This window comes from Chrysemys picta, chromosome 4, assembly GCF_011386835.1.
Source record: "Chrysemys picta bellii isolate R12L10 chromosome 4, ASM1138683v2, whole genome shotgun sequence".
NCBI lineage: Eukaryota > Metazoa > Chordata > Testudines > Emydidae > Chrysemys > Chrysemys picta.
Genome location: NC_088794.1, coordinates 51,661,476 through 52,229,005, shown reverse-complemented (window position 1 = coordinate 52,229,005; position 567,530 = coordinate 51,661,476). Strand labels below are relative to the sequence as shown.

Here is a 567,530-nt window from a genome sequence, read left to right as displayed (position 1 = left end):
TTGCCTCTTGTCTCCACAACAAGCCCTGGGAATCCCAGGAAAATTATTTCCAAATGATTATTTGTTCTTAATTAGGTTTTTTTCCTTGCACTTCCTAAGAAATGCGCGTATGTTGGCAGAGTGATTTCTAAATAGAATGCTTTATAAAGTTTTCCTAAGAGGCAATATGGGAGTTTATACAATTACTTTCCAGCTTGTATGGCTTAATGCAGGTCATTCTTGGTGAAGAATCCAACATACAGAACACCCTTTGGTCATGTCTACTCTGAAAAAGTGTATCACTTTCTAATATGATGCATTTTTCCCAGTGTGGACACACACAATATCAGCTAAGCTGAAATCTCACTATCTATACAGCACTCTTCTTGTAGAGCTGTTTAAACAAGAAACTGGCTAAAAAGAGAGTGCAGGCAAAGTCTATGTTCCAGAGTGATCTTGGAAAGTGGATCTTAAATACATCACTGAGATGCTGCAGTGATGAACACAATAGAAATGTCCAGGGCCGGCTCTAGGTTTTTTGCCACCCCAAGCAAAAAAAATTTTGGCTGCCCCCCATCCCAGCCCTGGGTTCCTCGCCACACCTCCCCTGCCGCCCCAGCCCTGGGCTCATGTAGATAAATCTCTGATAATTTTCATATCACTTTACATTGTGCCTCTTCATATAACCTTGTGGTGGGTCTACCTACGTGTGACCTCTGTTTTCATGGGACTTTGTATCAAAGCCTCATTTAGAAACTTTGCATTGCCCTTGGTAGAATATTATAGCCCCTAAGGATAGAATAAGATAGAAGAAAAATTTCTTTTTGCTAGCAGTAGAACAAGAGCTCTCCCCCCCCACTCTTAATCAATTGCCCTGTTGAATGAATGAGGTGTGAATGAGCAAGGCATGGAAGGCAGCACCTCCAGACAGCCTCAACTGTTGGAGAGGGGCTGGAAGCCAGACCCAAGGACAATAAAACGTGTCAAGTGGGCTCATTAAAGACAAGCAGACATACCGATGGCCTCGGGGGTTAGAAGCGAGCACCTTCTTTTGGAAACACCCTCTTTGCAGCATTGGGACAACACTCAAAAGAAAGCAGCACAAAGGACCAATGGACACAGACACAGAGTTTGAATCTGGTATAGATTTGCATAAGAGGAAAGCTGCTATAAAAGTGAGGTGTCTTGCAGAGGACCCCGGGTCTCGTCTTGTCAACATGGGAGCATCGATCCGGATCGGCAGAAGCCTGGCTCCACCCCCTCCCCCATCTAACTCACCTGGCCAGTGAAGTTAAGGGGAGCAACTAATTGGTAACAACAAGACGGAGTGTGTTTGTGTGTGTGTGTAAGTGTAATATATTATATGCATATAATACAGTGTTAATGAATACATGTATTACTAATAAATGTGGCGTTCTGCCTTATTCCCCCTGAAAAGATCATGTGCAGTACTTTAAGTACAACACTCACCCCTCCTCCCCACCTGCACCCTCTTTTCGTCGCAGCCCTGGGTCACTGGTAACTCGCTCCCAGGGCAGGTCATTCAGCAGGAATTTTAGATGTGCACAGAACACAGACAGGATTGGTTCCCATATGGTTACAGAACTGCAGTAAAGTGGAATAATTTTTCAGCTTGTGTGATTGGAGGATATCTGGATGCATATTATAAGACTGTCCTACATAGATGAGGAAAAGTTGATTTATTATTTATTATTCTTTTGTTCCACTCTTTCTTTCTATGGGGAATTTGTCAATGCGATATCACTGTCTTCCTTTTAAACAAACAAACAAAAGGCAATGGCTGTTGAAAATAGCAATTCCAGTCCTAATAACCACTGGGAAGCATTTCTTGCTCAATTTTATCCTACTTTTTCTACAGCAAGTTACAGTAGATCAGTATATTTGATTTGGGAGAAATGAAGTAACAGCTGCCCAAACTGAGCTTGAGTATTCCTGAATTTTGAGGTGTTCAAATCTGGAAGCAGGTGCTGAGGGGGGTGGGGGGCCTGTGGATCCGCAGAGGAGCACGGCAGCATGTATGCAGCAGCATGTCTGGCGCTGCGCGAAGCCGGACACGCTGGTCTGAGTGGCACGGTAAGGGGGCTGTGGGGTTGGAGAAGGGGTAGGGGGTTCCGGGGGGGGCAGTCAAGGGACAGGGAGCAGGGGGGGTTGGATGGAACGGAGGTTTGGGGGGGCAGTCAGGGGCAGGGAAAAGGGGGGGTTAGATGGGTCAGGGGTTTCGGGGGGGCAGTCAGGGGACAGGCAGCAGTTGGATAGGCATGGGAGTCCCAGGGGTTTGTCAGGGGACAGGTAGGGGGTGGGGTCCTAGGGGGGAGTTAGGGGGGATCTCAGGAGGGAGCAGTTGGGGATAAGGACCAGTGGGACTTAGATGGGGGTAGGGTCCTGGGGGGCATCTGGGGCAGGGGTACCGGGAGGGGGTGATCAGGGGACAGGGAGCAGGGGGGTTGGATGGGTTGGGGTTTCTGTGGGGGGCAGTCGGAGGGAGTGGATGGGGGCAGGGTGGGGCTACCCTCCCTCCCCGTGGAGTGTCCTATATTTTGAATGTTAAAATATGGAATCCCTACTCACAGTGCAGCTCTCTAGCATGAGGTCTTAGCTTCCTCACTCCCTCCCCCTCTTTCCTGTTGATAGTGGCCAAGGGAATGCTGGGAAATGTAGTTCTTTCCCTGCTCCAGGGCTGGCTCTATAGGCAGGGAGCTAACCAAGGAACTACAGCTCCCAGAGCCCCCTGTTGGTTCTCAGCTTCCATGCTGGATCCCTGCCGCCCCTGCAAATGGGCTGCCCCAAGCACGTGCTTGCTTTGCTGGTGCCTAGAGCTGCCCCTGGAAATGTCTATGAGTACATAATACAAACTCTCTGAACATCGGTGTACACTGTCACTTAAAGAACAGGAGTACTTGTGGCACCTTAGAGACTAACAAATTTATTAGAGCATAAGCTTTCGTGGACTACAGCCCACTTCTTCGGATGCATCCGAAGAAGTGGGCTGTAGTCCACGAAAGCTTATGCTCTAATAAATTTGTTAGTCTCTAAGGTGCCACAAGTACTCCCGCTCTTTTTGCGGATACAGACTAACACGGCTGCTACTCTGAAAACTGTCACTTAAAAATCTCTGGAAGAAAAGCTACCTGAAGTCATGGATATTGAGAAAAGGTATTGAAAGGCCTTCATTTTTCCTTATTTTTTTCAGCAACTTTTCCAAAATATTTGATAACAAAAATGACTACTGTCTTCTTAATAAGCAACTGAAGCAGGGGTATAATTTCTGAATTCTTATTTTTTTTCACAAGCCACCTGGAAGTAGCAAAGTGTTTTCAATGCTAGTACTCACTAGGATTTACAGCCTTCTGGTGAGGATTAAGGCACGGAGTAGACAAGGCCTGTGATATTGAATACATGTGTGTATTCTATATAATACACATTTTAGGATGTTTGATGGATCATTATTTATTACTCTATGTATTGTGGTAGCACCTAGAAGTCACCTATCAAGAATAATGGTGTCATGGTACTAGGCGCTGTACATACATGTGACAAAAAAACAGTCCCTGCCTAAAGACCCAACAGTCTAAGTATCTGCCTCTCCATAAGTCTTCTGCCCCCATTGACTTCAGTGGCTGTTGCATACATACATCGCAGAGGAGAAGTTCACTCTGAGATTATTAACTCAAATTCCTGTCACCTTCAGGGAGCCAAATACCTTTAGGCAAAGTTTCACGTTCCATCTCATGCAGAATGGTATCCCGAACTCTTCAGTCAGAAGTTTTCTAATCCACCTTTACATTAAGATTATTAACTATTAAAATTAGATTGATTACATCATCGACCTAAGCGGAAAAAAAGAAAGGCCAGCCCATTCATTCCCCTCCGCCCAACTAGCTGACAGTCCTTATTGTATCCCACCAGATTGCAGTGGCCCTTGACTGGTGTTTGTCTATAGTTGCTGGGAGAGTCCATCCTGTGTGCAGGCAACAGGAATCCTTACATTCCAGGTATTATAATAATGCTCCATATCTGCATGTTCAAGCAGGTACTCACAATGCTGTCAGTAAGGTGGTGGTGGTATTAGTATTATCCCCATTTTACAGGTTAGGAAATAGAGAGGTGAAGGGCTATGTGGGAAGTCAATATCACAGCTTGGATTTCAACAAGATTTCCAAATGACCAGGCCTGAAATTTTAACCACATCATCTCTCATGTCTTTTGGAGCAAAGTGGAGAGCAGTCCTACCTTGTGGTTGCAAACAGCTCCTCAGCCTCCTCTTCAGGGCCCCAATGATCCATTGCAAATGTAATGAAATTGACAAATGCATTGTCACCTTCCCAGCATCTGAGCACCATGGTAAGTTTCAAGATCATGTGATATTCATTCCAATGAATGGCATTATAACATGTCCTGCTACTGCACTTTATTTTTGTGTAAGAACACTGAAGAACTAACACTTAGAACTGTAGTAAAATAATGTAACATTGCCAACAAATCTAACATTATGGCTTTTGATCATGTCAGCAGAACAATCTGATTTTCCTCTCAGGCTAATAAGAAAGTGCCATATAAGAACACACTGAATTCCTAGCTAAAATAAATGTTTCTTGCTTTATAACATTTGATCTGAATTAATTAGCCAGAATGTATCAAAACAAATGCAAAGACTCATGTTACTCTGGAAATGTCTGCAGAGAATATTACATGATTTATATCTCAAAACAGTGTAACCCCAAGCTGAAATATGCTTGTCAAAGAGTTTGTAATGTATTTTCTTTCTTTCATTTTCATGTTATCACTAAGGGAATAAACTCCACAGCCAGGGCCAGGTTACTTTTACAATAAAGATACCAAATCACCTGGTGTTACTAGATTCAAATGTAAATCTGAACCTTGAAATTTCTATTGGCATGTGCTGGTTTCCTAAGACACAGTTGAATGTGAGGAGCATATTATATTTCATCTATTTGGTTATCCTGTAGAGCTATAATGTAGTCAATAAATTAAAATTAGTAAGCTCATGCAAGCATTCCTTTAACAGAATTTGCGCTCTAATGCAGTGTGACAGATACTTCTACTGGATTGATAAATAAAACAATAGGCTTTCACAATAGCTACAACTATAATGAATGAATGTGTATGTACTGCTAGTCAGTCACCCACTAAATGAGAACCAAGCATTTACATTATTATATCAGGCAGGTAAGTTTAACAGATGCTGTAGTGGTGGGAGGTTAAGCTTCCATGGGGAGTCAAATTTTAATTTACATTTTTAATAAAGGGCTGCACTGCGGAACCTGGTGGATATTATTTTCCCAATGTGATTTGCTTTGCTACTGAAACACGTACAGTGAAGATTTGTGATGTGAAAGTAAAGGAAAAAAGACTCCTTTTTTCCCCTTATAGTTTTAGGCCTTGATCCTACAAAGACATAGGCATATGCTTGACTCTTATGCACAATGAATAGTCCCTTTAACTTTAGTGTCAAGACAAGACAGTGGGTAAAGTTAAGCACAAGCCTTCAATGTGCAGGTGGCATTGTTAGTAATATAAAAACTGATACTGTTACTTGATACACTACTCATTACATCAGTTACAGGTTTGATCAGTTTTAAGATTAACTAAGTCAATTATTACACAATCAAGTAAATTAGAATCCAGTGAGAAATTGTTAGAGTTGACAATAGCCTCACCATTAGGTACCACAGAAACATTTTAAAATACCCCTACATAGTTGTTATGACACATAAAATCGAAAGTCCATTGCACCTTATCAGCCTTTATCCTTTATGTGATTTGTGGCTCTCAAAAAGTTCTGGCAGATACAGATTTTTCAGTTAAGTGATAGAGATGGCAACAGTATTCTGTAGATTACTTTCAAGGTACAAATTTAGAGCCAGTTGATATAGAAATGACGTTATTGATTCAGGAAATAAATACATAATGTTTAATGAAACAGTGCTTCGGTCAGGCAATGTACTTCAGCAAAGTGGTGTTTCCTGTTGGTCCATGGATTTAACAAACAGGTGTTGGATAGTCTTCTGCTACTTAGCAGCATGTTCCTTAACATTTGAAAACTGGACCCGGCTAACTTTTCTGTACAAGATGTTTCTCCCAAAGCTTTTCCTGGTATGCTTAGTAGGAGTACAGCTGAGCAACAAGTTTTTCTTTCCTTTTTACCACTGCCTTGAAAACCCTCTATTCTTATATTCTCTTCTTGTTGCGCTGATGTCATGAGTAAGGCCTTGCAGTAGCAGCAAAGAAGCCTTTCTGTAGCAGAAAGGGTAAAGTGCACAGAGTTTTGATTAAAAGCCACTTCTGTCAGAATCCTCAAAGAACAACGGGAGAGTTGAATATTAAAAAGAGTGTTGCCATGGATCCTTCCCCAGATTCTTAGTCCCCAGAAATCACAATGTTGAAAACAAGTATCAGGGGGTAGCCATGTTAATCTGTATCTACAAAAACTACAAGGAGTCTGGTGGCACCTTAAAGACTAACAGATTTATTTGGGCATAAGCTTTCATGGGTAAAAACCTCACTTGCATCTGAAGAAGTGAGGATTTTACCCATGAAAACTTATGCCCAAATAAATCTGTTAGTCTTTAAGGTGCCACCAGACTCCTTCTTGTTAATGTTGAAAACAGTTCACTAAATATTGGGAGGTTGGTCACAACTTACAGCTCATTAAGGTCTTGATCCTGAAAAATGCTGAGCAGTGCCTGGAGGTGCCAAATGCCTTCTTTTCTCACTGATTTCAGTGGGGTTTGTTGATGTTCAGGACCTCCTACAGATCTTCAGCATCTTGTAGGATAAAGCCCAAAATTAGCACAATTAAAGTGCATAGGAGTTAGAAACACCAACTCTTTCAAGGCTTGTCTACATGGTGCTTTAGTCCACACCAGAAGGGTGTAAATTTTAGTCCACATCAGCATATCACACATTAACGACCCATATGCACCCTGCTGGCATGGATTTAAAGTTCTCTACGGCACATTAATGTAGCCCTGGTTTAAACAGGACTACATTAATGCACACTACGGAACTTGTAGTGTATGCCAGGGGGGTCCACATGGGACAGTTAGTGTGCAATACACTAGTGTGAACTAGAATTTATACCCCTCAAGTGCACTCTAAAGCACCATGTAGACAAGGCCTTAGAATCAAAGAAGAAAAATAGAAGTTTTACCTGCTAAGTCTATTGAATCTTCTCCATGCGCAGACACCATGTTGCCAAATCCCTGACCAGCTCAAAGACAATTCACTTCTGCTGAAGAGGAGAGTAACTGGCAAGCAGGGAATCATTGCAGCTGTAGCCCTCTGAGTTCCTTAGATTACCTTCCCCCTGGGCCTGATCCATTGCCCCTTGAAGTCAATGGAAATCTTTTAACTGACTTCAGTTGGCTTTGGGTGAGGCCCCTTATCAGCTTTAAGAAGCCCACGTCAGCATAGCTACCAGGGCCGGCTCCAGCTTTTTTGCCGCTCCAAGCAGCGAAGAGAAAAGAGAAGAAGAAGAAAAAAAGCCGCGATCGGCTTCATTTATCGGCGGCAATTCGGCGTCCGGTCCTTCCCTCCGAGAGGGACTAAGGGACCCGCTGCCGAATTGCCGCCGAAGACCCAAACGTGACGCCCCCTTCCATGGGCCGCCCCAAGCACCAGCTTGCTGCGCTGGTGCCTGGAGCCGGCCCTGATAGCTACAAGGAACCTTCTCCTGTGCACTGAAGAGCTATAAGAGCCTCACAAAGTATACCAGTAAGAAGCAGAGACCCTCAAACTTGCCCGACATTGCTCACAGACAGTCTGCTCTCTTGCCTGTCCCAGCTCTACAAACTTCCTAAAATCCGCTTTACCAATTATTTTGTGTGTGCTGCAGATGTCCAGGAGATGCAAATGATCACAATTGAGAATGTCTCTAGACAACAGTGTCTGGAATGGCTGCTGTTATTACACAGGTAACAAAACAATGAGCCTGAAAAAAGTGTTTATACAGGGGCGGGGAGGATTGCTAAAGTAACATAATGAATGAAGGGCCATTTCTGGATTTCAAAGTGGTATTTCAGAGTGGTAGCCATGTTAGTCTATATCAGCAAAAACAACAAGGAGTCCTTGTGGCACTTTAGAGACTAAAATTTATTTGGCCAAACTGGACATTCTCTACGCCAAAGAATAAATGGACACAAATCTGACATCAGGAATTATAACATTCAAAAACCAGTAGGAGAACACTTCAATCTCCCTGGTCATTCAATAACAGACTTAAAAGTGGCAGTTCTTGAACAAAAAAACTTCAAAAACAGACTCCAACAAGAAACTGCAGAACTGGAATTAATTTGCAAACTGGACAACATCAAATTAGGCCTGAATAGAGACTGGGAGTGGATGGGTCACTACAGAAACTAAATCAATTTGTTAGTCTCTAAGGTGCAACAAGTATTCCTCATTGTTTTTACAAAAACTAATTTCCCCTTGGTAAATACTCACACCTTCTTGCCAACTGTTTCAAATGGGCCACCTTGTTTACATTGGCCTCATTAACACTACAAAAGTGATTTCCACTCCTTCTTGTCAACTGTTGAGAATTGCCTACTTCCAACTTAAATTGAATTGGCTCGTTAGCACTGACCCCCCACCTGATAAGGCAACTCCCATATGCTGTGTATTTATACCTCCCTATTTGTATGTTCCACTCCATGCATCTGATGAAGTGGGTTTTAGCCCATGAAAGCCCAAATAAATTTGTTAGTCTCTAAAGTGCCACAAGGACTCCTTGTTTTTTATTTATTTTATTGTCCATTATTAGATTTCCAAAATGCATTTAGTTATGCACATCAGCGTTCATGCATTTTGTATAATAAAATCCACATGAACAATAAAAAGGGCATCTTCCAATGTAAATTCAAGCACCCTACCCTCATTACACTCTCAAGCAGAAACCTGGGAAAATATCTAGATTCTGCACTGTGATCTAAAAATTATCAAATTTATGTTCTGTCAGCCCAGTTCGCAAGGTCTGTTCAGCTACCAGCCTTTTGGGTATAGAGACTGTTAACACAAGAATTTCAGCTGACTTAATCTATAATGGTGGCTCATGGGGGGGGGGGTGAGGAAGGAGATTCCCAGGTAGCCAGAGCCAATGCAGTAAAATATATTTTATAGATTACAGTCAATGCCTTGAATTGCACACAGATGCCAATAGAACACCAGTGCGGTTTACAGACAAGTCTAATCTGTTCCCTACAGTTAAAACTCCTATGCAGACATGCAGCTGTATTCTGTACCTCCTGTAGCTTCGCTGGACTCGTGTCTGAAACAAAAGATTCAAGGGTGCTGTCCAAAGCTGTGATCATTTAGGAGAAAAATATATTACTGGAGATTGATGAGAGTCTACTTTATTCAGACATTTGAGCCCAGATTGTGAGCAGTCTCTTCTTGGCTACACAGGGGAAACAAAATGTTTCCTCATCATGAGAAGCCTTGGGCTACTTGATCTTGCTGCTCCCTGGAAAGCAGGACTCTGAGTAGAGAGGGGGAAGGAGGATGGCCCCTGTTATCTTCCACCCTTGCTTTTGTGTGAATGAAGCAGATGGAGCTCCTGCATGAGCATTGAGAAGCACCAAAGAGATCTACTGCTGAGGACAATCGTGTGTGTGTGTGTGTGTGTATTGATAGATAGATATGATAAAGGGAGATTGTGTGTAGTGAAGGGGGTCTCAGTAAGTGGGTGAGAAATGATGGTCCCAATTTTGCATGGTGCGTAGTGCATTCAACTTTCATTGACTTCCATGGGACTTGAGGTTGCTCAGAACCATACAGAATGAAGTACTATTTTGGTGTGGTTAGAGGAGGAGTGGGATCCTTTCCCCATGAGTGTAGGAGTGCACTTAGTTTCCTTCATTACCAGCCAATTGTTATTCCCACATGTGAAGAGATTTGCTTTCTTTGTTCCCGCTGAGCCCAGTGCAATATGCATGATTCATGCTTGTGTGTTTATATAAATGTTGTGTTGTAAGCAAAGCTGCTGCCCTTCCATTCCAATGATAATGCAGTTAATGGGAATTGCGATGAAGAGGGTGGGGGGAGTAGCCTAGCGTTAATGGATATATGCAGTAAATCCAGCTGTTAAGAAAGTTCCTCAATAAACAGGACAGAGACAGTACACAAAAACAAAGACATATTGTAGTGTGGTTTAATTGAATTGGATGAAATATGCAGAAGTAAGTGGTTTAAAATTATTCACCACTAAGGCTGGAAGAAACGTAATTTAGAACTTAAATGCTGAAACGTTTAGTCCAGTTTTAAAAGCTTTGAAGTGAATGTGTATTTGAATGAAATTAAAGCTTCTACTCAAGGGGAATAATAAAAAATAAACAAAGAGCTGCTGATAGACTGAGTAATGGTACATTTTTTATAGTTATGCTTATCCCTGGACTATTTACAAGTGAAGATGTTTTGAAAACATTGTTCATGCTTTAGGCCTTATTCTCCAGAGAGTTGGTGCAGCTTTGCATCAATTCAACAACTTAAAACTGCACTAAAGCTACCTTAGCTAGCCACTGGGGAGGGAAATACCCAGTAGTGTAAAGTTCCCTGCCATCCTGACACCTAGGTGCCAGTATCTGAGACACGGCCAGTGTGCCTTTATGCCCTGCTGCTGGAGTAGTGTTCTGACAGCCCCATCTGTACATCCCCATTCAGAGCTGAACTGAAAGCTCCTCAGCCACAATCCAGGGCCTGGGCCTTTGTGTACTTCTGCATGTGGAGTGCCTGATCCAAAACCCATTGAAGTCAGTGGAAAGACTCCCATTTAGAATTAAGCATAAATTATTCAGTCTTTGTAACCTTGATTTAGAGTTGATGTCCCAATCAGAGAGCATAGCTTAAAAGCCCCCCCACATGGTTACAAATGACTTGTTTACAGAATTACTTCCAGGAGTTCTTGTTTTACAATGCTTCACTTGGTTCACTAGACCATGCCTGTTCACAGTACTTAAAAAGGTGTTAGGCTTAGAAATTTGATTCAGAGCATAGGCTCAAGATATGCAGGTCATTGAGCCAATGCATTCAGACTCTGTGGGAGTTTACTAATGTAAAACTCCATGACGCCAATTGTAGTCACTGGCCGTAAACTGAAATTACACAAGTTATGAAAATTCTCCAGTACGTAGAAAGATATTTTTTAAAAGGACACCACTAACATTAAAATCACATTTCGATCTGAAAAATGTTGTACTTACTATTGTTAGTAAGATTAGTAAGAACAAACTTAGAGGGAACATAGTCTCCTATGTTTTCAGTTTGTTGCTTTGGTGTAATTATAAGCATTTTGTGTAGAGTCCTTTTCAGGGTTCTGTAGGTCAGTTGCATTACTCTAGTGCAGTTCTCTGGGAGGAGCTCACATGCACACTCTTCACCTGGCTCTGACGCTGAAGTGGCGGCACACAGTCTCTGCGTGCAGAGAGAAAGCTTGGTGGGGATTTTGGGCGACAAATGCTTGGTGGTGATATTTTGGCATTATCCCAAAAACCTTATAACTCCTTAAAAGTGGAGGAGCAGAGAAACCCTTATACATGTTTTCCATACTACTTAAAGGGTTCTCTATCAGAAAATTGATCTTTTTTTTAAATGATCCAATTAAAATCAGGTTGACAGTGTCCCTTTAAAAAGTTGAATACTAGAGATCAATCCGATCCAAAGCTTAGATCTAAACAAGACTAAACTTCGTCAGGAGAGGGAAGGTGTTTGAAATCCAGGTGTTTGAAATTGTCCTTTATAAAGATATGGACTAACCAAAATGCAGAATCTGATCAGTTTTGGAGTGTTGGTAATCCAAACTGATATTTTGTGGCTTGGTGCAGCTCTTTATTAAATCTCTATTTACAAAACAGATTTTTGCGGGGGCTGGATGGGGAGTCAAATACTGTTGTAGGATGTAGAAGCAGTACCAAACCTATGTCATAAGGGGAAAAACCCAACTTCCAGCTCATTCTATTGTGTAAAATATTGATTTTTATGCTCTTTAGTGTTTTACCTTGTTTCTGTTTTTTTTTTTCTTTTTGTTGGCTGCACAGCTGCACTACCATGACTGGGTTTTGTTTTTAGGCTTTCTGAACAAACTCAAATGTGTAGTCTGTAACCTATCATTTAAATCGGCTTCTGTACCAAATGACTGGAGGATAGCTAATGTGATGCTAATTTTTAAAAAGGACTCCAGAGGTGATCCCGGCAATTACAAGCCGGTAAGCCTGACTTCAGAACTGGGCAAACTGGTTGAAACTATAGTAAAGAACAAAATTGTCAGACACCTACATGAACATCATTTGTTCGGGAAGAATCAACATGTTTTTTGTAAAGGGATATCATGCCACACCAATCTACTAGAATTCTTTGAAGGGGTCAACCAGCATGTGGACAAGGGGGATCTAGTGGATATAGATTTCAGAAAGCCTTTAACAAGGCCCCTCACCAAAGGCTTTTAAGCAAAGTAAGCTGTCATTGGATAAGAGGGAAGGTTCTCTCATGGATCTGTAACTGGTTAAAAGATGAGAAACAAACGGTACAAATAAATGGTCAGTTTTCAGACTGGAGAGAGGTAAATAGTGGTGTCCCCAGGGGTCTGTACTGGATGCAGTCCTATTCAACATATTCATAAATGATCTGGAAAAAGGGATAAACAGTGAGCGGGCCAAATTTTCAGATGATACAAAACTACTCAAGATAGTTAAGTACCAGGCAGACTGTGAAGAGCTACAAAAGGATCTCTCAAAACTGGGTGACTGGGCAACAAAATGGCAGATGACATTCAATGTTGATAAATGCAAAGTAATGCACATTTGAAAACATAATCCCAACTATACATATAAAATTATGGGTTCTAAATTAAGAAAGGGATAGATAATAAGACAGAAAATATAATCTTGCCTCTACACAAATCCATAGTACTCCCCCATCTTGAATACTGCATGCAGATGTGGTCACCCTATCTCAAAAAAATATATTGGAATTGGAAAAAAAATCAGAAAAGGGCAACAAAAATTATTAGAGGTATGGAGCGGCTTCTGTATGAGGAGAGATTAATAAGACTGGGACTTTTCATCCTGGAAAAGAGATGGCTAAGTTGGGGGGTATGATCGAGGTCTATAAAATCATGACAGGTGTGGAGAAAGTAAATAAGGAAGTGTTATTTACTCCTTCTCATAACACAAGAACTAGAGGTCACAGAATGAAATTAGTGGGCAGCAGATTTAAAACAAAAGGAAATATTTTTTCACACAATGCAGTTAGTCAGTGGAACTCTTTGCCAGAAGATGTGAAGGCCAGGACTATAACAGGGTTCAAAATAGAACTAGATAAGTTCATGAAGGATAGGTCCATCAATGGCTTTTAGCCAGGATGGGCAGGGATGGTGTCCCAACCTCTGTTTGCCAGAAGCTGGGAATGGGCAACTGGGGATGGATCACTTGATGATGAGCTGTTTTGTTCATTCCCTCTGGGGCCCCTGGCATTGGCCACTGTCGGAAGACGGGATACTGGGCTAGATAGACCTTTGGTCGGACGCAGTATGGCCTTTCTTATGAGATATTGCATTCTCTAAAGATAAAGGTCATTGCTGAAGTTTGGCTCATAACTTACAGGTTTGGCTTCAATAGAATGTAAAGTATGGCATTTTGAGTTCATCACTGTATGAAATTAGAAAATCACTGCCATCAGCCGGGGTGTTGAGATCAAAATCACAGTACTCTTTGCAGGCAGTTGCTGTGCTTTGACTTCATTGATTTGGGATGTTAGCAGTCCAGAGGTAAAGAGGACTTAGTATTTGTTTATGTGGTGTTGGCTTTTTAATTACAAATTCACTTCACATAAGTCTCTCAGAAGTGTTCTTTTTTTAAAAAGGAGATACTTGAATGAAGAGAGACTGGTGGTTTGTAAATTGGAAGGAGAGAGTATGTCACACATAGGAAGCAGCGTTGTAGAATATATGCAGGCCGAGGTGGGAGGAGACAGCTTACATGGACCCTTTCATCACAGACAAACATTATGAAAACCTAGGCACTGCACACACTGTTGAGAAGAGAGGAACCATCGGACAAGCTCACCAGTGCAAACCCCTGTTTTTTGTGAGATGTGCCATGACGGCTCCACACTGTGCAGATAGGATCATGGGTTTTTGAGTACAAATTCCTCAGGGAAGGGACCCAATCTCCTCTATTTTTTTGTCTGAGCCCAGTATGTTACCAATTACATAAATAATATGTAAGTAATACATTTTGGTTATCGTCTGAATTAATCCCTCTCAGAGCTGTAATTTAATTATTATCCAGAACAGATTCCTTTATTGTTTAATTAGATTTTATTCTTTAATATCACAGATACATTTAAAAGTGATCTGCATTTCAGACAGTTGTCGTCAGTGCAGTTTGTGACTAGCAAACAATTCTCATTCTAATCACTGGCCACTTTTTACTTTCAAACAACTTCATTTTCAAAATCCGCTCCTCTTCTCCCCACAAATTATTCTTTGAATGTTTAGTACATTGCTTGCAACAAAGACAATGATCAGTGACCTATAACTGAAATGCTCTTAAAACGTATTTGGAAAATCCTACAAATGCAGAGAAGGAGAGTGAAGATGCTCTTTCTTAAGGGCAGATTACTGAAAAGACACATTTTCAATAATTTTGCTGCAACAATGGAAGTGATGTATAACTTTTAAATGTCATGTACAAATTGCAAAATGAAATGTGAAGCATGCAAAACAAATGAGTTTCATAAAAACAATATCTGCACTTCTGTAGTGCCTTTTCATCTGAAGATCTCAAACTGCTTTACAAATATTAATCACAACAGCACCACTGCGGGGTACGTAAAGAAAACACAAGGATCACTTCACACAGCCCTTTTATAACACACAGCAGAAGTACACAACACTGGAAGTTGGTTGAGTGCTGGTTGTCAAGATGATTATTGTATCCATTTGAAATGGCAGTAAGTAATGCAGAATAATAGAATCATAGAAATGTAGGGCTGGAAGGGATTTTGAGAGGTCTTCAGCTCCAGCCCCCTGCATTGACACAGGTCCAAATAAACTCAGATCATCCTTGACAAGTATTTGTCCAACCTGTTCTTAAAAACCTCCAATGATGGGGATTCCACAACGTCCCTTGGAAGCCCATTCAAATACTTAATTACCCTATTAGAAAGCTTTTCCTAATATTTAACCTTAATCTGCCTTGCTGCAGATTAAGCCCATTAGTACTTGTCCTACCTTCAGTGGACATAGAATCATAGGCAGGGCCGTCTCTGGCTTTTTTGCCACCCCAAGCAAAAAAAAAAACAAAACCGCGCGGGCGGCCGGAGCCAGGGTGCAGGGGGACTCCCTGCGCTGCAGACATGCCCCGGGCAGCGGAGTGTGCACCCTGGCTAGCAGGGGGAGGGGGAGGGAGCGGGGCAGGAGAGAGAAGGGGGGCGGCCAGGGCTTCCTTCAGCGGGGCGCTCGCCACGCGGCGCCTCCCGCCGCGCTACCTGCCGGGAGGGCTCCACACTGCTCCGGTCGGCGGGGAGGGAAGGACACGGGCTGCCCTGCCGGGCTTGCTGCAGACCTGGCACTGGCTGAGGCAGACGGAGTGCGCAGCCCACTCCCAGCAGGGCGCTCCCCTCCTCCGTGCCGCCGCCCCCGCTGGAGTGGCGAACCAAAAAGAAAAAAAACCTCTGGGGTGGCCGCAGCGGCGAAGCAAAAAAATAAACCTGCGGGGCAGCCGGAGTGGCGAGGCAAAAAAAAAAGAAAGGATTGGAGGGAAGCTGCCCTTTAGAATCTGCGGCCCCAAGCACGAGCTTGCTCGGCTGGTGCCTGGAGCCGGCCCTGATCATAGGACTGAAAGGGATCTTGAGAGGTCATTTAGTCCAGTCCCTTGCACTCCTGGCAGGACTAAGTATAATCTATACTATCTCTTATAGGATGTTTGGAGATTTTTAAGAGCAAGTTATACACTGATTCAAGAAACTGGCATAGAGAACAATTGATCATCCTCCTCCTCTTCATAATAGACCTTAATGTATTTGAAGACTGTTATCAGGTAATTCTCTACATTTGAACTTGTGATGAAGGGATGTTTTTCCTCTCACTAAGGGCAGAATTGGAGTCAGGAAGGCACAGTTGAGTATATTTTGTTTCTGCCCAGAGTCAATGTTTTGCAAGGTTTCAAGCTAAATGGTGAGGGCTTGAAGATTAAGAGGATTCCTGTAGCAGAAAAGTGTTGAAACACAACAGGATTTTTTTCTAAGAGAGGATTGGGCTAAGGAATTTTCTTCAATTATTAAAAAGTGACTGAGAGTTTGCTTTTAATTAACCTGGGTGAATCTGAAGAATGGGGAAGTAAAATTCTTGTAAAGCAATATGGTAAAAGATTTAGCCATTAGTAACAGCTCTGACAGAATGAAATGGAAAATGTTTTTGTTCTCCACTTGGTGTAGTGGTTTTATTATTGTGTAGACTGGTGAGGGAATAAATTAAATAGATTTGAGTCAAGAATATGACACTCTGAGGGTGTTCCAAGGACCTAAGATAGCTAAGAGTTCAGAGATCTAGCTGAGAATGTGGAACAATAGAAATAGCTCCTATCAAACTCAGCAGCAGACTGGTAATGCCAAACTTTAGCAACATGCACTGCTCCTCATAGTCCAAGACTAAGATTTAATCCATACTTTTTAAGCATACCAGAAAACTCTGTTCAAGAGGATAACTAAATATGAACTCTACTTTTTCTGTTGTGTTGTTAGTAAAGTCAATGTAATCTATAAGTATTAGATGTATTATTCCATATGTTCTATGAATCTACAAACTGACATTAGATCAGAAACTAAATAGAGTTAAACAGTATGTTAGAGAATTCATGATCCCAGGGATTCCCATGACAGCTTGGGTGGATTTTCAAAAGTGATGAGTTTTTCTCTAACTCTGCTCCACTGACATCAATGGGACTTTAACTTCAATGGGGAGCAGTTAGACCACTGCTAACACTTTCGAAAGTCCCATCCTTTGGACCAGTTCTGTAGCCGTTTGACACTGTTGATGTCTGGAGTTCCATAAATGGAATGGTGAAATTACTGGGCCTTTCTTAATCTTCTAATAGACAGTTGGACTGAGCCTTTTAAAGCAATGCATTGATTCAAATTAATGGAAGATTAATAGCTACATTCCCTGCACTGCTTTGAAAATCTCAACCTTTAAGTATTAAGCCTGCAATATTTAAGCAGCCCTTACTCAAGCAAAAATCTCATTTGGAATTTTGCTTGAATAAGAACTGCAGGGTATGGTCCTCTGGCAACAAGACTGTACAAGAAAATTGGTTTGTACAAACAGAGCACAATTTATGCAAATAAGCTCTTTGGACACATAAGACTAAGCATCTCTGTACTTCCTGAATTAGTAAATAGCGTTTTTTCTATAAGCAAGAATCTACAAAGTAATAATAATTTAAAATATGAATAATCTGAAACAGCTATTCTCACTTTAAAATAATTCCTCCTTATTTCTTGAGTCATTTTGTCTTCTTTAATACCACATAAAAGCTTCTTGTTTCTTGCCTTCAAGAAGCTTTCATTCAGTAACACAGGCAAACTAACATAGTAGTATAACTTAGTGGTTGCTTCTTTTAGAATAGAAACATGGCTATAGAACAAAGCAGTAAATTACTACTTATTTCTTAAGACTGGAGACATATTTTCACAAAGATGGGATTGGGTAAATATTATATATGATAATAAGCAGTCCAAACACTGTCATTGAGGGAGTCTACATCTGAACTTAGATTTCCAAAGAAACTGTATGCTCATGTATTATTCATATAGGTACATCTCATAAAGCAAATTGGGACATAAACTAAAATATAGCAATACTGTTAAGAAGATTCAAGTGTAGAGGGCTGAAAACAAGCATTATTTTGGATTTTTAGACAGTTCAAATGATATCTCCCATCTGTTTTGAAATGAGATATAGCTGACATCTAGATTTTCACAAGGGAAAGAGTCTCATTTGAAAAACATAGAAAGGATATAGGGGCATTGATTAAAGACATCCTAAACAAAAACAGCTGATGCTTTTCAAAACATTCTGCTGTATTTACAAACAGATCTTAAAGTGCCATCACTTTAAAATTAGAGTGGACTTGTCGATCCTGTGAGTTCTGGCATCTTGGGGCTCATGAGTTTCCAAATAGATTTCTTGTGGCAAATTTTTGGAGTCATTCTACTGAGGAGCAAGACCCTTAGGGGAATGTTTTGAACATCCAAAAGTTTCATTTTAATTCTAAAATTATTCTAAAGCAGAGAGATTTCCAGGAAATAAATCTTTGAAAGCTTCCACAGCAGCTGTAGAAACTTGCTCCAAGCTGCAGTTTTGGATTCCCTGTGACTTCAATTGGGAAAATGAGTAGCAGGAATAGAAAGAACATTTTCATGAAATACTGCTTAGAAGTAAGAACACGGGAACAGAGATACAGAAAATACCTGTTAAACAGAGCTAATAGTAACCTCCTTACCACGGTTTTCAGACCTCATACCAGTAAAATCTCTCTTCTTGTGGGAGTTCTTTTATACAAATCATATATATTATGCTATGAGGACATAATAGCCAGGAAATTGCAGAAGAGAGGGCCAAATTCTATGATTATTTGTGGTCCTTGGGCTAGGTTTCAAACCTGGACTAGACACTTTCTTCACAATGTGTAGTGAGTTAACACTTCTTGGTTATTGTTTCAGTCTCTCTGCTGATTCAAGCAGATGTCATTGCTTCTATTACTCTTCATTCATGTTTGGAAGATTCTCTGCAACCGTGAGAACTAGAAATTTATTTTGGGGGGGGGGGGGAAGGAAGCTTACATTCTGCAAAATATGAATGTGTCATGAGGGTAATTTATATATACATCTCGTGGGCTGGGGCTGGCCCACGGGCCATATGGTAGTCTTACATTTATGCTCCTGAAGGAGTGGCATGAGGTGGGCACAGTGGGATGTAGAACACCTTGGTTTCTACTCCCACCACTGCCACTGACTTTGAGCAAGTCATGTGACCTCTCTGTGCCTCAAATAACTCATAGGTAAAATAATTCCCTCATAGGGATATTATGATGTTTTAGTAGTTAATGACAGTAGAATTTGAGATTCTCATGTGGGAAGTACCATTTAATATAAAGCCAAAATATTATAAATAAATTCTCTGATGACTTTTAGTGAATATCTGTCTCTGGGCTCATGGGCTTGGTCATATCTCAGGAATTAGCAGGGCTTTCTCAGCTGTCAAAGCGTTATGTTTAAGATTTTTAGCCAGGTCAGGAAGGGATTTCCCCTCCCCCCCCCAGTGTATTCTGGGATATTTTTTTCTCCTTCTTTGAAGCACCAGGGATGGCCAGGCTGGATATGGGACGTAGGACAGGAAGAATCAGGGCTTTGAGGTGGCACCAAGGATTCTCGAGTGCTTGGCTAGCTGGTTCTTGCTCATATATTCAGGTCAAACTGATTGCCAAATGTGGGGTCAGGAAGGAAATTTCCACCAGGTCAGATTGGCAGTGACCATGGGGGTTTTCGCCTTCCTCTGCAATGTGTGGGTGCAGGTTATTTGCAAGAATTATCTGGATACATCTCACTTAATCATTTCCCTGCCCTTGCTGGGGCCTGGAGCATTGGTGTACCTCGGTCCCTCTTGTTCTCTGCCTATGGCACACAATAGTCTAGTCTCCTAGTGGGCTGTAATACTTCCCTGTAAATTTTCATTGTTGGGTTTAGTGTGCAGTTGTTGGGTGGTGTTGGTGGCTTGTGATATACAGGAGGTCAGACTAGATGATCTGGTGGTCCCTTCTGGCCTTAAATTCTGTGCCACAGATTCCTGTACTCTTGTAGCCTCTTGTTTTCTTCATTCTTTATATTCTTTGACGTCTGGATTTTCAAGTTTTATCTGCAAATTTCTGTTGTATGTTTTTCTCAAAATCTCAATCAAATTTCTGTACTGGTGTGGGGAAGGTCCAACCCAGGGAGACTCTAAGGATACTTGAAAACTTGTTCAGCTAATTATACCAAAGTGTCTTTTATTTGCTACACTGTAGTGCCATCCATCCCTAAGGCAATACTAATTCACAACTCCTTTTTTACTAGACCAACAAAGGGATTTTGTACTATTACTATGTTTATTGCCTGGTGCTTTGAAACACTGGGTCAGATAAATCAGCACTGCATTAATGGGAAATGGAATCGCTGCAGCATTCTCTTTTGCTGATTTGAGAGTCGTTTGATGAAGTAAAAAGCAAAACTGAGCAATTGCTCTTAATTTTTGTCCCTGTTGAATGATCCATCTGATTGATGTATTCCTGCCATTGCAAAAATTCAGCCATCTTTCTGTGATTGGCTTGGTTGCATTTTAAAGACTGACCATGGTTTGTTTAACTTTGTCTTTTTTTAAAAACCCAAATTGTAGGTAATACATTTTCCATCATCGGTGAAAAATGTATTAATTATAAAAATAAGTTACATAGAAACAAAATAACTTGACCAGCTGATATGGCAAATATAGTGAAATGCATATTTTGTTTGTTTTTTAAAATGCTAGCTACAGGTAGAGCTGTGCCTTTATATGCATGGCCGGGGCAAAGATGGAGTTCTAGCAGAGCCCCAAATTGCTCAGTCAGTCCTCCATTTCTTCCATCAACCTATCTGTTCTCCTATCAGTGTAATTTGTTGTTACAAAAGGATGTACCAGTTTCAGCTTATTTGTGTGGAGCAGGCCACTGTTGGTTTTTTCACACAGTGATGCTTCTCAGGGGTTCCCAGGGTTGTGGGGCACCTCACCACCACCTGCCCTTAGTGTGAGGAAGTCTTGTCTGTGCCTGCTGTTGATCAGCTCCCTGAAACCACTAGTCTCTGGCAATACAAGCACTGCCTTCCGGGCCCCCTCAGGCCTCGGTGTCTCTGTACAGGTTAGCGATAGGCACCAACCCCCGAGTCCTCTGACCATCTCTCTAGAGTACTCAGCCTCTGTTCCACTGAACTCTCACAGAACTCTTAAATCCACTGAAAGAATAGTACACCCAGCTTGCAAGAGTCCCCTCAGGAGGACCGTTTTGCTTACCACACAGCACTGAGGTATACATATAGTGAAAACAAGAATAAGTTTATCATCAAAGAACAGAGATTCAAGTGAAAGTAAGTAAGAATACTGGAAACACGTGATTACATATAAAACAAAGTCAGAAAACAGTTTCTAGAGACAGGCATTCCCCTGTCTCCTACAAGATAGCTTACTCCAAATTCGCATTTTCAACCAATTTGATTGAGATGCCTTTTGATAAAATCAAGCCTACTGGTAGTTTGTCCTTATAAATTGAAGGAATAACTTGAGGCCCATCGGCACCCCATAGAAAGAGTCCCCCAGACCATTGTTTTAGTTTGCAAACAGGATAACTCCCCTACCCCGAATACACAGATTGATTTTTCCTGTGTGTGCTTCTTTCGTGTCAATTTCACATCCTGCCATTAGCATTTGACTCCATATGTAAATAGGCTTCAATTATAAATGTTACACTTCTTCACTAACATGTAGCCAGAGAGATAAACTTTTTTACCTGGTTTCTGATGGAACCATTCTAGGGCATGTCACCTTACATGCTTTAAGAATTTTTATACAGATACATCATAAGCAGGGCTGGCTCCAGGCACCAGCTTATCAAGCAGGTGCTTGGGGCGGCCACTCCGGAGAGGGGCGGCACGTCCAGCTATTCGGCGGCAATTCAGCGGATGGTCCCTCACTCCGGCTTGGAGCAAAGGACCTCCCGCCGAATTGCCGCTGCAGATCGCGATTGCGGCTTTTTTTTTTTTTTTTTTGGCTGGTTGGGGTGGCCAAAACCCTGGAGCCGGCCCTGATCATAAGTCCTTAAATATCGCTCGTACATACATCTCTCAATGATTATGAGGATCAGTGTAACACAGGCTTTCATTGGAGATATGTGACACTCTTTAGTGAACTAGAATGTAAATACCAGACCCTATAACCCTTAAGAACCCCTTATAACTGATGCAAATTGGCATCAAGAGGTCCCTGGGTCACAATATCTGAGAATTCCTTACCCCAGTGCTGCCAAGCTGAGATGCAAAGGTTTCTGGGGGAATCAGGGAGCCAGAATCACTTGTTGCACACACAGCATCAGAAATGTGGTCTCTGTTTTTAATTAAAAACTGTCTGGGCAGTTAACTCAGTGGCTGGAGAAGACATATTGGGGACTGGTTTATCAGTTGGTGAAAACAGTAGGTCTAGTAATATTTTAATAGTGTTCCATTAAAGAAATGGCATACTAATAACCAGTTACTTAGCCTAAGGTCTCTTATCAGAGCAGGATTTTTTTGCTGCTGCTGCGTTAAGCATGCAGTGAACAACATGCTCTTTCCAACTGCCAGTCCTATTACGGGTCCAGTACAAGTCAGTAGGTGGCATGACAGCGGAATCCATTTCCGCCCCCCTGACAGCCAACTGATTTACAGACCATTTTAAACATTCAAAAAGCTTTTCAGGAATCAGTGGAGATCTTATAATAAATATCAATAAAATATATTAATTTTAACAAAAATATATACATTTTAATGAATATTAATATAATTGTATTAATCAGAGTTGTAAACTCAGTTGATGTTCTATGATTTTGCAAGAGGTCATACAATTGTTCATATCTTGTTTCCTCTTCCATTTGATGTTTGAATTGAAACAGTTCTCCCTCCTGTCGGACTTTACTTCAGTTAGCTTTAGATCAGGTTCCCGGTTACATGCTATGTAAGGCCAGAATCCTGAAATTTACAGTGTGTGTGGATGGGTTGCTATGCCCCCTGAGGAGCCCAGTGGAGGGCATAGCAGTCTGCTTGTGCACTGTATATTGCAGGATCAGGGCCTCAGTGTCTGGACCTGCAACATTTACTAGTGCAAGAAGTCCTGAAATCACTCATGTCATTTCATTGATTAAGAGCAGCTCGTGTGAATAAGGGTTGCGATACTGGGCCCTAATTTATGTATCAAAATTAAAATGATTAAGTACATCCAGTGAAAATTACATCCTTTAAATCCATCGCACTCTAGCAGACTTCAGTAAAAGATGCCCTCCAAAGTGAATTCTTAATATAAAGTTGGTGAACATTAAGACTTTTACCAAGTAGAAAGGACATCCACTGCTTTTAATATCCAGTTTGGTTTTATGTGTACTAATGAACAATTCATTAACACTCAGTGTCATAGTCATTCTTTGTGAAGAAAGTAATGTAATTAATGAAATTGTGCTAGAGAGGAAAAAGTAATATGGAACTTAGGCTACCAGTGACATATGAATTGATCAAGATGTCAGGTGTTCTTAGAAACTGAGAATGTAGGATCTTTAAGAACATACTCTCTCAATATGCTATAATAAGCACCACTAAAACTGCTACATAGTTAAGGGTCTGTCAGTATTTTTATTAGGAACCCTATTATAAAAGGGTTTATAGCTTACCTGTAAAAAATTGCTGTAGGCTAAAACTAGTTAAACAAGAATTCAATCTGGGAACAATTTTTTGGTGCCAAATTTATTTTAGACTGCTTTGGGCATTTTAAAATATTTTTATTGGAAGGCCATATATTAGCTGTCATAGAAATGTGTGGAAATGGATAAATGAGGACAAATAAGCACTTAGGGCCCAATCCTACAGTTCTGTTGAGATGGTAGATCTGTAACTGTTTAGAATGAGGAAGTACGTGTTCCATGTGCGTTGTGGCTACAGAGGCATCTCTCATTCTGAAGGCTGAATTCTAAAGTCCTTATTGAAGCAGAACTCCCATTTTGCCGGAGTAGGGTCTTCAGGATTGAATCTGTTCTAAGGGCTGCCTGGGGAAAAAGGAAAAATACTAGCTCTGATAGAAATAGACAGCATTATTTAAAATGGGAACTACTGATGTAAACCAGTGCTGAAAAGTCACATTACTTTTTTGTGTATTGCACAGTGAATAGCTGAGCACAGTAATGATGTCGCTGAGCTCTCTAGGCCCTCTATTCACTAAGCAGACATTTCTCATTTTATATATCAACATTCATAGCTAGCTGCAACCATTCCACCAGGTTACGATGCATCCTTTTTAGGGAGTTGGTGACTTAAGCCATGCCTACACTACAGGCTGTGTCGGCATAACTTATGTTGCTCAGAAGGGTGAATAAACCACCCCCATGAGTGTCATATGTTTTGGCATAATCGCTCATGTGCACAGTGCTCTCTCCCATCGGCATAGAGCGTATTCATCACACATGCTGCATCGGTACAGCTGCAGCGCTGTATGTGTAGACATGCCCTAAGAGAAGCATGTTACTTTATTGTCGTCTTGAAACATAAAGACGTTGGGCATGGAATGTATTTTTTCCATTGCCCCTTAACTTCACAAGCATCTTTGACAGTAAGAGTCACACAGGCCTGTAACGAGGGTGACCAGATGTCCCAATTTTATAGGAACAGTCCTGATATTTGGGGCTTTGTCTAATATAGGCACCTATTACCGCCCCACCCTGTCCCAATTTTTCACACTTGCTATCTGGTCACCCTACCTGTATCAAAAGTATTTAAGCAAGAAAAGCAAAGAGAAAAATACAGTTGATGATGGTGGGGAGCTCTATGAAAGTTCTCTGCAGGCCCATTGAGCTCTTGTTTTATATCAATACAATAGTACAAAGTTGTAAGGGGCAAAATAATTGCCTCTTGCAATACATCATTCAAGGGGAAACTATGCTTAACCATGGTCCTGTGTGGTTGCTGTTATGCTTGGAGAGACAAAGCTTTTCTGAACTAGTTTGCATCACTACCTGAATAAATGGAGCAGGGGCACATGACCACCCCATGCATAACCTCTGGGTTGGGGGGGAGACGTAGGGAAAAGATTAAACTTGTCTGCTGACTTTGACTGGACTTTTTCTGGCAGCCAGAACAGAGCCATTCACAGGTGAGAAGCCCCATCCTGTGGGCTGACTGGGGGAGGTGGGCGAGGCTGTGCTGGGTGATATTTTACCTGAGGGTGTGAGCCTGGGAGCCAGACCTGGGGAGTGAGAGGAAGAGCTCAGCGTGGATTGCAGTCCCATTAGACCTGCTGCTTTGTGCCCTGGTGGAGAACGCAGAGCGGGGAAGGTGCCGAGTTGTTAGGAGTCAAGTGGGACTGAGCCCACACAGTCCCCTGCCGTCTCTAGGTGCAGTGGGAAATGGAAGGCAGAAATCTGGGGGTGGCACATGACCCCGCGTACTGTCTCAAGCTTTGCCTCTGCTTACGTGTCTCAATGGAATCAATGTATATTTCTCCCATTTTTCCCTCCTTCTGCTCCACTGTTTCAACTCTGTTTACTGAGCAATTGATATTGATGCATGCCAGTTTTTAATGCAAATGAGATGAATGTGTCACATTGCAAATATTTTCATGTAATTTACATGGGTATCAACCATTTGCAGGACATGGATCTTCCACACATTCAAACCAATGCAGTTTCCTGTTGAGATCATCCACCTTACTCTGATATTAGAGAATGAAAAGGCACCTAAGGGGAGTGCTAATTATTTGTTGTGAGCCACTCATATTGCATCAACTAATAATAATTACATCAGTTAACGCACATCTTGAATGAGGCCACCCAATAGTTTGCTAAATAGTGGGCACTGAAATTGACTTCACCACTCCAGGGAAGAAGTCAGTGGGGAGAGTCCATTCTAAGCCTGCACAGAGCTGCAGGATAGTACTCCAAACAGGGTTTTTCAGTAGACCAGTGGAGAAAGTGGAGTAGATGTTTCACAATGGGTTGTAGATGACTAGAATGAAGAGTTGGTTATTTCTTTTTCTCAGAGAAAGGGCTAGAAAGAGCTGGCATCCTAATCCTTGAGATTGGGGTTCTCTCTAATGTAAAGATAGGAAATATTTTGAAATAGATCCCTGCTGTCAATTTATTTAGAAAACATCCAAAGCAACTGGTAAATAGTTTATGCTTCAACTGTAAAATAGTAAGCACATTGTACAGATGGTATGATTTCACTCTAGAGATTTCTCTGTAAATTGAATTGCATACTACTGTTCATCTGATTGACCAGGCAGATGGAAGTTTTACACGATACTGATATGTGTACACAGGGCTTGTTTCCTGTATAATGCGATACACTTTTCACTACAGAACTTTGGTGTAGACTTACATTTAGAGAAGACACTTCTTGGGACTTTGCTTGATATACGATGTTGTAGAAACAAATAAAGTTAGTTTCTTTTTCTTGTGCATGCTAATGGTTTCACTTAAAAGCATGACAAAACAAATGTGAACAGGTATGGATAACTGCAGAAAGAGATTGGCTGAAACCACAAAATTCAGACACATATTTGAGTTTGGGGGTATTTGGATCTCTAGTTGAAATTCATCCCCTTGTAATACTGGGGGCTGTCTGCAAAGTTCAGATATGGATCCAGGTTAGATTTTCAACAGTCCTCAGAGTTCAAAGATTTTTTTTCTGGGTTTGGGCTCATTTCTCTTTGTAGTATTTAGAAGTGAAAAATGGCCATGAAGGTATAATAATACTAAGAGTAATTACATGTTGAAAGCTAGAGTCTATATGGAAGTGCTTTGATGAATGTTGAAGCACTCACACATAATTTAAGAAAAGCATTCTGTGTTGTCAGAGTTAACTTTTGTAAAACTCCTCCATAATTAGTGACTGACATGTCCCCCAGTAAATTGCTTTCATTAATTATACTGTGAACCCAAAGACTAATCTTTCATGACTTAGATTCCTGCATTACTGCAGAAAAGGGGACTGGAAATCAGAAAAAGAGCAAAGATCTTTTAAAAAAGATAAGTCTATGTCTTATTAAAATGCATTGGATAGGAATAAAGGGACAATACTAGAGAGAGACAGAGACAGACTCACGCTGTAGATGTGAAATAATAAACCGTGCCTTTGTTTAAAATAAACACATAGGCCATAGGCTGAATCATTTATTTAACACTGTACCAGATCTTAGTTGTGGTTGAGTCACCTTTTTATTACCAAGCACAACTAAACTCTAAGATAGTGTCAAAATTCCTTGGGGGGACAGGTGGGTGGGGGACCGAAACTATGTTCTAAACAGTGTATATACCCCAATAATAGGCAAGAGGAAGGGGACACGTTTTCATAGGAGATCTGAAAAGAGATCAATGTTCATAGCTACAGGAGCTGCAGAAGACAGTTTTTACACCAGTTGGGGTTAGACTGACAATGAGCAGGGAGGAATACAGTGCTAAATAAGGAGAACACCTAGAGTACAGTAATTTAGATTGCAAAGTTTCTTCTAATATCTGCAGTATCTAGGCACAAAAGGATATAATAGAAACAGATTCAGCTGTACTTTTGAATTTCTAGGATAGATTTATGTTTAACCTTCAACATGATCTTTAATTTTGTTTTACATTTACACCACTTTATGGTACCTTTACCATGTCAGAATGGTGTAAAAGGGCCTTACTGGAAATGTGTACATTAGAAACACACTTTAAAACTTGTCTTTGTTCTTTTCTCTTAATGTATCTTGCTTTTCTGCATGGTGTACCCCCACAAAAGTTAGCGATTTCAGTGGATTTCTATGACAGTTGGACACTGCAGTAACCTATTGTTTTTCCACTGTGCATGGACTCCAGGAAATTATAATGGACATCTGTGAGATAAGTGGAACTACCCGGATTCTTCTATTGAGTTTAAGGATTGGAATCAATGTTGGCCCTGTCAACTTTTTAAAGTAAAGAAGCCTTGAACCTTTCACCATAAATTAGTAAATGGCACATTCTCTCCATTTCCCCTTTCCTTTGTTCAATCTGTGCAATATCTCAATAGGAGCTGGAGTTCAATACTAGATTCACATTCTTTACGTTATGTGGATGGGATTATACCATCCTATTCTCCTTCTCTCTCCTCTTCTTTACTCATTCTCCCAATCTCCTTGCCACCACTCAAAGAAACATCCTGTTGTGAGTGACAGTTTTTCTAAACAGATTCTCCAGTATTGACCTTGGAGCAGAATCAATGAACGAATAAAAGTAATAACCCCCCCCCCAAGTTAAAAAAATACGAATACTCAGTAAAAACCTGCTAATATGTTGGATTTATAACACCTTACAGCCTTTCTTTAAAGGTAGTAGTAATTGACTATAACATTCCTTCTGATAGATGACAAATAGCTTCATAACTTGCAAGAGAAAATATCATCATAGCTGGAAACATTTGGTGATTTATTTCTTGTATTAAGGATAAATCCAATTATCATTCTTCTGAATTCCGAAAAGCACTTTGCAAAAATAAAAATATGAAAAATAGAGATTTAAAAACTAATTTCAATGATATGTTTTAAATATAGAGAAATATGAAGATGCTTATGTCATTATTGTATCTGTTCTCCTTAGGTTTGTTTTTATGTCCCCATTCTGTCACCTTCTCCAGTTTTAAACAAAGAGCTGATGTCACTGATATTTTTGGTTAAAAGACCGTATCTACAGCCCATCAGAAATGGTATTAATTAATATCTGCAGCAGACATTGCTACACATCATATTTCAGCATTTTTGCCATACAAGTTCAAAGTAAATAATGTATTAACCCTTAGAACATCTTTGCTATAAAATAAAATGATTAAAATGCATTGTTTAAAAATACTTTGGGATATAACCCACTAAATTTTGGTCTGTTTTTAAAATGCAAAATAATACTAATAAAAAAATCAAACCTTAAACAGATACACTTGAAAATGTTGAAATACGATCTGGGATATGTGAGGCATGCAGAGGTAAAATGTGCTAGCTGATAAGTCTGTGCTAATATCAGATAGAAGACTCCCTTGTTTATTTTTTCACTTGTATAAAGAAAGAGAATAACTTCAGCTGGATTTCAACATCCACCTGGTATGGTACCACAGTTCTTCCCTAGTTTATCATTGCTGTTGCTGTGCCATTTAATGGTCCTGGTTTTAATTATAATCTATTTATGTCCCTGTGATAGGGCATACTCCCCACACTGGCCCTGAGAGGGCTGAAATAGGCCAAGTGGGTGCAATTAGCCAATTAGGCTGCAAACCCCAGACTTAAACTGGAGGAAGCTAATTAGATGAAGGCTTACCAGTGAGGGAACAGGCAGGGCTTCTACAAAGCCAGGTGGATGGTAACAGTAGGGAAGACAGCACGGGGAAATATGTGGTTCTCCCTCCCAGAGGTAAGGGAGAAGGAGCCCAGTAGGAGGGAGTCCAGGGATGAGAAGGTTAAGATGGTGGAGCTGCACACCTTAACTCTTCACTACAGGACCCTGGACTGGAACCTAGATTAGAGGGCAGGGCTCGATTCCCCCAGTAACCACGGTAGAGTGGTATTGTTTTGGGATAGTGAACAGGAAAACAACTTGAGTCACTGTGGGAGTGACAGGGTCAGGACAGTGGGCATGAGGACTGCCTGATGCCATGTGGATAGAAGAGACTTTGAAAGACTACCCTAGAAGAGGAACCCACTTAGTGACCTGGCAGGAGTACTGAGTCATGAAGAGGCTACAGCAGCTCCTGGAGTGAGAGAGGGGCTGAAGACAAAGAGACAGAGGGGAAGGGATGACATGCAACTGCAGGAAGGGGCATTGGCCTCCCAAGCTATTTCCCCAGGGCAGCCAGATGAAGTGCCATCCCAGCGGTGAGTAGATTGATACCCCCTGGCCTGGTCACAGTCCCCCTTCCCCTGCACCCAGACAGTTGTCTCAGTGCAGGATTCAGGCCTTAGATTTCTGCTTTTTGTTCCAAATATTTCCCCCCTGTAGTCCCTAGTTCTACACTGACCAAAGTAAAATTCTGAGAGGGCTAAAATCCCATCTCCTAGTAAAGGGATGCTTCTTTTCTTCTTCTTCTCTGAAGCCCCAATTCAGCAAAGCATGTGCTTAAGTCCATCCGTGTTCCTCAAAGCACTTAAGGACATACATAACTTTAGGTATGGATTAATGTCCTGTTGATGGCAACACGTCCAATTGATTTCAGTAGGACTTCAGCATGTGCATTTACACTGTTGCCAATTCTTGAGATTTTATTGCGAGTTTTATGGCAAGCACTGTTCTTCTTAAGGGGTTGGCTCTTGGACTCGTGATTAGATGAAAAAAATCTCACTTTTAGTTTAAAATCGGTGAATTTCTAGCCTCCTTGTTTTCAGAGAAAAGCTGGAAAATGTACCCAAGTGCATGCTAAAGATTACAAAGCCAAAGAAAAAGAACACATCATACATTATTTTTCATATGTCATTTTTAAGCCACTCATTTTGGGGGGGCCTGACTAGTGATTTTTGAATGCTTGGTGGTTCACAATACTGCTTTAATTAAGCACGTTCTTAAGTGCTGTGATGAACAGTGAATCAGGACCTGAAACAGCCTCCTTCTGGTTTTATGGTTATTGACTTTGATTATTAGGAAAACTTTCTGACATCCTGCCTTTATAGCCATAAATTTTAAGGCTGCTGACTAAAAAAGGATCTGGCTATGTCAAATGAAAACCTACTCAGAGAGAGACATCATTGACTGTCTTAGACTTACAGCCTGGAAGAAACATCACATAAATACCAGTAGCTCTCTTTTTTTACAATTACGTAGGCAATGCACAGTATATTAATTATGGAATATGGGTGTTTCATCTTCTCATCAATAATTCTTTGGCATTGCAGTCATTAAAAAATGACATAAGATGGTGTCTGTGGAAATCTGGGATAGTAGCTAATATGTTATATAGGCAGATGTGTTTTTTTTTTTTTTTTTTTTAATGAGGCTCTTGTCTGTTTTGCTGAAACATTTAGTGCTTTTTTATTTTTAGCCTAAGCATTTTCTTTGGATGAGAGAAAGCTTGACTATGCTGGGGTTCTAGCCACTAGTGGAGTTCTGCTTGTACAAATATCCATTGTAGACATGATTTGTACCAATGCAAATCAGGCAATGCCAGCACAGACTGTATTTAGTGGCTAGAACCCCAATTTAGAAAAGGTTTTAGACATTTGCCTTTGCTTTTCCTGCATTTGGGATGTAGTCAAGCTGACAACCTGGAAAGGATACAGCAGGTTGGAAATAATTTTCAGTCTTTACAGGATTCTGAATGCTGAGAAAGTTGAGGTTAACTTTAACCCTAGCCTACATTAGATCAGTCACACTTTTACCACAGTGTAAACATTAAGCAAGATTAGACAATTCAGTCATAAACATACCAGTGCCTGTCTCCCTTAGGGTTCTCAAAAGATATGGCTGTATATTTTGGAGTATATGTAGACAGTTAATATAAAAAGTTACATCTACTAGCACATAAGGAGATGTGACATTGTTGATACATTTGTAGGACCAGTGAAGAGACAAGGTGGCTGAGGGTGTAGCTTGAAAGCTGGTCTCTTTCACCAACAGAAGTTGGTCCAGTAAAGGATATTACATCACCCCGGTTGTTTCTTTAATATCCTGGGACCAACACATCTACACCAACACTGCATAGAACCAGCCAAGATGTTACTCTACACTGCGAGTGTGGATTACACAGCTATTAAGCGCAACCAGTTGTGGAACTGCATTGGTAGTATTGCAATGGTCGAAGATTTCCAGAAAAATACTAGTGTATACAAGAGACAGACTGATCTACTTAATTTGGAAGAGTCTGTAGATTTGTGAACATAGAAGTATCTGTTCAATTGATAGGATATTTATTTTACAATGCACATGTTATATATTGCAACTGGTCAGATTGCCATTGCATAGATACTACTTTTGGAAATTTCATTACTTTCTAGCATTACTGGCAGCAGTTTCAGTTTATCTTTTACTCTAGGACAGGCTGCATTGCCTTTGTGTTGCTGAGGAGAAAAAGAATCAAAGTTCAAAAATGTTCAAAATTTTGTTCTGAAAATTATGGTGGTTTTAAAAACTATTCTAGAAAGCTTTTCAGTTGACCTGAATGGAAGTGCTGCAAAGCTATGGAAGGAAACACAAATATACAAATCAAATTTAAAAATTCAGTTTTGTGTGTGGTGGAATTTTAAGTCTGAGACATGTCATTTTCCTTGACTACCTCCTCTAGGACATAGCTTTTATGAAAAAGAATAGCTTCCAGGAACATCTGTAAATAGATCAGTGGCTAATAGAAGAAATGGAGATGTTGTGGAGATTGAGGCTCAACTGTTGAGCTGAAAGCTAGAGATATTTGACAATCAGATTGCTTGAGAAACATTGGTAGACCTGCAGTGTCAGCTCATATGGCATGAGGCTTACAGCTCCAGTCAGTGGTGCTAAAACAGTTTTTATAGTGGGGATGCTGAAAGCCACTGAACAAACCTGTAAACCCTGTTTATGATGGAAACCTCTTCAAGCCAGGGGGTGCTGTCACATCCCCAGTGCCCATATTCCCAGCACTCCTGACTGCAGTTAGCCTGTCCTTGCTGGTGGCTCTAGAACTGTGGCATCCGCTGTTACTGCTTGAGAGTGTAGCAGGAATGGTTGCACATCTGTCCTTCGGTGCTCCATGCTGAAACACTTGGATGAATTTGCTGGCCACAGCAGCATGATTAGCTCAATATTGGGGAATATTTCAAGGCACTTCACATCAATTGCTGTATTGTGGCACTGGCTGTATTGATTGTCTAGTGATCTGTCTGATTTGGGAACATTACAATTTATTTTTTAGACATTTACTCAACATCTGAATTGTTTGTGAAAGCTGTTAGGAATCTGTCTCTAGAATTGTTTATATTTAGAACTATTTGATTCTGTTTACTGGTGTCCAGGTTTTCACATGGCTGCCTATTGAGTTCACATGGCATGCATTCCTAATAATGACAATGGATGTTTATGCAGAACTGTTCAAAGGATAATGGTCTGTTCTGCCTTATTAGAGTATATTTAGTAATAACAGAATTCCATTTAAATTTTTTATAGTTTTGGCATAATGTTTTTTTAAGCATTCTTTTTATTTAAATTTTCACAGTTGTGGGAAATTGAGGAGGGACAGACAATAATTGGTATGGTAGATGTTGAAATTCCAAAAATGTAAAGCTTTATAAGTGTTAAAACACAAATTGTCAACATCATTCAGTAGAACCTCAGAGTTATGAACACCTCGGGAATGGTGGTTGTTTGTAACTCTGAACAAAACGTTCTAGTTCTTTCAAAAGTTTACAGCTGAACATTGACTTAATACAGCTTTGAAACTTTACTATATAGAAGAAAAAATGCTGTTTTTCCTTAATTTTTTTAGTAGTTTATGTTTAACACAGTACTGTACAGTATTTGCTTTTTTATTTTTGTATCTGTTGCTGCCTGATTCTGTACTTCCCTTTCCAAATGATGTGTATAGTTGACTGGTCAGTTTGTAACTCTGGTGTTTGTAACTCTGAGGTTCTACTGTATGTCAAAAGATACAATGTAAATATCCTTAAATCAAAGTCCAAGAAGTTCGTAAGTAGCATTTTTCTTACTTTGCCTAGCTGTACATTTTGATTATCATTGGAAATATTTTTCATCGGTTTGTGTGTGTGCAGTTAAATTAACATTTGCTGATAAAAATCTAATCCTTCCAAGTATATTATATGTTCTATATTATGCCTGATAAGATTTGTCACTCAACACCCAGCTCTGTGGCTTTGACAGAAGAAAGAGGTGAGGTAGTGTTCAGAAGTCTGACAGTTAGCTTTGTCAATGTAAATGACACAATCATTGCAGTGCCTGTTATCTCATCTATCCCTGTCAATCTGCTCTCTTGATTGAATGTCATCAATTATCATCTTTTTAAAATTAGTATTCCATTAGTGAAAATGGGGCTTAGTGTCTTCTAAATCTGTTTCTAAATTATCTCAAGGAGAGGAAATTTTAATAAAACAAGTTCAAATACTGTTTCTCTGATATTGCCTACTTATCCAATAATTAAGATTCACTTCTAAAGGCTTCTATTTGTTTTTAAACTGCATTTCCTTTTTGGAAACACCTCTGTATAGGAAATGAAGACCCCTTGAGTTCATGCACTGAATTTGCATGTATACCATCCGCTTGTGCTAGGGTGACCAGATGTCCTGATTTTATAGGGACAGTCCTGATTTTTGGGTCTTTTTCTTATATAAGCTCCTATTACCCCTCACCCCATCCCGATTTTTCACATTTGCTGGTCATCCTATCTTGTGCCAGCTTAATTTTCAGGAATTATTCTGTTTTTAACAGATATCATAACCTTTGCTGCAGCTAAGGGGGAAAAAACATTGGGCTTTGTTTTGGGAAAACTCATAGCTTTAAATTACAGTAAGAAAAAGGGGAAGGTGAGCTCAAACTACAGTAGTTTTTTACAAACTCCAAAAATAGAGAGGTTCTCAAACTTCAAATTTGCCCAACCCAAACAGTAACTATATGTAAAATTAAACACTCCCTAGTCTTTTCTCCACATTTACAACTCAAAGTGAATTGATTTCCCCCAGATCAAAGTGCTAGGTACTTAGCCCCTGGAAGATAAACTAGATTTTACATGTCTTTTATTTACCTAATACTAATTGTGAAACAATATATAAGAGGATAAAATAAATGTACCATGAAGTTGATGCTATGTCCTTTAAGAACTCATAAAGCAACTCCAGTATTGATTAGCTGAGACATCAATTTACTAATGAGAATGTCCTCTGCTTTGTCAATTACCTTTCATGTCCCTCTTTGTGCAATGGAAACAGGAGAAGAATTGCAAGATTTGAATAGAGTGCAACTTTATTACTCACTGTTGTAACTGAACGAATGATACTTTCCAAGATATTTAGTGGAAACTATTTTCCCTCCCCTATTTAATTCATTCTGTCTCATTTCTTAAATATATTGATCATGATCTGTAGGCTTAATGGATTGTCATTATGTCACTTTATGGGTGTGTTTTTCTTTTTTAATTCTCATGTGGATATTTTTGATTTTTTGGTTCCTTTCTCTGAGCAAATCTATTTCTTTGTATAATGTAACGAGCAATGCATAACACATTATGGGATGGATACAATACACACTGAAGCCATTGTGAGTATCTCCATTGATTTCAGTGGGTGTTGGATCCTATCCAATCTATATAGACTGTGAACCAGATTTTTATCACTTGGGCAACGGTGTTGTCATGTATGGTGTCTCATGCCTCAAGTATTCTGTTTAGTATCCAAAAGCCCACAAAACCTCCAATTGCAATTGTTCCATCAAAATACCATTTATAGTCACATGGTTCAGAATTGGCATGTTCGGTTGAAAAAAATTGGACCAAGTTGTACCATTGATTTTTTTTGTTTTTATTTATTAAAGCAGAGTTTCATGATGAAATCAATAGCAAATTGTGATGGTGCAATATGACCCTTTATTTGTAAAAGCAATCCACAATTCGTATATGGTGAAAATTTGTTAATTTCTTGTTTATTATTATTTGTGTTACAGAAACCTTCAAAGGTCCAAGGAGTTCATGGGAAAACTCACACTGACTTCACTGGGACCAGGAATTCATTCTATCTCATTCACTCTGTCTCATTAAGTTCACATGTTAAGTTCTGATTTAGGAATGATTTGTCCTGTTCATGGTAGTCCACCTTACCACATCAAAACATTTTAAAACTTTGTTGTCAGCATATTTTCCATAATGTTCTTACCAGCATTGAATAACTGTGTTAGACTTCCTTTGCAGCAGAATAATTTTATTATTTTTTACTGCTAAGACCAGCATATTCTGAGATCATTTCCCCCCACAGTCAAGTAAACAGTGGCTGTAGCCTCTCCCCCTTTTCTTTCATCCTCTTTTTTTTCCTAAGCAGAACGTTTTCTCCCTCCGAAATGAGGTAAAGAAATCCTACTTAACTATAGACAGAGAAATAATAATATAATAATAATTAATGGAGATATCCTATCTCCTAGAACTGGAAGGGACCTTGAAAGGTCATCGAGTCCAGCCCCCTGCCTTCACTAGCAGGACCAAGTTTTTGCCCCAGATCCCTAAGTGGCCCCCTCAAGGATTGACCTCACAACCCTGGGTTTAGCAGGCTGATATTCAAACCACTGAGCTATCCCTCCCCGAAAAAGTTTTACAGAGCAAGTTTTCTATTTGTACAGCACTATTCAATTATGTCTCCAGTTTAACCAACAGCAATAATGCATCATACCAAGATCAACATGTAACAGCAGCAACGTAAAACAAAGAGTCAGAGTTGTAAACATACATACATATAAATATTTTAATCTGCCCAAATGTTTTCACTTCCTGTCTATTTTAGTTTTAGCTTTCCCCAGATTGTTCTTTTTGTAATGTCCTGTATATGTGGTGAAATATCGAATGGGACATCTTGAATGCACTAATGCTCAACATTTTTGTTAGTAGGAAGGAGTAATTTGAGAGGTAATGGCACCAATCTTCTTGTGATTAATCCAAGATGTCAATCAAGCCATAAAACACTACCCACATATCTACTTTCAAGTTGGATTCTCTCAGGTAAATGAACTCCCTGGCAATGAATCTTAGACAGCTGGGTATTCTCCTTTTTCTCAGGGGCCGCTTTTATGTTTATGGCTTTTTCAGATTCAACTCTATTACAAAATTATACAATAAAGTAGACTGAAACATAATTGAATAATACCTCTATTTTACTTTATACCTGGACTTGTCAAATCTTTTAAAATTGTGGGCTTAATGTATATGATGGATGAGACCAATGCAGCTGAAACACATTACATTTATTTTCAGATCAATCATTATTCCTTTCTATTTCACTGTGATCTTTTGGCTTGATGGAAATGAAAGACAAGTTCAGACAACTCTATTTAAGTGCATATAATTCCATATGACACACATAAGCTTGAGCTTCCCCTGCATGTGTGTCATATCTCGTTAAATGCATGTCAGTTAATGGTATAATTTGGCTATTTGCATGCCATTTGGAATTGTGACTGTTTATTTTGTTAATATAATACCTTTTGAATGATTCATGGAAGGTGCAACAAACTTCTGTAAACGAACTATTTTTCATGAACTGTTTCGTATCTTTAGGCGAACTTTTTTTCAGTATTGGTGTGATAACGTGTTTTAGTACAGGAAATAAAATCTTTGAAACATTTAAATTAGGCATTTCATTTTAATTTGCAATGCAAAACAGTGCTAACTTCTTGTCTCAACAGTTGAGCGCATATTTAGCTTATATAAATAACACACAAACACATGGTAAAAGACATTGTTTGCAAAATTAAACACTCAAGTTAGAAAATTGCCTGTGCAATGTTAATTCTGCCCACTTGGCATATGCATTATGATATGGTCTTTCATTACATGATTACATACTATTTTTTTCACACGACTCCTGCCTTGCTAAGTGCACAGGATGGGCAGTACTCAGTTAACAATAGCTATTCGATGTTTTGTTTTCTCCTTGTTGTTCAGTGTGTGTCTGTAGACCTTATTTTCTGCACACTATTTAATTCTTGCTCTAAATCCATAATTATTAATTTCCTCATGGGCTATGATGCTCATCACTATATCGGAGTACTTCACAAATATTAATGAATTTTCCAAACACCCTGGTGAGATAAGTGGGTATTATTATCCCCTTCTACAGATGGAGAGCTGAGGCACAGAGATTAAGGTCAAAAGTATCCATTAATTTTGGAAACCCAATCTGAGACTCCTAAAACCTGCTTTTTCAGAGCATTTAGCATTATATAGAACTATGTTCAAAGCACAGCTACCATTTTCTTCAGTTGCAGCTGTGAGTGCTCAGCACTTCTGCAAATCAGAGCCAAGCATATCAAGTTGAGCACTGAGAAAATGAGGAACACAATTTTTGTGACCATCTGTGAAAAGTTTGGTTTCAGTGATTTGCCCTGTCACGTAGGAAATCTGTGGTAGATGCAGGGATAGAATCCAGTTTTCCAGAGCATCATTCAACTGCCTTGATCATGAGATCATTCTTTCTCTTCCTGCAGTCCCCTTCCTCATTCACTGCACACCTTCCAACTTTTGCAACAAAAACAGGGGTCCTACAGAACAATCTCTTTCACTTCACAACCTTGATTTATCCCCAGAGTAGATCCATCCTGTGCACTAAAGAAGGCAAGGGTCCTAGGGAAAAAAATAGTTTGTGATCGTGTAATTAAAGACCACACCATAATGCATCTGCATAAGGGAGCCAAATTAAGGTTGTACAGAGAACCTTAATACTAACATTTTCCAACTTATGAGTGCTTTGACTAATGCTCTTCTGACAGTTTTTGTGCATGCAGTTTCCTAGGGGCTGGTAGGGGAACCCCGGTGCACCCTCTCCAGCAGGTTCCAATGCAGAACCCTATGGTAGGCAACAAAATCTACACCTCAAAGGTGCTGTTCTGCTGCTTCCCTGGATTGCGTCTTCCCAGTTCCCTTCTACCAAAGGGCAAAGTGAACACATTACACAAAATAAATCAGGGATGTCTGAGACCTTTCTAGTGTCTAGAGGCCTCTTCTCCACAGTGGTCTGGTAGAGTCCCAATAGCCAGAGGCCTCAGGCACCTGGACCTACCACAGTGCTAATAACACAGGTGTATTCATCTCCATTGGCTGCCTGCAACTGAGCTGTTCTGTTCTCCTTTTAAGTTCCTCCTCCGCCCATATATGCTTTGCTTGTATGGAAGGATAGGGCTGCCTGGGCCCAAAGTAGCTGTTCAACCTCTTCCTTTCTGGTGCAGGATTTGTACACCCTGTCACATGGAGATACAATATTTGTTAAAAACAGGTACGTGATACATTGCATTGCATTGCAGGCTTTTGGCTCCTAATCACTGGGCTGCCAAATGAGAGACGGCAGCAGCAGTTTTTTCTAACAGGGTATTAGCCATTCCAGAAACATAGTGGTATTCGTATCTGCAGCTTTTTGAAGCAGCATTAGCGCAGCAGTTACGTAATATTACTGAGACAACAGTTTTGAAAAATCAATCTAAAAGGAAGGGTTATCACAAAGATAAGGCTTAATGCTCCCCTTCTGCTTTCACCTACGAATACATGGTATCACAGTGGAACTGGAGACAATTCTACCTACCACTCCATCGTCATGTATGAAAGTGGCAGTATTGTTGTTTAAAATTTCACAGTAGAATTCAGGTGCTATAGGTAGGTTAAGGTCTTAATACTAAGTCTCAGAAGCTAGAATTGCCCATTTGCAAATCCCATTTAAGAGCTACTGCCAGAGAAGGCATTAAACAACTTGTATAGAGATTTCTGTTTGGCTTCATTGGTCTTTAAGTAAGGGTAAGTTCCTGGATGTATGTGGGAAGGTCTGAATGCTCTGAGATGTTACCACCATTCAAATGGTTAAAGGTGATGTAGACAGAAGGTGTTGGCCCATATAATAGTCAACCAAAGGCTGTGGGTCAGAAATACTCAACTGACTTTTGGGTAAATAAAATTATACTTTGTTTGACCTTACTCAAAAGCCAAAATATCTCCTGAATTTTTAAAACCCCATTTGAGTTGCAATCATCATTCTCTCATTGACTTATCTGTGTTTTGTTTCAGTTTCACATGTAAACCAATTCCCTTGTTTCTCAAACATTCATTTTCACCTGTAGTTCATCGTCCTCTGAAACAATTCTTTGTGGCTTTCTTTTATGACCATTTGGTTACGTTAAGAGTCCCTGTCCCATAGCTCACATGATCTCCTTTGATATTTTTTTTATGCATCTGCAGGTGGCTATTTCTCAGATAATTCCCTTAAGCTTTCTTGTTTGCAAAAACCAGTTATGAGAAATCCTATAACTGAATATATGAGTTACACGAGTGAAACAGATAAAATCTCTTTTATTTCAAGTTATAAAAGGTGCTGATACTCGAAAGATATTTTCACTGGGGGTGCATTTTCCTCCATAAATCACTGAAAAAGGCTAAAAAATTAAGTGGACTCACTCATGTAGAATAAATCCCATATTATGTGGCTGTTGCTGAGATCAAACTTAGGACTTGTCTACACTACAAGGAAATTCGATTTAAGCTACGCAATTTGAGTTACGTGAATAGCATAACTCAAATCGATGTAGCTTAGATCTATTTACTGCGGGGTCCACACTATGCAATGTCGACGGCAGATGCTCTCCCGTCGACTCCCCCTACTCTTCTCGACCCAGTGGAGTACAGGAGTCAACAGGAAAGCGATATGCAGTCGATTTAGCGGGTCTTCACTAGACCCGCTAAATTGACTGCCGATGCATCGATTGGTGCTCCTTGATCCCCTAGTAAGTGTAGACGAACCCTGTGAGTAGTCTGCAGCTGCTTTCAAACAAGATATATGACATCTTTGTTCTCCTTCTTAAAACTTTGTTGTTAATGAGAGATGGCTTCATTTTGGTGGGTGGGGAATTATGCACTCAAAGTTGTCTAACAATGGAGGAAAAAAGATTTGTGCTAATTTTTGCTGCTTTGTGATTCTTTAGGAAGGCCTGAAAAGGTTGGCGGGTTTTCAGGATTTTTATTTTTATTTCTAGTTGTTCTTTCACATTAGAGACTCAGTTCTTGCTTACTCTGAAAGACTTTGTGATATGGCAAGCTAATGGAATGGTGATTTAATTAGTCAAGATGGTGAGATTTGAGCATCAGAGAAAGAAGGGAATTTTTACAGTCTGTTTAAAAAAAATTGTGTTTTGTTAACTTCCAGTTAGCTTCAATGCCAAATATAAGTTTTGGAGAAAGAACCAATATCCTTTTTGCTTTCATTTAGAGTGTGTATGAGATATAACAAGCATTTGTGAAAGTCTCTTCTCCATCAGGTGCCTTCCAGAAAAAACAAGGGACCAGACTAGATATTCCTCATATTTCTAAGGTTAAAAAAAGATAGAGAGAAAACTCCTATTCCTTTGAAGATCACCTTTAAATTACTTACACACTGAGATAAATGTGTCAGCCTGTGCCTCTGCTGCGTAGTGTGGAAGACATAGTCGTTTAACCCCTTTATTGCTGCTGCACCCTCCTCTGGAGAGTGTTTTAAATGGACAGACAATTGATATCAATAGAACTTTGGGAGCTACTAAGTACATTGAGTGCACAGAAGGTATTATTATGTAGTGCAATATATGTACATGTCTGCTGTTATCTTATGTCTCTGTGATCTCCAGCTGTAGTGAAGTGATCCGCTTGCTAATTTCCTACCAGTAGGCCTTGCTTTTTTCTTTATAAAAAGAATGACATACAGATATGGAGTTCACGTTTCACTGCTTCAGGCCCTGTGCAATCTCTGATTTCCTTCAAATGTGAGTTGAATGTTAGTGCTAAGAAGAGTGAGGATTGAGTAATTGATATGACTAGGCAGATGTGCTCTCTTCCCCATGCAGCCTTGACACAATGTGCTCTTAGATCTAACCAAATGGGAATCACCCCAGAGATAGCAATTCTAACCCCAGAAATAGTGAATTGTGTAATGGTTTCAAGTGGTAGCCTTAATTAGATCATAACCACTTGTGACATTTATTTATGTAGATTTGCACAGCAGTAGAAAGGGGCACCCAATCCAAGGCTCTGGGTGAGAGTATCCCTGCTAAAATTACGAATTCAAATTAAGTGGTCAGCAGAACATAAACATCCCCTACTTCCCAGAGTTCTAACCCACCTTCCACACAAACTGGTGCTCCTTGCAGTGTGTTCTGAAGGTAAAGAGACCCAACTGGGGAGCTTGTTCCAGAGCTGAGGGCTGCTCTTGGATAGTGCTTTACTCCTAGTCTTCTCTCGTTAAACCATGGGAGATCCAACTCTGTTTGCAATTGCAACAGTATGTCACAAGAAGCGAGGCATTCTCTTCCCAACAAGAAGATTACAGCCATCCTAGGGATTTATAGGGTAAAAAACAAATGCTGTAAATGCAGGCTGGAAAACAACAGGGAGTGAATACAAAACATGGAACACAGGTGCAATATGCTGCCCCCAGGAACCACTGCTTAATTTGACCTGCTGACCTAAACCAGATTTGAAACCAGTAAAGCACTGCTCTGTAATTCCTAAATAATTTCATTAAGGGTGTTTTAAATCTGTGGCTTGTTTGTTCCGTACTGAAAGTGTGTGTATATCAAGACAGTTAAATACTGGGGTCCTGATTCATAGGTACAAAGGCCTGAGGGACTATTGTAATTATCTAGTCTCATCTCCTGCATAATTCTAATCTACTGTTAACATTATAAAGCAAGAGTCATTCCATTGAACTCTAGAAGAAGAGCACTTACATAAAACCAGAGCATCTGAGATCAGTTTCAGGCCCTTTTGGGGCAGGCAAGAAGCAAAAATAGAGCATATTAATTATTATTGCTATTACAACACAAACATTGCAGTTTTGCTGCACAAAAGCTTTCCAGCAAACACAGAATTCAGCAACAAATCAGCATGTGATCTGGAGTGTGCAAAATTATGAAATGCATTCATCCGGGGGAAGGAAGAGATGGAATGGATACTGTAGAAGTGTGTGAGAGAGAGAGCAAGTAGTTTTGGAATGTGAAAGATTAGAGAACACATTTAAAGAAGTAGGATGCAGGAGAGAAGAGAGAGTCACTAACACCAGGAGCATCAGTAGCGTATGTATTTGGAGAAGCTGTGTTACAAGCACATGGGGTTTAATCACCTCATTCTCTTGCTCTGCTGTGCATGATAAAGACACAAACTTCTGTTTATGACACTGAGAAACCTGATGATATCAAAATGTTTGTAAGATTAATTGAATATACTCAATTATAATTTTTACAGGCAGGCTGTCAGGAACATCCTAACATGATTAAAAAAAAATTTTCCCTCTCCTCTCCCCCCAATTTAAAACTCTGTAGTGGGTGATGCATGGAAAAACAACAGAAGAAAATAATTAAGTTAACCCCTGAGAATATAAGGTAGATTCTTTCTCATGTATTATTATACATTTCTTTTGTGGTCATCCCCACAACTATTGGTTTAGTAATGAACATGTCAGATCTATTCAAAAGTGCAGACAGTCTTGGAGTCTTAATATTTTACTTGCTCTGCAGAGTGTATTCCATGGAATAGTTTTGTTTGTATCACTGTAGCACCTAGGAGCCCCTGTCATAGGCCAAATCTCATTGTGCTAGGTGCTGTACGAACACAGAACAAAAAGACCATCCCTGCCCCAAAGAGGATTTTGTTCTTTTTAAAATGCCATTCTCTACCTGCAGCATGTGGGGGGTGGGAGGATGGGACCTGGGAATGGGATGGGATTTTAATGGTCTAATACATGCACATACATAAAGTGAGTATTCTAATTTTAAAATCATATTATGCTTCCATAATGATGATTTCAATTTTCCAAGTAGACTGTTTCTGATACTGTCTCATGCAGTACTGGGGAGTTGGAAGGATGATCCAGTGGTTGGAACACTGGCCTAGGACATGGGACACTCAGGTTCAATTCTCTGCTCCTCCACAGACTTCCTGTGTGACCACTTAGTTTTTCTGTGCCTTAGTTTTCCGTCTGTAAAATGCGGGTTCCAGAGACCAGACAGGCACCACTGGGATAAAACTGCCCATTGAAATGTCATGAAAATGCTGCTCTTATGCCTGAGTCAGTCACAGAATACACTCACATGTGGTACTGGTCCCACCTCAACAGAACCTTTATTTATGATAAGCTCTATAGTCTTTAAGTATTTAAGATGTCCCCTGATGATATGGGAAGCCAAGCTGCTCGCTCTCCTGCCTAGACACACAGTAGGGATTGCTATTCTGGATCAGAGCATTGGTCCTTCAAGTCTGCTAACCTGTGTCTGACAGTTGCCAGGACCTGTTGCTTCAGAGGAAGGCACGTCGCCCAGCAAGGGGAAGTTATGGGAGACCCTGCTCCAAAAAGCAGTTTCTTCTTACCCCTCAATAGTTGGAGGTTGCATTGTGTCCTGTAGCATGAGAGTTTATATCCCTTCCCGAATTTCTGGTTTTTAAAATATATTTACTGTCACAACACTGAATATTCTTATCCATATAAATGTTGAATCTTTTTTGAATCCTGCTAAGTTCTTGGCCTCTGTGATATTATGTGGCAATGAGTTCCACAGCTTACTTGTGTGGGGGAAAGTATTTCCTTTTATCAGTTTTAAATTTGGTCCCTTTCAATTAAATTTAATAATCTTGTTCTTGTTTTATAGGAAAGGGTGAATAGCAGTAATCAGCCTACCTTTGCCTTCCTTTTACTTATCCCTTAACAGTCTGTCTTTTCAGTCTTCCACTTTGAGCATTTTTATCATCTCTTTCTGAAGCCCTTGTATTTCTCCTATATCCTTTTTAGATGGGATGACCAGAACTGAATACAGTATTCCAGGTGAATGCATACAATGGCATCATAATATTTTCTGTATTATTCTCCACTCCATTCCTTGTGCCTTCTAACAAGCAGAACACAATATCCACCAGTGATGGGCAGAATCATTATTTTTCCTTGATATAATAACCTCTAGGAAAATGATCAACCAGTCTCTCTAGTCACAATTGTCCATATTTATGAAAATTGCTCATGTTTACAGTAACTTCTGTTGTAGTGAGTGGGGTGGGCTTAACAAAAGCTAAGATTAGAGACTGTGAAGCATGGGAATAGCTGAGCTCATCTGGAAAGATCTTTTTCCTTGGTGGCTTCACAAATTGCAACTGTCTAATAAGGGTACGTCTATACCCAGCCGCTAGTTCGGCGGCTGGCAATCGAACTTCTGGGTTCGACTTATCGCGTCTTGTCTGGACGCGATAAGTCGAATCCGGAAGTGCTCGCCGTCAACTGCGGTACTCCAGCTCGGCGAGAGGAGTACCGCAGAGTCGACGGGGGAGCCTGCCTGCCGCGTGTGGACCGAGGTAAGTTCGAACTAAGGTACTTCGAACTTCAGCTACGTTATTCACGTAGCTGAAGTTGCGTACCTTAGTTCGATTTGGGGGTTTAGTGTAGACCAAGCCTAACAGACCCGGGGATTTGAGTGTGTGTTGAGAGAACATCCAAAATAGATCTCTCACCCACAGAACCAGAATCCACAATTTTCAGGGGTTGTGCAATCAGAAGGCGGCTGATCTATTTAGCTGGATTGAATCTGTTAGGATATATTTCAGAGTAGCAGCCGTGTTAGTCTGTATCCGCAAAAAGAACAGGAGTACTTGTGGCACCTTAGAGACTAACAAATTTATTAGAGCATAAGCTTTCGTGGACTACAGCCCACTTCTTCGGATGCATATATGTTAGGATATAGATATTTAGGCCTGTTTGCAAAGGCCTATACTTTAAGAATTTAGGTGTATTTTTATTACTAAGCTAGTTATAGAGGTATAAAAGAAAGAATTAAAATTACTGTCTGTCTGTGTAAGGGCCTTTTTTTACTGTGATAGTCTGAGGCCCTGTTCTTAGGCTAAGGCCTTCAGCTACATAGCAGAGACAGCCATAAGCTGGGAAGTGTATGGTTACATCTTTACATTTTAAACTAGTTGCATTGAAATAAGGTGCTATTGGGCTGTTAGAAATACAATCCTGTCCTGATATTTCTATCACCTCCAGAGAAAGGGAAGAGCCTAGAAGATGTAAAAGGAAGCTTAGGTTGACAGCATTCTGTTTGGCAAGAATTTACTTATCAATAGCTGGGATGAGAAATTTTTATTTTTGTATTGTTCTATTACTGTAGTTTTCACTTCCCTATTGATTGTTTGTATAATCTTTGTCTGGTTTTGTGATTGTTTTTGTTTGCTGTATAATTAATTTTGTTGGGTGTAAACCAATTAAGATGGTAGGATATAATTGGTTAAAGAATTATGTTACAATATGTTAGGATTGGTTAGTTAAATTTCAGTAAAATAATTGGTTAAGGTATAGCTAAGCAGAACTTAAGCTTTACTATATAGTCTGCAGTTAATCAGGAAGTAAGGGGGAATTGGAATTATGTTTTGCTAAGGGGGGGGAATGGGAACAGGGACACAGGCAAGGCTTTGTGGTGTCAGAGTTGGGAAGGGGGACACTGAAGAAGGAAACTGGAATTATGCTTGCTGGAAGTTTACCCCAATAAACATCCAATTGTTTGCACCTTCTGACTTTGGGTATTGTTGTTCTTTGTTCATGTGAGAAGGACCAGGAAAGTAAGAGGGTGAAGGAATAAGCCCCCTAACATCTTGGTGCCATGACATGGATGCATTGCATCAGATAGGTGAGTGGCAGCCTGTAAGTCCCCCTCCCCAACAGTCAATGCAGCTGCTTGAAGGGGGTATAGCGAATTCTCGTGTTGGTAGTTGTGGGTTCTGGCAAGCCAGGGAAAATAATTTTTTGGATAAATGGATAAGGAAGAACCAGGGCCCATACCAGGTGCAGGGGTCAGCCTAGGATAAGATTAAAAAGGAAAGGGAGGAAGTGTTAGCCACTCCCCATCCCTCTGGGTCCCCTAAGGAGCCCACTCTCCTTTGGTATATGGGTAGTGAAAGAAGGTCCCTACCCATTGGGACTGAATGCCTTCCAGGAAAAGGAGGCACTTCAGTCCACTTGTAAGAGGTTTTAAGTAAGGGCAGCATTATGGGAAGCTGCCAGTAATCTTTCAAGTTTGGTGCTGTTTCAGCAAGGGCTGCTGAAGGGTTGTAAATTAGTTAGGGGTGGTTAAAGATGATTTGGCACAACAGGGTTTAAAGTCAAAAGCAGAGTTAACAGATCACCTTTAGAGACAGGAGCTGGGACTTGGTCCTGGGGGAGTGGAGGAAAAAAAAAGTTTCAAAATAAAAAAATTGCCCAGGTTTGCAAAATCAGGTAACAACCCCCACTCTTCTCCTTAAACCAGGATGAAAACCTGGGGGTAAGGATTCCCAACTGTTTCAACCCAAGAAGCCTACTCTTGGTTCAAAGCTAACTTATATCCTTTTCTTCTTTTCCTTCTTCTTTTTCTCAGTTTACTTAATTTGCTGCTGGTAGCCTGTACTTTAAACTGACCTGACAGGCTTAATTGGTTTCTTTCCACCTCTTCCCCCTCCGCTTCCCCCGCCTTTCCACACTTTTATTTTTCTGAAGTTTTAATGAAGGTTACTTTGAATACTTATGTGACATGTTTTTGGTGGGGTTTTTTTTTTTAGTTTTGCATATGAAGATAACCTATAAGTAATGTAGTAAGCCCTCCCCACCCCGCAGTGTACTAAACAACCCAAACCCAACCTTCTCGGGCCCACTATAATGGGAAGTCTGGAACACTAATTGGAACAGGTGTGGTATGCCTGTACAAGAGAAGGTGCAGGGCACTATACTGCACAAGGAGCAGTGGGGCAAATGAAATATCAACACCTTCCACCTTGATGCTTGGCCCTATCAGGAAGTGTCGCCATATGTCCTATGCTTTTCCAGGGAAACCTGGGCAGGAGGATCCCAAAAGAAAAAGAGGGGGGAAAAGGGGGTGTTAGGATATAGATATTCAGGCCTGTCTGCAAAGGCCTATACTTTAAGAATTTAGGTGTATTCTTATCACTAACCTAGTTATAGAGGTATCAAAGAAAGAATCAAAATCACTGTCTGTCTATGTAAGGGCCTTCTCTTACTGTGACAGTCTGAGGCCCTGTTCTTAGACTAAGGCCTTCGGCTAAGTACCAGAGGTAGCCATAAGCTGGGAAGTGTATGGTCACAGCCTTACATTTCAAACTAGTCACATTGAAATAAGGTGCTATTGGGCTGTTAGAAATACAAATAGAAATACAGTTCTGTCCTATCACCTCCAGAGAAAGGGAAGAGCCTAGAAGATGTAAAAGGAAACTTAGTTTGATAGCATCCTGTCTGGCAAGAACTCACTTATCAATAGCTGGGATGTGAAATCCTCATTTCTGTGTTGTTCTATCACTGTAGTCCCCACTTCCCTATTGTTTGTCTGTATAATCTCTGTCTGGTTCTGTGATTGTTTCTGTCTGCTGTATAATTAATTGTGTTGGATGTAAACCAATTAAGGTGGTGGGATATAATTGGTTAAATAATCATGTTACAATATGTTAGGATTGGTTAGTTAAATTTCAGTAAAATAATTGGTTAAGGTATAGCTAAGCAGAACTCCAGTTTTACTATATAGTCTGCAGTCAATCAGGAAGTAAGGAGGGGAATGGAAACAGGGAATGGGGGTGGGAGAATTGAAATCATGTTTCGCTAAGGGGGTGGGAAATGGGGACAGGGACACAGGCAAGGCTCTATGGTGTCAGAGCTGGGAAGGGGGACACTGAGGAAGGAAACTGGAATCATGCTTGCTGGAAGTTCACCCCAATAAACATCCAATTGTTTGCACCTTCGGACTTCGGGTATTGTTGCTCTCTGTTCATGCGAGAAGGACCAGGAAAGTAAGAGTGTGAAGGAATAAGCCCCCTAACAGAACCCAAGTTATGTAATATAGAGTAGATCATCTTAATATATTTCTTAACTAGAATCCTTAAAAGGTGTATGTTTTAGACATTGTTTTCTGGTATTTTCTTGACGTTTCTCTCCACTCCAAAGCACATTTGAATTATTAGCCAAAATGGAAGTCACCTCAGTTTTCTATCAGCAGTCATTTCTTTAGTCTGTTAGCCTGATGATTCAGATGCATTGCAGTTATACTCAATTAGAACATTTATTTATGAAGAGTCTTGTTAAAAGACTTCAGCCATAGCTTAGTTATTTCAGGGAAAGTGTGGCACACAAATAGCCTGCAAAACCTTGAAGAACAAAGTTACCTGAACATTTGATATTCTAAATTATACCATATTGGCTATTTATACTGTGTTAAAACAACTCATTCATTATACAAGGTTTTCTGTATGCTTTACAATTTTGGGTAAAGTCACTCAGGGTACATCTACACAGGGATTAAAAAGCCCACAGCTGGCACAGATCAGTTGACTCGGGCTCCTGGGGCTCGGGCTCCCAGGTTGAAAAATTATCTTGCAGAGGTTTGGGTTGTGTGGCCAGCTCGGGGTCTTTTGTCCCTGTGTAGTGGTAGCCTCAGATACATGCCACTGAGGGTGACATTTTATAAAATTAAATTGTTTGAAATGTTGAGTGTTGGTTAGTTGAAAGGACAACTAAGGGACTTAAGCAAAAGCAAAAGATACTGCTGTAGCATGCAGATGTGGAAGATTTACATATGCAAATTTCTTATTCTCTGCAATATATATAGAATTGGCCAAAAATTTGCAGACTAAAACTTTGTTTTGTTTTTATTGGAAATGTGACTTTTATCTAAATCGACATTTTCCATGGAGAAAATGTTGATTTCATGGAAATTTTTTATACTTCTGGACTGGCATTTGATAATTAAATGAAGAGGTTTTTTTAGTTTGAAATGAAATGTTTTGTTTCAAAACATTTCAGTTCAAATGATGTTTTAAGTTGTTGCAATATCATTTTGAAATGAAATGTTTTGGTTTGAATTGACATTTCATTTTGATCATTAGTTTGGAAACGTCAACATGTTTCATCTAAAATGTTGAAACTCTTGTTCCAACATTTCCAAAATGAACATTTTTGGAACATTTCCTTTTCCTCACAAGTTTTGATATTTTGACTTTTTTTGTACAGATTTGTTATCCAAATAAATATTGGAAATACACATGTGATGGAAATTTCATTTTGCAATCAGCTCTCAGTTCTTTAAAAATAAATTTATACCAGGCTTTCTCCATTGCAAAAAGGTACTAGAGACAGAAATTACTGTAGCAGCAACATAGCTGAGTGTATCTTCAGGAATTTCAGCCCATTTCAGAATTGCCCTATTTTTAAAATTCAAGCTTCCTTCAGGGTTTAAGTCCTATTTCAGGGAAGTGCTTAAGCAGGTGATTAATCTTATTGACTAGATCAGGCCCTGGCCTGTGTCTATTCCCCTTCCTTCTCCCTCTGACAGCTGTCTCCTCCCTAACTTCAATTTCTTTTCATGCAAGAACCTTCTGCTCTGCAACCCCTATCGTTTCCAGTATCTCTAAGCTTTGTCCACTTTCAATCTCTTTTCAGATTTCTTCTTCAAATGCACAACTTTCTTTTCTCTTTTGACTGTCTCTCTCGGTTTTTTTTTTTTTTTGGTCTTACTCTGGTCATTTGTTTTATAACCAAATGCTTTATTTGTTTTTACCTTTCCTTTTAAATAACTGCAGTGTTATTGTAGCCAAGTTAGTCCCAGGATATTAGAGAGACAAGGTGGATGAGGTAATATCTTTTATTGCACAATACTGGTGAGAGAGAAAAGCTTTCGAACAGAAATTGGTCCAGTAAAAGATATTACCTCACCCACTTGTTTGTCTCTGGTTATTTATACAGTTTCCTGGCCACTATCTGTATCACTTTAAAGATTTTGATATATAAAAATGCTGTGCAGAATTAATATGAAAGATGTTATAAAAATAAAGCTGTAATCACCCATATGGGTACCTATGGAGGACGTCGCAGCTGCTTAATTTCAGCAGAGCACTGATAATAAATCTGCTTCAGGAATGACCACTTGACCAAATTTAGTACACTATCTTATTTGAACACATCCCTATTCAAAATAGTAAGCAAACTAATTAACCCTACTGAAATGCATCAAGTGGTGAAGTTGCATGGTTTAACTTAATCTATGTCCAGAGCAGACACCTGAAACTCATAGTCTGACATGAGGCCTTTACCAGCTCCCATTTGAAGTTAATTGGGGGCATATAAAGGTATTTTGGGCATAAGAACTGCATGTTGTTCCCTATAATAATTATTCCCATATAGCTAGCATAAAAATCCATCACTTTTTAGCAATTCCCACTGTATTGCTATAGTCCCTATTCTGCTTTATTTATGAGCCTAGCAGACCCAAATGCACACTCACTCTTACCTATGACAAATAAACTGGCAAGTAGGATACAAAAATGAAAAGATTTTTTTTTCTTTAGCTAGTGGCTAAGGAATTATTGATCCTCCTTAAACTAACATTAATTTTAGATAGGCAACTGGAGGGCTGTTGGTCTCTTCTCTGCGAGTTGAAGACAGTAAATTGGAAAACAAAATCTGACACTTTTGTGTGTATTCCTTATTGGAACGAGAATTTGATAACATCGTGTTTGCTGATTGGTTATAAATGTAACGTCATTCAAGTTTTCACACTTGGAGCATAAATATGTAACTAGCTCAGGAAATAGTGTATATACAATATAACTAACTAGAAGCCTTATACCTCTTTGCTGATGATTTCAATAATAGAAACATTCAGGTGATGGACTTGTAGAAAAGCTTCCTAAATATTGTAATGCAGTGTCCCTTGTGAGAAAAAGCTGAAGTGCAGACAGGCTGGATCTTAATTCCTGATATGCCGGGGAAATTAGGGGAAAGCCATAGTATACAGAGATAGGTGATGATTACTTCATCTCCTTGAAACCAAATAGTTAGGGTTGGAAGTGCAGTATAAAGATATTCTTCTGGTGTATGATGAGAAGGTGATATGGCTACTGAAACCATTTTTGATGTCATTTCCTCTGGTTTTCTCCTTGTAGTGTTTTTACCTGTCCTCAGTTCTCTATGAAACTCCTATATAGCCAGATAGGGCTACTTCATCTGGAGTAGTAATGGACCTGGATCCAGAACTTGGGGCATGTGGATTTGGCTCTGAGTTAGGACTCTTTGTACCTTGGGTCTATCTCTAATGAAGAAACTCATAAAAGTTTACTATTCTTAAAATTTATTGAAGGAGTTTGCATGTAATTGGCCCTATATTATGTAACACTATGAAGCAGACATGGAGGTCATATTTAGCACAGAAAAGGGATTTGGCAGCAACAAAAGCTATGATTTTTGCATGCTGTCAGCACTAGAATAAAATACTGAAGATGTATATGTCATATTGGCATATACACTCTACTACTGTATATTGGAACGTATTTCTCCCTTCTCCCTCAAGGCAAACATGTTAAATGAGTGGGAAAGCACTTCCTTGTTGCCTTGCTTGAAAACAATCTGAAGGTTAAGTTTTTTCCCCCCCTCAGTGGTGTAGACTCAAAATGAAATACTTTTATCTTTTGCTATCTATCTACTTACTGTCTTCTAATCCCTTGGGGGCCCACATCAACTCACATGTAACTGGATAGACAACATACAGCCACACTGTTTTATCATTCTGCAAAAAGTTTAAATCAGCATTTTGAGACATGCTACCATGATTTTTATAGAAGGGAACAGTGTTCCTGGGTGAACTTTAGCAATGCCACTGCTTGAAAGGAGGGTGAGTAGTAAAATATTTTGGGCAAAGTTCATCGTTGATCATATTCCTGGAGTTCTGCAGATAAGACTTTGGTCCTTTGCATTTAGATATAGCTGAACTTCTGCAGATTGGTTTGGCTTGACACTTTTATTTGACACTGCTTTGAGTCCTTGCAATATTTCCAAGTGTGACCAGATGGCAAATTGCTAGATACTCTGATAAAACCTGAGATTTGGAGGCCAGCTTTGCAGACAAAAGAGACTCAGATAGTTCAGCTAAAACCTTCAGATAAATGTCTAACTTTTGGGCACTTGTCCAGACCTAAACTCAAAGATCACCTTTCATTAATGTGGGGACATTTGACACACCACTGTATGTTCATCAAAAAGACTATGAATGAGCAGAAAGAGATAGTGGGTGTGAGACTGTGGGCAAAGAGGCGGGGGGGGGGGATAACAAGGAACCAACTGATGAACACAGTCCAATAGAATTAAAATAACTGGTTGCATTATCATTTCTGTCACATACTGATTGTGTAGCATAATTGAATAAGCTTTTTGTCGCAAGTCTGACCTTCAGTAACCCTTCTTCTATTTCCTGTCTTCCTTCCTCTTCCTTCATTAGTGCTGAACACTTCAAGTCAGTACACTTGCATTCATGCCCACAAATTCAAGAGGCTATTGATCCTTCACATCTTGGCACTTATTCTTTATAGAATATCACTCTTTCCTCTCTAGCTTAGAGAGCTCTCACTACCTGAGGGGAGCTGTGAGTTACCGTCACAATGCTTCCAGTTTCTTCTCCTGCTGTCCATCTGCCACTCACTCATGGCACTCACCAAATGCCTCTTCTACGTCAGAGCATCCATCTTCCTCTTCTCTCCTTTCCTCCACTGACTCAATTTCCCCCTCCCTGCTACCTTCACCCATCTACAGTTCTCACCAGCTGTACCTGCTCCTCTCCTCCAATCAACTCACTGCTTCCACCAGCACAAATCTGGATCTTAACATGCACGCCCTCCAGTGCTGCTGCCTCCTCTACTCTGACATTTTCCCCCAACTCTGGCCCTTTCTTCATCCATATCCTCCAATCTCAAGGTTGTTGCACAGTTTTTTCAGTGATGTACATGCAAAATGAAATAATTTTCCTATCTATCTATTTGTTAAATTTTCAAACAGCACCTATGTACTGTCTCTCATGCTGCCTGTAGCGGGGTGAACGCCTGCTCCAGCCCTGAAGGGGTTGGAAAAGCCCTGCAGAGGGCAGGAGCTGGGTAAAAAGGAGCAAAACCCCGGCTGATTGGGGAAGTGGCTGCAGCTGGGGCCACGCCCTAAACTGAGCCACTCAGCCTGATAAGAAGGCCAGGGCAGCCAGAAGCTGAGGAGTCTCCCTCTGACAGGAGAGAGACAGGTCTGGCTGCAGGGAACTCACCTGGGTACCTAGCGTGAGGCAGGGCTGGGGCAAGGCCTTGGGGGCTGGGAAGCCCTAGGCCAGCAACTCCCCACGCTGCAGGGCCTGGTCCTAGGCCATATAGGTATTGGGGTTGCAGAGGGGCAGCCTGAGGGTGGGTAAAGGCAGCCAGTCAAAACCCCTTGTTGCTGGTGATGATTGGCTGATAGACTGCAGTCTGCACTAGGGCGCGGGGGCTAGATGGTGACTGGCAGTAGCCACAACTGAGGCAACATTGGGATAGGGGGAGGGGGTTCCCCTGGGTGGGGAGACCCAGAGAGAGAGTGGGGTACTGCCAGGGGGGGCAGCACCTAAGCCAAGGGCACCGGGGTCTGGGAGGGACACAGGGGCCAATGACAGGTGGGACACCTGGCCTGCAGAGTTTGCTCCAGAGGCTGGTGAGCTAATTCCCGAGATGACCAGCAGGAGGTGCCGCAGGGGTGAGTCCATGCCTGACTACACTGCCCCTCCTGCAAACATCCTCAGTATATCTCATGATCCATCTTAAAATCCCTCCAAAAAAACTCTTCTTTGCCTTGATATCTACAAAAAACTTGACAGTGGTTAGGCTGCTGGTATGCAGAGACAACTGCCTATCATGCTGGTTCCTGTATTCCCTCCTCTGTCTGTATCTAGCTGTTGTTTCTTGTCTTATGCTTAGATTGTAAGCTGCTTTGGGCAGGGGCTATGTTTTTGTTCTGCTTGTAGTGTGCCTATCACAATGGGACATACAATGAGTAAAGTTATCCAGCTGAAAGCAAGTTGGAATTGCCTTATATTCAGAATCTGTAACTTAAGTCATAATATAAGATAATTGCATGATACTGATCACTGACCATAGTATGGGAATAACTATTTTTTGTTGCCAACCATATTCTGATCTATTTACAGCAAAATGGGTTCAGAATGATTCTGATCTATTTACAGCAAAATGGGTTCAGAATGTCACAGAAAGCTGTCAACTTATATATATTTTATGTAATTTAACAGCCTGACAACATTTATGCCACAGAAATAGAAAAATCCATCGAAAGTGGGAGCACGATGACCCCTCAGCTTCTCTGAGGTCATGAAGCCAAAGAGCAATCTTTCTGCAGAACAATGTTTAAGCAGCAGCATAATAAAGTATCTTAACTCCAGCCATCAAATTGGATGAAAAATTGATGGTGAAAAATACAAATGGCAGGTTCAGCCTGCATACGAGTCCCACTCTCTGTATTCTACAGGGATATAAGTAATAGAGTTAGAACCAGTTCCTCTTCTGTGGCTGAGATCTCTACCATTTATGTGACCCACCCTCACATCTTGTGATCCCAGATAAAAGGGGACCAAGACCTAAATGGCTCCCGAGTTTGCTTCTGAAAAGCGAGAGATGGACCAACCAGATTTCAGAAAACCAAACATCCCAATGTGGACCAGCTATGTTATTTAAACAGAGAGGTCACAACTAGAACTGCATATTTGAAATAGAGAAGGCATTTAGCTGCAAGGTTGACAGATGATGAGAATTATCCCTTCTTTTCAGGACCTTATACAGTTAGAAAGAATCTTTGTAAAAACAGTACAGTTTTTACCACATTTGAATGTTTCATGTTCACCACTTTCTTGGTCCATTGATGTGTCCTCAAATATCAAATTCTATCCTGTAGAGAGTCTAAAGAATTATTTTAAATAACTGAGACTATTTATATGATCGTATTGAACATTCTTTCTTTAACCTGTAATAACTTATATGGCTGATGTAGAAAGGAATGTTTTTTATGAGTAAAGGTAAGTCATCTATTTAATGATGTACAGAGGCTCCAGTAACTGAAACAATGATTTAAGCTGTTCAGAGACATGAAACACAATAGTGTTTGAACCTGAATAGGCATTTTAGTTTCATATGGGATATTATTATTCTGACTTGCTGAAATTGGGAGTCTCTCTCTCTCATTTTTATATCTATATCTATATATCCTAAACATCAAAAACCTTCAGGAGTACAATGTCTCCAACTTGAACTGTGCCTGAAGGGAAAATATAAAATGTAGGCATTGGTAGAGTAGCCTGGAAAGATTCTTGATATAGAAACCTCACGGCTAAGGATATGTGTGTGTGTGTGTGTGTGTGTGTGTGTGTGTGTGTGTGTGGTTTTTACAACTAGCACACTTAGATACAGTTTTGCAAAATTATTCTCTCCTGCATCTTTTCATTTCTTTTAGATACATTTTATATAATAATTTATATCTACATAACTATACACCACTTTCATTCAAATACACGTGTGAAAGACACTGAGATTGAACCAGAAGGGAAAGTAAAGAGGTCACATGAAAGTTATGTTCTTGTTTAAGACCATGGATTACATCTAAAGAAGTGTAGAAATTGGGGTCAATATTATTATTGGATGCATGTTCTGGGACTTTACCACCAATGTTCACACCACAGTATGGTCCAGAGGAGAGAATACCAATGCAGAAAGCCATGTTGGGATTCTGCAGCGATGAAAAGTGACTAGGTGAGATGCTACCATGTCACCTCCGATCTGCCACCTGGCCCTCTGAAAAATAGCCATGTGGTTCATGGGTTGTGCACAAGATCTGGGCAGGGTTGAAATAGGGGTGAAGAGCTTGACTGTCACACCTGCCTCAAGCCTATGACTGATCTGCAGGAGAAGTGGGGAGGCAGTGCTGCCTGAAGCAGCATTAACCTCTTATGCACATTCATGACTTCCTACCCCCAACCGTCCAGTTGTGCTGCAGGGTTGGTGACTGGGATTTTTGTAGATCCTCTGCTTCCTTTCTCAGCCTAGTTCACTTCCCACTCTATTCATCCACAGTACCTGGCAGAGAATTTGCAGACTTCATGGCTCTAATGGAACCATAATGTTGTTCCATTAATTTGCTCCTCTCATGTGCTTTTGTGCGGGTTGGGGGAGCATATGGGCCTTTATCCTCAGTTTGTACCTTTTTGTAGCTCTTCATTAAAGAAATCAGCAAGTGAATACTGGCTTACTTATTAGTGCAACTGCTGTGTCAAGAAAGGCAACCCCAATTTGGACAATATACTTCTAAAAACACCGGAGTAAACATGATGACAACAACAACATTTCAGGTTCTCCCCTTGTAAGTATTCTCACACTTCTTATCAAACTGTCTGTACTGGGCTAGCTTGATTATCACTTCAAAAGTTTTTTTTTCTCTTAATTAATTGGCCTCTCAGAGTTGGTAAGACGACTCCCACCTGTTTATGCTCTCTGTATGTGTGTGTATATATCTCCTCAATATATGTTCCATTCTATATGCATCTGAAGAAGTGGGCTGTAGTCCACGAAAGCTTATGCTCTAATAAATTTGTTAGTCTCTAAGGTGCCACAAGTACTCCTGTTCTTCTTTTAACAACATTTCAATCAGACAAAAGGAAATTGTCTTGGTTGTTAGTTTCTCTTCTCTCTTTGCTATTATTTCTAATAGTTTGTTGGAGCAAGAGTGAGTAGTATTCTCTCTCTCTCCTATGCCTTTCTACCCCATCCTCTTCCTCTGGTTGATCTAGCAGTGAAGTCATTATTCTGTGCTAAGCACAATCTGTTGTCATGGCAAAGCCTGTGATGGGGAAAGTCAGCAATTTTATGGCTTTTATATACGTCTCAAAATGGAGAAGTTGGTTTGTGATTTAGAAAGCACTTGACTGGCTAGAAATAGTGTGGGCAATTAGCAGAGCTAAATCTAGATCCTGAATTCTTTACTCAGTTCTGACTTAACTGACATGGACGTTTTGACCTAATTGGACAGAGTAAAAACTGATTAGATTCAGAAAGCCCATCTGTGATTTAAAGCCCATTTCAACCGTCTAACAAGGGCTCTGTATTGACCATTGATCTTGTTGTGACTACTCATGAAGTTAGTTTTACTGGCCATATAATCAATTTTTTAAAAGATTTTGATCATTTTTATGTTAAAAAAATCAATAAAATTGAAGGAAATATTGAAACAAAGTCATTTTGAATCAAAAGGTTTCATTCTGAAAATGTAAAATATTTTGACATTTTCTAAATTGTATTTTTTATTTTATTTCCCCAAGATGAATAATTTGGGGGGGGGAAAACACTGTTTTCGGCATCACTGACTACATTTTTTGCTGAAAAGTTGCAGCTGAAAAATTTCCCCCAACTCTCTGATACTGCCTAATGTGGTAAGGGTGATTAAACTGGGACCCAAGTAAGGACTTACATATTTTTTCCCTTGCTATTAGCCCAATTGTTAAGAAGCCTATCAAAATGGATTCGCGTGTGTCTAATATATTTGAACATTTTCCCACTTTTTGTCTTAGTCTTAGTTTAATATGCCATACAAACAAGGTCAAAACAGTGCATCATTGAAATACTGCAGTCACACAAAGACGATTAATCAAATTTTCCTTGAGATGAAGGACTTTTCTTGACTTTCCCTTGAAAGGCATGGGGAAGTCAAGTTAATTTACTGAATAATACTTAGTGAGATATGAGAAAGCAGACCCAATCATTACAATAAGTTGTATCAGGGCATTTATGTTGCATATCTCTGAGATGTTGGGATAAGGCAGTACTTTATTTTTTTTTATTTTACAGGGCCATAGAATGTGTGTGCACATATGAGCAATAAAAATGACAAGTCTCTGCCATGAAGTGCTTAGAGGCTAAAGGCCCTTGTGACCATATCAAGCTGAGCTCTGGGAACTATTTTGTCTCAGGGAAGCAAAATGGCACCCAGAATTCCCTGCCTTCAGGGAGAGCATGCTCATTCCTACAGCTCCTTATAGGGGATGCATCATACTTTCCTGGTGTCATGTCAGTGCAAGAGGGCAGTTGGTCATTCTCTTTCCATCCAACTTTCGGACAAAGTATGTCCTTTGGAGGTGCTTGGCAGAAGTAGTCCCTGAGCTCTGACCATAAGGTTCACAAGGGAAGAAGGTGCTTTATGTGGTTCTAGTTCTTCCCCCCCCCCCCCCCCACATCTGCAAAAACAATTGTCAGAAGCTGGCCCTAAATTTGAGTTAGCACAGTTAGAAAAGACAAAAACAATGTGTGTGTGTGTGTGTGGGGGGGAATATAAGGAGGAGCTAAGAGGGTAATGGGATAGAGTAACAACAGCGAGAAATCCTGAGATGCGCTATACACATGCATCTTATTAGTTTCTCTTGGGGGTTTTAAAAATTAGTTGAATATATTAAAATGTGGACAGAAAGGACAGAGTGAAAGCCATGGGAAGATAAAGATGGAACTGAGAAATCAGTAGCCCTGGTTAGTGCTAGACCTTGTCTAGGCAAAAGCTGTATAAAATATTTCACACAACTCTGCATTGGACTTCAGCCTCTGCCCCATGTTGCCCATACTATTCCAGCCCTAAATCTCTTCTCAGATGACAACCGTTGGTTGGTTTCAGATTTTTGTAACTTAGACCATAAAATCAGCCACACAACAAGTCAGAGGTTTAGCAGTGAGAGGAACTGGAATTCCCCAGTTTCCTTTTTTTGTTGTTGTTGTTGTTGTTTGTGTTTTTGTTAAACATGAGATTACATGACCCATTCCCTAAATGTAATACATTGTACCAAAATATGGTTAGTTACAAATCATACATACCCCATAGTCAGGGCCTGAAACTCTGTCATCCACCCAAATTGGTGATTTAGGCCAAACCAAAACCAGCTTACTAAACACTGTTCAAGCTAATGAATCTACCTGATATTATGTTGTGTATAAACAGTGGACTGCGTATCATGATCCAGTGTGAAATCTTTGTAGAGATCAACTGAAAGAAAGAGTTAAATTGTGGCACTAACACTGATCCACTGTGGGGGTATGTATTATGCCAAGTTAAATGGATGTAATGGAACTAGTGTCATGGTCCAGTGGCTGTGAAGCTCTTAAATTAAGAAATTTCTTGTGCTGTGTCTTTGATTTAAAAAAAAAAAACGATGATCTGTATAATACATGGAGACACTGAAATATGAAGAGTTAGAAGGAAAGCATTCTTAAGCTCCAGAATATCCAAGCACAATAGGAAAGGAGAGAGAGAACATGGGGATGGGGAAGAGGGTTTATCATCAGATACTCCTTTAATTCCAAAAGATAGTGTCTTAAACTAAGATGGGAAATGCAAATCAGATGTAAATGACCATTTTTTTATCTAACAGGACAAATAGGGTATAGAGGGTTCCAATTTTCTATGCAGAATGATCTTTTGTGGTAAAACAAAATAAGAGGGTTGACATCTGTAACATCCTCTACAATATGGAGTTGACAGAACATCCTGATAGTGCTGCCTGAAAGAGGATGTGTCATCCAGGTTGAGATGCTAATTAAAATCTAAGCTCAAGGTAAACCAGAGATATCGAAGTAAGTGGTGAAAGAATTAACATCTCCACCATACAATAGCCTGACCAAAAATTGTAGAACAGATTAGCCTTATCTACACTGCAAAAATTGTTGTCAGAGTGGGTTTTAATCATAATTTCTGAAACAATGCTGACAATTTTTTCTTCTTTGGCTACGCTTGCGATTACATCATGTTCTGGTGCATCCTTATCTAATAATTGTCAAAATGTAGACAAGATCATTGTGGAATCCTTTGCTAAAGACATTATTATACCAAGAGTCATTATTGTTAATATTACAAAAGCACCTGGATTCCTTAACCAAGATTAGGTCCTGTTGCATTAGATGCTGTACGTACATATTGTGAGAAACAGTCTCTGCCCTGAAGAGCTTACATTCTAAAGGACAAGACTGATAAATGGGGAGGGAGAAGAGAAGCACAGAGAGGTAAAGCAACTTCCTCAAGGTCACACACCAGTCTAAGTAGGAGTAGAACCGACGTCTCCGACTTCCAGTCCAGTACCTTACCCACTAGAGCACGTTTATAATTGTATGGAAACCACTCCAATTGTGTGTCTAAACGATGAATTAGAGAGACAACTTGTGATGGAATCTTGAATTGGACTATTCACATGAATTTGACTAGATGATGAAGCTTCATGTTCTGTTATATTTTTTTTGTCACCTTCCACTTTTGAAAACCCATGTATCACTTTAAGAAGTTAATCTTACTTCATCTCAGCAAAGAAGATGTTACATTGTTATGTCTAATGTTGGGTAGAGCAAACCTAAAATTGTTTTCTTAGGTATGCTTTTGTGTGAGCTGCATTTTGTGAGGAGTGGGGGGAACCGGGCAAGCTTTCATATCACATTTCATGTCAATTCTCTTACTTTAAAAAAAAAAAAAAAAAAAAACTTTATCTTTATATACTCTGAAAAACCTATTCCTTTAATAAAACATTTATTGTTTATGTTGGTAACTTCTCTTTATTAGACTTAATTCTAGACTTTAAATAATGCTACTTTCAATGGGAAAAGTGCCCTCTAATTGATATATGGGCTGTGCAACTTTTAAAGATCAGAATAGATGGATCACCCCTGACATCCAGCTGTGCATCTCAGATGTTTCTGAAACAAATTTATAATGATGAGAGGAGCGCTTGAGCTGACATGTTTGTTAGGACTTGTTACTTGCATATCAATGAGACCCAGCTGAGACTCAAAAGAGCATTAAAGTGACCGTGGGTGAGTCTGGAACACAGAATAGAGCTGGCTGCCTTGCGGTGTGGTAACTCTGGCTTGTCATAGACGAGTTGCTGATGAAGCTTGTGGTTTATTGACGATCTTTAAATGGCCCTGGCCATTAAAGCTCAGCCAGTAGTCCCAGTGTTTTTCCTATCAAGTGCATTCAGTTTTTTCATGGAAAGTATTTTAAAAAGCAGATTCTGAGATAGTTACTGATGTCACGTTGTTATAGGTGGTAACTTTCCATGTTAGTCACAAATTGATAGGGAGCTACATCAGTTTGTGACCTTCACAAAAAAAATAGATTTTTCTACCAAGACTCTGAAAAGAACAAAGCCTTTTGAAAGTCCCTGAAAGCCACAGTTTTATCTAATGTTATCCCTTAAAATAAAAGGAGAAGTTGCTATTAATTGTCTTTTGTATTACCATGTGGGAGTTTTAATTGTTGGAAATATTTAACAAATTCTTGCAAATTCTAACAATGAACTACCCAGATTTGTCTTTGCAGCAGTCAGTCAGACTTTTTTTCTCCAGAACAGAAAAAAATGAAGATTTTCCAAACAAAATAATTTTAAGAGAAATGTATTGTTGTTTATAATATTTGCATTGTGTTAATACCTAAGAACCCTGTTGTACTTAGCGCTGTACAAACACTTTACATTGTACAAACACAGGAGCTTACAAATCTATGTGTATGACAAGAGACAACCAATGGATACAGAAAGACAGATGGGGAACCACAGGGAAACAATTGGCCAGTTTTGGTCAGTGTAATAGGCAGGGGTCACATCACTCCATCTTTCTAAATCATTGCCAAGTTTTTTGTAGCTATTGCAGAGAAGAAAAGATTTAATATTATGTGACAGATGATGATGAGGTAGCTATATGGATGTTTGCTGGGAGCTTCTTGTGCGGGTAAGAGGCTGCATGGGAGAAAGCACAATGGTGCTTGTTTAAAAATGTAAAAAGTGGGTGGTGAAGATTGGCATCCTTGTTTAGTAGAGGTGAGAGCCAGCATCTTGTTAGTGAATGAATGATGATAGGCAGGGTGAGGATGGGCTGTGAAGGGCCGTGAAAGAGAAGGCAAGTAGTTTGTCTGACAGGATGGAGAAAGAGGAGCCAGAGGAGGGATACAAAGAGGGGGCTGATGTAGTCAAAGCAATAACCTTGGAAAGTGACCTTTGCAGCAGTATTTTGAATGAATATGTGCAGGGCAAGACATATTTGTCAAGGCCAGAGAGGGGATTTTGCAGCAATCAAGACACAAGATGATTACAGACTGAAAGGGTGATGGTGTTGTGCACAGGAAGGGCAGGGAGAGAGAGAGATTGGGAGCTCTGTTTTAGCTATAATGATCTTAAGCTGATAGCTAGGTATCCTTGAGAAGATGTCAGAGTGACAGACCAAGATTATAGTTTGCACAGGAGATGGCTAGAATAGAGAGGTAAGACAACTAGGAGAGAAGGGAATCACAGATGACAAAGAATGACGTGGTCTGAATGTCGTCAGCACAGAAATGATAGTGGAATTAGTTTGCAGATGAGATTTCCTAGAGACAGGATATAGAGGGAGAAGAGAGAAAACAAAGGGCAGAGCCTGTGGAACCTCCACAGAAAGCTGGAGAGCGAGTGAGAAGGATTCTTTAAACAACAAGCTGGAGGAACAATTAGAGAGGGAGGAGGACAACCAGGAGATAATGGAATCACAGAAGTCAAAGAATGACAAGATATCAAGAACAAGAGCCTGGTTGAGGTTGTCAAGTTGGTAGAGGAAGATAGAATACTGGTTCTCAACTATGGCCAGGAAGAAGTCAAGAGAGACATGTTTCATTGGACTACAAGGGGGTAGAAGTTGGATTGGAGAGGCTCTAGGGTGGAACTGGAGGACAGGAACTCCAGACATCAACTGCTAACAGTGAAATCAGTGCTCTTAGAGATGAACTGGAGGAGGGAGATGACCCCACTTGCCTCTCCCACTATGTCTGAAAAGTAGCAGAGAAAGTCTAAAGTATGCTTGTATTGAGAGGGGAAAGAGCCAGAAGGGAGCAAAAGGTGGAGAAGAGTAAGGGAGGGGATGAGTGGGTGAGAGGGAGACCAGGGATGGGATGGGATAGGATTACTGGGGCAAGTGGAGAAGTTGAAGGAGGGGAGCAAATGAAAAAACTTCAGAGTCCAAGACACAGGAGAAGGAGGAGATTGTTATAGGAGGGGAAGGGAAAAGACTAATTTGACAGTTTTTTCTTTTAAGGAAAGGTCAGGATCCTGTGAAGAGAGAAAGAAGTAGAGGCAGGATGGTGAGGGAAGGTATTAGGAGGAGTCAAAGATGGTGAAAAGGTGACTGGGATTGTGGACATGGGATTCATATAGGATGGAGAAATAGGTGTTTAGCTAGGAAGATGTCAGAACTGAAGGAGGAGAGAAGAAATTTGTGGTGGACCAGTCAGCCTGGTCACAAGAGTTTCACTAAAGATGCTCCATAGTGTGATAGCAGTAGTGGATGTGAAGGATGAACCAGAACAGTGGTTGTCCTTTGTGCCAGGAGTGGGGACAAAAAAGTCAAATGGGGAGGAGAAGGAAGCCTGGTTAGAATCAACAACTATGTCTATGGAAGAAAGGGAGGAGAGGACTGAGAGAAGAAGAGAAGCTATCAGAAGTCATGGACTGTAAGTCACAGATAGGTTGAATGATAGGGCAAGAGGGAGGTGGCAGATGAGTAATGTTGTAAGAGACCAGATGACAAGCAGAGAGGGGGAACTCAGCAATGGAAAATCAGCAAGAGAGCAGTGCTTGGTGAAGACCATGTCAAGTGAATGGCCCATTTGGTATGTGGGAGAGTTGAAGCAGGGTTGCAGGTTGAATGAAGAGGTGAGAGCCAGGAGGCATATGGCTCTGGGGATGGATGGCTCATCAACACAGAAGCTGAAGTCACTGAGGATAAGTCTGTGAGATTGTGAGGCGAGGCAGAGAGCGGGCCAGGAGTCAGTTAGAGAAGAAGACCGATGGGGAGGAGTTGGGTAGATGGCAGCAGCATGGAAGTGGGGAGGAGTGTAGGGCTGGACATAGTGCTGTTGAAAAGAGGAAGAAGAATGGAAAAAGGGAGGAGAAAGGGGCTGAAAATGGTAGGAATGGGAGAGGAGAAGCATGGCCTGATCCAGGGTGGGGAGTGTTCAAGAAGGTGGAGACCCCTAATAACAGATGATGTGAGATGAAGAGACCCAGGTGAGATGTGAGCTGAAGAGACCCAGGTCTTTTTGAGAGCCAGGACCTGGAGGGATCAAGATATGAAGAGGCTGTGAAACTTTTGATAGAATGGACATTCCAGAGACAGCAGGGGAAGGGAAGGGATGGCATGATCTTAGAAATGGTGGCACCACAGGGACGGAGATGTTAGCGAAAATCAGTGAGGAAGGTGGACAGGGTGGAGGGAGGGCCAGGTGGGGCATATGCCACCAGAGGTGAAGAAGATGTGGATATAGGACCTGGATGAGAAGAGGGTGAGGATTGTGATGAAGAGGAGTAGGTTGAGGTGATGGGAACTGTGGATGGGTGACAAAGAAAGGGAAATGGAGCCAATGGTGGGGGGAGAGAGGGCAGAAACTACAGTGCAGAAAAGGGTGTGGGGAGAACCGTGTGAGAGGGGCAGATGGACATGATTACAAACAAATTTATCACTGGATCAATAAATGGGACTCAGTAAAATCAATAGCAATGAGTCAATAAGCAATCATTCAAATGAGATATTATGTGAGTCAATTACTGAACTCCATAATGAGATTATTTTAGAACTGATTTAAAAAATAGATCTATTCTGAAATGGACAGCAATGAATAAATTAAATTATTTAGAAACATTATCATTATCTCAGATGCACAGGTGTGTATATGTTTTTTAGTTAGGAAACTGATTGAAAAAGCTTTCAAAAACTTGGCCTCATCAGCAAAGTAATTCAAGTTCTCTGTAATCATGTTAAATACAAGACTAATTATTTTCCTGCAGTTAAATATTATATTAAATATAATTCAATTCTGATCGCTTACCATGCTGCTGCTGCGTGAATATTTAAAAGTTAGTAACTTTCTCAACAGTCTGTAAATGTTATAGTAGCTGTTGTTTATCACTGTGCCTTCCACTGGGTGAGAGGAGGCTGCATTGTTGTTTAAAGGTTAATTTTCACCTTACACATTAAATGACTTTATTTTTTACATTTAAAATGTTATTTTCTTACCCCCTTTGCATGAACTACACTGGTAATAATTAATTTAATTCTACAGCAAAATTAATTAGCACTTGTGAAGTTTGGTGAGTAAGTCTGATAAGCATCACATGAAGAAGAGTGCTTGAAAGCATCAGATTAAGTAAATAGAATATTCAAAATATTTCCAAGTGCGGAAGCAGGAGCCAGGTGCTGAAAGACAATATTTGTGTGTGTGTGTGTGTGTGTGAATATATAATTGTGTGCATGCACTAGCAGGCATGTATATCTCTCATTTATGTAATATGAATGAGAGAGGTTTAGTATATATTTGTGAGGGAAAATCCCAGTTTGGGAATGATTAAAATATCTGAAAGAGAAACAGAGATGAGAGTGGGGAAGCAAGGTTAATTGAGGCCACAGCTCAGTCAATCACTTAAGCATATGATTAACTTTAAGCACCTGCATTAAGTCAATAGGACTTAAGTATGTGAGAGAGCCTGACCTTGCATTTGTTTGTGTACCCAAAGCTTGCATTGACTTTCATTTATTATTTTATTACAAGAGTTTCTAAAGGCCACAACCAACATTGGGGCTCCATTGTATGTACAAAGAGTAAAACAGTCTCTGCCTTGAATAATTTACAATCTAAATAGACAAGATAAATAAAAGAAGCATTACTGCCTCCACTTTGCAGATGTGGAAATAAGGCACAGAGAGATAATGACGTGTCCAATTCACGCAGGAAGTCTGTGGGCTTCAGAGTGATTAATTGAACCCAGACTTAATAGCTAGTGCCTTAACCACAAAACCATGCTTCCCCTCTAGAAGGATACCACTGAGTGAAACCACTGAATTTTTGTGGTTTGGGTTTTTTCCACTCATCCAGTTTAAGCTGTTTGGTCTATATATATGGCCACCATCATTATAGTAACTGAGTGCCATTCAACAAGGACCTGATCCAATGACCAGTGAAGTCAATGAAATGACATTCTGGACACCAGCTCTCATAATGATCCCCCACTGACGATGGCACACTTTCCTTATCTGATTTTACATTTTAACTTATTCTGTTTTATGTTTTGAGATCTTTGTCACAGTCTTAAGTGGACTGGAAAAAATTGTCTGACTCTCAGACATAAAATGCTTAAGATACAAGTGAAAAGGTGAGAAATGGAAATGACAATCTAATTTTATTATTCATTTAAATTAAATATGTCCACAAATGATGTGCCCAAAGAAACATTTCAATTACTGGATCTGTCTGTCTGTCTCTGTCTCTCTCTCTTTGTCTCCTCCACAACCCCCACCGGCTCCCCTATACTATTTGGGGTAAGCATATTACATTTTCTTTAACAGTCACCTTGTGATGTACAGAAAAAAGTACCCATTTTTTCTATGGACCAAGAAACTAAATATATTGTGTTTTTAAATCTTGTTAATTATTGTTTTTGTGTGAGTGGTTGGTTTTAAAGCAATAGAAAGATAATCAGTGGTAATTGTTACTATGCTTAAAATAAAACCATTTTCCAGGTTTATTACAACTTGTTCTTGGCTGCTTTTCAGGGAGGTGACTAAGAGAATGGGTGCTAACAGTGGGAGATGGGGGCATTCAGCACTCTTGCCTGGATAGAGTCTCATTCCTTCCCTCTCCTGAAAACCCTCTCTGGCATCCAAATACACACATCACAAGCAATCCCAAGCTAACAATAAAACAATTTTATTTTCCTAAGACTTTGATTTAGCTTCTTAGTCTTAAATTTATAGTTTATCGAAGAAGAAAAAGAAAAAACGGGAATGGGAGAATTAATCTTGATTTCTAGGAAGATTGGTCTCAGATAGACTTAGTCTAGTTATAATATATAGATATTATGTTCCAAATTAGTGTTTAATATTATTCTATGTAGACAAAGAACTGGAAAATAGATTCCTTTTCTCTTTCTGGAAGAGCAACCTTTGTTGTATAATTAGAATTTTTTTTCTAATCTGAATGGGACCAGAGATATATGTACAGTATTTCTAAACAATTTCATCATGTATATGAGTCTGTGCTATGAAGCTAAGGATAATATAACAATGAAATCAATTTTAAAATAACTATACATGCTCTTTTTAAAAAATCATTTCACTTAGACTGGCAGTCTGGTTCATATGGCATGTGGGTTGTGAATCTCTGAGACTACAGGTTCTATTTCCAGCATTGTTCAAAAATGCAAGAATGAAATCTCTTTCAAATCTCTTCACTGTTGAGAATTGTGATTGGAGTATAACCTCTTTGCACTGGGGTCTGAGAAAAATAAATATTGAGGTTTGATTGGGTATATTTTTAACTGACATATATTTCCCCTGGAGTGATTGCATCTCAGAAGACATTTGACCAATTTGAAGTAGTGTGCCTTCCTGCATTATAAAATGCTGCATGCTAACTTGATGAGGGACACTAGGGGATGGCCTGATCTGTGAATATATTCATGATTGCTTTATGTGCTTATGGTGATGTCTTCTCTAGGTATCATTTGAATATAGGGTCGTCATTACTATCCTTGCCACTTTGCTCGCCATCCACATGAATGGAACGTGGGGGGGGGGGGGAGAATACTGGACACAAAGTCCCTGCTTACACTTCTGAACCAGGAGCAGAGATTGAGGGAGGCCCCTTTATATAGTGCATGACCATGATACAGCCTTTATTTAGGAGTCTTATAGAGAGCTTGATTAGCAGCCATCATCAATTAGACTTGAGAGTGGCTACCATGCTCCATAAATATGCAATATGAGCTTCTTTTGGGACCAGAGATTTTAGAGTTGATCAGATTTTATTTTCAAAATGAGTTAAATTCATGAAAATGACACTTCTATTCTGCAGAAGCTGTTGGAATATAGATTAAACATATCAATGCATTTTATTTCCGGTGGAGGACATTACATAAAGCAAACAAAATATATCTGCACTGGATGCCATGGGTTCTAGAGGCGCAATAAAGTGTGGCATGGTGTCTGAATAACTGGAAGCTTCATAGCTTTGAAATCATAGTGAAAACTCCTTTTCTTGCATATTTAAAAAAAATCTTAAATGGATTTGGCACGTGAGCCTTGCAGCACCTAAAGAACGATCACAACAAATATTAATAAAACATTGGAATGCATTCCTAAAAGGCTGTCATGGAAGTACAGAAAGTATAATATTATATTTTCATTTGGCCAGCCTGTCTCATATGTTGGTTATTTGATTTACCTGGTTAGAGTGATAGCTGGATCCCAAGTAGGAAAGCCATTGAGGTTCAACAAATAACTGTCATTTCACTGACTTTCAAAACAACATTATGTAAATACACAGTAATGAGTTCTCACCAGGAGAGAGAATTCAATAAGGGCTTTTTCCTGATCATATGCATTGTCTAAATTTGAATTCTAATTTTGTTGTTAGCTTGACATTTTTGGTAAACAAGTATTGGGACATAATGAGCAAGACAATCTTGAGTGGTACAGTATGAAGTGTATAATATCAGAGGGAATGACATAGGAATATCAATGATTCCAATGGATGGTGAAATTTTTAGAATGCAACTCTGGTATCTTATGCAAAGAGTCTTTCTAGGTGGAATGATAAGGCTAGTTGTTGGTTTAACAGTGTATAGTGATCAGGGGTATTTAAGGTGTCATTTGTGAAATGTGTCAGGCTTTCTGTTCATACTCTGTCACCTCTAGGACTTATGCATACTACTTTATTCTGCTTAATCAAGTGAATTTCACTTTTGATAATACTTTAAAGTCTGGTTCCACTCTGTAAATTGACTCATTAGAAATGTTGTCATTGGATCCCAGATTTATTGTTTCTCAGTTACTACATATCAAATGTGCTCAGTGTTTAACAAGTATTTTTTTCTATGAGAGTTAAGTTGAGTTCTTTCCTATTGGGCATTGTCATCAGTACAAAAGGTTCTACAGGCTAAATTATCTCCAGTGGGGTTATACAGCTGTATCTGATTGGAACTTAATAAACAATTCTGTTGATGTTGCCCAAGAATGAATATAATTCTGTTCCCTCTCCCTTAGTTGTGTTGGCTCTGCAGAGGTAACATGAGTAACAAGCAATACAAACTTATTTTTCATTATAAAAGTCAGAAGATAGGACTCTGAATACATATAGGGAGGAAATCTATTGAATAAGAAGTTGTCATGTGAGGCCACTCACCAGGCTGCTGTCCTAGACACAAATGTTTGATACCATGTGCTTGGCTAGGTGGGTCTGGACAGTGTCTCTAGCTCTGTACTTCTAGGCACAGTCTTGAAGTTCAGATCCTCTAACTAGCATCCCTTCATGAGATATGGGACTCTGCAGTCCAACTGATTAGGCCCTGAAACTAGTGCTGGCCCTCCCAAAGCTCCCCATTAGCAACTGCATGCTCCCCAGAGTTCCACCAAATCTTTGGACCCTCGGGATTCTTGTTTCACCCTTCTGAGACTATGTGACAGTTAATTCAAGGGACACCCAGACTTTGCAAAGGACTTTCTAAACCAATCACATTTTACACAGACAAAACAAAAGGGTTATATAGAGCTGTGGAAAAACAACAAACACCAGCATGCAAAACCATCCATCCAGAGTGCTCCCTACTCTGAGAGCTTTGGGTTTTAGTCAATCTTTTCAGTCTCAGGTCCCACTTTTTTTCCTAGTCTTGTCTTCTGGTTCTCATCTCTCTTCTAAAAAGGCTGGTAAGAGAACCTCCCATTTACAAAGTTCCAGCCCCCTCTGTCAGCTGACCTCAAATGCCCTGTTAGGTAATTCATTGCTTGGTTACAACCTACCTAGAGTGCAGAGTAGGAAAACTGATTCCCCTGGGCTGCAGCCACCTCATTGTCCTAAGGTGCTTTCATTTGAATGGTAGACCATCCAGGTTAATGACTCTTGTTTGCTCTCCATTGTTAGCACACTACTAGTGGACTCAGAGTCTTTGGATATCACAGTACAATATGAATGTTAAAAGGCAAAAGTGAAGTCGCAGTCCAAATTACAATCAAAATGGCATTCAGAAAACAAAATGGAGCTGCAGACTGATATAGACTTATTCCAATTTACACTAATCTGTCAGAGTTGCTTTTCAAAATAGTACCACACTAGAAGGAAATAGATGCAAACATACTACATTTGGTCATAATTAGAAAATGAATAGCATATTTAATATGTGGCTATAAACAGTCCAGGATTACCAACAGAACTGAAATGAGTTGTTCACCAGTTTAATTCTGGGTTGTAAATCCTTTCAAGAGGCCTAACTTGTTGACTCTCCACTCTGTCAGGTTTATTGGGTCTAATCCTGAGGTCCTTTCTCAAGGATACTCCTATTGACTTCAGAGGGAATTTGCCAATGTAAAGACTGTGTAGATACTAGAGTTGAGCCAAAATTGAGATTAAAAACTCAGACTGCCAGACCAAATTTGGCAATTTCAGATTTGGACAAGCATTCATCAAGGAAGAAAAGCATTAATTTACCGGTGTAGCTAATATTAGTGTATCCCAGAAAAAATAGAGTTTTATAATATCTGAAGTTTGAGTAGATGGAAAAACACAGGCAACATGACAAACTTAGATTGTCCTAAATGAAATTATCCCCTCTTGATCTCCTCTAGCAAAAACTAAGGACATTAGCATGTGGCCAGTGGAGAATGAGTGACCAAATCATGCCACCAAGCAGTTAAATATTTCATATTATTGATGTCCAGATTCTGTTACCCTTACTGACATTAATATTCACACTGACTGCAGTGGGAGTAATCACAGAGTAAGGTACTGTTCAGTGGATCTGATCCAATCCCACTGATTTAATAGGATTTAAATTGGTCTCAACTGATGGGTTACCAGAATATGACGCTTTAACAAAGCACAGTTGAATCCAGCTGCTCAAGTCAAAAGGTATATTTTGAACAACGTTGTATGGACACTATAATTCTCGACTTCAGTACAACAGGAGATGTACATGGTGTTGTGGGAAAACAGAATTGTACTATTAGAAAAAAAGAACAGAGGGCAAGCAATATATGAGTATTTTTCAAGTACACCAACTATGCTTGAGTTTGAGAAGAAGAGGTAGGTGGAAAGGCATTATACCCATGAAACCACTACTATGTCTTGGCTATTCCAGAGATACTGTTATGTATAATTAACTTCAATGTGAACTTGAACCAGGCTTGCTTGACAATTTTTTTCATGCTCTAAACTTTGTTCCTGTTGCCATTTCCCCCTACCAAACATTTCTGAAAAACACAATTTGTTGTCTGATATATCCAGGTCATAAAACAGACCATTAGCTGTAGAGTAGTTACAGTTTGGTGACCTTGCTAGGGCACCAAGAATTTATCTGCTTTGTGTTCAGAGAGTCAACAATATTTGAGTGTTTAACAGACAGGATTTCCACTTACATGCAGGAAGAAAGATATTTTCCCCTTGTAGAGTAGCAATGTAACTTTTATTTTGAAATTTGTAATCAGTTTCTTTTCATTAGTTTATTTCCTTAACTCTCATAACAGTAAAACCTCCTTCTTTAATTTTAAATTCTGTGCATATTTGTGAACATTTATAGAAAATGGCAATAACAGTGTCTACTATACCTGATGATAAATGCACCTGAGGAGAAAAATTTGGTGTCTTGAGTGCTGCCAATACAACTGGTCTTTGTTAAATACATATTAGAGACTTAAGTGTTTGCGAAAAGTTGCTAAAAATGGCAGCCCTGAAAACTATCACTTATCATCTAAAAGGACTGAGACTCTAGGTCAGATCCATTCAGACATTCAATTCTTAGCTTTTCCTTCTGAGTTTGCTAACAAAAATGTCAATGAGGGAAAGTGATTTTTAATGTCTGATGTTGGTATTTGTCCTCTCTCATTGTACACAAGCCTCTGAGGGCTTTTGGACACCAGCATCATTGTCTAGAACTATTAAATTACAGGTGTCGGTGAAAAATTCTTATTGATGTAAATGATGCTAGCTAAAATTTGAATAGCATACAACAGTTTTTAACCTATTGCACAGAACATGACTGCCAGCCCTGGCAGTCTGGACTACTGGTACATCCAGTATTTGGTAAAGATGTCAATGCAAGATGAGGTCCCTGGTCTCATATACGGGGAGGGAGCACACTCAAGAACAGGGGTGGCTCTGTGTTTTTTGCCGCCCCAAGCACGGCAGTCAGGCGGCGTTCGGCGGCATGCCTGCGGGCAGTCCGTGGTCACGCGGATTCAGCGGTGTTTCTGTGGGTGATCTGCCGGTACCGCGGCTTCGGCATACCCGCGGCCAAATTGCCACCGAAACCGCGGGACCGGCGGACCTCCCGCAGGCACGCCACCGAAGGCCGCCTGACTGCCGCCCTCACAGTGACTGGCAGGCTGCCCCCTGCAGCTTCCCGCCCCAGGCACGTGCTTGCTGTGCTGGTGCCTGGAGCCGCCCCTGCTCAAGAACATCTCTAGTTTGATATTTAGGCTGACCATTGACTTAAAGGGGATGTTGTGCCCATTCCTGCTGCAACATTATTAGTATTTCTACTCTCAGCATGACTATGCAATGGACAAACAACCTGCCCCTCCATGAGAAAAGGTCATGAAAATTCACTCTGCCATTGGAAGAAGGTGAGAAGAGAAAACGTCTGTATATTGTTTGCCTGCTTACTAAGGTTAATATGACCTTGTAAGGTGCTTAGGTAAGATGATGATGGTGGAATGGCTTTATAAACCTAGATGGAGAGGAAACCAAAGGTGTTGAAGTGTCATGCCTCCCTTGACAGTGCCATCTAAAGATGGACTGTGTGTGTAGTGTGTGGATGAATGTCACACTTTGTATAACTATAAATCATTAAATAACTGATATGTATAAAATGCAAATATTTTAACGGGTTTTTTCCCCCCAGTGTTTGTCTGCAGATAATTAAAGATTAAAGTTCCTGGTAGTGACCTTTATGAAACAATAAATGGCTTGTATGGATAATTAAGACCATAGTGAAGTTGAAGCCTTACCTAACGGCACACAAACCATGTATATGTGTGTAAATGATTGCCAAAGACATGATTCCTTTTTTACAAAATCATTCATGAAAAAGAAAATGACCGACAACATGCAATAATTCCTTAACAAGCAAAATAAATACTTTTCTCCCCCAGGAGGACTGCTTTCTCTTGCTTTCTAATTTCATAACATCATAAGCAGTGCTAGGATTAATAACTGAGCAGGAAGGAAATGAATGAGTGAGATGGTTTGAGTGTGTGGTTTCAGAGGCAGGTTTGAAAACTTGGCACATAGCATCAATGAATGTCAGTGTCAGTTATTTGATATTTCTGGACCAATGTTGTCTGAATTTCTCCTATCATATAGTTTGATGGACATGCATGCATTTTTCTTCCATCATATCTAATGCTCTTTTTGCATTAGGGATACACATGAATTGGTTTAATACAAGATAACATGGGTGTCTGAAAAATATCCTGACACTCAGGAACCATTTACTTTGACTCCAAGTGAATTCCAGTGGTTTAATCACACTACTGAAAGGTCGTGTTTCACTGTACTTCAAAGCAAGTACTCTACTAACTACACAGAGGTCCTGCCACATAATGGTGGGATGCGAATCTTTTTCCTTGAGCACTTCCTTAGTATGCAGGCTGCATACAGCAAGGCTTCACAAGTTTCCAGGATGAAGGAATTCTCCATTCTCAGCTTGCATAACTGTAATGGAGCTTTTCTGAGGCTGGTACTTATGTAAACCCTATGGCTGCTTATTCTTTGAAGGGAGGAAATTGTCCATGACCCACTCACCTGCACGCTATTCTGGGCCTTCTGTGCAGAGGGGAAGGGTGGGGGTGTCCGATCTGAGAGAATATAACCCTTCATGGTTTGCATTTGTCTATCCCTGTCAATGTTTTTTAATGCAATAGTTCTTTCATCTCTGGATGTGCACTCTCTCTTTTAGAGGATACTGTATTGCTAATTTAGGAAGACACTTTTGCCATTTTCAGAGATCAATTACATTGTCATAAAAATTTGCACACACTTATACTTAACAATACTAAGCTGTCATACAAATCAATATGATATGCCTGGAAATGGCAAATTAACTCATTGAGGACTGTGATATTACATAGTGTCCCAATGAATCCATCAGACCTTTTTTTTAACAATATTACTCCAACATCATCCACCATGGGCATATTATCAGTATCATATCACTTCAGTATAATGCCAGATTTGCATGCTGAAGGTGTATTTTCCCCTCCTCCTGCATAGAGATCAGCATGCAACAATCTCCCATTATTACTGACTGAATTTATGCACAAGAATTCCCATTCACTGAAAGGACAATGGAAGTCTAAAAGTGCAAATAGACTACAGAGATAGCTTTAGTGTCTGAACATGGCTTAGATAGCTTACCCAAACTGACTAGGAAGGGAAATAGAGCTTTCCAGATGGCCACTGCTGTTAAGTATAACAAAAGACTGCTGGAAGCTGTAGATTTGTGCACAAAATCTGACCCAGCATGTACTACCTATTCATAACTTATTTTTAGGACTTGATCCTACTCTTTGGTATGAGAGCATGCTTCCCCACATTCTGTACCTTGGGAAATCAGCTATTGCATTCCCTCATATTTGCATAGTGAGCATTACTATAAGGAATATGGCCATGTGCCCAGATGCAGTGTCTTGAAGCAGATCTTATTGTTAACACAGTCACCATTTTATAAATGTTTTCTACAATCCATTACAAAAATAATATTTGGGAAGATATTTTTAATTATGTGCACTATCAAACCATAAAAACAGGCACTGTGAATTGCTTATTTGTTTCTCTGCTACATCTCATCCAGCTCTAGATGGGTACTGCATTTCCCAATATAAATTTCTGATCTAATTAAACAGCCATAAGGGCACAAGGCATTTTTTCTGGGAAGTGAGGGAAGTGAAAACAATCTGGGAGGACCTGATGGCCACAGGCTATACCTCAGGCCATTAATCTTAGCCAGTCATCAATCCCTAGAATATGTTCTGTTTGGAGGTGGCTGCTGCTGCTATTGCAAGATGAAGATAACAAACAAAAAAACCATACCATTAGCATATTGGTATATGGATTTTTTTTTTATTGGGAGCTGTAGTTTCAATAGGTATGTACAGGTCGTTTCTAGAGAATTAATTCCCTATATCTCAGCCTGTTACACTGATTAAATTAATTTCAGAGCATTCCATTCATCTTAAAATAGGAACTAATGACAGGAGTATGGTCAGTATGCATCTTGGATATCTTGCAGACCTAGCCTCTTGGGTGGATGAACAGTAACCAAAGCTGAATGTACAATACACTGTATCTGATGATGATAATGCTCTTAGTCCATTTTGTTGTTTAACTTCTACACTCCCAGAGATTATAGTAGAGTGCTTCTATATTTGTCTTCAAAAATAACTACCTTAAAAAACAGAGCCAATTAGGATGGTTATAGGATGCTTTTTCTTCATCCCAGCTTAATGAGATAGCTAATATAAAATATCTCACCGGACAAGGTAGTGTTGGCTGGGGAAAAAATGGATGTATTAAGACTCCTCAAAACTGCCAGTACTTTAAATTTTAAAGTTATTTAGGATGTGGAGACCAATGGCTTGGTAAAGAAACATCTGGAGGTTCCTATCTCCACAGACTTTGTCTCCTGAACTCCAGCTAGAGATGATTCTCAAAGAAGAGGAAAAAGTATAAGAATGGGGAATAGAGGCCCCAAGTTATTCCTCCTTTCTCTCTCTCTCCCCATGGCATCCACAACACCTGAAGAATAAAGGAAACAGGTTTGGACTGAGGAGGGATCCTGACTGAAAGATTCTGCTAATAAAGCTTCTAGAACATGTGGTGAGAGAGATCTTTGCTCTGAATTCACTTAGCTTGTTAAGTTAGTTATTAGTCACGTTTTACTTTCATTTTCTTGTAACCAACTCTGACTTTTAAGCCTCATGACTTGCAATCACTTAAAATCTATCTTCCTGTAGTTTTATTATTTTCTCTCAACCAGTGTGCTTGGGTTGAAGTGTTTGGGGAACCTCTATTTGGGATAACAGGATTTGTGCATATCATTTTCTATTAATAAAATCACACTTTATATGATCTTGTATAGTCCAGGACGAGCTGGGCAGTACAAGATGCACATTTCTGGGGGTACGTCTGAGACTGGGAATTAGCCTATGCTGCGATGTAATTCAAAGGTGGCTGGCTGTACCAGTCTTGCAGTATAATGGGGAATAATTTACATGCAAGGGGATAAGCTAAACGAGGAAACATAACTGTTGAGATGAGATTTGTAGTTAGATGGAGATGTAGAGGGAGGCTGTTCCAGATGGCAAGAACTCCAGAAGAGAATGTTGTCTGGGTCAGATTCTGATCAGATTACTCTGAAGGCCCAAATCTCAAAAAATTGTATTGAAGTCAGTGGAGTTACTTTTTGGTATAACTGAACTAAGAGTCTGGTTCTATGTGCTGAGAACCCTCATGGAACACTCCTGCAGAAGGAAATCTAGATGTTCTATGGGGTTCCATAGCAGGAATCTAACTCTCCTTACATCTTATAGTTTGGAGTAAGAATTCTTCAGAAATGTCATGTGCTCTTAAATTCTATAGGCATTTAGAAATACTTTCTATACACCCTTACTGGTTTCAACTCTATTATAGTCTGTAGGTTACCACCATAGTGATAAAAATCACACCAATGGGCTGAAAGCCCACAAAGTCCTCTACATCAGTTAAGCCTGAGGAACTGACCTTTGGGCTACATCAACACTAGGAGCTAGGGGTGTGATTCTCCTGCTTGTGCTAGCTCTCATCAAGATAGCATGAGTACAAGTGTACCCATGGTAGCAGCAGTAGAGGCATGGCTGAGCCGTGCTGACTACAAACTTGCGTGAAACCAGTGTACAAATGCCCAGCATGGTTCAGGAGTGCCTCTGATGCACTACCCATGCTACTGTAGCTACACTATTATTTGTGTTAATGCTAGTTCAATGAGAGCTAGCATGAGTATGAGTACAGGAGCAGGGGAATCACACCCCCAGCTTGTAGTGTAGCCTTACAGGTTTAGCTTCCAAGACAGGAAGTCTGCGGGAGGGGAAGCTACAGAAATCCATGTTCTGCTATGCAGCGACAACTGGGGAACTGCATCACCAAATGAGGATCTACTCCAAGCATCTTGGGCCCTGACTGAATATTGAATACAACAAGGTGCCAGGAGTAAATAGAAAATAACCTGAGTGGAAGAATGGAGCAGCTAAAAGCTCTACCAGACTTGAAAATATGGAAGACAACTCAAAGAGATTTAAATTGTTAATGATATAAGGAGCACTAAGGTTTACACAGAATGTTTTGAACTGGGGAAGAAGAATAGAAGAGCATGACCAGAGACTCCAAGCAGCTTTAGAAAGCACCAGAGCTGTTGGGCTAATTAGCTAAACAAAAATATAAATTCTATGTAAAGAAATAACACTCCTGGGGGGGAAGTTAACACAGCAAAGTATACAGGTAGATCATGGCAAGGTTGAAGCCATCAACAACATGCCTGCTGCAACAGACAAGGAAGGGGTACAAAGATCCAGTCCTGAGATACTATGACAGCAAGTGCAAAACTAAGTTGTGCATGGATGCTTCAAAGGAGGATAGTGTCACAGTCCTCTTACAATCGTATGGTCCAACCTGGAGACCAATGGCTTGTGTGTCATGGGCACTAATAAAAACAGAGTATCGGTATGTTCAAATAGAGAAGGAGGCTTTGGCCTTAGTCCAGGGGTAAAAAACATTTAATCTCTTCATTTATGGGAGGCCTGTGATAGCTGAAACTGATCAGAAACTACTTATTGCCATTGCCAAAAGGGGCCTGGCAATAGCCCCCCAAGAATACAAAGATGATTTTTTCACTTACAAATGTATAATTTGTAAATTTAATACAAATGTGGGAGGGACTTGGTGGTTGCAGATGCTCTAGAATGAGTATTTGACAAAAGTGCATTGGAGCACAGTCCAGAGCTAGACATACACGTCAGTTTGATAGAACAAAACCTTTCAGATCTCAGATGAATGTAGACCGTGACTGGCAGAGCAACAGCTCAGGATGAAACTCAGCAGCATTTTCCCAACCCCTATCACCAATTCAGGGGGGAAGCTCTCAGTTCCAAATGGAATTTTGTTTAAAGATTCCAGGGTAGTGATCCCTAAAATGCTACAGGAAAAAAAATATTAAAAGGATACATTAAGGTCATTTAGGAACTGAAATATCAAAGGAAAAGGACTGGAGAGGTTTTATACTGGCTTCAAATGAGCAGCAGCACTGAGGAAGTTGTTAAGGCTTGTCACATTCACCAAAAATACAGGCCAAGTCAAGCAAAAGAGCCTATGCTGGTGGAACAGGAAAAATTGGCTTCCTGGAGCAAAATAGGAAGAGATTTGTTTATGTTGCGTGGAAAAAACTATATATTCATTGAAGACTATTATTCTTGCTTTTCTTAGAGAACCTTACTAGAAGCTACCTCAGCTAAACAAGTGATTGTGCATGTCAAATCTGCTTTTTGCCTGACATGGTATACCTGACACAGTAATCTGACAATTGGCTATAGTTTAGTGGGAATGGGTTTAAGAAGTTTGCAATGAAGCCCAGGTTTAGATATATAACCATTAATCCCCATTATCTACAAATCAATGGGTTGGTGGAAAATGGTGTTAAAATATAAGGGGACTACTGAAAAAGGCTGTGAAGTCAGACTTGATCCATACTTAGCATTGTTAAATTACAGGACGGCATCAATGAAATGTCACCTGCAGACATTTTATTTAACTGAAAACAGAGGACAAGAATGTCTGAAATGAGAGAAGCTGATGTAAGTGTCACTGGGAATTTGCAAATGTATAAAGAGACAGATTAAAGCTAAACAAAAAAAGCAATATGATTTGGGTTCCCAGGAGCTGCCACCATTTAGTGAACATGACACAGAGCATATCTGTAATGGGAATCAGTGATCACAAACGGCAGTGGTGTCATATGGGGTTGTCCTGTGTGCAGTCTTATGAGGTTGTTACTCCAGACAGGCTTACACTGAGGAGGAAGGGAGATAAGGGGCATTGAGTTTGCTGTTTTGCAAGAGAAGGTCTCAGGCAACAACCACAAGGGGACAAGACAACCAAGCCGCAAGATATAAGTCTTGGAACAAATGGACTTGCCACCTCTTGATAATGATAGTACTGATATTTCAAGGGAAACCCAGAAGTCCAAGTGATCGTACAAGACACCTCTGAGATTAATTGAACACTGCTATTAAATTTAATTAGTAGGTTGATTATTAGCATTTGAATTGTCTGTTATATCAATGTTTATTAAGTGATGGTGGTGGTAAGTTTTGGCTGGGACAGGAAGAGTTGTATTGGGAACTGTATCTTTAAATGGTTTAGCTTCCCAGACAGGAAGTTTGTGGGAACGGTGCTGCAGAAGCCCATGTTTGGTTATGCAGGGGCAGATGGGGAATTGCGTCACTGAATAAAGAGGATCTCTTTCAAGCCACTTTAGCCCATAGTGATTCTTGAACACTACAGTGGCCATATAGGGTTCTGCTGGCCCAAAGGCCAACAGGAGTGCTTCCACACCCCCTGAGTGCTGTGGAAAAGGTCTCTAAATCAGCTCTACGTCCGATAAGAAAATGATTATGGATGATTCCAAGTACCCTCTGAATATTGTCCGACACTTGTCTATCCTTAATGAATCCAGTTTAATCCGGATTTATATAAACTGAAAGCATGAACTGCTCTTGGCGAATGAGTATTTTTGCTAAAATCTTTGTCGTGATTCAATAGTTATATGGTCCTAGAAGAAACACATGGAGAGACATGTTAGAAGTAGGCCAGGAAGAAGACCCTGGATTGAAATGTATACAAATCCAATGGTCTCAGGAAACCTGTGAGATCAGTGAATAGTGGCTATGGAGCAATGGCCTTTATTCTAGCCCAAAGGCAGCAGCTCTGCACACTGGCCCTTGATCTCCTCTCCTTTGCTGCATATGCCACCTGAACAGCACCTGAATATTGGGACTGTATGGGGATGGAGTGAATTTCACCCAAAAGGAACTTCTCTGCAAGAGCTAAGGCTATTTCCACTTGCTAAGCATTTCAAATACACTTTCCAGACAAGAACTTATATAATGTTTTGAAATGCAATGCAACATGTTTTCTAAGGCAAACATTTCTAAGCAGTGGTGAAAAGTCTGTATTGTACTGCGTCAAGCAAGTACAGATTGTCACTTCCAGTTGCCAAAGGTGAACGCAACATGGTGTGCAATGTTGCAGAGGTCAGGAAGATGATGAGTGTCACCACTGTACTTTTCTAAAGGGCTGTAGGTTTTCTTAAAAACAAACAAGCCCTCCCCCGCATAAACATCATCAGTACACACTATTATGTGTGCAGAGCAAAACTAGATTGAATCGTTCTATCAGAAGAAATCCTGCAGCATTAAATTCTATTTTATTCAGATCACAAAAGCTTTGTGGTTGAACTGTGAGATGGGGGAAGCATGAAAGCTGAAGGAATATACATCTCCAGCACTTAAATTTTGCATAGTTCAACATATTAAAAATATATTTGCCCACCCGCTCAATGAAATACTTATAAAGAATAAATCTCCCTTAGCTATAGACAATCTGATTTTCTGAGACCTATAGTAAAGATTATTTTCTACTATAAAATTACCCCTGCAATCAGGCTGGAGGGAACTATCGAGTTTATGGCTTTGTTTACAGGGTAGAAATAAGTATGCAATTACTCTGTTTGTATACTAATTATGTGGAAATACATGCTATTTATCTCTTATAGGCTATGTAGTAATTTTGCATTACCATAAAATTAAGAAATTGTAATGAGTATTAACATGACTATTTATGTCCTCTTTAAAGTATTATTTAATTTATGGGTATTTACTTTACTATTCCACTGGCAATTTTTTCATCTTTGCCGATTAATTTTTTGCACACAGATTAGCCAACTGGGAAACTCAAGTTCAAGAGAGAGATGAGGATTCTGAGCATTTGCCAAACAGTTATTTGTGTTGGATACAAACAGTGTCTGGGAATTAAGGTGACACAAGCCCAATGTGCATACCGAACTCTGTGTTGGCTAGTCTACAGAGCAGTTTTAGTTGATGATTGTCCTGACCTTCTGAGCTGAGTGATTCAGCTGCAGATCTGGAGCATGTTAGTACTGCCTCGATTGGAAGACAGTGGATTACTTTGTGTCTTGGTTAAGTTTCAAGAACATTTCTATAGAGAGGGTTCAATAGTGCAAAATAATAGTGTGCATATTTATTTTGAAATTTTGTTCGTTTGTTTCAGCCATGTCCAGATCGCTTTTGGTGAACATTTGAATTACTAAGTTCAACTGGCTTGTATATTTGCAGAAAATTTATTTCAAAACTGTTTCTATTCACAAAAATTGAATGTTCTATTTGCACATATGAGTATTTTCCCCATAGCCTCCTTAATTCCTCTCTTAACTCCATGACTCTTACACTTCCCACTTCTGATGTATTTAAAGAATGATTGCTCTTCAAATTCCCTTTTAGCCCTCTTAATTTCCATTTTACGTTTTGCCTGCCATAATTTATGTTCCTTACTATTGGCTTGCTGGGGCTGGATTACAGTGTTCTTACTTTGGTTTAGGCATGAGCTTTGAGGCTCAGACAATTTGGGTTCAACTTCAGCTATGCACAGATTTCCTTTGTGACCTTCAGTAAGTCACTTAATCTCTCCATGCCTCAGTTGCCCATCCTGTAAAATGGAGGTCATACCATAGTCTTTGTCCCACCCTTTGTTTTGTATTATCTCTTACCATGTGTAGATACAGCATCAAACACACTGCATTCTCAATCTCTGCTGGGGCTCCTAGTTATTATTATACTGTAAACATTAACAATACTTGTTTGACTCAAATAACCATTATAATCTTGCTCTGCAATATTGCCTTACTGTTTCTTCTTACATTTCTGTGTCTGTATTTGTTTAAGGGGATACATACCTTCCGAAGTTCAATTATGGCACAGTATGCTTAAATAGCTTCTATGATGAGTCAACACATTTTAATTTCCTCACTTTCTATTTTTGGGTCTGTTTGACTAACTTCCTCATTATTTTATAAATCCCTTTTCTAAAGCTGCATGTTGTAGTGTTAGTTTTTTGTATTATCCCTTCCTCGAAGATAGTGAATTGAATTATACTGTGGTCATTGTTGTGGCTCAACTATAGTTTCTTCTTGAACCTGTGTACTCCTTAAGACTATGTCAAGAATAGCCTCTGTTTCTGCGTGCTCTGAAACTAATTGGTCTAGGAAGCAATTGGTTAATGTGCAAAGAAATTGTTTCTTGAATCATTGCCCCAGTATTACATTTCCCCAGTTTATGTGCTGGCAGTTGAAGTCACATCTTATTACTGTTGCCTATTTGAGCTCCCTCACCATTGTGCAGTCAATAGCTCTTTCCTGATCAGGAAATGCAGTAGTAGAATGAGACTATAAGTATATTTGTATTATGACTTTGGGATTTGTATGGTCCTGAGTGGCCCTTGTTTGATAATGGGAACCATGGTACTTGACCTATATTTAAGGATTGCAACTGCTTGTCTCTCCTTTAGATTCTTTAATTATTTGCATTGTTGAACTACATAATGAAAATCAGAATAATAATGCATTTTCTCTCTGTGAACATCGCTTTTCATTAAGCTTTATTGAAGTTTAATCCAATTTATGGTCTTTCACATCCAGGTCCTAATGCTGACATTTTTCACTTTTGCTTTTCATACTGTGCTCGAAACATCCAGAAAATACAAGAAGCTGGAGTTAGATGAGCGGAGGAGGAAGTAGAACAATCAAAGTTCTCCTACCACAGTGACTTCTTCTACAAGTTTATTTGTGTTTCCTACTGCTTTGGTGTGTTGAGTAACATTAGAACAACTATAACATTCCTTTATCTAGAGCAGGGATCGGTAACCTTTGTCATGCAGCCCGCCAGGGTAAGCCCCCTGGTGGGCCGGGCCAGTTTGTTTACCTGCCGCATTCACAGGTTCGGCTGATCGCGGCTCCCACTGGCTGCGGTTTGCCACTCTAGGTCAATGGGGCTGTTAGAAGCTGCGGCCAGCACATCCCTCAGCCCGCGCCACTTCCAGCAGCCCCCATTGGCCTGGAACGGCGAACTGTGGCCAGTGGGAGCTGCGATTGGCCGAACCTGCGGACGCAGCAGGTAAACAAACCGTTCTGGCCCGCCAGGAGGCTCTACCCTGGCGGCTGTGTGACGAAGGTTGACAATCCCTGATCTAGAGTCACTTTTGACAATGTGTAATCTGTAAATTATAAAGGAACCACAACAGAATAATAAAATTAGAAGTGAAAACTAGCCCATCCTCCTGTCCATGGTGAATTTCTCCCATCAGTATAGAAATTGGGGTAGTAAAACATACCCATCTACTAGTAGCAGCAGCAGTAGTAGTAAACCACTTTGAGATCTACAAATGAAAAACACTCTATGTGCCTATCATTGCTGTTATAACATCACCATTCCGTTCTTTGTCTAGTCTCAATTTAAAGCTCTCTAATGATGTAGGCACCACTACTTTCCTTAGCAAAGAATATTCCGTGGTCAAATAAATTTCACTACTAGGAATTTTTTCCTGATATTCAGCCTAAGTGTATCTTTGGATAATGTCATTCCCTTACTCCTAATTAGTACCTCCTTGTAATGCCTTGAAGCTATTCTTCAGGCTCTTCATGTGTGCCTCCTGAGAAGTGTTTAATGCCCCTGACAACCACCTTGCAGTTCCCTCATAGTCTTCATCTATATATTCATCTTTTTAAAGCTTTTCCCCATAAACCAGTTCTTCCAGCTCCCTTGATCATTTTGGTTTTGTTCTCTGATATTTTCCTGGCAATTTGCCAACATTTTTCTGGTGTTCAGGTGCCCAGAACTGAATGACATTTCTAGACACAACCTCATAAGAGTTGCAGAGAGAGTGTGACTATGTTCTCCTTGCTCAGTAACATGAAGCCTCTATGAATTAGCCTCAGATTGCATTGACTCGTTTGACACCAGACAGCATTGCAAGCTCTTCTCCTGAAGCATCACTACTGCAAAAAGGCCGATGAAAAGGCCTTGAATGACCATGAAACATTTTAACAGGGAGTCAGCAGATCTTGTGATTTCCATTACTAGCCTCAGCCTTTTAGCCATCTCCCAACCTGTTATGGCCTTTTCCCAGCTATTATTAAGCCACTCCTTAAAGAGAGGAAAGCCTTTTAAAAAATCAGTGTAAAAGATATGCGGCTTTCTCCATGAGTATAATCCCACTGAGGCACTGGCTCTGGCAGCAACACTGAACTTCTGGTATGCATTTGTTTAACGTTCAGTATAGCAGTTCCTAAAAATGTCATTGCATACCTGTGGTTCACTGCAGTGTTCTTTGGGCACTGCTGGAAATGGCATTTGACGTGTTAACAGGCAGGTAGTTAAAGCAGGTACCCACAAAAAGGCACAGGGAGAGGGTATAATTTAAACTTCTTTAAACTCGATTGGCTGACATGACGTCAGATTCTTTTAACCTGTGCCATAAAACAGAACAATCATGTAATTGGTGGGATTATGGTTTGAGTGTTTGAAATGTAAACAGGTTTTGGTTTGTTTTTAAATACAGAATGATATTCCTCTCATGTATATTTTGGTTAAAATATCAACCTTTTTGCTCCTGGGTATTTAGCCTGTGTCGTTGCTGGCATTTTCTATATGTCCGTGCCAATATTTGAACAGAACAATGAACTATTAGTAGAGCTACTGTGTACATAATGATGAAAGGTGGGGGATTGATTGCATGTTGCTATGGCAGTAAAGCAATCACTTTGAGAATTGTGCTGTCTCTCTTTCATATTATGGTAACAATGATGCACGTTAGCTTTTTGTGGAACAGCTTCAAATAGAAGCTTAACAGGAAAGAATTTGGAAAAATGTTATCAAAAGTGGAGAATTATTTTCTTTTTTTCCCCTCTCAAGAATTATCTTTTCAATCCATCCACATCATCATTCTGAAATATAGTAGCTCAGAACCCTTCTTTCTTTTCCAGTTCAGTAAGTACTTGCACCTTTAATTTTTCCCTTTACAAAAAGGGATTATTTTTTCAACTTTCACAAAATACATTTTCTCATCTTTGGTTATCTTCCTTGAAAGATAACCTTTCATGTGCTTTGTTCACTACAAATGCTAGGAAATGCCAACATTCTTAGTCACAAGGTGAGATGTTTTATTTTTTTTTCTTCGAGCTGTGTCCACTATATCCTAAAAAACACATTATTCAAAATCCCTATTTTAATCCCAGGGGATAAATCTGCTTTCTTATTCATGTTTGTTGCTAGGGGGCTATTTAAAGGGTACATTACCATTATGGAATCTGTTGGTTTACATGATCTAAGTCCTATTGTAATCTTTTTGGCCATCAGCATGACCTCTTAACCCTTTGTGTTTTATATACCAGATTTTGATGTTGAAAATGCCATAAGTATTGCTTAATTTACTGCTGAGATCCAATCTTACCTCCTTACAGCATGGATGAAGTGGAACAAATACAGTGGTATTACTTTATGTATCTTAGCACAACCTTAAAAATTTTTACTTTTGCTTGCTTGCTCTATGTTATGAATAGTTCCTTGAGATTTTTAATGATCCCAGCTGGGCAGGTCTCTGGTTTTACCTCTCATGTGAAAGACAGCACCTCCAGTAGCACAGTGTCCTCTAACACTGTGACATTGTGCAGGTGCACTGACTCTGCATTAATTCCAAAGAAGAATGCCCCCTACTCTGACTCATTAACACCACTTCCTGCAGCAACTAAGTGTTTCTTGGAGATCTCCATGCTTTAGATTACAAGAGCTGATGAAATAATAGTGCTAGATTTTGTGATGCATAACTCTCAGTTAAATGAAGGATCCACTTGCCTGTCATCTTGACTGGGGGTAAATTACTGCACTGCAATATTACTAATAATAAAAGGGAAATTATTGGATCTTCCCAGGCTTTTTATTCCTCTTTCTTCCATTGTAACCTGGACAAGAATACCCTGTTGTGGATAAAAGGACAGAGAAGCTAGCCTGAAAACAGAAAATGTGTGAGAGTGGAAGTGAGAGAGAATTTTCCAAACAGGGTGCTTATGTCAGTTGTGTCTCTGACTACAGTGTGCAAAACCAGTGGTAGTTGAATATTGCCTTCTGGCTTAGAAGCAACATAGAATCCTGTTTAATGTGCCTTATGTTCTCTGACAGAGGATTGTACCCTGCACATGCAGAGGGAAGGCCTCAATGACCTGGAACAGGGGTTCTCAACCTTTTTCCTCCTGAGGCCCCCGCCAACATGCTATAAAAATTCCATGGCCCACAACTACCATTTTTCCGCATATAAGAGCTAGGGTCAGCATTCGGGGGAATCCGGCAGTGCAGTTGCCCAGGGCCCCATGCCACAGGGGACTCTGCGAAGCTAAGTTTCTCAGGCTTCAGCCCCAGGTGGTGGGCCTTGGGTCACCGGACTTCAGCCCCATGTGGTGGGGCTTTGGCTTTCTGCCTTCGGCCCCAACAAGTCTAATGCCAGCCCTGGTTGGTGGACCCCCTGAAACATACTTGCTGCCCCCCAGGGGGCCCCAGACCCCTGGTTCAGAACCACTGTCCTAGAACATTTTTTACTTGTTTTAGCTTCTGTGAAGTAGACTTTGAAATTAGCACCTAAGTTAACAGGTAAATGGAGAAGAGTTGCTGCTTGTTTGGCTGGAGACACTTTTCCTGCAAAGCTGAATAAGTGCAAAAGCACAGTTTATGAACTGAATGATATATACAGAGGGCTGTTACATCAATGGAGAGGGCTAGAAAGTAGCAGCTCCATCTACTGACTAAATCACGTTATTACCAGACTAACCCCAAACATAACTAGAGTCGCATTGTAATCCTTCATGTTCTAACCATGTGAATGTAATTACAAGACCTCCCTGGTTTATTAGCCAACTAATTAAAGATTTAGTTATGGTTTCTTATTGTTTTTTAAAAAAAAAAAAAGCTGCTGCATCGCCTTTCGATTCAATGCAGATTTATATCCTGACCTTGCCAATTCCCTATCAGCTCGTTTGACTATGAGGACTTTTAAACAACTGATCATGAATGTTAATCCTAGCCTCAGGGTCGGCACTTTTGCTCTGAATCTTTATTTGGGGTATGGAATGATGGAGAAACATAGTTGTTTTCTTATAAAAAGTAGGGGCTTGTGTAGCAGTGACGTGAAAACATAATTTGGTATAGAGAGTGATTCTGCATGCACATTTAAAAGTTTGAGGTCCAAAGTGCACAGTATTTAATTAGGTAAAACTGTCATTTATTTTAATGGAAGTCTTGCCTCAGATAGGGTCTGAAGAATTTGGCCCTAAATTTTTGGTGGAACTGTATTCTTTCTAAACCTGGGCTGGTCAGTCTATCAAGCTCAATTTTTGAGATGATTGTTGGTTCCTAGTTTGGGGTAAGTTAGAACCACTCAGAAGAATCTCTATTTCAAAAATTTAGTGCACAACCTTCAGTTCTCAGACCAAAGCAGGAATGACAGAGGAACAGAAAAGTTGAGGGGGAGGAGAGGTATGTGATAAAGATATGCTGAATTCTTTAAAACCTCAATGTTCTCTTTCTTTGTGATTCCATGCAGGTTAGGGGGAGAACTAAAATATGTCTATCCAAGAAAATGTAAGAACATTAGTGTCTTGAGTAACTTATTCTTGGAAGCTACTTTGGCTGATTTTCAAATATCATAGCTCAGATTATTAGGTGAACTTCAACTCAGCTTCCAACATTGTAGGGGCAAAATTGTGGGAGCATTTATTTGTTTGCAGCTTTACCCATTTAGATGCTTAATTACCTGATTTGTGGGTACAGTCAAGTAGGGAGCCATCTAAATGGATACAATTCCATGTAAAAATAATTGAAATAATTGGTAATGATTTCCAGTTACAGGCCATTTTTGAAAACATAGGCCTATTTATATCTACATTGGGCCCCAAGGGGTCATGTTATGTGACTTGCTTATTTAAATAGAGAGGCGGAGCCTGCCAAGATTAGGAGTTCTATTATGTGATTCTTCAGCCTGAAGTGAGCTGCCTCTTCTGGAGCATTGACTGTTAGAACCTGTTGTCTCAATGGGCCATGCCTTTCTATACATATACGAGGACAGCAGAAATAGGCTTCCTTTTATGCATGTTATATGAAGTCTCCTGACTTCTAAAAGTTGCCTCAGATGGGGAATATTTCAGAATCTTTTATATACACTGGGGCAGATTCTCAGCTGGTGTAAATTGATACAACTCCATTGAGCTGTGGATTTGTGTCAGCTGAGGATCAAGCCCATTGGGTATTAATTTGAAAAAGGAAAAATAAATATGTTTAGAAACCAGGTCTAACCTATATCTGTTTGATCAGATTGGTGAAAATCTGATGACCTGACAGAGAGGAAATATGACAACAGATACACATCAGGAACATACTCAGCTATCTTAGCTGCGTTCTGTGCTAGAAAACAAAAATATGCCAATCTTCTCGCCAAAATTGTCTCTTTATTTAACCTGCCGTAGTCAAATGCATTTCAATGATGGTGCCAGTTGCTTAAAAGCTGCTGTTTTCATGCCTCATTAATATTTCCTAACCCAGTTCCTGAATTCCCACTGACAATCCTGTTAAAGCAGTCTTACTGACTGCTTAGTAAATTCATCCTGGGCCTGAATGGCCAATGTAGAATTTCTGATTTTCATTACTGGCTGGGGAGCAACCTTAATTATCCCTGAAGAAACCTTAATGACTAGGATTACCTTGAGGGGAAAAAAAAGAGAAATTGTTTTCTGTCCAGAAACCACTTAGAAGCTACAGGCACTAGCACGCATTGCTCATAACGTTCCCACTGTGACAGCTGCCAACAAATACAGCTATGCCAGATCAAGAATACCTGCTATGCCCTTCTACAAAGAGATGAAACACAGATTACATGTATTTGGTCTGTACGTTTATTAAGGGCCAGATTCTGATACCTTCACGCAAACTGAGTAATATCTTACTCTACAGAAAGTCCCTTTTATTTTTTTTTTCTTTTCAGTGACTCTACTAGTCGAGTAAGGTTCCACTCAGCTTGAGTAAAGGTATCAGACTGTTGCTCTAATGCTGGATGAAACTCGGGGAATTTGAAGCCCTTCATGTTGTGTATTTTGTGTGTGGTTGCAGCACCTGAGTTTTGCTTTTCATTTCAGAAAAGAGATGGGCCCGAAACAAAACCCTGCCTCAGAACACCATTGGATTTTGTAGACTTTTGTGATCTAGAGCTGAACTTTGTCTCTATTGGCAAACCCCAGAAACATAAGTGGAACTCAGTTGAAACCATCACATTTGTTTAGTTTCAGGGTTCCATATGCTTTGCACTCAAATCTCTAAACTGACTCAAACTTCTTCTAGGTTTTACCCAGTCACTGCAGAAAATTTTGAGAGCCTTGACAAACTTTTCACCCGACTTTCATCCAGTTTCAGGTATGAAGCTAAATTGTTGCTTGGTTTTGTCTTTGGTTGTTTTTGATACGATTATGCAAAGCTGCCATTATTACTTCCTGAGTGGAATACTTTTGCTAGCCTGGTTGTTGAGAGAGACAATCTGCTAAACTAATAGAAAAATTATGTTAAAGAATGAACTAAAAGCAGATTAGGAGGTTTGGCCTGGTAGGCTGCCCGCATCACTAAATAAAGAAGAAAACAGATACATAGAATAAATGTAGTTTAATATTTGCCTCTTTGTTACTCATCCAATAAGTAAATTTATATATATATATTTACCATTAAAAGTGTTTTTCTACATACTTATTTTGACCTACAGTGGATAAGTTAGGGTGAGGTCAGGGTGAGCCCTTTTGTAAGACTCATCAGGTGCTCAGATAGTATTGTGATGAAGGCCATATAAGTACTTGGATAGATAGTGTGAGGAAATCAACTTTCCCTCAGGAACAATTGTTGCAGAATGGCTAGCACAGCAATATTTCTGCTGAGAATAACTCTGCTCCAGAAAGTGATGTAAGCAACACAGTGGGAGATGTTGGTCCTTTCAGGTGGCTATATTGCAACTATTAATTTGTGTACATGGTACTTGTAAGCTACAGTGATGGGATCATGAGAAATACACACAGAGAAAGAGAGGGAACTAGAATTAGTTAGAAAGAGCTAATCCATACATTCTGTTCCTCTCTGGCTTGCATGACACCTGAATTAGCAGATGCTTGAGCAAATATTCCCAACAGCTGGAAGCCATTCTTTCCATAGGAAAGCTGCTAGCCCCAAGAAATAACATTGCCCATGTTATTGCATGAATGGTTAGACATAATGTCAATATAACAATAAAGATATTTTGTGGCATCACGGAAGTTTGTCCCTCACACTAATTGTGAGTGAACATGTTGTAGAGATATATATGGAGCCTTTGACAGCAGAGGCAGCTTATCATTTTACAATGCACCAACTTCCCTGCAGTCAGAAACTAATTAGATCAGCACATAGCAGATTCCAAAACTCTTTAAGTTTATCAAATGTGCCATGCTCTGGCAAATAAACAAGTAAATATTTCACTAAAATCCCATGATATCATTGTGCATTTTTCTGTATTCCTGTCCTAACAATGGGCCAAATTCTGGAGTCCTTAGCCTGGTAGGAGATTTACCTGCAAAAAGACTAAAGAATTTGGCCCCAAGATACTTGTCTCCTTTAAAACTAATTTCTTTTTGCCTGATTAATTCAGTGGTGTTGCAATCCAGTGTCTGACCATGCTTGACTTACCTCAGCGTGTGCCAGGATGCCATAACAATGTTTTGCTCCATGGTGCTGATGCAGGAAGTACAACTCAGAACTAATTCTAGGAATTATTTCCTACCCCCAACCAAGTCTCCTCTCTTTAACAATATCAGCTGTTTTATTTTTCCAGCTCAAGCCCTGTGGCTCCATGGGCCTGAGCCTACTTCTCTTGAAATCAGTGGGAGAATAGGCCCCCTTATATCATAACATTTGGACAGTGGAATCACTTTAAAAGGAAGCAGCATGTGTCTGTTCCCAAACAACTTGAGATAATTTGCATTAATGGGGAAACAAATAAAGCCAAAAACAAATGAAGATGACAGGGGATTTGACAAAACATGACATACTGGCACAAATCCTCATTCCTGGTAAGGTAGCTTGTCATTATTTTTCATAAACAAAATACATTGGCACTCTACAGCACAGGTCAGTAATTATCATGCTGCTACACTTGTTTGAAATATATAGGAATACTACAGCTACTCTTATTGCCTTTTTCTCTTTTTCTGTGATATTTGGCTAATATTTAAAATCTTCAGAACCAAGAGCCTAGTTTCTATTCAATGCACCTATGTATAAAGCACTTGTCACTTACAATAGTGTACTGTGAACAAAAATTGGAAATCGATACATTGCAGCATTATACAACATTACAGCTTATATTATTCTATTGGTCTGAGTCTTATTTTCACTCAAATAGTCTATTTTCCATCCAGGCTTTTTATTTTTTAAACAGTTCCCCGTATTTATTTTGCAAGAGCATTTTCTTGTAACAATCAATTCTGGGTTCTTAAAATTATCATCAATACATTTCTAAGAAATAATGTCAGATGTTTGTAGTTGACAAAGAGCAAACATTTACATGATTCTCCATGTAAAGCAAAGCATTTCGAAGGTGTAACATTTGTCAGCTGAAAGCCACAACAGTACTGCAGCCTTTCTTGAGGCTGATACCATCCAGATTCTTTTCACATACAGTGATGCTTGAGGGAGAACGACGATGATGCTAAAGAACAAATTGACTCCCATAGGAGTCATTGGGAAAACTCGTTGATTCCAACAGGAGCAGAACTGGACTGTGGAATCTTAATCTAAAACTTGAGCTACACCCAGAAGTTTGGATAACCTGTTCTCAATTATTTCTTTCTGAATCTTCTAGTTCTGGTTGAGATCCGAAATGCTAAGATGCTGTGCTGTGAAAGAAGCTGATCTTGTAAGTGTTCTGGCCCTGAAATTGTCCACCTGATTCTTCAGATAACCAGTTCAGAGGAGCATCCAAACTTCTGGGTGCTTTTGTCCTTGTTGTATGTCATTCTGTCTCTTAGTTCTCTCTCCATCCTGTTATCTGACTGCGTTATGGCTTGATTCTTCAGTACTTGCTTATATGAATAATTCCAGGGAGCCAAATGTCACTCTTTACTGCCACCTCCCTGAGAGCACAGAAACATTACACATAGTAGAACCACTACCATTCCATTGCACAGGTTTCCGGGCAGTGAGAAGCAGGAGCGGCACCCGGGTTTTTGGCGCTCTAGGCAGGGGGTCCTTCCACGCTTTTGGTCGTCGTCGGCAATTCTGTGGCAGGGGGGTCCTTCCGCGCTCCCGGTCTTCGGGGCACTTCGGCGGCGGGTCCTGGAGCGAGTGAAGGACCCACCGCAGAATTGCCGCCGAAGACCCGGAGCACGGAAGGACCCCGGCCACCGCCAAATTGCTGCCCCCCAAATCCTGGTGCCCTAGGCAAGCAACCGCCTAGGTCACCTAAATGGAAGCGCCGGCCCTGGTGAGAAGCCATTGCAAGGGGACTCTCCAGTGGCTCATTGTTTGACAGCCAAAGTCAGATTAAGGCAAAGACACCATGGGTGAAATCCTGGGGTTCCGTTTAAGTTAATGGGAATGTTGCCATTGACTTTAGTGGAGTCTGGATTTCATCCTATAAGCCTATGACTAGGACCTCAGGTGCTGCAGTCTCTTGATGAGAGCAAAATCTCAGTATTTATTTTAAAGAAAGGATGCAAAGCAAAGCTTGGAAACATTACCTAAGTATATGCAGCGATGTGTATGGGACTCTGCAGGACAGCCTGAGAAAATGACTGCACCACACCTTTAAGCAGGGGAGTGGGGCCATTGCCTGGCGGAGCAGCAGCCTCCTTCCCTCTCCTTGAGATGGTAAAATACCAGGATTTGGTGAGGACCTGCTGTGGGTGTTGTGCTAGCCGCTCCTTTCTAGCAGGGCTGGGAAAGAATTTTTCCCTCACCACCAAATTGGCCAAGGTGGAGTGGGGTTTTTTGCCTTCCCCACAGTGGGTTCAGGGCTTTGTTATGGTGAGTAGGGAAGGGAGTTAGGCTATGATGTCACAACTCATTATATAAGTGTGGGGGCGGATGTCCAGCACAGGTACTCCATAGGAAAGGGATCCAGTGACCAGATAAATGGCTTGGTGAAGGTCTTAAAAAGGATATGTTGGTTAAAGGAGTGGAACGTGGCAGGGAGGGTTCGGGGCTCCTATGACTAGTATGGCTGGGGGCCAACTTCCCCTTTCTTATAGCTCCCCCCCAACCCTTTGGGGGGCATGTTAATGTCCCAGCTGGGGATCAGGATGGAAAAAGGGGGGCTAGTGGAAGCCCCCCAAGTAGTTAATGAATGATCATGGAGTTACCTGCACTGTCCATTCTTATCTGCCAGGTAGTCCCATACATCTAATAATAAAGTTGAGGCCTGATTAAAACCATATCAGGTGTCTCCTGTCCTCCTTTCAGTATAGCCAGACAATCTATTAACTGCCCCAGTCAGCCAAAGGAGGGATTGGGCCATGGCATGGGGTCAGAGCCATGTGGGTGCTTAGGGTGCTGGAGTACCATAATTTAGCTTAGCTAGCAGTATGAGGGATTAGTGGAGAGTGGAAGCATTGTCTGTGCATGCACCCATTATATATTTGCAAGCCTAAATCACAGGTGCAGCTCTTGGGCTATAATGATGACAGAGGAATGTCTGTATAGCCACTTTGTGCCAAGCTGTTGGGTTGGGGAAGGGGGATGGGGAGGATTCCTTCCCTTCCTAATTCTTTTGGAATGTCCAAATATTGTCTATTTACTCAGACATTGTATGGGTAAAGATCAAAATAGAAAAAGGTAGGGGTGCTCCACTGGCCACGGGGGGAGGGAGGGAGAGCGAGCAAGCCAGCCCCACCGGCGCCAATCCAAAATGGGAAGAGGCAGCTCCTCCATCCAAAGGACAGGGAGTGGGGAGAGACCACTCCTTTGGCCGCAGGGGGCAAAGAAAGTGCCCTCCAAAAGCCACCAAATTTTTATTCTGGTGCACGCCCCCGTTTGAATTCCCATTTCTTCTCTTTAAGGTGTGTATGTGTGATTAACAAAACTGCTTTCTTCCTCGTAAATTGGCTGCCACAGAAAACAAATGAATTACTATATTGTGAAGGCAGCAGCATCGTTATTCTGTAGAAACAAAGGGAAGTTGAGAAAATGGGTCATGAGGGAGAGAACATTGATCTAAAGCACAGATACCTCTTAGCCAATGGCAGTCCTGATACTGGGCTACCTGGGGCAGTATTCAACTCAGAGGAATACAAGTAAAAATATGTTTTCCTTCATCCCAATTCTGTGTGTCATTCACAGATGTTAACATAATGTAACACCTCTTCCAGATGAAGGGTCCAATGCATGAGTAGCTGCTCCCATGCCCTAGTCTGTGTTAAAACATATATACACATTCGAGAAGGGGACTGCAAAACAGAAGTAGCAAGTGTGCTTTGAGAAGCCCCAAACCCCAGCATAAGACAGAGCTTTATGGGCCCAATCCATGTTTGTGTAAATAATGTGTATGTACGCACACGTGTGCTGTATTTTTAAAAATGACTAGTGATTTTGGTTGCCTCTGTTCTTGAATGCTCAATCTGAAACACAATGAGGGTTCTGATTTTCAAAAGTGCTGAGAATCCACCCTCTGAATATCAGGGTTCTTTAAGGTATCTTGGGGTAGGCACCCAAAGTTTCTTTTTAAAAAAGATATCTATGGATTTGTATACCTATACACGTGTGCACACACCATTTTGCGTAGTCATATTTCTGTGTGTAATTGATCAAGAATTTTCAATTCAAAAAGTGTCCGCTAAGGTATACATTTCTATTTCTGTAGCAGCTTTTTTTATGTGTACAGAATAATTAATTTTATACACTAATATTTGCTTGTCAAAAACCTGACTAGTTAATATATCCATTTGCTATTGATTTTAGTCGTTTTTCCTGCCCCATTTTCATATGATAGTTTGTCGATTTTTCAATGGCATATTATAATAATCCATTTTTGTAAAGTGTGTTGAGGTGCTCAGATGAAGTGCAAAATGCGATATTATGAGGATTACCTAAGAAATCATGAATATAAATAGAACAAACTCAGTGAAGTGAAATATAAGACAAAATATAAACCTGCAAGAAGATATTAATTTAACAGATGGGGGAAGATGCATCCTTTTACATCAGTGACAAAAATACAATTGACTTCAATGGTGCAGAATTGAGCCCTTAGTTAATGGTAAATAGTTACAATGTCTAGATTTATTTTAAAATGTGCTGGCCAGACATTTCCATAATGTTTCATGAAAGTGGTTCATTTCAACTCATAATATATAATCAAATGTAGTAATAATAATAGTTTGCACTTATATAGCAGCTTAAATTTTCAAATATAAACTAATTATTACTTACAATAGCCCTTTATGGTGGATAATGTATTACACTGCATCAGAGGGGTAGCCGTGTTAGTCTTAATCCGTAAAAAGCAACAGAGGGTCCTGTGGCACCTTTAAGACTAACAGAAGTATTGGAGCATAAGCTTTTGTGGGTGAATGCCCACTTCATCGGACGCAAGGAAGCTTTCGTGGGTGAATGCCCACTTCATCAGATGCAGGCTTGCGTCTGATGAAGTGGGCATTCATCCACGAAAGCTTATGCTCCAATACTTCTGTTAGTCTTAAAGGTGCCACAGGACCCTCTGTTGCATATTACACTGCTTTACTTTTAAAGTAATCAAGGCACAGAGAGGCTTAAATGAGTTCAGACTGAGTTATTGACAGTCTAACATTGCACCCATGGATACAATTTTCAAAAGCACCTAAGTGACTGAGGCATTTAGGCTTCTAAGTTCCTAAGACTCAGTGAAAGTCAGTGGGATTTAAGAGTGAGATTTCATGGATGTTTTCAAGAAATTTCATTTTCTGTTTCTGATAACACTATTGTGGCTGGGTTTTTGACACTCCAGGGGAACGTTTGCAAAAAATGAAAGGAAACAACACAATAAGCAATAGAAGATGTTCATTGAATTGTCTTTTTAAGTGAGGTAAACATTTCTCTTCATTTTCTGTTTGGGAGAAAAAAATCCTCTACACTTCAATAGTTTGTTTTAAACAAAATCTAAATTGTGTCAAACTTCTTGATGATGTCCTTTTAACTACACACATGGACTCTTTTATGAAACCTGTATATAATAAAAAAAATGTACAGGAATAGAAAAAAAATCTTTAGTATGAATATGAGGCCTGTATGTGAGTCTTATAATATATAATTTTTTAGATGCTGTAACAAAGCACCACATGCTCCCATAACTAGGATGGAGGGCAGAAAACTTGGAGTTTCTGCTTATTGCTTTCTTAACTTCTGTGCTTATTAGTACAAATAAACTATTTTAATTAAAAAAATCTTTAATAAAGAACAGAAGTATGAACTTGCAAACACACAATAGCACGGAGTACCTACTATAAGCCCCATCTATTGCTTTGGGTTTTATGTGCAGCTGTAATTGATTTTCAATATCCTGGTCTAACCATTCAGTGCCTTTAGCACCAACGATCTTTCTAAGCCAGAAGTGTCATGGTGTCTCAGAATCCTTATTGATTATTTGTTATTGTACTTTCACAGCAACAGTGAATGTAGGAAGTGAGCAAATCTTCACTGTGGTGCCTAAGCTATCTGGTATGGGGTGCAACCTTCTCTCCTGAGGTTGTATGTGTTTGCTTTTGTTTTTATTGATTATAGCATGACATCAGCTCCTGTCAGCGCAAGGATGTTGAGATACTGTATAGAACTGGCCAAAAAAAACCCCAGTATTTTACTGACATTTTGAAATTATTTTCAAGTGCTTGAAATTGACCCATTTTATGTTTTTAGAAATTTCTGAATTTTTTTTAAAAATTGTATTGAAAACATTCTCTTAAGCATTATGGAAATGGATCTCCAACATCATAGACTTACCAAAAACATGTTATTTAAGGAAACAAAAAAACCTCGATAACAATTTTGATAATATTTTGAGAATTGTGTTCTGTCTACAGAAAGCTGTTGCTCAGCACAGCTGAGAGCAGCAATTTCCATTATATTTTAATATCCCTTTTATATTTTTGTCAGACTGCTCATTAAAGTTTGTTAGATGTTTGGAAGCTGCTTTTTTTAATCTGTCTCCACCTGCACTCACTGTACTAAAAGGCAATGCAGGTGGTTTTGGTAATTATTGTTCTGTCTTCTAAAGAGGAAGAGGTAGGCAAGATAATGCGACATATATTATTTTTTCCTTCCTCTACCTCTACTGTCCTCCCTCATGAAGAATTTCCTAGTTCTCTAAGTTACTATACATAATCTGACTATACCCATCCCCTATTGGGACATTATTTATTGTATGATCCCTTTTGTCACATTTGTTTGTTATAGCAAAATAAAACACGAATACCATAACCTGCTTACATACTCAACATTCTAAAGTCTATATCATTTAACAACTTAAAAAAAAATTCTTAACTTGCTTCACAATTAAGTTATTTTCCTCTAGGTTTGGGAGGGTTTTTCTTTCATGCTTTCAGATCGTGGAATGCTTGACTTTGTAACTTTTAATGTTCTTTTAACTTAGGCTTTTTGGTTTTTGTTTAATGTAATATGCAGGAAGACTGCACTGGAACAGGTTTGTTCTGTAGATAGCCACTGCACTGTTAACACTTCAATACTGATTAATTTAGGCCTTCAGTAAGAGAGACCCAGATCAAGGCTAAGCAACCTCAGAATCCACAATACAAGCTGATCATGACTGTGGTCAGTAAATAATTCCCTTCATGGGCATTACTGCAAATAATATGCTTCTGTAATGTATTTAGTAGCTACAAAATACTACACCCTGAGGCAATTTACTGGCTGCTTGTATTTGTGTTTTACTGATGTATTTGATTATATTGCAGTTTGGCACAAAGGCAAGATAAAGGACCTACTACTTATACAAGCTGAGGGATGCCTAATTCCTTTAGCTCGGGTGGTAGAAAGTTGTCTTATTTTGGAGCTTCTAATTTTGGCTCTGGACATATGTGAGATATACCTAGTACTGTTGGGTGTAGCACATCAGTTCGTTACATTGGGGCGCTGGTGTGTCGAAGAACCCAGCTAATAACTATTTGATGTATTGAAACATTAGGATCGCTTACCTTTTAATGTTTTGGCCTAGTGAGTGTATTTGCAGGTGCTATTTTTATTAATACGTGTCTAATCCTTTTTAAATCTTACTAAATTCTTTGTCAATAACATCTTGTATACGGTACACCTGAAGTCCCCCCTCATGCACAACTTTCAACCTTATAATTTACAATTGTGGAACACTTTCTCTCCATTACACCCAGAAATAGGGTTTTCTCTTGGATGTATGGTTGAGGGAACACAAGACAAAGGCTAGAACTAACACAACAAGCAACAAATTGTAATTTATTTATAAAAAGCACCGGGGGCATCAGTTAAGTTAGTTAAAAATCATAATCCAAGTAGAACCTTTCCTTTGCTGTGTTTCAGAGACCAAGGTCACATTTTCTTTAGGATGAAGTGTTCTTGAATAATTTCGCAAATAGGTAAAAAGAACAGGAGTGCTTGTGGCACCTTAGAGACTAACACATTTATTTGAGTATAAGCTTTCGTGGGCAACAGCCCACTTCTTCGAATGTCAAATAGGTAAGACACTAATTGGGATTGCTTTCACATCAAGCCTAACCAGTGTCTCTCCCCCCCCCCCAATTTTATTATGTAAAGGTGTTTATTATGATAAATTATAGGAAATTCTTCTTTTCTGCTTATGTTTGAATTCTCAATTTTGTTTCTTTCAGCCAGGACACTGATAAAGTATTGGCAATTGTTCTAAATCACATGGGTTTTTGGAGATTGTCTTTTTGCAGCATCAGCCCCATAGAAACGTAGCTACTATCTACACCTTTACTTCTTAGTTTTACAAAAAGGGATGGTTTTCCACATCTATGGAAACAATCCATAGTGTCCTTTTTCTCCAGAGCTCAAGAATATGCAGCTGAAGAGGATATGAAGGCAGAAGTAGTTCCAAGAAGCATTAGTCTATTTTTAGGTATTTCTTATAGCAAAAGATGAAATGCCTGATCTTCAGTTACTATAGGCTGATACACAGCTTTAATTAAAGGGCTGTTAGGTGTGCAGTTACATTAGGGGATCAGAAAAGGTGATTTTCTTTGGCCATTTTTGAATCCACTCAAGCCTAAATCAGCCAGATACTATTAGGCAGTGTAAAAGATTTTACTCTCTCACTGATTCTAGTAAATAGACTCACAGTAATGAAATATTGATAAATAGGACCCCTAAGGTCTGTTAGAAACAAACAACAAAAATACATTGCTGAATTCTCTTAATTGGAGAGCCGAGAGATCTTTGCAGGCCTCACGTGTCCTGTGTACTTCATGAGTTTGAGAAGCAATGCTGAACTGGTTTTAACCGTAGCACATGCTCTTTCAGTGTATTGAAAACAAATTATGTCCTTTTGTGATGTTTTAGAAGTGCTGCAAAATATTATACCATCTCTACAGATAAGGAAAAGGCGTAACTGAGTGACTGAAACATGCCATTAGGGCTGTTTCATTTTTTAACCAATGATATCTCTTGACATTAATAATTGCAGTCATAAAAGCAGTTTTAGCTTATCTTTTGCTTCCACTTCCATCTGCCAGCACCCTGCTGTTAAGTTTCATGTGGAAAAGCAATTTGTACTCACAGCACATCTATTGCTTCATCAGTAAGAGTACACGTTAAAGACTAGACTCCTCTCAGAGTTTAGACAATTATACCTGGTGGTGCAAATAGTACAATAAAATCGATGCATAGCCTATCCATGCTGTCTTCATTTTGGCCTCAAGACACTAACAATGAAATCCTTCTGTGAGACACTTGTGAAATGGAAGAGAACTGTGATTAATGATTGGAATGACCCTAAAACAAATTGCATGAGAGGAAAACATATTCATATTATGTTTTAAATGGTCCATCTCTTTACCAAGTTAATTGAAGCATTTTCACAACTACTGCGAGGTGGAATGTGATCGCACACATCACAAAGGAACTAAATGAACAACAACAGGGCTAGGAGCAAGTTGTCTGGCAGACAGGACCATTGACATTTGGGAGTATTAGTTCAATTTAATCCATGATGGCAATATCACTTTATCCCAGAATAACACTGAAATCATAGAATCATAGAATATCAGGGTTGGAAGGGACCTCAGGAGGTCATCTAGTCCAACCCCCTGTTCAAAGCAGGACCAATTCCCAACTAAATCATCCCTGCGAGGGCTTTGTCAAGCCTGACTTTAAAAACCTCTAAGGAAGGAGATTCCCCCACCTCCCTAGGTAACCCATTCCAGTGCTTCACCACCCTCCTAGTGAAAAAGTTTTTCCTAATATCCAACCTAAACCTCCCCCCACTGCAACTTGAGACCATTACTCCTTGTTCTGTTATCCCCCCTACCTATATGCTGTACATTGGAAAAATCTATCTAGTATTAAACTTGCATCAGTATTTCACTGTTGAGGATTCATTTTCATTACATGAGATATATTTATCGGACTACTTCATAAATATCACTGGCTACATATTTATCAGCATGTGAGCCAGAGCTACAGTGGGAACTACTGATATCATGGTAACTCAAGTATGCTAGGGTTGAGAACAAATTTAATTATACATTACATTACAAAATTAAGGTTGCAAAGTCAGGCCCTCAAAAGTTAGGGCATGCCAGAATTAAGGAAGCATGTGCAATCCTAATTCAGCCCCCTTGCATGTGACGCAGTCTGTAATTACATGATTGCATACTACTTTGTTCCACAGGACCCTGGCTCATTAGTGTGCAGGATGGACCTGCTCTGAGGACGAATCAGAGTTCTGTTGTGAATGAAGCTCTTGCTTGCAGGGCTGTGGATTTTCTTCACAGACTGAACAGTGTTTGCATGCCAAGAAAAAGAATTTGTAAGGTTATGTGCGGTCCTGTGCAAATAGCTGATTTTTTTTTTTTTTTTTTTTGGTTTGGTGGCCAAACTAAAAAATTTGGGTGGGGGAAGTTCAGGACCCAAAATATATATAAAAATAAAAGAGAAGCAAAATTTCAAATGAAAAGTCATTTTTAATCGAAAAATGTAAATGTTTCCTTTTGAAAATGTTGAAACCAAACATTTCAGCTTTTCAGAAATTTTTTCTTCTTTGCAAATTCACACAGTGTTTTGGTGGACCAGAACATTGTATTTTTCATCAAAACAAAGTCCTTTTAAAATTTCACTCATTTCACAATGTGTGGTAGTGCCATGTGGTGACTCCAGACATAACAGTATCTACACAGATCCTCAGATGGTGTAAAAGGGCATAGCGCCATTGATTTAAATACAGCTCTGCCCATTATACTGGCTGAGGATATATGGCCTTTATAACTTTCTTTAATAAAATAAAATAAGTTAGCTTGTAGGTGACACAAGTATGTCTGCTTTGTTGAATGTTCTAGAAAATGCATAACATTTGTCCATTCCTTCAAGTGATCACTGCCATTGCTCCTTTCACATCCTTTCCGGCTGCATACAGTGGGCACTTTGAAAAATATCAGCATTAATTATATTGTAGACTATGGACCTGAGTCTTCTCTCTCTTGTGTCAGTAAAAATCAGGAGTAACTCAGATGAAGTCAGTAGTGTTAGAGCAGTGTATAAAATGGGTGTAAATTAGAGGCGAATGCCCTTAGCACTGTATTTTTTACACTCAGAAAAGGAAATACTGCAAGTTCTGTTGTTAGTGTGGAAAGTAAATGTTAATTTACTTGTTTTTAGTGATAGCCATTATACTTTGCCTTACAAGTTCATATGGGGTCAAATCCAGAGGTCCTTATTCAATTTTACTTTAGTCAATTCCTGATGCAATCAACTGGACGGCAGGATTTGGCCCATAGCTAGTTTCCTTCAAGGTATAACTGTTTCCCTCAGAAATATTGCATAATTATTTTGAGTCTGTTAATAAAAGGCCAATGTTCATGTATTTGGCAGTGCCTACAAATATTGCCCCCTCTCCTCTTTCCAAAAGATGTAAAAGGTTTTTCAGCCAAAAGTTTACAACTACTAACCTTTGAATGTTTGGTATAATATTTAGCTGTAATTTCACTGTTACAATATCCTTGCATTTCTCTAAAGTAATCACGAAGTATAAAGACTCTGCTTTAGGTACCTGAATATATAGTTGTTTGCCATCTTCAGAATTTGTCTGTAAGCTTTGACAGTGTTCATCAAAGTCTCTCTCTCATACTGGTTAATACCTAACTGGTCCATTGCCACTGTCTGCCTCCCCCACCCCCTCCTGCCGTGTTCTTTGACATGTGTAGTGATGAAAATTACCTTGGCAGTCAGCTAGATGGTGAACTGAGTTCAGCATCATCTATGTAAGTAAATATTTCATGTACTTATAGTGATATGCTGCAGGCTTCCCAAATTACTTAAATGATCTTAGCCTAAACCAGTGGTTTTTAACCTGTGGTCCACAGGCCCCAAGGGGTGCGCAGAGTGTGTCTAAGATTTCCAAAGTGGTCCGCACCTCCATTTGAAAATGTTTAAGGGGCCACAAATGAAAAAAAGGTGGAAAACCACTGTCTTAAACATTCACTCATTTCAAAAGCCCCGATTCAATGACTCAAATAAATATTTCTGTTTGCATGCTTTGTGGATTGTTTTTAAGCTCATGTTTTTGTGGTGCCAAGTGAGGTAAGTGTAGAAGTGAGTATGTCTATGTTTGGTACAGATCATTATATGTATTATTAAACAGGTATAATTTTTCATACTGGTAAGTGCAGTTGTTGATACTCGACTGAACAGGGCAGTCTTACACATGGTTAAATGACTGGTGTTGTAATGATCAATGAATGCAATGTTCATTACTTGTGGATAGGTCAATTATTTCTTCATTGCATTGTTAAATTCATGGACAGCTTGGCATTTCTTTTCTGGCTCCAGGAGTATCTTGAAAATAATAGTGGGAGTAGATACAGGCTCTCAAGAACTTTTAACCGTTTTGCTAATTCTCTGATGGGTGAATTAAACGTATTTATTTACTGAAATTAGAAGAACTCCTTATATACTGGGGACCTGATTCTCCACAGCCTTGCAGTTTGTACAGTTATTTATCCCTCTGCAAAGAGAGTATAAAATGCTGCACTACCATACACCCACATGGCAGAGATGTAAATGACTACACAGGGGCAAAGCAGTGGAGAATTAAGACCTATGGACCCCAGATTTTAAAATGTATTTAGGCACCTAAGGAGGCAGATAGGCATCTAGAGGGATTTACAAAAGGTGCCTTACTCCCATGGGAGATCCCACTAGGTGCATGACTGCACCTTTAACAATCTGGCCCTACATGCCTAGCATAATCCTGCTGTCTAGGATAATTTGCATAAGGCTTGCATCTCTTTGGCTTCCTTGGCTCATCCTTCTTACTCCGTAATATTTGTGGTAAATTTTGAATGGATTTAACCTTTTAAAATGGGAATTTCTAACACATTTTTCGCATTCTAATTTCCTAAGGGTTATGAACTTAGGGTACATAGATATTAGCAGTTCACACATTTTTGATCAGTTATTCCTCTAGAAACTTCTGAGCTATTTTCTGATTATTGTGTTGGAAAAGTCTTATTTGTATTTCTGCTTTCCTCAGCAAATTTGAGTAATTCTTATTCAGTGGCCTATTTTCTAATGGTTTCTTATGGACACTGATACCTTGCATAAAAATTAGTTAAATTGCAAGGAGACTCTATGTAGGATCATAAATTCTTGCAATCAGTTCAGCAAAAGAATGTTAAGGAGTTTGCACTCTAGGCTGCAATTTCAAAACTAATTTTTGTACAGAGCTGTGTACACTAAGTGACCCCTTCTGTGTACCCTGTGATGCAATATATATAGCTTGGTAAAGTGCCTCATGTGTCATATAGTTGCAAGAAGATTTTTAAATAATTCACAATCACCATCCAAAAGCAATTGTGGCATTCCATATTCTGCAACCTGATGCAGCGCACAACAGATTTCCATGTTTAAATAAGGATTTTTTTAAAGAGTCTTGGTTCTATCTATCTTCCCAAAATTTACAACATTCCTCCACTCTTCAAAGGAAGCACAAGTGTCCTTACATTCTCAATAGGGGGAAATAGAAGCATACACATTGGACTTGCAACAGGGTTGCAGGTAGTGACCTGAGAATGTCTGATTTCTTGGTTTGCTGGCTGTACTAAAAAATTGAAAATAGTCTTTATCTACAAAAACAACAAGGAGTCTGGTGGCACCTTAAAGACAGATTTATTTGGGCATAAGCTTTTGTGAGTAAAAACCTCACTTCTTCAGATGCATAGAGTGAAAGTTACAGATGCAGGCATTATATACTGACACATGGAGAGCAGGGAGTTACTTCGCAAGTGGAGAACCAGTGTTGACAGGGCCAATTCAATCAGGGTGGATGTAATCGACTCCCAATAATAGATGAGGAGGTGTCAATTCCAGGAAAGGAAAAGCTGCTTCTGTAATGAGCCAGCCACTCCCAGTCCCTATTCAAGCCCAGATTAATGGTGTTAAATTTGCAAATGAATTTTAGTTCTGCTGTTTCTCTTTGAAGTCTGTTTCTGAAGTTTTTTTGTTCAATGATAGTGACTTTTAAATCTGTAATAGAATGACCAGGGAGATTGAAGTGTTCACTTACCGGCTTAGGTATGTTACCATTCCTGATGTCCAATTTGTGTCCATTTATTCTTTTGCAGAGGGACTGTCCCTCACTCACACAGACCTTGGGAGGCAGGCCAGTCCTTGCTTACAGACAACCCCCCAACCTGAAGCAAATACTCACCAGCAACTCCACACCACACCACAGAAACACCAACCCAGGAACCAATCCCTGTAGCAAACCTTATTGCCTACTCTGTCCCCATATCTACTCTGGCGACACCCATCAGAGGACCCAACCACATCAGCCACACCATCAAGGGTTCATTCACCTGCACATCCACTAATGTTATATATGCCATCATGTGCCAGCAATGCCCCTCTGCCATGTACATTGGCCAAACCGGACAGTCCCTCCGCAAAAGAATAAATGGAGGAGAGATAGATTCAATGTTTGTAATGTTTGTAATGGCTCAGCCATTCCCAGTCCTTATTCAATCCTAAGGCTCTTACAACAGAAAAACTTCAAAAACAGACTCCAAGGAGAGACTGCTGAGCTGGAATTGATATGGAAACTAGATACAATCAATTTAGGATTGAATAAAGACTGGGAATGGCTGAGCCATTCCAAACATTGAATCTATCTCCCCTTGTAAGTATTCTCACACTTCTTATCAAACTGTCTGTACTGGGCTAGCTTGATTATCACTTCAAAAGTTTTTTTTCACTTACTTAATTGACCTCTCAGAGTTGGTAAGACAACTACCACCTGTTCATGCTCTCTCTATGTGTGTATATATATCTCCTCAATATATGTTCCATTCTATGCATCCGAAGAAGTGGGCTGTAGCCCACGAAAGCTTATGCTCTAATAAATTTGTTAGTCTCTAAGGTGCCACAAGTACTCCTGTTCCATTTAGAAAGTAGCAGAAAGCAATAAAATAGCATTGAGATGACCCAAATTTACCAGTACAGAATTAGCTGCAAATTAGACATAATTCTGTACATACCATCGTGTAGAGTAAGATTAAAGCCCCAGGACCTATATATGCACTCTTTGTTACAGAGTTTTATAAGATAGTTCCAGTGATTCAATAGAGATAAAGGACAAGTTTTTCTGTATCTGAATTGAGACACATATCTCATAAATGGGATCCTAAATGGAATTAAGGGGGTAGTAATATGGTGAATTTGAATAAACCTAAGAATGTAAAGAATCCCTTGTTACAAAATAATACAATTTTCAGTGTACAACTTGTAGATGAAAGTCTCTAGTCATTAACGGTGAATGTAAGAAGTAGAAGATAACAATGATTTTCTGTGCCAGATTGAACAAATCTCAGTGGAAATGGAAATATGAACAGAAATGTATTTAAATTCTTACTGAACGATATAGAAACAAGCACTCTCTCCAGGACATTGTGAAAACTAGATTATCCCCCACCCCCAATCCACATTCAGTGGTGTTTTACTAATACAGTTGTTTGTCCATATATGACTATGCTCTCTCTTTCAGTTATAGTTGCAAGTAAAAATTGGCCCAAGTTATAAAAGTCTGATCAAGATTTCAAGCCATACTCTTGTGTAATTTGACAGTGTTCTCTTTAAAAAGTCTGGTTTAGGACAGAGACTTGTCTGGATCTGAACTTCACAAGTCAACTCTGGAGTTTTATCAGAAGTTCAGCTTGCATGAACCATTTCAGGCCCATATCCATTAAGTCTGACTGCACCACACCTTATGGGACATTGTCTGGCTTGCCGGAGGTGGGGGTGGGGAGGAGGGGTATTTTGCTTTGAGGGGCAAGGGGGAGTGGCTCAGATGCTTCTGTAAATGCAGAGTGGGTCAGCATGGCAATGCTGACTCACCCCCTAAAGATTGGAATAGCAGGGACTTGGTAAAGGGTAAGCCTGGTGGGAGAAGGCCCTTTTCCTCCGACTAGGCAGAGCAGCACAAACTCCCACCCCGTGGAAGTGCCAAAATACCAGATTTGGTCAGGACCTGCTGTGAACGTCATGCTAGCTGCTCCTTTCTAGTGGGAAGGAATTTTTTCCTCATTTCCAGATCCAAGCTGGAGAGGGTATTTTTCACCTTCCCCAAAGAGGGTTCAGGGAGGGCTTTGTTATGGTGAGTAGGGAAGGGTGTTAGGCTATGATGTCACAACTCATTATGTAAGTATGGGGCAGATGCCATGGGCAGGTACTCCATAGGGAAGGGATACATGACTGGAAAATTGCTTGGTAAAGGACTTAAAAAGAAGGTGTTGGTTAAAGGAGTGTAATGGTGGCAGGGGGAGGGAGGGTTCAGAGCAGGGAGCCAATCCCCCTTCTTTTTTAACCTCCCCCCCCCTTAACCCTTATTTGAGGGGGGTGGCTGGTAAGGTCCCATCAATGGGTTGGCTGGAGGACCAGGATGGAAAAAAGTGGGTCTGGCAGAGGCCCCCAGGTTACGGTGACCAGATGTCCCCATTTTATAGGGACAGTCCTGATATTTGGGGCTTTGTCTTGTATGGGCACCTATTACACTTCCTCCACCCATCCCGATTTTTCATGCTTACTATCTGGTCACCCTACCCCAGGTAGACATTGAAATAATCATGGAGTTACCTGCACTGTCAACTTTTTATCTGCCAGGTAGTCCCAGACATCTAATAATAAAGTTGTAGCCTGATTAAACCATATCCAGTGTCTCCTGTCCTCCTCCTGGTATAGACAAACAATGAATTCTGAACAGAATCCAAAAATGGTATTATAAGCTAAAATGTCTGCCGATAGTGCAGTTATGTTGAAGACAATGGAGCTATGCTGATGTACACCAGCTGAAGATCTGATCCATTATATTTTAAAAGCATTACTGTACTATGCCCTATAGTGAAATGTTTTCTCTTTGGAATGAGAATGTTACAATGGATTAATAATTTAATGTCATTTTTGTTGAAGTAATAGTTTACAGATATGTAAATTACTATTAATATCTAAATTATAGAATTAATTAACTATAAACTCTGACAGAGATAGTAAACATTCTTCAGTGAACACATTATTCAGTGAATTGTGCCAGTATTTGTCAACCAAATTCATAAAGAATAATTCTGTGAAGTCTTTGACTAGCTCTCTTCAAAGAATAATTTATTCAGTGAATAATTTCCTGCAGTATTCAAGCTGATGTACTTGCTGTCTTGAGGAAAGTAAAGGCGTTAACACTGAATGGAAGAGAAATGGAAAATGAGGCTATGAAGACTCTAATGAAGGAAATGTTTTTGAAACTCACATGCATGTAGTCACTGTATTTTCAAGACTAGTTTGCAGGAAAGATATATGCGTAAGAGAATTAGGTAAACGATATATACACGTGTACTCTACCATCTTGTATTGTAACAATGAGAGCTGAACCACTACTTTGCATCAACATTTTTAACAGAAAACACAATTTGCACAAAATAGACATTTTCCATGGAGAAATTTAGATTTTTGCAAAAAAATTTAAATATTTTATTTTGGATCAGGTCAACCAAAATCAAAACATTTAAATTTACTTGAATTGAAATGTTTTGTTTCTGATCAGCTCACTGCCGTACCACTTCATGGGAGTTGTAGTGTGAGTACCTCATGTCCCCATCTTCTTTGGGATGGGCTCTTTGGCTTGACTACATGTCCTATGCTGCTCTGTGGTTATGCTCTATTTTAAACTGCTGTGGGGCATCATGGCCACAATGGATCATAGGAGATGTAGTCCAGCCAGAGAGCCTGGCCCATAGGGGCGAATAGGGGTATGAAACACCCAAACTACAACTCCAATGAGACACCATGGCGATTCGAGGGGTGGCATAATGAATTAATGTTGAATCAAACTGAAATAAAACATTTTGATTCCATTCAACAATCCAAAATTAAATATTTTGACATTTCTGAATCGAAAATGTTCTGAACTTTACATTTCATGAAATATTCTGATATTTCAAGTTTTTGTCCCAATTTGGGTTTAAAACATATTTCAAATTATTAGAATTTCCTACCAGATGGAAATTCCAATTTTCAACCAGTTCCTGTAAGAATGGTCCCTGAATGCCTAAACCCTATGCCTGTTGTTTCAGACAAAGGTGAACAGAAAGTCCCATGATTCACATATAGTTGAGAAATGCCACATGTTTTTGATAGGAAAATCCCCTTGCCCCTGCAGAGATTAACTGATTTCTTGATGCATTAGTCTTGATTACCTCATTTTAATGTGTACAACAGCAAATATTTATTGGTCATAAAATTATCCATCCTTTAAAAAAGATTAGCCATAGTATAAACATGTGAATATGCCTGTATACTGTGTTCACTATGATTACAAGGAAATTACAAGCTTTTTGTATTAAAGCAGGTATTTGATCATCAAACAAAAATAATATATTAAAAAGTAGAGAGCATAATCAACTGTTTATTTTCACTTGATGAATGGCATGGTGGATTTTGTTAAGGTTCTTTTTGATTCACTGACACTGCCCATATTCTAAAATGTCTCTACCACAAATTACTCATTACATGGCTATGGGCAATGCAAGTTAATTTATCAGTATCAATTGCTAACGTAAAGCATGCACGTCTAACAAGACATACTGTATAAACAATTCTATTTGTATTTCCATTACTTCAGCTTCTTAAGAAAAAGGTATCACTAACCCCTGGATGTCAGTAGTGAATTTGTATGATAGCTACTGTAGAGAATTTTATTTATATATTAGAATGTGTATATATATATATATATATATATATATATATATATATATATATATATATATATATATATTCTATTCACCTGGACTGAAACAAGTATTTCCATAGACATGAATAGGAGTGCCCCGTGAGATTAAAGGGCAGAATTGAGCCTAAAAGTTATGGAATTACAGGCAATATATTATGGGAAAATTACTGTATTCTTCTGGTGTTGTAAAAGGTGCCAAGCCAAAGATTGTGTATCAGCAGTTCCCAAAAAATTCAGTAATGCCATATTTACAGTTTTTGTTATCACTGAAATGACCTCACTGGGTGGTTTATTAGAAAATTTCATTTGTGTGCAGGGTTCTAGCCTTTTGAGAAGGAAGATGACTTTATAGACCATCCTAATATCTACAGTGATCTAAACATAGCATTAACTTTATGATTTGCATTTGTTCTTTTCCTGTGTACTACTGATGGAGCACGGAAGACTCTCTCATCACATTTGATCCGGAAATATGATCGACTGTGGTTGTTTCAAGAGCTTTAATCAAATACATATTTTCCTACATAGTTATTGATACAAATATTCAAATTTAAATGTACTTTCATAGGCTATTAAACTAGGGAATATTGATTAATCTCATGTAATAATGATTTTATGTTAATTCCCCAAAATGAGTCTTTGGTTGTTTGTTTTTTTTTTAATGACTCTATATTATATTAGCAGTCAGGTCATTTTTACTACCAATTTCAAGTTTGAAATTAAAAACTATTAATTTTGTAATGACTGCTGTATACTTGTTGCTCCCATATTAGCAAATGTAACGACTGAAATGGAAAAGCAAAGGAACTGATTACATTGATGTGTTTGGGTCAGTAATAGTTAAAAAATAAAAAAATAAACATCAGTGCAATTAATTGCTTTAGACAATTGCTCAGTTTTATACAGCAATATTTTAAATGGATGTCTGTCAATATATAAAGTAGTAATTGGGGAAAAATCAAACTACAGAACATTTGGCAGAAAGGTAAAATGAATGTAAATGGTACTAAAATATTGTAGTGGTGTGGGAAGCATAGCTAACCATTCTGTTTTTTAGTTATTAAAAACTCTGGGCTAGGATGCAACAGATGTAAATCAGCATAGCTCCATTGACACTATGTCAATTAACACAAGTTGTGAATTTGTCCTCATTATTTTCAAAGTGAACAAAAAGGTGATTTAAAGTGCATGTAACTCCCTTGTTTTCTGTGAATGAAAAGTATGCTGGCATTGTGTAATATGTGCCATTTTCCTACTTAATGGTTATGTGGCTGCATAGGAACACTTAACGTGGGGTTGATGGAACTCATTAGACTACAAGAAACTCCCTTGTGCTGCCTACAAGTCAATTAAGCCTTGAGGGCAAATTACCTTAGGTGTGGTTAGCTGAGTCTTTTTCTCAGGTTACAGCAGAATATTCCCAGTATATTTTGGGGATGGAGGAGAGCATTTCTGTAGCAAAAGCTAAACCTCATGATAATCATTTCTCTAGGTCCCAAGCCAAAAGGAGCAAGAAAAACCTTGGCTCAAAATAATTGCTTCAGCTTCTGCTTCTTCTGCTGAATTTAGCTTATATTAACAAAAATGATCCATTAGCTCTTGCTAACGATCAGGACCATGCAGTCCAGACCAGTAAATTGAACAGTACTCTATATTTAACATCTTTGACAGCATGTAATGTGGGCTCAGTTAAAATGTTCATTCTAGCAATATTCGCTATGCATATAATGGAAGATACCACCAGGGCCGCCCAGAGGATTCAGGGGGCCTGGGGCAAAGCAATTTCAGGGGCCCCTTCCATAAAAAAAGTTGCAATACTATAGTAACATGTATCTGGAAATGTAAAAAATAACCAGTGAAATACATTCAAAAATTAATTTTTAATATTTGAAAATACACAAAATACATTATTGAAAAACATTAAATGCTTTAATAGTATGTATACATTTGCAATTACATAATGGGCTGTCGCTGGGTGATGGTGATGGTTGGTGCCAATGGGCTGTCGCTGCCCGGGGGTGGTGCTGCTGTTGCCCAGGGCTGGGTAGGGAGCTGGGCTCTGGATCGAGGGGTGCCCGGCTCACGGGCTGGGCTCAGAGCTGGGGGTCAGGGCTCTGGGGGGATAGGGTCAGGGAGTGCCTGGCTCGGAGGGCTGGGCTCAGAGCTGGGGGTCAGGGCTGTGGGGTGATGGGGATGGGGTTGGGGGGTGTCTGGCTCAGAGGGGCTGGGTTCGGAGCTGGGGGTCAGGGCTGGGGGGGGGGTGTCCAGCTCAGAGGGGCTGGGCTTGGAGCTGGGGGTCAGGGCTGAGGGGGGTCGGGGGGGGGGTCCGGCTCGGAGCTGGGGGTCAGGGCTGGGGGTTGGGGGGGAAGTCGGGGGGGGTCTGGCTCAGAGGGGCTTACCATGCTGCTTACTCCTGCCTCCCCCTCTCCCGGAGCCTCAGCGCGCCACATCCAAGAGTGGCCCAGAACAGCGCTGCAGTGGTGTGGCTCCACGGGACCTGAGCTCCCGCCACTCGGCCTGGAGCTCAGAGCCCCACTCCCTTACCACACGGCTCTGAGCGGGAGGAGCTCAGGCCATGCGGCTGCAGCGCTGTCCGGGGCCGCTCCAGGACGCGGTGCGCTGAGGCGCCGGTGGATGGGGAAAGGTAGGGGCGGGGGGGAGCCTCCGACATTCTCATGGGGGCCCCTGCGGGGCCTGGGGCAAATTGCCCCATTTGCCCCCCCACCCCCCACCCCCACGGGCGGCCCTGGATACCACTAGAACCAGCAATACCTCTAGAACCAGAATAACATTTGTTGTGTGTGCTTCCTGTACCAACATGATCAACATCAGGTCATGCCTTTAAGGAAAATCCCATTACATTAATTTTTTTCAGTAAGAGACTTATAAAGAACCATACAAATGCTGCTTCCCTGTGTATACTTCACAGAATACTGTATATGATAAAAAATTTCAGACATAGGTGCCCAAATTTAGGCACTTAATTTTCAACTATACTTATACAGAACACTTCAGTATTGTGTAAATAAGCAGAATATACACAGATGTGGTTATTTCCAGTATATACTACAGTAAAATGGCTTCCTAGCCACTACAACATGCAACATTGCTGAATATGCATGATATTAAGTGATTTAATGATTCCATATAATGGTCATGATTCTGATCTCACCTATGCTACTGAAGACAGTGGAGTTACACTAGTGTGAAACCCGCATGATATCAGAATCAGGCCCAGCATGTTTATTGAGCACAGCACAATAGTACAAAAAGATCAGGTGTTATTTCATTATTTTGAACAGTGTTTTTGCAAAAGGTCACCTAAGCCTTGGAGTTCAGATATCAGGTTGCTCTTTTGCTGGACACTTTGTTCTTGTTACTTCATTCACAGTCATGATTCTTGGTAACAAATGGTTCTATTCTAGCTATAGCTGTTGCAGTCCTTGTGTTATGCATGTCTTTGTAGTGAAAGTGTGCCACAGGCCTGCTTTTCATATATAGGACATCACCAGGCTGGGCCATGCTCCTACCACCTGATGACATGCCAAAGCTTGAAAGTGGGTATGCAACATGCTCCATGTTTTAGTGCTGTACATGCCCCATTTTTCAACATACCGCAAAATGCCTCTCACATTGTGCATTAGCAATTTGTTTTTGTTCTTCCACATGAGATGAGTCTTAAACTGTATGAAGAAAACTACACCTATTTTTGCTCATCTCTAAAAAATTATAGCAAACCATTTTTCACATATTGGATCTTATTCATGCTGAGTGGTGTTGCTTATCCTTTTGAGATTTTATAGTGGTCATATGTTCTTATAAGTTCTAAACTGGACATGGTTTTGTATTTGGTCCTTTCCTCAGGAATACATGAAATGAAATCCTTTACACATAACTTGATTATGGGAATTTCTGAACTATCTACCTCCTGGACAAGCAGAAACAGGTAACTAAGAGCAGAACAGGATTGATGGATGGAAGGAGTGGGAAGCAAACTGACACATTTTTAGTGGTAAATGTAAACTCTTGTTAACTGTCCTATGAAATGTGCCCTGCAAGGTTGCAATTTTGCCCTGATGTGCAAATGACAAATACAATGAGAAAAGATTTGCATAGAATATGTGCTACATGGGGTTTGGAGAGCTTTCAGTGTAATGACAAGTATTATGGTCCATTCTAGACCATTCACTCTATCTGCTCAGCTCTAATTATGAACTGAATTACCCTTTGGAATATTTTGGGTACATGTATCTTCTGGCATCGCCTGCATGTGTTTTCCTACCCACTTTTTGTCTAATTACCATTTCAAATACAATAGTTTAGCTTGCTTTCTGAATAAGAGACACAAACCTCCCATTGATATGAGAGAGAAATAGACCTGTAAATCTCTGATAGACTTCTAAACCATCAATATTGCCTGTCACCTTTACAGAGTACTTTTGACTTTTACTTATTCCACCTCAAAGATCTTTTAAAACTTGGACCAGAAGTGTGCTGAGTTCTAGGGGGAATATACCTTGGAGAAGTGCTGCCATGTCTCCTGGCCAAAACAAGCACCATCTCCAACTGCACAACCCCCCAACATAGTTGGTACAGAGGGATTTTTATAGGCAGTGGCGTCCACTTTTCTTCCCTCCTTCCAGTGTCCTAGCTTCATGGCCTGTATGCACATCTACAGTAGAACCTCAGAGTTACAAATATCTTGGGACTGGAGTTGTTAACTCTGAAATGTTCGTAACTCTGAACAAAACATTATGGTTGTTCTTTCAGAAGTTCACAACTAAACATTGCCTTAATATAACTTTGAAACGTTACTATGCAGAAGAAAAATGCTGCTTTTAACCATCTTAATTTAAATGAAACAAGCACAGAAAAAGTTTCCTTAACTGGTCAAATCTTTTTTTTAACTTTCCCTTTGTTATTTTTAGTAGTTTACATTTAACACTATACTCTACTTGCTGCTGCTTTTTTTTTTTGGTCTCTGCTGTCTGTGTATTTTCAATTCCAAATGAGGTGTGTAGTTGACTGGTCAGTACATCACTTTGGTGTTCTACTGTAACACCATTTGGAATGAATGTGAGTTGCACATGGAAAGAAAAATAAACTTTCATATTTAGTTAGTGAGCCCCCCCCCCCCCCCAAAAGCCTTTGAAACCATTTTCCAATGCTTTAATATTAATAAATAAATAATATCTAGCTCTTAAATAGAGCTTTTCAGCAGTAGATCGCAAATTGTTTTACAAAGGTGTAAATATCATTATCCCAATTTTACAGATGAGGAGACTGAGGCTCAGGGAGGTGAAGTGACTTGACTAAGGTCACCCAGCAGGCCACTGGCAACACCAGGAATTCAACCCATTTCTCCCAGTGCAGTGCACTATCCACTAGGCTACACTCTTGCCTCTGCTATATTTTATCATGTCATGTGAACAACAAAACACAAATATTATCTTACTTCACAGTGTGTATGCCCAGTTTCAGCTCAATGCAAATTAAAATGGCTGACTTTTATAAACCCTTGAAAAATTGAGTTTATATTGGAAATGCCAGTGGCCGCTAACCTATAACAATGCTGCTGCTGAGTGCCAGGACTGGCTCTATGCACCAGCAAACCAAGCATGTGCTTGGGGTGGCACATTTTCAGGGGCGGCATACCGGCCATCCTTTTTTTTTTTTTTTTTTTTTTGCTTGGGGTGGCAAAAGCCTAGAGCCGGCCCTGGCAGCAGCAGCACGTCATGCACGGGGGGAGCCCTGGGGCCACTGCGTTTCATTTTGGGGAGCAGCACCCTTACCTTGTGGCCTGGCCGGGCAGGCTCTGAGCGCGGGACACTCGGGCTGGGGGCCGCTCCGCGGGGCACACTGAGCCGCCTGCAGGTGCCACAGGGCAGCAGCCCCCCAGCGCCACATCCAGGGCTGGGCGAAGTGGCTCAAGCTGCCCAGGGGCTGTGGCAGGGTGGCCAGGAGTAGCAGCAGCAGGGCTATAGAGGGGACCGGTGCCCGGGGTGCTGCCGTGCGGGGCCCGCGTTCTATTCTCCGGGGCTCCGCTCCCTCTGCGGCTGCCCTGCCCTGGCTCCTCAGCCCCCTGCCGGAGCAGTCCCCCCGGCTCTGCCCTCCCGGGTCCTGGCCGGTCCTGGAGGCAGGAGCCCTGGCGGGAGCCTGGAGGGACCCCGGGCTGAGGCGCAGCCCGGGAGCCCTGCTGCTTACCCTTACCCTGCCAGTGCCGGACTGGCTGGAGGTGAGGGGGGAGCGGACGGAGTCAGCACTGGTGTGGGGGAGCCCAGGTCTGGGGCAGGTGGGGGTATAGGTGGTGAGGAGGGCACTGGTGGGGGGGTGAGAGCCCAGGGCTGGGGCGGCAGGGGGTGCAGGTGGTGAGGAGGGCACTGGTGGGGGAGGTGAGAGCCCAGGGCTGGGGCGGCAGGGGGTGCAGTTGGTGAGGAGGGCACTGGTGGGGGGGTGTGAGAGCCCAGGGCTGGGGCAACAGAGGGGTGTGGTGGGGGGCAACAAAAAACCTAGAGCCGGCCCTGCTGAGTGCTGTTATAATGTATCACTGGCATTCTGAGGCTCAAAGAGCCATTCCTCTAATGATATATGAAACTCACTCCGACAAGGTACAGTAAGCAGGGGCCCATTTTGCAAAGCAAAAAGTCCACTTTTCTTTAAAAGGAGTGGGGGAAAGCTGCTGAATATAACTATATAATGTATGCAAACTTCTGAGTAAACTACTGAGGTATGTTAGGAGCTTGTTGTAAAAAGGCTGGTTCAGGGGACATTTCTGGTCTGCAGATGTATCAATAAGTCTGTCAATGGTGTCATTTATTTTTCTGTTTTATTTCATTAGTCTTTCCCTAAAAATCCTTTCCCTCGTCCCTCTCATTTTTGACTATTTAGTATGTGGTGTTATTTGAATGAGGTTATAGAGCCACCGAATTTAAGGCCAGAAGGGACCACTAGATCATCTAGTCTGACCTTCTGAATAGCAGGAGGCGTAATTGTTTTGGGCATTTGTAGGGGTTTTGATTACATAAGGAATATAGGATTTGGACATTTGGGTTTAACGGTGCAGTTGTCTTCTGAGCAGGTATTTATGTAATATTACTCTGATTTATGTAATGGTTATCTGAAGCCTTGATCACTAATTTTTATATTAAAATCAAAAACATATTCAGAAAAGAGAGTTAGGAAATGTTATAGACTTATTTAGAGCTGGGTGAATACTGCAAGGAATGTATTTATGATCAGTTCAGTCAGATAAAACCCAGGAAATTTCATTGACTATCTCTGACCTGATTTCTGCAAAAAATTGAATAGTGAAATTGTCTTCACACACAGTTTTTTCAGAAAGAGAATGTGTCACAAATTCCCATGCAAAATGTATTTACATGATTGTTTGCACTGGAATTACTGAAGGCTCTTTCAAGTTTTGGGAGTCCAACTAATATGGGAATGCAAATTGTGTTACGTGACTCAGGTGACCTATAACACAAAGTGAATAGTTCAAAGGAATATTCCATTGCAAACAGAGATTGTGAGCAATCCCTAGCTGAAATATGTCCATGTAGAACCATTCAATGGATAATTTTGAATGGTGATCAAATTTGAAAAAAATGAAGTTTAATTGTTCACTGCATATTAATTGTTCAACCAGCTGTGAGCAACTTAAAGGCAGTGAGGTTAGGAATGAAGTGAAAACACAAGTAAATAGTAAAGATTAGTAAGAGATAATTGAATATAGAATAGACTCTTAGTGGTTTAGTTTTGCTATTTATTCACTCTTACGGGGGGGGGAGGGGGAAGGAGACTTAACCAGCTCTTCTGGACTTGTTCAGCACCAATGAGGTGCATCTGCAAGGCTTGTTCTGCCAGGATGGGGGTGAGCTTAAAAGGGAAAATGTGCTACAGGAGGGGGTTATGAACAGCTGCTCTGCCTCCAAGATTGCTGTCAATAAAGACAGGCCAGCCAAGAGGGAGTCAGTGGCAGGCTGCACTACTCCTGAAGTTGCACAGCCCAGCTACAAAGCAGTCTGCCCAAAGAGGAGGGGCTGGAGATAGACCCCATTAAAAGATAATAAACCCAGTGACAGACTAAGCCCAAAGGGCTGATAGCCAGGCCACCTTTGCCTTTCTTTGTTGTCATACAGATTCCCCTCTCCAATAAAGGAAAGAGAGGGGAGAGGATCTTACTTTTGGCTGTTTGTTTTACTTGGAGAACCCCACATGTGCTATGAACTGGGGGTGAAGGTCATTATAAATGACTGGACTCGAGGGAGCCCCTGGCCTCCCACACGAAGATTCAACAACAACTGTAATCTTTGCAGTTCTATTAAAGTGTGGTTTATTTTGAATATTAACTATATAAAAAAGGCACCTCCTTCCTCAATAAATCTGTTCTTTATATATCCAGATAAATATCTTTGTATTTCAACAACAAAAAATGAATATTTACTCCTCTTAGCCCTAGAGAACAACAGAGATAAGAATGTGAGCACTGCTGATTCTATTCCATCTTGCATATCAGCAACAGAATTGTTGACTGAATTTCTATCAGTTGCATCTGTGAAAACCCGTTCAAAACAGTGGGGTTGCACAGGTGTTACTAAGGGCAAAATTGGAAGACAGTAGTATTGCACAGGTATAGTGGAGGGCTCAATTTAGCTTGTAGAAATTTCATTTCTGGTGGCAACGTGCAAGAGAAAAAAAACTATTGGAATCTTTAAGCCTATGGGAAGATTGCAGGAGTGGTAATTAGGGGGAAAAAACAACTTTATATTTGTAAAATGAGGACATTTAATCCAGAAACTGCTAAGACAAAATAAACCTAGAACTTCATAGTCTTATTTTTACAGAGTTACTTTGCAGAGTAGAACCTCACTTTAATTCCCTCCACAAATGTAATGTTGTTCTTTAGGAGTACGTCAGCATGAATTTGACTGTATTTTCGTGTACTATTGAAATTCTTTAGGGATCCTAAAGATAGCTTGCAACATTTAGTGGGGGAGTGAGGTGTGGAACATTTAAGAAACTCTTTTACTTCAGAGCATTGGAAGAGATGTTTAGATTAAATATTCCAAGAAACTCAGACTTCTTTAGACTGAAAAGCTCTCCAAAACAAAATGAGCCTAGAAGGCAAGTTTCTGCCACAGCTTAATCTCTAAAGAACCATTCAAAACCAGCCTTAGTTTAAATCCTTTCGTGCCTATGTGGCACCTAGGGCAGTGAACAGATTTCCCAGCCCTTTTTCCTCTGTTCAGTTTCAGACATCTAGTTAGCACCACAGTTTGCCAACTTTCAGTCTGTTTTCCCCTAAACTACACCTGGAGGGATCTTAACAATCTTTCTCTCTCCCTCTCTTTGACCTTTAGGTCCTGCTTTGCAGAGTGCCTCTAATAATATGCAGGCTGCAATTCTCAATGTGTCAGGAACCAAATATTTTTATAATGTACATTATAAACTAAAACTTCACTATCAGCATCAAACAAGCTGTTCACATGCACTATTAAACAGGCAACTATAATTAAACTATTGGGAGTTTCATATTAGGGATGCACTGCACTGACTGACAGTGATATGAACTCTGCTGAACAAATCTCTGCAAACTCTTACTCTCATTGCCCTTTGCCCGCGAGGCTCCTAATAGAAAGCAAATTGAAAACAGTGCTACTGAGCCATCAGAAAATGTCCCAAGTATTAGAGGCACCCAAGCTGTATCCATTGCACTCTAAGTCAGCAAACATTTAAAATACATCAGTCTCCAGATTTCATTCTGAACAGCATTTTTGGAGAGCTTGTGATCTTGGAGTCCACATTCGGCAGAATGAGGACCCAAACCAGTTCTTGTTGTAGATAATTGGGCTTTTGCTAATGACTTTAGTGGGAGTAGGACTAGGCACCCTGGGTTTGGTGCAAACCCCATTGGGGATATGATTGCTCTCTTTAAATATATCAGAGGGATAAATACCAGGGAGGGAGAGGAATTATTCCAGCTTAGTACTAATGTGGACACGAGAACGAATGGATATAAACTGGCAGTGGGGAAGTTTAGGCTTGAAATTAGACGAAGGTTTCTGACCGTCAGAGGGGTGAAATATTGGAACGGCCTTCCGAGGGAAACGGTGGGGGCGAGGGACCTGTCTGGTTTTAAGATTAAATTAGATAAGTTTATGGAGGGAATGGTTTAATGGAAAAACATAATTGGTGGGGAACACCAAGCAATAGCAGGTAAATAGTATAATGACTAACAAGGGTCAGGCTGGAGACTCTTGCCTACATGCTCGGGGTCTTACTGATCGCCATATTTGGGGTCGGGAAGGAATTTTCCTCCAGGATAGATTGGCTGAGGCCCTGGAGGTTTTTCGCCTTCCTCCGCAGCATGGGGCAGGGATCGCTAGCAGGAGGGTTCTCTGCAAATTGAAGTCACCGAGACACAGGATTTGGGACTTCATCAGCAGAGTCAAGGGAAGGGTAGGGACGGTTATGTGGCCTGCAGCATGCAGGGGGTCAGACCAGATGATCATAATGGTCCCTTCTGACCTTAAAGTCTATGAGTCTATGAGTCTATGAGAAGTCATTGGGAAAACTCCCACTGGCTTCCATAAATTTTGCCCTAAGAGAGGAAAGGCAGAAAGAAACGGAGGTGTGGGATTAACTAAAGCCAATTCACAAAGAGATTTAAGCATTGCAGCACTTAACTTTTTGGCCCCTTGAAAAATCATTGGTACACCATTGGTACACAAAGCCTGAGTTAGGTGCAAATGAATTGGGGAGGGGAGAGGCACCTAAGAATGGGATCCATGAAACCCAGCACATTAGGTTGGGAGCCGCCAAAGCTAGCCAATGATAGATTCCAACAACTCTCTCATGGAGTTAGTTGCATGGGCTGTGGGGAGGTACCTGTCTCTGCTTGCAGTCTGGAGCCAGGAACCCCTCTCCTGGAGTTCAGTGGCTTTAGTGTGAGAATGAGTTAGGTGCCTGCCTCATTCTCACACAAAACAGTGGGAGGAGGGGGTTGTGCTGCTCAATTTGTAGCTTTTATCCTAGTGGTTAAAGCACTCACCTGGGATGTAAGGCACCTAAGTTCAATGCCCCCTTCTGCTAGAGGGGGAGAAAGAATTGGACAGGGGTCACCGACCCATTAGGAGAGTGCTCTAACCTCTGAGATATGGGATGTTCTCATGTGGCACTCCCTCAGGCTGTCCTGTAGAAGCTGTTGCACTTTGGGTAACTGCCTGAAGAGTCATTGGGCCAGAGAGAGAGAGAGAGAGAGTGTAACAGGGTATGAGAATGATTCTGTCATCCAGTGATCAGGGCACCCACCTGGGAGGTAGAAGACCCTGACTCCAAACCCCCTGTTGCAATGACTATTCAGTTATTTATACATAGTTGAACAGCTTGTAAAGGAGATACAGAGGGAGCGCCACATTGGAATATCCTTTAGCCCTGTGATTAGAACACTCTCCTGATGGGTGGGAGACCCCTGTTAAAACTCCTGCTCAGGAAGAGAGCGGAATTCAACCTGGCTCTCTCTCATCCCATGTGAGTGCTCTAACCACTGGGCTGAAAATTAAAAAGTGGGGGGCACCACCACCTCCTTTTCTGGCCTGATTTTGAAAACGACCTGATCTGGCTGTCAATCTCTGAGTAAGTCTACTGGATTGGGCCCCAGGAGTGAGAGAGGTTTTTCCTCTACCTATCTTCCCTTGGTTTGTGGATTGCTCTGGGGCTTAGGCACCCAGATGCTTATCTCACACTTAAAGGGAGGCAGCAGTGTCCCTGCTCAGAGACAGAAACATAGGCACCTAGGGAACTTTTACCCAGAAAACTTAGCTGCCGAGTGAGATTGAGTGGGTTCAGAGGCAGGTGAATGGGAGTTTTGTGGATTGCAGTGGCATCTAAAACTGGGACTTTGGAGCCTAAGTACTTCTGTGGATCAGGGACTCAGTCTCCAAACATATCTTTGAAAGCATAGAAGATAGAGGTGGAAAAGACTTAGTGGACCATCTAGCCGTTTTCCCAACCAGTGCAGGGTTGCTTCTGCAATATATTCTCCAGTGGTTTATGCAGTCTGGATTTAAAGATTTTGGAGCTCTTTTCCCCATGAGAAACAGAGTATGGCAGACTGCAAATCTTGTGAAGTTTTTCTTTGTTTTGTTAAGATAACCCACCTGGCAAGCAGGTTTTCTCCAGCAATTGCAGCTCCATTGAATATGTGATATTGCCCCATAAATTGTCATGTCTAAGTCATGGACAGCAACATTATTCGTCCCAGGAAGTGCACAAAGAAAAGCAGCACAGCAATCATGAAGATACCGAGCTTTCTCTGTTAAATTTGCCAGGGATGATTGGATTTATTAGTCTGCATGTGTCTTTCACTGATACATCATGCTGAATGCTGTAGGCAAACATATACTAATTGGAAGAACAAATAGAAAACCCTAAGGATGCTCATGCTTAATGACACTGCCCATATTCTAAAATGTCTCTACCACAAATTACTCATTACATAGCTATCGGCAATGCAAGTTAATTTATCAGTATCAATTGCTAAGTTAAAGTATGAACTTCTAACAAGACACACTGTACAGTACCTAGCTAGGAAAGTTTCCAACAGCTCAGATTTTAAACAAGAGAGTGAGAGAGAAACAGGCCAGGCCAGTTCAGGGAGAAGAAAGTAACAATATATAATGTATTGTAAGGTTAATGATCTAATGGATGGTGATGAATTAATTAACTTTTAATTAGTTCTACTTTGGTACTGTATTAGAACCAAATTATTGCTGAAGAGGACTAAATGTTCAAGCTCAAATCCTCACAGGAGCATCAAGTTAGAAGCAAAAACCTGGCTTCAGAACAAAGACGAATTGAATAGAAACGTATCTGGTTGTTGCTTGTAATGATTTCAAGCCAGATAATTGCTTTTGAAGCCAAGCTTGAACAAAAGAAAGGGAAAATCAAATATGAGAAGGCAGCAAATTCCCAAACCTTTTTTGGCAGTGGGGACTTTGTTATCTTGTCACATTGTCAGTTGTGTATTAGCTTGTTTTCATCAACTGATAAATCTGACAGACAGACCTGGATGAAGTACCTGTGAGTTGTGCTGGTCTAAAGAGGAAATGTGGATGTTTTAGTTAACCCTATTACTGTACTGGGACACTCAAAAATTACTGACCTGAACACAACAGTCAAATGAATACAACACTCTCTGGTAAAGTTAAGTGTAGATCACGTTAACTATCTAAACCAGGGGTGGGCAAACTTTTTGGCCTGAGGGCCAATCGGAGTATGGAAATTGTATGATGGGCCATGAATACTCACCAGATTGGTGGTAGAGGTGAGGGAGGGGGTGAAGGCTCCGGCTGGGGGTGCGGGCTCTGGGATGGGGCCAGGGATGAGGGGTTTGGGGTGCAGGAGGGTGCTCTGGGCTGGAACCACTGGGTTCAGAGGGTGGGAGGGAGATCAGGGATGGGGCAGGCTGTTGAGGCACGGGGGGGGGCAGACTCTGGAGTGGGGCTGGGGATGAGGGGCTTGGGGTACAGGAGTGGACTCTGGGCTGGGATCGAAGGGTTCGGAGGGTGGGAGGGGGAATCAAGGCTGTGGCAGGAGGTTGGAGTGCGGGGGAGGCTCAGGGTTCAGGCTCCAGGTGGCACTTACTGCAAGCAGTCCCGGAAGCATGTCCCCCTTCTGGCTCCGAAGTGCAGCCGGGCGGCTCTGTTAGATACCCCATCTGCAGGCGCCGCCCCCGCAGCTCCCATTGGCCATGGTTCCCAGCCAATGGGAGCTGCGGGGGTGGTCCCTGCAAACTGGGCAGCATGCAGAGCCACCTGGCCACACCTCCATGTACTATGTAGGAGCCAGAGGGGGGTCATGCCAGCTGCTTCCTGGGAGCCGTGCAGAGCGGGGTAAGCCCCCGACCCTGCTCCCCACCTGGATCACCAGAGTGGGGCAACTCCCCGACCCTGGCAGGAGCTGAGGGCCGGATGTGGCCCGTGGGCCGTAATTTGCCCACCCCTGATCTAAACAAACATGAGAGACCAAGTGGGTGTGGTCATATCTTTTATTGGAACAACTTCTATTGGTGAAAGAAACAAGCTTTCGCGCTTACATAGAGCTTTTCTTCTGACGTGGCTACAACACTGCATAAACAAACACGAACATTGGGGGTAGGAAACTTCCCCTCAACTGAACTAGCTTGCAGTAAGTGGTTCAATGCAATTCCAAAAGCTTTGGCTGCCCGTGCCCCAGAATTTATTAATGGAGACTACCCAGCACCTGCTACTTCTAATCCAACCCAACCCAACTCAAACTGCCAGAATCCACCTAGCCACCTGTTGTTAGAGCTAAATCAAATTTTTCAGATAAAACTTTTTACACTAAAAAATGCAGATATGGGTTGTCCAAAACATTGTGCGAATTCGTGCAAATTCACCAAATTTTCTTGGTTGGAGAGGAAAGAAAATCCAACATTCCAGAAATATTGAAACATTTTGTTTGGACATTTTCTAGACAAAACATTTTTATTCAGGTGAAATGACACATTTCGTTCTACCGCAAACAGTTTGTTTTTCAATTTTTTGGTTCAGCCAGCAAACCAAAAATCCATTATTCTCACAGGTCTATTTATTATTTATATTTGTTGTATCACAGCGGGTCCCTAGTCCTGCACCATGGTCCCACTGTGCTAGTCATTGTAAACAATATCATAAAACACGCTGCACAAATGAGCTTAGAAGCTAACAAATCTTTCTGGATGCAAAGGATCAGGGTCCATATGTGAACCCCGATGAGCCTATACTCTCAGCTGGCCCTCAACAGCAAGTCCCAGCCAAAGGACTCCTAACTTTGAACTTGGGTTGGGGATCCAGAAACTGGCATCTGCTACTAAACAGGTCCACAAAGGACACTTACCACAGGGGTGGGGGGGGGGACACCTGTGATTAATCTCTCTCACTCTCACACACACCACTTCCTTCTGCCAGTTATTAAAAAACTGACCCAATAGCCTGTTAAATTTGGAAAACATAAATTTGCTACCTCATAAGGTGCACTCCATCATCCCTGAATAAATTAAGGGAGGAATGGTTAATATTATAGTGGTTGATCACTGAACTCTCTAAGTCCTGGAAGTGCTTAGGCTGTGAATATGTAGGTGCCTTTCTGGCCCAATTGGTCCTGGTAGGACTTCCCACCAGATTTGCTTCTGGCATATCTTGGACCAAACTAGTATAAAGCTATGGGCTAGGTCCCTTTTTATTCGGATCACCTAACTAACAGCTGTTCTGGACAGAGATCACTTTTCATGGAAGTGAGCTATTAAAACCTGAGGTGGATAAAAATGAGCTAAGAATGAATGTCAGAGAGGCATTCACTGTTTTCACAGCATGTGTTCTTGTCCAAACCAGAGCACCCATGTGGCTTCCTCTCCAGAGTTGCCAGGTGAACCACCTCAGCTGCTGGCTGCCTGCTTGTGTAGCTAATGAGTGCTTCTGGGGCCTCAGGTACATTTGTGAGGCTTAGACACTTGGTCCTGTAAGGAGGACATTTAAAAAAACAGGAAAAATTTAACTCTAATTACTAAATTTCTATTAATTCATTTAAATCAAGAGCGGTAGAGTGTGTATTTACAACTTACAACTATCCAATTGCCAATGGCCTATGCACTGAGGCTGGGGTTTCACAGATATTAAGGCCACAAGGGACCATTATGATCATCTAGTCTGACCCCCTGCATAACACAGGCCAAAGAACCTCACCCAGTAAGCTCTGCATCAAGACAATAACTTCTGTTTGAGCTATAGCATATCTTTTAGAAAGACATCAGGCTTTTATTTATTTAAAGTCTGCAAGAGATGGAGACTACCACATTCCTGTGTAAGTTGTAATCATACTCACTTTAAAAAATATTTACTACTTATTTCTAGTCTGTATTTGTCTATTAGGGAGCTTGCAACTGCTAGATCCTCTTATACCTTTTTCTATTAGATCCCCATGTAGAGCAGGATCAAGTCAACTCTTAACTTTCTTGAATAAATCAAATAGTCTCTCACTAGAAGGCAGCATGTCCAGATTTTGAATTATTCTTTATTAGCTCTTTATGAACCCTTTCCCCAATTTCTGGAATCCAGTGGGATTTGGACACCTAATCATAGGCATGTAGCACTGGATAAGTCACCTAGTCCTATCCCCTCTACTGAGGCAGGACTAAGTATTATCTAGAGGCCATCCCTGACAGGTGTTCATCTAATTTGTTCTTAAACACCTCCAATGACAGAGATTCCACAACCTCCTTAGGTAATTTGTTCCAGTGCTTAACATACCTTATGGTTAGAAAGTATTTCCTAATACCAAACCTAAATCTCTCTTGCTGCAATTAAAGCCCATTACTTCTCGTCCTGTCCTATCAATGGACAATTTAAGGAGAACAGTTTATCACCCTCCTCATTATAACATACTTGACAACTGTTATCATGTCCCCTCCCAGTCTTCTCTTTTCCAGACTAATCCCACTTATTTCAATCTTTCCTTGAAGGTCATGATTTCTAGACTTTTAATCATTTTTGTTGCTCTCCTCTGGACTTTCTCCAATTTGTCTACATCTTTTGCCAAGTGTGGTGCCCAGAACTGCACACACTACTTTCCAGCTGAGGCTTTACTTTTCCAGGGTCCCTACTTCCAGCCTGAATCTGCTAGGCTAACGTCCCAATGGAGTTACAGATGTAGTTGTCCCCTATTCTATGCAGACTAGTTATCTGGGATCAACCCCCAAAATGGAATCCCCTTTTTAACACTATTGTGAACTGAAATTGGATGAAGAGTTTCCCAACATTTTGAGGTAAACAAAGGATCCTGCAAGGAGAGTATGTGTCTGCAAGGAGGAGAGAAGAAGGAAGAGATGGCAATCAAAAAATGCTCTTTACAGGACACCCCTTTGTTGTTTCATTCACTGGGAATTATCTGAGATCTAGTGCCAACCACATCGACCTTGATATATTGGAAAGTCAATATTATGGATTCTTGGCCCCATTGGAAGTTGTCTTTAGACAAGACCATGCCTAACATATCATTTGCTGAGCCTGCTATAACCTTGCTCACCCAGTGCATGCCAAAGAAATTGGCCCAGGTGAGAGAGGGATGGCAGAGCCTTGTTTGTTCCTTACGCAACATATGGTGGCATGAGAAGGATTCAGACACATGACATGACTCTGGTGGGGGTTTTTTTGCCTTTTCCTGAGGAGGGATAGTCATGTAGTTGAGGCACTGGCCCATGACTCAGGAGAAGGAGTTCACTTCCCATCTCTGTCCCAGACTTGTAGTGTGACCTTGGGTAAGTCACCATGTGTAAAATGTGCCTTTGTACACTGTACCTCTGTGTACTTCAGTTCTGCATGTGCAAAACCTTTATTCCTTCTGTATGCTATTCCTAGGCATAGACTGTGTCCCTTCCTGTAGGTATGTGCAGTACTTGGCACAATGGGGCCAGATCTTGGCAGGACCCTCTTTGCCCTACCACACCACTATTATAAAGCTAATTCCAGCCTGCTGTAAATCCTGAAACATCTGTGTGTGGGGGGGGGGGGCGCTCTTGTGTGGATAGTCCATCTATTTAAGAGCCCTTCTATTCACCAAATGGAAATTGAAGTCAGAATTTGCGAGTGAGTGCATGTGTATAAAATATACAGTTGTGGAATGAGGATTTGGTGTAGAAATGAATCAACTGCTTCTGGCCTATCCCTCTCCCCATATCGCTCACATACATGATCCTGATAAAGTTTGCACTTAAGAAACTGCAACCCAGCCCCCCTTTGGTTTTCAAGTCTTCAGGGAGTGTGTGGCTATTGGGGCCATCTGCGCTGAACTCGATAAATGTTTGCAGTGTCTGGTGGTTTGAAGAAAGGTGGTGTTGGGGAGAATCAGGAAATTCTTTGAGCCTTTTTATCCCTTCAGTAACTATAGACTTTGGCAGGAATGTGGGTGATTAATTTCGAGTCTGTTAGCTCAGTCCATCCAGTTGAAGCTCCCCCCATCCCCCCTTTGGATGTCTTGGAGACAGCAGCGTCCCCCGTGCTCTGCTATTTCACCAAACCCTGTGAATGCAGCTCTGCTAAGTAAACATTGCCGAGCTGCTAATCACAAGCTCTGAAACAAAACAGCACTTCACTTCGGGATCTGGGCAAGATCAGAGCTCGCTGCTCGCTCCCTCTCTCTCCCTCCCTCTCTCTCTCGGATCTCGCAGCTTTCAGCCTCTCTCTCTTTCTCCCCATGCTGGGGAGAACTCGCAGGGTAAAACTGACAGAGGCTGCGGTTTTGTCAGAGTCTTGCTGGCTTGCTTGTTTTCTCCAGAGACAAGGGGGGTATTTCCTAGCCATCCTTTCCAACCTGTTCATGTTGTGAGCCGCAGCAGCAGCACCACAAAAAGTTGTTGGGAGCACCGAGGATGGGACTTCATTTACAACCCTTCGCTTTGCACTTTCTGGCTTTGACTTTTCCCTTAGTGGCGCTGGGTTTCTCTGATGAAACCTTAGAGAAAGCCACGAAATCAGAAGGATATTGCAGCCGGATTCTGCGAGCCCAAGGCACCAGAAGAGAGGGATATAATGAATTTAGCCTGAGAGTAGAAGGCGATCCTGAATTTTACAAGCCTGGAAACAATTACAGGGGTAAGTCTTTGCAGTTCTGTAATTACACAATATAATAATAACAATAATTAATGATGGTGAGTAGAACAAGTGTCACTGAAACTAAAAGACGTGTGTGTGTGTGTGTGTGTGTGTGTGTGTGTGTGTGTGTAATCGAGACACTGTGGGGTACTTCCGCACATCGCTTGCAGTGGGGATGCTTTCACAGCAAGTGAGTGTGAGTTGTATTTCAGAGTAACACTTCACCCCAAATATTTCATTCGGCACTAAGGGGGATTTCCTGCTTCTTTCGTGTGTTCTAGCAGCTTTATGAGTGGCAGCAAGAGTCTAGAGACCGCTTGTTCTATGGTGCAACACGGACTCCCCCTCTGTTACTCCGATTTCCCCCACCCCCAGCAATGGAGCACAGCAAAATGTACAAGATTTAGCACGCAGTGGAAAGGCTAAAAAACTCGGTGCTAATTGTTCTCGCCCTCAAATTTGAGTATTAATTTAATAAGTTAGCATAAGGGCAAACTGATGCAGGAGGCTGCTAACTTCCCAATTTCCCACTTGCGTTTATCTCCCTTCACCCCCACGCGTTTTTGCTGGGGATATGAACAGATGGTTCAAGCAGGAAAGAGAGAGTGAGAGAGATATGGTGCTAATGACCACTGTAGATAAGAGTGCTAGGGATGCATTCTGTGCTGAACACTGCACATATAATGCTGGAAATGAACTTCCTAAACTCATCTCAGCATTTCTGCATAATTAACAGGTGAAAGCAGTTTCAAGTCACTTTTTCTGCCTGATAAATATTTATTTGGAAATAAACATCCTTAATAAACACTGTTGATGTCGTATTGAAAATACCACTTTGAAAAGAAACTGAACATGCAGTTAGACATCTGATCTCTTATTACAGACTAATAAGTAGTGTATCAGTGAAACCATCTTTTGGGGAGAGCAAATATTTTTTTCAGAGCTGCTTCCAAGTGGTGGTTCTCTGTCCTTCCCGAGTTAGATTCAGTATTAAGAGCAATGCTCTCCCACTGGATGAACACAGCAATCTGAGTTCAAGTTGAAGAAAAATCATGTGCACAGTCTCTTAGAATATAATCATTAGACTTAAATTCTTAGAGGGGAACATCCACAACAGTGATTAACCTGTTGTGAGCATCACAACAGCATCACTTGTGATGAGCATATTACTTTGTGTGATCTTTCTTCAAATAGAGAAATTAAAGCATTGTAAGCAATTGGTAACATGGTTTGAAGAAACACACATTTCCCACTAACAGGTTAACAGACATGTGACATCTTAGCTTGAGTTTGCAAGACTTTATATTGCATGTCAGCTTAGTATCTGTTCTAGTGGCACTACAGAGAAACCTCAGGTTCTTGGGCAGTGACTTACACATAAATATTCTTATAAAGTTTTGTAAATTGTTTCCAGTGAAAATGTCATTAGGTGTTTGACTAATCTGCTGAGAAGATTTTATTTTATTTTGAGATGGGGAAATAGATTTCTGAAACACATTTGGTGGATATATTAGGTCTTTTATTACACAGAGCTCAATTAACAATATAATCAGTTTAATGTTTTTACATTCCTTTTTCATTATTAACTCTCAGGTTCTTGTCCCTAACAAATTGTACTGTGGCACTAAAGGTTCAGCTGAGCACACATGCTTATGACATTTAAGATTAAATTATTCAGATGACCCCTAAACCTTAGCAAACGGTCTTTCAAGAATGCTTTACTAGAGTGTGGGTGGAAGATATTTAAATGTTCCTGTAAGTATACTTATCAGCTCCAGCAAGAGTTAATGGAACTTGTTTCATGTACAATGTGGTGACATCATGCAAAGTTTTAACACAGGGCTACTGAGTTCATTTTCAAAGGAGACTCCACTGGGAAATTAGAAATATCCTTCTATGTTATACAAAGTGAAGAAACTGTGTGTGATGAGAAAAGCTGGGACATTAAGGACAAGCTGGTTTTGTAAATTACCAGAGAACAAGAAACAATGTTGTAGAAAACTCTGGGAACCTGAGCTGAGGCAGAGCCAAAATTAATCAAAGTCTGGGCCCAGGGCTGATTTAAGGTGACCTGGGGCATTAGACATGCTCCCTAGGGGATTCAGTAACCCTGATCCTTTCAGATCTGTGCCTCTGTTTTGGTTGGTGATGGAGGGGGCCACTCGCATGAGTCTGAAGCTGTAGTAATGGGAACCACTGCTGCTGTTCCAGTGCAGCAGGGAGCAGAGGACCCCAGATCACAGCTGTCATTCACTTTTCAGAAGCCCTAGGGCCTTCCTGTTCTCTAGCCTACTGCTGCTGCTTGTCTTTGGGTGGGATAGGATCCATTTGTCCAGAAGGAGGCACTAAGAGGGCTCTCTAGGTGGGGAAGTCTTGCTTGCTAGCCCTGTAGAGTGTTCTGAGTGGCAGTGATAGGGGACAATGGACCCTCTACCAGACAGCTGGGGTCCCCCTCACAGGGCTCTACTGCTCAGGGAGATGTTGGAATGGTGGTAGCTCACAGGTCTGGAACCAGAGGGGAGCACCTCATCATAGGGCCCTATGATCCAAGGGTGGCCTCAGGAATCATGCTAATTGTGATAGGAGCAGCTGAGGGCTGTGGTCATGGGGTTACTCCCTCCTCCAAGGGCCACATAAAAAACCTGAGATCAGCATCTGGATGGCTCTGCCTTCCAAAGAAGAGGCATCAGCAGCAGTAAATGTGTCCCTTCTCCACCAGCTGCCCAGAGGAGAGGCAGCAATGGTGGCTGGGGACTCTCTTTTCTCCTCCTCTCTTCCTTTCCCTAGCTGCTAAGAAAGCAGCCTTGTCCAAGGACTCATTGGCTTTCCTCCAGCTGAAGTTGTTTGACTGAAGGGGTCAATATACTTATTTGGAGGCTCTATTGCTCTAGCAATCAGATGGCAGGGCATTCCCTTTCCCTCTCCCAGTGGCACATGATCTTCTCCTCTGGCTCCCAGGATCACATGACAACATTGTTCACATTACGGCATGGCCCTGGAGTTTAGACTGAAGGAGTCAATAGGCAGACTGCAGGCCAAATCCAGACCAACAGACACTTTTGAACAGACCGCAAAATCTTTTTATTTACTTATTATTATAATCATTGTCATTGTGGTGTGAAAAATGTTTCTCTGGAGTCTGCCCCTTGACTATATACCTTGACCAAGAAATGTGGACCTCGACAAAGAATAATTGATACCCTTGGTTTAGGCCCATATGCACAGAACTATTGTGCCTGTTAGAAAATCCAGGCCATAATAGGCCTGCTGTTGCAACCACTGAAGTCAAGGGCACAATTTCCATTGCTGTCAAAGACAGCATGATTGGGCCTCCTTGTAAGCAATCAAACAGGGACTCAAACTTTAAAAATTATTCTCTGTAATAAAGTCTCAGAAGCAGTAACTGACAGTAATCAGTCCCAGCCCGGATGCTTTATTAATCCTGGAGAGGCTTTAGCTCAGTTAGAAAACTGCATAATGTTATTTTACATGACAAGACAGAGTAGGTTCTATTCCCATAAATATATACTTAAAAAAAAAAAGGCCTAAAAAAAGTCTGCAAGATGGATGTTTTACATGAACATACGAAATGCATATTGTTCCCTCCTGAAATTGTTATGCTATTGAAGAAAACAAGGAGGAGACTATTATAATCCATTTAAATGTTCCTTCCATTTGGATGCTGTTTCTGTTGCTAATGGAATCTTCATTTGCAGGTCTGCTCACCTTCTCTGAAGAATAAACAGTGTTCAAGGACCAGCTCAGATAAACATTGTGTGCTCCATTTGCATTGATTTTCCAAGTGCTTCCCTCTTGAGTAGTGTTGAATCTCATTTTTTCTCTCTCTCTCTCCAACACACACACAAAGATGCCCTTTTTTGGAATTTATTAACAACTTGTTCTGCACCAGTCTGGGTGCTTCTGACTTATCTACCTCAGGAGTTTAATAGGCATCATAATTAGGGTAGAAAGCACCTCTTAAAACTAAAGTTTCTTATTCTGTCTTCACTTGTGCAACATACAACAGAGATTTTTGCTTAATTTAAATGAGAAAGTTACACAATGTGGCTTCTTTGCCTAAAGCCGAGTGCTTTTAGAATCCTACCATGCAATTCTGACTGCATCACATTTAGTAGGGGGTGGAGGAGTGTAGAGAGTGAGTGTATATCCTTATAAAAGGGTTAGGATTTGGCCAAGAGGTATGGAAACGATCCTATGGCATTTAATCTCCCCCAGGAAAGTAAAATATACAAAATCCTTTTGCTTAGGTTGAATATCACCCTCAGAATTACATAGTCTTTACTTTGGTCTGTTATTTTCAATAAACAATTTCATCTACATGTAAATCAACAATCATCCCAAATGACCTACAAAATAATATACATAGAACCTGTGTTATAATTTAGCCCAAGAAAGGGCCTTTATCTCTTGAGTCTATCAAGTAATGACACCCCCCCACCTCTTGTATGAAATGAGACTGAGCTCTGACATAGAATTGCAGTTATATAAAGAAACAAATATTGTAGGACCAATAATGACACAATGTGCATGCAAGTTACCCTAACAAGCCTTTTTATTTAACAATTCTTCAAATCAAATCTTCTAAAGCAGTGTTACCTTACCAGACTGGACAGGTCACAGAACTGATAATAGGATAGAAATACTTTCACTCCTACATCTCTGTGTTCAATGTAGCCCAACTCCGTAGTGTCCAAAAAGCTACCAAGCAGTATTACCCACTTCAGGCATTCAAAAATCATGACTTAGGCCTCAATAGATCACGAGTAACTTAAAAATCATGAAGTTTTTAAACAGTAATAAATTTTGGACTCATTGTATTTACTTTCTCAAATAATCAGGTGCCTCCAGGAGCTGGGGCTTTAAAAAAAGCACCAAGTATTGTGATTTTTGGCAACACAGTGTCCTATCTGAAATTAATTTAGAGATCTTAGTTCATTTTTTCAGTGCCTTGGTGTCCTCATCTGCGAGCCACCACAAATGGCACACATTGCCACTCTTAACAGACGAACCAAGGACAGAGAGGTCCATAAAGGCTGAACTACTTTCTCGCTTCGATCTGGACCCCTGGGTTAGAATCTGGTGACATTGACAAGTAGGTGGAAGTTTGCACTGTATCTACAATACAGACACATAAATTCAGTCATCAGAGCCTGTTCAGCATCTTTCAGGAACACTAAGGGTGACATCCTGGCCTCATTCATGTCAATGGCAAAACACATCTTTAGGGACAGATACTGATGCAAAGCCTTTATACTGACTTTAGTAGACTTTGGATCTAACCCTGTGACAGGTTGTATAAACCAGCAGATTTCAACTGGGGGTTTGCGCCCCACCCCCCCTTGAAGGGGCCCGCGGAAGTCAGGAGCGGTACAGGTTTGAAACCTTGAGTTCCGCTTCCCCTCCCCCCACTGAAGCCGGGGGCGGGGGCTGAAACCCCGACATAGGCAGAAACCTTGAGCCCATGGGCAGTGTTGAGGGGGCACAAGGGTGTTGCCCCCCCAAACTGCAGTGCCTTAACCAAAGTGGGGCAGTCCTGGGGGCAGCTCCCCCACCTCCTCTTCCCCAACCCCTCTTAGACCCTGCCCTCTGGCCAGGTCCTAGGCAGGAAGCTGGAGCCAGGCAGTGTGGGGCAGTTGCTCTTCTGGACGGTGGTGCCAAGGAGTGGGCAGTCATGGCATTCCCCCATCTGCTGCTGGTGCCTGAGGTTGTGGCTGCTCCTTAGCTCCCAGCCCTCTTTGACTGCTCACGTAGACAGTCAGACCTGCCCAGGCAGCTCTAGGCCCAGCTTAGCCCTTAGGGAGTAGTCACTGGCGCACAGCCCCAGACAGGCGGGTGGCCTGCTGAGGTGAGTCAGGGGGTGGAGGTGGTGCTGCCACCCTGGACCCTGCTGTACAGAGGTGGCCAAAGCCCCACCGGTCCTTGCCTCTCCCCCCCCCCCCAATAGAAGTCAAACTATGCCTATGCCCAAGGGGTCCCATCCCTGGCCCGGAGCCCCGAGTCCTCCCCTCCCCACACTGGACCCTGGAGTTTTTCTAGCATGTTGAGGAGTCCTCAGAAAGAAAAAGCTTGAGAACTCCTGGTATAAACCCAACACCAATGATGAAGGGGTTACACAGCTGCCATTGGCAATGCTGGCCCCATCCCTTGGGCCCTGTCAATCATATCCAGGGTAGAATAAGGACTTAAAAGCAGGAATTTTCCAGCAGTTGCTGAGCAGTTCTGGGAGAGAGCAGATGGTGGTTCTACAGCTCCCAATGGAAATTCCTGGGACGCCTTCAGGAGAACTGCCCTCACAAAGGCTATTTACAAGCACCCTCCCCACACCCATGCTTACAAGGAGACAATAACACTGGTATACCAGCCAGGTAAGTCCCAAGGCAAGCTGATTAGGTGGTTGATACCATTATCCTCTGCCCCTTTTTGGGTTATGGAATCTGAGGATATACAAAAAGGGCCAAGAGCCCCATCCCATCCAAGCACAAGTGGACTATGTAACTCCGTTTGTATCACAGGATCTATTGTGTAAGCAAATGGGGGCACCTGAAGGATTGTTCAGTGTCCATACAGTAGGAGGCTCCCATCAGCAGCCCAAAAACTGTGACAAGTCCTAATTTCACAGAGGGGGAAAAAATAAAAAAGAATGCTAATTGATTCTTCTTATTTATATAGAATCTAAAATGTAATAGATGCTTTATTGTTGCTTTGGATATTAACTATACTATGCTTGTTTATGTAATAAATGCTACTGTAAAATGTATAGGTACTGATTCAGGAAAGCATCCCTATTCAGGACAACACTTCAGTACGTATTTAAGTGTTGTCTTGAATGGGGATAGATTTGACACCTTGTTTGAATCGGGGCCATAGTCATTATGTGCATACTAGTATATTTCTCTTATTCCTTGGGAGGCAAAACCGTTTCCACAACAACTGTCACTGTTCCTTCCTTTTTGGTGCCTGAAAAATCTGAGACAGAAATAGCAAATGGGCTTTATTAGGAGGATTAATGTAACTAAAAAGTGTCACCAATCAGAAACAAAGAATCACCAATCAGCTTGGTCTTGATTCCATCTTCTCTGTTTTGTGAGAAATCTCTTTCTCTCTAATGTAACAAGTTATGAGCTTATGTTATGAATGGTCTTTATGTGGAATAGGTTGGTTGGCATAAGTGTTACAGTGTAAATCCAGCATCTGTAGCGAATCCCATTGAAAAGATAGAGGCAATCATTCCACAAGTAGTAATTTACACTCACAGTTTGTCATAACCCTTGTCATTCAAAACTTGCCCCATACTCAAATTCTCATTTTCAATATCCAAAGAGAAATAAAAGTTGTGTGTGAGATCCACAGGATAATAGACCACAGCTATATGTAAGTCAAAAATTGCAGAATAGGACTTAAAATGTGGAAAACGTTCTTTTTCAAGGATATAAATGGATTTTGTATATATTACCTATGTCCAAGGTCAGCCCACAATTGGATTTTTCTACTCAAATTCATGGTCACTTAGATGTTGCTGAAATAACTATGTATTTAAGATATAGTCATATTTTTCTCTTGAATTGTGACTAATCCATGGGAAAGTGTGCTACATATCAATAATTTTTGTGGGAATTAGACTCTTATCAGTTCCTCAGCAAGAGTGAATGGGTGCATTTCATTGACTTCAGTGGTGCTGCATCTGTTTACTCCAGCTGAGAATCTGGTCCTAGAGTTTCATTTACATTTATCATTTAGAGCTGCAAAAGTTTGTCAGCTCCCCACCCCCCATGCCCATTGGCCTTCTGCACTGACAAGAGTATAAGAATTATGATTATTATTGCCATAGTGCCTGAAGGCTCAGTCAGAGATTGAGACCATATTGTGCTAGGCACTTTACATGCATGTAATGAAAATACAGTCCCTGCCCCAAAGAGTTTGCAGTCTGATAATTAAGTTCCATTGAATGAATACAAAATTATGCTAAAAGTCATGACATTTTCAGGAATAGCTAATTTGTTGATCAATATTCTGCTCTTCTCTGGAAAAAAAACAAACTCCTAGATCATAGTGAACCAAATGCTGCACATATATTCACAAAGGTATTTTCAAATTAATTCCTCTGTTTCAGTGATTTTCAATCTTTCCAGACTACTGTATCCCTTTCAGGTGTCTGATTTGTCTTGCGTACTTCAAGATTCACCACACTTAAAAACTACTAGCTTACAAAATCAGACATAAAAATACAAAATTGTCACAACACACGTACTGAAAAACTGCTTAATTTCTCATTTTTACCATATAACTATAAAATAAATTGTGACACCCCCTCCAGGTTGAGAAACACTGATACAGTATACAGAGCACTATAAACAAATCATTGTCTGTATGAAATTTAGTTTGTACTGACTTTGCTAGTGCTTTCCATGTAGCCTGTTGTAAAACTAGGCAAATATCTGAATGAGTTGATGTACCCCCTACCTCCAGGTTGAGAACCACTGCTCTAATTGACTAGCTCTTTCCAGAAATCAGACTAGCTCATTTAACTTATTTTTTGGGTTTTTTTTGTTCCTCTCTCTGATCCGTCTTTCTTCATGCCTGACCAGAAGGAGGTAGGTAGAAATCCTCCCAAAAACCTACTCTTTTCTTTTTTCTGACCTAACTATACTAGATAGTGCTGGAAATCATCTGATAAATTCTGTCCTTGTGATATTTCTAGACCAGTGGTTCTCAGCCAGGGCCGGCTCCAGGCACCAGCCTGGCAAGCAGGTGCTTGGGGCAGCCACTCCGGAGAGGGGTGGCCGGTGCAGCTATTCGGCCGCAATTCAGCGGACGGTCCCTCACTCCCACTCGGAGTGAAGGACCTCCCGCAGAATTGCTGCCGCAGATTGCGATCGCGGCTTTTTTTTTTTTTTTTTTGGCTGCTTGGGGCGGCCAAAACCTTGGAGCCGGCTCTGTTCTCAGCCCATCGTCGCTTATGGCCCAGTCAACACACTGCTGCAGCCCATGTGACATCCTCAGGGCCACATAGGTAGTATATATTATGTAGATGTAGCCCATAAAATATATAGAGAGTTGCATATGTAGCCCACAATGTTAAATAGGCTGAAAACCACTGTTCTAGACTAATTTCCAGATCAAGGAGAGCTACCTATATTCCAGATAAGCAGCTCCACTTTTGGACATTGAACAAATTCTAATATACAAACCCTTTAAATTTTACCTATCACTCTCAGACGTTCATTTCAACCACTGATGGCCTATCTGCATCAAAGGGATTCTACCATGGGTTTTCTACTGTGTAGTGGCATGGATGGTGGGAATTGTTCACAAGGAATCAGGGGTTTGCCTCAGTATGGTGCCAACCAGAGTTTAAGGGTGTGAAGGTAGATTATGAAATGACAGGATCTGCTTCATAGTTGAAGTTGAAGCTACTCTCACAGGGCAAGCCCAGTTTTCAAACACCTATTTTTTCCCCCAAAAGAAATCAATTTCCCTGAAATTTCACATGGCCATGTCTCATCCCAGGGTAGAATTTTTCTGGAAAGTTTGGAGAAAGTTAGAAAGGAATTTTAGAGTTATCGAGCCACAAATCTGTTCCTTTTGCACTGGTCTGGAAGCATAAAAGACATGGAGAGACAGATGTTGGTCACTTTGCATAAGGCACTGCTGGAAGGTTGTCAGATACAAGGGTGAAGAGGACAGCATAAGAACTTAGGTAGGATGGGAGAGAATAAAATAGAAAGATGGACTAACAGGCGACTTGGGGAATCTCCCAATGTAGGAGAAGTCTCCAGGGATTGTGAAATCAGAGAAGCCAGCTCTGAAGCGCACAATCACCTCCACAGACACTTGAAGTGTGGGGCATTCCTGGGCAGGCTAGAGCATTGGTAAGGGTGCTTTTGAGGGTTTTTTTTTTTTTTTTACTAATGTCCATTGTGCTCTGTTAATCCATAGCTAGCAGAACTGTCTCCTGGGGTAAATTCTAGTGGTAAATTATGCTTGTGGTGTGTTTTGCCCCAGGATGAGGGCAATGGAAAGTAGTTAACCTTGACTGGTTAACTCTCGGAGGGAAGGACCGGTTGCCGCCGATCGCGGCTTTATCTTTTTTTTTCTTCGCCGCTTGGGGCATCAAAAAAGCTGGAACCGGCCCTGCTCAGTTGGACTCAGAGATTTGGCTAATTTTTTTCTTATTTTGCATTTAAAATTAAGGAAACATGGTATACGTCAGGGGCCACATCCCTGCTCAGCAAAGAGCCTGAGTTAGTGGGGACAGGCCTCAGTAGTTACATCTCTGCAGCAAAATTCCCTCAAGAGTTTAGCATATTGACAGTCTATTTTTAAGAAAATCCATGGGTTGTAAATAACAGCAATGTTTCATATTAAGACTGAGACACATTGGCAGAATTGCATATGGAAACTTGGACTGAACCTTCCTGCACTTTGCCTGGCTGTACTATATTAATCTTTAGCTTTCATTAGCACCAAATTAACACAAATATTTAGACCAAGCTGTAGAATAAACTGATACATAGGTTCTTGATTTCACAATTAACTATTTTTTTTCTTTTTTGCTTAAGTAACCCTTTCTGCTGCCACTCCAGCCTACTTCCGTGGATTCACACTGATTGCTCTGAAGGAGGGCAAAGAGGGAGACAAAGAAGAAGATCATGCAGGAACCTTTCAGGTGAGTGACACTTCCTTCCTGACCTATGGCTTCAGTGCTCCACCCCACTGTGTGGTTGGTTCAAAGAGGAGCCATTATTAACATTAAAGAATGCAAGATGTATACGCATGAACATTTCTGCGGTCCTTGGCATGATGCAAGGGCAGCAAAATTTACTTTGCATTCTGCCCATGCTCTTCAGGAGATCTGCAAGGCACTTAAACCTTGACTTCAATAGAACTTCATCACATGCTTAAAGTTAAGCTTGTGCTTAAGTGCTTTGCTGAATCAGGGCATAATAGATCAGAGTTTGGGCTGGACATCCTGCTATTCAAATACGGTGGTGGTTTAATCCATACATTTCACCTTTTATATTTCTTTTCTTACATGTTTTTGTCCTACAATATATCTCTTTCAAATACAGCTAATGTTTCCTGGTAGTTTCTTTGGTTGTAACCATCTTACTATCTACATGTTCGAGTGTGATAAAGATATGTTGAATAGTAACTTGCTCTGTGAATAGTCCCAATTAAGTCAATGGGGGAAAGTGCTATTTAACATGATTAAAAATATCACAATCTGGCCCTTTGAGGTATATCAGAGAATAGTTAGGGTTCTTTTGAAACTTGGCATCCTTTCAGTTATTTCAAAACCACATTACATTAAGATAATTCTGCACAAAAGTAAGAATAAGTATTACATTTTTAAATTAGACAGAAATCATGCAAGTCTTGTCCAAGATTCCTTGTTGAGCTGTTGGTACTGAATTTTCAGCATAGAAATATTATTATGGATGATATTGTGCACAATTAATAGAATGGATGACAAGGATAGCTAGGTATAATAATAATAAATTAATAAAACATTTATCCTGGCAACTAGCATTCAAGAATAAACACATATTTTAAAGAGAGAAATGCAAAAGACTTTATTTTTGGTAAGTAACAAGGAAAGAGATGTCAGCGTCAGACCACTGTTCCCTCTTACAATTTATTTTGGTGCTGTCATACAGTAAATGTCACCAGCATATTCAATATATTTAATATTTGTCCTATTTCCTCATATCTGGAATATTTGGCAGTGGATTTCAGACTTCTGTTTGTGCAGTTCACAAGAAAAACCTAGAAATACATTATGTTGATTTGATCCTAAAATTTGGCCCCCAGAGTTAAGCCTCTTCCTAGGCACGCTGCTGACTTGGAAGAGATTTCAATTATGAAGACATGTAATGGAAAGGAATATTTGGCTCAGTTTGGACAGAAGAAGGGGATTCAAATAAAGCATAATCCACTAGTTAGGAAGTACAAATTACTGTGGTTCATTTAATAATTACCATTTTTTAAAAAAAGGTTCCTTTCCTCTTTCTACAATTAGTTGTATTCCCACTTTTAATATCACATTGAAGCTATAATCTAATTAATTTCTCCATCACTGGCCAGTGTGGGAAGTTATGCCTGAGCATAGACTTCAATGCAAAGTGCATTTCTGCAGCATAATAGAATCAGAAACTCACTCAGTTTTGCAGAAATGGAGAACAATTTTGAAGCCAGTAAAGAGAGGGTAGCAAATAGAAATTTGTAAATAGCTGAAAAACATCTAATGGATCTCAGTGGAGGGATGATTATTAAGATGTTTAATTAGTTTTATTATACTGCTGGCAAGCTGAAATCAGCGTTTTAATTGGCAGATGAATATTTCAAAAGTGGTGCATACTAAATTCATATTTCTGTGGCACTAACAGTACTCATTGTCTTCTTTCCCCTGCGTAGATACTATTAACTGCTGTTCCTCAGGTTAGCAACTAACTATGATATCTGCATTCATAAAAGATTTAAGTATAGATTTGACTGACATATATTCCTGTGTCATGGCTAGTTACGACCAATCAGAGAGAGAGACTTTTTAAATGCTGTATCAAGTTTGCACCATGTCTTGCCCTATGGTGTAAAGTCACCAGAGGTGAGCAAAAGTTTTGCAAAGGAAATAAAAACTATGTGCAAGACAGTTTGTGTGAAGAATAGATACAACAAATGTTTTCTGTTTTAAAATGAGAGAAAATGGGATATTTCTCAAAAAAAAAAAAAAGTGGGAACAAAATCAGACAAAAGGATTTGATCCTGCTTCGGGACCGTGAGTGTGGCCCCCAGCATCCATGAAGAGTCCCACTTACTTCGTGGTGCCCATGCTAGTAGATTCCAATACAGGATCATAACCAAATTTATGAAACATGATGCATTTGTATACATTGTGCAAAATGTAATGAAGTCGTGAAACAAGATATTCATTCACGTAAATGTGAGTCTGTAGTATATCCATAATGGGACGAATCTTATACTTTTTTCCCCTCACAAATATGTACACCTCATTGTTAATATTGTGAAATCCATTGGCATACTGTACCTGAAGGACTGCATTGAAATGTATAATGTACATGAGGGGAAATTGTATCTACATTGTATAATCCGGTGAAGATTCCACTGCAGCCATGGATTATTGTATGAAAATACATATCCGAGGAGAGTTAAGAATTAAATGAGGCCTGCTTCACCACTGCAATGTTGCATGGTTTCAGTGGAGTTATGCTGGCATGAAACTGGAGTAACAAGATGGTGAATAATCTCAATAAATGATGCAAAACTAGGGGAGAACTAGACAGGGAATATTTTATTGCACTCATAAAATAAACAAGGAATGAAAGAAAAAACAACAACAATGCTAGCTAAAATAAATGAATCTTTTAAAAATAAAAGATAATATATTAATCCTCGAAAAATTGAGTTGCCATAATTTTTATTTTTAAGACCCTTTTGAAAAAACATTACAATGGCAGCAAAAGCTTATCCGTTGTAAGCTGCTTAAAATAAACAAATCTGCATAAGGATTCTGTGTTATTTATCTGCAATGCCCATTGCCAGCAGGGCGGTGGAGAGCAGATCCTGAAAAATGTCACAGAGCACACAAGTTAAACTAGGATGTCAATAATATTCCATTTGGGATACAAACTACAGTGCTGTGTAACTTTATAAAAAGTCAGGCATTCCAATTAATTTTCTTTTCAGTGAGTGAATAAGTCAGAATTATGATGATTATTAATAAATCTTTCACTAGAGAATAAAGGCACCACCACTGTTTTCAGTGGTTGCAATCATGCTCCAATCTGGTTGATGTTCCAGCACTTTGAAAATCACAAGCATTTCCTCTGCTGCAGTAAATGGCTACCTTGGGTCAAGTCTGCAGGGGTCCCCTTTTGAAATCCTCTTCTGGCTCATTTACTTTTGTAGGCTAAGTAACTCAGCAGATATGGTCAAACTTCATTAATCATTAATCAACAGGGTCTTGATCTCATAAATGGCACAGCTGTTACTTGGACAATGCAAGAGGTGGATGGGTATTTTCTTCACTTTTTTTGGTTATCTTTACGTTAATCAGGGGTGGCCCTAGACCAAATGGGGCCCCATGCAAGAAGCATCTTTATTTCTTAAACTTTTTAATAGCTTATTTTTATTGCATTTGTAGCCCATTTCACAATATTGATGCACAGTTTGCATGCATGATTTATCCCTGTCATACAAAATGATAGATTTGTGTGCTAGGATCTGTAAATCTGTTTTTATTCATGCCATATATAAGCAAATAAAAATATTGTTTCCTCTAAGCTTATAGAAACTTTTAAGAATAACTGAAATGTACTAACATGAAGAAATTGAACTGTGCACCAACATTGAATGGACCGGTATTAAATAGTGGTATAGTAGGTGACAGCTTTAGAATGCTAACCCTAATCCTTTAGTGCAAAAGCTCTTTATTTCTCGCCTTTGCCCAAGCAAAGTGAAGGACAGTGCTAGAGAGGTCTGGCCAATGGCATTTTCAAGCGATAAAATAGCAAGCGATGGCAGTCTCTCATTGGCCATCATCAATTGAAGATATGTTTTAATGAGCCTGAGTTTCGAAAAGCTGCGTTCACCACTTGTGACTTGGCAAACGAAGTAACAGTATTTCTTTTATATTGTTGCATAGATAGGGGTTCGATAGATACCCCTTTCGTCTCATTAAATATGTCCTTTATTAGTCGTTGCTTGAACTTTTCAAGTCTTAAAACACTAGTACACTTTCACAATTACACAATAAAACAAGGTTCACAATATCGCAGCTGGGCTTTCACTTCACTTCACTTCACTTCACTCTTATATCTCACTGATTGACTGGCAGTGCCCTGCCCCTTATATACCTGCGAGGGCATGGCTGACAACATTCTAGGAGGTTCAAGGAAAATGTAGTTCTCAGAAAGTCTGGAAGGTTCTGTGAAATTCTACAAAGGTCCAGAACATTCTAGGAGGTTAGTGAAAAATTAATCCACATATGGAATACCTGAAACACTTTATTTCAAACATTCTATTTTCCCTTTTGTCGCTAACAACAGAAACAGCACCCTGAGCCTGGCAAGCACCAACTCCAGCATCCTAGGCAGTCGCCTGACCCTAATCCTACTCTGATGTTAATCACATGAATAAAGATCAATTGCTGAAAGTGATCCAAGTTTATAGTTTAGGCCACACTACTCTAAATCTACTTTATAATAAGTGAGCAAAATGAGGCACTTTAAACAAGAATCTCAGGGCTGGCCTTACCATGAGGTGAACTGAGGCGGCCGCCTCAGGTGCCAGACTGAGGGGGGGGCGCTACTAGGACACAGAGTATAGAAAATTGTGTCTGCTGCTGGTGCATATGTATTCGCTCTGCTCTAGAAGCACAGAGATGGTGGAGTGCTGTGCTGGAGGAAGGAGGGCACAAGAGACATAACAGGCAGCCAGGAGAAAAGGTGAGAGGGAATAATAGAAAGCAGCAGGAGCTGCAGGGAGAGGGAGGAGGAGGAGCCGCTTATGTACCTCTCTAGCACCCCCAGGAGCCTGGACTGATTAACACCAGCTTCTGAGGGAGCTTCCTGTTTCCCACTGCTTCCCTGAACCCACTTGAGGAGAACAGGCAGTCAACTGAAGTAGTAGGAGCCAGTTAGGCCCTTAAGACGCTGATATCTTCCCTCACTCACGCACTGCTACCAGCCTGCTTATTTGTCCCCTTCAACTGAGTGTTGAGAGCCACTATAGCTGGCACAGAACAGCAGTCATGAGTTAAAGAAGAAAACGCCCCTCTGGGGCAGCATTCAGAAAAAGAAAGAAAGCAAAGGAAGCTTTTCTATCTAAGCAGGAAGGAGCTATCCTGAGATACATAGACACAAATGTTCACGGCGAGCCTTCCGGCCCCAGTGAGAATGTGAGTGGTGAGGAGATGCCTGATCTTCCAGTTAGTCAGAGTGCAGGTGACTTGGCAGCTACTGCAGCATCCATATCTCCATCGCAAATGGATGTAACCATGCACATTCCTGAAGAAAAGCATAGATCAGAGAAGAGTGTGGTGGAGGCGCAAGAAATAGCTGCTGCTGAGTTTAGTTCCTTAAGTCTAGATGATCCAGGACTGTGGACCCACTTGAGCAGTAGTCTGAGGGACTTCCTTGTACTGCATGGGCCACAGCAAGTGAAAAACTTCATGTTCCCCAAAGACAATGAAAATAGAAGTTTGAATCCAACACCTTACTGGCGTGAAATCCCCAATGGTGACAAAGTGGAGAGGCCATGGCTTATGTACTCAAAAACCCAGAATGCTGCATACTGTTTTTGTTGCAAACTCTTCCAGTCTAATGTTCCAGCCACATTGGGTTCTACAGGAACAAAGGACTGGAAAAATCTGGCTAGAAATTTGGCATGCCATGAGAAGGCAGCAAATCACCAGAGATCATTCCATAGGTGGAAAGAGCTTGAGATGAGACTGAGGTTAAAGGTCACCATAGATGATCAGCATCAGGAGAAGATTGTATCAGAGTCTCTTTACTGACAAAATGTTCTGAAAAGGCTCATTGCCATTGTGAGAATGCTTGCTACCCAAAACCTAGCACTGTGTGGCACTTCAGATCAGCTGTATGTGCCAAACAATAGAAATTTCCTTAAAATTGTGGATGGCTGCATTTGATGCTGTACTCCAGGAGCATCTAAGAAGAGTCACCACCCAAGAAATGTACACACACCACTACATTGGAAAAATAATTCAAAATGAGATTATACAGTTACTGGCCACAAAAGTCAAACAGAAGATTGTGGCAGAGATATTACCCTGTTATTCTGGACTGCACACCTGACATCAGCCATATGGAACAAATGACTTTAATGGTGCGTTTTGTAACAACAACAGAACCTAGTGAAAATGTCCCTGCAATGGTGACTGTCAGAGAGCATTTTCTAGAATTTATTGACATTGATGATACTACAGGAGCTGATATGACAAATGTGCTTCTCAAAAAGCTGGAAGATATGGGAATTGCGATAAATGACATGACAGGTCAGGGCTACGATAATGGTGCCAACATGAGAGGAAAGAACAGAGGAGTGCAGAAACAGATCCGAGAGTTAAACCCTCGAGCTTTTTTTCTCCCATGTAGTTCTCATTCATTGAACTTGGTGGTCAGTGATGCAGCATTAGCTTCTAGTGATGCTGCTGAATTTTTTAATGTAATTCAAGGCATCTATGTATTTTTCTCTGCATCAACTCATTGATGGCAGATTTTGAAGCAACATCTGGGAACATCCTTTCTGACACTGACACTGAAACCACTGAGTGCCACACAATGGGAAAGTCGAATGGAGACGATAACTCCTATCAAACACCAAATTGGGAAGATAGATGATGCCATAGTTGCCATTATGGAGGATAATGCTATGACAGGAACTGTTCGTGGGAGAACAGTGGCAGAGGGAAATGGAATCACCAGAGACATACATAACTTAAAATTTCTGTGTGGCTTAGTGTTGTGGCATGACATACTGTTTGCAATAAATGTTGTAAGTAAGAGACTCCAAGGTGTTGACCTTGATATATCTGGAGCAAAGTCATACCTACAGTCTTACTGGTCAGATAAGGGATTTCAAAAACGTTCTGAAGAGTTCACAGAAGCTGGCAGAGGAACTTCACCCTGAAGCTATTTTCCCATCCATTCAAGAATACAAGAGTCACCAAAGAAGAAGACATTTTGATTACGAGACACGGGATAATCCCATAAGAGACCCCAAACAACAATGCAAAGTTGAATTCTTTAACTAGGTGCTAGATTGTGAATACAGTGAGTTCAAGAACGTTTCATGCAGCTCAAGGAACACAGCAGTATATTTGGGATGTTGTATGATATTCCAAAACTCCTCACTATACCTGAAGAAGACCTACACCAGCAATGCAGGGACAGTGTTGACACACGATGACATGCGCGATATTGATGCAAGCGATTTAGGTGATGAACTGAAAGCACTTTCAAGATACATTTCAGCAGGATCAACTCCAAAGGCTGTTCTGGAATATATGTACACAAATAAGATGACCACCCTCTTTCCAAATGCTTTTGTTGCTCTGCACATACTTGTAACACTTCCTGTAACAGTTGCTAGTGGAGAACGCAGCTTCTCCAAGCTGAAGTTAATAAAAACACATCTACACTCCACAATGACACAGGAGAGGCTGGTCAGTCTTGCAACCATCTCAATAGAGCACGAGCTAGCCCAGACTGTGGACCTTCAGGAAGCAGTTCAAATCTTTGCAACCAAGAAAGCACGGAAAGCACCACTTTGATTATTCAAACAGATAAAAATGTCAGTGTTTACTTTGCAGACAAGAAAAGTTACATTTGCTGTTCAGGCATTTGAAAGTTAAGTGTTACTTAAAATTTTTGAACAAGGCATTTTAAGTTGTTAGTTCTTCTTTATTGGGGTAGGTACAGGGCTGGCTCCCGGGTTTTTGCCGCCCCAAGTGGCGAGGAAAAAAAAAAGCCATGATCGCAAACGTGATCGACGGCAGCTCCACCGCACCGCTTTCTTCTTCAGCGGCAGGTCCTTCCCTCCGAGAGGGACAGGGACCCTTCGCTGAATTGCTGCCGAAGAGCCCGACGTGCCCCCCCTTCCCCTTGGCTACCCTAAGCACCTGCTTGCTCAGCTAGTGCCTGGAGCTGGCCCTGGGTAGGTAGCAGAGCAGTACCATGAGAGGAGTAGAAGAGGAAGAAGGCAGAATTGAGACCCTTCAAAGTTTTGGCCCAAGCGAGGGGACATGGGGGCGTCATTTGAGCTCCCCGCCTCAGGTGCCAAAATGTTGTGGGCCGGCCCTGTGTATCCAACCCCTTTTGGTAAACTGCTTCTAAATGCAACCACCACAGTACTATTCCAGGAGTGGTCCTCCCTCTACAACTGTATGGGTTTGATTGTCTTCTCCTTTGCACTAGTGTAAATTGGGAGGAACGCAGTGGAAATCAAAGGAGTGTAAAGCCAGTGTGAGAACAGAATCAGGCTCTACATTTCAGTGAATTAAATGTGTCCTTAAAAGTGCTCCATGTATAAAAGTTAAATTTATAACATATGAGATGATTTTGAAAATGTGCAGTTATCTTTTGCTGTGAGCCTCTCATATCTCACAAGCTAAGTAGGATTGGACTCCGTCAGTATTCGTATAGATAACCAACGAGGTAAACACTGGGTATTGTAGGATGGGGCATTGGTGATTTAGTAGGTAGACTTTTCCCTCTGAGTTTGTATTGAACCAATGCTCCAGAATGGTGCTGAGGGCTTAAGTGCTGCTGATGCTCCTGTCATTTGACGGAGCATGAAAATGAGGTGCTGACTATTTGTGGTCATTAAAGTTCCCACGGCACTGTTCCAAACTGGAAAACTACATCACATTATACAGGACCTTACAGAAATGGTTATTTTTCACTAGCGGAGCTACAGTGCTGTGTTGGGTTGTTTGTGTGGTCAAATAGTCGACACATTTAATTTCAGAGGTAGTGAGTCTCATAATGTGTCTGTATATGGCTCCTGATTTATGGAGTCTTTGAGTTAGGAATTCCTCTGTGTGTGTCTTTTTAAAGAACCAAAATGTAGCACACAAGAGTGGTGGGCAGTTGATTGTGTGAATGAGGTGAATTCCTGTTATAAAGAAAGTACTATAATGAAGCTGTGTCATGTCATCACATAGTTACATTGAGATATTGTTATTCTGTATCCCAATATGAGGACACAAGGAAAAAATATCTTGCCCAGAGGTATGTGAAATTATGGGATTCACTTCACAGGGGTTTGTATTCCATACATTTCTCTTTCTAGAACCTCAGACTGAAACTCAGTCAGTCATCTGGTTTCACGTAAGCATATGAAACAGTGCATTATCACTTGGTTTTGACGCAAAATGTTAAATCTTGCCAGATTCTCGCAAAAGATTTGCAAACTGTAGTGAATCTTTCAATAAGCATGGACTTAATTTCCAGTTTATTATAAAGCCAGATAAGTTTCATGAGGTTGTGGGTTTTTTAATGACAGCCTCACCCCACACTAGTGAATTAAACTAAGATACATGTGCAGCTTGACCCAATCAAAGGTAAATTCAGAAGCAGTAGAGAAATCAGTCTGAAGTGACTATTCAGTCATTAAATCCATGATCCAACACACTAATTAAGGAAGTTTGTTAAAGATAAAAGGGATGGAAAATGTCAGGTATATATTTTGAGGGGTTTGGAAGGTGGGGAAACCTCTGAGTAAGCCCATAAGTTATAAGACTGCATTTTTAATCTTCAAAGACTTTCTCAGTGTCCAATGGTATGCCACATCTGGATGTTTTTGCTGAATTGCTGTCCCTCCTTACACTGCATTTTATACTATTAGAAGTGTTATTCTAGGAAGAAGAAAGCAGCTTGATGACAATACCATGGTTCTGTGTTAATCTTTGATTAGCGGTGGAATTGGCTGCCCTTTATGAAGACTGGGTTATGTTTAGTGTTGAGGATGTATACTTTGCAGAATGTGCCAAACCTAGTCCAACCTAGCTGAAAAAAAGCCCCTGACTTCTGTTTTACACTATTCAGTGGTTAAAAATTAAAACCTATTCCCTGATAGAGCAGGTTGGAATATGATGAACAGTTTTCCTGAACATTTTTCATAAGTTTTACATAATGTTTGGAAAAATGTTGACCTGCTCTTCTCACCAGCAAGCATTGGTTGACATAGGCTCAATAGGAAATTGACTCTTGCTAGGGACAGATAGTGGGGAACCAGAGGAGGTAAGATAGTAATAACTGAATGAAAAGGAAGGAGATGAGGGACTGATGGGAAAGGGAGGTGTTGCTGAATGGAAGTCCATTTGGGGCATTTAGGTGAGGTGTGGGGTTGGAGCATTACAAACTCCAGTGATCCTCAGCAGTGAAGCAGTTCCCTGGGAGCTTTTATCTGTCAATTAAAATTAACCAACCTTGAAGCTTCTATAACATGTGCTGGGAGCAATTTGGCTTGGCTTGGCTTGTGGGTGGAGTATAAAGGTGGCATAAAATCACCTATGTCTTCCATTCCCTGCATGAGCTGAGTGATATTCTGGTATGCCAAGGAACTAGCTCAATATCTATTATATGTTCTTTTTTCTTATATTCATTAATGAAATAGGAAGATTGCACAGCTAAAATAAGAAAATGTTAGAAAACATGAGTCTGAAGGACACTATGTCAATATTTAACTTGACTATAGTTCATATTTGAATTATTAAAAGGGAGAAATTTACCAAGAGAAATAGGAATATAAAATACTACATATATGCAACATGGCCCAGTTAACGTTACGGAGTGAATCTTGTTCTTGAATTTCCTGACTTTTGCTTATTTGAACTCTGCAAATTGCATCAAGAACAATTGTTTGCATTCAATTTCCCTACTTTTTTTTAGCCCTATAAAGAAAAGGGTGAAAAGTGGCTTTAGTAATTTAACTTGGCCCAGACACTTACATGTAAGCCTCGAAAAGTAAGCTTTTAAAATGGTATAAGCACTTTGCTAATAAAATACACTGATAAGTGCAGCATTATGAGAGGTTGCATACACTCACAGTGCCTCTCTAGTGTGGGGTATACCAAAGTTTTCTACTGCATATGTGTAGTAGTCAAATTTGCAATCAGTTCATAACTCCCAATCAGTTGTTTTTCTTTCACGTGTTCCTTGCCATAATACTCACTAAGACCTATTTTCATACAATATTTCATGTTTTTAAGTATAGCAATTTTTTTAAATTTCCAGTGTGGAAAAGGTGCATGGCAATTTTTAAAAACAGAAATAGTCTATATTTTCCTCCATGCAGTGAAGATTACAGTACAAAGAGGATTTTATTCAAACTTTTAAAAAATTGCCTTTGTCTAGAGATTGAGAATCAGATCCTGGGCCTTGCTTTGGTGGCAAAAAGGACCATAAAAGGACTCCCATGCTGGCATAGAGTCACAAAAGCAGTGCCTCTGTCATTCCTGCATGGGTGAAGGGAATATGGCAATCTTGGGGTGTCTCTATGCCAGGACATTCCCCAGGTGTCAGAATACCAGTCAGTGCTGTGGGCAATAGATGTAAATTAGAATAGCCTTGAGGCTGCTCTAATTTATATCAGGGAGAGAACTGGCCCCCAGCCACCTCAGTATCTGGGAAGCATGAAGGAAAATTAAAGCCACCTTCTTTCCTACCCTCTGCTCTTGTGTTCAGCACAGCTCATCTGGATCCAAGGACTTCACAGGATGCACTTAAAAGAAATTGATGAATATATAAAAATAGGGTTACTATTGAGACTGTTGTGCAAATGTAATATATAATGGTATATAATCCTTAGGGAATGGGCAATATTTACTCATGATTTCCAATGACTTGTAAGGCACATATCAGATTTTGTTCTTATAACCTATTTGATCTTTTCTGATATTGCAAGAGTAGGAGTAATCCTATTCTGCTTGTACTGGAAGATTTAATTACACTTGATTGTACTTGGTTTAGACTGTTTATCTCAAACCTATTTTATTTAAAGTTAATTTTTTGCTTTTCAGAGAGGAGAAGGCTAGGGGAAAGGGGACAGAGGAGGTAGATAAAAGAGCAAACAAAGCCTGGAAATAGAGAAAAGTTATATACCATGACCCATCTTAAGCAACAGTCCAAGGTTCCTACAAAAATTAGTTACCTATTGTATGTTGTCATTATCTAAAGATTGAAGAACATTTTACTGTGAACTTCATGGAGATATTTTAGAGTGGTTGCTAGGGTAGTGGATTCAGTATTGTGGGAACCCCAGGTGTATGTATATAGCAGGAAATTGCAGTCAGTAAATTACCCCAAATGTCAATCCTGCATGTGAAGAAAACCTGACCACAGGTTTTGATAAGTCCCAGTATTATCATTAAGGTGATCATTAACTCTCTGTAACTGAGCAGTGAGCCATTTGGCTATGTGAAGTTTCTTGGCTTTCGTGTGTGTGTGTGGGGGGGGGGGGTGTTAAATAACCTAGTTGTATTATCCTTAAAGGTTATCCATACTTACTTACAATGATTTGACTATCTGACTTAGTACTAGGATATGTAATGTGAAGACAGTGGAATTATAAAGTGCCCTTTTTTCCAAATATCTAGTATCCCAAAGGGTGATCTCTGTGGATTGTTTTCTGAACCTGACTGATAATACGAAAGATCTGTAAACTGTCTGCACAAAGTTGGCTGGATATTAAGCTGGTTTTGAAACATTATGTTCCAGATTAGCTATAAAGATTTCAGTGACTATTGCAAAATAAACCAAATTGGCCTAAGAGTTTATTATAGAATATGAAAGAGATGTGGGTTTTCCTTTCTGGGATAACAGACCTGGCTATAAGACACATACAACCATTTTCTACGCTAGTATGTGTGTTTTTTCCACTCTGTACACTCCGTGTCCAAAGGAGTTTGATTATAGACCTTATGCAAGTGGGCCAGAAATAACATTCCCTTAGGTGGGAATATGCAAGGGAGAAATTAAGGTGGCAAACTGGGAATTTCAGGATAAAACACTGAAATTCCATGGCAACAGCCAATGAACCTGGCTAGCATAGAAAAAAGCATCAGCGATTAGAATACTATTGTGTTGCCCTTCTATCACAGGTCAGAAAAGGAGCCACAACAAGAATAATTTATTTTTCAGATTTGTTTGTAGAAAACCAGTGTAATATTAGTGGAGGACTCTGGGGAGGAACTCTAAGGGCCAGATTGTGATTTTCTTTCTGACATCAAATACTGTCTCGCTCCATCTGTAGTTCCACTGAAGTCAATGGGATCAAACGTGTAATAAGGTTCTATTAATCATGAGTCAAGTTCTTTGAATCTGTCCCTAAACTTATTTTCATCAAATGTAACAGACTGGTGGCTTCCCTTTATGGGTAATAAAATAGCTTTTGAGTTGCTCAAATAGGCATTTCTTGTACTTACGTAGAACCTTCCATCAGAGGATTTCAACGGGCTTGCCTGAATTAAGTGTCATAATACATCTCTATGGAGATGAGCATTATAAACCCATTTTACAGAAAAGTAAGTTGTGAAGCAATTTATTCAAAGTCACAGATAACATTTCGAGTGTAGCTGTGAACAGAACTCAGGAGCTCTGTCTCCTAGGGTTCTGCTGTCAACACAGTATCTCCTAAATCAAGCATGTTTGAACAGGAATCTTTCTTTGCATGTACAGTGCGGCTATGCCTTAAACACCCAACATTTGTAAAATGTATAAAATTCATTTCAAGAGAACAAAATCTAACACCAATTCTAAAATGCAGGCACATCATATAACAGTATTGCCCATTTCTTGAGGACTACAGACAAAACATTAATTCCAACATCATTAACAATTGCGGCAGTCTATATCAGAAAGCCAGGCATGCCCTCCATTAAAAGATTAAAATAGCATAAAACCACCAAATACTGCTTACTAATCACACTAAATCCTGGCCCACCCAAAATAAAACATGGATTTGGATCAATTCTATGTATTTCATTCTATCTATCTCTTTCTCGTTGTGTATCAGTAAACATCAGGATTTAGGTGTACTCCTGATTAACAAAAAAGATGGCACATTGCCTACTGAGCCATGCATAAAATGTGGGATTATGGATTTTTTTAAAACCTGCCAAAAATACTCCCTTAATCCATTTAGCATGATTCTGCTCCTTTAACTTTGAACACACTTCCCTAATTAAACTGTTCATATTCCAGATTTAAATTGCTGTCCACATCTGCTGCAAAATGATTTGTCCCCTGCTGATAGTTGGAACTGATGACAAAAAAAATCAAAGATGTTTTTAATTTATTTGTTGAACTAACAAACTACTTTCAGCCCTTTTTTGTTTTGTAAAACTTGTTTTATATCTGTGTACATTGTAGAGTTAATTTTTAACAAAAATTGTATTTTTGTTGATTCTGCAAGATTGTTCTACCTATGATGGCAAAATCTTAAAAAAAAGTGTTGATCTCATGAGACTTCTACAATTTTGAGCTGAAATCTGAGTACAACTCACAGGATTTTTGGTACCATCAACTCCAAAGACTAGTGTAAATACTACAGTGACTGCTGCTCTATAAATACCTAAGATAGATGTAGAAGATAGCTGTGTTCAGCCTCAAAACTGACCTAGCCATCAAACTTAACCTGATCTGAGCACCACCTGCTGGACCCATGACTAGTTTCTGCCAGTGGTGGTTTATGCCCTTATTAGTGCTAAGATACCATAGTGTTTTGTTCTCTATAAATGACTAGAACACTTGTGATATATATGTTGAAATTAATTGATTCTAGGTACATTTTGTTCTCAGATGTAACTTTCACAGTTATGTGCCTTGGATTCTCACATGGGAATCTAGATTACAATAAGGAAACAGCTGGTTTTATTGCTGCACACCAACGCTTCATTAGTATAGCAACAGACAATATTTCCTGTGCTCACAATATTTTTATTGCACTATTTTTTCCCTTATTTATATATGTTCTCATGCAGTTTATTTTAATTCCAGATGAAAAGAACAAAATCAAAGTCTTTGTTTAGTGACATCTGAACAAAACAGGTTTCACTTAAGGTTTGGAATATCTTTAGCAGATAGGAATATATAAACAAGAACAAATTAATTTTTCTGATCTAGTAAATGCTAAAAAATGAGTTGAAGCCAACCCATTCACTGGCTAGTTGAATTATACATTTGTCACATATTTATATGTTCCAGATGATGGGACTCTTGGATTTAAATCCTTGTGTCATTGAAAAATAGGTCATGAGTCATATAAAGATATAAGAATTTTGTATGCCTTATTATGCATTTATAAAAATGTCAGGAACTTCCAAAGTCCTCTCCACATATTCTCTTTTCAACTGCTTGTTAGGCTTTGGTGGTAAAAAGAAAACAATATGAGCCTTTACGACAGTCTCCGGAGATGAGTAGAAGTGACCTGAGTTCAGTGTCTCCATCTAATTAAAGCCATTTGCATTGATAATTATTACTGAAGCACAATTTAACACAGTTGTTAATAAATACAGTAGTTACAAGCCCATATGCTAATTCCCAACCTTAGTTATGACCAGAATTGCCATGTGAATGGAGCCCTTTAGTATGATCACAGATTGTTTACATTATGCAGCAGGGTATAACAAGTACCAGATGTTCACCCAAGCACTGTGATTTGTAATATTTTTCTACTTATCCATTTCTAATTTCTGTTTGCTGTCATTAAAACTTCATCTGCAGAATTTATTCAGCTTATTTCCACTTTTCCATGAAATTATCTGAGTCATTATCTCTTTGAAGAGACTGAGTGACAGCACTTATGGGTGAAGTCAACATACAATTTACACACCCAGGCCCTCAGTACTGTACCTCTATGGTACTTAGTGATGTAATCTTCTATTTCATTCCAGATTTAATCGATCATTTGGCAAAAAAGGTGAACACTTGCTAATACTGTTTGTGACCTGATCCTCAGAACAGTTTCAATCTTATGAAGCATCCTAAAGGCTATTATCTTTTCATATTGTACTGTACTGTGTTGTTCTGTGGGCAGACTCTGTGAGACAGCACTACAAGTTCACATTTAGAAAATTTTCTATGCAACCATAAAGGTTGATATTTCTGAATAAAATTTTAAATGCTAAAATGAAATATATAAAGACTGCAAACACAGGCCTGGTCTACACTGTGTGTGTGGGGGGGATCGATCTAAGTTACGCAACTTCAGCTACGTGAATAACGTAGCTGAAGTCGACGTACTTAGATCGACTTATCGCGGTGTCTTCACCGCAGTGAGTCAACTGCTGCCACTCCCCCATCAACTCTGCCTGCGCCTCTCGCCAAGCTGAAGTACAGGAGTCCATTGGAGAGTGCTCGGGGATCGATTTATTGCGTCTAGATTAGACGCGATAAATCGATCCCCACTGGATCGATCGCTGCCTGCCAATCCGGACGGTAGTGAAGACATACTCACAGTCTAAAATATGTGCTAGCTCAATCTAAGTCCTGTCTGGTGCATTAGCTCTCATCTGACTAAATATAGTTGATCTTCAACTTTTATTGTTAAGTATCATTTAAGGATTTCAGTTGTTTGTACCCATTTTTGTTGGAAATCTATTTCAAATGAATAGCTGCATTGTAAGAACAAATTCACTGTAGTCATCTGCTCTCTCTTTGCCTTTAAAAGTCCAAATCAGAAATTGTGCTCAAGCTTACACAAAGTATTTGACACTGGTCATGACCCATGTATATAGTATAAAAGTACAAAACCGAATAAGCAGAACACTTGATTAACCTTTTACTTGAAGCAAAATTGAATCAGTTTAGCCATAGCATAGGTATTGTACAGATGGGGAACGTAAGAACCTGAAATTTTAAAAAAGACTATTTTTAGTCCAGTTATTGACACCTCATGCAGCAAAATGACAGTCTATTATAGTTTTCTAACTAAAAATAAAACAAAATACGATTGAAATCTGCAAGGAAAGACATAGTTTGTATTATCTACTCTATCTACCTATTCATAATATCTACAGCCTGCTACCTTGGGAACAACTTCTTTGTTAATGTTCATGGTTGTCATGCTGAAAGGCAGTGCAAGAATCTTGCCACATTTAGGCTACTGAAGTTGACATCAAATGGCCAAATTCTAATAGCTATATTCTTGTGCAGTAGGACTAATCATGTGAGGAAAATGAGCTGTGTTTCTATTCAGACATCATTACCTGAGACTGTTACTATTCTAGTTAAATCTGCCAAAGATTGTTACTTTCAATAGCATTAGTCAAAGGTTTTGGTTCAAACTTGTTGCCACTGAATCAATAAGAAGCAGAAGTGAGTTGGAGTCATTAAGTTAATAATGGATAAAAAGATATTTTAAAGTTGATTTTTAATGAATAAATAGTATTCATGTTAATTATTTATGAATTTTAATGACTACAGAGATAATTATCAAATTTCTGTATTTAGGGTAAACCACCACTTTCAACATATCAGATTCTGCTATAACTATTTTAAAGTTAAACATAGAAATTCTGTAATTATATTTGGAAATAGATAATAAAAATTAGGGCCAGATTTTTAAAGGTTTTTAGGTACCTAACACCAATTGATTTCATTAGGAGTTCATTGCATAAATACCTTTTAAAAACGGCCTCTTAGTCTACACTGCAGTAAAAGACCAGTGCCGCTGAGTCTCAGAGCCTGGGTCAAATGACTTGGACTTGCAAGACTCAGGCTGCGGGGCTAAAAATAGTGGTGTAGATTTTTCAACCTTGGGCTGGAGCCCAGGCTCTGCAATCCTGCGAAGGAGGAGGGTCTGAGGGTATGTCTACACTGCAATTAAAAAACCACAACTGACTCTTGGGGTTTGGGCTAAGGGACTGTTTAATTGTGGTGTAGACATTCGGGCTTGGGCTGGATTTCGGGCTCTAGGACCCTGCAAGGTGGGAGGGTCCCAGAACTCAGGCTTCAGCCCAAACCTGAATGTCTACACCACAATTAAACAGCTCCCTTAGCCTGAGCCCCGTAAGCCTGAGTCAGCTGGAATGGGCCAACCACAGCTTCTAATTGCAGTGTAGATATAACTTCAGAACCCAGGCTCCAAACATCTATGCTGCTACTTTTAGCACTGCAGCCTGAGCTCCACAAGCCCGAGTCAGTTGACCCAGCTCTGGCACTCTGTGCCACAAGCTGTTCTTTGCAGTGTAGACGTACCCTTAGTGCTCATGAAATCTGATGGACCTGCAGCCCTGGGGACTGAAGCCATCTATTAATATAAAAATAGTGACGCCATGAGTATTAACAGTGCAAGTCCCTCACCAACATACCCATATCCAGACCTGGAAGACCTCCTGTAAGGTCTCCTATTCAGTCCTTGGTCAATTAATGGTGGGCTTTGTGATGTGAATACCAGGTATATGTCTACACTCTGATTAAAAACCCCACAGCCCCGAGTCTGAGAGCCTGGGTCAGCTGACTCTGGTTCCTGGGGCGGGGGCTAAGGGGGCTATCCAATTGAAGTGTAGACATTTGGGTTCAGGCTGGAGTCTGGGCTCTGAGACCCTGTGAGGGCAGAGTCAGCTGACTCAGGCCAGCCCTGAGTCTTTCATTGCAGTATATACGTACCCCTAGGGACTGGACTGAGATCATTTATATTTTTTTATTTGCCTTAAGACTCTGATCTGGATTAGGACCCCACAGGGCTAGGTGCTATACAAAAACAGTTTGAAGATAATCTTTGTCCTGAAAAGTTTATATCTTATGCCCCACTCCTGCAAATGCTCCAAGGCCCATCTTCAAAACTGCTGCGAGGAAGCTATCATGGGCCAGTGTGGGCACAAGGAAAGCCATAAAATCTCATGACTGCATGTGTTATACTTCATTTTCCTCCGTGGAATTCATGTTGGTAAATACAAGAGACTTTATATATTTTACATAAATATTTGTTATTTACAAAATTTCACAGCAAATCTCATACTAATGAGAATATATTGTTCATGAATACAACCCAGCCCATTCAATGTTAGAAAATGTTGCTAGGAATATTTGATTGTGTTTTTGGCACTGCAGCAAATTGCTAACAAATACATTTAGAAGCTAATAAATTAGGTGGTTAAAACCAGCACTAGATTTACATTATCATTAGTTAAATCTGAAGGTTATTATAACATAATGGCATGAAAATACTATTCATTCACTCACTTATCTCCTATAAATGTTGGAGATATATCCTTCCTTATGATATTCTGATTTTATTAACAAAATTCAACCTCTTCCAGTGAATTCCTGGAAAAAAGCCACCTGATTAGAAAAGTCACAGTATTCATGAAATGTAATTTTCCCCAGCCTTATGTGTAACTAAAAGCATAGGGGAATCCCTCTCCCAAACGATCCCTGCAGTGCTTAATAAAAAAAAGACCCTGTTAAATTTGAATCATTTATATGTATTTTATGATATCATTATGGATTAGGTTCTCTGAATTTTACAATAAGAGGACGCAACAGATGGTCAAAGTTTAGTTTAAAGTCATATGTGCGTTAAAATAACTTATGCCGCCAACAAGTGACTGCACTATAAGAGGGTGTTCATTCACTACCATTTAGCATAGTTTTGTGCTCCATTGAATTGGAAACATATGTTACTTTTGAAAGCATCCACTTTACTAGAGGATTCACTGTGGTGCATGCCAGTTGGTGGCCACAGACACTAGAGAAGATAGAAACAATTTTAACTGTCTCCTATGCAGCAGTTGAACTTGTTTTGTGCATTAGTAGAATCAGAATGGAAGCTGTGATCTTTCATAGACAGCAGCAGCACTATCAAATGAGCCTTCTAGCTGACCCAGTAAGAGCTATGTCCAACCTGTCTCAGGTGAAAGCCATTCTTTGCCTGCCTTACGTTTGCCATAACTCAAAGTATATAGAACAAGTTCAAATGCAAACAATAATTTTTTTTCAAATTATTACTAGAAGTCATTCAGTGTAAGTGGACAGGATGAAATAAATATGACTGCAGTGTCTAAAAAGCTTTGGGGAATTACGTGTGTTTATTTGATAACTTTATGAATGATGAAATTATACACACACACATATCTATAGATATAGATATATAGTTTTCCCCATATAATCTGGAAGACTTTAGCTTTCCAATACTTGGAAACCAATGTTTAAAATACTGTTGTCTTAATTTATTACAAGTAACCATAGGAGCAAGAATCTTCTTTTATGTGGCAGTTTAGGGAGTTACTTGAAGAAAGAAAGGTGATTTCTAATTTGCTACAATTGAGTTTGCTGTACAGAATGTTTTCTGTTATAATGTAACAGGCTTGGTTCAAAAGAAATCAAAGATTTTACCGTAATGCCTTCCTAAATCTCCATTTATTATGGTTTTTTTCCAGACACACTCTCCTTTTCCAGTTTCTTTAAAAGAATGGTGTATACCTCAAACCAAGCCCCTAAATTGTGCTGAAATATCAGCACTCTTAGATGGAGCTGAAAGGATATCTTTTCTGCAAATATCAACCTGGTGTTTAAATGAATTTGCTTTGGCAATGCTCATGCCTCTGTTGTGTTCCCTTTGTGCAGATCTCTGGCAAAAGAGAGTTTCAAAAACAGTGTGTCAAACCCACATGTTCAAGTATTGATGGATCCCTCAATCTCAGTTTTAAATTTTGACATGGGGGTTTCCATCCTGTCACAGCGCTTGTCTAGGTAGGTCATGCAATCACAATTTAACCAACACAGCTTAAATAGGAGTGACTATCAAATACTCTGAGAGAACTCTTAAGGGTGGCTGCATGATCTCCCTCTTTGACAAAGCATTTCCATTGTCTCCATTAGCAGGTTTATTACTACACATATATATATTTCCCAAGCAAAGCCCTCCTTATCCAGGAGGGGTATAAGAGCAGAGATCTCTTGAAGTCCAGTAGGGACCTCAGTGTTCAGATTTAATTTATGTGAGACACATGTAGATCCTATGGTGTTAGGCACTATAGAAAACCCTGAGTCAGGCAGGTAGGGAACTTATACATGATCAGTGTTCAGAGTTGCAACATTTCTGAATACTTTCAAAATTAGGAATGAATTTGAGGAAATCATGATCTGATGCCTGATTATTGCATGAGCATAAATAAATAATAAAGGGAGAGCTAAATTCAGTGGAGAAACTATTCATTGCAAATTATTTGCTCAACTTTAATCTGAACGTCATCAGGCCTAGGATTCCATCGAGCTGAGGACAAATGTAAAGATTGGGTTCACATTACCATTACTTACAAATCTTATCATGCTCTGCTGCCACAAACCCTTGTAATTATTTATCTGCCATGGCTCTGCTTCACAAACTGCATTGCAGATTTGGCAGCTGATGCTGATGCAAGCTGTTATGCAAAAGAGTGGTGAAGCCCTTTAAGGAGATTAAAGCTTTAAATTCAACTAAATGAAGTCTGTAATTCAAGATCAACAGTATTTCTGTTTTTAAGTGTGATTTTTGCCAGTAGATTAATTCTTTCTGAAATAGATTATATTTCTGTAATCAGTCATCTGAAAATGAGGGGAATTGGTTTGGGGTCTGTTTGTGCCAGTTGGTGTACTTTTTGGCATTGAGGCTTTGATGAAGAACACAAGTGGCACATGTGCCAATGCTGCTACTGCTTCAAAGCTTTGCCACCAAGCAGGATGCTAATGTCATTAAAAATGTGTACTTGCTATAATCCCCAAATCCCTTTCTCTTTAATTTAGAGGAATTCCAAGTCTGACATGTTCACTTGGCACAGTTCTTTTTCTACTAACTTTGTTTCTAAAAGGAAGGGGGGGGGGAATCTGAAGCAAGATAAGCAATTGAGAAATGCTGATCAGCTAAAAACTCCCCTTCTGCTTTCTATTTCAAGTGACTTTCATGGCCTCTCTCTGACGTACATGACTGCAAAAGTGGCTACTTATGTATACTTAGTTTATAGGAAAATTTGGTATGATTTTATATTATATTGTAGGAAAAGTCATCTATATAATTATCATTATTATTTGTAAGATGGTAGGGCCTAGAATCCCCAAAGATTGAGCCCATACTGTACAAACTCATAGTAAGTGACAGTCCCTCCCTCTAAGAGCTTACAATCTAAAATAGACAAGGCAGAAAAAATTTGAGAGAAAAAGATTATTATCATTTAGCAGATGGGAAACTGAGGCATAAAGAGATCTCCTGAGTCCTTGTAAAAAGTCTCAATCACAAGACTGTTCTCTTTAATCAATAAGTAAATGTTATCATGTATATATGGCAGAGGCAAAGTGAGAGGCCCCTTACTCATCACCAAATGTGCATAGTCTACTGAGGACTGTTGTGCCAGGCAGAGTGACCACAGTTGATGGCATCATACCAGACATCGTAGAGTGAAGTTCACAGATCTGACTGAACCATGCAAATCTAGGACTCTCTGGGTATTGCCAGGTAGAGTAAAGATGTGCACTCCTTCACATGTTGATGGAGAATTTGTGAGCACAGTATGCTGGGATGTTTTTGTCCATCCTAATGACATGGGCAAAGAGCTTGCAATGCCGCTTTTGAACGTAGTGAGCAATTGAAGAAAGGCCAGATCTCTGTGAGATTAGGGCATTTTGCAAAAAGTTGAACCACTTTATGCTCAGGATTTGGCATTGACAGCACGTATAGAATGCCTCTAGCCACTCCAAGTTTGTCTGTAAGAAGGTCCACGTTTCTGCCCTGCATAGCAGTACACAGGCTTGATAGATTCTGAACTTTATCTCAGTGCAGAGACACAAAGAGCTGGAGCAGAATTGAATAGCCAGTTTTCTTGCTGGGCTGGGAGAGGAGCTGCAGTGCTGCAAGAACCATCTGCTTCCTGCACAGAGGAGCAGCTGCCCCTAAAGACAGCCCAGGGTCAGATCAGGGACTAGAGGAGTGGCGGGATCCCTGTTGCTATAGCAGTTAATGAAAGGGCTGAGAAAGTGACAGTGTTGTTATCTTTCATAATTGTGTCTCCTGTGTTATTTGGTATCTTTCTTAAAGCCCTAGCTGCTAGAATCAGGTTCTTTAATCTCAGCTTTCATTTTAAAAGAAAGAGTTTCTAGCTCTCATGACTATGAACCATGAAAATGTCAACCCTAAACTATCTAACCCCAAAAAGCAAATATAATAAATCTACATTTATTGATTTGTAAATCTCATAATTTCTAAGCCACTATCATAGAATCGTAGGACTGGAAGGGATCTCAAGGGGTTTTCTAGTCCAGTTCTCTGCACTCAAGGCAGATCATTCCTGACAGGTGTTTGTCTAACCTGCTCTTAAAAATCTCCAATGACAGAGATTCTGCAACCTCTCTAGGCAATTTATTCCAGTGCTTAACTACCATGACAGTTAGGAATTTTTTCCTAATGTGCAACCTAAACTGCCTTTGCTGCAATTTAAGCCCATTGCTTCTTGTCCTATACGCAGAGGTTAATGAGAACGATTTTTCTCTCTCCTCCTTCTAACAACCTTTTAGGTACTTGAAAACAGTTATCATGTCCCCCTCAGTCTTCTCTTCTCCAGAGTAAACAAACCCAACTTTTTCAATCTGTCCTTGAAGGTCATGATTTCTAGACTTTTAATCATTTTTGTTGCTCTCCTCTGGACTTTCTCCAATTTGTCCACATCTTTCCTGAACCAAGAACTGGACACAATACTCCAGTTGGGGCCCAATCAGCGTGGAGTAGAGCAGAAGAATTACTTCAGTCTTGCTTATAACTCTCCTGCTAATACATCCCAAAATGAAGTTTTCCTTTTTTGCAACAGTGATACACTGTTGAGTCCTATTCAGCTTGTGATCCGCTGTGACCCCCAGATCCCTTTCTGCCGTGCTCCTTCCTAGGCAGTCATTTTCCAATTTCTGTATGTGCAACTGATTGCTCTTTGATCATGAATTTGGGGTCCTGATTCATAATATTTGAACCTTTTAGGCTGCCAGTGCTGGAGTGAGGTCAGCTGAGAGAGATTGCTGGGGTCTGCTGAGACTCTAAGCGTACTTCTTAAGAGCACTGGGAGGTCCAGCCGGTGATTCACTTACACGATGCAGCCTGGAGTGTATTCGGCAAGGCTGCAGAAGAGCAGCTTTGATCAAACCTACTCAGAGGCTAGAAGCCGATGGGTAATTCTGAGTTTGTGGAAGAGTCAGAAAGTTTATTCCCTAACCCCCAGCAAACTCAAGCGTACACTTTAGATGTTGGAGAATCAGGCAGGGGCTCTGTATTTGGGAAGTGATTAGCCACCCTAGTGATATTCAGAGGGAACAAACCAGTAGTGCAGGGGTCGGGTGCCGAGTCTTCATTTATTCACTCTAATTTAAGGTTTTGCATGCCAGTAATACATTTTAACGTTTTTAGAAGGTCTCTTTCTATAAGTCTATAATATAGAACTAAACTATTGTTGTATGTAAAGTAACTAAGGTTTTTTAAATGTTTAAGAAGCTTCATTTAAAATTACATTAAAATGCAGAGCCCCCCCGGACCGGTGGCCAGGACCTGGGCAGTGTGAGTGCCACTGAAAATCAGCTCGCGTGCCGCCTTTGGCACGCGTGCCATAGGTTGCCTACCCCTGCACTACTGATTTGGGGAACCTACGACTGAAATCTTTTAGTGTCCCTTTAAAGTCTTAAAGTATCAGAGGTATAAAGCTCAGATAGATGCCTTTTCTCTGCAGAGAAAGTGAGAATGGATTGTATACAGTCGTGGGCACAATCTTCTTTGGAGGTTTGTCCATCTCAGTTGGTTCCTGGTATCTCATGAGATGAATGGGAGTATCACAAGAGTGTATTTATATGGCAAGAGTACTACACAGGGTAAATCTGATTTTTTGATATGGCTTCTGAAAATTATTTTGATTAAACTTGTTGTTTTCAGATTGTGTCCATTTCTCAGGGTGACTTCGGGGAAAGAGACATTGCTTTGTGTAGGGTGTGATTAGGCCACTAGGATAGAATTTCCCCCTTACCTGAAGTCACCTGTGTCACCTTAAATTTGGCATTTAATGACCTGTGGTTGTTTAGATCTGCAACTGTATTGTGCTCTTAGCGCTTCCTCTTGCCGAGTGCAGATCAACTCCTGGAGGAACTGAGCTTCTTTAACTACTACTGACTTCAACAGGGGTTGAAAATGCAATTGCTCAGAGTCATGCAGGATTGAGCCTTTAATGTAGTTTTTTATGATTCAATATAAAAATTCCTTGCATTAAAATAGTGTTTCACTTTTGAGGCAATCCAAGTATTTTATAAGCCCTACTTAAACTCCACAACACAACAGACATTTTACAAACTGGGAAAATGGACAGATGTGAAAAGTGGACCCATGGTCCAGTAGCAAGTCAGTGACCACTTCAGAAATAGTGCCCAGAAATTCTGACTCTTCCTGCTAACCCCCCCCCCATGTTGTCAAAGTAAGTAAACTTGACAGCACTTCTTTGAGATTTTTACTTGTTGGGACTAGAAATTAATAAGAAAATTAATCAAAATAATATATTGAGAGCTGTGAGATCTCGACCATTTTATGTGCACACTGTGGAAGTAATCAGATAAACTCCATCTAAGTGAATAAGGCAAACCATATGGGAAGCCTACTGTGTGAATGAGGGATTAAGCCCCAGTCTTTTGTGTGAGACTATGGGGGCTAATTCACCAGAGTTCACATCCCTGTGGACAGCTTACTACTGCTCTAAGGATAGTGATTATGTACAAATGTGGCCACAGAGCATAAAGAATGATTACCCTTAGCAAAAGATTAATCCTACAAACCATTTTAGAGATGAGGATTAAACTCTCAACTGTAGCATTTAATTTCACCATCACCAGAATTGGTGAATACTGCTATTAGGATGTAGCAACTGTCACCCGTGGCGTGTTCGTCATACACTTCATGCAACAGTTAGATTTTTCTTGGCCAAAGCCTTTTGTTAGTTGAATGTGCCAGAGTCAAAGAAATGAAATGAAGAATTTAGAAATGGAATTGATATTTCCTCACTAGAATATAGTTTCATTACTTTACAGTTAAACCAGATGAGTGAATTTAAGTTTCTCAGTTATTTACTTTTCTCTCTTTTTCTCTCTCTCTCTCTCTCTTTTTGGGGGGGGGGTAACTGAATTGTTTTATTGCTTATGAAAGTTCTGGACCACTGAATCCTACATTTAGTATTAACTGGACTCAAATGAAATGCCTATCACCTGTGGCTAAGGACCATATTCTGCAACATCTGTAAAAGCTGTTTCAGCTCCAGTAGATCAGCAAAATAATTATGTTCACTGACAGAAACAGAAACTTGCTGAACTAGATGAGGACTTTATGAGCATTGTTCTAATGATATTTTTATTCATTCCGAAAATCATAGCTACAAAATGGCTTGTTGTGAAAATGGTAAACTTGAAAGAGTGAATAAGACAGTTTTTACCAAGTTGGCAGGGCCGGCTCCCGGCACCAGCTTGCCAAGCAGGTGCTTGGGGAGGCCACTCCGGAGAGGGGCGGCATGTCAGCTATTCGGCGGCAATTTGGCGGATGGTCCCTCACTCCTGCTCTGAGTGAAGGACCTCCCGCCTAATTACCGCCGCAGATCACGATTTTTTTTTTTCGCGGCAAAAACCCTAGAGCCGGCCCTACAAGTTGGAACACCCTTATCTCTGTAAAAAGGTTTGTGAATGTCATAAATGTTATGGGTTGAACCTCCCCCCCCATCCAGGGTCCTTATGTGCTGGGGTTCCACTGAGCTCACCCGTTCCACCAGCCTGGGCTCCCTCACCCTGTCCTGCTGCACACACACACACACAGAAGTAAGGATGCACCCAGCCGTGGAATCACACAGTCTGCAATCAGCTCTGTGTGGGAAGACTCAACTCAGGGATTTGCCCAGCACTCTGGTGCACGCATCCTCTGGAGTGTAAACCCACAATTATATTGTCTTGCGCTGTATAGAGATCTGTACAGCATAAGCTCATGAAATTTGCCCCCTCCCCCACCTCCCGAGTCATGAATTGCACAAACTGGGTTTTGGAATAAACAAAAACAAGTTTATTAACTACAAAAGGTATTTTAAGTGATTATAAGGGATAGCAAACAGAACAAAGCAGATTACTGAGCAATTAAAACAAAACATGCAAACTAAACTTAATACACTCAGGAATACTGGCTACAAATAATAATTTCTCACCCTAAATATTTTTTCAAGAAGTTTGCAGAGTTTCTTGAAGGTAAATTGCACTGCTTGCAGTCTAAATCTCCAGGGATTCCTTTTACAGGCTGACCTTTCTTGCCTGGGCTCAGCCCCTGGCTCCCCCAATTTAGTTCCTTTGTTTCTTCAGGTGTTTTCAGCAGTCTTCCGTCTCGGGCAGGGAGGCAGTGGAAAAAAAGCCCAGATTAATCACCCCCCAACCTTAAATAGGATTTGCATATGGGAGGAATCCTTTGTTTCCCATCCCGTGGAAAAATACCAGCATTTTAAGATGGTATCCTGTACCAGGTGACATGATCACATGACCCTGCAGTGTCAAAGCAGCATCCCAGGAAACTTCTCAGGTAGGAGGGAGATTAGTAACTTCAAAGTCCTATTGTCCTTCCTAATGGCCCATCCAGGCTGATTGCATACTGTCTGGTGGGTGTTCCCCAAGTACACACACAGTTGTAATAGTTACATAGTCAATATTCCTAACTTCAGATACAGCAATGATACATGCATAAAAATTGGATAATCACATTCAGTAAATCATAATCTTTCCAATGATACCTCACATGACCAATCGTGCATAAAACATATTTTAGTTATGCCATATTCATATCACGACCATATTTCTATGAAGAATATGGGGCATAATGTCACAATGAGCTTTCATGATTTTTTTTAAAGAGTTTCTCTCTTCTGATTGTGAAGAAAGAATTTAAAATCCTCAAACTTATACTTTTCCCATAGTGACTTTTCCTAAAAATCTTTGGATATTCATGATGATGATTTTTCCATTACACATTATTCAGTAAATAAATGTATCTTAAAATTTACACATCAAAATGTCTAGAGACACTATAATGACTCTGTCCCTACAGTAAATTCTGCATGCATGCCAAAGTACTTACCAACTTGAGAGTCAAGCCATTATTGTCAATCAGATAAATATTCCTTATACCAAAATAGGTTTTTTACTCCTAATACTTAAACAGGTTAAAAACTTTAATTCTGAAAATACTAAATGACCAAATCTACATACATTTGTGTGAAACTTGTAGTTTGTAGTTAAGTACTTTTCTGAGATGGCCATACTAATTTATAACATTGCCATGCAGGATTCCTTTCATGATTTTCCTACCTCCTGTGTGAGGGAGGAAGTGGGAGGGGAGAAATTAAAAATTCATAGGCTAAAAAATTATATTGAAATGCCTTTAGGTTTAAGACAGAAAGAGCCAAGGCTCCTATAAGAGCCAAGGAAGTCTAAGTGATAACTAATTCTCCAGCTTTGACTTTTGATTTTGGATTAGATTCTCCGCTTCCCCTAGTTTTGGTTTGCCTAGGTGAGATTACAGCAGCCACGGGACTACTCTAATCTATGCTGACTATGGTCCTGAGGGGCCATGGACATCTGACAGCCAGGGATTATCAGAGTGCAGAGTGCCCCAGCCCTGTCTCCTTGCCATCCTCAACACTCCTACTTTGATGTAGAAAGATGATGGGGGATGATGTACCAATTGACTATGCTGGCTCTATACCTGCTAGGGATTCCAGTATGCGGAGACTCTCCTCAGACTGGGGAGAGCTCGTCAGTTTTCCGCTACTTTGCCCTGCTGGAGTGATTGCTATTGTCCTGAGAAACGAATTAGAGACAAGAAAGGAAGAGAATTTCAGTTTGGATACAATTTCTTAAAATGTAAAATTTTTCCCCTCTGCTTGTTTCATACTTATTCCAATTTGACTTGCTCAAATGAAAATTATATCTGAATATAAATATCTCACTAGCACAACTGGGCCCTCATCTCAGTTGGGAACTTTAGGGCACTACTAGAATACAAGGAATGAATAATAATAATATTGAATGCATTTGGACTATATGGACCAGATTGTGATCTTGCTTCAATGGATTTACTCCAGACTAACAGTAGCAAAAATAATCCGTTATACAGCTAGATGAGCAAATATTTTGGGGAATTTATGAATGTTTATCCCAATCTGTAATTGCCAATTTTACACAGGATTCTAATTTGTTGTTTGAAATGCAACTCTGCTCTAACAAGAGCCTGAACATGGAGCCTGAACTGGATGTGGAGCATTCAGGATAGAGTCTTTCCACATATCGTGCAGAGCACAAAGGGCCTGGTTGGTTTTGCAGAATCCAGCAGGAAAACTTCTCTTGCAATTTATTCATGCTGATGTGCCTTATGCTACTACTAATTTTTATGCTCTGTTGCTGATGCCAGGGCATTCTCTTGGGCCACAGTCAGCAGGCACACTCTGATTCTTCACATGCCAAGACAAGAAAATCAAGTTCAGTCCTCAAAAGAATTTACCATGTATTCTGAGAATCAGCAGATAGCATTTCAACAGGACATTGTTCAGAATGATTTTGCCCTTCTCCACCATCACTTTATTGTGTAATAAGGGCTTTTAGGAACTCAAACATGAAACAAGAAGAGGAGGATTTTCTTTACAGTTGGTCACAACGGGTAGACAATTAGTGACCTGCGGATGGCCTGTGCCGGCTGACTCGGGGCTCACAGGTCTTGGGCTAAGGGGCTGTTTACTTGTTGTGTGGATCATAGAATTATAGAATATCAGGGTTGGAAGGGACCTCAGAAGGTCATCTAGTCCAACCCCCTGCTCAGAGCAGGACCAATCCCCAACTAAATCATCCCAGCAAGGGCTTTGTTAAGCCTGACCTTAAAAACCTCTAAGGGAGGAGATTCCACCACCTCCTTAGGAAACCCATTCCAGTGTTTCACCACCCTCCTAGTGAAAAAGCTTTTCCTAATATCCAACCTAAACCTCTCCCACTGCAACTTGAGACCATTGCTCCTTGTTCTGTCATCTGCTACCACTGAGAACAGTCTAGATCCATCCTCTTTGGAATCCCCCTTCATTCTACTCTTCTGCAGACTAAACAATCCCAGTTCCCTCAGCCTCTCCTCAGAAGTCATGTGCTCCAGCCCCCTAATCATTTTTGTTGCCCTCCGCTGGACTCTTTCCAATTTCCCCACATCCTTCTTGTAGTGTGGGGCCCAAAACTGGACACAGTACTCCAATGTCGAATAGAGGGGAATGATCACGTCCCTCGATCTGCTGGCAATGCCCCTACTTATACAGCCGAAAATACCTTCTTGGCAATAAAGGCACACTGTCGACTCATATCCAGCTTCTCGTCCACTGTAACCCCTAGGTCCTTTTCTGCAGAACTGCTGCCTAGCCATTCGGTCCCTAGTCTGTAGCAGTGAATGGGATTCTTCCATCCTAAGTGCAGGACTCTGCACTTGTCCTTGTTGAACCTCATCAGATTTCTTTTGGCCCAGTCCTCTAATTTGTCTAGGTCCCTCTGTATCCTATCCCTACCCTCCAGTGTATCTACCACTCCTCCCAGTTTAGTGCCATTTGCAAACTTGCTGAGGGCGCAGTCCACGCCACCCTCCAGATCATTAATGAAGATATTGAACAAGACCGACCCCAGGACCGACCCTTGGGATACTCTGCTTGATACCGGCTGCCAACTAGACATGGAGACATTGTTCACTACCCGTTGAGCCCAATGATCTAGCCAGCTTTCTATCCACCTTATAGTCCATTCATCCAGCCCATATTTCTTTAAGTTGCCAGCAAGAATACTGTGGGATACCATATCAAAAGCTTTGCTAAAGTCAAGGAATAACACGTCCACTGCTTTCCCCTCATCCACAGGGCCAGTTATCCTGTCATAGAAGGCAATTAGGTAAGTCAGGCATGACTTTCCCTTGGTGAATCCATGCTGACTGTTCCTGATGACTTTCCTCTCCTCTAAGTGCTTCAGAATTGATTCCTTGAGGACCTGCTCCATGATTTTTCCAGGGACTGAGGTGAGGCTGACTGGGCTGTAGTCCCCTGGATCCTCCTTCTTCCCTTTTTTAAAGATGGGCACTACATTAGCCTTTTTCCAGTCCTCCGGGACCTCCCCCAATCACCATGAGTTTTCAAAGATAACGGCCAATGGCTCTGCAATCACATCTGCCAACTCCTTTAGCACCCTTGGATGCAGTGCATCTGGCCCCATGGACTTGTGCTCGTCCAGCTTTTCCGAACCACTTCCTTCTCCACAGACTGTTGGTCAGCTCCTCCAAATGTTGTGCTGCCCAGCGTAGCAGTCTGGGAGCTGACCTTGTTCATGAAGACAGAGGCAAAAAAAAGCATTGAGTACATTATCTTTTTCTATATCCTCTGTCACTAGGTTGCCTCCCTCATTCAGTAAGGGGCCCACACTTTCCTTGACCTTCTTGTTGCTAACTTGCTTGGGCTGCAGCCAGAGTTCTGTGACCCTTCCTCCTCACAGGGTCCCAGAGCCCGGCTGCCATGATGATAGAGAAGGGCAAAATCATTCTGAACAATGTCCTGTTCGAATGCTAAGGGGATGTTTAATTGTGGTGTAGACATTCGGGCTCAGGCTAGAGCCCTGGCTCTAGGACCCTGCAAGGTGACAGGGTTCCAGAGCTCGGGCTGCAGCCCAAGCCTATACCACAATTAAACAACCCATTAGCCAGAGCCCTGCAAGCCCATGTCAGCTGGCACGGGCCAGGTGTGGGTGTCCAATTGTGGTGTAGACATACCTAATAGGTGTTTCTTAAAGAAAAAATAAATTTAGGTCTGATGCTTAATGACAGCCTTTTGTGCCTAATATATTTATGAAACAATATAAGAATGAGTAGTGCTTTAAAGATTTCCTTATAATGTGTTATGATCTGTGAATTTTTGGATTATCGATCCCACAATATGGGACATATGAGAAAGTAAAGTAGCTTTAATCAGATTATCCAGTTGTTCCCATATTATTCTCAATTGTATAGTTATTGAGAGTTTCATAGAAAACAGGCTCCTTTCTTAAGCTTAATTCTCTTTTGGAAGTGTGTGTGTGTGTGTGTGTGTGTGTGTGTGTGTGAGAGAGAGAGAGAGAGAGAGAGAGAAATTTATGTTGGTTGACACCTGCTTTAGAGTCATGTCATTTGAGTTTTCTGCATAGCGTTCACAAGGATTGGCCACAAACAGTTCACTTGGTGCTAATTCCTTCAGCATCAACCTTATAATGATTAATTCAGCATATTACAAATATTGATTAAATTTACTGAGACTGGCTCATAAAGCAGAAATATTATACACTGTGATAATGGCTATTTTACATCAACTAAGTGTTTTCAAGTTATTTTTGTCTATCCATATCAATATACTTGCACTATCTTCTTAATATAGTGACTTAAGTAATGAGTCATATGCTATTTTATAGGGCTTTTCCTGAATCATTTCTCAGAGAGAGAAAAGGTGCTCAGAATGAAAAGCTGGCAGCTAAGTGCCTTATCTTTGTTATAGTTAATATTTTGGGCACATTAAACATATTTCTTCCTCTCTTGTTGCTGGAAATGCACATTGAAAAGGGCCATTGTAGGCATACTGTGGCTCTGTTGCTCATTTAATCTGATGAACTGAAGAACAACATACGCTACAGTATAGCATATATAAGGTTCATAATAGCTGGGTAAATTAGGGACACTTGAATGCATTTGATTCTCAGACTACAGTTGTTTCTCTCTTTTTGATCATGTAGCACAGCCTTTTCTGCCAGGCACACAACTGAAAGTGCTTATTTTAGAGAAGAAAAGGACAGTTGGACTGAATTCAAACCCTTCTTTAGAGAGTCTCTCACGGGCAGATTCTTAATTCATTTCTTGTGTCCTGGAGTAGAGAGCATGTACTTTGTTTTCCTGTCCTTGTGCTAATGCATATCATACCCATTGGTCTTCCTTGGATCATAGTTCTATAAAATGTTTGAAGAGGAGTTCTTAACTTTCCAAGCCTTTCTCTCATCTTCTGCCCATCTTTTGGACTGACATAGAAGACTTGTCTTTAGGGTGCAGTGGGAGATTAAAATACAATTTCTATCTTTTTATGTTAGGGATTTTATAGCATCCATCACCATAGTATCTAAGTGCATCACAAGTAAATTAGATCTGCATGGCAAGGTCCCAAATGGACTTCGTGCATATTCTGTCCCTCTGCTTTCCCGGGTATACCAACCTTTCTTGTTATGGTGGGAAAGCTTCCTCAAAGAGAAGGGTCTTGCAAAGAGTTGCTGGGGCTCAAGCAATTTTTTTACTTACATAACTGACGCAGCAAGCCCAGAGGTACCAGGGCTATGAACTGCCAAGCCTAGAGGTGGGGCTCAGCCCTGGCATGCCTTGGCACAAATTAAGCACTGGTCTTGCAACATATCCTTGCTCAGACTCAATTAGACTGACCTCCTGTGGGACCTAGTTTCAAAGCCAAAGACTCAGCAAAAATGCTGATCTCTTGCTCTCATGTACTTTGTTTGGGTTTTATGAACTACTAAATTGTTCCAAAGGAGCGCAGCTGTTTTGGTGTTTTGGAGATGTGATCACTGACCGATTGATGGCTCTGAAGATCAGGATCAGACCCATGACCTTGTAATGGAAGTAGATGCTGTAACAGTGGAGGGATTGGAACATTATTCTTTACAGAGCTTTTTCTTCCTTCATCCTCAGTACAGATTTTTTTTTTATACTAACCCCTCTTTCAACTTGGTGCTTTTAAACTGTTTTGTCAGCATCATGGCATTTTCCTGTACAGCTTCAGATACTATATCAAACCACTGTAAAACAAATTTCACTGTATGGAAAACTAATTGCTAGTTTAACTTCTTGAACTAACCATCTGCATAGAATTGCATGCAGATACAATAGTCCATTACTCAAAGCTTTGCTCTGTTTTGCCTTGGTTGTGGGACAAGATATTTAATCATTCACATTACAGCTAAGGAGTGTCCTTGAACACCCTACACTCCCCCTGAAGCCAGTGGGGTATAAAAAGAATGCAAGATCAAGCCTGAAGCCAGTAATCACTGCCTTTTAATATTTTCCTTATACACATGTTGAGCCAAATTCTACTCTCCATTACAGTTTAAATTCACATTGTGGTTTAAATCCACAGTAATTTCAAGGATGTTGTTCTAGATTTACAGCAGTCTCCCTAAGGGCACAATTGTATCCAATGATATTAAAATCTTAATAGGAAAAAAAAGGTAAGACACAAATAGAATGCTAAGACTAATTATTTCTTTGGCTTTAATGTGTTAGACAGCATTTACCACTTGTAGATTCTCCGTTAGAGACCCCTGATTCTTGGTCAAGGGTTTTACTTTCTCTTAGGATCTTATCCAGCAAATAGCTAACTGCTGGCCCATTCCAGAAAATGTAAGGTGTTCCCCATTAGAGATAACCTGGAGTTTAGCAAACTATAATTTATTTTGCAAATTCTACATTTTATTTCATGTGTCTTATTCCTGCCAACTCGTTCCCTTGCATGCGTCATCTGGGTCAATTCCAGAAAAAAATAGGGATTTTATTATCCTCAGAGATTTTCTCTTTTTCCTGAATTTGACCAGGAATCTATCACTTTCTCCTGTGTAAGAAAGGGGATCACTAGTACAAATGCCCCATTGCTGTAGTGATACATCCTGTCTGATAGGGGTCCTAGAGCTATTTTCTACATCGATTGATGTTTAACCTCTAGGGAACCGTCTTTTCAACAAATGTATTTGAGTCACGTTTATATTTACTTGAAGGAACTCCTAGAATCTGGGTATTTCTTCTGCTCATTTGATTCTCTAGCACCTCAGCTTGTTGGTTAAGGTTCTGAGTTTTATAATGGCATTGTAAAATAAGCAGGATTTTCAATACTTTCAGATCCATTGGCATTTTCTGCTGGTTCTGTGCAGTGTTTGCAGCTAGTCAAGGTGTTTCTCACTGAGATCCATATACATTAGTAATCCTTGTTGACAAAGTTTCTATTTTACTTTCCCTCAAAGCCATTATTTTATGGAGGCCCTCAGGCTTTGCAGGGTTTTTTCTCAGATGAACATTTGTGTAATACTCCCTCTTACTTTGATGGAGATTGGTGCAGGAAATTGGGTTCAAGGCTCAAAATCCAGCTACTTTTTGTTGCCCCAGTGTCTACATTCCAGAATATAACTGCTTCTATATTTAATTATGGAATTTTCTATTCTTCACAGCTCACTAATTGGCAGTTTTTTGTAGGTTATATAGGATTAGTACATATATACACTTGTGTGTGTGAATGTTCATTGGTAGCTAATGGAAAGAGGCATGAACATACTCTAACCAAACAAGCATTTGGAAAGTGAAGAAATGTTTGTGAGCACTGTTTTTGCATTATCCACCAAGTCTAATTATAATCACCAGGTTAGTCACACTGGTTCATGGTTATAACCTTATCTCCTTCCTTTAGCATTAGCTGTCCTTACTTTTTTTAAAAATTATTCTGAAATTCCTTGCTGGTGAAAAGTGCTGGATTGACTGCACTGATGACTAAAATTTGTGTGCAACATAGGGACAGCACAGACTCCCCTACCAGCATGCCTGCCCTTTGATCTGGAAAAACAATTTCTAAGGATATGAAAGTAGCTAAGTGCCTATCTTACTCAGTCTTTCCTGCAAGTGGCATCTGTAGTAGTGTTGGTTTCTGTGCATTCCATTTGTCCAGTCAGAAGTGGATTGAACACCTGTTCATTTCATATGGGCCACCAAAAAGACTAACTGGTAAAAATGAATTTTAAACATAAACTAAACTGGATTTGGACCCAGGAATATATAGAGGAAAGGTCCATCCTTTACTGGCTGCTATCTGGCTTGCTTTAATGTGTTTTCGCTTACTTATAGTTATTTCATCTTGCTCAGTCTGAGTTGAGCATGGTCTTTAAAGATTTTTCCAAACATGCATAATCCTCATGCTACAATAACTATTCTGAGAGGATGATTACCTGCATCATGCCCATAGAATATGGGGCTAATGTTGCTGTAACTAATGCAGTAATTTAGACAGTATTTACAGTTTTCCCAGGAAACCATCCCTTTTAAGAATGACCCAACCAGCTGTTTTGCATTTTAATACAGGTCTTGAATAGCGCTGTATTTTTGGAGAACAGATCGAACAACTGTTTAATTAATTTAACTAGGTTCAAAGCTGTAGCTTCCATTAGAGGTATACTTTCCAGCATTGATTGCTGTTCCATCGTGAAATATAATGCAGCTTCTACTTCCAGATTCTTAAGTGGAGGAGAATGATCTCAGCAGAAAGCATGGCAGCTGAATGATGAACCTTGCTCATTTTGATACCTGAAAAGTTTAGAAACTTGCTTTCTTCTTTTGCTTTCTTGATTCTCCCACAAGCCAAAAGTCAGTTTTGTCAGCACATGTTGTGAGGGGTGTGAAAGCAAAGTAGGGGCAGATCAGTGGGACATAAGGTGGCAGAGATAAAGGGCATATTCTGATTTCTGTGACACGTTTGTAAGTGATGGGGAAATTGAAGAAGTTTCTAAGGCCTCCGTTGGCTAAGTGTTCACAAATCCATATTGGAATTATCCAGACCTTAGAAGAGTTCTCAGGAAAGGATGGGGGATACTTCCTCCCAATTTTCAGCCTGCAGGGAGCTTTATTTCCCTCCTTCCCCCAGTCTGTCTTCATTCGCCTCTCTCCCAAACCTGCTTCTTTCTTCCCCATCCTGAAGTACCCTAGTCACACCTACCTCTCACCAACCCCCCCGCCCAAACTCATCTCAAACCTTTTACCCATGCAGTGAAGATAAACCATAATGTGCTTGAATGGCACCTGTCTGAGCACCTAGGTGCAAGCATCTCCACTGCAAAGTCCTACCTGTGTTACTGTCCTCACTGTGTCTGCACCTGCCCATGTGGGTCTGTGGGTTCTTTGCACTCTAGGGTTTTTCCTTGTCAATTGTGAGATAAAGTGTCTGTCTTTCCAGGGGAATTGTGGGAAGGCATTGAAGGAATATCAGCACTCAGGTGATTTTGCCTGCATCCTCACTGCAAAGTGGGCAGGTTCCACCCAGAATTAAACCAAAGCCCGGGATCCAACCTATACCTCCACCTTGGTAAGCTAGTTGGGGCTAAAACACCTCCAAACCCAGTCACAGATTTCTCTGAATGGATGGTAGGGAGATTTGTGTTGAAACCCAGGTAAGAGCTCAGGTTGACTGTGCAGTGAAGCCATACCCTTACACACACCTCTTTCCTGTGGCTTGTTTACCCAGTTTGTTTACGTGCCACGTCCGCAGGTTCGGCTGATCGCAGCTCCCACTGGCTGCGGTTCGCCGCTCCAGGCCAATGGGGACTGCGGGAAGCGGTGCGGGCTGAGGGATGTGCTGGCCACCGCTTCCTGCAGCCCCCATTGGCCTGGATCGGCAAACCGCAGCCAGTTGGAGCTGTAATCGGCCGAACCTACAACGCTGCAGGTAAACAAACTGACCCGGCCTGCTGGGGGCTTACCTTGGCAGGCCACGTGCCAAAGGTTGCTGATCCCTGAACTAGCCTATATTAGCATGGGATTGTTCTAGACTAGATTATATAAGGTTTTTTTTCCATCTCTTAACTTCCATGGGCCCAGTCTTGCCAAGTGTTGAGTGCTGTCAACTCCATTGACTTGAGTAAGATCTGAGAGATCAGATCTGGTCATTCTATGATATATAGCAGTGGTTCTCAGCCTGTGGTCTGCAGACTCCTGGGGATCCACTGACTATGTCTAAGGGGTCCGTGAAAGGTTATCGTTACCATAGAACTGTGGTTTTCAACCTGTGGTGACTATGTCTAGGACTTCCAAAGGGGTCCTCAAATGAAAAAAAAGGTTGAGAACCACTGATATATAGAAAACATAATTTTTGGAAGGGAGTTATCCAAACTTTCTTGAATTCGCAGAAAAGTCTTGTGTAAATCCAAGTTTTGGATTAAGGTTTAAATTAGTTTCTAGCTTATTCCTTTTTAGAAACAATGTGAAGAGATTGAACCGAACAGGAAAGAACTGTTAATATCTTTATGAATTAGATATTCTTTTTTTTTTCCTGTAGAAGTTGCTCCCACACTGAAGCATGGCTATTTGAATTACCTATACATTTTGTGGGCTAGTCAGGTATATGTCACCAATTTGAATTAACATGGATTCTGCAAAGTATTTAAAATTAACTCATTCAAATTATTCCCCACAAGGTTTATGCAGTGTTGTAGCCATGTTGGTCCCAGGATAGTAGAGAAAAAGTGGGTGTGTTACGAGAAAACTGGACTTGACATAACCCACAGCCATCTTGTGCACTTAGTGACCAAAAACTGGAAGTGAGAACACCACTTAGCAAGAAGAAATTTGGCCTTGCTTACACAGACAAAAACAGGAGCTGACAAGGTTAGCTGCCCTGGCTCTAAGGCCTAGTCTTCACTTACCGGCTGGTCCGGCGGCACGCCATCGATGTTCTGGGATCGATCCCGGAAGTGCTCACAGTCGGCGCCGGTACTCCAGCTCGCCGAGAGGAGTACGCGGCGTCGACGGGGGGAGACTTCCGGCCGCGTCTGGACCGCGGTAAGTTCGGACTAAGGTACTTCGAATTCAGCTACGAAGTCCGGACTAAGTGGGGACCAGGCCTAAGTGCCTGTGTCCTTAAGTTTCTTCCTAGAGCTGCTTTGCTGATAAGTAACAATTATGAGTTCTTTGCTGTTGCTGGGAAAATGATCATCCTATTAAAGATTACTTTAAGTTATGCTTTGTTTTAAGTTACTTATAAAAAATTAGTTAGAAAGTGTACTTTGAGAAAAGTTTGAATTTTCTAAGAGCAAAAAGACAATAATATTAATCTCCCCAGCAGCTAGGAGAAAGGCTTGCTAGAACCCTGCTGCTGCCACTCGCTATCACTTCAGATTTTGGATAACTATTTGGGGGTGCTTCTAGGTTATTGATAGTTTTAATATGTGCTTTGTACTCAATAAGAATATGGATTTTTGAGTAAAAGCACACTTGTGGGTATCAATCATTTATCAGATGGAGGTGCTGTGTTCCCTCACTGATTTATTTCCTGACACTGCCTGAAAAACAGAGATTGGTTACCATAGCTTTGGGTTCAGATAACCCTGGGTAATAGGCGAAGTAATATCTTTTTTTGGACCAACTTATGTTGGTGAGTGAGAAAAGCTTTTGAGATTACAAAGAGCTCTGCTTCAGCTGAAGAGCTCTGTGTAAGCTTGAAAGCTTGTGTCTCTCACCAACATAAATTGGTCCAATAAAAGATGTTACTTCCCTCACCATGTCTCCCACATAGGTTTATGGGATTTTCAATCATTCATCTATAACAACTTTATCATAACATTTTTGCTGTGTAAATGTTATTTCAACTGAGTAGATATGTTATTTAAATCATGCAATAGTATTTACTTACTAGTTATTAGTTAACATTCATAATTCAACATAAAATGAAATTAATGGCGATATCCCATCTCCTAGAATGGACCTTGAAAGGTCATCGAGTCCAGCCCCCTGCCTTCACTAGCAGGACCAAGTACTGATTTTTCCCCAGATCCCTAAATGGCCTCCTCAAGGATTGAACTCACAACCCTGGGTTTAGCAGGCCAATGCTCAAATCACTGAGCTATCCCTCCCCCCTCAGTCTGGGTTTGTGCTATAATGCTGGAAATGATAGTTAATTTTTCATAATTTTATCAGAATATAAAATGAAAAGCAGACACCAGCATAATCCAAAACAAAAATAGAATATATTTCACAGTATGACTGCAAGGAAGTAAATTTAAACAAGTGTTGTTGCTTCAAGTATCTGTGATTGATATTCTTTCCCTCTGAAACATAATAATGTTGCTAGGTATATAAATCACCATGGGGTGTAGAATGACATGTTCTAGATGATCAGACCTATTTAGCCAAGCAGGCACTGTATTACTTCATCTTCTCAGAGCCATAACTTGAGACATAACCCTTAGGCAAAACTAATCCAATTCCTCTTCTTTCCCTGTTTTTATTCTCCCACACTCTCTGGGTTTTAAAACACAATGTAATGGGAGACAAGCTAAAATGTAAAATATAATGAAATAAGTTGAAAATGAAGTCCATTTGCTAAGAAATGCCACCGTGGGCTAACATTAGAGAAAATAATGACATTAATAGCTTACAGTGGTGTGCAGAAAATGCATGTACTATGAAAAGCTTAATAATTCTGGTCCTGTTCTATCCCCAGTTATGCAGCCTGGGCAAAATTTCACACTCTTCACTCAATCAAAATTCCCATTGAAATAAATGGAACTGTTTACAGAGTAAACAGAGTAAAGTACCATCAAAGAGTGACTTACCTGTTTAATGGAAAATGCAGTGAGCATTACCTATGCCATAATTAGCTGCTTCCCAGCATGATGAGTCAGGTGACAGTCTGGTGAACATCTGAGCCTCATAAAAAGAGCTAAGAGAACTCAGAGAGTGGGAAGCTCTGAGGTAGGATCTGCAGGAAGCAGGGGACTCCAGTGAGTGGTAGACTGTAAGACGGACTCCAGGGAAAGCAGCTTAGGAGTCAGCCCTTTACCTCAGAGGAGAGAGAGACTTAAAGGTAGCCCTGAAGGAGGGCTGAAGATTAGCCCAAGAGGAAGAATCTTTTGTTTGTTGGGATTTGGGTGTCTTTGGACTTTTGTTACTCTGGAAGGTGTTAAATTTGCTTAGTTAGTTGGCCAAAGGGCCAAGCCACATTACCAATACTGACCCATGTGGGGAAGGCTGAGGGGACTCATCTTGAAGGAGGAGAGTGAGGCAGAAGAGGATTATGAGTGGCCATGCCTGTACTATGCAACATAATCAAGGGAATCCCAATCAGTCGCTGAGCAGTTAACCCTCAGAATATCTGAGAGGAAGGCTGATAAATATTATTTTCCCCATTTTGCAGATGGGGAATTTGAAGCAGATAGGATAAATACAACTCAGTGTCAAAGCCAAGATTCCAGTTTAGGACTTTGAGTGAGTGCCATTTGGTGCTTAGACCATTAGATCATGACAAATAGAAGTGGGGGGAAAAATCAGTATAGCGCCTGACCTATGTTTGTTCACAGCAGTCCATATTCTCAACATTTCATGCTAACAATTTACAAAATTCAAATCTAGTGGGATAGTTTGGCAGTGACGTGTGTCTCATAAGGTATGTGATACAAATCAATGAATGTGATGGACAAAATATATAGGTATTAGATATATTAAAAAACAATTGTATCCACATACATTCCTTGAATTTATATATTCATTGTTTTTTATTTTTGGTTATTTTCTTAGATTTCATAAAAAAGGCAAGTAATGGCCCTAGAATCCGAAGTCATCTGTTTATCTATAGACTAAGTAGAACAGAGGGTTGTCCACACTGGATTGTGCCAATGCACCTCTACCCTGACCTAAAAGGAAAGGAGTTCTAGCTCTATGCCCAATGTTTGGCCTCTCTTTTGAGATTGCCAACCAGGGTGCCAATTGTTTTAGTGTAGACCCCACCTACCCTCTAAATGAAAATCTGTTCAAACTACAGATATTCCCTTTTCTACACTACATGAAATTCTCTCTGTTGTACCAGAACATCTGTTAAAGCAACATTAATTGCAGAATGTATTCAATGGTGAATAGAGTTGGGCAAAAAGTTAGCAATTAAAACCTGCTGCCACAGAAAATGTGCCCAGTTACAATCTTAGGGTTACCATATTTCAGCAAGCAAAAAAGAGGACGGGAGGAGCCCCGCCCTAGCCCCGCCCCTGCCCCTCCCACTTCCCGCCCCCCCAGAACCTCCAACCCTCCCCCCGTTCCTTGTCCCCTGACTGCCCCCTCCTGGGACCCCTGCCCCTAACTGCCCCCCAGGACTCCACTCCCTATCTAAGCCTCCCTGCCTCTTGTCCCCTGACTGCCCCAACCCTTATCCACACCCCCACCCCCAGACAGACCCCTGGGACTCCCACGCCCCATCCAACCACTCCCCACCCCCTGACAGCCCCCCCCCCGAACTCCCAACCCATCTAAACCCCTCTGCTCCCTGTCCCCTGACTGCTCCGATCCCTCTCCCCACTCCTGCCCCCTGACAGCCCCCCCTGAACTCCCGACCCCCCCCCCGCTCCTTGTCCCCTGACTGCCTCCTCCTGGGACCCCTGTTCCTAACTGCCCTCCAGAACCCCACCCCCTACCTAAGCCTCCCTGTTCCTTATCCCCTAACTGCCCCCGCCTAAGACCCCCCCAACTGCCCCCCAGGACCCTACCCCCTACCTGTACCCTGACTGCCCAAAACTTTCTCCACTCCCCCCCAAAAGCCCCCCCCCGTTTCTTGACTGCCCCCTCCAGAACCTCCCTGCCCCTTCTCCTGCCCCCTGGCCCCCTTACCCTGCTGCTCAGAACAGGGTGTTGGGCTCTGTGCCAGCCGGACACGTGGCTGCGCTCCCCAGCACAACAAAACCCGGTCCCTGGCCCTGCACAGTGCTGCCGGACCGGGCTGCAGGGGAGAGCTGCCCTTGTATCAGCACAAAGTGCTCTCGCTCCCGTTTTGCTACGCTGCATGGCAGAAACCGCTCCCAGTTGCAAAAGGGGAGGGCTGCACTTTGTGCTGATACACTTGCTCAGAATGCAGGGAGGATCCGGCTCCTCTACAGCTGCTCCGGAGTCCAGCCCGGGACTTTCCTGCAGCCCTCCCAGCCGCTCGCTCTGCTCTGCCGGGGGAGGGGGGAAATCCCGGACATTTTGAGTGCTTTACAAATTCCCCCCCGGACGCTATTTTTAGCACAAAAAGGAGGACATGTCCGGGTAAATCCGGACGAATGGTAACCCTATACAATCTTGAAATTCAGAAAAGATTTGTTGAATGGTTTGGCTAAGATTTGTAACTCTCTGGTGTAAACTGGACCCAGTTTGAAGTCATCCATGGCCAGGCCAAGTCAATGCAAGCCATTTTCTGATTTTGAAGTGCAGCCTCTCAAAATCACAGCATTGTGTGGTTCCAAACAAAACTTGGCAGTTTTAACTGAATTATCTTTGAGAGTTTGCACTTGTTCAAACACCAGACTCCAAGTGAAACCTATGGAATACAAATACTGGAGGACCTTGTAGAAAATATTTGCACATGTATCAAAACCAGAGTCTTGCATATTCTAATTCAAACTCTGTTTCACAGCCCCTGTTCCTGCAGAGCATCAGCTTACTATCACAATTGGCTCAAGGGTATATGGTCATATTATATTATTTCTTCACTTCACTTCTCTTATATTTACCAGTAACCAACCCTATAAAGCAATAATTTATGCATATTGCCTCAGATACTGGGATCTGGAATGAAGCTATGTTACAGATGAAAGTATGATTCACACCTTACTGGTTGTGTTGGGCATAAGACCTTGAGTATAGTAGGATTTACACAGATGTTTGATGAGAAACTGCCCACTGTAACATGTTTTCTCTACTAACTCCAGTTGTTACAATACAAATAGTGGAAATGATGTAAATTTTGTTATCATTCTGTCTGTAAACATTTATGTGAAGTTGCAATTATCAAGGTCAACTTAAACTTACATCAGCAGTTCCCAAACTGTGGGTCAGAACCCCAAATGGGATTGTGCCACCAGCAGATCGGTGCAGCGATCCCTAGTGTGCAGAGGAGGCCATTTTGCTCCACAGAGCATGACTTTGCATGGACAGTGTGTGTGTGAGGCATAAGCCATAAAGGACGCCATTTTGTAGAGCAAAACAGTGTCCTCCATGCAGCATGAACTCACATGTATGGTGTGTGTGAGGTCATGCTGTGTGGAGGATGCCATTTTACTCTTCAAAATGTCATCTTCCTTGCTGTCTGGCATCCTGGGAGGAAATAATTCATTAAAATAGGGTCGAGTTGGCAAAAAGTTTGGGAACTCCATCCCTATATGGTTGATTTGCAGCCATATTTAGAAAGGAGCAACTTCCCATAACTTGAGAACATTTCTTTGTTAGTGCTGGTTTCATTTTGTTTGTTTTAATAGATTAATTGACTTTTACAACTCTATCTGCGAAAGACTGGTGATCTAGAAAAATATAGTTACGGGTAATTCCATCTAAAGGAGATACAAACTGACATAAAACACTTTCTAAGCACATTTATTATAGAAAGCATCTTTATATTTCTTTAGATTATAGATGAAGAAGAAACACAATTCATGAGTAATTGTCCTGTTGCTGTTACTGAGAGTACGCCAAGAAGACGGACACGGATTCATGTTTTCTGGACAGCGCCCCCTGTTGGTACAGGCTGTGTAATTCTGAAGTAAGTACTTTTACATGGATCCAAGTTACAAGTAAAACCAGGTTCAGTTTATAATAAGTCTAATATGATTTACAGTACATTGATGCCTGTTTTTATACACATGAGTCAGCAGTAGTTTAACCTGCACAACATTCCCTTGCAGCTATTTGGCCTACATTTTTAAAAAACAGACTCAATATTCCGGGCACAGCTTTGTGTCCCCAGTTGCACCGATTTAGAAGCATAGCTTTTAGAAGACTTCACCCACAAATCAGGCAGTTAGTCTTCTAAACATTTTTTGGAGGCAATTATGCGCATAATATCGGAGGCATGATTGAAATGCTGGTAAATCCTTAAATTTTAGCCAAGCATGTCAATCGGGCTGCACTATGGTACCTGCATTTTCTCAAATTAATCAATATCACCCAGAAAAGCACTGTGTTAGATCAGCAACCGGATGTTTTGACAGAAATTTGTTTTGTTTCCTGATTTAAAGTTACAACAAAATGTTGCAGCACGCTGTCCACTGTGTTGCAAGCTAATTTAAGAACTGTGTATAATGTAATGGTGTTATAAGAGCCCCATCAGCAATCCAAGAAGATTCATTCAGAGTCAATGCACCGTTTAATAGAGAGATGATTCACTTGCCCACGAGCATCACCTTCATCTTACTTTGATTGTATTTGAGCCCTTTTTATTCCTCAAGGTGTGTATTTCTTCCAGACATTGGGGTAACTAGTTGATGGTGGTGTTTCGTTCTGATGAGAATGAGTTATATTGCTCTGTATTATCAGCATTTGTAGGCATTTGACCCTGAAGCATCACCCATTGTCTCTTGGTGGTTGAAACAGGAAGTGAAAAATGTTTAATGCAGTAAAAGCTACAGGAAACATTTAGCTAGGCCAAATTTAATTCTTAAAACCCATAAAAGTCATGATTCCTACAAAACTTTTCACAAGGGTTGGGCAGCTAGAGTACTGTGATTGCTTCTTATTATACTAATCATAACGGTCTCTGTGCTACCTGCATCTTTGTGGCATCCGCCTGAGGTTTGTCTGTCTTATTCTTTGGTTGTAAGCAAGGATCATTCCATTATATGTGTGCATAGTGCCTACCACAATAGGGCAATTAGGTACTACCATATAACAAATAATAATTATTAATATTAATTGAGTTGGAATTTATCCAGAACCTCATAATTTAAGACCCTGCTCTTACAAGAATTATGGTGGGATCTTTCACGTCCACAGGTTGTAAGGAGGAACTTGGTTTTACATAGCTTCTAAAAGTCAGCCCAACAACAAACAAAGTGTCTCTGATTAGAATTCTGAGATATTAATTAAAAAATGACTAGGGAGAAAGTGTGGGTGATTTAGTAGGTAGGTTTCTAATTTCTACAGTATATAGACTACTCATCCAAATACTTAACCATTTCCAAACTGTTAAGCTTGCAGTATCTGACAAGATCAAAACCAGGGTGGAATAACTGAAGGTCAGGTAGAAGGGCCATTGTTAAATACACATGTTTTGGTGAATGTGAATAAAACACTATTTGATTATTAGCTGTCTTTCAATAAAACTTCTGCAGAAAATACAATTTTCCCTGAACTAGTTGCTTAGAGATGCAAAAGATAAATTGACTGTTGTAATTCTGAGTTCAGTTCAAAAGAAGAATGAAACACCTCAGAAAAAAACAACTACCTTTTATTGTGATTTGTTAGAGCCGGTGATTAACATTATAATGTGGCTTTCATTTGCACTGAAATCCAGTGCTCAGTAGTACGATACATAGCAATTACTGTTGTGCTTTTTGGCATAAACTTAACACCATTTACATTTTTTCATTTGGAACTCATCTAAATTATAGGGTTTACATTAAGCCTTCTTTATAATCACCTCCCCACGCTTCCATACAAATCCATACAAATGCTGGGCACCATTTTCTCAACTATTTTGGCAATCATGAGAGCTTCAATGAGACCATACAAATTACATTGTTTAAAAATAGCTATTATAATTAGGGATGGCCAAAACCATCCAGGGGAAATTCTGCTACCTTGAACTCTGAAGGAGGCAAATCATCCCTCCTCCTCCCCACTTCGTTCTGTATATGCAGGAGTGCAGCTGTATATGCAGCACAGCTGGAGCTAGGACTCTATCCTGATAATTTGCTGGTAAGATTTGCATCAACTGGTGCTGGTGGTTTTGAGCCAGTTTTGGACAGAGAGGGCCTGATTCTTATCTTACACCATATACTGATCCATTGGCTTCAACTTACACTGCTACAAGTGTAAAGAGAATCATGCCTTAAGGAGAAAAGGTAGTTACCAGTTTGTTAGATGAAGCTAATCTACAAATACGTTTTTACCTTACTATGGGCCAAGTTCTGCTCTCATTATGCCAGCCTAAATCCAGAGTAACTCTACAGACTTAATGAAGTTACTTTGGAATTGCCCCCGTGTAACTGGGAATAGAATTTGGTCTGATGTTGTTCTTAACACTGAGTTTTATTTTCCTGGTTAGTAAAATCTGTTACCTGAGGCCCATAATTGACCAGCAGTCCCCTTAAACTTTTTCAGGCGCTGAACCTATTACCTGTTCGGCTAAAAAGCCAAAAGTGGTACGGGGAAATGGGAAAGTGAAGGTTCCAAGTGCAGCCTGGGAAGTAGAAATGCTTTGGCATGAGTACTAGTTAGTTTTGATGCATAACTTCAAGGGCAGCTTGTCGGTAGCATTAGCTTACATTTTGCCTCCCCACCCACCCCATACTACCTTGCTTTGTCACACAACTATTAATCCATTTTTTGCATAAAAGGTTAACATTACCAGGTTATTTTACATCTGATATTTCATAACCATAATTGGTACAGAACACTGCAGTCAGATTCCTCACTCCCACTGGGTTGTTGCAGCACAGAAGCCTGAAGGTTTGGTCTCTATTTTGCCCCAGTTTACAATAAATCTCTTGAATTCTCCCAGACTCTGCATTGAAATACGTAACCACGAGTCTATTGAGCATGTCTACACTGCCTGGATACATATACAATACTAACTAATGCAGCAAAGTACTTAAGCACATGCTTAGGTCCCATTGAAATCAGACTTAAGTGCATGCTTAAAGTTTAAACATCTACTTATGTGCTTTGCTGGTTCCTGGCCTATACTCTCACAGACATGTTTGTGCACACGGGGGACTCATTGAAACCTTTTCTGGAATGGGGGTGAGCAAGAGCGTGTGAGCGGCAATGATCTGTCCCTACAGCAAGTGGAACATCTTAAAAATGGATGATAGGAGAGTCTTGGGGAAATATGTATCATTACACAGAAGCGGAGAAGCTTTCAGACTTGGACTTGGTTATTTAAACGTTGCTAATCACCTCTCTTGCCATAAAATAAGAAAAAAAATTCTCCACTATCAATGTAGCTCTCATTCTGGTGTCCCAGTGCAAGAGGGCTCGGGTGAATTCAGCACACAGATCCAAAAATATGGCCTCTCACATCTAAAAGTTCTGCAGCCACTGTTCATCCTCCCAAACCTGCCGTATGATGTAATCCCACTAATCGGTGCTTGTTTCCTGGGCCCAGAAGCACTGATCCACCATGTAGAATTGCTCCGTGAATGCCAACAGTCATCTGACATTTTTATTCACTGTGTCCATCAGCCTCTATTCATTGTTGTCAAACATTTTTTCTTCCTCATTGAACCACCAGCTGCAGTGGTAGTCACTGAAGTTCTGCAGATACAGACAAATTGTGCATCCTATAGTAGCATTGGTCATTAGAATTGTGCTGAACTCTGGGTTCTGCCAGAGAGATGGTGGAAACCAAAAAGTGACACATGGGATTGTGAGCCTTTTAAAATTCTGGGATGGAATGATCATTATGGGATGGAGAAAGTGGCATTATGGGAACTTGGCCCCTAGTTCTCAGAAATCCCTGGGAAAATTGCTGGTATCCCACAAAGCACTGAGAAAATGTCCCACAAGGCGTTGTGCTGGTTGGCTGCGCAGGGCGCACTGGGATGCCTACCTGTGATGCACCGCATTTTCCATTGATGCAAGCATTTGTGGTGTGTATGCACAGCATTGACACAAGCAGCCAAGTGTACACATGCCTGAGCGGTGTAAACCAATATAATTTACATCATGTAGAAACTTTGTAGTGTAGACACAGCCTTAGATTATAGGTGCATTTCTTAGCTATGCTGGAGGACAGACTGTCTTAAACCAATTTTAGCCCTAGGTTTCTGAAGCTGAATGATAAAGTATATTGCTGGGGATAAAGTGTCTCATTTAAGTGTGATTTGAAATGTGGGAAGATTCAGATTAAAATCTGAAAAAAAAGGAAAATATTAAGGGAAAGTGTATACAATAGAAGGATATAATATAACATGATGGAGTAAAGCCTGCGTATTTTAGCTCGGTATGCATTAAAATTTAATAGTGGGGAAACTGTTGTATAAATATGTGTTTGCAAATAGTGCAGGAATTATGCAAAATCTTGCTAATATCTAAGTCACTCAAGTTTGTCAAGTCATGTAAATCTCATGAAGAGGCAAATGCAAGAGATGCTTTGGAATGTTGCAAGATGCTAATTATATTTTCCTCTTTTTGCATTTGAGTTTGACTGAGTCTGAATGCAACAGATTATTTAATAAATATTGTCCAGGTGCAGATATATTGTATATTTAATTTACCATTTAGAAAGGAAATCTTAAACCAGTGTTTCTCAAACTGTGGTCGCTGCTTGTGTAGGGAAAGCCCCTGGCGGGCCGGACCAGTTTGTCTACCTGCCCCATCCGCAGGTCCAGCCAATAGCGGCTCCCATTGGCCGTGGTTCACCACTGCAGGCCAATGGGGGCTGCTGGAAGCGGCGGCCAGTAAGTCCCTCGGCCCGGGCCGCCGGGGCAGGTAAACAAACTGGCCCGGACCGCCAGGGGCTTTCCCTACACAAGTGGCGACCCCAGTTTGAGAAACACTGGTTTAAGATTTCCTTTCTAAATGGTAAATTAAATATACAATATATCTGCACCTGGACAATATTTATTAAATAATCTGTTGCATTCAGACTCAGTCAAACTCACTTTCTTAAGCAGTGCTCTGATGGGATCACATAGCTGGGATTTCAGGCAATTATGATATGTGCTTTGTATGATAAACTAAACATTTACAAGATTTTATTTACTAGCTGCTCACCTTCTGCCATCCAAACGATAGTTAACCAACCAACAAATGAAAATCCAAGATAACTATTCCTTCTCTTATTTCCTGTAACATATCAAATATCTTCATCAAGGCCTCTTCATGGGATTGTTCATGGGGAAAAAATTTGAACCATGTCTAGGGGAATGTTTTAATCTTTTTCAGACGAAGTGTGGAATTTGTTGTTTTTCTGCATAAATAATCTTCCTCATGATTTATTAACTTCCCCTTTTCTGGATGTAAGTGGCCACCAGAGGCTGAGCAACTTGAAAGGACTCTCCCAAATAAGAACTCTTGCAGATTTAGCACTTCACTGTATGCATTTTAAAAAAATTTCTTCATTGGGAAATGGTGTATCTGGTGTGCTTGCTGAGCTGGTAGCAAAACATACTGCAGATTTCAGGAACAACTTCAGGATTCAAAACATGTATCTGCACTTGAGATACAATATTCATGTCTCCATGGAACATGTGGCTTCCTTTCCTGTGTGCCATCCCTCTTTCTCCCAGCCCCCATATCTCTGGAAGTAAATGATATTAAACTAGAAGTGCGTGAATCCCAGGGGGGTTGATTGCCATGAGGTTCATACACAATTTTATTTTGTTTGGGTTTGCATCCCATTCTGCTATTCCAATGCGGTTGGAAAATCTAAGTTAGAGTTCAAAGGAACCCGAAAATCTCAATGAAACTATCCGTTTCCGACTGGTTGGGGTCATATGCATGGGCACACAATGAAATTCTCTTGATATCTGTCCAATCAAATCTTTTCCCAGCATCCAGAACTCATGATGTAGTTGTGATGAGGTATGGAGGAGAAATTAAAAGGGAGCAGAATAGCTCCCTTGGTGGCAGTCCAGGGAAGAGAGCACACCAGAAGTTCACAGCTCCTGAGGGAAGGCAGGATCTCTTCCAACAATAACTACCTGAAGCTCCCTCCCTGAGGGAAGGGAGAACCTGCTTCAGATACACCCTGAGGGGGAGGCATTCTCCCCTCTCTCTCTCCTACGAACCTTGTGGTGTTATGGAGTACTCCAGCAGGGGAGAGATTTGGAACTAATCTGGCCAAAGAGCCAAGTCACAGGAGGAGGCTGCCACTGCCCTGAGAGAGAGAGAGAGAGAGAGAGAGAGAGAGAGAGCGCTGCCACACCAATCACAGCCATGAAAAGGCACCTAGCCATGAGCTTGACCAACTTTCGCACCTCCTTGCCACAGACTGCGAACTTTGGACAATAATGAGGTGGTAGGAAGTGGCCAGGGAGGGCAGCCTTAAGGCACTTCTGGATGTCAGACCTTTGATAGCCCTCTCAGGCCGTGGGCTGGAGCCTGGGGGAGTGGGAGGGCCCAGCCTCCACTACCAACCCACCCTCCACCCTGCAGTTGAAAGGACCTAAACCCTGACCACTGGGCAATGATCCCCATGAGCACAAATCATCACCTTTCTTTCCCTTAAATAGGGCTTTTAAAGAGTCATTGTGGTCCACTGGCTAGGGATCTGGACTGGAAGTCAGGAGACTTTGGGCCTATTCCCATATCTGCAATTGACATGCTGTGTAACCTTGGGCAAGTCATTTCACCTCTGAGTGCCTCGGTTTCCCCAGTGGTGAAATAGGGACTGTGACACTTATCTTTCTTTGTAAAGTGCTGTGAGTCTACAGATGAAAGGGGCTATATTAACTCATATTATTTGATTAGCCTAATGATTAAAATACTTTAACATGTTCTTTTTCATACTTTTTATTTCTTATTATATGACAACAAGGGGATCATCAAATACAGAATTTGTTTTGTGATTGCAACTTATGACCCTATTTCTTATTCCTGATGCAAAACTGCCAAAAAGGATTTTACCTGAATAAGCAATGAGGGATTGAGACCATATATTTTTACTTATATAGCTGCTGTATTAATAACACGTTTAACATTAAATTATATAAAATTTTTATTTCCATTGAAATATGTACAGTCTCTTTCCCCATGCCTTGTAGACCACTTACATTTAAAACAAAATCTGAAAAGTTCCACTTTCTTACTAGACTTAGGGCTTATCTACATGATGCTTTAGTTCACACCAGAAGGGTATAAATTTGAGTCTGCATTAGCATGTTGTGCACTAACTGGCCCATCTGGACCCTGCTGGCATGCACTAAAAGTTCCCTACTGTGCATTAATGTAGTCCTGTGTCAACCAGTATAACATTAATACTCACTAGAGAACCTTAATGTAGTCCCATTTCAAATAGTGCTATGTTATTGCACACTAAGGAACCTTTAGTGTGCTCCATCAGGTCCGCACGGGGTCAGTTCATGTGGACTAAAATTTACACCCCTCTGGTGTGGACTAAAGCACGGTGTAGACAAGCCCTTAATATAATTTCTTAAATGTAGTGGAGCCCAGGACAGTTGGAGTACATGTCTAATAAATATACTTTCTTATGGTGACGCGCTAATCTGATGTCTCAGTCAGGATGAATATATTAATCATCAAATATTAATATATGCTCTGGTTGCTTTGTGCTGCTCTAGTGAAACTAAACAGCTGCAAATCTGGCTTAACTGACTAGCTACTGTAAACTAGGTTCATACTTGCAGAGTTGCAGAGCAGCTGTAGCATACTAGTGAATCTGAACTTAGGTGTTTAATCAAAAAACCAAAACAAACCAAATCCAGCTATGTTCATTCACACTGGACCTCTAAACTTGCACTCCTGGAAAGAGAGTAGGAATGACTAAAGCTAGTCGGGAACTGGAATTTCTCTTTCAAGGGAAATTCCACAATTTCAAAATTTGTTTCTGTTCCGAATTAGAAAAAAATCTTGGATTTTAAAATATCCTGGAAAATTAAATTGAAGAAAATAATTTTGAGTCAATTGAAATGTTTCATATAGATAAAATGCAAATGTTTAATTTCAACTTTGACTTTTTAAATTTTACTTTATGTATTTTTATTTTATATGACTTGAATCTGTATATTTGTTTATAACATTAGATATGAATTTCAAAACAAAAAGTAACTTAAAAATGAAACATTGAAACATTCCATTCTGATGAGGTTGAAATGGAACATTTTGACCTTACTGAAATGCTTTGTTTCAATTTATATTAGGGCTGTCAAGTGATTTTAAAAAAATCACGATTAATCGCACTGTTAAATAATAGAATACCATTTATTTAAATAGTTGAAGATATTTTCTACATTTTCAAATATATTGATTTTGATTACATTTGCAGGAGATAATGCTGCCCGCTTCTTGTTTACAGTGACACCTGAAAGTGAGAACAGGCATTTGCATGGCACTGTTGTAGCTGGCATTGCAAGATATTTACGTGCCAGATGCACTAAAGATTCATATGTCCCTTCATGCTTCAACCACTGTTCCAGAGGACATAGTGATAACAGGTTCTGCTCGATAACCTCCAAAGCAGTGCAGACCGACACATGTTCATTTTCATCATCTGTGTCAGATACCACCAGCAGAAGGTTGATTTTCTTTTTTTAGTATTTTGGGTTCTGTATTTGCCACATCGGAGTATTGCTCTTTTAAGACTTCTGAAGCATGCTCCACACCTCATCCCTCTCAGATTTTGGAAGGAACTTCACATTCTTAAACCTTGGGTTGAGTGCTGTAGCTATCTTTAGAAATCTCACATTGGTACCTTCTTTGTGTTTTGTCAGATCTGCAGTGAAAGTATTCTTAAAATGAACAACATGTGCTGAGTCATCATCCAAGACTGCTATAACAAGACATATATGGCAGAATGCGGGAAAAACAGCAGGGGATATAAAATTCTCCCCCAAGGAGTTCAGTTACACATTTAATTAACGTATTATTTTTTTAACGAGTGTCATCAGCATGGACGCATGTCCTCTGGAATGGTGGCTGAAGCATGAAGGGGCATATTAATGTTTAGTATAACTGGCATGTAAATACCTTGCAATGCTGGCTACAAAAGTGCCATGTGAACACCTGTTCTCACTTTCAGGTGACATTGTAAATAAGAAGCAGTCAGCAGTATCTCCTGTAAATGTAAACAAACTTGTTTGTCTTAGCAATTGGGTGAACAGGAAGTAGGACTGAGTGGATTTGTAGGCTCTAAAGTTTTACATTGTTTTGTTTTTGAGTGCAGCTATGTAACAAAAAAATCTACATTTGTAAGTTGCACTTACACAATAAAGAGATTGCACTACAGTACTTGTATGAGGTGAATTGAAAAATACCATTTTTTTTGTTTGCCATTTTTACAGTACAAATATTTGTAAGACAAATAATAATATAAAATGAGCTCTGTCAACTTTGTATAGTGTGTCATAATTTAAATCAATATATTTAAAAATATAGAAAAACATCCAAAATGTTTAATAAATTGCAATTGCTATTCTATTGTTTAACAGTGCGATTAAAATTGCTATTAATCGCAATTCATTTTTTAAATCAAGATTAATTTTTTTGAGTGAATCGCGTGACTTAACAGCAATAATCGACAGTCCTAATTTATATTAAACATATTTTTTCACAATTGACTTTCTCAGGGAACATTTTGATTTTGATTCATCTGCATTTTCTTATGGAAAAATGTTGTTCCACTGGAGAATTTTCAAGCAAATTAGGGGAATGTACTAGTGTACTGCATGACTGTTAAACTGTCATGTTGTACACTAGTGAACAAGTTGTGTTCCACTCCAGTGTTACTGGAATTGATAGTGACAGCATATATAATATATAGGCTTAAATTTTCAGCTGGCCTCAAATTGACCTCTCATTTTACACCTGGAAATATGAATGTAGAGGTATTTCACTGCAAAACTTAGTACTATAGGTAGTTGGGATTCCTACTACCTGACACATACATGCATGCATGCGTGCATACATACATACAAATACTTATTTGCATAGATTCTTGTGCTGATTAGTTAACACAAATATTTGCATCGTTGCAAAATAAGGAGCCATGCCTTAAAATTTGATCAACTGTTTGTAAAGTGCATAGGGACTGAAGGCATTAGGCAAATATAAGATGCTAATTATCATTTATTTTTATTGTCTTCATGAGAAGACATGTTGCTATCATTTCTTCTTTTGAATGTCTTTGCTTTTTCTAGTGTCTTGCAAAAACAAGATTAAAGGTGTGCCTAACATTTGATCAGAAACCCAAATGCAATTGAAATCAATCATGAATCTATTAGACCTGTGTTTGCTGACGAGCTGAGTGAAATTTGTTCTTGGGTCATTAACTTTTTGTCTAATATTGATACAAACTTTTTTGCTGCCTGTGGATATCCAGTAACATTTTGAGGCTACTCTTTGATGCTGCATTCAAGTTCAAAATATGTTCACTGGGAAAAGTTACATGAAGTAGTAAGACACATGGTTTTTTTCCATTATGGTCAGTAGTTCCACTTCCAGAAAACCTATGTGAACATTCGTGAGGTCACTGAACTTAAAAACTCATCTATGGATTTCACAGTGAATTCCAATCATATGAAAACCAGGTTTGTTCCAGGTTAATTATTTTATTTTATATTTTAATTTTAGTACTTGAAAATTCCTGTAGAATAGTTCTGAAGTAAACAATTTGTTGGCTTGTTTTGAATCCAACTTTGAAGAATTGGCAGTTGTGACTAGGATACACCATTGTTCAAGGTGTTTACATTTCTTAAAAGACTAAATAGTGTAAGAAAGTTAAGGACCTATTTCTTTTATTCCATGTTTGGTATTTTTATGACTTGACTTATTTTTAATTAACAAATGAGCAATACCTCAAGAAAAACATATTGAGGGTACTTTTAAATATCCATGAGGAAAACAATGGAAAAAGACAATGTCGTGTATAAGAAGAGTGAAAAATTCCCCAAATTATCAGGCGCTAAAATTTGGTTCAGGCTGTATTCTGCTCCCATCAAAGGTAGTTCTACATGAACAGGCTCAAATTGTTAGTCCCTTCCTCCCTTACGCCTCCCGCCTGCCCCTTTCTGAAAGTGTCTTTTATGAATTCTTCATTTTTCTGTATTGTAACCAGTAACAAGACAAAGAGGGAGAGATGCTATCATTTCCTAGTTATTTTCTGTTTGTAAATGAAAATCATTGTTAATTTAGGACCCTGACAGCTGTAAAGCATTTGCCATTCCACAGCAGCTGTCAGCAGCACTCTGGTTTGTTTTATAAACAGATGTTTAATTTGACTTCAATGCCATTGTCAGCTTTTGAGAGGAAACAAAGAGAGGAAACAGAAATAATCATGATATTCATCATTTTGTTTCTTTTTGAAACATAAATCAGGGTGATAAATGAAGACATAAGAAGTGTTTTGATATATCTTTAGCTCTAGAATGGATTAACTCAATATTTATTTTTGTTAACCACATGGATTGAAATAAACCTCTCTCATTGCACAAAAATGCATATTTAGAACATGTTGTGTCTTTTATTATGCCAGTGCTTGAAGGCAATATTTTGCTTTGGAAAACATAACATTGATTTAAAAAATTAATTCACTCTTTGATGGATAAAATGTTCTTACTCTCCAAATTACAGAAAAGTATTCTCTGTTTATATATTACAGCCAGTCAGCCTAATTCTGATCTCACTGATTATTGACTTCAGTGGAATAAAATGCTCAATATACACCAGGGGAAATGAGAGGAGAATAGTTTCAATTACTAGAAAAATGATATTGCAAAAACTCTTGTACAGCAGTGGTAATAATACTATCTACTATACAAGTTCGTATCTTGCTTTTCACTAAGGGTTTTATCCTGTATTGCTTATGCAAGATGTCCAGTGACTTAATAGGATTTAATGAAGTATTAAATCAAATATCTGGGCCAGATCCTCAGCTGGTTTAAATAAGCATAGCTTCATAGACTACAGTGCTTCCAGTTCAAAGATACAGCTTATGGGCTCAGTCCTACAGTCCTTATAGTTGCAGAAATTTCACCGAACTTAATGGGCAAGGCTGCAGATCCTATCTGTAACTTGTTAGTTTTCTTGATATATTCTGTTCTATTCATTTATTTATGTATTTATTTATTTTGTCTGTGTGCAAGATATATAGATAGAGAGAGAGAGAGATTGATTTAGCTATATAATGTATATAATCAACCCATACCATAAATTATCCTGCAGCTAGTGATATGTACTAAACAGACTAATAAATTAAAAGGGAAAAAACATCATAATTGGTCACAATTTGTATTAAAGTCACATTTATAAAGGACTAATAAATGATTTATACTATTGTAAATATGTTATAAAAATGAGTAGCATGGTTATAAATATATCAGTAAGACATTTTGTAGATTATAATTCACTGTTATATGTTTATTGCCCTATTGGCAAATTGATCTCTATAACAATTGATTCACCATTTATTAAAATATCTATTACTCATTTATGAATCTTTTATAAACTGAACCTTAATATAAAGCATGGCTTTATATTTTATATTTCAACATCTGCAGATGGGTGAAAAAATTATCTGGAAAAAGTTAATTTTCTAATTTAGGGTCAGATTTTGTCATCTTAATGTTGAATAGCACTTATAGATTCAACATTAGTAAGGTGATAGAATATGGTCCCTCATGAGTAGTAATAGAGTGATGACAGCAACTCTAAAATAATATTGGCCACTATGCTCACTTCCTGCAGTAGAAGTCTCTGGAGGAGAAAAGTAATCTGGAAATCTGGCTTTTACCCCAGGAAGAACCTACCTGAAACACTTTCCCTTCCATGAGGAGGGACACATAGGGGATAAACCTATGGTGAAACCAAGCTTCATTTCCTCAGATTTCAGGTCAGCCATCAGAAAGCTTGCCTACTACTTCCCAGTGTTGCTTGGGATTCCCTTTCCCACCCCAAGGCAGCATTTTAATTGGTGTTAGAAGCTACAGAATTAACTATCTCCATAAAAATCCTCCAGTGTTTAGGGAAGCAGGTTTCATAGCTTCTCCCCTGTTCTGCCCTGCACTGTCTCTGGATTGCATATTTCCAGACCTGCTGCTTTCATGTGAAGGGGGTTCTTCAGGCCCCTGGTATTAGGGAGAAGATCTGTCACTGACCCCATTCCCTCTTCTGCAGAGTCAGGGGAATGTTCCTCACCGTCTTTCCCAAAGAATGGAGGGGCATGTAGAAGATATTGTGTGTTTGTGTTGGTGAATATCACTTTTCAACAGCAGAGTTCAAATAAACAAGCAAACCAACAAACAAAACCCCACCATTGTAACCAAGGAGCCTAAACAAGCTCAGTCCAAATAGAAATTGACTGGAATAAAGGCTCAGCATTTGGATGAGACTTGGACCATCCAATGGAGCACTAATCCACTTCCTCTGAAAGTGCTTAACCAGATTGGGGGATACTCCAATAGCATTTCAGTTAAAAATATAAATGAATCCATCTCAATAGATTAGTTGTTATGGGGAGGAATAACTGTTTGTGAGGGAGGTTAATTCACAGTTTTACACTTCTGCAGTTAATTCACACATGGAATTAGCACAGTGGCAATGTATTGTTTTAGTGCAGAGGTGGGCAAACTACGGCCCACGGGCCACATTGGGCCCGTGGGACCATCCTGCCCGGCCTTTGAGCTCCTGGCTGGGGAGGCTAACCCCCAGCCCCTCCCCTGCTGCCACCCCTCCCCCACAGCCTCAGCTTGCCGCGCTGCCAGCGCTCTGGGCGGCGGGGCTGCGAGCTCCTGCCAGGCAGTGCAGCGGCGAGAGCCGCCGGCCTGCCCCGGTGCTCTGGACTGCGCAGCGGCATGGCTGGCTCCAGCCAGGTGGCGCGGCTGCCAGTTCTGGTGCTCTGAGTGGCATGGTAAGGGGGCAGAGGGGCTCGATAAGGGGTAGGAGGCCCCAGGGGGCAGTCAGGGGACAGGGAGCAGGGGGCGGCTGGATGGGGCAGAGGCAGTCAGGGGACAGGGAATGGGGGGGTTGGATAGGTGTGGGAGTCCCGGGGGGCCTGTCAGGAGGCGGGGTGTGGATAAGGGTTGGGGCAGTCAGGGCACAGGGAGCAGGGGAGGTTGGATAGGGGGTCCCAGAGAGTGGTTGGGCGGTCCCGTGAGGGGGCAGTCAGGGGACAGTCAGTGGTTGGGGGGTCCCAGGAGTGAGCAGTCAGGGTTGGATAGGGGATGAGGTCCCAGAGAGTGCTTAGGGGCGGGGGGGCAGTCAGGGGACAGGGAGCAGGGGGGGGTTGGATAGGGGGTGGGGTCCCAGAGAGTGGTTGGGAGGTCCCAGGAGGGGGCAGCCAGGGGACAAGAAGCGGGGGGGGGGGGGGTTTGGTGGTTCTGAGGGGGACAGTCAGGGTGGGAAGTGGAAGGGGGAGGATAGGGGACGGGGGCCAGGCTGTTTGGGGAGGCACAGTCTTCCCTACCTGGCCCTCCATATAGTTTCAGAACCCCGATGTGGCCCTTAGGCCAAAAAGTTTGCCCACCCCTGTTTTAGTGTCATATCTACAATTATGAATGAATTATGATCTTAATGTTTGTAGTGGTCAATGTCATGAGAAGATACTGTATAGAGAAATTAGCATTGCATTTTCTGATTGCTGCCATTGCAAGTGTAGGTGGGTGAAACATTTTATGCAAAATGTAAATACACCCACTATTTTCTATTTTTGAATTTCTGGAACTTTTAAAGGTGTGCACAATTTCAGATGAAATTAGCATCGCCAAAATTTTCAGCTTTGCTGTGCCCATGGCAGTTTGGCTGGCCATGAATATTCTGAGCAGATTTTCATAGTGCATTTCATAGTTAGAGTTTCAAACAGGGATTGATTTCATGATGGAAATCAAATCGCTGACATTACATAGTGCCAGATTCTGCCATCCTTACTTGTCTTGAATAGTGCCTTACTCCTTAAGTGGAGTTTAAATGTAATCACTGGGACTATTCAAAGAGTAAGGTATTACTGAACATAAGTAAGGATATCAGAATCTGACCCATGGTATTTATTCCTAATTCTGTGTGCTTAGGAGGCGCAACAAAATCCATTTTGACTAGTATTCTTAAAGGGAGTAGCTGCGTTTTTTGGGTGTGATTAAAAAGTGGGGGCAAATTATCCTTGGTGTAACTCTATTGAGTTTGGCTTTTAGTTGTTTTTCTTGGTATGATCCATATACAGCTGTGATTTTCAAACGAGTTGTTACCCCTTTTTGACCCTATTGTTAGCCTGTTTTCAAGAGCTAACAGATTGTTTCTTTTCCTTGGTTCAAACGTGTTTGTTTGCATAAAATGTAGAAAGTCTTGTTTCCCTGAATGCAATAGGAATCAAGCATCAGGAGACCGGTTTTAACAGTTCCCAACCTATGGCAGCCAGAACTTTCCCAAAAACTCTCTCTTAGCTTTTTTTTCTAAGGGTCACGCCATCTGTGCTTCTCTGGCTGAGTCTGGAGCATCTTTACTCCTTCTCTGAGTCTCTCTCTATGGTGCTGCTGCTTCTCTCTCAGGCCTTGTCTACACTTACTGGGGGTTCAACGCACGGCGACTGACCATGTGGTTTATCTTCTACTCAAGCCTTGCCATGCATCTGTATTTTGCTTTGTGGCTCCTATTCTTTAGCTATCTCATTCCATACAGGGTTATTTGCAGATTATTTCTTACATTTATCGTGAATGAAGGGTGGCAGTTAATCCCATCATCTTCAATCAGGTTTCCACCAACCCCCCTCACTCCCCCCCAACATAAGAGTCTCAGAGTTTAAACACTCAAAATTACAGTTAAATTCAATCAGCGCTAGGTGCTTCACTCCTGTGTGATCCTTTAAAAATCCCAGCCTACACAAGATTCTCTTGTCTAGATCACAGGAGCCTGAAACATAAAAGGAGAAACTTTTAAATGAAACCTATCATTTTTTGAAAAGATCACTTTTGCACAGTTCCAATAACAGAGATAAATTCAATTGGGCTTGGGTGGGCAACTGCCTTTCTGAGATGTACAGGTACCCATCTCTTCAGGTAGCACATTTTCTGCTTCGTCAGAGATATATTCTAGCTCAACAGTGTCATTCTGAATGCTTTCTGCCCTGCTATCTTGGAGAAATGGATTTGCTTGCTCAGTCAAATCACTGCTGCAGCTGAACGTAGTTTAAAGTCTTGCAGTGCATCAGAAAGTGCACTTGCTTCTATGAATAGTTTCTCACACACAATTACATTAAAATAAACTTCAAGCTTTCCTATGCCACAAAAAACAATGGGTTTGCAGACACTGGGATGGGTAGATGCGAGAGGAATCAGCTGTGTTTAGAGTGAGGATAATGGGATCTTCACTGACATGCTGTACAGACAGGGAGGTAGTAAGCCTGTTAGTATGCACAACATGTATCAACAATTCTTTTTAAAGTCCTACAGCTTGCTTATCAGGATGTCTCTCTTCATGCAGTTCTCTAAAGTCTGTATGAACTCAGTGAAGTCGAATTGAAGGCACGCACTGGAAGGAGAACCTCTTCTCGTGTTGCTGCAGGCTTACAGGTGTTGTCTGAAAAGTAAATTCATATGATGAGAGAGAAGTAGGATATGTATTACAAATAACAAAAGGCTCAGCACTCCAGAGTAACTGCCACTCATAACAGATGTGCCATTGTGCCATGGCTCCCACGGTGCTTTAAAGTAATCCTCTAGTACACCAGAGTCACCTTAGCAGAAGCTGTTAACAAGTGGGCATTGAACTGGTCTGTCTGAACAAAGCATAGGAAGACTCACAGTTGTCTTTAATGTAATGAAGGAACAGACAATTGTTCATTCCTGCTATTCTCCTCATACCAGTCAGCCTCTGAAGCATTCAGTTCTGTCACCTGCAGTTCACTACACACAGTACAATGTAGGACAAATCTAATAAATGAAATAAAGAAGTCCATCTGGTACTTTAGCAGGCAAAGTTGAATGCATTTGAAGCAGGGCCGCCCAGAGGATTCAGGGGGCCTGGGGTCTTCGGCGGCAGAGGGCCCGCGCCGCCGAATTGCCACCGAAGACCCGGCACTTTGGTGGCAGGTCCCGGGGCGGAAGGACCCCCCGCCACGGGTCTTCAGGGCACTTCGGTGGCGGGTCCCGGAGTGGAAGGACCCCCCTGCCACCAAACTGCCGCCGAAGACCCGGAGCGGAAGAAGCTCCAGGGGCCCTGGCCCTGTGAGAGTTTTCTGGGGCCCCCGGAGCAAGTGAAGGATCCCACTCCAGGGGCCCCGAAAAACTTTCATGGGGGCCCCTGCGGGGCCCGGGGCCTGGGCCAAATTGCCCCCCTTGCTCCCCCCTCTGGGTAGCCCTGATTTGAAGATGTGTTTTATGGAATGTTTGTAAACAGAATAGGTTGGCTCAGCAGCATCTTGTAGTTTTTAATGAGACCTTTCTACTTTCCTGATTTAAATGTCAAAATATATGAAGGCCTCTGCTCCTTTTCCCTGTTCAGTTAACTTCAGCTCGGTCATTGATTTCAATAGAAATAGGGTCAGGCCTCAAGAGGCTTGCCCATTGTCATATAATAATACAAAATTTCTAGATACCATTAATGACTGCTTCTTGGAGCAGCTAGTCCTGGAACCCACACAAGAAGAGGCAATTCTTGATTTAGTCCTAAGTGGCGTACAGGATCTGGTCCATGAGGTGAATATAGCTGAACTGTTCCGTAATAGTGTACACCATAGTGTAATTAAATTTAACAGCCTTGTGGCTGGGGAAATACTAAAGGTACCCACCAGAGTAGCATTTAACTTTGGAAAGGGGAACTTCACAAAAATGAGGAAGCTAATTAAATGGAAATTAAAATGAACATTTACAAGAGTGAAATGCGGCAAGCTGCATGGAAATTATTTTAAAACACCCTAGTAGATGCTCAAACTAAATGTGTACCCCCAAATTTTAAAAAAAGTGAGAGAACCAAAAAATACCGCTAGGGCAAAACAGAGTAAAAGAGTTGGTTAGAGACAAAAAGACATCCTTTAAAACTTGGAAATTAAATCCTACAGAAGAAAATAGAAAGAAACATAAACTCTGGCAAATCAAGTGTAAAATTATAATTAGGCAGGCCAAAAAAGAATTTGAAGAGCAACTAGCAAAAGACTGAAAAACTAACATCAATTTTTTTAAGTACATCGGAAGCATAAAGCCTGCCAAACAATCAGTGGGGCCAGTGGACGAGAGAAGTGCTAAAGGAGCACTCAAGGAAGACAAGACCATTGAGGAGAAGCTAAATGAATTATTTGCAGGGGATGTGAGGGATTCTCACACCTGAGCCATCCTTTATTGGTGATGAATCTGAGGAACAGTTTGAGATGGTCAACAGAAGAGGTTTTGGAACAAAATGATCAATTAAACAGTAATAAATCACCAGGACCAGATGGTATTCACCCAAGAGTTCTCAAGGAATGCAAATATGAAATTGCAGAACTACTAACTGTAGTATGTAACCTATCACTTAAATCAGCTTCTTTACTAGATGATTGGAGGATACCTAATGTAACACTGAATTTTTTTTAAAGGCTCTAGAGGTGATCATTACAATTATAGGTTGGTAAGCCTAACTTCAGTACCAGGCACATTGATTAAAACTCTATTAAAGAAGAGAATTATCAGACACATAGATGAATAAGATATGTTGGGGAAAAGTGTAAAGGGAAATCATGCCTCACCAGTTTTTTAGAATTCTTTGAGGGTATCAAAAAACATATGGAAAAGGGTGATCCAGGGGATATAATGTATTTGAACTTTTAGAAAGCCTTTGACAAGGTCCCACACCAAAGGCTCTGAAGCAAAGTAAGCAGTCATGGGATAAGATGGAAGGTCCTGTCACAGATCAGCAACTGGTTAAAAGATAGGAAATAAAGGGTAGGAATAAATGGTCAGTTTTCACAGTGGAGAGAGATAAATAGTGGGGTCCCCCAAGGATTGGCACTAGGACCAGTGCTATTCATAAATGAGCTATCAAAATCTACTATCTGTTAATAGTGAGGTAGCAAAGTTTGCAGACGATACAAAATTATTCAAGATAGTTACGCCCAGAGCTGATTGAGAAGAGTCACAAAACTGGGTGACTGGGCACAAAATGGCAGATGAAATTCAATGTTGATAAATGCAAAATAATACACATTGGAAAACATAATCCCAATTGTGCATATACTATGATGGAGTCTAAATCAGCTGTTACCACTCAAGAAAGAGATCTTGGAGTCATTGTGGATAGTTCTCTGAAAACACCCACTCAATGTGCAGCAGCAGTCAAAACAGAATGATAAAAACCTTTAGGAAAGGGATAGATAAGACAGAAAATATTATAATGCCACTATATAAATCCATGGTATGCCCACACCTGGAATACTGCATGCAGTTCTGTTCGCCCCATCTCAAAACATATATTAGAACTGGAAAAAGTGTAAAGGAGGGCAACAAAAATGGTTAGGGATATGGAACAGCTTCTATACAAGGAGAGTTTTAAAAGATTCAGATTGTTCAGCTTAGAAAAGAGACAACTAAGGGGGCATATGACAGAGGTCTATAAAATAATGAATGGTGCAGAGAAATTGAGTAAGGAAGTGTTATTTACCTCTTCATAAAACACAAGAACCTGGGGTCATCCAATGAAATTAATAGGCAGCAGGCTTTAATGAAACGTAAGGAAGTACTTCACAAAATGCAAAGTCAGTATGTAGAACTCACTAACAGGATGTTACACCTTAGAGACTAACAAATTTATTAGAGCATAAGCTTTCGTGGACTACAGCCCACTTCTTCGGATGCATATAGAATGGAACATATATTGAGGAGATATATATACACACATACAGAGAGCATAAACAGGTGGGAGTTGTCATCTTCCTTTCCAAATGCAAGCAGATGGACATCATACCAAAAGGACTAAAGGTAAAAAATCCATTACAATCTACATATCACACAGACTATGCTGAGAGACTGTGTCACACACTCTCAAAGAAACTGCGAAACCACCTGATCAGCATCCTATACAGCAAACAGGGAAAGATTAAGAATGAGCTCTCAGAACTGGATACTCTCATAAGAAACCAACCTTCCACACAAACTTCCTCATGGATAGACTTTACAAAAACTAGACAAGCCATTTACAAGACAAACTTTGCCTCTCTACAAAGGAAAAAGGACACTAAACTATCTAAACTGCTACATGCCACAAGCAGCCACAACAGTAGTTCCCTTAACCCACCCAGCAATATTGTTAACCTTTCCAGCTATACTCTTAGCCCAGCAGAAGAGTCTGTCCTATCTCGGGGCCTCTCCTTTTGTCCCTCCAGACCCATGAATATGATACAGTTCTGCGGTGACCTAGAATCCTACTTTCGACGTCTCCGACTCAAAGAATATTTCCAACATACCTCTGAACAGCATACTAACCCACAGAATCCTCCCTACCAGCACTACAAAAAAAAGGATTCTGCATGGACTCCTCCGGACGGTCGAAACAACAGACTGGATTTCTACATAGATTGCTTCCGTCGACGTGCAAAGGCTGAAATTGTGGAAAAGCAACATCACTTGCCACATAACCTCAGCCATGCAGAACACAACGCCATCTACAGCCTCAGAAACAACCCTGACATCATAATCAAAAAGGCTGACAAAGGAGGTGCTGTCGTCATCATGAATAAATTGGAATATGACCAGGAGGCTGCTAGACAGCTCTCTAACACCACATTCTACAGGCCATTATCCTCTGATCCCACTGAGGATTACCTAAAGAAACTACACCATCTGCTAAAAAAACTCCCTGACAAAGCACAGGAACAAATCCGTACAGACACATGCCTAGAACCCCGACCAGGGGTATTCTATTTGCTACCCAAGATCCATAAACCTGGGTATCCTGGACGCCCCATCATCTCAGGCATTGGTACCCTAACATCAGGCTTGTCTGGTTATGTAGACTCTCTCCTCAGACCCTACGCTACCAGCACTCCCAGCTATCTTCGAGACACCACTGACTTCCTGAGGAAACTACAATCCATCGGTGATCTTCCAGAAAACACCATCCTGGCCACTATGGACGTAGAAGCCCTCTACACCAATATTCCACACAAAGATGGACTACAAGCTATCAGGAACAGTATCCCTGATAATGTCACAGCTAACCTGGTGGCTGAACTTTGTGATTTTGTCCTCACCCACAACTATTTCACATTTGGGGACAATATATACCTTCAAGTCAGCGGCACTGCTATGGGTACCCGCATGGCCCCACAATATGCCAACATTTTTATGGCTGACTTAGAACAACGCTTCCTTAGCTCTCGTCCCCTAACGCCCCTACTCTACTTGCGCTACATTGATGACATCTTCATCATCTGGACCCATGGAAAAGAAGCCCTTGAGGAATTGCACCATGATTTCAATAATTTCCATCCCACCATCAACCTCAGCCTAGATCAATCCACACAAGCGGTCCATTTCCTGGACACTACTGTGCTAATAAGCGATGGTCACATAAATACCACCCTATACCGGAAACCTACTGACCGCTACACTTACCTACATGCCTCCAGCTTCCATCCAGGACACACCACACGATCCATTGTCTACAGCCAAGCTCTAAGATATAACCGCATTTGCTCCAATCCCTCGGATAGAGACAAGCACCTACAAGATCTCTATCAAGCATTCTTAAAACTACAATTCCCACCTGCTGAAGTGAAAAAACAGATTGACAGAGCCAGACGAGTACCCAGACGTCACCTCCTACAAGACAGGCCCAACAAAGAAAATAACAGAACACCACTAGCTGTCACCTTCAGCCCCCAACTAAAACCTCTCCAGCGCATCATCAGAGATCTACAACCTATCCTGAAAGATGATCCTTTACTCTCACAGATCTTGGGAGACAGACCTGTCCTCGCTTACAGACAACCCCTCAACCTAAAGCAAATACTCACCAGCAACCACACATCACTGAACAAAACCACGAACCCAGGAACCTATCCTTGTAACAAACCCCGATGCCAACTCTGTCCACATATCTATTCAAGTGACATCATCATAGGACATAATCACATCAGCCATACCATCAGGGGCTCGTTCACCTGCACATCTACCAATGTGATATATGCCATCATGTGCCAGCAATGCCCCTCTGCCATGTACATTGGCCAAACCGGACAGTCTCTACGCAAAAGAATTAATGGACACAAATCTGACATCAGGAATCAAAATACTCAAAAACCAGTGGGAGAACACTTTAACCTGTCTGGTCATTCAGTGACAGACCTGCGGGTGGCTATATTACAACAGAAAAACTTCAAAAACAGACTCCAACGAGAGACTGCTGAGCTAGAATTGATATGCAAACTAGACACAATCAACTCCGGTTTGAATAAGGACTGGGAATGGCTGAGCCATTACAAACATTGAATCTATCTCCCCTTGTAAGTATGCTCACACTTCTTATCAAACTGTCTGTACTGGGCTAGCTTGATTATCACTTCAAAAGTTTTTTTTCTCTTAATTAATTGGCCTCTCAGAGTTGGTAAGACAACTCCCACCTGTTTATGCTCTCTGTATGTGTGTATATATATCTCCTCAATATATGTTCCATTCTATATGCATCCGAAGAAGTGGGCTGTAGTCCACGAAAGCTTATGCTCTAATAAATTTGTTAGTCTCTAAGGTGCCACAAGTACTCCTGTTCTTCTTTTTGCGGATACAGACTAACACGGCTGCTACTCTGTAACAGGATGTTGTGAAGGCCATAAATATAACTGGGTTCAAAAAAAGAATAAGATAAGTTCATGGAGAATAGGTCCATCAGTGGCTATTAGCTGAGATGGTGAGGGACTCCAGAAGTTGGGACTGGACAACAGGGGTGGATTGCTCGCAAATTGTCTGTTCACTCCCTCTGAAGCATATAGGGTGACCAGACAGCAAATGTGAAAAATCGGGACGGTGGTGGGGGGTAATAGGAACCTATATAAGAAAAAGACCCCAAAATCGGGACTGTCCCTATAAAATCGGGACATCTGGTCACCCTAGAAGCATATTTCACCTGCCACTGTCAGAAGACAGGGTACTGGTCTAGATGGACCATTGGTCTGACCTAGTATGCCCATTCTTATGTTCTTAGTCAGTATGAAAAGCCAGATAGACCTAAATTTTCATACCATTCTCATCACCATGATAACTGAGAGCCTGGCATGTTTGTGTCTCAACTTTCATTTTTAAAAGTATGTTTTTTCCTCTCTCCCTTTCTTCCATATAGTCGTTTTGGGAGGGGAGAATGCTAACTGTCGAAATGATGAGTTCTGCAGTTTGTTCTGAAAACAGTGAGATTCATAGTCATTGTGATGTGCTCTAGGAATGTGTTTCACAATGTGAGCCAGCTACCGAGAAAGTGTTGTGCCCCTATTGTGTCTGGCCCTTATGGCTGATAGTTATATTGTTCCAATGGAGTATAACTGTCGTGGGTGATAGTGTAGTGGAAAATGGTCTCAGTTCTCAGGCCTTTATTCCCAGCGCTCATTCACATAAAATCCATAAAAATACTGAGTTTGAGAAATATGGTTCTATTCTTTCCTACTTTTCTATTTTCTGTAAAATCACCAGCCTTAGGTCCCCTAAAATCCAGTTCCTGGCCATATAAAAGAGGATGGTTCAGTCACAGTTTTAAAGTAATATAAATGTATTGTATAGCCTTTGTTACATGCACTATGATAACATTTCATTAATATATGATGTAGCAGAATCATGTAGGGAAAGCCCACTTTTCTACCCTCTTGTTCTTTTCTGTTTTTTTTAAAACTGCATAGCTGTATAAATACTGATTTAAAAGGTAAGAAAACCTTTATGGAAAATATTCATGTGCATCTTTGCCAACTGAACTCTCAACTCCAGCCAAAATACCATGTGAACTAAAAATGCCTTCCACTATTCTGTCCTCTGCTATAAACCTTTTATAAGAAATATATAGTAAACTGTAAGAGGAGGGGCTTGTGAAAATATACCAGCTATTTATTTATTTTATACTTGGCAATAAAGTTTTTTCTAAGGACCTGCTATATGATATAGTACTAATGGCTCAGTAGAAAAGGAACTCTCTCTAATGAAGTGGAATCTTGTTATGTGGATTAATTTAGGCAACAATGTTTGATCATTATACTTGACCCATAGTCATAGTGATCTGTTGATCAGCCCCCAAGCACAGTTTGAATAAACCTCCTTCCCACATCCAGAAAAAAGACAATTTTGAGGAGGAGAGAAAGATTATTACAGATCTTGATCCCTTTCCCCTTTGCCAACACCAGTTCTTAGCTCTCTCCTTACATTGTCCCTCAGTACCAGTTCTCTCTTCTCCCAGGCTGGAAGCAGCTCTTCAAATGTGCAGCAGCCTGTAGTCTCCACTGCTGGTGGCAGCTCTTGAAATAGCCAATATGCAGGAGGTTCATCTCCCTATGGTGGTAGCTCTTCAAAGCTGCTGCGGCATTGCTCAGCTACACTTTTTGGAAAAAGCATTCCTCTTTGTGGCGGTGGCTCCACATTCCATTGCAGTGGATTCAGGGCTCTCCCTCACCTCAAGCATAACAAGGGATTTATCTAGCTAACTACATCAATATCCATAACGGAAGTATAGTCAAGCCGTTCCTTAAAAGCAAAATCTCCGTCAAGCAGGAACAGTAAGTACCATGAAGCATTTTAATGCCAGCTCAAATCAGTGGGCCCTAATTTGGCTTTATCACACAGTGTAATATGGTTTACCTGAAGGCAAGTGATACTATAAAGGTTTGAAAATCTTTCTGACCTTTGAAAACATCAGATAAATTGCTTCCGATCAAACCTTTGCAACTACATTCTCACTAATCAGTATCAGCAAGGAGCATGAACATCAATAACACATGGCTCTTGTGTAATTTTTTTTTTATCTATGGAGCCAGCAATCCCTACTGTGAAACAAAGTTCCACTGTATTTCTACAGAACACTCTCCTCCACAAAAGATAGCTGGAAAATAACACAGCCATTCTAGTATTTTTATAATTATTTCTGCTCATTCCACTCTTTCCAAAGTCCAGTAAATACACTAAAGATTAGAATGTTTGCTTAGATTTTTGTTTACGTGCTCCATTAACTGGACACTGGCTCTGATGAGCTCAATTTTACACCCTTTTCCTTGTTGGTACAACATAACTGCCATAGCAAATGAAATGAATTTCCTTTTCATAGCCTGGAATGGGAGGTGAGGGAATGTATGAAGAGTCCTATTTCCATTAGTCTACAAGAATCTTATGAAGGGAGAAAATGGTGCCACTGCTGAGCCCTGGGAATGCAGTAAAGAGAACTGAGTTCATTGCTGGAGAGATGGGTAATTAGCAATGCTGCAGGGTGGTGGGCTAACCAGCAGGGGCCCAACTGTGGCAATTAATAATTGACCTGAATAAGGGCAGTGAGGAGCAGCAGGTATGAGGCACTGGAAGAGGTTGGGCTCTTTAAGGTATTTCTTCTCCCTGAGCAGCCTGGTGTTCCCATGCTCATCTGAGGATGAGGATGGGGCCCTGGCCCTGACTCTGCATCATCACCATCCCCTAGAACCACATTGAGTGAAGCAACCCTTGTGGCCCCATACACAGGGATTGCAACTGTGCCAGGTTATTGCACGAATCATGTAATTGGCATTAAAATTCCTAGGCCCAGACCCACAAAGGGACTTAGGCATCTAAATCCCAGCTTTAGGCCCTGCTGTGCTCCACAAAACCCCCACTCAACTACCGCCTAACCCTGTAGGTGCCTAAACTCACTTGGCACCTACATTTTGCTGTAAAAGTCCCCTAGATGTCTAAATTTCTGACTCTGGACATGTGCACTGCTGCCCGGGTAGGCGCCCTGAGACTTATCTCTCGCACAAATGCCAGCACAATCCTTAATTTGGTATATTCCCACCTGATTTGCCTGTTGGGCCCAATCTGGTACACAGATGCCTAAGCTGTTCTGGCAAGAAACAGCTTAGGTGCCTAAGTCACCTGATTCCAGGAGAGGGGTTCCCAGCTGTGGACCACAAGTAGAAATAGGCACCAATCTCACTGAGAGGGGTGGGGTTTAGGGTGCACCCCCTCATTGGTCTCTCCCCTTGGCTAGCTTACATGGCTTGCCACCATGTGGATCTCATTGTGAGGCATCTCTCTCTCCCGATGGATTGTATGGGGAACCTAGGCATGTAACCAAGGCTTTGTGGATTCCAGTTATTTTCAAGGTGCCTAAAAGGTAGGCATTGTGGTGCTAGCAGTCGTACCGTCTAAATCACTTTGTGGATCCAGGCGCTAGTGTTCTCCTCTCTGTGAACCTGGTTAAGGGCTTGTCACAGTTTAGTCCCAGGGTAGTATCATGAGAAAAACCTCTGCAGTTCTGGCATCATTAATATGGCAAAGTCCTTACTGCTCAGTTGCCTGTAAGTCAGGCTGTTCCTGTCTCATGTAGGGAGACCGTATTTTAAGCAATGACACTACAGTGTCCTCCAGCCAACACTATCCAATATTTTATGCCTCTTCTCCAGAGTATGGGTTACAGCCTACTGCCTACTGTGTGGAATACTGGACAGGGAAAATAATTCAGCTGGATGCAGTGCTCAAAAGAGTCAGGTGTGAAGGGGCTTGATGCTTACTCAAGAGGTCTAGCCAATCTTTCTTACTTTTATCTTTTTTTTCTTGAGAAGAAAAGCATGGAGTGTCAGAAAAAATCTCTTCATCATGGGTTTTTATCCTGGAGGTTTTAGATTTAATATTTATATCTGTGACAATTCAGGCAAAGAACAGAGAGATTTTCTGAGCACAGGACAAATATAACATTGCAGCATATCTAATAACATTTTTCCTGAGATATTTCTTGTTGTATTATATATGATAGGCCAGATCCTATCTTGAAGTCAGTGGGAATCATGCTCGTGCATATGATGACACGGCTAAGCACAAAATCAGGGACAACAATAGACTGGTGAAAGTCCAGCAAAATCCATGAAAGCTACTTACAATTCTTTGATCTTGATGCAGAATTTTGCTTGGTTGTATTTCCTGACATTGATCTGGAGTGCTTAACACTTCTATCAGAATGAAACAAAAGAAAAAAAACTTTATTAATTTTGTTGTTGTTGCTGAGACTTTTGTTATTTTGTGTCTGACAGTAGGCTACTAAAGAGAAGACAGTGTCTTGTCTGCACTAGCCTAAAAACTGAGCTAGGGAAACAGTGAAACTCGACTTAAACAAGATTCTATGTAAAGTAAGTAAAAGTATGCTTGGTTGGCCCAACCTGTGTCAGCACCATGTTTTAAATCTATGTCTTAGTCTAGGCTAGACATCAGAAGAAAAATGGTTTTAAGCATGTTTCTAATAGCAGTGAGTCTCTGTCAATGCTGGCTGATCAAACTCTTGTAGATTCTGATGAAGATGGAATTGTGTCTATAGTGAGTCTGAACACAATTCCACAGGTGCCAGCATCTGAAACAGGTGGCTTTGTGTGCATTCTAGTGAATTTTAGCTTATTTGAGATAAAAATCTCTAATTCGGGGCCACAAGATATAAATAGATTTTTGGTAAACCTCCAGGATATTATGTCATTTCCTAACTTCTAAGTGCTTGGCTTTGCTATCGTAACCTTCTTTTAACATCATTTCAATGTAATATTTATATATAGCACAGCATAGCCAGCACTGTAGTTACCCTAAATTACATACTACGTTGAAAAAAAAACCTACCATCACTACTAACAAAAATCAGGACTTTCCCAGCAAAAATAGAACAGTTGGCAAATATATGGTTCTCCAATTCCGTTTCTAAACTGCTATAAATGAGACTTTTGCACTAAAAATTGAACATTCAGAAACTATATATAAAAGGGGAGGGGCAGGGAGCTACTACCTTCTCATCAACAGCCCAGTTAAATATATTTTCTGTGGGTACGTTGAAAGCTGGCAAAGGAATTCTAAAAATGCGATAAAATAAAATAAAATAAAATTAAAAAAAACATGAGAAGGAAACAGTTGAAGGAACAAATTGTGATGTAGCAAAAAAAAGTTTAACTCATAAATAATAAAAAGCAAAAAAAGCCTCTCATCCAAAATCCAGTAATGTATCATGATTTCTTGATACCTGGTTGGGGTTTGGTCTCTCTTATTTAACCACTTTTAAATTTTCATTTAAGCTATCTAAGTTCTTTCAAATCTCACAAGCTTTCAAATGCTGATTTTGCTTACTAGGCAGGTTTCCCAAGCTCTTACAATACTACTGAGTGGCACTAACAGTTCTGCTGCCACATACTTGAATCAAAAAGGTTATCCCAAACTGGAAATTGTTTCAATTATAGCTCTTAGGCCTGGTCTACACTAGGCATTTATGTCGAAGTTAGCGCCGTTACATCGAATTAACCCTGCACCCGTCCACACCGCGAAGCTATTTAGTTCGACATAGAGGTCTCTTTAATTCGACTTCTGTACTCCTCCCCGACGAGGGGAGTAGCGCTAAATTCGACATGGCCATGTCGAATTAGGCTAGGTGTGGATGGAAATCAACGCTAATAGCTCCGGGAGCTATCCCACAGTGCACCACTCTGTTGACGCTCTGGACAGCAGTCTGAGCTCGGATGCTCTGACCAGCCACACAGGAAAAGCCCCGGGAAAATTTGAATTTGAAGTCCTTTTCCTGTCTGGGCAGTTTGAATCTCATTTCCTGTCTGGACATCGTGGCGAGCTCAGCAGCACTGGTAACGATGCAGAGCTCTCCAGCAGTGATGGCCGTGCAATCTCAGAATAGAAAGAGGGCCCCAGCATGGACTGATCGGGAAGTCTTGGATCTGATCGCTGTGTGGCGCAATGAGTCTGTGCTTTCCGAGCAGCGCTCCAAGAAACGGAATGCAAAGATCTATGAGAAGATCTCTAAAGACATGTCAGAGAGAGGATACAGCCGGGATGCAACGCAGTGCCACGTGAAAATCAAGGAGCTGAGACAAGGCTACCAGAAGACCAAAGAGGCAAACGGACGCTCCGGATCCCATCCCCAGACATCCCGTTTCTACGAGGCACTGCATTCCATCCTAGGTGCGGCCGACACCACTACCCCACCACTGACCATGGACTCTGAGGATGGGATATTGTCCACGGCCGGTTCCTCGGACATGTTAGCGGACGGGGAAGATGAGGAAGGAGATGAGGAGGACGAGGCAGTCGACAGCGCTTACAACGCTGATTTCCCTGACAGCCAGGATCTCTTCATCACCCTTACAGAGATCCCCTACCAACCGTCCCCAGCCGTTAACCCGGACACAGAATCTGGGGAAGGATCAGCCAGTAAGTGTTTTAAACATCTAAACATTTATTTTTAACAGAACAGGAATATTAACAATAACAACAATGGGTTTCTCATGATTAGTTTGCCCTAGGCGCTTAACGTTTCAGTCCTGGGCAGTGCAACTATTGAAAAAAAATCTAACAATGTCCAGTTTAGCATGATTGTTCTGCCCAAGCCGCTCTACTGTTTAGTCACTGCCAGTGCAGCTAGAGTAAAATGCGGTCTATATGTCCGGGGATAGAGCAGAAATCCTCCTGGGACATCTCGAGGAAGCTCTCCTGGAGGTAATTGGAAAGCCGTTGCATCAGGTTCCTGGGGAGAGCGGCCTTATTGGGTCCTCCGTAGTATGACACGTTGCCACGCCACGAGACAATCAAGTACTCAGGGATCATTGCTCTGCACAGCAGGGCGGCATACGGCCCTGGTCTTTGGAGGCTTTCCCGAAGCATTCTTTCTTTCTCGCTGTCTGAGATCCTCATGAGGGTGATGTCGCTCATGGTGACCTGCTTTGAATTAGGTAGGGGAATGTTACTGTTGGGACTGCTTGCCCGTTCCTTTACAGAACTGTAACCGCTGGTTTGCGGCCACGCGGTGGAGGCGGGAGAGGGGCAGCCTACAGGGATCGTTCCCGGGGACAGCCGCGAGGGGGTGGGACAGGGGCAGAGTTCCTGCTTGCCGGATTGCTGGCAGCAGGGACTGACATTGCTTTCAATGTGAAATGAGGCCAGTGCTAATATTAAAGTTTTAAGCTGCCACAAGTCTACGGCTTACCATGTCTGCCTGCTACAGAAGTTCCAGTGTCCTGCCCCGCTTCTCAAATCTGCTGTGCAAGACCCCAGGCACTGAATGCGAAGGCCGAGAATTCGACCTTGTGCTGAGTGCGCATGTGATAGGTGCTGTGCATGGTCTTGTTCACAGAGAAAGACTATGTTCTTTGTTCACAACTACATTTATCTTTCTGAGGAATTCACTCCCTTTTTCCCATTCCCACAGCCACATCTGCGACTGTCTCACAACCTAGCCTGGCATCACACTCCCAGAGGCTAGCGCAGATTAGGCGTAGGAAGAAGAGGACACGGGAGGACATGTTCTCGGAGCTTATGGCCTGCTCCCGAGTCCAGGCAGCACAGCAGACCCAGTGGCGGGAGAACTTGTCCCAAATGCACCAAGCAAACATGGATCGGGAGGAGAGGTGGCGGCAGGAAGACCAGCAGGCGACTCAAACGCTGCTTGGACTACTGAGGGAGCAAACGGACACGCTCCGGCACCTTGTGGATGTTCTGCAGGAACGGAGGCAGGAGGACAGAGCCCCGCTGCAGTCTATCTGTAACCGCCCTCCCCCGAAACCAAGTGCCATACCCCTCTCACCGAAAGTGCAAAGAAGGAGGGGCGGCAGAGTCCGTGCTAACTCTCACTCCACCCCTGCAGAGAGCTCTAGTAGTAGAAGGCTCTCATTCCCCAAAATTTGACAAGTTCTTTCCTTCCCGCCTCACACAAGCCCCCGTCCAAGTTTCACCTCCCAGTTCCATGTGTAGTTGCTAATAAAAAATACGTTTGTTAATTACTGTTTCCATCATGTTCTTTTGGAGGAGGGGGGGAAGGGGGTTGGTAATTGGACAGGACAGTCACCTTTGGCAGGGTACATAGGCGGGGGCAGGTCCAGCAGCAGGGCAGATACACAGTGCAGTGACTAGTTACCCTGGTCAGTCTGGGAGGTGGTTTTCATGTTCTGTGGTGGGGGGTGGGTTGCTCTGTGACTTTCTGGCGGGGGAGGGCAGTTACAGATCTTAAGCGGCGGTCCTTATCCTGGATCACAGAGCCACGCAGCAGGGGATCTGTAACCGTCCTCTCCCTGCCACAAAGTCACATCGCCTCCCCATACACACAGTCCCGATCAGGAGGGGTGACAGGCTCCGTTGAAACAACCAGTCCACCACAGCGGAGCCTGTCAATCCTGGAGTTTAGAAGCTTCATTTGCGTCAGTACACTACACCCGCTCCCCACCACAGTCTGCGTCCCAGTTTTAAAACATTCCCGCGAAAACAGTAATAAAGACAACGGTGTTCATTAACAAAGTAGAAGTGATTTTATTTCTAAACGTGTGTTGGAAGGGGGTGAAGGGGGTATGTAACTGGAGAGGATAGTCAACATTAACTGGGTAAAGAAACGGGGGCAGGTTCAGCTTCTCTGTACACTAACTTAAAAGTCACAGGTTACCCTGCTCAGTCAGGAACCTAGCTTTCAAAGCCTCCCGGATGCACAGCGCGTCCCGCTGGTCTCTTCTAATCGCCCGGCTGTCTGGCTGGGCGTAATCAGAAGCCAGGCTATTTGCCTCAACCTCCCACCCCGCCATAAAGGTCTCCCCCTTGCTCTCACAGAGATTGTGGAGCACACAGCAAGCTGCTATAACAATGGGGATATTGGTTTCGCTGAGATCACAGCGAGTCAGTAAGCTTCTCCATCTCCCCTTGAGACGGCCAAAAGCACACTCCACCACCATTCTGCACTTGCTCAGCCGGTAGTTGAAGAGTTCTTTTTCACTGTCCAGGGCGCCAGTATAGGGCTTCGTGAGCCAGGGCATTAGCGGGTAGGCTGGGTCCCCGAGGATGACTATAGGCATCTCCACATCCCCAACAGTTATTTTGTGGTCCGGAAAGTAAATACCTTGCTGCAGCTGTCTAAATAGACCAGAGTTCCTGAAAACACGAGCGTCATGAACCTTGCCCGGCCATCCGACGTAGATGTTCGTAAAACGTCCCCTGTGGTCCACCAGTGCTTGCAGCACCATGGAAAAGTAGCCCTTTCTGTTAATGTACTGGCTGGCCTGGTGGTCTGGTGCCAGGATAGGGATGTGAGTTCCATCTATGGCCCCACCGCAGTTTGGGAATCCCATCGCTGCGAAGCCATCTATGATCGCCTCCACGTTTCCCAGGGTCACTACCTTTGACAGCAGTACATCAACGATTGCCTTGGCTACTTGCATCACAACAACCCCCACGGTAGATTTGCCCACGCCAAAGTGGTTCGCGACTGACCGGTAGCTGTCTGGCATTGCAAGCTTCCAGAGGGCTATGGCCACTCGCTTCTGGACAGTCAGGGCTGCTCGCATCCGGGTGTCATTGCGCTTCAGGGCAGGGGACAGCAACTCACAAAGTTCAAGGAAAGTTCCCTTCCGCATGCGAAAGTTTCGCAGCCACTGGAATTCATCCCAGACCTGCAGCACTATGCGGTCCCACCACTCAGTGCTTGTTTCCTGGGCCCAGAATCGCCATTCCACAACATCCACATGACCCATTGCCACCGTGATGTCCCCGGCGCTGGGTCCCGTGCTTTCTGAGAGGTCTGTGCTACTCTCAGACTTCAGGCCCTCACTGCGGTGCCGTAGCCTCCTCGCCTGACTTATCTGCATCTTCCTCAGGGAAAGGTGGATGATAAGCTGCGAGGCGTTGAGAACGGCCACAACTGCAGCGATGGTCGCAGCGGGCTCCATGCTCACAGTGCTGTGGCGTCCGCGCTGTCACTGACTAGAAAAGTGCGCGAACTGATTTCCCGCCGGCGCTTTCAGGGAGGGAGGGCGGGAGTGATGGACGGATGACGATAGTTACCCAAAAGCACCCTCGACACATTTTTTTTACCCAGAAGGCATTGGCGGCTCCACCCAGAATTCCAATGGGCAGCGGGGACTGCGGGAACTGTGGGATAGCTGCCCACAGTGCACCGCTTCCAATGTCGACGCTTTCCCCATTACTGTGGACTCACAAAGTCGAATTACTGTCCTTAGTGTGGACATACACGTTCGACTTTGCAATATCGATTCCAAAAATTCGATTTAAGTAAAATCGAACTACTCTCGTAGTGTAGACATACCCTTAGACTGCCAAGCCAAGCCATTTCACATAAAGAAAAAGTATGGAAGTTTACTTTCCACATATTCCATTCGAATGTGAAATGTTTATTGTCCTCATTTCCACCTACCAGGAATCAGGAGGCAAATTGATATGTTACTCAGAGAAGGAAATGTATAGCTCTTGAGTATGGTTCAGGTAATGAATAGGGAATTATGCAAAATAGTTTTATTTTGGTTAAATGTCATTTTTGTCCATGACACTGAGTAATGCTTCGAAAATGTATTCCGTATGTTTTATTAAAATGTCAAGCTGTTTATTGAATTGAGGGCTTTGGCCTAAGTTTCCAGAAGCGACTAGTGATTTAGGAACAAAAGCATAAATCAGTTGGGGTGTGGTGTGACAAAAAGAACAAGATGATCTTTTAGAGTTTTCTCTTAAAACATCTCTAGTGGAAACAGTTGTACCTGCCATATTAACACTCCTTTTGCAATTTAGAGCATCTTCAGGGTTGCTCTGAGTTGTATAAGCTTGTAATAGCATGTGAGGGCTTTTTACATTAGCTGATAATAACAAAAGCATTCAAGCCACACGCTGTCTGTCGTCCCCAGCATGCCTCTGCACTGGGTGCTGTGAGGAAGGACAGCATACAGCCATTGCAGCAACTCTGTGCTGGTTAGGAAATTTCTTATGCCAGGGGTATTCTTTTGGTGCAGGTTCCAGCCCCTACATGCTGCAAGTGTGGCATACAGCTGGACAGAATACTGAGTATGACATAGTTGTTTTTAAGTAAATATGCATCCCTGGGCAATATTTCCTAACCCAGAAACTTCAGCACTATCTACCTGATCTTTACTAGTTTTCATTGGTGGGTTAGACCAGTGGTTCTCAACCAGGGATATGTGTACCCCCGGGGGATATGCAGAGGTCTTCCAGGGGGTACATCAAGTCATCTAGATGTTTGCCTAGTTTTATAACAGGCTACATAAAAAGCACTAGGGAAGTCATACAAACCAAAATTTCATACAGACAATGACTTGTTTATACTGCTCTGTATACTATACACTGAAATGTCAGTACAATATTTATATTGCAATTGATTTATTTTATAATTACATGGTAAAAATGAGAAAATAAGCAATTTTTCAGTAGTAGCGTGCTGTGACACTTTTCTGTTTTTATGTTCAATTTCGTAAGCAAGTCGTTCCCAAGTGAGGTGAAACTTGGGGGTAAACAAGACAAATCAGACTCCTGAAAGGGATACAATAGTCTGGAAAGGTTGAGAGCCACTGGGCTAGATTATGCATTTAAAATTAGTGCAAAAGCTTTTACATCAATCCGGGGTAGTCCTGGAAGTGAATGCAACTCGGACAACTTTCTGAAGCAAATTCCATTGCTGCTTCCTCCTCAGTTCAGGGGCAGAGTAATCTGTTTCTGTTCCAAATTACAATAACCCCCATAGCTGGGTCAGCTTTGCTAGCTGGCACATTGGAGGGGCAGAGTGAAGGCTCTGCTCAGTATTCAGCTCTCCCCACCCACCTATTCTGGGGCAGAAAAGGGGTGAATAAGGTGTACCATGCCCTCTTATTCTTATGTGCTTGGGCTCAGAGTGCAGATATCCCACATAGGTGCTTAAGTGCCTGTGTATCTCACTCTTACTTCTCTGAGAAACCTAGCCTTTGAATTTTGGGCTTACAGCTCCCCTGATACAGCAGCATCAAAACCCCGAGCAAAAACCTTTCTTTAGTCAGAGGCAGAGGTCTTAGAGATGAGTCAGCATAATTTCAAACACTTTGAAGCAGACAAACACAAGGACCAGCTCCTATTTGATTAGCAAATCAGTTTGTAACCTAGAATGCTGATTATTAAGCCAGACAGCAAATAAAACCATTATTAAATTCACTGAATAAAATAGCCTCTCTTGTTTTTGTGGATTCATATCAATGTATGTATATCTACGGTATGCATGCACCACTCTGTCTAATCTGCAGATCCTGTTCCAGTTGATGACAATGGCAAAACTCCCATTGACTTCAATGAGAAGATGATCAGCTCCGTATATAATTTTAAACACAGCTGAAGACATAATGACTCACAAAGCTGTGAGGAAAAGGAAGTGAACTGTTTCTCTGGTATTTCATGCTCATCAGAGCCAACTCAGAGGCAAAACAAAAAAATTAAACTTTAAGAGTGTTCAAAAAGAAAAGAAAAAACAATCTGATAGCTTTTCCAAAATGTAATATTCTTAAGTATTTGCCTCTGCTGCAGGCGCGCACGCACACACACACACAACTTTGAAAAGTTAACATGTTCTTTGCCACTCTACCGTGTACAAGGAATAAAAATATCTTGTAAACACATGAGGCCCTAATTATGCCCATGCATTGCAGCTTAGAGGATGGTTATTCTGAATTTTACTAATCATCCTAAGTGGCTATTAGCTAGTTTTATTCTATTGATGGATGGTTCTTTAAAGACATTTAATGTTTCACTGAGTCTCTCTCGGAGAGAAGAGCGCCTCTTCTGCATTGTAGCATCTTGCTCCAAACAGTCCTTTTGGTAATTTAGGAGAAATTCAAGCAAGGGTGATAATCTACCCTTTTCTTAAGCATGCCATTGTCTGCTGGGCATTTGCTATTACTAGAAAGATGTTTTTTCCTTTGTTTTTTTCTTGATCGGTGGAACTACTGTCACCATAGTGTGATGTTGCAGCAAATTTTTGTTCTCTGCCATGGACATATTTGGTCAGTGCCTGCTAACTCCATCTGATTCAGCCCAAGACAGTCCTGCCATTGATATGTTCTAGGTTTATCTAACCTGAAACCATTTCTTATTATTTACTCTCTACTTATATCTACCCCTCTTGTGGATAGTCTCCCTTCCTATAGGTGATGTCCACAAACTGCTCTCCTAAATGCTGGACATGCATCCTCTGATTCTATGCCGGGGGGATCTTGTGCCGGTCCTTGCTTCACACTGCTTTTTTTTTACCTTTCTTGGTTGGTTTTCCTGGATTGTCTCTTCCCACTGGTGCTTGTACATGTTGCCAACCCTGTTAACATTTAAGGCAAGCTCTAGCTTTCTGAAGCCTCTCCTGGTCTATGAACATCAGCCATTCTCTTGGGCATTTTTAGTGTGAAATGAAGTGTTTCCTTTATATATTGCCACTCTCCACCAGTTTCACCTCTTGCATTCTGGCAAGGGAAGCACAATCAATTACATTTTAGTCTAGTGATGTGTCTGGAACAGGATGTTAGTCAGCACAAGTTCACATCTCTTACATTAACAGGAGCTTTAACCATATGCAGCCAGATTCACCTCTCATTTGGTAAATCAAGAATAAATCCGTGGAAGTCAGTGGAGTAAATGTAAAATTGAGGTGAGAGTAGACTCAGGCCCATGCAGTTTTAACTAATATGGCCTTCATTTGACATGAAAATTAATTCTTGTTAACCATTTTTCTTTGCATTTTACTTTGGTAAGAGCGGAAGTGTTAAATAAATTATACCAACATGCTGGTAATAATAAATCTGGAAGTGGGTGATGTTCTCTTATGGGTAAACAAAGGAAATACAAAGTAATCCCAAACTGAGGAATGGTTTCTCACATTTCCTTTAATTTGACTACAGCCTGTAAGTTTTTACTTTGGAAAGGACACAGGGCTTGTGTGAATTTAAATTCACATAATTATGTGGGCTAAAAAGAAAAGAAATCCAATTATAACTTGTACAGAGCACTTTAGCAACATGTCACAGTCAGATGGCAACTGTTTAGCATTCTGTTTTTGAAGAGCGAGAGTAGCCCATATTTCAATATACTTGTTCAGAGCTGCTCAACAATAGGATTTAGAATGATCAGGAAATAAAAATTATTACTAATAATGCTTAAAATATTTGCACCTTCTGCCGGATTTATTGTATATTTATTTGAAGATTTATGTAACAGAGGAGGAAGTCAAGATAAAACAGCATGAATAGAAAGAAAATAAATGAGAGAAAACCCTCTAAACGTGTATGCTGTCATCTAAAAACATACATAGCTCCCCAGTGGCCGGAGCTGTGAGGGTCTGGGCAAGCTTTGCCCTCTGACCACGTGAGCCCTGCTAATGCAGCAAACTCACAAAAGACAAAGAGCTGGTGCTGACTCCTTGGAGTCCTTAGAAGTAGAATGTTTAGGGTTTTTTAAAACCAAAAGTTGTACATACGAATGAACATTTTAAAAGATCAAATTAAAAATGAGGTGTTTCAGATCAGACCCCAAGGGAGGGACCTATGGTACAACTATATAGTAGCAGCACAATAAAAGATAGAATTATGGTCTTTCTTCGAGTAGTTTCTCTCTATCTCATTCAGACTCAAAATCCCAAGACAAATTGGGGCTTGCAAACCCACATTTTGTTTTGACTATGAGAATTAATGAAATATTTCGTGTTTTATGAGTTTTAAAATTGTTTTTTTTTTTAAGGTTGAGTTGCCCTTTGGAGGAATTTAGCATTATGTTAGTTCTGTGTGATAATAGCACATTATATCTGCATTAAATTGCTGCAGTGTATCAGAAAACATTTATCTCCTCAGAACACCAAGTGATTTCTTATAAACAGCTGCTTGTTTTTAGAGGTGTTATTTTTCTGAATTTGTGACAGTTGAATATCATACACTTCAAAAGAGCAGACTTCATACAATATGACTGATCACCTTTCTTAAGGCATCAAAATTATTTCAAGTTTCTGTTGTATGTAATTATAATCAAATGCAACTTGAAATAAAAATATACATCTCTCCATCTGTATCTCTGTCTATAGCACTGTAGGTGTGTATATATGTGGGGGCAGGACTAGTTTAGATAGCAAATATTACTCACCACAGAGGAAACAATTTTAATATAATACAGTTCTTAAAATGCGGTTTTCATGGGGAAAAAAAAGAGTTGGCTACCTGACTGTATGCAGACTTTGAGGTATACCTGACTGTAGACAGACTTTTAGAGAGGGATACCTTGTAATATAGTAGTTTTTACAAAACATTCTAAGAATGTCCTATACTGCCCATTCACTGCTTCAACGTTCTTTCTCTTCTTCCTTTTAAGGAACAAATATGTTTCATTGTAGCTGTATTTCTCTCTTCAACAGGGCCAGTATTGTGCAGAAGCGAATTATTTATTTTCAAGATGAGGGCTCTCTTACCAAGAAACTATGTGAACAAGGTAAGATGGTAAGAACAAGGTAAGAACAGGTCCTGCCTTGGCTCTCTTTGATATATTCCATCGGCTGCTTCTTGCCCACTGTGTCAAGTTTAAATTGCTATGCCTCAACTTTGATGTTCTGCACAACTCTGTCCTGGTATAGATTTGGTATCTGCTGTCTGATGAGGTTTTCTCACCATCTCCCACCCTTGCACTTCTTCAATATGGACCTATAGGTAGGGCACACCCTTCCAATCACCAGGCAATGACTTCCACACCTCACATTAAATTACACTCATTTATGCAAGTCTCTGTGTTTATAAATAAGGGCCAAGCCCTCCTTATCATTCCCTGAACTCTGCATAGTGCAGGTGTTTCCAAGATGATAGAGAGGTGGAGATAGAGGTGGAATTGTCTTACAATGATTATCTCTATGTTTCTACATGAAGTGATTGTTCCTCTTTAGGGTGGTCTGATTTATAAAGAGACAATGTCTTAGATAACTCCATTCCTTTAGTTATCTTATTGTCTTGTTTTATGTTTGTCTTGATGTTAACTCCTCAAGGCAAGGACTGTCTTCATGATTGTGCAGACTCTCTTGGGGGAAGATTTTCAAAAGCAGCAAAGAAACTTGAAAGTCAAGGGGATTTGTGTGCCTAAATCCATCAGGTGCTTTTGAAAATCCCAGGATCAGTGCTTAATAAGTACGTAGAACTAGGGGAAAGAAATCAGGCAAGTAGCTCCTAAATTCAGTTTGCTTGGCAAGTAGCAGGATGTAGGATTCAATTTTAAATGTTATGAGAGACGTTCTGTCAAGCTGCTTTTAAACAGAAGTTTAATTTGAGGCGATTCAAACTCGAAGAGGGGGCTCATTACTCAGACCTCCTGGAAAGGAATGATAATTTCTTTGTGCAGAAATGCAGAGATGATTGTTGTAAGATGATACCACCTCTATCCCCTTCTCCCCACCAGTTTGGAAACCACTTTGGCTGTGTCTAGTTTAGGAGAAACTAAGGAGATGACCATTTGATTTGGGGGCTTGAAGTTAGGGCCCTGGATTAGTTTAATCTGGCCCTGACTATAATGTCCTTCATTTTTAAGAAACTGAATGTGTGCTAAGATGCTTAACTGAATTTAATAAATGTGGCATCCTTGATGCTAGCCAAGATTCCCACATGCCATTATGTTGTTCTGTTTCATACATTCAAGAATGCACATTACACTCATTAAAAATAACCCTTAACATTAAGAGTGGTGAGTATGTTGAATAAGATCACTGCAAGTAAGCAAAATAAATGAAACTGAGACAGCTGTTCGTATTCCTGAGAAGAGAGAGGACAGTAGAAAAGCAAGGATATGAAATTGGGAATAGGAAGTAAATTTGCATCATGTGTATACTGGGAAAATAGGTTGTGTTTAAAATGTATTAGCTAAACATTTTAACTAACATGTTTTTAAACACTAGTGTAGACAAGACAAGTCATATTTAAAACATGTTAGCTGGTCATGGTCAACCATTTGGATAGGAATCTAGGGTTGATCATGACCAGCTAACATATTTTTAAAAGTGTTAAAACTTATCTACACAGGTGTTCAAAATGTGTTAGTTAAAACATTTCAGCTAACACACTTTTAAACACAACCTATCTTCCTAATCTAGTTATAGCCTTAGATAGGAAAAGGCATATTGGGTATGTGGTCACTGGCCATACTTTCAGAGAGATTGAAAGGTCTGCTTTTATACTCCGCTTCCTGTACAAGGCATCCTGTACTCTCCCTTCCCGTGTTCACTCATGCAAGGGACAAATACAGTCTGAGCCTCCTTAATCTCTTTTAAAGGCTGACAGATAGGACCATTTGTTACTGTTGGCTTCATATTAATTCACTAAAGAAAAGAGAGTTGTATTTTAACTAGAGTTAAGCTGATGACATGGTGTTTGGCTTCAGATCTGGATTATATTTAGATTTGGGCCTGAGGTTCAGTATTAAGGCTAAATCAGAGAGCAGCTATTCTTATAAAATTTTGATCCAAATCGAAATAAAAAGCAGAAAACAGAAAACCTGTCCAGTTTTGGACCTGAAGTGGAACCAAAACCATAGTGGCAGATTCAGATCCAGGGATATGAAGCCAAATCATTAACCCCACTTTGAAATATCAAGGTTTCAGTTTTGGCCCATAGCTAATTGTAAGTCAAAATAATAAAATACTGTGAGTTATGCTGAGATACTCATATTTATAATTGGAGTTTTGCTGTCATCTGTTGAATTGCAACTGAACATTTTCAATAACTGCTTCCACTGCTGCTTTTTTAGACTCAACCTTTGAGGGGGTGACTGATAAACCAATCTTAGACTGTTGTGCCTGTGGAACTGCTAAATACAGGCTAACTTTTTATGGAAACTGGTCAGAGAAGACGCATCCAAAAGATTATCCACGTGAGTATTATTATTTTATTATTACAGTAGAACCTCAAGGTTAAAATAAGGAGCATGGGGATTCTTGGTGAGAGGTGATAAAACAAACCTACAGAAGGACAGTCTATATTATGATGAATATATGTAGTACTGCCAATACTGTGTTCGAAAATCTTGAGTCAGGCCCCCAAAAATCAAGAGGTTGGTTTGAAAATCATGAGATTTTAAAAATAAAAATGGGGTTGATTTACATTCTGGTATTTGATATTTGAAATGTGGTGTTGTAGGGTCACATTTTCAAGCTTCTCTTTGCAACCATGAGGGTTAGAAACTTATTCTCTCTTTTTTTAAAGAATCTCATATAATTACATAAATCTTAATGCTGAGGTTTTTTTAGAAACACAGGAAATATCACAAGATTCAATATAAAATCTTGAGTTTGCAGCAGCGCATATGCCCGATCCCATGACCATATGGAAAGACTCCCATTGACTTCAGTGGGCACCGAATCAGGCTGTTAGTGAGGTTGGCTGCATGTGTAAAGCATCATTTATGCATTCCTCTTTCGTTCACCATGCTAGCTGGATAAATGTACAAATCTTAAAATGCAAACTTTTTTTCCTAACTTAAATCAAGTATTGCAAAGTTTCTAATCTACAGAATCAGTGGTTTTATGTTAATAAAACGCAAATAGCTGTAGAAGATTAAATCTACAAAAATATACATAGAAAATGGGGATTTTTGTTTGTTTTTATTGTTCTTCTTGAGTTCCCTTCTTTGTCTTTTCTATCTTATATTTGTTCTTTAAATATGGTCTTCATTGTCATAGACAATAAAGGCAGGTAAGAGGCTTAGGGATGAAAGTCATATATTTATTTGGTCTTTAAGCTTTGATAATATGTTATCTACTGCATGATCTTTATTAAAGCTTTTGTGTGTAGCTTTTCTTTTTCATATCACTGTCACCCAATGTGGTGAATTTTCATTTTGCAGTCAAAGATTTGTCTGCGTATGAATTGTTCCTTGATACTGATTACACTGATTCTGTCTCAAGTTTTGCTTTATTAAGTTGAACATAGAATAGTTCAGATACAGCATCATGCGGGTTAGTACAAGTCTGCAATGATGTACTAAAACTTGTTTGACTTGCTGGTTGGGCAACAAAACAAACACATGGAAGATAAAACAAGCCATAGTCCCAGTATTCACAGTGATACTCTTTTGAGATATTAAATGATTTGTGTACCTGCTAAATGGTACCCATTCAAATTCATTGTGTGCATAGATTTGGCTGGTATGACAGAAACATTTTGAATAGATGAGTCAAGTTATTTCTTTTCATTTCGGTGGAACGTATCTTATAATTGATTATGTTTTCCTGCTTATTAGAACATTAGACTGGCCATAGAGAGTCAGATCAATGGTCCATCTAGCCCGGTATCCTGTTTTCCGGCAGTGGCCGATGCCAGATGCTTCAGAGGGAAAAAACCGAGAAGGGCAATTAGTGAGTGATCCATCCCCCATTGTCCAGTCCCAGCTTCTGGCAGTCGGAAGTTTAGAGACACCCAACGCATGGGGTTGCATCCCTGACCATCTTGACTAATAGCACTGCTCTACAGCCAAAATGCTTCTGAAATAAATGTAGTCAAACTTTACTAATTCTGGGTCACTGAGAACGAAAATGATGCTTAAAATTGTTGATTGGCTCTAGTTTTCAAGATATGCTATTGGGTCAGTATATACGACCCTTGACTTGGGAATGGCGGAGGATAAGTGAGTTATAAAGGGAAGGGATCTCAATTTAAACCAGAAATGACTAAAATACATCTTTGACTGGATCTATGAATAAATCTATGACTGGGTTTGGACAGTACTTGCTTTTTAGGCACAACAATGAATGATGCAATCTGAAGCTGGTATTCCCTCATACATGATATGAATTGCATCATGTTATTCCTAGAAGTCATGGATGACTCAATCATAACGAAGCTTACATCACTCTGCTGAACAAATTGCCCTATATCAGCTCTAGAAATCATACAGTGTCGTGCTCTCTTATTTGTCAGTGTTTGATTTTGCAAAGGGACACATTTCTGTTTAGCCAAAGTGAGCAGAGATGCCTCGTACTTGTGTGAACAGTGCAGATAACTTCTGCTATGTTTGTGGTGAAGTGACTTTTGCATCACAAAAGCGCAGTATAACCACTATGGTTAAGAAAGCCTATCACCTTTATTTTGGCTGCAAAATTGGAGATCAGGACAAGAGGTGGGCCCCACACATATGCTGCAACACTTGTGCAAGAAATCTTCACCAGTGGTTGAACAGGAAAAGGAAATCTATGCCTTTTGCAGTGCCAATGATTTGGAGAGAGCCAACAGATCATACCAGCAATTGTTACTTCTGCATGGTGCCTCCCATTGGGAAAGGTGTGTCAAAGAAGAAAAAGTGGACTGTGCATTATCCAAACATTCCATCAGCTATACGCCCAGTACCCCACGGAGAAGGACTGCCGGTTCCTGATGCACCAGAATAATTCTCACTTGAGTCAGACGAGGAAGAGGAAGAGGATGAAACTTCTGGTCCTGAACCATCAATGTCACAGGATCCACATTTTCTCCCATCCTCCTCCTCTGAACCACACCTCATAACACAAGGTGAACTGAATGACCTTGCCAGGGATTTGGAACTACCCAAGAGTAAGGCAGAGCTGTTGGGCTCCAGACTACAGCAGTGGAATCTCCTGGCAGGTGATGTTAGGGTTCCCATGTTCCGTGACCGTCAAAAGGATCTTGTCCCATTCTTCTTCATGGAAGGTGAGCTTGTAGCCTGCAACAACATCGATGGTGTGATGGCAGCCCTCAACATCGTTCACGATCCAGATGAGTGGAGACTGTTCATTGATTCATCGAAGACGAGTCTTAAAGCTGTTTTACTGCATAATGGCAATGTTTTGCCATCAATTCCAGTTGGTCATGCAGTCCATATGAAGGAAACCTATGACAACGTGAAACAACTTTTGAGGTGCATAAACTATGACCAACATCAGTGGCAGCTTTGTGGTGATTTGAAGGTCGTTGCTCTCTTGCTTGGTCTGCAGACTGGATACACAAAGGACTGCTGTTTTCTCTGCGAATGAGATAGTCGTGCAAGAGATTCCCACTACATCAAGAAAGATTGGCCACTCCGACAGTCATTGGAGCCTGGGAGGAAAAGTGTTCAGCATCCACCACTTGTTGAATCAAGGAAGATTTTGTTACCACCCTTACACATCAAGCTGGGTCTGATGAAGAACTTTTTCAAGGCCATTGACAAAACACAAGCAGCTTTCAAGTACCTCAGTGGAAAATTTCCAAGGTTAAGTGAAGCTAAGATAAAGGAATATGTCTTTGTTGGTCCTCAGATTCGTGAACTTCTTCGAGATGATGCATTTGACCATGCACTGCATGGCAAGGAAAAGACGGCATGGAAAGCCTTCCAGTTAGTGGCAATAAATTTTCTCGGAAACAACAAGGCAGACAACTACAGGTTGTTGGTGGAAAACCTCCTCAAGGCATACAAAAGCCTTGGTTGCAACATGACACTCAAGATACATTTTTTGCACTCTCATCTAGATTTTTTTCCACCGAACTGCGGAGCAGTGAGCGACGAGCACGGCGAGCGATTTCACCAGGACATTGCAGCAATGGAGAAACGCTATCACGGCAAATGGAGCCCATCAATGCTTGCAGACTATTGCTGGACAGTGACAAGAGATGCTCCATTTAATGAATACAAGAGACAAGCCAAGAAGCGCCGAGTAGACACTGAATAGGACTAAACTATGTACATAATAGTTTGTTGCCTTTTGTTTCATGATAAATTTTATTTATATAACCCTTTTGCTGATTTTTAAAGTGTTACATAAACAGGACAGGTGAAATATTATCATATAAAGCAACCATAAACACATGAAAAGACCTAGGTTTACAACTTATGATTAAAACTCTACTATCTACACAATATACATAGACATAAAATGTAAAAACTTAAATATCTTAGAAACAGTAGCCAATCAGTTGTTTTAATTGTCATATTTGAATTCAGCACATCAAAATACATAATAAATAGCACATTTTATCTCTGAAGCAGATGACTTCTCAAAAATTGTAGACCAGTGTAGCCATTGATGGACCTATCCTCCATGAACTTATCTAATTCTTTTTTGAACCCCATTATAGTTTTGGTCTTCACAACCCTGGCAATGAGTTCCACATGTTGACTGTGATTGTGTGAAGAAATACTTCCTTATGTTTATTTTAAGACTGCTGCCTATTAATTTAATTGGGTGACCCCTGTTCCTTGTGTTACTTGAAGGGGGTAAATAATACTCCCTTATTCACTTTCTCCATCCCAGTCATTAGTTTATAGACCTCTATTGTATCTCTTTCCATCCCCCTCTCCCTCTCCCCGTTGTCTCTTTTCCAAGCTGAACAGTCTGTCTTTTTAAACTCTCCTTGTATGAAAGCTATTCCTTACCTCTAATCATTTTTGTTGTCCTTTTCTTTACTTTTTCCAATTCTAATATATGTTTTTGAGATGAGGTGACCAGAACTGCAGACAGTGTTCAAGTGTGGGTGTACCAGAGATTTATATAGTGGCATTGAGATGTTTTCTGTCCTGTTATCTATCCCTTTCCTAACGGTTCTGAGCATTCTGTTTTTTGACTGCTGCTGCACATTGAGTTCATGTTTTCAGAGAATTATCCACAATGATTCCAAAATCTCTTTGTTGAGTGGTAACAGCTAATTTAGATTAGATCATTTTGTATGTATAGTTGGGATTATGTTTTCCAATGTGCATTACTTTGCAATCATCAACATTAAATTTCATCTGCCATTTTGTTGCCCAGTCACCCAGTTTTTTGAGATCCCTTTGCAACTCTTTGTGGTCTGCTTTGGACTTAACTATCTTTAGTAATTTTGTATTGTCTGCAAACTTTGCCACCTCACTGTTTACCTCTTTTTCCAGATAATTTATGACTATGTTGAACAGCACTGCTCCTAGTACAGATCCTTGAGGAACCCCACTATTTAACTCTCTTCACGTTTAAAATTGACTATTTATCCCTACCCTGTTTCCTATCTTTTAGCCAGTTACTTATCCATAAGAGGATCTTCCTTCTGATCCCATGACTGCTTCCTTTGCTTCTGAGCCTTTGATGTGGGACCAGGCATATTATATTCACTGGATCATTAATTCTCAACCATATCAGTAATTCTCAAACTATATGTTTAGTTTGAGCCTCTATTATGTTGTTTTTAAAATGTTTCTGTGTTGTTTGCAGGCATTTCACTCTTGTGACTTCCTTTTAATTTCTGCGAAACTGGTCTACTCATTTTTGTGTTTTCCCCCTTTTTGAAGATGAATCGTACTGTGGTGGGTTTCTTTGGTATCCACCCCCACCAAAAGGATGTTAAATTTAATTAGATTATAGTTGCTGTTACCCCGAAAGGTTCAGCTCTATTCACTTCTTGGACCAGATCCTGTGCAGCACTTAAGTCTAAATCAAGAATTGCCTCTTCCCTTGTGGGTTCCATAACTAGCTTCTCCAAGAAGCAGTCATTAATGGTGTCTACAGATTTTATCTCTGAGTCCCATCCTGAGGTGACATGTTCCCAGTCAATATGGGGATAATTGAAATCCCCCATTATTATTGGATTTTCTGTTTTTGAAGCTCTCTAATCTCCTTGAGCATTTCACAATCACCATCAACATCCTGATAAGGTGTTTGGTGGTATATTCCTACTGCTGTACTCTTATTATTCAACATGGAATTTCTAGCTGTAGGGATTCTATGGTACTGTTTGATCCATTTAAGATGTTTACTATATTTGACTCTATACTTTCTTCACATATAGAGCCACTCCCACACCTGTGTGACCTACTCTGTCATTTCTATATATTTTGTACCCTGGTATTACCATGTCCCACTGATTATCATCATTCCATGACATCTCTGTGATACCTATTATATCAATATCCTAATTCCATTTTTTACTTGCTTCTCTGCATCTTTGCTTATTTCTTCTCTTCTTCCTTTCTATAGAGAGATTGTAGTGTATTATTCTTCCTCCTTGATTCTCAGACAGAAAAACTTCCATTAACCACTTAAAAATGTTCTGACTATGCTTCAGTCTATCCTTCATGAATCAATAAGCATATGTTATGGGTAGACCTAGATGAATGCTAATAAATAAATAAATCAAATCTATAAACATATGTTAGAATTGTAAAATTAATTAATTTTGTCTATATTCGTGCATCATTTTACTCATATATTTGTGCAATCTAATGTTTTGGCACATATGTCCATGGAAAGCAAATTTCAATGATGCATAGATGAAAATTAACTGACACCCAATTTTGAGCTGAAATGCAATCTCCTTCAATCATGTGACTTATTACAGTACAACCCACTACAAGTAACTGGGTAGCTCAGCAGCTGAATACTCACATAGAAAATAATATTTGTTTAATTGTTTCAATAACAAATAAATATGAGCTATCTGCTCAGCGATATTCTATGAGAAGAAAAGGAGGGTTATTTTTTATTACAATGGATGTGGCACAGTGGTTTTCAACACAGCAGGGCAGGACTTCAAGTTAAAATGAAAGAACTTTCTGAAAGTCTCCAGCTAGGGCAGGGGTTCTCATGGGGGGTCGCAAGCTGTCAACCTCCACCCCAAACCCCGTTTTTCCTCCAACATTTATAATGGTGTTAAATATATTTAAAAGTTTTTTTAATTTATAAGGGGGGGTCGCACTCATAGATTCATAGATTCATAGATTCTAGGACTGGAAGGGACCTCGAGAGGTCATCGAGTCCAGTCCCCTGCCCGCATGGCAGGACCAAATACTGTCTAGACCATCCCTGATAGACATTTATCTAACCTACTCTTAAATATCTCCAGAGATGGAGATTCCACAACCTCCCTACGCAGTTTATTCCAGTGTTTAACCACCCTGACAGTTAGGAACTTTTTCCTAATGTCCAACCTAGACCTCCCTTGCTGCAGTTTAAACCCATTGCTTCTGGTTCTATCCTTAGAGGCTAAGGTGAACAAGTTTTCTCCCTCCTCCTTGTGACACCCTTTTAAATACCTGAAAACTGCTATCATGTCCCCTCTCAGTCTTCTCTTTTCCAAACTAAACAAACCCAATTCTTTCAGCCTTCCTTCATAGGTCATGTTCTCAAGACCTTTAATCATTCTTGTTGCTCTTCTCTGGACCCTCTCCAATTTCTCCACATCTTTTTTAAAATGCGGTGCCCAGAACTGGACACAATACTCCAGCTGAGGCCTAACCAGAGCAGAGTAGAGCGGAAGAATGACTTCTCGTGTCTTGCTCACAACACACCTGTTAATACATCCCAGAATCATGTTTGCTTTTTTTGCAACAGCATCACACTGTTGACTCATATTTAGCTTGTGGTCCACTATGAGCCATAGATCCCTTTCTGCCGTACTCCTTCCTAGACAGTCTCTTCCCATTCTGTATGTGTGAAACTGATTTTTCCTTCCTAGGTGGAGCACTTTGCATTTGTCTTTGTTAAACTTCATCCTGTTTACCTCAGCCCATTTCTCCAATTTGTCCAGATCATTTTGAATTATGACCCTGTCCTCCAAAGCAGTTGCAATCCCTCCCAGTTTGGTATCATCCGCAAACTTAATAAGTGTACTTTCTATGCCAATATCTAAGTCGTTGATGAAGATATTGAACAGCGCCGGTCCCAAAACAGACCCTTGTGGTACCCCACTCATTATGCCTTTCCAGCAGGATTGGGAACCATTAATAACAACTCTCTGAGTACGGTTATCCAGCCAGTTATGCACCCACCTTATAGTAGCCCCATCTAAATTGTATTTGCCTAGTTTATCGATAAGAATGTCATGCGAGACTGTATCAAATGCCTTACTACTCAAAGGCTTGCTATGTGAAAGGGGTCACCAGTAAAAAAGTTTGAGAGCTACTCCAGCCCACACAGCAATATAAAAAAAATCAGGGTTTATAATGATTTAGTAAAAGAGGGTCGCTTTCATATAATTACTCCCATTGTCCCTTTATTCTTCTTTTAATTCTAACAGTGGATCCATGTAGACACATGGTTATTTACTATTTTAGAAGTTCAGGATTTGATCCCATGTCAGTCAGGAGTGTACGCAACCACGCGAGGATCAAACTAATTATTGGGAAGGAATCACATAATAAGAGGATTAAATGTTGTTATATTTAATGATTATAAAACAAAATAAATAAAGCTACAGTTATTATTTGTTTCTACATCTATAGACTCTCCCATCGTTAACATATCATTAGAAAAGTCTCATTATGAAAGCACAACAAATCTATTCTCTTTGCACCAAGTCATTGGAATCAGTGGGACTTTTGACATTGGACCTCAGTGGCAGCAGTTTTGGACCCAGGCAGAAGAGTCACTAACAAATTTAAAGCTAAAATTTCTGGAAGATCAGAGAAATTTTTCATGTGTCCACACGTAGAGGTATTAAAAATGAAAAGTAATTGTCAACATTGCTGTTTAAAATGTTGACTCCATGCAACTATTAAATTAAAATAAAATCCTGTTCACTATTGACTGTATTGAATCACTGACTATTTGTCATACCACTACAGAAATGTTCATAAATATATTTCCAAGCCAGTGGTTTCTATAAATATATTATGGCTGTCCATCATGTTACATATCACCTACCATTTTAATTGGAGAAGATTTCTCATATTGATCTCCCAAGGGGAATATTATTTTAAAATTAATACTAACTCCCATTTATTCATTTACAGTAGGAGCTAAAGAAGGAGAATATTCTGTTTCTCATGCTGTATGATTCCAGTGTTGGTAGGAAAAAAATCTCACTCATCAAGAGCAAATTTAGAAAATTGAGTGTTTGGGGGTTTCTTTTTGGTTTTCTATGACAATTAAAAACTGAAAAAAGCTAAAATTCCCCTTTGCCCTGACAACAGCAATATAGCTAATATATAAACAAGATACAAACACTTCTATTTCTCATTCATGTTTCCCTCTAATTTATTTGCCAACTCTTATCTTAACAGGTTCCAAGTCTTTAACATTGACCTTTCTTTACAATTATATTCTTTACGACTAGCAAACAAGAACTGCAGAGAAACATTATACAATTGTGACTTTAAAAAAATAAAATAAAACCTAGCCAAGTCCCAGACACTATTATAACGTGTAGTATATTCTTTCCTGGATACACAGGAATTTCCATACAAAGCTCCATTTTATGTGCTTTAATTTAACCCAAGAACTGTTTATGCCAAAGAAGCATTGTTTTTATGATAAAAAAAAAAGCTTCAGCAAGCTATTTGACAAAGCCTTGAACTCAAGCAAACACCATTTTCCAAGTCCTCAAGTACTTCATTATGTTAGGTACACAATAAGGGATGATTTAGCTGAAGTTACACCATGAAGCTGAAGAACTTGTGTTCCATTAAATTTAAAATTGTATTGTTATGTGTAGGAACCAACAGAGCTGATGAATCCACACAACAATGCTCGGGATGAAATCACTGCATTATACTCTTGTTCTGAGTGTGTTGTTCTGATGGCACCAGCTGACTCCAAAGCAGAAGAAGAGCAGAGCTAAAGAATGATAAAATTATCTCTATCTGGTTTCAATATTGGTCAGGGGGAAATCTCCCCTTTTATGAGCAAATTTAGAAAAAGGGGTTTGGGGTTTTTTTTAGAAGAATGATCACTTTTTAAGTGCTTTTGCTTTCTTGAGTATCAGAGAGACTAAGAGATTTTAATTAAGGTCTTGTTAGACTTGTGAACTTGGATAGATATAAGACAAGAGAAATAGCAAGTACACTTACCAGACACATTTTCACGAGCTATCACAGCTCTTGATAAAAATACTTCTGGAACCCAAATGCTGTATCTATACATTTGGCTCATTGAAATGGAACTATTAGATTTCTTCTTACATTTTGCTGGCTAAAATGATTAGTGCGTAGAGCTGTCCAGTGTCTTATAGACATTTAGCACCATTTGTGGTTTGTTGGTTAGTGCCCAGATATCATGGAAAATGGAGAACATTCAAGAATAATAATTTCACCTGCTCCACCTAGCAAGTACATGGTAAGCACCAAATTGTCAGTGCATTTCTAAGACACATTGGTCTGGGCAAAAATCTGCATTTCAGCTTGTAAATGGGGGAACTGAACACACAAATGAAAAGTGAGGTATATCAATAGGTGATTGCCTATATTCCACTGGCCTTCTTGAGAATTTTGAGGCCACTCTAGTGAGAAATGGGGAATTTGTCTATTCACCTCTGGCCTCTGTGAATGTGGGGTTCCTTCCAGAGAAGATGAGTTTCCTTGTTTTTTTTTAGAGAATCACTAACAGGATAAGAGCAGTTTGGGGGAGTGAAATAAGGTATCCATTCACATGGGTGTGAGAGATCCATGAGGGTGAATTGGAGAATACGGAAAATTTTGTGGGTTTTCAAGAAGCTTAGGGCAGGTAATGTTTTTCAGTCTGCTCTGAAGGTCTTAATTTGGGTATGTAGCTGGGGCAGCTGCTTCCCTTCAATAGAAACTTTTCAGTAGGTAAGAAGCTTGAGTGATATTATGACTCAGTAGACTTAGGGTGGGCTTGAGTTGTGGGGGCTTAATGTCTTTTGGACCTGGTCATGGCATTTAGGGAAGAGACTCCTTGGAAGACATGGGCCACTGTGATAAATGAAGGGAGCAGTAGCTCCATTTTATGGACACCTAGCCAGCCAGTAGCTATAAAATCCCTCTTAGTAGCTGTTCTCTAATTGCTCTACCTGTAAAGGGTTAAAAAGTAAGAAGCTTTGGGCCAGGTATGAAAAATCCTTGGTATCAGACCAGGAAGAGCTGAGAAAGAAAACAAAAGGAAATCAGCTGTTGCCTCCAGCTAATTAAACAACATGTGCACAAAGCTCTTAAGACACAGAAATTCAATTCTGTTCTTAAAAAAGGTAAATTTTATTAATAAAAAAAGAGAAAGAAAATATATCTGGGTACTCAGGCTATTGCTAGATTTTAAAAGAGCAAGTACAAGGATTAAGCACCAAGCATAGCTTTCTTGAGGTCCAGTTTACAGGTTACAAGCAAAACAAAAGCACCTGGGGTTAGCATAGAGGAGTCCACAAGCCATAAAGAAATAAAAAGAGATAAACCTAATTGCGTCTTCCTAGACATTTCCTGATCTACTTACATATCTGGGGTTTCAAATTAGTAGTTTCTAGGTATGATATCAAGGATTTTTCATACCTGGCCCAAAGCTTCTTACAGCATAACTGTTGCCCTGTCTGCCTCTCCCTGGGAGAACAACAACAGACAGATAAAAGGGGAGTCTTTGTTCAAGTTTAAAAAGTTCTAGCCTTCCCATTGGCTCTTTTGGCCAGGTGCCCATTCACTTCCTTTTACCTGTGCATAGCAGTGAGACTTTTTAACCCTTTATAGGTAGAGCAATTAGAGAACAGCTATTAAGAGGGATTTTATAACTACTGGCTGGCTGGTTGTCCATAAAAGGGAGCTAACCCCCCTTCATTTATCACAGCCACTAATGAGAAATGTATTATATCAACCTTACTGGCCATGTCAGATAATTTTCTCAGGAATGCAGGGTGTCAATGACCTTGCTCATATTGAAAGTGTTGAATACAAAGTCAATGACTATAATGTCATCACCATTCATGTGTGATTAAGGATGAGGGCTCTGAGTTCTCATGCATGACAGAAACACAGTTGGATAACACTATAGGTTCAGTAATGGCCCAGTTGGGCATTCAGTTCAACATAAACCAAATAAATGTCACAGAGATTATGTGGCTGTTTTGTATGAATCTGATTTTAAATGCAGGAAGTCTCCCACCCTAAATCTGGATATGACAGAGTATGTTACCCTCGCATACGAATCAAAGGGTGGGGATTAATTGCTGTCCAGATTGCACGGTCTGCTCAATAGAGGTCTTGCTTGAGTTGAAAGATTCTTCTTTATGGTAGCAAATTTGTGCCTAATGGGAACAGATGTGGAATCTTCTCTACTTGAGTTTCAGTATGTGCCACTCACTAAGGTACTGGAGATGCAGGGAGAACTGCAGGCTGTGACCTGTGAATTAGATCTGTGTCTCTAGTAAAGGAAAATGAGGGATTCTGAGACCATTATTGGAGCGGATTGACCATGTGTCCCTTTGGAGTTGCAAAGTGCCAGTCTGTTAAAGAAGTGATTATTAGATCCTGGGTCAAGAAACTATCTCTAGACCTTGAAGGCTCTCCAGCTATCACCCTGTCATGAATTTTCCAGTGTGGGATAGATTATTGAGAAAGTTGTGGTGGAAACAGCTTTAGAAGCCTCTGAAGTCCTTAGACCTCCCTGATTCCAGTAAGTTTGCTTTTAGCCTTGGACAAAGTATGGAGACTATGCTGGTAGTATTGTTAAATCATCTCCTGGCAATGGCTGAAGATCATGTGGCCATTCTGAGTCTCAGATGTGTCAATTGCCTTCAGTAATGTTGCCTGTGTTTACTCATTTACAGTTTCTAGCAAAGGTCACTGAAGTCCATCTTGAGAGGCTCCATAGCTTTCTTTCTGAGATTTCAGGGGATCCTTGTTGTAATTGCTTCCTCTGTTCATTGTATTTTCCTCTATATTTTTTCTAACACCTTATTTTGAACTGCTGTTTATTTTTCTATTATTTCTAATCTCTTTTCTATTCTGTTCTGATTATTTTCCCTTGTGTTTGTTTATTTCTACTCCTTTTCCTCCCCCACTTTCTTTTTTGATTTCAGTGTTTCACCTTTAACTCTTTTAATTTGCATTTCTTTTGTTTACTTCATTACATACTTTAGAATCATAGAATCATAGAATATCAGAGTTGGAAGGGACCTCAAGAGGTCATCTAGTCCAACCCCCTGCTCAAAGCAGGACCAATTCCCAGCTAAATCATCCCAGCCAGGGCTTTGTCAAGCCGGGCCTTAAAAACCTCCAAGGAAGGAGACTCCACCACCTCCCTAGGTAACGCATTCCAGTGTTTCACCACCCTCCTAGTGAAATAGTTTTTCCTGATATCCAACCTGGACCTCCCCCACCGCAACTTGAGACCATTGCTCCTTGTTCTGTCCTCTGCCACCACTGAGAACAGCCGAGCTCCATCCTCTTTGGAACTCCCCTTCAGGTAGTTGAAGGCTGCTATCAAATCCCCCCTCATTCTTCTCTTCTGGAGACTAAACAATCCCAGTTCTCTCAGCCTCTCCTCATAAGTCATGTGCTCCAGACCCCTAATCATTTTTGTTGCCCTCCGCTGGACTCTTTCCAATTTTTCCACATCCTTCTTGTAGTGTGGGGCCCAAAACTGGACACAGTATTCCAGATGAGGCCTCACCAATGTCGAATAAAGGGGAACGATCACGTTCCTCGATCTGCTGGCAATGCCCCTACTTATACAGCCCAAAATGCCGTTAGCCTTCTTGGCAACAAGAGCACACTGTTGACTCATATCCAGCTTCTCGTCCACTGTGACCCCTAGGTCCTTTTCAGCAGAACTGCTACCTAGCCATTCGGTCCCTAGTCTGTAGCAGTGCATGGGATTCTTCCGTCCTAAGTGCAGGACTCTGCACTTGTCCTTGTTGAACCTCATCAGGTTTTTTTCTGCCCAATCCTCTAATTTGTCTAGGTCCCTCTGTATTCGATCCCTACCCTCTAGTGTATCTACCACGCCTCCTAGTTTAGTGTCATCTGCAAACTTGCTGAGAGTGCAGTCCACACCATCCTCCAGATCATTAATAAAGATATTAAACAAAACCGGCCCCAGGACCGACCCTTGGGGCACTCCGCTTGAAACCGGCTGCCAACTAGACATGGAGCCATTGATCACTACCCGTTGAGCCCGACGATCTAGCCAGCTTTCTATCCACCTTACAGTCCATTCATCCAGCCCATACTTTTTTAACTTGGTGGCAAGAATACTGTGGGAGACAGTATCAAAAGCTTTGCTAAAGTCAAGAAATAACACATCCACTGCTTTCCCCTCATCCACAGAGCCAGTTATCTCATCATAGAAGGCAATTAGGTTAGTCAGGCACGACTTCCCCTTCGTGAATCCATGCTGACTGTTCCTGATCACTTTCCTTTCCTCTAAATGTTTCATAATTGATTCCTTGAGGACCTGCTCCATAATTTTTCCAGGGACTGAGGTGAGGCTGACTGGCCTGTAGTTCCCCGGATCCTCCTTCTTCCCTTTTTTAAAGATGGGCACTACATTAGCCTTTTTCCAGTCATCTGGGACCTCCCCCGATCGCCATGAGTTTTCAAAAATAATGGCTAATGGCTCTGCAATCTCACCCGCCAACTCCTTTAGCACCCTCGGATGCAGCGCATCCGGCCCCATGGACTTGTGCACGTCCAGTTTTTCTAAATAGTCCCGAACCACTTCTTTCTCCACAGAGGGCTGGTCACCTTCTCCCCATGCTGTACTGCCCAGTGCAGCAATCTGGGAGCTGACCTTGTGCGTGAAGACAGAGGCAAAAAAATCATTGAGTACATTAGCTTTTTCCACATCCTCGGTCACTAGGTTGCCTCCCTCATTCAGTAAGGGGCCCACACTTTCCTTGATTTTCTTCTTGTTGCTAACATACCTGAAGAAACCCTTCTTGTTACTCTTAACATCTCTTGCTAACTGCAACTCCAAGTGTGATTTGGCCTTCCTGATTTCACTCCTGCACGCCTGAGCAATATTTTTATACTCCTCCCTGGTCATTTGTCCAATCTTCCACTTCTTATAAGCCTCTTTTTTGCGTTTAAGATCAGCAAGGATTTCACTGTTTAGCCAAGCTGGTCGCCTGCCATATTTACTATTCTTTCTACACATCGGGATGGTTTGTTCCTGCAATCTCAATAAGGATTCTTTAAAATACAGCCAGCTCTCCTGGACCCCTTTGCCCTTCATGTTATTCTCCCAGGGGATCCTTTGATTTGTTTACTCTAACTTTCTACTCTTCCCTCTGCTTTCACTCTATGTTTGTAACTCCCTTCCTTTCTGCAGACCAAAATAAATATGCTGGGAGATTCTATTTCTTATTCCCTCGATCTCTTTCCCACACACCCTTCCAGTATACACTATAATCTTTCTTTCCATTAATCTCTCTGCCTCCTCACCATATTCTCTGTCCATCTTCCTGAGTACTCCATTTGTTACCCATTTCCCCTACAGCATCCCATCTCTCACTTACCATTGTTTCTGTCTCCCACACACACTCAAATGCTCTCTTGCTCTTCTTCTTCTTCTTTTTGTATATTATGGCATAACAGACTCACATTCTGAGTCTGTAACTTCCAGGATCTGGATTTCATGACATATAATTAGTCTCTCTTTTCCCCCATAATTTAAAAAAAATGATTGCATACTTAATGGTGCCCCATTTTCTGGATGCTCTAACTAGGTATTTTAGTGTAAACTTTGCCACTTTTAGGTGCCTGAGTTTGTCATACAAACCCCCCCTATTAACATTACACTCTTTACACTGCCAGAGGATATGATTAACCATTTCTTTGACCTTGCATGTCTCACACAGCCCATCTTTGAGTTTATTAATTAAGGCCAAATTACTGTTTAAACCACAGTGTCAGGAAAGTATTTGAAGTAGAGCTACCTCACTCTTTTTCTCAGGTTCTTGCAGTACATCACCATTTTTGATTCTAGGGCAGACTTCATTAAACCTTTTCCTCCTGGTTTATTTTATGCATACTTCCTGTTACTCCTTTCTCAGTTCATTTTAATAAGATTTTTAAATCCCTGTTTACTTAGGAGGATCTCTGTCAATTTTTTTCACTTTTACAGTGTTTTTCTCTACTTTGTCTGCCACCTCATTTCCAGCTATCCCAGCATGTGCTGGGATCCATGCTACTTCAATGTTTACTCCCATCTGCACCAATTTTGTTGTTAGTAACAATATTTCATTAATTATATCATTTCTGCTATCAGAATTCCCATTTTTGATTGCCAGTAGGGAATATGACAAGATGACAGTGAAGGTAGGTTGCACATCCAGTATAATGCCAATGTTATCACTGCTAGCTCGGCCATCAAACGGCTACAAAATTTGATAATCTAATGGATTTCTATATTCCATGTGTTGGGACATAGAATGCTGTCCCCACTCTCCTGGTTTTCTTATCTTTAGGCCCATCCATAAATATTTGGTAATGTTTCCCCACTGTATCACATAGATATTGATTTGCTGTATTTAACACATTTCACTCTCCTTTCGCCCTTTTAATTTCATTATATAGTTCCACATTTATATCATGGTGGGGGGCATGATTTTCCACCTATTGTGTGTGTTCCCATGGCTATAAATGCTCATTTCTTATAGGTATTTCTTTTGTCTTCATTCCTTTCTCCATACTTTAATCCTATTAACATCGGTATTTGGGGTTTTTTCCCTCATGTTTTCCACTGAATTCCCAGTATTCTTCATATATTTGTTTAATGTTTCTATCTTCCCTGTTGACTTTTGCCCAAAAGGATAAGGCTAATAATTTTGTTCTTAACGCTAAAGGCATGTCACCAGCAGCTCTCCGCATTATTCAGAAAGAGGTTGTAAGGGAGGCACCATATGCAATGCGTGGGCTTGGTTGTGTCTAGCATCCTTAGGTTTGTTTTTGAGGCTCAAGTAAACATTTGGCATCAGTGCTCAGTGACTAGTGTTATTAATGTTCTATAAAGCATTACCACTGCTTTCATATTAGTGCCCTAGGTGACTCTGGAAATCCTTTTAAGTATATTGAATTTACCTTCACATTTATTTATAATATTTTCCATGTGATTCTTCCATGTTAGCTTGCTATCTAATGAGGAGGAATGTGTAGCTTTTAACTATACCTATTTGCTGTCCATATATAGTTTACAATATTTTTTAAATTTCCTTTTAGTGAATATCATTCCTTTAGTTTTTAGAATTGAAAATTTAAAGCCCCACGTTTTCCCAGTTCATGCTTTTCCTAAATGCTTCATTGATTTGCTTCTCAGCTATTCCCTGGTTTCTGCTTTGAGACCATATGCCACAATCATCTACGAACTTGGATATGCCTATTCCTGCACTCATCCTTTTTAGGAGCTCATTTATCACTATGTTTAATAAGATAGGACTGTTGACACTCTCCTGTCGAGTGCCATTTGCAATTGTATATATGCTAGGGTAGGCTTTCCCTATTCTGGACCTGCATAGTTCTTTTACTTAAGAAATCCTTTATCCACCTCCATATTCTTCCTTTCATGCCCATGGATGCTATTTTATGCAATAAGCCCTCTCTCTACAACATATCTTATGATTTTTCGATATCTAGGAAATCTATATATTCTTTATTTCTCCTAAATTTTTGTGCTTCCATCTTCACTCTTATTATATGATCAACGATACTCCTCCCCGTCCTGAGCCAACTTTGCACATTGTCATAAGGCCATTTCTCTCTAGATATGTTGTTAATCTTTCACTCATTTTTTGCATGGCTTTACTCATACATGACGTAAGGGCAATTGGCCTGTATGCATCAGGTCTTGCTCGCGGCTAACCTGGTTTCTACACTGGGACTACAACCGCATGTTTCCACTACATTGGTAGCTCAGTTTTTCCCCATATACTATTGTACAGCATTAGCAGTGTTTTCAGATTCCCTTCATGCAGGTGTTTTAGCATTTTGTTACATATGCCATTCTTACCTGATGCAGATTTTTTGCTCTTAGCTATATCTTTTTGAAGTTCCCTCATATAGAAGTGTTCATTTAATAACTAATATCATATCCTTATCTTCATCCTACCTCTTTCAGTTCTCATGATTCTTCTAATTTTTTTTCCTCATGTGGATTTCTATTCTCTGATTTTCACCATTATTAACCTTGTGGAATATTTCTACTAGGGGTTCTTTGTTTTTCTTCATAAGAGCTTTCTATCCCTCATCCTGTTACAGTAAGCCCTGGTGTAGAATTGCTCTTACCAATGAATTGCTCTTACCATTCATTGTCCTAATCTGCTTATATACCTGTGATGTTTTAGCATCTTCATTTATTTTCGCATAGTACTTTCTCCAGCTTTCTTTTTTTGCCTTTTTAATAGCCCTTTGTGCAATTGCCTTGTTTATCTTATATGTCATTAAGTCCTCACTATTCATTGTATTGTTTACGTTCTTATATGTTTTGGTCCTTTCCTTAATTGCTTTTGTTACACTCCTCATTCCACCACGGTACTTGTTTTCTACCTTTAGGATGACCAGATAGCTATACCTAAGATAACTTTTCTGCCATCATGATTCCCTTAGTTATATTACTACTAAGTTACACAATGTCATCCCTTATACATTGTTCATTAATATTTTATTTACCTTTACTTCTAAATAGTTCCCAGTTTGCTTTTTTAATATTTCAAGTAGGGGCCTTCCTCCATCCTCAACATTGCCTTTACCTTGATATTCTATAAAGATAGATAAAGTGATTATCTTCTTTATCGATTTTGCAGCGGTATTTGCTTGCTATACTACTGGACACTATTCCCAGGTCTTGACAGGAGAGATTTCCATTGGCTGCATTAAACCAAGTGGTGTATCGTCATTCAGTATTACTAAATTATTTTCATCAATAAATTGTCTAGACCTTTACCATTCTTACCATTTTTTTCCACTTTCCCACATTCTGTTACGGTTGTTCGTCTCCACATATAATAAATATATAGGCCTGCTGCATCTTCAATTATCTGTCAAATCCTTAATCTCCAGTTTTCCACAGGGATTGTATATATTATATGTTCTCAAAGATGAAAATTAATTTGCGTTGGAATCTCAATAGTGTTTTACTTTATGTTTAGTTTCTTCACCTCAATTTTAAGATACATTTAAGTTTTTCTTAATTATAAGGAAAGGTTTTCCTCACTCCCAGTTCATACTTCTCCATTTTGCCTATAGATGCCATATCCTGGGATTCCAAAATCTACTTTTTCTATTGATCTGTTTCTTGTATGCAAATTTTATCAGGTTTAGTAGCCTTATCAAGGATATTTTTATTTAGTTCCTGTCCATGTGCAATTAGGCTATGTGCATTACAAGAATAAATAGTACCATTTTTATTTATCCTTTACTATTTCCTTCTCTTAAAAAAGCATGGAGTCACTCTTCTGATAGATTGCTAACACGTAGGTACTTTTCTGCTGCTTTAACTATAATTTTCATTTTCTCTTTTTCCCTGTCTGTGATGTGCAGTTTATTACCTCAGTCATAAAAGCTATAAACCTCTTTGTCTACACATAATATGTCTTCTCCTATTTTCCCCTGTACCACTCATATCCTTTGATTTATTCTATTGTGCGTTTATCTCTTTCTCCTTACTGAGTTTCCTTTCCTATTCCCCTTTTGGTCTGAGATGCATCTTATTAGCTTGCACACATACTATGCTATTTGTAATTTTTGTTTTTTGTATCTCTCTTGATTTCTTTGCTGCTATAGAACCGCCATATGCCACACTATGCTTTCTTGAACCACAGTTGCTATGCTTTATTCTGTCCCTTCCACAAAATTGTCATAGGAGTGCTCCCCTCCAGATTTACTGCATCTAATTTTCCCTTTACATATATTTGCCACATGTCCAAACATTTGACATCTGTAGCACCTCACCAAGGGTGGAATATATGGTTTGGTTTAAAAAATGTGGTATCCTATTGTTACCCTAAAAGTTTCTCTTTTAAATGCAACAAGCACAGCTGTTCATGGCTTTCTTTCCCCTCCTCTCTCTTGCTAATGAGCGGCTTATCATCCTCTATGCTTTACTTCATCTTCTGTCATTTCGAATGGTACCCCATTTATAAACTCCTCTTGTCTCCATCGGATACTTAAGCAGTTGGCAGCTTACTTTCAGTTTTCCTAGCATTTTAACCTCTAATAGTTTCCCCACTTGATCCTTGCATTTGCATTCAATTAATAGATCTCCTCCTTGTAGCTTTCTACCTTTCTATGTCTCCAGCACTTTTTAAAATTTACTCCGCCAATTCAGAGGGCTTATATCCCCTATCTTCACATCCTTGACTAGTCATTTCATGATTATAACAATTTTAGATTTTTCTTTTTACTCTTTCTGTCTGCTGTTTCTTCTTCTAGCTCAAGCAAGTCCACGCTTTACTTTTTTCTAACTTCTGGCCAGTCGTTCCCTCTGCTACCATTGTATTTTCCATCTCCCCGCTCTATAGTGTAGCTCAGCCAGTCAGCCTACCTTAGCCCCAGGAGCCTCGTCTGCTCCAGCCAGCCTTCCTGACTGACATCCCAGCCTCCAGCCCATTCTCTTCCCCCTCCCCCCATTTCTAGTGTCTTGGAACTCTGTGACCCATTAATCTAGTAGTCCCTTTGCTCCTTCTTCACTATCGTTTTTGTTCCAAGTCTTATATTTTCCCTCTCTCTCCCCTCACAAAGATAACAAATTGGGACAGAACCCCTGAAATCACCTTGTCCCTTCATTCCTGACTCTGGAGGACTTCCATGGTCCTCTAGAGCTATAAGAAATTAAAACAAACAAGCTGGATAAATGCAGGTGCATTGAAATTTGCTTCTTTGTTCCATTCTTATGGCTCTGTAAACATAGAGAACCCTTTTATGAAACTGGTTTGAAACACCGGTGCTATCTGAACAATGCAACTGTGCAGAAGCACAGAGAGAACAAGTGTTAAGAGTGCCATAAAAGTGCTCCTCTTTATCATGATTTCACATGAAAAAATTTTCAGCCCACTGATAAGATGGCCCTAGTGAGCAAGTTGTTATCTAGTGTAATTACTTCCTATGAAACTTTCAAAGGATTGTTCCTTTTTCTCTCTGCTTCCCTCAACTGGATATCTTTAACAAGATATTCTTCTTTAGCTTCAGTTTTCAGGGGCAAATTCTATCTATTTACCCTACACCTGAGTGTCTAACTCCCACTCTAATTTTGCCATTCTCTTACATATTTATCTACATTTTCACTGAGATTTCAGAAGAAACATGACCAAGAGTCTACACTTGGATGGTGCAGTCTCTAGATTTAATTGTATTATACTTGTATCTCTCTGTAACAAAGTGGCTTGCCCTGAGGCTGGAGAGCCTGGGACTCAGACAAGGCTGATTATAGAATGAGCCCCACCTGAGGGGAATCGCAATTCCCTACAAAGAACAGATGGTGGCTGCAACAAATGGAGGATGCATAGGGAGTTATAGTAATTAGGGGAGGGAGATATTGCAGGGATGAAAGAAAACTAAAAAAGCCCTTGCAGGACTATGGCACTGGGAAGCTTGGAGGGTAAAGCCCCGTGAGCTCTGTGAAGAAGAAACCCTGACTGTGTTTTGGATTGGATGTGTGTCCCAAATAAGTGATAGAAGAAGAGCTTTGGGGTGAGAGAAAATGCCAGAGATAAGTATGGACTTTTTCTTTGTGTTGTTGTTTAATGGACTCCAGTTTGGGAGTCTGGGCTGTTGTAAACTAGTTCTGGTATTAAACTAGCCCTAGGCAGGGATACTGTTAACCAGAGAAAGTCTCTGTGGACTCTCAAAGGGCCCTGAAGAGAGGAAAAATTGGTGGGGAGCCAGCAGAGGCACCACTTTGCCAGGGGGGCTCAGTAAGCAGCAGTCTTGTTATACACACAGATGCTTCATAACCATATGAGTGTGTGTATGTATACAGATAGTGCACATGCAAGTGTAACCCACACACCTTCTGCATGTGGTGTTCTGGCCCATCTAGTGGCACTGAAACACACACAGAGAGAGAGAGATAAAATTAGTCTGCTCTACAGCCTTAGCTAAGAGCCAGTTGGCTTTTAGCTCATGCGGTAGAGGCTCATGCACTGAGGCCCCAGGTTCAATCCCACCTGCTGATGACCAAGGTCTGTCTGTGTTTCACAAATGATATGTGTGTGGGAAGTAATGTGTTGAATTGAGGCCTGTGAAGCTCAACAGAAATAGCTTTTAGGCAGAGTTTTCAAACAGTTTGGAAGCTGAGCCCATGGGCAAAAATGCACGTGGCACTTTCTTAATCTGAATATGCAATTACTTTAATTATGTGAACCAAAAGCCAATTAGATAATGAAATGGCAATGTGCACTTGCTAATATAGCATTTGTGCTTGCAGGTTCTAGTAACTACATGTGAAAATTAGGTGTGCAGATGCAATGCAAACACAGGGAGTGGTAGCAGGGCCTGTCTTCACCTTCTGCAGTATTGGGGCTGTTGACAGTCTGAAAGCCAGTGTGCCTATTCCCTTTTAACCAATTCTCTTTCCTTTATTATTTAAAGGACGAGCTAATCATTGGTCAGCAATCATTGGTGGTTCTCACTCCAAGAACTATGTCCTTTGGGAATATGGAGGATATGCTAGTGAAGGTGTTAAACAAGTTGCAGAGTTGGGGTCCCCAGTAAAAATGGAAGAAGAAATTCGACAACAGGTGAGTGTAATGAAAATAATTATGAATATCTTTAAGAGTAGTTTAGCTTTCACTTTGAATTGCTTGGCATTTGACATGTACAGCAACGTCATTGCACTGGCTAATTTTGAACTGAGCAAATTAGGAAGGCCTTCTACTGGTACTTTAAAAAAAAAAACACACACAACCCTCAGTTCTTACACAGGCAAATATTAATGAAGCGAACCAGAAGGTCTGCCTGAGTAAGGACAAGTTACATTGTTTATGAAGTTATTGACATAGGCAAGGCTCCTATAAAGTGGAAATGTGATGTATAAAAGTAAAATTAATTTTTCACTGGGTTAGTCAAGACACTTGTAATCTCTTAAAAGGAACATGTTTAAGATGGCTTTTCTAGTTAGACAATCAGTATGCCATGTGCCTGTTTTCCCTTCAGATTTTCAATTTGTATTTCATGACCATTTGTAACTTATTCTGGTGGGCAAAGCATATGCAATATTTGTAACTTCTCAAAGCTGTTCAAGTTAAAAATGCTGTTTCAGCAAACCAGAAGAGCACTTGTAAATAGTAGCATTTTTGCAAGTTTGCACCAATAAAACTTGATAGATAAGGCAGTCCACTAGCATCATTAAAGGTAGAAGAGTTTTAACTGTATATCAATATTAGTTTTCTTCATCTGTAATGAAGTCTACTTCTTGAAATGGCTTTTAAAACTGTTTATATTTTGTGTTATGGGCTAGAATAAGCAACCAAGTTAAAACATTCCCTTGGATTATTTATTGTGTTTGTTAGGGAATTGTGTAAGGACATACCTTTCTCAGGGCCGCATCACGCTAGAAACTGTGTGAACACAGAGTAGCAGACGGTCCCTGCCTTGATGAGTTTGCAGTCTAGCTAGACAAGACCGATATAGTGGGGGGGGGGGGGAAGGGGGAGGGATAGAACGCACAATCAGAGAGAACAATATGATGGCAGCAAATGTCATTATTTTTATTTATTTTTGGGAATGGGTATAGTTATGAGAGCATCAGCTAAATGGCAAGAAAAGACCAGGGAGTGAGGAGGAAAGGGCAGAGTGGCCCTGAGGTGAAGAATGAGGGAGGGGGAGTGTGTTGGAGCAAACAGCCAATCAGCACTTGGAAGGGAAAGTCCTGTCAAAACTGTAGAAAGTCCTCCATGTCCAAAGGTACCTGCTTTGGCAGCTGCTCCTACTGGCTGTAGTTTCTAGCTGGTTCCTCTTAGCCTGGGGGAAAGACTGCATTGTGGTAGGGAGAGAGAAACAAACCACCAGTCCACATGTAGAAGTCTCATCTAGGACAGTGAGGCATGTATGGAGACTGAGGGCAATATCTGGCCCTAAGGGCTGAATTCTATCATTTGATATATACATATGGTTCTCATTATCTTTACTGAGAGTTGTTTGTGGTTTCAGCAGCAGAGTTTTGTCCCCAGGAGTAGCCCCTATGGTTGGATTTATATTTTGTATAAAATGTGTCCTGAGTGAATCCCTTCTGATATGGATTTAAATGTAGCTACATCTTCTGGTATCAAATGGGTGACTAGTGAGTAATTGAACTCCCATGGTCTCATGCAGCACTTTAGTTAACCTAGAAATAGCTATGTACACAGTCACAATTTCATCATTCGGATGAGATACAGTATTTCTAATGTGTTTCCTGAAGACTTTCAGATGCCTTTATTGATGAGATTTAAAAGCCAAGTAACTAAGGTCTGGTCTATACTACCCGCCTGAATCGGCGGGTAGAAATCGACCTCTCGGGGATCGATTTATCGCGTCCCATCGGGACGCGACAATCGATCCCCGAATCGGCGCTCTAACTCCACCAGTGGAGGTGGTAGTAAGCGCCGCCGACAAAAAGCGGCAGAAGTCGATTTTGCCGCCGTCCTCACAACGGGGTAAGTCAGCTGCAATACGTCGAATTCAGCTACGCTATTCACGTAGCTGAATTTGCGTATCTTAAATCGACTCCCCGCTGTAGTGTAGATGTACCCTTAGTAATAACTATTTATCATTGTAGTGACTAGAGGCCCCAGCCCCCCTGTGCAAGGCACTATCCAAACATATAGCACAGAGATGGCCCCTGCCCTGAAAAGTTTACAATCTAAGGTATCCTACAAACATGCATCTTCAGCAGAAGCTGATTGGTACAGTACAGTCAGCTAGTCTAATCTGTACAGATGAAAACTGGGGTGGGAAATTATTGGTCTGAATTTTTTTTAGAAACTGCCGCATTCAGATGCTCAGAATGCAAACAAAATAGACTTTCTCTAATGTTGATTAGCTCAGAACTAGTGTGAGAATAGTGCCACTTACAACCATAGAGGTAGATTCACTCCAGCTAGTGTAGTGTAAAATCCATACAGGTTACACTCTGGCCACAAACACTCTCTGGACAGTGCTACACACTTTTTAGTATGCATTGGCCCTCTGTGATTATGTTGGTGTAGAGAGGGCTGCACCCATCTGGTACCATCTGAAAGTGACAGGATTTGACTTTGAAAGTCCCCCATACTCTGTGTGTGTCTGTGACATGAATGCTTAAATATGTGACAGTATTTTTGAAGAAGGGTAATGACAATACATAATGACTTTTTTTAATATCAGGTTTAAATATGAGTTGGATGAGCAGTTAAAGGCCATTATTGGGGGGAGTTTTCAAGGCTCAAGAGAAAGGGAGTAGATGGGATTTACTTAGAGTTTAATTGGTAACAACTTAAACTCCAAAATATAGTACATAAAAAGATTAGGGTTAGGGCTGGCTAAAAATTCTCCAGTGAAACACTTTTTTTTTTTCCGATGGAAAACTAGGATTTCAATTAAAGAAAATCTTTTGAGAAGTGCCTGCTTTTTAGCAGAAAACTTCAGCTTGTTGAAAAACCAAACTCCCATAAACCAAAAACTGGGCTGAAAAATCTTTGGGCTGAAAACCAAAGATTTCAATTTGGAAATGCCACTGCTGTTCTTTATAGGAGTCTTAGTTTGGATGCCTTATGCCTCTATAGGCCAAGCTGTCTACATACTGCATGGGGTCGATCTAAGATACACCACTTCAGCTACGTGAATAGCGTAGCTGAAATCTACGTACTTAGATCTACTTAACAGTGTCTTCACTGCAGTAAATTGACAGCTGATGCTCTCCCGTCGACTCCACTTGCGCTCCTCGTTCTGGTGGAGTACCAGAGTCGATGGGAGAGTGCTCAGCAGTCAATTTATCGCATCTATGAGACACGATAAATCAACTACCGGCGGGTAGTGTAGACCAGCCCTATGTCTCTCATGATGTACCATGGCAGTTCAGCAGGAGGGGAGACAATGGTCTGTTTTCTGTGTGTGGGTAGATGGCACAGAGGAATGATGGACATTTTCAGACCAGCTCTAATTAGGCCTTTTTTAATACTTATCTGAGTGTATTGTTAGAGTTGGGAAATTAACCCTTTTTCATGCTGTTAGGCTTGAAAAATATTGCCTACGCACAGATCTGGTGCATAGTGTATTTGCATGGGACCTTGCAAAATGTATAGCAATGTTTTCAGTACTTGAAAACAACAAATTGCTGCTGTGGTTTATAGTACCAAGTCCATGTGTGGTGCACATGTCAAATACAGTAATTAGAAAATTCTCTACTGCTATATCAAGGTATCTACATTCTGTAGAACTGCACTGAAAAGTCACTTTTGTGTACTCAGAATTAAAACTATGAATATAGTTACCTCATTGTCTGTAAATGAGAAGTTGTATTTGCTATAACTTTACCTTTCTGGGATGATTAAAATCACATGCTGTTGGTTAAAGGTTAATGCCCTTTAAAATTAATTGACTCTTGACTACTTCATTATATGCAGACTTTGATTACAATGGCTGATTGCAAGGGACTGCCAGCTTTGCTCGATCTTATTCAAATGAATGCAATGATTTAGATTACTGCTATGGACCAGTTCAAATTCTCTGCTGGTTAATTAATGCGAATAAATTGTGTACCCAAAACCTTGTTAATCAACAATAAAGTAACTGATGCAGTATAATTTTTACCTTAAATCTGGAATGACAAATAATGGTGTAATTATGTTTAATAAATCTTACCTATATTCCTAAAAGTTAGTTGATCTAATGGTGAGAACATAGGGCCCAATTCTGCTTCAGAGGAAATCAATGATTATCATTCCATTGATTACAGTTAATTGGATCACACAGTTGTTCTGTGTCAAGCTCCTAATAGAGTCCAGTTGCCTGAGAGAGGATGGCAGAATTAGACCTTATTAGTCATCTGGCACTAAACCCTAAATTGTGCACTATTCACAAGCATCACTAGAATGTCTACTTCTCATTATACTTCAGTGATATTTAGAAATGGCAGCCTTTTCTGAATATCCTCCCTTGCAGGGCAGAAGGAACTGTTTAGGTGTCCAAATTGATCCAGCTATCTAGATGTGCCAAAACTCTTCGATCAGTACTTCATACAAACAAGAACAGAGGATTGAAATAGAAACAGAGCTTGCTTAAGGTTTTTTCTATTATTATTATTTATTATGAACATCAGGTAGTACATAAATCCAACAAAAAACCCCCACCTGTGATATGTCTAACTGTATTCTGTATCATCTAGGTCTCTCCTGTAGGCTTTGCTAAAAAGTTGGGGGTGGGGGAATCAAACCCTAAGTTCTCACTGAGCAAGTGAAACTTTTTTTTTTAAAGTGGCTTAAATCATAGTTTCACGTGTTTCATAGGTGGTTGTTGTATTTGTTTGATTTGAAAAAGAACTGCATGATTTTAATGGGAAACTTGAAAGACTTGCAAAATTTGTTTTTAACAAGGGAACAATCCCCAGCGTCTTCTATCAGTCTAGATTAGATCATAAATCTGTGTTTTTACTATGATGTACATTGCAAGCTTTTTTAATTGGCTGAGCCTATTAAAAATCAGACCTTTAAAATAGCAAGAGGCTTGTAGAATATGTTAGTTTTTCAACTATTCAATGTTCACTTTTGTCAAAGACCATGCTTTATCAAAACTGAAGATGTAAAAGTATTCTGTGAATGGAAAGCTAAGTACTAAACAAAAGGAATTTGTACTTGGTTAAGTAGATGAATTATACTTTTTTGGCTAGATAAATTTTGCTATGATTGAACATTTAAAATTGTATATGGAATAAATATTCATTTTCTTTTTAGATGTGAAAAATGTGTTGCCTTTAGTGAAATCATACTTTCTTGTTCTTGTAGTGTGGGAAAGTGTAAATATTGGTGTCAGTTTTGCTTTCTCCTATTCAGTCATTATCTATCACAATGATGATTTTTCTTTCCAAAGAAAATTGTCCTAGTCCTCAATTTTAGCACATTAGGAGAACAGCAACAAAGGGATTCCTATCTTTTTTCTACTTGTTAAGATGAGGTGAACAAAACTGAATACAAAATTTAAGGTGAAAATGTACCACTGATTACTATAATGGCATAATCACACTTTCCATATATTCCCATGTTCAAACAGCCTAAAATTGTACTAATTTTAGTCTCCACTGCACATTGAACAGATCTGTTACAGCTCTTCAAAATGATACCCAGATCATTTTCTAGAGTTTAGAACTAATTCAGACCACAATCTGCAAGCAAAACTTAAATTGCTCCAAATAGTGCCGGTTAAATTTCATCTGCCATTTTTTATCTAGATATTTAAGTCCCAAGAACTACTAGTGAATTTTGCATGTTTCCTAAAAACAAAGGATAAGGAAATAATAAATAGAAGCTGGAATACAGCTCATTAAAGTTACATAGCTGCAGCAGAGAAAAGTGGGGATGAGACAGACTGAATACATTGGGGGGGAGGGGAGAAGGGACACAACAAATCTAATAAAGACATTTAAAAGGAAAAGAATTGGATGTAGCCGTTCCTTTAGTGAGTATGTTATCACTCTATTTTTCCTAACTTGGGCTCTGTGGGAATTAGAGTGGAAAGAAGCCCTGGATCTTACATGGATCTTGCTTTTTCACCATTGTTGTACATAGCTTGATTCTTCCCAAGAACACTGTATAAATCCAGTGAAATAGGAATATACTGGAAAATAATATGTATAATGTGTATATTGAGAGATTAAATGTATTGATGCAGTATTTTGAGACAGATCGGTTTGGGGCATAAACGGGAGTAGTGTATCAGCTTCCCTCCAACAAGCAGTTATTCGCTCCTTGCTTTACAAACCATGTGGTGTTGAATCTCACTGACTTTCACGTGTAGATAAAGGAAGGCATGCATGTGAAGTCCAGAGTTGGTAGAAGACAAAAAGGAAGGAGCAGTAAGGGCAGAGGAATGGGGGGAGAGTAGGTGGAAATGGGAACAATGAGGTAGGAATTCCCTGCTGGCTATTTTTTTTTTTTTTAACTTTCAGAAGGTTCAGTTCTCTAGTCACTGCGTGTCAGCCCCATAACCTGGTGCCTATTCTAGCTAGCATATAGATATACGGGTACTTCCCATTAATGGTTGTTATAGTTTGAAGGAATATCTACAGTAGACAAACCTACAATAATAGGGGCTGATATGAAATCCATTGAAGTCAATGAAAACACTCGTATTGGATCAGGGCTATAATGCATGCATCAGTCCCTTGCAATCAATGGGGGCTGTGCATATCTAATGAATGCATGCACTATAACAGCAATGAATATCTGAAGTTGCCCAGAACTCAACCAGCCATTAAGATGCATGATTTTGTAATTACTGTAGGTAGGTATACAGTATGATTAATGATACAGTATAGCAGAGCTTGCCAGCCTAGTCTAATTAGAAAAAAGAAAGTTTAAAAAAAATTAAAGCGCATCTGTATTGGACTTGTATTCTCAAAATACTGAAGTCAGTCCTCTGTAGTAATGGTAGAAGTGCAATATGCTTTAAAACAAGTAGAGTTAACTTCTCCAATTCCTGGGCATTTCATTTAGTGTCTTATTCCTGTAGCTTTGTAGGAGACCAGTGTCAAATTCTTTAGACTAAAGAGCCCAACTTGTCAACACAGTGCAAGGTAATGCACATTGCAGCACTTCAGACTACCCAGGCACCATGATAATTAGTATTATTTTAAAGCACTTACGCTCTTGTGGTCGTGACACACATTTCTAAGGGAACAGAAGCAGCAGCCACAGGGAACTTAGAAGTTTCATAAATTACCCTTGTGGTTACTGACTGCAGCATTTTTGCAAAATTACTCTCAGCATTGTGTCAAGGAACTTATGGGAGCCTAAACTCTAGCATGACTCAACTTTGAAAAACTATTTTCAAATGAAAAAAGTGTGTGTGAGAGAGACGGGGGAGGGGGGGAAGAGAGAGAGATGCTGCTCCATACCCTGCACTGAATAAAGTTATCTTCATGGAGGTTTCCGTGCTGCTCTCACCATAGTACAAGTGTTTCACAAACACTAAAGAATTTCTTTAGTCCGGGGAGACTAATGATTATATCCCTATTTACAGCTGAGATCATGAGGCACAGAGGAAAACCAAAATTGTCACATTTCTGCTCATTTTTGGTGCCCAATTTGAGACACCTAAAACTTGACTTTTCACAGCCCTTATCTAAAGTGCTACAAAAATGTTCAAAACACCATTCCTATTGACTTCAGTGGCAGTTTTGATACTGAGAAATTCTGCAGCTCTGGCCCCCTGTATCTTGCAATGGATTTTCAGACAGTGAGGAACACCCTATGAAGTTAGTTTATATGACTTACCCAGCATTATAGAGAAATGCTGTGACTGAGGCAAGTATAGAATTCAGTTCTCTAACATGACCTTCAACTTCCAGACCACTGAGACCATCCTTTCACTTCTGCACTTCCCTGCCTCACTCTCTGCACATGTTCCAACTTCTGCAACAAATGATGCAGAGGTCCTATGATCAACAGCCTAATTTACTTACTACACAGCCCTGATTCATCCTGGAGCACCTTCCATTACATTCACTGATTGAGTGTCATGAAACTAATGAACAAGTGAGCCAAATGAAGGCTGTACAGGCACGATGAACTCTGGCATTTCCAAACTTTTGTGTGCTTCACCTTGCTACTTTAACATTCTTTTAACTGTTATTATTTTGAAGTAACTTCCTATTTTTTTAACTGAAAAAAAAACAGAATTTCTGTCATGTGGAATCAAAGTAGCCAACAACTTGGGTCATCAGCAAGGTTTGTACCTTTCCATCCTCAGCACAATCCTCTCCCGCTTGAGCTACTGGAATAACTGGTAGCAGTAGAGGGCTGGACCAGCCACTAGAGGGAAATGAATGACCCTTTGCCTGCAGGTTTCACAATTATTTGTTGATAGCAGAAGAGGGTAGAGGCTCAGGATTCCTGGATTCTAATCCCAATTCTGGAGGGGATTGTGGCTACTGGCTATAGTCCCTTCTTACCCTGTACCCTAGCTCCTCTGCTCTTATCTGTCCCACCCTGAATCCTTCCCTTCTAGTCCTGTACACCACTCCCCCACCCCTTTGCTCCTCCTAATCCTGTTATTCTTGCATCATCTCCGCCCATTTCTCACCCTCCGCATGCCAGTCAGGTGGCTTCGTTCCCCCCCACCCCCTCCTGGCATGGCTTTAGCAGTAGGAACATTGAGAAAGTGGGAGACAGTTTCCTGTTCTCAGACCTGGTATCCTGCAATGAAAGTCCTGCTAGAGCAGGCCCAGTACAGATGGAATTTTGGGAGAAGTTGGCTAATAACCTCTAACAAGCATGTGGGAACCCAGATTTTTTTTTTTTTTTAAATCTGGAGGGCTGGCTAAATTTGGTCAGTTTTTCCACAGGGATGACAAAAGGCACTTTCCTCATGCCAGAGTGACCCCGTCAGCTAAATTTCAAGCCCCCTTTCTACAAAGCAAGAGAATGCTAGAGCTACATTGTTGCAAGATATTTTTTTTAACATAGAGGAAAGTGTTTCTCCTCGCCTGCCCTCCCCCCCCCCCCCACCTTGTTTTCAATAACAGTTAAAGCATTTTAGCTTTAACTTGCTGGGGAGAAAAATTCAGCCTGAGGCAAACGCCTGACATAAGAAATTTCAGCCCTAGTGGTTTGTTTTTCAAAGTTATGAGCAACTGAAAATGTGTTTTTTATAATGGAACGTGTTAGACCATATTAAGTAGAAGCGGCACTAGTAGGGTTGCCACTTCTCAGGTACCAAAAACAGGACCTCTGCCCACTCCATACAGTGTGCTGGTACCTGGGGACATGAGCACTGTGTCCCCACCTCACCTCTGCTAGGGCTACCGGAGGCACTGACCTTGGCAAGCAGGATGCAGCCCTGGCCAGATCCACCCTGCTCCTGCCCAGCAGTGACCCTTGCTGCTAGTACCTGTGTGGTGATCATTGGGTGCTGTCCCTGTCCTGCTCATTCTCGAGCTGCCCTAGCCCCTCAGCTTCCAGACACTTTGTAGCTAGAGTTCCCTCTGCACAGGTGCTGTCACCCCTCGGGTGTGACTGACAAAATCAAAGACTTCTAATATCCTGGGAAGACTGAGGTTTCCTGGGACAGCTTCCAAAAAAAAAGAATAATCCTGGGAAAACCGGGATGTGTGGCAAATGTAGGCAGTACAAGCCCTGCCTATAGCATGTGTGCACAAGCATGTACAATATTTGTGAGGTTCCCAATAATCCTCACCAAGCTTCTTCTCCCAATATGCTCCCCCACTGCTATCCCATTTTCTGACACCCCAACCCCACCCCGCACACACTGTGGCTTTTGTCCCCTTTGCATTTGAATCAGGCAGCTTCCTCCTCCAGGCTCCAGGGGATGTTATTGAGAGCACAGGAGAGACAGTCTCCCTGTTGTTAATTCTGGTGCCTGGACCCTGACCTAGATTGTCCAGGGTACCAGAGAGCTATAATTGCAGGGAAAGTCCTGTTCAGACCTAGGCTGGAGCATGTCCAGTGCAGACAGAGTCTTTGGAGAACTTAGCTGCTAAAATCTATTAGGCAGAACTGAGCATATAAACAGCAATTTTCAAAGGCCTATAACTCGGCCAAATTTGGGCAGATTTTCAAGATGCATCCCTGATAGAGGGCACCCCTTGCCAAATTTCAAATCCCTGCTTCAAAGCATGGCAGTTCTAAAGCTGCTCAATGAAAAGGTCTCAAGAATATTTTTACGTGGGCTAAACAGTGTATCTTTCCCTAGTCATCATCTCAGAAATAGTTGAATGGTTTGGGCTGAAAATTCCAACCCCTCCCAGCTGTCCACCTCTCCCCCCTGGAGCCATTCCCCTCCAGGCAGAAACACAGCATGGAAAGTTTTAGCTGAAAAGTAAGTTTGGCCAAATTATAAGCAATTGAAAACAGGGTCTCCTAAAAGGAAGTTTTTATAACATGTCTTTTTATATTTACAATAGACATTTAAAAAATAAATGCTGTAAAACATCCAAGGGGGCACAGTTACTTCTGAGTATTTGGACATGTCCCTTGAATCTGTCCATCAATTTATAAATCAGCTCATCACTATCTAAAATCTGAATGTTTCTTGAAGGATGAAAGGGGATTTTCTCTTCTCTTTTTCCCCTCTGTACCTTGTGGTTTAAGGCCTGAGATTGAATGTAGGTGTTCTAGTATCGGCAGCAGATTGTGTTATTTCTTACACACACAGATATATATTTCTTATATAAATGGGAAGTTTGCTTTTATGCACACATCAAGACAGTCAACTTACTTTATTTTTATTGAAAGTTTTAAAAAGTTTTTAAAAGTGCCAAAGAGCTCTGGTTTGCTCTATAAATGAAATATGTTATAGCAAAAGTGCTATAATAGATATACAGTATTAGCTGGATGCTTGTGAACCATGGACTTTTATTTGTTCATCATTTGAAAAACCAGAGGGCAAAATGCTGAATTGTCAACTTTTCTTATTGACTGATCATGCCTTATACTTTGATACGTATTTTTATTGTGAAAACTGTGTGATGTTTTTGCGCAGATGATGGCCCTGTGTAAGATAAACTTGCTTTGTACTATAATCTGGGAGAGCGAGGGGGACTGAGCCACTCTTTATTAAACTTTTTCTGGCAATCTGGAAGGGAAGCCACAGCACATACAAGTTTTAGTAAAACAACCTGTCAGATGTTTCATATGTACAGTATGATAATTCATGTGTTAAATCTCTGGGATTATAAATGAACAAAGAAGGGATGGAAAAGGAATGCTTTAAGTGAAAACATTAGCTGATATCTCATCTCTAAAATATCTTCATTCCACTCACCTTAGGAAACCTTACTGTATTTCATTTTCAGAAAGAGTCTGATTTATCTAAAGTTAATTAGAAGTAGAGCTGTCAAGTGATTAAAAAAACTAATCATGTGATTAAAAAAAATTAAGAATACCATTTATTTAAATATTTTGGATGTTTTCTACATATATTGCTTTCAATTACAACACAGAATACAAAGTGTACTGTGCTTGCTTTATATTTATTTTTGATTGCAAGTATTTGCACTGTAAAAAAACAAAAGAAATAGTATTTTTCAATTGCACTACAATACTTGTATTAAGTGAATCTCTTAATCATGAAAGTTAAACGTACAAACATAAAATTATGTACAAAAATACTGCATTTAAAAATAAAATAATGTAAAATTGTAGAGACTGCAAGTCCACTCAGTCCTACTTCTTGTTCAGCCAATCGCTCAGACAAACAAGTTTGTTTACATTTGCCGGAGATAATGCTGCTCAATAACAATCCAAAGCAGTGAGGACCTACAAATATTCATTTTCATTATTTGAGTCAGATGCCACCAGCAGAAGGTTGATTTTCTTTTTAGGTGGTTTGGGTTCTGTATTTCCGCATCAGAGTGTTGCTCTTTTAAGACTTCTGAAAGCATGCTCCACAGCTTGTCCCTCTCAGATTTTGGAAGGCACTTCAGATTCTTAAACCTTGGGTCGAGTGCTGCAGCTATCTTTAGAAATCTCACATTGGTACCTTCTTTGTGTTTTGTCAAATCTGCAGTGAAAGTGTTCTTAAAATGAACAACATGTGCTGGGTCATCATCCGAGACTGCTATAACATGAAATATGCGGCCGAATGGGGGTAAAACAGAGCAGGGGACATACAATTCTCCCTCAGGGAGTTCAGTCACATATTTAATTAACACATTTTTTAACGAGCGTCATCAGCATAGAAGCATGTCCTCCAGAATGGTGGCCGAAGCACGAAGGGGCATATGAATGTGTAGCATAACTGGCACGTAAATACTTTGCAATGCCAGCTATAGAAGTACCATGCAAATACCTGTTCTCACTTTCTGGTGACATTGTAAATAAGAAGAGGCAGCATTATCTCCTGTAATTGTAAACAAACTTGTTTGTCTTAGCGATTGGCTGAACAAGAAGTAGAACTGATGGACTTGTAGGCTCTGAAGTTTTACATTGTATTGTTTTTTGAGTCTACGTTTGTAAATTGCACTTCCATAACAAAGAGATTGCACTACAGTACTTGTATGAGGTGAATTGAAACATACTATTTCTTTACAAATATTTGCACTGTAAAAATGATCAAAAATAATATACACTTTGATTTCAAGTACAACACAGAATACTATATATATGAAAATGTAGAAAAACATCCAAAATATTTAAATTTCAATTGGTATTCTATTGTTTAACAGTACAATAAAACTGCGATTAATAGACCTGACAGAAAACAACTGTGGAATTTGAGATGGAATTTTGTGTGTAATTTGTGATCACTTTAATAAAAGGAAGATTGGAAGAAAAATGGGGATTTTTTTTTTTTAATTGCTAACTTTCATAGCATGGTCAGTTAAAACAGGTTCTGACGACAAGAACATATCTATCTTCCCAGTTGGTTTACACTTCTTAGATCTTTAGTGACCTGGTTTATGCTGCCTAATTAATTTAGGATAGATGATAATTAGATACTAATTTAACAGCAACATTTTTTCTGTAACTCTTCCCCACTATTGCCAGCAAATGCAACTTGCCTTCTCTCCTTTTGCTTTATATAAGTTTAAATGGTTATTCATTATGGACGTGGTCCAATGCTCTTTGAAATGTCATTGTGTATGAGCACTCTTTCCACTGACTTCAGTGGGTCCTAGGTCAGGTACTGTCTTTCAGAGATACCTGTATTCTGTATCCTAAATTCAGATGCCTATTTGTGGGCATGTATGTATTAACTTGAGACATGTAGAGACTGGAAATTCCATGTTACAGAGAATGTTGAGATCTCAAAATTTGTTTTTGATTAGGAATGAAACACCCACATTTTGAAATCCTTGGAAAGAAAATTGATCAAAACATTCTTCTTTTGACATTTTGAACATTTTACTGTGTGTGTGTGTGTGTGTGTGTGTGTGTGTGTGTGTGTGTGTAAAATTAATATTAAAAAAAAAAATTCTAAACAGTCATTTATTGGAACTCCCCCCCCCCCCCCCTTTTTTCTCTGAAATAAAATTTTGGCAAAATTGACACAATTTCATGAAGCATTTCAATTTTCAACAGAACTGCTTTCTCCAAGGGAAAAAGGTTCCATCAAAATATTTCTGACCAAACTGTAGCAGTAATGCATATGGTTACTAAGGTGTTTGTTGCCGTTCACTTATATTAATCTGGCAAATTATTATGAGATGCTGACAAACGTGGCTCAAAATTCAGTTTTCAATTATTTTGTTCATTCGTCATCATCAGCGATCCCTCGAGGTTGAGGATGATCTTTCACAGGTTTTATTTTTTTTATGTATCGTTTGGTGAATGAGAAGTCCAATCCTTGAGCCGCAAATGTTGCAGGTGGTGTTGGAAGTCAGGATTGCGCCAGGATGGCTGCGTGACAGACATCTGTTCCTGATTGTGTACCTATATGAATTTAAATGCATAAGCTATGGCCTAACCCGTGTTGTGCTTGGGTGAATGGTAGGAGAGGTGGTGAATCTCTTCCTGTTATTCAAGAAAGCCTTAGGAAAGGGGTAAGGCCCAAAGTTCTGACAACTAGGGCAGGCATGTCCAGTCCCTCAGTGATTTGTGTGCAAGCTGCAGTCAGCACAAGCAGTCTGGGAACAGACACTGCTCCTTAAGGCTTGACCCAAAGCCCATAATACTTCCAGGGGTTTGGGATTTGACTTTTTAGCAGTGTTTTCCAGGGCTATCCCTGGCCGGCATGGAAGTCCAGGAGTGTCAGATGGTTAGCATCTAATTGTATATCAATCAACCTGCTGGTTTTTTATTTCACATAGGTTTTGGTTTGTGATGTCATAAAAATTGGAGGTTGACAAGATGTATTAAAATATAAATGAATGCTCACACCAGTATACATTTATACTCTATTTTGGACTGTAGTTCTTAGTTGGACGCACTTTAAAAAGTCTCAAGCAATAGGTTTTCCTTTCCTGTCCCTTGGGAGACTATTCCACAATCTAATAGATTTTAGGATGATTTTCATAATTAATAGTTATTCAGTTGTCCAGTACAGGATTGCTGGCTTCACTTTATTGTGAAGTTATTTGTCTTTTCTAGCTGTAAATTATCCATGTAATGGGCTCTTCACCATATACTTGAGGATGACTATTTCACTGCTTAATGAACTTCTCCAGTAGGAAGTTGTAATTGGAATTCCTGCCAGTCATACCTCTTCGGTCCAGTTGAAACAATTCCTCTCTGTCCTGGTGTATGCACCTTTTAAATATGTGATATCAATATAAAGGTTTTGTTTCTCTTATTTACAAGGATACACAGCTGGTTTGAGCACCGTGCATTTTTTATCTTCCTGGGATATGAGTAATTGCTGAGGGGCATCATGCCAAGGTAGATCAAACTACAGCATTTATTTGGAAAGGAGACATCTCTCCAAAAAGCAACATGTTTCTGAGAGAGATTTTAAATAAAGCATTGTAAACATAATTTCTTGCAGCAACGGCAGAGTTTTCCTAATGTCCTGTTGCACATAACTTATCCAGATGTTTGGAAGGCACATTCTCTTTAAGGGGGGGCAGAAGAGAATGTGCACTCTTTTATCTGACAGTCATATGTCAGTAATTGGAAGAACCAACTGGTGTTTTTACAAATCCCTACTCCTCTAAAGGAAAGAGTGGAAAAAGAAGTTCAACCTTTCTATCTTGGTTTTATTGCTGCAGGCTTATATAAACAACACTGCTGCTGTATGTTCCAATCAATAAACTAGCAATTGGTTCAGTAGTTAGTTTAGTTTCTAATTAGAGGCATATGAATAAATTCTCACTGTGCAACTGGCTACAGGTCATGTTTTGGCTGGAAAAATAGCTAAGCATTTGGCATATTCACTTTAAACTTTTCACAATGAGTTCAGTCTGAATTGCAAATTTCTCCAAGTTCTCCGAAATCTGTGCATTGCTAACCATCGTCATCCATCACTTCCGCTGCAACTCTGCTCTCCTGCAGACGCCATTCCACGGCAAGCATGGAGCCTGCTCAGCTCACCGTCGCTGCTGTTGTGAGCATTGTAAACACCTCGCACATTATCCTTGAGTATATGCAGAACCAGGCTAGAAGATAGAAGCATGAGGAGGATTTTGATGAGGACATGGACACAGATGTTCCTGAAAGCATGGGTTGTGGCAATTGGGATGACATGGCGGCACTGGGGCTGGTTGATACAGTGGAATGCTGATTCTGGGCCAGGCAAACAAGCACAGACTGGTGGGACCGCATAGTGTTGCAGGGCTGGGATGATTCACAGTGGCTGCAAAACTTTTGCATGCATAAGGCCACTTTCCTGGAACTCTGAGTTGCTTTCCCCTGTCCTGACGCGCAGGAATACCAAGATGAGAGCTGCCCTGACAGTTGAGAAGCGAGTGGCGATAGCCCTGTGGAAGCTTGCAACGCCTGACTGCTACCGGTCAGTCGGGAATCAATTTAGAGTGGGCAAGCCTACTGTGGGGACTGCTGTGATCCAAGTAGCCAATGCAATCATTGATGTTCTGTTATCAAGGGTAGTGACTCCGGAAAATATGCGGGTCATAGTGGTTGGCTTTGCTGTAATGGGGTTCCCTAACTGTGGTGGGGCGATAGACGGAACGTTTATCCACATCTTGGCACCGGACCACCTTGCCAACCAATACATAAACCGCAAGGGGTAATTCTCAATGGTGCTGCAAGCACTGGTGGATCACAAGGGACGTTTCACCGACATCAATGTGGGATGGCCGGGAAAGGTGCATGACACTCGCATCTTTAGGAACTCTGGGCTGTTCGAATAGGGACTTTCCTATTCCCCCCAAGAAGGGACTTACTTCCCAGACCAGAAAATTACAGTTGGGGATGTTGAAATGCCAATAGTTATCCTTGGGGACCCAGCCTACCCCTTGCTCCCATGGCTCATGAAGCATTACATAGACAGCCTGGACAGTAGTAAGGAGCAGTTCAACTATAGGCTGAGCAAGTGCAGAATGGTGGTAGAATGTGCCTTTGGACATTTAAAAGCTCACTGGCACTGTTTGCTGACTAGCTCAGACCTCAGTGTAACCAACATTCCCATTGTTATTGCTGCTTGCTGTGTGCTCCATAATATCTGCGAGAGTAAGGGGGAGACATTTGTGGCGGGGTGGGAGGTTGAGGCAAATCACCTGGCGTCCGATTATGAGCGGCCAGACACCAGGGTGATTAGAAGAGCACAGCTAGGCGCACTGCGCATCACAGAGGCTTTGAAAACCAGTTTCATGATTGGCCAGGTTTCGGTGTGACAGTTGTGTGTGTTTCTCCTTGATACAAACCTGCCCCCTTTGTTGATTTTTAATTCCCTGTAAGCCAACCATCCCCCCCCCCTTCAAAATAAAGTAGCTATTATTTTGAAACCATGCATTCTTTCTTTAATAATTTAAAAAAAATAGATAATGGACAAGGTAGCCCGGGTGGGGGAGGAGGGAAGGACAAGGCCACATTGTTTATTGTAGCCACACTACAAATCAAACTGCTTGAATGACAGCCTTTTGTTGCTTGGGCCATCCTCTGGAGTGGAGTGGCTGGGTGCCCGGAGCCTCCCCCGCCGCGTTCTTGGGCGTCTGGGTGAGGAGACTATGGAACATGGGGAGGAGGATTGGTGATTATACAGTGGGGGGTCGGTGCTCTTGTCTAGGAATGGTTGGGTCATTACACTAATTGAATCTATTTCCCCATGTTAAGTATCCTCACACCTTCTATGGGCCATCCTGATTATCACTTCAAAAGTTTTTTTTCTCCTGCTGATGATAGCTCATCTCAATTGATTGGCCTCTTATAGTTGGTATGGCTACTTCCACCTTTTCATGTTCTCTGTATGTTCCATACTATGCATCCGATAAAGTGGGCTGTAGCCCACGAAAGCTTATGCTCAAATAAATTTGTTAGTCCCTAAGGTGCCACAAGTACTCCTGTTCTTTTTGCAGATACAAACTAACACGGCTCCTACTCTGAAACCTGTGCTCTTGTTGGCTTTCCTGCTGCTCCAACAGACGCTTTATCATGTCCGTTTGCTACCCCATTAGCCTCAGCATCGTGTCCTGTCTCTGCTCTTCGCGCTCACTCAATTCTTTCCTGGCCTCTGCCACTGAATGCCTCCATGCATTGAGCTGTGCCCTATCAATGTAAGAGGACTGCATCAGCTCGGAAAACTTGTCAGCGCAAGCACGGGGTGTTTTTTTTTTTTTTTTTTTTTTGCCTTCTAATCTGTGATAACCGCAGAGACAGAGATGATAGGAGGAGCGTAGAAACATTTGCACCTAGGGGAAGATAAAAAGGGAGAGTAAAATTGGGTTGGCTTCTTATGCCTTCATAACATGTGGGAAAGTTTTCAAACTGCAATGCCCCCCTTTCCCAGAGCAAGTGATGGGTTGGGTTTCACATTTAAAAGGAGGGGCTGCAGTATTTGGGTAGATGTGCAGCACACACCTACCCCCACCCCACCGTGTGGCTATTCTCCAGGATGATCCATTTTAGCCAGGCGCAAACAGCCCAGCATGAACAGGGTCCTTTTACTGTTCCCTTACAAAAATTCCCCTATTTCAACCAGGTGACCATGAACACTATTGCTTTTAAACCCTGTAAAGTAGTTACAAATGTGCTCTCCCCAGAGGTGCCTTCTCCAGCTTCAGGGTCGGGGATCCCGCCTTGGGAGGGTATTGGCTCCAGGGTGATGAAAAGTTCCTGGCTGCCGGGGAGGACTGATTCTCTGCTTGCCTGCTGCGCATTCTCCTCCTCCTCTCCCTCATCCACAAAATCCTCCTCCGTGTTCCATGAGACTCCCCCCTTTCAGGTGTCCATGGACAGTGGTGGGATCGTGGTAGGGTCCCCACCTAGAATGCCATGCAGCTGTGTTCATAGAAGCAGCATGTGTGGGGTTCTGACGCGGAGTGACCATTTGTCTCCTTTGTCTTTTGGTAGTCTTGCCTGAGCTCCTTCACTTTCTCGCAGCACTGCTGTGTGTCCCTGGTGTAGCCTCTGTCCAACATGCCCTGTGAGATTTTGGCAAATATATTTACATTTCTTCTTTTTGGATCGGAGTTCTGCCTGCACAGATTCTTCTCCCCATACAGCAATCAGATCCAGTGTTTCCCTTTCGGTCCATGCTGCAGTTCGTTTGCGATTCTGGGACTGCATGATCACCTGTACTGCTAAGCTCGCCAAGTTGACCAAACAGGAAATGAAATTCAAAAGTTCCCGAGGCTTTTCCTGTGTAGCTGGCTAGTGCATCGCAGTTCAAAGTGCTGTCCAGAGCGGTCACAATGGTGCACTCTGGGATAGCTTCCGGAGGCCAATACCGTCGATTTGTGTCCGCACTATCTCAAATTCAACCCAGCAGGGTCGATTTTAGTGCTACTCCCCTCGCCGGCGAGGAGTACAGAAGTCTATTTAGGTCAACGGAACGGGGTTGGTTGTGTGGACGCGGTCATTTTTAAATCGACCTAACGCGGCTAAGTTAGACCTAGCCCCATAGTGTAGACCAAGGCTAAGTAGTCTCGGTGCCACTAGATGGGACAGAACACCACACCCAGGAGGTGTGTGGGTTACATACTCATTTGAGCAGCAGGCTATAAAATTAGTACTTTAAGCCAGCGGTTCTCAACAGGGGGTTTATGGCTAAAATCCAGAGCCTGAGCCCCAGCACCTCCCATGGGGCTGAAGCCAAGAGCTGTGGGGCTGAAGCCCTGATCCCTGGTGCCCCCCATGAGGCTGAAGCCCGGAGCAGCAGGGCTGAATTCCGGAGCCTTGAGTCCCGGTGCTCCCCATGGGGCAGAAGCCCTGAACCCATGGGCAGAGTTGGGGGGACACAGGGTGTTGCCCACCCAACCTACAGTGCAAGAGCAAGGCAGTCCTGGAGCAGCTCCACTCCCCCCTCTACCTCCTTGCCTCCCTGCCCTGGAGGCAGGAAACTGGAGCCCAGCAATGGGGGACATGGAGCAGGCAGCCCCAGCGTTCCCTTGTCTCCTGCTGATGCAGGGGGTTGAAGCTGCTCCCAGCCCCCTTCGCTCATGCAGCGGCAGCTGGTAAGAGCCGCCTGGGTGGGGGGAGTCAGCTCCGTGGCTGCAGAGCCCTGGGGGAACAGGGACCGCAGGGGAGCCCTCCCTGCACCCTGAGCTACCTCCCTGTCTGCACACAGCCTGTAGCTCCTCCCCCACCCCCTGAGCTGTTTTCAAACTTTTTGAGATGAGCCCCTCCCTCCCTTTGAGTCAGAATTTTTGGTAGTGTGCCCCCCACAGCCCAGACAGATCAGTGGCCTGCTGAGATGAGTTGGGGGTGGCGCTGGCGCTGCTTCCCTGGACCCCGCCGTATTGAGCTGGCTTGAGCCCCGCTGGCCCCTGCCCACCCAAAATAGAAGTCTAACTACACCTATGCCCGAGCCTCCCCCTCCCCACCAGCCCAGAGCCTGACTCCTTCCCTCTCCTGCTGGGCTCTGGACTCTTTATAGCATGTTGTGGGAGGCCTCAGAAAGGAAAAGATTGAGAACCCCTACTCTAGGCCATAGAAATAAAAGTACCCAAGAAAAGTCTTTTGATCAAGACAATATAATTGGAGTGCTAGACATTATTTGCTAATTTGAAAGTCTTTTAAAATATCTTGCTTCATCTTTTCCTGCTGTTAGAATCTATCACGGAATTCTGTTATCATAATTATTACTATTCTGTAGCAGAATCATACAGTGGGAAAGATGTGAGCTTATGACTTTTCAGTTGCTTGATTTTAATCTACCATGGTAGTACTTACAAAATTTGAACTTTCTTGAGGCTCTTCAATGCTGCTAATATTGAGGCACAAGTTCTGTGGTGTCATAGCAGCCATTTGTCAATACTAATGTGAAGCTCTGGTCACAGAAACAATGTTGCTATTCCCCTGAATCCTCTATTTTTGGAATGCGGGTTCTGTAGTTCAACTACATGTATTTTACAAATTCCCTCCAGACAGTTTGAACTGGCCTAAAACTATAGAAGCACTACATTAGGCAACACGCGCGCGCGTGCACACACTGTAGGATAATTAACCCGGTGAGATGAGTTGGGGTATGACTTCTGGTTGATATTGTGAAGTTGTATTGTGAAAAACTGCTGTCGTGAATGCCTGTACATTCAGTCACAGATCTTAGTGAGCATCCCTGGCCTGCCACCCACCAGGATAGCTGTGAGGGGAACCCAAGCATCTGCTGCTCTGGATCCCTGGGTATTTCAAGCTTCTGCAGCCTCAGCAGACTCGAGCACTGGCTCATCCATTAGCCTCTCTGGCATGATTCTTGGACGCAGACTCTCTCATCCTTTCATGGAAATGGAGCTCCTCAGCCAACCTGCCCTCGGGCTCCAGGACAAGCACTGACCCCCAGGGTACCCCAGTTACTTAACCCACTTTCGCCCAGAATTCCACCCCAAAGGTGTGAAGCTTCCAGTTTATAGTTTAACTCTTAGGGGCATGCAACACACACACACACACATATATACACACGTGGCACAGGTTTGTAGAAATTTTGGTGGTGCCCAGAACCTGCCCCCCACCTGTCTAAGGCTCTGGGAGGGAGTTTGGGTGGGGGAGGGGGTCTGGAGTGCAGGCTCTGGGATGGAGTGTGGGTGTAGGCTCTGGGCTTGGGCAAGGGGTGGGGATGTAGGAGGGGGTGAGGAGTGCAGGCTCTGGAAGGGAGTTTGGGGGCAGGAAGGGATGTGTGGGAAGGGGGTGGGGGTCCAGGCTCTGGGATGGAGTTTGAGTGCTATGTGCAGGCTCCGGGCTGGGACGGGCTAGGGGTGCAGGAGGGGATGAGGGGTGCAGGCTGTGGGAGGGAGTTTGGGGATGGGAGGGGGGTGGATGGAGGGGGTGAAGGCTCTGGGAAGGACTTTGGGGGCCAGAGGAGGGGTGTGGGAAAGGGGTTGGGGTGCAGGCACTGGGAGAGGGTAGTGGGGTGCAGCACTTATCTGGGGCTCCTGGGCAGGTCGGGAGTCTCCACGTGCTGCTACCCCCAGGCATTGCCCCTGCAGCTTCCTATTGGCTGCAGGGGCACTTGGGGTGGGATGCAGACCCACCCCACCCAAGGGCTGCAGGGAGGGGCCGGCAGCCATGTGGAGCATGCAGGCAGGAAGCCACTCAGCTCCGCTGCGCTGCTTTGGCTGTTTTAAATCATCCGTGGGAAGTGTGGGGGGCCGGGGCAGAAGGCAGGGCCAAGGGAGAGATCCGGTCCCAAACATTGCTGGAGCTGGGCCCCGGGCCAGGAATATTCCTGGTGCCCAGGCACCACGGGCCCATAGGACTCGCTGCCCGTGCATGCGTGCGCACACACACACTTCAGAGTCTAACGCATTAATGATCTTTTATACTTCATTCAAAGCACAGGAAAGTACAGATCGTACAAACATTTTAAACAATGATGTCCCCCAAGAGCTCACCCTTTTCTTGTGAGTCCTTGGCCCACTGTTGTGCAGGCAGGCAGGGTATCCCCCTGTCTCATGCACACTGCTACATTCTTGGTAACCTCTCCCTCATGGAGCCCCTAGCCCAGCTTCTGCTGTCTTGCTCTCTTCTATCTCACGTTTCCTCTAGTCCTGTGAGGCTTGCTATTTAATCCCCAGCCTTCCTCCAGCTTCTTTGGTCTGTCTCTTGGGTAACTTTCCACTGCTTCTGCCTTCCCCCCACCCACTTTCAAGAAGTTAGGTCCTTTGCTCTTTTTTAAAGAATTCTTCAGGTGTTTGCACCTGAATAGGGTTGCTGAATCCTAAGCATCACCACCCCATTGTATCTCTCTCTGGCATGTACCTACCAGAGACCTGTCAGCAATGGTGGAGCTATGTACATACACAGAAAAACTCATGCTACCGCAGTTTTTCACAATACAACTTCACAGTATAAACTAGAATTAATACGCTGTACAGACACACCGCCCCAATTCACCACACCCTGAGCGTGTCAAATTGTTTTATAGGCATGTGCAGTATATTCCTAGCCAGTGGATAAGCTCTTCCTTATGAATGTCAGTGGCAAAACTTCTATTGACATCACTGGGAGCAAGATCTCCGGCCCTTTGTTTTTAACAGTAAGAGCCTGAGCTCCTTAACTTTCTCGCAAAAGTGGTGTTGTGGATTTGGGGGAGGACAGAAAACTCTGCCCTCAAGTCTTCTGGCAGAAGCTCGGTGAATAGAGACATAGCCCCATAGGAACTAAAGCTATATCTACTAAGGACTGGCTGGTGGTTTGAAATCCGACCTCCTGGAATAGGACCCCTGGCTTTGATGGAATGCCCTGGGGGTCCAAAATGGCCATTGGGCTGCAGCCTGCCATTGTGCAGGCCACGGCATCGGGGGAAATTGCTGTCTCCCCTGTCCGACCTTGAGCATCTGCACTCCAATTTGTGCTGGCTCCGCCTGGATATGAAGGACTCTGCCTCAGACTCTGAGTGGGAGGATTCACTGTGGGAAGACCATGGGGGAGCAGTGCCCACCAGCGCTGGGCAGTGGTGCTGGGAGATTCGGTAAGAAGGAATTGAAGTGGCAGCAGGTTGGCAGGGCCCTTTATGTGGCGTCATGGAGGCATGACTCCAGGAGATGCCTGAGTCAGCCCGACGGGCACTGCTAGGGGAAAAAACTTCCAGCTACTGTGCTCATGGTGCACACACACACCTAATTGGAATCAACAACTGGGGGGAAGGGTAGCTCAGTGGTTTGAGCATTGGCCTGCTCAACCCAGGGTTGTGAGTTCAATCCTTGAGGTGGCCACTTACGGATCTGGGGCAAAAATCAGTACTTGGTCCTGCTAGTGAAGGCAGGGGGCTGGACTCGATGACCTTTCAGGGTTCCTTCGAGCTCTATGAGATGGGTATATCTCCATATATTTAACATGAGCAAGCACTCAAGGAAGAATTAGACTGTGCCTGACCCTGGTATGTATTATCCTCATCCAACCACTGCTCAGGGTGGTGTGGCTCAGTACCACACTCATGAGTTACAGCACAATAAAGGAGCCCCGGGTGCACTAGCTCACTCTCTGTGCACACTGGCAAAGGCATGTAGAACGCTCTGACTCCGCGGCTACAGCGCTGTTGGTACTCCACCTCAGCGAGAGGAATAACATTTGCTGCGCCTTGGCTACAACGCACGGGCATCAGTGAGAACGAAGTGTTGCGTTACTGCGCTCTGATCGGCCTCCGGAAATGTCCCATAATCCCCTTAAGTCAAGTGGCCGCTCTTGTCATTGTTTTGAACTCCTGTAGGAATGCGGAAATGCCCTTTCAAAGCTTCGTTTCTGACAGCCGGCATGCAAGCCATTAATGTGGAATGCTGTGTGTGAGCGAGAGAGGAGGCGGTGGTGGCTGCGGGGGGGAGAGGAGAGGTCTGCTGCTGTCTGAACTTATAAGACAGCATGCTGACCTGCTCTCAGCCCCCAAAAAACCCACTCTCTCTCCCCCCCACATACACACAACACACTCCCTGTCGCACTCCACCCCACCCTTCCATTTTAAAAGCATGTTGCAGTCATTTGCATGCTGGGATAGCTGCCCATAATGCACCACTCCCAATGCCACTGCAAGTGCCACAAATGTGGCCATGCCAGTGTGCTTGAAGCTGTCAGTGTGGACAGATTGCAGCGCTTTCTCTACTGCACTCTACATCTGCAAGTGTAGCTATGCCCTTACTTAGGACTGCGCCTCAAGGGCATAGGCAAACCCAAAACAGATACAACAGCAAAGAAAGCTCCCCTCTCTTCTTCCCAATGAAGCTTTAGCCTGCCAATAAATGTCTCAGTTGTGGAAGAAACTGTTATAAATGTGGACACCTGTCCACAGGATACAGGACTGAAATCAGCAACTAAATTAAGGCTGACTTTTATCTGGAGAAATGTTTATCGACTATTGAACTGGAATTCAGAATAAAAAGACAGAGGCATCAGTTTGTTGTGTCGGGAGTATTTGATTTTTTTTTTAGAGAAATCAAAAAATTTCAGAAGAGTACGACTCAGGCCCTGTTGTTTGAGAAGTCATATGAATATGTCTCACCTTTACTGTATTCAATGACACAGGTTTGTTCATGTGATGGACAAAAACAGACTGCTAGCCTTTCTCCCCCTGCTGTCCCCACCCTCCTTTCATACAGAATGATTTTAAACTCTTAAAAGCTCAGGAATGATTAACAAACGTATTTGAGAAAAAGAAGTGTAGTTATGGTTTATCTATGTCTATGAGTGCTTGGAACGTGAAACTGATAAGGTGGTCTTCATGATATCACTCTCCCTCCTCCTTCTCCACAGCACTACAGGGTTAGCCTAAATGTAAGGACTGATATCAAGTTTGGGTCCAACACACCTGTGCTGGAGAAACAGTTGTTAGAGAAGTAAAAAAATAAAGCCAGAAGCGTATGTCATCAGGTTATTTATAGCTTGTTTTGTAACAGAAGTAAATCCCATTTCATACCATGCAATTTAAAAGGTCATAAGTCACAAATGCAGTCAGACTTGGTTAATCCGTGCTTGGCTTGTCTGTGTCTGCTTATCAAAGATTTAAGAAATATTCAGTGCCAACACCCACATGAAAAATGAATAATTTATATGGTTTGAGTTTTACAAACTGTTTAGAATAACCAGGTCTGACTGTACTTTCAGTCTGTAATGAGGGAGCTGTTTGTGAATTTCTTGCTGTGTTCCTATGTTTTAAAAGGAATTTAAAGTAGAATGTTTTTAAAAATTCAGAAGAGTCCATTTTAGATGTTGATATTCAAGCTTAAATTACTCAACTTCTACCAAAAAGGAGGAAAATCAATGTATTCTGAACATCTAGCTTTGTATTATCTTATATGGAATATAGTACAAATCATTTATAAATCAAATCCAGATCAAATCCTTTAACCAGCCCTTCAATCTATCCTTTCCAGAGATTGTACTCTTATTCTCTTACAAGCCTGGCACATACAGTATATAGTATAAATGTTACAAGCTGGTGATGTGCCCATTACATACCCTGATTTTTCAAAGCTAAATGTCAGCATTAAGGGACCTGATAATGCAAATTACATCGTGCTTCCTATGCTGTGCTGAGCTTATTGAAAGTAACTGGTGTTTAGGGCATAGAGCACATCACAGAAAGTGTTCAGCAACTTGGGCAATCGGGCTTTTTATTCTAGCAAGATACTAAATTGCTACCCAATTGTGCTAAATTTTAAAATTGTAATTCAAAACCAGTTTTCATTGGAGAGGGAGTTTTCAGTGTTTCAGGGAGTTTTCTAGATCTGTGCAAAATATTATTTGAACCCCATGGTAGGTGTTTGCTGCTACAGTCTAGTCAATACTGATACCTAGCTGGAGTGTGGTAATGCAGGATCTATTGACACCCAGTTCAGGTCCCTGAACTATTGTACTACCATACTCTGGCTGCAGCATCTAGGGAAGGATTCTACCCCCAATTCCTGAATAGTTTTTTTTTTCTACCCACACAATGTTGTTTCACTCCTACTTTGCATGGAAGAACAGGATTTGGTTCACAGAATAAACATCTTTACTTTACTAAGAGACCAGTGGCTGAATCAAGACTTTCCTACATGACAACAACTGGTTTAAAAGGAGAAAGTCAACTAGTGATGCTTCCAATAATGCAATTTAAAAGGAATCCAATGAGTTTATATTCAGAAGTTAATGACAGTGCCTCATCCATTTTTACCAGTGTGTGTATTTACTCCTATATCTGTTTTTAATCCTCCAGGCAAATTACTATTCCTAAATTCATTCACACCTCATTTTACTTCAGTGATTGACTGGAGAATTTCAAAGTGGCATAAAACCTGCAAGCACAATACTCCCTTCAGAAATAATGATTTTTTGCTCCTGTTGAACAACTATTTCAAATGAAATAATCCTGATTGTGTTTCTGACTGATGTCACCAATACCACATTAAAGCTCTTCCTATTAATGACTGGAAAGGCAGCCTTAGAAAAGTAAATTTAAAAGTTAAATTAAAGGGTGACGAATACCTTCCCCAGTACCTTGGTATTTTATGCTAGTGGATTCACCACACATCATATACAATAAGCAAAGTTTGGATTCAACATCCATAATAAGTAATAACTAAAAGAAGTGATCTTAAGAAACAGGAAAGCCTAGATAGGAAATAACAGAGACAAGGTTGGTGAGGTAATATCTTCCTTTGGATCAATTTCTGTTGGTGAGGGCGCTTTCCGGTGGTCCTGCAAAATATAAACCTGCTGACAGATGCATGCAGGTGATTGCATTCACCTTTATTTACTGTTAGATGTACGATATTTTGCATAGAGTATTTTTCTGGATTTGTTTGTTTTATGAAATTCAGGTGAAAATAATCATGGGAGGTAACTACAAACAGCAATTTTCAGTTTTTTTCCAATTAAAATTTTGCAATTTTTTCCCTTCAAATTTTTTTTTAAACCGTAAAGGTGATTATTTCTCCAAGCAACTAAAACAGCTTACCATTTGCAAATCAAATGAGTTGTCAGGACTCTTCAGTTGCATTTTCAAAGCATGTTCCCTCCTGCTTTTAACAATATTTACAATGCAACAGCAGGGAGGGAGGGGTTTCTCACAATCACTGACAGAAAGAGTTCAGCTGTTATAGCACTTCCTCAATAGCTAGCTGGAGGCCATTGGACAGGTCTTCACTGCATGCTCACCACAGGTGAAGCAAAAGTCTTGCCTCTTGGTTGAGGAGGGCAAGCTTGTGGCAAGGGCGTCGCTCCAGGCAGCCCTGGATGTTGCTGATTTGGCTGCTCACACCATGGCTTCGGCAGTGGCCATGGGGAAGAGCTCCTGGCTTCAGGAATCAGGGCTCTTGTATGAGGTCCAACAGACCATCCAGGACCTCCCGTTTGAGGGCTCAATCCTTTTCTCTGAGAAAATGGACTCTCAGCTTCATAGCCTTAAGGACTCAAGAGCCACTCTAAAGTCCCTAGGTCTCCATACTCCGTCTACTGTAGTGGAGGCATTTTAAGCCCCAGCCTCTGCCTCGATTCTACCAGCCACAGAACAGGCAAGACTACTCTAGGAGGCATAAGAGAAACAACAGGAAGCGGCCTCCTCCCTCAGTGTCTCAGGGCTCTGGGCAGGCAAAACAGTCCTCCAGTCAAAAGCAGGCCTTTTGAAGGTCCGCCCATGGGCAACACACCAGTTCAAACACTGGATCCAACCATCCCTTCTTTTTCATGCCAACTATCCCATTTCTACCCTGCGTGGGCCTGAATTACATCAGACCGCTGGGTGCTCTGCATGGTAGAACTGGGCTATTCTCTCCAGTTCAGCTCCCTCTCTTCTTTCCACCCAACTTCCCTGTCCCTCTTCAGAGACCCCTCTCACAAGTAGCTTCTAATGCAGGAGGTATGCACACTTCTAAGTGTGGGGACTGTGGAAGAGGTTCCTCGGGAGCTAAAGGGCAAGGGCTTCTATTCCCGTTATTTCCGAATCCCAAAAGCCAAAGGTGGCCTCGAGCCCATCTTAGACCTGTGAGACCTCAACAAGTTCATGAAGAAGCTGAAGTTCAGAATGGTCTCCTTGGCCTCCATTATCCCTTCCCTGGATCTGGGGCGGGGGACTGGTATGTCGCTCTCAACTTAAAGGATGCTTATTTTCAAATTTTAATAACACCATCTCGCAGAAGGCACCTCAAGTTCATGGTGAACCATAATCGCTATCATTTCACGGTCCTCCCCTTCGGTCCATCGGCGACACCTCAAGCGTTCACCATGTTCTTAGTCATGGCCACTTTTTTGTGGAAGTGTCAGGGGCAGGTGTTTCCATACCTCAACGACTAGCTGATCAAGGGCTGCTCCAAAGCACAAGTGGACGCGCATGTGAGCCTGATAAGAGCAACTTTCCATGACTTTGGCCTTCTACTGAATGTGCAAGTATTGGACTCAAACAGGCAAGAGCATTTCTATCAGAGTCATGTTTTCAGACTCTTTGTGACATCATACAGGGTCTCAGACAATTCCCTACCACCACAAGGAATTGCCTAAAACTCCTTGGCCACATGGCTGCCTGTACTTATGTAGTGCAGCATACCAGACTAAGGCTCTGACCCCTTCAGGCGTAGCTAGCCTCGGTGTATCAACCAAACTGGGACAGTCTAGACAAGGTAGTCACTCTTTCCTGGACGGTTCTCGAGTCTCTCCTATGGTGGCTCAACCCACAAGCAGAGTGTGTGAGGATTCCCTTCTCCAAATGTCAACCATCCCTTTCACTGGTCACGAATGCATCAACAATGGGTTGGGGAGTACATCTAGGGGAGTTCAGGACACAGGGCCTCTGGTCCCAATCGGAGCTCTCATTTTGCATCAACATCAGGGAGCTGAGGGCAGTTCGTCTGGCATGCCAGACCTTCCAAGCTCACTTGGAGGGGACATGTGTATCAGTCATGACAGACAATAAAACAGATTTGTTTTATAATAACAGATGAGGGAGCACGCTCCTCTTCCCTGTGCCAGGAAGCCCTCAAACTGGGGGACTTCCGCATAACTCACTCAATACAGCTGGAGGCATCTTATCTCCCCAGAGTTCAGAATGAGTTGGCAGTCAGCAGGTGCTTTCACAATCACGAGTGATCCATCGACCTGGACATCATGAACACCATCTTCCGGCAGTGGGGAATTCCCCAGATAGACTTGTTTGCAACAAGACAAGTGTCCGCAGTTCTGCTCCTGGTGGCAATAACCTCTGTCAGGAGGGTAGCCAAGCTTAAGTCCCTAACCTCTGAGCCTCCTTACACAGCATTATATAAGGACGAGGGTTAGCTTTGGCTGCACCCAGCCTTCTTCCCAAAGGTCGTTAATCAGGATATTTTTCTCCCAGTTTTCTACCCCAGACCACACGCAAGCAGCTGGGAACAAAAATTCCACTCTTTGGATGTTTGCTGGGCATTAGCCTTCTTTATCGAATGGGCAAAGTCGTTTAGAAAATCTACTCAACAATTCATCACAGTAGCAGACAGAATGAAAGGGCTCCCAGTCTCTTTTCAGAGAATTTCATCATGGATTACATCATGCATTCGGACATGCTCTGATCTGGCGAAAGTTCCTGCCCCTGCACTGACAGTGCACTGCATGAGGGTGCAGGCTTCTTCAGCGGCGTTCCCGGCCCAGCTTCCAATCCAGGAAATTTGCAGGGCTGTGACATGGTCCTCAATCCACACCTTTACCTCACATTATGCCATTACTCAGCAGGCAAGAGATGATGCAGCCTTTGGCAGAGCAGTGCTTCGTTTAGCGAACCCATGAGCTCCGATCCCGCCTCTGAGCTCCTGCTTGGGAGTCACCTAATTGGAATCGACATGAGCAAGCACTTGAAGAAAAAATGGTTACCTTCCTTTTGTAACTGTTGTTCTTCGAGATGTGTTGCTCATGTCTATTCCAAGATCCACCCACCTACCCCTCTGTCCAGGGCCGGCTCCAGGCACCGGCCTGGCAAGCAGGTGCTTGGGGCGGCCGCTCCGGAGAGTGGCGGCACGTCCAGGTATTCGGCAGACGGTCCCTCGCTCCTGCTCGGAGTGAAGGACCTCCCGCCGAATTGCCGCCACAGATCGGGATCACAATCGCGGCTTTTTTTTTGGCTGCTTGGGGCGGCCAAAACCCTGGAGCTGGCCCTGCCTCTGTCGGAGTAAAGCCAGCAAGAACGAACTGAAGTGGCAGTAGATCGGCAGGGCCCTATATACGGCACCATTGAGGCTCAATTCCGGGGGGCACCTGAGCCAACCCGATGGGTACTGCTATGGGAAAAATCTTCCAGCTTCCGTGCACGCGGTGTGCACACACCTAATTGGAATGGACATGAGCAACACATCTCAAAGAACAACCGTTATGAAAGGTAAGTAACCATTTTATATGTCTAACTACCCACTCAGCAGGCATCTTGCACATGCACGAAGGGCCTAATCCAGTACTCTTTGCGATCAGTTGACTTCCATGAATTTTAGATTGTTCCTTAGAGTCATATACCAACCATCAGAATTCAGTATTTTCTTTTAATGTATTTCTACAAGGTTCAAATAGTACACTTTTTTCAGATTCATATATTCTGCTTTATTTGTGACTGTTGTTCCACTCTACCCATTCATTCACAACAATTTTATGTTCAGAATATATGAAAAGACTAAAACCCAAAATATCTGCATGAACTTTACCTTTAGAACAAAACAGCATTAAAAAAAATAAGATATTGTAACTTAGTAATCATCTAGATTTGTGAGAAAGCTGCTAATTGTAAATGTTGTTTTTCCCTGTAAACTGTACAACTCTACTCCTAGATCTGTAATTCATCAAACAGATGTGATAATAGACATGCCCCCTGGCTAACACCTTCTTGAGTGACACTATGCTTCGCTCCTGAGATATTCTATCAGGCTAACAGTCAAAATCAGTACTTACCATTGCACTGCAATCAAGAGTAGTAATTTTTGTAAATAAGATGCATGCTATGAAACAAGAACGTCGCCCCACACCTTTGTACTAAAGAAGACATTCAAATAGCTCTTAAAATAATTTCTCACAACAGAGGTCGTAGGCTTCTGTTTCCTGCTACATCAGTGAAAAAACACTGTACTGTAGACAAATGAAAACTATTAATTATTCCAGCCATACAGAGATAATAAAAGACTTGGTGCTTTATTGTCCTCCATCAAACTGTTTTTGTTGGAGGTTAAATTGAAATCCATGAATTCATTTTAGTAGACAGGTGTTTGAATCCCATACGTAGCCTTCCTTATGGGAGTAGAACAAGAGATGCTTTTTAAAAAAAATTCTGTGGATGAGAACACAATTTTTTCCATATCTCACATAGATTTCCTTTAATATATGGTCTCTGAAAATTCTATTTTTTTAGTTTAGTTCATTATTATCCTGATAAAAATGTTTTACTAGAGTTGTATAAGCAGCAAAACACATATGCTGTTGGCAAATTATCTGCCAACTGCTAGTCTGGGTATATCTTGATCATTTCATTTATGTTGTACAAAAAGAGTGGTGAAATGCTATATCAGAGATTATTCTCTGAGTTGCCTTTCAGGAAAGAATAAACTTATATAATTTTTATCAAGGAATCATTAGATTGTGTGAATAGTTCCTTCAATGTCTGATGAGTAGCCTTTAATACAAAATTGTTATGCAGTTAGACAGTACACTACAGCAGAATATTTGCATTTTTCCATCGTATTGTAATATAATATCTTACTCATGTTTATTACATGGTACTAGACATGTCAGTCATAATAAGTGAAATACTAATACAGTTGCCACCAACATCAACAGTATTGTACCAACACAGTATATCAGATTCAAAATGATTATGATGGAAAATAAGCAGCACAATAAAATCACTGAAGGCATGTAAAGTGCTATAGTAAAATCCAATACCTGCAGTTTTTACAGAGCTATTTTTATGCTGTCAGATATAGGTGGGTTGAAAGCAAGCTTAGTCAATGCACTAAATCCCTTTTCATCAGCTGATACATTGCAAACAACACCTGTATAGTTTCACTGTTTTTATAGCCTTGTCGGCCCCACGATATGAAACATACAAGGTAGGTGAAGTAATATCTTGTATTGGACCGTACATGGGTTACTGATCATTCAAAATTTTGGTGAAATTCAGGCTTCTTTAATTCAATCAGTCGCCAGCTTATGTGAGAGCAAGTTTTTTGTTTGTTTTTTGTATACATCAGTCATAGGAACATTATCGATGTGAAGATGTAAATAGAAAGGATCCAATCCTCAGAGGTGCTGTGTGCCCCCAACTTCCATATGTTAATGGATCAAGAACTAATTCCGCTCAAGCGAGAGGTTCCCACTGACTTTAATAAGAATTGGATCCAACCCCAAATGTAAAGAGGTGCTGAGCACTTGCAAGTCGTACTGATTTCTCTGGGAATGGCAAGTAGAGCTACTGAATAGTTTATTCAACAGAAAACACAGTTTTGGGTCAACTGAAGCTTTTTTCCCAAATTTGAGTTGAAGTCGGCAAATAGTTTTGGCAGGAAGAAAAATTCTGGAACCCTAGATGTTTCAGGTCGACATTTTTGAAACAAAATGTTTTGATTTGTTACAAAATGACATTTCATTTTAAGCTTTAGTTGTATTTAACCAAAAGGAAGCAAACAACCACTCCAAAATGAAACAAGATGTTTTGTTTTGACGTGAAATGAAAATTTGGGGTTTTTTTGTTTTGATGAGAGAACCTGAAGAAAAAAAAAAAGATTTAGGTTAATCTAAAATGATTTTTTTTAATTCTATTTTTCCATTTACCATCAAACCAAAAAATCAATTTTTCATGTAGCTTTAGTGGCAAGTGATTGCAGATGTTCAGATCCTCCCAGGATTTAGCCATCTGGGAGTTTGGGGGCAATTAGGACCCTTCAAAAACCATTTAGCATCTTGCTGGATTAAGCTCCAAATCAAAACAGATGGAATTATTTTAAAAGCTAATCTCCTGGAAGTGTTTGAAAATTTTACCAATCTGAAGTTCAAATCTCCTTGCTTTCCTTCATGTGCTTCAGAACTGAATTCCACTTGAAACTAAAGAGCAACAGTGTCTATATCTATGAGACAAATTACATTTGATTGCTATGGTTAAGCAGAGACAGAATTTATGTATACGTATTGTTTTCTTCACTTGTCTTGTTCTTTTGCCTTTGATAAAAATTAGTGATATTCTGTTTGCAGAGTCCTATTTACATTTGCAACACCTTTAGAGCAGATAGCACTCTACCTCAGCATTCTTGTAAATAAAAAATAGGTAGGATGGAAAAACTCCGTATCCCAGAGCAAAATAACAAGAAAACCCTATTATGTTTCATTGACATGCAGCTGTTTCAAATGCTTGCCTTTGAGAAGTTAATTATGTGATTGCTACATTCCTTTAAAGCTGAAGAGAAAATGTCTATAATGAGCTGAATCTGAACAGAGTTTTTTTCATATATATGCATCTCTTCAACTTTCCCTCTGGGGAAGGATGCTTATTGAGCTTTTCATTTACACTATATTACAGATATTTTTAAATACTTTTCTCACTCTCAGTAATTGATGTATTACCATTTCCCCATAGCATATTTTCTTGTTAAACACATTCATCTTTTCTCCATTAAAATTAAACAGAATGGTCATTATATCATAAAGAAATAAAATATTCACTTCTCTACTTATTGCAAAAATGCAGCTATTAGCTGTCAAATGTACAGATTAACTTTGCCTTCAGGTAGATTTTAATGGCCCTTTAAATATAGCACTGAACCACTGTAACATACAGTAACAGATGAAGAACTTTCTTCATTAGGGGAAAGTATATTTTAATTAGATGTCAGCCCCAAGATTTTTTCTTCAAATCGTGCTCTTAGCCATGAAAGATTTTTCTCTTTGCTTATGTGCATTCATGGCAACAGTTATACTGGAAGTTAAAATTAGGGGACGCAATCTGTACTTTATTACTTACTATAGACTTTTTAATAGGTTTTAATTAAAATGTTAAAGATCATATTCCTTATATAGTCCCAGTTCAAATAACAGTGAATAGCTTGAGTTTGTATAGATCCTAAACAATGTGAGAATAGGCAGTTTGTGAGTGTAAATTGTATTTGCACATGCAAATGGGGAGTTGAAGGCTTTACACCGAGGTATGCAGTTTCCATTCACAGATATGAATTTTTGTTCATGAAGTATTCAGCCATAATAAAACTGCATGTTCTGAAATTTTGGAAAGTAAAACTGTGACGTCGCACTCTATCTGTTTTTATGAAAATATGTTAATGAGTCTGAATATAATGTAACTGGAATATGCTTCATGCAAAAGGTCTCTTGTAAGGTATCATTACAAAGTTTATAATCTGAGTGTGGGCATCGTATCTGTAAAAATGTATCACTCTTGTATCTGAAACCAGAAATATAAAATATAGCTCTGGGGTCCTATTGTAGTTATGCAAAGTGTGGGCCATTAATGGTGGTTTGGAATCTTGATGGCTCCCATCAACCAGGACAATTGACTGTGAATGGCTCTGTTTGCTTGCAGGCCTTCCTGTGAGTCAGGCTGGGAGGACTGATGAAGTGGGTTTTAGCCCACGAAAGCTTATCCCAAATAAATTTGTTAGTGTCCAAAGTGCCACAAGTACTCCTCGTTCTTTTTGCTGGGAGGAATGAGGGCTTGAAGTCTTACAGTGACATGTGATCATGTCACATGAACTGGAATCCATCTTTAACCTGAAGCTTTTCCATTTAGAAGGAGGGGTAGGAACGCAGAGAGGGAGAAAGGATTCCCTCCTTGTGCAAAGGATATATAACGGGGTGGAATAGAACAAAGGGAACTGCAATCATGAGAAATCCCCTAGCTACCACCTAAGCTGAAACAAGGGCTGTACCAGGGGAAAAAAATGTGCCCAGACTAGGAAGGCATCCAGTCTGTGATAGAAGCTTATTGAAACATCTGAGGGTGAGGTTTTATCTGTATTCAGTTTTTACTGTACTAGACTTAGACTAGGGTGTTTTATGTTATTTTGCTTGGTAATTCACTTTGTTCTGTCTGTTATTACTTGGAACCACTTAAATTCTACATTTTGTATTTAATAAAACCACTTATTAATTAGCCCAAAGTATGTATTAATACCTGGGGGGAGGCAAACTGCTGTGCATACCTCTCTATCAGTGTTATAGAGGGCGAACAATTTATGAGTTTACTATGTATAAGCTTTATACAGGGTAAAACGGATTTATTTGGGGTTTGGACTCCATTGGGAGCTGGGTACCTGAGTGTTGGAGACAGGGACACTTCTTAAGCTGTTTTCAGTTAAGCCTGCAGCTTTTGGGGGATGTTCTTCAGAATTGGGTCTGGGTTTGTAGCAGGCTAGCGTGTCTTGTGTGCAGCTATTGCTACAAGTGTACAAGATTTGGGACCTGTTTTTTGTACATTTGCTTTCCTTACTTCAGAATTATAACACCACCACTTAGGATTTAACTATTTCTTGCCTGGCTTTGGACCTCCTTCCCCGTTTTATTTTCCTAAGTCTAGTACTGGTAACTGTAACATTTCAGGTCTTCAAATGGGAAATATTCCCATTCCAAGAAACCTGGTGTAATGAATGTACAGATAAAGTTTCTCCTCAGTGTTCAGCAACATGGACATTTTATTATTTATAAGAGATGTAATCTTTAGTTAGACATCTAGAAGTCTGGGGCGGGATTAAATTAATTCCAGGGGCTGAAATTACAGGGAGAAGATCAACTTTTTCCTCCCTTCATCCTGGAAAATTCCAGTAGACTCCCCATCATCCAAGCTTGAAACCTTACCTCCCTTTTCTCACTTCCTTCCACTTCAGTCAGACTGGTACCAGTTCCTAGCAGTCATTTCCTACCTCCTATAAAATCTCCCCTCTCCATCCTTTCTGCTAAAACCTAGTTCAGGCCTTGGCCATCTTTTTCCTTCATTGCTGTTGCCACCTCCTCTCTGGCTTCCATTGCTTCTCACACCTACCTACTCCAGCACGTTCAAAATGCTGCTGCTAAAATCCTCTTCCTCTTTGAACACATCACACCTCTCTTCCAACCTATGCACTGGCTTTCCTTTGTCTCTTGCATCATATTCATTTTTCTCATTATCACATTTTCAGCTGTGTACAGTGCTATCCTGATCTGCATCTAACGCCTCATTTCTTCCCACTCCTTATCCAGCTGGCACTCCTCCCAAGTCATTTTTCTAATTACAGCTTTTGTGTCCTTCTCCAGCTCTTATCTTTTTCCATGCCCTCTCCTCCACTTACGCTCCATTCTTTCTTATCTTTCCTCCCTCTTTCCATTCTCCTGCAAAGCCTAATAGTGTTGTTCCACCAAAAACCAAATGCATGGCTATCGTGTTGTCTGGAGTGGCTCACTACTGTGAATGTAGAGAATAGGCCACTTCCACCTCAATTGAATTGGCCTCATTAACACTGACCCCTTATCCCCCCCCCCCCACACACACACACACTTGGTAAGGCAGCTCCCATCTTTTCATGTGCTGTTATATATACTGCTTACTGTATTTTTCACTCCATGCATCTGATGAAGTGGGTTTTAGCCCACAAAAGCTTATGCCCAAATAAATGTGTTAGTCTCTAAGGTGCCGCAAGGACTTCTCATTGTTTTTACCTCAGGGCAGACACCACAAACTAGTGGTATGTTCTATAATTAGATTTCACCAACTCAGTACAAAATGTGAACTCCCGAAGTACTACAATAGTCTTCTAATAGAATCACAGAAAGACTGGAGTGTCTCAGGACTAGTGATAAATGGTCACTTACATCAAGAACCACAAATATTCTAGGTTACTCCTAGTCTCAAGAGACCAGTCACTCACCCAGGTAAAGTTTCTCACACCAAAGACAATGCTGATAGCTAATAACCCTTTAATTAGTTTATTATGAAAAAGAAATTAGTTATTGAGAGATTAAAGCAAGTACAATATATGTACAAATAAATCACAGTCAGTAGTTCCAAATGATAGTAGAGATGTTAGTAATCTGCCAGTTTCCTAAAAGTCTCTCAGGGCTACCCAGAATACCCCTGGGGATCTCCATCTTCTCATCCAGTTATTCTGCCCTATTAGAATCCAAACAGGGCAGAGATGAAGAATTTTCCCCTTGTGTCCATACTTATAGCCTCTTTTCACAGAAAACAAGCTGACAGGGACTTCTTTGGTTGGCTATGCTTTTGTAAGTGTCGAGGGAGGCCTGGGGCTTTGGCACCTGGTCTGCCACTGTCACAATGGCATTGTATTTTTAAAAGTTATTGTATAATTTAGAGGCAAATCTAATTAGCCTTAATCAAATGACAAATTCCATTGACATCAGTGAACTATTGGTGAGAGTAGGACAATGGAACAAACTGCCTCAGGAGGTTGTGGAAACTTCTTCACTGGAGGCTTTCAAAAAGAGCCATCTGTCTTGGAGGGTTTAGACACAACAAATCCTGCATCTTGGTAGGGGGCGTTAGACTAGATGACCTTTGCAGTGCCTTCTAACCCTATGGTTCTATGAAGAATAGTAGTATTTGGTTTTTCAAGTGTAAGATTTTTGGGGTGGGGAGAGGTTCTTCCTCTCTCTTGCACCATGAGTTGTATGCATGTGAAAGGTACTCATTTAAAAAATAATAATTCTGCAATGTTTTCATCGTTGCCTGAAAAAGTGATGGTATTAGATAACTTTACCTGTTGAATTTAAAACCTCTGGCCCGTAAGCCCTCCAAACCCTGGGGCAGTTAGGATCCAGAGCTGAGTGTTGTACTTCGTGCTTATTTCTACATTTACCTACTATCAATTCCTCTTTAATAAAAATATACATAATTTATACAAGAAATTAAACATTGTAGTCAAGACTCTGGCTTTCAGCCATCGGTCTCCATTTAGGCCACTAGCAGGAGGCTTCAGCTGTGTTGGAGCTGAATGAACCGAAATTCTTTCACCACAGAGGTTCTCGGGGAGTACAGATGTCAGCACCCAATATGTTCCCTGTGACAATTAAACTCTACTGGAGTAGATGAGGTCAGAGCAGTAGCTCTACCCTCACACTCCTCTATGCCCCCTTCCTATAGCCAATTTCACATATGGTGCCGGAGTAGCTCAGCAACTGTGCCATTTCCCACATATACTGTGGTTGTCCCCAGCACAGGGCCATAATGATGGGGGAAAGTCCTCTACCTCTAGACATTCTATCTCTTGCCCATACTTTGCATCTTAATTTTCCTTCTAATCTTCACTGAATTATGCTGAAAAACTTGTTAATCAAATATTAGCATTTTATCGAAAAAAATTTCCAAGCTTCTGTTAAGTAGCATTTATTTTTCAGGTTATTCACTACTCTGCGTGGCACCTATTTGGTCAACTCCCTTTCTAGTTAGTTTTGGGAGACTCAGGAGTTTATAGGTTTTATAGTCCTTTTCTAGAAATCACTTGGAACATTCAGAGGGAGAACTCAACTGGAGACCCTCCATTCATCCATAAATCTATTTAGAAAAAAAGCACATATTGGAGCCAGTAGGGACTCTGATCTTTTCATAGGAACTTTAATTAAATGGACTGAAAATCTTAAGTATTTTTATTTCCACCTTCATTTTGTGAATATTTGATTTATGAGCAGAGTATCCTTTTGTCTCAATTCCAGTAACTTTTGGCCAGGATTCCAAAGTTTGTTGAAAGAAGGAAATAGTACTGTAGAGCATTGTTAAATATATAAGTATATTTATGTAAATGCCTCTTAATTCATCCTGGCTGTGAAGACTTTGACTAAATGACATATCATCTCTCCTGCCCCAAGCACCTGATGTTTTTAAATGATGAATGTAAATACCAATCAATTAAATGAAGTGGTTTTCTTATTTATGTGCCCTAAGGTCCTTGCCTGTTGCTTCAATAATAGAAAAAAAGGTAGGGAGGAAGAAAAAGCCATGCTTTTTGTAAAATAAAATTAGAGCTTTGCGATGCTGTAAAACTTTATTTTAAAATAGAAGAGAGTAGGTCTTGTAGGCTTAATGGAGTGCTGCTTTTATGTTTGAGGCAAGCTAGCCTTTCATCTAGAAGAAAAAGCTGTCGGCAAGGAGGGTGGCTCAGAATAGCAACAATCTCCTTGTTTGATTATTTATGGCCCAAGTTTTTTTTTTTTTTTTTTAATCCTTTTGTTGGTAAGAAAAGAGCAAAATTCCACCTGATAAATGTTAGACTGTAGACTTCACTGACACCCAGTGTCCCTCCTCTCAAACATGCCCTCTCATTATCCTTTAAATTCAGGCTGGCCAGAAGTAACTTTTAAAGGTCGAGAAGGACAATCTGCCACATAAACAAAAACAAATGGGAAGTAAAGGGAGGACGAATGCTTGTCTATTAGTCAGGGTACTATCCCAGGACTTGAGAGGGCAAGTCAGTGCTCCACTTATGACCTTTGACAAGTCACGTAGCCTCTTTCTGCCTCAGTTCCCTAGTTGTAAAATGGGGAGAATAATGCTGCCCTACATCACCGGTGTTATGAGGATAAATATATTAAAAATTGGAGGGAGGGTAAGTACTTAAAATAGATAGAAATAAGAACAAAAAAACACCTTTTCCCCCCCACTCCACTTAGCTGTGGCACCATTTCTTCACACACTCTGTTGCCCCCACGAGGTACTTCGCATTCATAGAGTCCCATTCAGCTGAGGCTAGCAATCTGCTTTTCAAACATTGATGAAATAAACCTCACAACACCCTGTCTGCTGGTGGTACTGTCTTCATTGGTGCAGAAGGATGCAGAAGACTTGCCTAATGTCACAGAATGAGTCAGTGACAAAGCCAGGAACTTGGGAATTCTGGATCCTGGTATTGTACCCTTTTAAAGACTAATATCTTACCTTAGGCAAGATGATAAAAAAATTATCATAGTAAGGTTATAGAAATTCTTCAAAATCTCCCCCAATAAGTATGTGTAAGAAGTGCTCCTTTCCTCATCTCTCTGCTGAACTGTGAAAGTTGTGTTCTGGGTGTTATAGAAAGCCTGACATCAAAGGGTCTTTTGTTGGCTACAGGATTTTAATGGAACTTTACTACAGCAGACACGACTCTCAAAATGTCTCCCAAGCTAGACTATCTTTTGCTCCATGCAGAAGCTGAGAGAGAGATACAAACATTCTCATATCAAAAAGGGGGCAAGAGCCCTGTCTTGATTTGTAGAGAAACTCAGTGCATAAGAAGTAGAAAGATTAGGTGAGCGTCAGGTGGGATGGAGTGATGGTAGAAAATCTTTGTTTTCTTTTTCTATTAGTTCTTGGAAAGGTGGCTTATCTAGTGGTTAAGGCACAAGATTAGGAGTCAAGATTCCTAGGTTCTAATCTTACCTCTGCCCTCTTCTCCCCCCCCCCCAATTGACTGTGTGATCTTAGGCAAGTCACTTTACCTCTTGATGCTTTGATCTCCCCATCTGTAAAATAGATATAATTGTCACCCAGCACATGTATATTGAAGGTGAGGGTTAATGTTTGTAAAGTACTTTGAGTTCCCAAGTAAAAATTGCTATATATGTGTGGTTTATTGTTACCTTTAATTACTCTGTTGTTATGCCTGCATTCCACCTGTAGAGCAAACGGAGGAAGAGGCAGGAGGACTAAGAATCATCTGGAGGGTTTTGTTCAGAGGGTGGGGCGAAAAGAGAGTGAGGCCTGCTATCAGTATTCTTTGGGCAACTCAGAGTTAATAAGAATTCTTTTCAGTCATTTGTCCTTCTCAGACTCTGGCTGGAGGAACTTTGGTCTGCTCTTTGTAAAATGTTCGAGACCCGACGATACTGCCTTTTATTTCTCAGAGTTTGTGAGGCGTGAGAAAATAAGATGGGTTCCAAGCAATGAGATAATTCTATTTTCCATGCAGTATACGAGAAGATAAAGGCTGCCATGTGTTGATGAGAACAGCACTTTAATAGCAGTCATTTATCTCTGAGTGCACTCTGGAGGTAAACGAAATGATCACTTTTAAAGTTAAAAGCATAATTGAGCCTGGGTATTTTCTTAATTCTGTTGTCTCATTGAGGGGCGCTTGGTTCTATTGACATTTAAAGGGATGAACAGAATAACTGATAATGTTTTCTAGGGAGTATGTAACACTTGTCTGACTTTTTCTGCTTTCACCATTGAATTGTGTCTCTGTCAATATTTTAAAAATATCTGAGAGATCTGGATGCTAATCTGCATCATAAATATTCCTCCCCATGTTGTGTTTGGGATATGCAAAATTGTCCATAAAAAAAAGAGAAGAAGAAATGTCATATTGCAAATTATAATAGGGTTAACAATATGGTCACATCAGGAATGGTACAAATAATTGCTGCCAGCTTTGCTGCTGGATGTAGAGCTCCTTCTTTAGCCCAGTGAATGCAATTGGGCTAAGGAATTATTTTAGTACAGTGAGCCTTTTTAAATTAAATTTTAGGATCACACCTAGTACAAATCCCAGCAGAATCAGATTCTGACTGGCTCTAAAGCAAATTACAGATGAAATGCCTGTAGAACTGCAATATTGCCGATCCTAAGTTTGAAAATCTTAGACGACTCCCAACCCCAGCACCTCCTATATGATTCATATAGCAATTATAAGTTTTATTGCAGTTCTTCTTTTGGCCCTTGTTGTTGAGCATGTTCTCCCTTCCCGCTACTAGAAGGAAGAGACTCCTTCCTATGTGCAATTCAGGTGCTTTTCAGGATGAATATGCAAACAATATTCCTTCCTTTGCCTCTCCTTGAAATGGGCTGTACACTTTCTCACCAGTACTAAAAGGAGCACCAATTCTTTTTCTCTCCTTCCTGTGCCTACTGGGAGTGGGAGCTCATATTTCCTTTCTTGCCCTGCCCTCCTGCTGAGGAAGGTGGCTCCAGTCATCTCTCTCAGGAGAGGAGGAGACATGGCAGCTCTCATACCATTAGTTCTACTTTGTTCAGTGCTTCCTGCTCCTGTGGACTTCTTAATTGCAGTGCCTAATATAGTGAGGAGACCACTGACCGAATGAGGGCTCCCCACTGCCTGGAGGAGAGATGGTGGGTACGCTGATCAGTGCTCTTCTCCTTCTGCTTGGTTACAGACAGAAATTAACCAGTGTTATTTTACAGAGCCCTGTTTTTATGTGAAAGCAAAGCTACAGGCTGTGTGCAGCAGGCACCTTGCCAAAATCTCCCTATTCTGCTACTGCCCTTTATCTCTACAATATCAGTTGTAGAATATTAATAAAACAAGGGACCAGATCTTGAAATCATAACTTCAAATTTTAGCCCAGTGAGCATCCTGCCTAGGTAAGGACTGAGTAACAACTGAGGACCTCAGGGCTTAGCTCATGCAGAATTGCAATTGAGGATCGCAGTAACACTGTGTGACTTACAAAAGACAGATGAAATCAGACTTCTTAGTTTGCTTATGCATGTATGTGCTTTCTGAGTACTATGTGGTCTGTGGAAAAGAAAATCCGCACACAAGTGTTAATGGATCTGATGCTGCTCCCGGTAAAGTTAAAGAGGATGGGTCCTGTACCCAAATTCTCCAGCTTCAGATGTTGTCTTGAGATGAAGCTGAAATAAGGGAAATTTATTCATAAAGAAAATACTTACACAATCTTTTGGAACTATAAGTATAAAATTGCTCTTCCAAAAGACAGAGATGGAATTTCTAGCCTATAAAAACATAACATGCTCATCGTCACCTTAGCATTTCAGAACAGAATGCCTGCATTCTCAATGGGCACAGCAATGATTAGGGTGATACTTCAGGGACACACCCCAGAGGATTTTAGACTATTCCCACCTGTCAAGACTGTGCTGAGCCTAGTTTGGAGTATTTCATTTGAGATGCATTCAGCTTCAATGTGATGGCATGATGAACACTTATAAAAATGTATCATTTCTGCTGAAGTAATAATCACAAGATTTATACTACATTAGTCAATTTCTATCGGTGCTGCCCTACTGCAAAGCAGTCTCTCTGTGTTGGAGACCAAATGCAGGGTGGGTGCGGATGGGTCCAGCATTCACAAAAATGAAAATTCTGCTGCAAATGAAATTTACCATTTCCTGAAACAAGTCATGTGTGTGCACATTTACAAAGAAAATTTAGAATATTAATTATTCAATTAATATCACCCATTTTTAAAGTTTGTGCACTGGGTGCATACTCAATATCTATTATGAAAAAGTCAACTGTGGGTGCATTCTGTCTCCATAAAATGTCCAATTAGAGTCAAAATCTTTTGTTTAAAGCCCAAACAAAAATCAAAACCTAAACAAACTGCAACCCTTGAACATAACTGCCTCATTTACTATAGGCACTTCCTTTAAGTTTTGACATTTATTTGAGTTACTGAGTTTAATAATGGTCAAGAAGCAAGTACAGAGGTGACAAAAATGTAAGAGCCAACTTTGAGGAGAGATGGATTGATTTAATTAAATTTCTGTCATATGCTCTAGAAAGAAATTGGCAAATTAAAGCCAGTTATATTGGTTAGATACTTCAGGACTGACACAAATGAAGTCTTTGTTAATTCTTTGATGCCTGACTGCTTTGCCTGCATCATAGCATAATACACTCTTTATGATATGGGCCTGATCCTGCAGCCTTTGAAGTCCATTGGAGGTTGGATCTAGGAGAGAAGAAATCAAACCTGCCTGCCCTAATTGTTCAATTGCTTTTAATATAATTAAAATACTATTTCTGGTGCTTAGAATGGTAATAGGGCCATATATAGGGTGGCCGAAAAGGGGACCTGACAGTGTATGGTCAGATCTACTGACAAGGTACGAAAAGTCCAGTTACGGCAAGTGGGGAGGTGCCAGGTCATCACCCGCACCAGCCCCTACTCAGCTGGGGCTGCCTCCTATCTGTCAGGTGGCTACAGGTCCTGGCTCTGCAGGCGAGTCCCTTCTGACTGGGGTTGGGAGGAGAAGAGGAGCAAACGGGGGTGGAGTCTTGGGGGCCAGAGGCTGGGACTCCAGGGGGGAAGAGCAGGGTGGGGGAGGTTCTGGTACTCCTGTTAGAGTGTCCAGTTTTTATATTACAAAGTTGGCAACCCTATGGCAAAGCAAGGTAGTGAACCCATTGCAGGCTAGCACCCTAACCACTGAACCAGCCTTCCTCCCTAGCTAGATTTACTGTGAGAGTCTCACGGAATACAGCAGTCTTCTTGGCTGGAACCCACCTTTTGTAATAATACATAGGCCTCCATGACCCCTGACACCCACCCTAGTACAATTGCTACATCTCACCTGGCTTGCTTGTCCATTCTGTTTTTCCTTCTCTCCTATCTTTATTGTTGTTGAATTATGTGTTCTTTCCTGTGTGTTAACCTTCTGGGTTTCCATTTTTCAGTCTCATTTCTATTCCTATTCCTCCCCTGCCATTCTGCCCTTCAGTATCTTTATTTGTCTTCTCACCTTCCCCTTCTCTCCCTTAGTTCTCTCCTCATATTATTTTTTTCTCTTTTCACAGCTCTCTCACTCTCCCCTTTCTGTTTTCCTTTTCTGTCTGTCACTCGCTGTCTTCCATGTCCCCCTTGCTTTCTCTGCTGCCCCTTCCCTCTCTTTCTCCACCAATCCTGTCATTCTGAATCAGAGCAAAATATGAAAAGTTTAATATTCTCCAAAGGAAAATTGTGGGGGGGAAATTGGGTTGATCAAAACCTTTAGTTTTGACAAAATTGAAATGTTTTATTTTGATTTAAACTTTTTAAAAAATTTTGTATTATAACAGAAGTGTTTCAATTTGAATGGAACTGCATATGCCAGTGGAATATGGTTTTGTTTCTTTGATCAGTTCTACTTGTGTGTTTTCTGAAGCTCAGAGCTTTTGTTTGCAGGCGTAAAAGAGCCTATAAGTCTGAAGGGAGTAAGGAGACAGAGTTGTGTGCACAATTATCACCAAGAGATGCATGAACTCCCTATAGGCAGGGACTATTCTGAGGTAAGCAGAACAACCAGTAAAGAGCTAAAGGAGCAGCAGAGTAATATTCAAAAGTGACTCAAGAATGGTGGCCAGAGAAAATGAGGTTGTTTTCATGAAAAGACAAAGTGACATTTTGGTTGTTTAAATACATAGGGGAAAGGCCGTGTGTGTGTGTGGCTGTGTGTGTACTCCGTTTCAGTTTCAGATCTCTCAATTTTTTTGCCAGTACTGAATCTACTGGCACTAGAGCTAAAAGTCATTCTGCCATCACTGTTGCAAACCGAAATGCAATTGGTCCTGGGCCTATATATTGACCTATAATGAAACAAATGTGATGTCAGAAGAACCAGAATAAACTGATGCTGACCAAACAGACATACTTCCTATGGGGATGGGACTGGATAAATATACTGCCGATATGGGAGCAACCAGCAACAGATAAACATTAAAGGAAAATGTAACACCAGTTAGTTTCTGCAAAGTAGAAGGGCTAAATATGCTACCAGTGTTGAGATTCCAAACAACTGACTGTAAAGATTGAAATTGATAAACAAAGCACTGACATGCATTACAAAAGCTATTTCTATATAGGTTGCCCCCACTAATGCTTGAGGAAGGAGATTTAAAGAAGTCTGCTCTTGCTGAAGAAACACCCTATCTGAATCCTGATCCTTTCAAGAAAAGCAATTGGATTGGCCAGCAGTGTATTTTTCCTCTTTACAGTGAGAACTCATTATGGGACTTGATATTCAGCATTCCCCCAAGCTAGGCTCATGAATTACAGAAGATCATACTCTGTCAGGGCTTTGACTCTCCCCAATCAAAGCTTAGGGAAGATCATTCTTCTTTCTCCATGGCAGCACTCCTTTTTCCATGCCACGTGTTCATTCCAAATCACGATCTCCAACCCAGTAGAAAACAGAGTGAAACAAATCTCATAAACACCACAGAAGCAGGGTTACCCAAATGCTTCTCTTCTATTTCAGATAAAGCCAGATAACTTTCCCAGTGCCATTCCTGATTTTAAATTAAAGCCCCTGAAAACATCAATATCTCCTTCTGCTTGAGTCTCCAGTGATGGAGTTTTGCAGCCCAATTGCCCACACCAATTTTGAGCCAATAAAATAATAATTCCTTTTTCTAAGGTTTATAAAATTCAAAAGATTTTTAATTTCCCATGCTGATATAGCATTACTGTACCTACCTACGTTGGCACACAAGATCTTCTGTACATCTTTTCGTCAATGCTCCTGTTTCCCTGTTTCCATATTCGTCTCATAGTCATGCCATTTTTGTAGCCCTTTATTGACAATTGGATAGAGGTTTATGATAAAGAGACTAGCTGGGGTAAAACCACCTTACTCTTAGTGTCAAAAGGTAAACTTCTATAGGTCACATGGATGTACCTAGGACTTACTGCGTGCCGGGACTGTGTGTGGACTCAGTTAAGTAAGTACTTAAGCGTGTGCCTCTGCATGTAAGCTGTCACCCATGCTTGTTGATCTGTGTAATTTGATGTTACAATTAAAAGGGTGTTTCAGCTTTCAGGCTGATGTAAATTGATAGTTATACCTGCTTCTACCAGGGCTTGAAATTGGCCCTGAATATCTTTGCTTTTGTGTGAAATGAGACCTTTGATGGTATTTTAATGTCATTTATGTGTTTAATTCTGTTGGATTTAGTACTATTAAATGGAGTTGCCTTCAAATCCAATATCTTGTCAATAGAGGGGAAACATTTAATAGGCTTAATAGCTCCTTTGGAGTTAAATTGGTTTGTTGCAACCTTCTGAATCATTAAGGTGTTTGCTGTGAATGCATACTAACAACATTATGAATTTAGTGGTATTGGGCCAGGAAATATTTATTTTTAAAGGCTTCAACAAATTAACATACCATTTTTCATTTCCACTCTACCGGACTATAAGTACTGCTGTATAGTATGTATATATAAAGCTATTTTCTGCCATCACCAAGATGTTTCCTAACTATATTAATTGCTATGCATAAACCCAAATGTCAATGAGTACTTTTCAGGTATTTTTCATGAGTTAACTGGGAATTCAAAATTAAATATAAGAGGATTTGGTGCTTAAACCAACTCCTATGTCTCTAGTCCTTCTTCCCTAAGCTTTTTTCCCTCCTACTTTTTGACAGAAATCATCTTTTTGAATGAAAAAATATTGAGTGAAATTTGGCCACCCATAGCTTGAGAGTTGTTTACCACATTGCATCACAGCATGTTACATCATGATAACCATGAAGCTTGCTCGGAAATTACTGTATTGTACAGTTAACATCTAACACCATTTTCATTGGTATGTGGCATGGCTAAAACAGCTGAAGGGCTAAATGTGGCATGTAAAAGACAATGCATGGCTTAATGTGCAAAATGCACATCTGTATGAGAGAACACTCAATGTTGGTGAAATTCACCCATATGCAGAGGTTGGTATGAAATAGGCCCTCTTCATGGGGCGTGAATTTCACCCTTTGTGCTGATTTTATGCATGGACTTATCTATGCCCAAAGGAGTGCTTTCCATTCTTTGCCAGCCACAAACAGCTGTAAAAATTAGCCAGATTGAATAGGTACTAGGAATGGCATTCTTATCCTACCAAAAAATCCTATTCTATTTAGTGTATATCCAGGTAATGTTTGCTTTAGCTAATTTAACTTTAAACTGTACAAATAGTTTTATATGATAAAGCTGTTTTGAACATTCATGGAATGAAATGTTAAAATAAAATGTGTCTGTTACAAGCTAAAATGCAGCCACAATGGGATGAATCTTGTGGAAAACAGAAAAGGCTCTTCTGTAGTTTACCAGAATCAATTGAAATCCATTCACAAGGGGCAGAAAGAAATATGGCACTTAGATAACAACTTTTCTCCCACGAGCTAGTTGTTAATGCTATATGAGATGCTTGTACCATAGCTTGAGCGAAGCCATTATCAGAACACAGTTCTAGGAAAAGCCCATTGCCTAATTTTTAGCACAGCGACTGCATTAGAAACTGCACTCTGTATTTCAGAAACATTTCTCCAACTGTTCACATCATTATCACAGTCCTTCCTGGTGCAGCTAGAATGAAGGTTATGTCAGTTTTTCCATTATTAACCCCACTTTTCAAGAGCTTATAAACATGGCCATTAACATTTACTGTGGGTTGAAACCTGGCGTATAAAGTCTCAACCCTGGAGCATATCATTTTACAATAAAATACCACTTAGTCTGTTTTTATATTATAAATGTATAAAGCGTATGTTTACTGCTATAAGGTTTCCTAATTTCCACTTGTTTAACTCATAAACAAGTTCAGTGGTAAAAATGGAAAATTGCAAATTAGTGGCCCCTATGCAATCACAGTATCTTCCACAATTATTTATTTATTATGCACAGGAATATGTTTTAAAAGCAGTCTTTACATGTATTTGTCTGCTGAGCCATACGGAATGCAAAAGAGCCAACTGGAGTCTTTTCAAACTATAATCCACCCTTTTAAAAAGTCCCTGGGTTCACATTCACATAATCCACATTTTAATAAGTCATAAAATACATATTTACACAACACTTCTGCAGAGTCGTTACTATCTATTGTTTCCCCTTCTCAAATGCTTTTTATGAAGCACTTACAAAAAAAAAAGTTATAGAAAGAAATGAAGTCAACAAGGAAATTTTATTTATGTAGCATTAAAGTGGTGATACAACCCATAATAAGAAAACTGGCATCATTTTTAAGCCATCCCGTTGTTTGTGTATTAGATTACTGTATTCTAGAATCAGTCTCTTGTACAGAATATCAAATATGTTTCACCATGTTACTATTTTGGAGTAATTTAAGGTTTGAGTTTCAGCTTTAAAATACTTTTTGTTGCTTTGAGTCATAACATTTATTCGATTAACTGCTACAGAACATCATCAGTCACATTCTTTCTCTTCTGCTGTGTATACAGTACCTGTACACATTTTCCCCAGCTGGCTTGAAAATGAAGTATGGAGTTCTATGGACAGAGCATTTCTATGCAGCAGCGAAGTTAGCATGCATACAAATCCGCTTTTCAACACATACTTAAAAAAGACTTATTTTTATTAGCATTGCACTGCTGTTATCCTAGAAGGAACATACAATGCAACATATTCCCATCCATAAAAAAAAGAAAACGATCCAGTATACATCATCATTTTATAGAAACAGAAAGTGTGAATCAGGCATTAAATTTAATATGCAAGCAGACAATTCACATTTCACCAATAATATATTTAAAATATCTTTAACTGTCAAAGGTTTCTTGTATATGGCAGGGGAAGGATTTCAGCCAATTGTAGCCTAGAGGGACCACACATTTTCCCCTTGCAAATGTCATTGATGTTTTATTGCTGCTTGAGGCCTGATTTTCTAATGGGCCTATAAAACTGCACCCCCAGACATTGAGCCTACAGGTCCTACATTTCTACATGCAAATGGAAATGTTGGAGTACAAATAAGGTAGCTAAACATGCATGATGGATGTACAGTTATCCAGTCTGCACATACAAATGCCTGTTTCTGTTGCTATTTGCAGCCTATTTGAAAAATTTATCCATCTTTATATGTATTTGTAATCACACCACTTGTTTGCCATAAAACAGTGCTCTCTTTTTTACATTTTAAACTTTGCTTCAGACACTTCTTCAAAGCAATTATGCATCCAAAGTGGCACAATGGAAAGTCCTGAGAAACCAGATGCATAGAATTTATACACATGCACGCCCAGACACACACACTTTATATTTTCATTTTTCCTTTATATTTCCTTCATGGTTCGTTGTTTCCCTTTTTTATCTGGTCATAACAGGAATAATGTTCCTGGTTGAGAATATAAGTGCTTCTTCGTTACAGTTGTCAAATGCTTAAACTCTGCTTCAGCATTTAACCAACTTCAAAAGCTGTTTATTGCTTTGTATACACCAAAACAATGAACATTATCTCTTAAGTATGCAGGTCTAATATGGCTATATTTTTTTTTTGAGTAAGTTGAAAATAATGTGCATGTTTTTCACCTCCGACAAAGTTGAAGTAATAATGATGAACTTAGTGACTGAATAATATGACCATTTTTCTCTTTATGCCATTCAAGAACAAATAAACTTTTTAGAATCTCCCAGACGTATTGGCGATCTCATTCAATCAATGTGGCTTGTGTCAAGTTGGTGAATCAGTTTGATTGGTCAAGTCAGATATTATGGAGGGGCTGAAAACCAGTGCATTTGATGGCAAAAATGTTACCTATGGCTTCTTGTTCTTAGTATTACAAAGCGCTGCTGTGTTTGTGTCATCTGACTCTTTTTGATCTGTGACTTCTCAGTTTGAACAAGGATCTAGCTCTCTAACAGCTATTTGGCATTGGTTGGTTCTTTTCCAGGTAGTATCAGATATGCTGAGGGCTAGATTCACTGCTAAGCTTTGTACGGGTCCAGAGACTGAAAGCAGCCACAACCCAGATTAATTAGCCAGTTAAAGCAGATTTACAGCTGGTTTGAATCTCCGTAGAGAGACGCAAAGCAGCTGGAGTGCATTGGTGAAGCTGGTTCTGGACCTCTTGGTTGTTTTCTCCGGAATGTCTCCTTTTTTAAAGCTATAATCATACTGTATAGGTGGAAACTGCTCTCATAGTTTTTACACACATGACCTTGCTGAACCTTTTATAAGCCCACATTTTCTTCAGCATGGGTATTTGGAAGTTTACACTGTGAGAAGCACTTTCCGTTGAGACGTGATATTGAAGGCTTTCATTATGTCTAAATGTTTCACATTTGAGTCTACTGCTAATGGCCATTATCTTGCTGAAAAGTGACATGGGATCCCAGTGCCACAGACTGTAAATCATTTTGCATCCTGCTTGAATAGTGTTTTATCAAGACATCATCTTTATCTTGGTGACTGTCCCATTAGGTCAGGTCTGGCCTTAATCCCAAATTTAGGGGTGTAGAATTAAGACCAAAGGGCTGATTTTCAACACCATACAACTTCCCGCCAAGTATGCCCACTATTACCAACCCCAAATGTTCATAATTTATGAGTTAGGCCCCCCATATACATATGATTGGCTTAAAATAATGAGATTTAAAAAAAATCAAGTTTGACTTATTTTCCTTCTGGCTTCTGAGCTTTTTAAGGGTACACTTGGGTCATGTTCAAGTTTTTCTCTGCAACCATGAGAACAGGAAACATCCTTTTGGGAAAAAAAAGAAAGCTGAGGTTCTCATGTAATCACACGACTCAGAGGTGGGGCTTTACGAAAACTTCAGATATTGTGAGGCTTGCAATTAAAATTACAAAAGTTGTCAACACTACATACTGCTCAGTCTCTCCCTGCAGTCATATCTATACCCAATTAGTGGAGAGTCATGCTCTACCCTGCTTAACATATTGAAGTGCAAACATTTTCTTGGAACTATCTACTACCAAGTTATTGACTGTTTATTTCTATTCACAAACACCTTACCACTGCTCCTTCTTAGTTGCTTAAACGAACCACTTGATTTGGGTTTCCATAATTCAAATTAAATTAAATTAAAATAACTTTATTTGCTCCCATCCATTGCATCTCTTTTCCCAATCCCTTCTGTATTCTACCACTGATTCCTATTTATCTTTCATAATTCAAAACAAATGATATTAAGAACACTTCGCCAAAATCTTTAGCAATCTATTCCATCTGCCACCTTTCTGAGCTGTTCAATCCCAGGCTAATCCTTGTATTCATTGCTATGTATCCAACAAAAATATGTCTCTGAGTAGCTCCTCTTTAATTCTATTTCTCTTCTGCTCATTCCAATACCACCCTTTTGAATACTTTAAATTATAGAAAGTAGAGGTTGGAAACACCTGTGAGGGGCTCAAGCCCCAGTGCAGCAAAGCCCTTAAGCATACGCTTACACTTAAGCATATATACTTAAGCTTGCCCAACATCGAGCACTAAATATAACAATAGAACTGAATTACTCTCACTAATATTATATTCATTTTTCAATACACCAGTCTAGGAACTGCACCACATGCTGGTCTGTGGGAACTCTGGGTTCAAAACTAAGGTTCGATATCTCACTTCTAGGCTCTGAAGGCCTTGGGTGGATTTTGGAGGCATAATACTCTTTCAGGTTTGATCCAAAGCCCCCTGAAGTCAATGAGAGTCTCTCCACTGAGTTTAGCTGATACAGAGATCCAACCCTGAGTGCTTTATCATTGACTTCAATAGATGCAGAATGAAATTCTAGGTCTGTAGGCAGTGGGGAAGGAAGCATTTTGTATTATTATCTGATGACAGTTGTTTTTCTTTCCCTTGTACTGGAACCTTTTCCTGATTGCCTCTTTCCAGTCTCAGAGTGCAGTGAACTAACACTAGACTACCTCCCCCATCATCATCTAGAGATTGAAAAAGGAGTGGGGACTCTTGCAGCACCTGCCAAAGAGGAGGGGGCCTGCGAGGGACTGCCCTTCCCTGAGAGAGAGACAGAAAGTGGAGCTGTAAACTCTAAACTCTTACTACCCATATGCATAGTGTGACAGACCCAGACCAGTGGGGTACAGGAGTCTGGTAGAGGGCAAATATACTGGTCACTGGATAAGTAGTTTTCTGTTCCCTGAGTGACCAGAGCAGGGGCTGCACTAGAGTAATCAGGAACCTGCTAGAACCAGTTAAGGCAGGCAGGCTAATTAGGACACCTGGAGTCAATTAAGAAGAAGCTGCTAGAATCAATTAAGGCAGGCTAATCAGGGCACCTGGGCTTTAAAAAGGAGCTCACTTCAGTTGGTGATGCGAGTGTGAGGAGCTGGGAGCAAGAGGCGCAAGGAGCTGAGAGTGAGAGGGTGTGCTGCTGGAGGACTGAGGAGCACAAGCGTTATCAGACACCAGGAGGAAAGTCCTGTGGTGAGAATAAGGAAGGTGTTTGGAGGAGGCCATGGGGAAGTAGCCCAGGGAGTTGTAGCTGTCATGCAGCTGTTACAGAAGGCACTATAGACAGCTGCAGTCCACAGGGCCCTGGGCTGGAACCTGGAGTAGAGGGCGGGCCCGGGTTACCCCCAAACCTCCCAATTGACCTGGACTGTGGGTTCTTCCAGAGGGTGAATCTCTGAGGCAAGAAAATCCACCAATAAGCGCAGGATCCACCAAGATAGAGGAGGAACTTTGTCACACTGGTGTAATAAGTGGGATCTTGGGGTGCACAGAGCGGAGGAAGAAGGAGGGTGTTTTTTTAAAAAAACAAAAACAAAAAAACAAACAAAAAAAAAGGAGAGGGTTTATTTTTTTTTTCACCACAATGGATGACGTAGTGTGGGCACTGACACAAGCTACGGCGGTCCAGCAGGAGGCTACCCATGTCCAGGCAGCCGCCCAACAGGAGGCAGGGCAGCTGCAGCAAGAGACTAATCGCTTGCTGATGAACCAGGCTGCTCAAGACCGAGCTATGTTGCGGGAACTTGTAAACCAGGTAAAGTCCCTTACAGAGCTGAATCGCAGCCATGATGGGACGCGGCTCATATGGGCCAGCCATTGGCTGCAAAAAATGACACGGGAGGATGATGTAGAGGCATACCTTCTGGCCTTTGAGAGGACAGCCCTATGGGAGGCCTGGCCTCGAGATCAGTGGTCTGGCATCCTTGCCCCATTCCTGTGTGGGGAGGCCCAGAAGGCCTACCATGATCTGCCTGAAGAGGCTGCGGCAGACTACCCCCAGCTGAAAGCAGAGATCCTGGCCAGATCTGGGGTAACGACAGCAGTGCGGGCCCAGCAGTATCACGGTTGGAGGTACCAGGAAGACAAAACCCCGCGGTCCCAATTGTATGACCTCATCCATCTCGCACGAAAGTGGTTGCAAACAGAGTCCTGGAGTCCGGAAGAGATACTAGCGGTTCTGGTCATCAACCGATACATGAGGGGACTACCACCAGACCTTCGTGCCTGGGTAAGCCAGAACGAACCTTCCACCTATGACAAGGTTGTCGCCCTGGTAGAGAGGCGAAGGACAGCGAGGAAGCTGACCCGACCAGTTAAGGAAGAGGCACCCCGGGTTAAACTAGCAGCACCAAGCTCTAAAGTTTGGGTGACTGGGCCACCAGGAGGGCCCAGGTGGAAAAAGAGAGAGTTTGTGGCCTCTGATGGGCCTTCAGCGAGTTGGAGCACTGAGGGCGAAGAATATCGTGATGTTAGACTGCCCAAACCAAGTCTGGGGAACGCCTAGGGCTCCATACAGATGTTATGCCTGTGGGGAGTAGGGACACATAGCTGCACAGTGTTCCAATGCTGAGGAGCCTATGCAGTGTAACCTGGGGAACTGGGCCGATCCATGCTCCCTAATCCACCTTGTGGGGGTCTCACTAACCCCACATATGTATACCAGACCAGTGAAACTAAATGGGGTAGGGACCACGGCACTGGTTGATTCGGGGAGTGCTATCATGCTTATCTCAGGGAAGCTCGTGAAGCGTAATCAGCTGCTGCAGGCTAAACGTACGGAGATAACGTATCCATGGGACAGTTAGTTACTACCCCACCATCCCAGTGAAAATCGAGCTCCAAGGGAACACTACTGAGGTAGCAGCAGGTGTAGTCCCTAAACTCCCATGCCCGGTGCTCATAGGGACGGACTTCCCAGGGTTTGGAAACTTACTCCCAGTAGGGGGATTGGAGAAAGATGGGGACCCTAAAATTGGTGAGGCATCCACAGCAGACTGTCAACCCCCAATCTTCTCTGAAATATCCCCAGATTTGTTCTCCACTCCCAGACAGGGTAGAAAGACAAAAAGGGAAAGAAGGGCAGCTAAGGCCTTGGGAACCCGAATACTGACTCAAAGCCAGAGGGTCGCTCTTGTAAGTAGGCGGACCCGCGCAGCTGAAAAGGAGGCCACGCAGGAGGGAGAAACACCTGAGTCTGACCTCCACCCTAATGTTTCTGAACCAGTAGAGGCAACAGAGACTGGACCCCTAGATTTTAGGCAGATTAGCCCCGGGAGAGGAAATTTTGGACGGGACCAGGCAGAAGACCCAAGGTATGACAACATTAGGAAGGAGGTGACTGAAATAGATGGGGTCCCCGTGGAAGGGAAAACCCAGGGACCAAGACCCTACTTCATAATGAAGAAGGATCTTTTATACCGGGTTGCACCAGTACAGGGGCAGAAGCTACAGCACCTAGTACCTCAAAAACACCAGAACGCTGTATTAAGTCTTGCTCATAGTCATCTTTTTGGGGGGCATTTGGGGGTAGAGAAGACCCTGGCATGAGTCCTATGATGGTTCTTCTGGCCCGGAGTACATGAAGAAGTGCGGAGGTACTGTACCTCTTGCCCAGAGTGTCAGCTGCACAGTCCCCATCCCCACTTGAGGGCACCTTTAGTACCCCTTCCCATCATAGAGGTCCCCTTTGAGCGAATAGCCATGGACCTAGTGGGACCCCTGGAGAAGACGGCTCGGGGCCACCAATATATACTTGTTGTTTTGGACTATGCTACTCGCTACCCAGAAGCCGTCCCCCTGCAGGACACGGCCTCTAAAACTATAGCCAAAGAGCTGGTGGGGATCTTTGCCTGAATAGGGCTACCGAAGGAGATGTTAACCAACCAAGGAACCCCATTTATGTTGAAGCTAATGAAGGACCTCTGTACGCTGCTCCATATACATACCCTGAGAACTTTGGTCTACCATCCGCAGACTGATGGGTTGGTAGAAAGGTTTAACCGAACCCTCAAGGCTGTGATAAGGAAGGTGGTAAGTCAGGATGGGAAGGATTGGGACACCCTACTACCATACCTTATGTTCGCTATCTGGGAGGTACCACAGGCCTCAACTGGGTTTTCCCCCTTCGAGTTATTATATGGGTGTCACCCCCGTGGCATACTAGATATCGCCAAAGAGATCTGGGAAGAGGAAACCAATGAGGGGAGAAATATAGTAGAGCATGTAATGCAGATGCGAGACTGGATAGCCCGGGTTACCCCTATTATACGGGAACATTTGGAGAAGGCACAGGAGGCCCAGCGAACCCATTACAATCGCCAGGCAAAAGTGCGACAGTTCTAACCAGGGGATCGGGTTATGGTGTTGGTACCCACGGCAGAAAACAAGCTTCTGGCCCAATGGCAGGGGCCCTATGAGGTGGTTGAACCCGTGGGGGAAGTAACCTACAAGGTGTGGCAGCCAGGACGCAGAAAACAAGAACAGATTTATCACGTTAACCTTCTGAAACCTTGGCATGCACAAGAGGCATGCACAACCGTCCAAAAAGACCTAACCCAGGAAAACAAGCCTACCAAACAGGTGAGAGTGTCTCCCGATTTAACACCAGCTCAGAAGAATGAGGTGTTTGAGATGATCTTCCGGAACCAAGATGTGTTCTGGACAAAACCGGGTCGAACAACCGAGACATATCACCACATTGTCACGAACCCTGGGGCCAGAGTAACAATGAGGCCCTATCGGGTGCCAGCAGCAAAACAGGAGGAAATAAAAGCAGAAGTAAAAAAAAATGCTGGAGTTGGGGATCATCGAAGAATCCCACAGTCAGTGGTCCAGCCCAATCGTGCTGGTGCCCAAATCTGATGGCACCACAAGATTTTGCAACGACTTCCGGCAACTAAACGAAGTATCCCAGTTCGATGCGTACCCCATACCTCGCATAGATGAGCTAGAGGACCGTCTGGGTAATGCCCAGTACTTGACTACCCTAGACTTGACGAAGGGGTACTGGCAGATTCCCCTTGCAGAAGACGCAAAGGAAAAGACTGTGTTCTCTACACCAGAGGGTCTTTTTCAATATACTGTCCTCCCTTTTGGACTACATGGGGCCCCAGCTACTTTCCAGCGCCTCAAGCTATTATGCCCGCATAACAGTTATGCTGCTGCCTACTTGGACGATGTGGTCATTCATACCCCAGACTGGGAAACCCACCTGGAGAAGGTGGAGGCAGTCCTCTATACCTTCAGGTGAGCTGGCCTTACAGCAAACCCTGCCAAGTGCGCTGTAGGGTTTACAGAGGCCCAATATCTTGACTACATTGTGGGAAAAGGTCTGGTAAAACCCCAAGTGAACAAGTTAGAGGCCATCCAAAATTGGCCCCGACCAACTCGCAAGAAACAAGTCCGGGCGTTCCTAGATGTGGTGGGGTATTACCGTCGATTTATCCCCCACTTTGCCACAAGGGCAAGCGCCCTGACAGACCTAGTGAAAGCCGTGGACCTGATCTGGTGAGATGGTTTGACGCAGCAGAGGAAGCATTCACAGACCTACGGACTGCCCTCTGCAGTAACCCCATACTGATAGCCCCTGATTTCACCAAGGAGTTTATCCTGCAGACGGATGCATCGGAAGTAGGGTTGGGGTCCGTTCTATCACAGATGGTCGGGGAGGAGGAACACCCAATTCTATGTCTCAGTCGGAAACTCCTTCCAAGGGAACAAAAATATGCAGTGGTGGAGAGAGAATGCCTCGCTGTAAAATGGACCATGGAAACATTGCGCTACTATCTGCTCGGGCACAGATTTGTCCTCGTGACCGACCATGCCCCTCTTCAATGGATGCAGTGGAACAAGAAGAACACAAGGGTGACCAGATGGTTCTTATCCCTCCAACCTTTCCAGTTCCGTGTGCAACACAGAGCAGGGAGCTGTCATGGCAACGCCGATGGCTTGTCACGTGAGCACTGTCTGGCGTCCCAAGCTGCCCAACCCCTTGGCATTGAGCAGGGGGGAGGGATATGTGACAGACCCAGACCAGTGGGGTACAGGAGTCTGGTAGAGGGCAAATATACTGGTCACTGGATAAGTAGTTTTCTGTTCCCTGAGTGACCGGAGCAGGGGCTGCACTAGAGTAATCAGGAACCTGCTAGAACCAGTTAAGGCAGGCAGGTTAATTAGGACACCTGGAGCCAATTAAGAAGAACCTGCTAGAACCAGTTAAGGCAGGCCAATCAGGGCACCTGGGTTTTAAAAAGGAGCTCACTTCAGTTTATGGTGTGAGTGTGAGGAGCTGGGAGCAAGAGGTGTAAGGAGCTGAGAGGGTGAGGGTGTGCTGCTGGAGGACTGAGGAGCACAAGGGTTATCAGACACCAGGAGGAAGGTCCTGTGGTGAGAATAAGGAAGGTGTTTGGAGGAGGCCATGGGGAAGTAGCCCGGGGAGTTGTAGCTGTCATGCAGCTGTTACAGAAGGCACTATAGACAGCTGCAGTCCACAGGGCCCTGGGCTGGAACCCGGAGTAGAGGGTGGGCCCGGGTTACCCCCAAACCTCCCAATTGACCTGGACTGTGGGTTCTTCCAGAGGGGAAGGTCTCTCGGCTGTTCCCCAACCCACATGGTGAATCTCTGAGGCAAGATAATCCGCCAATAAGCGCAGGACCCACCAAGTTCGAGGAGGAACTTTGTCACAGTAGACACTTTGTAACTTCTTGCATCAATCTTTTGAATTAGAACAGTGTTGAAAGCTTTCCTGAAATCCAGATAAATTATTCCACCTTCATATTTCTAAATAGAGCATGAATAATCTGGACACTTTTCAATGTCTTGTACAAATGAAGTCAGGTTGACATCTTTTTCTTGGATCTTCCTTTGATGCTTAAATATGGGAACTACATTACTCCAGTCCTCCTTGGCAAGCTATAGACCAAACCTCTGTGTAAGGCTGTGATGAGTTGATATGTGTCTGTGTAACCCTCACACTCTGGGTGTGGTGTTCTGTCCCATCTAGTGGCACCAAAATCACTTAAAGAGGGAGATAAAATGAGTCTGCTCTACAGCCTTTGCTAACAGCCAGTTGGATTTTAGCTCATGCGGTAGAGGCTCATGCACTAAGCTCCTGAGGTTTGATCCCAGAAACCAATGATCAGCGTCTGTCAGTGCTACAAGTGGGGGCTTGTCCGGGATTACAACTGGGAAGTCTTTGAAGTTCGGGACGTGCTTCCTCAGCTAGGGGAAGTATGTAACCCACACACCTTCTGGGTGTGATGTTTTGTCCCATCTAGTGGCACTGAGACCACTTAAAAAGAGATAAAATGAGTCTGCTCTACAGCCTTAGCTTACGGTCAGTTGACTTTTAGCTCATGCATTAGAGCAGGGGTTGGCAACCTTTCAGAAGTGGTGTGCCAAGTCTTCATTTATTCACTCTGATTTAAGGTTTCGCGTGCCAGTAATACATTTTAACGTTTTTAGAAGGTCTCTTTCTATAAGTCTATAATATAGAACTAAACTATTGTTGTATATAAAGTAAATAAGGTTTTTAAAACATTTAAGAAGCTTCATTTAAAATTAAATTAAAATGCAGAGCCCCCCCAGACCGGTGGCCAGGACCCAGGCAGTGTGAGTGCCACTGAAAATCAGCTCGCGTGCCGCCTTTGGCACACGTGCCATAGGTTGCCTACCCCTGTTGTAGAGGCTCATGCACTAAGCTCCAGAGGCCCCAGGTTCGATCCCACCTGCCAACGACCGGGGTCTGTCAGTGTTACATCTGCACAAACCTGTACCAAATTGTGTCCTTCACTTGACATTGTAACCACCATTTTGAAGATTGTGACCTCCATTTTGAGCATAACCATGAGTCTGACCTTCCTTCTATACTGTTACTGCCATGTTGAATTGCAATACCATTCTTGTGTTAGGGTGCTTTGTGACTAGGTGTGTGTCTCATTCAATCAATGGATTTGTTAAAGAGAATGACCAGGCTACAGGAAACTGGTTCTCCCGGTTCGACTCCAGGGGCTGGGACTTTAATTACTTGACTGAGGCTTTGAAGCTGCTTCGTGAGTCACTTGAAAGAGGGGACAGATATTTTATATAAGGGCAGGGTCTGCTCCAAACTCTTGCCCTCTGTTACTGGCTGAACATCACCAGGAAGCAGGACTGCAGGAGGAAGGGTGGCCTACTTACCTGATACATGGGGTTGATTCTTTTGCATTTAAAACCAGAACTTCAGCTAATATAAATTAATGTAAGTTCATTGGATCTATGTGGAATTACACCAGTCAAGGATCTTCCCTCAGATTTCTTCCTGGTTATTTTTATTATTTGGTTTTATTTAATGTAGGGCTACAGCAGTGTCTTACTAATGTGTATACATTCATCTTTTTCTCTTTACCTATATTCATTATCGTCCTCTTTTTTCCTTCATATTGTTTTAATTTTCCTTCATAACTCTGTTAAACTTGAGGATCCTGTGATTCTTGTTTCTCATGTTCTCTCCTTTATTTTTTGTTTTGTATTCTGTGTACTAGTACTGTAATATGTGTAATGTTGTTTCTTTCTTCTTTGGTTTATAAACAAACACAATAAAAATGAAGAAAAAAAACCCAATCTTGCATCAGATCCTCATCTCTCTAGCTTTATTTCCTTCACTTTAATGGAATACCGTCTGTGACTGGGTAATGCAATACTCCATACTAGCATTGTCACCATTTTACAGGCTTTTAACATTTTGGGTAGTCATTTCATAGGTTAGTAATTTTCCAGAAAGCCCATAACATACTCAATCACCAGATTGCTCAGTGAAACATCTTAGACCTCCATCTAAAATGACTTATCTTTCCTATTTCTTTTCGGATTCCTTCTTCTGAAAAATATTCGTTTCCCCTCATGTTCCTTCCTAACAGTCAATATCCCAATGTTAGTGATCCCATTCCAGTTTAATTATCCGCATTTGGATAATGTCTAACTGCACAGACGTAGGTGCCTCTGACTCTTAGTCTTGACAAAGTAACTTGCAAATCCACATACAGTAGCGCTGCTTCATAACTCTGCTTTTGACATATTTCCTACCATAGTCCTACAAAGAACCCCAGGCTTAATTTGATACAGTAGTGTAATCACATACATTTTCTTAGCAGCCAGAGTGATGTTATGCTTACTTTCACATTCATGATCCAAGCCTATGGTAAATTTACATTAACTCCTGAAAAACTCAGCAGTAGGAGTCATATTACCTCATTACACCTGAGGGGAGATCATGTTTCTTCAAATAACACAATTCATTTCAAATGCCAGTACAAACTTTTTCTTTGTCTTGCTGCTTATGTGACTTCTCATATCTTTCCAGCCTGTTCTTCTGGGCTTCATGCTCTTTATGTTCATGACCCCACTCTAACATTGTCAGATTTATCTTACCAGGATTTTAAAATAATTCTGGAAGAACATTTCTTGCCTATTTCTTTAGTTACTGCCCATCATCCTTGTAGGATGCAAGGCCCATTTTCAGCACGTCAAACATACTGTCCATCACACACAATTTTATTCAGGTTGCCTGCAAAAATAGCTTCTGGAATATGTATCTGTAGCTAGATTGAATGTTATCATCTTTCTTTTTTTAAGCAGATGTCAACAGTAGATCTTATGCTTAACATAGTTCAATAGAGAAAGTTATTAGGGCACATTCTATATGTGCAAGGAAAGGGAGGAAGGCTTGCCCAGTAGCTGGGGTGCTAGCCAAGGATTTGGAAGACCTGGGTTCAATTTCCTACTCTACTACAAACACCCTGTGTGACCTTGGGCAAGTAAATTAGTGTCTCTCTGTGCTTTAGTTCCCCTCTAAAATTGAGATACTAGTTCCTCTCTATCTCACAGGGGTGCTCTAAGAAGTAATGCATTAAGGATTCTGAGGTGCTTGGCTACTGCAGCAGTAGGGCAGATAACTCTCCCACCACTCAAGAAAGAGTTAAGAACTCCTGCGGTCACAGTAGCACTATCCCGTTACATTTATATTGCTTGTCAGGCAGGGGCAGGACTTAAAAGTGAGGAATTCAGTACACTTGAGGCAGTGCACTGAGACAAGCAGAGCTAGAGTTACCCAGAGCAGGGCTCTTGGTTACTTGCTACAGAACAGCTTCAGCGCACTGCCAGTCTGAGTCCTCTGAGGAAAGAAAATTGGGACAGTTTGTTTCTTTTGTTGAAATCCCATGATTAGGACTTAGCCTTCAGCCATGCAGCAGGGGCAGGAGCTGAGACTTCTGTGGAGTCTGATAGATTGCTTCCCCTCCTTTGTGTGGGGGAAGGGGCCTATGGCCCTTGGAACAATTTTCCTTTTTTTTTCATTTGGGCTGTTTTATACACCAAACCCAGAAGGGGGAAGACTCATTAACAGGTACTGCTGGGAAGCTATATCCCCTGCCCTAAGACCAGACCCCAGGACTGTGTCACCCAGAGAATGACACATGAAGTAAGTGAGGTGCCTCCCTTCTTCCCAAGGGTCAACCTTTAGAGGTAATCTAGGGTTACCATATTTTGTGCCTCCAAATGGAGGACACTCCCCGGGGCCCTGGTCCCGCCCCCAGCCCCGCCCATGCCCACGCCCCAACTCCGCCCCCTCCCAAAGTCTCCGCCCCCTCCCCTGCTTCCCACGAACATTTGAGTCGCGGGAAGCCTGTAGCAGGTAAGGGGGAGTGTGGGGGGAGGAAGCGCAGCCCAGGCTGGCCCCCCGGCGGCTCCAGCCTGGGTCGGCTCGGGCCCTGGGGTGCCGGCCCCGGCCGACCACCCCCGGCGGCCCGGCGCACCCCCCGGCTCAGCGACCCCGGACCGGCTCCCCGACCCCGCGTGCCCGGACCGGCTCCCAGCCCCACGGGACCGGCTCCCAGCCCCACGGGACCGGCTCCCAGCCCCACGGGACCGGCTCCCAGCCCCACGGGACCGGCTCTCCGACCCCGGACCGGCTCTCCGACCCCGGACTGGCTCCCGGCCCCGCCGGCGCGGCTCCCCGACCCCGGCCCGGCTCCCCGACCCCGCGGGCCCGGACCGGCCGGCTCCCCGACCCCGGCCCGGCTCCCCGACCCCGCGGGCCCAGCCCGGCCCCCCAGACCCCAGCCCGGCACCGCGCCCCCGGCTCCCCGCCCGGCCCTGCACCCGGCCCCGCACCCAGCCCGGCACTGCGACCCTGGCCCCCGGCCCGGCACCGCGCGCCCGGCCCGGCTCCCGGCCCGGCACCATGCCCCCAGCCCCGCACCGGCGACCCCAGACAAAGAGGCCCCGGCCGAGCCCTCCCGATTTTCCCGGACATGCCCGGCTTTTGGGGATTTCCCCCCGGACGGGGATTTGAGCCCCCAAAAGCCGGACATGTCCGGGAAAATCCAGACGTATGGTAACCCTAGGTAATCTATGCCAGGGCCATGTAAGTACCTAAGTAGAAAGCAAGAAATAGTTCAAAGTACTGAGTCACAGACGTGTAGAATTTCTTCTTTGCCACACAAGGTAGCCTTAGAATTCTCATTTCTACTCTGCATTCCTATCAAACCTAACTTTAGCCATTCTTAATGTGTCTTCTGGTATTTATCACTCTGGTTAATCAATAATTTTCTAAAGAAAATCAAAAGTCTATTAATGCTGAAGCAAATTACATTTCAGAAAGCATCACCAACTAAATACCATTTTAAAACTTTAATTGCAAGGAGGTCCCTAATGTGGGTTTGTTTGACATGTTCACCTAGGAACTGTCAAGTATCAGAGGGGTAGCCATGTTAGTCTGGATCTGTAAAAAGCAACAGAGTCTCCTGTGGCACCTTTAAGACTAACAGATGTATTGGAGCATAAGCTTTCGTGGGTGAATGCCCACTTCGTCGGATGCATGTCTTAAAGGTGCCACAGGACTCTGTTACCTAGGAACTGGTGATTGTATCAAACAATTAAACATTTAAATATACTTAACAGAATGAAAATTCTGAAAAAACAATATAATATTATTGTTGGTCACTATTTGCATGCCAGGCAGGGCTGCCCAGAGGGGGGGTAAATGGGGCAATTTGCCCCAAGCCCTGGGCACCGCAGGGGCCCCCACGAGAATGTCGGAGGCTCCCCCCTGCCTCCGCCTCCACTTCTGCCTTCCCCTGGCACCTCAGCGCGCCGCGTCCAGGAGCGGCCCTGGACAGCGCTGCAGCCGTGTGGCCTGAGCTCCTCCCACTCGGAACCGCGTGGTAAGGGGGTTGGGCTCTGAGCTGGAGCCACGCCGCTGCAGCGCTGTCCAGGGCCACTCCTACACGTGGCGGCTGAGGCTCCGGGAGAGGGGGGAGGTGGGAGTAAGCAGCATGGTAAGCCCCTCTGAGCCGGACACCCCCCTGACCCACCCCACCCCCACAGCCCTGACCTCCAGCTCCGAGCCCAGCCCCTCTGAGCCGGACACCCCCCTGACCCCACCCCCCCACAGCCCTGACCCCCAGCTCCGAGCCCAGCCCCTCTGAGCCGGACTCCCCCCGACCCCACCCCCCCACAGCCCTGACCCCCAGCTCTGAGCCCAGCCCCTGGGAGCTGGGCACCCCCCGACCCAGAACCCAGCTCCCCACCCGGCCCTGGGCAACAGTAGTGCCACCCCCAGGCAGCGACAGCCCATTGGCACCAACCATTGCCATCACCCAGCGACAGCCCATTATGTAATTGCAAACGTATACATACCATTTTTAAATAATGTATTTTGTGTATTTTCAAATTATTAAAAAATAATTTTTGAATGTGTTTCACTGGTTATTTTTTACATTTCCAGATACATGTTACTATAGTATTGCAACTTTTTTTTATGGAAGGGGCCCCTGAAATTGCTTTGCCCCAGGCCCCCTGAATCCTCTGGGCGGCTCTGATGCCAGGATTTATAATTGAAGAGGTTGTTATATGTTGATGGATAAATTCCAACATGTCCGTGGTTTATATAAACCTAGTAGCACCACAAGAATTTAAAAATGATTTGATACATTAAAAAAAATTAATTACGTTCTTTACTATGCAGTGACTTAACTCTGATGTTATTATCAAGTAATAAAGAAGGAATCAATGAAAGTTTATAGGATATATCATAAGATATGTTAGGAAACTTAAAAATTGATTTTTGTGTATATAATAAACAAAATATTGATAAAACTTTACTCATGTTAAATGAACCTTGTGTTTAATATAATGAACAGATAAATCCCAATAGGAAAGCTGCTTAGATCTGTACCTATAATATGTTATAAAGTTGGTGTTTTATTATGTTAAAGTAATTTAATGTCACTGATATTATGTCGGGACTACAGCAGAAATTACTGAAGAATCTATTTAATTTCTCTTCATATTGAATGTAATAGTGTTAAGTATAATGAGCATAATGAAAAGGGATAATGAAATGAAAGTTTGATGTATGGATAATGGAGAGTAGATGTTTGCAGTGGGAGGTCTGGTGTTCTGATCCACTTCATCTTGCTGGGGCTAATAATAGTTGGAATATGACATGAGACAAAAAAAAGTTGATAGTGAACTTGCACACCTTTTGTATGTATTGAAAGGATATGCTCAGCAAAAAGATAACAAGCTAGATATCTCCTGTTCCTTGAATTTTAATGAATTGTTGACATTTCTAGTTCTTGAAATTCAAAGCCAGTTAAGAAATGAATAGTTCTGTTGATAATTATTGAATATGTACATTTTATAGGTGATGAAAAGGACAGTTTGGACCTGCTTAAGAGTGTATGACTGTTGATCTCTAACAGCCAACTTGTCTTAATACTTTAACAAACAAAGGAGATTCTTCTTTAGCCCAAGTATTAGGAGCCTTTGTTTAAGAGCAGAAGGCCTCAAATTCTGTCTCATTTGATGACCAGGGCTAAATCTACCTTGATTTTTTCCTTAAAATATCATACTGTTGTGTTAGCATGAGTGCAGTTCCTCTCCATTTTAGCAATGTTGGTAGCAATAGTAGAACAGCACGTACCTGCCAACATCTTATGAGAAAAGAGGAGGGTTAAAATTTGCATTAAAATGGCAACATTTGCATAAAGTCCTGATGATTATGGGGGGGCTTCTACCTCCTCTGAAAACCCACAAATGCCAAGTAGTTCTGTGACCACCTGCCTGATATACATCTGCCCATTTCTACAGTCTGTGAGTTCTGTGCCCTCAATCAATTCTGCACCCCAAAGATCCTAGACCATATCAATTAATTCTGCATTCCATTCAAGCCACATATCTGCTCCTTGTTCCCCAGCACACCTGCAACACAGAGGTTGATTCCCCTTGCTCCCCTTCCAACTCAGGGTTGGTTCTTCACCTTCAGGTCTTGCGGGATAGGGCAGATCCAGCAGGGATCTCTTCTTTTCTCCCCCTTTTCCCTCACCCCCAACCTGTAGACCAGGGCTGGGACGTGGTAGCTGCATCTTGACCCTCCTCCCCCTTCCAGGCCTGGGCCTGCAGGGGAGAGGAGAAATGAGCAGAAGGGAGGAAAAGGAGAAAAGAGAAGTCAACATGATATTCACAAAAGGAGGGTGGGAGGGAGTGGAGTCACCCTGAGTTGCTGATCTCTCTACTGTCTTCTTTCTCCATCTGCTCTCATGAGAGTGGTATTGGGTACTCTCTCCCTCTCCTTACCCACCGTATATTATGTTTGTTCCAGCAGCAGTTCTGATTGGTTGCTCTTCTGCATGAGGCAGAGGAATGGAGAAAGGCAATCAATTGGAGGGAAGCGGGAGGAGTTCACCCAGACCTAAATTACAGCTTTTCTATATCTGGGGGGGGGGGAAGTATAGGGTTGGCACACATGTCTGTCACCAACCTTTTAATCTCAGTGTCATGTAACCCTGCTCAGAGCAGGTCTAGATGATATTGCTGATTGCACTTGCTCCACCTGTACCCCTGGCATGCCAAGAGTGGAGATATGCAAAACTGACCCTGTTGGGGGAAAGGAGTCCTGTCTTATCTTCTCAGGCAGAAAACATGCAATGGTTTCAGCTGATAGCCACTTTGAGTTGTGGGTTGCAAACTGGCACAAACCTAAATGAAACAAAGACAATCAAAAACCTCCTTGTGAGACACCCCCTGTGATTTGCAGATGTGATTTGCACATCTCCCCTCTGTACATAGGACCAGATCATGGAAACCCCTATATGAGTGTGACAGGGGCAGTGAGTCTCTACATTTTCACAGGGGCAACCACAATTCTGCTTCTTCCAGTCTGTGGGTGTAAAGTGGAGTGTGAAGTCTAGCACTCAAGCCATATCCCTTTACAACATACAACAGTGCCGGGGCTGGTACATGGAGAATACATGCCACACCCCATTGAAGGTCAGTACCCTGTGTACATTTCCTGCTCCCCCTAATGCAGGTGGTCACTTTAAAGCAGCAATAGAGATGATAATATGGCAGACATGCTGCTGACTATGAAGTGATGTTTCCAGTTCCAGTTAAGTGAGTTTTGAAAAGCATCCATTTGCTTGCTCTGTTTAAACAGCACAAGGCTAAGCTGAACAGCCTGCCTATAACTTTCTTTAAAAGTAAGCAGCAGAGGTACAAAATGTTAAAACACAGTAGTATGGCTCCAGCAGGAGAACTCCCCACTTTGGGAACAAAATCTGACAAAGACATCTTGATTCATTAGATATATAAGTACTAAGAACGAATCCCTGCTTCCCCAGATTTATTACCCTTTGAAAGCAGCATGTGCTACTGTAGTTCTATCTGGATTCATTTCAATGCACCACCCTGTGGGTTTTACTTGTAAGTATACCAGCAGGGTGTTTTACTATCAGAGAGATTAATGAAGCTTTTCGTGCCAACCTCTCATGATTTGTCCTATTTCCTTGTGCCAGTCTCAAGAAGGTAGCACATCTTCATTATAAATTAATGAAACCTGAGCACACAGTGACAGCCAGCTGTATAATAGTGCAAGTGCCAGTTGACTGGGGAAGAGCTGGTGCTTATAGGGTGATACCTCCTGGGGTGGGGGGAGAGCGCATTCATGAAAATCTTTGTATCTGTCAGAGGAGCCTCTTCTTGATTCACTTTTCAATCTCAATAACTTATTGGAATGTAAAGGCATCAGAATGTTACGAAAGGTAGTACTGGACATCAAGGACCTTTCCAGCAGCTTGCTCCTTGGATAAATAGCAGGACAATACAATATACTTGAGTCTGTCCTACTCAGTCTCTTCTAGGAGAAAATGCCTCATGCAGAGGGCTGGTCAAGACCATGTTGGCAAAGCTGATACTACAGGGAGTCCCCCAGGTCAGAGGGCCTCACCCTACAGAGCAGTTTATATGCTAATAAATTGCCTACTGGTCCTGTTCCAAAATTTCCTAACCCAAAAAGTGTTGCATCCAACCTGGGGTAAATCTATAGTAGACTTAATCTGGATGGATAAAGAGGAACTGATCACAGAACTAAAAATGAATAGTAGGCTAGGTACAAGTGATTATGACTTGATCACATTGATAACATGGACACAGAATAAAGTCCAACCAGTAATATAAATACGTGGTGCTTTAAAAGGGCCAGTTTCACAAAGCTGAAAACATTTATGAGATAAATGAGCTGGGAGGTAGAATTTAAACAGAAAAATGTGAATGGGAATTGGTTAAGAATACTTTATTAGACATTCTAAAAGCCACAATTGAGAAAGAAGGCTGTTTAGAGGGGAAATGATGGTAACAGAGGACAAGGACCTTGGAGTATTGGTTGATCACAGGATGACTATAAGCCACCAATGTGATATGGCCGTTAAAAAAGCTAATGTGGTCTTGGGATGCATCAGGCGAGGTATTTCCAGTAAAGATAAGGAGATGTTAGTACCATTATACAGGAAGTTTAGACTTGAAATTAGACGAAGGTTTCTAATCATTAGAGGAGTGAAGTTCTGGAACAGCCTTCCAAGGGGAGTAGTGGGGGCAAAAGATATATCTGGCTTCAAGACTAAGCTTGTTAGGTTTATGGAGGGGATGGTATGATGGGATACCCTAATTTTGGCAATTAATTGATCTTTGGTTATTAGCAGGTAAATATGCCCAATGGTCTGAGATGGGATGTTAGATGGGGTGGGATCTGAGTTACTACAGAGAATTCTTTCCTGGGTGGTGGCTGGTGAGTCTTGCCCACATTGCTCAGGGTTTAACTGATCACTATATTTGGGGTCAGGATGGAATTTTCCTCTAGAGCAGATTGGCAGAGGCCCTGGAGGTTTTTCGCCTTCCTCTGCAACGTGGGGCATGGGTCACTTGCTGGAGGATTCTCTGCACCTTGAGGTCTTTAAACCACGATTTGAGAACTTCAATAACTCAGACATAGGTTAGGGATTTGTTACAGGAGTGGGTGGGTGAGATTCTGTGGCCTGCGTTGTGCAGGAGGTCAGACTAGATGATCATAATGCTCCCTTCTGACCTTAAAGTCTATGAGTCTATGAACTACAAAAATAACATATAACACATGGAAGTAAGGAAAAGTTGATAGTAATAAATATAAATCAGAAGCTAGGAATTTTAGAAAATTAACAAGGGAAACAAAGGGTCACAGGGACAACACCAAGGACAACGGAGTTAAGGACAATAAGGAGATTTTAAGGGATATTAGTAACAAAATGATTCCTAACAATTGTATTGGTCCATTACTAAATGCAAATGATAAATTATCAATAATGCAGAAAAGGCAGAAATGTTCAATACATATTTATGTTCTGTATTTGGGAAATGATAGATGATGTCATATCAATTAAGACACTTTTTTTCTATTATCTCAGGAGAATCTTAAACAGTAGCTACTAAAGTTAGACATTTTAAAATCATCAGATCTGGATAACTTGCATCTAAGAGTTTTAAAAGACCTATCTGAAGAGTACACTGGACCATTAATGTTGATTTGTAGTAAAAGTCTTGGAACACTGGGGAAGTTCCAGAAGACTGGAATAAAGCTAATGTTGTGCCAATATTTAACAAGGAAAAACAGGATATCCCAGGTAATCATAGGCCTGTCAATCTGACATAAATCCGGGGCAAGGTAATGGTGTGGCTGATACAGGACTTAATCAAAAGAGGGTAATATAATTCTTTATTTTTGCCTATCAATATGGGCTTATGGAAAGTAGATCCTGTCAAACTAACCTGACATTTTTTTTTGATGAAAGTGCAAGTGTGGTTGATAAAGGTAATAATGCTGATCTAAGACACACAGACTTCTGGAAGGCATTTGACTTGGTACCGCATGACATTTGGATTAAAAAATTAGAAAATGTATCATTAAGATGGCATACATTAAATGGATTAACAGCTGGCTAGCTGATAGGTTTGAAAATGTAATTGCAAATGGAGAATCATCATCAAATGGGTGTTTTTCTAGAAGGGCCCCCAGGGATCAATTCTTGAATTTACACTATTTAATATTTTTATGAATAACCTGGAAGAAAATGCAAAATCATCACTGATAAGGTTTGCAGAAGACACAGTTGGGGGCAAATAATGAAGAAGACAAATCACTGATACAGAATGATCTGGATTGCTTAGTAAACTGTGTGTGAGCAAACAATGAGTTTTAATATGGCTAAATGTAAATCTAGGAACAAAGACTGTAGGCCATACTTACATGATGGGGGACTCTATCCTGGGAAACAGTGACAGCTGAACATGAACTCCCAGTGTGACACTGGCCAAAAGGGTTAGTGCAATCTTCAATGCATAAACAGGGAAATCCTGAGTAAGATTACAGAGGTTATTTTACCTCTGTATTTGGCACAGATGCTACTGCTGCTGGAATACTATGTCCAGTTCTGAGCATGAACATTTTTTTTCAAGCTGTGTGCAGGGCCATCCCTAGCTCTATGCAGCCCCCCAGGTCTACCCACCCTCCCCCACAGTCTGGGAGGCAGGAGCTGTGGGGGGCCACTTTTGGGGGCCCCACAGGCAAAGAGTGGCCCCAGGGATTAGCAGGGGGCCGAGAGCAGCCTGCTTCGCTTCCCTGGCCCCGGCCATGTCGCTCGGGGGACGGGGCTTGGGGGAAGGGATCCCCCACTCACCGGCAGTGGCGGGAAGCGGAGAAGCCGGGCCCCAACCAGCTCTACTCCACCAGCTCCCAGCCACAGTGCTCCGCTTCCCGCCACCAGTGAGAGTCGGGGGCGGTCCTTTCCCCAATCCAAGCGACATGGCTGGGGCTGTGTCTCTCCACTTCCCACCGCCGGTGAGTGCAGGGGGCGATCCTTTCCCTGCACTCACCTACAGCGGGAAGCGGAGCGCTGCGGCTGGGAGCTGGTGGAGTAGAGCAGGCTGGGGCCGGGTTGCTCCGCTTCCCACCGCTGCCGGTGAGTTTGGGGTCACTGGGGGAAGAGGTGGAATGGGGGCGGGCCAGGGGCGGAGCAGGGGGGAAGAGTAAGAGGCAGGGTGGAGGGAGTTGTCCAGGGCCCCACACCTCCATAGGGACGGCCCTGCCCCTTGTGGGGGGGATGGCCTAGGGATAGGACTGGTTGCCGGGGCTGGTGCTGCTGCCACGTATGCAGCACGCAGCTGCCAAGGACACCATGAAATTTGGGGAAATTTGGTGCCCCAAATTTCATGGTGCCCTACGCAGCTGCCTATGCTGCGTATGCCTAAGGACGGCCCTGGCTGTGTGTTTTGTTTTGTTTTAAAGTCTATTGCCCAGTATTCAGGCAGTTTCTGAAAATGGATTTGCTGCTGGCTGCTAGTTAACATTAGAACAGTTCGACACTAACTTGACTGGAAAGCTGTTTCAGTAAATAAGACCCCAGGGGAGTTGGGGGTGGGGGAAGAGACTTGTTAGAGTATGAATGTCTCAGCCAGAGACAAGCAGTTAAATTGACAGTTAAAATGTTTCACAGTTAGTTCAGCAGAGACTCTAAAACGTTATAAAGTTTTTGGGAAATGGCCATGTGAGCGTGTTTTCCCTCTGCTTTTCTGCACCCAGAACCTGTTGTTAGATCTGGCTCACTGCTATTCACAGCTGACTGCTATTCTTCACCCGTTTTGTCTGATATACTAACTTGGATTTGGTACATTGACAAGGCTTGCTCTGGTAGTTATAAGTTTTCTCAAAGCTGCACCATCACCAGCCTAGTTTTTGAAATAATATTTGCAAAGGCATTAACAAAGCAAAGGCTTGGAAGAATCAAAGGCCATGATTCTTCCTGACATATTGTTTCATCTAAACATAGTCAATGCTAATTGGAGGTTTATTTGGGAGTGAAGAAGATTGGCACCTTTCAACACTCTTTGCTTCAATGGTTACAATATTTCCAGAACTTTTGAAGCCCCAAGACCCAGCAGGCACCACCTGCAGGGCTAAAGCCCCACCCCACCAGGTACTCCCCAGATCTCGAATTTCTGAAGATTGTTGAATGCAGCTCAGAGGGTCAGTAAATTTGGCCAATCCTGATATGTAGTCAGAGCTGTCCCTTGGGTACGGCGAATTGGGGTGACTGCCTTGGGCCCCGCGCTTTGGGTGGCCCCGTGCTTCTATAAAATCGTGAGCAATCGGGCAGGGAGGTGAGGCAGGAGGCGGGTAGGGGAACGGGGAGGTGAGCGGCAGGCAGGCGGGGGGCTGAGGAGAAGCCCCTCTACCAGAACCTCCCTCTCCCCCCGCAGCACCTCCTACCCGCCGGTAGCACCTCCCTCTCCCTCTCAGCGCCTACTGCCTGCTGTGGATCAGCTGTTTCGTGGCATCAGAAGGCACTGGGGGGAGGGGAGAGGAGGGAGGGCACAGCGTGCTCATGGGAGGGCAGGGGGCGGAACTGGGTGGGGAAAGGGCGGGGAGGGAGCGGAGCAGGGGTGGGAAGAAGCAGGGTGAGGTTGGGGCCTTCGGGGGGTGAAGACGTGGAGTTGGGGGTGGGGCCAGGGGGGGAGCACCTTCTGGCAGATTAGAAACTCAGCACCTATGTCCCGGGCCCCGCATCCCCTTAGGGATGGCCCTGTATGTAGTGCTGTATTTTGCCAAGAATACAGTATGAAGAATGATAAGACAGACAGGAATACAGTGTGAAATTCTTTGTTCTCTCAGGACTCGTTTGATAAGCTGTTTTACATATATTGCCATAGCATTATAGGCAGGGTTCTCCAGAAGATGCAGATTGAGAAATACTGCTTTCCAAGAGTGGTATCTTTTAGTAGAGTAGCTAAATGCATTATAATATACATTTTATTACATATATCATAGAGAGTGGCTGCATACATTAAGCTAATTTTATGGCATAACCGATGCTTCTGCCATTAAAAATATCACTTAGGCTACACAAATTAATTATATAGACCAACAAATAATATCAAATATAGATGTATGATACAAGGACCGGATCCGAAGTCAGGACCTAAGGGAGCAAGGATCTGATCCAAAATCCACTGAAGTCATTCGAAAGACTCCCACCGTTTGGATAAAGTCCCATGTTATGTTTTGTGAACCATCATTTGCTAGCTGCTCATTATAACATTTGTAGTGATGCAAGCTAACACTATAGATAAACCAACCTTGTACTTCAAGACATAATTCTACAAGAGCTACCTACTGGAAGAGATCTATTATCAACGATTGTGCTTCAGAGTGGCTTCTGGCTGCTCTTGGGATAGAAGGAACACAAATATGGCTTTCAAACTCCTTTTCTCCTCTGATTCTGCACTGAGGAAAGGCTAGGTGACAGAGAATGGGTGGCCAGATATCTGGCCCCTGTCTTTTTCTCTGTATAGCACCATGTAAACCTATGTCATTACATAGAAATATTAATTAATAATAATAAATAATGTTTCCAACCACTGACGGATCAAAGTGGATTTTCCATGCTGTTGAAACTTTTCTCCTTTTTCTGAATACAGAAGCACTCTGAAGCACAATAGTTGATAATACAATTTCCTGTTTATTTAAGTGAAATAAAAATTCTCCGCTAACTGCACTCTTCCAGAAAGAAAATCAGTACACCAACCATACAAGAAAATAGCCTATAAGTTAACAATCCATTCCCTAAGAAAAATTACCCTCCCTCCCCCACATTCCTTCCCAAATCACTTCTGTCCAACAAAAATTACCCTCCCTCCCCCACATTCCTTCCCAAATCACTTCTGTCCAACAAACTCCTCACTTTCTGGTGGAAGAGAAGCAACTGGCAGTTACATACTGATATTTTATCCTCACTCTCAGGTCACATGACCCATGATTTTCCCAAGGGTTTTAAATTCTTTCAGCTTCCAAATCTCATGCCCGAGGCTATAGCCTATGAGTGTAGATCTGTCATAGTTCTATTACTTTTGGAGGACTTGCATTTATTACTTTATTTGAGTTCATTAAGGAAACATACTCGAATGGATTTTTAAAATCCTCTCTAGGTTTTAGTTAAGACAGTCTTGGTCTTTGATGGATCACTTTCACACTGAAGTGAATAATTACATAAACTGTATTGTTTTTATTGTCGTGCCATGTATTTAGAATCCTAGTTCTGTGAAGTTTTTAACTAATTCATAAAAGGGTGAAAAACTGTGGGCCTATTTCAGTTTCACTCTGAAGTCAATGGGAAGTCCATGATGTCAGGTGGATTGTCAGTGTCTCTGTTAGCTACTTTGTGCTACCTAAACTGGACAGGTCTTCACAAGGGTGTGGGCCATAAAACCCAATCCTTTGGGAGAGGTGAGATATGGTGGGCTGAATATTGGAGTAGAAATCAGAAACACTTGGCTATGACACTGATTCCCTCTATGGCTTTGAGAAAGTCTCTTTAATTTCTCTGCCTCTGTTTCCCCATCTGCAACAATGGAGAAGATACCTACTGTTCAATACAGGAAGGGTTAATTAATGTTTGTATAGTGCTTTCAATATGAAAATTATTGTGTAAGTGCTAACTACAGCTACATGACATTTTTTAATAGAACCCCAAACTCACCCCAAATCAAGTTGAGTTTGGTGTTCTTTTGCAGCCAAGGCTGGAAGACTTGGATTGATGCAATTCACACTGTTTGGGCTAACTCACTGAGTAAGTCTCTTCTCTGAGCTTTTCCCAGGCATCATTTACATCTTCCTCTCCTGAAGCCATCCCTCTTCCCAAGCCTGCCAAAACCCAAAGGAATGTGACTCTTGTCCTGGGATGAGAGGCCTCTTTCATCTCTTCCCTGAGGCCATCAGTTAGACCACAGCCTTTCCTAGTCCTGATCAGACTTTGCAGGGTTCAGCAATTGGCCTGATTCCTTAATGGAGCAGCATGAGATGGTGGATGAGAAATTAATATAGGAATCTAATGGGCCAGGGTCACACTGGGGCATAACACTTAATCCTTTGCATAGTAGTTAGCCACTGCTTTAAGTGCATCCACTCACTCCTATGGCATTCATGCCTCATGCATCATCTTGATCTTGTGTTGAGATCTTTGACTTCATTGCCTTGATTCAATACTTATTGCATGGTTGTAGATATGCTTGCTGCAGCCACTTCTATTCCTCACCCTGAGGATCGCAGCATTAGCCAAAGTTTCTCCATTGCTGCCTGACAGCACTTGCCTTGAAAATGGCAATGGCTCACAAAACAAGAATGAAACAAGAGGCATTATTGTGAATTATTCAGTTGTACCCCAAGTCCCACAATTGCATTGTGTTCTAGTAGGCATTCCACATGCACAGCATGAAAAACCCCAGAGAGCATACAGAACAGTGGCTGAGCAATGCACCATGGGATGGGTGTCTGACCAGATTGCAGAATGTTGCAAAACTACACTGTGATGTGTGGCCCTAAGGTTACAAGTTAAAATTAATTGATGGTGGGATAACTATGCGTGGTGTTCAAATTCATCATGTGACAGTTGTGGATCACGTAACACAGATAAACAAAACATGCCCTATATTAAAAGTATAGGCATGCCTTAAAACACTAAAGCACCTCCATCCTGAATCTTACTATTCTGTAATGAGTTGAATTTAAGGTCATGTCTGATGCAAAAGATGAAGTGGTAGATAAGATGTCAGAGATATTTCATTTTGGAGGTGGAATAACTTCTGTCCAACAGCTGCCACAAAGGCAGGTGGCCAAAGCCTCAGCTGGTGCAAATTGGTATAGCTCCGTTGACATCAGTGGACCTCTGCCAATTTTCACCAATTGAGGATCTGGCCCAGAGTCACAAGGGAAATGGATGGACATTGTGTCTGCTAATGTAATGTGACATATTGGCGCACACACATTCAATAGTGTAATGATCATAAAGTAAACATTAGCATCAGAAATATCAAGTGAATATTCCCTAAGGATACATCTCTCTACAGCCTCACAAAATCAGCTTGGCAACTTTGTGACAGGTACAATCTAACTGCCATATGTCTCTTGCAGAGGAAAAGCTGTCCATGGTACTCAAATCTATGCACAGAAATGGCAAAAGATTTGAGCACCACTCAGCATGAAAGCACCCAGAAACACAGAAGTAAAGTACATGCTAACTAGAAAAAGTGGTCCATCAACCAGTATTGAACACCATGTGTGAGGTAGCCACCTATAACACATTCGTTTTCCAAATCTGCCATTAACACTAACTGTTTGGCTTCAAACCGTTCTAGTGGTTTGTTGTGTTGCAGTTCTGTACTTCAAGAACCCATAGGATATTGGAATCATAAGCCAACAATATGTGTTAATGAAGCACTTGTGAACTGCCTTTTAAAATCAGGCATTCGTTGAATTTTCTGATTTTGGATAACTCTTTCACATTGAATCAGTTTGGGATAGGGGCGTGTTATCAACCACTTTACCATATGTATTGTGATCTTCTGGAAGATGTGGAGAAGAATTGTCTTCTTCAGTGAAATGATAGTTGAGTTGTCCACTGATGTACTACTGGGCTTAACAATCATCATTCAATGTTTTGCCCTTGGACTTGATGTGAGGGAGATAGAATGCAAGATCACAATTGGCTTTGTTGTATTGACATAATTTGGTTGAATTGTAGCGGTGGAAAAGCCAGTAGGCAATATTTCCTTCGTAGCTATGTTGTATATAAGTAATGTTGCACTTTCACCTAATTTACCATTCATGCACATAAAATATCAAGTTCCTTTTATCAACATGTCTATTCATGAAAAGAGTGTAGCAAGTACATAGTAATAAAATAAAAATCTGGTGTGTGTTAGCCACTGATGATAGCCTTTGAACCAAGAACAATCACATAATTACTCCAAAAACGGAGTTAGCTATTGACCATCTGCCAATAAAGATGAGTCCACAAACCACACTCACAGCCAGATATACAAAATCCAAATCCAAAGCACAGCAAAATTGTTCTACTGGTCCGATGATGCACAGAAATAATTAGAGATGTATTCAACTCAAAAAGATTGGTTCTGGATCAAGATCTGACCTTTCTCAGATCTGGGGGTTTATTCAGCCTATTACAGTTACATGAGGCACCAGCTGTGAAGGTTGGATCCATATGCAAACTCCTAACGTTTGATGGTGTTCTGTTCTGGGCTATTGCTAGGGCCCATGTCTAATACTAATAATTAGAGCTAGGCAAAAAAATTGCATGAATAATTTTTTCACTGAATTTGATGCAAATTTGCCAAATAGTTTTTGCTATTATTTTTCACTTAGGGACTGAGATGACATTCACAAAACAGCAGGAGGAGGTTGTAGCCTCCTTATAACTTTTAGTCCAATGTCTAGGCACTCACCCAGGATGTGTGAGATGTAGGTCCAGTTTCCTCCTCCCCCCGTCTGATGTGAAGAAGGGATATTTGAACTTGGGTCTTCCACACTGTGGGACATCACACTAGCCCCTGGTGTGGGTCCCTCTGTCTCCTGTTGAAGCTGTTCCACTTTTTATGAATAATTATTCAAACAAAGACTTGAACTTGGCTCTCCCATAGCTCAAGAGAGAGCCCTAAGAACCAAGCAACAGCCATTCTCACTCACTCTCTCTCTCTCTCTCTCTGGCCCAATGACTAGTCATTATCATTCTGAATGGTTGTGAATCGCCACTATGAATGACAATGGAATGCTACAAACCACTGTTTTACTTTCAGAGTAGCAGCCGTGTTAGTCTATATCTGCAAAAAGAACAGGAGTACTTGTGGCACCTTAGAGACTAACAGATTTATTAGAGCATAAGCTTTCGTGGACTACAGCTACAATGTTATGCATCCGAAGAAGTGGGCTGTAGTCCACGAAAGCTTATGCTCTAATAAATCTGTTAGTCTCTAAGGTGCCACAAGTACTCCTGTTCTTTTCACTGTTTTACTGTATTTCCCACCTTTTCTTACCTACCCTTGCCAGCAGCATCAAAGTGGCCTTGCATCTTTCCCACAGCTTCCATTCTGTCTATATAGAATTGTCTGCCTATTTGCCATTAAAGAAGTCTTTGTCAGACTAAGAGAATGAGGAATAAAATATCAAAACAAAGGGCTCATAAAAGTCTGAGGAAAAATATGTATAATGTGATACATATTTCCCCTTGTCAACAATACAAAAAATTTATAAAAGTTTCCAAGAGACATTGGCTTGTATGTATGTTCGTGTACTTCTTTAAAATGTAGTTCTTTTTGTCTCAGAGGTGGCATATGTGGTAATTTGATGCAAGAATTGCCATGGTAAATATGTTTTCACTGAACAGCAGAATAAATAGCTACATAAAATCCATGAAGATTGGTGACTGGTGGTGAGAGGTACCCAAGGGCTGCCGTAATTCATACAATCTTTCTTTGAAAAATTCCCATTTGTTTCTTTTTATTCTATTAATTGAATATGTGTGAGAACTAGGAACATATTCTTGGCTCCAGTCCTTTGAATGTATACACATTCAAGCAAGCAATTGTCTTTGTGTGTGCAAGCATAACTGGGAAAAGTTTAAACATTATTTCAGAGTAAACTGGGGTGACGACAACATTCATTTTTATAATAAACATTTTGAGCCTGATGCTCATTTTTCTTATACTAGTGCAAACCAGAAGTAATCTCATTGAACTCAGTGTAAAATTGGTATAAGCTAGATCAACCTGAGGCCCAGAGTTCCTGCATAGAAACAGTACCTTTTTATACCTTTTAAGGAAAAGCTGATGTGCTACTAATAGGACATGAAAATAGATCTAACCTAGACAGCTAATTGTGTAGTAGGCTAATTTACTGGCCTTTCACCACTTAAGGCCTGAATTCAAATTTGCCTCGGGTCATAAGTAAAGATAAACTTGATGGTCTGAACTTTGTGCACTTCTTAAAAGGGCTGCCTTTTTGGTCCAGTTCATGGACTCTGCTCAAGGGAGACTCAGATGCTGCAAGCCATAGCTGAAGTGCATCAGCAGAGGTTGTGGATACATTGCATAGAAGCTGCCTGTATCAGGTCTGTTTTATTATTAGCCCCAGGTTTCAGGAACACTACATTCACTCAAAAGTATTTCAGAGAGAGATGGGGAGAAAAAACCTGAACAGCAGAGCTATTACACATTACTTTAAACATTATTTTGAAATGTGTTTACTGCAGCTTGATAATGTATCTTTGTAATTATTTTTCATGCATTTCTTTAGAGGGGCACTTGACTGAGGGTTTCAAAATTATGAAGGATGTAGTGAAAACTGAACAGTCTTTTTGCCCTGTTGAATAGTATGAATACAAAGGCCAAACTTTTCAAAATAGGGTGTCCAATTTTAGGTACACACTTGATAAAATTTGTCCAAAGACCTGTGGTGGTGGTGATGGTGATGATGATGATGATTTTTACTAATAAGGGGAATTACTTTTTATCTTTCTGTGGTGTTGGGGGAGAGAGAGAGAGCGGGAAGGGAAGGATTATTTTTTCTATATATAAAGAACTACACAGTAGACTAGGAGAATTATAGGGGATTTTGCCCTCTTCTGAAGAACAAAGTGGTGGACAGTGGTGGATTCAGGATGCCAAACTAGGTGGTCTCAACTGGTAAGAAAAATTTTATGCCATTAACTCCTTTGCTAGGTATTTTCATGTGATTTTGTGACTCTTTTTGGATATTTTTTGGAACATGATCTTCCTTATGAACAAAGCATGTTTATACAAGTTCTAGCTCTGCTATTTCAAATAAGTGTATTACTTAATGTCATGGATGCCAGAAAACCACGCATTTAGCTTTTGCTTGAAGTAAACCAATTTTGTATTCCCCTATTTTGAAACACGGCGCAGCAAGTTTTATGTATGTCCAGACATTTTTTAAAAAATCTTGAAAAGTACAAGAAAAATCTGACCTCTGCTGCTGTAACACAAATATTTTTGAATAAATTTGACTTCCTAGTGATTACTAAGTTATCTATCAGCTGATAAATAGCTAGTTTCCATACAATAAGCAGAGTTGTATTCTGTGTATTCCTTCCATTTGTCATCTGTTGATAATTTAAACTAGCAGTCCATAATGTTTTATATGCAGAACTTGCTCCAATTCATTTTGGTAGTCATGAAAAACAAACCATAATCATCTTCTCAGCTGTAAAGCCAGTGCAGTGCAATATATCATAGCTGTGTCCTAATGAGGAATAGGGAATGAATGGGAGAGCAATGAGAAGCCTCATAAATGTGAGAATGGATATATAAGGCATAGCAAAAGATAGGCTATATTGTAATATCTGCACATCCCTCAGGTAAGTTGTAAGCTAAAATGACAAATAGTCTCATCCTTCCCTTCTGCTGAAATATTGTGGGATTATTTTTGTTTTGGTTTTTGTGATATGTGCATGCAGGAACATGTGCAATCGCAAAAATTTTGCTTGGTTTGATAAGAGAACATTTCCCTCGAGGAGTGGTCCACTTTCACTGAAACCTTGTAGCACATTCCCATAAATATCAAGGAAATGGGACAAATTGTGGATTTTCAACAATATGAAAACACTCAAATCTTGAGTCTCGTGGGACAAATCCAGCCTCCACCTCTGAGGCTGTGGAGGTCCGCCTGACAGTAATGCAGTGTGGTTACATTCAGCAAAGAGGGGGCTGGACTTTGAAGGCATGCATTCTCTGCAAGGCACAGAGCCCAGATAGGTCTTGGATTTGGGGTTTGGTAGTGGGATGAAGTATCTTCTCTGCTGAATTGAAACAGACTCTGCAGAGCTGTTCCATAACCTATGGTGGAAAATTCACTGGCCCTTTACAAAGATATCCAATGCTATAGTTCCATGGACTGGGGCCATATTAAATTGTTTTACACATCTCTAATTATGGGGTTGATCACCAGAGCTGAATGATGTTAGCATGATCACAGGAGTCACTCTTTTTTATATACATTTTAATGCCTGCATACTCTGGTATATAAAATGATATTCTTATTTTTAATTAAAAAATTTGGATTAACAGCTACATTTTAATTTAATTTCTAACCTATTCACATATGAGTGCCCATATAAAACATGCCTTTATGTATGTATGACCAGATTCTCCCCACTTTACTTGTGTTGAATAGTACGTACTCAATATAGTCCCATCAAAATCAGTGGAGTAAGTATTACTCAGTATGAATAATGATAGCAAAATCTGGCCCTTAATATTTAGGAATTTTTGTCTGCACTATTTTCCCCCCTTTATTACATTTTAACTGAAGAGACCTGCACAATTGGCTAAAAATCGTGTATGAGATAAAATCCTGTAGTAACTTTTAAGTAACTTTCCATTTCAACCTGATCTTTTTATCATCCTCAGGCAGCATTTCATTGATGTGTTCATAGATGGGGAACAGGAAGGGTGTCAATTGATGATAGCTTTTCAAAAAGAAAAAAGAATTGGAGAACGTGGTGTTTTTCTGGAATAATGGTCTTCCTCAAAAACCCTGACTCTCCTTGAGCTGCAGGAGCTTCCTATCGTTTACTTAATGCGTCAACACAGCTAGAGTTGAAGCGGTTATAGGCTTTAGGTTCCATTTATCTCCAGCTTGACAAGGTAGCCCAGTAACAGTTATATTAAGCAACAGAAAGAAAAGTGATTAAATGAATTGTAACATTTCCGTATTCTTTTTGTTCCAGTTTTCTGAGGAACATGTAGGTATTATACAACGCTGGATGATGATGTTAATTATTCCCAGTTTATATGCTCCTAAAATGGTGGTCACTGTACAAACCTTCTTTTTTGCAAGTCACTGACTTTACCACTATTTTTGCCATATTCCATGTAGTTAGTGTAGAGCAGCGGTTCTCAAACTTTTTTTTTTTTTTTTTGCGGATCACTTGAAAATTGTTGAGGGTCTCGGTGGACCACTTCATGATCTTTCCAAATGTTGTTTGTACCATTAGCTAACTATTGTAAAGTGCTTTGGATAAAAGTGCTATATAAAAAAAAAACCTTAATACTAAACTTTTTTTGTTCTACAAATAAAAGCACACAACTCATATTTTGATATCAGTAGTCTTACCTTTCTAATGTGATGGATGTGCCCTCTCTCCCCAGTTGCGGCAGCCCCCACGCTGGGGCTGGGAAGGAGGCGGGTCTCTTCCTCTCCCCCCCCGCCGTGGAAGCCCCCGAGCTGGGGCTGGGAAGGAGGGGGGATCTCTCCCCTGCCACAGCAGCCACAGAGCTGAGGCTGGGAAGGAGGGCCATCTTTCCCTGGAGCTGCAGCCCTGGAGCTGAGGAAAGGCGCCTCTTTGGCCACCGCAGCCCTGCACGTCCCAAATTCCCCCCACCCCCTTTTCTCACCCTACTGCCCCTCCCATCTACCCCGTACTCCCTATTACATGTGTGTCTTCTCCAGGGTCCAGACACCTAATTAGTGGAGCCATGCCTGTGCGGCTCCACTAATTAGGCAGGTGGCCCTTCATTCTCTTGTGTGCAGCCACCAGGGGCGCACCTTAGAGGGAAATATCCGTGGGCCACCTGAATGGAGCTTGCGGACCACTGGTGGTTCACGGACCACAGTTTGAGAACCTCTGGTGTAGAGAATTGCACAAATACTGACACAGTGTTAATTACTTGCAATCAACAACTGCAAAGGTTTTTATGATGGCCACTGTTTACTTACTGCATTCACACAGTCTGGGAACATCATTGATCAACAATATTGCTTCCCTTATGCCTGCCCATGTTCCCCTCATTCCCTTCCCCTCTATAAAAGTCCTTTACTTTTATTTACTGTGAATGTTCTTTTGCCCATGAGCATATTCAAGCTTGCAGGTTCTGAATGAACTCACCCAAATCAAATCCAATCTGTTTTTTTTAAAAAAAGAGAGACAGACTGCTTGGGTTTTATCATATGTCAGAAAAGATCATTCCTGGCACTTTTGTGAACAACATATCTTTATAAACAATGTTGTCAGTCACTGGTATTTCTGTATCCAGATGGGTGTAGTTACCATTTCCTTATGTCCAGAACAGTTTGTGTGTTGGGGGGGGAGCACTTTTTAAACTGATGTGCTCTTCTAATGAGTGTACGACTGATCCACATACATTTAGCTGTTGCAGGCTGAAGACGGATTATGATCACAGTTGCCAATTTTCATGTGGTAAATAAGCACCCCGACTTTCACAATAAGCCAAAAAATCAAGCTAATGCCATTTCAAAACAAGGCAATCCCTAAGAATCCCAACACTCTATGTGACTAGATCCCCCCAGCGTGCAGTCTGGGACTGTGGTGGGCCCGCTGTGCACCCCTGACTCTCTCACCCCCCTTGCCCCTGGTTGCCCCTTGCCCCTGCTTTCCCAGAAGCCGATCAAAAAAAAAAAAGAAGCAACAAGCTACAAACCAAAAACTAACCAACAAGCAACTCACAAGCCAATTAAATCGAAAACAAGCCCAATTTCTGCATGTTGGGTTTTTTTTTTTTGCGGGTTTGGCACAGCTGATTATGATATGGATGTGGAACTGAATTTTATGACAGCATGTTTTTTTAATCAAGTACTTGTGTAACCATGTGTGAGTGTGCATAAGCATTACACTTAGGGAATCATGGTGTAAACAATGTCTGCTTTATCTGAATGCTTCCAAATGAAGCTTCAAAGAGCTTGCTTCTGCTATGTTTGAATTTGTTCAATTGTGCTACTCTCTGCTGCTTCAGTGGGAATATTTTTTTTAATTTGTTTTTGGCTTTGGTTAGCCTTTTTTGTAAATCCCACAGTTTAAACTTTGCAATTTTACTGTAAAAGACAAACTTCCACCAGCACCATGATTAGAGAGTGTTTGGTTACGTATGTACTTGAATAACTAGCATCTGATGGATAAACAGAATTATCATCTGCCCAGAGGACAATGCTATATTACTCATTGTCTTACTGCAAAGAGCCATCTATAAAGCTTTGGTGGATCTATTGATATCTTTTTCTGGATACATCTGATTTCTAGAACAGAAGTGTCCCATTAAAGGCCAGATCCTGCAGTCCTTACTCAGGCCAACCTGATCAGTGGCAGCTTTGAGGGGCTAAGTCTGCAGTTTTATTCACTCACTCAGGAGCTGACCAACAGAGAAGAAAAAATCCCCATGCATAACCCTTTTAATAAATTCAGAGAGTTTAAGGCCAGAAGGGACCTTTAGATTATCTAATCTGACCTCCTGCATATCACAGGCCATTAAATTTCACCTAGTTACCCCTGTGTGTTAGGCTAAAGCATATGTTTCTTTCCTAAAGGTACTCTGTCTTAATTTGAAGGCATTCAGTGGCAGAGAATTTACCCCCTTACCTAGGTAGTTTGTTCCAGTGGTTAATCACCCTCAATGTTAAAATTATTGTGCCTATATGCTGGTTTTCTGAAAGAACAGAGCCTGGGCAGAATGTGGCAATCAGTGATACTGGCATAGTTCTAGAAATGGACTAGTTTAGTTAACTCATGTTGATGCTGTAGGCTAGATAGAGATCTCTGCAGCAACAGAGCAAAATACCGCAGGGGCCACATATAAATGGTAATTTAATTTCTCAATGGTAGATTTTATTGAAGACTATTTAGAATCCAGAGCACATTCCTCACCAAATTTGTAACAATGTTAAGGTAGATTAGGTCTGGGGCCTAAGCTGTTTCATAGCTTCTATAGAAAACATAGGTTTGAAAGATATTTCTCTTTTCATACTATACATTGAAAGGTTTTCTTCAGAAGTCATCTAGAAAAAATATGTATTATATTGGAATTTGTGTGAAAGTCAACTAACTTCTGTCAGCAGTAGGTATCTTTTCCCCTAAGGGAGTAGAAAGGCAAGAAGGCATAGTATGGCTAAATAGTAAGGTGCTGTTGTACAAGAGTTTATTCAAACCAAAACCACATCCTTCAAAAAATGGAAATCCAGCCCAAAGGAACATAAACAGAGGCAAGTTAAACGTACAATTGAAATTAGAAGGGCTAAAAGGGAATTTTAAGTGCAAGTAGCTAAATGTATAAACCAAAAAAATCTTCAAGTATATCAACATCAAAAACCCTATGAAAGTAAGTGGAGCAATTAATTGGTTTATTTACGTCCATTTTCACCAAAGAAGACAATGGGGAAACACCAACCTGACAACTCTTTATTATTTTGCTTAGTGTGACGGATTAATCTGACGGGTCATGTGATGTAACATAAAGTGAATTGTAAGAATGAATTATAGGAATTATATAAATCCTGTGTCTTTAAAACAGATTGAGCTAGCTTCCTGGTAAAACCTCTAGCCAAGAAAATTAACATGCAAAATCACAGTCATTATGACCAGATCAAAGGGCATAGAATATATGTGCAATATAATATTTAAAAAAACTCCCAAAGTTTCAGTTTGAGGAGAGATGGAAGAGTATTTGAGTGCCTTACCTGTGTATTTCCATACCTTAATATGTTTGGATTTCTTTTAAATCCTTAACTCTAACTGTCCTTGTGCTTTTGGGGGGGATAATTTTATGATATTCCTGTAATGTTTTTTGCCCTTAAGTTACTGATAGGTACTCTCAACCTTAACTCCATCTGAACATAGTTTTTTGTCAGTGAATATGAAATAATGAATGGCATATAATAGATCATTCAGGATCTTTTCTTGTAGTAGAAGAACAAGGGATTAAATTACAAGGCAGCTAATTTAAATTGGATAAAAATAAATAACTACGTACACAGTTCAAATTAGCCTGTGAATTCACTGTCACAAGCTATTATTGTGGCAAATAATTTATGATTGTTTTTAAAAATAGGATTAGACATCAGGGCCGGTGCTTCCACTACGCGACTGTAGGTGGTCGCCTACGGTGGCAGGATTTGGGGGGCAGCATTTTGCCGCCCTCGGCAGAAATTTGGCAGCAGGGGTCCTTCCACTCCAGGTCTTCGGTGGAAATTCGGCGGTGGGTTCTTCACTCTGGGACCCGCCGCTGAAGTGCCCCGAAGACGCGGAGCAGAAGGACCCCCACCGCCGAATGCTCAGAGGAGGAGCGCTGCCGCCTAGGGCAGCAAAAACCCTGGTGCCGTTCCTGTTAGACATTCATATTAAGACTATTCAGTTACACAAGATTGAATAAGAATGGTCATATACCCTCATGCTTTTACCTAGTATTAGAAAGACATAAGCCAGCCATGCACTGTCTGGGGCTAGGAAGAAACTTCACCTATATACGTGTTACTGCATAATTGTCCTTACTGGGTGTCTTGCATCTTGCTCTGAGGGATATGATATTGACTACTGTTAGGATACGATCTGAGAGTAGACGGACCATTAGTCTGAATTGATATGGCAGTTCCTATATTCCAAAGTTCCTGATAGAGGTTCCATAGAGACATTGGAAGAACTGAGACCTTTGCAAATAGAGGGACCATTCTGACCTTAGTGTCAATGGGAGTTTGGGCCACCGTTAATCTTAAATTATTTTAATTTGCAACTATTTTACAGTATCATGGTAAAGCTGAAGCACTGTCTAGGACTGAGACACATACTCATACCTCTTTCTTCTCACTTGCTGCTACAGTAGTTAATGCACAGGGCCCACTTCTCTGTGCACATTTATTATTGTTTCCTTTTGCTCCATTTCAGTTTTCTGGCTTATGTCCTTCTTTTCTTTCCTTCTTCATGAGGCTCTGACAATTTCCAACTTCATTTTGAATATCTATATTCAAATGCAGATTTTGTCTTTGTAGCTGGGACCAAATAGAAGGTGTCTTTGAAGAAATGCTAATAGAAAAGCTGTGTGATAAGGCACTGTTCCTTAGACTTACCTTCGTTTTTGGAAACATTTCTTTGAAATCTAGACTAAAAACAATATTTCTCTCTTATCAATATTGCTTTAATGTTCTCAGAAAGTGCATCTTTATAACACCGAAAACTTGATGGATGATAAGTGTTCATTTACTCTGCTGGTTCTGAGTGGTTTGATTTCTTCCGTTCACGTAAGGAGGAGACTGAAAGGAACAGAATTTACTTGTTCATTTCTTTCATCTTTGTGATTAGCAGTTTACCATGTAGTATTTACTGAAATGACATACCAGCTTTAGGCACATGACAAACACTGTCAAAGCCTGTTTTAGAGTCTAACAATGTATAAATACAGAATATTGCAGCAGTCTTTTATGCTTAAGTAAAAGAAGCAGCTTTGACAGGAAATGCTACCATGGTAGTTTGGAATCCAATGTGAAGAATTCTGTAACAATTAAAAAAAAAAAAAGATACAAAACCTACGTACAACAGTATTGTGTGAGGTTTTGGGGACTCTCTGAAAGGTTATAATTATTCCTATAAGATCCACAGAAGAGCTGATGGTTTCACTGAAGAAAAAAATGTCAGAGACAAATCTAGTCCTACGATATTATACGATACAGTGCATTTATCAAATTATAGAATCACATTCTCAACAATTGTAAAACAGCTTTAAGTTTAAAGAAAATTCCTAATAACTTTATTATTCTCACTTAGAAGCAATTAAAGTTAAACTCCTTTTAACTGCATTTGGTATCATTTTTCTTATGGACCCATTAGAGTAAAATTAAGGTATTTGTGGAGATAGCTCAGTCATTCCAAATTACTTTCCTGTCTGATGTTCAAGCTTTTGATAGCATACTTTGCGTTTGAATTCAATTTTGGAGAGACACTAGGCATGTTAATTAGATTCTCTTTGTGCTCTTTGTAGTCTAAAAGGAAGGAAAAGCAGAACGAATATTTTTTAACATTTCAGCTCTGCTGTGTTTGCAGTGCACATATCTCTTCTATACAATGCTAAGTATATTTATAGCAGTAAAACGATCATCGTCCAGTCTGAATTTGCTCAAGGTGAGTGTGACCTTTGGCTAATATACAGCCAGTGTAGAAATATTTTTAAAAATCTAGATTATTTTAATTATTCTGAGATTCTAATTTAAATGTTAATATATTCTGCCACAACAACATTTTCTTTTGTAACTCTGGAACTGAACAGGCCCTTGAGCGGAACAAAAGCTTAGTGTGCTTATTTTCTGCTATTTATAGGAAAGATTTATGCTAGTAAGTCATCGTTTGTAGAGTCGCATCATTTTGGTATTTGCAGACACTCACGGCAATTGTTCTTGGTCAACATGTACTGATGTCCACCTGGAGAAGCTTATGATTTCTGAAGCAGCACTTTTTGGTAGGTGCACCTTAGTGGTCCATGGACTAGTCCAGTGGTGAGAGAGGATACAAGAGAAGAACAGTGAGGTGAAGGGGAAGCTCGTGACCCAAGCCGCTCAGCCTGAAAACATGCTTCTGTGGCTATGAGAAAAAAGAAGGTAAAGCCTCCTGCTTTCCCTCCTTGTCCTTGTTGTGGTGTCTAATTCTGCAGGCCAGAAGGAGTTTGCATTTTCATTGTTGCAAGCTCAGGCAGCAGGCACCTGTCCAAACTCCTGTTCCCTCACGAGTCTCAGCTCATCCATAAGATGCATGCAGCCCGGCCTCACAGAGCCACAAATGAATGGCCAATCTCAGCAGCAAGTAGCCTTCTAGGCTCCAGTGTTCCCCATCCCCACCAAGAGTACAAGTAACTCTCATTTACTCCAGTGGGAGTTACTTGTCTCCTTAGGAGAGGGAAGGGGAAAATCTGAGCCCTAGGCAATAGGGATGATAGTAACGAGCTACCAGGGGAAAGAAAAAGAAAGAAAACACACACATACACATGCATGAGAAGGAGAACATAGGCAACAAAAGAGGGAGAGACAGGACAGAGAAAAGGATTAATGGTTTTACTGTGCTTGGACGTGGCACAAGGGGGAAGAGATGAGATGTAACCAAGCAAATTTAGGAACCACTGACCTAAAGGGAATAAATGTATATTGTATATTATGCATACATCTGCAATATGTTGGTGTATTGGTGGCTGAGATTCCTGTTTGGAATAATAGGATGACAAGTTTCCTTTTAATATGGGTAGGAATATATTTTAGGGGATTTGTGAGAGGTGAAACAAGTGCTGGGGTGGGGAGAAGAGAGGGCAAGTGACTGTACATTATTGGTTCTGGGATTGGTATAAGTCACATGTCCATAAAACAGTGGTGTTCAGAGTATTATAAGGTTAAGATTTGAGCAAGAGAGGCTGTACAACTCAGCAATGAGTTCCAAGAGGCTTTTGATTTCTACATTCTTGGAGGGCAAAGCATGGAGAGAGGCAGTCCAAGCATTTAATGCAAAGAGGGGAGATCATGAAGCTGTTAGAGAGAGAGAGGATCTGACAGCTGAGAGAAGACCTGGCAGTCGGGAGAGAGAGAAAAATGAAGCCATAGACTAGAGAGAGAATTGAGGTCAAAGCGGAACAGATGGGCAGTAAAATTAGAGGGGATGGGAGAAACACAGATACAAAGCAGGGAGAGCTAAAGGGGGAGGGAAGAGACCCTTATTAAAAGAGAGATGAAAAGGACCTGATGAAGCAAAGGAAGAGTGATGAGAAGGAAAGTCTATAGCACAATTAGGAATCCTCTTCTCTGTCTCTCTCTTTTACTGCAGTCTTTGTAGTTAATTGTAACACCACCTAGAATCCTTTGTGGTGCTGTTGATATTATTAGGGAGAGAGAAAAATCTGGTTTAAAGGCCACCTCAGGGTGGTAATTATTGAATAGCTATGGAGAAGTTGGAGCTCATAGTGGTAAGGGGACTGGTAGAGTTAAAGCCTTGTCTACATTTAGTTTTAATTAGAGAAATGATCGCAGTTAAATTGCCATACAATAATTAGATACATTAGTCAAATAAATAGCAGGAAAGTGAGGGCTGGGCTACACTACTGCTTAAGTCTATGCAACTTATGTCGTTCAGGGGAGTGAAAACAGCAACCCCCTGAGCGACGTAAGTTACATCAACTTAAAGCGGAGTCCACACCATGTTATGTCGGTGGGCAATGCTCTCCTGTCAGCATAGTGCATCTTCACCAGACGTGCTATGGTGGGCACAGCTGCGCTGATGTAGCATGGTAATGTAGATTTGCCCTGAGTGTATGTAATTCATGGGGCTGACCCTATTCTGCTAGTACCAGGGCTTTTTCCACATTATTATACCAGATTGTTGGTTGCTCTTAATTAACACAGTTACGACTACAGCCATGAGACCAAATCCTAGCATTGCTGCCTGTGGGGCATGGAGCACCACACAACAGTGCCTGCATCGCTGTGAAATGGCCAAAGTCATGGAGTACTCATTACCCTTCCTGAGGTGTTTTTGAGCTGTCATGGGTATGGGCTGTTACCTCACTGACTCCATAGAGAGTCGGAGGTGGGAGCCCACAGCTGATTGACAATAGCTGCAGAGAAGCTTTTAACAGCAGCCTCGTTGACACATGAAAGTAACAGACAGAAAAAGGGCTGAGATGATCACTGTGAAGAACTCTTGCCAAGGACAGTTATGAAGGAGAAAGGAGTCAAAACCATCCCTCACCCAGCCCCAAACTTCCTCAGCCATCCTTCCCACAACAGGATACAGGAGCATCAGTTCAGCAAACTGATTCTTGCCATTCTCTCCAACTTCTGTAACCATAGATGTTACCCCAGAGCTGGAGTAATCCCCTTGGTCTGTGTCTGGAAGAGAGTGGAGCAGGACATGAGCAGGGGTAGGAGTGGGGAGCTCATTTGCTGGCAAACTTGCTGGAATTCTATGATTTATTTTTTGTATCATAGAACATTAAGAAATACCCTCGATGGAGTAATTGTTTATTTTTCTAAGCAATCAGTATTACTCAGTAACTGTAAACATCCAAAAATATTCTGAAGACAATTGGAACATCTCACAAAGTTCTGAATATTTTGCAACCCTTCCTAAATATCTCCTGCTTTCCCTTCCCCTCTCTAAATTGATACTAAAATGCTTGCTTTTGAGTTACAAAGCTAAAGGCAGTTGTATAGGACATGGGGTAATGAAGAGTGTCGTAACTGTGTTCTTTTGCAAGAATAGCCACAACTCTAAGGGGCCCTGATCCCCTGGTGCATTTAGCATGATACTAATAGAAGATTCTGGTCATATAGCCAGAATATCTGCCCAGGGAGCATCATTGCATTGCTGTTGGAAGAAAGTGTGTGTGGCAAAGAGGCCTCTAGTCTGTGCCAACCCTTGGCTGCTAGTTCTGTACGCAGCAGCCCTAGAATTGAAGGAATAATAAGCTGAGTTTTACAGCACAGTCCCCCACTTCCACCAACTTTTGCTGCATGCTTTTTGATTATAACTGAGAATGTAGCTTAAAATTTTCAGCATAACATTCTTTGATGTCTTTAGTAATTTGTATATATCCATAGACAATCCTCCTGCAATAGCCAAAAAAAAAAAGACCAAGAGCTAAAAACCCTTCTCTTCCTTTGGGAGAAAAGCTCATAGGATCCATTTATCCAAATCTGGTGGGTGCTATTAGTAGTCTTGTACAGTATGTTAATTTTCAAAGCGCCAAGTATTGGCCTATGAAAAAATTTATGTAAAACAGCATCATATGCTCATTTGTCAATGTATTCTCATGATTATACAGTAATAGACTAACTAATTCATTTTTGTGGTGGATTTTTGCTCATTCTGAAGTGATTGTTCTGCTTTTAAATAATTTTTAAATGCTTTCCAGTAAGGTGCATGTTGTAAAGAAGATTATTTGTAACACACTGTTTCAGAGATAGGGCCAGAGTTCAGTAGGCCTGCATTGCGAGTGGCCTTATAGTAAAAAACCTTACAAGATACCCTTGTGCTAAAGGTTCTTTGGTCTGAAGTCACATGCCAAACGTGAAATTGCCTTGCCACAAAATAATCCCAGTGATAAACCATTGACCCAGGTGACTGGATTTAACAAGGGGAGATAACATCCTTTTTAATCTCCTTGGCAGGGTAACAACCACAGTACTCTCAACAGGTGTTATAACCTTGTGCATAATGTGGACCCCATCTTAGTAGAAGGATAGTTTTGTGAACTGACTCCCCCCTTGTTTGTGAATGCATGGACCACTTCCTCTCCCCTTCATGACTGTGTAACTTCCTGTGGCAACTACTACAATTGTTTATATGGAAAAATAAGATTAGAAGGGTATATGCATGCATGGATGTAATTATGTGGGGGCAGTCCTAGGGACATTTCCCTCTTAACTTTCAGTGGAATGGGGATAGAAGAACATTGTCTTCCTCTCCTTCCAACTTCGAGCTTGTTAGGAGCTGAGGTAGGGAAGATATGGGAGGCTATTCCCTGCCCCAGAAGTAGTGCTGTGAGAGGCAACCTAATAGATTCTGCTTGTTGTGTCCTTATACTGCTTTTTGCCACATCCAGGCACATGTTATTGCCTGATCATTGCACTCCACCAGATCACTGGAAGAGCATTCGCCCTCAAGCAGCTGGCATTGCAGGAGATGCTTCATTTTTGAGGCTCTCTGCTGCAGATACAGGTATTTGGGCTAGTGATGTAGTCCCACTTGATTATCACATCTCTAGACTGGCCAACTTTAGTGCAGAGTTGATTAAGCAACATAGTCCAGGGCTGATCTGCACCAGATGGTACGTACTTGACTAGTGGGAGCTATAGCACGCAAGCTACAGAGTCAGAGATGCAACCCCATGCTCTGGGTATCCCTAGCCTCTGACTGCCAGAAGCTGGGAGTGGATGATAGAGGATGGATCACTCAGTGATTGCCCGTTTTGTTCGTTCTCTCTGAAGCACTGGCGTTGGCCACTGTCAGAACACAGGATACTGCACTTGATGGACCATTGGTCTGACCTAGCATGGCCATTCTTATTTTATCTACTCTTGTGTGCTATAACTGAACCCTTGTCTGTTTGAGTGACAATGTTAGATGTTTAATAGTGGCAAGAAAAATGTGTCATGACTTCAGTTGACTCAGCACTGGTGTTATATTATGTAGCAGATATCTTGGATCTATGCATTGCCTTGTGTGTGCGATTCTACTAGCATCTTCCCGGTGTATGTCAGAAGGAGCAATACCTGAAAAGATGTAGAAGTTGTTGACATGGTAGACTTAAGACATCTTGTAACATAGCAGTAGGTGGTATTAAGAGCTGGGACTAGCATCTTTGCATGAAGGGATCATGCCCACACTGCACTGATGTATTCAGCGAAGGAGTAACAACCACCAGTGCTGTTGATTGCAGTGTGGTCAGGATTGCACCCCACTTTGATGCAATCAGCTTGCTGAGGATGTTGTTTTGTTTGCTACCCTTGGGTTTAGTTTTCTAAATGTGGGCTCTAAACAAGTGTGATCAAGAGTAATGCCAAGGTATACCGGATTTATGGAATGAGCAAGCTTTGTCCCAAGGCAGCTGATGTTGAGTTTGTGTTTGGGCTCTCAGTTTTTGAGACGGAATGCATTAACTTGCATCTTTGGTAGGTTTGCATGCAGTTGGTTGGCTAGGACAAGTGTATTCAGCAAAATACTCTCTAATATGCCAAATTCCTTGTGCTGTGTGGTGAGGCACAGATCATCTGTGTCAATAAAACACCTTGCACCAGGGTAGCATGGCTGGTCATTTGTGTAGATCTTGAATAATATAGGGGCTAAGACTCCTGTGGGCGGCCATTCTTCTGTCGTCAGCTTCGGCTCTGTTTCCCACAAAAGGTCACAAAGAATCTTCTGATTCATGACCCAAAGCAACCTAGTTCTTTTAACAGTGGTCCTAATCTTTTCTTAGCAAGGCAAGAAGGTTCTACTGGGAGTGGGACAGACACTGCTGTTAGGGAGACTGTCCCCAGAGGGAGAGAGAGAGAATGTGAGGAGGTTGGGGGGACACACAGAGGATATTGAAAATTGGGAGGGGGCAGGGTGTGTGAAAACATTGGGAGAACAGAGGAACAAGAAAAATATAGGTACTGGGAGGTAGAAGGGGGTGACTACAGAGCATGGCATCATCCACCATGAAATGTAGATACTGAACCTTGATTAAATACTTGTGGAGATCCAGATAAAACAAAAAACAACTGTTCATTTGCAAATGTCCTCCTAGGGCCTCCTAATAATATTTTGCCATACAAACTTCTGGGGCTTTTTAATTTGAGACATGTGCATACCTGCTGTCATTTTATCTGTTGACAGCCCATATGTGAGAATCACGAGAGCCAAGTGTATTGTTCCTTGTCACTACAAATAGAGTCATTGTTGATTGGATGCTGTAAGTGCTTAGTGCAATTGATCTGTAAACAAGCTCTTGTTCTGACAGATTATATCCTCTCAATTCCCATTTAATGTGAATTAAATCTCTGTTCGGCCACAGACTTCATGTGTGACCTTGAAATTAGTCTATCTCTGCCTCAGTTCCCCATCTGTAAAGTGGGGATAGTAATAAGTGCTTCACGTAGGTGTTGTGAGGATAAAGTCATTAAAAGGAATATGTGGAACTCAGATACTACAGTAATGGGTGTGATAGGAGTATCTTAGACAGGTAGCGTCTCTTGTAAATTGGACAAGTTACGACTCAAAGGCCAAAAAGGGTCTGTTCAACTCCATTTCTGAAAATTAGCATAGTTGTGGGGAAAAGCTGGTTCTTATACCTCTGTAATGTCTGGGCCAGTTCCTGAGATCCTTACTCAAGCAAGCTTCTATCACCTTCAATGGGCATTTTGTTTGATTAAGGCTAAGTGAAAACTGAATAAAGACCTCAGGATCTGGCCTTCCAGGCTGTGTGTGTGTGGATTAAGGCAAGAAACTTCAGAATCCTGGTCCTGATTTTGGGAACGTAAGGCTGCAAGATTTTGCCACCTATGGTGAGAGTAGAAGTAGCAGGTACCAGTGGTCGGTCTGTTTGTCTTCCTCAGTGCTGAATGACCATTGCTCAGATCACACTTTCTCAAAGATAGGAAGGAAGCACTCTGTCTAGAAGGAATAGTCTGTTGAATTGGCCCAAAGTCTTTTTTGTTTGTTTGTTTGTTTTGGGGGTAATGGGGAGAATTTTTGCCCAATCAGAGCCCCATTTAGTCCTAAACTGTGTGATTTCAATACGGCCCAGTGTTTGTGGAGGTGCAGAGCCAACGCTGCCTTGGGGAAATTAGGGAGGGATTATGCCTGACATGTTTTTTCAGACCGTTATAGTATATGCAGTATTTTCCCTACATTTGATAAATATATCCTCTCCTTTAATGAACTCTAATCTATCACTTAGAGAGGCTGGTTCAGCCATCGTTGGAGGCTGACTGAAGAGTTTTGTTTTCTTTTGCACCAAGAAAGTCTTCTCTTAATCATATATCTTGCTCTATATTTATCCTTGGTACTAAATTCTCTCTGCATTCTTTCTAAAAGAACTCTTCATAAAATCCCAGCAATGATCGCAGTTGTGCTGGTAGAGTATGTTATGTGAGAGTTTCAATAGATCTATGAATGGTTTATGAAAGATGGGGTGTGAGAATTTGGTGAAGCGCACAATACTCGCAGGCTAAGGATTCCATGAGAGTCCTGAAAATGGGGGGGGGGAGGGATCTATACAGAAAAGTTCCTCTAAAAAGATAGCTGGTTCATAAAAGTTTAATAAACACAGCTCACTTAATAGCTCAGAGTTGGCATAAGGCTATTACCATGTTCACATAACTGTATGTATTTTGCAATTTAATAGCTCTGGCAGGCCGATGGTAGTGTCAACTTCCAATATTAAAAGAGACTACATCATAGCTTCACAATGATAGATGTTATGAAAGACTTTTCCATTCCAGGACAGTGTAGTTCTGCTCAAAGATATGGTATGATAGACATCCATGTTCATTCTCCCTCAATGATTTCTGTATAGAATGTGCTTAGTTTACAAGTAAAAGGATGAGGTTTTGTGTTTCTTTCTAGCTGTCATGGCTGCAAACTCAATCTGAGCTCTGAGTCAAGCTGGGTTCTTTCTATCTCATGCATCATCAACAATAGTAAAGATTCCTCTGGGAAATCAGGACCTCAGTGTCACCTGTGCAACCCATTGTCTTCAAACTATTCCCTCAATTTCATTTGTGCCAACCTATTGCCTTAGATGGGCCTGCACAACTGTAACTGATGGGAACTTAGTAAATAATTTGGTTGATGAGACACAGGATGGGATAGAATCCACAGTTCGGTTTTGGCTCTGGAGAGCCAAGATGAGTAAACAACATAAAAAACTTATTTTTGATGCTATAGTCAATGGATAAGACTCTGCATATTCACAGGGAGCAGTTCTGTTGGATGAGACAGTGCCATTTTTACATAATCACTTGTCAGACAATTTTAAGTGTCTTTTGAGCAGAAGGGTAGCATCATCTCAATACTAATATATGGAACAGCAGTCACATAATGGATCATATGTCCGGAGCATGCTAGTTAATTCTTTTTAACTATTCACTTCTTCACTACATAAAAGATGCACTAATAGAAAAATTATGCAGCATTCTGTGTGTATATGTTTGTTTGTGTGTGTCTGTCTGTGAAAGAAATACAATTTGCAATTTGGAATCAATGTATTCTGAGTGAATACAGATCATTTGCTGTCCATCTATGGTGGGTTGGTAATGGTCTTTTTTTGCAGGGACAGTTCAAACTTAGCACTAATCTTTGTTCACCTTATAGGAGATGTTTCAAAAATCTATTTGTGTAGCTGCTAGGCACAGTTAAAATCACCTTACTTACAGACTTACATAACCGTCCCTTCTGGCCTTAAAATCTAAGAACATATAAAAACTTTTTAAAAGGTCTTCAGGCCCAGTTTGAATCCAGCCAAGATGGCAGTGATGTAAAATTGCATACCATCTGATGGTACCATCTGATGGGTAGTCATTGGTGATAAGTTTTGTTGTCTCAGACAAATTTCCACAGCTGGTGCTAATTTGATATTTGTAATGGCAATCTCAGCAGAGGGGCCAATGGTTAAATGGACATTGTTAGTGAACTGCTTTCTCAGTTCTAAAGGTGATCTCTGCAGTTCAAGGTTCAGGCACGGAGAAGCTGGGTTGTGTGGGAGAAACTTGCAATTCCTGTCTGTGCTGTACTTGTTCTGAGGAGGGATGTCAAGTCAGTATCTTTTATGTGCACTGAACTCACATACACCTCTACCCCAATATAATGCGACCTGATATAACACGAATTCGGATATAACGCGGTAAAGCAGCTCTCTGCGGGGGGGGAGGGGCAGGGGGCAGGGCTGCGCGCTCCAGCGGATCAAAGCAAGTTCGATATAACGTGGTTTCACCTATAACGTGGTAAGATTTTTTGGCTCCCGAGGACAGCGTTCTATCGGGGTAGAGGTGTACTTAAATATATACTGTGGAACATTTGGTATGTTCTCAAAGTAGTTCTACAGATTCTAGTTTGTTGGACCCATATAGGTAGTAATTTTCAGGCATCAAAATTCTGTTCTTCATTCAATGCTTTGTGGAGCTAAAAAGCTTCAAGCTTTTTGGCACAGAGATGGCAACAGAAGGTTGGATGCTAGTGAGTTCTGAATACATGGATTAAATATAATTTTATTATCTAACAGCCACTAAGAGTTCAGTGCAGCTCCTGTCCACTGTGCTAAATTGCTTAACTAACACCTCATTACATTTGCCCAGTTCATGTTGGTGAGGACAGTGCCTAATTGTTGAAGACATAGAGATAATTCACCATTCTAATATGAGGCAATGGTCTACAGGTGCATGACTTCCATTAATGAGAGTCACCCAGTTAAATCCACAAATGTAGAATTGTGCGAGGCACTGTACAGACACATAGTAAGACAATCCCTGTCCCATATTGCTTGCAACCTAAATAGACAAGACAGAAAAAGGATGGGAGGGGAAAACAGACTCGGGGATGAAGTGACTTGCTCAATGTCACACAGCAGGACAGTGGGTGAAGCAAGGCTTCACAGGGCTGGCTCACAGCCAGTTATCCTATCCACCAGTTCATGCTGCCTCAGCTTGTATTCTAAAATTAGGAAAACATCTTTGGAGATATTTTCACTTTCTTCAAAAAATAAATGGTTACGAGAAACATTTCTCTCTTTGTTTCAGAAGAAAGGGGCCAAATCCTGTAAAAGTCACTCAGAGAAAGCAGAAATGCTAATTGGAAAATATATTTTTCTACTTAATATTGCTGAGCAGGCATAATAGGCTAAATCTTGTTCTATTTAAAATGTTCAGTGTATGTAAGTTGTTTGCATCAGGCTGAGAATTAAAACTAAATGCAGACCCTACAGTCCTTTTTAATTACATTTCTTCAATTCAAAGTGAGTGTTGTGTGCGGGCTATTTGGTAAATACTGGTAACATTTAAACTGTCACAAATGGGCTTCAAGTATAATACCAAGTTAAGATAGATGTTGGGGAGGAAATTCTATTCCATGCTCTTTCATTCTTCATGGCTATTGAATCAATAAGACAGCACCGTGTCTTGATTTAGCCAGTGAAGAATCTAAATGAAAGTGTAGGATTTAGAAAATACGCTCCACTATGTATGTTCAGAGACCATAAAACCATGTATTTAAATTATATTTTCAGCTTATTTAGATGTGGTGTTATGAATCTTGCAGGTATATTAGGCACAAACATCTCTATGCACTTTGACCACTTTATCTATACTAGAAAAATCCTTACTAAATTGCAATAAAAGTGACTTGCCATAATATCAATTGTGTCAGAAATTCTAACTCATTAGTACTTAGCTATTTTATGCTCAAGGGGCTCACGGACAGCAGAAAGGTTTGCATAAATACATGATAGTCTGCATAGATATTGTACTAATATCTACTCAGTGGAAACAGGTGTCCAGTTTGGCTCCTCGTCCCTGCCTGCTTCAGATAATCACGGTGAAAGTGAGTGGTAGTAACACATCATTAAGTTTGATACTGCACCACACTGGGGATCTTTATCTCCTGTTTTAAAAAAAGCTATAAACCCAATGTAAAAACAGAGGCCTGTAACTATGACAAGAGGCCTTTCACACATTTCCCTATCTCCCAATGAGTATTTCATAAAGAAAAATGTCAATGCTGCAAGACAAATTTAATTAACAGAATATGGTGATACATTGTCTTTCCATAATGTTTAACCACTAACTCACCAGAGGTTCCCTGAGATCTTTTGCCACTTTCACCTTGTATACAGGGCCAGCTCCAGGCACCAGCTTGGCAAGCAGGTGCTTGGGGCGGCTCCTCCAGAGAGGGGCGGCAGGTCCAGCTATTCGGCGGCAATTCGGCGGACGGTCCCTCACTTCCGTTCGGAGGAAAGGACCTTCCGCCGAATTGCCACCGCAGATCACGATCACGGCTTTTTTTTTTTTTTTTTTTTTTTTTTTTGGCTGCCTGGAGCCAGCCCTGCTCGTATGGGCACGTCCAGGTTTCCAAGGTGTGAATCTGATTATTTCTGTAAAGGCATATCAGAGTCATTTAGGTTGAGAAAACCAGCAAATGAGTCATCCTTTTTTGAATAAGCCTGAAAAGAAGACATTTGTGATGTTATAAAGAGAGATTTCCTTTTTGCAGGGAACATAAATGCATGCATAAGTGAGGGTTTTGAAAGTCGATGTGCATTTGTATTCTCTTCCTCATTTCTTTCCTTCTGTAGGGAAATAGGCCTAGGAATAAATAACCTCTTGCCTCTTTTGAAGGTACAACCTTTTTCCTTTTTTGTTGTTGTTGTTAAGGAAAGGACTTGTAATGGGGTGGCCTACCCTTTAAGATCCAAAGTCCTAGAGCTGGCCTGCCCTGCCTGCCACACCTGGGATGAAATGTAGGGTTTAATTAGAACTGGTTTATGGAGAACTGAGTCCCCTATAAAAGGCAGAAGCAAGTCACCGAGGGAGGGTGAAGATCAGGAGACCATAGAGAGTGAGAGGGACTTCTGCAGGGAAGACCCTGAGATCAGGTGAGGTGCTTCAGCTAGCAAGGACTACGAGTGACCTGCTAAAGCAGGAAAGACCCTGAGATACCAGGGAAATTTTGAGGAAGTACCTCCCGGGGGGAGCAGCTGTGCCCAAGTTAAGGCTAGGGGAAGACTTTTTTGTGTTGATTTTGAACTTTTTGGCAATAAAACCATTCCTTAAGGAGGGATATTATTAAACAGAGAAACCCTTTTGTGAGATATTGAGTCCCAGATCTGAGGCAGGATGCTACAGAGCCACCCCAGATCACGAGGAAGCACTAAGAAGTGGCTAATCCTATTACAAGTTTGAACTGTCAAAATGTCTTCAGAGGGTTGGGAGCATCTGGAGAAAAGGGAACAGATTTCAGAAGCAAACTTAGCAGGAGGTTATTCTTCAGCTCTGGATGGATGGAAAAAGGGGGGGAAATTATGTTATAAAACATTTTCGATTAGCAGGGCTGAGCACCTCCATATGGAATTTTAACAAGGGAGTCTTCTTGTTTGACAAGACTTCTGGGGTTTGGGATGTATTCATTGTAGGGCACAGGGAGATATGAATTTTGGTTTGTATAGTATCAGTCTGTTTAGCAGCATCACCTCCAAATAAATAAATAGATAGAAGAAATGGCCCTCTTCTTCTAGAGATGACTCATTACTTCAATAATTTTGTTTTATAATAAAAATAGATCTGGTGTAAGTTTTCTGAATAATTTTTCTACAAAATGCAACCAAAAAGTATTTGTGGAGGCTTTAGGGATGCTTTTACTTAATCAATTAGGAAATGAGCTGGAAGATGCCTTGAGAAAAACATTTTAATGTGTTCAATCCCTAGAATGAATATTGTTAATTACGTTGCCCCATTTGTCCTCATTTCAGAGCAGTGCAAGAGGTAGCATGTCTTTGACCAGGGCAGACGCCGAAGCAGGTAACCTTACTTCATTGTTTGCGTATCAGCAAATGAGGGTGAGGTGCTGAGCAAAATAAAGTGGAGACAAGGAGCCCACGAGTTAGGGCTTTGCATTCTAAAGGCCTCATTTTGCATTTCTTGCACACTCAAAGCCATACAAAGTTTTGAAAATGTGCAAGAAATGCAAGACTGGGACATAAGTAGAACAATAGTTGCAGATGGTGAAATCCTGGTTCTATTGAAGTCAGTGGCACCAAGGAATGTATGAAGGGTTCAGGTGATGTTGAGTGGACTCTAGGTAGTTTCTTGTTTTACATATGTAAAGTGTTGTAAGGAGGCAAGGATGAAAGCATGATGTCTAAGATCAGGAGAGTGTGTTCTAGTTGTAGGGGGGCAGGTATGCAAAATGTAAAATAAGGAAAGTGGTAGATCATGTTCTCTCAAAAGGCTAGAGTAAAAACGACAGTGGAATTAAAAGGAAAAACTCCCACTTAAATTGTTTCTGGAAAAGAATGTTTGTTGATCTCAATTTAAAACTGAATGGTGTTAACAGAAATAGTAGGCAGCTCCAAAATGGTGTTTTGAGTATATTCTGTGATGTGTATCTCTTTTCCCAATCTTATGTTGTACTTATTGTTAATCCTCCTTCATCTGTTTCTTGTATGAATTCTATAAATATAAATAAATACACAGATGTAGCATACCTGCTGCATAGGATGCAGGAGGTTAGCATATCCATCCCCAGGTGCCCTTCATAAAACAAAAATTACATTCCTATTTTTGAAAAAAAAAAAAAATTCATAAAAGAAAAGAGAGTTCTCCATGCCCCGGGCTAAGAATTTATGACTGTCAGAACACATCTCTTCTGCTTTTAACAGATATGGGTAAAAGCCAAGGTCTGAATAACCATTTTATGAGCTTTTATCAAGATTTTGTTATCAGCTTTTATCCATTTTATAAGCTTTTAGTTGAAGTACCCTTTGAATACTGACTCCAGTGATTTTTGTTTCATAAGCATTAAACTATATTTGCTGTTTTCCCCCATAAATCACACCGATATTAAGTACTGAAACTTAATACAAATAAAACTGAGTCTCCACTTTGAAAACAATAAAACAAATACAACGAACAACACTGGGGGAGCCAAGGAGAAATGGTAGCAATCAAAATTTGGCTTCTTAACAGTTAGCCCTGTGTTGTATAAAAATGGGCCCTGGTGAAAGAGTAAAGGACTTGCTTGGCTGGGAAATTACAGACCTGATGCAGAAATGTATTTTTCCCATTCCTTTTTTGATTCATTTTCATGTGATTAGATTTCAAGTTTATTCTTTCAGATTATGAACATTTTATTTTTAAATTCTGAAATCGATGAGCTATTTATTTCAGTCACTGTCCCTAATTGGCAGTATAATTATGCATAGGATTATTAGCTTTGATTTTTTTTCCTTGCGTGATTAGCTTGTGACACTGTAATTCATTTTTAAGAATGATTTATTTTATATTTAAAATGTTTTAATTAAACTAAGATTTGGAAGAGCAAATAGGAGCATTTACATTTGACACATACAGTCGTGTAAAACATATATTTGAAGGCAGTTGTCTGTATATTAACTTAGGATAATTAATTGGGGTATTTACATACTAATATTACCTAATTAACACTCAGCAAGGTAATTAATTTACAGTTAGCAGTTGGCCAAGAAACATGGAGCATAGAAACATAGCCAGCTGCTTTCACTTAATTGCATCTTTCCTGGTCACACTTTTTTTTGAATAGGCATTGTATTGTAGAGTATTCTGAGATCAAAGAAGACACCTGTTTTGTTGGAAAGGATAGTCTTCATGTTTCACTCACTGAAAGAGCAAGGTACAGTACAGACACCACAAAGATGATTAGCATTCAACTAGATGTTGGTGTTCAGAGAATGTATTGTACAAGACACAAAATCTGGTAAATTATCCATCAAAAATGTCTGTACATAGTTCATGGCAGATGTTCAACTCAGAACACATTTCTTTTAAAGCATGTCTTACAACAGAATTACCCAGTGACATGTTTGCATGTAAGAATCAGATTGGAATGCTGGGCAGCAACAGGATTGCTGAACTAAACAAAATGGGTCCAGGCTCTGATCTCAGTGCATGCATGCAAACATAATAGGCAATAACCATCATTTAACATACTATCATGTCCCACTGACTTGGAGGGAATCATATTCTGTAACTGACAGCAGAGCTTACTCCAGTTTTTCCAAGGGATAATGCACTTTTTCAGTATGAAACATAGCAAAGTGGGTGTAAGATTTCCAATAAAAAAAGCCAACAGTTATGTGTAGCCTGCCTACCTCTCTGTGTGCCATTCTGCCCAATCCTGCACAGTACACAGGTGTTTGGGACCAAATCTTGCCCTTTCTTATACCTCTGCACTTCACTACCTTTAACATGATGGCATGCATGTAACTGAAGCCCAAGACTGGCCTTTTAAACGTAGGTTAAATTTATGCCTAGGAGGATGTGTGGATGTGGGAAAGGAGAGAGATGGAGGACAGAGAGGCACTGTACACCATTGTGCTAACCTCACATACCTGCTGTGAATTCCTTAGTTGACTGAAATGCTGCTCCTGCCTCAATAATTTCACCTGCAGATCATCAGGGAAAATGAACAGAGTAGTACGGGCAAGGTAGGTTTTTCAAAAGTACTTGGCAGTAGCCTAACATCACTTCTGAAATCTCAAGGCATCGGGGGGGGGGGAGGGGGAGGGGAGGGGGAAAGCATCATGAGGAAGGACAGAGGGAGTCCTGCTTGTCCCTGACCTGTAAGTCCTTTCTGTGGCCCTCCTGCCAATAGTGCCAAGCATAAATCTTTTTCTCAGAACCCATCTTATAAAATATTTTACAGGGATTTGTAAAGAAGGCACTGTATCTTCATTATAAGCCTCTCTGTTACAAAGATCCTTGTGATTTAGGGTTTTCATAATGCTGCCATCAAAAATCACAAGCTTAGTTGAGATTTACACTTTTTTTTTAAAGTGCACATTAGAACGAGGTGGGGTTTCTCATTAGAAAAGAGACGGCAGGTGCTGTGATGTGATCAGAGCTGTGCTTGCAATGCAGCCCAATTTTCTGTTTAAAATGTATGAGTCTCATCACTTAATTCTAAGTGAAAATTCTGAAATTAGTAAGGGCAATGAAGGACAATTCATAGAGACTCAGCATTCATAAGTCTCATTAGTTTACAAACTAGGCAGGGGGAATTGAGCGATATGATTGGCTAATAAGAATTCTGAATGCAGTGACAATAACACCCGCACAATCCTTTGGGCTCAGATGTCATAACAGTCAGATAGCCTGTCTCTTTTCTCAGACCTGTGTAAATTAGGAGTAACTCTACTGAAGTCAGCAGAGTTAGAGAGGCAGGGACTCTCATCTGGTGTCAGTGAGAGGAGAATTTCTAAAGTGTTAACTGTTGTTTTACATATTTAATGTGGAGCCATACTCAGAAAAAGCGAGTCTGTGAAAAGTACATTGTCTCTCCCTGACCCCAAAGGAAATTTGCTGAGTTTACAAGTCCTGAGAAACTTTTTTTCTACTGGCTCTACAAACTCAATCTGTTGTTTGAAACTAAAGCCAGGTTCTGGATTTCTGCTTCCTACAACATCATTAAGCCATTTCTTAACAGTACTGAACACACTTTGTCCCTGGCTGTGCTTGTAGTCAGATTTAGTTCTGCAATGATCAGCAATTGGTTTTTTTTTTAGTGGATACAAGCTTTAGAAAGTAAATCTACTGAAATGCATCAAAGTGGTTTAGGATCTCCATTCTACTTCACATCCTCCACCTAATGCCTACTATTGCAAGTAAACAATGTGCCGATATATTTGTCCTCCATAATTTAAACTGATTCCAAATATATGTTCTAATGCTTTATATTTGCAGTTACAATACTCCAGTGTAGATTTGTGCTGTTAACTCATACCCTATTGTGTTTTACAGCTTAATTAAAATATTGATTACCTACATTTGTCAATATTTCTGGTATATCATGAAATTATCCTCTTAATTTATGTCAATTACTCAACCAAGAAGACCCTTTAGTTTAGGTTCTGAAATCTATTCATAATTTTAAAGAGAGTGCAAATGAGAAAGTTGTTGTTATAATTTATTCTATGAAAGATGGAGGTGGAGAGAGTTGTTTGATGGTACACAGGATAATACTGAGGTTAAAACTATTACTATATTAATTGCATAGCAACTTCTGCAACATAAAAAACCCAAGTATATCAAACATAGGGTAAACCATTTAAGAAATATCTGAACAAGCTGAGACCTCAGGAGATCAACAAAAATGATAAAATTTGTAGAGAACCTGACCTATAAGTTTCTAAAGAACTGGTTAGAGAAACACCTGTCAGGGATGGTCTAACTTGACTTGGTCCTGCTTTCGCTAAGGGAGATGGACTAGATGACCTCTTGAGGTCCCTTCCAGCCTATATTTCTATGATTGTATGTACTAAATAATTATCTTAAAAAGTACATGTTATTTTTTGCTGCCTTAATTATAGTTGCACAGTGGGTTTTGGATATTGTAGAGGTATCTAACTCAGGGAATCATTTTGCATTACATACTGCTTCAGCACACCCTTCCAGGGCAATAACTATGGGTTTGATCTTGCACCACTCATGTCTGAACCTATCCAATTTTCCAGCATCCTTTTTTGAAATGTGGATACCGCAACAGGGCATGGTATTGCAGTAATTGACTCACTAATACTGTGCATATATGTATTAGGTATGTAACTGCCTTTTTGGGTGTTCCCCTGCATAAACATTAGACTCTTAGCCACAGCATCACAGTGGGAGTCGTGTTTGGGTATCTATACACAATGACCCCTTTCCTAAGTCCTTTTCAGAGTCAGTGCTATCCAGGATACAGTCCCTTTTATTGTGTGTACTTGTCACGGGGACCTTCACTCACTGGAGTGCTTCCTTCTGGTTGTGTCTGGGGATTAGCTCTGCCAGCCTGACTCCCTTTTCTCGCGGTTCCTCAGCCTGTCATCTCGCTCTCTCACTCTGCAGCCCCTCTCTTGCTCCTCAGGAGCTGCCACACCTTGTCTTCGTGGCTTAGCCCTCCAGTTAAGTCACAATAGTCCTCCACTTCTGGGATACTATCAACGTCTCCTATGCCATCCCAAGAAGTCCTTAAGTGGCTGAGCCACTCCCTCAATGACTAGAACAAATGGTCCCAGTCTTCAGGTTCACTGCCCAGATTGTGACACTCATTCAGTGGCTGATAGGGGAACCCAGGCCTGTCCCCTACTCTGGGTTCCAATGCAGGGGCCCTATCTCCAGCAGCTAAGCTCAAACCTTCCTAGACTACTTCCTAGCTTGCCTATCCCAGGTTCATATTCTCCACCCTTCTAGCTAAAACCCTATCTCCTGGGTCTGCTAGATAAATCCTTCCTCTTGGGTCCAAATCCATTTCTCTCCCTTGTCCCAGGGAGTTTGACTGCAGGCCCCTTTCTGCTACCAGCTTCCTGGCTTGATAGAAGCCCTGCCTGCTCCTGCACAGGTAAGCTTCCTTTGATTAGGACTTTCTGGTCAGCATGAATGTCCCCTGGTTTTCAGCCTAATAGGTTAATTGGCCCATCTGGCTTACGTTAACCCCTTGAGGGTGAGTATGAGGAGCACACCCCATCACAGTACTACATTCTTTGTTCTGAGATACCGTGTCTTCAATTTGGCTATATTAAAAAAGCATGTTGCTCAAAAGTCAGCTTACCAAGCAATCCAGATTGTTCTGTAAAGCTAACCTGTGCTTATTCTTATATACCACTCCATCAGTTTTTGTGTCCGCTGCAAACTTTTTCAGCAATAGTTGTATATTTTCTACCAGCTCTTTGCTAAGATATTCAGTAGCATTGGGCCAAGGACAGATCTCGGTCGGACCCCGTTAGAAATAGCCCAGTCCATGATGATTCCCCATTTACAATTACCTTTTGAAATCTCTCAGTTCTTGTATTTGGGGTAAGATGGGGAGGCAGGTGAGCAGGCTGCACCATCTTCTGGCACATTGTGCTGCTTAGTTTGAGAATGAGTGAGTAAATTGTGTTTGGTTGGAGCAATAGGAAATTGGAGGCACTGTCTATTGTTTATAGGATTTTCTACAATACTCTTTGCTGCAGGATTTGAGCACCTCACATACCTAATGAATTAATCCTTGTGCCCTCTTAAAGTAGGGAAGTATTAATATCCCCATTTTATAGATGGGGAGACAGAGGCACAGAGACATTGTCTTCCGGGCACTCAAGGAGGAGCTTGCCAGGTCGGTTCCTCAGTCAGTAATAGCTACAGGCATTGTCTCATGGATGATGTGTCAATGATTTTACTGTCAAAAACTCTTGGTTTTCCTTCACATGTTCCAAAAGTTTCCCATCAGTTCTGACATACAGTGTTTGGGAAGAATAGGGTGGATCTAGAAACAAGTTACCCTATATCAGAAGGGCCAGAACGTAAGGGCAATGTGAAGAATGCTTCATGTATTCTCTTACAAAATGATGCAGATATTCCTTTGCAGCCTCTAAATGATCTCACTGTTCTTTATTATTTCCTTTTTTTATTATTATTACAAGGGGAGTTTTATTCCATCAATGTCACTTTCACACCAGAGTGCCTGAGTGGTTTCCCTTTTAGCCATGAATGACATCCACATGACAAAAATACAAATAGTTCAGCATGATTTTAAAAAAAATGTTGGAGGGAGAGTTTTGATAGCCAGTATTTAAAAACTGACACAGCAATCCTAGGGATTTGCTTTAAATGTTTCCACTGGTGCTAGTGCATGCACAGAGTGAATAACTATGCCTGACAGTTTCAGTTTTACAGCAGTTATTGCTTTGACAGGTCTTGACTTTCTGCCAACTTGGTTGGCATGAGACATATATTCCTTTTGCCCTATTAGCTTCCTGGATACTCTCTCTCTTTTTCCCTCCTCCTAAGTACTGTTTCTCTCCCTCCCCTCCTCTTCTGATTTCTCTAGAGTTCTTCACTCCATCACTCCTTGTCCTCATCTGCCCTCTAGGTCCCTAAGTCATCGCTTCTGTTGAATCACCGAGACACAAACACCTTCTCAGAAAGCAAGAGAGAGGCATTCATGATGCATCCCTGCTTTCTCGCCTTGTTAATTTTTTAAAGAAAATCCCCCTTCTTGACTTCAGTGAGAGTGGCAGCTGTTCAGTACAGTACCTCTCGGGATCAAGCCAAAAGGCCCCATTAATTACCTCTTCCCCTACCAAGAGGAAGTCACCTGTCCTACAAATGTAGAATAGTTGAAACCTATTAGTTAGCAGTCTAAGTTGTAAGCCTCTGAACCTTACCCTTTTATGCCTGATGCATGAAACGGCATCAGTGTAGAACAGGCAGAACTGCATATATTTGTTCAAAGAAATAAACTTTCAGAAGGAGAAGAGAATAGGGAATGACTAGAGATCAGATGGAGGTTTCCACTAGTTCACTCCTCAACTGTCCAGACTGTTCCCTAACTACTCTGAGTCCGACTCTTGCTGTAAATATTCATGATGATTAGTTACCGTATTGGGGTACAGGCTTATGTGAATTGGTAATGGGCTCTGGAGCCTTTCATCTCCAAGTCACCAGTTCAAATGGACTATCACTGAAAATTATTACTGTTCAGAGACGTGAAATGAGTTGTTAGTGTCTGTCCAGTTCCTAATGGGCAGGTGTGCACAGTACAAAAATACCACTTTTTTCTGGTCTGTCTTCTGAGGCTGCCTGAAAGGCTGAGCTGGCATGGGAAATGAATTACACTCTCACCCTGGGTAATATTGCCAGTTCAAGGTTGGTGAGGTATGGGGAAGATTGCACTGTTACTGCTTGTGCTATTTGGTGAATGACTAAACCTCAGCCTCCACCACTGTCAGTATGTCATGAGCACTGAATTCACTGTAAAAACAAACTGTTACTGTGTGACTTGGTTTAATGTTGAAATGAGTACAAGTGTGGTATCTCTTTACTTTTGCCCTGTAATTACCATTCATATCATTATTTCTGAAAAGTATCCTTTGTATGCAGGTAAATGAACATTACAACTTCTTTTGTTTTTTTACATGTGCATTAATAGTCCATTTTTAAGGAATATATATAAATTTAAAGTAGAATAATAATAAAAGCAAGGGAGCCTGAGAAAAATACATAGGTTGAGCTAAATTCACAGCTGACATAACTCCATTTATGTCAGTTTAGTGGCACTTATATCAGAGGTGAATTTATAGATTTAAGTATGCATCATTTTAAACTGTATGGACTGTGTACACAATAGCTAATCAGAATTTTAGTGAGCCCCATTAACTTGACAATTATCTTAGATAATTAAAAAAATATATGTACTATTCACCAGGAATTCTGTAAGAGAAGTGTGGAGAATATTGAAGATGATGTGGGAACTTTAACTATCTAGGCAACAAAGTTTTTAAAGAAGACAACTGAATATTGAATTGAGAAAAAATCAGTTTGAGAATTGTTATTAATAAATGGAGCTCTGCAATAATTATGCTGTGCAATAATCTAAAATCTCCCATATGGCATTAAGAATAATTAATATAAATGATATAGCTATGCTTACAAAATTATTAATGTCACTGTTGTGGAATGGCTGAAAGTAGCTTTTCATTTTCCGTATCTTTAAATTATCCATATTCTAACAGCAATGAGAAATAACATTAACATGGACTAATAAGAAGACTTATAAGATTTATTTTTTCTCAGAGGAGATCTGTCATATCCGGTGGGTATATTACATGCACTTTCTGGGTCAACTGTTCAAATGCAGTCAGCTGATGCACTGACAGAAACTTACCTCTGTCTATTTTTTTCTTAGCCATTATCAATGTCATACACCTGCATTTTTGTCTAGGTACTTATGAGACCTGAGTGCTTCACAATCACTAAATGATTTTATCCTCACAACACAACTCTGAGGTAGGGAAGTATTATCCCCATTTTAAACATGAGGGGCTCAGGTGAAAGATAGATTAAGGTAATCACCCTAAATCACACTGACTTCCTATGGCTCACCAAGGAGTTGAACCCCGGTCTCCTGAGTTCTTATCCACTACCCTGTCCACTCGTACTGGACTCACAACTCCATGTAGATGACCCGTAGCTTAGGGTTACCATTCGTCCGGATTTACCCGGACATGTCCTCCTTTTTGTGCTAAAAATAGCATCCGGGGGGAATTTGTAAAGCACTCACAATGTCCGGGATTTCCCCCTCCCCCGGCACAGCAGAGCGAGCGGCTGGGAGGGCTGCAGGAAAGTCCCGGGCTGGACTCCGGAGCAGCTGGAGAGGAGCTCCGCCCTGCATTCTGAGCAAGTGTCTCAGCACAAAGTGCAGCCCTCCCCTTTTGCAACTGGGAGCGGTTTCTGCCATGCAGCGTAGCAAAACGGGAGCGAGAGCACTTTGTGCTGATACAAGGGCAGCTCTCCCCTGCAACCCGGTCCGGACCAGGGACCGGGTTTTGTTGTGCAGGGCCAGGGACCGGGTTTTGTTGTGCTGGGGAGCTTAGCCACGTGTCCGGCTCGCACAGAGCCCAACACCCTGTTCTGAGCAGCAGGGTAAGGGGGGGCAGGAGAAGGGGCAGGGAGGTTCTGGAGGGGGCAGTCAAGAAACGGGGGGGGGGGCTTTTTGGGGGGAGTGGAGAAAGTTTTGGGCAGTCAGGGTACAGGTAGGGGGTAGGGTCCTGGTGGGCAGTTGGGGGGGGTGGTCTTAGGAGGGGGCAGTTAGGGGACAAGGAACAGGGAGTCTTAGGTAGGGGGTGGGGTTCTGGAGGGCAGTTAGGAGCAGGGGTCCCAGGAGGGGGCAGTCAGGGGACAAGGAGCGGGGGGGTAGGGGGCTGGGAGTTCTGGGGGGGAGCTGTCAGGGGGCAGGGGTGGGGAGAGGGATCGGAGCAGTCAGGGGACAGGGAGCAGAGGGGTTTAGATGGGTTGGGAGTTCTGGGGGGGGCTGTCAGGGGGTGGGGAGTGGTTGGATGGGGCGTGGGAGTCCCAGGGATCTGTCTGGGGGTGGGGGTGTGGATAAAGGTTGGGGCAGTCAGGGGACAAGAGGCAGGGAGGCTTAGATAGTCCTGGGGGGCAGTTAGGGGCAGGGGTCCCAAGAGGGGGTAGTCAGGGGACAAGGAACGGGGGGAGGGTTGGGAGGTCAGGGGGGGCGGGAAGTGGGAGGGGCAGGGGCGGGGCTAGGGCGGGGCTCCTCCCGTCCTCTTTTTTGCTCGCTGAAATATGGTAACCCTACCGTAGCTGAATGCACAGTGGCATGGTAACTGCCAGGGTTAGGCAGTTTCCCACCTGGAATGCACAAATGGACACTTTCACATACATGTGTGGTTTTGCTGGTGCACCAGTAGTACTTACATTTAACAACTTGGGCCTTTATGCCTCTCTGATTTACAACCTCAGAGAATTTTGCTTTACTGATTTTATCCAAAGCTCTTTGGGTCAGAAATCCAGGATCGTATTCTTCCGTGAGATTTATTGTCTGTTTTCATTTCAAGGTGGCCAGCACACGCATAGTCTTTTATGTGGGATGTTACTTATGGCAAAACCAGGAAATTAAGTGATGCAAGAAGAAAAACACCAAACTTTGTCTTGATCTCATGGGGTTGATCCAAGTTTTGGTTACTGGTAGATTGATTCTGATTTTATTCAGATCAGTTCTCCCATACCATTAGACTTACTCTTAAGACAAGTGGGAATAACTAGTACTCTTTGTTTTTAATTTTTGTAAACATGCCCATAATGCCTTGTAGGTTACAATATAAATCATTAAATACAGCAGATAAATAAAAGTGTATACAGAGCACTTTATAGCACCTAACACAGTGGGGCCCTAGTCCATGAATATGGTTCCTAAGCACTACGGGAAGACAAATAACTTCACTATGCATGATATTTTCATCTTTTATTATTTGAAGAATTGGAAATGTTTGTTTTTCATTATTTCCTGAGGTATTTATAGTTCATAAATCTTTCATCCAAAGAGTCACAAAATGACAAAAGGCTATAAACTGCGTTCCTGATAGTTAGCTGGAAAAATATGCACAGTGACCTTTTAATTCTCTCAATATGAGTAAAATCGGATGCTGGCCAGCTTATATTAGTCATTCCTGGCTCTACTGGAAGTGACTCCAGTAAGAATTATTATTGTTTTTTTTTTCCTTTTCCTTTTAATCAGCCCTAAACTTTATGTATGAATTTGTATTATGAACTATAAGTATTGTGAATCCCGGTCAAAGGAAAAGAATAGTAGCTGGGTTGTCCAAAGTCTGGTCAGTCAGCTATCATTGTGGTGGCAAACTTTATTCATGTAGACTAGAGCAGCTTGCTACTACCCTCAACTTTCATATGGCTCAAGATAGATCACTGTGTGCTGGTTCCTGTAGCCTACAGGCCATACATCTGTATTAAAAATAAATGTGGCTCTGAGTTGAATTCCATGAGTGCATTTGCTTTTTAAGCTATTCTCAGGCCATCTCACTGGGTGAACCCACAGGGGCCAAGTTCACTGCTGGCATAAGTAGTTGTTAACGTCATCAGTGAATTTGGCCCTTCAGACCTGATTCTCATTTACATTAAGGCCTCTAAACCAATAAGGCTAATTTACACCTACTTTAAGACGTTTTTACTCTGTCAGATATAAAAAGACGTTAATGTAAATAAGAATCAGGCCCCTCATGTATTAAGCCTACTCTATACCTCCATGTGACACGGAAGGAAAAAAAAATCCAAACCATCAAAGTTCAAAAATACCGAGCTAAATTCTATTGTTATATTGGGGTGTAAATCCGGAATAATACCATTGTCTTCAGTGGAGCTACCCCAGATTTTCACTGGTCAGGCACAGAGTGTATAATTTGTTATATGGAATACTATAAAGCGGCAGAAAGCTGGCAGAAATATATCAACCATTCTGTTTAAGGTTCTGTAATTAGGGTACGTGAAATATTTATTTATGAACATGAATGGCAACTCTAGTTGTAACCTGTTTTCAACTGGATTGTTATCACTTTTTACGTCTTTGACAAGAAGATTAATTGTGCTGCTGACATGTGAATGTAAAGCCTTTTGAGCTGTCCTCTATTTTTCTCCCTCTCATCAGGGCAAGTTTATTGACAAATAGAAAATTAATTCACTCTGGAAAGCAATTGGTTGAGGCTAGCTAGACTTCTGCCGTTTCAGCTCTTTCTTTGTGAATCTGAAATACACAGAAATGGATACAGAGGAAATATGCATATGTTCAAGATAAGCACATAGAACTTATTCAGGAGTAGCATCTCTCTTAGGTACTTACAATGGCCTTCATCACCATAGTATCTGACTTCCTCACAATCTTTACTGTATTTATCTTCACAACACCCATGTGAGGTAGAGAAGGATTGATTATTCTCATTTTACAAATGGGAACTAGTGCACAGAAAGACTAAAGGTACATCTCCACTGCAGCTCGTATGTGTGTGTGTTTGTGTGTGTGTGTGCTAGCTTCAAGCTAGCATCTACAAATAGTAGTGTAGCTGCAGTGGTGAGGGCTAGCCACCTGAGTATAATCCCTTCCACGACCTTAACGAAGTACTTGGATGGCTAGCCCATGCTGCCGTGGCTACACTGATATTTATAGCATGCTAGCACATGTACAGCTGCCTGAGCTGGAAATGACATGCCCGGTTGCGGTGTAGATGTATCCTAAGTGACTCATGCAAGGTCATACAGAGTCTGTTTCTGAGCAGGGAACCCTGGTATCCCAATTCCCAGTGTAGTGCCCTAACCATTGGACCATCTTTGCTCTCTAAACCTTGGTACACTAGCACTGGGCCATCCTTTCTCTCATAGTGCCTTGGGTTGTGGTTGCCTAGGGTTACCATTCGTCCGGATTTACCCGAACATGTCCTCCTTTTTGTGTTAAAAATAGCTTCCGGGGGGAAACTTGTAAATCACTAAAAATGTCCAGGATTTCCCCCCCATGCAGAGCGAGGCGCGGCTGGGAGGGCTGCAGGAAAGTCAGCCGCTCGCATGGGGCTCTGGCAGCCAGAGCCCTTCCCCCGCAGCTTGCCGGGCTGGACTCCGGAGCAGCTGTAGAGCTCCTCCTCCCCCCCTCCCCGCATTCTGAGCCGGCCGGCCTGCCGGGCCATTTGCATCGGCCTCGGCAGCTCCTCCTCCCCTGCAGCCCAGCGCCCCGCTCTGGCAGCACTGTGCAGGGGCAGGGACCTGGTTGTGTGTTGCACTGGGGAGCGCAGCCACGTGTCCGGCTCCGCACAGAGCCCAACACCATGTTCTGAGCGGCAGGGATAAGGGGGCCAGGGGGCAGGAGAGTGGGCAGGGAGATTTTGGAGGGGGCAGTCAAGAGACAGGGAGGGGGTCTGGAGTTTTGGGGGGGCTTTTTGGGGGGGTGGAGAAGGTTTTGGGCAGTCAGGGTACAGGTAGGGGGTAGGGTCCTGGGGGGCAGTTTGGGGGGGGGTCTTAGGAGGGGGCAGTTAGGGGACAAGGAACAGGGAGGCTTAGGTAGGGGGTGGGGTTCTGGAGGGCAGTTAGGAGCAGGGGTCCCAGGAGGGGGCAGTCAGGGGACAAGGAGCGGGGGGGGGGTGTTTGGGAGTTCTGGGGGGGGCTGTCAGGGGGCAGGGGTGGGGAGAGGGATCGGAGCAGTCAGGGGACAGGGAGCAGAGGGGGTTAGATGGGTCGAGAGTTCTGGGGGGGGGAGTGGTTGGATGGGGCGTGGGAGTCCCAGGGGTCTGTCTGGGGGTGGGGGTGTGGATAAGGGTTGGGGCAATCAGGGTACAGGTAGGGTCCTAGGGGGCCAGTTAGGACGGGGGGAGGGTCTCAGGAGGGGGCAGTCAGGGGACAAGAGGCAGGGAGGCTTAGGTAGGGGGTGGAGTCCTGGGGGGCAGTTAGGGGCAGGGGTGCCAGGAGGGGGCAGTCAGGGGACAAGGAACGGGGGGAGGGTTGGGGGTTCTGAGGGGGGCGGGAAGTGGGAGGGGCAGGGGCGGGGCTAGGGCAGGACGGGGTGGGGCTCCTCCCATCCTCTTTTTTGCTTGCTGAAATATGATAACCCTATGGTTGCCTCAGAAAGCACAAGCAAAGCAGGGTCAAGGTAGGAAGGTGGATGTCATCTGTGTCATTCTAAAAGGATAGTGGATAAAAGTCCATTATAATTTTCCTTTTCTGTTTATTTTTTATCATCCTGAACACTCCTGATTACCAAAAAGTGATGTTCCCTGCCTTGCAATTCAGTCAGATTCATGTAAGGCAGATATTTAACAAAAAACACTGTATGAGATGTATAAAGGTTTTCTTTAATTATAATTCAGTGTGTAAGTCAGTGCACATTGCACTACTCACTCTGTAACAGCCATCTCATAATTGTCATTGAAAAAGGAAGCTAGAGTTCACTACAGTGACTATTACAATAACAGCACAAATATTGGGGATAAATGACCTCTGATTAGATATTTTATACCTGAACCATATTATAACCGCTGCAGGTGCAATCTAGGTTATCAGAAAATCAAACAGCCTGTGACATGAAATCAATCCGTTCCCTTTTTAACTTCCAGCAGTGACGTATGTGGCCAGCATAATCAGCAGAATTATATTAGAGGCACCAAATGTAGAAAGCTAGAAAGAGAGTGAGATTCTGTGAAGCAAAAGAATACAGATAATAGAAAAAAACCCTCTACATTTTAATGACTGAGACTAATGTGCTTTGTTGTATGCAATGCACAACAGTTTAATCTCAATCAATAGACAATGAGTTTCTGATCTAAGATGAACCTGTATCAATTTGAGGTTAATCCACTGATCTAGATCTCCTTGACACATTGCTGAAAATGGTGAGTGAAATTCAAGCAGTACTGAAGTCAATGGCCATTGTCAACAGCGTTTACACTAGGCTTCCAACATTGGTTACTGGTGTAGTATCAGTGGAAAACTTTAAATATTTCCCTTAGCCTCAGTGAGAGGAGTGAGTTGGGAAGTCGGAGGAGGACAGTAGTCACACAGCAGGAGGAGCTGCTGTAGGAAGAGACGCAATTACAGAGGTAAATGGAACATAATCATTTAGGGTCTTCTGGATGAGAAGAGTGATTTGAGTAATGAATACAGAAGCAGATGGGGAGGCAGTGGATTTTTTTTCTGGGTGGAGGTGATGCAATCACTTTTGTACTTGTGGGTGAGAAGGTGCACTGCAGAGTTCTGGATGATTTGCATTTTGGATCAGAGTGATTTTACACAAAGGAGACAGAGTTGGAGCTAATCAAAGTCAGAAGAGAGGAATGAATAAATGAGCCATTTAGCACAATGAATGTCAAAGTAGTATCGGAAGTGGGAGACAGAAGGGTGAGTCAACTGTCTCACGTTATTCGGTGGCTGGAAAACAGATGTCTGAACAGTATGACATCTAGCTCTTCCTGGGTGCTACAGAATGGCTTTGCTTTTTTTCATGTTCTTATGATGTCAGAATACAGCACGGTGTCTGAAGTGGGAGACAATACATAGAAGTTTAAAAATAAATCACTGTTTAGTGGTTTTAGGTAAAAGCAGTGTCCCTGCAAACAGCAAAGGTGAAATCCTGGTCCCTTTGTGGTCAAAAGGAAACTTCAGTGGGATCAAGATTTCATCCCATGTGTCCTGGATCCAAACTTTCAGTAGTGTGTCGACAGCTCACATACAGAAGGGAGCTGTGAACATATTTGAAAATGTGGGCTTTAATGAGCACAGCTAGTTTGAAACTATGAGGAGTTTCAACATTCAGGGTCAGATTCTCATTTACACTAAGAATTTGTCTACAAATGGAGTTACTCAAGAATAGCTACTGAAGAATAAGTATTCCTGAATAACTCAGTGTGTGGGCACTTTCATTCTGGAATAAAAGGTCTTGTTTTACATGGTGTGTTAATATGCCCTAGGATGTGTACATTCTAATGTACACTAGCATGTGGCACACTAACTGGCCCATGTGGACCCTGCTGGCGTGCACTAAAAATTCCCTTGTGTACATTAATGTAATACTGTTTGAAATGGAACTACATTAATATGCACTAGGGAACTTCTGGTACACACAAGCCAGTTAGTGTGTGACACACTAGAGCACACTAGGATTTATGCTCCTCTAGCTCAGACTAATGCAGTGTGTAGATAAATCCAGAGAACCTGGTTCCTGTTTAGCTTAGGGTATGTCTACACTACGAAATTAGTTCGAATTTATAGAAGCCGGTTTTATTGAAACCGGTTGTATACAGCCGATTGTGTGTGTCCCCACATAAAATGCGCTAGGTGCTCTAGTCGGCGGACCGCGTCCACAGTACGAGGCTAGCGTCGACTTCCGGAGCATTGCACTATGGGTAGCTATCCCACAGCTATCCCACAGTTCCCGCAGTCTCCGCCGCCCCTTGGAATTCTGGGTTGAGATCCCAATGCCCGGATGATGCAAAACAGTGTCGCGGGCGGTTCTGGGTACATGTCGTCAGGCCCCTCCCCCCCGTCACAGCAACGGCAGACAATAGATTCGCGCCTTTTTACCTGGGTTACCTGTGCAGACAACATACCACGGCAAGCATGGAGCCTGCTCAGCTCAGCTGAGCTCACCGTCACCATATGTCCTCTGGGTGCCGGCAGACGTGGGACTGCATTGCTACACAGCAGCAGCTGCTAACTGCCTTTTGGCGGTAGACGGTGCAGTAGACTGGTAGCCTTCATCGGCGATCTGGGTGCTGGCAGCCGTGGGGCTTGCCTTTTGGCAGTAGATGGTATATTACGACTGTTAGCCGTCCTATTACAAGTTGGGTCATCGCACATTAGCAGAGTCTTCCCCGAGCAGCCGATTGTGCAATAGGCCTGAAGACCATCGTCATACACTAACTGCCAAGCGCCCAGTATTTGCTGCCAAGCACCCAGAAAGATGCCGAGGGCTATCAGTCACGCTGCACCATCGTCTTAAGATGTAAAAAAATAGATTTGCTCTGTATTCATTTGCTTCCCCCTCCCTCCGTCAAATCAACGGCCTGCTAAACCCAAGGTTTTCAGTTTAATCTTTGGGGGGACCATTCTGTGTGACAGTTGTTTGTGTTTCTCCCTGATGCACAGCCACCGTTCTTGATTTTAATTCCCTGTTCCTGTACCTGTACGCCATGTCGTCACTCGGCCCTCCCTCCCTCCCTCCCTCCCGCCCTCCCTCCTTCTCCTGGTCCATCAGATACTACTTTCGCACCTTTTTTCTGACCAGGCGCCATAGCTAGCACTGGGATCATGGAGCCCGCTCAGATCACCGCGGCAATTATGAGCACTATGAACACCACGCGCATTGTCCTGGAGTATATGCAGAGCCAGGACATGCCAAGGCGAAACCCGGACCAGCCGAGGAGGCGATTGCAGCGCGGCGAAGAGAGTGATGAGGAAATTGACATGGACATAGACCTCTCACAAGGCACAGGCCCCAGCAATGTGGAAATCATGGTGTCACTGGGGCAGGTTCATGCCGTGGAACGCCGATTCTGGGCCCGGGAAACAAGCACAGACTGGTGGGATCGCATCGTGCTGCAGGTATGGGACGATTCCCAGTGGCTGCGAAACTTTCGCATGCGTAAGGGCACTTTCATGGAACTTTGTGACTTGCTTTCCCCTGCCCTGAAACGCCAGGATACCAAGATGAGAGCAGCCCTCACAGTTGAGAAGCGAGTGGCGATAGCCCTGTGGAAGCTTGCAACGCCAGACAGCTACCGGTCAGTCGGGAATCAATTTGGAGTGGGCAAATCTACGGTGGGGGCTGCTGTGATCCAATTTGGCAGGGCAATGAAAGACCTGGTGATAGCAACGTGCAGTCAATAGTGGATGGTTTTGCTGAAATGGGATTCCCAAACTGTGGCGGGGCCATAGACGGAACCCATATCCCTATCTTGTCACCGGAGCACCAAGCCACCGACTACGTAAACCGCAAGGGGTACTTTTCAATGCTGCTGCAAGCCCTGGTGGATCACAAGGGACGTTTCACCAACATCAACGTGGGATGGCCGGGAAAGGTACATGATGCTCGCGTCTTCAGGAACTCTGCTCTGTTTCGAAAGCTGGAGGAAGGGACTTTCTTCCCGAACCAGAAAGTAACCGTTGGGGATGTTGAAATGCCTATCGTGATCCTTGGGGACCCAGCCTACCCCTTAATGCCATGGCTCATGAAGCTGTACACAGGCAGCCTGGACAGGAGTCAGGACCTGTTCAACTACAGGCTGAGCAAGTGCCGAATGGTGGTGGAATGTGCATTTGGACGTTTAAAAGCGCGCTGGCGCAGCTTACTGACTCGCTCAGACCTCAGCGAAAAGAATATCCCCATTGTTATTGCTGCTTGCTGTGCGCTCCACAATATCTGTGAGAGTAAGGGGGAGACCTTTATGGCGGGGTGGGAGGTTGAGGGAACTCGCCTGGCCGCTGATTACGCGCAGCCAGACACCAGGGCGGTTAGAGGAGCACCGCAGGGCGCGGTGCGCATCAGAGAAGCTTTGAAAACGAGTTTTGTGACTGGCCAGGCTACTGTGTGAAACTTCTGTTTGTTTCTCCTTGATGAACCCTCCAACCCCCCCCCCCCCGACCCGGTTCACTCTACTTCCCTGTAAACCAACCACCCCACCCCACCCCACCCTCCCCTCCCGCTTGCAGAGGCAATAAAGTCATTGTTTTTTCACATTCATGCATTCTTTATTAGTTCCTCACAGAAGTAGGGGGATAATTGCCAAGGTAGCCTGGGATGGGTGGGGGAGGAGGGATGGAAAAAGACACACTGCATTTTAAAACTTTAAGTCTTATTGAAGGCCAGCCTTCTGATGCTTGGGCGATCATCTGGGGTGGAGTGACTGGGTGGCCGGAGGCCCCCCCACCGTGTTCTTGGGCGTCTGGGTGAGGAGGCTATGGAACTTGGGGAGGAGGCCTGTTGGTTACACTGGGGCTGTAGCGGCGGTCTCTGCTCCTGCTGCCTTTCCTGCAGCTCAACCATACGCTCGAGCATATCAGTTTGATGCTCCAGCAGACGGAGCATTGACTCTTGCCGTCTGTCTGCAAGCTGACGCCACCTATCGTCTTCAGCCCGCCACTTGCTCTTTTCATCCCGCCATTCAGCCCGCCACCTCTCCTCTCGTTCATATTGTGCTTTTCTCATGTCCGACATTGACTGCCTCCACGCATTCTGCTGTGCTCTATCAGCGTGGGAGGACATCTGCAGCTCCGTGAACATATCGTCCCTCGTCCTACATTTTCTCTTTCTAATGTTCACTAGCCTCTGCGAAGGAGAAACATTTGCAGCTGGTGGTGGAGAAGGGAGAGGTGGTTAAAAAAGACACATTTTAGAGAACAATGGGTACACTCTTTCATTACAAGGTCGCATATTTCGGCTTGCAGGCAGCCATGGTAGGCCACAGTGTTTTGGCTTTTTTAACCTTCTTAACATGCGGGAAAGGTTGCAAACAGCAGCGCACTTCCCATATCAAGGATGAATTGGGTTGTCCATTTAAAATGGGTTTTCAATGTAAAAGGAGGGGCTGCGGTTTCCCGGTTAACATGCAGCACAAACAAGTAAACCACCCCCCCACACACACACACACACACAATTCTCTGGGATGATCACTTCACCCCTCCCCTCCACTGCGTGGTTAACAGCGGGGAACATTTCTGTAGCGGCAAGTTTGCGGCTCTGCCCCGGACCTTCCGTTTGCTTCTCTGGCTTTGTGGTAAGCTTGCCGTAGCTCCTTAATTTTCACGCGGCACTGCTGTGTGTCCCTGTTATGGCCTCGGTCCTTCATGGCCTTGGAGATCTTTTCTAATACTTTTCCATTTCTTTTACTGCTACGGAGTTCAGCTATCACTGCTTCATCTCCCCATATGGCGAGCAGATCCTGTACCTCCCGTTCGGTCCATGCTGGAGCTCTTTTGCGATCCTGGGATTCCATCACGGTTACCTGTGCTGATGAGCTCTGCGTGGTCACCTGTGCTCTCCACGCTGAGCAAACAGGAAATGAAATTCAAACATTCGCGGGTCTTTTCCTGTCTACCTGGTCAGTGCATCTGAGTTGAGAGTGCTGTCCAGAGCGGTCACAATGAAGCACTGTGGGATAGCTCCCGGAGGCCAATAACGTCGAATTCCGTCCACACTACCCCAATTCCGACCCGCAAAGGCCGGTTTTATCGCTAATCCCCTCGTCGGAGGTGGTGTAAAGAAACCGGTTTAAAGGACCCTTTAAGTCGAAAGAAAGGGCTTCGTCGTGTGGACGTGTCCAGGCTTAATTCGGTTTAACGCTGCTAAAGTCGACCTAAACCCGTAGTGTAGACCAGGCCTTAATCTGCTTTGCCAGTGGATTAAGATAAACAGGAATAAGGTACTTTTATTTTGGAGTAAGTGTGTCTACACATGGAGTTGTTCAGGAATAGCTAATGTGCTTTAAATTCAGACCCTACCTTAATCCTAGTTAACTATTAGGTGTAGACAAAGTATAGGGAGATTTAAAGTGGATTTAAATTACATTTACCTTCCTTGAAGGCCTCTTTACACTACCAGAATTGTGTAAAGGGCCTTACTCTAAAAGAAAAGTCAGCCCTCAGTCTAATCTCGGGGCATGACTACACTTGCAGATGTAGAGCGCTGTGAGTTAAACCCGCCTTTGGAGAGCACAGTAGGGAAAGCGCTGCAGTCTGTCCACATTGACAGCTGCAAGCGCACTGGCATGGCCACATTTGCTGCACTTGCAGTGGCATTGGGAGCGATGCATTATGGGCAGCTATCCAATAGAGCACCTCTTCCCATTCTGGTGCTGTGGCATGTGGGAAGGGGGCGGGGACTGTGGGCATTCTGGGTCCTCTCCCAACGCCCCGTGATGCATCGGTTCGCATCCCAGCAATCCCTTTTCTTCTGTCTACATTTGGCGCCATCTTTCAACATTTTTTGTATTGCATGCTCTGTCTTCCCTTTCGGTCTGCGGGAATGGAGCCCGAACTGCTGAGGAGTATGCTGACGAGTCTCTCCAGCATGTCACATTTGGCAGTCGAATTATTCCTTATGATCCAAAGCGACACCGAGAGCCCCAACGATATCGACTCGAGTAACGCATATGACACGAGTTTGCTTGTGGCATTCATGGACATGCTCGCCACCGTGGAACACCGCTTTTGGGCTCAGGAAACAAGCACTGAGTGGTGGGATCACATCGTCATGCAAGTCTGGGATGATGAGCAGTGGCTGCAGAACTTTTGGATGAGAAAAGCCACTTTCATGGGACTATGTGAGGCGCTCGCCTCCACCCTGCGGCGCAAGGACACGAGATTGACAGCTGCCCTGATGGTGGAGAAGTGGGTGGCTATTGCAATCTGGAAGCTGGCAACTCCAGACAGCTACCAATCGGTCGCTAACCAGTTTAAAGTGGGAAAGTCAACCGTTGGAATCATGTTGATGCAAGTTTGCAGGGCCATTAATCGCATCCTGCTCAGAAGAACTGTGACTCTAGGTAATGTGCTTGACATTGTGGCTGGCTTTGCACAAATAGGTTTCCCTAACTGCGGAGGGGCGATGGATGGCACACATATTCCAATTCTGGCACCAGCCCACCTAGCCTCCAAGTACATTAATCGGAAGGGGTATTTCTCGATGGTTCTCCAGGCGCTTGTGGATCACTGTGGGCGTTTCATTGACATTAATGCAGGCTGGCCCGGAAAGGTGCATGACGCACGCATCTTTCAGAACACTGGCCTGTTCAGGAAGCTGCAAGCTGGGACTTTTTTCCCAGACCAGAAGATCACCATAGGGGAAATCTAAATGCACATTGTGATCCTTGGAGACCCTGCTTACCCTTTAATGCCATGGCTCATGAAACCCTACACAGGGAGCTTTGACAGCAGCAAGGAGCGGTTCAACAACAGGCTGAGCTGGTGCCGAATGACTGTGGAGGGTGCTTTTGGCTGTTTAAAGGGCCGCTGGCGCGCTCTGTATGGGAAGCTGGACCTGGCCGATGACAGCATCCTCACAGTTATATCCGTGTGCTGTACCCTCCATAACATTTGTGAAGGGAAGGGTGAAAGATTCACTCAGGCATGGAAGTCAGAGGTTCAACACCTGGAGGCTGAATTTGAACAGCCAGAGAGCAGGGCTATTAGAGGGGCCCAGCGTGGGGCTGCAAGGATTAGGGATGCCTTGAGGGAGCAATTTGAGGCTGAAAGCCACCACTAATGTCTGGTGCCCTGCACAGGAGTGAAGTGCAGTGGTTCCAATGTTAGTAGGAATCTGTGTTTGCTATGCTGACTTGCAGTGCCTGTTTCTTTCCTGAGCTATGGTATCTTTTACTTTATGCAATAATAAAGAATGTTTTCAAAGCCAAAAATCCATTTATTGAAAAGAAAATTCATTTATTGAAAAGAGACACAACTGCTTGGGAAACAGAAAGGGCAAGGGGGTGGGGTGGGGAACGGTAAAATCACAGATTTGTGTATATCCTGTCTGGAGTGCTGTGCAATGAGTGCTGCACTTCAGGATGGCTATACTGCATGGTGATGGAGGTTGAGTGCAGTGGGTAAGGGTCGTAGTTTTCAGGGTTGGGTGGTGAAGCTATATGTGTTGGAGGTAGCTGGTGGCAATAAGAACCCGGATGTTGGGGAAAGTGGGTTGGAGGTGACATGGGGACACAAGGGAAAGAGTTTTGGGACAAGGGCTGCAGTGGGAGGCGGGCATGGTAGTGCTCTGCCTGCATTGCTACAGGCGCCTGTATCAAGTCCTCTTGGTGCTTCATGATGCTTAGCAGCCGCTCTGTGCTTTGGTGCCGGCAATCCGCATTCTGCTGGTGGACCCTCCTTTCACTCTCCCGCCACTCCTGCACTTTTTGATTTTCATTACTTGAATGCTGCATTACTTCATGCAACATGTCTTCCCTGCTTCTACGTGGCCTCTTTCTGATTCTTTGGAGTCTTTCAGCCGGTGATAACACAGATTGCTGAAATCTCAAGGTTGCATCTGTAAAGGCAAAATGCAACACTTAACAGAGGCAGCATTGTTCACACCAGACAGAGCAATGATTCCCCCATACTTAAGGGCAAGCACAGTGTACACAATAGCATAATTTGCCCATCCCAAAGCGAGCACACATAACCCACAGGAGCCCCAAAATGGGGAGTAAGCACAGGGTCAAGCATGACTGATTGTTTCATGGCTGTACTGTCCTCTGGGTTTCTGTGCCTTGGGGAGAGCCAACAGCTGCAGGGGGCCCCTATACTGAACACTGTCCCCACATTTTCCAAAGGAGTTCATCCTGGAAGATATCTCGCTGCTGAGGGTGACCTGGGAAGCAAGGGAGGGTCTTCTACTGCAATGCGGCTTCCGCCCTGGCCCATATGCAGCTTATCTGTGTGCAGCAATGGTCCCCCCGCCCCTCACAGCACAACGGCGCGGACAAGTTAGCCTGACTGGGACAAGGACCACAGTGTCTCTCCTGAGAAACCTGTGCAAGCGCATTGCCCAAGTTCTGGATTAGACCTCTGAAGAGATCACTGAGGCAGATTACCGCGATGTGAGAGAGCACATCAACGCTCTATTCCGCATCTAGGCATGCATGCAGCCCTAACTCTCCTCACCCCAAGAGCTTGCACTGAATAACTTCCTTCCCAAAATAAAAGCCGTTTACCGGGAACCTCCTCTGGTGTTTGTCCTTCCCCAAGCACCGGCCGCCGCGACTGCCTACCTTCCTCCTGGCTTGAGAACAGCTCCTGGCTGCATGCATCTAGGGATTCCGGGGTGCCTTCCTCCGCCTCAGCTCCCTCGCTTCCGCTTTGCTCCTCCTCCTGCCTTGTTGCACGGGGCTCTGAAGTGTCCATGGTGGTCCGCCCGGAGTGGAAGTGAGGTCGCCCCCAAGTATTGCGTCCAGCTCTTTGTAAAAACGGCAGGTCGCAGGGGCAGCATCGGAGCGGCGGTTTGCCTCGCGGGCTTTGTGGTAGGCACTCCGCAGCTCCTTCACTTTAATCCTGCACTGCAGTGCATCCCGGTCATGGCCCCTTTCCTTTCTGGGACTGTACAGCTTCCTCCCCGCAAATACTGATGAGGTCCAGCAACTCGCCATTGCTCCATGCTGGGGCTCGCTTGGCGCGTGGAGGCATGGTCACCAGGAAAGAGTCGCTGATAGCACTCCACGCCGGGCTGAGCAAACAGGAAGGGATTTTCAAAATTCCCAGAGAATTTAAAGGGTGGGTCTGATGGTTGGTCACCTGAGGGCAGGGCAGTAGAGTTCAAAGTGATGACCAGAGTGGCTAGCACAGGCATTGTGGGACACTTGTGGAGGCTGATCAGTGCGCATTAGCAGACCAGGGCATCCACACTGGCGCTGCGGCGCTCCAGCGGTGGCACAGCAAATGTTATTCCACTCACTGAGGTGGAGCATCAGCAGTGCTATAGCCACGGAGTCAGAGCGCTCTACGTGCCTTGCCAGTGTGGATGGGGAGTGAGCTAGTGCGCCCGGGGCTCCTTTAATGTGCTGTAACTCGCGAGTGTAGCCAAGCCCTCAGTGATACTGATGTAAAGCTAGAATAAATTCATTGGGCTAGATCCTCTGGTCTAGCCAAACTGGACTCTGCGCAGTATCAGAGTGAATGGGGCTAAAAGCAGCTTGAAGCTATGCCTGCATCGTTCCAATCCCGGGGTCACTGAAGACAAGGCTGGGCCCCTGGCATAAATTAGAGCAGTCGGAAGGATCCTTCCCTGCTCAGATCCCTTTGGATTCATGGCAGTGGACTGAAGTAAAGCAGCAGTCGTCTGGCCATGAATGTGGCCACTGGGGTTAATGGAGTTACGCCCCATTTATGCTTGTATAACAGATATCAGCATCTGGTGCATAGTTTCTCTTTCCCCCGCCACTGTTTCTTAATTGTTTGTTTTCCATTTGGGGGCTGTTTATTTTTTTCCTTCAAGGTTTATTTTGGCTCTTCAGTGATAGATTTCAAATGTTTATCCTGTCATCTGGGGAAAAAAACAGAGCATTAAAAACAGCATTAATCTGTTTATAAATATGCGACTGAGTGCAGTTTCTTGCCAAGAGAAACATTTTTGTTGAAGATGTTTAAACTGACAGTTTGGTTCAAGTACAGGCATCTTATTTGTTAACATCACTACATAGACACAGAGTGTATGAGATGTGTATACATATGCATATGCCCTAACTGTCTGTTTTTGCAACATTAGCTGTCTATATATACATGCACATTAATACCCACACATGCACCGTACCAAATGCAGGCAGTGAAAGAATATGCAGAATAAAAAATGCTATTTATTTTCATGAGTTGGCTACAATCAGATAATTCATAGAATGGCCTAGCAAAAAGAAGCCATGAGTGAGTTGTCTTAGGTCAGTTGAAAGAAGTTAAAATAGTGTTGTGTTCCATTCTGTATCCATTTTAAAAGTGAGAGAAATTGAATTTCCGTTCTATGATGGATTCAGAAAATGTTGAACTTTGGGAACCTCGAGCTGGAGAGTTGGTATTTTTATTCAGAATGAGAGACAGGTGTAAGCTATGATTTCTTTCTTTCGGGAGTAATGTGCTATTGTGTTCGGAAGTAAAATTAAAGTACTGTCAAGTAATGAAGGTCAGTGTGTAACATGTACATCAGCAAGAGATGCATATTCTCGCTTGCAAATGGCGGGGCAAATTCAAATGCATGTGTGTGCAGCTCTTAAACCACCTTTTATTAAAGTTTAGTCTTTTGGCTGTATCCTGAGATCAACATGGCTCCCAGCTACGGTACACAGTTTTTGAAATCTGGGGGAAAAGTATAAGAACTTCCTATTGTTCCATAGAGGAATTCCATTTTGAAACCTGTTTTTCAGTGGAAATTGTAAAGTCATTTTAAATGAAAAGTTGGCAAACTAAACTGTATAGGTTCACACAGGTTCTGACAGTCTGATGCTTATACCCAGGAAAGATAGACAATGTTCCTTACTGTGATACTCCAGCACGAAAGCTTTGAACCTTCAAGGAATAAAGTACATTATTTTTATTTTATTTTTTCTCAAACCAAAATTAATTTCCTGGATGTATGTATACATATGCATGTACTGGATACATATAGTACATGCAGGGCCACATTTTCAATCTTCCATATGTACGTGTAACTTGTGTACACAAATCCCAGCATTTATACACACACACATCCCCATCTGTGCATGCAAATGAAGTACAAACGGTTTCTAGGGGTGCGTATACTACATGCCAGCAATGTTTCTTGAGTGCAAGTGGAGAGTAGGTTAAATCCCCTTTGGAAATTAGGCCTTAGTGTTCATGCAGAAACTTCAGCAAAATCAAAAACTGAAGAAAAGCATGGTTGGATCTAAGACGGTAGATGGAAAAGTCAAGTGCTAGGTCACTTAGTCGATCATTTGCCAATGCAGGACTGTCCTCTATGGTATATTCTTCAGTGCTTTCATTGAAGACCATCCTATAGTTTAATACATTTCACTGTTATGACACTTTCTCTGATGTTTAGCTTAAATATATTTTTCTTCAATTTTATCCCAAACTATGATCCCTTTGAGTCCCTAAAAACTGTGGGCCTGTTGCTCAGTCGATGTAAGTCAGTGTGGCTCAATTAATTTAAATAGTGCTGTAACTATGCCTCAGTGGGCCACAACTGAGAGTGCCAAATTCAGGACAAACTGCTGAGAAATGGGGCAGATACACCCCGCAAGACTGGTGGATAATCCCCCATAGGATATACTAAACCAGCAACAAAAGTAAACTTCTGCTTCACCACACTGGCTAATGAGAAGTCATAAAAGCAGTTTCCTTAGGCATTCCAGTCCTTATATGACCACCGAAAACACTAAACTTAGAGATGAGTCGTTCTTTAAAAATCAATCTCTTCAAATAAACAGTTCTTCTGATCCCAAAGGACCAGCTACACACCAGGTCAAGATATAACTTCGATCTTACCCAAAATTACGCCGATGCCAATCCTTTAGTATCTAACATCTAAAGGTTTATTCATAAAAAGACAGAAAGGTGAGAGTTAAAATTGGTTAAAGGAATCAAGTACATACAAGTTCTTGGTTCAGGCTTGTAACAGTGATGGAATAAACTGCTGGCTTAAGTCAAGTCTCTGGCTGTTTCCAAATGATTGGAAGGTCTTCTATCCATTGGTTATAAGGTTCCCATTAGTATAAATTCATAGTCCAGAGGCTGGAGCAGAAAAGAGGGAAAATAGAGGGGTTTCCAGGGCCTTTTATAGATTCTGCCATGTGGGGGGAACCCATTGTTTCAAACAAAGCCCTCAGCACAGCTCGTGGAAAATTACAGATGACAAGATGGGAGTTTGGAGTCACATGGGCAAGTCCCTGTGCATTTTTTGCTTAGTCAGTACAGAAAGCCATTACCTATACTTCAGGTGGAACGTCCACCGGAAAGTCCATTCAGTTTAGCTGGGCATCTCCCATGGTCCATTGTGAGTTAAGTGTCCTTTTGATGGGCCACTGTAGTGAAGCAACGACTCACTGGCGAGGCGCCTCCTGCTGGTTGCCTCAAGAATTAGCTCTTTTCCAGTGTACAGAGCGTCTCCTACTGGACGGTGTCTTGCCTGCCTTAGGCCCCTGTGTCCCTCCCAGACCCCAGTGCCCCTTACCCCGGGGTTCTGCCCCAGCAGTACCTCCATGCTCTGGGTCTCCCCTCCCAGGGGAACCCCCAACCCTCTATGCCCACCTTGCCTCAGTGGCTACTGCCAATCATCATCTAGCCCCCTTTCCCTGGGGCAGACTGCAGTCTGTAATGGCCACTCATCATCAGCAAGGGGGCTAGGACCAGCTGCCTCTGCCTATTCCCAAGCTGCACCTCTGTAGCCCCAGTACCTTTGTAGGCCTTCACCAAGGCCTGCAGCCTGGAGGTTTACCAGGCTGGAGCTCCCCAGCTCCCTTCACCCTTCCCCAGCACTGCTCCACTTCAGGTACCTTACTCCCAGGCAACTAGCCCTTCCCACTCCAGGGCTAGAGTGAGATGCCTCTGTGTCTTGGCCCACAACCCTCTTATCAGGGCCAGCTGGACCCTGACTGGGCACAGTCACAGCTGTGGCTGCCTCCCCAGTTAGCCTACCTTTGCTGCTTCTACTCCTTTTCCAAGCCACAGCCCTCTCCAGGGCTGCTTTTAACCCTTTTTACCTTGGAGTGGGGCAGCCACCCCACTACAGCCACTCAATTTGAATAGTCCCTTCAAGATGTGCTGGCTAACTACCTTGTGGGTGTTACCCCAGGAGCAAACATTTGAAATCCAAGTACAGAGCCAATATTTATAATTTCAAATACAAAAATGATACATGCATAAAGATAGCATAATCGTAACCAGCAAATCATAACCTTTTCATAGATATCTTACATGCCACATTTTGTACAAGATTTGTTGCAAATATATAACAGTGGTTGCAACAATGATCTATATGGTCATATTTTAATCAGATCAAGTCACGAGTGCTATTCCAGTTTATACCAACTGAGGATCTGGGCCTTTATCTTCTTCCTGCCTCCCAAACCAACCCTACTTCCCACTTCCCCCTTTTAATAGCATAGTAAGCCTTGAAAGCACCTGAACCGGTGTTGTTTTGCTGCAGGGCTGTGTGCTGGCAGGTTGCAGGCAAGCTAAGCACGGATAGATACATATGCATTTCACAGAACACAGCACTGTGTGGGATCCCTAGCATGACTACACAGTTCCACCTGCCAGCCCCCACATTTAAGTGATGTACTGCATCTGTAAAGCTTTCATAATATCTACAGGGTGTCTCCATTACTTCTCTGCAACTACTGCTTATAGGTTCCTTGCCACTGCCTTTTACACAATGAATCTCTGCAGTGTACAGCCTAGATACACAGGCTGTGTGAAGGGAATAGATTTTGCCACTCAGAGCTTACACTATTCATACTTACACTTACTTGAACTACTCATATTTAGAGAGTCCCCCTATCTCCTTCCCACACACCTTGCTTGTTGTTTGGCCCAGCTACGGTATACATATTTAGTTCCTTTAATCTTTTTTCTTAAGCCAATGCCTCCAGCCCCTTAATAAGTGTTGTCGCTCTTCTCTGAATACAGTAAGCTGTTTATTTCTCAAGCATTGATTCTATTACTGCTTGTGGGGGGGGGGGGGGGAACAGAATTTTGCCCAGGATTGTATGGAAGGCTGAGGGTTCGGTAAATGTGTCTGGCATGCCAATGGCATCATAAAATTATCAAGGTGACCCACAAACATCCTCTGCCTTTATCAGCATCTTAAAATATTTCCCCTTTCCCTTCCCCACATACATGTGCAAAGCACCCACTGCATTCCTTAGTGTAACTATAAGTACCTCTTTCTTGGAGATGCAATCAGGCAAGTACTTGTTACTTGGCAGTAGTCTCATGCTGCCAGGAGCTTGTAGGACTGTGTAAGACAGAAGGACTCTTCATAATTTGCAGCGGGACAGTGAGAATACTTGGTGGGCCCACCACTCTTGGGAGTTGATCCTGCAAGGGCCAAGCAACCTCACCTCCCACTGAGCGTAATGAAAGTGAAGGACACTCAGCATCAGGCCAATAAACTCCAGCCTGGTCAACATAGGAGCTACTGAGGGAAGTTCAAGTACATCTGAAAAGAAAACCATTTGACAGCTCATCATACATTAAGAGCTACTTAAAACTCCTGATTGAACTATTCATTTTTTTTCAGGAAGGGTCTTTTTAGAGCCCTTTCCTCCTTTCCCATCTCCCTCCCCCCTGTAACAGGCTATGGAGATTTAGATGTCCAGTGGCATTCCCTTCAGCTCAAATAAATTTGTTAGTCTCTAAGGTGCCACAAGTACTCCTGTTCTTTATTCCCTTCAGAAACGTCCCTCCTAAATTTCAATTTATAGTAAATAAAACATTCAAGCATTTCTAGCCACAGGTGAGCAGCTGGGGTATATGATTTTTAAAGGCCAAATCCTGAAGCCGTTGCTCAATTGAACTGCAGTGGGTGTTCTGACTAAGGGTTGAATACAAGCTGTGTAAAACTGTAGGATTTGGGACACAGTATAGTTACATAGGACAAAAATAATGAACTATTTATACTGGGACAGTATCCTCCATGGCCTAGAGCAGGGGTAGGCAATCTATGCCACGCGTGCCGAAGGCAGCACGCGAGCTGATTTTCAGTGGCACTCACACTGCCTGGGTCCTGGACACCGGTCCAGGGGGCTCTGCATTTTAATTAAATTTTATATGAAGCTTCTTAAACATTTAAAAAACCTTGTTTACTTTATATACAACAATAGTTTAGTATCAGAGGGGTAGCCGTGTTAGTCTGAATCTGTAAAAAGCAACAGAGTCCTGTGGCACCTTTAAGACTAACAGAAGTATTGGGAGCATAAGCTTTCATGGGTAAGAACCATATAAACAATAGTTTAGTTATATATTATAGACTTATAGAAAGAGACCTTCTAAAAACATTAAAATGTATGACTGGCACGCGAAACCTTACATTCGAGTGAATAAATGAAGACTCGGCACACCACTTCTGAAAGGTTGCCGACCCCTGGCCTAGAGCTTGCCCAGCAGTATTCTGTGACTGTTCACTACCTCTCACATCCTTCCCCTGCCCATGCAGGTGGCCCTACGTTTACACACTACTTTACATATATAGGTGAAGACACGTTCTCTGCTGAGAAGAATTAAAATAAGAGAAGCACAAAGCAAGATGTAGCACACTGGCTCAGTACATATGACCAGAACACTCTCTTGTGTCTGGCTCCAGCTAGGATAAGAATTTGCTATTTACTGATGAATGGAGTTATGCCTTTACATCAAGTGGTAGAAACTTGCATGTTTAGTGCAGAAGGTTTGATCTCCTCTGATAATTGTGGTTTGTATGTGTGCCTGCAGCCACGTCTCATTACAAAGCCACAGGACACCAGTGCAAAAGAGGGAAAGTGAAGGGTGTTAACTTGTTAGGGGCAAGAGGAGATGTAGGATTGTTTGAAAAGGTGGGTTTCTAAGGAGGGACCCGACCAGGGGTATTCTATTTGCTACCCAAGGTCCATAAACCTGGATATCCTGGACGACCCATCATCTCAGGCATTGGCACCCTAACATCAGGCTTGTCTGGTTATGTAGACTCTCTCCTCAGACCCTACGCTACCAGCACTCCCAGCTATCTTCGAGACACCACTGACTTCCTGAGGAAACTACAATCCATCGGTGATCTTCCAGAAAACACCATCCTGGCCACTATGGACGTAGAAGCCCTCTACACCAATATTCCACACAAAGATGGACTACAAGCTATCAGGAACAGTATTCCTGATAATGTCACAGCTAACCTGGTGGCTGAACTTTGTGATTTTGTCCTCACCCACAACTATTTCACATTTGGGGACAATATATACCTTCAAGTCAGCGGCACTGCTATGGGTACCCGCATGGCCCCACAATATGCCAACATTTTTATGGCTGACTTAGAATAACGCTTCCTTAGCTCTTGTCCCCTAACGCCCCTACTCTACTTGTGCTACATTGATGACATCTTCATCATCTGGACCCATGGAAAAGAAGCCCTTGAGGAATTGCACCATGATTTCAATAATTTCCATCCCACCATCAACCTCAGCCTAGATCAATCCACACAAGCGGTCCATTTCCTGGACACTACTGTGCTAATAAGCGATGGTCACATAAATACCACCCTATACCGGAAACCTACTGAACGCTACACTTACCTACATGCCTCCAGCTTCCATCCAAGACACACCACACGATCCATTGTCTACAGCCAAGCTCTAAGATATAACCGCATTTGCTCCAATCCCTCAGATAGAGACAAGCACCTACAAGATCTCTATCAAGCATTCTTAAAACTACAATTCCCACCTGCTGAAGTGAAAAAACAGATTGACAGAGCCAGACGAGTACCCAGAAGTCACCTCCTACAAGACAGGCCCAACAAAGAAAATAACAGAACACCACTAGCTGTCACCTTCAGCCCCCAACTAAAACCTCTCCAGCGCATCATCAGAGATCTACAACCTATCCTGAAAGATGATCCTTTACTCTCACAGATCTTGGGAGACAGACCTGTCCTCGCTTACAGACAACCCCCCAACCTAAAGCAAATACTCACCAGCAACCACACATCACTGAACAAAACCACTAACCCAGGAACCTATCCTTGTAACAAACCCCGATGCCAACTCTGTCCACATATCTATTCAAGTGACATCATCATAGGACCTAATCACATCAGCCATACCATCAGGGGCTCGTTCACCTGCACATCTACCAATGTGATATATGCCATCATGTGCCAGCAATGCCCCTCTGCCATGTACATTGGCCAAACCGGACAGTCTCTACGCAAAAGAATTAATGGACACAAATCTGACATCAGGAATCAAAATACTCAAAAACCAGTGGGAGAACACTTTAACCTGTCTGGTCATTCAGTGACAGACCTGCGGGTGGCTATATTACAACAGAAAAACTTCAAAAACAGACTCCAACGAGAGACGGCTGAGCTAGAATTGATATGCAAACTAGACACAATCAACTCCGGTTTGAATAAGGACTGGGAATGGCTGAGCCATTACAAACATTGATTCTATCTCCCCTTGTAAGTATGCTCACACTTCTTATCAAACTGTCTGTACTGGGCTATCTTGATTATCACTTCAAAAGGTTTTTTTTTTTCTCTTAATTAATTGGCCTCTCAGAGTTGGTAAGACAACTCCCACCTGTTTATGCTCTCTGTATGTGTGTATATATATCTCCTCAATATATGTTCCATTCTATATGCATCCGAAGAAGTGGGCTGTAGTCCACGAAAGCTTATGCTCTAATAAATTTGTTAGTCTCTAAGGTGCCACAAGTACTCCTGTTCTTCTTTTTGCGGATACAGACTAACACGGCTGCTACTCTGAAACCTGTCATAAGGAGGGATATTGACCAAGTGGTGGTGGTGGTTATACTGCAGTAGTGCCAAGAAGGCCCGACCAAGAAACGGGGTCCCATTGTTCTAGGCATATAACAAACAGATGGTCCCTGCCTCAAAGAGCTTACAAGCTAAGAGACAAGATGTAGATACAACAGATGGAGGGATCACAAGGGAACAGTGAGACAGGATTGCCAAACTGTTTTGTTAGCATGCCAACATTGGCCTGTTTTCATCTATAGCAATAAGCAAGGCAACGTTGCAGGCATGCTTATGACTGAATTAGGAAGACTCCCTAAAACAGAAACCAAGAAATCCGATTTTATTCTGGATCACAGCATGTGTTCAAAGCTGCTATCACTGCTAGAAAGTAGGCTCTGGGAATCAATGTACTGTAATTTAGAGAGTAACTTTTCAACCACAGAAGTTCAAAAACAATTACTGTTTTGATAACCACTACAGGTCTCTTGGTTATACAAGCCTTCCAGGTAATATCCAATTGTACTGGAATTCAGAGTTTGTTGTCTTTGATCAGCAAGGAAAAGAATTCCCCACACAGTAAACTGCTGTTCTGACTTTGCCCTGGAGCACTAGGATATTGATATCTGCCTTCTATTCTCATTCATTGGATAAGTCTTTTGTTAAATGTGAACATCTTCCTAGTTTTTTCTTTTTGGGATATTCCTATTCCCCGCCCCCAGCAATATAACATATTACTTAACTGGAAGGTAGTGAAAAGAGATGTTCTAGCCTGTGCACTATGACAAATGAGGTCAGTATCATACGTATAGGGGTTTAGACATTTGAGTAGCTGAAACTTTGGTGATAACTAGTCCCACTGAAACAGGACATTCTCTATCTTCTGTTCCCAAGGTGTGTCTACACGGCAGTTGGAGATGTAATTTTAGTTTTGGGTAGATGTGCAAGCATTATTTTTGATCAAGCTAGTGTGCTACAAGAAGCAGGGTGGCCACACTATGGTGGTGTGCTAGCCTCCTGAGTACTTATCTAGGTTCTCAGGTGGGATTGTACTCAGGTGGCTAGCCCATGCCACCTCCACAGCAACACTGCTCTTTTTAGCAGCCTAGCTCTATCAAAGCTAGATCTTGGACGTCTCACTTTCAACAAAAAGTTACATATTTATTTCACTTATGGACCATTTTTACTTTTAGAGTCTGATAGGAAGCTAATGTTTAAATTAGGTTTTTAAGATTAAAACAGCTTTTATACATTGAAGGTTATTACTTTAATGGAACTCTGATGATGTCCAATCTACGGTATTGCAGATGCTCTTAACTGAGTTTAAAGGATTAAAATAAACAGAATCTACAATTGTGTATGTTAGGTATAAAAATACAAATAGGTGTTTTGAAGAATTAGAGTGCTAAAATCCAACATACAAAAGGCTGAATCCTCAGCTAACTGCACCGAGCTCATAGTGTAGAGAATGATCTGCCAGACTCAGGTATAGCCAGGGTTCATTTTAGGATTTTGGGAGCCTCGCTGAGGTTATCCTTTGATAGACTCCAATACCTCAACTTCTCTCAGGATCTCCTGAATCCACACTTCCTCATTCTTTTTTCTCATCCCCTTCCTCCACTCATTTCTAATCCCCATTCCATGGAACTCAAATCCAAGATCTGCTGGTTTTACCCAGAGTGGGTCTGCCAAGGATAAACTAATCTCTATTCTTTTTCTAGCTCTGCCCGATCTTAGGCAGAACTCTTTGCCTAAAGTTAGATACAGCTAGCGCAGAGCACTCAGACCACAGCAAACCTCATAGTCCTACATCAGGAGCTGCTCCCTGGCTGTATCTTGTGTGGGTACTAAATGCCAGCCCTGGTGATAGCATAAGTTTGTATTTCTAAAGGTGACATTTAGTCTTAGCAGAAGACTGGATAAAGAGATTGGCTGTTACAGAACTCCCTGGATCAATTCACAATTGCAAAAGAAGCTTGCTGTCCACCTCCCAGTTGGAGGCAGAAGTGTTAGTTGTGTACTGTGGCTTCTTATCATTTTCACACCACTACAAGTCAATATGCTACTGCATAGTTACTAGTACCTGAGAACAGTGTGGCCAGCTGTAATCACAGTAATTCCCACAGTAATCAACAGCAGTGGGAAATGGGAATGAGAAGCCAAGCAATCATCTGTGACAAAGCTTAGACTCTGCCAAACATAACCTTGAGACAGACCATTACATAAACTAAAACTACTACATAACTCTGACAACCAAGTTTTCCTGTCCCCTCCCACCTCTCCTTCCCACAATTGATCAACAGCGTATGTGCACTTGAGTTAAATAGAGACCTGTTCCTAGTTTTCTTTTTGATCAGAAACAAAAACCCTGAGAGCCACTTCAGACGGCACCTCCAGGCTTGTATCCTCAAAGTGCCCCCAGCTCCTAGGGAGAATGGAAGGGGGCATTGCAGCCTAGATTTGCTGAAAAGCCCGTGTTATATTTGCTTGTGCTGCACTGCCGTGTGGTTTCATCTCTATTTATTGAGTCCTGTTTCATCCTGATGCATAGAGCTGATCCAGGAAACTTGGGTATCTCACACTGAAATGGATACACCTACTATAGACCTGAATAGAATAGTAAAGGTAAAATGTGAATTTCACTCAGTTAAATAAATTGGGCCTGATTCTCCACTCTGCTGTACCAGTGTTATGCCAGTTTAATCAGGCCCACTGCATGGAAAATTTGATACGATGTATGATGAAATGGGTAAATAACCCATAGAAACAAACAGGCCACCTATTCCATTAGATATATATCCTATCAAATCAGAGATCGCATTTAGTGAAACATTAATGTATTCAATAAATATTGACTTGAGTTGTGGTTCAGTGTAGAAAATCATTAACCTGCGTGTTTAAAAGTGACTGACAGTAGAATATAATCACAGAAGCTGCAGCAATGAAGGCTAACAAAGAGACTTAGAAGTACTGTAATGTAACTTCATCACAGACACACACATCGGATTATGGTCTGGAAAAACTCCAGAAATTTCACACTAGCCCATCAGGTACCTACATGACAGCCAAGAGAGCAAGGAAAATGTTTTGAATGTCTGGAGAAATGTCCTAACTGTGAGATCTATTAGATTATGAAGTCTCCTACCAGGAAGAGAAATTAAGGAATTCCCAGAAATTCAGTCATTTAATGTCCTCCATTATTGAGGAAATAAAAAAAAATCTTCAGTAGTAGATTAATCTTGTCCATTTCCTAAGTCTAAAAGAGAGACATTGGAGGCTTCCATAACTGAGTATCAGCAAAAATATCTTGAGGACTAGGAAGGAAATTGATACAAGCTCAAGTTTGCAGTCAATTTTGTGAAAGTAATTTTTAATTTCGTTCATTTTCCTGAAAGCAAAATATAGAGAATTGTGTTCTGGACCCTGCTTGGTACATTTCCCTTACAGGTCTTGAAAGGTGCTGATTAACAGCTCCAGAGGCTGAAACACTTCATTTTTCCATAGAGCAGCTCCAGAAAGCATAGTAATGCCAACTTACCTAGTGGCTCTGCCAGCATGCCTCAACCTTATCCTTTAGAGGAAAAAGACTTGTTTAGTCTCCATGCTTAATTTTTTGGCCTCTGTTCCAAGACTGTAAGCTAGTTCCAGTTATGGTAGTTTGTGTCACCTGTTCACTGGGAACCAACACTACCTGTGCATTTCATAATCCCATACAATGACAATTCCCAGACATGTCCTTAGTGGACATGTTAATAGGCAACCGTCAATCCACTGGATCATGGTGGAGGCATAAAAGGTCTAATCAGGTGCCTGATGAATCTACTTATGGCTGATAAACCCAATTCAGGAGTGACACAGCTAGTTACAAATTTCACAGCTCCATTTGTTGTCTGAGTTGGAGTCCAAGATTGCAGCACACTGCTTTCTTCTTTCTCACTTTGCTTCAATCCTCTGGATCAAAGCCGCTTTGTATTGAGCTACACGCAGTGTCATATATTCCCTCCAGATTGGACAGGATTCTGCGCACTCTTCCAAGCCTTCCACACTGATGTTGAACAGCTTCATATCATTTTTGCACACATCATGGTACCACCATGAAGGGCGTACAAAATATTCTTGGGGATACTGTCTACTTCCATTCTCCTAACATGATCAAGGCATTGCAACCTCCTCTTCTTAATAGTAGTTTCTAGGTGTGGACGTGTAGTAATTCTGAAATAGCACCATATAGTTAGATCTGAGACAACATTCCTGAAATAAATTAGCTTCTTCCAGAGACTAGATTGTCCCTAAGATGGACATCATAATCAGAGGCATGGAGTGATGTGACTATTCACACCTGCCCTATGTGTCACTGACTAAATGTACCAGTTTTTACAAGTACTCTACCCAAACCTTCATTCTTTCCATTTCCTCTGTGAGAAAATAGCGGCCCCGTTTGGATAAGCTTTAAGTTTGTCACAGCAACCTACCATTTTAAATAAGAATAACAAACACTTGAATGAAGTCATTTATACAGTAGTTGTGTGAGGTACCATAGAATAGATGCCAATAATTTTCCTTTCATTGGTTAAAATAGCATCATTTATCTACACTCAAAAGATATTTTTATAATCCTTTTTATCCAGACACAACCAGCCACAATTGACATATGCAAATCAATATATTGTATAGATTAAATGCATATGACAAAATTATAGCATTTCAACTATTGCAACCAATTATATTGAAAAACCTGCTTTATATTTTATATAAAAAAATGAGTAGATGTACTTAACAATAATTTCAACCTATTAAAAACCACTAATTCCAGCTAACGCTGTTATTTCAGTAAACAGAGGATTGGTTCTTGTAAAATCATTTGTCAGAATGCTGCTTTTTAGATTAGCTTGCCCAAGACTAACTGTGATTCAAGTTTTGGTTCTCTGTTTATATTTCAACAGTTGGATTGTAAGAACCTCATGACAGGGTTGTTGCCTTCTGACAAGTTTTTACATTAATAACCTTAGTTATATAAAATTGACTGGAAAGATCAATTTAGGGGTATAATTTCCTCTGATATGTTACTGTTGAGTTTTCTTTGTGAATCTCTGCATACATTTATGAGATGAGGCTTTTTGCTGCTGTGAGATAGTGTGGATCATCTGTCAGTCAGGCACGATGTGAGAAATCTGTAGATGAAGATAATATTAGGGAAAGTCCCACTCAATTCAGGCTGATAGATCAATAGACAGCATAGAGAAGAGAATGCTCTATGGAAATTCAGACAGTCTTAGTGCATCCCTATAGAGATATTTTATAAATGGAAATCATTATAGTGAGCTGGGTGGGGGAATTAGCCACATTACTTTGGCTATTTGATTTAAAATTAAGAGCTTAAGTTATCACATCTTCCTAAAGACTCTGCACTTCCCATGTATGTGTGCAGTTGATTTTTTGTTCTCTCAAATAGTTTTGGAAAAGTTACCTCTCACTCCTGTCGCGGAAAATACGATCTTCTAGGGTTGCAAGTTGACAACATACTCAGGCTTTCTTCAATAATTCATACCAAAACGCAAGGGCCTATATTTTTGATATAGCAATTTAAGAATAAGTTTGTGCAAGGCTGGGTCTTCTTCTATAGCATTTCACTTTCCACAACATGGCATGAAAGCTCCAGCTATACAGGAATACAAATTGATATATGCCAAAGTCTGTGCCTATTGAGTTCTTCTAAAAACACAGCCCCTCCCTTCCCCAGATAACCCACACTCTCCCAAGAAGGCTTACAGTAAAATCAGAACAAGCAAATTTGAAAATCTTGCAATAAATTTCAAAACAAATATACAGCCCTTTCCAAAGAATTCTTCCTACCACGTATCCCTGCTGAAGAATTCAGAGTCACAATCTCCCTGAGAGGTCTGACAGTCAAAGTCCAAAGCAAACCAATAGAAAATTCTTCCAGCTTTTCATGAGAACACTCAAAAAAGATACACTTCTTAACCGGGTCTTTATAAATCTAGTTCAGTATGTAATGTAGTACAAGAAACAGGGAAAATGTGATAGTGGACAGTAAATTCCCCATAATTACTGCTGGCAATGCACCGTTTACTGAGTGTTTAAATTGGCTCTCTATGTATTACCTGGAACCCACATTGCTTAAAGGTCTAAAAATATCTACAGTACATTTCTGTTCTCGAAAATTCAGCACCAGTGAGTAAACTCTCAACCCACTGCCTTCCTGAAACATCTAAAAGCAAGTGGAGATGTGGTTAGAAAAGTCATTCTTTTCCTTTCCAGAATCAGCGTTATCCCCCTGTCACGCCACTCAGTGCTTTGCAAAACCTCTGTTTTCACCATAACTGGCTATGTTTTCATAAGCGCATGTGGCACTTGACATGAAAACTTGGCTGAATTTGCAGATTTTTTTAAAATGGTGATGAAAAGGGGTGTGAAATGATGACGTTTAGAGTTGTTTTCTTAAACTTTATGAAAATGCTTCAAATAATTAGTTAATAAAACATGACCGGACCCCAGAGAATTCTGTGATGTGTCAATGCCAATTCCAATATGAAGAAAAGAGAATAGAGTGGTAGGTTCTTAGGGAGTCAGTTCTGCTGTACTAGTACTGTGCAGTCATGTAATCCACCATGGGCTGCAGAATGCAGAGCTCCTAAATAGATCGTTCCTCCTTTGTGTAGGAAAGCATGTAGGAAAAAGCTAAGAGTATGCAAAGCCAATGAATAATGTGAGATCTCCCTGCTCTAATATCTTCAACAGATTTAAATAGGACCAAACCCTGTTCCTCTATTTTTAATTAATATAAAGGTAATTTCTTCCCTCAGAAATGCTTAGACACCTTCTATTGACTTCAGCTGGAGTTGTACACATGTACTTAAAAGCAGAATTTGGCCCAAAATGTGACCTGGCTACTTAATGGTATTTATTTGTGGCTGCTTTCAGTTTTTACTTTACATTTAAACAGCATATATGACCTTTTAAGACCAAGTAGATTTTGAGCCATATTATGGCCCCCTTAATGATGCACCAGCGGGGGGGTAGGGGGAGGAATTGCAGGAAGCAAATCCCATGTACCTGTGCAGAAGGCATCCATAATTTATCTGTGTACCTCCAGGAATGCAAATGGGAAGGCCTGCCTGCATTTTTGGACATCATCTAGTTCCCAGCAGGGTCATATCTGGGCAAGGTTATGCTGCTCACACTAGCTGGATGAGAAGCAGGACTGGGTGGGCATTGGCACTATGCATATACTATATGTTGCTAATTCCTTCTTGGTGGGTATTATGCTTGCTTGTGGTTTGCCTGCTTCTGGTACTGCTCCTTACCTCTTTGTCCTCCTGTGTGATTAAGTGCTAGAGAGTTAGGAGGTAGATTCCTTTGAAATATGATTTTGCATTTGCAAACTTTCTGGGTCAGGAACTTGAATAATGTTGTGTGCTGTGCAGTGCCAAACACAGTTCCAGCACTTTATAAATAAGTCATTCTCCATATCATCCGCTTCCTTCCTTTCTTCTCCTCCTCTCTTCCCTCGGAACGATGTTCACTGTAAGAAATAGAAAATACTTTTTCATAAGGGGGTGGGTGAGAAGCAGAAGAACATCACACAGCAGATTAGTGTTTTTGTGAACTGCATTTTGTGAACAGAGTATCACAGGGAACTATGGGCACTGATTGTTCTTTGGATGTTGAGTGGTATCCCTCCTTCTTTGACATACTTGCTTACAATATATTTGTTATTTTTCAGTACTTCACATCATATAAAACGTAATAGTGCCCCACTGTGCAAAATAACCTCCACTGCCTATCATTTACAATGCTTTAGTCTGCCAGATTAATCTTGGAAAGTCACATGGAAACAGACAGAAAGTTACCTGATTTGAAACCAGGAGATAATTTTTATCATTTGTATTTATCATGTCTCTTAGTGCCATGATAGCGCTTCAAGACACATGCTGAGATCACAAGGGGCAGTATAATGCAACAATATCTGGTACTGCATACAGGATGTGATAGGTCAGAAAAGCAATGTGCAGTGCATTCCCACAATATTTTAGCAGAGCAAGTATTGGCTAAAAGCAGAGTCACAGTTATTTTCTAGCTGCACATTTCCAATACAGAGAGCAAATTCCAGCAAATGAATTCTGATGCTATCTAATTACTGGGTAGAGATTTCCCCTGGGCAAAATACTAACCCACCTGATTATAAGATTCATTTGTCCCTCAGCTGCACCAGGAAATATTCCTCCGAAGACAGCAGGCATTGTGCATCCATATGGGAGGGCAGAGTTGGAACCTCTACTAAGGCCCAATTCTGTGATCCTTAATTGTACCAAACTCCTATTGAGTTCAGAACACATCTCTGCAATTGCTGAAATGGAGGACCTGTGAAACAGTCTCTCTGTGGCTTTTGGGAGAGAGCCAGAAATAGGGTAAATAATCTCAGTCTTATACTGACCCTGCTGACATCTATGAGGCAAGGCACTCCTGTGGTATAATTTACTTCAAGTAGAAATGTCCTGATTATTCACTCTAGAATGTAAAAGACTTGGGAAGTATGGAGCTATTTTCATCAAGAAGGGTTTTGCAGGAGATTATTTAGAATTGTCAATTAATGAAAATGAACTGTTCTCTCTGTTCAAATGCTGAGATTTCATTAATTTGAAAACTGCCATTAAATTGCTCATTAACAAAACAATAGGACCTCTAATCTAAAATATAATATAATTAAAAAGAAAATCATTGCTGACAATAAAGTGTATATAAAAGCAGCTGTAGTCAATATGAAGGTTGGATTTTAGTGCATGAAATGAAAGGCATGCAGCCACGTGGGACCAATAAAGCTGGGTGATTTATTGTAGAAAAAATGTGCAGAACAAATCAGCAGAAATTTGGGTCATGGAAGAGCTGAATGGGGAAAAAGAATTTGTAGAAATTATTGAGACTTCCTGCTGATCACAAGAACCAGTGATTAGGAAAGCTCTTCTTTGAGAAATGCTGATTCCATTTGATCAGCGATAGGGGCACACAACATTACAGGATTCCTCATGTGTCAGAAAAGCACAAAGGGCCTGACCCAAAGCTCATCTAAGTCAATGGGAGTTTTTAGTACTTAATTCAATGGTCCAAAGACCAGCAACAAACTGAACTATAAAAATCTATCTAGTAGGCATTGGTCAGTTTGGAAGAGGTAAGATTAGTTTCAGATATCCTTACTTACGTTCATTCGTTTGTGAGTCAGAGTGGTGGGATCTGGTTAATACTATATAAGAGTGTGAGTTCAGAAAGTAGAGATTGGGCAAATAGTAATGCTGTGTTCTACCAAGATTAGAGCTGGGCAAATAACTGATTTTTTGGTTCTGTGGCTGAATGCAAAAATATAGTTCAACCCAACATGAAAAAAAAAATCCTGCAAAATGAAAGAAGTGTGTGTGTGTGTGTGGGTGTGTGTGTGTGTGAAAATACACACATGTATATATGCACATACACATACACCAAGGGTTCCCAAACTCGGCTCGTTCAGGGTAAGCCCCTGATGGGCCGCAAGACGCTTTGTTTACCTGAGTGTCCACAGGTACGACCACTCGCAGCTCCTAGTGGCTGCGGTTCAACGTTCCTGGACAGTGGGGGCTGTGGGAACCAATGCAGGCCGGGCCACCGCTTCCCACAGCTCCCATTGGCCAGGAACGGCGAACCACAGCCACTGGGAGCTGCAAGCGGTCGTACCTGCGGACACCCAAGTAAACGAAGTGTCTTGCGGCCCGCCAGGGGCTTACCCTGAACAAGCCGCGAACCAAGTTTAGGAACCCGACACACACGCGCACACACACAAACTTTATTTATTTATTTATTAATTATCAGGTCGAACAAAAAATTTGATTTGACTCACAATGACGTTTTGTTTTTATTTGATCGTTAGTTTGTTTTTGGGGGGAAGCAGAAGGCTTAACCTTTTTAAAAAAATGAATAAAAGTGAATGAAATGCCAAAACAAGCCATTTCAACACTTCTGAATATTTTATATTCAACTGTTCTCAAGGTTGCCACAAATATCTGGTGTGACCATAGGGCTAATCACCTTCTCTGTGCCTTAGTTTCTTCATCTATAAAATGGGGAGTTGTGTTAATTAATATTTGTAAAGCATTTTGAGATTCTTCTTCGAGTGATGGTCCCTATATGGATTCCAGACATAGGGGCACATGTGCCCCATGCGCCAGAAGCCAGAACTATTCAGTAATAGTGTCTGTTGACCCACACATGCATCGAGTGTCTTCCGCATGTCTGCATCTGAAGCTATAAGAGGCCATGCGGGTCAGTGCTGCTCCAGTTCCCTCTTACTGCCACATGGCCAGAGTTGGAATCCTTGTTCCTTGGTGCTCTTAGTTCTGCTAAGAGAACTTTTGTCCATTGCGTCTCATCTGTCTGTATATAGTTGTTAGCGTTGTATATAGTTCTTGTAGTTTGGTTAGACAGACTCCCCTGTTGGACTTCTCCCAGTAGGGAGACATCCCTTCCCACTGCTCTCCGCGGATTATGTCCTGACAAGTCAACTTCAAGAACTGTACCTCATGCCCGCACTCCTTCTCCATGAGCGACAAGCACCAGAGGTGTCTCTACTGCCTTGGCACAGCCCACCTCATTTCCTGCTGTTCCATCTGCCTCCCGTTCCCGTCTTGGATTCAGGAGAGTACGGAACTTCACCTCCTCAAGTTTCTCATGGAGGAAGCCATGTGCACAGTCAGTTCTGGGACCAGTGGATCCGCTGCTATGGCACCCATCACTGCTGGTGAGCACTTATCCAGCTTCTCCCACGCTCTGGAATCTTCGGTACTGACGCATCTGCCAAAGCCCCACTGTGAGCATAAGAAACACGGACGTGGGCGTAAGGGCGGCTCCCTAATAGGGATTGCTCCTAAACAAACTGTTGCCTCCCTGAGCTAGGCCCAGTGGGGTGAGAAGTCACATGCCGACCTGGCTGCTCTGGTTCCCAAGAAGCCTCAGACAGAGCATAAGTTGAAACACCAATGCGAGCTGCAGGTGCCGCCTCCTGCCCCAGCTCCCACCTGTCCTCTTTGACACTGCTGGGCCCTTCCAGACTGGTACGCCCAGCTTCCCGCCATGCCATCTGGAACTGCTGATGTCCACGACTGAGCTCATGCTCCCGTACACTGGTTTTCCACTGCCCTCTGCAGACCCCCTGCTGCTTCCCTCTCTGGTGGAGGAACCTCTTCTTCTCCTCCCAAAGTGATGCTCCTCTTAACAGCATTGATACCTCCACCCTTCCTGGATCCGTCCTTGGATTTGGAGTGGTTCTCGAAGCCAGAAACCTCCTTCTCACCTACGCACTGTCACAGACCAGATCCCTGCCACCGCCCACCCTATCCACACGCATATGACCCATCTGCTGAGCCTTGATTCTGTTATCCCCAGGGCCTGCCAATGCATGTCAACCCCTAAACGTGGCCCTACTACAGCTGCCATCTTACCAGCTGTCCCCTGCCCACACTGCGCCCCCTCCAGGTATGATGAACCAGAGGAAGAGGTCATTGCACAACCGGTGCCACCAGTTCCCAGAGAGCCTCGTCGTCCCTAGATGAGGCACTAATTCTGACTTCATTCTTCCCTCCGGATGACCATCACCAGTACCACAATCTACTGAGGCACGTGGCAGAGGCTCTTGACTTTACAGTGGACGAAGTCTAGGAGATACAAAACCAACTCTTGGACATCCTGCCACTGCCTGGGCTTTTGCGCATGACCCACCCTATCCATGCGGCCATCCTACAACTGGCACAGTCAATCTGGTACATGCCTGCCTCCTGTGGCCCCATTCCAAAGCATGCAGAGCCATCATCTCAGGGTACAGGCTTCCTCTTTCCCCACCCACCCCCCAACTCCCTTGTGGTGCACACAATGAATGAACACGCTTGACAGCAACACCTGAAGGCCATCCTGCCAGACAGGGCAGCAAAGAAGTTGGACCTTTTGGGGTGAAAGGTTTATTTCTCTGCAGGACTTCAATTCCATATTGCCAACTATCAGGCCCTCGTGGCAAAATATGACTTCCTAACGTACTCCAAGCTTGCAGATTTTCAAACCTTTCTCTTGATGGACAAACAGGATTTACAGGTGCTGCTGGATGAGGTCAAGCTGGTCACCAAGGTGACCCTCCAGGCACCAGTCAATGCCACCAATACTGCATCCTGCTCCCTAGTGAACAGTGTGGTACTTTGCCGTAACTCTTGGCTCCACTCCTCCGGATTTCCTAAGGAGGGCCAGACCACCCTTGAGACCCTACCCTTTGACAATCAGAAACTCTTTGGTGATAAGATGGACAAATCCTTCCACTTCCTCAAGGATTCCCATGCCACACTTCGGTCACCCTGGCCCTGACCAACAGGCAGCAGAGATTGTCTTTTTGTCCTCGTCCAGTGTCTCCTACTTTCAACAACTGCAGGAGCCATCTCGCTGCCATCCACACACTCAGTGGGCCCGTTATCCCGCCACTGCCTCTTCCGCTCCCTCGACTCTCCCACAGTGTCAATCAAAACAGCCATTTTGAGTCTCTCTGATCGAGCCTGAAAACCACCTCCCATACCACCCCTAGTGGTCTTCAGGGGCCATCTTGCCCTATTTGCCCACACTTGGGGCGAGATCACCACTGATTGCTGGGTACTGGATATTATTCACCAGGAGTACTCGATAGAGTTCCTCTCGTTCCCCCCTCATCGCCCACCCCAGTGTGCCCAAGGAAACCCTCCCATCGTGATCGCCTATAAGAAGAAGTGGACGCTCTCATCCAAAAGGGTGCTATAGAATGTGTCCCCCCCACCCCACGTTATCAGGCCCAAGGGTTCTATTCCCCCATGTCCTCCTCCAGGGGACACGCAGCAGGTCCTTCTATGAAAATAATGAGTGGGAGCTCCACGATCCCACGCTTCATTCCATTTTCCACCAGTGAAGCACCCAACATTGGGACCTCTTTATGACGTCAGAGAACCACAAACTCTCCCTGTCCTGTTCCAGTGGGGCCCTCAAGGTGGGCTCAAGGGGTGACAGCCTCCTCCTGCCCTGGACCTCCAAAGTCCCCTATGCCTTTCCACTCATTCCACTGCTCCCAAAAGTCCTGTGCAAATTATGACAGGCTTGAGCAACGATCATCCTGATTACCCCCTTTTGGCCTCACCAATATTGGTTCACCGACCTCCTCCACCCCTCCACTCATCCTCCAATCTACCTTCCCACCCATTCAGACCTCCTCACTCACGTGCAGGGATGCCTGTGGCACCCCAACCTGGGCTCACTCCACCTCATGGCTTGGTATTTGGATAAGACTTGCACATAGACTGAGCGTGCTTCACCGTGATATGCAATGTCCTCACACACAGCAGTGGCCATCTACCAGGGCCTGCTATTAGGTGGAATGGAAGCGTTTCATGGCTTGGGTGCACCGTCATCATTACTCTCTGGACTCCATCTCCATTCCCATCCACCTGGATTACCTTCTCCAGCTTAAGCTATTGGGCCTCACCCACTCATCCATCCAGGTCTATCTGGCGGCACTCAGTGCCTTCCTCCCCCCTGTGGACAGTTCCTCCATCTTCACTCACCCAGTCATTACTCACTTCCTTAAAGGCATGTTCAACGTCTTTCCGCCGGTACAGAAACCTACCTCTTCTTGGGACCTGAACATCATCCTCTCTGTCCTCACTAAACCATCATTTCAACCCCTTGTGACCTGCTCCCTCACCCACATCTCCATGAAGGTGATCATCTTGGTGGCCATCACCTCAGTATGGCACATTAGCGAGCTGGCAACTATGATGGCTGAACCCTCCCCAAACTGTCTTCCATAAAGACAGTCTCCCTGTGCCTGCACCCCAAGTTTATCCCCAAGATGGTCTCGCTGTTCCACTTCAACTAAAGATTCCACCTTCCAGTCTTCTGCTCCATTCCTCCAGGGCAAAAATACTGCATTCTCTCAACGTCTGCCAGGTGCTGGCCTTTTACCTTCAACGCACCCATGCCTTCTGTGCTTCACCCTGGCTCTTCATCACCATTGTGGAACACTGAAGGGTCCAGGCCCTCTTCTCGCAACATGTCTCTAAATGGATCTCCCATTGCATTGTGGAATGCCACACCCTTTCTCACGTTTCCTCCCCGTCCCCCAAGGTCACAGCTCACTCAGTGAAGGCCCAGACTGGCACATCGGCCTACCTCACGGACGTGCCTTGGCAGGACATTTGCAAGGTAGCCACCTAGAACTCTGTCCACACCTTTATCACTCACTACACCATCGCCCCAGCGGCAGTGGCAGTTGTGACTGTTGGCCAAGCCGTCCGGCAGACCATGACTTCACACGAGTCCATGCACCCACCTCCACGCTGAGCACTGCTCACCACTCTCCCTTGTCTGGAATCCATATAGGGACCATCACTCAAAGAAGAAGAGGAAGTTACTTACTGTTCCCTTCCTTGATGGAAGGTGCTATAAAAATGAAAAGTGCTATTAACTAGTTCAGGAGACTTCAGGCAACTCCACATTTAATTGCATCTTTACTAGCTTTTGGCAAAATGTTTTCCTCCTACAGCAGTGCATCATTCAGCAGTTCCGCTTTGTGCAAATATTTTCCTTGTTTTTATCAATAAGCTGTCGCAACCTGGCAAGGGAAGGGTGTCAAGCTGCGAGTTTCATATGATTTCACATCATAGCCATGTAAAATCATGAATTTCACATGATATCAGTGCATCCATCACCTCAAGTTTGCTAGAAGGATAATGTAGCTTAATGATTCTTCCAGTGAACTGTGTCTGAGTTTATTAGTAATGAAACTAGGGAGGTTTTGCAGCTCTAATTACTCAATACTCTGAAACTGTCCCACCAAGTGTGGGGCAAATTATCTGTAGCTTTGCATAGTAAACTGGAAAACAACTCTAAACTTTATTTTGAAAAACATTCTCACATTTTTAATAAACTGGTTTAGCGTATGGCATCAGGACTCCCCCTAGTGTAGAATGTATCAGCCTGCTACTTCCTCACAGCTAAAGGAGTGGTAGAATGGTGGAGACAAGTGTCTTAAGTGCTGAATGTCCTAGTTTCAGTCACACAGACATGATTTTTATATAGAAGACAACATTGCATGTGTGGTAAAATATTTGGAGTGAGGTTGTTTTTTGTTTGTTTTTACACAGTTCTCATGTGTAGAAACAGATTTCACCCTCTTGCTGAGGGGAAAAAAATGCAAAATATATTTGTAACCAAAGGAGAGAATACCGCATGCAGTCTTCCTGGTTTAAAAACTAAATACAAACCTTCAGTGCTGCCCTCGAGCTCTAGAATCATCGGGCAATACCAAAATAATGGGATTGTCTTCTAGAAGCATATAGGAGCGCAAAAGAGACTGGCAAATCAATAGCAGCCACACTGACACCCTTTACATGGTGAGTCACAGACAAAACTGCTAGTTTGCCCCTGCCATCACTAGCATCATGGAATGTTTGGAGGGCACGTACTGACCTTCACTGCTTCATGGCATGGCAATGCATTTTATTGTACAATGATTATGGAGCTAAAATTGAAACAAAATGTGCACCTAATTTGAAAATATAACTGTACAGCATGGAGCTATAGATGCAATTGTACATGCCAGTGCAAACTAGCCACTAGGAATTAGCAAGATATTCACTGTCGCTATACCCATTCTGAGCATGTCTTTCGCCCTAGATTTAGGCACACAAAATTTTCAAGTGTATTATTAGTAGTCGGTTCTACAGAATTGTACAGTTAAAAAGAAAGCATTTATCTGACCTTGATCCTGACTTCACTGAAAAAATTTACAATATTTTCCTACCCTAACAATGGAATATTGTAGTGATTTAATATCCGTGCAGTAAGGTAAATGCTTCCTTTGGAAATGTAAACCACGGTATGGGTCTCTCTAATTTTAGAGCTGTTCTGGTCATAAAGTGCAACATATATGAATGCAACACTCAGCAGCTTCACCTCACAAGGAGTTTACTTTAATGACACTAAGAGCAAGAAAGACTTTAATTTAAAAGTTTGCCTGAAAATACTATTGTGTGATGAACAAGATGATAGGTTTTTTTCCATCGCTGTATTCTGTGGGTAAAATATTACCGGTGGCACTTCACAGAGGACAGAATTTGATACTATATTTCTGTATCTGATACTCAGGCAGCTTGAAATGTCATTTTTTTATTTTCTTGAAAGTAATCATGAGATGAAATATGTTTGTATCAAGGGTAAGAATATTATTGGACTCCTATTTCTGCCACCAACTTTCCCCTATTCCTACTGACTACAGCCAGTATCAAGTTGGCACATCTTAATGGGTTTGCTTTGATTGAGTGAGCCAAGATAAGGTACTGTTTTGTTCCTGGCTTCCTCTCCTAGCAGAACCAAAAGTTTTCTTCCCTTTAAGGATGCACCACCGCAGCGACTTTACGTCAAAAGACTCCAGTGGTCTAATTAAACCATTGATTATTAAGAATGGAGAGAGGATTAAAACAAAGCAGTGAGCATATCAGATCTAATTTGAAACCCTGGAAAGCCCATGTAGATTTTCAAAGGAGTGTAAAGCCCTAACTTCCCTCAAAACTGCCCCAGGCCTCTTTGAAAATCCCACCTAGGGCCAATATATTTATGGTGAATAAAAAGAATACTAAGGAGTCCTTTCTCCCCTCTGTCTCTTTTGGCCCATCAGCCAGTCAGATAGAATCATAAAATATCAGGGTTGGAAGGGACCTCAGGAGGTCATCTAGTCCAACCCCCTGCTCAAAGGTGATTGATCTTAGGTTTCATTTCCTTGACCTCTCACAGCCCTGTTACACCTTTCGGGTTTCTGCCATATGCCTGGTTTATTACATACCAGATCTTATTCCCAAAAGAGTGTTTCCTGGAGTCTGTCCCCAGATTAACTCAGTGTTCAGTGCGGTGGCTAAAGGGTTCAGTTATTTTTTCCTTGTTTTGTCTTTGCATCTCACCCCTCCAACTAAGCATATCCCTCCCCAAAGCTATCTACCCATTATGGTGACCTTGATAGCCCTGCCTTGCCACATTAATTATCTTCGTTGCGGGTGTACTACCAGCTCTTTCTGCTATTAAAGATGCAGAGCTTTTATAATTGTTTAATTCATTCTTAACATTAATTCTACTGAATGGCAAGCATGAATCATGGATTTAACTGAACTGCCACAGGACCTAGCAAAGGTATCTGCCTTCCAAGCAATGGGAGATATGGATGCCAACCATACCAACTGCAGTGTTAGAAATGACCTTATCCAACCAACCACAACAGGCCAGCCTATCTAGGGGAACAATTCGCGTGCCAACCAGGCCAAGAAATAAAATAATAATAATTTCCATCTCTGTGGCTACTAAAGAACTTGGGTTTGCCCTGGGAGCTGTGAGCCACCATCACATGCATAAATCAATGCCCTCAAGGAACTTTTCATGAAGGAACAGATAATGAAGCAAACTTTTCTAGATTAGTCTAGTCACTTAGGCACTTAACACAGGCTGGATCATGCTCCCCTCCAGGCAAGGATCTCTGCGGCACTAATCCTCCCATTCTTGGACCTGGCGGAGGCCTTTCTATGTGTCTGTGATTGGGAATGAAGGAGACTGGATAGGCCAAGGGAGACCAAAAATCATCCACTCCCTAGTGAGATCCTGAAGAATCCTTAGGAAAAGTAATAAAGTCCTGTACCCTATTACATTGTCTGCTGTGCCTCCTCCACGTGCATCCTAGGAGCTGGTGCTGTAAGAATGAAACCCTGATGGGGCAGTTGCAGTGATATGTCCATGTGGCTGGCCCTGGATCGCCGGGATCCACAGACGGTTTAGGGCGAACACTGTGGTCTTTTCTGGGGGAAAGGTGATAAACCCAGCCCCTGTAATGGGGGCTGTGAGAGGATCCTCTGGAAGCGTCCTCCCCCAAATCCCTCCCCCCCAAGTTTTAATGTGGGTTAGGATGCTCTTGCCCACAAAATTCTAAGAGCGAGCTAAGCACTGACCTAGCACAGAAAGCTGAGACCATGATGCTACACAGCCCTGGAGAAATGTCACTCTTGGGTGCCTGAAAACACAACCAACTTGCCTTGAAATTCATTGCAATAACTGAAAATTATGGGGGAGCTGGAGAAGGTTGGGTTTTTTTTTAATTCCCATTCTTCTGATTGAATAAAGCGTATTTCATAAATGGACCCCTATTTAGTTCTTTAATTTTGGTTAAAGATTGTTCTGTCAAGGATTTTTTTTTTTTTGGCACAGTTTTTACAGTTCGGGGGAATGAAAGAGTTGTGATTGCCTTTGTGCAGCAGCTGACGCACATTTGGAATATTTATGTTGTGCATGCTGACTGAAAATAACACTATTAAGCTGATTTGTCACAAAAGCTTTTAAGGCTAGGAAAAACCCACCTGCTCACTGAACTTACAAGTGCGAGGCAGTCTTAATTAAAGTCACTTGCTCTTAATGGAAAAATATGCCGTCTCCTACATCCAAGCTGCTGTGGTTGGCTTGTGCACTAATGCCTAATAGACCCACCAGAAACAGCAGCAGCAAACTTACATGCCAAACTTAGAGGGTCTTCTGCACACTGTCACCCCATCCTAGAATAGCCGTGTCCTCAGTCCCAGTTCACAGAAATAATTTTACAGAACAATCCAGCCTCCCCCTGTGGCTTTTCCCTAAGATGACTGCTGGTCCTTCGATCCAGTTTTAACTGACTGGTTCATAGCATAGCCAGGGATGTCTTTGATGTTGTAATCTACAACTGTTCTGCATCTGACTGAAGCAGTCCGGTTAAGCGGGCATAGCTTGCTGGATATGAACCTAATAGGTGATCGAGGGGTGGGTGAGGTCAGTTTTTTCATGTGATTCCATGAGGACAATTTTGCCATTATTTCTAATCTCTGAGGAACAACTCACTGCGCTGTCGTTTCCATTGATAGTTCAATCATGTGTTACAAACACGCCTATTGCACTGCCACCCTGCTCCAGAGCAACCTGGGCCAAATCATTCAGGGATGGTGCACACATTGGTAAACTTGTGTAAAGGGATTCAATTTAAAGGCCAAGGTAGAAAATAGGGAAGTGTGGCAGATAGAACTACTAGCAGGAGGGTGCAAATTACACTCACTTACATCAATTTATTGACATGTAATTTACATTATCCTTTACAATGGTGCCCATTGTAAGACCCAGCCCCTATTTTAGGCACATGGAACTTTAAGATACTGCCTATGTTCTGTATTCTTAAAGAGATGGGAAAGAAAAGCCAACCCACCCCCAGCAAGACAGGCTACATAGAAGGAAGCAAGATACGCAACAGAATAGCAGCCTGCAATCAGCAAAACATGAAGGAGAGCTCTCAGGGGATAAATACTTTCCTATTATGCTGATTGGTTCACTAACTGAAAATGAGAACAGAAATATTTACAATGTACCTAGGAATCAATAACACAAGCTGCCTGGGGCAGGGTGGGGGGGGGAGTTATAGTGTGTAAGAACAAAATATCACTTTATCAGAAGATGCAGGGTACCCATATATTGTATAACAACAGCTTACAAGAAATAAAATAGGGCACAAGATTTTCACTGTCGCCCTTAGCAACAATTCTGTTATTAATTTCAGCCCACATTGCTTTCCCAAAACATTCGCTTCCTGGAAAGAAAACCCCAAGGGACAGATCATGGAGAAAGATATACCTGGAAGTGAATGTATGATTTGGGGATATGTAACAGCAGTAATTATGAAAATGCTTTTCCTTTTATGTCATCACAGATAATATACAACACAAAACCATGATCACTCCAGAAATTATCCAGAACTGATTTTTTTTATGGATTTTTAAATGTACTGTGAATGGAGATCCATTCAACCAGTGCTTTAGCAGTTTTATAGCACTATTGCCATTTCTAAACAATGGCCTGGGATTGGTAGGCAGGTATATCTGAGCTTCGGTTCTGCCCCTGGCTCACTGCGCAGCCTGGGGCTAGTCACTTGGATCAACATTTTCTAATTTAGATGCCTGACATCATGCTGATGTGTTTGAAAAGTTTTGACTTTAATCGATCTGTCTATCTTCCTTTCTTTAAAATGTGGATAATACCTCCTTCATTTGAAGGTGTGTGTATACATACATATATAGTCATATAAATGCTAAGCATTATTGACCCAATTCAGGAAAGCTTCTTTATTCAGCATAGAATTTAAGCAGTTGTAGAACTTTAAGCACCTGTCTAAGTGCTCTCCTGAATAGGGACAGACCAAAGCACATGCTTACTACCTACTTTCTTGAATCAAGGCCTATTAGCATGCTAAACATTCAGAACTGGGTTAGATTTTGATCCCTTTCTTCAGGGTTTTCAGTTCCACCCCCATCTCTACTCCCTTATATATGTCCATCATGCCATTCTGCTTCTGCAATTCCATGGAATTCCAAAGTCCACTAAACAAATACCTTAAGTGTTTTGGTGTCTTGTAGTTCATGTAGTTTCTAAGATCAATTTTATTTCTTATTTCTGGGAGAAAAGAAATGCAATACATTATGCAATACATGTATACATTAAACATTATTGAGTTGTGCAGGGAGTAATTCAATCTCTGTATATATTACAGTTGTAAATATTGAATTCAGTTCAAGTATATATGCACACTTCATTCATGATGTGTGGTTTTATTATGTGCCACAGTTTTTAAAATGTCAGAGCATAAGAGCATCTCCATCCTGCTTCAGAAAAATCACTGTCATATAAATTCAGATAAGAGCAAAGTAAAATGCAGTCCTGACGTAAGTCCACTGATTTAAATGGGTTCTCAACAGCTTACAATAGCTCTGAAGTTGTGCTAGTGGATTTTAAAATAATATGCATAAAGAGAAAAGGATCTCAGCAATGATGTATAGTAAACCATTAGCAATGGTCTCCTATTTTTATTGTCATTTTTTAATCTTTTGTGATGCTAAAGAATTTAACCCTAAGGTATAAATGCTCTCCTCTGTATAATATATAAAAGCAGCTTCTTGTAAGTTAGTGTCTAAGCTCTTATAAAGAAAAATGTCGGCATACAAAAATAAACTGCATCCTAGAACTGGGGCTTGAAGTAACTGAAGCTGCACCTTTAGCAACACCCACAGGGAAATGTATGCACTATACACCATAAGAGGTAATATCATGTTACTATCGTGCAGGGGACTTTGCAAATAAGGGTATGTAATATATTTATGTTAATGGCTGTGATGATCTTCTGATGTGCCCAATGTGAACCAAAAATTCTCAGAAACCTCAGCAGACTCAGGCTAAGCTGACTACTTACACAATTAATGAAACCTGCCTTCTCTCCAAAATAAAGAGTGCATTACTAGATCTCACGTTCACAGTTATTATAAGTTAATGTGCATGTCAAGATCAATTTGAAAGCAAAAACAAAGATTGGGAAGTTTTGAGGAATAAAAAGTGATGAGTAGCTACATCCTATTGCCGTATACAGTCTCGAAAATCTGAATGAACAACTTCCTTCTATTCCGATATCTGGGTCTGGATGTTCTCATTTTGTTCAAAAAAGTACATCTAACTGAACTGGGGAAAACATGTTTTTATTTCCACACAGTACAAATAGATTTTCTCAACCAAAGGGCTTTGTTGAACTTCCATTAAGATCAATAGAAACTCTTGTGGATCAATTAACTAACCACTGATTTTGCATTAGTTCATGGTTCAGAGAAATGTGTCTCTCTCCATTTTTTCTAGATACTTACAAAAACCATACCATTTTATCCTCCTGCCTCTTTGCACAGGCACATTTTCTTTTCTAATCTATGAAACATGAATACTTCCTGGCATAGTTTCTGTCACAGTTGCATACTCTGTACATGCATTGTAAGCATCTAAACTTGTATTCAAAGTTATGTCATCAAACAAAAAAATATGTTCATGAACTCAAGAAAATTGTTCGTGGACAGTGGACATAAGCTTTTCACAGATCAAGATGGTAATTTGTGTTTGTGTGTGGGGACAGGCGATTTTGTGTATACTTATGATAGTGAAACCCTTGTGTCCTGATCTCTTCTTAGATTAGGGTACCATCATCTGTCTGCCTTACTGTCCATCGCCCATCCAGATATTTATAACGTCCTTGTTGCCATAGTATCTGAATCTTCTACAAGTACAACAACATAGTGTTGATTTCTTCGCTTCCTTCTCTCTCACCACCACCTCCTTTAAAGTCTTGTGGAGAGAAAGAATGGTCTTGAGGTGAAGGCAGTGCCCTGGGATGTAGAAATTTGGGTTCAGTTCCTCTCTTTGGCGTAGACTGTCAATTAGAGCTATGCATCTAGGTGATTTTTTGGGTTGCTGGCAATTCTGAATGAATGAATGAATAAATAAATAAGAATTGGGTCGACCCAAAAGCAGTTCTTTAAAAAAATCTTTGGCAAATAACCCATGCCCCATAAACGTTTTTTATTTTTCAGCACCTTTTACTTTTTTTAAAATTATTATTAAATTGAAGGAAATGTCAAATTGAAGAGCTGTTGATATGAAAAATCTAAAAGTTAATGCTATGTTGTTCATTTTAAAAAAAATTGTTTTGTGGGGATGACCAAAACCATCCGATGAAACCAACACATGTTCATGAAATAATATTTACGAACTCCTGGATGACAGGAGAGGTCCTGGAAGACAGGAGAAGAGCTAATGTAATACCCATCTTTAAAAAGGGGGGAAAGGAGGAGCTGGGAAACTATAGACCAGTCAGCCTGACTTTAATACCTAGGAAGCTACTAGAGTAATGTATATAAAACATTCAGTTTCCGAATGCCCGGAGGAATGCGGTGGACATAATATACCTGGACTTTAGCAAGGCTTTTGACACAATCCCACATGACATTCTGATAAGTAAGCTGGAGAAATGTGGGCTTGACAGAACTACCATTAAGTGGATACATAATTGTTAAAGAACCACAAACAAAGAGTAACTATTAATGGAATGATGTCAGATTGGAGGGAGGTCTCAAGATGGGGAGGTCTCAAGTGGGGTTCCCTAGGAATCTGTTCTGGGTCCAGTGTTGTTTAACATTTTTATTAGTGACCTGGACATAGGTATAGAGCATACTGGTCAAGTTTGTAGATGACACAAAGCTGGGGGGTTGCCAGTACTTTGGAGGATAGAAATTCAGAGGGACTTGATGAATTGGAGAACTGGGCTATAGACAACATGAAATTCAACAAATACACAAGTACAGAATGGGGGGAAACTGGCTTAGCAGCAGCACTGCTGAGAAGGATCTAGGAGTTGTGGTGGATCACAACCTCAACATGAGTCAGCAATGTGATGCTGTTGTGAAAAAAGCAAATGCAATTTTAGGTTGCATTAACAGAGACATAGCATGTAAGTCATGGGAGATGATCGTATCGCTGTACTCAGCACTGGTTAGGCCTTAGCTGGAGTACTGTGTCCAATTTTTGTCACCAATATATAGAAAGGTTGTAGAGAGACTGGAAAGAATCCAGAGGTGAGCAACAAAGATGATTGAAGGGATGGAATGCAAGCCACGTGAGCAAAGGCTGCAGGAACTGTGTATGTTTAGTTTGGAAAAGAGGAGATTGCTGTCATTTCTCCCCTTAATCTTCAGATTCTTGTAAGGCTCCCACAAAAAAAATGGAGAAAAGTTGTTCTCTTTTTGCCACAGAGGGCAGGACAAGAGGCAATGGGTTCAAACTACAGAATAGCAGCTTTAGATTGAATCTCAGGAAAAACTTCCTAACTGTAAGAACAGTAGCCAGTTGAACAGACTTCCTAGGGAGGTTGTGGAAGATTCTTCACTGGAGGTTTTCAAAAGGAGGTTGGCTAGCCATCTGTCTTGGATGGTTTAGACTCAACAAATCCTGCATCTTGGCAGGGGTTAGACTAGATGACATTTGTGGTCCCTACTAACCCTATGGTTCAATGAAACATTTTGGTGTTGCTGAATCTGCATTTTTCACCAAAAAAGTTTCAGCTGAAAAATTTCACCCAGCTTTACTGATTATGTGACCTTTGGCAAGTCACTCAGTTTCTCTGTGCCCCATCGTAGAATGGGGTGCTAGCTTATCTACCTCATAGCAGTGTTGCAAGGATAAGTTCATTAATGTTTGAGAGATGCTCAGATACTATGGCGATATAGACCATAGCAATAGATAGAAATCCTGTCTTTTAAAACAAAACAAATGCCAACCAACTGCTGTCTGAAACCATTAAAACGAAACATTGGCTCAAAACATATTTATTCATTTTCCCAATTGATTCAATCTGACTGGATGATTTGGCTGTCTGCTAAAGTGCTTTGTCATTTGTTTACTTGAACTGAATCCAATAGTATTATTTATTATAAAGTACTAAGAATCCTGCATAGTACAATAAAATGTTATTGTATATTACATGTTGTATAGTATAAAAGCAGTAGTAAAAATTACTTCATAAAAGCAATACTTTTCAATACTGAACCAGATACATATCATGGCAACTATTAAAAAGCGGCAGGAGCATATGAGAAAGTTTGTAGAATTTGCCAGATCCTACTAATCTCACCTCTGATTCAGTAGGATTCTAATGGAAGACTTAAAAATTTTGCTATAAGCTTCCACTACATTTTTAACTGACACTCTTTAAACAAGTTGCTTTACATCCCATTGGTTGTGCAATACTTTAAATCAAACTATATTCTGAATGCTACTCTAGTGAGATATGCCTCACTTTCCATTCTTTATGATCCAGGACATTTTCTGAATCGTTTTGTAATGCACATTATTGAGTGATTTAGTTCAATGGTTGATTCATAGTGCAGGATTAATGTATGGTGCCATTTAATTGCAAGGACAAACAGATGTAATACAAGTTATTAATTCTTGAAAAATAAAAATATATATAAAATGGGTCTCTATATCTGAGTGGAAGCATATGTTATAAAATTCTGCTTTAAAGCTTTCTTTTAGGAGGCTATTTTGGTAGGCAAAAGTTGTTGCATGTAAAAATCCAGTGTAACTGAAGTCAGTTTAAAGACTCCTATTGACTTCAGAGGGCTTTGGATCAGGCCCTAAGAGTATGATAAAGAGATAATTTTGGCAGATCGAGAAACTGAACTCCTGTTTAGACAAAGGACAGGCACAACATCAGCAGTGGAAATTTCCTTCCCCCATTACTGCGTCTCTAGGGATGAAAGGATATTTCAGTTTCCTTTCCCAATACTTCCTACTACTGAGCCTAACAACGGTGCTAATTAGCAGTTATTTTTGTAAAAACTAGCTGATTGTAGATAACTGACAGACAGACAGACAGGTTTTATCTGGCAAATGCATTGTTCATTATTAATTCTGAAAACTTCACTATGACTTTAGTCAACATACTCTAGTATAATTTGTAAATGTGCTACAGTATAAAGTATTATAAATGATTATATCTAAACTACACTTGTCAGATTAAATTAACTATATAGATTTTGTGATGCAGTAATAGTTTATGTTCATTTAATTGCTAATTTGCAAAATGTGGTCATCCTCTCATCCTCTGTGAGCCCCCTAGTCATGAATATAAATGACATAGGCCCTGATTCCGGAAAGCATCTCTATTCAGCACAGTCCTGAAACATGTGAATAGGGATGGAGTTAAGTGCATGCTTAAGGCTTTCCTGAATCCGAGCCATAGGACCTGATCCAAAGCCCACTGATCTGATCCAAAGTGAGTCTCTCTGGTACTTTATTTTGGCCCTGATTCAACAAAGTACTTAAACACAAGACTTAAATTTAAGCACGTGAGTAGTTCCATTGACTTCAATGCTTAAGATGAGGCAGATACTTAAGTACCTTGCTGAACTGAGGCCTAAGAACCCAAGAAAATTCAATTACTCATGTGTGGGTTTAATCTCAGACATTTTATATTCTCATAAGAGAATTTAAAAAGTATCCCTCAAATTTCTATCCCACACAGAAGGAGAAGTAGACAGGCAAAGATGTATACTACACCATGGACATGTGTACACACACAACGCACTGGTGAACATGTGTTAGAGTTGCCCTCTGTGCCCAATCCAGAGAGGATATGGCTCTTCAGCTCATATTTTAGAGACTTGTGGCCTTGGTTCAATATAACCAATATGGCTGAATCACACGGACTAAGGAAGTCCCTCCCTTTTTTAAAGATTGTCACTCTGGTTATATTTGTATACTGGAGATGTTACATTTAAGGTTGTGTTATGATTTCAGATTACAGAAAATGTAACAACATTCTGCAAACGTTATTTCTTTTCAATCTTACCCTTTGGTAAAAACTAGCTCCTGGCTAGCTCTTGAGTATAGAATCTCTGTCAAAGGGAGATTTAAAAACAACAGCAACAAAAATCACCAGAAACATTTAATAAAAAAATTAGTCACTTAAAAATTTTGTAACTTCTGAAAAATCAGTAGTATCTCTGATGTGCACTACTTTAACCTTGATATGATTTGCAGTCATTATTTAAAAATTAAATCTAGCAAATAATTGTTACACAGTCTCAATCTGAAACAGTAGGGATGCCTTTAGTCTATATTATAGTCTAATCCCATTTAATTGGAGGTGGGTTCATTTGTATCTGGATTTAAAACCCTTCAAAGTGTTGGATTCTGGGGTCTTTGGCTCTGGGTATTGATTCATTGTAAAGAGGGGTCCTGGCTATGAAATTCAAATCCCAGATTGAATTCCAGCCTACCCCGGAAGCAAAGCAGTGTTTGAATCCAAGCCTTCTGAGTCGGGTCTCTCTCTCTCTCTCTCTCTCTCTCTCTGCTCTGAATAATGAACTACCATTTTGAAGCATTATTCATTCTTAGTACGCTGTACTATGTACATTTACAATGCAAGTGCCACAAGCGTTTGCTTATATAAGTGACTTGAAGTAGCTATGATTTCTGTTGGGTAAACAGTGCACCGTTTAGAAAGTGCAAATATGTATATTTAACTAATAACAATCAGACTCCCTTTGGTGTGTGTAATATGTAGGTAAATCATTTTAAATGCAAATGTGTTCTAAAGGAATGTAAATTAAAACACACATATTTAAAAAGTGCTACGATGTTGAGGCAAACAGCCAAAGCAAAGGAAATTTAAAATTAAGGGAGATTCCATCCTTAGCACAAGATATACACACGTACACAGAGAGAGACAGTGAGTATCTGCCAGATACTAACTCTCCTGGTTCGATCAGTTTCTGCTATTCGCTTCTTACCCTTAATTACTCTCAGGGAAATACTGTCTACCCTATTTCTGAAGATACTTGGGACCCAGGATGCAGTGGAAGCAATGTGGCTATTCTGGGTGCATTTGGGATCAGGCTGTATGCCCCGCATGAAGCAGAGCACAGCTCAATTGTACCCCAATATGACAGTAGTTTTGGAAGGTGGAGTAGGGAACAAGCAAGGCTAGGGCTGGTGGATCAGGCTGCTGCAGCCATGTGGTCTTCTGCAGATCTCAGATTTCCTTACTACACAATGCACGCGGTGTGCTGTGCATGATTGTTCCCCTTTCCAGCACAGTATTCCTTATACTAACCCCACTAATAATCTGCTGGTCATTATCTTTTGATATTTATTTAAATACATAATGCTAGATCTTCAGCTGGTGTACATGAGTATTGCTCCATTGAGTTTAATGCAGCTATGCCAATTGACACCAGCTCAGAGTCTGGCCAATGTCTGTTCAACAGCAGCAAATTATCCCTCCATAAAGTAAATGGATTAGTCCAAGCTGCTCTCTCAGGATGAGGAAGAGGTCATGTTGAGGATGAGCACCTGGGGCTGAACAGCTTCCATGTTACAGATAAGCCACATCAGTGCTGTAATTGCTTTGCTTTGGTAAAAAGAGGGAGACCGAGAGTAATGACAGCGGTAGAAATGACCAGTGAAAATTGATTTCCCTAAACTGGGGCATATATGGATTAGAGGTAGCCTGGGGTATCAGCACCATTGCTTTCAAGCAGGAAACGGCAAGAGTATCACTAAAATTAAAGGACAGCTCTGTTGGAACTGCCAATTACCAGTAATGTATGGGCAGGTTTTTTAGTTTAATTGGGAAGTATTTTAAAAGGCTGCAGAAATCATGAGCATGAGTTGTGAACTTCATATTTTCTTAAACAATTTACTGGGCAGGAATCCTGGGGGAGATGGGAAAGGCTCTAAGAAACATTTGATAGATGTCCTCTGTGCACCAGAGCCTCATTAAAACAGTCTCCTGTTTTTGTTCTGGGTTTATTACACTACATATAAATTTAAAAACTGCTGATGCAGGAATTCTTATAGGCTTTAGAAAAAAACTCTTTGTACGGTGCTTAGCCACAGTCTGGGTTTCCACAGGTGTGTTATATACTTCACCATTTTTGTTATGAGTTTGTGTGGGTGAGGGAGAGTGGGATAAAACCACTATCAATAGTTGTATTTAAATATTTACAGGCAGTCACAGTGCATCCATTGATTGTTTGCATAATACCGAATCCTTCCAGATAAGGAAGTTTTATTAATGCTGTTTCTGCCATTAATAATAACCATCTTTGTGGTGTTTCTGATTGACTAGGGCAAATTTCCAGTGCAAGGCTTTTTGTCTCCTTTCTGCCCTCCTCAGTGAGCGCCACTTTGAAAACATTCCCCTCAACTCAGGAGTTGCTGATCCCATTCTCCTTTCCCAAGTGCTATTGTGTCCATTGCTAAACCCTACAAATAGCACCATTCCTGTTATTGTTCCTCAGCAAGGGTCAGGACTGCACAAAACTGTAACAGAATCCACCAGAGATGTGCAGTTTGGCCAGTATTCTGGCTGTCTCCTGTCTTCCCCTCAAGGTGGCAGGAGTGGCTGTATTTTGGAATGAGGAGGTCTGTGGGAACGACAGAGTGCTGTTGTGTGGTGTTTGGTCTCTGTGCTCTTCCCAAGTTTCCCACACTTTTAGCAGAACATCTCTTGTCTGTGCCATGCTGCGACTGGCCTTGTCCATGCCATTTGGACACCCATTGCCCTCCTCAGTTCAACCAAGCTATGGAGGGGAGAGTAACTGTAACCCAGAGCAGCAGTAACTCATGATGCGTTTTGCATCATGAACTCCACCACTCTTAAAGGGAAATGTGATGAACTGAACTATTCTGCATTCTGCTCCCCACCCTCTTAGTTGAGTTCACCTCCTGCAGAAGAGGGAGAGGTAGCAATGCAGTGATGGTAAGGGAAGGCTTTCTTCTCGGTGTTCATGTAAGCTCCTCTCTGCACCACACTGAGCAGGGCAACACATCCCCCAAGCAGCCGGGAAAGCGAGGTATCTCTGTCTTCATTGGAATTCTGAGGTGCATCTAGAATCCAAGTGCCTCCTCAATTTGCTATAAATCATTGCAGAATGTTACTCCCATAGTAAAGTTCTCCCACTCACTGTTTTATATTGTGTTGTCTTCTTTTACAGAGCGATGAGGTTTTAACTGTCATCAAGGCGAAAGCACAGTGGCCTGCCTGGCAACCGCTAAACGTGTAAGTAGGTAGAGAATGGAGACTCCCAATAGACTCCTGTTCAATATCATCTAACAGTGCTCTAAACTTATTGCCTTACACAATGGTTTGCTTTTGCAAAGAAATAATATAAAAGTACTGTTGATAGATGAGTTCGTCTTGTGCTTTGGTATTCTGCCAATGACGGCCTTTTTTTTTATTTGCACGTATGGGGCTTACTAACTATATCAGGGAAAGAGAAAAAGCAGATAGTTTTATTGAGTTTGTGCCTATATTAAACAATGGAGTTCATTTATGAATATATTAGATATATATGTTAGGCTGTCTGGAGTGGCTCGCAAATGTGGGTGCCAACCTCAGGGCAAACTGTTACAAACCAGGGCTCTCAGGTGCAGAAGTCGGGCCAGTTCCATCACTGTGGTCTCTGTGGCAGGGGGGTAATTGGATGCCTGGTCAAAACTTATGAGCAAAACTCTCCATTCCTGACCTGGGGCTTTCCTTTTAGAGGATATTCTCCTCTCCTTGACTAACTGTTCGAGGTCTTTTGTGTCAAGATCATCATATGACCGTGTTTCACCCATTGGGGTTAATATTTAATCTTTAAAACCCTTAATATCAAATTTAAACTTCTAACAGTGCTGGGTTATGATTAAGGCTATGTTATAGTCATGGGTATTTTTATTAAAAGTCATGTACAGATCACTGGCAGTGAAACAAAAGTTCACAGTCTGTGTCCTGTCCATGACTTGTACTATATACTGCTGACTAAATCTTGGGTGCTTTGTTGGGGGGGAGAGCAGCTGCACACAGCCTAGGACCCCCCACAGCTGCTGGGGAGAGGCAGGTGGTGGCACATGGCCCAGGACCCCCACTGCTGCTGGAAGGTGGGGTGGGGGTTTGGCAGGGGCTGGCAGGCTCCCTACTTGGCTCCACACAGCTTCCCGGAAGCAGCGACATGTCCCTCGTCTCCTAGGCAGAAGAGCCAGCTCCGCAGCTCCCACTGACCAGGAACCATGGCCAACAGGAGCTGCGGGGGAGACACCTGTGTATGGAGGCAGCATCCAGAGCCGCTAGGAGCCGAGGGACATGTCACCGCTTCCAGGGAGCTCCTCCCTCCCCCCAAGGTAAGTGCCACCCGGAGCTTTCACCCCCTGCTGCTGCTGGGAGCGGGGCGTGGTGGCCCGAGAGTGCGCCAGCAGCAGCTGGTATGGCTGGCCCAGGGGCTGCCCGAGCTGCTCAGGTGGCCCCCAGGCCAGGCGCACTAGCTGCTGCAGAAGTCCCTTGACTTCCAAGACAGACTCGCAGCCTTAGTTATGATCTATCTCAGTGTTTCTCAAACTGGCGTCACAGCTTGTGTAGGGAAAGCCCCTGCCAGGCCAGGCCGGTTGGTTTACCTGCCCCGTCCGCTCGTCCGGCTGATCATGGCTCCCACTGGCCGCAGTTCACTGCTCCAGGCCAATGGGAGCTGCTGGAAGCGGCGCGGCCAGTGGGAGCCGCGATCTGCCGGACCTGCAGACGGAGCAGGTAAACAAACCAGCCCAGCCCACCAGGGGCTTTCCCTACACAAGCGGCGACCCCAGTTTGAGAAACACTGATCTATCCAATTGACTTGTGGCATGTGAAGCTTGCCAAGACTATGTCAATGTCTGGAATGGCTCACCAACATGGGTGCCAACCTCACGGCACAAACCCCAAACTAGTTGTGTTTTTATAATTAGATTTCACCAACCAAGTATCAAGTGTGAACTCCTCAAGCACTATAACAGCCTTAACATGGAGTCACAGGCAGTTTCCTTGGGCACTCCAGTCTATTTTGTCACCCAGGAAAGACTGCTTTTGTGAGAGATGGTCCCTTACACCAAAAATCGAAACAATATTCAGGTTGCTCCCAGTCCCAAAGGGCTTACCCAAGTCAATTATACCTTAGATTTCTCACTAAAGACACTTGTAGCCAATCTAATAACAAACTAACTACAGATTTATTAACTAAGAAAAGAAACAAGAGAGTGATTTACAAGGTTCAAGCAGGTAAACATACACGCACAAGTTAAAGTCTTAGGTTTCAAAAGCTAATAGGTACTGCTGTAATATGCAAGCTCTATATGTCTTATGGGCTACCTTGACCTAAATAGTTTGGGAATCTCTTGCTTCTGCTTAGAAATATTGCCCTGTCCAAATTACAAGCAGCAAGTGATGCAGTTCCTTCTTAACAAGTATTTTATTCCCTTCCCCTAGAGTTCAAACTGTGATGGGATGTGTCCACCTGCATATCTCTCTTCATGGGTGTGGTGGAATCAATCAACAAAGCCCTTTGTCCACTGATGTTCCTCAGTGGTTTCTCTGGTGTCTATAGGCCTTCTTATGTTGGGGAGGAGATGACACCTCTTGTGGTAAACTAGTATTTCACACTTGATAATGTTTCTCTCCTGACTCGGGGTAGGGGTGGGGTTTACAGTCTTAACAAACATTTTCATAGTTACAGAGCAAACATTCAATATTACCTTAAACATGGGATTCAGATATTGTATGTAAGATTAATACATGCAGCACCCTGCAAGCATTTCATTAAGTCTAAACAGTAAACGCATTCTTATAACTCTAATATCTATTTTAACAATATTAACACACAGACAGGCCAGTCTGGTTCCCAGCTATGCATTTTTCAGTGTTCAGTGAGGCCCAGGGACCTTGGCATGAGCTGGCATCTGGTGTGCCAGTATCACATGTTCTCCTATTTTGTGCACAGTATCGTTTGGTCTGGCACGTCTAGTTTGTGCACTGTGTCCAAAGAACGAATGACTCAAAAACGTGAGGATTTGTATCTCAGAAAAGAGATCTAAAAACAAAGATTAAAGACACTGGACCATATCCTCAGCTACTGTACACTGGCATTGTGACATTGACTTCAATAGGGCTAATCTGATTTATACCAGCTGAGCATCTGACCCACCATCCTCACAGGATTCTTGCTCTTGGGTCTTGTGCTCTCAGCTCAAGACAGGGTAGAATTCCAATAGCTCCAGGATTCTAAACCCCAGATCTTCTGTAACTTCCACCACACGTGATCAGTGCTTGGGCCAAAGCAATTACTAGTCAATATCTTTTACTAATGATATGCCTGGAAATATAAAATCAGTACTGGTAAAATTAGCAAGTGACAAAAATTGATGGAGTGGTAAATGGTGATGGGGAGAGGTCACTGACACAGACTGACCCAGATCACTTGGTAAGGTGGCCTCATTTGAAAATATGCATTTTAACACAGATAAATGTAAAAGCCACCAGGGAACAAAATGTGTAGGTCACTCTGTCGAGATGGGGAACTTAGGGATCATGACAAGAACCAGTTAAACATCTGCTCCCAGTGCATTGCTGTAGCTCAGAGGGCTAATATGATCCTTGCATGTATAAGCAAGGGAATATCTAGAAGGAGAAGGTAGTGGCAGCAGTTCTATATATAGCATTAGTGAGACCATTTTTGGAATAGTGTGTCCAATTCTGATGTCTGCACTTTTTAAATGATGTTGAAAAATTGGAGAGAGTTCAGAAAAGGATTACAAGAATGATTCAAGTACTGGAAAACATGCCTTTTTGTGAGAAACTTAAGAAGCTATTTAATGTATCTAAGAGAAGGTTAACAGGTGACTTGATAAAAGTCTACAAGTATCTACATGGGGAAGAGACTGCTGATTGTAGATGGCTTTTTAATCTATCAGAAAAAGCTAGACAAATTCAGACTGGAATAAGGGGCAACATTTTAACAATGAAGGTAGTTAACCATTGAAATGACTTATCTTGAGATGTGGTGGAGTCTCTATCACTTGAAATCTTTGACTTAATATGGATATTTTTTCTAGAATATATGCTACAGCTCAAACAGAAGTTATGGGCTTTGTTCAGACATTATCACGTAAGGTCCGGTGACCTAACTTTTGCAAGAGGTCAGACTAAAATCTATAAATCTATGGTCTTGCACGAGTAATTATCGCCCTCAGTACCTAGAGTCTTCTAGTATGTTCCTTATTTAACTTAGTCATTCAGTGAGCACCCCATAGCTCAGCTTTGACCATTACTAGCTCTCCAATTTTACTCTGCTCACCAGCTCTTAGTTTTGGATACCTTGTACTGGGATTCCCTAGAGAGAGTTCCAATACCTTTGTATCTGTTTTTTGTCTGATTGTCCTTTAAAGCTTAGGCTTCATTCCACCACCCAGCTCTGCGGCAGTAGAGCCTGTTTGGCTCAGAGGAGCCTTTTTTTTTTTGCCTCCAGCTTCCTCCTCTCTCCCCCCCCCCCCGCACCCCTCCCCCCCCCAATACTGATGGTGCTTTGTATCAACCAGGATAAGGCAACACTTAGAAACATCATAAAAATTAACAGTTGTTTTTATTAGAACACAACTTTATACATTTTTAGGCATATTGTCACATGGCCAGGTATGATAAAGCTTCTAAAACATCCTCCAGAAGTTCTTGTAGTCACCTTTCCTTCTCCAGATGTTAATCTTTCTCACCTTGCAACAGTTTCCAGGGGAAGAAATCCATCTATCTGTTCTTTAAAATTCCATACAAAGGTGACCTTCCCCTAACAACTGTTTTGTTTGTTTGTTTGTTTTTAATAATTTTTGTTATGTTCCTGGTATATTGTTGTGGTGCCCCTTTTTTAATTCCATTTTATAATCTGCTTTCAGCTCCCAAAGGAAGGTAAACCTTTCCAATTAACACACTTCTATTGTTAGAATTTCCATTTGCCTTTATTGATTATCGCTGTTGGAATTTAGATTATGATTGTGCAAGGATTAAAACTTATGCCAGACAAATGCTTAGTCAATTAGTATGCATAACATAGCTAACTAGTCATGGCAAGCGTGCATTGCTAATTTTCTACTGACTAATGGGCATGAATAATTTTCTCTTGAGTAATCATGAATGATATGTCTTTTCCTGATATGGCATAAAGCTGATTTGTCAAGGCATCATGTCACCTAATAGAAAGCCATGTCACAATATATCACAATACATCCAGCAAGAGATCCTAGTGTAAGGTATAAAACACTAATATTATGAAATACATAGCACTAGTAAGCATAACTCTAGAGCCTTAGAAATTAAAGTTACAAATTTTAGCAAGGGATATCAGTCTTCTCATGCTTCAAAGTGCAAGACTATCACTTGATGTGATCAGGATGTAACTTGCTATCCAACTTTTAATAGAAACTTAGTTACAGTGATTGCCCTTATAATATCAGTATTTGTGAGCAGTTAAACATATTGATTCCTGAAATACCAGAGTTTTTCCCTGTACTGATTTTAAGTGGTGACTGCTGTAAATGTATTAACAGATTTCGGTATTCTGAAGAATCGGGTATCAGACGCTATTAGAATCAGAGTGCTACACTAGAGGGACTATTTATCTGGTCAACTTTAATTAAAAAATCACAACAGAGTGAGGGGATCCTGTGACTAACAGGGCTGGAAAAATGGGAGCGGTCTGATTGGCTAACAAATTGACATGGGGGGAAAAAAGACAGTCTCAGACCTTGCTAGCTGTATTATTGTGAAATAATCAATCCATGACAGCAGAACTTGGGGGTACAGAATTCCATCCCCAAAATAAACATTTTTTCTGCTCTATCTGTGGATCCAAATCCAAAAGTCCTTGCTCAGGCAAAACTCCCATTTCTTCAATGAGAGCTTTGCCTGAGCAAGGACTTCAGGATTTGTCCCACAATTAATTTAACATATCACTAGACAAAAACAAAGCACAAGACCAAATCAGCCAGCATTTTCTAATTCTGTAAATTGATATAGTTACAGTGGGAGAAATCAGCCTGTTTTGGCGAGTCATGGAGGAGAGCAAACCCCTAGGCCTGGAAGAAGTGTGAACTCCATAGCTGGGCACGAGCAGAGTTTTCTTGTTCGATGTGGCTGTGAAATCCAAGCCACATAACAGTGTTGTCAGCTTATTTGTTATTACAGCTGTGCCGTTTTCCATGGTCATTACATCCTCCACCCTTTGTGAGCCTTCACCAGCAAAGTAGGTTATCATACAGGCATCATAAAATCATCTTACATAAAATCAATTTACATAAAATGGCAACAATCATGCAATAGGAGATAGTAGTTTCTTCAGTTAGGTCTCTGATGCTTTTCCAAAATTTCTGGGCAAAGCCACCAAGTATGAAGAAGGGATACCCTTTCACCACACAGTTTCTAGCTCTCTGAAAAGCTTTGGGCATTGAAAGCATGCAACTGGACAGGCATAGCCCATTAACTTTCCCTCTTGAAAGATGTTACCAGAATGTTTCCAAAACAGTGGATCGGTTTGCTCATCATTAGCTGGGGCCAACAGGAGATGTTTGAATCTTAACTCCAGTGCCTAGGGACTTTGTTTGATTATTGCAAGCCAGGGAGCTTGTATCACTGTGTATCACCTTGAATCTCAATTAAAGATTTTAGGTTGCATCATAGGGAAAAGCATAGATTGGACATGGGATAGAAGCAATTGGCCAATCTGCTATGCACCTAGATACTATAGTGCTGGATATTTTATAACCTATAAATCATGGAGCAGATAAACAGTATCTTTCCAAATATCATCACATGTGCAGCCAGTCTGCTTATAATAAACTAAAGGGAACTGGTCAACTTAATTATTATTATCTATATTATCATACTACCTAGGAGTTCTAGTCAAGGACCAGGACCCGACTGTTCTTGGCAGTGTACAATCAGAAGAAAAAAGACAATCCTTGCCCCAAAGAGCTAACAATGTAAGTGTAAGAAAAAAAGACAACAGACAGACACAGACAGATGGGGGAATACAAAAGTACAATGAGACAATATTGGTCAGCATGTGGTTTTAGCACACCAGCAGCATAACCATTATCAAGTTTTTAGATACCGAATGAGCAAATCTTTACCTGCTTTTGTAACATTTGTAAAATTAGATTACAAAAACTGAAAGAAAATCTGATTTAGCCTTTCAGTTGTCTGTTTACTCTGCATTTGTCTTCAGCCCCTACAATAAAATTAGTTGTCTATTTCACTTTCCAGATCTCGACACAACAACGTTGAGAATGTGTAAATATTTCAAAGGAACAGCTTCTCTTTGAATGTTTAGAAAAAGGTGCTGGAAATATTTTAAAATCTTGTGATGATAAGCTGAGGTCTATGCAGAAATCCTCCCTCCGTGTTGTTACTGGTGACTCTGCCATGAGGCATCTGAGTCAGTGTGTTCCACCCAGTAGTCTTTCCTTTGTATGCCAGGAAAACATGAAAGTTAAAAGCAGAATACAATAAATTAATACCCCAGCTCCCGGCTTTACTCATCACTGGTAATTTAACAGAGAATAGCTCTCCTAGATGAAGAATCCATGCTGGGGAGCTATTTCCACTATCCTGGAAATGTATAGTGCACCTATACTCATTCCATAAGGAACCCAGTCTAACCCAGCAGCAACAAGCCTTCATCAATGAACAATCTGGTGACACTGAGGGACATATTCCAAAACTAGGTGATGTCCAGCTAAGGCCACTCACAGTTTCCTTCCATAGCCTCCACTTCATTTCACTCTGCTACTGCTGTCCCCTGGGCTGTTTACAAGGAAAGCCTTTGCTACTACTATCTGGAGCACCTGCAACAGGTGAGCTTTGTCCGCCACAGCCTGGTCCATGGACCTCTGGTGTTGTGACTTTGCCCAGAGAACTCCAGTCTGCCGCCCTAAGGAGCCTTACTTAGTTGGAGAACCGGGAATGCAGGGGATGGGGGTGCAGGCGCGTCATTCTCTTCCATTTGTTACTCTCTTTTTCCGACTGACATGAAAGCCCTCTGTGTTTTATTTAATGTCTCTGTCCCCTGAGTCTCACCTCTTGTGACTCTGTTACAGCTAACCCACTCTCATGGCCGTGGTCATATTTGTTTAATAATGATTTTGACTTATTACCTTTTCTTGGGATCACAAACTTCCTCATCTCCTTCCTCTTGCCTGTCCTGTTAGCTCCTACAGTTCTCTGTGTAGCTTGAGTGAATAGCCACATCTTGCTATTGTCTGGACACTTGGTTGCCTATGGCATGTTACAATATCTTGATTGTGTGGCTGGTTTCTTTTCTGAAGTAACACCAATGTATTCCCCTTCAGTAGCATTGTGGTTAATCTTCCTTTGCCATTTTCAAGGGGTTCTTCCTCGGGAAAGGGCAATTTTTGGTAAAAATTTAGGAGTCAGGTTTGCCAGGAGAGAAGGAACAGTGCAGTTTTATTAATTACCTGAGTGCTTAGCTCAGTCTGAGTCTTTGAAGGCTTCTGGAAATTTCTAGTTCAAACAGGTCATTCTCAACACAGGAGTAAGCATGGTTACTCTAAAACACTTTTCTGTGCGCATGGGAATTCACTCAATATTTTACCCCTTTACTTTCCCTCAGATGCCACATATCCTGGATAGCCTCCTTCTGAATGAGGAGAGATGGATACTATCAGCATGATCTCTGGAACAGTCTGCCTTGTCACTCAGCTCTGTGTCACCATCCAGAGTAGGGTACTATACAGTAGAGAGAGAGAGTAAAAAAGGTGGCCCAGGACCTCATGAGAGATGCTAACAAAGGGCCTGATCCAAAGTCTATGGAAATCAATGGGTTTTGCATCAGGTCCATATTAACTGGAGGAAAAAATGCAGATGCTCTTCTGCATCTTTTCCTTTTTGTCTTTCTGGTATTTCTTTATATCCCCACTTTCTCCCACCCCCAACTACTCTACCACACTTTGAACCAAAATAACTTTTACAGCTACTTTGCTATACTCAGTGAGTCTTAAATTCCGCATCAAAAAGTCCAGATAATGAGGTGATTTTCCCTAGCTTTTGAAATTTTTCTTTTTTGTCATCTTTCCTTGCTTCTGCCTGTGTTCACAATACCTCTCTCTCCTTGCAAATGTCCTACATTTTTACACTGCTATACTGCAGGTCAGATAACTCTGGTAAACTGAGAATTAGCTGAGTGAGAAACAGAGCACTTGAATACATTCCCAGCATGGAATTATTTCCAGGTACACTTCACAGGAAATCACTTAGGTAGCAAAAGTCAGTGGAAACTGACAGGTTTTGCTTGGGTTCAGGTTGTAACCATCCAAAAACCCAGCAATTCCCAAATTAAACCATAAATCGGTCCTGATTCACTTAAAATTGGCCCAAGCTCTTTTGAAACTCAACCCAGCTGAACCATTTGGCAAACTTGGCCTGAGTTTTGATTTATTGATGAAATCTGGTTCTGCTGCTGTTCTGGAAGTTTCACATCCCTTCACTTCTCATTCATTGGTCCCCAGTAACTCAATACCATGCACATGATGGGGAAAAGGGACATAAAAAATATCTGAATGGACTCCCAAGCACAAATACAAAGCGGGGCCCTTCTACTCAAATTGAATGCACTCCTTTTGCCATTAACCCAAAATGTCCATACTAACCTACACCACCTTCTTTTCCACAAGTCCTTGGTGTGCCTCTCCATTCCTCATCTCTACTCCCCGGTATTGTCGCTCTCCTCCACCCCCTCACAGATGTCCCTGGCTCTACATATGCCCCCAGCATCTATTCCTGCTTACCACATCGTGGCTGGCAAAAGAGGCTGCTGTTGGCTGCATTCCCACTTGTGATTTCCACAGCTGGCTGTTCCAGGAGCTACAGAGGTATGGGGAAGCAGCATACAGAGCCAGATGGGCAGGGAGCTTCAAAGGAGCTGGCAGCTACTTTTATCTGCTCCCTTACAGCAGCAGGAGCTCCCTGTAGTGAGGGCAGAGAATTGGCAGCTTTCTCTGAATTGCTGGTTGCTTCTTCCCTCTGGTTATCCCTGTTGCTGCTGCTGCTTCCCCCTCTGCAGTGGAAGGGGCAGGCAATGGAGCCTGACTGTGCCTACTAAGGTAGCAGCAACTTCTGCTACTTGACCTTAAAAGCCTACTTGGGCCAGCATAAGATTACTTTTAACAAACGGAAATATCAGGAAGGCACCATAATGTCCTTAATGCTGCAAGACATTCCAGCATTTATTCAGTGTGTCAATCTGGCAACATTAGATAGATCTTTACATACCATTCATCTTAATAGGCATTCCATTAAACGTGCAATACAATCTGATACCAGCACAGGGTTAAAAATCAAAAATTAAAATGAGACAAGCCGTGAACCACTCCACTACCGGTGCCTCTTGTTTACAGTTTCACTCTACCGTGTGTCTGTCTTGGAAAGCAGTTTCTGCCTGCCAGCTGTGTTTGCAAGGTTAGGGGAAAATAGAAGTAACAGAAAAGTATATTTGGCACCCCCTAAGTACAGGGACTGCGTGGTCCTAGGAGTCTCCTGTTCTGATATTCTGGGTATTCCTGCAATAAAAATAAATGAATTAATAAAGAATGTAAATTCTAAAATCTCCATTTTTCCAATATTTGATCTTCATTCACTAATATCTGGGCCTTCCTTTGTACTACTATGAGAAGCTTGTATCATGTGGTCCCCAAAACAGCAAAAGCTATCTGATTGGCAGTTATGAAGCCTGATTCAAGTATAAAGAGGCTCACTTAGTGAGACATATACACAGTTGAATATAGGATAATAGTAGATAGATATATGCACACTTGTATTCTTAAATGAAAACTTCATCAGTGAACACAAGTTCAATTCAAATACCTGAATTGTAATATTAGATAATATCTAACCATTAGTCACTGTCTCCTTCAGATGATTGCATATATGAGAGTTTTCTGTGTTCTAGAGACCCGATCCTACCTTTTCATCCACTGCACGTTACCATTTGTGTATTGAGGATTACAATGGACAGAGTACTGAATAATGCCTTTACTTTGATTACACATGTATTGTCCTATCTGAACGCCTGAACTCAAATTATGTGGGCACCATTCGGCACCAATGACTGAAGCACAAGTGAATCTTGAAAAGTGTTGGATTGAACGTTGTTAGGCTCAGTTGTGCATCTTTTCGATACTATTTTTATTAATGATTATTATAGCAGCATATAGCGTCCTAAGTCAGAATCGGGGCCCCATTGTGCAAAGCGTTGTATGAACATAATATAAGACAGACCCAAGCAAGTTAATCCTATGTACATATACAAAAAAAAAAAGATTTAATTTTCAGTGGTGCCAATTCAGACCTGAGGTGGGCATTTATAATTCTTTATGTGTTCACTGTCCCAGCACTTGCTTCTTAGCATCTATATGAAAGAATATTAATGATCAAGAGACAGTGTCTAGTTTAATGGTCCATTATATCAGTGTTCCCCAAAGAGTGGAGCACCCTCTTTGGGAGCCATAAAGGATTAGCCAGAGTCAGGGGGTCAATTGTTCTGCAGAGTCTCAACTTTGTTTAAAAAACTTAGTCTCTAGGTGTTGTGGTTGTGAAAGAAAACCTTGACAATGTCCTGGTCTACACCTAAAACTTAGGTTGACCTAGCTACATTATGTGTCTCAGGGCTGTAAAAAAATTTCACACCCTGAGCACCGTAGTTAGGTTGACTTAACCCTGGGTGTAGTCACGGCTAGGTCAATGGAAGGATTCTTCCATCAACCTAGATACTGCCTTTCGGAGAGGTGGATTGCCTACATCAACAAATAAACCCCTTCCGAAAACGTAGGAAACGTTTACACTGCGATGGCACTACAGTGGCAGAGCTGCATTACAGAGCATTACAGCCATAGCTCTGTTGCTGTAATGGCTGTAATGTAGATGTACCCAATGTGAGAGGAGTGTAAGTGATGCACTAATGACTGTGTGAGTTTACAGAGAGCCTGAAACAATAGCTCTACGGTGTGAACTGCCCCTTTTGTTCAGGGGGTACTAACTCAGAAGTCCAAGGATGATGCTGTAAATGTCACCATTGTTATCTATTGTACTACTTATTATCGCCGCTTGTAAGAAAGGAGAGGAAGTATCATATAAAAAGCACTCCCGGTGTTTCCCAAAGGAGATAATGGATGAGTTTGGGTACGGAACAGAGATGTATAAAGGAAGATGTGCACATGGGGAGGTTGCAGAGCAAGCATGATTGGTTTCATTTCCTTGAAGAGTGGTTCTGCTTTCAGAAATTTGGGAAACTTTGAGTTAGACATCTGTCTCTCTCCCTCTTTATAATTTACCTAATCTATACATACGGAGAGAGGGAATTTATATAGATAGACTGATAAATTAATTTCTCCTTGTCCATCTAATCAGGGCATGTGTGTACATATATAAAAATGTGTGTGTGTGTTCACATGCTCATTTACTAAATCTGATAATTTTACCTATATTATTATTTATATTACAGTAGCACCTAGAGGGCCCCTGCCAACATGGGAGCCAGCTGTGCAAAACATGGTACATTCACATAGTGAGAGACAGTTCCTGTCATGAAGAGTTTGCAATCTAAATTGACAAGATAAACAAAGGTGGGAAGGGAAACAGAGGCACAGAAACGTCACATGGGAGGTCAGTGGCCAAGCCAAGAATAAAACCCAGTTCTCCTGATTTCTAGTGCCCTATTCCCTCCTAGACCATGTTGTCTCCCACTTTACAAGAACAGAGAAGTTTACCTCAATATCTGCCATAGATGTATTTGTATTACCCTATACTTACTACAGGAAACACCTTAATTACTGTTAATACTGAGGTGAAATTATTTATTAATGTATGTGAATGAGAGAGAGAACAGAACAAAACTGAATAAGGCATTCTACAGGGATGGTATGTAATATATTGTCCCTAGAGGAGGAAGATACACTACTGAAACAGAGTTGATAGTGCTCTGTTTAAATATTTAAGAAGTCCATGCCTCTGAACTATGTTCCTGCTGGCAATAGCATAATGATACTAAATCGCTTGTTTAGGTAGCCATTATTCTGGTGATGCTATGTACCAGCGAAAAGATGTGCGGTTTATTTCATTAGCTTGCTGCCACCACCTGATTCAGTCTGGATAAACCTATTCACCAAATCTTGGCAGAAACCATTCCATCATGTTTTCTCAGATAACCATTTTACAGGAAATCTAACTTAAAATTACACTATGTCTGCCAACTCTTGTTCTCTGATAAATCTATATCAATCAGTATTGAGAGGGGAAGATTCAGTTTTGAAAACTGAAAGGATTTAGGTAAAAAATAATGAAATTTCCGAAGCTTATACCCCAGAGATCTGGCAATGTCTTTGAGTCACTACTGTCAATTAGTCTTTTAAGAATACTCTATTAAACAGTGAATAAAATTATTCACTATAACGCACCAAGTTCCCCATAGCATACAAACTAAAATTCATACAGTTGGGTATCCAAAAATTTCCTTTCAACAACTTCATGAGGGAAAAAGTATTTATTTTATTTTCCATGCTGTCAGTCTAGTTTCTGTTCTTCCTAATAAAATATTTGTATAGAAAATTACACTTTTTACCCAGTAGTAGCATGGTGTCTTTTTAAACAGTTGGTAGCCGAGTAAGTTTTGTTTTGCAAAACACTCAAGTAAATAAACTGAGGACATTTGCTCAGTTTAAGTTAATGTAATTCTTACCTTCCTGTTATATTATAGTGCTAAAATGACCTGCTGTACTGTAACACAAAGCACTGCCCATTAAAGCTTAGTTTGTTTTCAGTGAGTAAAATGTTTTATCCAGAGAACTAATTTATAAAAGTGTAAATCACAAATGAACAAATTAGCTTCTGAATGGTTGTTTTGCTCAATTAATCAAGTCCTTAGACTATCCAGCTGAGAAGTACAATTAGAATAGGGAAAAGAAGTGTTTTTAACACACACACAACTTCAAATGGTTTATTATAGATTTGACTAACTGGCATGCTGATGAAGGTAAAATGCAGACTTATTCTGAACTCTAATTAACTGGCTGTAATGTGCACATTTTAATTTTTATTTATTATTTCCTCTAAAGTAAAAACAGGAAAGCTGATATCATAGTCCTTTTAATCACCCAGCCACTGTATATCATTAGCATTTGATTATACAAATTGCTTATAAACCCAGTTCCACCTAATAATTTGAGAGTGAAATCATGCATATATAATTTCACCTAGAGTGAGTGTCAACTGGGGATTACACAGAAATGGGGAAGTTATTATTTTATAGTTACATGTTACAGGACATTTTACAGGACATTTTACAATACCCATTTTTCTTGCAGTCTTGCAGTATTAGACATTTTTCCTGATTGTTTGCATTTATGCTCCATTATTTCTGTAACTTTGGATAAAAGGTAGGCCCAGTTTTTTACTTCCTTTAAGCTCTTTGTACTCCTAGAAACACATTTAATATACTGACCACCATACCCAGTGTGCACATTGCACCACCTAAAATTTTCTTGAATGCTTAGATGGTTGTCAGAAGGCCAAGCACTTACCAAATTGCAAATTGCATATTGTGTTGAATACAAAAGGGCTTAAAAATGTGTTTCAGGCAGGGTCATTGTTTTCATGACCGTGGTAGAACATACTGTAGGTGTCCTGTTCACTTGGTGTGCTGTATTCTGTACATCCTATGAGTAAATACAGAGTGGCTGTAGGACAATGGAACAGAGTGCCTTGGGAGGTTGTGGAAGCTTCTTCACTGGAGGTTTTCAAAAGGAGGCTGTCTTGAATGGTAGACACAACAAATCCTGCATTTTGGCAAGAGGTTAGACTAGATGATTCTTGCAGTCCCTTCTAACCCTATGGTTCTATGATTCTATGTAATGAAGCTGTTGTTTGAGGAGGCTGGATTGTGAATGACCTATTCAGGAGACCACATGGACACACATTTATACTACAAAGTCAAGCACTGTGGTGGATCCACTCCAGGAGTAGAGAAATATACTGGAAGACACATCCTATATATATTAAATTGATTAATTATAACAGGCCACAGAATGGTACCTTTTGGTTCATTGAGACATGCCTACTTTAATACAATTTTATTTGCATTCAGCAAGAGAGACATGAGTAGGGTTACCATTCGTCCGGATTCCCCCGGACATGTCCGGCTTTTTGAGCTAAAAATAGCGTCCAGGGGGAATTTGTAAATGTCCGGACCCCCCCCCCACCCCCATGCAGAGCGCGCGCAGCTAACAGGGCAGCCGGCCGGATAGTGTCACTTACATGGGACTCCGACAGCCAGAGAGCCCCTCCTCTCCCCTGCAGCAGAGCTCACTCCCTCCCTCCCTGCATTCGCAGATCGCTCCGGCAGTCCGGAGCTCCTCCCCCGCTGCTGCCCAGCGTGCCGGGACGAACGGCTCAGGCAGTTCCTGAGCAAGTTCACAGAGACGTTAGGCGAAGGCCAACAACAAGGGGGCCAGGGGGTTGGAGAAGGGACAGGGAGGTTCTGAAGGGGGCAGTCGAGAGACGGGGGGGGTCGGAAGTTCGGGGGGAGCTTTCGGGGGGCGGTGTGGATAAGGTTTTGGGCAGTCAGGGTACAGGTAGGAGGTAGGGTCCTGGGGGCAGTTAGGGTGGGGGGGTCTTAGGAGGGGGCAGTTAGGGGACGAGGAACAGGGAGGCTTAGGTAGGGGGTGGGGTTCTGGAGGGCAGTTAGGAGCAGGGGTCCCAGGAGGAGGCAGTCAGGGGACAAGGAGCGGGGGAGAGGGTTGGGAGTTCTGGGGGGGGGGGGCTGTCTGGGGGTGGAGAGGGTTGGATGGGGCGTGGGAATCCCAGGGGTCTGTCTGGGGGTGAGGGTGTGGATAAGGGTTGGGGCAGTCAGGGTACAGGTAGGGGGTACGGTCCTGGGGGGCATTTATGGGGGTCTTAGGCGGGGGCAGTCAGGGGACAAGAGGCAGGGAGGTTTAGGTAGGGGGTGGAGTCCTGGGGGGGCAGTTAGGGGCAGGGGTCCCAGGAGGGGGCAGTCAGGGGACAAGGAGCCAGGGGAGGGTTGGGAGTTCTGAGGGGGGGAGTGGGCGGGGCAGAGGCGGGGCTAGGGCAGGATGGGGCGGGGCCAGGGCAGGACGGGGGCGGGGCTCCTCCCGTCCTCTTTTTTGCTTGCTGAAATATGGTAACCCTAGACATGAGTCACACTGTAAAGTGACAGAGACATGGCTTTTCATAGCAAAGAAAGTTACATTTCAAACCTTAGCGCCTCTGCCATTTTAGTTTACCTCCTAAAAGATAATTTTAGACATACACACTGTGGTAAAATTCTGCTTTCTGTGTCAGTCTGAAATACAGCTCCCTTGACTTCAGTGGAATTACTCCAGATTTAGAATCGAGTCCTGCAAACTTCTCTCTCATGTATGTAATATACTTAGTTAATTACGGTGTGTGTAACTGCAACTCACGTGAGACAACTGCATGTGTGTAACTTTACTCAGGTGAGTTATATGCATGCAATTAATATTTGTCACAAGTGACAGCAAAATCTGTCTCAGTACATCACACTGAATAACCCTTTTTTCTAAAAAAAAAAAAAAAAAAAAAAAAAAAAAAAAAACAGTTCTGTAAATTATACCATAAACAGTTTTTTTAAAAAACAACCTAAATGCCTCTCAAGCTGAGCTAGTGTCAAATTTCTGCCTGGAGCAAACTTTAACAGCCATTGTAGAAACTCCTCAAGGGGAAAGAATGACTCACAGTGTCACAGAGTTTAAGACCAGAGGGTACCACCAGCTCATCTAGTCTGACCTCCTGTATATCACAGGCCACCAGCATCTACACACTGAAGACAACAACTGACACTTAGACCAAAGTATTACAGTCCACAGAAGACAGTGCCACCGAGAGAAAATAGGGAAGAAAGGCGAAGAAACCCAAAGGTCACTGCCAATCTGACCTAGGGGAAAATTCCTTCCTCACCCCACATATGGCAATCTGTTAGACCCTGAGCCTGTGAACAAGAACCTGCCAGCCAAGCACCTGAAAGAGGGAATGTTCGGTGCCACCTCTGAGCCCTGGCCCACCCCAGCCAATGTCCCATCTCCAGTTGTAGCTATCCCTGATGCTTCAGAGGAAGGAGATTTTAAAAAACCTCCTAGAATACATGGGGTGGAGGGAGAGAATCCCTTCCTGAGCCCTGCCGATGGCCAGCTGAAACCTTGACGTCTGAGTTTAAGACATAACCCAGAGGTGAGCCCCAGGGTAGTTGAGCCCTGCCCCCTACTGTCACAAGCAACCCTATCATACAATTATACTCAGAAATTTGTCAAGCTCTCTCTTAAAGGTAATTAAGGTGTTTGTCTCCACATCTCCCACTGGGAGTCTGTTCCAGAACATGATAGTTAGAAACCTGCTTCTAATTTCCATCCTGAATAACTATTTCATGGCCAGTTTATATCCACTTGTTCTTGTGCCAACATTGTCCTTTCATTTAAATAGCTCTTCGCCTTCCCTGGTATTTACCTCCCTAATGTTTTTATAGAGAGTAACCATATCCCTTCTCAATCTTCCTTGTGTTAGACTAAACAAGCCAAGCTCTTCCAGTCTCCTCTCATAGGATAGGCCCGCTGTTCCCCTGATCACCCTAGTGTCTCTTCTCTGCACCTGTTCCAGTTTAAATTCATCTTTCTTGAACATGGGTGACCAGAACTGTACACAGTATTCCAAATGAGGTCTTACCAGTGCCTTGTACAGTGGAAATGCCTTGCCTAACATCACATTTGCCTTTTTCACAGCAGCATCACATAGGTGGCTCAAAGTCATCCTGTGATAGACCCATGTCACTCTCCTCCGCTGTCGCTTCCAACTCATGAGCCCCCAGCTTGTAGCAGAAATTCTTATTATGACCCTGCACTTTGTACTATTGAATTTAATTCCATTTCTATCACTCTAGTCTTCAAGGTCATCCTGATCTTTCTGTAGGTAATTCCAATTCTCCTCTGTATTGATGATGGCTCCCAACTTTGTATCATTAGCAAATTTCATTAGCACATTCCTACTTTTTGTGCCAAGGTCATTAATGAAAATATTGAATAAAATTGGTCCCATGACTGATGCTTGAGAAACTGCACTAGTAGCCTCCATTCAATGTGACAAGTCACCTTTTAGCACAACCCGTTACCTTCTCCCCTTTAGCCAATTCCTTGTCCACAGTACAATGCTTGCCCATCTTCCCTAATTTAACTAATAATTTCCCATATGGTTCCGTGTCAAATGGTTTACTGCAGCCCAAGTATATTAGATTTACTGCACTTCCCTTATCTAGAAAGTCAGTTATTTTCTCAAAGATTGGAATCAAGTTAGTCTGGCATGATCTACCTTTGGTAAGCCCATGTTGAATTACATCCCCTTTATCATTTAGCTTCACAATGTGTTCTAAAATCTTGTATACTACTGAGGTCAAACTAACAGATCTGTAATTCCCTTGTTCACTTTTTTCCCATTCTTAAATATAAGTATGATGTTAGTCAGTCATCCGGTACTACTCCCAAATAGATAGACTTATTAAAAATTCTTGCTAATAGACTAGCAATTTCATGTGCCAGTTCTTTCAGGATTCTGTGATGAAAATTATCCAGTACCTCTGATTTGAGTCCATGAAGTTTCTTAAGTTTTTCTTCCACCCCCAGATGTGGTAATTTCCATTTCTAGACATCCATCATCATCAGCTGTACAGCTTTCATGCACATGTTCCATATTATCATTGCTATTGAAAACTGAGGCAAAGTATTCATTTTGTTTTTGGGCCACACCCTGTACCCAGATAATCTTTAATCTCCTTCCCGTCCACAATGCAGAGCAGCCCAACCTCATCCTTCCTTGTTTTCTGTTTATAATTATAAATGTATTTATTTTAATTTCTTTGACAAGAGCTAATTCAGCTTGACTTTTGGTGATTCTCATTTTATTCCTACCTTTTGTAACCTCCACATTGTAGCTTTCTTGCTGATCAGCCCCTTTTTCCATTCCCTATATGCTCTCTGCTTATGCCTAATAACTTTTTTGATGTGGTTATTCATCCAGCTGGGTCTGGAGCCTTTTCCTAGAAGTTTTTCCCCCTTTCTTGGGATGTAAATTTCAGATTTTTTTTTGCACAGCTGATTTGAAGAAATTCCTAGCCTTCTCCACATTTAAGTCCTTGAGCTCTTGAGTCCAGCTGACTTCTTCAATTCCCATAATTTCCCAAAGTCTGCCCTTTTGAAAAAAAAATCATAGTTAACAACCTGGTTCTGATTATCCTTCCATTTAATTTAAATGGAATAAACTCAGGATCACTTGATCCAAGGTTATTTCGTAGTACGAGCTGTTCTAGGATATTCTCACTACTTACTAAAACCAAGTCTGAAATTACATCGTCTCTTGTTGGTTCAGTGATGATTTGATGAAGAAAACTGTCATCTAACACATCCAGGAATAAGTGGACCTTACCAGTATTAAGGCATCAACAGATGGTTGACCATAGTTTTGAGAATGTTACTTGCATAATATACAATAGGGCAGTGATTCTCAAACTTTTGTACAGGTGACCCATTTTCACGTAGCAAGTCTCTGAGTGCGACCCCCCTTATATATTAAAAACACTTTTTAATATATTTAACACCATTATAAATGCTGGTGGCAAAGCAGGGTTTGGTGTGGAGGCTGACATCTCGCGACCCCCCCATGTAATAACCTCGTGACCCAAACTGAGGGATCCCAAACCTGCAATAGGGAAATCTGTCATAAATAAACTACTCACTGACACAGTAACTGCTATTCACCTGAAGTGCATTAAAGCCAACAATATATTATTTTCACTGTAATAATAGCTGCATCCAAGAAAAATAAAACATCTGGAAAAGAATTGAAGAGCTGTACAAACATGACTAACCTGTTGATAACAAGCAACTGAAAGCAGCAAAAAGCATATAAAACATAAAATCATTAGTAGCTAAAGCACGAAAAAGAGGAAACCAAGTTCATGCTGATAAACTGCTTGAATTATGTATTTTCTCTAACTGACTTGCCAATATTGTAAACTGGGTTGAGTGGAAAGGGATGTCATTTGGAATCTTATCTGGTCTACACTATCCAGGCAGAAGAGTTATTTGTTTTGGGGGGTTTGTTTTGATTGGTTTGTTTGTTTTGTGACAATTACAAGGTGGCTTGGTTTTTTGGGAGGTGGGTTGCTTTGAAATTCTTTTTAATTTGAAAGATCTTTAAAGTGGTTCCTCCTTAAAGTAATATTTAGGCATTTTTCTGCCACCAAAATGGATGCAGTCTGCAGTTGGAATTTTCTAACTTTTGAGTCCTTGACTTTTCAACCTTAACATTCTTTTCATATAGTGCTTTACATTTTGAACAGTGAATCTATTCAGAACCAGATATTAGTTTATAAGGATATTGTCTGGGCCTTGCCACCTAGAGGAATTCACAACCCCAAGTTAGTGCCCAGGCTTCCTGTACAATGCATGGGGTTGCAACTGAACTGGCTGCCTCCGATGTGCCCCTTTGTGGCCTAGGGTAACACAGCACGCAACCTGCCTCAAGTATCAGAGGGGTAGCCGTGTTAGTCTGAATCTGTAAAAAGCAACAGAGGGTCCTGTGGCACCTTTGAGACTAACAGAAGTACTGGGAGCATAAGCGTTCGTGGGTCAGAACCTCACTTCTTCAGATGCCTCAGTTTTCCCTCTTACTCTGTTTAATTAAAACTTTTCATCTGGTCTTTTCTTAGTCAAAAATATCCCTCCTTGGAGATTGAGTTTATTAACATAAAATAAAGTAAAATAAAACTCAAAATCCAAAACAAAGGTTCTCTTCCTCCTCCCAGGCCTTCCTGCCTGGAGAGCATTGTGGTCCCTCCCCTGCTTGGACAGGGTCTCTCCCAGGCCTCTCTGCCATGGGCAACCCATCTGGTCTCAATGTTTTCCCTGCCAAAGGCTTTCCTCAGTCTCTGCCACAACTTCCTAAACTTCCCCTCTTCCTGCTGCCCCTTATAGTTGAGTCACCCAATTCCTCTCTGCTGCAGCTCCTTCAGTAATTAAGACTTCCTGGCCCGAAACCCTCCAGCCATGAAGGGCAACCCACCCTGTTACAGAGACTTGGGAATTCATAGAACCAGCGTGCTGAGGGGGGTGGAGCCGTGTAAGCTAGCCAGTAGGAAATGCCGAGGAGAGGTGTGAGGCTTAAGCCCTCTCCAGCCTGGAGTTAGGCACCTATTCTGCTCAGGCTTTTCACTTATGAACCCTCTCCCAGTTCCAGTCCCGTGCTTCAGTGCATACTAAAGTATTTCATAAAAAGTAGAAAAACTTCAACAGGAATGATTGAGACACCCACCCCAGAGTACCATGGTACCCGATGGGTAGGGCACTCACATGGGATGTGGGAGACCTGGGTTCAAGTCCCTGTTCTGAATCAGGCAGAGTGGGAATTTGAACCTGGATCTCCCACACCCAGGGTGAGTGTTCTAATCCCTGCATATAAAGGGGGTGGGGGCACCACCACTTCATCTTTCTCCTCCTCATTTTGTGCAAGGCCCAAACCAGTTGGTGTACTCTTGGGTGGCTTTAGAGCTTGCCTACCAGATTGCACCCTGGAAGGGAATGCCTAGTTCGTGAATCCTGATGGTTTTTAGGCATGATTTAGGTGCCAAGCTGCTATGTGGTGACATGACTCAGCCAGTTGTGTGTGTGCCCAGCAGCAGAAATTTAGGTATCTAGGGTACTTTACCAGTTGACTTAGGTGCCTACAGCCTTAGGCAGCAGCTGAGTTGGGGGTGAGGGGTTGAACGACATTAGTGCCTAAATGTTGGACTTAGGTGCCTAAAGTGGCAGTCGGATGCCTGTGTCTCCCTTTGTGAACCAAACTGTTCCATTGGCTGGGAATGGCGAACCGCGGCCACAGGGAGCTGAGGAGCTTCATGCCTGCAGATGCTCCAAGTAAACAAAACCTCCCGACCCACCAGCGGCTTATCCTGACGGCTGGGAGCCAAAGTTTGCCAACCCCTGAAATATAGGGTCGGCTTATGAAAGGGTCATACAGTTTTTGCTATTTTTACCTAACCATCTTGGGGGGTCAGCTTATAAACAAATGGGCTAATGAACGAGTATATACGGTACCCGTCCGCTAATATTTCTGGATCTTGCATGATTGGATTTCACTTTTATTGGAGAGCTAGAGCATGCATTACTTTAACTATTTTTATTTGTATTTCTAGAAAGCTTTGGGTTTTTCTTATTTCCAAATCTTTGCTCTCTTATTATCTTCTACTGTCACATTGAGCAGTGTAACCTAATATTTGGCAAGAACCAATATCTGTCAATCCAGATACGAGTGCAGAAACCTTTCACAAAATGGTATGGTATAGTATTAAAGAAAAAAATTTCACAGTTTGGGAATGCTCTATAAGAAACAAGGCCAGACAGAGTTGCTTGTTTCTATGGCAACAGTGGTGTGCTTAGCTCAGCTATTTTCTCCTTTTATCATTTTAGAGATAGCTGGTATGAAGCCAGTGCAGAAACGTTTATTTAATGTTGTCAGAAATAGAAGAGTTCTCCCCAACCCCCAGTTTACTGAGATATAGTGATGCATAAAGGAAGGGCTATCTGATGTACAAAAGAATAGATGGGGAAGAGTTCTGCACTGTGACTTGTGATAATACAAAGGCAAAGACATAAACCTTTTTCTGACTGTAAAAGAATTATGATTGTTTCAGCTTTACATTTGGCTAATGCAAAACAAAAGCACAATCACAGTCATCCTTACTGAGACTATTATACAGTATAGCTCTAGTTTTAAAAACCCTAACTGGAAGAATCAGCCTGTGATACCCTGCTCTTGACACTAAAACTTTAATAGCCTGCGTTAAAGAAAATGTTCCAAAAGGAATGCTTTCTTATTGCATCAGTGGTTGCTCTTACAAATATATTGGGCTTTGAAGGTACACAAGCCCAGATGCTCCAAAAGTATTAAGTGCCTAACTCCCATTGAAAACTTTTTGAAAAATTTGGGGGTTTTCAAATTTGGAGGTATTTTTAATGGAAATTTGTTATTGTAAACCAAACCATTTGATAAATAAATGTTTGTAGGAAATTTTCTTAAATAATTTTTTTTTAATTTCCCACAGAAAACAATTGACATTTTTTGAGCAGCTCTAATCATCGATCTGTGTTTTAAATTGATATAAGCAAGGAAATTTACACTCAAATCAGGTTTCAATTCCAAGTGTATGATACACTATACAACACCAGTTAGACTTTAGTGATAAATGAGCACCTCTGGGTGAAATAAAGATAAAGTGAGCAATTTAACTACATGAATTTCCATTCTATTGTTGTTTTATGGTAGACCTAACAAGTATATTGTGTTATACTAATTTAACAGAGGGCCAAATGCTGCCATCACACCCAGGTCATTCCATTGATTTAATAGTACATATGAAGAGAGTCTAGCTCCTAATTTTTTTTACATTTAATAATACTAAATAATACTCAGTTGTATATTGTTACCAGAAGGCTGAGACAGTACACTGTGCATCTCTACGGTGGTGCTTTTGTAGATCCAGCAGTTTCACTGTTCATATGCCGCTGTAAAGTACTATAATTACCCGATTCTTAATATTTACATTCCTACACATTTATTCAGTGTCATAAGGTGTAGTCCCTTTCAATGAGTTCATTGTACAGTTGATGTCCCTTGACGGGCCATGAAGCAGGTTCATTGCTGATGCCAGTCTGTCTGGGGGGTGTCACCCAGAGACACAGCACAAGTTTGGAAATACAGATATACCACATATATCTATAACTCATAATACAAAGGTGATACAAACATATAAACAAGATTATCATACTTGGAAAATAATAACTTTTTCACAGATACCTCACATGTCATATCTGGTAAGAGTCATTGCACTTTTATAATACTAGTGTCAATAATATCATAAAGTGTCCCACATATTTCATACAGCATCACACCATCATGAGGACAGGAGTCCAGATAGGCAAAATCTGAGTGAGTGAGTAGGAACTGCAACCCCATGAGACAGGTCACAACTCCACTCACACAAATTTAGTCTAGTCAGAGGAGCAGGGCCAAACCTGAGCAGTGCTGCAACCCCAGAGATTGCAAAGCTCAGAGTGGAGAGCCTAGCCCAACCAGCCCCCTATCACAGGAGCTGAAGGAGCCGCCACTATGGGGTGAGTGCCTAGCATGACCTAATCCCCTCCCCTGGGAGGGGTATGATCTGACTGAAACCAACCCAGGGCAGGGCTGTAACCAGGATGGGGCGAGCAGGACAGCCACCCAGGGTACACAGCTCCTGGGGTGGCTCAAGCCAGCGATGCCAGGCAGCTCGGGCCAGCCCAGCAGGACAGGGGTCGAGGAGGGAGTGTCACCTCCTTCCCCTGACTCACCTCAGCGGGCCACCCATCCTGTCTGAGTGGGGGGGGACACAACCAAAAAATGTGGAGGCACATGACACCATGTGTACCCCCCCCCCAATGTTGCCTCTGGAAGGGGGAGCAAATATGCTTGTGTGGTCTGGATACTAAAATGCCTAGTTATGGCTCTACCTCAGGGCCTGCACAACCAGACTATTTACCAGGTCATGATAGGCCATAAACATTTACACATGGATCATGAGCCCCAAAAGTTTGAGAACCACTGGATTAGACCCTAATCACAAAACCGTTCATCATAGTCATACAGGGAATTTGTTTCATAAGTGTTGTGCAATTTACTGAGAGTTACAGAAGTGTAATTGTTTGACAGATGGTCCAACACCCACAGCAACAAAGGCGTTATTCAGTCTCAGAAGATTGAGGAAGAATATATGTGTGTGTTTGTTGGGAGAGAAAACAATCCTATCAATCATTTTTGTCACAGCAAGCACATATGGCAGTTCCACATCCCATCACTCAATTTTTATTTAAAATTCAAAAGTCACTATGCAAAACTTACATTGACACATTTGAACACTAAAAACAAGATTTAATTGTGGGCAGAAGTGCAGGGAAACAGAGAAAAGCCCTAACCAAACCAAGAACGGTCACTATAAAAGAACTTTATTCAAATTATTTGTGGAAATTAATGACCATCCAATTAAAATCTAATTTTAATCATATAATTCTGTCTTTTTCTTTGTATATTCCTCCTATCAGTAGTTAATATTGTATGATTATTTCCTGACCATCTGTTGTCTTTCCTTGGGCCAAAATAATTTCCATTTACAGTTTTCTGAATGATACTGTATATATTATCATATGCTTATATACCTGTTTAATAATTCTACCTCATGACACTTTTTTAAAATAATCACCAGGTAACTGGAGCAAGAAAACACTTCCAGATTTTGCTTTTTTTAATTTCATACCAAACTGGAACATTTACACAAAATGTTTATTTGTGCAAAATTTTGGTATTGTATCATTCGCTAAATGGCTTTTAATTTAACAATACCTAAATTACGTTTCTTCTCTAGACTCTATTCCCAGACAGTTTTTTAAAAAAAGCTTGTGCAGGGTAGATGCTGCAAGAGCCTTTTGTAAATATTAGATGTTGAGTGAAGTGAAGTGTTTATAGTCTTAATAAAGGTAGTGAGATGCCTGACATCCTCAGAGATTACACAGGGAACAGGAGAATATAAAATATAATTGCAAGGTTTTAGCTATTTATAAAAGTGATTGTTCCTCAGATGGGAGGGGGTTCTAAATTCTGAGAGAACTTTTGTGGTAGCTCCAAATAAATCCTGCATTGTAGATATTGCAGCAATCCCGTTGACATTCCTGGCTAAAGGAAAACTCTGCAGCAATTCTGAATATTCAGGTAAAATCAAATTGATAAAAAAATGTTTTGGCTAAGCAATAAATATGTTTGCCTTGTGTTTTGAGAGATGCTATTGTAACCTAAAATACCCAATACCGCGGAAAACAAGTTGATAAAGAATGAAAGCAAAATAGGCAAAGTTAAGGCACTCACAATACAGCTCTTTATTAGGAACATTCTCCTCAGGAGTTTAGCATTCAAACAGAACGATTGTTGGAGGCTTGTCTGGCCCTAACTAGAAAGGGTATACAAGCTTTCAGCCCCACTTCTTCATTTATGTGGTGCGAAGTGAACTTAGCAGACTAGAGAATCTGGACCTTTACATTTCTCTAAAGAGGAATGAAAGTGTGGTTCTACATTCAATATGTAGCATGCAGTATTCATTTTGGCAGAATCAAGGCTGACCCATCAGGTTAAATGTAATAGTGATTATAAAGACTAAAGAAAACCCCCAAAATTATTGTGCCAGATTCCAAGCCTCTTTCTTACACTGGGGGGTGGGAAGGACAAAATAGTCACACAAATTGTCACATTGGTTTCAGTGGGATACTCATGTGAGTATCCACTCACCAATATAAACAAGAGATGTCAGCTGTCTGGAGTGGCTCAGCTGTGAGTGCCCTCCTCAGGGCAGACTGTCAGAAAACAGGGCAGACACCTCAAACTGGTGGTGTGTTCTGTAATTAGATTTCTCCAAGCCAATAACAAATGTGAACTCCTGGATCACTATACCAGTCCTACCAGAGAGTCACAGACAAGTCTCCATAGACTCACCAGGCTATCTTGCCACCCAGACAAACTGGACTTTGTGGTAAAAGGTCACTTCAATCAAAATCACACCACGTCAGGTTGCTCCAGGTCCCAAGATACCAGTCATTTACCCCAGATCAATTGGTACTCTAGATCTTACACCAAAGACAATGCTGGCAGCCAATTCTATAGTAAATTAACTAAGAAAAAGAAATGAGAGTATTGAGAGATTAAAGCAGGTAAAATATATATTCAGGTGAGTCACAGTTCTTCGAGCAGTGTCCGTACGGGTGCACCACTGTAGGTGCGGCAGCACCTCCCATGCCTGGGATCAGAAATCTTTGGTAGCGGTGCCCATTGGGTGCCCATCTCATGCTGTGAGTAGCATCTATATATAATAGGGCAGTTGGACTGCACAGTGCTAAGTTCCTTCTCAAACACCTTTGGTCTAGAAGGGAATCTGTGAGCAGAGCCATTCTTTCTTAGCTTTTATCCTTTAACCACACTCTCCCTCATTTGCCTTAGTATATTGCTGTTTCCATTTGTTTCTCTCCCTCAAAAAAAATACTGTTAATTCTCTTCCTGCCCCGTTAAGTGTGCTTCCCATTTTCCCACCCTCCCCAACTGGGACCTCTCCCTCTCAGGAGTGTGCCAGGATGCCCCAGATTCAAGAGATGCCTTTCCTGTCAGGAAGCCTTTCCAGTAAGTGATGACCACTCAAGATGCATCCACTGTTTTGGTGAGGGTCACGTCCCACAGAGGTGCTCCCAATGCATCAACTTGGCTGCCCGGGCCCGAAAGGATGGTGATCTTAAATTAACACTTCTCCTCATGGAGATTTCCTTGTGACCAGCTTCAGACCCCAGCCCGGATATCTCTCCTACATGGCTTTCACCATCGTCTCAATCATCAGCCCATCCCCACTCACCGAGACCATCTAAGAAAAAATCCTCTCTTTGCTGCTCAGATGGGAAGAAGTGGATCGCTACATTGCTTTCCCAGGAATCACCTCAGAAAAAGCCCTCCCCTGTGAGGTCAGTGGCCTCATCATCTTCTGGGGTGAGACTTAGCTCCCATGACCATTGGGCACCTCTGGTTCGGGCGCTAAAATGAGGTCCAAGGACCATAAAGGGGCAGGACTCTTGGGACCAAGAAGCACAGTGCGAGACCTACTAAACCGGCTTTGAGTACCTCGTCTAAGACAACACTGGGTGCCCCAGCACCAACGAAGTCCTCGGCACTGAGCAAACCTTCTACACTGTCTATTGGATGCCCAAAAGAATACTCTCTGCCTCTGGCATGACAGTTTCTTCACTTGTCAAACACCCACCAGTGCCATTGATGTTCCTGCCTGTTCCGCAGGACTTCAGATATCTGAGGGACCTGGTCATCTCTGATGTGCTGGAGTCCCTTTTCCTCTGCAACGAGCCCCCCATAGCTCATGCCTCTTCCCCAGAGTCATGACAATATTCCCCTTCACCCTCAGGACTGCACCATCCTTCCCCAGTGATAGAGAAGATGAAGAGGAGGAGATATACTCTGTACCATCTGCATATCCAGAACATGCACAGAGACAACCCGCCACTTGTACCTGGTACCCGGAACCGAACCAAGACTCTGGTATAGGCCCCGTTGGATGCAATCTCATGGACCAATTCCTCCACATTGGTCCTGCTAGGGTCCATGGGCAATGTACAGAACACAGTTTCCCAAACCGCCCATAAAACAATAGCAGACATGCCAACACTCCCCTTCGTCATCCCTCTTTCAACCACATCAGGCCAACCCAGTGACAGTGGAGGAACAACAGGAAGAAACTGAGGAGGAGATTATAACACCACTCCACTTTTCCTCCTCGTCCCCCAATGAGACCATCATGCCACAACCTCCTCCATCCTCCAACCTCCTTCATTTGAACCAACCTATCCACCTCTCTGCTTCTTCCTGAAGCCACACAGCAACCAGCAGGAAGTTACGCAACACACCGTAGATGGCGGCCTTTCAGACAATCGTCATACGTATTCCTATCAACTGCTGAACCCTCGAAGGAAGCAGCAGTTTCCAAACAACAGCTTTCCAAGTGGATTTTATAATGCATACACCTTTGCTATCAACTGCACAACCAAATACCTCCACCTGGAATTCAAGCACATTTCACTTTCTCTCTATCCACCTTGATTTGCCTTTCCCAACAATGTACCAATCGCTGACATTTCCAAAGCGGCCACCTGAGCATCCACGGACACATTTAGCCAACAGTATGCAATTACTCATGACGTGGCATCTGATGTCCTACTAGGATACACTGTCCTCTCTTCCTTATTGAACGCTACTCTGAAGCCCCAGCCTTTCACCTAGGGGCACTGCTCTACATTCACCTACAGTGAAGCACTCATAGCAACACTACTGGAAGAAGAAGAGAGGGTTACTCACCCTGTGCAGTAACTGAAGTTCTTTGAGATGTGTGTCCCTATGGGTGCTCCACTACCCGCCCTCCTCCTCTCTGCTTCAGAGCTCCAATAGAGAAGGAACTTAAGGTGGTTGGACTGCACAGTGCTATATATAAAGATGCAGCTCACAGCGCAAGACGCAGAGGAGCACATGTGCAACCCAACGGACACTGCTACCAAAGATCTCCAATCCCAGGCACGGGAGGCATGGCCGTACCTACAGTGGAGCACCCATAGGGGGACACATCTCAAAGAACCTCAGTTAATGCACAGGGTGAGAAACCTTCTCTTTTGTAATTCTAAATGGTGGCATTAATGTAATAAACTACCAGTTTCCCAAAAGTCTTTTCAGAGTTCCCAGATTGTCTCCAGGGATCTCCGCTTTGCATCTCGTACACTTCCCAGTAAGAGCCGAAACAGTCCAGAGATGCAGGCTCTTTCCTTGAATCCATACTTATAGCTTCTTTTCACAGAAAACAAGCTGACAGTGCCACTACACTCACAGGTTTTTCCTTTGATGACTCAGAGAGAGGAATGCATTTTGAGTCTTTGACTTCCAATCATGACTCACAATCTCCACTTGCTTTGAAATGAGTGCTTTGCTGTTCAAAGTTCTTCATTTGCATTTCACAAGGCTTCTTTCTCATTTGATGGGTTATATAGTTACAAGGGTATGCACAATGTAAATGTTTGCAACTACATTATAACGGAATACAGATAAGTGAAAACAATGCAAGTAACATCCCATTAGTTTTCATGAAGTTTAAACACCAAGCACACACTTATACATTTAACAATCACTTTGATCTATACTAATACACAAGTGAATTGACATAGGGCTCTGGCATGAGCTGGCACCTACTCTGCTAGCACACAAGGGGTTCACAATGTGGCTCAGTGTTTTTAGAATTGGAATAGTTTCCAAAAGGGCTGGAGCAAAGAAAATGTCCAGAAACCTTATGTCCTCAGGAAACCACTGTAATGGGTGAGAAAGAAAATCTACATCTACAAGAGTCTGTGGACAAAATAGTTTTGAATTGAGTTCAACAACCATTATTTAATCCTCTTTGTTGTTTTTCCTTTCTGAAGTTCTCTGGTTATTTATTAAATCTGCTAGACTTAAAATTGATCTATTCTGTCCCATCAGTTGTAAACCTGCAGCTATAATCCAGGTACTACTTTTCATATGATATCTCACTGGCCATATGGCTAACAGTAATGAGGAAAAGTGAGACAGTGTGTACCAGGTTTTTTCTGCCTTCTCTGCCCCTGTTCCCATTCTGACACAACTGCCGAAAGGGAAAGTGTTACCTGAAAAAGAGGGGCAATGAGTTTAGACCTTCAAGCACTGCCTAGAGCGGCACTCAGGCTCTGATACTGGCAGAATCAACAAGACTGATCCTCCAGCAGTTAGAAGGGCCAGAAGGAGGCAGTAGCCAATCAGGCGAGATAAGAAGGACTGTGTTTCTTCTAAGGGGGAATGCTAAATGAAGCTGGGACAGGAGAGAAGCTCCCTAGTCTTAACTCAAAATACCCAGGTTCAGGCCTCACAACCTGACTGCACCTTGTGAAAAATTGTTTATTTGGCCAATTTGGGACTGAATAACTGTTAACAGGACTAGCAAAAGGCTCACTGCACGACTCCCCATGCTCCAAGTAAGCTGTGACAAACAGATTATACAGAAAATTAATATACTGTAATTGCTGAAACCTCCCTTGGAAGCAATGAAAAAGGCAAATTTCCACAGATTCCTCAGGCACCTTTTCTAAAAAAAAACATGTATTGATCTTCTTTTCACTGATAATCAGACTAATTAATAGGGAACTTGCCTCCAAAATAAGTCCAGGTAAATGATATAATTTATTATGCTCTATGAGTAGAGAGAAAGTTTGTGCTGTTAATCAGACAAGGCCAGATTCTGCTACCCTTACTTACATTGTGTAGTACCTTACTCCATGATTGGACCCAGGAAGTGAACAGAGCGCTGTGCAGTATGAGCAAGGATATCGGAATCTGACCCTCTGTGAACAGTTCCATTGAAATCAATGTGGCTGCTTGCAGAGAAGGGACTACCCCATGTGAGGAAGGGTGGCAAAATATGGCCCAGTGTAGATTGTGTGTAAATATGCCAGCTGAAGAAAACTTTAGAGGGCTGCATGTCATGAAGCTCATCACAGAGGATGAAATTCATCCCTTATCATGAGGATTTAAGTGATACATAGACCTTGTTCTGGCCCCCTGCACAGGAATGACTTTCACAGAGAGAGGTAACATGCGGTTTCTGCCTACCATGCTATTTGCCCTGCTGTATGATGTGCAGAGAGGAAAGGATCTGAAATTCTGCTGCAGTGCCTCCAAAACTGACCAAGGGAGAGCTCCAAAACTCCTCCTTGCAAATACCACGTGCTCAGGGCTATGCAGATTTTGGGGGCAGAGTCAGTTGCCATGGGGAACAGAGCAATAACACTCCTCTGAGATCCTGCAGGAATTCCTTTTGAAGTATCCCTAAAGAGTCTCTTAGCTCTTCATTTCTCAGAAGCAAGACAGGGTGCAGATGTAGGCAGGGAGTTAATGGAAACACAGCTCCTAAGGTGGGAGCAGGACTGGCCCTCCACTTGGATGACCTGAGATCCACAGGATTTCCCTCTAGACCACAGAATATCCATGCCCTCTTCCCCAAACACAGGCCAACAAACCCTTCTTTTTTAATGGGATTCTATACTGCTACAACTCGGTTTGGGGAGTGAAGAGATGAGGTCATCAGTGGGTCTGTTATCCAAAATCTACACAAGTCTTACAGGGATAGTCTTTTGGCTTTTTATTCTGCCTGGCCTGGGTACTCTATTATAATGCCAGATATCACAAAAAAGACATTTAAAATGTGCTTTGGCTGTAATTAATAATAAGCACCGATTCTAAACAGAACCAAGATCAGCAGAAATCGGTAGGGAATACCGTGCTGTAGAGGTTTCTGACCAAACTACAGAGGACATGAAATTAACACTCACCATGTTATAAAACTGGCCCTCTTTATTGCTAGATATGTGGGAATATTTGAGAAGTTTCTACATAAAGAAAAAATCCTCATTTGTTAATACATAATGAAGCCGCATCACATTCTGTATCCAATCTCCATATGTATATTATATTGCACATTACCTACGACGCTATATTTACATAGTAGTTACTCTAGTACAGTGGTTCTCAACCAGGGGTCTGGGGCCCCTCGGGGGCCGTGAGCAGGTTTCAGGGGGGTCCACTGAGCATAGCCAGCATTAGAGTTGCTAGGGTCCAGGGCAGAAAGTCACAGCCCCACTGTGCGGGACTGCAGCCCTGGACCCTGAGCCCCACCACCTGCAGCTGAAGCTTGAGCAACTTAGCTTTGCGGTGCCCATTGTGCATTGGGGCCAAAGGCAATTGCCCGGCTTGCTACCCCCTAATGCCAGCCCAGGCTTTTATATGCAGAAAAGCAGTTGTTGTGGCACAGCTGGGCCATAGAGTTTTATAGCATGTTGGAGGGGCCTCAGAAAGAAAAAGGGTGAGAACCCCTGCACTATTATACTTCAAAATGTGAAAACAAAAGTTTGGGCTAGGGTGAACAGATGTCCCAATTTTATAGGGACAGTCTTGATTTTGGGGTATTTTTCTTATATAGGCTTCAATTACCCCCCCCCCCCATCCCGATTTTTTACACTTGCTGTCTGGTCACCCTAGTTTGGGCACAATTCAGTGCTTCCTTATGCTGCGTTGACTTCTTTGGGGCTATTTGCAAACTGAGGTGTTACTCAGTGTAGTAGTGGCAGAATCTGTCCCTCATTTTGTGAGGTTGTTAAAAACATTCAAAGCCTTCGTTTCAGAACAGATTTCTGTTTCTCAGAACCTTTTTATGCTAGTGTTAATGAGATGGGCACATGCTCAATTCTCTCAGCTAGTTGAAGTCCAATGTTTTTGAGTGTCAATGTTTTTATCAACCTCTTTTGGAAGCCTGAGAAGTAAGTGACCAAGAGTTTGTGCAGCCTTATTTTATTACCTTTACTATGAAACAAAATTGCCAGAGCCTTACTGTTACCTCCTTTGAGTTGGGCCTGTGGGAGACAATGTTGATAACAGCTTAGCATTAAATACTTTTCTTCCTCTTTATATGGGTGTCAGTCATATTTCATTGACTCCATGTTCATCTTTTTCTAATTGTTTACTTTTGCTGAGTCTTCTGGGGCACATCCCTGTTCAAATTATTCAGCAGGTTAAAGGTTCACCTGCTTTGGAAACTTCTGAAGCTCTGCTTAAATGCATTCCCCAAACAGGCTTCTCCCTCTTTCTGTGACTGTGAAATGCTATCTTGATGTTAAGTGTCAATGTCTGCTGATAAAATTCTGTGTTTTTCCTTTTGATGCTTCTCTTCTTCTACATGGTTTTCTGAACTGTTTTCCTAATATGCTGCCTTATTTGTTCTGTCTGCTGCTGGGTTTTAGGATCAGTGTTTTACACTCAATTCCAGACCTTGTTCATTTGCTTCATTTCCTTTCTTCTCATGAAGAGGGTTTTTTCCCCTGGTACGTGATTCCAGGATGTCATGCTGTTTAAGTTTTAGTCAATAAAAACTGATTTAGTGTAGGTGCTGCTGGGAACTATAGAGCTAGCAGTTCAAGAACAGCAATATGTGAGATGTGCTTCCATTCACACAGTGGCATTTGTGTTAGTGAAAAATCAACCACCACTCTGAATAAACACCTCTTTCAACCAGTCACTTGGGGGCTGTCCTCTTGAAGAAGCAAGAGTATTTGAATACAAAGATGCCTGTTTTGTTGACTATGCCTCTAGTATAATAGGTAATTCTTTTATAATGTGCAGTGAACATGCAGTTTTCCTTGTCTCGTGATCAGCTAATTCCCCCACATGCCACCTACAGAAGAATGGCAGAGTGTCTATATTGTTGTATTAGTGCAAAGTGATGTTTCTGTCACTACTGACATGCTTTTATACTGGATACCATGATTCACCAGATTTAATCTCACTCTAAAGTCCATTCCAAGGAATACTGAGAGGCAAACTTCTTACAAATAGTTTAGTCCAGGTACTGGATAGGTCATGGGGTAAGGAGGACCCTTTCACCTTTAGCTTGCTGGTGTGCTGCCAAGAGACACAGAAGAAAGTATTTACTGCAGACTGCTAATGTATTGCTAACTGATTCCCAAGACGCTGTTAAATATTGTGTGAAGAGTCACAGTCAGCCTAGGACTTCTAGAGGTGCAGTCTCCTAGTAACAGCATTACTAGAGTTGACACTTTGATTTATTTAGCTCTGCTCAAGTTCTTTTCCTAGGGGCTATCTAAGCAGTTACCTCAGTGTTGTGTTTCAGTCTGTGCTGTAATAGGGACTTGTAAGTTGCCATTGGGCGCTCACATTAAAGTATCTTATCCGTGTTTCTGAGGTAGTTCTTTTGGGTGAGTTGTCTGACATGATGCACAGTTTCCTAGTTGTGTAAAACCAGAACAGTTGATGAGCCCTTCATGCTTAGAATCGGTTTGACAATATTGTCATTGCATCCTGTAACTACCATATGTTAAAAAATTATATTGTAAACTGTAAAACTTTTTCAGAAATGTGTCAGAGAAGGGAGAAAACACTCCAAACCCACAGCAACACACTCAAATATCCACACTGGGGAAGTGGGGAAATTTTTCTGAGTAGCAAAAAATTCCCTCTGCCAATAAAGGCAAGCCAGGGCACGAGGCACGCCATGAGGATTACACCTCACCACTTGGAGTGACAGTGACAGGGACTCCCACACAGAGGGTGAGGGGCAGGGGAACGGGGCCCCTTTGCCTCCGGATCAGCAGGGAGGGCAGCAGGGCTGTCTCCCAGTACTTACTGCTGGCGTATCTAGCTGTGGAGAGAAAGTGCTGGGCTCACTATACTCTTCTGCTCCTGACACACTCACAGACCTCTGCTGATGTGGTGTCGATTGAGCATCCCAAAATAATGGGTCTTGGAGTTAATGCCCAATAGAAATGCATGGTGCAGTTCATATCTCAGAACTATTATTTCAGGCTCTCTGCACACTCAGATAGATATCTCTGCATCAGTTACACTAAAATCATGTTTTAAGTTTTTCTTCATATCCGTCAGGGCTCAGAATTTACCTTTTGTTTAAATTAAATCTCAGATTCTGATGTCATGTGACTCTAGGAGCTGGGCCCTAGGAACAGGTATAAATGCTCATGCCTTAATCCAGCCCTGTCAAGAACCCTAGAGAGGTAGGGGCGCTAGCTACTACAAATTACAAAACTGCCAAATACCCCTTTTAGCTGATTACATTCCATAGACTCAACCAGTTTTCCTCAGATAAACCAATAGTATTTGACTCTGCCACCTGAGCTGGAAGTCCTTTCCAATTTAATAACAACTATCATAATAACAAGGAGTCTGGTGGCACCTTAAAGACTAACAGATTTATTTGGGCATAAGTTTTCGTGGGTAAAAACCTCACTTCTTCAGATGCATAGAGTGAAAGTTACAGATGCAGGCATTATATACTGAGTTCCATATACAATTTGACATATACTGAGTATATAATGCCTGCATCTGTAACTTTCACTCTATGCATCTGAAGAAGTGAGGTTTTTACCCACGAAAACTTATGCCCAAATAAATCTGTTAGTCTTTAAGGTGCCACCAGACTCCTTGTTGTTTTTGTAGCTACAGACTAACACGGCTACCCCCTGATACTTAACTATCATAATCTTGCACGTCTCGTTCTCCCCTTCCCATTCTACTCTCCCACTTATGCACACTGGCCTCATTCTTTAGCCACAACCAAAATGGAGGCTGTGACAATTATCAAGGAACCATAGTCACCTCAACATCACTAAAGTTGCTTAAGACTGTCAAGTTTTTCTCCATTGCTGCAGCAAAAGCACCTGACACACTTTTGACTTTGCTCATAATACTTAGATGAAAGGTAATATTATTTTAGATTCTCAAGTCCCTGAGGCAGGAGGTGTATCACCATCTGTGTTTGGTACATCTTTGAGCACACTGTCAGCATTCAATAAATAACAAGACTGAGTGAAAACTATTAATGTTATTAGCTCCACCTTTTTCTTGTTTGTGGTCAGCAAAGTCATACCCCCTCAGTCCAAAAGACTTCAGTTTCCTACTCATCCTCCTGTTTCCTTCATATTCTAATAGAGTAATAAAGCAAGAACAACCATCAAAAATATACTTTTGGTGTAGCAGTTTTGTCCTGTTTAATATTGATTTTCAATATTTCCATCCAGTATTCCTCCACACTCAAAATCATTTCCCCTCACCAAGCTCTCATTAGTGTCCCTGTAAATGCTAGTACGCATAGCAGTAACTGCAATTTTCCATTGGAGTGTCAGTATAACAAAAGAAAACGTTTAATAAAAGGGAGCAGGAACTCTGCATTAACTTGGGAAAACACCACCACAACGATTCAAGAGGAGGCAAACCATAAGTAAACACTTGCCCCACAGTATCTTGGACGGTAATCCTTTGTCTCACTTCCCACTTGCATTGTGAAACAGCAACAGATGACCCCGAAGGGGAACTCAAGCAATTACTCTGCTGCTCCCGCTGTCAGGGGTTCTCTGCCATCACTTGTAACTTGTTACTGCCTTTGCTGCTGCTATCACCTTCGCTGCTGTTCACCAACTTCTCTGCCACCTCTGCCTCTAACTGTGATGCCATGTTCTGAGGTTCCACTGCTTAGCCCAATTCTTAGTGTTTTCACCTCTTAGTGATGTCATTGATGAGGAACCTCACTTCTGCTGCATTGTGACATTGTCTCCCTGTCCCCCTAGACCTGTTCATCAGTGGTTTCAGCTCTAATCACTGAGCAGAACCTTGGACACTGAACTGGGTTTGACCAGCACAGGCAGGTCAAATTGTATATGGAACTCTTTCAGCAGCATCCATGGTAAGAACACCTGTCCCCACCCCCACACCCCTCTGACTTTCACCTGGATGTTGCATTACAACCCCTCGTTTAGCGAGTACGTTTTCATTTAGGGTGACCCCCTTAAAGACATACAATAAGGATAACATTTCATTACTCCTACATTCAAGACTAAAGTGCACTTTAATCCCAAACAGCCAAAATTGGTCACCTAGGCAAAGTAGATGTGTTTATGCAAATATAGCATGCTCCTTTTCCTTCAACACATCAATAGATGGCAGGGGAGAGCTCATATACACCCTGGATTACACCATTTTGGTTCCATCTGCTTCATTCAGAACACATAATTAACAGAGATTTGTCTGAGACCAATACAGATTCGAATGAGGATTCGAGTGGAAGAGGAAAATTGAGACAGAGGCAGATTGTAATTCAAAACAGGTGGCCATTTATTAATGGGGGATAAATTACAACTTGGGCTGGGGAGGAGCACCTGTACCAACTAACAGTACAAATTCAATTGAAATAGGAACAAGTAACCAACCAAAAATATCACCAGAGCAGTAATATAAAACAGTCTATGTACACTGAACAACAAGGAATCAGATAATTTACCACCCACTATTTACTGAAAAACCAGAACAAACATACAAAACTGAGTAAACTGTAACAATTCGTCCTCTATACACTATACATGAGATTTGGTACCAAGTCATAAAGAAAAAAGGCCTAACAAACAGAACATCTACAAAAATTAATATGTACATACCACACTCCAGCTGCAGCTGACCAGCAGTACAGACACCAGGGACATGATGAGATGTAACCCGAGATGACACGACACGAGCCGGCTAAATCCGGAGGAGATCCTGGCTGAAAAGATGATCAGGCCTTCCAGCTAACACGCGGACACTCCTGCTGATTTAGGCAAGGGACGTAGTTTTATTCGAAGACCCTTGCTCGTGCTAGCATCTAATTGGTTCCCCACTCCTACACCAACCAGGCTCCGAGCTGGTGCCCTCTACGTAAACAGATACTGCACCCGGCACGCTAAGCTTATGCACACGGCACGCTGGAATTGTAGCACACGGTACCAATGTGACCCACAATTGACCAGGCGGAAGGTTCGAGAATGGTTACACGGCCCCAATGTGTTGCACACAACACCAAGGTGCTGCACACGGCACCGATGTGACCTTCTGACCAACAATTGGCCATCCAGATGCCATGACAGAGCATAGGGCTGTGACAAGATTGTTTAGTGTTAAAACTACGGTAGATTCTTACTGTGAAATGATCTATTTTCATTATATTACTGTATGTGATAAGATCTTCTTTCAGTGATTTCATCATCCACCGAAGAATAACAATGCCAGACCCATGAAGTGTAAGGATGAGAGTTTAGAAATGTGTGAAGTGAATTATTGTGTTGGCTTTTCACTTCTGGAGACATGGAGGCACATCTGACTACACTCATAAGTGAAGTGAAATAAAGTAAATTTAGGGTGACCATCAGGAAAATCTTCTAAACGATAAGATCTTTTTAAAGGTGAGACAACCATCCAAGGGAGGTAATGGAATCCTCGTTGCATAAAAAATTAAAACTAGAAGGACCAAAGCACTAGAAAGCAGACAGCAGTCCTACCCTTGATCCCATATGAACAACTAGGTTACCTTATAGGTCTTTTCCAGCTAACATTTGGTTTTACCAGCTTGTGTGCTTTAGTGCACTAAATAATTAGCACTATAATAAAATGCTTCAGGTCAGGATTCAGATGTTTTGGCAATGCTGTGGAGAGGAAGGACTTGGTTTCTAGTCAGTATTACAAAAAAATCTTTATTTTTGTGGTCACTAGAAAGTCGTAAAACTTTCCATTTTAAAAAGATGAGACATTACCCCCACTTACACATAGGCAGTGATTATTGCCCATGTCTTGGAGTAGCCCGCCTCACCTTCTGAATGCCAGTTGCCCTAGAAATAGTGTATGAATGTTGACTGCTTTGGCAATGTTATTGAAATATGGTCCAAATTTGCAATGAATATTTTACTACCAGTTATAACTATCCATGACAAAATTAGGCAGTGGTAGAGAGGAACAAGCTCCACAAATAAGTTGTTTGATAATGTACTTAAGATTATCTTTTAATTCTGTACCTCAGATGATAAACTTTTAAAATGTCCAAGCTAATATGTTATCAAAGGGAGACCTTTAGCCATAAAGTTCACATCAGTATTTGTAGTGTCCCAGTGTCTGGTGTTCATAGCTAGGGGTTTGGTTTGATCCATTGATAATGGGGGCATGTCATGAAATTTGTATCTGGATCAAAACTTTCCAAAAGTGCAAGTGTTTTGGTTTGGGCTCATTTCTCATTCCCACGTGCCATATATATTCAAGGGCATTTTCTGTACTTCTACCAGTGCATACCCTTATGCTACGGGAGCTCAGACTAGATGCATTGTCTTTCATTGTGACACTGGCTTTAAAGTGTCTGAATCTCCTTGAGTAAGTTCCTCCTGCCAAATGCTCAGACATACCCCGTGGTCTCTGCAGGGAGCCATGTTCTGTACTCTTGGGACACAGTCGTCACGGCAATAATTTGGGGGTGTGGTTTTATGTTCAATATTTACATTAATGCAATCTATCAATGTGTTAATTACATGATACTTCCTAGAATTAAATCAAAAGGACAGCCAAGCTAATTTGAAAACGAGCGGACAGAAAAAGTGTTTCTTTGTTATAGGGCTAAATTTTTCTATGGATAACAGTCATTTACAGTGATTTACCAATTCAATGCAACAAATCAGTGGCACAGCCAGGATTAAAACCTAGGACTTCCCTCACCACCAGACTGTTTAGAAAATAACTATCAGCTATAATATGACCTATCATGGTAGCTTGCTTAGTCATGTTGTATATTCTCGTACACAATGTGGCCAGATTCTGCTCTGGTTTACGTTCTGGGCAGATACATTGTGGTAACTGGGCAAATAAGTGATTTTTCAGTTTAGTGGCCAAACAGGAAAAAAAATCATTTGGGGCCTAACTAAATGTTTTGCTTGACCCCAAACAAGTTTGTTTTGGTTTGAGAAATGTTTCTTACCCTTTGTTTGTTTAGTTGAATCTAGCTAAATTTCAGAAAGAGTTGTTTCAAATGGGAAATTTTGTTTTCCATTTTTTTCCAGCAAAAACAATTTGCTGAATTTGACCTGAACTCACTAATAGTTTCAGTCAACCCAAAATTGCATTTTTTTGTGAATAAGCTATTTGTCACACAAAAAAATTGCCTAGCTCTAATATGGAGGACTTGCATCCTGTGCAATGAAGTACAAGAATGTCAGGGAAGGATTTAGCACCACAGTGTGCATATAAAAGCAAATAATAAATGATCAACCAACCTTACATAATATTGTACAATGGAATTTATCTAAATTTACCTAAAGCGGCTCCGGGGTGGCTCCCTGCATGTCTGCCCTGTCCCTAGCCCCATGCCACTCCCGGAAGCGCTGCAGCCTTGGGGGTGGGGGGTGGAGGGCTCCACGTGTGCTGCTCTGCCATTCCTCTAGGTACCTCCTCCGAAGCTCCCATTGGCCATGGTTCCCTGTTCCCAGCCAATGGGAGCTGCCTGGAGGCAACGCATGGAGCCCTCTGACCCCCCGCTTGGGGGCCACAAGGACGTGGTGCCGGCGGCCGGATCCAAAGCCCTGAGGGGCTGGATCTGGCCCACGGGCCATAGTTTGCCCAGCCCTGGTCTAGTATGTATCGCCAGGTATGGCATCCTTTCCAAGTCCATTCTTGGCATGTCCAAACCATCGTAGTCATCTTTCTTGAATCTTCTGTATTAGCATTATTTCTTGCCCTAGCCATTTTCTTATTGTAACACCAACAAACCCCAGTCAGTGGCAGGCGGAATCGAACCTGGGGCCTCTGAAGCTTAGTGCATGAGCCTCTACTGCATGAGCTAAAAGCCATATGGCTCTTAGCTAAGGCTGTAGAGCAGACTCATTAATCTCTAAGTGGTCTCGGTGCCACTAGATGGGCCAGAATACCACAACCAGGTGGTGTATGGGTTACATTATCACTTCATTTTTTATTTTCTGCAGTCTTGAAACAATCAGTATTCCCCTCAGCCAGTTCATGTCTGCAGTTGAAATCTTTTGTTCATTGTATTTCCTCATATTCCAGCATTCCAACCTGTTCAGGAGTGTAGGCATGATCATCTACATTGATTTTTTTTGCTTTTTATCTAAATATCATTAGCCTTCCAGATCTTGCAGAGTTTTCCACATACAGTAGCAGCTAGCTAGATTCTTCATTTTATGTCATCTTCACAATTCCTGTTCTTTAATACTAATCCTCAAAGGTATACACCATCACCCAGGGGAGCTGAGGCATAATTAATGTTTGTAAAGGGTTTTGAAGATGAAGTGCTAAATATTACTATTAAACAATATTACACAGTAGTATGAAATAACAGAAATCTGTACGAAACGAGCAAATATCTTACTAGCAAAGTGTTCACAAAGACTTATAAACAGGTTCAATATTGATTTAGTCTCAAATGTGCAGTTGATTGATTTTATATTATTTTGAGAACATGATTAATATTTACTTTTCTAACAGTGGATTCAAACAAAGATCCAACTCTACTGCCATGAACTTATAACAGGGAATAGCAATTTACAAAAGGTTTCCATCAAAATGTGTCCTGAAGTATCCTTTGTTGTGGATTTCTAATCATCTGTCTTCAATCAGTAGAACAGAGTCTACTTCTCATTGTTGTCTGAGTCTGATGGGCATGTGAGTGAATGCCTCCATCAGGACCTGAAATGAAAGAAAGCCAAAGACAAGATGACAAGTTTCATATTGTAACTGTGCACAAAATGGCCATATATTCATTATTTATACTGTATAGTCCTTGCCTTTAAAACTGTTGAATTTTGCCCCAGATAAATGCAGTAGATAAGATTACCTCAATTATCTCAGTATTCATCATAATTCTGATGGGGAAAATTGAGGTGTTTCTGATATGCAGGTAACATTCATTAGTTATCCATGGAAATCGGCAGGTTGTTTAAGAGTGATCACTCCCGTACGACTTACAGGTATGTTTTATCAGAAATATTTGATTCAGACCAGATTGTGATACATTCCCTCACATTGAATAGTACCTTAAAAGACAAGTCAATCTGGAGTGCTACCTAACAAGAGTCAGGTCATATGAATCCATCCCTTAATAAAGCACGCTGATATTCCACCAAACAATTGGAAAGTTTTCTATTTGGGATCTATAAGAAAATCCAATAAACACTTTATACTGTAAAACAACCGCATATGAACAGCTCTATGGGCTCAGGACTAAGTAATATGTTTGGTTTTGATTGTTCTATTAATTTTCTTGAGGTAAAGAAACTTTGGAGCCCACTTCTTATGTTAGGCCTCCCATGTCTGTGATTGGGTTCTCAAATGGGGAACTGGGCACCCTAACGTGGGCAATCAAGTTTGAAACTTGAGTTCTGAACCATATATACTTAAAGTAATAGAGAAACATGTATTTGGTCTGTTATGATTCTTAATGTACTAGGAGTTCAAGGAGCCACGGTAAAATTTAAGAGAAATATACAAAGTAGTCACTACATTTTTTCAGTGATGGGAGCACCAATGGAAAAAGTAAACTCCCACTGACTGTGGAAGAAATGTAATGACACAGAAAGGCAGGCTGAAGAAGAGTAGCAAAAATTAGAGCGCAAATACCTTGTAACCTTCAAATGCCCATAAAACAGAGATTGCTTGGGTGTAGGAGAGAGAGAAAATGAAGAGTCTGCGTTGGGCTCAAGCATGTAATGAAAGGAAAACCCCCCACTGATGTCAGAAAGAGATTTCACTGACTAGAATTGCCAGATTTCAGTCATAGTAACTAGCAAGAAAAAATTAATCGTACAATCAATCGTACTATTAATCGCACAGTTAAACAATAATAGAATACCATTTATTTAAATATTTTTGGATGTTTTCTACATTTTCAAATATATTCATTTCAATTACAACACAGAATACAAAGTGTACAGTGCTCACTTTATATTTATTTTTATTACAAATATTTGCACTGTAAAAAACAAAAGAAATAGTACATTTCAATTCACCTAATAAAAGTACTGTAGTGCAATCACTTTATAATGAAAGTTGAACTTACAAATGTAGAATTATGTACAAAAAATAACTGCATTCAAAAATAAAAATGTAAAACTTTAGAACCTACAAGTCCACTCAGTCCTACTTCAGCCAATCGCTCAGATAAACAAATTTGGTTACAATTTGCAGGAGATAATGCTGCCCAAGTCTTGTTTACAATGTCACCTAAAAGTGAGAACAGGCGTTCACATGGCACTGTTGTAGCCGGCATTGCAACATATTTATGTGCCAGATGCATTGTCCCTTCATGCTTCAACCACCATTCCAGAAGACATGCGTCCATGCTGATGATGGGTTCTGTTCAATAACGATCCAAAGCAGAGCAGACCGATGCATGTTCATTTTCATCATCTGAGTCAGATGTCACCAGCAGCAGGTTGATTTTCTTTTTTGGTGGTTTGGGTTCTGTAGTTTCCGCATCGGAGTGTTGCTCTTTGAAGACATCTGAAAGCATTCTCCACACCTCCCTCTCAGATTTTGGAAGGCACTTCAGATTCTTAAACTTTGGGTCGAGTGCTGTATCTATTCTTAGAAATCTCACATTAGTACCCTTTGCATTTTGTCAAATCTGCTGTGAAAGTGTTCTTAAAATGAACATGTACTGGGTCATCGTCCCAGACTGCTATAACATGAAATATATGGAAGAATGCAGGTAAAACAGAACAGGAGACATACAATTCTCCCCCAAGGAGTTCATTCATAAATTTAATCAATGAATTATTTTTTTTAACAAGCCTTGTCAGCATGGAAGCATGGCCTCTGGAATGGTGGCTGAATGGACATATGAATGTTGAGCATATCTGGCAACACCAGCTACGAAAGTGCCATGTGAACACCTGTTCTCACTTTCAGGTGACATTGTAAATAAAAAGCAGTCAGCAGTATCTCCTGTAAATGTAAACAAACTTGTTTGTCTTAGCAATTGGCTGAACAAGAAGTAGGACTGAGTGGACTCGTAAGCTCTAAAGTTTTACACTGTTTTGTTTTTGAGTGCAGTTATGTTACAAAAAATCTACATTTGTAAGTTACACTTTCACAATAAAGAGATTGCACTACAGTACTTGTATGCGATGAATTGAAAAATACTATTTATTTAGTTCAGCATTTTTACAGTGCAAATATTTGTAATAAAAAATAATACAAAGTGAGCACTGTACACTTTGTATTCTGTGTTGTAATAGAAATCAATATATTTGAAAATGTAGAAAAACATCCACAAATATTTAATACATTTCATTTGGTCTTCTATTGTTTAACAGTGCAATTAATCGCAATTAATGTTTTTAATCGCAGTTAATTTTTTTGAGTTAATTGTGTGAGTTAACTGCAATTGACAGCCCTAATTATATGTAAGGTAACCTAGCAGTTGCTGTTCATAGGAAAGATGACAAAATGAGTTAATATTCTAGTGGTTTACATGTGAATGGAGATTTGGGCTCAGATTTGGTTTTAGTTTCCAGTTGAACAGGAATTTGATAGTTATTGGTCTACAGCACAAAGCACCACATGATTAACAGTCTCTACTTGAGAGAATCTTTGGCAAGGATTGGACAAGTAGGAGTGCTTGCACATCATCATTGACGTATATTAGCAGAAACTTGCACAATGCCTGGCTGCATTATTCTCTGAGTCTAGCCAGTGCTGTTAATCTCTCACTTACATGAGCATGAAAATCTGACTAATGATTGGTTTCAGAGTAGCAGCCGTGTTAGTCTGTATCCGCAAAAAGAAGAACAGGAGGACTTGTGGCACCTTAGAGACTAACAAATTTATTAGAGCATAAGCTTTCGTGGACTATAGCCCACTTCTTCGGGCTATAGTCCACGAAAGCTTATGCTCTAATAAATTTGTTAGTCTCTAAGGTGCCACAAGTCCTCCTGTTCTTCTTTTTGACTAATGATTGTTTTTTTAAGTTGTATTTCTAGGCACTTTTTAAATTGAAACCACGGTGCATTGCTGATTAAAAATATCCTGACAGTCAAAAATGAATATTACTTCATGGTACTTCCTACTATGTTGCTTGAAGTTTTTAATTTGTTATGGTATATGAGAACATATTGACAAGGGTTTTTTGTTACATGACAATGAAGTAAGGACACTAGCCACAACTCTTCATTCCAAACCATTGAGCTACAATAAACCATAAACATCCTTGAATGAAGTAAGCGCCATTTCATTATATAATACACAAAGACTGCCTCACTGCTGAAAAGGATACAATGTATGAGAGTTGTATCATGCCTTCACCCTATCTCATCTCTGTTTATCTCTAGATTTCAGATATATATTCTGAGCTGACTAATTTTTTCTCCATTTAAAGCACAAATCTCATTGCTACTCAAATAGCAAACTTTACTTGAGCGGGTAACTTTATCTTCCTGTTTCTTATTTGCAGGAGAGCTGCTCCCTCTGCTGAATTTTCTGTGGACAGGACTCGTCACCTGATGTCTTTCCTTACCATGCTAGGCCCCAGTCCTGACTGGAATGTAGGCTTGTCAGCTGAAGACCTTTGTACCAAGGATTGTGGCTGGGTTCAGAAAGTCGTTCAGGATCTGATACCATGGGATGCTGGTACCGACAGTGGGGTTACCTATGAGGTATTTGTAATACTTGTAATGGCTTTAAAACATAATCTCTTCCTTAATTAACATAGCTGTTAAGAATGAAGGCTAATAATCCACAACTATGTGAAAACCTCTTAGTATTCGGCAAACCATTCCTTGCATAGGAAAATGAAAGGCAATTGGAACAGACATTGGTAGCAATTGCTGTCTTTTATTGTGCCTGATTTTCCAAATCTGAACTCTTAGATACTTCTTGTGATGTTGTGCACTGATGACCCCGCTCTCCGAAGAAAAATGAACTTAGGTTACTAAAAATTAGGGATAGATAAGTACTCAATTTCCCAACAAGTGTGTACACTAACCCATGTGCCATCAAAAATCCCAGGGTGCTAGTTTAACTCAATTAAATTGGGACACTGAAAAACATAGGATGACCAAAGCAATCGCCTGGCTGGAGGAAGCCCGCCAAACAATCAGCGGGGCTGATTGAGATGATTGAGGCACTAGAGGAGCACTCAAGGAAGACAGGGTCGTTGTGGAGAACCTAAATGAATTATTTGCATTGATCTTCAATGCAGAGGACACCAGGAAGATCCACACACCAGAACCAAAAGATTTTGGAGCAAATTGATAAATTAAGTAGCAATAAGTCACCAGGACCAGATGGTATTCACCCAAGCGTTCTGAAGGAACTCAAATGTGAAACTGCAGAACTGTTAACTGTGTTATGTAACTTACTGCTTAAATCAGCCTCTGTAGCAGATGACTGGAGGATAGCTAATGTAACGCCTAACTTTAAAAAAGGCTCCAGAGGCAATCCTGGCAATTACAGACTGGTAAACCTAACTTCAGTACCAGGCAAATTGGTTGAAACTATAGTAAAGAACTGTATTATCAGACACATAGATGAACATGATATGTTGAGGAATGATCTGGAAAAGGGGGTAAACATTGAGGTGGCAAAGTTCACAGACAATACAAAATTACTCAATATACTTAAGTCTAAAGCAGACTGAAGAGTTACAAAGGGATCTCACAAAACTGGGTGACTGGGCAATAAAATGGCAGATGAAACTCAGTGTTGATAAATTCAAAGTAATGCACGTTGGAAAACAATTCCAACTATAAAGACAAAATGACAGGGTATGAATTAGCTGCTATCACTCAAACGAGAACTTGAAGTCATCATCGATAGATCTCTGAAAACATCTGCTCCATGTGCAGCGGCAATCAAAAAGCAAACACAATATTAGGAGCCATTAGGAAAGGGATAGATAAGATGACAGAAAATATCACAATACCACTATATAAATCCATAGTAAGCCCACACCTGGAATACTGCTTGCAGTTCTGTTCACCCCTTCTAAAAAAAAAAAAAAGAACTGGAAAAAGTACAGAGAAGGGCAACAAAAATGATTATGGGTAATCTTCCATATGAGGAAAGATTAAAAAGACTAGGACTATTCAGTTTAGAAAAGAGACTGAGGGAGGATATGATAGATGACTATAAAATCACGAATGGTGTGGAAAAAGTGACTAAGGAAGTGTTATTTACCCCTTCACATAACACAAGAACTAGGGGTCACGCAATGAAATTAATAGACAGCAAGTATAAACAAATATAAGGAAGTACTTCTTCATATAAACTTGCACAGCCAATCTGTGGAACTTGTTGCCAGGGTATGTTGTGAAGGCCAAAAGTATAACTTGATTCAAAAAAGAATTATATCAGTTCATGGAGAATAGTCTCATCAATGGCTAATAGCCAAGATGGTCAGGGATACAACCCCATGCTGTGGGTATTCTTAAACCTTTGACTGCCAGAAGCTGGGACTGGACAACAGAGGATGGATCACTTGATAATTGTCCTGTTCTGTTCATTCTCTCTGAAGCATCTGGCACTGGCCACTGTCGGAAGACAGGATACTGGTCTAGATGGACCATTGGTCTGAACCAGTATGGTTTTTATTTTCTTAACTGTTACAAAATCCATACCAGCAAGGAAATAATTACTATATATCAAGCTATGGATATACAAGAGAAAGGTCTGCAGCATCTGTGTGATCCTTGGGATGGTGTATGGAGCTAACATATAGACTCAGACAGCAAAAGCTGAGTAAAAGCCAACCACAGTTCTTAGAAAGTTTTATGCTCCAATAGCAAAGACCGGTAGCTATGAAAACAGATAAAAATCTTGGAAAAGGGGGAAATAGAAAACAAAACAGCATGGGGGAAGGCACATGATCAGAATAAAGAACCATCCCAAAGGTTTGCAAAGAAATTACGATTGGAGACAAGAACTTGTGCACCTCAGTGAGTGGACGAGATAAGATTCCTGAGAAATATGTGAATAGAATAGCAGAGGACCAAAAGAATTAAAGTTTTGGCTGACTCATATATCCTGTTGTGGAGTGATCACACTATGGCTACCTAAATGATCATGAGTGAATGCACAGAAAGAAAATGTAGTTGAGATTTTTTTGTTGATTCCTATATGTTTGTGCCTCCACAGGCCTGCCTTTCCACTTATCACCAGAATTATTTTTCAGCTGCAGTTCTTCTGTTCTTACACTGTTCCCTGTATGGTTATGTTTGCAATATAGTAAATCTGTCTTGATAAACAAACAAGCAAAAATTATATATTCATCAAGTGGAAGATTTCTGTCTTCTGTGGTAAAGCAAAACCATCAGGAGATTACTTTCACTCATCAGTTGCTGAAATAAAATGTGCCTCTTCTGCCACCTGGCTGCTAACTATACTCATCCTCCAACAGTAAAATATGACCCCATTCATGAAATACACTAACTCCAAAACCCTGGGCTTCTGGTATGAAAAGGCATCATTACAAAAAATAGACTGATAATTTATAAAAGCTAGTGCAATTTAATATATATAATTAAAACAATTTGTAATTAAAGCAGTGCATACAGGTGAAGACCTAAAGATCTTGTTATTTTCATCTTGCCTTTTATTAGTTAGGTCTCTCACTATATGTTTATATGGTTCCTAACACAATAGGTCCCTAATATCAGTTGGCACTTCTTGCCATAAGACAAGTAACTAATAAAGCTCATATTTAATATTGTAAATTCCCCAAATGTGGTTAGGTTGCTGAATGTTCCCTGAGAATTCACACAGTTAAAATAATGCCTTGTTTTACTCTCCAGCTCCAAACAGAATTGTGTTTGCTAATAAAAAATATCTTGGACTTGTGACCTTTTTTATGTACAGTGGACATTTTTAACAAGCTTTTTCTGTTTTTGTCAGAAAACAAAGTTGAGGTAAAAGACAGTTGTCAGTACTAAATTTTCCACCACTTCTCTAGCTATTGTTCTAGTTCTCTATCCATTTCAGTGACAAGAGTTTTTATGGCAATATGCAGGCATACGAAGTTTTTATTGCTGACCTCTTGACTGATCTCAGATGTAAAATAAAACAAACATCCAAGAAGGAAAAAAAAAAAGCGTTCACCATTCCATTTTAACCATTCCATGTTTTTTATGTCTCGAGGCAGACTGCAGGACAAATATGCAACACAATTATGTGCAAAGCAAACCATTTGGTTTGTTCTCTGAGATTAGACACCACCACTGTTCTGAAATAGTTATGACCTTGAAGAGCATTCTGAGCATGGTCAGGTAAACTTCAAAGTGTATCAGACACTAGCTAGGGATCAACAGAAGACATCAATGGTGGTTTGATTTGTATGTTAACTATGAGTTTGCATTCAATATATATATGACCGCAATTAATGAGAATGTGCATGCAGAGACTCAGAATAGGTTTTAATGGGGCATGCCTGTTTGTGCACTGAATATTTTTGTCCAGACCTTCCCACATTTATATAGCATGCTTTCCAAAAGAGAAACTTTTTGCCTAGTTTTTAGTCTCATAACTTTTTCGAGTGGGGTTTTAGGCTCACGAAGCCTCTCCCCCCTCTCCTGGTATATGACATAGTAAAAACAAAGACGTTTGTTAGGAAGACAAAGATAAAGCACCTAGAATGCAATGAAGCTATCGTTTACACCAGCTGAGGATCTGTCTCCTAACATGCTGTTCAAATGTAACTTAAGCTCACAAAACTTTTGCTCTCTGCAACTGCTGTTAGCTACAATGTATTATAATATAAAATAGGACGTCAGTAATTACAATTATGCATTTAAAATGTCAGAGGCAAGGAAGTAGGGTAGATTTGCTTTCAAAACCTATATTCTCGCCCTACCTGGTCTCTCTCAACTGCAACCGAAATGTTTAGGGGACAGGGAAATTCTTATGTTCTAAATTTATTGGGTTCATAAGAATGTTTTCTCTCCCCACAATGGCTCCAAATAGTAAGAGTAGGATTTTGTTCTTAATCTGCAAGAGAAGAAATAGCATCCTGAATAACATAACACACCATTTGTCCTGAACTCGTCTCAAGTGCAGAAACTTAAATATGTCTCTAAGATAAACAATGTGTTGTCTAGCTTGGGTCTTAGTGTTTGTCCAGTTTTCTATACAAAGAGGAAACAACAAATAATTAAATTTAAAAAAAATCCTCTCCCACATTGTGCCCTTTTCCCCCCAGGGATTTCCAGTCAAGTTCTGGTTCTCAGTCTGGCCACTACTATTTTAAAGAACCGAGGGTCATTTATGGATCACAGAACTTAAAAACAAGTCAAAGCTTTGAAATATGCTGAAGAAATAATATTGAGTTCTTTGTTTCTTACTTGTAATTTTAAACATGCTGTGACAAATTCATCTCTGGTGACATGAGGGAGGTTTCACTATGGATGACTTTGGTTTTGTCTCTCTCCATCCACAGATGCATTCTCTCCTCTTTTCTCTCTCTTTCTTTGTGACACGTAAAGGGAAGTTCCATATGGAAAAGTGACTACAAATAAAAACATTATGGTCTCATTTGAGATCTGCTCCCTATATATATTCAGAGCAATAACTGCCTTACATCAAAGACAAAAATAAGTGTTTACTGCTTTTTCTCCTGTTACTGCAGCAGAGCCAACACAGCTCTGTAGGGTAACCTGGATGCTACTGTACCTCACATACTATGAACAGAATTATTAAATTCCAGTTCCCCAGATTTACAGAAATGCTGCATAAGGGATGTTCGTTGCCATGGGAGAATTCATTCTGTTGAAAGGGGCATTTTCCTATTGAACATTTCAGAAGCAGCTCTAAATTTTGTATATTGTGTTGACTTCTATTATTCAAAATACGTGTGTTTTTATTCCTTTTTAATCCATATTTGTATCTGTTTCTTTCTGATTGCAGTCACCCAACAAACCTACAATTCCTCAAGAGAAGATAAGACCACTAACGAGCCTTGATCACCCTCAGAGTCCCTTTTATGATCCAGAAGGAGGGTCTATAGCAGTGGTGGCCAGAGTTGTCATTGAGAGAATTGCACGAAAGGTAGCAATATAAAATTCTAAAAGACAGCAGTAAAAATGAAATAATACAATTTAAATATATTTTATGGATTTTTTAAACTGTTGAAACCCTTTTAATCTACTGTTCCTTCTGCTGATAGAAACGTCCAGTGCTGCATATTTTAGTACTTCTTTTTCATAGAAGCATGGAGATTAACCACATTAGGTTTTTCATCTCTAGTCATATAATCTAGTCCCTTGCCAATGCAGAATGGAACCTTACAGTATGTTCTCCAGTTCTTTGCCCAGCCAACTTTTAAATGATTCAAGTGATGGACTTTCCAATACTTCCCTTGGGGGCTTATTCCATGGTCTTATGGATCCCTGTGTTAAGAAATGTTTCTTGATACTCAAGCTACTTTTCCTTTGGCTTAGTTTCATCTTATTTGTCTCTGTTATTGCATAGGGGATCCTCCTAAATATGTCTCCGCTTTCTGATTTTTAGACCACGAGTATTTGCAGATGGTTATATATTCCTGTCTTCATTGTAATTTAGAACCACATCAGCACTGATTCAAACCTGCAGGTCCTTAAGTAAGGTTTGGGCATAGACCCTTTTTATTTTCCCTCAAAAGCATATCTGCAGACCTTTAATCACTGATGTTGTTCCAAATTCCTCCCAATTTATTAAGCTCACTGTATACTGCATTCTATATGTAACCCCACCACCAGTGTACTCAGAGGTGCCATTAGTATCCTTTTTTGTGATGTAAGGCCTCTGAATATGCAGTCCCAAACCACATTGTTTCTGCCACTCTATGAAATTGCAGGCATTTTAGTTTACTCTCTACTCTCACACCTAGGTTTCTCTGTGCATTTTTTCTGTCCAGGTTTCCCATTCTCTTTGCATATCAGTGTTTCAGGTGGTTTTCCTTAGATGTATACATACGCTTTTGGAAATCCCAACCTATGTAGCCTGTTGCTATTTCTTGCCTATATTTTAAATTCTCTAGAGGTGAAATTCCCCACTATGAAACAGGCCAGCACAATGTGTATGCAGCATTTAAGCCGTACTGGAATTGAGTGAGTTATAGGATTTGTGCTGGCCCCCTGCATACAAGCGTGAATAACTGCAAATCCGTAGCTTTACAACTGTTGAGGTACTGGAGCACAAACCCTGCTTGTGTTACTGTGTAGCTTCTAGCAACTGGTTTTACATCCCGCCAGCACCTATTGGTTTATTCCCATTACCATCCTAATTTAAATCTTTACCACTCTTTCTCTGCAGGGAGAGCAATGCAATATCATCCCTGATAATGTAGATGACATTGTAGCAGATCTTGTTCCAGAAGAGAAAGAAGAAGGTACTTTTTAATTACGTTCTGCTATGTGAGTTTTTTGTTTCATCCTCCAGTGCTGCTTCTGTATATTTCCTGTCTTTATGTCATTATTAGTACACTATTAAATATACAAAAACAACTCACTCAGCATCATTTCTTACTTGCCTGAAGAACTGATGACAATAGTGGGATGTTCAAAAGCACTTAAGTGACTTAAAAGCACAAGTCCCACTGAAAGTCACAGTGATGCAGTTTTCCATTCTTTATGTTGCGCCTCTTTGGCCTGGCAACCTGCACAGAACGACCATGGTGCCCACAGAAGTTTGGCAACAGCTGTCCGATCTGTTAGAAATGTATAGTACAGGTGACTATCTGGGAGGAATTAAAACAAACTTCTTAATATCCTAACACAAGGAAGAATTCCGAGCTGCATCACACAAAGGTGCCAGCTGAGTGAAACTTAAAACAGTGAAATGCTTCATTAGCAAGCAAGGAACCAATCATGTTAAACATCTCATGCAATCACCAACCAAGTGAAGAGGCATAAATGGAGACTAACCCATTGTTGACATGTTCTGCTTGTTATTGATTTTAGATGACACCCCTGAGACTTGCATTTACTCAAACTGGTCCCCATGGTCAGCCTGCAGCTCCTCCACTTGTGATAAGGGCAAGAGGATGAGGCAGAGAATGCTTAAAGCCCAGCTGGACCTCAGTGTGCCTTGTCCCGATACCCAGGATTTTCAGCCATGTATGGGCCCAGGCTGTAGTGATGAAGGTAACAAAACAGGAAAGAGTGGAGGGGATAAAATGGGGGGAGAGGGGAGAGCATTTTAACTTGGAGGCCCAACTATTCTATTATAGCTGCATGGTCCCATCTCTAGGTGTAAGTGATGATGGTTGAAGAAAAGTGCATGCATAAGTGTTTGTGTGTTCAAAACTGAACACCCATGTGGAAAATTATGGAGTCACCTTAGAAAATGCGGTCCTCTGTGTTCACTATTGCAATTCAGTAGGCTGTTTGAGTGTATGTTTGAAGGTTAAGGAGGAGTAGCAAGAAGGAAGGAGTGAAGTGAGGAATGAAGGGAAAGGTAGAATGAGACAGGAGATAGAGTGGATAAACAGAAGCATGGAAGTCTGAAAAGAGTGGGGGGGTAGATACCTCTTGGTAGATGAGATTTATCAGGCAAAGGTGTGGCAATCTCAAAGTAGGTAATTGAAATCCTCCTCTGTATTTTAGATGGTTCCACTTGCATGATGTCTGAATGGATTACATGGTCCCCCTGTACTGTTTCTTGTGGAATGGGAATGCGATCTAGAGAGAGATATGTGAAACAATTTCCTGACGACGGCTCGATGTGCAAAGTACCTACTGAAGAAACTGAAAAATGTATTGTAAATGAGGAGTGTTGTAAGTATTTCATTTAGCCTTGCAAAATCCAATCAGTAACAAAAGCACTAAATGAACCATTTCTTAGATAGTGATTTTTTTCTCTTTACATTATAAATAGCTCCTAGTAGTTGCCTTGTGACAGAATGGGCAGAGTGGAATGAATGCAGCGCTAGCTGTGGAATGGGAATGAAAAAGCGACATAGAATGATTAAGATGACTCCAGCTGATGGATCCATGTGCAATACGGAAACTACCGAGGTGGAGAAATGCATGATGCCAGAGTGCCGTAAGTGTCTATGAGCCACCTGCCATGGACAGAAGTATGACAACTCTCATGACACTTTGTTTGAGCACATGAAAGAATGTGTCTAACAGGAAACATTCCCAACTTTTCCCTGCACCAGATTCCCTGCCTCAAGAGAACATGCATTGGTACCACTTCCACCCAAAGGATGACATATCAGTTCCAGAAAAATTATTCACTGCTATGGCCGTATTACTTTTTCAAAGCAATGCTTTCAGAATATCACAGTATCATTGCCAGATGCTATACACATGTATATTAGCAAAATACCTGTGGGCTCCCGTAAGTATTCCATAGTGGAACCCACTGCTTTAAGTAATTACTGTTGCTGTAAAGCAGGGATGGGCAAACTATGGCCTGGGGGCCACATCTGGCCCTTCAGATGTTTTAATCCAGCCCTCGAGCTCCCGCCGGGCAGCAGGGTCAAGGGCTTGCCCTACTCCGGCAGTCCAGCTGGGGAGCAGGGTTGGCAGCTTGCCACACTCCGCGCAGCTCCAGGAAGCAGCAGCATGTCCCCCCTCTGGCTCCTACACGTAGGGGCAGCCAGAGGGCTCCGCACGCTGCCCCCGCCCCAAGCGCTGCCCCTACAGCTCCCATTGGCTGGGAACTGCGGCCAAGGCAAGCTGCAGGGGCAGCACCTGCGGACAGGGCAGCATGCAGAGTCGCTTGGCCACACCTCCGCGTAGGAACCAGAGGGGGACATGCCGCTGCTTCTGGAAGCTGCTTGAGGTAAGGGCTGCCTGGAGCCTGAACCCCTCCACCTCCTCCCGTGCCCCAACCCCCTTCCCCAGCCCTGATCCCCCACTCGCCCTCCAAACCCCTCCGTCCCAGGCCGGAGCAACCTCCTGCACCCCCAACCCCTCATCCCCAGCCTCACCCCAGAGCCTGCACCCCCAACCGGAGCTCTACCCCCTCTCCCCAACCCCCAATTTTGTGAGCATTCATGGTTCGCCATACAATTTCCATACACAGCTGTAGCCCTCAGGACAAAAAGTTTGCCCACCCCTGCTGTAAAGGAATCAAAAAGTGTAGAATGAAATACTGTTCCCTGCCTGTGATGAGTTCTTTGATTTGGAATCAGACTATTATAAATTTCACAAGATCAGGCTCTCTCACAGGACGTTCCTAGTTTCAAATGCGCCCACAAGTACTTTCTTGAAGTATTTTGATTCTCATGCATTGAGTCTCTGCAGAAACAAAGTGGAAAAAAGTTTGCAGAGAAACATTTTTAATACTTAACCTGAAAAAAAAATGTTGGGTTTCATCTGAGCTTTTGTAGGAACATCAAGTTAGTTTGAATAAAACAAAAAGCAAGCTAACAGCAAAATACAAAAAATAGGGGTTGTGTCCCTTCTTCAAATGCTCACATTTAATTCTTTCAAAGCTTTGTGTTTAAATAATTTGTCAACATAATGAAGATTCGTTATCTTTGCTAATCATTCTTTTCATGCACTAGATACCATTCCCTGTATGCTCTCCCCTTGGTCTGAATGGAGTGACTGCAGTGTCACTTGTGGGAAGGGGATGAGGACCCGGCAAAGGATGCTGAAATCTGCAGCTGAGCTTGGAGACTGTAATGAGGAGCTGGAGCAAGTGGAGAAGTGCATGCTTCCAGAGTGCCGTAAGTGTAGGAACCGGTCTGAAACAGGAAGGCTAATTTCACATGTTCTGCAAACTAAGGCTATATCTACACTATGAGCTGAGGGTGTGATTCCCAGCCTGTGTAAATATGCTCATGCTAGCACTCATTGAGCTAGAACAGTAAAGATAGTGTGGACAGCAGCAAGTGGTGGCTAGCCGTATTGAGTACGCACCCATGCGGTTCAGGCAGGTTTGCTTTCAGCCTGGCTAGTCCATACCTTAGCTGCCCATGTTACCATGACAACACTACTATTTTTAGGATGTCTGCGCAAGCTGGGAATCACATGCCTAGCTCATAGTGTAGATGTAGCCTAAGCATCAACCCCTGGTGCTGTGCTTAGTCTGTGCTGTGGAGCCTGGACAGAGCTGTCGTGGTTGTGTGCCAGACCCACTGAGTGCTGCTCGGAACCTGATGATATGCCTGTCCCTCGGCTATACGGCTGTCCAACCCCATCTGGGTAATGGAGAGAGAGTCTGTAACTCCTCCTCTCTGAGTCCTTGGGAAATGAAATCTGGAAGATGCTGAATACGTGCAGCGTTAAGGACTTTGAGAGGTCTGCACAGCTGTTTAAGAGGACCTATAAAGGGTACAATCAGCTGGGAGAGACAACAGGCCCATCATGGTGAAGATAAACTGCCCCACAGGGTAATCCACTATGGCAGAGGAAAAAACCCCAGGGCCTCCCCAAATGGCACTATGAATATTTTAGGGTTACCATATTTCAGCAAGAAAAAAAGAGGACGGGAGGAGCCCCGCCCTAGCCCCGCCCCTGCCCCTCCCACTTCCCGCCCCCCCAGAACCCCCAACCCTCCCCCCGTTCCTTGTCCCCTGACTGCCCCCTCCTGGGACCCCTGCCCCTAACTGCCCCCCAGGACTCCACTCCCTATCTAAGCCTCCCTGCCTCTTGTCCCCTGACTGCCCCAACCCTTATCCACACCCCCACCCCCAGACAGACCCCTGGGACTCCCACGCCCCATCCAACCACTCCCCACCCCCTGACAGCCCCCCCCCAGAACTCCCAACCCATCTAAACCCCTCTGCTCCCTGTCCCCTGACTGCTCCGATCCATCTCCCCACCCCTGCCACCTGACAGCCCCCCCCAGAACTCCCAAACACTCCCCCCCTGCTCCTTGTCCCCTGACTGCTCCGATCCCTCTCCCCACTCCTGCCCCCTGACAGCTCCCCCCCAGAACTCCCAGCCCCCCGCTCCTTGTCCCCTGACTGCCCCCTCCTGGGACCCCTGCTCCTAACTGCCCTCCAGAACCCCACCCCCTACCTAAGACTCCCTGTTCCTTGTCCCCTAACTGCCCCCTCCTAAGACCCCCCCCAACTGCCCCCCAGGACCCTACCCCCTACCTGTACCCTGACTGCCCAAAACTTTCTCCACTCCCCCCAAAAAGCCCCCCCCCCGTTTCTTGACTGCCACCTCCAGAACGTTCCTGCCCCCTGACCTCCTTACCCTGCTGCTCAGAACAGAGTGTTGGGCTCTGTGCAGCCGAGCCGGACATGTGGCTGAGCTCCCCAGCACAACAAAACCCGGTCCCTGGCCCTGCACAACAAAACCCGGTCCCTGGCCCTGCACAGTGCTGCCGGACTGGGCTGCAAGGGAGCTGCCGGCTCAGAATGCAGGGCGGATCCGGCTCCTCTACAGCTGCTCCTGAGTCCAGCCCGGGACTTCCCTGCAGCCCTCCCAGCCGCTCGCTCTGCTCTGCCGGGGGAAATCCCGGACATTGTGAGTGCTTTACAAATTCCCCCCGGACGCTATTTTTAGCACAAAAAGGAGGACATGTCCGGGTAAATCCGGACGAATGGTAACCCTAGAATATTTAAGGAGCTGTTCCGTGTGCTTTATGGATTTCTTGTTTCCTACTCCATGAGCTACATCAGACTATCCTGATACTCAAATACATATTGTGTGTCCTGCATACAATGTGCATATTTGAGAATATACTACTTAAATGAGCAATAACTCATTATGAAAATACCCAGAGTGCTTCATTTCCACAGATAATCCAGGCCAGGGAAAGTTACCCTCACCTAATATGTGAGATTGAGAGAGCACTTAGCAGGTGCAATGCCTTTCACTCAAAGTATACGTATTTCCCACAGCGCCAGATTTATTAAAAAATGAGCACCTTGCTGTCTTTTCATGCCACATCTTAGCTCCTTACTAACTCTTCCCTTTAAGGAAATATAACTGGATTCTCCCTGCTTATCTTTGTTGTTATGAAATATAACAGCATCTCCATGGACCTCTTTGTATGAATGAAAATTCAGCATTCACAATCTTCTTCTTATTGGAACAAGGACAGTATGGGAAGCAGCAACCTCAGCTTCCTTATACTATATCTTAAACCTAGAAGGGTGGAAGGACCAGGCCTTCTTGGCCTCTGCTGTGTCCACCACTAAGGTTGTCACTTCCTGACAATTGTTGATGTGAATTTTATGATGGTGTCTCCTGAGCACTAGGAACTCAACTAACACTATGACATAGGCCATGAGAGACAACAACAAGATGTGGGTGGGGGGACTTTCGCAAAACACAGTTTAGTCCATGAATAGTTCAGAGGATAGTGGATTTGGAAATTAGTTCAACCTACCCAACTCCATGCCAGGCTGGTCAAGAGTTAGTGAAACCATGATTTTTTTTTCAAATGCATAATTTCATCCAGTCTCCAATAGCAAGCAAGTAAAATGTTGGGCCTTGGATTTGGTTCAAGTGGAGCACCCAGGGGCAGTGTGGCTTAAAACTATGCTCCTGCTTGCCTGATCTGGGGTGTGTGTGTGTGTAATTAGAGCAGCTTATGAGCTGCCACCTAGAATAGCCCCTAGGGGCTGCTCCATTGGCCCGCAATCACAAGAGAGTCGTACATCCACCGCCTTTTCCTCCAACCACATCTCTAGGCCAATGGGGACTAAGACCAAGTGCTGCAGAGCCACATACGGTGGCCTCACACCACCTGGGAATTCCCCTACATGACAGAATCCCCAGCTGCCCTCTTATTGCTGCTTTGCACTTCTTAAGAAAAGCAAAGCAGAGGGGAAGCCCTTGCTGATGGATGTGATAGAATATTTTTATTGTACTCTTTGCCAGCCAAGTGTTATAATGCCCTGCATAAAACTACCTGCATTTTTAGCCAGCATTGGTTATAACCCTCCACCCACATTCTTATGATACAATTTTGTAACTGAGGACTTCTTAAATAATTTAAAAAATACTTCTTTGGAATAAATATGATTATTTCTGCATTTTGAGTGTTAGTCAGTCAGTGAGAGTTTGATTTTTAAAGCAATGCTGGAAAGTCCTGAATGCAGACTTTTGGGGTATGATGGCTCTGTGCCTATAGTGTGGAACTATGATTCAGGAAATCTAAGTTCAAGTCCTGTCTGTTTTACTGATTTTTTTCTGGGACTGTAAAAAACTCAAGTTAAAAAGCTCTGTGCCTCACTTTCCCCAACTGTAAAATGGAGATAACAATACTTGCTTAAACCATGTGACTATTCTTAATATGCATTACTATTAGTAAAATGCTTTGAGATTCTTGGAGAGCAGGTCCTATATGGGTGCAACGTATTCATTATTTAACATCTTGACTCATACGATGGTCGGGGTGGTGTGCATAATGCCAGAGAAAACTATTGAAAATGGACTAATAGATGGTCAAAACCTACTTCCTGCCACCAGAGCAGAGCATTTAAGGAGGAACAGGACTATTTTTTTTTTTAAAGTTGGTGACCTCTTAGCACCATTCTTTCCCGGGATGGTTGAGGCAGTGGCAGCTAGTGCAAAGTATTTCCTCCTGACTGCACAGAGATTTTTAATGTGTTTTCTTGCAAAACTCACTCTGAAGACTGGGTGCATTGTCATGTTCATGTAGTTTGGATATGAAAACTCATTAGGCAAAGCCATATGTTTCTTCTACATCATCTGGTTAGGTCCCAAAGAGTTGTTATAATTGCCAGTATTTCTTTCTTTGACACAGCCATTGACTGTGAATTAACCGAGTGGTCCAAGTGGTCTGAATGCAATAAATCCTGTGGAAAAGGTCATATGATCAGGACAAGAATGATTAAAATGGAACCACAGTTTGGAGGAGCTCCATGCCCAGAAACTGTCCAACGTAAAAAATGCCGAATAAGAAAATGTTTGAGAGGTCCAGGTCTAGAGAAAAGGCGGTGGAAAGAAGCCCGTGAGAAAAGAAGAAGTGAACATGCCAAGGAAGATGTAGATGGTGAGCTGTATCCAGGTATGTTTTATCCACATTGCTTAGGCTACTCATGGCAGCTTGACCTTTGTTCATAACAGGAACAAGTCTGTGAGTATCAGCACTTCACTGCAATCAGGGCCAGCTCCAGGCACCAGCACAGCAAGCAGGTGCTTGGGGCGAACAACGGAAAGGGGCGTCACATGCGGCAATTCAGCGGCAGGTCCCTCAGTCCCTCTCGGAGGGAAGGACCTGCCGCCGAATTGCTGCTGACGAATGAAGCAGCGGTGGTAGAGCTGCCGCCGAAGTGCCACTGATCGCTTTTTTTTTTTTTCTCTTGTCGCTTGGGGCGGCAAAAACACTGGAGCCGGCCCTGACTGCAATAGCATTACATTCTAGAAAAAGCTTTAACTAAGTGTTAAAGTGGGCTTGTGTTCTTGGCTTTCATCTTTCAGTATTGAAGGTCAGATCTGAACTTCAGTAGCAACTAGAGAGCTTTTTTCACCCGTTCCCAAAAGAAAACAGGTTATGTCTGTGCAGCTCTATGAATATCTTGTTCTTTCTCAGTAAGGTCCTTCTATACAAACAATAGACCATCAAAAAAGTTAATACTGACTAAAAACTCCATGGGACTGAACTAAAAACCTCCAGCTCCAATTGCATCTGAACTGTTGCAAAATTTGCTCCTAAATCCAGCTATAAATGTCTTAGCTAGCACCTCTTTCTATGCTAGGCTTTAGCAAAACTCCAATACCAACATCCCTGGTAATTACAATCTAGGTTATAACAGGTAGATGAAAATTTTGGGGGGAAGGGATTGTCTTTTGTACAATGCCTACCACAATGGGACCTTGCCTGGACTTGATTGGAGCCTTTTAGTGTTTCAGTAATAAAATATTAAGAGTGTGTATGTGTCCATACACCAGGGGAGATAGAGATGAAAAGCTAGCTAAAATAGCATTGATAAATGTTTTTATTTTTAGGTTGTAAGATGAGACCATGGACTGCTTGGTCAGAATGTACCAAACTGTGTGGTGGTGGAATTCAGGAACGCTTCATGACTGTAAAGAAGAGGTTCAAAAGCACTCAGTTTACCAGCTGCAAAGACAAGAAGGAGATAAGAGCATGTAATGTTCACCCTTGTTAGCAAAACCCGAGGCTGCAAAGTGATGGAGTCTGAGCTAAATGGAAAGTCAACCATGGTTTTGATTTTAAAAAAATATATATATAAATGGTGTATATTAGTCTTCATTTTTGCATTGTGGGTTGCTTATTAGTCTTGCTGGTGCAAGAAATATATTTTATAAATATTTCCTCACAAATGTATGCTGAGAGTGGCTCCTTGATACTCCAGCTAGCCCTTAATGCATAAAACTAGTAAGTCATTGTGAGTCATTTAACTCTGAAATAAAAACGTCTCTGTGGATATGCAATAGCCATATAGAAATATTCCCTGTACAGACATGGGGTGCATGCATATTAACGTAACTAAGTTAAAGTGACATGTTTAACGCGTGGCAGGAATTGTCTCATTTGATTTGATTTCAAAATATCCAAAGCAGTGCCTATTGATTACACAACTGTGCCAAGGAATAATTTCAGTAATGCTGGTTCAATAATATTAAAGGTGCATATTATCTCTTCCTACCATGAGGGTTAAACTGGTATTGGATAATTACTATCCTATACATTTTTCTTCATGAGGATCCCCTTACTTCTTTAAACAACTCAAATACATAGGCATCAGTCTGGATAGCTCAGTAACAGTGTCTGCTCAATGAGCAGTGGTGATAAAAAAAAAAAACACAGGAAAAATACGGACAATGTGAACCCTTATCTTGAACCATGTTCAGTTCTGCCCAACACCACCATCTCAAAAAGGATATAGAAGAAAGTCTAAAGAAAGACAAAGGCAATGATTGTGGCATGGCAGTCCTTCCATGCCAGAGATTGAAAAATAGGAATAATTTAGTGAAGAGGTATATAAAACAATGAATGGTGTTGAAAAGGTGCTCATCTATACCTTATGCACAGACGCGGGGAGCAGCAAACTGAAAACTAATAGAAGGATTTTCATGTGTTACTTAATGCATAATCAGTCTGTGACATTCACTGCCATAGGACAGATTCTTGCAACAAAGGGTTCACAAGGATTTGTAAAATGCGTAGACATTTGTGAATTGTAGGACTATGGCCTGAAGTTACACTAGCTAAGATAAAAATCATGTCTGACAGCCTAAGCCACCCACTAATTGCCAAAGGTTAGGAAGTAACTTTTCATATCTAATGTATGTTACTGCCTAATTGCTCCTTGAGATTTTTCACACCTTTCCCCTGAAGCATCTATCCCCAGGCAGAGACCAGCTGCTGGATCGCAGGCCTGCTAATGCACTGGCCAGTCTTCATTTCTTAAGGTTTTAACATTTTAAATTGGGAAATAACTTAAAAATTTACCTTTTTGTCCAAGAAAGGGATTATAAACCTATTTATCAATAATGATGCACTGAGAATAAAGACTGTTGGTTGAGAACTCTTTTTTAAAACAAGTTTGAGAGAAATGAAGGGGAAAATGAAACTTTATATTTCTTTTTAAACCAGCTGTAGATAATTTATTCAAATCATTTATACTTGGTCACAAGCCCCAAAATCCAGCACCTGGTTTTGAATTTCATAATTCATGTGATCTGTTGCCACTTTTGTGTCATTCTCTCCCCCATCCCCCCTGCTATTCTAGAGTGTCTGGCTGTGGCTCCGGCTCCTTCATCCTCTTTCTATAAAACCCCTGCCGTGGCTTCCCTAATACCTTAGTACATTTTGCTGCATCTCTTGCCCCCAGAATGAAGTTAAGACCAGTGCAGCAGTGGGTGCAAACCTTGCTGAGCCAAACCAGAAAACGAGGTTTTTCACTAACCTCTGAAAACCAAACACTTTGCATTTTACAGAGCTCAGGTCATTTTATCATGATCACTAACTGTTTGCACAAATAGATGTATAGTCCCTACCTGCCTGGCCTATTATATCCAAAGCAGCCAGCTGAGCTAAAAGACCCCATGGAATATCATAAATACTGCAGAAGTGACGAGACAGCCTCTTCAGGAGAAAGGGTGGGTACCATACTAAACCCTGAGGTTCTCAGGAGCTGTCCCGAGTAGAAACAGATGAAAATGAGAACCATGGCAAGTGTTCTCTACAAGCCCCTACTATAGGTAACAGCTTCTGCACCAACAGGGGCCAAGTAGTCCACAGTAGTCATTAGACCCTCCGAGCTGTGCCTCTTTAACCTGTGGTCGTGTAGGCTATGAGAGTTCTTTGTTTTCTCCTGGATGGGGTGTTGCTACCTCACAAGCCCTTCTGGCTTGTTCATGCTACTGCAAAACCTATGTAGAAGGCCACTCCAGTTTCTGTAACAAAATGTCATCAATTGTTGATGCTCTGGTCCCAGTCACTATCATTCTTCCTGTATGTTCCATGTCATCAAATTGTTTTAAATGTTAGGTTTATTCCCTTTGCCAATGTTCTGATAATAGCTGAATCCAATTATATACCTCGAGTATGTATGAAATGTGATATTATTTGAACATGCCTATAAGGAAAAACGTCTGGCAATCCTCACACTGTGTTTCTAGTTCAGTTTCAATAACCAACTTCCTTTATTTTCCCTTACCCAGGACAGCTCACTATTATTTCCAGTTATTCCTCTTAGGCTCACCAATGTTAAGGATATTTGAGTTTTCACATTATTAATACTAGCAATCACAAAAATAGCTTGCAGTTAGAGATGTGGCGGTTTCTGTCTAGATCAGGGGTCGGCAATGTTCGACTCTCCAGGGTAAGCACCCTGGCGGGCCGGGCCAGTTTATTTACCTGCTGACGCGGCACGTTCGGCCGATCGCGGCCACCACTCGCCGCGTTTTGCCGTCCCAGGCCAATGGAGGCGGCGGGGACGGCGAACCGCAGCGAGTGGGGGCCGCGATCGGCCGAACCTACCGCGTCTGCAGGTAAATAAACTGGCACCCTGGCGAGCCGCGTGCCGAACGTTGCCGACCCCTGGTCTAGATCCAGCTTACCATATTTTTCTGTTGATCCATTTTTTCCCAGTTCACTTTGCTGACTTTCTTCTACCTTGATACAAAAAAAATATTTAAGCTTGTTACTTTTTGTAAAAAAAAAAATAAAAAAAAATCTATATATATATACAAACAAAAAAATAGGTTGATTTTCTAAGGAAAACAAAAAGTTCTGATATATAGTATGTAGAATGATTGCATTGATACTGTAAACTTTCCAGTAGCATAATATTCACTGCATATCAAATCAATAAAAAATGTACATGGTTCTTGCTTGTAACTCATGAATTATACAGTTTTCAACTGAAAGCACAGGTATCACTCCAGAGTTTTGTACACCCCACATATCAGATTGTAGCATCTTGTGTATGTTATATTTTCTAACATGAGCTATAGAAGCTTTACATGTAATGAAAGAAAATTTAGGGGCTTAAATGTACAATAGGTTTTAATAGGTGCAACACAATTTTTTTAAAAAAATTTGTTCATTTGTTTTTAGTTTTTGTTTCCTGTGGAATTTATGAGAAAGCAGTCACGAATATATTTCTTACCAAAGTCTTGTGTAGATGTTTTGTAGTTGTCTGGCTAACACATTATTATTTTGGAATAAAGACATCTTTATTATGAAAATTCCATTGCTTGTATGAGCTTCTATGTGACTGAAAGGATTTTTTACACGTACGTTACCATACGCCATTGGCTTTCAGACTACTGGATCCCTTTCAGGAGTCTGATTTGTCTTGTGTCCCCAAAAGTTTCACCTCACCTGAAAAACTACTTGCTTACAAAATCAGACAGACAAATATATAAACATATCCCAGCACATTACTGAAAAATTGCTTACTTTCTCATGTTTACCATATAATTATAAAATAAATTGATTGGAACATAAATATTGTACTTACATTTCAGTGTATAGTAGATAAAGCAGTATAAACAAGTCATCTGTCTGAAATTTTAGCCTATACTGACCTTGCTTGTGCTTTTTAAATGTAGCCTGTTGTAAAACTAGGCAAATGAGTTGACATATTCCCTGGAAGACCACTGTGTACCTCCCGCCCCCCCCCCCGCCCCCCTTGAGAAGCAATGTCATAGACTAATCAACAAAAGGTGCCAAATCTTGCCCTCCTTAGGCCACATCTACACTACCCGCCGGATCAGCGGGTAGTAATCGATCCATCGGGGATCGATTTATCGCATCTCATCTAGACCCGATAAATCAATCCCCAAATTGACGCTCGTACTCCACCTCAGCAGGAGGAGTAAGCGGAGTCGACGGGGGAGCTGCGGTGGTCAACTTACCGCCGTGAGGATGGCCAGGTAAGTCGAACTAAGCTACTTCAACTTCAGCTACGCGAATAGCGTAGCTAAAGTTGCGTATCTTAGGCTAGGTCTACACTACCCGCCTGAATCGGCGGGTAGAAATCGACCTCTCGGGGATCGATTTATCGCATCCCGTCGGGACGCGACAATCGATCCCCGAATCGACGCTCTTACTCCACCAGCGAAGGTGGGAGTAAGCGCCGTCGACAGAAAGCCGCAGAAGTCGATTTTGCCGCCGTCCTCACAGCGGGGTAAGTCGGCTGCGATACGTCGAATTCAGCTACGCTATTCACGTAGCTGAATTTGCTTATCTTAAATCGACTCCCCCCTGTAGTGTAGATGTACCCTAAGATCAATCCTCCCCCCTAGTGTAGACCAGCCCTAAGTCACACAAGTAGGCTTGTTGAAATGAAGGGAACTACTAGCAGGACTCAGGTGAGTGGGATTTAGCTAATGATAGTCACCACATTCCACTCAATTAACATTTTCATTCAGTAACTGTTTAAATAGCAAAGGCTAGCTTCGTTCCACTATGAACTTACTACCTTACTTGCCGAGTCACCTAGTTTTACATACAAATTAACTGTTTAAAGGAGACTATTAGGAAGCAAGCTGGATGATGTGAGAACCAAGAATACTTGAAAGCCAGTTTTCAAAAAGTTGGCAATATTTTTTAACATCACTGTTGTGGTTTTAAGGCCCTTTTAGGCATGGCATGAGCGTGAGTGCTTTTTCAGTAACTAGAGTATACAATATTAGCTCAGGGGGACAATGTATCCTGACACACCAACACAGCCCCCTTGAGGTAAACAGATGCAGGAGCATGACAAAGCAGACTCTGTTCACCAGCCTAATGTGAATTGTTCATTTGGGGTGGGGGGGGGGAAAGGAAGGTATAAAACCAAAGGTACGGCAGTGTGCGGCTCGAATGTGGAAAGAATGATGGGGAATGGCAACAAACATGATCATTTGACATAACACACAGCTCCATGTCACTGGGGTTGGGCAAATGTAACTGAATGCAGAATCTGGCTCAATTTTAACATTAGTGCTGAAAGACACATCCTAAAGATATAATCGTTTGTAAGTACATCCTAATTTAGCACTCAGCTTGCATTAGATCTGTCCAAGCAGAGGCACACTGAGACAGAAGACGCGGCCACTGCCTAACCTATCCCTAAAGGTGGTCTGGTGTCTCCACTAGTCCTGCCCCTTTGGAAAGGCACCATGAGAGGGGTTTTGAATGCTGCTCCCCTCCCCCCCCCCAAATGCTGCTCTGCCTCCGTAATGGCCCTGTAAGTAGCAGGACTCACACAGCCTGGTGTAATTAACTTTGAAGGCTAAGTAACACCCCCAGGGCCAGGGGAGGGAAGGAAATCAATTTGGCCCCTAGAGCAGTCCACTATGAGGCGGGCATAAAGGAAGTTGACCCCTTGGACTGCAGCTCAGACATGTGCCTACACTGCTGTTCTCAGGGGTTTTCCTTCCAGAAGTGACAGTCTGAGGTGTAGAACCAGTGTCATGGCTACCCTTGATGTGGCCAGGCACTGGTGAAGGAGAGTAGATCGGATAATGCCATCCATGTCCACCTCCAGTCCAGTATTATGGTTAATGTTTTAAATAATCCAAGCATAAAAAGGCTATGGACTAATCCTGTCCCACCTCCTCCTGCCCGCCTGCCTGCCATAGGCACATGAGTAGGCAGCTTGACATTACATTAGTAGGACTGTGAATAAGAAATGCAGCCTCTGTCCCTTAAAACTGCAGATGGCATGTGGTCCTGATTTTTATTTAGATTAGGCTAACTCACCCCTGGGCTGTAGGAAGGTATGCTGCATGGGGCGCTCACTGTAAGTATTTATACAGCCACTGCAGCAGAGAAAGAATCCATAGCCTAGTGGTTGGAGCATTCCCCTGGGCAGTGGGAGACCTGGGTTCATGTCCCTGTTCTGAATCAGGCAGAGGAAGATCTTGAACTTGGGAATCTTACACACAGGTGAGGGATCTAACCCCTTGCACACGGTTATGGAGTGGGAGGGTACCCCTTGGGCTTTTCTTGAGAAAGAGGTGACCTGGCTGCTAGGCGGTGGGCTTAGGCCACTCCCCTGCCTTTCACATTTCCTCCTGGCTACCTTAGGCAGCTCCATGGTGTCTAATAAAAGGATTTACCTACCCCCCCCCCCCCCCCGCATTGTATAGGGAGTCTGGGTGCCTAACTTTGCATTATAAATTCCACTAGGTAGCAGGGTCACTCAGCAAGTCTGTGAAAAAGCAGGTAATTTCATCCAGGTCTCCAGCCGGCACCCTGACCTCTGGCCTTCCTTACTTATTATATAAGTGATTTATTTTCAGCTCAGCAGGCCTAGTTGGCAGTGTACTGCAGCATATTAGGGCACAGCCAGATTGGGGGAGAGGATGTAGCGAAGGTCAGGTTCTGGTCCATTGCTTAGGGCATAACTGTAATGATTACTGGCTCCCTACGGCCTAGCTTCCCTACTGGCTCCTCGGGTGGACGGTCTATGAAAGCAGTAAAGTTAATCTCTGTTCTTGGCTAACCCTAGTGCCTGTCATTACAGCGGTGTTGCATTGCCATTTCAGGAGAAACCATTACCAGCACACACAGTGCTGTGACATTCAAGAATTGTTAGCTTCATGCTGATTACATTCCCTTGCTCTTTGATGAATACCAGGATAACACAGTCTGTCACATTTCAACTCTAACTGCAAAACAGACAAAAAAAACAACACCCCACTTTTTATAGTTTTCCACTTAAGAAGCAGCATTGTAACTACCAGGAACAGATTTTACCAGCAAAATCAAATGTGCTTAAGACCTTTATGGTATAATATTTCAGACACTTATCATTCTTTGCTCTGCATGCAAACTCATTTAAAAAGCCTTTATTACTATGTTTTTAACATCAAAACTCAGTAACTTCATGCAGCGTTTAGTGGTGGTGTGCAAAACAATGCAATTACAGTCCACCTGAATGATATTAAAACTTCCTTTCCTCCAGTTTCCAAAAGACAGAGAAGTTTGTGCCCTAATTGATGGGCACATTAACTGCTCGGCAGGCAATGACATTTCTCATACTCAGCCCTAGATGGTTCACTGCATCTAAAATGTTAGCGCTATGGGCTTTGCAGGCTCCTCAGGTTCTTCATAAAAGTCCAGAAGAATATTGTTTACTCCACCATCAACATCAAAATAGCAAACATCAAGAGGGAAAGAGCCTTCTGTTACGCTTACTTAAAGCAGCTGCACAAGTAGAAAAATGGATATGCTCTTGGCTTTTAATTTGTTTCCTGCAGTTTCAGTAGCAAATGCCACAAGATCATTTCGAAAGAAGACTGTAAAAATTCATTTAGCAAGTTTCAACCAAGGATGCTGGTTGCCAGAGAACAGTATTTTTCATTTTCATGCTCCCCATGGAAGCACTTCTCACTTCTCCAACACAAGCAGCGACACCGGAGAGAGCAGCGTCTGTAGCAGTGCTAATGTTGACTCACATGGAATTTACTGTGGTTACACACGTGCATTTGGCTAAATTGCCCATTGTCTTTGCAAGTCAAAGAAGTTTGCTCCTCCCTTACGATAGCCACCAGTGTGGTTAATATGCTGGGGATTGGACCAGGGACCTCCAGAGTTAAAGCATAACCTTAAATATGGAGCACCTATCAGTGCCTCCAGAAAGGGGAGGGAAAAAACACAAAGAACACAAGCCATTTGTATTTTCCAGATAATTGAACAGTCAGGGTCCTTCCAAAATAATCTGAAGTTTTAGCATCATCAGATTGTACACTCACCAAAGAGGGAGAGAGAAGGGGCAGATAATGCTCCTTCATTCTGTGGGCTGGTCGGTGCTGAGTGGTTGGAAGTAGTTGCCCAAGAACTATTTCTTACTGTTGCCACAAGTTACAGGTAATGGCAAACACTAGCCGAGACTGAGTGGAACAGAGCTATGATCCCTGGCACACCCTCTCCCATTCTCTGCACCTGTGAGGGTAATTGCCACAGGAGCGAGCGCTGCTGGCTTTACACCAACTGGGAGATCAGGGGGATTCTTTGCTGGCTATTTACAGTGGTGTGGAGCAAAGGAGTTGGATCGTAGAAAAGAATCTAGCCCTTAATGCAAGATAGGATTATTTTCCAGAAGTATTAGCAAATCAAGGACATTTACCTCTCACCTCTATTTGGCAATGTGTTGTCAAGACTGGGTTTAAGGCAAGCTCAACACAGTGCACAGCGAATCAAAGTCCTTAGAGGACTCTGTTTGGCTGGCAGTTAAACTTCAACTGGTATGTGGAGCCTGATTTTTGTATGTTAGATGAACAGATTAAAAGATCCAGATTATACCAACTCTGCTGGTTGTCCCTGGCCCAGCTCTCTGAACCCTCTCTCATCCACCCCAAATTGGTTGCTGACAGCAGCACTCTGTCCTCAAAGCTCCTCTCTCATGGATTCTAGTGTTCACCTCTCAGCCCATTCCCACCGCTCATTCACACACAGCGGCATGCATAGGAATAGAAATGTAGCTGCTTTTGGAGGGGCACTTTCTGTGCCCCCTGCAGCTGCAGGAGGAGCTGCTCTCCCTGCTGTGGACCTGGAGGAGCTGGGTCTCACCCCCTCCCACAGCAGCCCCAGGAATGATAGAGCTGGCTCTCCCCCGGCGGCCAGAGGAGCTGCCTCATCCCGTCGCGGCCCCAATGCCAGTGGAGCTGGCTCTCCCTCCCCAGCACCGGTGCCAGAGGAGTTTTCTGTGCCCCCGCTGACTGGGGGGAGGGGGCTATGCCCCTGCTTTCCCCCTTGTGCTGTCCCCTGTTCATACTGTTGGGTGTATATTGTGCCTCGAATATAGCTCCAAGGAATCAATCTCCAGTTTACACATTGCAGCTTTACCAGTATATTGCTTTAGAGCAGCACACTAGGTAGTGTGCATTGATCTTATAAAATGTTATATTTTAAATATAACACATGGTCCCATGAGAAAGCGTGATCTATTCTAACTCTGCTGTTCTAAAGCAAAACTAGCACGGGCTATTTCTCTATTTTTTCCATTTGATTTACTCTGTGCATTTGACAGCATTTCATAGCTACTGGCATCCTCTGTTTCACCTCTACAGTCAGTTTGATCTGTTTAAGAATCTTTCACACAGCAATGGGGAGAAACAAATATGTTTTAAAAAACAAATAAAGTGTTTGAAAACACCCAACCACCCCACCAAAAAAATGGCAGTGGGCCTTTGAGGCCAATACAAGACCTGAAAGTACTATTTCTTTATACATTCTTTAAACTTGACATCAACATGCATTTTTACTGAGAACATAATCAAATTTGTATTCTTGGTCTGGTGCAGGTGACAATTCTAATCATAAGAGTCTAGATTATAGTCTAAAAATGTGAAGCATCATGTAAAGGAAATACATCCAAGATACACAAGGTTTTAAGAAGGGCAGGAAGCTATTTTTCTGTAAATTAAACAGCAAAATCTAGACAGAACAAAATCTAGCATATGACACATAACTAATGACAGTATGGGACCACTTATTTCCAAATGTGAACTGACATTTATTGGAGGATTAAACCTTTATGCATTAGGAGCCAAGCAAGTGTTCAGTGAACCAAATGTTTTGCATACTACTGTAAATCTGGTTAATTCTATTTTATCCTCTGAGCATGTCAAACTCTAATCTTCATCTGCATGCAAATCTTAGCCCTTAAGAATTAAGCAGAAACTATCTGTAGATAGGATTGTCCCCAAAGAGGCAACAAGGAAGGTACAATGCTAGTAAAAGCCTGTGCATCAAAATATATGTTGGTCCAACAAAGGAATCACAGTCATGAACTTAATCCACTAGATGGCACTGAAAGCAAGTCTATGAGGCTGTTTGTATAAAAACTACAGACCATGGCCTGAACTCAATGCAGCCTTATACCGTGCGATCTCATTGAAATCACAAGGTTTGCATAGGGTATAGGACAGCACTGAATTTTGCACTCACTGTATATGTAAGTAAATGCATGCATACTGACACTGAAATCATGGTAACAGGCACACAGCCAAGTGCTTAACATGTGCCTGGTTGCTCTCGGGAACCAAAATCACTGGTCCCAACCTCCAGTAGTTAGTTATGCAACTGGTAATGTAGGCTGCCTTGCAGCAGAAGTTGTGGCAACAGACTCTTGCTTGCCTTACACACTGGTTTATTGGGTAATAGATCCATGCAGTTTGCAGACCCACTGGCCTATCCTTCCCCACTAAGACTCCCCACCTCCCCCTAGAGCAGTGGTTCTCAACCAGGGGTAGGTAGTGGTCTTCTAGGGGATACATCAACTCATCTGGATATTTGCCTAGTTTTACAACAGGCTACATAAGAAGCACTAGCGAAATTTTCATATAATGACTTGTTTATACTGCTCTGTATACTATGCACTGAAATGTCAGTACAATATTTATATTCCAATTGATTTATTTTATAGTTATATGGTAAAAATGAGACAGTAAGTAAATTTCCAGTAATAATGTGCTGTGACACTTTTGTATTATATGTCTGATTTGGCAAGCAAGTAGTTTTTAAGTGAGCTGAAACTTGAGGGTACACGAGACAAATCAGCCTCCTGAAAGGGCTACAGTAGTGCTTGTGCTCCAGTGTTCCCATGGCACGTCGTTTTGAGCCATCCGTGCTACAGATATGGAACAAGAGGGGCCAGAGTTTGTGTTGTTGCTCCTGAGTCCCATATTAAACTTCACAGAAAATATTCAGACAGTGAGAAAGTAGTTAACTATTACAAGTATTTCAGTTACTTTGGGCCAGATATTGAAGGGTATTTAGGCACCTAGATGCAGAGTGGGATTTTCAAAACCCCACTATCTGCATCAGCAGGTGTCTAATTACCTTTAAAAATCTGGCCCTTTGTGTCCAACAAATTAAAATAACCAAGTTTGCTCTTGCGTTGCAGTTTCAGTAAAGCACCTACCATGCACAGTGGTATAAAATATACATTAATAATAAGCACAACATCCCTAACAAATGGGTTACCCAGAATTCTTAAGAAACCTGAGTAACGTATGTGCTGTAGATACTAAGTCTTAAACAATTCCTATTATATTATTGGATAATCACTATAGGATTAGTTTGTATCATTAGTATAGTGTAGTGTATCATTTGTAAGGTTGTTTGCATACTGTAACTATTTCCATACTTTCACATGCCTGGGTTTATTTTAAATTTAATCTTAACTGGGAATCTCCTGGGTCTCTAATGGTGTTTTTTTGCACTTTTTGGGGGGATGGGAGGGGGCATTAAGTACTAGTTCTTGGAAGCTCTTTCCCTTGAAGTTTAAGATACCTGCTCACAACTTTACCTCCAGCTAACAAAGATGTTGGTTTTTGTGGCTGGGGATATAATATACCAATCCAAAATACAAGAGGAAACTTTTGCAGAGTGAGCGATAATACAATACTGGTTGTAGTACAAATGGGGAAAAATCCTCCTGCCATGAGTGAACCTTAGTTCCTATAGGCAAAACCATTGTAACCTATGCAGGAGCTCAGGGACAGAATCCTTCACCAAGCTGGAGGGAGATCATAGGACACCAGGGCATCTGGGACCGTGGCAGCTACTACAGCCCGTGAATAAATGTAGCAGCCCCAGTCTTCTAGGGCACCTGAGTTGGGCTGGGGGCCAGCTATACCTGTGCCACTCTCCTAGCCCACCCACACTTTTACCCTTTGTACTCCTACACAGAACTATCCAGAGTTTAGCTTGTAGGGATGCAGAATCCCCTGAAAGACCCAGGCTTCCTGCCTCAACACAAAATCACATAGACAAAAACTTGAAATGCAGCCATTATTCCTTTTGGAGCTCGGTGCACTTACAGAGGAAACCAAACACTTGAATGCCTTGGGTCTGATATCAATGTGAAGCATTTCAGGAATGAAACCTTTTTAAAGCAAAATAGGAAGTGCCCAATTTTACTCATCACTATTGCCCCACCTTTTCCACTTCTAGGGGCAATAGTGATAAGAGCAATTATGACATTTATTTTTGAAACATTGTTTTAAAAATGGGTGGGCTCTGTACTAGTTCCTTTCTGCTCTGTAGCATTTCCACAGGAGAAATATACATTGTCTATACACTGGATAAGTTCAATGCAACAAAAGGATATTACTGGATTTTATAGTAGTGGTGATGCAATTTGCTTCTTTTCACCAGTTTTTGACTCTTGCTTAGAGTTTTCTTTTATGGCTGGGATGTGGATGATCATCTCTAGGATAATTTTAAGGAATTTCTCTTCCTAAAATTTTTGTGAAATATAAATTGTGACATAGGATTTGCTGTACATCATTAAGAGGCAAACAACAATGCTCAACAAACTAACAAACATGCCTCACCTATCCAGTGGGTGAATCAAAGAATTAATACCAGTGGTTCATGCCTAATATGCAATATTTTAGTTATCAAAGTCAAAATTCCTGAACCTGTCAGCCAAACAGATTAGCTGGTCTCCATTTGACAGCCAATGTCCGGCTTCAGACTAATAGGAGCCACATCAGCAACAGCATTCCTCGTTCTCTTATCACAATCTATTCTCTGTTATCATCACAAACAGAATCAGGAGTGCATACCAAATGGCATACTCAAACGACTCGTTCCAGATGACACCAGGCAGTGCTCTACATTTGTGACATGTGTTGCTGCCAAATCACAACTTCTGTTCCCTCTTAAGATAATTTAAATGACCCCTAGATGTGGCTGTCATAAGTTGCAAAAATCACTAAAAAAACCAGCCCAGGATGCAAATTATTTGTACAGAGTCCCACCTGTCAGGACACTGAGAAGGCATCTCTCTCTGGGAACTTGTGATTCATGATCTTCGTATGCTTAATAGCTCAGTCTGAACAGATTGCTTCCTAATGTGTTTTCTGTTATTAGTTATGAAGCCCTCATCCCTTAACAATATCAACCTGCTCTCAGTGTGTGAGACATGGAGAACTGCATGCCAGAATAATGAGAAGCATGCAGCATGGAATGGAAGTACCATATTGCATTTCAGCCTTCCCACAAACACAGCATTAATAGCACTACTAGGAAATTAGGCAGAAAAGACTCCATGCTGTTAAGCAGAATCAGCCAGATGGACAGCTGTTCAGGAGGCCAGAATTGATGGACAGACACATGATGGCATCAAGGAGTCTTTTCTTTTAATTCCAGACCCTGCCACAGTAACCCATGCTTTATGACCTCTAGAACAAATTATTGCAATATGCTTTATGTGACTCTTCTGCCAGGTATTGATGGCAGCAACAAGGGTTCAAAATGGGTCCTTCTTGAATAATAAACTTTAAAAAAAGGCTTGAGCCCCCATCCAGAGTCTTGATTTCAGCTCTTGAAAAAATAACTAACTTTCCCAGGTCACCTTTAGCTGGTAGTTCTTCCCTTGTCCAACACCATGACCACCACAGCTCCTTTCACCTAATACCCCCACTCTCCAGTTTGAGTCCAGTTATAAATAGTGGCCAGGGCCTCCAGGGGTAGCACTCCACAGTTTGACTGGCTCCAGTCCCATTGTTCTGCAAGTCCGCTCATCCTAATGCTGAGTGGGTCAGGGCCCCATGAAATCAGCTCAGCTCACCTCTACCAGCCTGGCTGTGGAGAGCACTCCAATACTGCCAGTCTAGAGTCCTCACACCAAGAACACGTCAGACCTGTAGCGTTTTGGCTTTTTAGAATCAAGCATCTGGCACAGGAAACAACTCTACCCTGCCCCCTTACTGGGTCCACACTTAGCTCTCATTCAGTACCCTCATGGTGACCTCTCCACTAGGAGATATTTCTCACTGTTCCTATACCCTCACATTAAACAATAAAGATAATTACTTATTATCACACCTGCACATAAAAACAAGCATATTTTAACCAAAACAACACAACCTACAACGTGGAGTTATAGGTAGCAATGAAGCTGTTTTCCCCTTTTTCACCAATAGAGGGCTCCATCCTTCTAGGCCAGCGATCTCAAACTCAAATCACCACGAGGGCCACGTGAGGACTAGTACATTGGCCCGAGGGCCGCACCACTGAAATCTTTTCATACAACGATACAAAAGTATAGTCAAAAATGGAAAAAAATGAAGAGTAATATAGTATGCTATTAAGAGTCAATGTAATAACTTTTTAAAAACTGTAATGCGAAAAGTCAGTGCTAATTTTGACAGTCATTTCATTTTTGGCCACTTAGCTGGCAGCGTTTTGCATCAACCAGAGCATCAATATTAAGTTTGATATCCTGAGACAAAACCAATCTCTGTTGCTTGCAAATATTCATCAGTGAGCCTTCACCTTAACACAGATTTGTTAATCTTCATGGAAGAGAAAAACTGTTCACATATATATGTACTTCCAAACATTGCCATTACCCTTTCAGAAGGGGAGAATAACATGGGAAATTTTATTTGTGAAAGAAACCGGTAGAATTCTGGAATTCCAACATCTGTATACTTCTGCTTCAAAATGGTATCACACTGAAGCTCCACTAACTCCATCTGCATTTCCTCTGCAAAATTGTCAATTTCCACAGCAAATGGCGTGGAAAAGAGTTATGTGGTTCAAGTGCCTTGAAATCTTTAAACCACACATCAAACTGTTTGTGAAAGTTAGAAATGATATATGCATATTCTTTCAATGATTTAGGTTCAACTTTTCCTAAGGAATTCAGAGTCGAGAAATGGACCAAATTACCAGCAGTCACCTGTTTCCCCCACAAAGTAAGCTTGATGTTGAATGACTTAACACTGTCATACATCTGTATTATCACCTGTTTTCTACCCTGAAGCTTCAAGTGCAGTGCATTCAGTTACATGTGTTAGAAAAGCAAGGTTGCAGATAACAGTGGAATCAGCAAGCTGTGGAACCTCCTTGTTTTTCATTTTCATGAAGGAATCAATCTCCTCCCTAAGTGCAAAAAAATGCTTCAAAACATTTCCATGACTCAGCCATCTAATTTCAGTGTGATACAGAAGTTCCCCATATTCGCTGTCCATACATTGACTTCAGTGGAGCCAGGATTTCACTCTAAATAATTAGGGACAAATCTGGCAAACTCCTGTTGAGACAGATCCTTTGAGGAGCTGAGCATGCCCAACTGGAATTTAGGATGTTCAGCTGGTACTTGGTATATTGCAGGATGTTGCACAAGTGAATTTTTTCCTGAGTAAAATTCCTGACTCTGAGGATTTGATATATGGTTAGTATTAAATAAATAAATAAATAAATAAATAAATAAAACAACTGGAAGACCTTTATAGCCTATAGGATTTCTATTTAAGTATGTACAATAGAGCACCTGAATTTGAACGTATCTTATTTAAGATGCTGAAGTTAAGCCAATGCATACATTTAACTTCAATTAGTAAAAATCTTAGTATGGTTGCAAACAATTCACAAGCAGGAAGAAGGAGGGGGAGGGATAGCTCAGTGGTTTGAGTATTGGCCTGCTAAATCTAGGGTTGTGAGTTCAATCCTTGAGGGGGCCATTTAGGGAACTGGGGTAAAAATCTGTCTGGGGATTGGTCCTGCTTTGAGCAGGGGGTTGGACTAGATGACCTCCTGAGGTCCGTTCCAACTATATGATGGTATAATGACTGAATAGTTCACCCAACTCTGCTGTCAAACAAGTGCCTTTTACTGTTATAATGAGAGCATAAATGCCCCCACCCCTGGCCTCCACCTCCTCCCTGCCCCTATTCCAATCCCTTCCCCGCCCCAGCCCTGCCTCCTCTCCACCTCCTCCCCTGAGCGCACCGCATCCCCGCTCCTCCCCGCTCCCTCCTGGAAAATCCTAAGCACCACCAAACAGCTGTTTGGTGGCGGGAATTTCTGGGAGGTAGGTGAAGAAGCGGGGATGTGGCACACTCGGGGGACGGGTGGGGGGGAGGGGAGCTTGGCTGGTGGTGGGTGCAGAGCACCCTAATTTTTCCCCATGGGTGTTCCAGCCCCGGAGCACCCACAGAGTTGGCCCCTATGGCAGACTGCAGGAAATAAGTGGCCCACAGGCTGTGCATTTGAGACCCCTGTGCTAGGCCCTTTCTAACCATGGGACTTACATTTATATGGACATATGTTCAAAGCAGGGCCGGCTCTAGGCACCAGCAAAACAAGCTGGTGCTTGGGGTGGCACATTTTTAGGGGCGGCATGGCCGGCGCCAGAATGCCGCCCCTAAAAATGTGCCCCGGCCGCCCTAGCTCACCTCCGCTGCTGCTGCCATGGCGCGCGAAACAGCTGATTCGTGCGCCGCTGCTCCCCCTCCCTGCCAGGCTTGGGCGCCTGGGAGGGAGGGGGAGAAGCGGCGCCCGCGCCGCAGCCACTCGGAGTCTCCCCCTCCCTCCCAGGCTCTCAAACCTGGGAGGGGGAAGACTCCGAGTGGCCACGGCGCGGCGCCGCTTCTCCCCCTCCCTCCCTCCCTCCTAGGCTTGAGAGCCTGGGGGGAGGAGGCAGGGCTGGGGATTTGGGGAAGGGGCGGAGTTGAGGTGGGGCCGGGGATGGGGTAATTAAATAAGGGGCGGGGGGTGGCCAAAATTGTTTTTGCTTTGGGCGGCAAAAATCCTAGAGCCGGCCCTGGTTCAAAGACCCCTCAAAGGTGATAGCTATCGCAGAAAGCAGCTGCCCACCTATTAGGGAGTGTCAGTCTCAGATAACATTACCAATTGTCAAGAAAACATACCGGCTTTCTATTCGTTTCCAGCTACAATTACAAATTAAAAATAAATCCCAAGTAATTACTAACTATTAGAATACCAATCACCAATTGTATATTATACTTTAAAAACAATTAGCCCTAATTTTAAAAAAATCAAAACAAAATAATTAGATTTATTGAAACAAGATGTTTTTGATTGACCCAGAACTTTTTTTTCAGAACTTCTGTGGGAAGTATCAACATTTTTACTTTTTATTTCAATTTAGAACTATTTTTTCTCCCTCAGAATTTCTTGTGGAATGGAAATTCTGGAGTTTTGATCAGCTGCAGTGATAGTGGTTGTTTGGAGAAAACACCTGGATTACATCACAAAGATTATATTTCCTCCGTGGTTTAAGGTGCATTTGCTGTATGTTACACATGTTTGTAGCTTGGAGCCTGGTTAGATTCCCACTTATTGGTGCATGATCATCTGTTAGGGTAGATAAGACAGCTGCTTTCACTTCTGTCTGGCTAGGATGTTGCAACTTTTCCTTGCTTATGGACCACTCCACATGATTGATGCCTTGTCATCTCACACTAGATTGCTGCAATGGAGCCTGAAGGGTAACGCACCTTAAACCCATTTGGAAACCAACATTGATATGGACAGTGGCAGCCCTCTTGTTGAACAGAGGATCAAGCCGTGAGCATTTTACATCAGTGCTCTGTGATCTGCACTAGCCGCTTATAGGTTTCCAATTGAAGTTAAGAGGTTAATTTTTCCTATCGAGCTCTAAGGGCCTAAATTCAAATTGCATGGAAAGCAATGAAAGTCTATTAACTTCAATGGCTTTCAATCAGGGCCTCAGTGACTTAGGACCTGAGAGAGCACATCTCTCCCTTTACTATACTGCCATGGAGTAGCTGAAGATCATTGAAAGTTTTCCCTCTAGAGCAGGAGAAGATGGCAGAGCAAGCTCCATGAAATCCTCTTGGGTACTGGGTCTGAAATATCCCAAAGGTGCTGACCTTTGGGGCACACTGAAAGCCACATCTTTTCACAGGGAAGGAAATGTTGCTCGGGGCGGGGGGGCAATATATAGTGTGGAGGTGGGATATTGACTGCATTTTTTCTTTTGCTGTAAGGTTTAAATAGTTGGTTGTGTCCTCAGGCTTAGGTGTCCTGATAAATTATAGTCAAGGGTGCCTGGGGCTTAGAATGGCTGCCTTATTTTTGTCCATTTCATAAATCTTAAGTAAGTAAATATTTGATGGTTTACCTTCCTTGCGATTCAGTTTGCTTTCACATGCACTTTTAGAATTCCCTACTTCTAGGTAACCAGTGTCCTACTTAGAGCAGGGTGAAATTTATCCAATAGTTTATTTGCTGAAAAATAAAGTTTCAGATCATCCAAAACAATTCTCGAATTCAGGTCAAATTCAGTGAATAGTTTTAGCTGACTGGTTTTTAATCGGGGGAATGCTGGATCCTGAGTCTCCCAGGTGAGTGCTCTAACCACCAGGCTAAAGAGTCACTCATGCTTGTGCTCTCTCTCTCTTTCTGCCCCAATAACTTCAAATTAGTTATCCTCATAGGGTTGCCAACTTTGTAATATTTAAAAACCAGACACTCCAGCAGGAGTGCCGGAACCTCCCCTTCCCTGCCCCTTCTCCCAGGCCTCACTCCTGCCCCGCCTCTTCCCCGAGGCCCTGCTTCTGCCCTGCCCTTTCCCCCCCGAGGCCCTGCCCTTCATCCACTCCTCTTTCCTCTCTCCCCCCCTCCCTGTGTGGGTTGGGAGGGACTCAGCTGCAGAGCTGGGGCTGGGAGCTGCAGCTGCCCGATGCAGACAGGAGGTGGCCCTGACTGAGTAGGGGCTGGCACTTGCGATGACTTGGTGCCTCCCCGGCCTGCAGTAACCAGACTTTGGGTGTCCGGTCAGTAGCTCTGACTGGACACCGTCAGGTCCCCTTTTCAACTGGACTTTCTAGTCGAAAAAACAGACACCTGGCCATCCTATATCCTTCGTGGAAGAGCTTCAACAGGAGAGATCAGAGCACCCCACATCAGAATGTCCTATAGCCGAGTGGTTAGAGTACTCACCCGAGAGGGGACAGATACCTGTTCAAATCCCTTCTCCCACTCAGGTGTGTGTGTGGGGGGGGGTAATAAGGATGGGGACTGGTCACCTTTTTATATATAAATATGTATGTATGTACACACACACACACGTAAGAATTGGAAAAGGTACAGAGAAAGGCAACAAAAATGATTAGGGTAAAGTACAGTTTACATAGGAGGAGACATTAAAAAGACTGGAGCTGTTTAATTTAGAAAAGAGATGACTAAGGGGGGTTGGAGATATGCTAGAGGTGTTACCACACCATTCATGCTTTTATAAAGTGAATAGGGACGCATCATTTACCCCCTCACATAACACAAGAACTTGGGGTCACCTGATGAAATTAATAGGCAGCAGGTTCAACAACAAACAAAAGGAAATACTTCATTCACACAAACAAACCACCACCAACCTGTGGAACTTATTGCCAGGAGATGCAGTGAAGGCCAAAAGTATAACTGAGTTTTACAAAGTATTAGATAAGTTCCTGGGGGATAGGTCCAGCAATGGCTATTAGCCAAGACTCAATCCCATGCTCTGGGTGTCCCTAATCTTTGCCAGAATCTAGGACTGGACCACTCAAAGTTACCCTGTTCTGTTCATGCCCTCTGAAGCGTCTGACACTGGCCACGATCAGAGAAAGCTTACTGGGCTAGATAGACCATTGGTCTGACTCAGTATAGCTGTTCTTCTGTAAGTATGCAGCGGGCGTAGAGTCCTACAAGCAGTAGAGGGTAATAGCCACTCCACCTCTGCTTGCCCCCACACCTGGGTTGGAGTACTACAGTAATTCTGCAGTGCAGCGGGCTCCCAGCCAACGGGTTAATTTCACCCAAAGTGTTTTACACACATTAAATCAATTAATCCTGCATGGTCCAGACTTATTTTTCATCCCCATTCTATAGATAAGGAAATGAGACTCAGAGAAGTAGAGACTGATGCAGAGTCTGCTTAGTAAGAAGCCTTGAAGAAATTCTTCCATAGCATCGGGATCCTGAAAGCAGAAGAGTTTTAGGGCAATTTTGAAATTCTCCCTTTGTGCCTGCAGGTGGCAGTAGAGGATTAGTTCTAAAACTACTGGTTTTCTAGCCACTGAGCTTTTTCTTCAACTGTAAAAGTCCAGTTCAGGCTCACGGAGGCAGAGCTGCATCACAGTGCGAAAAGAGGTACAGTGTGGGAAGAGATGCACTGTCCAGAAAGCAATGGCCAGAAGCATTAGGCAAGAGCAGAGAGAACCAGATCCTCAGCTCATGTCAATAAGCATTGCTCTATCGTCTTTAAGAGAGCTACATCCATTTAACCAGTTCAGGATTTGTCCCACGCTGGGCCTGGGCAGCCTGGAGAAGGAGGAGAAGTCACCCTGACTAAAAGCAGATGGGTGAAGAACTGTCAGGGAGGAGCAACAGGATTATAAGGACAGAGGGGGGAGCCCATGGCGGAATACAGTGGGAGGGACAGGAGAGGTTAGATAGGAGCAGAAGGGAAGGGAGGCAGGAGCCAAAGGAAGAGGGATAGGTGCTGTGAAGCATGGGGTAATTAGGAGCTGGGATGGGAGGAGGAGCTGGAGGAGCATATAAGAGTCGAGAGAGCAAGTGAGGCAGGAACAAGGATTGGGGAAGATGGCTTGATGGGGAAGGGAAGAGGAAAGAGCTGGAGGTCAGGGAAGTGGTCAATAGGCGCAGAGGTTGAGGTGACAGAGGCAGAAGCTGTGAAACGCACTAGCAAAGTGTCTCTCTCCTCCCTTTCTAGTGGCTCATGAATATAGCAGATAACAGCCTGCTGTTGCTACCAGTTACTCTGTTAGGTCAGGGGTAGAGGCCTGTGCTGCGAATGGAAAGGTCTGAACGTTGCAGAGGATTTAAATTAAGGCTCAATAATGGTCCACGTGCTAAAAAGCAAACTGAAAATACAGGATTTTTTATTATTAGGAAATTACTAGAGCTCCTAAGGATGCATTGTGCACCAGGGCCCAGGGAACCTGACTGCAGGGGCTTCAGCCAGAGAGGTGGCTCAGTAGAGGAGGGTGCTTAGGGATGGAGCAGCCCTGAGATCTCTGGGGGCAGGGCCCAGGGCAGAGGGGTGGGGAGTGAAGACAGTGCTAAGCCCCTGCCCAGGGGGCTGCTGTAGAGCATGCAGGGTCAGGGTCTGAACAGGCTGGAAACTGCTTCTCCCCTCCTCCTTCTGCCACTACAAAGCTTAGCTGAGGGGCAGAGAGGCTGCCCCGTGCCAGCGCTGTGTGAGGCTTTGGCACATGCAGGGCTTGGCTCCTCCTGACCAGCACCCCAGGCCAGAGGGTCTTGGGCTTTCCTGGGGTGCCAGCCCTGCCAGAAGCAGTGGGGGGAGGAAGGAGCCTGCCAGCCAGGCTGTTGGTGAGTTGAGCACTCTGACCAGGGGCTGGCTCTCTGCACAGCGCTGGGAGTGGGATGCACCCCGCTGTCAGGGATATGGAGGACCAGCGGGGCTGGGAGGGCAAAGGGGCAAAGCAGGAAGAAGACAGCAAGAGCGGGAGCATATAAAGGGCGGATGGTGGGGGGCAGCAGAGGCAACGTGGAACTGGCCGCTGTCTGGTGCCTGCCCTCACCAGCCACCTCAGCTCACAGTGCGCAGTCAGCGCCGGCCAGCACTCAGCAAGGGCTGTGCTGACGGACCAGCAGAGAATCAGCTGGCCCCAAGTGCTGCATCTTCATGCCACCACCAGCTTTGCAAATCCACCCGCATCGTTGGCCACTGGATCCCACCCATTCATCACTGGTGGGAGGGCAGCTGGTGAGCAGGAATCTGGCCAGCAGCAGGACCCTCCAATACAGAGGGAGAGACAGAAAATACGGGAAAATTTGCCCGTTTTTAAGAAAAAGTTGGGACACCTGCAGGAGGGCGTAAATACGTGACTTTCCCTTTAAAAACGGGACGTCTGGTCACCCTACTCAGAGTCCCCGTGGTGGGGGATTTCACACTGTAGGCATGCTGCTTACAATCTCAAGCCTTTTGCATCACCACTTGAGTAGATTCCTTGTCTATTCCTGTGGGAGAAGGATGTGGGGGAGGGAGGGGACTGTAGGTATCCATCCCTCTGTCCCTTCTCCCTCTAAACTGGGCAGATGGTACACCTGGATTTGGAAATTATTGGCCTACAGCTGGATTTGGAAATTATTCCCATTTTACAGATGGGGAAGTGAGACAAGGGCAGATGAAGTGCCTTGCCCAAGGTCACACAGGAAATGTCTGACAGAGCCATGAATTGACCCCAGGACTCCTGAGTCTCAGACCAGCATCTTACCCAAAACACCATCCTTTCTCCCAAAGGAAATTGTGGTCCAAATACTATCTGCCCAGTTTAGATATCCAATTCATGTTTGGAAAAAGCATCAAACGCAGTCAATAAGTAAAACCTCAGGAGTACGGACAAAAAGATATAGATCCAATTGAACCTGAACAAGTCAGGTTAAAAATAAACCACAGATTTCATCTCTTAAATACAAGTACTTGATAACACTGAGCTCCTACTATATTGTGACTATTCTGTAACAGGATAATGAAAATACTAATTTTGTAAAATGTCAAGGCTTTTTAAAAGCGCTTACGTATAATGTAGATAAATTTCACATAAGTCGAGCACACTCAAATAAAACTTAGTATGGTGCTCTGTCAGAAACATTCAAATTAATCCAGAGTATGCAGCTATATACTCAACAAATCAACTTAATAACGAGATGGCAAGATCAGTTTTCAAACATCCATTCATCTGATGAAAAGAGCATTACTATATAAAAGCAAAGTATTACTACAACAGAACATTTAAAACCTGATTTAGATGCTCAGATGAGTACTCAGGTATCTATAAAGGCATTAAATGACAGAGAAACCTTGTCCTGCAAGCATACATCCAATGAGATTACTCACCTGTGTGTAAAGTTACTTGCATACTTATTTGCAGAATCATAGGTAATCAAGTATTCTGTTAAGAAGGAATGAGGGTCTTGTGATCAAAGCATTGAGGAGTTGTGTGTTTCTATCTCAGCTCTGCCACAGATTTCCTGTGTGATCTTGGACGTGTCATTTAATCTCTCTGTGCCTCAGTTCCTCATTTGTAAAAGGGAGAAAATACTTCCTTTCTCCCACCATTTGCTTGTTGTGGTGCTATGATAAACTCTCACCAGTAAAGCACCTTTTTGCATGCAGGCGCAATGTTGCAGGAACCTGCAAGTCTAGCACCACACACAAGCCATCTGTCTCTGTGCACAATTCTGCCCTCCATCTGAGGAATCATCTCAGTCCAACCCTTTTCAGGGCAACAAAATGTTCAAACTAGTAATCAGAGTCTCTCAACAAATCTACTCTTTCCTGGGCTCTGCCCTCCATCTTCTTTTAAGTCTTTAAATCATGATTTGAGGACTTCAGTGACTCAGCCAGAGGTTATGGGTCTATTATAGGAGTGGGTGGGCGAGGTTCTGTGACCTGCAATGTGCAGGAGGCCAGACCAGATGATCATAGTGGTCCCTTCTGGCCTCAAAGTCTATGAGTCTGAGTCCTTCTTCAGCTACTCCAGAGTCTTCTCCCCCAGCTCTAGCACTGAGCACCAGCCCCTCGGACTGAGTCTCTCTGAGGCTCTGTTTTTTTTGCAGACTAACTCAGGCCAATTCACAGGAATTGCTCTGCTCCCTGTGGTTCCTTCTAGACTGAGCTCTCTGCCCTTTATCAAGGCCTAGTTGTCCATTAAGTTATCACCTGATGCCTAGCAGTACAACCCCTCTGTGTGAGACAACTAGTTAGGAACATTTTTGTACCTGTGCTATGAACTGGCTGTGATGGGGTAGAACTGTTTGAAACAGGACTACATTAACATGCACTAGGGAACTTTTAGTGAATGCTAGCAGGATTCACTCAGACAATTAGTGCACATCTTGCTGGTGCACAGTAAAATTTACACTCTACTAGTGCAGACTAATGCACTGTGTGGACAAGCTCTAAGACATACCTCCTTAAGTAAGACATGCATGTTGTGGATCCCACTATTGGGCTGTATGATGCAAATTAACATCTCTATATGGCACTGCTAAATTACAAATTAACCCTCACTAAAAGAAGATCAGCTCATGTCAGCTAGAAGATCAGTACTGTATGATCAGTCTTAATATCATTATCAAGCAATCTGTGCCAATCTGATTGGCAGACGATGTGCTCGGACTCCAAACTCAGGGCTCCAGCTGTTGGATTAATGGACCATTTGTCCCCTGCCAAGCTGCATTTGACCATCCCTTCCTGTTGATTTCAGCAGTGGAATCGCACAAGCATTAAATGTCACCAAAGGGGGGGAAGTGCTCAAGGTTTCATGGGATTTGTCCATAGATAGTATTTCCAAGTGTATTACTTCACGTTACAGTAGATTTTCTCCATTTAGAATAAGAGTCCATCCCATCAGAAGCACAGGGTTCCTTAGACCCGAGTCAGATTAAACTAGATTGGAGTTCTTGAACTATTGCGTGATAAATTTTCTGTAGAGTTTGTGGTCAACAGATCAGATTTACTCTCACTAGTCCAACCCCATACGTTTAAATTGAGCCCGGGATTTGGCACCAAGTATTTTTTCCAGTAGATTCTTGACTGAATTGGTCACTGTTCCATATAACACTTTTTTTCAGTCCCCTCCTATAATCAGTGAGTGAAATTTGACCCTGTGCAAAGGGCTGGCACAAGCCCTGTGTACCACTCTATCCCACTTCAGCCCTCAAATTAGGATTGAAAATGGAGCATGGCCCTGTGCAGGGTGAATTTCATCACAGAGAAATACAGTTATCTCCTTCTGATTGGAAGATGGAGAACACTTAACATACAGAAGAGAAGTTATGTGAATATACATCTCATACAACCGATATGTTCATATACACACACATCCACATGGTGCATATTAACTCTAGAATCTATATAACAACTTCCTGTAACGTTCTGAACAGTGGCTATTCAGAAGCATTCAATTTGCTTTTTGAAATCCTGAGCCACTATGGATATACACAGCCACAACAGGAAGGATGTGTTATGCTTTACATCTTGACTGAGAACACTAGCTGTTGTTAATTGCTCTCATGATTATGACTCCAAACACTTCCTGACAAATGAATGGTGCTATGTATTGGCTTTTAAAAACCTGCCATTAGCTCAGCTAGGCAGGGAAAACCAAAACCTGTACTGCTAAGAAACTGACAGAAATATGTTTGTTTCCACCAGTATTACAAAGAAATAGCTGGTGCTTTTGAGGCAATTTTTCATAATGGATAAAGGCAGTTCTCTTAGGCAAAACCTGGTTTTACACTCATAATTCCCTACCCTACCCAAAAGCAGTAGTACACAAGTATTGGGACAGTGATGAGCTCCCAAAATCCTAATAACCGGTTCCCTACCAGGTCCTCAGCGGCACTTCGGCAGCAGGGGAGTCTTCACTCACTCTGGGTTTTCGGCAGCATTTCGGCAGCGGGTTCTTCACCCGGAGCGAGTGAAGGACCCGCCGCCGAAGACCTGGTAGGGAACCACACAGTGAGTACAAGCCCCACGTGCTTGTCTCCCCCCAACACCCATCCGACCCCAACCCACGTCCTGCCCCTGACTGCCCCCCTCAGAACCCACAACCCATCAACCCCCCCCGCTCCTTGTCCCCTGACCGCCCCCTCCTGAGACCCCTCACCCTAACTGCCCCCCAGGACCCCACCCCCTACCCAACTCGCCCCACTCCCTGACCCCTGTCTGCCCCGACCCCATCCACCACCACCCTGACAGACCCCCGGAACTCCCATGCCTACTCAACCCCCCCGGTCCCATCCCCTGACCACCCCCTCCAACTGCTCCCTGCCCCTTGTCCAATCCCTCCTCCCAGCCCCGGCCCGGCCCCCTTACCATGCTGCTCAGGGCAGCATGTATGGATGCCGCGTGGCCCGCTGGAGCTCGCGGCCCCACCCCCTTACCATGCCACTCAAAGCGGCAGGCCCTGAAGAGCTGGGGGTCAGGGCTGATGGGGGGTTGGGATCAGGGGGGTGCCCGGCTCAGAGGGGCTGGGCTTGGAGCTGGGGGTCAGGGCTGGGGGGGGATGGGATCAGGGGGTGCCCGGCTCAGAGGGGCTGGGCTTGGAGCTGGGGGTCAGGGCTGGGGGGGATGGGATCAGGGGGTGTCTGGCTCAGAGGGGCTGGGCTCAGAGCTGGGGGTCAGAGCTGATGGGGGGTTGGGATCAGGGGGGTGTCCGGCTCAGCGGGCCTGGGCTCAGAGCTGGGGGTCAGGGCTGTAGGGGAGGGGTCGGGGAGGTGTCTGGCTCGGAGGGGCTCGATTCGGAGCTGGGGGTCAAGGCTGTGAGGGGGGGAATGAGGCCGGGGAGGGTGCCAGGCTCAGAGGGGCTGGGCTCAGAGCTGGGGGTCAGGGCTGTAGGGGAGGGGTTGGGGGGTGCCAGGCTCAGAGGGGCTGGGCTCAGAGCTGGGGGTCAGGGCTGTGGAGGGTGGGGTGGGGTCGGGGGGTGGGGGGGTCCGGCTCAGAGGGGCTTACCATGCTGCTTACTCCCGCCTCCCCCATCCTCAGCTGCCGTGTCCAGGAGTGGCCCTGGGCAGCGCTGCAGCGGCGTGCCTCCAGCGGGGCCTGAGCTCCTGCCGCTCAGCCCGGAGTTCAGAGCCCCACTCCCTTACCACACGGCTCTGAGCGGGAGGAGTTCAGGCCACGCGGCTGCAGCGCTGTCCAGTGCTGCTCCTGGACGCGGCGCGTTGAGGCTCCAGGGGAAGGTGGAGGGAGCCTCCGACATTCTCTTGGGGGCCCCTGTGGCACCCGGGGCAAATTGCCCCACTTGCCTCCCCCCCCTCCCCCCCCGGGTGGCCCTACCACCATCCTGTTTCTGGCTGGCACTGGTTGCACGCTGTGGTGGCTGGTGAGTGCAGGCAGGTGCCAGGTGGCGGCCGGTTACATGTTGCCCACCCATCGGCCCTTTACATGTTCCCGCTCTCGCTGTCCTCTCCCTGCTTTGCCCCTTCACCCCTCCCCAGCCCCTCTGCTCCTCCATATCCCCCCCTGTGGGGTGTCCCCCGCTCCCAGTGCTGTGCAGAGAGCCAGCCCCTGGTCAGAGCGCTCAGCTCACCAGCAGCCTGGCTGGCAGGCTCCTTCCTCCCCGCACTGCCTCTGGCTGGGCCAGCGCCCTGGGAAAGCCCAAGATCCTCCGGCCTGGGGCACTGTCCAGGAGAAGCCAAGCTTTGCGTGCGCCAAAGGCCCACACAGCCCTGGCACAGGGAAGCCTCTCCGCCACTCAGCTAAACTCTGGAGTGTGGGTGGGTGTGGGGGGGCGGGGGGCGGTAAAGCAATTTCCAGCCTGTTCGCACCCTGACCCTGCAGGCTCCACAGCAGCCCCCTGGGCAGGGGCATAGCACCCTCTTCACCTGCCCCCCCACCCATCCTGGGTCCTACCCCCAGGGAGTGCAGGGCTACTCTGGCCCCTCGGCACCCTCCTCTGCTGAGCCACCTCTCTGGCCAGGTTCACTGAAGCCCCTGCAGTCAGGTTCCCTGGGCCCTGGTGCACAATGCATCCTTAGGGCTTAACCCCTTCCTGCCTGTGCTGTAGCTGGGGGACAGTAGATGACTGGGTTATGCCAGCAGCAGCCTGGAGATGTTAGCTGCCTTTTGACACTGTGTGGGCAGGAAGGGACAAGGTGCTTCGAGCCACAGGGGAGAGTGAGGGAACAGATGAGTTCTGCAGAGACACAGGCCACGTCATCCCTTCCCCCCTCAGCTGGAAGCAGCTCCCATCCCTTCCCTCCTGCACAGTACCGAAAGGCTGTTGCTGGTGTGAACTCTGGCAGAAATCTGGGGAGGGGAGCATGTGACCCTGCATGCCCCCTCGCCACGTGTTGCCTCGGGAAGACGTGGCAGCAGGTACCAGGAGAGGCGAGTTTGTCCAGGGGGCCCAGCTAGGCATGGAGGGTGGAGAGGGCCAGGTAGGGAGGGTTGGGTTGGGGAAATAGAATTGAGTGGGCTGACTCATGGCTGCAAAGAAGTCAAAAGGACATTTCAGTAGCCTACCAGGAAAAGGAAGTTTTAAGAGAACAAACATTACCACTTTGCACCAAAAAATGACAACATTTAGTTTCTCACGAAATTCACAATTTTTCACGTGCATTTAAAAAAAATAGCTAACATATTTTAGAAGTGAATTGAGTTAGTGCATCTACAAATGTGAGAAATTAAGCAAAAGTGCAGAGGGCGGGGGGACACCATATATCCCTCTTCAAAATACCAAGAGGAAGGAAGGTCAGCTATTATGGTGGATAATTCACAAAAGAAAGAAAAAACTCTGGGTAGCAAATCCAGTCCTAATTCTAAGCGTTTCCATTAAAGGATCATGATTTCTCTATCCAAATGCTACATGGTAAAACACTAAAGCAGAACTGTCTTGCGCAGAAATCTCTGTATAGCTCATCATCTTTGAATGAGATGCTTGGCCCTTACCACATATGCATTCAGCAACATGGTATGTGACTGCCTACTTCACCTTAACATGCCAGGTATTCATGTCTGTGACTAAAAGCTGAAGCCAAACACATGACAAAAACATAAAATGTAAGCAGTTGAAGAATATAAAAACAAATGTGTAATAAATGTGGTTCCTAGTATTCCTATGTGTCAATGGCTTGACATACAAAGAAAAGATTTACTTTTTAAAAAAAAGATAAAGCTGCTATTCATAAATTATAGATTATTCTTTTTTCTACAGATACATTGTTTCTTGATATTTTTAGAAGGCTGTGCACTGACACACAAAATGATGGTTTTATTTTGATCATTCACAACTCACAAAGAGAAGAGCAAATTCACCACAACCTGCTGACCCTATGGAGGCTGTAAAACAGCAAAGAAAACAAAGGAACTTCCCTCAAGCTGCTCATTGTAGTGGATTGGCACCGTAGCACACTGAAAAGGAGAGGTATTCATAAATTAAGCTGCCATTCAAGGTTGCTGAATCGTTTTTTTTTTTCTTTTAAGCACCCTGCTCTGGGTTTATGATAAAGTACATTTAAGTCTTCATTATTGGTAGGGATTTAAATATAACCACCTTGAACCAAATGACGTGCATTATTCACAGATCTAAAGAAAAAAAAATCTAGTTATTAAACAGATACTTCTTCCTGGTTTTGGATGCTGTTAAGTAGCATGAAAGGCACTTGGCAATTCCTTCAAGAAGTGATGTCTAAGTGGTTTAAGCTTCAGCTATGGAATGCCTAGATTCCCTAGAATCTCAGCTTCAAATGCTAGAGCAGGGTTAGCTCAGTCCATCCTCCTTCAGTGGGAGATATTATCTATCTTGTTCATACATTGAAACCCTCCCATATCATGTGGTTTACTCTGTGCAAGGTCTCAAAAAACTAACCACATTATCCTGCAAACACTAACTACCAGGTGCACTGCCCTGTTACTGCAAGTAGTCTCATTTAAGTTAATGGACCTACTCATAGTAGTAAGCACTATACCCTGTAGTAAGTGTTTGCAGAATTAAGCCCTATATGCGATCTACTCTGGATGAACATTAAAGACTCAATGGCATTTTACATAAGATTAAGGATTTAACACAGTGTCCTTTGCCAGAAATCTACACCATGCAGTTCCAGGCTTATCTGCCCTCCCACCTCAGAAGAGGCCATATTTTAAATGGAGGGTTAATAGAGTGATTCCTTTAGTATGTTTGTAGTTGATAGTGTGCTTTGGAACCCTTTGGAATGAAAGGTGGTATACAAAGGTTACATATTTATCCTTATTTCTCAACACAGTATTTTTGCAACTGTATGTTGACTAAACTACAGCCAGCTTATTCACATGCAGCTTTCAGTTCAAAACAAGAAAACATGGCATGCAACAGCTTGAACTGACGTGCCAAGTACCAGACTATCTTACCGAGAGCTCTAACCGCCGAGGGCTTTTTCTCCTCCCATTTTTGATACAGGTGCCATCCGGTATGGGAGGATAGTGTCTAATAAGTATACACATGCTGCACTTCACATAGTGAAGCAGTTTAATCACTATTATTATTTCATACTTATATTGTAGTAGAGTCCAAATGTCCTAAACATAACTGGGACCCCGTTGCTAAGCACTATACAAACACATTTGAAAAAAAAATGTGTCTGTGTAATTCCTGACTTCCCTCAAGTGAACACCAGCAGGGACAGAACACAGAATTGTCACCGTTAAAAGCATAGACAGCCACCATTTGAGCTTTTTTAGTTGAAGGGAGAAGGAGGCTCTTATATTCCACATAGGTCAGCCACATATGCATCTGCTTATCTAACACACACACACACACCTAGAACATAGAACTTTTCTAATGCACTGCAACCTATTTGCCCTTGTTTTGGATGACATATACTTGTTCTAGATCACGTGTATAACTCACTCATGACTAATGCAGCCATCCTAAACACACACTGATAAAACCTTTATGCTAAACATAGTATTGTATATCCTCCCTTTCTCTAGATACATATACAATACACTGTACATATGCATGGTGGTTTCCACTATAAATATCAACAAATCAGCATTTGCCTCGGTATGTCATTGCCTGTACTGTGTGAGATTTCCTAGTCCCAAACTCCTCCATACTTCTCATTACCACTATGGGTTAAACGTTGCCCTTGTTTAGTTCTTTCACTGTACATGCGTTCGAAGGAAGAGGCAAGTTGTCTGTCCCTCTTGTAAGCTTTTTCCATGTTTCTGTATCAAAGAATGTTCAGCTGTGAAAAGGCAGGTTTCCAACCCTGCCTGATGCATATTTCAAGGGAAGAGAGCTCACCATCTGCTCAAATAGAGGATGATTTACAACTCTGTTACAATATGTTGTTCTTTTCCATCCCCTGTATTCTCCATTGTAGAGGCTTCTATAGGAAGACTACAAACTTTGGAGGATATGGAACACAAAACAGCACCAATTTCCAGTACAAATTTCCTTACAACTAGGAACCTAGAATCTGATGGATCACCAAGACAGCCAGGGCTTCTAACAGAGTCTGAAAAGGTCAGCACTGCGGAACAGAGTTCTGCCAAGATGGACAGCATTGAAGAATACCGCAGGATGACAAGCACCAATATAGACCATTTACTCTGCTAGGAAGTTGGAATCCTCCTGTGGCAGGCATTTCTGAAAATTCCTTTTCTTAACCTCAGTTGACCATCTCAGTTCGTACTCAGAATATAGTCTGGTGTTGGTGGTATCATGTCAGACTAGAAAGCATTGTTCAGTCATTAATATTAGCCCCTCACTTTCCTTTGTACGGAAGAGAAAATCTTCCAGAATTAAACTTCCTCTCTAAAATCCAGAGAGGAAGAGGAGGAAAAAAGGAAATAGGAAAGAAGAGTGAGGTTTGTATTAAGATTGACTTTTGGATAATAATTCAATTAATTTAATTAATTCAGTATCTGTCAGAAAATCTTATGTGATCTTTTATCAAAAATGTAGGTGCTATCTCTGTTTTTTTATTTCCTTTTACCTCTTTTTTATTCCTCTCTTGCTTAGGATTTTGTGTTTCTCTTCTCTCTCATTCCTATTCTGTGAACATTTCCCCTCCATATTCTACTATCCCCTTTTGAAGTCCCCTCCACCCCATCTTTTCCAGAAGTGACTGATGGGGTTCTCCGTTATCCCTCCCCATGGAAGGCCAGGCCTGGCAATAGACCATTCACCTTGGCCAAGATCTGCAAACAGCTCCTGCTACAGCCAGTCAACACTTCTCCTTTATTTAGTACAAAGAGCGCAGACACATACTAGCTGATATTATGGCTACAGCTGGGCAGGAACGGGATTGTTTTAATTTCATGGGAAATTCTGTGATTTTGAAACTTTTTCCATTCCAAAAATTCTAAGTTTCCCACAAAAGGAAATTCTGGGGGGAAAGGTAATTTCAGGTTGATCAAAACATTTTGTTCCAATAAAATCAAATCTTTTTTTTTAATTTTACATTGTATAAAATGCAGTTTTAAAACACTGAAACAAAAAGTAATTTTGAAACAGAAAATCGAAACATTCCATTCCAGAAAGGTCACAGTGTTTTCACCTTTTCAAAATGCATTTAAACAACAACAAAAAATTCTGAACAATAAAACAATGAAAATCAACATATTCCTCTGAACATTTCGCTTTTGACAAATCGGCATTTTCTGATGTAATTTCCATCAGAAAATTTCTGACCAGCTCTAATTATGGGCTCTTTGTATATGTTCAGTGTCCAATACATGTATGCAAGTTGAATTGCATGCTCTCACAAATGCAAGCATGAAACCCCAAACTGTGCATGTGCGATGGAAGCTGCCTGCATAGAAATTAGAGGTAAATATGCATACACACTTTGAAAGCATACTTTGAAAATATGGGTCTATATGTGCATGCAGACATCTCTCTCTCTCACACACACACACACACACACACACACAGAGAGGAAATACACTGCTCTGTCACGGAGAAATTCCTTTTGTTCCTTCTTGTTTTTCTGTTTCCCTTCATCCAAAATAGAAGTCATTCTAACTGAAAGCACAATTGCTCTACATCTGGGAAAATACGGACAGCAAGGATTGAGTGGAAACTGAGTATAGCGCGAAGATTTGCTCCTAATTAGGTTTATATGCTATAAAATTCAATACAAATTGTAACAGTGCTTTAAATAAGGAATCTGCACTGGGTGTAATATTATTATTTACTACATGCCACCATAAACATGCATGATGGTTTACAGGCACAAAATAAAACAAAATCCTTATTCCAAGAAATTTACAATCTATGGCCCTTTTTCTGCAATAAACTTTGTGTGAAGGAGCCCCTGTATCCATGTGGCATCACATTGACTTCAATGGGATGCTGTGCAAGTGTGAAGGTCCAGCAACATGTATCCAATTGGAGGAGAAGGGCCGTCTATTGCATTAAATGATAACACAAGGGAAAAGATAGGAATATGAGAAAATGGGGTATCATTCATCTGCAGGATATGAGAGTTGTAAAGTTTGAAGATTGCTTTTGTTTGGTGTTTTAAAAGTCTCTTCTCTTTCCATTGTTATAATATTTTAATCTTTCTTTCTTGGTGTTTCACTGCCCCTAGACTCTCAATACCCCAACAAGCTCTTATTGAACTTAATTCATGCCGGATATGACCATCTTGAGTGGAAAACATACCAAAGATGAATCGTCCCCTACGTGTTTTCCAAAGAAATTATAAGTGTAATTTTTTGCAGCTGGCTGGGAGCCTGAATTGTTGCTCGTGAAAGGAAACATGGAAACAAATAGTACAAGAAGGAATCATTTAAAGCCTAATGAACCTAGGTATGGATTCTAAATGTGAGCTATAAGGCTTTACTGCCTGTGCTTTCAGAGAATGTATTTTCAGTGGGATTACTTTGAGGTTATAAAAACATTTCTTTCACCCAGAGTAGAAATATAGCAGGTACCCTGCTAAGTGCAAGTGGGAACCTGCATGTTCTTCATTAAGAATGCATAGGAAACTTCCATAGCCACGTTCCATTTTTTGTCTCCAGAAAGACCTATTACATAATAGGAGATGGTGCTGTTGTTTATATTGGCTGACATTAAAAGATCTCCCTGGATTGGATTCCTGGAATTTCATTTAGATTTTCACTTCGCTTTCCAGGGTCTCTCTATCTGCTTTGAGAAATGTTTTTATGTGCTTCCAGGACTTTACCCACTCCCTGATTCTCAGGCTTGATCATTCTTAGCTTCCACTCCTGTTTCTCTGCTTTCAGGCTCTCTCAATCATCAGTTTCCAGGGCTCTGTCAAATCTATTTTCTGCCCATTATATATAATCTTTGAGTACATATCATTAAGGATAAAACATTCCAGGTATGTTGTACTTGTCCCCAAAACAAGCATCACATATCCAGGACATTCAAACTTTAGGTTAAATTCAAGAACAATGCAAACATGTTAAGGTGTGGAAATGCACAGTTGAGACACCCTGCCCTATAGTGATGCCATGCAATAACCGTACAATTATGATTAGTGCATAAATGTTTGTAGTCACCAATTAAATTAAGCTTATTTCTAAAAAGACTTTTTCCTCCACTGCCTCCCCCCCCCATGATGTCACTGCAGGATAAAGTGCTTTAATTTTGCAGTGGATGCGCTGTATTCTTCATATGTAACAAAGTGTTTGTAACCCTGTTTAGAAGTGTAAAACTCAACTCAGCCTTAACTCTGGAAATGCAGCTGATACTTCCATAATGGAGAAGAGATGATAGGTCTGTATTTACTTTCCTACAGAAGAGTTTCTGAGGGGATACAATGTAGTCTAAAAATGACAGTGATTTTAAATACTTAGGAAAACCAGACACACCTTCCCCTCCAACAGGAGGAAATGGCTGTAGGGGGGATGGGAGGGTAAGAAGTACTGCCCTATTATTGCACAGATACCCTGAGATCCCAGGGGAAACGTGGTTCCACACACATGAATTCTAGCATATCCATGCAGAGAGATGCCTTCATCCATCCTGCTCTCTAGCCACCATTCATTCAAGAGCATGTGCCATTGCAAAGAGGGCAGATGCTGCAGAGGAGGAAACTATTGTCGCAAGGAGTAACTAACTCATATAGGTTTCAATGTTATTGCTATATCAATTTAAAATGCACAGCAAAGACCAGTGTAATAAGTAGCAAATAAATCCCGGATTCTTTACCTCCTTGGCAGGCCCTAAACTTCAGCTCTCCTACTTGAGACTCTCCTCCAGGTATCCTCAACACCATACTCCATAACCAACTTTGATGCACTCACAAATCAGAGATGGACAAGACCTATTGCATCTATATAGACCAACCCCCTGCCAAAGCAGGTATCTTTACATATACCACCTTGTGTTTTGTTCAGTCCAGTATTAAATGACCCAAACATTGGGCTTCCACTATGTGTAACTCACTCTGATGCCACATCCATCACATTATAGACATCTCAACTGCCACTTGGCTCTTCTGAATGGATCGTTTCCTGCTCCTGCGCCACAGGAAATGCAGCTCCTGACAGTACTGACTAGAATAATGCATGACAGACACTGTGACAGGTCAGAGCTGATGCAGAAATAATTGTAGTATTTTGATTTTTGTATTTTCTAGTCCACATAGTAGATTTTCCCCTCTTTATTTGGCTTTGGACAAGTGCTGGAGTGCCTTTTCCAACTGTTTGACGTTAGGAACATTTATCATAATTATCTAAAAAAAATTGCTGCATTCAATCTTAAAAGGAAATTTGTATTTTCTCTCCTAACAGAAAATCATGGCCTTTTTAATGTCCTAGAATAGCAAGCTGATAATAAGATTAGTTTTCATATTTTGATGCATACAATAATATTTATTTCAGATGTCTCCACTGTGGCATTTTTGTTTGATTGTTTGTTTTATAAGTGAACACGCTTAATGTTCTAATAGTTACAGCTTAATTCTTTTGCATGCATCAATCATGCTGGTCAGGATCATATATAATGGTGCCCTCTAAGAACTAAATAGCACACTTGGCTGAAAACCCATCTGTTATTGCATACATTTCCAGTTCAAACAGATTCCCTTACTAAATCATGAAAGCCTTTAATACGTAGAAACGATGGGATTAAATATGTTGCCTTTGAATATATTTGTTCTCTTCTATTTCAGAAGTACAGCATTAGTTAGAATTATTCATTTTATTTAAAGGTATATCTCTAGTGCTAATCAGTTCATTAAACTCTAGGATCTATGTCCCTGAAGAAAATGAGGTTCATTTTCAAACAAGATTCTTTAATGTTGGCAATCACAGGGCCTGGCTGTTTTTAGTAATTCTGAGATTATGTAAATCAGTGTTCAACACAAATGATAATCGATAACACACATTAAAAATCTCCCAATGGTCTGGACTAGCTGTGCATGGAGCAGCAGGGCACAAACACAGGCAGGGGACAACAGTGGCTGACTTTATGACACCATTGCATTTCCCAGTCTCTTGGGTTGCTGGTTGCCATTTTGGTCCTCAACCAAAGACAAAGGAGCCACCAGGTTAAAAGAAAAGTTACATTTGCAAAGTGATGTTTAAGAATCACGCCCATACGGTTTGCACAGCTGAGTTCCAGATACTGGAGCACAGGCTTTGCTCCGAGAAAAAGCTCTGCCTAGTGGCTCAAGTAGATTGAAAACAGAAGGAAGGATCTTTCAGCCAAGGAGAAGCAAGCAGCTTCCTCAGGCAGGGAGAAGATGGGGAGCAGGAACATTCCTTATGCTTTTGGCACAGACTAACTTAATTCTCGAAGTTCCTAACTTTTGAGGGCTTGACTTTGCAAACTTATTGGGGTAAATTTTGTAGGTAGCATGATGATATTTTCTGCAAAGAAAGGGCAGGTCATCCTTTGTATTAATAGAAGGCTAAATTAGATTGTAAGCTTTTTGGGGAGGAACTGTCCACTACTTTGTGTCTGTGCATCACCTGTCAAAAGGAGTTCCAGGTGCATAATGGGGACTCCTAGGTGCCATGATAATGCAATAAAAATAAATAAATAAGTGAGTTGATAGTTTTGAAGAGAAAAAGGGCTAAATATTGCTGTTTCTGAAGTACCTGGGGAGCACTGATGGAAATAAATTATTCTGCTTCCCAGCATTTAAAATAATGCTATGCTGGATTTGTTTGTTTGTTAGAAATAACACATATGGTTGACATATTGCATCTTTTAACACATGAAACAGCAGAAAATAGCATGGGCTGATTGGAGCTGGACAAAATATTTGCCAAAAGTCCTCCCTAACCTGTATTGATGAATGGGTTATGTAAATATATTCCAGCCTATAGGTTGTTCACCAAGGACTAGATTATTGCATTCAGAGCTGCAGTGCTTCAGGCTAATTTAGCTGTGTCTATGGAGGGGCTTAGGTCAACCTAACTACATTACACAGGCATGAAAATTTCCCATAGCTCGGAGCAACATAGTTAGAGCTCCTCCTCTGCTGGCCCCTTGCTGTGGGAGTGAAGTAAATAACTTCATCTATTGGTGGAGCAGCTTATTCCCCCAATGCCCACCAGTAAGCTAGTCTGGCTGGCAAAGCAGGGGGTGAAGAAGCAGGGCTCCTTTCACCTCCTGCCACTTGTTTGCAGTGAGGATTATTGTACAAGCAGCCTTCTGCTCTCCCTATTGCATGGATGGAGTTACAATCTGAGTGGGACCAATCGGGGAGTAAAGGAGACATTACTCCCCCTTATATTCCTGCCTGGCTGAAGAAGGGCTGTGAGAATCCAGCACTGAGATCATTGCTTCAGAGTGATTTGTCACCTAAATCACATCACATAGTATTTTTTCTGCCCTCAGATGTGAACGCTTCCATTGAGAACACTTATGCAAAACTACACTAATGCGAGTATTAGCATAAAAATATATTCAGAGGAGGATTCACAATGTCTTTTCTGGGAACTTGCAAATTTTTAGTCAAGTGAATTTTTGTGAAGAGTTGTGAGTACCAGCAGCAGAGTAAGTGTGTGGTTTTAGATCAACGAATGCTCATGCATATCTTCTTTTGAAGTATTTGCCATACTCCACTATTGATCAGCTGGTCTCACGTAAGGCATGCATGACCTTATCTGCTCTCCAATGAAGCTAAACCATTTCTAGACATCATTAGGCGAAAAATTCACATTGAATGTCAACTCACTGGAAGTATAAAAGAGTAATAATGACAACTGAGGTGCCCCTGACAGGACTACATGAAAATATGTGTTTGACAAAGCTTAGCAATGGTGGCTTGTGACATCTCAAAGTGGGTGAGAGGAGCTGCTAAAACAGTCTGCTTTATCCTGCAACAATAGGACAAGAGAAGAATGTTCCAGAAGAGCTACTCACCTGCAAAGAGATGGAAGAAGATGTAAAACCACTGGATTTGAGGAAAGAAGTTCACCAAGAACAGCGGGGAAGATGCTATTCACTTGCACACTATTCTGTTTTTAATGGAGCCTTTAATTGGAGTCAGAAGAATATGCTTGGAAAATGTACTTGTTGTGAGCTGGGTGAAACGTTGTTATGGGTTGAGTTAGCATCTCTTTAAACAAATGGGGACTCATTCACACATCAAAGTCAACTGTAAGAGACAATTAAGGGACACACCTAAAACAAAGTCTCAGAGAGCCTTCCCAGAAACTAGCACCCCGTGGATGGAGGGTTTGACTGGATATTGTGACCAGGTGTGTGGGAGAGAACACACAGAAACTGAGAACAGACTGAGTGAGAGATAGCAAAAGAGAGGTTGAAGGAGCTGCTGAAAGCATGTGGCTGATCCCAGAAGAAGCCTGTGGAGATGGGGTTTTGGGGTCAGGGGTACAGGCTGAAAAGACTGCTCATGGTGCTGAGCCCAAGAGAGGTTGTTTCCTGCTGTTAGATTCCCGCTGTGTTGAGCCACACAGGATTTTGTACGTTCTTTGTGAATGTGAATTAAAAAAAAAAAAAAAAAGTGTTAAGGAACACCTACCGCCAATGTCTACTCCTAACTGGAACACCCACAGGGCCCCAAACTGTGACTAGCTGCTTGGGTCAAAAAGGGTAACATATACCATACCTCCTAGCCAGGGCTGGCTTTAGGCCGATTTGCCCATTTTCCCGGGAATCGGGCCCCGCGATTAAGAGAGCTCAGTGTCTTAGACGCCTTTTTAATTTTTTTTAATCACCCCAGCGGCAGTCCGCTCCGGGGTCTTCAGCGGCCCTGCTCCCCTGGCCAGATCGCGGCAAGCCCCGCGGCCTTGCTCTCCCGGCTGGAGCTCCGGACAGCACGCGGCAGCCCCGGGGCCCCGCGACTCCGGCCAAAGTGCTGCAAGCCCTGCAGCCCCGCTCTCCCGGCTGGAGCTCCGGCTGGAGCGCGGCAAGCCCCGCGGTCCCCCTCCCCCAGCGGGTAATCCGAAGTGCCGCCGAAGACTGGGAGCGCCACCCAGTGAGTACAAGCCCCAGGAATCGGGCCCCGCACTTGCTAAAGCCGGCCCTGCTCCTAGCTGATCACTAAGCTGACTAGCTAGGGTGAGAACTACCTGAGATGCCTTGGCTTTCAAGGCCCCAGCCCCAAGAGCTACACCTCTTGCACTTTAAAGGGAAACAATGGTTGCTTTTTGTACATAGCATTTAGTAGTAATGTATCAGACATTTTTCTAATACTATTTTCAAGTGTAATTTGCTACAGGTCTTGGATTTATTATAGCTTTAGAGACTGTTTCACACTATGTGTTTGTATATGTCCTACCACAATGAGTATAAGAACAAAGTTCTGCCCTTAACTATTTGTATGTAAATCCCATTCTTTTTGTGGGACTTGCATGTACATACGCTATGTGAGCAGAAATTTTCTCAGAGGCAGGTAGAACGTTAAGGGGTTTATAAAGGGAAGGGAAGCAAAAAGAAATTAACAAAATTAGCACAGAGCTCACAAAAAAAGACAGTATCTGAGAGCATAGGGGTTGAGCTAAGACACTGGATGTGCATGATGGAAGGACCAGATCCTCCATCTGGGACAGTATCTTATCACAACGCTAAATGGGCTTTTTCATCTTTAGACACCGCTCCTTTGCTGATATACCGCCAAGCATATGACATGGTCTCAGCAGGCCTCGAAGTCTCTGCTCTCCTGGCTACTATCTTCAGTTCATGTACTCTGAAACGGCCCTGTGTAGGAAGCAACACACACCTCTACTATTACTATCACTTAATACTTCCAAAGCACCTTTAATCTTCAAAGTACTTTACAAAACACTAAGGGGTTGTCTACACTGGCACTTTACAGCACTGCAATGTTCTTGCTCAGGGGGATGAAAAAAACACCCCCCTGAGCGCAGCCAGTGTAAACTAGCCCTTAGACTAACACCACTTCAGTTAAGTAATGTATTATTGTCCCCATTCTACGGATGGAGAAAGCACAAAATGGGAGGAGAAGTGACCTACTCAAGGTGATAGAGTGACTAAGAGTATGTCTACACTGCAACAAGAGATCCATGGCACGGCTGTGCCTGGCTTGGGTCAGCTGACTTTGTGGGGCTTAAATTGCAGTGTAGATGTCCAGGCTTGGGCTAGAGCCCAGGCTCTGCGACCAAACCCCAACCATTAAGCTCTTGTGGGGTGAGTCTCAGAGTTCAGGATCCAGCCCAAAGCCCAAACATCTACACTGCGATTTTTACCCCTAAAATCAAAGTCCCACAAGCCCAAGTTAATTGACCCAGGCTTCAAGACTTGGTCATGCGGGTTTTTTATTGCAATGTAAACATTCCCTCAGTGTCAGAGTTCCTTGTTCTGTTTGCCTCTTTTCAGCTCCCTCCCTGCCCCTCTCCACCCAGCTCCCTGTTGTCCCTTCCCCTTCTCTGGCCTTATGGTCCATTTGCTCTTCCCATGGGTCTCTTCATCTTGTTCCATTGTCCATTGGGCAATTCTGACTTTAACTGGATTCTGCACAGGCATAAGTGCCCGACAGAACAGATTGAGCCTTAGATTGTAAACTCTTTGGGGCAGTCACCCGTGACTTTCCATTTGTTTTGTAAGCTGCTTCACGCATCTTCCTATTCCAGATCATGCAATAACTGTAGTACGCAAAAAGTAATAATAACAAAAACAACAAAGTCTCTCCCCCATACTAATGTTCCCCCATCTCAGCTTGCCAATTTTGGTTGGATGTATTCCTGGAGGTTTCATCACATGACATAATCTTTAATTAAAGATTAATCTTTAATTCCTGAAGACTCCAGGACAATCCTGGAGCGTTGGCAACCCTACCCCCATCACTCTTTTCCTCTCCTTTGTTCCTGCATTACATGTTACACAGGCCTAAGACCTTTTATGCAACACATTAATACACTATTACTTGTTGAAAGAAGGGAAATTATATTATCTGTGAATAATTTGCTTTGGGAGGTATATTACCAAGTGCATATCTAATATTACCTGCCATGTCTTGACAGATATTCGAGAGAGATGAAATTAGCCCAATTAAAGCTTCATTGTGATTCAATATTTCTTCTGTAGAATGTCAATATACATGGAAACCTGTGATATCAATCTTTATCAAGAATAACATAATATGATCATGACATTTCAGACTTTCGAATTATAAACTAGTTCTCAATGAAAAAAGGCTGCTTTCATATTCATAATCAAGATTCAACAGCAATTGTTGAACTTGCATAAATGAAGCACAGAGGCATTAAAACACTGCACTTAATTATGCCTTCTGAGCACTCTTCAAATACCAATATTTACCTTTGAGTCTATAACTGAATTGCATGTTTCCAAGCTGGTAGAAAGCTTTCTGGAGTCAATGTGCAGATTGCTTTGGGGAAATGCATCTAATAGTTATGCACCCGACTGCATTTTTTTTTCAATAATTTACAAGAGATTATACTGGTGAATTACATCTTAAAAATCAGCAGTTCCATTTGTGTGCAGTGCTAATGAGGAGGATTGAAAAGTAAATACCCTGCTGATTTCAGAAGATGTCCATTCACAAATTAACCCGTTCAGGATTAAAAAAAAAAAAAAAAGAATGCAGTAGTTTCCAACTGCTTAAAATGAGAACTGCAGACTTCTGTGAGGCGCACTCCAGGCTGCTGATCCCTAAATCAATGTGTTAAATCCTCAGGATGCTTCCCAGTTCCCATTTATTTTTTTGGTATTATTATCATCCTACTGGTGCCTAAAGGCCCCAGGCAAGAGTAGGACCCGTTGGGGCAGGCACTGTACAAACACAAACAGTAGGAGACAGCTCTGACCCAAAAGAGCTTGAAATCTAAATCAGCAGATAGAGAAAGAATGGATGGTGAGGAGAAAGGATTCTACAGAGAGGAAACTGAGGCACAGGGAGATTAGATTACTTGCTCAAGGTTGCAATAAAAGTCTATGACACAGCCAGGACGTGAACTCAGATCTCACTAGCCCTCGAGTGCTTTAATTACATGACCATCCATTCTCTCTTCCCCTGCCCCCCCTTTTTGTGTATTTCTAACATACCAAGTAGCTGGGGAAGCTCCAGAACCCAGCTTCATGATTAGAACTGGTCAAACAATATTCTGAATTAGTTGACAAATTTCATAGTTTTCTGAAATGTCTGATGTTTCTAAAAAAGTATCTGGCCTCCAGATTTTTGCCCTACCCAGGCTGCAAAATCTCAAATCGCCTGTTTTCCCCACTTTGTGGCTCTGATTCAGCAAGTGCTGGAGTATGTGCCTAAATCTGAATTTCATGGGACTATTCACATGTTCAAAGATAGGCACACGCTTTCATACATTGCTGAAATAAGGCCTATATACATAGATGACTGGAAACGTTTAGTCAATTTTTGGTGAAAAGTGCAGCATCCGAGAAGAATTTAAAAGACAGTATAGGATTTTTATATTAAAAATGAAATGATTTCATTAATCTAAAATATTGAGATGTACCATGAAAGCAATAAAAAAATAAATAAATAACCAGCCACAATGTCTCTATTGTGTCCCAAAACATAAAGTTAATTTAATTAAATCCTTAAAATTACATTCCCCCCCGTTTTTAGAACCGTGAGAATAAATGCCAGCATTGCTGTCAGTTTCTTCATGGCAATTTCCCAGATTATCTTATTGAAAGGTAGGCAGAATAAGGTCACCAACATTTTATTAAAAACATAGTATGGTTCTACAGGCCTATGAATTGCTAATTATAGCTCGGCTCTTACATTTCTTGACCACCCAAAATTCCACGGAGTGCAATACAAGATATTCAAGGACTGCAGTCCTGGGGTTATTTTTCCTACTATAAATTGCTTTTGAGTTTCTAATATTTAAATTATGAAGTTCGCCTTGGTTATAAGTACTGATGAAAACTTGGAATTGTTTTTTAAATTCATTTATGTAAAGAAAAATTGCATGAGAGTCATATTCATGTATGCCTGATTCTGCAATTCAAATTGGTGCCTTTATAAATATTAACAGCAGTGGAATATATTAGAAGGGCCCCATCAAGAATCCCAGACATGAATCTCCTTTAACGTTAGGGAAATTCAGAACTGGATCTAAATTCCACAGCTTCAAACCATCTATGGTAAAACTGAGTAAAATAGTTTCTGAAATTATCATTATTTCGCAACATATTTCAGAGACCTTTTAAAATTTATTCTATATTTGTATAGTCAGTGCTTGATTCCCTAAATAAGGCACTTGCAAATATTTGTGCACATCTAATTTATGCACATGCCTGAATCAGGCATTTGCACATGCAAATGGCCAACTGGATACACAACCTATTTGCATATGCACATTTTCCTCTCTTCATGTGTCAAACAACTGGCTTAGACAAAGCACTTAATCACATGATTAACTTTAAAGATGCGCATTGGTCCAATTAAACAGCGGGATATAAACCTGGACTTAAATGCTTTGCTGAATCCAAGCCTTAGTGCATGCAATCATGTCTCCCTCTAACCAGGGCCGGATTAACCTTTCGTGGGCCCGACGCTAAACATATTGGTGGGCCCCCAAGGGGGCAATGAAGCATGGTGCAGCAGGGCTGGTCAGTCTCCGGAGCGAGGGGCCGGCCAGGGGCATGACATGGTCCGCCCAGCCCAGTGCAAGGGCACTATTTACAAACCGGCAGTTGCCAGATGCACAGTGGTCTATGCTGCATCACATGCCCCCCGCCCAACACTGGAACACTCCCCACTGCCGATTCCCTCTGGCCAGAGGGCCCCCAATCCCACTATGCCCAGTGCCCTCCCAGACCCTGCCACCAATGCACAGCGCCCTGCACACCACCACCCCTGCCCACCGCCCCCTGCCCACAACCCCACCACAACTGCCCAGCATCCCACACAGAACCCCCCACTCCCTAGTGCCCCAACACACAGATCTTCACCACCCCCTCACAGCCCAGCACCCCCCAGACTCCCAAGACACGCACTTCCCCACACCCTGCCTCCTGGCCACACTCACTGGCCCTGCTAGGAGGCAACTGTGTCTGCCGGGCTAAGCCAGCAGCACAGCAAGGGCTGCTCCCCAGGTGGGGAATCGCTCCGTCCCTTTGGGCGTGGCACCATCCCAGGGCCTGCCCCAGCCGGGCTCCCTCAGGACCCACTTGCCTAGAGGGGCCCAACCAAGCCCCACTGTTCCCTCCCAACTGGCCGAGACTGGCCAGGCTTCTGCACCAGTCCCAGGCAGCTCAGCTCCAGGGAGACAGGCGGGGCTCTACAGGCGGTGAGAAGCAGAGACTGCCCGGAGCCGGAGGTGCACTGGGGTCCAGCCTAGGGGGTGGAGACGAGCCCTTGGCCAGCCGGCAGCTGGTTGAGAGGAGCAAATAATGAACGGGGGGAAAAGGGGGAGAGCCAGCGGGCTGGCGGGGTCTCAGGACGCAGTGCAAGCAGAGCAGGCCGGGGCTCCTTCTGAGCATGGGCCTGGTCCCATGACGCCACTGGCACCATTGTAAACCCACCACTGCCTCTAACATCTGTCCCCAGCAAGTAGAAGAGCCTGTTACTGACAGCAAGTCACTCCTTTATATCTAAATGAGAGAAGATTATAAAAATGGCAGGAGAGCTGGCTGTATTTTAAAGAATCCTTATAGACTCATAGACTTATAGACTTTAAGGTCAGAAGGGACCATTATGATCATCTAGTCTGACCTCCCGCATGATGCAGGCCACAAAAGCCGTCCCAACCCCTTTCCCTTAACTCTGCTGTTGAAGTCCCCAAATCCTGTGGTTTAAAGACTTCAAGTAGCAGAGAATCCTCCAGCTAGCGACCCCTGCCCCATGCTGCGGAGGAAGGTGAAAAACCTCCAGGGCCTCTGCCAATCTACCTTGGAGGAAAATTCCTTCCCGACCCCACACATGGCGATCAGTAGAACCCCGAGCATGTAGGCAAGATTCTCCAGCCAGACCCTCATTGGCCATTGATACTATTTACCAGCGATGGCACGCTGTTTATTTGACTAAAATCATGTTATTCCATTAAACCATTCCCTCCATAGACTTATCTAGCTTAATCTTAAAGCCAGACAGGTCCTTCGCCCCCACCGTTTCCCTCGGAAGGCTGTTCCAATATTTCACCTCTCTGACGGTTAGAAACCTTCATCTAATTTCAAGCCTAAACTTCCCCACGGCCAGTTTATATCCATTCGTTCTCGTGTCCACATTAGTATTGAGCTGAAATAATTCCTCTCCCTCCCTGGTATTTATCCCTCTGATATATTTAAAGAGAGCAATCATATCCCCCCTCAGCCTTCTTTTGGTTAGGCTAAACAAACCGAGCTCCTCGAGTCTCCTTTCATACGACAGGCTTTCCATTCCTCTGATCATCCTAGTGGCCCTTCTCTGTACCCGTTCCAGTTTGAGTTCATCCTTTTTAAACATCAAAGACCAGAACTTCACACAGTACTCCAAATGAGGTCTCACCAGTGCCTTGTACAACGGAAGCAGCACCTCCTTATCCCTACTAGATATACCTCGCCTAATGCATCCCAAGACCGCATTGGCTTTTTTCACTGCCACGTCACATTGTCGACTCAGTCATCCTGCGGTCTACCAGGACTCCGAGGTCTTTCTCCTCCTCCATTACTTCCAACCGATGCGTCCCCAGCTTGTAACTAAAATTCTTGTTAGTCATCCCTAAATGCATCACCTTACACTTTTCACTATTAAATTTCTTCCTATTTCTGTTACTCCAATTTACAAGGAGTCAAGTCTCCCTGCAGAATATCCCGATCCTCCTCCATATTGGCAATACCTCCCAACTTTGTGTCATCCGCAAACTTTATCAGCCCACTCCTACAATTGGTTCCGAGGTCAGTAATAAATAGATTAAATAAAATCTGACCCAAAACCGAACCTTGAGGAACTCCACTGGTGACCTCCCTCCAACCTGACAGTTCACCTTTCAGTACGACCCACTGCAGTCTCCCCATTAACCAGTTCCTTATCCACCTCTGGATTTTCATATTGATCCCCATCTTTTCCAATTTAACCAATAATTCCTCGTGCGGTACCGTATCAAACGCTTTACTGAAATCGAGGTATATTAGGTCCACCACATTTCCCTTATCTAATAAATCTGTTACTTTCTCAAAGAAGGAGATCAGATTGGTTTGGCACGATCTGCCTTTGGTAAAACCATGTTGTAATTTGTCGCAATTGCCATTGACCTCAAGGTCCTTAACTACTTTCTCCTTCAAAATTTTCTCCAGGACCTTGCACACTACAGATGTTAAACTAACAGGCCTGTAGTTACCCGGGTCACTTTTTTCCCCTTTCTTGAAAATAGGATCCACATTAGCTATTCTCCAGTCCAACGGTACCACCCCCCCGAGTTTAAAGATTCATTAAAAATTATCGCTAAGAGGCCTGCTATTTCTTGCGCCAGTTCCTTCAATATTCTTGGATGAAGATCATCCGGTCCGCCCGACTTAGTCCCGTTAAGGTGTTCAAGTTTGGTTTCTACCTCGGATACGGTAATCCCCCCTCCTGTATTCCCCTCTGTCACGCTGCCAATATTCCTAAGCCCTTCATTGGCCTCATTGAAGACCGATGCAAAATATTCGTTTAGATATTGTGCCATGCCTAGATTATCCTTAATCTCCACTCCAGCTATAGTCTTCAGCGGTCCCACTTCTTCTTTCTTTGTTTTCTTCCTATTTATATGGCTATAAAACCTCTTACTATTGGTTTTAATTCCCCTCACAAGGTCCAACTCTACACGGCTTTTGGCCTTTCTCACTCCATCTCTACATGCTCTGACCTCAATAAGGTAAGTTTCCTTACTGATCCCTCCCCTCTTCCACTCTTTGTACGCTTTCTGTTTTTTCTTAATCGCCCCTTTGAGACGGTCGCTCATCCAGCTCGGTCTAAATCTCTTGCTTACTAACTGTTTTCCATTTCTCGGGATACAGGCCTCCGACAGCTCCTGCAACTTTAACTTAAAAAAACCCCAGGCATCATCTGCCTTTAGATCCATAAATATGTTAGCCCAATCCACTTCCCTAACCAGTCCTCATTGAGGTTGCAGGAACAAACCATCCTGATGTGTAGAAAGAATATGGCAGGCGACCAGCTTGGCTTAACAGTGAAATCCTTGCTGATCTTAAACATAAAAAAGAAGCTTACAAGAAGTGGTAGCTTGGACAAATGACCAGGGAGGGGTATAAAAATATTGCTCAGGCATGCAGGAGTGAAATCAGGAAGGCCAAATCACACTTGGAGTTGCAGCTAGCAAGGGATGTTAAGAGTAACAAGAAAGGTTTCTACAGATATGTTAGCAACAAGAAGGTGGTCAGGGAAAGTGCAGGTCCCTTACTGAATGGGGGAGGCAAACTAGTGACAAAGGATGTGGAAAAAGCTAATGTACTCAATGCTTTTTTTGCCTCTGTCTTCACGAGCAAGATCAGCTCCCAGACTACTATACTGGGCAGCACAGTATGGGGAGGAGGTGACCAGCCCTCTATGGAGAAAGAAGTGGTTCAAGACTATTTAGAAAAACTGGATGAGCAAAAGTCCACAGGGCCAGATGCACTGCATCCAACGGTGCTAAAGGAGTTGGCGGATGTGATTGCAAAGCCATTGACCATTATCTTTGAAAACTCATGGTGATCGGGGGAAGTCCCGGATGACTGGAAAAAGGTTAATGTAGTGTCCATCTTTAAAAAATGGAAGAAGGATGATCTGGGAAACTACAGTCAGCCTTACCTCAGTCCCTGGAAAAATTCATGGAGCAGGTCCTCAAGGAATCAATTTTGAAGCACTTCGAGGAGAGGAAAGTCATCAGGAACAGTCAGCATGGATTCACCAAGGGCAAGTCATGCCTAACTAACCTAATTGCCTTCTATGATGAGATAACTGGCTCTGTGGATGAGGGGAAAGCAGTGGATGTGTTATTCCTTGACTTTAGCAAAGCTTTTGATATGGTCTCCCACATTATTCTTGCCAACAAGTTTAAAGTAGTATGGGCTGGATGAATGGACTATAAGGTGGATAGAAAGCTGGCTAGATCACCGGGCTCAATGTGTAGTGATCAATGACTTCATGTCTAGTAGGCAGCCGGTATCAGGCGGAGTGCCCCAAGGGTCAGTCCTGGGGCAGGTTTTGTTCAATATCCTCATTAACGATCTGGAGAATGGCGTGGACTGCACCCTCAGCAAGTTTGCAGATGACACTAAATTGGGAGGAGTGGTAGATATGCTGGAGGGTAGGGACAGGATACAGAGGGACCTAGACACATTAGAGGATTGGGCCAAAAGAAATCTGATGAGGTTCAACAAGGACAAGTGCAGAGTCCTACACTTCGGACGGAAGAATCCCATGCACTGCTACAGACTAGGGACCGAGTGGCTAAGTAGATGGATATGAGTCAACACTGTGCCCTTGTTGCCAAGAAGGCTAACGGCATTTTGGGCTGTATAAGTAGGAGCACTGCCAGCAGATCGAGGGATGTGATCATTCCCCTCTATTTGGCATTGGTGATGTCTCATCTGGAGTACTGTGTCCAGTTTAGGGCCCCACACTACAAGAAAGATGCGGAAAAATTGGAAAGAGTCCAGCGGAGGGCAACAAAAATGATTAGGGGTCTGGAATACATGATTTATGAGGAGAGGCTGAGGGAACTGGGATTATTTAGTCTGCAGAAGAGAAGAATGAGGGGGGATTTGATAGCTGCTTTCAACTACCTGGAAGGGGGTTCCAAAGAAGATGGATCTAGACTGTTCTCAGTGGTACCAGATGACAGAACAAGGAGTAATGGTTTCAAGTTGCAGTGGGGGAGGTTTAGGTTGGATATTAGGAAAAACTTTTTCACTAGGAGGATGTTGAAGCACTGGAATGGGTTACCTAAGGAGGTGGTGGAATCTCCTTCCTTATAGGTTTTTAAGGTCAGGCTTGACAAAGCCCTGGCTGGGATGATTTAGTTGGGGATTGGTCCTGCTTTAAGCAGGGGGTTGGACTAGATGACCTCCGGAGGTTCCTTCCAAACCTGATATTCTATGATTCTAAGCTAATTCTTTTGGTGTTGAAAAACACAGGCTTCCTTCCCGCTAAGGACCCATACTCTTTGTATGTAAGAAGCTCACGTTTGCTCCAGCTCATGCTTATGATGTACATTGGCAGGGCATCATGCAGATGTTTCCCCATCGTTTGGCCATTGATTTATGAACAGAGAGCCAAGTCTCAGCTCCTGTTCCATCCCCTTAGCACTGGAGCTTACTTAGCTGAATGTTCATAAAGTGCTTCGAAATCCTCAGATGCACTGTGACAGGTATTATTTTTGTTTAGATTATATATTGAGTTTTACTGACAAATGAAAAAGAATCCTACTCGAATTTTATTAAATTCCATTTTTAAAAGGTTGGGTTTTTCCAGTCTAGATATTCCCCCATGAAATATTTGGGTTAGTCCATTCAGAGTTAAAATTCTTCCATTGAAAAGTCAAAATATTTTGAAGATTTTTTTAGAGCTGCAGAAGAATATTAACAACAAATATTTGTATCAAGATATTTTGCCTGTATTTGTCAGAAGGAAAAAGCAAAATGTACTGTTTAATGCAAATATAAGGCACAAAATAATTTATACAGATTTTTAAGCTTTTAATACAAAGGTTTGTGCTTAATACACTTCCACAGTTTTAGTACAATTTTGAAAATATTAGATTTTTTCAGTAGGAAAAATGTGAGTGTTAATGGACTGGCATAAAATATTTCATGGAAGAACATCCAAGTAGGGAAGAATTTTTGATTTAATTAAAGTTATTCGATGTATTTTAAAAATAGAATGTAATAGTATTCCAATCAGATTTTTTTCTTTAGGTCCCTGATTCAGCAAAGCACAAATGCATCTGGTTAACTTCAAGCACCCGAGTAGACCCATCAGTTTCACAAAGATTACTTACATAGTTAACATTAGCCAAAATTAAAGCTCATTGTTGAATCAGGGCTTAAGATAACAAAATGAAATGATATATAATGAACAAAAATACTTTGAGATCCTCAGATGGACGTGGCTTTGTGCAAAGTGCTTTATTAACATTAGCTGAACAAACTTCACATTTCACATGAGGTAGATAAGTAGTTCTATTAGCCGCATTTTACAGATGGGGAATTTGCAGACCAGAAAAATAACAGCTTTAGATGTGTATTGTGAGTAGTCCTACTGACTTCAAATGGGACAATTCAGTACATAAAGGTAAGCATGTATGTCTGTTCTTGCAGGAGCAAGGCCTAAGGGACTTGCCTAAGGTCACACAGGAAGTCTGGGAAAGAAAACCAGGGGTGAAATCCTGGTTCCAGTAAGTCAATACCAAAACTCCCACTATCTTCAATGGGGCAAAGATTTTATCCCAGGTTTCTTGACTCCCAGTCCTGTGCCTTCACCACAAGTTCATTCTCCCTCCCCCCATATGGGAAAAAATAATTCAGAGTACATTTTAATCACGATTGAGAGAGGACAAAAGTTGAGGCCAGATTATGTTCTCTTGTACTTCAAGTAAACAGCAAACATTCATTATAGTAATTTTATAAAATGAGATTATAAATTTAGCAATCTGATTTCTTAATGGGAGTCATAGCCATGTCACTAAAATTCAGCGATTATACGACTATGGTGTAATAAGCACCATCACCATACAACTATACTAGTAGGGGTGGCAGATAACCCAGCACTAGAGATACAGAGTAGGATTTTTGTACTCTTGATTTAATTATTTTGTAAATGTTAAACTTTTCTGCAGGCTTAGAATGTCAGTAGAGCCAAATTCTTATGGCCTTTTCCCCCTTTATATCTATATTCACTGTATCATTGTTTTAACACTGACATTGCTACCATCTATAAGAAAAAAAAGGGGGGGGGAATATTAGAGTACGACTCAGCAATAATATATATTACTTTAAAAAGAAAAAAATTATAGTCATGGAAACCATGCTTCCAAGTTAAACTAGAACTACACTATCTTTGTCATTAAAGCTATCTCTGGCAAGCTTATCTGTCCAGAAGAGAAGATACTTACAAAAGGACACATACGTGCTCATCTACATGGACTCCAGTCCTACCAAAAAAAATATGTACATGCATTTAATTTTAAGCACTAGGAGTCATTCCATTGGCTTCAGAGAGATTATTCCAAGTGGTTAAAGTGAAGCATGCGCAGGTGTTTTTGGAGGATCAGGGTCTCAAATGAAACATTTTGGGGGTAGAAACAGTGTTTTGATTATGTGTGCATAGAGTGCCTAGTGTAATGGGGCCACATCCCTGACGGGAACCTCTAGGCACTACTGGAATATAAATATTAAACCACAACAAACGAAAGAGGGAGATCCACAGCCCCAAAACCACCATGATACCAACACTCAATGCTACCATCACAACGGCATCCACTCATTCATATTTTGGCATAAACCCTCTCCCCTTTATAAAGCCCAAGCAAAGGTGCTTTCCGCAGACTACTTCGTGGCTGTTGGGAGGCTGGTTCCTTCTTCCTAACACAAAGCCTGGAGTTCCAGCTCAGCACTTGTGCTTTTTATGAGCTGAGGTAGCTTCTTGAGCTTCTGTGCCTAGGAATTCTGTACACATCCTGTATTTAATATGGAAGAATGTTTTGTTCTTTTCCACAGCTATGCAAAATTAATTATAATTTAAAAAAAAAGCTATATTGGGATCACAAAGTATTTACAGAATTAGCATCACAGAGTCATTTGGACTAGAAGGGAACTCTACTGGATCACTCCAACCATCCCCTTTCATCATAGGAGAATTTATTTAGTTAATGAAGTATTCTTATCTTCATTATGGAAAGTTAAAAGTTGCATGTTTAAAATTCCTGAATATCAGAATAGTCTGAAGTGCAAGTTAAAGGCAGTAGAGATATGCGGATGCTCAGATACCAGAGAGATGAATGTGATAGCAAAGCCTAAATGGATAAGATCTGAAAGGATAGCTAACTCATTGAAAGTACCCAAAACATCTTGTAATCTATGGGTTTCAAAGAGAATTGTGATTTTTTTTCCTCATTACAGATCCCCTTTTTCTCTGCCATAAATTGCAGCTTTGAGGGGGTGCTGAAGTTGTAGAAAATATACTTCTAGTGCTACTAATTTCAACCCCTTGTTTATTAACCCAGGGCAGTGGTTGACATGGTTGCCTCCAGAATAACAGACATGTGGCAAGAAATCTAAAACCAATAGATTTTAATTTTCCTTTACAAGATAACGGATGTTGAGGGGGGACAGGGAATTAATCGGGGAACTGAATGTGCAGAGACTGCAGGCAGGATACAATACTGTTCCTGGTCATGCATGATTCATAGAGAGAGAGAGCGCGAGCGAGCAAGCGCTTACGCGCCAGGGACATTCCATTTGAACTGTCTCCTCATCATCATTTCAGGCAGAGAAGTAGTCACATGAACTGTAAGAAACTTTCTCAGTTGGACGCAGCATTAATTTTTTGGCAGTGAGGCCAGCAAATCATTAGCTAAATGCAACATGTTGTTCTGCTTCATCATTACCAGGCAACAACAGGAGAGGGCTTAATGAGAAATAGGAGCTTCCTACTGGAAATTTAAAGTGATACAAAAATATTTTCCAGCTGAGACATCATCAGATCAGACAACAATTGTCCTTGTTAAAAACCTAGCTGTGAATTACATTATGATGATTAAAGCCTTAGATTTAGCATACAAATGTGTGTAACAAAATTAAGTATGTTTATTATTGTAGTAAAGGCTACAATCCCAGTTATTGCTATGTTAATATTTAGGGCTCGCTTTCCAGGGATACCTCCTAGGACAATATGGATTATGCAATGTGTCTGAGTCTAAGTCTAGGGTTGTGAAGAAGCAAGACACTCTGATTGAATAGTATTAGACTAAAGCTGTAAACTATAATAGGAGCGGCTATTGGGAGAAAAAACAAAACAAACAAAAAGACCACTTGATTTTCCATTTTGAAGAATACTGCATTTCAAACCTTACATAGCACTTTTCACATACAAAAGTAATTGGGAATATGACTTAACAAATGTTTGCAACACTCTTGTGAGGTATGTAAATATGAACCCCATTTTACAGATGGGGAGTTTGAGGCAGAGATGGCTAGTGACTTGCTCAAAGCCACAAAGAAATCAGGATTAGAACTCTGGCGTTCTTTATAATCAAACAATGCACATAGGTATAAAAGCAGAGGTCTTCCTGAGCAAGTTTTCTACCAACTTCGATGTAAAATAAGGGCCACTTTTCCAAAGGAATTACTTTTTGTACATGCACAAAACCAGCATAAGTGCATGTAAATTGAGTGGATTAGCACTATGACATTTGCACTCAGAAAAGGAAGAAGCTTTTACCAGTCAGAAATATCAGACTGGTAAACAGTCCAGTTTCCTCATACTGGAATAAACAGAGGTACCCTAGACTACCACTGAGGAAACTGAAGCAAAAAGACTCCTGCAATTCTCCATAAGGTTTCGGCAAAGGTTATATCAGCTCTTAAATACCGATAAAGTAAACAGGTCAAGAACTGGACTTATTAGCTGGTATTTTCACAATGTTTACTAATTTAAATTAGTGCCTTAAGTACTGAGAAACGTTTGCATAATTTCACTATTTAAATCTAGGGACATAATGAGCATTGACATTTTAGGCCAGTCAATTTGACTTCAGTTCAGGAGTGAGATTTAGAAATTCTACTAAGACATCAGTGGGAAAATATTAGCATATGGAGAAAATAGCTTGAGATGTTTTCCTTTTTTAAAAAACTTCTCTTTTTATCAACAAGGAGAAAGATAAGGGGCTACAGGTTAAAGTGGATGGCAGGGAAAGGGAGGAGATGTGGATTCTCTTCTTGGTTTTGCTGCTCAAACTTGTGCAGGTCTGTTCCCCAACTAGCCCATCTGCAAAAATGGAGATAACAATACTTCACTACCTCACTGGCGTGTTTCAATGAAGACCAAATTCTGTTCTCTGATGGACGCATGCAACTCCCCTAAGCCTGCCAGACTTCAGCCATTAACATCTGTATTGTGCTTCAGGATCCTTGGATGAAAGTAGCTGTAGAATGGCACAGTAGTTGCATTTTTATCACTACAAAAAGGAAAAGGTTGCAATGACTTTCAAGCATAATGAGGAGGGATTCACTTGTTGGTTTTAGATACATTCAGCAATATTGACAATGGATTATATACATGTGGACTTACTGCTTTGTACTAGTAATGTCATTTACAATAAAAACCAGTTATGTACACTTAACCTTCATTGTACTGGGTTCTTTCTTTCATGGTCTGAAATATGGATATGACTCAGGACTTTTTGAAGAGGAATGGTGGGAAATAGAGAAAAAGAAAGAGAGAGGAGAATAGATGGATAAAGAGAACCAAGGGGCAGAATTGTGGTGAGGACAGGGACTGGTGTGGAACTGAAGAGGGACGTCTGAGTGTGGGAGATTCACTTGGATTTCAGTTTCAAAGAGAGAGACTGTTCATTATTTCGGAGGAATCAAAGAGTGTCCACCGACATTGGTTCAAGATATCTTGCCATGGTTCCCAAGTGAAGTAGGAGTCTCCCTAGTGTGGTTCAGAGTGAGTTATCTCAGCCTTGGAAAACTGCCATGAAACTTACCAGCCTGAGAACAAAATCTACTCCCCCTTCTCCCTCTTGAAGATAATGAAAAAAAGAATGCTATTTTACTCACTCATGAACAAAAAATGTAATTGCATGGAATTAGTTAGCAAGTGGAATTTTTGAAGTTGGGAGATCTATTCCATCACTAAAAGGGGGATTATGGTCCTTTCAGCACACGTTTAAAGAGAATCATTGATGTTAAGGCTGCATCTTTGATGTATGGTGGAATTTCATTATTTTAATAAAGGCCTATTAGACAATTTCTCTGATAAGATAATTGGAAAATTAATGGATTCGACATGTAGCTTGATTAGGAGCAGTCAACTTGATTTTTAGAATGGAGGCACATACTTAACTCTTTTGCTGGAATTGCTGTGATTTCTAGCAATAACTCACAACTGTACAGAGCTACATCATTCCCTTGCATGGGAAGGAGAAACCAGGCCCAGTAATTTCTGCTAGGTTCACTTCATAATGATCTCGTACGAAGCAGCGTTGTCAGGGGAGGACACAGAAGGAATAGGGCACTCAGGGAGTACACCGTTCCCAGCCCTTTGGATCCTCATGTTACAAATCAATGTGCAGCAGAGACAGCCATGCTAGATGAATCACACAGATCGCTGTGGAGCCAAGTCTAGAAAACTGGCCCAGTGATTCCCAAAACACAGATGATAATCAGTCGAACTAAAGGAGATCCTTCATCCTCCTGTGACAAACCCTGTCAGAGAGATATCATACACATAGCATTAGCTTAGAGGTGCAGTCTTTCTACACTGTTCTGAAGGTTCAACTCCCCAGCAGCAATGATCTCTCAGGAACAATGCTGCCACTAATGTGTCTCAACCCACCACAGGTGGTGTTAATTTAGTTCAAAACATTTATACAAAAGAGCATGACCTATAGCACAAAGACTCTGCAAGGCCACCTTCTGTTCAAACAATGGGCCAGATCCTCAGCTAGGTAAGCGGGCAGGTTTATATGGGCCTCAGAAGAGTTATGCAAGTTCCCACCAGCAGAGGATCTGGCCCAATAGGAATATATTCATGAAGACTGGAGGTGAGGAGAGGGAACTAGGCCAAGGGATAGACTGTTAAAACAACATACTCAAAGCCTGATCTCTACTGTGTAGCACAAGAAAAGATAAAGGAAAGTTTTCTAGCAAAGGCAAAAGGAAGATTAATTGCTAGTTAGCAAACATAGTGCAGGAACCCTAAGTTCAGTCAAGATATATTTTAGTTTCCTCCACTTTCTCAGTAGCAAATATAAGCAAACCACAGTCTTCCTTAAAGTAATAGCTGCTTTTTTTAAGGAGGGGGAGGTGTGAACATGAGTTGATGAAGTGTTTCTCAGTCACAGCTTGAGAAAAGTTTCAATTTGTCTGAAAATATTTATTAAATTCATCTTTTTTATTAATTACTCTACAAATTTTAAATCTTTAGCTTGGAACATCCAGCATTTTTCAGTAGAGAAAAATGACAGTTATGTAAGCTTTCCTGGAAGCCAGAGTGAAGAGAAAACTAACCCCCAATGGAAAGAGAAAAGAATGGTCTTCCCATAGTAGAGTGAAGAGAAGATTAAATAGCACAACTTTTGTAACATGCATGCCAATGTCAACAATTTCTTCAAACAAAAAGTTAACTTATAAAGATTAACAAAGTTTGGCCCTTCTCAGCCAACCATGGTACTGCGGTTTTAAAAGCCTGGTAAACATGCAGGTCCCAGCTAAGTAAGTAGCTGACTGAACTTAACTAAAGGCATTTAAGAATTGCACTAGTGATGTGTATTGTTTAAATTTACATTCTACTGTAAACACAACAATAAATTCAATAAAAATAAGCAGCTATCTTTTAATATGATTAAGGAACTGATAAACTCACCATGGCAAGGAAGTTCACAGTTAAGACTGGCAATCTGGGCTGAGACTGTCCCCTTATTTTACCCTGTTGACTGCAAACTCTGAAGGAACCAGGGGATTTAAGAACATGGCCTTAGCTCAGATTTTCAGTTTTAAATCAGAGTTCCATTCCCTTTTGCAAGCTTAAATCTCATGCCCATGCATGCTTTATGCAATGCTTTGTGGTTGAAGTTATAATTCTTGAGATGCAAGTCTGACACAGATTTAAGTAAGGTTCCTCAGTCTTCTTCAAGCACCATTTTGGTAGATATAAATACAGATTATTTCTGCAGGCAGAAGAATGTTATCCTAGTGCTCTACACAGATTTGTCCTTACCAAGTGACTGCTTAGCAAAAGGAGCCTTAATATAAGGGGGGAAATTGTACTGCAAACAGACTGACTGCTGAAAGTCTATTTAACATGTTTATATTAAAAAATATAAATTAAGATTCAATTATTATAAAAGCTGGTTGCCTGGAAGGTATCCTGCAGTTATTCTGTTTTAGAGATTTACTCAATGCAAAGATTTAACTACAGACAGAAACAAAAAACAAGGAGGATTGTGGAGGTAACTGTTTAGGTCTCCAAGGGGAAGTTTAATTAGTGCTGCATTATGAGCATACCACAAATGCACAGAGGGAAGAGAACAGCCAAAATATTGTAATGTATACGAAGATATGAGGACCTTCATTATACCACAGCACCATGCCTCAAGGAGGAAAGGACACCTTTAGCATTAACCTTGTCCAGTGTTTATTGATCTCTAAAGGTCTCTGGGCACATGGCACAGAAAATATTTATGGATATAAAAGCGCAAGGCCCTCAGCAGTTAAGGCCTTCCCATCATAACACAAATGACATTCACCGAACCAACAGCTCCTACACAATAGCCCTATTTTCTTAAAATAAGTAAGTAAATAAACCTTGAAAACAAAGAAAACCATAACCCTCTCCCAAGCAGAGTTTCTAGATCTCCAAACGGGAGGAGAGCTAGAGATTCCATGAAGCTCGCTAAAGATTTGGCTACTGCCCGTCTAATTTATATGGAAGGTGCTCAGACACAAAACCATTATCCATCCAACAAGACATCCCAGAGTTGATGCAAAACAAATTGTGAGAAGATGATGAACCGGCTTCCAGACATACAGCAAAAAGAGACATCCATTACAAAATAATTATAATGCAACTAGAACAGCTGGGGTTGGATGAACTGGGGTTAATCCAAGCTTGGAGGCTCTCAGCCATGTGGCTAAAACTGATCTGAAAAAGGATGCTGTTTAAAAATTAAAATCTATTTTACATCTTTTAAAAAGTGTTTTATGAAGAACTTATTTAAAAGGGAAAATATGAAGGAAATAAGAATATAGAGATACTGGCTCATATGTGCTCTGCTGTACATGTCACATCACACCATGAACTATAGTGAATATGGTGCAATTCACAGTAGTGTAGTTGAAAAGGGAGATTGTAGTTCACTCTGATGTTTCTAACTTTGTGTGGAGTTTCATGATATTTTGTTAGTGCAGCAGACATCTACTTATCAGAGAAAATTGACTACAAAACCAGAATATGTTGGATCTTAAAACTACACTAGACTTTAAGGAGCAGAAGACCATATGCAAGTCTGCAATTATATTTTGAGATACATTTAATCCTGAAACCACTCTTCAGGAAAAAATACAAGTTTTGCATATATAAGGAATAAAATATCAGGACCTAACTTGTTTTCCCCTGATTAATATTCAAGATACCATTCTGCCAATTAAGATGGTGCAGAATCTGATCTACACATTAAAACACAGACAACAAATAATTCCTGAACCAGATCTGATATGTATGATTAGGGCCGTGTCTGCTGACAATCTATTTGCTCGGCTGTATTGCAGTAAGTGAACTGCAAGTGGATAGTTAGATCAAAAATAATGGCTTCAGAATACAAGCATTTGTTTGTTTGTCTGGATCATTATATAGGAGCAGGAAGAAGTGGAGAGATTATAAATCACTGCAGGAAACTTGGGCACACTCACAAGCACTAACTGGGTCAGGAACATTAGCACTCAGCCAGTAGGGAATCAGGTGTTTGTCTGGGTAGACATCTCTGTATGCAGAAGCTCTGAACGAATGGTTAAAAATGAAGATCATTCTAACCACATTCATAATGGTCTATGGAGCTACACTACCTCCAGGCCCATATATATGGCAGCTTCAGGCTGCATCTATGGCATAGATTTGTGGATTCCCAGGCAGTGAGAATGCATAGCTCCCCACTGGCCTTCCAGGGCTGGCCTTACCATGAGGCGAACTGAGGCGGCCACCTCAGGTGCCAGACTGGGGGCAGGGGGCGCCACTAGGACCCAGAGTGTAGAAAATTGTGTCTGCTGCTGGTGCATATGTATTCTCTCTGCTCTAGATGCACAGAGATGGTGGAGTGCTGTGCTGGAGGAAGAAGAGCACAAGAGACATAACAGGCAGGCAGGAGAAAAGGTGAGAGGGAATAACAAAGCAGCAGGAGCTGCAGGGAGAGAGCGGAGGAGGAGCCTTTTATGTACCTCTCTAGCACCCCCAGGAGCTTGGACTGATTAACACCAGCTTCTCAGGGAGCTTCCTGTTTCCTGCTGCTTCCCTGAGCCCACTTGAAGAGAACAGGCAGTCAACTGAAGTAGCAGGAGCCAGTTAGGCCCTTAAGACGCTGATCTCTTCCCTCACTCAGGCCTTGCTACTAGCCTGCTTATTTGTCCCCTTCAACTGACTGTTGAGCCCCACTATAGCTGGCACAGAACAGCAGTCATGAGTGAAAGAAGAAAACGCCCCTCTGGGGCAGCATTCAGAAAAAGAAAGAAAGCAAAGGAAGCTTTTCTATCTAAGCAGGAAGGAGCTCTCCTGAGATACATAGACACAAATGCTCACAGTGAACCTTCCAGCCCCAGTGAAGATGTGAGTGGTGAGGAGATGCCTGATCTTCCAGTTAGTCAGAGCGCAGGTGATCTGGCAGCTACTGCAGCATCCATATCTCCATCACAAATGGATGTAACCAGAAACATTCCTGAAGAAAAGTGTAGATCAGAGAAGAGTGTGGTGGAGGTGCAAGAAACAGCTGCTGCTGAGTTTAGTTCCTTAAGTCTAGATGATCCAGGACTGTGGACTCACTTGAGCAGTAGTCTGAGAGACTTCCTTGTACTGCATGGGCCACAGCAAGTGAAAAACTTCATGTTCTCCAAAGACAAGGAAAATAGAAGTTTCCATCCAACACATTACTGGCGTGAAATCCCTAATGGCAACAAAATGAAGAGGCCATGGCTTATGTACTCAAAAAACCAAAATGCTGCAGACTGTTTTTGTTGCAAACTCTTCCAGTCTAATGTTCCAGCCACATTGGGTTCTACAGGAACAAAGGCCTGGAAAAATCTGGCTAGAAATCTGGCATGCCATGAGAAGGCAGCAAATCACCAGAGATCATTCCATAGGTGGAAAGAGCTTGAGATGAGACTAAGGTTAAAGGCCATCATAGATGATCAGCATCAAGAGAAGATTGCATCAGAGTCTCTTTACTGGCAAAATGTTCTGAAAAGGCTCATTGCCATGGTGAGAATGCTTGCTACCCAAAACCTAGCACTGTGTGGCACTTCAGATCAGCTGTATGTGCCACACAATGGAAATTTCCTTAAAATTCTGGAGCTGATGGCTGAGTTTGATGCTGTACTCCAGGATCATCTAAGAAGAGTCACCACCCAAGAAATGTACACACAACACTACCTTGGAAAAACAATTCAAAATAAGATCATACAGTTAATGGCAACAAAAGTCAAACAGAAGATTGTGGCAGATCTGAAGTCAGCAAGATATTACTCTGATATTCTGGACTGCACACCTGACATCAGCCATATGGAACAAATGACTTTAATGGTGTTGTAACAACAACAGAACCTAGTGAAAATGTCCCTGCAATGGTGACTGTCAGAGAGCATTTTCTAGAATTAATTGACATTGATGATACTACAGGAGCTGGTATGACAAATGTGCTTCTTAAAAAGCTGGAAGATACGGGAATTGCGATAGCTGACATGAGAGGTCAGGGCTACGATAATGGTGCCAACATGAGAGGAAAGAACAGAGGAGTGCAGACACGGATCCAAGAGTTAAACCCTCGAGCTTTTTTTGTCCCATGCAATTCTCATTCATTGAGCTTGGTGGTCAGCTTCTAATGAGGCTGCTGAATTTTTTAATGTAATTCAAAGCATCTATGTATTTTTCTCTACATCAACTCATCGATGGCAAATTTTGAAGCAACATCTGGAAACATCCTCTCTGACACTGAAACCACTGAGTGCCACACGATGGGAAAGTCTAGTGGAGGTGATAAAGCCTATCAAACACCAAATTGGGAAGAGAGATGATGCCATAGTTGCCATTATAGAGGATAATGCTATGACCGGAACTGTTCATGGGAGAACAGTGGCAGAGGGAAATGGAATCACCAGAAACATACACAAGTTCAAATTTCTGTGTGGCTTAGTGTTGTGGCATGACATATTGTTTGAAATAAATGTTGTAAGCAAGAGACTCCAAGGTGTTGATCTCGATATATCTGGAGCAATGGAACAACTGGACAAAGCAAAGTCATACCTACAGTCTTACCGGTCAGATGAGGGATTTCAAAACGTTTTGAAGAGTGCACAGAAGTTGGCAGAGGAACTTCACACTGAATCTATTTTCCCACCCATTCAAGAATAGAAGAGTCACTGACGAAGAAGACATTTTGATGACGAGGCACGGGATAATCCCATAAGAGACCCCAAACAACAATTCAAAGTTGAATTATTTAACCAGGTGCTAGATTGTTCAATACAGTCAGTTGAAGAACATTTCATGCAGCTCAAGGAACACAGCAGTATATTTGGGATGTTGTATGATATTCCAAAACTCCTCACTATACCTGAAGCAGACCTACACCAGCAATGCAGGGCACTAGAGACAGTGTTGACACATGATGACATGCACAATATTGATGCGAGTGATTTAGGTGATGAACTGAAAGCCCTTTCAAGATACATTTCAGCAAGATCAACTCCAAAGGCTGTTCTGGACTATATGTGCACAAATAAGATGACTACCCTCTTTTGTTGCTCTGCATATTCTTCTAACACTTCCTGTAACAGTTGCCAGTGGAGAACGCAGCTTCTCCAAGCTGAAGTTAATAAAAACACATCTATGCTCCACAATGACACAGGAGAGGCTTGTTGGCCTTACAACCATCTCAATAGAGCATGAGCTGGCCCAGACTGTGGACCTTCAGGAAGCAGTTCAAATCTTTGCAATCAAGAAGGCACGGAAAGCACCACTTTGATTATTCAAACAGATAAAAATGCCAGTGTTTACTATGCAGACAAGAAAAGTTACATTTGCTGTTCAGGCATTTGAAAGTTAAGTGTTACTTAGAATTTTTGAACAAGGCATTTTAAGTTGTTAGTTCTCCTTTATTGGGGTAGGTAGCAGAGCAGTACCATGAGAGGAGTAGAACAGGAAGAAGGCAGAATTGAGACCTTTCAAAGTTTTGGCCCAAGTGAGGGGGCATGGAGGTGTCATTTGAGCTCCCCGCCTCAGATGCCAAAATGTTCTGGGCCAGCCCTGTGGCCTACCTCTCCTCGAACAGATCCTGGCATTCTCAGAAATAGGGGAGAGTCACAATCAATCTCCCTTTACCTGAAATGCTGCTCACACCAAGGACAAGGAGACAGAGAATAGAGGAAGCTTATTCCCTTTTTCCAGAACCTCTGCGCTGTTGGCCTAATTCCACTGTCCCTGCTCATAGTTAAAAGACTCAAAGACTTATAGTCGGATTCTTAAAACAACTGGAGACAACACCTCAGCACTTGTGATAAAATGTCAAGCTGGTTAGCTTAGAAAGTCAGATGTGTAACAGTCTCAGCACCTACCTACACACAGAGTTTAGTAAATGAACAAGAGCAAGGTAAACCAGGGTTAAACCAACAGAACAGTGTCCACACACAAAGCTGCACTGGTTTAACTAAATCAGTACAACATCATACAGTTAGTTAAACCAGTACAAGTGTGCGCAGAGATCAGACCCTTTCTTCCACTAAATTCATTTTTATCTTGTATTTCAAATAATTAGTAAAAGTGACATGGAGATTGAAGTTTCACAAATCATGCAAGCTGCCAGATTGCTTTATTTAAATTCCTTGTCAGGCAGTCTGGCAAGAAGAGTGGAAGGAAACAGCTGAAGCACAGAGGCTATTTTGGTTTATTTGCTAACCACTTCCAAAACTGGGGTACATTATCACATGTAACAAATCAGGCAGATTGAAGAAAAGAAAATTCAACATCACCAAAGAGGGCTAGTGGAAAAATCCCCAGGAAAGGGCAGACAGCTAGCATGGCCAGATGCATTCCATACCCCAACAAGGCATGGCTGGATCAAAGTGCCCAACCCCCCAATCCCCTGTTCACTAGCTGGCAAATGGAGGCTGAAGACAATGATTCACTTTGATTTTTGAAGTGTAATAGCTGCTTTTAAGTATGTCTCTCTAAATGATCCTGGCCAGTACCTGCAATCACTGGTCTAGCTCAACTTCAAACCTCCCTCCCATATAATTGTGGCTTTCATGGACACAGCCAAGCCCTTAGTAAAGGGTCCAGCAATCTTTTTGGTCCATTTCAGGTCTGAGCTGGTAGAAACTACCTAATCAGGCTCATTTATGAGTATCTCAGCGGTCAGGGTTGTTCTAAATCTTGGCTTGGCTGGAAGCTGGGCTTGCCAAGATCAGAAGGGAGCTACAACCATTCTTCCAGAAAGGAGAGGGACGGTAAAGTATGAGACCCTGTCTGCATTTTGCTTGGAAATTTAAGCAGTCAGTTTTTCATTACATTACAAATCTTGTTTTTGGAGGAAATTGTCCTCCTTCGGCGCCATTTAAACTAAAGGCTATAAATATAAATCCATTTACAGATTTTTATTTTAATGAGTAAGATACAGCATCAGAAGGCAGGGCAGAGATCAGAAGCAGGCTGGTCTCAGCCAGCTTACGTAATTTACTATCTACCAGTTTAGAATCATAACAAAAACAACACATACTGTCCTCCTTATAGGAAAATAATCCTACATGGAAGTACAGATAATGAGACCTCAATTCCAATTAGAGATACAGACACTTCATCCCAAGACTTTCTTGTGCTCCAAACCATACAATATTTTTTGATAAAATCATTTGTTTAATAAATATCCACCTTATATAGCAAGATCCACTGTCAATCAGTCTATGGGATATTGCTTACATTTCTGGGAATGTTCTGGGTGAATTCTGTCATTATCACCTGCTATGTTGACTTAGTGCAACAAAATCAAGCCTACTAAATGGCTCACCCATGTGATCACAGGACTTGGTTACAACACAGATGCATTTTGTAGGGTACCCAGAACCCTAATGTATTCCTCCACTATGCTAAACCCTTGAAAGGTCCTAGCGAAGGTCCAGGGCTGGCTCCAGGCACCAGCACAGCAAGCAGGTGCTTGGGGTGGCCAACGGTAAGGAGCAGCATGTCCGGCTCTTTGGCGGCGGGTCCCTCCGTCCCTCTCGGAGGGAAGGAACTGTCTCCGAATTGCCGCCGAATAATGAAACGGCGGCGGTAGAGCTGCCACTGAAGTGCCGCCGCTCGCAGCTTTTTATATTTTATTTATTTTTTTCGCCGCTTGGGGTGGCAAAAATGCTGGAGCCGGCCCTGCGAAGGGCCCATCTACACTACAAAAATATAACTGTTGTACTCAGATCAGGGGACCTCTGTGTTACAACTGGGTCCCTACACTTAGTTGTAATCATAGGGTAGATGGCTCCTGATTCCTACCCCTGACGGAATGGACTAGCAAATTCTACTATGAGCCATCAGCACAAGAGCAGTGTACCGTAGTTTCCTCTCTCAAGGCAATATACTAATTATTTTTCTGAATGCTTAGACAATAGGATCAGAAAGGGATGAACTAGGAGCCTCATCTCTCATGGAAGTGTAACTACTCCCTCATAACAGAGAACTTATTTAGACTATGGGCCCAGTGGTTCTGTTGAAGCGGCCTCAAATTAGGAAATTCCTTTTTCAGAACCCACCTTATGACACAATATTTAGCTGCATGATTGTGAGGGGAAGGTAAAGAGGGGAGTTTTCCTCCTTTCCCCTCCCCAGACAACCATCTCCTCAGGTGGCAAGAAACCCTCCTCTCTTCAAGTAACAAGAATCCAGGGCCCCCAACTACCCCTATATACAAATACCAAAGGCTCTTGCCTTCCCTCAACAAGCTTCTATAATGCAATGTGTGGTCAATACAAAATTCTTCAGCACTTTGTAAACTGAGGGACGTTCAGAGTTTGAGATTTGTATTAAGTATGTGGAGGTGGCACATGAGGGATAATGTGCTGGCTAGATTATATTCATATTGAATTCAATTAAAACTTCTGGTGTGGATTTTATTGGAAGCTTCCACAGGAATTTGCATGTGGTATAGAATTTAGCATGGCGCATTGCAGAAAATCATAGGACTCACTGCAAAGTTTGTCTAGCTGCAGAGTACACAGATAATGAGCAAGGAATAATGGCATCTTTACTCACATAGTTTAATGGTGGTGGAATATTCCAGATAGGGGAGTGGTAAGGCTATACCCATTGGAGATACCACCAAGAACATTTCAGAGGTAGGGGTGGGCAGCTTTGGGAACAGAAGGAACAGTGTAGGTTCAACAGACTTTCAGGAACCTGCACCGAGTTTCATTAAACCACAAACCCGAACTGACACAGCTCTAACTAAGCGAATTAAAGAACCCAGCCTTGAATGCTTTTTCTGATTAGTGAGTTGGATTGTACCTACATAAAAGAATCAAATAAACATATTGAAAATCCAGTCTGTTTCTAATCTGTCTCAAACCAGTCTCTATTTACATCTTTGTACACAGAACTGTGTGGTTTACACTAGGGTGATCAGGTAGCAAGTGTGAAAAATCAGGACACTTTTTTCCTAGGGGAAAGGGGGGGTTAATTGCACGTACAAGACAAAGCCCCTAATACTGGGACATCTGGTCATCCTACTTACACCAAACTCTAAAATATTCTTCAAATAAAGATTAAAAAGGAAAATTCTTTCCTCTTTACAGAGTTGTGGGAAACAAACTAACGCAGAACATATATAGTGATGTGAATTCATTTCTCAATCATTTTCCATGTCTTATTTAAAAATAAAATGTTATGCATTTAAATGCAGCTATTATAGGTTCAGAGCAAGCAAAGCTTAAAAATACAAATGAACTATTAGTCAATTCATGCTAATATTTATTAAAAACCACTCACCCCCCACCAACACATACACACAGTGCAGATGTATCTATAAGTATAGACATTAAGCAAGAGGGTCATTTTAGAATGGAGAATAAAAAATTGTATTTTTGAATGTGCACAGATTTGATTTTATGCAGTATTTTAGTGCAAGTCATTTTAATCTGGAAGGAAACCTGTGTCTCGTCATTCTCCCCATTTACATACTGACCCCTTAATATTGTCAAGTATTTACTTGGATCTAGCCACACAACTCGGCTGTTCTCAGTGGTGGCAGATGACAGAACAAGGAGCAATGGTCTCAAGTTGCAGTGGGGGAGGTCCAGGTTGGATATTAGGAAACACTATTTCACTAGGAGGGTGGTGAAGCACTGGAATGTGTTACCTAGGGAGCTGGTGGAGTCTAGTTCCTTGGAGATTTTTAAGGTCCGTCTTAACAAAGCCCTGGCTGGGATGATTTAGTTGGGAATTGGTCCTGCTTTGAGCAGGGGGTTGGACTAGATGACCTCTTGAGGTCCCTTCCAAGCCTGATATTCTAGGATTACTACTGCAAAAGTCTCTTTTCTCAATATACAAATGAGCATGTCTTTGTAACAACAGATTAGATGTATTTTTCCCTTCTTAAAAATGAAGTAATTTAAGTAAGCATTTATTTTTTTCATATTATTTTGGTTCGTGTTGCATTAATTTATTTTCTTACACTGGGATGGTGCTTAACTTCTCCAAAGTTGATACTCATTGAGTAAACTTCGCAGCCTCTCCTCAAGTTTCTTCAAACTAATTATAACAACTCTTTGTGGGTTTTTTAATTACATTATTTTGCAGTAGATAGGGAACTGGCCTGTTACTCAGGAGATCTGAATTTCATTCCTAGCTCTGCCACTGACTTTGTGTGACCTTGGGCAACTCATTTCACTTTGTCCTTCAGTTTTTCTACCTATAGAACGGCAATAATGATACTTACCCTCCTTTGTAAAGTGCTTTGAGTTGTATAGATGAAAATCTCTATATAAGAGGTAAGTATTATTATTTTGTTTGGGGGTTTATAGGTTTCCCAAATGAATTTGGAAAAGTCTGTGTGTAAAAAAGACTGCTATATTGCGTGTGAAACTAGTGCTTGCAGAATGATTCCAAAGCAACAGCCCTGGAGACTGAAATCCTGCATTTATCTACAAGACACAGACAACATAAGCAATGACAGCTCAAGCTGCCCTTAACTGTTCTACCAATCTTTCTCAATCCTGCCCTGGGGGTCCACCTCTATAACTGAGAGGTAAGTCTCTAAAGCCCATTCAGTCTTTGGCCACCCTGCTGAAGCTGGCAAGTACCAACAGTCTTGCAATCAGGGGCAGTTCAGATGGTTGTTGTGACAACATACATATGCTGGGCTTTGGATTAAGACCACCAAAAAGTTTCACATAAACCAAACCAACCATCCAAACATCCCAGGTAACATTTTCATTGAGTGAGACACACAGCTTCCTAAGTCTCATTGAAAATCAAAGTGCCTAATGTTTGGTCTGCAGGGGCGGGGGGGGGGGGGGAGGAGGGAAAGAGGTGTGAGATTTCTAAAGCACATTAATGTATTGCACATTAATTGGTCCATGTAGACCCTGCTGGTGCACACTAAAGGTTCCCTAGTGCACTTTAATGCAGCACGCCTCAGAAACCATTAGTACACATCAGCAGAATCGACACTGACCAGTTAATGTGCAACATGTTAGTGCACTTTAGGACTCACACCCCCAGAGTGCACATTGCCCCACCATGTAGACATACCCTAAGTCACTTCTGAAAATGGAACTCAGGCTCCTAAGTCACTCAGTCATACTAATATAAAGATAATAACCTGGCTAGAGTTAAACTAGTGATACAGAAGTGTGTTATCCAAAGTAGGAATGAGCACCAGAAAGTACAATGGGACCAGAACGTACACATGTGGACAGCCTCTGCTGGCTCTGAGCCAACTTGCTAAGCAGATGCTCCTCCTTGTGGAGGAAAAGGTTACAGCAGAGTGAGAGGAGCTACTGCAGTCTTAGTGCCCCAGTAGCAACTGCAAAGCCAAACTCTGGACTCCGTTAATTCCTAACATAGGAAAGAAAGATCAATTTCCCCTCTTCCCCGCAAACATTTCCCCAGGGTCCAGCACAGTAACTATCCATGAGAAGAACCAGACTTCATCACTGTCACATCTCTTAAAAGTGCCTACTCCAGAAGTGCCTGCTGCGGGTTGTGGGATAAAGGCTAGAGGTGAATTAAAATTTTCTTGAGCTTAAAAATGGTTCACTTCTACAAATGAGCAAAGGGTCTAGGGGGAGCAGGAAGTAAAGTTTTTATGCTACCCAGCCTGTTTTCCATAATTTACACAAGGTTTGTACTGGGTTTCAAGTAGAAGATTGTGACTGAGAGTCACTGAAGATCTATGATTCAGTGTGAAAACAGTTCAAATATTCACATTTCATTAACCTCTCAAAACACGTTTTCTGTATTTCAAATACAGTGTGAATTCTATTGACCAACTTTATTAATAAATAAAGTATAGCCACTACAATGATAGGAGTCTTAGAAATACCATTTGTAGCTCAGCTACATATTGAAATATTAACAAAATTACCTGGAGACATTATGGAGATGCAAGTGCGTATCCATAATTAGAGGGGAAATGAGAAGTTATGCCCTTTTGGTTCATTTTCTATGTATAACTAGGCCTGAAACATTTTTTCCTTCACTTTTTACATTAGAAATTCATTAGAAAGTTTTGTTTTTCCTGAAAAACATCACAGAAAATGGATATTAAATTGGTTTAGAACATCAGAGAAATCATACACGTGAAACATGATCACTTAAGAAAGTGGTCAAGGAAAAAGTGCTGTTTGTTAAAAATTCACCACACACTGCCTCTTCAATCAAGAGCTGAGAACACTCCTGGTTCACATTTTAGTCATCCAAAAAGTTCCCCACTAAAAACAAGGACAATTAGATAGGACATGCCTGATATTTCTTACATGAAAAGAGAGAGGGGGGATGGACTTATTTTGTGAGAAAAAGGGAGACAGAGGACAGGGACACCTTTAAGAACCTTTATACATCACAAGAAAGCAAACAGTTCAGAAATCAGATTTCCCCTTCTCCCTCCCCAGCTGTACATTTTACACCTGAAAGCTGTCAGATAGCTTAGGGCTGGCCCACACTAACCCTCCAGTTCGAACTAAGATACGCAACTTCAGCTACATGAATAATGTAGCTGACGTCGAAGTATCTTAGTTCGAACTACAAGGTACTTACCACGGGTCCACACGTGGCAGGCAGGCTCCCCCGTCAACTCCGCATACTCCTCTCGCGGAGCAAGAGTACCATGTCGACGGCGAGCACTTCCGGGATCGATTTATCGTGTCTAGACAAGACGCGATAAATCGATCCCAGAAGATCAATTGCTTATCACTGAACCCGGAGGTAAGTATAGATGTACCCTAAGATTCTTGCAGGGACATCAGCAGCACTAGCTGAGAGAAATTAATATTTCCCTTTGTATTAAACAGCGCATTTCTTCCATTTCCTGGCAAGGATGAATGACATAATTCTGGCTGAAGTAAAGGATATATTTGTACTTCCTACTTGACTTGGCAAGATGGATATTGAGCTTTATATAGAATAGCTCTGCAGTAGTTAAAGTACTTTACCATTTCTGATCACCTTCATATTTCTCACAAAGAGAATCTTTATAAAGCTTTTTAAAGCTAACTGGAAATGTTCATGTCACTCTTTCATAGTTCCTGTATGAGAAAAGGTCATGACTCTGAGTTCTTAATGAAAATTACACAAAAGAAATACAATCACTATTTTAGCATGAAGTCTAGGTAATTTCTGTATAATCAGACAGCAGAAATGAATCCTATACAGTACCCGTTGGCACTGCTATCGTTAAAGTTCTACACAATGTTTCTAGTACAAACTGTTCATATTCAGAGGTCTAAAATTTAGCTGTCGGGGCCACAACTTGGCTTATAATATATCAATGTTTTGGCAATTTCTGAACCACAGAACTATAAAAACCATGTTCAACTGGCTCAGATTTTTAGTACTTTCCTCTAGCAAATTTTAAAAGAAAGATACTCCAGGTAATTAGTCAATAATGTGGATTAATAGTGTTTGATATTTATTTAACAACCATCCAGAGTACCAAGAAGCCAAACGACTGAGATTTAAAATGTAAATGGCCTGTCTGGAATTCCAGCCTTGACAATAGCTTTTGTAGGGGTTCATCAGGCTCTTAATGTTATGAAACCTCTTCATTGACCTATGGATGTTCAGTGTAGGGCCAGCTAAATGGCATGTGCTTGGATCAGTGGCCACATGCTGTACATCTCACAGTTCCTGACAATTTTCAAATAAGGAACATTCCTAGCCATTGAATGCATAGCATTTAGCCTGCTTATGGGTTTGAATCAATGTGTGTGTGTGTAAATTTTAGCGTACACTAACTCCTGTACTACAATGATGTAAAGTCTTTGTAGCCCTCACCCTGCCCACAGGATATTTCTGCTAGGCTTTGGCTCAGTAAGTCTCACTTTAGGCCAGGATGTGGTTGATTTCATAAATAATAGAGAGATTCAGTAATATAGGGCCCTATCATCCCCTTCAGCAGCAAATGCAAGGAAGGAGAAAAACTAATAGCAAAGCAGCATAAATTTCAGCTAATGGAGAAACTGACAGATTATTCCCTCCTGAGAGAAGGATTAGAGGCAGTACAGAAGAAAGTTGGGCCATGGCTATTCAGCTACAAATTCTGACTACCAACACTCACCCTTTGCCTTCTCTCAAGAGGCAGCAGACTGGAAATTAGTGCTGTAAAGAACAACGGTTGATCATAGGTGAAATCTACTGAAAACTCTGGATTTGCTAGAGAAACATGAAAACGTCAGCCAGAGTTTAAAAGCCCTGGGACTGAGTGTAAAGTGTCACTCCTTCACCCTTCCTTTCCTTCGTGCCCGTTTTCAAAAGTGCCCTGTATCATGCCTCTGAGAGTCTGGCCCAATTCAACAGTAGAGCGTGTTCCCTAAATGGTACTCTAGGCAGAGGTGAAAGTAAGCTGGTACGGGCCAATAAAAAATGTTGCAGTCGCGTACAGGCAAGAAAGTGGAGCATTCAGCACCAGCTTACTTTCACCTCTTTTGGCTGCATAACAAACAGCTTAAACTCAGAGCTAATAAAAGCTGTGCCATACCCCAATTTCCCTAGACCCTCTCTATTTCCTAGCAAGTCAGATATCAAGGATTGTTTAATCTCCCTTCCAGACACATAAAAGGGTGCAGGGGGCACACCAATGGGTGGTTAGTAGTAGGGGAAGGCAGGGGTGAATGAAGGACAACTAGAATAGCTTTCATGAAATATACAAGATACTTAGAGAAAGTTTTGTCAATTTCAGCCTCCCCACTCTGCAGGACACCAACAAAACCAAAAGAGATCTGAGATCGCGCCCCTGTGTCCTAAGGACATTTCAGGTGTTTAATTCAATATATAAAAAGGGTGGAATGAAAACTACTATTTCTTTCAAAGGAGGCACAACAATTTCCTTGAGTATCCAGTTTCCCCCTCCAATCCCTTTGTGGTTTTGTCTATCAGGCTATTTGCTTTCACTGTAAATCTTTAGTTGCTTTAGCAAAATTGCTTTGCCCAAAATAAACCCCCCAATCATCATGACATCTTCCCACCATGTTCTCCATGTTTCCAGTAACATTTCAAAGAGGATCTGAAAGCAGTTTGGACATCACAACCGTGATCCTCTGCTGGGGAGGGAATGGGATAGATTTGAACTTGGAAATAGTTCCCAATTTTGATTGTATTTTTTGTGTATTATACTATTGGGGATCCCCTCACCCAGGGGGCAGAAAATAACTGCCCCTGCCTTGGTCTCTCACACACACCCCGAACAACTGAGAGTGAAATTAACAAGGATGCCAGAAATGGCTCCTAATCCTGTGGTCTGAACCGTGGAGGGAACAGCTGAGTTTAAACTGTTCTTATGCAGGCGGCAGGCGTCCTGGGCAGGCTTTTCCCTCAGCCAGTCCCCCTACTCCCTGCTGCAAGCCAGAGGGGAGCTGCTGCAGCCCCTGCTGAGTGCTTGGGGTGGGGGGGAGCACAGAGCCTAGCAGTGAACGCAGCCTGGTTGGAGGAGGAGGGAGGACAAGGAGAAAAATGTGACCGTGAGTTTTCACTTTTTCAAGCTTATTCCAATATTAAAGTTTTATTACAGACAGTATTGGTAGTAGCAGTAGCTTTATTTTCTATATCTAAGTCATGCAATGGGAGGGATCCACAAAGTATGTAGGAGAGGTGGGTTGCTTGCGATTGGACCGTACCAGTAAGAAATGTAAATTACTTTCACCCCTGACTCTAGGGATCATGACTACTGCCCAACACACCAGCCAAGACTGATGCGTTTCCCCACAGAGACACAGATGTGGATTGTACACATGATGAGGCAAGCATGGTGTTTACCAACCTTTCATCTCTTCTCTGCATCCTGGGCCTATTTTCAAGGGAAGAACATGCTTTTGTTCACCTCTGTGCCACATAGCAGAGGAGCACATGGGCTCCATAGTAAAGATACGATCAGCAACTTGTTACAATCTTTGGAGGATGTTAAACAGAAGTTACTAAAAAAAGTTAGACATTTTTAAACAAGCAGGTCCAGACAACTTGCATCCAAGAGCTTTAAAAGAGCTGGCTGAGGAGTCACTGAACTATTAATGTTGTTTTTCAATATATCTTGTAGCACTGGGGAAGTTTCAGAAGACTGGAAGAAAGCACTAATGCTGTGCAAGTTTTTAAAAGGTTAAATGGGATGACCTGGATCATTATAGGCCTTTCAGACTTACATCAAGCCCAAGCAATATGATGGAGCAGCTGTTACAGGACTCAATTAATAAAGAATTAAATACGTGTAATGTAACTAATGCAAATAAACATGTCTAACTTGATATCTTTTTTTTTTAAGATTACAAGTTTGGTTGATAAAGGTAATAGTATTGACATAATATACTTTGACTTGATACCAAATGACATTTTGATTAATCTTAACAAAGAGAAGGTTAAGGGGTGACTTGATTACATTCTATAATTATCTACCAGGGGAACAGATACTTAATGGGCTCTTAATCCAGCAGAGAAAGGCATAAACACAATCCAATGGCTGGAAGTTGAAGCTAGACAAATTCAGACTGGAAATAAGGCATACATTTTTAACAGTGAGAGTAATTAGCCATTGGAACAATTTACCAAGGGTTGTGGTGGATTCTCCATCACTGACAATTTTAAAATCAAGAGTGGATGTTTTTCTAAAAGATCTGCTCTAGGAATTATTTTAGGGAAGGTCTATGGCCTGTGTTACACAGGTGATCATAATAGTCCCTTCTGGCCTTGGAATCTATCATTTCACACAACTATTTATTCACCAATGAATCAAATGTGTTTACTTTTGACAGGGCTTTGCATTTCCACCAGGTTTTCTGCTCTTTTTAGACCACGGTGCTACTTACCCCGGAGCTATGGTAGATGCAGGAACATACACTCGGAATGGAAATAAGTCATACATATTTTAGGTTGTAAAGGAAAATAATCTAATTGAATTTTTATTTTTCTTTATATTTATGTATTAAACTCCTGAGTTGGTTAGTTCTGCCTTTTGTCAATCAGTTTTTGGCACCCCTTCAAACAAAGATGTATCCTGCCCTGGGCTCAGCTCCTAGCTAGGCTGTGAGAGGACTGATGCATTCACAAAGCAATCTCTCATGGAAAATTGAAACCTTTTGTCTGGGTACACAGTTTGTTATCTGCAGAATTATATAATACTTCCTAACCAACTCTAAGACAGTAGAGCTCATCAGAAAAAAATTTCCTAAGTTTTTTATTAATTGAAAAAAATCAAAAACTAATACAAAATTGGGGGGGGAAGTGTTGAAAAACTGAAAACCCCACCACTGTCAACAAAAATAGAAGTTTCTGTTTAGTCAAAAAAGCCGTCATTTTCCCCAGTGGAAAAAAAATGTTGTAGTGTCTTAGTTGGATTTATTTCTGAATGGCAACTGTAAGAGCAGTACTATATTTCCCCCCCAAACTAAACAAGTATTGTAAAGCATCAAAAAGAAAAATCACTACCACTCACTTTCCTATTAGTCTGTTCTAAAAAAAATAATAATAATAAAAATCACAAAATATATATTTCAGGAGGATGCATAACAGTCTTCCTTGAATGTTATCTGTCCGTTTTTGTTATGAAGGAAACAAACTTATGGGTTTCATTTAAATTGTGAACAGTTTTAGTCTCAATCAAACATGATTTAGACAGATATTTACTTGCCTTTGAGGTGCTTCCTATTTCTGGAAATGGGGTGCGAATAAAGAATGGAAATGAAGCTTCCCCCTGGTTGAAACAGCCCTCACCTGCTTGTGACAACCCAATAAAAAAAGTGTGTAGGAGTGAACAGAAAAGCACAAGTTTTGCACCAGGGCTCACACAGCACAAAGGAGCAGCCCCACAGGGTGGCATTCTGTTTATGCAGCACTTCCTGAAGCCACGGTCTCAGGGCAGAGAACAGCAGCAGAAGTTACACTGAAAGGTAATTTCCTATCTGCATCACCCAATGTGATGGAACCATACTTCGCTCTAGGATTTCATAGTGAATACAACTGACAGTTTTAAAGGCAACTATAGCAGCTTTGTGTTTCTCTTTTAGGTATTTTCACATTTCAAATCTTGATATACATGTTGGTGGTAAAAATCTTATACAGGTTGGCTGAGGGAGAAGAGAGTATGGAGGTAGCCTCTTCCCCATACCAAGAGCAGGACAGGACATGAACCTAGTACTCCTTCCAGTGGAAGGCAGGGACAGTTACATGACTAGTTAACATGCCCCTCTGGATAGGCCTGTGGTTGCTGATTAGACTGGTCAGTGGGGTTGACATAGCCAAGCCAAGCTTCCAGGCCCTTGTGCTTTAGCAGCAGCCATATTGGGAAACACATGACATTCTTTTTGGAGCAGCAGTACGAGGCAGAGTCATGGGCATTGTGAGCCCTGGAGGCATCATGGCCTACATAGTAAAAATGGATTAAGGACCATCTGCTCAACTGCTTCTGTCTCATTGTCCTACCTGTACACCTCACATTCATAAGTTGCACAATTTGCTTAAGGTTTTCTAGAAGCAAAATCCTTCTGTAGAAAAAAAAATATTGCTGCATGATGACAAAGGAGCTTAGACATTTGTAATGAATCCAAAGTTACTAACCTAGCCTGTCATCAGTACATAAAATGTTTCCTCATCAGAATAAACATCGGCAATTAACTGTATTGTATTAAAAGGTTTTACTGAAGCTGTTTTATGCTTGTGGCCACTCTACTATATCCAGAGTTCTCCTTTCTTTGCAAAGAGACTTCTGTAGTATTTTCTCTGTTTTGGTGTTTAGTATGTGGAAAAGGGTCTTCTCTCACTGCAGTTAGAGTGGGATATTTATTTGGAATATATTCATTTAACACAGGGTATGTCTAAACTACAATTAAAAACCTGCAGCTAGCCCATGTCACCTGAGACAGGCTCGCAGGGCTCAGGCTAGGACACTGTTTAAGGGCAGTGCAGATGTTCGGGCTCTCGGAACCTTCCCACTGGTGGGGTCCCAGAGCCCAGGTACGAATGTCTAAACCGCAATTAAACAGCCCTGGAGCCCATGTCAGTTGACACAAGCCAGCCGCAGATATTTAATTGCAGTACAGAGATCCCATCAAAGACCTATGAAAGCCTTAAAAAACTAGCCTAACTCATAATTCGCTAATGTATCATGCATACTTTATTTCTTACTTTAAACAACTATTAAAGGCATTTGAACGAAATGGAAGACAGGCCGCTTGTTGCATTTAGGAGACAGTATGGTCTATCATTTAGTGCCAGAAACTGGGTTTCAGGAGACAGATTCTATTTGCTGCTATGCCACTATGCAAATCTAACTTCTCTGTGCCTCAGTTTCCCCACTGGTACAACTGCTAAAGGGACTCTTCAAATGCTAAGTGTCATTCCTGTGAAGCCCTCGCCTCCAACTGTTTTTTGCTCACTGTCGGTTACAATCCTCTGCATCCAAAACACCACAAGTGATTGCTCAAGAGATTATTAGGACGCTGCACAAAACACAAAGATCATCAGAATCGAGGGAATCTGAACTGGGAGGGGACAGGATGAGCAGATGACTTTATCGGATCCCTTCTTGTACATTAAGAAGCAGAGTGCATGTTCAGCAAAGTAAATATAAACCATCTGTCATTGTGACCTAAGCACAGGTGGTAATGGGAAACACTACAACAAATTGCAGCACTAAGCTCGCTGACCCCCACTGTGTCTTTGCTGACCTTTGCCTACCAAAACAAGCAAGAAAATAAGATATGTTCATAGGGCCGGATCCTCCACTAGCACAAATCAGCATCACTTGCTTGACTTGACTTCATTGGAGTTATGCTGATTTACAGCAGCTAAGGATCTCTTCCACACTTTTCTATTGCCTGCTATATAGTTACTTGTTTTATGCTATATAGGTTCTTGTGCTAAGCTCTCAGCATGGGGTCTGACCACAATAACGCCCACTGACACACATCACTTCCCTCCTATGCTTCATTCTGTGACATTCCATATTCTTTATAGAAATATACTTATATGAATATGACAGACATACTTTATGCAAGATGGTTCATGTGAGATATCATTGGAAAGGTTATGATTTACTGAATGCAATTATCCAATTTGTATGCCTGTATCATTTCTGTAACTGAAGTTAGGAATATTAACTATGTATCTGTATTTCAACTATGCTACTTTGGGTGACTGCTAACACTTCAGGTACAACAATGGAAAAGCCAGACAGGGCAATGGCGCATCAGCGAGGACAATAGACTGTGAAGAGCTTGGCCTTCCTGTGGACGCTCCATACTGCCACTGACTCATGGATGCTGGGATCCTACAGAGTCAGGTGGTCTTGTCACATGATACTAAAACATTACCTGGGACTTCTTGTAACTTTCCACTGTACTGGAAAAGGGGTCGAGTTTGGGAAACAAAGGATTCCTGCCTTATGTAAATCCTATTTAAGGGTGGGGAGGAAGAGGAAGGCACACAGGACTCCTCCTCCCAATGGCCTGTCTGCCCAAGATGAAAGACTGAAAATGGGAAGGCAAGGGGGGAGTCCAGATTGAGACAGGGGTCCAGTCTGAAAAAGAATATAACTGAAACACTGCACCACAGAAGCTTTGCAAACTGCCTGCAACAATATCTAGGGTGAAAAATACTATTTGTAACCAATTTTTTTAGTGAAACTAGCTTAGTTTGCATGTTTGATTTCATTTGCTTAGTAATCTGCTTTGTTCTGTTTGTTACCCCTTTTACCACTTAAAATCTGCCTTTTATAGTCAATAAAATCTGTTTTATTTATTATTAAACCCAGTTTCTGTAATTTCTAACTGGGGGGGAGGGCAAGAAGTGTGCACACCCCTCTCCACATTGAGGGAGGGGGCAAATTTCATAATATATCTTTAGGTCTGCACTGCAAGGGAGGTGGACATCTGAGTGCTGGAGCAAATCCCTTAAACTGAGTCTTCCCAGAGCTGATCTGAAGGGGTGTGTGTGTGTGATTATTATATATATAAAAAGGAGGAGGTTTTCAGAGCCTGGCTCAGCAAGACAGGGTCCATGCTGGCAGAACAGGCAGACTCAGTGATATCTCAGCACATCAGGTGGCTTCCCAAGGGATCCAACCCATCACACATTCATTCCTTCTCTAATTTCAGCTTTATGCAACATGATTTTTGCATAAGAAAATTCAGAGTTATTTCAATGTCACACTTGATAGAACACGAAAGTATTTATATGCAAACCAAGAAAATGTGCTAATTGTGGAAAGCACACTTCTGGGTAAATTTGCCCACCAGTGCATCAGCTGATTTAGTCTGCATATCAAAGAGTTTTACATAACAGTGTCAGCCCTCAACTATTGTAAACTGGCATAGCTCCATTGAATCTCACACCAGCTGAGGATCAGGCCCTATTTGTTTAAAATAAACTATTTGCTGCTCCATCTTCTCAGCAATTTCATTGTGTCATACTTACCACACACACACACATACATCCAAGGTTCTTGCAGAAAACCCAGCTGCAGCTTCTCTACCTGGTCATTTAACAATACACATGGAAATGCATAATGAGCTTGACTGTTACATGATACTAAGTATTCTTTGGCCGTTTTCTTGCAGCCACCATTCTGAACACAGTTAGTGGCTCTGGCCCTCTTCAGTTCTCTAGCACAGGGGTAGGCAACCAAAGGCGGCACACAAGCTGATTTTCAGTGGCACTCACACTGCCCGAGTCCTGGCCACCAGTCTGGGGGGCTCTGCATTTTAATTTAATTTTAAATGAAGCTTCTTAAACATTTTAAAAAACTTATTTACTTTACATACAACAATAGTTTAGTTATATATTATAGACTTATAGTAAGAGACCTTCTAAAAACGTTAAAATGTATTACTGGCACGTGAAACCTTAAGTTAGAGTGACTAAATGAAGACTCAGCACACCACTTCTGAAAGATTGCTGACCCCTGCTCTGGAAGATTATTGTGCATCTTGTTTTACCAGTAAATTGTGAGCCACTTCTCTGTATTCATCTTTCAGATCTACTGGAGGAACTGTGAGCAATGGGGGAGAGAGAGAATACAAGCAACTGGGAAGTATGTTAAACTGTACGGAAATGAAATAATGTTCACTACATACTGTTTAATATCATGGCTACAGCATAGTGAGCTAGTATGTTTCAAGTTTATTAAATGAATTCTCTTCATACTAAATTTCCAAAGATCCTAGTTGACAGGAGGCTTTCATTTCAATGGCAAAGACCACTTGTTATCAGTGTCATATTAGCAAAGTACTGGCTTTGTATTTTAAAGCACAGATGTTTAGATGGCACAGTTCTTGCAAATAGGAAAGTGAGCCAGAAAATGAAAAGAAAACTACTATGATCAAAATCATATCTATATAGGCCAGCAAATTATACTAATCCATTTCTGCAGCAGCTTCCCTGTATGCTTCTTTCCCATTAAAAATTCATGTGTATTCTTGGATACTCTTTTACTCTACATAAAACTTAGAAGTATGGAAATAGTATTAAAATAATATGGTCAATAAGTTTTACACAGACTAAGGACACATGCAATAAAATAACTTGTTTATTGCAATTTGCATTGCTCTAAATGATGAGGCTGCCATGTAAAGGACAGAGTTACACAATATACAGGCTATTGTGGGTTTTACCCAATAACATTAACGCTGTTGAGTACAATGCTTAAAAAAAAAAAAAAAAAAAAACAGACTATGACTTTGATATATTTACTTTGATCTACCAGGAAAACATTTCTCAAAGTGGCAGATTGGATGTTAATCACACTGTTTCTATTCACACATGGCAAGATTTTGTCATTTGTCAGATGCTCCCTTACTTTCCTGTACAGGCTCACTTGTCGTAGTAGTAGGGTAGTGACTTTCTGTGCAAATGTGTGGGAAGTGAGTGGTGGGAAATGGGTAGCTTTGATTCTACTGTGCCAGTTCCCCTCACCCAGTGCACTAGCTAGCACAGTTTAGCAGTTACAGCGGTTGAAAATAATCTGTACCTTTTTTTTTCACAGGATAACGACCCAAAGCCATTATGGAGTCAGATTCTTGTCTCTGCTATGGCCACATAGCACTGTAAAACAAACAATACAGAGGGACTGTAAAGCTAGCTTAAACTGCATCCTCAGAATTCCCACCCCCACATAGGGGCATTCTTCACAGTGTAAAGGGCATTCTTGGGTGAAAGGGAGAGTGATTAGGGCATCTCTATGCCATGCAATCTCCAGCTGACAAAATGGCCCAGGGAGGCCATATGCAGCTAAATTGTATCTAGTTACTTAAGGGACTGAACCCAGAATCAAGAGAATGCAGACCTCTCCCCTCAGAATCTCTTGGCCAGACCACAGAATCTGAACCTCCAAACTCTCCCTGCTTATGCTTCTGGGAATCTTGCTTTAGAAGTGATTCTGAATTCAAATATAAGTGAAGGCAAGGAAGATTAAAAACATGCCCATTAATCTCTGTGGACCTAGATTGCCAACTAGCATTACCATTTATACCAACTACATAATGCAACAGATTTTATCTGAATACTGCAATGTTTGAATTCCTTCAGATATTTAAACTAAATATTTTCTTCATAGATCAGGAAAACATTATTCAAAACAGTAGCAAAGCCCCTAGCAGAAGCCAAAAATGAAAGAGGCGGTGTTAGATCCATCTTGTCCAGCTCACTGTCACTTCTGCAATGTTACCTACAGCAATATTTAGTACTTTGGCTAATTTATTTATAAAATGAGAAATGGGGAGGCTTCTATCACATCCCTTGGCAGGGCATTCCACAGTCTAATAGAACTTGGTATTTTTTTCTGACATTCAGTTTGCATTGTATGGGTAACAGCATGCTACTGTTTAACAGTGAGGTTTTCCTGTGAACATCCATCTCTCATGGCATTATGAGAACACCGTATATTGGTGTGAGATACGGATAGAGATTCCATAAATAATCAACAATCATAATCAACTTTTAATCAAGTTTAAAAAGAACTTTTCAACCTTAAAGTCAAGCACTCAAAAATTAGGAATTGATGGATTTGATGGCCTCTGACTTTAATTCTGCCCTCTTGTACATAAACACTATGAGGGAATTAGGGATTAGACTAGATAACCTTTGAGGTCCCATCTAACCTTATGGTTCTATGGTCACATATTTTTCCCCCCACAGGACCCCTGCCTCAAAGAGGCCTCAATTCAGGAAAACACTTAAACACGTACTTCACTTTAAGTGTCCTGGATAGAGATGCTTTCCTGAATCAGGGCCTCAGTGCAGAAGACCCTCTGATTTAGTACAACCAAATTTTCATGGAGCAAAACCACTGCTACTGAAAATTACCGATATGACAGTTTCTTTGAGATTCACTGAAGATGGGACAGGAACTTCAGCTGGTCCCAGACATAAGCGCTATGTCAAAAAATAATCTTTCATCACTGAGAAAAATCACAGAACATTTATGGTCTTGCCTGGAATTTTCCTTGGTTTCTGAAAAAGTAAGAGACAGTTTTGACAAAAGAAAAGCATCAGTCTGCCAAGCAAAGACCCTGTTTTGCTGTGAAATGTCAGAATTTCTTTGTAAAAAAAAAAAAAATAGTGTAATTTCTCTCTTGGGAAAATTAACAATTTTCAAGAGCTCTGTGTGCTGGCAGAAATAATTATATTTCTCCTTGGATCAAATGTTCAAATTCATGTGAATTCTCCACTGAAACTTCAGGGGGGTTTGGCTTACAAATAATTGCAAAGCCAAAATGAGTAGTTTCACATGGTCGTACTGATATGCTTGGCAGAGTGCTGCAGACCCATTCAGTACAAATTTGTCAGGCAAGCCATAAGCCATTAAAAATAAATAGTAATGAGAGCATGCCTAACGGGAACAAATACAAAACAAAATGCCTAAGTGCTAATGAACCTATTGCCTGAGAAGGTCAAGTCTATTTTACTACATAAACTACCATTATTTAAAAAAAAAAAAAAAGAAGAACATGGGAAGCATTTAAAGCCAGAACCTTTATGCATTCTGAGTAATACCTTAGAACCACACTGAAACCCATGGACAATTCGGAGCAAAGGACTACTCCAAATGAGAAAAGTTGGCAGAATTTGGATCTTGGAATATTACTTCTATTATGAGAATGGATTGAGTTAAATCAGATTATTTTTATCTCACTCTGATTTATCTTACAGAATGTACTATACTAATGGATTGTTCACAGATATTTTCCTTTTCCCTCGCATCACCTTAGGATATAGTCTAGTTACTCTCTTATTGGTGTGTGTTTGCAAAGGAAATCAGGCATGCTGCTATGGGCATGTGGCATATTGCCACAGTAATCCTGTTGCTGTTGTTTTCAGCCATGGACTCAGCAATTAATTATGTTGACTCCTTCATCACCTAGCACAGCACTGGTATATTGTACAACTTGTACTTTTAACAATGTTGCCCAAAATACTGATCTTTTTATTCCACTTAAAAATGCATTTGCCTGTTTACTTGTTCCTTTCCTAGAAACTGAATGTTATATGTTCCACAGTTCATCAATTAAGTACATTATTCATAAACTAACTGGCGCCACTGTTGATTCAAAGTCTTTATTCTCAATGACTTACCAGTTCTATAGTTTCTGAAGCAAATTAGTGTCAAAGAGAATAATTACTTGAAACATTTCTACTTCCCATGAATAACAAACCAGGTTATTCAATGGCATATACATAAAACTACAGCTGGAGGACCTAGAAAATTAATTGCCGATGTCTGCCTGGTCAACATAAGCTTCACCCTTACAGTTCATGCTCCAGCTAAATAGGACATCCACCTATTATTTCTGTTGCTTAAATCCAGAATTATTCAATTTTCTTCCCAGCTTCTGTTCCTCGTATCCATGGCAGCCACATCTCACATAGTGGGCTTACTGAAAAACACCCTTAAAGTGTTGACACAAAGCAAGGAAGTACAGTAGGTGGGAAAAACACAACAGTAACATGGTTTCTAAAACCAACAGGGTTGCACTGCCTTAGTTCTAATTAGAAAAAAAAATCATATTCAGTAGAGCTTATGGTAAATGGAAAGAGTCAGGAGACAAAGCTATAAGTGGCAAATAGTGGACCAGCAAAAATAGATGTTAAAAGCAAAAAAGAGAGACTGAAATAATCATATATCTTGAGAATAGAAGGGAAAATCCCCCCACAGGTACCCACATCCCATCTGCTCTCCTATACGTAGGGAAACTTCAGGGCTAAAATGCAGTGGACATGTCTGCATGGTGTGTGGGGTGATCAGTTAGAGAACAGCCATGGCTGCCTGGGTGAAATTCACCTCCTGCACATGATCTAGGCACCATTCACATCATCATATTAGCACTGAAGCACAGAGATAGTCAGAACGTGGGAACAAAAGCTTGGCTAAAATTTTCTTTTCCATTTTTTAAAAACTCTGTTTCCAGGTAAAGCTTTTGAAATTGAGGGGGGGGGGGGAAAAAGAGAAAGTTTCAACTAGCAGTAACTAAGTGATACATAGGCCCTGTGCTGGCTCTCTGTACAGGAGTGAGTTTCAGCTCATGTGTGCAGCGCACAGCCAAACTCTGAGCCCCAGTGGCGGGATTGTGAGAAGGCCAGGAGAGTGTTAGCATGTGTGACTAGTGACTGAATGAACAGCACAGCTCCATTGATTCATACCTCTGCACTGGGGGAGGGAAACGGGAAACATAATATGCTGCATCTGCTATTCTCTCAGCACCATATAGCAACAGCTTTGCCTATGGAACACACTAGCTACCATGGACCCAAACCTCACATCATACGCTGCCCCTCATTCCGATTACTTCTGAGTGCTCAGGCTATTTACCTGAGTTGGGCCCTCTTTCCCCAATATTTGGCCATAAAAGCTAGATACTGTTCTCAGGTTTTTGATGCCTCACAATTATTGGCTCCTTACTACTTGGGTAAGTTCTGGGATACTTTGTAAGTTGTTGAACATAATTCCTGTTTGCTAATGCAGAATTTGAACAGTTGCAGTATAGTCTAGTAGATCTATAAACAAACTTTACTCCTGACAGAATTCTGCGCTCCTGTGGTGATGCAGAATTCATATGGCCCGCATATTTTTGTGCCCCCCCCCCCATACAGAAAAATACAAAAGAAATCTGCAGGGGTGGGGAAACACACCTCTTCCCCGGCAGCCCAGGTAGCGCATCTGTTCCAGTGTGCCTGGAGCAGTCTCAGAGATACAAATCACTGCAGTGGGAGAGGGGCTGGGCATGCGTGCCTGCGGGAGAGACGTTGAACACAGTCCTGGGGCTGGGTGTGCGTGCCTGCAAACAAGCGAGAGAGACTCCTGGAGGAGGAGGTCTTTTTATTATGCAGGAGGAAGGCTTTGTCCCTGAGGCAGAAATGTACCAACCTGCCTGCTAGTTAATTGATCGCATTCTCTAAGGTAGAAATGTAGCAGCCTGCCTGAGTAATGACATTGTTAATGTTCCTATTGTTAGTTAACTGTTCCCATTCTCAGCCAATTCCCCCAGGAGCATAACACCTGTAAAAGTTTTAAGGCCCCTCCATTACCAGACTGAAATAAAGCCTTATAAATGACAGTAAGGAAATCAGCTAGGACAGCAAAAAGAAGAACAGGAGGACTTGTGGCACCTTAGAGACTAACAAATTTATTAGAGCATAAGCTTTCGTGGACTACAGCCCACTTCTTCGGATGCATATAGAATGGAACATATATTGAGGAGATATATATACACACATACAGAGAGCATAAACAGGTGGGAGTTGTCTTACCATCTCTGAGAGGCCAATTAATTAAGAGAAAAAAAACTTTTGAACTTTTGAGCTAGGACAGCGGTTCTCAGACTGTGGGTTGGGATCCCAAAGTGGGTTGTGACCTAATTTTAAGGGGATTGCCAGGGCCAGAAGTAGAATTGCTCCACTCTCACCCTGGGCTTGGGTTGTGGTCCCCTCATCCCCGGGGTCATATAGGAACTTTGTTGTCAGAAGGGGGCTGTGGTGCAATGAAGTTTGAGAACCCCTGAGCTAGGAAGATCTATGTGATTTCTCACTTTTTTCCTGTGCCAAAGTGGCACAATGGGGTTAGATTGCAGCTCAGGATTTATTTTACTTACCTATTAAAAAAAAAAAAAAAAGACTTTGAGGGCAAATAAAACATTTGCCAAGTAGTCAATAAAATGTCAGGACAATCATACGCAATCATTTCCCAAAGTACCCAGCCAGGTCCAGAACAAAGATTAGCAAAACTGTAAAACTTTCATGTGTGAAAGTCTGAGCAATTTAAAATGACTTTTTTTTATTTTTGCTGTTTGGTGTTCTGAAAGGTAATCTAAACGAAAATCCAGGATTATAACTGGAATGCAGGGTATTAGTTACCAAGTGTTTGTAACTTAACTTTCATATGTTTAGGAAATGCTGAATAGTTATTCAAAAAGAACAGGAGTACTTGTGGCACCTTAGAGACTAACAAATTTATTAGAGCATAAGCTTTCGTGGCCTACAACCCACTTCTTCGGATGCTTATGCTCTAATAAATTTGTTAGTCTCTAAGGTGCCATAAGTACTCCTGTTCTTTTTGCGGATACAGACTAACACGGCTGCTACTCTGAAACCTGAATAGTTATTGTGACTTTTTTCTGTATTGTAGTTTAAATAAATTACCAAAACAATTGAAACTGGTGAGATTATATTGCATTATTTTGAAACAAGAAAAAAACAATTTCTTGGTGCAGAATCCTCCCAGGAGTAAAACATATATGCCAAAATTAGTAACGAGAGACATTTTAGGCCCAAATCCACCATGCATTGAAATCAAAGGATCTCTTTCCATTGATTTCAATAGGAGTTATCAGGCACATAATGAATTTGGTTATTTACTATTACAGTGACATGCATGCTAATAGGAAATTTGCATATAGTATTTTCACTTTTTTAAAAATGGAAGTTACAGTATTTTACAGAAGTAATTAAATTTTGAAAGCTAGATGCTTCAGTAGATATTTGGGACGTAGTCTAAGGATGGGTCACGGGAAGTTAATTTTTTAGATACTAAATCTGTGTAAAAATTTCAGCCATGGGAAGGATTACTGCAATATTAAATTCATTGAGAGTACAAATACAAATCTTCAAAACAAAACACAACCAGACCATTTTGGGGCTGTAGTCATTCTCCACAACATGCCTACATTAATAAACAGAAACAAAGGGGGAAATATACTCAGTCTATAAGGAAAGATCTTGATCTTACTATGCACATATTTAATTTTATACAGCAAATCCTCACCATATCTATTCTGCTTATTGACTTCTCTTCAAAGGCAATGAACGTAATAGAGGGTGCAATTCTGGCCCTAATAAAGGCAGTGGCAAGATTCCCATTAACATCAATAGAACGAGAATTTCACTGTGAATGGTTAGGACCAAATTCTGGCCCAAATAGCACAGTGGCATAAGTGGTAACAAGGCGTCCCTATGATCCCTTTGCCAGCATCACAGGAGGAAAGTAAATGTTGCAAAGCTGCAACATCCCCTCCTTTTTGCAGATGCGTAGGAAGGCATGAACTGGGGTGAGAACTGCCCAATGTAGCTGTGCTGGGTGTAAACCAAGTTTACTTCCTTCCCAGCGAGGGAGGGTAACTGATAGAGAGATTAATTTCTCTGAATCACAATCTCCCTTCCAAGCTGCTCATAAGGCAGAGTAAAAATGTACTGCACCTTGCTCTGAGCTAGTTCAGGTAAGCCTTTTATCACTTTCAGCAGTTTTGTGTTAGTAACTTTTGTAGCATCAGTGACTATACTGGTTAAAGGAATCCACCTGACAAATGTTCTTTGAAAGCATCTGACTGATGTTCCTTGCATAGAACTTTGTTACTGACAATAATAATATAGAGCTAAATCTATTCCCATTAAAACCATTAAGACTTTTGACGTTGACTTTAAGACACTGGACTCAAACTTCAGAAAAAGCCATCTTCTATGTACAGTATTTTTATTTAACTTGATTGAGAAATTAATACTTACTTCAGTTTTTCTAGCATAATGACAGGTTTCAGAGTAGCAGCCGTGTTAGTCTGTATCCGCAAAAAGAAGAACAGGAGTACTTGTGGCACCTTAGAGACTAACACATTTATTAGAGCATAAGCTTTTGTGGACTACAGTCCACTTCTTCGGATGCATATAGAATGGAACATATATTGAGGAGATATATATACACACATACGGAGAGCATAAACAGGTGGGAGTTGTCTTACCAACTCTGAGAGGCCAATTAATTAAGAGAAAAAAATCTTTGAAGTGATAATCAAGATAGCCCAGTACAGACAGTTTGATAAGAAGTGTGAGCATACTTTTTTCTCTTAATTAATTGGCCTCTCAGAGTTGGTAAGACAACTCCCACCTGTTTATGCTCTCTGTATGTGTGTATATATATATATATATATATATATATATATATATATCCTCAATATATGTTCCATTCTATATGCATCCGAAGAAGTGGGCTGTAGTCCATGAAAGCTTATGTTCTAATAAATTTGTTAGTCTCTAAGGTGCCACAAGTACTCCTGTTGTTCTTTTTTCAGTTTTTCTGTTCATAGATTGTCAGAAAAGAAATACATCTGAGGACACATGTGATCTATTATTTTACATTTTCTCTAAAGCTTTCTCTTCAGAATTTGAAATTTTAACTGGTGATATATTGCCAACCAAACCCAAGTCAGTCAGTCAATAGTAGTGTTTCTGCTCCTTGACTGGAAGAGCAGAATTTTAATAATCAGGGTCTCTGGTGCACAAATTTGGCAGTATTTGTTCTGCAGTAATATTTTTCCATTAGCAATTTCATCTGCAAAAATTAGTTTGTTACTTTCTCAAAGTGCAGTTGAGTGTATGAAGGTGAAAAATCAAAGATGGTAGCTAATTCTTTGGGGGACTCAATTGGTCAATTTCAGTAATGTCTGAGATTCAGATTCAAGACACCGCTCTTGCACTCAGGAAAGCACTTAAGCGTGTTCTAATGTTAATTAATTATGTCCCAGGTCAGGAAAGTACTTAAGCATACATCAAATCTGTCCTTGTTCAGAAAATCACTTAAGCACATGTTTAAATCCTATTGACTTCAGAGTCAATAGGATTTAAACATGTGCTTAAGTGATTTTCTGAACAAGGACAGATTTGATGTATGCTTAAGTACTTTCCTGACCTGGGACCTAATTCTAGATTTATTAATATTCATGTGTTACATACAACAGGCCAAAATCCCACAGCCCTTAGTTTACATTGTCCTCTGTCAAAGCCACTAAAGTCACTGTGAGACTTGCTTGAGTAAGGACCAGGTAAGCACAGGAGGATTGGTCTAATGATACTTTAATGTCTATTTGAATTAAAAATAAAATGTCAACTGTCAGCCTTTTTGGAGAGGTGTTTAACAAGAACTCTATTAAAAATGGCCTAGTGCAGAGGGTCCCAGCCTGATATGTAGGTCAGCAGCAGGGTGCAGAACACTTGCTGGCAATTGTCAGGAATTGGGTCATCTCATAATGCTGGGTTTCTTTCTAACATCCACCGGCTATGCCATTATAAGACAACTGAAAATACTATTCCTGACATACTTTCCTATATAAAAAACTTTTTCAGATAAGCAGTTCCTGTAGTTACCACAGGATGTCATGTAATTGTAAAACAGGAGGGGAGGTGGGTCCATGAGACACTCTCTTTATTAAAATGAGGCTCACACACTATGGAAAAAACATTTGAGAACTCGTCTAATGGCTATCAGGGGACTGGGAATCAGAACTCCTGGGTTCTCTTTCAGGCTCTTCCACGGATTCATTTTATGAGTTTAGGCAATTCCCTTAGTCTTTCCATACCTCAAGTGAAGATAATAGTTCTCTACCTCACCACAGTGCTATAGAGAAGTTAATTCATTTAAGCCTTAAATTATTCTGAGACTCTTAGATAACAGACTCTATATAAATGTGAAGTATAATTGTACTTACATCTAAGCATATGTATTCAAATTAAACCACTGTACGAGTCAGACTGAACAAGGTAGATTAATTTACAGTAGATGCATTGTGTGTACTCACAAGAGAAATATTTCTAAAAAAAAATGAAGAAAAATGTCTTGCTACAAGTTAAATAGCTTAAGAATACAAACAATCTAGCTGCTTCTGTGGTTTGGTTATTGATATTATGGCACACTGGCTTATTCATTGAAGTAAAACATTGAGGAAAACAACACAGCATAAGAGTAACTTTTTGAATAAAATACTAGAAGAAACAACCTGCTCAAACATGTAACCAATTACTTTAATCAGATCAAGTTCATTAAACCAGAAACTCCAGAAAACTTGCATATTGTGCCCAGCAATAGCATTAATAAGTCCTAGTCATAAAATGTTAATTGCATGCATTAAAAGTCACTAACACTGGCTATAACATTTTAAATATTGTTTGCTCAGTTTTCCCCTAATTGGTGACAAAAAATGCTTCCACCGTGGATTGGTATGTGAAGCAGAGATAATTCAGTGACCTGAGGATATGAAGTTCTTTGATATTTTTCTGTGCCTTTAGAGACTCTTTAAGCAATAAATTACAATTATGTAAATATTAGCCCTCACTTGGGGATAAATACCTCTGAGACATGATCTGATTAGCACATACAAAATTATTAAATTTGCCCATGAGCACAATGTATTTCTATTCCTTGAGAATTTTTCTTATGGAAGGGCTCAATCCAGCTCCCAATTAAAGAATTTGTACACTGACTTCAATGGAAGAAGGATTCATTTAATCCCTTTAAATACTACCCTTATTTACAATACTCCTCACTTACATATAGCATTTTATGTGAAGCTCTCAAAACATTTGCAATCAAGCAAGAAAAACCATCTTCAGAACACTCCTGTAATTCAACTAAGTTTTACTATACCCAGGTGACAGCTGGGCAACATGACAATATATGTCCATAATAAAGTGTTGTGGGTAATGTATTGGGATCATTTGATAACAGAGAGAAATTATTTATGTGAAACACACCCAGCTCACTCTTGACATTAAGTCTTGCTGAATGATGGCTTGGTCTGATGCTTGTGAGCCTTGCGATTACAGGATTCGAGTGACATAAGCAGATGCAGCTGCACAGGGGGAAGAATGTGAAGCAAAGCATGTTACAAAAAGTAACATTGATTATGCTGCAGCTCTGTTCTTTATTTTTGGAATGTGTAGCTTGGTTATAATCTCTAGATTTTATATAACACCGAGGCACTAATAGAAGGTAACAGACTGCAAACACTTTCTTCTGGAATTCTCCTTTGTTCACATGTTTGTATTGTTATTTAAGGCTCAGGCATAGCCTGAGTGTAGTCCAAGTATCACTTGGAGCAAGTGCCCTCCCACTCTTCCCTCCACGCTGCTATATGCAATTAGAGTGACCAGATGTCTCCATTTTTATAGGGACAGTCCTGATTTTGGGGGCTTTTTCTTATATAGGTATCTATTACTCCCATCCTGATTTTTTACACTTGCTATCTGGTCACCCTATCTACACAATACAGATAACAAGCAGGGGGACTAAGGGAGGATAGGACAAGTTAGACCAGGAGTGTCCAACCTGTGGCTCCGGAGCCACATGCGACTCTTCAGACAGTAATATGCGGCTTCTTGTATAGGCACTGACTTTGGGGCTGGAGCTACAGGTGCCAACTTTCCAATGTGCCAGGGGGTGCTCACTGCTCAACCCCTGACTTTGCCACAGGCCCTGCCCCCACTCCACCCCTTCCCACCCCTTTCCCTCGCTCTTCCCTTATCCCCACCAGAGCCTCCTGCATGCCATGAAACAGCTGATCTGGAGGTCCGGGGAGGGAGCGGGAGGCACTGATTGGTGGAGCTACCGGTGGATAGGAGCTGCTGGGAGCCGGGATAGGGGTTGCTGACATATTACTGTAGCTCTTTCACAATGTACATTGATAAATTCTGGCTCCTTCTCAGGTTCCGGCTGGCCACCACTGAGTTAGACTCTCAGCCTTACATGTAAAAAAGAAAGAATAATAGCAATTAAAAATTTAGGCATAAGCAGGTTTACACAGTGCCTTGAAGGTAAGGATGGGAAGAAGGGGGTGAGGGGTCATTCACTGGCCACAGGCACTGCCCTTATGGCAGCTTCATCAGCTCAAGCACCCCCTTTCAACAGCCACTCAGACCCTGACATGGTTTGCCCCTTGTCATGATTCATTTATAGTTCCCACCCCTCCCAGGGTAATAAAGAGTCCAAAAAGCACCTAAAGTCTCCAGCCCTTCCCTGGGCTCAAGAGTCCTTGCCTGCTTTCATCAGGGCTTTTACAACCCTTTTCTTGGTGGGCCAGTGGGAGAATCCAGGCCCACCATTTTCCCAGCTACCACAATAGAAACTCAGCAGCTACAGTCTGCTTTGTCAGACATGCTGCTGCTTCTCTGTGCCACTTCCTACCTCCATCTGCTTCCAGGCTCCTTTAACAGAACAACCCATTCCAGTGCTTTGTCCCTCGTAGTTCCAGCTCCTTTGACCCACTTTCTATCAGTTTGTAGCTGATACAGAGTCCCCTGTTAGAACAGCCCATCTGCCTGCTCTGCAGGCTCTTAACCCAGCTGTACATGGTTTGCCCAATTAGCCATAGCTGAGGAGGTATCTACTCTGTATCTTAACCCCTTAGTGACTGAGGCAGGATAGAGTTTATACACCTGTCACAGACCACAAACCTGAATTTGATGCAGAAGGCACTGCACAGCTAATAAAGAATTTTGAAAAGGAGAGCAACTTAGCCTGGGTAATTGGAGAGAGAAATTGTTTTAGCAGCTGTATTCTGGATGGACTGGTCCTGGATGCGGTAAGATTCAGGAGGACAGACAGTTGTGTGGCATGGTAGTCAAGGCACAAATAATACCAATCAATAGACAAGGGTTGCAAAGGAAGGGAGAACACTGAAGCGGATACAGTGGTGGCACCATGTGTTTGTGCATAAGTATACAGAAATGAGATAATGGAAGGGTAAAATAGTCATCATACAAAAATTAGGACTTTGACATAAGCCTGATACCAAGGATAGCATTCTCTTGGAATTAATACTTCCATGTTCCAATTTTTCTTAAGCATCTGAAGCAATATCTATGAATTAGAATAAGGAGTTGTTTGGAATGTGTAAGGGTATGTGTGCCTTCTCCATATATATCATGAAAAGTGGGTGTTATCTCCACATAATCATACATTGCACAACCTGATCCTGAGCTTATTTCTTCTTAGTCCGTTAAACTGTGTGAGCTCATTTTAAAAATCTGCAAAGCAAACTGCTGGATTTTACAGTGTCCCATGGCGTTATGCTAGCTTGGACCATCTTCTGAGAGGGAATCTTCAACTGTAGTTTTTGAAGCTCTGTGTTGTTTTCAGATGCTTTCTGCGCATAGACACTGCAGAGATTTCACTTTTGGCACTGTACCCTTTAGTTTCTGTTTAACTAACCTCCTCATTTTTGTGTAGTTCCCTTTTCTGAAATTAAATGCTACAGTGTTGGGCCACTGTGGTGTTTTTCCTGCCACAGGAATATTAAATTTAATTATATTATGGTCACTATTACCAAGCGGTCCAGCTATATTCACGTCTTGGACCAGATCCTGTGCTCCACTTAGGACTAAATCAAGAATTGCCTCTCCTCTGGTGGGTTCCAGGATCAGCTGCTCCAAGAAGCAGTCATTTAAGGTGTCAAGAAACTTTATCTCTGCATCCCATCCTGAGGTGACAAGTACCCCGTCAATATGGGGATAATTGAATTCCCCCATTATTATTATTATTATTATTATTATTGAGCTTTTTTATTTTAATAGCCTCTCTAATCTCCCTGAGCATTTCACAGACACTATCACCATCCTGGTCGGTAATACATCCCTACTGTTATAGTCTTATTATTAGAGCATGGAATTACTAGCCATAGAGATTCTATGGTACAGTTTGATTCATTTAGGATTTTTACTTTGTTTGATTCTACACTTTGGCTTTCACATATAATGCCACCCCTCCACCAGCATGACCCGTTCTGTCCTTCCGATATATTTTGTACCCTGGTATTACTGTATCCCATTGATTATTCTCATTTCACCAAGTTTCTGTGATGCCTATTATATCAATATCCTCATTTAATACAAGGCACTCTAGTTCACCCATTTTATTATTTAGACTTCTAGCATTGGTATATAAGTACTTGAAAAACTTGTCTCCTTTTAGCTGTCATTACACGTGTAATATGGGTCTCATAAGAGAAAACTCCTAACTTCAAATAAAATTCATTCTATTGCAGATAGTAGCCATTGGGCAGCCTACTCTAATGAAGGAAGTATAATGACACCTCCTTCAGAGGGTCAATTGCAGGGGTGGTTGAGTCCCAAGTTAAAGGACTGTTACCAAAGATACCATGTTTTACTTATTATTCATCTTATATTAGATCAGGGCCGCCCAGAGGATTCAGGGGGCCTGGGGCAAAGCAATTTCGGGGGCCCTTCCATAAAAAAAAAAGTTGCAATACTATAGAATACTATATTCTCATGGGGGCCCTTGTGGGCCCGGGACCTAGGGCAAATTGCCCCTCTTGCCCCCCCCCCCCCCGGGTGGCCCTGTATTATATATATATATAGTTGTTGTGTTTTCCCAAGATGGCACTGTGTCCACTAATAAGGCCTTTCCTTTATTTTATATGCAGACTAAGTGCTTGAGAACATGGAACATAAAGGCACCCAGGGAAGGTATTTCATTTCCCCAGGTTTCTGGATGGGGACTGGAGCTGGTGGTGTTGGTTAATTTTAAGAGGAAGCCCTAGACAGTTGAACCCAGCTGTTGTTGTTGTCCACAACATGGGGCACAAAATAGGAACTAAAGTTTGGAATTTTCATCAGAGAAGCTTTGCAGGAGAGAGGGCTGCTTGAGCCACTGACTGCTGGGGAGGCAGAAGAAAATTGGAGGGAACTTCAGGCAGTGGGGCATTCCCCTGTTGCTGGCTACTGACAGGTCTGATTCTGCCCTCCAAGCTGCAGGCAGGCTGAGGCACCTCTGGAAGGGATCTGCGTACCTTAGCACAAACAAGAATAAATTTTGGTTTTGTACCATTGAATGTGGCTTTGAGTTGCTCAGCTAGCCTCTTTAATGCAAAGATGTTAATCTGCTTGTCTGGAGTCCCTTTAATCTATCCCTAAATCATTTTTGAAAGTTTAAGCTTATTATGAAGATTTATTTGTAAAGGGGGGCGAGGGGGGGGGGAAGGATTGAAATCCACGCTCACAAAAGATATCAATAGTCTGGAGAATCCCATCCTCTAAAAGCTAATTTATACTAGGAGATGTGATTATTGCATACTGAATAGTTTAAAAAGCAGATTCCAACATCTTTATTCACATACCCTTACTCTGATGTCAATGGGACCACTTGTGGAGTAAGGTACTAGTCAACATAAGAGTTAGAATGCAGCCCTAAATTAAAACAGTTTAAATTTTCCTGCCAATTCTCACACAAAAATAGAGTTACTGTGCTTTGTAGAAATCATTTTAAGTAAAATGACAGAAATCATTAGCCATATATATGGTTAAATCCTGGAGTCCTTAATCAATCTTCAATGGGGGAGTTCAGGCTTTGGTTCATACATCTTGCAACATTCAGTATTATTTCAGAAATTCATGTTCCACTCATTATAAACTAAAGCTTTGAGATATACCTTCTGGCTCAAGTCTGCTGTGTTTACACATGTGGAGTAGTGCCTTACTCTGCAAGTAGTCTCATCTGGCAGCTATGGGACTACTATAGTACTACTCAACATGGATAAGTATGAGAATCAGGACTGTTCTCGCTTATCTTATGCTGTTTTTCAGACCAAACAGGGAGGCCACAGTTGATAGATTGAGAACAAACTATTCTAGGATTAAATCTTGTAACACTGTTTTGTAATATTCCCAAATCTTCAATTTAATTGGAGTCTGCTGCACTGCTGTAATATAAATAACTATAACCCCAATTATCCAAGCCTCTGTTAACCCAAATTCCCTGCCATCTGAAATAGGGGCATGTCTGTTATGATTTATGTCTATCAATTACATTGAAGAGTCCCTTAGTTATCCAGTCTTATTCAATGTCTCTCACCGCGTTTAGTTAATTTGAGGTAGCACCATACCTGGAAATCTATGAGTATTTTGAGACAGCTTTTCAGACTGTGATAATTGAGAAAGATCATATGGGACAAAGTATTTCTGCCTGTGGCCCCTCATTAAAAAAACAACACTACCTAGTATGCCCTTTGACAAAATACCTACCACTATGTCACTAAGGGGGGAAAAATTCATTTTGTTTTGTAGGGCACAGGCAACTCACTAAAATTGTTTAGCCATAGCAGCTGCCTCATATTAAACCAATCAGCTAGCTGAAACTCTGTTAGCCTCATATATATCACAATGGTGGCTTTGGCAGCATTCATTCTTCCAGTTCTAATATGACATACTTCTCTTCCCCTCTAATATTAGCACTGAGCAAGTTATCACAGGGTGTGTTTCTGCCTGTGCTGGATGGAGAGGATTGACAACAGCAACGTGGCACTAATGGCTTAGTGCTTCAGCACTAGGTGACAGGATCCCCTCTGCCTCATTCTTTCACTAACTGTTGTTTGTTGGGGGAGGAGGGAAATCATTTTTTGAAGGAAAGGGTTTTGTTTTTTAAAAAGCAGCTTTTTAGGGGTGTTTTGTTTCAATTCACATTTTAAAGAAAAAAAAGGATAGAATTAAAATGGAAATATACCCCTCAAAACCTTTTTAAAACCCATCAGTAACAGATTCCCATTATTAACCTTAACAAATATATATCAAACTACTGACCAGTGCTCAGAGATGATCACCGTAGGAGCATCTAAATAGAGATTAAAATAGACAGAAATAGGGATCAAATTCCCCACCTCTTTCTTTAAAATGTACTAAAGCCAGGAACTCATCTGAATCTACTGTTTGTGGTTACATATTAAGTTTTGTTAAAGGCTGTTTCTATGGAAGACAGGTGTATAGAGTGACCAGATGTCCTGATTTTACCTATTACCCTCCACCCCCGTCCCGATTTTTCACATTTGCTGTCTGGTTACCCTACAGGTGTATGAACTGGGGGCTAGTGAAATGAGAGGAATGTGTGTGTTTCTTAAAATCTGGCAATCCGAAGCCAGGCAGCAGGGGAAGGTTCTAGGCAGAATCTACAGTGAAACAGGGTTCCTTGCTCAGTGTTAAGAGACTCCTTGTGATATTTCACCCTTATCACCAGACATCATTGACTTAATTTCTGATTCTTAAAAACAGCTCTGGTGTCTGAATTAGCAGAGGTGGGAAATAGTGCAAAACACAATCCAATGATTAGTGATAAGTTTAAATGTTTCATTAGCCATGTTCACACCCCTCGGTGTTGGCTGGGTTGTTTTTATTTATTTATTTATTTATTTATTTGCAATCAGTACTAAAAAAAAATAAAATAAGCTTTCAGTCTCAAATACAAAAAGAGAATTTTAAGTTTTCCTTTCCATAACCATTCACATCAGAAACATAATTAAAGAGTTACGTTCACCCAATAAAGGGAACAGAAACAAAGCTAAGTGAAGATAGAGCTAAAATTCAGAGGGATCTTGATAGATTGGAGAACTGGGCTATAGACAACAAAATGAAGTTCAACAAAGACAAATAAAAGGTGCTATACTTGGGGAAGAAAAAACAAATGCACAAATACAGAATGAGAGACAAGTGGCTTGGCAGCAGCACTGCTGAGAAGGATATAAGAGTTGTGGTGGATCACAGTCTCAACATAAGTCAGCAACGTGATGCCATTGCAAAAAAAACAAAAACAAACAAATGCAATTTTTGGGTGCATTAACAGAGGCATAGCCTGCAAGTTATGGGTAGTGATAGTACCACTCTACCTGGCACTGGTTAGGCCTCAGCTGAAGTACTGTGTCCAATTTTGTTCACCAATGTATAGAAAGGATGTGGATAAACTGGAAAGGATGCAGAGGCAAGCAACAAAGACGATCAAAGAGATGGAA

General features: G+C 41.7%; 1 protein-coding gene and 1 long non-coding RNA gene across 2 annotated transcripts; one reads left to right on the top strand and one right to left on the bottom strand.

The window, feature by feature from the left end:
• The first annotated feature begins 127,899 nt into the window (after nucleotides 1-127,899).
• SPON1 (spondin 1) lies at nucleotides 127,900-474,467 on the top strand. Its single transcript, XM_005290831.5, has 16 exons — nucleotides 127,900-128,682; nucleotides 139,263-139,369; nucleotides 183,459-183,592; nucleotides 221,995-222,068; nucleotides 224,361-224,483; nucleotides 246,810-246,958; nucleotides 409,922-409,986; nucleotides 455,345-455,546; nucleotides 460,786-460,926; nucleotides 462,172-462,247; nucleotides 462,819-463,001; nucleotides 463,464-463,634; nucleotides 463,735-463,902; nucleotides 465,377-465,541; nucleotides 469,546-469,809; nucleotides 470,751-474,467. Exons 1-16 carry the CDS (start codon nucleotides 128,460-128,462, stop codon nucleotides 470,912-470,914), a joined length of 2,409 nt encoding a protein of 802 aa, XP_005290888.1. The 5' UTR covers nucleotides 127,900-128,459; the 3' UTR covers nucleotides 470,915-474,467.
• Nucleotides 474,468-515,542: 41,075 nt separating this feature from the next.
• On the bottom strand, nucleotides 515,543-562,084 carry LOC135983023 (uncharacterized). Its single transcript, XR_010600520.1, has 3 exons — nucleotides 561,923-562,084; nucleotides 550,457-550,530; nucleotides 515,543-524,998 (listed from the first exon to the last, which is right to left on the bottom strand). It is a non-coding gene; the product is annotated as an uncharacterized LOC135983023 (long non-coding RNA).
• Nucleotides 562,085-567,530: the final 5,446 nt, after the last annotated feature.

Coding starts and splice junctions, on each gene's coding strand:
- SPON1 (XM_005290831.5), top strand. CDS start 128,460: ATGGGACTTCATTTACAACCCTTCGCTTTGCACTTTCTGGCTTTGACT. Junction 455,547..460,785: donor ACAGTGGGGTTACCTATGAG/GTATTTGTAATA, acceptor TTCTGATTGCAG/TCACCCAACAAACCTACAAT. Junction 462,248..462,818: donor TCCAGAAGAGAAAGAAGAAG/GTACTTTTTAAT, acceptor TATTGATTTTAG/ATGACACCCCTGAGACTTGC.